Source organism: Pleurodeles waltl, chromosome 7, assembly GCF_031143425.1.
Source record: "Pleurodeles waltl isolate 20211129_DDA chromosome 7, aPleWal1.hap1.20221129, whole genome shotgun sequence".
In the NCBI taxonomy this organism is placed as follows: Eukaryota; Metazoa; Chordata; class Amphibia; order Caudata; family Salamandridae; genus Pleurodeles; species Pleurodeles waltl.
The window spans coordinates 1,198,463,793-1,198,952,190 of NC_090446.1; the positions used below are offsets into that span (position 1 = coordinate 1,198,463,793).

General features: G+C 44.7%; 2 protein-coding genes across 3 annotated transcripts in view; both read left to right on the forward strand.

Annotated features, from left to right (window-relative positions):
* The window catches only part of LOC138246096 (cytochrome P450 2B2-like), a 262,823-nt gene extending 129,762 nt beyond the window's left edge, over positions 1–133,061 (forward strand). The window contains exons 3-9 of the mRNA XM_069200332.1: positions 29,695–29,844; positions 40,598–40,758; positions 51,739–51,915; positions 80,294–80,435; positions 118,207–118,394; positions 120,246–120,387; positions 129,742–133,061. Of these exons, the coding sequence (XP_069056433.1) occupies positions 29,695–29,844; positions 40,598–40,758; positions 51,739–51,915; positions 80,294–80,435; positions 118,207–118,394; positions 120,246–120,387; positions 129,742–129,923 (1,142 nt within the window). The 3' untranslated portion in view covers positions 129,924–133,061. The remainder of the gene's footprint in view (positions 1–29,694; positions 29,845–40,597; positions 40,759–51,738; positions 51,916–80,293; positions 80,436–118,206; positions 118,395–120,245; positions 120,388–129,741) is intronic.
* Positions 133,062–209,010: 75,949 nt separating this feature from the next.
* Positions 209,011–444,976, forward strand: LOC138246097 (cytochrome P450 2F3-like). Of its 2 annotated transcripts, none has more exons than XM_069200333.1 (9): positions 209,011–209,289; positions 337,687–337,849; positions 348,363–348,512; positions 362,220–362,380; positions 363,622–363,798; positions 401,178–401,319; positions 403,532–403,719; positions 419,114–419,255; positions 442,141–444,976. In XM_069200333.1, exons 1-9 carry the CDS (start codon positions 209,035–209,037, stop codon positions 442,320–442,322), a joined length of 1,560 nt encoding a protein of 519 aa, XP_069056434.1. In that variant the 5' UTR covers positions 209,011–209,034; the 3' UTR covers positions 442,323–444,976. The 2 variants fall into 2 exon arrangements, with proteins under 2 accessions (XP_069056434.1, XP_069056435.1); XM_069200334.1 differs by lacking the exon at positions 442,141–444,976 and adding an exon at positions 420,762–420,853.
* Positions 444,977–488,398: the final 43,422 nt, after the last annotated feature.

Here is a 488,398-nt window from a genome sequence, read left to right on the forward strand (position 1 = left end):
CACCTCATGCATTTCCCTCCTCCTAGCCCAACAGCTGCAGCCGGCTCACGCGTGGGGCAGACATCCTCGTCGCCAATGTAGTGTTGGGGGCCCTAGGCCCTCATGCTACTAAAAGAAGTCACGTAGACACAGTATCATAGTCGGTAGAACTGGCCCTGGGCATGTGCGCCCGGCCCTTTTTATTGGCAGGGTCACCAGACCGGTGACGCCTGTGTTGGGTGGGTGTGAGGTGTAGATAGAAGGCCAGCCCTCAGCCAAGTGGCTGGCAAAACACTAGAACATGTCCAGCAGGACACTACAGTGGCTGTTTTTTTTATGGCTGAGGAAGGGGGAAATGCAGACAATGGCAGGGTGGAGGTAGGGGTTGGAAATAGTACCTGAATCACAACTGGAGCAGTGGATGAACACAAATTAGAATTAATCAATCTGTGCCTGGTGCGTGGGCCATACAGATGAAAGGAAGTGACACTTGGCCTACGCTGGCTAATTAGGAAGCAGCAACGAAGAGTCGCAATCAAGTCAATAGAATGGGACGCAATGAGCGGGCTCCAAGCCCTTTACTGTAAATAATACTCCTCCCCTCCTCAGCACGTGCGCACTGTCATGCAAGACCTAAAAGTGCCCATCTGATGTTTAACACAGAAGTTAAGACAGCGTCCTTAGTGGTTGACTTCCATCAGTGATGAAGACATCCGTGATCACAAAAAAGAGAGGTAAGCCAAGGAAATGTATTTCCAAGGGTACAATTGTCTGCTAATACACCAACAGAAAAGATGGAAGTTAGGCAATCCATCAGCATGACATCCACCCAAGGTGTTGCCAATAGTAGTAACATAATGATGGCCTCCTAAGTGAGGCATGCTATCACTTGAAATGCGTCTTGCTTTGGTGAAAATATTGGTGCATCCTGGGAACACTTTGATATCGATTTAAGGCCACAACTTGAGGTGCAAAAAAAGCCAAACTCCTGAGAGGCCTGGGAAGTCAAGATCCTTGAGTCCCCAGATTGACTTTTAGAAAAATGGGAACCACATGCCTTGCAAAGGGTAGGCAGTCCAAAATATGCTAGCTGAGGGTGAGGACTACAGGAAAAGAGCTTCTCCAGAAATGTGCAGTGAGAGACTGGAAGGATTAATATTAGTGCACTCCAAGAGTCTCTGCTTCACATTTACTCTTATGGTATGCCTAAAAAATAAAGCTGGAGAGAAGACACAGCACACTTTCAGTGACTGGAATGTGGGTCAAGAATCTTGTTTCAAATACTTTCTAAAGGAGTAACTTGCTGGAATTGGTATGAGGTAGTTATCTGGTAGTGTAAAGCAATATTGCACACTATTTTATTACTTTATGTTACTTTACAAGCCGTCATTAAAATGGTCATTGGCGGCTTAACAAAAAAAAATCCAGAATGATATGAAATAGTTTTCCTGCTTTTAAAGCAGTAAAGAAGGATAACAGGAAAAATAAAGTGAACCAAAACCTTGAACTGGTAGGGTAGTATGCTCTGTTGAATGGGAAGACACCAATGTGTAAGCATTCAAAGGCTATTGTTAGAAATGCGGTCTTTGGTTGGCAGTCAAGTTACTCCCTGGCCAAGCAAGACCCTCACTCTAGTCAGGATAAAGGAGAATCACACTCCGTTAACCTCCGCTCACCCCCTCGGTAACTTGGCACGAGCAAGCAGGTTTAACTTCAGAGATAATGTGTTAAGTATTTGTACAAATATACCCAGTAATACAGTGAACCACTACAAAATGACACAACACAGGTTTAGAAAAATAGTTATTTATCTAAATAAGACCAAATACGATAAAAATACTGTACAAAGTTAAAAATATGAATTTAGCACTTAAGAGCACAAAAATAGTGCCTAGAGGCACTAATACTGCAAGTTGGTATTAAGGGGCATCGTGATGGAGTAGTTTCCTACAATGCGATGCCACTGGTGCAAATTACGGAGTTGTTCGACCCCTAGGTGTACAGTACCTTAACAAACAAGTAGAAAACAGGCTGGTACACGGAGTCGGGGAGCGAGGCATCGCTTAATCTGAGGCAGCATTGGTTTCGGTGCTACAGGGCAGAAGGGCAGAGGTATCGCGCAGCGGCGTAGAGTCCTTACTGTAGAGCAGTTCCTTGGTTCTGGCAGGCATGAAGTCCGGTGAAGTCACAATGCTGCGAGGAGACCTCAAGGGGTCAGGATGACTTCACAGGGCAGCCGGCGCTGCATTGGCATCGGATGTTGAGAACGTCAGACTTATGACACTCCGAAGTCTGGCGGGATCAGCAGCTGCAGCGACGCAAAGCCTACAGGGTCATTTGAGTTGTTAAATTTTTGCGAGGTCTACGATCTTGGGGAAGGCGGTGCCGCAGTTCTGGCCAGCGGCGTCCTTTACGAAGTCGCAGGGCGTCATCCGGCATCGCTGGACAGGTTTTTCTTCAGAAATTCATTTCCAGGGGCCCAGGAATGGAACTGGAATGGCACCCTCTAGCAAGTTAGAGGCCACAGTAAGCAGACTCAGAACTGGGTAGAAAAGCCTTTGCTGTCCCTGAGGCTTCAAAACAGGAGGAAAGCTCTAATCCAAGCCCTTGGAGATACCTCTCAAGCAGGGATGCAAAGCAAAGTCCAGTCTCTGTCCCCTTGCAGAGGCAGAAGCAGCAACTGCAGGATAGCCCAATACAGCACAGTCCCAGGCCAGGGCACCTCTTCTCTTCAGCTCTTCTCCAGGCAGAGGCTCCTCATGAATCCTTGAAGTAATCAGATTTGCAAGGGTTACTTATACCCCTTTCTGCCTTTGAAGTTGGCAAACTTCAAAGCAAAGTTATTTGCAAGAGTCTGCCTTGCCCAGGCCAGGCCAGGCCCAGCCCCAGACATACACCAGGGGGTTGGAGAGTGCATTGTGTGAGGGCAGGTACAACCCTTTCAGGTATGAGTGACCACTTCTCCCTCCCCTCCTAGCACAGATTGCAGGAGGGGCTACATCCCAGCTCCCTTTCTGTCACTGTCTAGAGGAGAGGTGCAAACTGACCCAAACAGGGAATCCACAAACAGGCAGAGTCACAGAATGGTTTGAGCAAGAAAATGCCTACTTTCTAAAAGTGGCATTTTCAAACTTGTAATCCAAAAACCAAAAGATGTATTTTTAAATTGTGACCTCAGAGACCCCAAATTTCAAATGTTTATCTGTTCTCGAAGGGAATGTGCACTTTAATAATATTTAAAGGCAGCCCCCTTGTAAACCTATGAGAGAGATAGGCCATGCAACAGTGAAAAACTAATTTGGCAGTATTTCACTGTCAGGACATGTAAAACACATCAGTACATGTCCTATCTTTAACATACACTGCACCCTGCCCATGGAGCTACCTAGGGCCCACCTTAGGGATGCCTTACATGTATATAAAAGGGAAGGATTAGGCCTGGCAAGTGGGTACACTTGCCAAGTCGAATTGGCAGTTTAAAACTGCACACAAACACTGCAGTAGCAGGTCTGAGACATGTTTACAGGGCTACTAATGTGGGTGGCACAACCAGTGCTGCAGGCCCACTAGTAGCATTTGAATTACAGGCCCGGTACCTCTTTTGCACTCTACTAGGGACTTACTAGTAAATTAAATATGTCAATCATGGATAGCCAATTATACAGGCATACATTTTACACAGGAGTTCCTGCAATTTAGCACTGGTTAGCAGTAATAAAGTGCCCAGAGTAACATAAACAGTAAAAACAGAGTCCAGCACACATCAACAACCTGGGAAACAGAGGGAAGAAGTTAGGGGAGACCACGCAAATGGTGCAAAGTCTAACAGCTAATGAAATCGTTTACTCAGTTAGGGGCTCTCTCTTGAGATCTGTCTGTAACCTGCAAGTCATATGTTGTAACCACAGCAGGCCAACTTAGTGATTTATCCTACAAAACCCGATAATGCTTTCCAATATGTGGGTTAATATTTGTGTTATTGAACTTTATATAGAGCAAACTATCTCTCAGAAGTGTATGCTGGGATAAAGGAGACAGTTAAGACAGTGATCAACGTGAGAACCTGGCTTTAGCTGATTACAATTTTTGCATATAGGAGGGGCCAATCTTGTGTAATGCATAGCTGACCAGGCACAGAATCTTGAAGGATATCCTCCGCTCCACAGGAATCCACCAGAGATTGTATATTTAAGGGGTAATATGTGTTCACTCAACAAGACCAAAGATATCACGACAGCCATGTTTTTAAGCAGTTGTACTTTGGCAGTCTGCTGTTTAGGTGCCCTGAGATAACTGAAAACTACAGCCAGAAAAAACACCAAAAACTAAAGCCAGAAACCAGCTTTCAGCACGTTAGTGGCAAGTGAGAGATTTAGTTCGGTATTCTAAGCTGGAGGAAACATGTAGAAACAGTCTTATAGAGCTTAGTTGACAAAGAAAGCTTGTCAGTGAGTTACAGGCCCAGATTTGTAAGCACATTTGTATGTGGTATAGGTGGCCCACGATCAGAGGGGCAGCAGCTGTCAGACCTGGTCATGCTGGCTTCACCAAAGACAAGTACATAGCTCACAAGGTTTTTGTGTGTTCCTTTAAGGAACTGCAGTACATCCAGTTGGCAGTGGCTGACTCACATTGTTCAAAAGAGGTCTGATTAAGTTCCCTTGGTCCGACCAGTGATGGAATGATGAGTGGAGTATCATCAGCATTCATCATGAAGAAGTGGACAAAACTCTAATAACTTATGCCAAGGAAGCGATGCAAATATGCAAACAGTGTAGGGCTCGATGTTGAGCTGTGATAGACCGGGGGAAAAAATCTGAAAAAGCTACGAGCACCTCATGGGTTATGGTGCCAAAAGTGCAGGTGGGTCCAAAAGTATCACAGCTGCACAGTCATCTTGGTCATTGAGCCAGTGAAGCTCATCAATCACCACCAAAAGCGTTGATTGAGTGCTGAGGTCTGAAACTAGATTGAGCTGGAACAAAGATGGATGTAGTTTGGGGAAGGATGATAGAACATTATTAACATGCTTCTCCACAATCGTTATGGTAACTGGCAGGAATACAATTTGGTGGTAATTGCTGGGGACTTGATGATTTGACTCAATGTTTTTTTTTTTTTTTTTTAAATCAGTGACACTATTGCGTGTTTTCAACTTTGAGGACCTTCCTCCAGTGTCATGGATGAAGAGCATAGTCAAAGTAGGAACAAGAGACTCAATGGCCAAGTGCAAGATCTGTGCCGAGAATGGATCTCAATGTGAACCATATTTATTCAGGATCAAGAGTTATTTCAGAAGGACTGGACCGAGTGGACCAAAGTACCATAGTGATTGATGGGAAAGGTGTGTTGTGCTTTCACTAAACATATCACTGCGGATAACGACATTGAAGCTCATATTCAAATTAGAGCAGATCTTGTGGATGTTTTCATAGAGATATGTTGCTGAGTTATTGCAAACCCATGGGGGTTGGAGATATCACTGTTTAAGTAACATGGATGAGTGAAAGGAATAAAAATAAAAACACATATTTTGTGGAGTTACCAGCTGTTTGTATCAGGTGTGTAAAAGTAAGCAAATGTGGCCAGCTTAATCATTAATTTTTAACGTTTTAACGATGAGGGTCCTTTAGATAAAGTGCTTTAATCTGTATACTGCAGTTTCTACACCAAATCTCTAATTGTGTTTTTTTTGGAGGAGTAGTCTAAGAACAAACATTCCAATAGTTTGGCATGACATATTTTGTTGGTAAGTGGGGCCCCGACATCCGAAGCTAATTTTCCAAGTACAGACTGTCTTATTAAAGGCAGCAACCACATGGAGTAGATGTGTTCAGTGCAGTTGAAAACGAATCTCAGGTGACCTTATGACTGTACCAACTTTTTCGGTGCAGGATTAATCCGTAGAGCTCCAAGATCCTAAGTAAACAAAATTGGGTGATGATCCGTCCAAGGGAGCGGCATTCATTGGTTGAGCTCAATACTATCACTGGATGAAAATAAAATATATATGGTATAGCTTCTAACATGCAAAACTGTTTGAGGCCAAGAGACATGAGGGTTCCCAAACAATCCCCAGAACCCAGCAGTCTATCCATATACTGAAATCACCTAACAGCTGATTAGAGTTTGACAGGGCAAGAGGGGATAAGAAATGACAAAATAAGATGTTAAGGGATCATTTCAGCAGCAGGTGGTCGAAGAAGCAAAATCTTTTGAAGGACCGAGAGGGGGGTCGTTCCAACTTGAAATCAAGTAATTCATCACCAATGAAATTATCTAAATGCAGCAAACGTACTGAATCGGAACCTTTGAACACCTCCACAGTCCCACTGCTTTGCAAGAGTTTCCCTTCATACTAATCATCTTAAAACTAGGGTAAATGATACTGATAAGAACGAATCGGTTGACTTGTGTGCTAATGTCTCAGTGAGGACGAAAAACTCCAGGTCAAAGTTAAGAATAAGGTCATGCATCGCCTCATGCTGTTTGGAAAGTGAACTGATATTTAGTTGGGCACAATAAAGCAAATACTGGGTGTGTTTCTTAATAAACTTGGCAGTCGGTGAATTGGGAGTGAAATCAGTACACCTGTTTGAATCCTTATCAGAGATTGCAATGCAAGAGGGTTAAGCAGTTTCAGCTGGGCACTGGAATGAATTAGGTGTACCGATTCTGGAGTGTAACAGGCAGCATGGCTGAGTTTAGTTACTGAATGTTTTGATTCTTCAGAATAACCACCGCTTGTTAGCAACATGAAGCGTGCAGTCTAATGCAAATAAAACAAGTTAAACTCACTTACAATAGAGATACTTTCCCCAATATAGCACACCCTTAACAATTAACATTCAGTGTTATGAGCAAGTCTAAATTAGCATTGCAGATGATTCCCTGCCTGCTTGAGATAGAAGTTGCAAGAGAGAAGCGCGGATGACACAGAGGCTGACTTGTATAAGCTTCTCGGAGGTCTAACTTTGAATAATATAACCTTGAGTAAACGTAGAGTGTTGTTTTTTGTATGTCATATGTACCTTTGTTTTGTATGTTTTTTATTGTTTCACTTTTCCCCACTGGATATTTTGAGTGTCTGTATATTGGAATATGAATCGAATATAATAAGAACATACATCAATCGATGATGTGTCCAGCACTAACTATTATGAATTTGATGTATGTGTACACCAAATGAATTGTCTTTGAATATTTAGCAAGTGAATTACAGAAGCTCGCAGACCTGATTGGTTGCCAGCTCTGGCCGAGTGAGTCCCATGTGACAATTGTAGACAGTATTTTCTTGAAATAGGCAGCAATGACGCCCTTGCACTTCATCTGTAAATCCTAAAATAAGCCCTTAGTGGTGACTTAATACCGTCAAAATGTCCGTCAGATGTCGGTAACATCGTGTGTGACTTAAAACAAGTAAAATGGGTAAAACACTAAAACAGAGATTGTGGAACTCTCCCCCAAATATAGAATCTTCCCAACAATCAGCAGTCAGCGTTTTGATCTAGTCTATTTGATGACAGTAACACCTGTCCTGCAGCACTAAGTTGCATGAAATTCAAGTTATTTATCATATTGTCTATATAAATAGTCTGTCGCCCCCTGGCGTTCACTTATTCTTTCTGTAGTTGTCCAGAACAGCAGCCACGTTTCTGTAGTACCAGAAACTCAAGCATAAAGTTGTTAAAATTCAAGCACGTAATAATACATAAAGGTAATTCCATTGTCTTGTGCTAGACAGTTGTTTGTGCGTTAAAAATTATTTGTTCCATGCAATCCTCATTTCCTGGAATGAGGTTATATCTTTTTATAGGGCATTTTGCCTGTGTTCTGCTTTTTTCAAACTGTGTCAGGTTGATGCGGAAACAGAAGAAATGGTGGAATTGCCTGTCATTTTACAGCTGTTTAGTTCATTTTTCAATCAATTAATCATAGTTATTGAGTACAACTACTCACCAGTAAGGGTCTCAAGGTGCTGAGGGGGCCGGTCCTCTGTGCTTCAGTCATAGAACCAGGTCTTAAGGTCCTTCCTGAATTGAGGCAACAATGGTGACTGCTGAGTTGAAGAGGCAAGTGTTCCAGCTCTTTGCCGCGAGGTAGGTGAAGGATCTTCCTCTGGCCGAGGTCTTCCGTATGCGGAGTACAGTGGCTAGTGCCTGTTGAGCAGAGAGGTCTGGTGGGGGAGTAGAAGGTGATGCAGTGGTTGAGGTAGATGTGTCCTAGATCGTAGAGCGCCTTGTATGCGTGGACGAAGAGTTTGAAGTTGATCCTCTTCTCGACGAGAAGCCAGTGGAGTTCCCTTAGGTGTCTGGTGATTTGTTCGCAGCGTGGGAAGTCCAGGATGAGTCTGGAGGAGGCGTTTTGGATGTGCTGTAGCTTCTTCAGATTCCTCTGGGTGGTGCCAGCATAGAGGGCATTGCCATAGTCGAGTCTACTGGTGACCAAATCATGGGTTACAGTTTTGCTGCAGTCCTTTGGGATCCATTTGAAGATCTTTCAGAGAAGTCGGAGCGTGTGAAAACAGGAGGATGTGACCCAGTTGACTTGGCGGGTCATCGTGAGCAATGAATCCAGGATGAAGTCGAGGTTGCATGCTTGGTTTGTTGGGGTGGGGCGTGGGGGTTTTGAGGGAAGCAGGCCACCAGGATTCCTCCCAGGCTGATGTGGAGGGTCCCAGGATGAGGATCTCGGTCTTGTCAGAGTTGAGCTTGAGGCAGTTGTCCTTCATCCAGAGGCTTCCATCCCGTTGTGGAAATTCTTCTTGGCAGTTATGGGGTTTTCAGTCAGAGTGATGATCAGCTGGATGTCGTCAGCATAGGAGACGATGTTCAGTCCGTGGTTCCTGATAATGGGTGCAAGCGGGTCATGTAAATGTTGGAGTGTGGGGCTCAAGGAGGAGCCCTGTGGAACTCTGCAGCTGATCTCCGTAGGTTTTGACAGGTAAGGCGGGAGTCTGACTCTGAGTTCTGCTGGTCAGGAAGGAGCGTATCCATTGTAGGGCCTTTCCGCGGATGCCAGCTGCGTGGAGTCTGGAGCAGAGGGTGTGATGCAAGACTGAGACAAAGGCAGCCAATGGGTCCAGTAGGATGAGGGCTGCTGTTTGGCCGCAGATGAGGAGCTAGCAGATGTCATTTGTGGCGGCGAGGAGGGTGGTCTCCGTGCTGTGGTTGCTCATGAAATCTGATTGGGAGATGTCCAGGATGTTGTTGTCCTCGATGTGTTTGCGGAGCTGTGTGTTGATGGTCTTTTCGATGACCTTGGCTGGGAAAGGCAGCAGAGAGATGGGGGTGGGTAGTTCTTGAGGTCCAGGGGGTCAGCCGTAGGCTTCTTCAGAAGCTGGCAGATCTCAGCGTGCTTCCAGTCCTCTGGGAAGGTAGCCATCTCTATGGAACAGTTGAGAGTGTGGAGGAGCTCGGGTGCAATGTAAGTGTTGGCTTTGTTGAAAATGTGGTGATTACAGGGGTCAGTAGGGGCTCGGAGTGGATGTTGCTCATGATGGAGCAGCTCTCGTCCGTGGTGAGGGTGGTCCAGCAGTGCAAGATCTGTGAAGGTTCAGAGTGTCCGAGCTGGAGTGTTGTTGGTGGTCTCAGGGGATCTTGTGGACTGAAGCTATCATACATGTCATTTCGTTTTTTGGTGGAAGAAGGTGGTAGTCTGTTGCAGAGGTCCTGAGATGGAGGGATGTTTGTTGCTTCCAATTAGGGTTTGGCAAACTCCTTGACCACTGCAAAGAGTTCTTTGGTTTTGTGTGCAGTGGCACTGATATGGTCCTGCAGGGAGGCTTTCCTGGTGGATCTGATTAGGTGGTGGTGGATTTTTATGGTGGATTTGAAGGCCACAAGGTCCTCCGGCGATTTGCTGTTCCTCCATCTTTATTCTACCCATCTGCAGGTGCACCTGGAGTTCTGGAGCGCAGGGGGCAGAACCAACTAGCCTTCTTGTGCTTGTGTTGTGCTGAGGTCTTTTGGAGTGGTGCTATGGTGTTGGCATATTGGGAGATGCATTGGTGGAAGTTCCGTGCTGAGATGTTTGCGTTTGTGGCAAGGGGAGGAAGTGACTTGCTGAGGGTGTTAGTGAGCTGTTCCTCAATGATCTGGCTCCATCTCCTGCTTGGGGAGCAGAGTGTGCAGGGGTTGGATGGTCATTGTGGTGATGTAGAAATAGATGCAATGGTGTTCGGTCCAGTGTATGGTGGTGGTGTTATCAACGGTGATGTTCTTGCTGGTGGAAAAGATGGAGTTGAGTGTGTGTCCAGCGGTGTGTGTTGGTGAGGTGACAAGATGCTTGAGGCCTATTGTGGCGAGGTTCTCGAGCAGGGAAGTGGTGTTGATGTCATTGCAGTTGTCGATGTGGTAGTTGAAGTCACCGAGGAGGAGGTAGTTTGTGGAGGGGAGTGCGTGTGGACATATGATGTCGACGATGGAGTCACTGAATGCTGGGCTGGGGCCAGGTGGTCTGTAGATGAGGGTGCTTCTGAAGGTGGACTTGAGGGTGAAGTGGATCTGGAAATAGAGATGCTACATGAGGGTGGGAGTGTTCTTCTGCACTGGTTGTCAGGCGGAGGATGGATTTGTGTACGATTGCCAGGCTGCTGCCTTGTCGAGAGCGCCGGTCTTTGCGGAGCAGTTTGTAGTCGCTGGGGTTGGTGATCGCGATGTCCGGTGATGGTGATGATGCGTTTCTTGTGGAGGATGCAGCAGAGATGCTCCGGGTGGGAGTTCGATGACCCAATGGCAGGAGGGTCCGGCGTTTGGTGTAGGGTGAGGGTGCACTGGCAGTAGAGGCAGGAGAATGGTCCAAGGGTGTCTTAGTGATGCGAGATGATAGGCGGTGGAGCATCCTGTGTTTGTTCAGCGTGTGCAGGGCCTCCGTGTTGTATCGATATATGGTCGGAGGACGAGGGTTCGTGGTTCTGGGCACGGTACTGGCACAGATGCGCTTGCCTTCGGCGCGGCCACCGTTAAGAAGGGGAGGGAGGCGGGAGGGTCCAAACAACTGGGATGAGGGAGGGAGGGAAAGCACTTTGCAGGGATTTGGAGTACGGGCCGCAGGGGCAGTAGCGGTAGGGAAACAGAGTGCAGGAAGTGGGAAATACGTTAGAAGCAAAGTGACAGGAAAGAAAAAGAAGAAATAGAATAAAGGAAAATAAAGATTACAAAACACAGAAAAATAAGCAAAAGTAAACCTGACAAGCACATATAAACACAGATGGCCACTGGGCCACCAGGGATGAGGTTCAGGCGGCAGCCTGCGGGTGGAGGTGTGCCTCGAACTGAGAGTCAGGCAGGCTCTCAGTTCGATAGCAACAGCAGCAGCAGAAAGAGGTGGAGCTCCGCAGAGGAAAGCAAGCAGACGCTAACCAGGAGGCCAGAGGGGTCGACCTCTCAGTGCGCAGAAGGGGAGGGATGCAGGAGAGCCCAGTCAGCGGAGAGGCGGGAGAGCAAAGCAGCAGGGACAGCAGCAACAGCAGGGAAATGGAGCACGGGGAGAGGGAAAGGAGCCCGAAGGAAAGAGACAGGAAAAAAGAAATAGAATAAAGAAAAATAAAGGAAAATAAAGAAAACAAAGCACAGAAAAATTAGCAAATGTAAAGAAGACAAGTACAGATACTCAAACACAGATGGCTACTAGGCCACCAGGGATGAGGTGCAGGCGGCAGCCTGCGGGTGCAAGTGTGCCTGTAACTGAGAGTGAGGTAGGCTGTCAGTTCGATCGCAGCAGAGGCAGCAGCAGCAACAGGTGGAGTTCCGCAGAGGAGAGCGAGCAGACGCTGACCAGGAGGTCAGAGGAGTTGTTTTAAAAAAGAAAATAATTTTACCCATCCCTATTGTTCATAGTGTGAAGGATTGCTCAGGGGAATTCGAGCCTATGATGCTCTAAGCTCCTATTTCATCTTTGAAGGATGTCATCAAGGAGAGAAGGGATAGCACATCACTGATGATTAACTTATCATACTGCCCGCCGTCGTCGACTTTGCAATGCGTTTCCCTTTCCCTGATACTGGGGGGCACGACGGTGGAGAGAGTTATTCTTGCAAAGAGTAGTGTAGCAAGAGTTTTGCAAGCAAAAGCTACCTCTGTTGGTTGACTGTGATGGTACCATGAAAAATACAGGCCGCACAGTGGTCCTTCCAAGCTGGTTCATCTGGCTGTGCCAGGCTACCCGAAAAGCTAGTCCACCACTGGCTATAGTTTGAGTTGAGTGGGCCTCCAGGGGGCTCGGGCATTTCCTTCCCTATTATTAGGTACTGCTATGCTTGTAGGAGGCAAGTATGATCCTTTGACTACCTGACACAGCTCCGTTACTAGGAATGCTTCCAGGTTGCCATTTGAGCCTTGGATGGGTCTCTGTAAGCATGGCGCCTGAAAACGCACACTTTCACCCCTACCTGCAGCCATAGGTGCTGCAAGTAGGGGTGCTAGGGCTGTTGCAGCACCCTCCCAGAAATAACCATTTTGGAGTCAGGTGAATGAGTTACAATTGTGCCTTTAGATTTTGTGTTTATCTTGTCACATTTGCTGTGCATTCAAAGACAAAGGTCAAATGCAATGCTATACCTCCAAACAAGTTGCTGGTTATTCAGAAACTGGCACTTACCTTTTTTTCTCTGACTGCTAAGTGAGAGAATTTTGTATAAGTGACTTAAGTGACCATATTGCTTGGGTAAAGGAAGTGAAATGAAAGACTGCATGATGTCAGGTTTTTTTCCCAACACAACAACATTGAAAAACCGGTAAATGAACTATACACGTTTCAAAATATACCAACAATTCGGAGAGAACAAATGAAGCAGGTTTTTTTGAATTTCTGAAATATGATGAAAACTGAGATTTTAAAAGGATCAAAATAAATCAAGATGCTTGGTGATGCACAAATGATAAAAATGCGCTGAAACATTATTTTTCCACATTATCGTTTGTGTGCACGTTTGTGCTAATAAAGTGGTCATTTCACAAAAAAATGCACAACCTTAACAGTGCTGCAAAATGCATTACCGGCTACATAACACACCCATACCACTCTCCTGCTGAATCGGCTTGGTATATTAGTTACACTAGTTTTTAGTGTGATGCTTAGATTTTTCACAATCGCTGACTCAGAGATAGTCTTGAAACAGAATCCAGTATGAGCTAAGGGCATTACAAAGGCGAAGTGTTGCACAAAGCACATGTTCTTACGGCAATAAGAGACAAGGGGAATTCCAGAATTGAGCAAGTTTTAACATTTCTTCTGATGTTGCAAGAATGTTGTAGCTCCAGGAGCCTATTATGTAAAGGTCAGGGGCAGGCAAACGATGGCATGAAATGATTGCAGCGAGTTTTTAAAAGCAGTGTACAGACAGAAAAAAACTCTGCAGTTAGCAGAGTCTGCACACCAGCCACATTTTCTGAGTTGCTAAATGATGTTCTTTGTGCCTGGGCAACATTCTCTGGAATTCTGCACACCATTCTCCAGACAGCAGAGATACAATATTCTTTATGGTTTCTTTAGGAATGGGTTGGTTTTTCGCGTGCTTCCAGTCGGATGGGAAGGTAGCAGCCTCAATGGAATTGTTGATAGTCCGGCAGAGCTCTGGTGCGATGGTGGTTCTGGCCAGGTTGAAAATGTGATGTGGCCACGGGTCTGAGGGTGCCCCCGAGTGGATGGCGTTTAGGAGTTTCTGGGTGTCTTCTGTGGAGATAGGGCCCCATTGGTTCAGGGTGTGGTGCGGCTTGGTGGTGGTGGGCGGTGGTAGCAGGCTTTGGTTCTGGAATCATTTGTATATGTCCTGGATTTCCCAGTGAAAAAAGATAGCGAGGTCATTGCAGAGGTGTTGAGATGGGGGTTGTCTGAGGTGTCTGTTCCGGGGTTTTTAAATTCCTTGACTATGGTGAAGGGCTCCTTTGCTGTTGTGTGCATTGGTGCTGATGCGTTCTTGAATGGCAGCTTTCTTGGAGTCTCTGATGAGCTGGTGGTGCATGGTGACTGTGTTTTTGTAGGCTGTGTGTTCTTCACTAATTTTGTTGTTTCTCTATTTTCATTCCAGTCATCTGCAGGTGCGTTTTGATTCTTGGAGTTCTATCGTTAACCAGCTTGGTTTCTTATGGTGATGGTTTCTAACTGGTTTTCTGCAGGGGGCGATGCTGTTAGCGCATTCTGTGATCCAGTGGTGCAGGTAGCGTGCTGAGTCGTTCATGGAGTCTAGTGGGGGGGAGTGGCTGAGTGCGAAGGTGAGCTGCGCTACACTGACTTTGCCCCAGCTTCTGCTTGGGGTGCGGTGTGCAGTGGTCTTTGTGAAAGCGAAAGGAATGCATCGGTGGTCTGTCCAATGGTGTTCAGAGGTGTAAGAGATGGTGATGTTGTTCACTGCCGAGAAGATGGGGTTGAGGGTGTAACCTGCGTGCGGAGATTGACTAGTTGCTTGAGACTGAGAGTTGCAAGGTTGTCAAAGAGGGTTGTAGTGTTTGGGTCATCATGGTTATCGCGGTGGAAGTTGAGATTGCTGAGTAGGATGTAGTCGGTGGAGGTGTGCGCGTGGGGGGGTGATGAGGTCGGCGATGGCTTCGCTGAACTAGGGCCCTAGCAGTCTGTAGACAAATGTGCCCTGGAGGGAGGTGTTCTGGTCCGTCTGAATCTGGAATTGTAGGTGACCAAGGGGGGTTAGCTGATTCTGTGTCTCGATGGTGGTTGACAAGCAGAGTGTGTTCCTGTATGCCTCCTCCTGGTTGATTGACTTAGTCTTTGTGGACAATTTTGTAGCCGTTGAGAATGGTGGTGGCGATTTCTGGGGCTGAGGTGGTGGTGATCCAGGCTTCTGTGAGGAAGGCAATGTCGGGGCGATCGAGACCAGGAGGTCCCAAACGTCTACTGCGTGTTTGACAAGGGAGCAGGTGTTGATGCACTTGAGGTGTCCGTCTGGGCTTCGTGCGGAGTTGTGTGGCGGGTGGATGCGGATGAGGGAGCGGAAGCGGCAGAAGAATGGTCCATGAGAAGTGTTCTGGTCAGCTAGGTGGCAGGGTGAGGATCTTTCAGGGATAAGGGCGTGCAGAGTGTTGCTGTTGTACCGACGGGTGGTGCGGGAACCAGGGTCCGGGGTGCTTGGCACAGTCCAGGCACAAACAGGCGCAGATGGACTTGCCTTTGGCACGCCATCGGTGCGCCCGCTGCACGCAGCTGTGCTGTGGCCACCATTAAGAAGGGAAGGGAGGTGGGAGGGGCTGGTCAGCTGGGAGGCAGGAGGGTTGGAATGCGCTTTGCAGGGAGGGGGTTGGGCTGCAGGGGAAGCCGCGGCAGGAAGGGACGCGGGGAACAGCACACAGTGAAAGTGCTGAAGCAGCAGCACAAGAGTGTAAAAGAAGGGAGAAAAACAGACAAAAAGAGTGAAAAAGAGGAAAAAGAAGGAAAGACAGAGACAGACAGAAGCAGTTGGCCACTAAGCCACAAGGGATGAGGTGTAGGCGGGTACCTGCGGGTGGAGATGGGCCTCAATCTCATAGCCTGCAGGCTCTTGAAAAGATCAGAAGCCGCAGCAGGTGGGGCTGTGCAGCAGGGAGTCAACAGACGCTAACCAGAAGGTCAGTGGAGTAGTCTCTCACTGTGCAGCGGCCACCATTAAGAAGGGAAGTGGGAGGGGCTGGGAGGTGGGAGGGCGAGAATGCACTTCGCAGAGAGGGGCAGGGCCACAGGGGAGCAGCAGCAGGGAGGGAGCATGGGGAACGGCACACAGTGAAAGTGCTGAATCAACAGCACAAGAGTGTAAAACAGAGGAGAAAAACAGGAAAAAGCAGGAAAGACAGAGACGGACAGAGGCAGATGGCCTCTAGGGATGAGGCGCAGGCGGGTGCCTGAGGGTGAAGGCAGGCCTCGATCTCAGAGTCAGCATGCTCTTGAAGAGATCAGAAGCAGCGGCAGCAGCAGGTGGAGCTGAGCCGGGGGGAGCAAACAGACCCTGACCAGACAATGCCTTTTGCAGTTTGGTGCAGGGCTTTGTCAACATGACCGAGCCCTTCACCAAACTCTTTTCTTTTTATTTCCAAAAAGAAAACACCGAAACACACTTTTCTTTTTAAAAGAAAATGCTCCCCTTGATTGGGAGATCTCTCTCATGGTGAAGGAAACTTTTAGCAGTTTTCAATGCTCCTTATCCCTCAGGGTTTCGCGGTGGTGATGGACAGTGACTACTGCCCTTTTAATGCCGCCCATCCATATCAGGTGGCCATAATTAGAGGTCTGCCTCCAGCGGCCCTCACTCCACAGGGCTATCAGAGAGGTTTAATCATGGCTGAGATGGAGTAGTCTCTGCTATTGTTAAACCTATGGTCCACCCACATTTAAATCGGGCAGGCAGACCACTATGTTTTTGTAGGAAGGGAACACCATTACAAAGGAGTTCCCTCTACAACATTATGGAAATTAGTCTCCTGATCTTATTAAAAGCTACTGCTTATTTTTGATACTTTTAAACTATTGAGTATCCTGAAATAAGTGATGTATTGATAACAGTGTGTGTGAAGTAAACGTTGCACTAAAGTCCTGTCTTTGATTTAAACATGAATGGGTAGAATAGTAAAACAATTTTCAAGAAAAAAAAATATTATTTGCACTCTGTGAATGATGGAGCAGATGATGGATTATGTGGCAAAAGCAGTAAATCTATATTTATGTGGAAAAAGCCAGTTCCGTACTTCCAGTGGCCCTTGTTGTGGACAATACATTGTCATGCTCTTCCTTTTCTAGCCTCTGTAGGGATTTTAACTTATTTATCCTCAATTTGTTTATCATCTGCTTCTGCATTTGTGCACAGTGCTTTCTCCAGAGCTGATGAGTCCATAAGCTCCACAGGTTTTAAAACCACTAATTTCCATTGAACGTCTGGTAGTCCAAAGTTTCCCCTTTCACTGGTGCACACTGTTGTTACACACCGGTATACATGACTTAACATGTGTGTTGGACAAAAACAACTTTTCTTAAAGTTCTGCATATAGGGAGATGTTACATCCTCCTCATTTACTGTGCCACGCTTTATACCACAGTAAAATTGCCTCAAAGCACTGAGGGGACAGAGGGGGAAAGAAGAGACACTTTGTTTCGTGGTTTTACTGCTCCGTTGCATTTGTACAGCGAACAATCTTCCTTGATTATGGCATTGCAACACTTTTTGGTAGTCATGAGATATGCCTGGCTTAGACCTAGTCATTAGATATCGTAGAGACATACTGCTAAAGTGAACATCTTAAACCAGTATAAATTCTGCTCATGTAAATATCCATACATTGTTCAGACTCCACTTGCATCAGTTTTTCACTATCTGTTTCCTCTACTCTGGTGCATTCTTAAATGCAAAGTACACCTCAGTGGAAGTGACAATGCCCCTGAGTTTACTCCACTCAACTTTCTATCTTGGAACATGCAAACTGGATTTGTGGCTGGTTGTCAAAAATTGGTAACTGTTAGTTGAAGTTGCTTGTGGTGCGTAACAGCTGATTTTCTTAGCGTTCATGATAAATGCAAATTCTGGTTCACTGGTTTCTCGCTAATTGCCTATGACCACAGGTTCCAGCTCCTGTGTGTAAAGACATGTAAATAAATCACTTGCCAGAAAGATTTGGAAAAATAAGTTCGTCTTCTGTACACTGTTGCCAAATATCCATTTCATCGATATTCAACTTTTCACAAATAATGGTGGACCAAGTCACGCGGAGACATCTTTTGCTCCTCCTATGGTATTTTGGTCACAGTAAAGACAAGCGATGCTTAAAAAGCATTCTGTAGCCCAGGTGAGATATGGGTAACTTAGCACCCAGACAAAGGATATACTTAAAATATTAATAGTTTATTAACATATTAGTTAAATTATCAAGGAGCAGAAAAGAGAATTTAGATCAAAAGTGAGCTCACTGTTTGGTGAGCAGTTAGTGAATGGAAACATGTTAGGAGATGGCCTGTGTTATGCAAACGAAAACACGAACACACAGGTTAGTGCATAGATGTCGAACGTGTTTAATGCAAAATTAGCCAGTAAGCATTCAAAATAAGTTAAGCAATTGCTATTTCAACCAACCAGAGCTTTGCGCTCAATCATACAGTCTGTTGCTACATATATAAATGCAAGAACATATGATACAAACAAAGTCTACAGGCACTAAAGAGGAGGTGCTAGGCTCTTATCGGAAGAATGTGAGAAGACTTTGGTGAAAATGAGACACGTATTGTTAGCAAGAGTTGGCACAACTGCTTTCTAAACTTGGTAAAATCCTGGCTTCAGTGTACCAACATCAGAACGAGACTACGCTTTGCTAGTGTGCTTCTTTAAAAATTGTACTGCACAGAATAACATGATGGAGACTCATTTAAAATGTGTGTACATGTACAATAATACTAAGGCTTTAGTGGTCTTCAAGCGGTACTGTAAGAAATTGGGTTACTGGTTGGTGGGGTGAAGCCCTGCTCAATCAGTAACCACTGTCCATTGTCGGGATGATGCCACAAGAAAACCCTAAATAAATGTGCTCAACCCTCAAGTAGCTTGGCACAGTTCAGTCAGGCTTAGCTTGGAGGCAATGAGTAAAGTATTTGTGCAATACTTTAAACAGTAATAAAGTGAAAACACCAGACAAGAAGGATCCCACACCAAATTATAATAGTTGGGCAAATTGTAATAAATAGCACAAGACCAAAATGACAAAAATCCAATCAGTAGAACTGGAGATATGCAAGTTTAAAGATTCCAGTGACAACAGCGCAAAAAAAAGTAGAAAGCGCTAACTGTGGATACCTGGTCCCGCTAGACCGGGACCAAGTCACAAGTTCAGGCTGGCCGCAATGGAGTACGGACTAGCTACAGAAACCCAATTAGGCAGCTGAACAAGAGTACCTTAAATCCTGGTTGCGAATTCCTGTGTCGAGCAGCCAAGATGATGCAAGATTTGGGTCGGAGATGCATTGAGCAGCATTGGTTCCGGGGAGCTGCGATGTGAGGTCCTGCGTCATCGCCAAGGAGGCTGTCGATGAGGGAAGCTTGCAATGCGAAGTCCTGCATCAAGGATGCGCCACACACCAGCTGTTTCTAAAGAGACTGTGGGACTTGCGATGCGTAGTCCTGTGTCATATTCGAGGCTGATATAGACGAGAGGCTTGTGATGCAGGGGCCTTTGTTGTGGATGCATCACGCAGTGGCAGTTCCAATGAGGCTGTGGGCTGGGAAATCGATGCGGAGTCCTTGTGGTGGAAGAATACTTGCAGTGGTTGCATTGGTTCTGTTCAGGGCATGCGCCCCACAGCAGAGGAGATGTGTTGGTTCTGCTGGATCCATAGATGGGCTGGCAGAGCACCTTAATACCCACTTCAAAGGATCCAGACTTGGGTGTCACCTCTTGGCAGGATAGAACTTAGTTTCAGAGTCCAGGTTCTAGTTACAAACAACTAGCCCTTGGAGTCAGTCGGTGGTCTTGGATACGGGTTACAGGGTCCTGTCCTTCTCACCTGGTCAAAAGGGCAGCAAGCAGCAGGTCAGCACAGCAGGCAGCAGTCCTTCAGGTCAGCCTTACAGTAGAGTGGCAGTCCTTGCAGCAGTACAGCAGTGCTTCCTGGAGGAGTCTTCCACAGGTCCAGAAGTATACTGAAGAGTTGGTGTCTGAGGTCCATATTTATACATGGTGCTTTACTTTAAAGTGAGCAAAGCTTTTAGAGGTTTCCCTTTGAAGTGCACAGGTTTCCCGATTCTCCTGCCCTGGCTCCTAACTGACTACTGGGGGTATGCAGTCCTTTGTGTGAAGGCAAGGTACAGCTTATTAAGCTGTAAGTTGGGCTGTGCCTAACTCCACCATCCCATCCTGGCAGTGGTGGCCCATCCGGGCACACCTAAGCTCTCTATTGTGTGTGGTTAGGAGACGAAGTTTCCAAAAGTGGCATTTACAAAATTGTAGTTCAAAATCTGACTTTACCATAAAAGAGGATTTTTTCATTACAATTCCAAAGAAACAAAACATGAACTGTTTACCTGTTCCTATTGGCTCCTATTACAGCTTATTAAATGTAATTAGTTGACCACACTGTTATTCTATGGAAGAGGTAGGCTTGTAATAGTGAAATATTTATTTGGGTTTTCCACCATCAGGCCATGTAAAACCTAAAATTACATGGCCTATGTTTTAAATACATTGCACCCTGCCCTGTGGGCTGTTTGGGACCTACCCCAGCGGTGACTTATACTAGTAAAGAAGGGGTGGACCTGGCAGAAAGGTTAATTTTGCCAGGTTGAAACTGCACACACAGGCTTCAATAGCAGGCCTGAAATGTTTAAAGAGCTAATTAAGTGGGCGGCACAATCAGAGCTGCGGTTCCACTAGTAGCATTTCTCTACAGGCCCCTGGGCACATGTAGTATCACTTTACTAGGGGCTTACAAGCAAATTAAATATGCCAAATGGGAAGAAAGCAATGTTACAGTGTTTTAAAGAGTGAGCACGCGTGTTTTAGAACTGGTTAGCAAGATTAGAAAAATATGGAGGAGTAAGGCAAAAGTTTGGAGGACGACCACCCTAGAGCTGACAAGTCTACCTGGTACAAAAACGAATTAGTAATTGATTCGCAAAATATAAGAGCATGTGTTAAAGCACACAGAGGCATTTGCATGTTCAGAGCATACATGTAAGCACTAAGGCACACGTGTGAATTCACATTTTGAAGCCCCCCTCTTTCACCAGTAGGCAAAATCCCTACAACAACTCAATAGCATATAAACTAATTATTTGAGTTTTACATTTTTCATCATCATATCCTTAAACGTCCTCAAATGTAGTAAGCAGATAAACGGGGGCAAAGACTTTCCATGTAATGTTACTATGTACAAGAATATCTGCACTCATGATTTCCAAGATCGTCATTCCCCATTTCGTGAATATCCCTGAGAGATAAGAACAGGTGCCACTCTAGTGGAATTTAAAGCCATTATGAAATTTGTGTAATTTCTTCAGCCTGTCCTCAATTTAGTCTGCTTGTGTTTGCTAAGATAAGAACTGGGAAATGTGTACGCCATTCGGAGCCTTCTATTGCACAGGTCCCCCACCCCCTTAGCTACTAGAAGGTAACATAAGGCCATTCTGTCCTGAAATATTATAGTCTACTGGCCATCTGTCTGATTGGTTATCAAACTGTTGACGTTATCTTTGATAATTGGGTAATATGTATGATAAAATGCCTTCATAGGACCAGGAGCAGTATTAGCCTCAAGAATGGACGAGGTAATGCGCCCCAAACAAAGTCAGGTTTGTCAATAAAACAAGCAGCAGAATCAATTAAATAAACCTTGAAACAGTAAAAGATAAAAATCGTGAAGGTGTGTTACTTTTTTTTAAAGGTAAATATATAAAAAGGCATAGATAATGATTAGTGAATATGCCTAATACATAATATACAGGGAATTAATTAGCATAGACGTAATGAAATGCAATACAGTACAATTTAGCAATATTAAACTAAATAAATAATTATTCCCTACGTTGACCAAACGGATCTGACTGTATGAATCTAGTTGCACACAAAACAATGACAAACTCCTGTGCTGCTGCTGGAGACCTAGTTTGGACTGCCGAACTAATTTTCAGCTTTACCAGCCCCTGTGACTTCTGCTTTGACTCCTTCAGCTCTGACATCAGTTCTTACTAAGGCTCTGCTCTAAATGTGGAATATATAGGAATCTGTCCTCGCTGTGCTTGAGACTATGAAATGAAAGGCCTAGGGGCAAGTTGATCAAATTTGTCGTTTAGGCCCAATATTAATCCTTCTGATGATGGTAATGGCAAGTCGCCTGGGTGATCGTGCACTCTACAAATATGCATAACATAATATTCTGAGACTAGAGGGAACGCAGTGGCTATTTCTGCTAGTGCTTGGTGGTGATTGCTCTTCAGAGGCGTAAGCAGAATATATGTTTTTTTTCCATGTATTCTGGCTCATCTGAAACTAATGCAGAGCTGCAGAGGATTTCTATGTATGCATTTATTTAGGTTCAAACTGGTCTACATTTCATTGGTATTTGATTAGATAGAGCAGATACTGCTTAAAGATTAAGTTTCTCCCATTTTCAAAAATACCTTGCAAGATAATTTAAATGTAATAGTATCGGGAGTTTGGGACACTGCAAGTATCCAACAAGCTTCAAGTTTAGGGGGAGACTCCCAACCAACCCTAAATGTGCAATAAATGTATATACCAAAAATCTCTCAACTCCGAGAGAAACAATCCCTGCTGTTGCAGATTTTGGGACAGGCAACAAACTCCTGAGTCTGAAGCCTTGTGTCCTGTTCGAGAGTTGAGGTCTGCTTCATCATAAGCATTGGATCGTTTAACTTGTATTTCTTCTTTCTTTTCTTTTGGACACTGACACTGCGACTTCCTCTCAGCTATCTGTAGATCCTCTAATTAGCAGTGGGAAACAGATCCATTGCCAACATAGAATAATAGTTAGGATGTTTTTTTAAATAGCCAGTGACACTGGGCTGAAACCTACAAATCATGCTGAAACTCATAGCAGTGGTTCAATACCAAACATTAATGAGCTGTTACAGGCATGAGGTAGACACAGAAAAAGCAAGGTTTGTCTGAGCTTTCAGCAATTACAAGCAAAAGAATTACCCCAAATAAACTCCAGCAATCAAACACAGCAATGGTCAGTATCAATTACATTTTTTGTTCCTTGTCACAAACGTAGGGGAAAAAGCAGAGCTGGAAATAGCAAAGAAGGTATCAGAAATACTCTTCTTACTAATATGCCATCCCCAGCTACATTTTAAACTTTGGCTCTGACAAAAGACGCCTTACCATTAGCCTTAAACATCTAGGCAGCGACTCCGTATTAAATACAGCCAATCCTAGATATTAATATGGTAGTTGGACTGATCAACCTTAGGAACTGTGGAACAAGACAAAACTCTGAGAAAGTATTTTCAGTTAGTTAGGCATTTCAAACAAGTGAACTCTTGAGTGACAACGCTTGAAGAAAGTCTTACCAAGCAAAAACCATTAACTCCAAAACAACAAGAAATGTACAAACCTTAATCGAAGATTTTATAGCTATTAATTCAAAACTGATGAATATGGTGAACTGGCAATGATGGAACAACCTGAAGGTTTTTGGTATTAATGGGCTAAAAGATGAAGCTCAGTCAAATTATCGCTAAACTAAAGCCTAAGTCATTTCTACAGTTCACACCATGGGGCTTCTGGAGAGAAATACAGAGAGGACAAGGGTCTTTTTTTGTCCACTCAAGGCCAACACTCACCCTTCAGCTGTCTATATTAAACTAATGGATCTTTTTGTCAGAGGTAAGCTATTTCTTTTGGCTGGTCTGTGGAATCCTATTAGCTCTAAAGTGAATTTTTCCTGTATTTTGTTAGGCTTCCTAAGAGCAATATTGGAAAACAATAATTTTAGAAAAAATTTGAAAACAATAGTTTCAGAGCCTCTGGAGCTTAGGTTTCTCGCCAAAACCTCCTAGATTTAAGATAATTTTTGTGACAAGACTACTTTTTGTCTTACGGAAAAAGGTGCTGTGACAGAATTAACACAAATAGAGAAAATCAGAAAATGTTCTTAAAATTAATTACAGTGGCTATTGCATCTTATTTAGTAAATACAATTTGATCACACTGACCAGACTGAGATCTCAATAAAGCCAAAGACTTTACAATTTCAATTTAACACCTTATAGAATATGGAGCAGCAAGTAAGGAAATATTCCAGGTGTAAATTAGGAACTGCAGACAGGATTTTTTTGTCTGATAATTATCTCATATTATGGGATATTTAGATGGACAGGTTTCAGAAACTAAGCGATATACTACATGAAGAATTCACCCAGAAAAAAATAAATGTTTTTGGTCAACCAAAAGAGAAGCTAATGCTTGCTTCAGTGAGTTGCAGTGCTCATTACGGAGACGTTAATTACTTGGAACTGGAAGAGCAAGCGGTCACCTTCTGTTTTGACGGGTGCAGAGATGTGCATGAGTCGTGCATTCATAAGCCAAATTACATTAGCCAACGTCAGTTGTATCAAATGTAAGTAATATTGGTTTGTAAATAGTATGCACAAAAAATGATTATAATGATTTTTTTTCTTTGTTTATGATCCATATATTTACATTATGTGGCGCTGTGTTCTGAATCATAAATTTTAAAAAAGTCACTACAATTATTGACATCCAGGTGAAATTAGCACTGATAGAACATTTGTGTCTTAAAGTGCCTCTGACCGAACCAACCATGAATAGCCTGGATATAATCCAAACCAGTAATGGAGACTAAAGACATAGATGAATTACTGCAAGTTCTGCTTTGCAATATTCAGATGGTGATGTTAAATTTACATTGTTCCCTTTTTCTGATGCTATGCTTTTCTGTCTTCATTTAGATCCTGAGCAAGTTACCAAGGTGAATTAAAGTGTATGGGCCTCATTAGGAGTTTGGTGGTCGGATGAGCCGACAGCTAAACTCACAAGGAGAATGCCCGTCATACCGGTGGAATTCCCCTCAGCCCCTCCTTACCCCCCAGCATATTACAAAGTTCCAGTCGGGCTGACCAGCGGGAACAGTGCTACGCTATTGGCCTTGACTCCTTAATAGGAGCTGAGGCCAATCCTGCAGCACACCAGCACCATCGGAATGCGCACTGTCTACAGTACATTGCGCATTCCACTAGTACTGGGCAGGGAGGTCCTAGCACTGCTCATACCATAGGCATGGGCAGTGCAGGGCGCCCCTGGGCCCCTGGCACTGGCTTTCAGCCAGCCTTTCTATGGTGGGGTCCCCACCATGGAAAGGCTGGCAAAAAGCTGAGTTGTAATCAGCCAGGCGGCGCTGATTTCTTTGTTGCCCTGGCTGAGTACAACTCTGACAACGATCACCCCATTGGGAGCCATGTTCCTGGTGGGGACGGTGGTCCCCTGGTGGGTCTGCCTACCAGGGTTATAATGTGGCAGTTTGACCGTCACCGCCCTAATGATGCCCTAATTATGAGTTTGGCAGTTGGATGAGCTAACCGCCAAACTCACAGGGATGAGGCAGCCGTCAACCCTGCTGGTGGGGACAGTGGTCCCCTGGTGGTCCGACTGCCAGGGTAGTAATTTGGTGGTCAGAATGCCTGGAGTGCAGCAGTCTGACCACCACCCAAAGTCTGGCGGTCCTTGGATGCCAGACTCGTAATGAGCCTCTAAGTCTTTGTTACACATGCTGTTCTCGGAGGGTATCAGTCAATCTAGAACCAGTGCATTGCATGCAAATTGCAGATGAGGATAAATAAAATTCTCTTCATTTAGGTCCATGCCCAAAAATCAACCTAAATTGGCTCCTCTCCTCCAAAAGAGAAATGTATGTAATAAACATCTATTTTGACATTATATAGAGACATTTGCAGAGTTAGATAAATAGCTAGCTTACAAGGGGTTAATCCTGTAAAACTGTATACAAACGTCATACTACTTTGGGCTTTGAGATGCCCAGTGTTAAACATTATGGGGGTCATTCCGACCCCGGCGGTCAAGGACCGCCGGGCCGGGGTCGGCGGGAGCACCGCCAACAGGCTGGCGGTGCTCCGCAGGGCATTCTGACCGCGGCGGTTTGGCCGCGGTCAGAACAGGAAAACCGGCGGTTTCCCGCCGGTTTTCTGCTGCCCTCAGGAATCCTCCATGGCGGCGCAGCTTGCTGCGCCGCCATGGGGATTCCGACACCCCATACCGCCATCCTGTTCCTGGCGGTGCGCCCGCCAGGAACAGGATGGCGGTATGGGGTGTCGTGGGGCCCCTGGGGGCCCCTGCAGTGCCCATGCCAATGGCATGGGCACTGCAGGGGCCCCCGTAAGAGGGCCCCACAAAGAATTTCAGTGTCAGCTTAGCAGACACTGAAATTCGCGACGGGTGCAACTGCACCCGTCGCACCTTCCCACTCCGCCGGCTCCATTCGGAGCCGGCTTCCTCGTGGGAAGGGGTTTCCCGCTGGGCTGGCGGGCGGCCTTCTGGCGGTCGCCCGCCAGTCCAGCGCAAAACACAGAATCACTGCGGCGGTCTTCAGACCGCGGAGCGGTGTTCTGTCGGGGGAACTCTGGCGGGCGGCCTCCGCCGCCCGCCAGAGTTAGAATGACCCCCTATATGTCTTAACTCTGCATGAAGTCCCAGTGCCCCAACATGTTTTCTTCTTGTTATTTAAATTTGTTTTTAATAGCATTCATTAAAATGATACAATCAAGTTTGAAAATTATACTCTGGAATCTTCGTCTATCCATGGGTCTACTTTTCAAGAGCCTTGTACATCAAAGCCACACACTGTCAAACAGATGAGAAGTAGCAGCATGTGATGTAACACTCCTCCTAACTCCCCTCCCTCCATCCTCCCAGAAGAGTGGATGTACTGATGATCACTGCTATTGTTGTAACCAGATTTAATTTTCGACTATTTAACTTTGTAGTTGGTTGATATGTGATAGGGGATCTATGCCGATGTGTGACCCATAAAATGTTGTCCCGTCTCTATCGGGCTTGGACTTGTCGCCTTGGCTAGAGATTGCCCCCTCTACTAGGGTATGTAACGTAGCCGTCCATGCTAACATGATCTCCTGAGCCTTTGCATTTTGTTCTTGATTTTTGCAAATGGGATTCTTCCGCCCCCGCCCATTCCACTAAGTCTCTCACCCAGACTAGTTCTGTAGGAGGACGTGGGTTCATCTAGTGTATGGCTATCCGGCTTTTGACTACTGTGAGGCCTAAGATCGTATAACGTCTACAAAGTTATTTTTTTGGCATTCTCCATGAGTATCCCCAGTAAAGAACTCTTAATTGATTGCGGTATATCCCCCCGTTACTGTTTTGAGAGCTCAAGACTGCACCTCACTCCTGAACAGTGCCACACCATGTGTAAAAAATCTGCCTCTATTGCCCGACATTTAGGACAGGATTTCTCCTTTGAGGAGTATAAGGGGTAGTATATCCTCTTTTGTTTGATGCTCTTGAATATGGGGGTGCTACAGGATGGTTAGGTTGGACATGTATGCTGGTGAATTGTAAGTATGGATTGTTGGAGGTGTGTAGTTGCATGGGAATTTGCCAAATAGCTATACTTTTTGTTGCATTGACCAGCAATTCTAATTTGTAGAAGTGGTTGATTTTGTAGGCGTTTTCTTGTGGGTTTTTTTTTTTTTTTTTTTGGGAGGTGATCAAATGTTTTGAGGAGTAATTGTGGTGGAAGGAACTAGTTGATTTTATGGGAGTGTACACTAGGTAAATGATTAAGAGAGTATCTTAAGTTTAGAAAAATAGTTTGAACTTTCCAATAAACCTATTCGGAGCGGAGGGGTGGCAGGCACTTTTTTTATTTTTAAAGAAATGGTTGTCTTGAAGAGTCTCACAGGGAACAGCAAATAGACCTCTGAAATCTCCAAATTTTACAAATCGTTTAATTTAATCATTAATAGACTGAACAGTGAGCTGGGTGAAAAATATATCTATTTTTCAGTGTTCGTTATTTTATCAGTTATACTCATATGAACATTAGGTTGCCAAAGAAAAAGAATGCAGAAAAAGTGTCGAAAAGATCGACTCCTATAAACATTCTTCTTCCATGCCCTCAAATACAACACTAGTAAAAGGGATCATAAAAAGATGTATTTTGGCCACTAAGATGGCTCTTCAGTGTTAGCCTCTGGGGAGAATTCATAAAACTGTACGGTTGGTTGAATATGAATTACCTTTCTTAGCAGGATGTAGCTTTTATTTTTTTTAATCTTTTAACCATATTTACACATAATTCTGTTTGCCTAACTACCTGTATGTTCCTTATAATATTGATTACAGTTTTACTGTGATGTTAGAGGATTTACAAAGGGGCATACAATTTTTTTTTTTTTTATTTATATGTGGATGTTCGAAAAGAGTAAATAGACAATCTCTGTAGGTACGTGCTTATCTTTGTATGCACACTATGTTCATTAGCATTTTTAAACGAAATGTATTGTGTATTTATATTGTGTATTTCTATTTCTCTCCCCCTTTACATCAAATGCAGCTTACACATACTTGAAAAACAAATGGTTTCTAGTCCTTCCGGTGGACTGGGAGTTGATTTATGGGAGAAATGTATGTGTTGACCTTTTATCACCTCATTTAGGTCACACAAGGTACCTTCTTCCTTCTCAGGCTGAACATTAGTTAGCCATACCAGTCGATTACTCTTTAGTGGGGGGGGGGAGGGGGGGGGGAGAGTTTACTGTTGTGCTGTAGCAAGGTATTTTTTCACAAACCTTTGCCTCAATAAAGGTAATGTTTAGACTTATTCTCATTGCTAGACTTACTTAATATCATGTTCCCTCGGAAATTGTCAAGATTGTCATCTAGAGGGGAGACGTTTTACCTTATGATGCACCAAGCCTCCAGCTCGCCATGTGAACTTAACTGTTTGGATTAATAGTTGTAATTAACCGTCAAGCATCTCCTGATTTCACACAAACACTAAATTTAGTTCCATAGTAAATGATGGTTCCTTAGAACTCGGACCCTTTCTTTTTGAAGTTTGAATTTTGTAGGTTAAATTCTAATTGCACAGATATCCAGCATGAAAGTTTAATGAAGTTACACATGTTTCTTGTTTTTTTATTCTGTGCCATCTGACTTGTGTTTTGACCACCTGTTCATAGCCTTCGTGAATTGCTCATTTATATTGTGTTTGAGATATTAGAGGGTTATAAAACTCCCGGAACAGTTTGGAAACACCAGATAGTCAAGGTTGAAGCTCATTTCAATAAAGCACTGTGCCATTTTTCCAGCTACAGGAAGGCAGATTGATAAGCCCTATTAAGTGGAAATGTACGGTCCTGGTCTCTCTGTACTGCTTTCTGTATGTCTGTCTTGATGCACTGGGCGCCACATTCTACGCAAAGCCTGATGGACTTGCCCTGCACAAGCCATCTAAAGCAGATCTGCTCTCAGGCCTGACTCCTGCAGTGCTACTACCAGGCTGGCCAAGCTGACAACATCTCTACTACACACAATCCTCATACTGCTCAGTCCTATAAACTGTCCTTGCCCACTCACTGCCCTTGCCCCATCCTCTACGCTGCGCCTAACACCTGCACCTCCCTTTTCACAAACTTTGCACCTGCGCTCCACACTGCTTCTCCTACCATCAGTTCGTGCACTTGCCCATTCTTTCATTCAACTTATGGTGATTCTTGTATTTAATTGCAACCCCTCGCATTGAAAATCTGCACTTTAGTTTGGCGAAACTGATGTCAAAACGTGCCTTTAAAAATAGTTTGTCTGTACATAGCGTTGTATTTGTGTCCACAGTACATTATGTTTCTTGTCCAGCAAACATGGTGACTAACGATATTAGGGTTTCTGTCGAGGATGATTGGGATGGATTTGTTAAGGCTATTTTTAAATTATTTACATTACATGTGGCAGCTAACATTTTTAAAATCTGTTTTTTTCTGCATAATTCTTTAATAGAGGGGTCAAGCTTTAGATTACAGCTGAACCATGGAGGGGCCAGAACATAGCGAATAACCTCATAGTGCACTGTTCAGTTTTTGACTGTAAGTAGTGTGGGAGTCGGGGAAACTTGGGGATGTGTGGGAGATCACGCGTATGATTACTAAATAAGTGGCACCTTCCTCTTAAATAGTCCATCCCTTGAGACCAAACTTGATGGAATAGGAAGTTTACATTAATCCATTTTGTGATTTTGCAGGAGTAGTGTTTGCGAATGGCGAGCACTGGATGCATCACCGTAAACTGACTCTCACACTTTTACGTCAATTTGGGATGGGGAAGCGGAACCTGGAAGAACATGTCATGACAGAAGCAAGGCACCTGGCAGAGTTCTTTGAAAACAAAAAAGGTACCTTTTGAGTTTGTTCCTCCAATTTGCAGATTCTACGCCTTCTCGTTCTTCTTGATAAGATCTCTTCTGTTCGTGCCCTTTAATGCTCATTGTAGAGCAATTAGATTGCAGTCCTTCTGTTACTTTCTCAGTTTATAAGAACACTGAACTAAGAATATTTCATCTCCTTCGTACAATAAACCTTACTCTCTCCATCTGCAAGTACACGCAAGACAGGCTGTGCCCTAGAAGTGTAAGAGAACTATATTATTAATAAATCCACATATTGATCTTTTTTTTTTTTTTTAAATGTATCCCCATTTATGGGTTGTATGAACTTCTGCAGAAGATTTTATATCTTCTAACGTTAACTGCATTGAAGAGGGGGAAAGGAGAGGATGGATTGAAAGTGGGGGTAAATAGGTCCATATATATATGAGCTTCTCCCATTGATTTTATGAACAGCTCTCCTCCCATCATTGACCATACCACTGTAGGCTTGTTTTCCCAATAGTAACCACAGTATGTCTGTTACAACAACTCCAAAACCATTTCATGAAGAGATTACAATCATCATTCATACTGTGTCACTGCAAGCCATGGTGAGTACGACGACAATGCAGATGTCTATCTGAAGAGATGGCCTAAGTAAGAAACACCTATTCTAAATATTTTTCCTATTTTGAGCTACATATGGAAGGAGTCTGTAGCCCTCCAGCAACGTAGACTCCAACAACATTCCTGAAGAGTTTTTGGAGGCAAGGTGCCACAAAGTATTGCGCCACATTGTACCGAAATTCAAGACTGTGCCAGGGAAAATAATTTAAGGACCCTAGGAAAGGTGATATTTTGCTCTGCAGATGACCCAATTACCCACAGTGTCACCATTACAACAACCACAACACCATTTCACAAAACTATAAAAATCAGTATTTATATTATGTCATGACAGCCTTGGCCAGTCCTGCAGCAATGCTAGGTCCGTGAGATGACATGACCTAGGAAGGCCATGTCAAATCCTAATTTTCAGTAAGTGGGTTATTCATTTGAAAAGGGAAGGCCTTACTAGCTTAAAGAATATAGCATCATTAGAACTTAAAGGAGCACTTTTCAACCCCTGGTGGCCTGGGCACAAGCAAATGGTCATTTTCCTGAGAAATGTATGTTAAGTTCAAGCAGTGCCAGCAACTGTAAAGTTTTAAGAAACAAAACAATAACTTTCTGAAAAGCAAAAAACATAAAAATTGGATGAGGGTGAGCTGGACATATAAATGTTTAAACTTTTAGGGCAAAAAGTAGCTATAAAAATTATAGTGCCACTGAAAAGTAAGTGTGCGGTTGACTGGGATCTAATTGAGATTTCAGGGCAACTGTGATGGAGAAGAGGTCAGATACACCAAACAGGTTGTCCTGGTAAAAGTTTTTAACTTAAGGCTCTGAAGTGGAAGCCAAAATTCTTCAGTGCTGCTAGGTCCAAGACTGAAGCTGGTGAGGGTTACTTGAATTCAGATACATTATTGTCGAGCTCCCACAGAAGCTGCTGGTTTTGGCACCAAATTTTACTAGCAGGCCAAAGCTGGATTTCGTAACCACGAGGATCGTTTTGTTGCTGTGATGGATTTCCTGCCTCGCCCTAGTTCATATTTTTGCCATTGGATATACTCACTTTTTCATTTCTTGAAGATCCTCCAGCGGGGCGAAGCATGAAGCTGTACCCTGGCTGTATAGTATTTCTGCAAGGTCTCCAAGGTTTGTACAGGAAAAAGCACCAACCATGATGAACTTGAGTTTCTTGCCTGGCCTGGGTGCGACCTCCCTGGTTAAAACTCAGCACCTTGTCCTGGTCTTCTAGAGGTCGAAACATTTCTAAGTCTCTTCTGTCTAGTTACTGAAAATGTGCCTTCAGATTACTTCTGGATCCCCCGATGTTCAGCAAAGACTTTCAGGCACCAGTTCTCTCATCAGCTGCCATCAGCTAAGGATCCAACAGGGTAAAGACCTCTACTGTAAGCTTGTCCTTCTGGGGAGTCTTTCTGCTGTTTCTGACACTGGAGCTAGGAGACAGGAGACCAGCAACTTGGCCCTTTGAGAGCAGTTCCAGTTCCTAGGTGCCACTCAGAAGTCAGAACTCTCAATTCATCCAGCATGGCTCCTTCTTCAGGTGTAGTCGTTCCAGGTCCAGGAATGTTCTCAGGAGGTGCTGGGAAGATGTCAGTCTTATTCTGTGCACTAGTCAGTGATTGGAGGCTGTTCTATGTCCAGTTCTGGCTACTTTCTCACCTATGCCAACCAAACTGGAGTTTCTTCGGCTCGCACCCCATCCTCATCAGATGCCTGCTTGAGATTGGCATCCAAGGCCTTACTCTTCATTGCATCTGCTCCTTCTTAACGGATAGAACACAAGAGATTACCCTGGAACCTTACTGCTCAGTATCTTGCAAATACATCTGCAGAGTGCCTCAAAGTTTATTGCTCATCCCCACTCTCTTCAAACGTACATAATCCCCCCGGCCAACCTCTTCCACCCCCATGACCACAACATCATCCCCTACACAGATGACACACAACTCATAATCCCCTACTCGGACAAGACCGCAAGCAAAAAAAACAAGTTCACTGCCAGCAAGACCAAAGTCACTAACTAGATGAATTCAACACAGAAGTAGTGATCTTCTGCAGGAGCACCTGATCTGCACGCAGCACCCATGTCACAAACCTTTATATCATCAGCAGCGGCAAACTTGACATGACTGCACAAGTTAACTCCATCACTGCATCCCGCTTTCACACTCTGAAGATGCTGAGGAAGATCTTCAAATCTCTCCCAAGCAATTCCATAAAAAAACGTCACTCATGCCCTAGTCACTAGCAGGTTGGACTACGGTAACACACTCTACACTGAGATCACCGTGCAACTCACCAGAAGACTACAAACCATCCAGAACTCAGCAGCCAGACTCCTCCCTAACCTCCCACAAAGAACAGACATCAGGAAGATCTACTGGCTCCCGATACACAAACACGCTCATTTCAAACACCTCACATACATCCTGGGCCCCACGTATCTGTACAGTTGCATTTCCTTCCACCAATGACCCAGACACCTGCACTACGCAGGACTCCTACTTGCACACATCACAAGCATGCACAGAACCAGATCAGGAGGACATAAAATCTCATCCTCTCGTCTTCAATTGCACAATAAGCTGAAGCCCTGGCTTTTCAATTAACGAACCTACCCTAGGCAGGGCTAGGCACACACACACACACATGCTCAGCACCAGAATACCCTTGCACGTAACAGTGTGCTTTACAAATGCACATAACATATGATATATTTGATATTTGTATGATTCTGTGGGAAATTATACAGCCCTCTTTTAGTGGTCACTAGGCTTCTGCCTAATATTGCCTTGGTGTAGCAACAGCTATACCCATAGAGCCCACATTTTGACATGAAATTAGTGGGTGTGTCCTTCCCAATGCAAAGTCAAGGCTCCCTTTAATACAGTAAGCCTGTCTCTTCATATCCTCCAATACTTTCAGGATCTTGCTGATTGATACCCCAGGGCTTTCTTCTTGATCCTGGAGAGGCACCTGTTGTCTGCTCTTCAAGTTAAATTGTTAAATTATACACTGCTGGCCAGCACCTATCATGAATTCCTCCATCTTATATACAGTCAACTGGCTAGTTAAGATACAATAGTTATGGAGGTATATGCAGCAGCTCTGCAATTGATATGGTCTTACAACACTGTGTAATGTCACTTTAAATGTGAGAATACTCCTCCTGTTTCCAACAGAATCTATTTTCTAGACACAAAACGTTAACAGTCTACCTCTTATATATAAATGCTTGCCATCCCCTCCTGACAACACCAAAGAAGACATACTGCATCGAAATGTAATTTTCTAGCTGTTTGGCTTATGACAGATGGTCTAGCTCCAGAACTATCTCCTTTCTTTGCGATGTCTGCAATGGTAGAAATGCATTTCTGTCATCTGTTGCTCTGTTCAGTAGTTACATCTTCTTAAGATGAGTAATGTATTTATAGGCCATGTATGTTCTTTTCTTTCTGGATCATATCCCAAATAGTGGTGTTACAGCAGCCGAGAGTGAGCCCCAACAGGAAGGAATGATAGTGGTTTAAGTAGCAGACTCCTAAAGTGCTTTACCCTTGTAAATCGCATGGTAGTGTTTACTTTCAGTAGCAAATTTTATAATCTAGAACGCAAAACAGATGCTTACTCTGTCACTCCATGTCTGTAGTTTGCACCTTAGAGAGCCCCTTGGGACTTTATCTCAAAATAAACGAGGACACCAATTGCTCGTCTATTCAGTCAAGAGCAATGTAGTCCAGTTAATTTGTGCTGTAACCAATTCTCTTTAGAGTTTCTCCTTAAATTAAGTTGGACTTGAATAATGGGCCATTGTACTTTCAAGTTGCCAAAATGTATTTCATCCAAACAGCCATAGAAGTAATTCTGTATTGATGTGGTGTAATCCCTAAATCATATAAAACATTAGAGGATAAGCAAGAAAGATTCCTAGAGAATATAATTGTGAAAACAGAAAGCATAGGAACATACCAAAATGGCAATTCCAATACTATAAGCAAGCCCAAGTGAGTACCTCTTTACCCTGGACTACGGACCCCATTTAGGGTTTGGCGGAGGGGTTACTCCGTCACAAACGTGAAGGATATCCCATCTGCTGTATTACAGTTCCATTATAGCCTATGGAACGTGTAATACGGTGGGCGGGATATCCATTTGTGATGGTGTAACCCCTCTGCCAAACTCTAACTCAGGCCCCAAGTCAGATGTAGAAACTGCTATACAATAAATGTATATAAAAGATGCTGTACCCTCACCCGCCCTAGGGTGGCATGCTTAATTCAAGGGCCGACTCCTCACTTGTGTCTGCTGATGATGACATACTTGTGCTCACACTTATAAGTAAGGGATTATTTGCAGTAGAGATGACAAATTTCCAAAAAATGACCACTCTATCACTTCAAGGTTCCTAAAAGCGGAGAACCACGGAACAAGCGACATAAACCCACTATGTGGATGACCACCTTTTTCTTTCAAGGCACCAACAACTGGTAGGGTTAAAAGGACGTAGACTGAATAATTCAACCTATGGACAAAGTTAACGTGTTTCACCCCCTGTAGTAAGCCCAGATGTGATCTGGGGCTTTTATATAATCCACGGTCCCTAGTATTAGTATTATACTGCCAAGCAGGCAATGGATGGGGGCATACAAATGAGTGTACACAAGCAATGCGAAATAACAGATTGAAAATAAACCAAATTACTTGATCTGGCACCGAACGAAGGCAAATTCTTTCTTAATCAAGAAGCCTGCATTGCAGAGGGAACATCATTAGCAAAGTTCAGGGATGGAAATTTCAATGGTTGAAAACGAACATACTTTCCATGCAATAAATGTGTGTGAAACCTTAAGTGTAATGTAAATCATACAACCTGTAAAACAGCAAACTGTGACTGCTGAACAATGCAATAATTGTATTGCACTGCAACACCAACACACATCCTCCACACAAAATAACAATGTTAAAATGCACACTTGCCCCCTATTTTCAATTGGCTTTATGCGAGACAGACAGGACAGAGGCAGTGTGAGCACTATTAGGTTTTCAGTTTATAAACGGTGAAGTAACAAATCAGGTTTGCATACGAATGAGAGAAAAATCCTTATGGAACAATACAGTAGCACCTTGCTCACCTCCAGTTAGGCTTCTGGACCTGGATTCACTTAGCAACCTCCACAAACTGATGTGTTATAGAACCATGTGGGGTGGCTATGAGTAGAAAGTCTGATGCACCTATGCATACCTGATACATGGCATGACCTGTGATTATGTAACCTCTCTAATTTGAGAAAATGGATATGCCTCCTGATCATGTGTTAAGCAATCGATCACTGAGAATAGTGTAGAATTATTAGTAAACATAGTAAGGTGGATGTAATAAGCAATCAACTTAAGTTAGGGTGAATAAAAGATTATTCGATATTATAAGCACAACCTTGATATCTGTGAAGTACAATGGCACCAGTTGTACCAGAGAGCACAAGAAGGAGTCTGACACCAAAAAGGTTATTTCATGTTTAGTGATCCAACCATCAGATTCAGCTTCTGTAAATATGCTCTGGATGTCATCTCTCAGTGGGTTCTTCAGGAAGTCTCTTATAGCTCCACTCATTGGAAAGAGGTTGCATGAAAACATCACTGTTGCCCCACTCTTGCTATTAGCCAAAAGATTTACTGATTGCCTTTATTTGCTGAACATCGTGTTATATCGCGGGCCCGAATTAATCATGTAAATCATCAAATCTCTCAATATTAATTTATCAAACATTTTTGCTAGAGAAGGAATAGACTACTGGAAGGGGACTGAAGCTAGATTTCTTTCTCAACCCAGAGTGGAGGGACTGTATTTATAGTGTCCATGTTGTCATAGTATCTGACCATCTTTCTTTTCTTTTCTTTTTTTTCTTTTTGCCTGCCTCTGAATAGGTTTAAAAAACTTGTCACTCAGGTTGCCAACTTAGTTTGTATCTGACTAGTGGATACTTGTTCTTCTTTGGTCCAGCTTTAAGTTGCTGCCAGAAGTCGGCCCCAGTGTACCTGAGGTTGTTCTTTGTTTTTTGTTCTGCCTCAGCCTCTGGAAGGGACAGTTGTACTGAAAACATTGAACTTGTCCAGGCTAAAAAGTGGAAGAGTATGGTGCTGGTTTAACAGAATAGGGAAAAGATGTGGATGTATGTTCTGGTTCTTTGTATCAACTGTTCCAGTCATCTGCATTAAAGTGCGCCACTGTCTTAGAGCCACAGAATTATCCAGCTACTGTGTACATGGAAACAGTTTCATGGGAAAGCTTTTATTTTTCATTTTGTGATCTTAGATTGTGCAAGAAACTCCATTTCTGAGAACAAATCTTTGATAGTCTCCCTCAACCTCTTTTTATAACTAGCTAGTTGCACCGTGGTCCTTAAATTTGTCTCTAAGGTGAGGAGTTTGATGAGCATGGCATCTGACATAATTTTGGTTGAAGTGATTAATAGCATTGGGCAATTTTGGTCGAACTCGAAGATATTAATGGCTGTCTTTCTGAATGCATTGTCTCAAACGAAAATGCATAGTTCGTGAGATACAATCAGGCCCCTAGCACCTGTTTTTCCCTTCAAGTATTCGGTCATCTTCACATTGTGTAATGCAATTTTAATTTGATTCTGTTTAAGATTTGACAGGCTTTCTCAGCTGTGAGCTTGTCGGTGTTTGTTAAATGTTAGTGTTTTCAAAGTAAGGGAATCTTTACACTAGTAGCCCCCAAATGACCGGTAATTCCCAACACCTCAAAAAGGAGGCTGATCCATCACTTTAAATAACCCTTTGAGGTCTAGTCAAAATCAGATTATGCGACTTGCCTACTCTGAACATTGTCTGTCCTCAAAAAAATGTGCTGGCCAATGCTGCATAAGCCCAATGAGCTATCACTATCTATTGCATGTCAGAACAGCAGTGTGCATATCACCTGATTTTGTCAATTCCTCACTGAATCATTGAAGGGTTAGGAGCAACCAGTCTCTTCCCGAGCGATCAGAGAATGGGCAAAAGATCTCTGCTGAATTACAACAAATTTGGCTTGAAAATAACAGTTTATTAGGAGTACAGCCTTTTCTACCTTTGCATAAATCTGTTAACCGTTTTTTTTTTTTTAGATATTTGAATTGCAAAAATATTTGGGCAGATGTCAGAGGGTTAGTTGTATGTACATCATGTCATTTGAAATTGCATTTTTCAATTTGTCTTTCACTTTACATCTATTTGGTGAATGTATATTTGTGATGACTAAGTCCATGACTCTCCAGTGAGCAGCTCACAAGCTACTTCTAGCTCACCAGCTCCATGGAAGTCGCTCATGAAAGTCAAACCCAGGCCAGGATCTGCACATATTGAGAGGTAGTACTGCTCATCTTCAGACCATTGGAGGCAGCCAGCTAAATTAATGACCAGGCCTCACACTAAAACCTAAGCATGCACAATGTGGAAGAACTGGAGTAAGGCCACCTGTCTCCAGTCTTAACCCAGCACAGTTGCATCAAGATTTGTCATGTTCCATACCTCGCTCTATCAGTGATGCTTTATACATGAGCACTGACCAGGAAAGAATAATGACAGCAGGGGTCACAGTGGAATCTCCTGTGCAAGACTGCAGATCACTATCCAAGATTCTACATTCAGTAGTCACAACTGTAATCCTAACAGACGTGATCACTATTGTAACATTCATAACATCTATGATTAATTCAGGCTGATTTTCACTGATCAAAAGTAGCTCTTAAAGGTTGGAAACCCCCAATAGCCTCCTGTTAGCCACAAGCTTGCTGCATCACATTTCATGCAGCCCCAACTTGTTGCCTTCAGTCCTTCTTGTTTTACTGGCATTAAGGCTGCCAACTAGTGAAAAAGTGCTTGTGCTCTCTTTCCAAAACATGGTAACATTTGCTTACACCCAAGTAACCTATTTAATTTACTAGTACATTTGTACTACTTGTACCTATGACCTGTAAAGTAAATGCTACTACTAGTGAGCCTGCAGCACTCATTGTGCCAGTAGCCTTTTAAACCTGCCCCAGACTTGCCACTGCAGCCCGTGTGTGCAGTTTTAAACTGGCATTTCAACATGGCAGGATAAACCTCTTGCCAGGCCCAAACCTCTCTTTCTAATACATACAAGTCACTACTAGTATAGGTTGTACACTGCCCAGAGGGCAGGGTGCAGTATATTTAAAAAACTAAACATGTACTTTTATGTTTGACATGTCCTGGTAGTGAGAAACTCCTAGATTAGTTTTTCTCTTTGCGAAGCCTACCTCTCCCATAGGATAACATTGTTTTCCCTTATTACATTTAATAAGTGCCAGCCTTCAATTGGGAACAGGCAGGAATATTGAGTTTGGTGTCCAAAGAATTGTAATTTAAAACTCTTTATTGGTAAAGGCAAATTTTAAGTCACCATTCTAAAAATGTTACTTTTAAGAAGTTGGCATTTTCTTGTCCTAACCATTTGGTGCCTGTGGCCTTTATCCTGGGTCACATGTTTATGTATAGATGGCAGTTAGTCTTGTGTATTGCTTCCAGAAAGTGAGACAAAGACGGAATAGGTTTTGGCAGAATGAGCCATCTCTGACTTGACGTGGGAGGAGGGGTGGAGCTTTCACCTACCACACCTACCGCCCTGCACATCACAAAGCCTCTGCATAAGAACACTCACAAGGGGTTTGACACTAGTCTTTTGTACCAGTAGTCAAGCTGGAGTCGGTGCTGAAAAGTAGGCAAATGTAATCTGAGGGTGGACGTCTCTAGAAACTTCTCCTACTTCAAAGAAAGCACCAGGTCTAAATATTGGACCCTCAGACCCAACTCTACAATATACGTCTGGACCTGTGAAAGACTGAATGACAGCTGTGCCGCTCTGCAAAAAGGACTGCTACTCTGGTGCCTTGATTCTGTGCTGTCTGAGTGAGAAGGACTTTAAGGGATAGTTAACTGGCCTCCTGGTCAGAGCCTTAGAAATAGAAAAGGCTCCAACCACCTGGTTCCAGTACTTGTCCTCTGCCTGCTGTGAGTCTTGCTTCCCACTGGGGGCCACCCCAGTCCTGGACCCTTGTAAGCAGGCCTAAATGTGCTCCGCCAGCCCAGCTGTGGTGGCTGCAAACCAATGGAGTATGATTCAGCTCGATTCAGGACCTTGCATCGCAGCCCTGCAGCACCACGGAATCACCACATGTGACACACCTCGACACAGGACACTGCATTGCAGCCTCGCAGCACATTGTAAATGCTGGTGTGCAAAGTATTTGATTAGTAGACCCTGCATAGCATCCCTACATCTCATCAGAACTGCTGCTGTGCAACACATCTTAACACAGGCTCTCACATCACAGATAATCCGAACTGCAGCTGTGCAACACATCCTCTGCACAAGACCTCGCAATGCGCCACAACCCAGACCTAAGCTACTTTGTTCAGCTGACCTAACCTGGTCCCTTGTGTTTGGCCCATTCTTTATAATGGTCTCCCTGAACTTGTGACTTTGTCCCAGTCTGGCGTTACCAGATAACCACAGTTGGCGCTTTGTGCTTTAAGCACTGTTTTCACTGAAAAATTTACAAATTGCATATCTCTTATTCTACTGCTTGGATTTTTGTTGTTTTGTCCTCAAATAATTGATTAAAATCTACTCTTTCAAAATTGTTGTGTGATTTTTCTTGTGCTATGTTTTCACTTTATTACTGTTTGAAGTGCTGCATAAATATACTAAACGTTTCCTTTAATATCTGGTACAAAGGGGTGCTGAGATGTTTGCATTACTCATAACAATGATGGTTGCTTTGTAAATTAGTTGATAATTTAAGGAAAATTACAAATGAACATTGGGCACTCCCTGAGAGCAATTTGAATTCAATTTGCCTAACAGGCTGTGTTCCACTTTATTCACCTGCACTGCATTTTCTACTGTTAGTGGACATTTAGAATCATAATTTGGCCAATCAGAATAATAATTGACCAGTCAAGTTCTTAAAGTGTGTAAACATTACTGAGCCTGAATGTATCCAATAGCCACCTTTTCAGTGCTTTGAGATGATTAAATTCAGAACTCATCCCCTTGTAGATATTAAATTTCGAGTGGTGTCTCGATGGTCATGCTTGGTTATCTCATTTCCCTATTTAACAGGAGTGCCCTTCGACCCAATGATCAGGATAGCTGCTGCAGTTTCTAATGTTACATGCACAATGTTATTTGGAGACCGGTTCGATACAGAAGATGAATCTTTCCAGAGACAGGTCGGCATAGCAATAGAAACCTTTGCCTACTGGGGAACACAGGAATTTCAGGTACATATTTATTACCCTCAACAAACAGTGTTTCCTTCCTCTTTCTTTTGGGTGTTTGCGTTCTCATACATTTTTGTTTTATTTCAAGAGTGTTTTATTGGGATTTTATACAATAGGAAAGCTAAATAACATAAATGAACACAAACAAAACATTGTATTGTACCATCAAATCAAGTGGGAACAGTAGTTTGGGGTATAGCATGAGGAGTCGGTCCACATTTATAAAGGTGGAGAGTAGAGAGTATTAGTTTGCAATGGTAAGGTTAATCAGTGTATGTATTGTGACGGAGTGGTTTTTGATGCTGTGGTGAATGATTAATGTAACTTAGTTGTAGGTGAATGAGACAAAGTGAAAGAGCAGAGACAAAAGAAGAGAAGAGGAAGGTGATGGGGTGAAAAGTAGGGAGTACATGGGCAAGTATGGAAAGGAGGGTGTGGGAGAGTGAGTAGAGGGGAGGGTGGGAGAATGAGTGAGTGAATGCATGAATGATCAGATGATCGTGGCTGCATAGATGAGTGAGACATAAAGTTGTCTAGTTTGCACCAGAGTTTACCATTCTTCATTGGTGTTGTCTTCATGTATAGGTTTAGTGAGTTACAGGCAGTTCTGGTGAATTGGATCCATTCCCACCAGGTGTGGGGGGGATAGTTTGGATGAGTCTTTTCCATTCTTTGAGGATAACTTTTAAGGCCATGTGTGACTACAATGTCCCACAGGAGACTGTTCTCTTTGTTTAATGCCCATTCAGTGTCAGTGGGGAGGAAGCCCAGTATAATAGAGGCTATAATGGGAGTCAATTTTGTATGAAATATTTGAGATATTGTATTACTGATGTCTTGTCAGAACTTTTTGGTGGCGGTGCACTCTATTATCATGTGTTTTAAGCCTCCGGTTTCCTTCTCAAAGCTCCAGCATGTGTCAGAGGATTGGAGGCCTAGTTTATAAAGTTTGGCCGGTCTGGTAAGACATTTGGAGTGTTTTTGGAGTCTCCCAATTGTCTTGTGTTAGTTTATTTAGTGAGGTTTTTGTGGGGGATAGGAGGGAGTACAGTTTGGAAAGTAGGTGACTGCCTTTGGTACATTTTTCTATTGTGTTGGGTAGGTCAGGACGGGTTGGAGGTTTGTTTGGCTACATGTGATTTTTCTTTTAAGGAAATGGCAAAAGTCTAGGTTGTTTAGGTCAAATTTGTCTTTAATTTGACAGAACGGTGTAGGTTCATAGGGGGTGCCAATATCTCTCACCAGGAGAATATCTTTTTCTGCCAATTTCTCTATATTCATCATTCTCCCTTCTAGTTTTAAGTTTTTATTGTGCCATAGCGAGGGTAGATATGAGTGTTTAATTTTGTTGGGTAGACTGTTGTCAATTTTCCAGAGTGCCTGTGCTGGATATAATGTTTATAGAGTAGTGTGTTTTAAAAAATATTTGCAGTTAAAGGTGAAGTGAGGGATAAGTGTTTAGCGAGGGCTGTTTCAATAGCGAGCCATGGTGGTGAAGGGTTGGTGGTGGTTAGGAGACAGTAGCTCCCATGTTTCATTAGGAAGGCATGTTGGTATCTACGGTAGTCGGGTACGTTTAGACCACCTATGTTTTTGGGAAGTCTGTTTCTTTAGGGCGATTCTGGGTTTTTAGACTTCCAGAGGAATTCAGCAAGTAACATATCTATTTTAGTAAAAAAAGGTGTCTGGGAGGTATATGGGGACATGCTGATTAAAAAGTTAATGAGGAAGGATAACCATCATCTTGATAGATTCTATTCTACCCCACCAAGTAATCAACCTGGTTCACCATTTGTCTAAGCTATCTTTGATTTTATCTAGTATCTTTTTTGTTTAGATAAATGGAGTCTTTAAGGTTTTGGGTGAACCATATACCCAGGTAGTTTATCTTATTTGGGGGCTTATTGAATCCATAGGGGCTGATGTGTGAGCTGTTGCAATCACATTAAGAGGAAGAATCTCTGTCTTTTCCTTGGTTACACAGCAGCCTGACATCTAAGAGTAGTCATTGATGGTGGATATAAGTGCGGCAAGGCCGAGTCTGCCTGGGTGGTAAAAAAGAGAATGTCATCCATGTAGGCGGCTAGTTTTTGTGCCCCTGATGAGAAAGAGATACCCGGAATGAATGGATTTTCTCTGATCAAGTGAGTATGGGTTCTAGCATTAGTAGAAATAGTAGGGGGGAGAGAGGGCATACTTGTCTGGTTCTTTGTTAGAGGTAAAATGGATTAGACAAATTTACATTGATGTTTATTCTAGCTTTCGGTTTTCTGTGTAGACCGAGGATAATTTTTGAGAGAACAGGGCAAAGTTAAAAGAGGTGAGTGAGACTTGGAGGAAGGTCCACGATTCCTCACCAAAGGCCTTCTCTGCATCTAATGCTATCGCACAGGTTGTTTGGTACAGGAATTTGTCTATTTCAATCGTATGGCTAAAAAGTCTGATATTATCTGCACTGAATCTTCCTTTGATGAATCTTGATTGAGAGGGATGCATTATGTTTTTGAGAATGAGCTCTATTCTGAGGTCTAGGGTCTTTGCATATATTTTGCAGTCTGTGTTTATGAAGGATATGGGTCAATAGTTCTTGGGATTGGATGGATCTTTCCCTTCTTTGGGTATAACAATTATGGTTGCCTCAGTGGCGGAGCCCTCAACGGAGGCAGAGGAGGAGAAGTGGATGAATAAGTCTTCTAAGGGAGTGATTAGAGAGGTACCCCAAGTTTGATTGAATGACGCCGGGAAGCCATCTGGGTCTGGCGCCTTTCTGGCTTTCATTGTTTTGATCTCATTTATGATTTCTTCATGATCTACTGTTCTAGTGATTCTTTTGTTGATTTATCTTAGTTACACTAATTTTGTTGAGGTAGCATAAGCATATGCAAAAAGATAGTTATTACTTTTGGAGTAGAGGGGATACTAATATTTTTTTAAAGGTATTTTGGATGTCCTTCTCGTTTGTCAATGTAACACAATGTTCGTTGGCTATAGAAGTTATTCTTGACTTCTGACGGGTCAGTTTTAAATTAGACAAAAGTATTTTGCCAGCTTTATTGCGTCCACAGAAGTTAATGCCTTTGTATTTTTGGACTATTAGGTAGGCTTTGTTACCCAGAATCTTGTTGTATTCATACTTGAGATTAATTAGATGGTTTAATTGAGTTGTGTCTTTGGTGCATTTGAGATCTTTCTCTTATACTTTTAGTTTTTAGTCCTAGTTGGTCTAAGGTTTTGTTGTCTAGTTTGTTTTTCTTTGACATAAGTTTAATCATGTGCCTGCGGATAGTGCAATTCAGGACATTTCAGATGATTTGTGTATTTGGACCAGAAGACCTGTTGAGTTCTATGCATTCATCAATCTCTTTTTTGATTATTTCCTTGAAGGAGGGTTCCTCTGTGAGGGGGTTGTTTATTCTCTATGTTTTTGTTCCTCATTTATTGCAAGCAATATTATAGAGGAATGAAATACAGACATTGTCTAAGACTAGGATTGGTTCAATTGTTGGAAGAGGTGGCTGGGACCTGAGTTTCATCAATTAAGATATAATCAATGCAAGAGAATGTATTGTGCGGATGGGAGAAAAATAGGTACTCTTTCCCTGTGGGATTGAATAGTCTTCATATGTCTTTAAGTTTAAGAAAATTGCACATGTTTAGCATTTGTATATGGGATTTGTTAGGTTTAAATTGACATTCAGAATTCCTGTCAAGAGTGGCCTCCCAGGGTAAATTGAAATCTCCTCCTAGAATCATCGTGCAGTTGGGAGGTAAAGTTGAGTTTTTTTATTGCGATTAATCCAAAAGGTAGGGTTCTTGTTATTGGGGGCATAGATGTTCATGACTATAATGTCAGTGTTGTTCCTCTGTAATGTAGTAAGCAGCCATCTGCCTTCGATGTCTGCTTCTGAAGACAGGATAGTGAGGCTAGAGGCTGTTAAGATACACGTGATTAGTCAATTTGTTTTTGTTCGTGGCTGAGGCGCATGAAAAATCACTAACCCATGCTTTTTTAATAGGAGGATTGTCTCTTTCATAGCCACCTTGGTTTTGTGAAGGAGAATGAGGTCCCCCTTAGGTTTGTGTGTATAGTCTAGGATTTTCTGTTTGGTTGGGTGATTCAGACCCTTGACATTAAGGGAAGAGTATTTTTATGTACTGCATTTTTGTGGGAGGTGAGTCTTCTCGTCGATGTAACCAGCTAAGTGCCAGTTATTATTTGCAGATGAGGTTGGGGTAGGAGGGGTTTTGAAGGGACGGCATGGGTGAGTGGAAACGGAATGGATGAGAGAGGAAGGATGGGTGGTAGGGAGGAGGGAAAGGCAGTAGTAGAGTAGCGCAGTACAGGACAGGAGGAAAGATATGAAAGGTAAAAAGAAACTATAGTATAGTGATTGATTAAATATCTATGATCAGAATCTAAATACTGTGGAAAGGTATCTGACAAAATCTAACTGAGGAGAGGCGATGGAGGCCACGAGTGGTCAAGTCTGGGTCCGGAGTGCAGTCTTTCCGCTCCTTGTATAGAATAGTGTGTATTAAGAGTCACGGCAGTATCTAAGTATGGTATTGTATTGTATTGTAATAGTATTTATATAGCGCTTACCACCCCTGACGAGGCGTCAAAGCACTTTTCGATGAGTAGCACACTACTCTGGAACCCAACAAGAATTAGTGATGGATTAGTATCTGGAAATAATGAGTAGAGTTTTAGTATTATTATGAGTTATTTTGAGCCGCGGATATGAGAGTTTGTTAGTTAGATTGACTGGAGTAATGGAGGGGTGGAGGAGGAAAGAAATCCAGAAGTGTTAATTGGGAGTATATCCTTCATTTACTCAACCCAAAGTCTTGGGATGAGTAATGGGGGATGGAGGAGGGAAGAGTATGTGGAAGGGTTAGGGAGTTAGGGAGAGCATAGTAGCAGGGTGAAATAAATGAGGGAGAATTTAGTAGGGTTGTGTGGGAGGTCACGGTAGTAGAGTGAGGTTTGGTGAGTTAGATGTGGAAGCGGAGGGAAGAGCTTAGGCAGAGTTATTTAGGAGATGAAAGTAGTAGAAATGATTTGGGATGAGTCAGAGTGGGAATGGAGGATATTTTGATAGAGACATGACATATGATGATGGGTAGATAAGTGTGATAAGATGAGAGCAGGAATTCATAGATATCTAGTATAACAACCCACCCAGGAGCCATGCAATGACCCACGAACATACCAAGCACAGAAACAACATATACACATACATATATATATATACATATATATATATAGACACATACACACACACATGCAAACACACATGAATATACACACATATGCACATACAACACATAATTAGAACCATGGGTAAATATACTTAGTCAAACAGGTTTAAAGAGTGTGTGTATTTTATTGTTTATCTATATTGTATGGTGGCTGGAGTGCCTGTCACTTTTTCCATAGTGGTGCCTCGTGAGTTAGTTGCCATTTAGTGGGAGTGGATAATAATGTGTATTTTGTTGTTTATATTATTGTTTTTGCAGGTATAGTAGTTGTATTATATATATAGAACATGTGATATTTGTAATGAGTGAGGTGGCAATTTGTGGGATGGGTGTTAGCTGGTGACGTCATTTCTGCTAAGTTAAGTTTTTATGTTGGCAGGGTTGTGAAAAATGGTACCCAATGCATTTCATAATTATGGAGTACAATGTAGAGTTTGCAGTAAATTCTCTACTTACTGTCATTATAGTACTAACATAATAACAAGTTAGTGTCAACGTGGAGCCAACAGTGTTTCAGCGAGTTATCAGTTAGGTGTCAACCTCGAATCAACTTATCAACTGAGTACCGGCATACTGTTCACATAGTGCCAGCATATTATCAACATAGATTCAACAGATATTGAAATGAGTCAGTCAAGTGACTCCAGGTTACTGTATTGCAGGTAGTGGGGGACAAACTTTAGTGATTTTTGTATTGTCCAACTTGTGGGTCAAAACACAGTTTCAATAACACTTGGACAACAGCTAAGTACCCTTTGGATGGCACTAAAGTGGTATTATTACCAATGTGAGGCTGGTATCGATATTAATTAATGATAATATGATAACTGATAAACCTACATTATTTTGAAAGTGAGAATATGCAACATTGCAATAAATCCATCATCAGGTTGAAGGCAATTATAAAACATCTGATTTAACCAAAGCAGGTTGAAGGTTGCCATAGCGATACAGTACCAGTCCTTGAAGAATATAAATCTTACCATTGGTTAGGGTTAACAGTAGGATGTTAGGTTTATTGTTAGGTTATTAGTAGGTTAGTAGGTGCTAGTTAGTGTAGTTACGGTTTTGTAGGTTGCTGACCACTTTATTTATTCTGTCTCCGGTTTGAAGAACTGGAAGCAACTCAAATATTTTGGTATTGTATAGTTATTATGAAGACTGAGCTTGTACACCCATATGTTGATCCCATGGGTCTGTCAGAGTTCTGCAGCTTTATGGGAAAAACGTGAATTGGGTTATGTTTAGGCCGTTTGTGGGCAGCCTTGATTATCGTATGTTACTGAGTAGGAAGTTAGTGAAAGTTAGTTGGAAGGATTCGTGTTAAGTGTTCTTTCCAAGTTTTTAAGAAGTCATTTTCAGATCTTAGGGTCTTCAAAAATGATGGTTTTACCGTTGTAAATTGTTTTATTCATGCAGGACCAATAAACGGAAATTGTATTGACAGATCTTTCAGAGTTGACCAATGGGAAAGAATCACCTTTTGTTTCTTGATAGTGTATTTGGAGTAATCTTAAGAGATCCCAATGATGGCGCTTTGCCACTTAATTCTCTGTAATTTTTTCATGTGTGAGGATGGCTTCAGTATGTGATTATAGGAGGGGTCTGGAAATGAGGGCTCTTGGAGCTTTGTTGTTTACGGGCTTGTCTGTGCGCTCTGGTTAGTTCAAAGTCCCTGTTGAAGTTTACATTGAGTAACTGAGGGATCCATTTTTCAATGAAGGTTGCACAGGTAGGAGCTTGGTTTTTGCTACCTTCAGGAAGTCCAAAAGTGCTCAAGATGCCCCTTCTATTTCTATCTTCGAGTTTGGTGATGTTCTTTTCCAGTGGAGCTAGTCATACAGTGGTGGTTGGTAAAGTTTTTGAAGAGTTGTGTTTGTGGTCTTCCAGGAGGATTATCCTTGATTCTGTTTCAGAGACTCTGCCACCCATTTGTATCATTCCTCATTTTAGAGATGCAAGGTCACCCTGTATAGTTTCTGTGATGGATTTTGTCGATTGAGTAAGCACTTGTAGCATGTAGCGTTTCTGCATAATTAGGTCTAGAGTTACGGAGTTCTCAGATTTAGTTTTTAAGGGAAAGTCTGGGGCTGGAAGGTCCTGCTTGTGTCTCTTGTGCTGGTTTGGTGCCTTTCAGACCTCCTCTTGCTTCTTTGGGGTCATGCAGTTTGGAGCCTGCCATTGTGAGAGAGGACCTTACTGTATACTTCACGTTGGGTGCACCTAGTGGGATGTGTGGGATTTTGGTAATCCTTGAGATGTTTGACGGAGGCACTAGATGTTGGGAGGTAAGGTGAGTTGCAGAATTCAGTATCCTTCCTGGCTTAGTAAAATGTAAATAATTTTATATGGTGTTGCAGTGCAGATTGTTGAATAGCAAGGGTACAGCACTTTGAAGTGTAAGGGATTATTTGTAGCCCCCTTCTGTCTGCAATTTGAGATGCTGTTGAGGTGGAGACATTAAGGATCCCAGTGTATTTAGTTTAGAAGTAAGAAAGTTCTTGAGTATTATTTAGAGAGAGCTGTATTAAATAGAGGCGGCCATCTTAGGGTCGGGCATAGGATGGGAGGGCCCATGCCATATTTGTTCTGGTCAATAGGTTTTGTTTTGTATATTATAAGTTCCTACCCTTATAGAGCACTGTAGAGTAGTGCCACTAAGCGCTCACCTCTAGGGGTACGATGTTCGTAGTGACGCTGGGGTAGTTGAGTAGAGATTCATCCACGTGGAGTCCTGTTGTCGGCCATTTTAGGGGCTGGCGTTGAAGCAGCTTCTGGAACACTTGGTTATAAGAGATGTTTCTCTTGAAGTTTTTTCACCAAAAGTGGGTTGCTGAAAGCCCCACATCTTCATATATGCTGGGCACTGTCCGTGGAGGTGGTGTATCAGCAGAGTGGGCCGTTTTTGTCGCTCGGCACAGCGGAGCTCTCCAATTAGGCAGCCATTTTTCATCTGCGGTAGCCACCCCCTCCGGTGTGTTCTGTCATATTCAAAAGAACTGCTCCTATAGGACTCTGCGATATAAATTTCATAGTGGCCTTCCTGAGTCAGATATGTTTGATCACATAATAATCAAATAGAAAGAATTAATTGAATTCTTCCATTGTGCAATTTAGGAATTGTGCTAAGGCACTGGGAGTTCACTGGCCTGGAAGAGGTAGGGAAGAAGTCTTCACATGAGTGCCCATCGAACCTGGATTATTTTAATTACTTGGCTAATTCTTACTACCATTTGAAAAGAAGCATGAGCTCAAGGCATGACACTGGAGTGAAGAAGGGAGGAAGTAATCTGGGGATTGAGGAGGTGGGAGAGGTGTGTGTGTTGTGTGTGTGTGTACATACGCTGTAGGCAGGCAGTTGGTCTGCTAGTTGGCCTGAAAGGTGATGCCGATTTAATAGACAAATTTACTTGAAGAGTTCTCAAATGCAATATGTAGGTAAAGGACATTTTAATTAAAATAAATACTCCAACCTCGCACTAGTAGCATAACTGTGTCTGTCATTGGTGTAGCAGGAGGAGTGGCAATGGGACTCAACAGAGTGAAGCGTATATTTATCAGCCTTGATGTAGTGACATGCAACTTGCCCTCCCCATATGCAATGACAAAATACAGTAAGTGTACACTTACTCACCTACATACGTCCATAACAATGTTACATCCTGTGTGATATGATTTATTAATTGAGACTTCAATTGAAATTAAATGTATAACTTAACTTGTGAAATAAAGCTTAATTTGTTAATTTGGTGCCACATTTTTTTCATACAGTGAATTCCACCTGTGAAATTTCTAAATGTAAAAAGCAAGATCCGCCTTTCACTTGAGCATCGCTATTACTTAAAAGGCCTGTGCCTGCAACAGAGGTTGTATTTTGTGGTTTCCAAAAACAAAACATCTGACAGTAGTGTAAATCTTTTGGACTCCTAACAGTTATGGAACTTTTCAGTCAAAATGAGCACCTGAATGATTTCGATTTTAAAAATCCAGTATTCCTACCTGCTGTGCGAGAGTGTTTAGTTCCTGTATCCCTCTTTTAAGACTCCACGAGACAAGCAGATCCTCTGCCGCAGACCACCTAGACATTTACTTTAGGAGCAGGAGATAAGGTGCAGAAAAAACATTTCATCATCTGAAAGCTATTAATCCTCGCTTGTTTCATTATTTATTTCTTAAAGAACATTTAAAGGTGAAAGACTGCAGTTGAGGTGCACGTATGTCTCCTCTCCATAGCATACCTCACTCAACCCATAAAACCATTATATTGGGGAACAATGCTACAGAGAATAATATGGGTAGTTGAATCTCTGCATCGACAGATGGAAAGTTTACCGTACTGTAGACTCTGATGTGGAAAATCTCTCGACCATTGAAATGCCATCAAATAGCTATGATGGCAATGACTACTTATATAGATACATTAGTGAGTAATATCTTTAGGTTGTTTAGGCAGTTATAAATTATATGACTCACTTACCTGATTTTGCACTTCCAGGTTTTTTTAATAAGGAATACAATGTTTTGTGCAATATTATCAGGTGGACGTATGTTCTTTCTTGACTGACAAGGTCTGGCTTAGGATTATTGTATCTATTTACATTTCATTCCCCTGACCCAAAAAATAAGTTACTGGGCGCCTCCTAATATTTGAATGGACCTCCCATTGTGTATCCATATCATCTCCATTCCTGCACATTGACCCCTGTCGCCCTTAGTGTTTACTGACTATGAATTATACAATAAACTTCTACATTCGTGTTCCTGCAAGGTATGGATGATCATGACGCGAGGTGACCTGAACTTTATTTTAAAATATTTTCACAATGAGTGAGTTCTAAGTCTAATTATTGTTTTAGGCATGAAAACAGTACATTTGACTTAGATTAGTTGAAAATACATATAAATATCATGTACACATTAATAACTGAGATATTGTTGTATTTGTTCTTTGATAAAGCAATGAAGCAGTTATGAGACTGCTTCAGGCTACTGCTAATAAAAACACATGACCACAAACCTCATACATAGTCATATATTTTTTGTGAGATTGACATTAAATGAATAACTAGGAATTATAATCCATAGCAACATTGATGCCCTAATTTGTTTGAGAGCCTAATAGGTTGACAAGAATGAATCATAAAACATAGCAACATTAATTCTTTAATTACAGGGTCCTCATAACTCCTGGTGTGTATCACTGATCACTGCACCCGGAATCCCCATACCGCAGAATGTAGTAATTAGTTGGAACAGGATTACTACACAATTGTTAGTGTCATCCTAATGATTGGAAAATAACTGCAGGAATAGACTTTCGAGCACACATTCCCACATTTTTCCAGCATTCCAGGCCCCTTTGTTGAGATATTGGAGGTTCCTGGAAAGAGACGGGAAAGGGAACTGGTCAGTAAGCCAGGGTGGGTAACTTACAGCAGGAGGCAATGTAATTCAGGGCACCCAACATAGGTGGATGAAACTGAGTAGAAAACTATATTTTCTGTATAAGAATAGGAGATAGAAAAGAGATGTGACTGAGGAAGTAGAAGAAACTGAGATGAGATCTTCCTGTTTCCAGAAGACCAGCAAGAAACTTTAAATGCAAATGCAATTTTCTTCATATGTTCCAAATCATAGTTCTCTGATTGAAATTGTTAAAATGGCTGTATAGCAATTTGTAAACCTTTTATTAATGTCTTCAACACCCATCGTCCACAGCTTTACAATGCATTCCCCAATATTGTGAAGAGGCTACCAGGAGCACACGTGAAGATGTTCGAGAATGCTGAGAAGCTACATGCCTTCCTGAGAGAACAAGTTGAGAACCACGCAGCCACCCGTCAGACAGACTGCCCAAGGGATTTTGTGGACTCATTTCTCAACAAGCTAGATGAGGTATGTGCAGTATGGCAGCATCGAACTCTCTGCTTATGCTCATGTTTACATACAGGCTTATGTGCTAGCAGGCACATTCTCATCCATTTCTATACCGTAGTCTGTAAAGCTGCGAGAGCTGTCCCTGAAGTATGGAGAATCAATCTGGTTTAATGTGGTGTGCTAGGCATGCAAATACACTGATAGCATTCATTCAAGAATACAGCTGATAGACTAATGGAGGAAGGGCAAAATGGGAGCACGTTATCCAGAAGCAGGCTGGTCCATAGGGAATTTGAACAGTTTCTGACCAGTTATTATCCTTGATATTCTGGTAGGTCCGTGACAATTCAGATGTCTGTGATAACGGGTCACCTACTTGTCCTACTTTGTTTGATGAGGTTGAAAAATTATTCTTAGTTGAGTTAATACTGATGTGTTGAGTTCATAGTTTTCTTGGTGTCATAGGATCGGCAATTTTGCTCTTTCTTTTGTGCATATAGGCCTGCATGTCCCAAAATGAAATCTGATTTTTGATATGATGCAAGTAATTATGGGAGATATTACAGATGCCATAATGCCTCTTTAGAGCTATGTTAATGCAAATGACTGGTGAAAAAAATCAGTTATGAGCCAAGGTACTGTACATGTTTCTGTCTCCGTTACATGTTACACTAATCTAGAATCTTCATCTTTCTTTTAGTAGATTTCACTGTGAATGTCCCCTTTACATCCAGTATCCAAGTAAATGCATGAAAACGTGGGTGTTTTTAATGTAAAATTGGTTAGAGTGGCTCCCTACTAGGGGATTCTAGAGGCACATAATGATAATGCCTTGCATGGTCTTTAAACTGCATCTGTCCTCAGGGAATGAAATATCCTTACAACCCTTGCTTTGAGAACAGAGGTAGGGCTGCTGCTCTCACAATGGACTATGGATTACTTTTCACTGGGTAAGGGTTTAGGGGGATGAAGAGTCTTCTCGTTGTACTGGAGAAGACTCTGGCTGTCTAAGTTTGTGGAGATTACCAGTCTATATATGCTCTCGATTAATCTGAAGATCTAAGAATTGGTTTGCACATATAGCTGTGCATGGACAGAACAGTGGGATGGACTGCTTGCTCTTGATTCACATTTTGAGTCAGGTGGTTAAAAGACTATTTAAGATTCTTCCCGAAGAGAAGAGGGTCGTCCTAACATGGAGTCAGTTGGTCTACTCACTTCTAGAAATGAGCAGGGAGTTCAAATATTGCATTAAATCCCCATTAGATATTAAAGACAACAATTGGATTTTAAAGCCTACAATTCCCTGATGAAATCTTATCATGATGGTAGCCATCCCTGGGGTGAGAAAGGTATATCTTGCTGATTGTCCTAGACAGAAGACCCAAGGAGAGCTGCTTCTACTGTGTTGACAAGGCATGGCTATGTCCCATTACATGCAACAGCCAAAATCACCTGGTGGTTGCCCCTTCTGCACTCAGTTCTCCTGCAGCATTATTGTTGCTATTGTTATTAGGCATTTTCATAGGTCACAGCTACCATTCGTGTTCCACATAGCAAAAACCACTACCATTTTTTGCCTGCAGGGCCAGCATGCATTGGTTAAATTTGTGGCTAGAGCGTGGATTGTTAGTTTGGTATCATGCGTGATTTTCTGAATGATATTGTGCAAATGAAAAAGGCTGTTGAGTGTGTCTGGGTCTGGAACTAGGGTAAAGGCACTTGTGTATGTAATTTAAATTTTACATAGATTTATTCAGCGTGAACTAGGCCTCATGGTGTGTTGGCTCTCTATACACTTTTGCTTTGGGGGGTATACAAATTATAATTTTGGCACTCTGCTTTGAAAACGTAAACAGTGATCAGTGACACTGAGGGTGGGAATATTGACAAGCAACCACACAATGAGGGATTTTGTGGGAAATGAGGGCTTTTAAAGCTGTACTGTCTGGCTTAGTTGATGTGGTACAGGACCTTCAAGGTTGACCTACCTATTTATTTTATAGCAGAATACCTTTTGGGGTTTGTTCTTTCTTGAATAGTTTTGAAAGTAGGACCTAATCCAGGGAAGGATGGGGGCATTTGGGGAAAAGATTGTTTAAGGGTCCTTTCATTACAGAATTGTTTGAGTTTCCAGGAGTAGTTCTCTTTCGTTTCTGGAAGTATGTGTGCCTTAAGGGATCTTGATGTTCCATACCATGAATAACTGTGTAAGGTATACAAACAGAACAATTTTACATTTGTACCTTACTTCCAAAGGGAAACCATTGGAAGTCATTCAACACTACAATGATGATATCTCGTCTGCCTATTTCAGCAACCAAATGCACTGTGGTCAGTAAGACTGCTTTCAGTAGCATTAGACTGGAATTGGGAGCCCCAGTTAGGAGTGTTTTTCTCTGCTCAATCCTGTTTAGAGCCAATAATTTGAACCATTAATTTTAGGGTTACTTGTAATTAACAGTTTCATTTTTTATATCTTCATCAGTTGACATTGGAATTATTTTATAGGGTTCACAGTGTTCATGATACTATTATGCAAGGGAAATCTATTGTCAAAGGTAAAACGTAAACATTTCCATTTTTTTGACCATATTAGAGAATCCGGGATGAGTAAGAACGTAACCCATCTTTGCATCAATGAGCTCTCATTCTCATGCCAGAGCAGTAAGAAGTCAGTACTGTCATGGTTAAGGAGGAGTTTGTATCAAGACACGGAGCCTTTGATTTGGTCCTGTTTAGTCTGAGTTATAGCTTGAAGTCATCAGCATAGTGGTGTAATTGTTTGAGAGGTCTTGCAGTAGCTCTACGTACAATGTTTAACATATCAGGAGTGGTGATAGACTGCCCTGATGGTTTATGGAGGAGAGTGATGGTTGCCCATATGGATGTTCATTTTTCTGTTAGATAATATGCAAACCATTTCAAAACGGCCCACTATCACTCAGGCTGATTTTCACATGTCTTCCTTCATCACCAGGAGTTACACAATACTGGTGGAATTGGTAACTCTGAGGGGTATGAGTGCTTCCAATTACATGCTTTTAGAAAATAACATGGGGTTCAACCTGCACAGCCAGCATGCATGGGTTAAAGTCTGTGCAAATTCCTGCATGGCTTTCCCTATCTGGAGATTTCTGGTGCGTTCAGCATCCAAGAAACTTGTAATCTTAATGATTTTGGCATCGTCTATATTACCAGGCCACTCTGAAGATCCTCAACTTTCAGGTTTTTGTTCTGTATGGTGTTTAGGAGGATGCTATGGTCCTTAGTTTTGAAGGTCACAAAGGGATACAAAAAGATAAGGAGACTGGATTGTCCTTGGATAATAATGGCGGAGAACTGTCAGTTACTTTAAGTTCACTGATTTCTGTACTGTAGGTTGATTTGAGACCCGATTGGAAGTCACCTACAAAGTTATTTTTCACTACGGCATCTGCCACTATTGGAAGTCACCTACCCGGTTATTTTCCACTTAGTCATTTCTCAGTTGGTTTGCTACTCATTTTTCCAGGAGCTAGGCTACAAATGGAAGCCTGCTGATGGACATATAGTTATTCTTGTCTGTGGAATTACTACTGGGTTTTAAAGAAATGGCTTAACATGTCCAGTGTTTAGGGAATCTGCTACTGTCAACCACCTCAAGTGCATCCTGGTCAACGCTCGTTCCGTCCACAAGCACGCCGTTGAACTCTGGGACCTCCTGGACTCCACAGCACCGGACGTCGCCTTCATCACGGAGACCTGGATGAACGCCTCCTCTGCTCCAGACATCGCCACCGCCATCCCCGAAGGCTACAAGATCTCCAGAAAAGACCGCACCAACCAAGTAGGAGGAGGTATCGCCATCGTCTTCAAAGACTCCATCAGTGTCACCACCTCCACCGAAGACACCCCTCTCGCCGCTGAACACCTGCATTTTCAGATTCGCACCGACCCGAGGACCACCCTCAGAGGATCCCTCGTCTACCGTCCTCCCGGACCGCGCGCCCCCTTCAGCGACGCCATAGCCGACTTCATCTCCCCGCACGCCCTCGCCTCACCAGACTACATCCTCCTAGGCGACCTCAACTTCCATCTGGAACAAAACAACGACCCCAACACCACCACCCTGCTCGACAACCTCGCCAACCTCGGCCTCAAACTGGTGAACACCGCCACCCACATCGCCGGACACACGCTTGACCCTATCTTCTCCGCCAGCAAACACGTCTTCTTCAGCCACACCTCCGCTCTACACTGGACCGACCACAGTTGTGTCCACTTCACATTCCGACGCGAGACCCGCCACCTCCGCACTCAACCCATCCCTCGTCGACAGTGGAACAAGATCCCCGAAGAGCAACTCTTCTCATCACTCGCCGCCAACCAACCCACCCTCACCACCAACCCCAACGACGCAGCCCTCAGCCTCACAAACTGGATCTCCAACTGCGCAGACAACCTTGCTCCCCTCAAACGCACGCATCGACAGACCAACAGCAAAAAACCTCTCTGGTTCTCTGACACCCTCAAAGAATCAAAGAAAACTTGTCGTGCCCTCGAGAAGGCCTGGCGCAAGGACCACACCGCTGACAACATGACCGCCCTCAAGAACGCTACCCGCGAACACCACCGCCTGATCCGCGCTGCTAAAAAGAACTTTTTCACTGACAGACTGGACAAAAACAGCCACAACACCAGAGAACTCTTCAGCATCGTCAAGGAGTTCTCCAACCCCAACGCCAACGCCGTCACGCCCTCACAGGATTTGTGCGAATCCCTCGCCACTTTCTTCCATCGCAAGATCAGCGACCTCCACGACGGCTTCGGACACAAGACCCAACATAACACCACCAAACCCACCCCCTCGGCCATTACCCTCAACAACTGGACCCACATCAACACTGAAGAAACCAAATCCATCATGAACTCTATCCACTCCGGCGCCCCTTCGGACCCCTGCCCTCACTTCATCTTTAAAAAAGCCGACGACATCATCGCCCCGCACCTCCAGACCGTCATCAACTCTTCTTTTTCTTCTGCTACCTTCCCCAAATGCTGGAAACACGCCTAAGTCAACGCCCTACTAAAGAAACCTACGGCTGACCCGAGCGACCTGAAAAACTTCCGCCCCATCTCTCTTCTGCCTTTCCCAGCCAAGGTAATAGAGAAGACCGTCAACAAACAGCTGACCACCTTCCTGGAAAACAACAACCTGCTCGACCCTTCACAAACCGGATTCCGAACCAACCACAGCACGGAAACCGCCCTCATCTCAGTCACTGACGACATCAGAACCCTGATGGACAACGGTGAAACAGTCGCCCTCATTCTCCTCGACCTCTCGGCTGCCTTCGACACCGTCTGTCACCGCACCCTAATCACCCGCCTCCGCTCCACCGGGATCCAAGGCCAGGCCCTGGACTGGATCGCCTCCTTCCTCTCAAACCGTTCCCAAAGAGTTTACCTCCCTCCGTTTCACTCAGAACCCACCGAGATCATCTGCGGCGTACCTCAAGGCTCATCGCTCAGCCCGACACTCTTCAATGTCTACATGAGCCCCCTCGCCAACATCGTTCGCAAGCACAACATCATCATCACCTCCTACGCCGACGACACCCAACTTATACTCTCCCTCACCAAGGACCCCGCCAGCGCCAAGACCAACCTACAAGAGGGTATGAAGGACGTCGCAGATTGGATGAGGCTCAGCCGCCTAAAGCTGAACTCTGAAAAAACGGAAGTCCTCATCCTCGGCAACACCCCGTCCGCCTGGGACGACTCCTGGTGGCCCATGGCCCTCGGCACCGCACTGACCCCCACAGACCACGCCCGCAACCTCGGCTTCATCTTGGACCCTCTTCTCACCATGACCAAGCAAGTCAATGCCGTGTCCGCCGCCTGCTTCCTCACCCTCCGCATGCTCTGCAAGATCTTCCGCTGGATCCCCGCCGACACTAGAAAAACCGTGACCCACGCCCTCGTCACGAGCCGCCTGGACTACGACAACACCCTCTACGCCGGGACCACAGCCAAACTCCAAAATCGCCTGCAACGCATTCAAAACGCATCAGCACGCCTCATCCTCGACGTACCCCGCAGCAGCCACATCTCCGCACACCTGAGACACCTGCATTGGCTCCCAGTCAGCAAAAGGATCACCTTTCGACTTCTCACCCACGCACACAAAGCCCTCCACAACAAGGGACCGGAATACCTCAACCGACGCCTCAGCTTCTACGTCCCCACCCGCCTCCTCCGTTCCTCTGGTCTCGCACTCGCTGCCGTCCCTCGCATCCACCGCTCCACGGCGGGTGGGAGATCTTTTTCCTTCCTGGCGGCCAAGACCTGGAACTCCCTCCCCACCAGCCTCAGGACCACCCCGCTTTCCGGAGACTCCTAAAAACCTGGCTATTCGAGCAGCAGTAACCCCCCCTTTCCCCAGGCGCCTTGAGACCCGCACGGGTCAGCAGCGCGCTTTATAAATGTTAATGATTTGATTTGATTTGATCTGTGCCATGCATAATGAAAGCTTTTACAATATTAAGCCAAGTTATATTTAGGATTGGGTTAACATTTAATACTAGTGAGGTGGGGATTGGGTTGGCAATGTAAGGTGAATGGTTGGAGAAATATTGTTAATGAGTTTGAGACTGGATGGTCTGTTTTTTTTTAGCTTTTACTGGACTTCTGTGGTTTGAGTTTGTAGTTGTTGAGCCTTTTTAACTTATCTAATGATGGAGATTTGCAAGTGAGGAATGTGGCCATTTTAGAGCAGTTGTCTTTCCATGAGTTTGATTTTTCTGCAGTTTTTTACCCTAACTTTTCAGAAACAAATGACATGTTCGATGACGTGTGCCTGTAGATACACATGCACTGCATACTGCTGCCAACTAGTGTTGGGTCCAGCGTGGCGAAAGTTGTTTTTCTTCAAAGAAGCTTTTTGAGTCACAGGATTGAATGACTCCTCCTCTATATGATAGTGCACAGGGACATAGACTCCTTTGTTAGATTGTTTTCCCGCAGGCGGGTGTGAAATGGAGAGTAGATGTATAAAGAAAAAGATGACAATGCAACTGTAACTACATATGTACAAATATGTACAAATATAATATAACTGGAATGGACAAGGGCATCGGGGACGGAGGGCGCATGTGAATCTACAGCACTACATGTCACGAACAGATGCTTACTGGGTAAGTAACATTTTCCTTTCAATGGCAGTGTGGCTGTAGATATACATGCTCTGCTTAGACTGTAAAACAGTCCCTCCATAAAAGCTGTGGCTAGCCTGTGGGAGTTGCATTTTACTGGAAAAGTGTTCGTAGCACAGCTTTACTTAAGTTGGCTTGCTGACGTGCAAGTACCTCCACACAGTAATGTTTTGTGAATGTATGTGGTGTAGCTGCCTTACAAATGTCAGCTACAGGGATGTTTCCAAGGAAAGTCATAGTGACACCTTTCTCCTAGTAGAATGTGCTCTAGGAGTAACAGGTAGTTGTCTCTTTGCTTTAGCACAGCAAGTCTGTATACACTTAACTATCCATCTAGCAATGCTGGATATTGGACTGCCCTTGTGAAGTAGTGAAAAGGCTACAAAGAGCTGTTTAGTTTTCCTAAACTCTTTGGTTCTGTCAATGTAAAACATGAGAGCTCTTTTAACATCTAGAGTGTGAAGAGCTCTTTCCGCAACAGAGTAGGGCTGCGGAAAGACAACTGGTAGCTCAATGGATTGGTTTATATGGAATTGTGAAACCACTTTAGGAAGGAACTTTGGATTTGTGCAAAGGACCACCTTGTCTCTATGCATTTGGAAGAATTGTTCTTCCAAGATTAGGGCCTGGAACTCGCTGACACACCTGAGTGATGTGATGGCAACTAAGAAAGACACCTTGCAAGAAAGGAATTGAAGAGGACATGAATGAAGTGGACTAACACTAGGCAGGAGTATGCAGAGCATGTGAATCTACAGCACTACATGCCACAAACAGATGCTTAGAGTGTAAGTAATTTTTTTGGCCAGGTTGTGACTGAACTGAATGGGAGATAACTAACATAGTCATTGCCTTGTAACTATACATTTTTGTACTACCTTATTCCTTGTCTGAGGATGTAGAGACTACTGGTGCATGTTTTTGTTCAATTTTCTTTCAATAGGACAGACTATTTATCTGAGATCAGCATTTTACTGTTAACAGTGCTTATGGGATAAGTATTTAACATACAAGGTTGAAATCTTGTTCATTTTACATGATGGAGTACTGCTTAGGAGGATCACTGACTCCACCTACTCCACTGGTAAATTTGGTTAACATCACTGGTCCAAGTTTCTTCTTTTTTGGGCACACTATCTCTTTTACAGAATTTAAAGTGTAGTGAGAAAGGGATTGGTAATTATATAGTTCACAGTGCTGTGAATTGAGTAGACGTGTTGCTCAGCAAATGTATAATTTTCACCTGACCGTATGCAGCGCTGCGCTACCTTTTGGCTAGGTTTTCTCTATAGAAATTTCATAAACGTAGACACGTGGATTATGATACAAAGGGCACTGAAAAGAAGTGAGAGGGTTGGTTCTCAGTGGTTATGAATTGCAACAGAGTAAATGTATTTGCTTGTAAAGATATAGGCCCTAATTACGAACCAGTCAGTCTTCAGACCGCCAGCGCCACAGTGGCTTCCAGAGCGGTGGTCCGACCGCTTTGGCAGCGGTCAGACCGGCGCCACATTATGACTGTGGCGGTTGGGCCACATTCTTACTGCCAGCACCGCCAGTTTCCCTCCACTGGAGGGACTGGCAGTGCTGGTGGTCCTGATCCACCAGGGCAGCACTGCATGCAGCACCACTTTGGGTATTATGACCCCCCCCCTCTGCCAGCATTTCAATGGCGGTTGCACTACCATGTAAAAGCTGGAGGAGGCTGGGTGCAGGGGGGCCCAGTGGGGGCCCCTGCGCTGCCCATGCACGTGGCATGGGCAGTGCAGGGCCCCCATAGACAGCTCCGTTGCACTTTTCACTGTCTGCATGGCAGATGGGTGCTGTTGCACCATATGCACTGCAACATTGCCGCCAGCTTGATTATGTTGTGGGCTTTTTCCCGCTGACCCAGCGGGGAACTCCTAATGGAGCCTGCGGGAAGGCGGACGCACTAGCGGCAACCAGACCGCGGGAGGTTGACTCTTAATGACTCCCATAGTGTTATAAAATAATTTAAGATTTGGATCAGCACATAAACCCGTTATGGAGAATTACAACACTCAGTTGAAAAAAACAGCAATAGCACATACTACCTCTGTTGAAGTTAACCGGACGGTCAGATGGACGGACACACACACACACACACACACACACACACACTTTCTAAATAAATATAAGGCTTAGTATACATTAACATAACAGTAGACGCAAAGTGCAGTCTTGCAAATGGTAATTAACATCAAGTTTAAAATTTAAATTACACTTACAAATTTCTTCATAGATGTTTCTTGTTGACATCAAACCATTTGTTTGCCAGGTTGGAATAACCCCTACTATTTGGCAAAGATTCTGAAATTATACTCCTCAATCTGGTAAACTCTTTCGTAATACCACAGTAAATCTGCTAAAGTAAGATTGGAGATACAGAACTTTTTACAGAAAGGTGACTAAATCATATTCCTTACTATAATCAAAAACATCAAAAAACTTTACTCTGCCTAAAGAATGGCTAGAGAAGGTTTTTCCTTTGCTGAAAATCGACTTGTTCAGGACAACATTTTTTTTTTTTACTTGCTTAGTCAAATCGAAAGCAAATGGATTAGATCCATGTACCAGTTTATTCCAATATAAAACATAGGTAAGATTGTTTATCTTGAAAAGGTCAAGACCTCAAAGTAGAACTAGGAGAATGTCATAGCATATTCCATGCCATGACATTAAACTGCTGTCTCACAGCTTGGATCATAGCATTGGCAGGTAGCTGAAGTAAATGGTGCAAACATCATACTTCTAATTGTAACTCTAGGGTCATAAGTTAAAAGTTTTTTGTCTCTGTCAAAAAAAACCTGCAGAATGAATTTGCTAAGAAAGGATCTTACAAAGGGATCAGTCGAAGGTCCTGCACACATATTATCAGAATGGTGGAGAACATTCAGCACAGCCAATGTTTAGTACAGACAGTGGCAAGACGAACATCTCAATTTAAGGTTGTTGAAATTATTAACTCCAAGTACTGAGCAGAGGGCACTTGCTCTAGTTTTACATTTGATAGCCACCAAGAAAAAAATGTGGTCTATTTTAAAGATCAACATCTTAGTCTTGTCCATTTTAGTTATGTGCTTGTTGGATCTACAGTGTCTACAATCCAGAATAAAAAGCTGCCAGTTTCCTTTGGAACCCTGCCAGTTATTATCCATCATGAGCATAAAGTAGACCAAGGCTATGTCAGTTCCATATCTTTAGGAAACAAGGCAGAGTTTCTGCTAAGATTTTAGGAAGATAAGGTAAAATTAGGTTGAGAAGCATAGAGACCAGAACACAACCTTGTTCTGGTCCATTCTGCATGGGGATGGAAATTGTGAGGCGATGATTAACATCACGTTCCACTTGGGCCCAGTCGTCCTAGTGTAGACTCTCTCAGGATTAGCCAATAAGGCAATAGGAATGTTCTTGCCCTTGAAGGAATCGTAAGAAGAATTATATCAGCTAATACCTCTGTCTTTTTTAAATTAGTACTTTCGTGGTCATATATATATATATATATATATATATATATATATATATATATATATATATATATGTGTGTAGAGAGAGAGAGAGAGCGCTCAGTCCTTACAGAAATTATCAAAGCCATTGCCTTTAAATGTTTAATATAAGTAGCACAAGACTTCTTGAAGAATGTGTTAAAAGAACAATACTGAAGAAGCCTTAACACTTCAATTAACTAAAAAACTAAATTCTTTAGAATCACATTTCCAAATTATATTGGCAATTGCTCCCTTGTAACAAATGTATTTTTTTCCTTTTACATATATGTTTAGTGAGGCAAGCATCTTTACTTTTTTATGTCGGTGATGAGCATTTGCCACCCATTTTTTCAGGAGAAAATATTCCCGGTTGAAAGAACTTTTAAGCCCCATAACTGGACTCTTGCAGTTCTGCTTATCCCACCTGCTTCCAGTAACATCACACCAGGAAAAAATTTTTTTTTAGGATTGTGAGGTCATCTTCATGTGTGAGAAAATTGCTTTATCACATTAAGCACCTTGTTTAATTGTCAACAAGTAAACCAAGTTTATTGTTTAAACATAAATTAAGCAAAGATAGCAGTATGCAATCACATTTTGTATTTAATGTATGTGCAGCTCTCGCCTGCAAGATTCTAATTAAAGTAAGTATCCCCCCGAAGTGTGGCTCACCTTGGTGTCAATTGCTAATTTTTCAAAGCTCCTAAAGTGAACAGGTATTGGGCTATCCCTCAGCGAGGTGTCCTGAAACATTAACACAGCATTCTTGCCAATTAAACTAGCTGGGATTCCGGACACCATCTAATATGGAAACTGTACATTTTTCACACCAAGAGACCTGGAATGCTGGATTATCCATCTCTTTATGAAAAATTAAAACCATATTCTCTGAGAACAGTTTAGAAGGCTGGGTATATAGGATAGTACCAAGAAGAGAGTCTATCTCTTGAATAAAAGATTCATCTACCTGAGGTGAAAGTACGAAATACCACCCAAGTAGATTTATTGGCGTTAGTGCCTGCCAAATTTCCATTATGATTTGAATTTTCATAATCAGAACAATATTGGTTATATGCTTTCTAGTCATCAAAGTCCAGTTGTGTAGGAATAGCAATTCAGAATGGCAAGACACAGCAGATCACCTTTTTCTCTTGGGTAACTCATTCACGTCTGGAGAGAAAATTGTAAAACCTTCAAGACTGATAGTACAGTAATGGGATGTTAGGAGCACATCTTCGTGGAGATCTAGGTGAAAAGCACAATCCCGCAATTGATAGCATGATTATGTAGTAGCCAGGGAGCCTGTATGCATGTCATTGTTTCAAAGGTGGCTAGAGCTGGCAAGAAAAGAAAATGTGCTTCCTCATGCTGGTTGGTTAGTCAAATATTGTAATAATCAGTGTTCAGTGGGCCCCAAAGGCTTCTGGGCCAGGGTGCCACTGCACCTGCTGCATAATTGATGGCTATGCCCTTAGCATGCCTGAGATTGAACCAAAATCACAGTGATAGAGCTGAAAACTACACAAATTGTAAGAGAAATATTAAAATGTATTAGATTAAAAGCAAGAAATATGAGTGAAATTATGCAGCTGTGGAAATCTTAGGGAAAAGAAACAACCTTGCCATATCTGAAGGAGTAACATAAAAGTAAGAAGACAGATTGAAGCAATGAAATATGACGTCTGTACAGTGATAGATAATAAATGTAGATAATTAAGCATTTATACATTTTTTTGAAACACTGGAAGTGCATTCATGATGAAAACCATGTTGTGTCTCACCTCTGCTCTAGAGAGAGAGTTCAGAGTAAGGATGAAAATCGCAATGGTGTGTGGTTACCATCCAGTCTGAAGTGAATGAAGAGGCCAACAGTGATGCACTTTGTGCATGCCTCTTCACATCACTCTGGAACGCTGCAGATTTTTACATTGGCCTCTCCTAGTGACGGTAGAGTAGGCTCTTTGCCTGACTATGCAGTGAAGGATGCCAGACCTGCAAGAAGTGAGCGGATTGATTGAAGCCACATCCTTGACCTGTTTTGTGCAGTATACCTTTGTGTGCCTTAATGCAGCCTCCGAATGGTCCTTGACAGTTACTGGCCATAAGGCAGATTGTTGAATTGATATCCCACTCAACAGACAACCATGGTGATCATGGATAGAACAAGCTCAGCAATGTCCCATCTGAGTTGAGTCAAAACCTTCATCACAAGCATGAGATTCGTTTTTTTCTGAACTTAAGCTCTATTTTTAAGGTCTGTCACATATTTGAGGGCAGAAATATTTGTGATGCCTCCACAGCATGTAACCCTGCTGCCACTGTCTTTTTATTCTCTTCTGACATCTGAGGTCTGGTGGAAAAATGGCTGCCAGACGGCCAGCAGAGTTTAAATTCTGTAGCCTGGCTGTGGTTCATAAGGAACAGCCTCTGCATCTGAGCTCAGGTAATATTCTAAATCTCCTCATTTCCATTTCCAAATGCTCCACAGACTCAGAGAGCAGAATATATGGATTGTACTGCACGCGGGGTGAAGGCATAGATGTTTGTGATAATTGTGCCCTAATCCTGTGTCAAACTTCCACCAGAGGTTTGACCACCATTGTGAAATGCAAGTCTTTTTAGGTCTCTTCCATTTAGCCAACCAAATCAAATTCTAAATTGTTCTACTGGCTAGCTCCTGGTACATTTGGATCTAATGTTAGAACGTCTTCTTAAACAACCACTCGAAGACCAGGTAGAGTTTTGCCACCTTGTAGTAGTGCATGAAGTATAGTAATCGCACTCCTCCTCTCCCCACCTTGGACATAAGTGTTTGACTTTAGATTTTGAATTGAGTTGCAATATACAGATAAAATTAAGATTGATGGATGGAATAGGATTAGATTAATAGAAAGGTATGAGTGTGAGAGATACAATCAGAAATTCAGAGAGGAGAGATGGGGAACAATATGCACAGGAAAATAGTGAGGAGAGAATCCCTATGATGTGATATAGAAAGGTACAGAACGAAGAGAGAGAGAAAGCAAGAGATAGGATTAAGCGCGAAATAGAGGGAGTGGTAATATTCTAGAAAGGAAGATATGTGTAGGACAGAAAACGGGGGGAAAGGTGAGAGGGAAATAAAGCTGCAAGTGAAAGAAGTAGTGAGGAAGGAAATTGCAGCCGAAAAGTAATACAAGATGACTTAATTTCACAGGGGTGCCTGCTTGCAGTGATTTAACAACACCTACGCAGGGGTGGGGGCACTAGTCATGCACAGTACTTAACCTGAGCCAGTGGGGCCCAACAGGTCTCATTTTTGGGGACCAGTACTTACTTTTCCTCAACAGACTGATCAACAGCAAGAGAGTGTTAAAATAAAACTCAACACTTCAAGAAGTCGAATGTCTAAATTATGTTCAAACCAAAATAGCAGGAAACAATCAATAAAAAGCGAACTGCCGTTTCAGCTGACAAAGGCTCCCACTGGAAGAGGATCGGTTGGAGCATAATGCAAAAATACATAATACGAAGGACAGTTTATATAGGGTTCTCTCAATACAAGTGTATGGAACCTTATCACGTGACAGCAAAAGCTTACCTAATTGGCAGGTGGCAGGACCGTCAACCAGAATGAAGTAGATGTCCTTGAAGATATAATTCATGAATACATACCAAACTCATTATTATATCCCAGGAGAGCAGTGGGGATGGCCTTAAATCTGGGCTATGGAAGGGATGAAATGGCACACCAGTAGTAACCTATACCATGAGGAACCCATTGGTATGCCCTTTCTTAACTTTCCTAGCCCAGATTTAAGACAACCCCAGACGGCTCACCTGGGCACAATAATAATGGTATGACACAAATACCGTCCCAACCAACATAAGCTGCTCTGTGATACAACATGGTGAGTTTGGCGAGTAGAAATTTCAGTTCATCCGCACTCCCACTGCCACCTCTATACCCCCGCGAGGTCTTTTTTACATGCTGCTTGATACAAAACCATTTCGTTTTCAGAGACTCACCTGCAATTAAGACCAGACTTTTAATGGTGGGAAAGAAAATAACTTGGTTCTCATAACGTGTATGGCAACAACAGCAGTCTTAAATAATGCAGCATTCTTAGAAGCTGAATCAGCTAGGGCTTTTTCCCTTAAACATTATTATGAAGATGCTGGTATGCAGAACACCTGACCATCCATCTACAAAATGTTAATTCACAGTAAAAAAAAAATGGCATATCAGTCAGATCAATGCAGGGTTTGGTAACGTGGGCAATAATAAAGATACGATCACAGGGCAGCCCATTCCCACTGGTCAGCATTAAAGAATCCAAGTTCAAAGTGGGACAATGGACCAGAGCAGTATGGGAAGCAGACAATAGTTCCACAGACAAGCGGGCTGTGTAGAGGTGCTGGGATTTTGTAGTGAGGAGGAGCTCCTCAATCACAGAATGGGACACCTACCTTCCAAGGGGACCACTTTACAATATTTTCAGATGCTTTTTCTGATCTCCAAGACTCTGTACCAACACTCTAATTCGATATCCATTACGTTCAAGACAAAGCAAAGGAAAATATTAGGCATAATCAGGGAATCTTACAACAGGGGCAGAATCTAATACTTCTCTAATTTTCACAAATGCATTTTCAGCTTCACAAGACAATTGAAAGTAGTCAAGAGTATCTTTTTGGGTGTACTCTTGCAAAGGCTTCACCATCTCTGTATAGCTCAGAATCCTCTATACACAGCACCCAGCCATTCTCAGAAAGGTATGTACGAGGGAGACCATTACAGGGTGAAGTGACTCACAGATAGCTTCAACTCATTCAGAGGACATGTGACACTTGTCAGGAGAGATTTCATGACCAAGGTATCTTAATCAGGCAAAGCAGAACTATAATTTGTTTTGAAACATTGGCCCTCATTCTGACCCTGGCGGTCTTTGACCGCCAGGGCGGAGGACCGCGGGAGCACCGCCGACAAGCCGGCGGTGCTTCAATGGGGATTCCGACCGCGGCGGTAAAGCCGCGGTCGGACCGGCACCACTGGCGGGGTCCCGCCAGTGTACCGCGGCCCCATTGAATCCTCCGCGGCGGCGCAGCTTGCTGCACCGCCGCGGGGATTCTGACCCCCCCTACCGCCATCCAGATCCCGGCGGTCGGACCGCCGAGATCCGGATGGCGGTAGGGGGGGTCGCGGGGCCCCTGGGGGCCCCTGCAGTGCCCATGCCACTGGCATGGGCATTGCAGGGGCCCCCGTAAGAGGGCCCCTACATGTATTTCACTGTCTGCTGCGCAGACAGTGAAATACGCGACGGGTGCAACTGCACCCGTCGCACAGCTTCCACTCCGCCGGCTCGATTCCGAGCCGGCTTCATCGTGGAGGCCTCTTTCCCGCTGGGCTGGCTGGCGGTCTGAACGAGACCGCCCGCCAGCCCAGCGGGAAAGTCAGAATTACCGCCGCGGTCTTTCGACCGCGGAACGGTAACCTGACGGCGGGACTTTGGCGGGCGGCCTCCGCCGCCCGCCAAGGTCAGAATGAGGGCCATTGTGTCCTTTGGTAGCCAATTTGGAGAGGAAATAGAATGAGTCCTCTTTGCCATTATCAAGGGTAACAGATGCCAAAAGTAAGACATCTACATATTAGATTAAAGTAGAATCTCAGGGGAAAACCAGTGTATTTAGATTCTTCTTTAAGGTCTGTGAAAGAATTGTGGTATACTCCATAATTGCTTGAAGTTGGCTTCTAAAAAAAGCTAAGACCTTCAGAATGTGAATGAGAAGAGAATCATTTTCCTCATATATGGGAATGGAGAAGAAAACATGGCATGCGTAGGGACCACAGAGAAGCTGCGGATAACCACATTATTGTGAGGCCTAAGATCCTGTGCGTATCTTTCCATGCTGACTTTCCCCACCTTGTATATAGGGAGAATCGGAATATTATAGCTACCTATAATGGGTACTAAAACCTCTTGCTTAATCGAATCTGCCATTATAGAGTAGGTTCCTTCCTGTGCTTCGAGTTACAGTGTGTACTGGTGCAGCCGGGATAGTTTTTTCTGAGGGTTGACTTTTACTTTTATGGGTTCCATCTAGGAAATTAATCCCACTACAATGTGAACAGTACCTGTAAACGCAATTCAGGCAAATCAGGGACTCATCAACCTTACCCACTATACCCAGGCAACTTAAGCTTTCACATAGTAGAGCAAGTACCTGTTTTTGTTTTTGAGGTCTTTTTAAAAATTGTTTTTACAGGGTACAAATCGAAGTGTAATTAAGCTTTCTCACAATCTCCTGTCTAACAGATTAGTTGGGAAGGTTGAGTTAAGCAAAAACAAATACTTATCATAAATCAGTTTCACAGAAATGGATACAGAGTCAGTAATATAATGAGAAACTCATTGGGTAGATATACCAACTGTCTCTGTGGACAAGCCCGAGAGAAGTAAAGAGGGAAATTTGGGAGGATTTTTAGAGCCGAGTGACCAGCAACTTTACCATCAATGATACAATTTACATAACAGCCCTCCTGATCTACTTGGATTAGGATATATACAGCACAGCCAGAACCTCTCAGTCTGACCTAAAATTCAAAGAGCTTTGGCCAACCTGATGGAAGCCAGACAGATCAGGAAGACATAGCGGATTAGGCACATATTGGGACAGGCTCTCTTAAAATGCCACAGCTGACCACAAGAGAAACAAGAACTTTGGCTTCCCTAAGCCTGTGTCCTGGCCCCTTTTGTTCCCTTTCTCAGAACTTCCACCTCCCTGTTCTAACCTCCCTCTTTCCCCCTTTAAGGGGCTCCAGGTCCAATTGAGTTCAACATTTTTCTTTTTTCTTTTTAGACCACACAGTGATTATGCAACTGTCACTAGCTCAAGCAGCTTCTTAGTCTGCAACCAATGCAGGTTTTTAACTGACTTCTAACGTGTTAATAATCTCTGCACAAAAGCAGGACCTAAAGCTTTCTGAACTATTTCTGTCAGACAGGCTATTCCTAAATACCTTTCAAACAACCTGACGCATGTCTAAATAATCAGCTTCTTCCTCACTCTAATTTTGTTTACAGTTGAGGATCTTAATCCAATGGGTTTTCACTGGTTGAACATCCACAATCATATTCAGCAAGCCATCCTTCTCTGTGCTCAATTTGCCATCATTTACAGGGGTCACTCTCTGCATTGGGGCTTTCTCTACTATGCATGCTTTTTCTCCCCTCTTTTGGCACCACCAATCGCAGTAAATAAGTCACATCTGCCCAGTAAGGTCTGTACACCTTAAACACGATTTGCAGTTCTTAACGGATTTTCCAGTATATAGGGGGAATATATTTCTGGATGCTCATAAAATTGCAGGGGGGTTCTTAGGACAGGAAGGTCATAATTTCATCCGTGGCCACAGGGAAGAAGGGTAGAAGATGAAGGGCCCTCATTGCAGGGGCGGCTCCTCCAAAATGGTAGAAGAGCGTTGCCCCACTGCTCAGAGCCAGCAGATGACAAATAAAATGATAATAAAACAATGTTATCATCATTTAATTTATCTCTATCTGAGCCGAAGCTGATGGAGTCTACAACAGGCCCAGGCCATGGCACGGAGGAGGAGTGGTGGGCACTGTAAATGTGCATGTCTGTTTAGCCACCGTCGTGAGACAGATCAATCTGACATGCGCACTTATGTTTCTCCACCCCAGCTCTGTTGCACAGCAGGGTGGAGAGACCACCCCGCTCAAGTCAATCCCAGCACTTCTCTCATGCTAAGTATAGCATGAGAGCAGCACCTGGATTGGGTGTGGGGGAGTCTGGGCTTGGTCTCCCATGGACTGCTGGGACAAGAGGAGCATCGAGTTGGCTGGCGGCATCAGTGGGAGAGGCAGGTAAGTCCTTTTTATTTAATTTATATTCCCCAACAACCTCTCTGCCCCGCGCCACCCTACCACTTTAAAATGGTGGCAGCAGCCACTGCTTCATTGTCTGCATTACATGGATGGGGACAAAGGAGACACCTTCTACACAGCCTTTCTGCAGTCTGTCTCAGTGTTTCTAGGATAATAGTGGGACTTCATACTCATTGGTCTCTATGTCGTGGAATTGAACATGCATGCATTCTAGACCAATCCCCAGTAGTGGAATCACCCTCCAACCTGGTTTCTTTATTGCCAGCCAGTCGCAGTGCACTTCTACATTACCTCCTTGTGCTCCTGCCTCTGACAGTTCGGCAGACGCTGCTCTGTTTCTAGGCGCATCAGCCGCTGCACCCAAGCCCCATCGGTCGACATGGGAAACATGTCCAACAAATCGTGTTGCTTTGTGTTTTTGATCATTTTCTCCTCTTGTGGTTTAGTATTCTGGGGGAAAGATATGGCAGGGCAGTTGGAGCACAAGCTCTCACTCTTTCCTGACGGTGACTAATTTGGTATTTCAGTTTTTCCTGGATATCTCTTGGGCTTTGCATTCATGCTGATGTTTGTGTGCCTCTTCATCTCATGGTATGAAGGGAAGCCATCGTTCTGCATCTTTCTTGTTTTAAAGATTTTGCAGTTTCTTTGTATATCAGCTAATCTTTCTGCATCAAATTCAGGAAGGGTTTTCTTCCTGCGCTTATTAGTCAATCCCACACACTCTAGTAAATATTTGCACATACGTGTACCATATTTTTGGTACAAAGTATGGGCAGGAGACAGTTTTGGTAGGGGCTTACTACATTTTTATTGCAATGCTATCATCACACTTCCTTACATTTCAGTCACCACCCAAGTAACAGGGGAAAAGGGTCAGCTGTCCGTGTGCACACTGACCCTCCTGTGGATGGGGGCAGGCAAAGGGAATGGTAAACGAGATAAAGTTCCTTTTTGTTATGTTTCTTCTAAGTGTTCTTGTGGAGGGAGTGGGGACATATCATGCACTTACATCCAAAGAACACCTTCTGACCTTCTGTTCAATGGACCTTCCTTCACCGCCGGAGGGGCTCATGAAGGGTCAGGTGGCTATTTCAGAGGTTTTATTTTTGCACTCGCTCATCCTTTAAGAGTCTGTCCTTTGAGTCCTGGCAGACCTACCTATCTTCCGTTACCACACTGTTTCTAGCACGCTCACTCTATCCCATGAGTTCACACTCACGCACATTTCCTGTTCTCTCCACTCCTCTTAGGTCCAACCAATTTTATATTCATTCTTGTCTCATACGGAGACAATGTCTGCCAAGACCCTTTTTAGAGTCGAGCATGCGTCGCATGCGCTTGCGCATGTGTTTCGCTTGCGAGACGCTTTAGGAGTTAGAAAAGGGCTCGGAGCCCCGTCCACCTCACATCAGTGTTTTTCATTGGTTTGTGGGCTTGCCTGTTAAAATCTGATTGCTTTCATTAGTGGAAGGCACGCATACGTCCTGCCTTTTCCGGTGGTTAGCCCTTCTCGAGCGCAGCAACCAAGTACTGAAAACATGCGAGGCTCGCTGGTTCCCATCAGATTTGTGGACTACTTTTTATCTTTTGTTCGCAGCGCAATCTCGCTTGGCAGAAGTCAAGCGCTTTGCATAACATCGACCCTGTTACATAGTTAATTGCACTTTTGCCAGTTACGTAGATAATTGCACTTTTGCCAATAGGTTTCACTATGAGTGAACTGTAGCAGCGCGATCGTGCTATTTTTTTCCTTTCAATGTGGCAAGAAAAATCCGGTTGGGAGTTTACAACTGCTAATAGCTGTAACTCGGAGAAATGCGAGACCCTAGTGCATTGCAAATGCTTGTTTACAGTAAATTTACTACAAAACAATTAAAGCCATACAAGCAAACAAAAGATAAGTGCAGAAAGTTTTGGATCAATTTGCCCTCATACTTTTAGCCAGTTCACGAGGACCAGCACATAGGCTGTTTTCCACCCTAGTTCCCCCGGTGAAACTTCTTTACCTCTTGTGTCTGAGGTTGTCATGTGGAGCTCAGTCTAGAGCTTCCATGTCTCTTTTCTGTTGAGGTGTTATCCAATGTCACATACAACACCTGTTAAAAATAAAGCACAATACATTGGGTGCCCAAAGACTAGCTTGCATGTAATGCAAAATAGCAAGCAGCACAGCAAATAATAAAAAAAAATGTTTGTTATTTCAACTGACCTTACCTCTCTCTGAACAGGCTCAGTTGGACAATTAGACTAAAAATACTAAAATTTAGGACAGTCTATAGAGGTTTTCTATCAACATAAGTCTGAAGAAACAAATCATATGACATAAAAATGTTACTCTCAGCAAAATCATATCTAATGAGTAGATGGCAGGGTCTTCTCCTGAAGGAAACACAAAGCTTCCTTGAGGAGAATAGATCAATCATGACTACCGAGCTCATTATTCTCCCAAAATCCCACTTCCGGTTACCAGTGCTGGAAATTAGATTATGCTATACTTTGCTGAAATATAGAAATAAAATGGCTGCTGGGCCTACGAGAGCCATGAAACATTGTATGAGTATTTGAGGCTAATGGATAGTCCAGTCAATAAGAAATGACATCTATATTTGATTGTAAAATATACATTGCTCTACATTTCATCGGACATGTATATGTGTGTGTGTGTATATATATATATATATATATATATATAATGTATAGCAATGACACTGCAGTACATAGGAATGTATGATTGTTTTCACATGGGAAAAAGAGAAAGGGGAAAGAAGAACGAGAAAGGAAGCGAGGAAGGGAGAAAGCAGGGCTGAAAAAGAACCTGCAAGAGTGAGACAGAGGCAGTGTGTGGTGGCAGATAAAGAGTAATGCGGTGGAATCAAATCTATGGCGCATCGGTATGGTTCTGCACCCTGACCTTGGAACAAAACTTAGGGCCGTGGCACTTATTCTTTTACACATTAACCAACAGACTTGGAAAGGGAAAGAGGAAAAAAGTGATTGGAAGTTACCTCGTTGTGGAATGTGGCGCACTGAAAGAACTCGTAATTGACAGGCTCTGAAGTAACCCACTGGTGACATGAGGTCTGCTCTAAAAATAATTACATTATATTTCTTTCAGTTGGTGTAAAGGAGCGACTTGTCTCACTGCTCTTGCAATCATCAAAATAAATGTTATATTACATGGCGTGCCGTCTGCGTTACCAACCCACCTGCAGTTAGAGGGGCTTCAATAAATCATGCAGTAATCCGTGAAAACAGACTGCCAAGTTTTACATTTCAAAGTTGCTTTAATCTCTAATGTATTAACCGCAGAGGCACTCAAACCTCGCTCTTGGATATGATCTGAGATCCGAAATGCTAATCCAGAAGTTCTAAAATTAACCTCATGTCAAGAATCAGGCGCTGAGAGGCGTGTTTTCGCACACTTTACAAGCAGAACACGCCCTTGTCAGAGAGAGGCTGAGAAGAGCCCCGTGCTCTGAGGCCCCGGTGCCTCCCTGGTGAAAGGGAGGCCGCTGAAGCAATAAGCAAGGTGCCCTTGCTGACTGGTCGAATTAATCAACACAGCTAGGCCCTGAGCAGGATACCCGATAAAAAAATATGTTAAAATAGTAAAAAGGCGAAGCCTGAATGAAAGAGAAAAAGAGACGATGTGAGGAAATCGGTTGCTGTGTTTCAAATCGAAAGGCCCTGGCATCACCGCGCTGTTTCTAAGAGGAGATAAATTGCTTCGGGAATGATATATTCCGCCTCCAGTCAGTAGTTATAAATGTTTCGAGTGAGTAATGTTTGCACAAAAGAGAGACAACATGTTCCTACATCCAGCGCTCTCGGCGTCTGCATTGGTGTAGGCTCTCCCTGGGCAGAGGCTGCAGCCGCGAGGCCCAGCGCATGCAGCAGCCCCACGCGTGAAGTTGCATGCTTTGGGAGCAGAGGAGAGCAAGCATTGAAAAAGTCAATAGGTCTCGCCTTTGGGACCTGTGGGCATTGTCAGTGCATTTTTGACAAGCTGTACAGCATTGGCAAGATGGTGCTCAGAATGGTCGAAAAACTGACACGACTACAGTATTTTGTAGTGCAAAAACGGGATACAAATAGTGCAAATGCGTTTTCAGGGTGTAATCGGCCGAAAGTAATTTGCTGCTGGTCCGCAACAAAAAAAAAAAACGACTGTTAATGGAAGGCGACAACCATAGGCAGCAAAGGGTAATGAGAGGGTAGGAGGGTAGCGGGGGAGAGGAAAAGAAGGATTTGAGGGAGAAGCACATGAGTGCGCAACAGTGGAGGTGAAGTTCACAAGGAGAGGGCTGGTTAGAAGCACACAGGTGAAAGAGGGCAACAAGGAGCACAACTGGGTTGGGGGTGAAGAGGTGTATACGAGGGAGACAGTTGGAAAACACAGGCTTGCTCTCTGAGTACTTAACCAAAAAGAAATAAGTAGTTCAGAAAAGTAAGCGGCGGAAGGACACAAGTAAAGAGGTGTTTCTCCAGGGAAGGAACAAACGCTGGAGAGGAAGGACAGGCCCACACAAGGCTATAAATAAAAAACAAGCTAATAAGAGTGATAATAAAGCTAATCAATGGTAAGCTATGGGCGAGCTCTGATCCCACTATAAGTTCAAAATAGGTCTTTAGAAACCAAATAGCGTGTTCTATCCTGGAGCCTCGACCTAAAAAGTGCACAGTTGTGAAGTCGAGTAACAGAACAAAGGCTGATGTAGTCTAGATTGAGCAACTCATAGCACAGGATGGTCAAGCACAGGGCAAAGAGTGCAAAACAGAGCACGGGAAGCCACTCATAGGAGAGATTTGGAAAACACATTCATTCTCGTGGAATGCTGAAAGAAAAAGAAAGAAGCTCCCTAAATGTTCGCAGTAGAAGGATACAGCCAAGTACATTGATGGCAAAGAGGCTATTCTCCTGCTGAGGGAGAAGATGGATAGTTAATATATCCCATAAGCAAGCAAGCAATGGACAGACTCTAAGCACCTCTAAGTTCTTGGTAAGCACACAATAGACTTTTTGCAACAAGACATTTTGCGCTTTCTGGGTGGCTGGATCTAAAAAAAAAAAAAAAACATGATCTCTTTTTTGCAGTTATATTCCTCCTTCCGTGGTTGACAATGTTAAGGGAAAACCCATGGTGTGCTCTCTACAATCCTTAGTTGTTTCCAGGACGACCTCCCAAGTACTAAACATTTATAACAATGTCAGATGTACTCTTTTTGCACTTTAGACTCATTGGAGTCACCACATCTTCTCATTATACTGCTATTTTCTGTCATGCATTATTTGTTTTTTTAGGTCACATCCATAGGCTCTAAGTGCAGATGTTTTGCAGCATTGACTGATGATGGATATAAGGGTACCTTCCTTCATTATTGCCACAGAATTCCTGTAATCTGAAGACCACTCATCATCATTATCACTGCCTTCAAGGGCATTTATGCATACAGACTGTTAAACCCACACATAGCAACCACTCAGCCTTTTCTCCCGACCTCAAAGGTAATACTTGCAACACCCTTTTCGATTTCATTCCCTCGCACCCCCTCAATAACAATCCCTAACATGGACTCACTGTCACATATTGTATCTCTTGTAACAGCTCCTAGATTATCCCTCCCTGAGTTGGACCGGGACTGAAAAATACTTACCATATCTTTCCTTGTTAGCCAGACTTCTCAAACTAACAGCATTGATTTTAGAGACTGCCGTTCCTCACTGTGGCAAATCATAATTCCCGCTCTAAGCATGCAGTACCCTCTTAACTATGCACAATAAACCACTATTACGGTCTGAATCCTGAGTTAATGCTTCCCCAGACCAAGCACTCTTAAAAATGCCGATCAGCATTGATGACGTGTGAATCCTACACTTATTAGTCCTCTTTGTTGTATGTAACATTTTCTATACACTGATTTACACATGTATGATCCATTGTCTCTATGTATGTGTGAAGAAAGGTGCTTCCACACCCTATGCTGGTAAAAGGGGCGCCATAAAACAAATTAAATATATGTGACGGAGGGGCTTTGGAGAGATGTGAGGCACTGTTTGAGGGTGATGTCATTATTGAAGAGCCCTACTAAAGATTGCTGTATCCTGTGCACTGTAAGGTCTTCATTTACTATGCTTTAAAATCTAATTTAATTCAGCATATAATGAACAATGTGTTGTAGTATGTAATGTTTTTTGCCTTTTTTCTTTGGGGGGAGGCAAAAGCCCTATTGTAGTGATCAGTCTTGCTCGCTATGCACCCTATGGGGGCTGGCCTGACAGAATTTGCCAGGGGTGCTTTGGGTTTCCGACCCTGCCTTGCATCATCTGAATTGTCACACGTTTATAACTGCAGTGGTTAGTAGTTGTGCTGGTACTCTCATTGGCAGCACTGGCAGGGGCAGCGCAGGCTGTCCTTCCCCCTCGAGAAGGGCTCTGGCGCTTATTTATTTTTTTCTCTAACAAATTAAGCACTAGCTGAGGGGCCCCTATAAGTTTGTAGACTGGGTGTGGGTGTTATGTCCTTTGTCCCACAAGAATCGTTAGGGATATTGGTCCCTCATAATATTAAGACTTAGGGTTTGCGTGCGCCTGAGCTCATGCTCAGTTTTAACCTCAGTGTATTGTTAACGCATTAAAAACAGTGTGGGCAACACCAAATGTGAGTATGCCTCACAAGTTGCACATCCATCAGTGCAAGTGCAACGGCACTAAAGAGAGCCACGATTTGGGTCCACTCAGTGGAATGAGGGCGTAACAGCAGGGCAGGGGCAATATAACAACGCTGATGACATATAGCATAACAGCACGGAGATCACCTACTGGATCTCTCCTATTTGCTAAGAAATGCAAGATAATCATCTCAGTGTAAGACTCTTCTGCTTGTTGCTGCAACTTACTGGGCAAGAAAAACTGTTCTACCTGCTGTCATGGAGGGCCTGAGTGATTCTCCTGCCACATACTGTGGCTCACGTTGGTTAGTCATGCACTTATGTGACGTCCCCCAACTACAACCAGGCTGTACCTCATATACGTAATGAGTTTTTGCCTGTCCTCATCGTTATTGTTTGGGAGCAGGCTTGCAGCTCTTAACAGATGCTTAAAAGGCTTAGTTAGTATTCATTATGACGATCGGTGCACAACAGAAAGACATCAGTGTTGCAAATATTTTCTACAAAGGTAGCATTGCCCAGGAAGCGGAAATGTCCAGAATTATCTGTGTGCTAAGGCCACGTGTTCTTGCAACTCCCCTGCAATGCCAAGATCTTGAAGTTGTATAAAGCAGCTGACACTCCTATCATCCCTACATATTCCCTGTGAGGTAGAGGAGTGCTGCAGCCATCCAAAGCACTGCTTTCATGATTGAGGGGTTTTAATAGATGTGTAGTGCTGACCAAGACAGGCCAGATTCCTTCTCTAGCGAGGGTCGCAGAAAAGGTGTAAACCGACAACTCTGTGTGCAACTGTGAAAGAACAGGCTCACCTGTGTCTTCAGGTCTGGGCTGGTAGCTCAATGTTTGAAAGAAACATCCTTAATGAACAGCAGAAATTACACTGATAGTTCACAAACTGTGAGTGGCATTTTCCTTTCTTACCTTCAGAGCACCCCTGGACAATCTGTCAACTTAAATTGTCTTTAGATGAATAGCACATTGTTGGTTCAGTTCCTTCATGTTCAACAGGTATTACCTGGTAAAATTGGACTCGAGCTGCTCTCCCCTCTAGAGGCTTAGCATTGTCAACATCCCTCTTTAATGTTTAAATGGTACCTCTCTCAAACATCTGCAATAATGAGTCCTGTATGAATGTTGATGACGTCCAGTTGCACATCATGGGCTGCCCAAAGAGCACCTGTAACTTGCTGATCTATAATTGTCTCTGCCTTAATGCTGAGATTACCTTACCATACTTAAATGTGGCTGGTCTCCCTCCATTGGCTTACCACCATGCCTCTTAAAATAACAGTACCATGTGAGCTGCTCTTGATTTATTACAGGTGAACAATGAAATTCAAATACCCTTTTCCAGCTACACGTTGTAAGTAGAATCCAGCGTCTGCTATACCTGCCTGAAAAGTTTACTCTTGTGCTAGATGTCATGGTCATTGCAGTTGACTACTGAAATGGTATCAAGGGTCCTGACAGCAAACTCCCCAAAGTGTCCAAATTAATGTAACCCGTCTCATCATAAATTTGCAGAGGATAGACCATACCCCCTCCATTCTGAGGTTACTCCATTGACTTCCATTCAAACAAAAGGTTGAAATCAAGATGTTCTGCTTCATACCCAGGGTTATTCAAAGATATGCACCCCTCTAAGTTGCCAATCTGATGGTGCCATATTGACTAATAAGACCTCTGCCCAAAACAGAACCATGCTTTCTGGTGAGGAAGAAACGTTTGATGTATCCCCCGTTTCTTGTCACACCCTATTACATTTCCCTTGTCTCGAACGTTTTTGATATACTTATCCCTCTGCAGAAAGAGAGAGAAAATGGACAGATATCTCACCTCCTTACCCCCATTCATTACACAAATTTGTAGTAGAGATGGTTAAAGGACAAATTGCAGTTCGTGGGAGGGTCTTATCCCGGATCCTTCCCTAATCAGTGCACACTCATAGATTATAATAGATTGTATTATTGGGGTTTTATTATACCAATTGTACAATATAAGGATCATATTTGCCATTATTTTAATACAAATAACAGCAAAGGCAAACATAGTTATACAGAATAATATATACATTATGGTTGGTTAGAAAATGTCTATCTAAAATGAATTCTCAGCTATGCTATATAAAACTTTCCCCACTTACAGCTCATGTGATTGAGCCTGTGGTTTATCAGGTGGAAACTTTCTTAGCATGGGCATGGCAGCATGCAGAGATGATTCTCCTCTCCTCAAATAAGATACAAGTTTATCTAACAGTGAGCCGGTTTATCAAGGTTGCCCTTCATTCCAGGCATGGAAGCCCTTTGCTCTGTGTTGGTGTATGGCAACCCTTTGCCGGGAGAGCATATTGAGTAACCCTTTACTGGGATCGGTCTTAAAGCATGGTGACTTGATCTTGAGGAGTTTGTGCAGGAGCACAGCTTGTAAGCTGTTTGTGATTTGTGTAGCATCAATGACCATTGTTATTTTGGTTATGTGCAATTTAACTGTTTCAAACACCATGCAAACTTCAAAAACTGGTCAAAACACTGTACAAACTGGGCTAATTATATCAAAGCCTGGGTTGACGTTCTGCAGTTGGTTAATAGCCATTCTTAAGCATTCCATAGTACCTCTCAATTGTACATTATGGTATTAAGCCCCAGCTTAAAGAGGGACTGGTTAAATGCTTCTCTAGTCACCTTATTCAGACAAGAGGCTGAGATCTAGCCAAATTCTAGGGTTTGCCATGCTAAAATGGGATCTACAGAAGGTGAAGCTCAGTGGTCACATGGAAGACGAAGAGGTGTAGGCATAGGTGACCTTTGGTGGTGGTTTGTTCACCATGGGGGGAACAAAACCCCATTTGCTTATTCAGGTCCTGTTGATCTGGTGATTCTCTGATATCCACCTGTAACGCCATGCGTGCTGTACTGCAGTGGGACGAGACTGCTATGGAATCCTAGCAATTGTTTTCAGTCATAAAAGAGGAGGGGGGACTAACTGGCTATAACTCGGCCAGCAGGCCACTACCAATTGAATTGAATAGTAGCTTAGCAGTAGTTTTATAATAATTGGTTGTTTGTCTAGCATGTATCCATGACCCGAGACCCCGTTACATCACTTAATTTGTTTGTTGTTTCAATAGGAAGCCAAATATCCAACTACTCATTTCACTCTGGACAGCCTTGTCAACACACTCTTTAACTTGTTTGTTGCCGGGACGGTGTCTGCTGCTGTTACGATTCACTGGGCGCTTAGGCTCATGTTGAAGTACCCGGAAATTCAAGGTAAGAGATGGAAGAGAATGTGACAGATCTGTATGTTAAAGCTATATTTTTCCAAAAAGGGGCCAAAATATTGACTGACGGTGTGACAAATATAATAAGCAAACTATGAATAAATCTGTGCTCTCTTTTTTTAGGTCTGTAGTTAACCAGGCCCTTTATTTTCACAAAAATATATAAATTATATACTGACATAAAAGGTCTTTCAACAGCCCTCTTCATCATTTAGTCTGCTTTATTGGCATTTACATTTTGCTTCCACCCATCACGGTAGGAGCAGTGGGTCAGTTCACTTCAGCGGTTTGTACCTTTCTCCATGAGAGACCGCATTGTGCCAAAGCACAATGTCATCACCAGCCGAGAAAAATAGCCTCCTTCAGGGCCTGATCCATTTTCTTTTTTTTTTTTTTTTCTATATTTTTTTCATTTGTTTAAACTTAAAAAAAAAAAAAAAAAAAAAAAAAAAATTGTGAAGGTTCTGCAGCTTTTCATACACTGCCACTTGTGTACTGCATTCTACTCATGGGTATTTTTACGAACGTGCTTTCAAAACTTTATGAAATTTGGCAGATGTTTGGCATGTTTAATTTATTCCTATTTGACATTTCGTGCATATCAGTCAGTGGGCGGCACAGTTGGTGGGTGTGTTCATTAGGTAATAATTTGCTTAACTACCAAAGGCTGACAACCCCTCCCCCAGGTATGGCCTTCAAAAATGCTAAGTATGGGTTGCCAATATGCATTGGCCTGTAGTCTGGCGGGTATTTTAATAATATTTTTTAAGGACCGGATTTTAAAGGGGTTGCAGACAAACCTGTGGTACCATAGATGAGAAATGCACAATAGAGGCTAAAAGCTTTCATGTCCAGTGGGAACTTCTATTTTAAATATAGATTCACAGAGTATCTACAAACCTGGGTTTAAGGACTGTCCACAGACTAATAGTCCAGATATTTTTAACCTTTAGCCTGCTAGCTAGCATCTTTAGTCTTCTGTGGGCATAGCAAGTTTCGAAGTGTCTGGCAAATTTCATGTATATTAATCAAATTATGCCATCAATATTCACGAATGAACCCTTTTTTTTACTGACTTTGCCAAAATTAAAACAAATTCCAAGAGAAAGCTAAACATCTGCCAATTTTGTTTTCCAATTAGTCCAGCAGCTCTAAAGTTATACCCAGTTCAAAACTACACATTTGTAACTGACAAGCGATCATTAAAATATTATGCCCATATTGAACACTTTTGAATTGCAAATTTCTCAAACATTTTTGATTTATAACAATCCTAACAAAGGCCCCTCTTTGTACACGTCTGCTTACACAGCAAGTTTAGTGTAATTTTGTTAATCCCTTTTTTTTCTCTGGTGAGGAACAAAGAATACTGTGGGAAGTTAAATGGGAAATGTCGGCTTTGGCATCCCCTTCCTGTATTTTTGGCTCCCACTTGAGGTATTTCACAAAACTTGCACTGAGGAACCCAACTTGCATGTCATTTTTTAATGGAAAGTTTTGTGAACACTGGTTGAAAAGGGCCAAACTTTGAATTATTCATAACTGCACAGATGCAGTCGTCACCAGTGTTAAATATATGACATATATATTTATGGCAATGACACTGAGCCCCTCATTATGACCATGGGGTTCTTTAAACCATCAGGGCCGCGGTGACGGTTGGACCATCGATATGGCGGCGGTCCGACTGCAACATTATGACCCTGGCGGTTGGGCCACTATCGGACCGGCATTTTTCCTCCACTGGAGGGACTGGCAGTCCTAATCCACCAGGACAGTGCTGCATGCTATGCCTGTCTGGTGATTACTACCCCCCTGTCCGCCAGCTTCTACATGGGGGTTGCAAAAGCTGGCAGAGATGGGGTGCAGGGGGCCCCATTGGGGACCCTGCACTGCCCAAGCACTTCGTATGGGTAGTGCAGGATCCCTCATGGACAGCCTCGTCGCACTTCTCACTGTCTGCCCTGCAGACAGTGGAAAGCGCAACAGATGCTGTTGTACCCTACGCACCACCACATTGCCGCCGGCTCAATTGTGAGCTGGCGTCAATGTTCTGGGCTGTTCCCCGCTGGGCCAGTGGCCGGAAACACCGTTTCCGCCTGCTGACCCAGCAGGGAACTTGTAATGGGGCCCACAGGAAGGCAACCTTACCACAGGAGTTTGGCAGGCAGCCTTTTCCACCCGCCAAACTCTTAATGACCCCCTGAGTGTGGTTTTGGAGCTAGGTTGTTGACCATTGAACAATGTCTTAATCTTTAGTTAATGATTAATAATTGTACTGTTGCTTCCCAGGGTTCCTTGCATTTAGCCTATATGAATCTCAGGTGGGCCTTTGACTGCTCTTGTCTACTCTTAAACTAAAGGGAATTGAAGACGATCTTTTGTAAATTTTACACCATGTCCACCAGGACCACTCTGCTAAGATCCGGTTTTGCACCATTAGGTAATGTACTGAGTCCTTTAAATGTGCTAGAGGTGTTCATCTGGGCTGTGTTTTATTTCCTTCTCTTTTATTCTACATATCAACATCTTAACACCCTGACTAACTCTTGATTCATCATGCCCCAGTTAAGACAGTGCTCCATCCCCATACTACTCTGTGGTGACGACCAGTGGGTTTTTTTGTGAAGGAAAGAAAGCGGTGCCCGAAGCTCTGCTCAGAAGCTGATGGCCAGTGCAATGAAGCTTTGGCCCTCCGAATACCAAGACTGGTAGTTTTTTATCCAAGTGCCCCTGTATCTCTCTCTTTCAGTTTCTGTGTTCTTTTGTAGCAGTTTTGATGCCTTTCTCTTCCTCCGTCTTTCCAATCTGTGTGTTTTTTCCCTGTCTTGCACTCAGCAATTATCTGGTTGGGGAAAATAAGTGCTGGAATGAGGTTGGGGGGGTACCATCTCAAATGAACCACCGGTGATGACTCCATTTAGACGACCCTTACTGTGAACAATCTGTAAATGTTTATTGGCTCTTTTCCAAGTAAGCAATTGTATCATTGTAAGGAGGGCGCTACCATACATCTGTTGGAACTTACCTCATGGGTTGAAACGTTTCTGGATCCTGTTGAGGCTGGATATGCTTCCACCTAACCCCTTTCTAGCCAAGTGGTATGTAACCTCTCCTGAAAGTAATTTATGTATTAATGGGTTTCAGGAACTAAAACATGTTCTTTTCGACTGTCCAGCACTTTAATTATTTGGATGAAAATGGTTGAGACCTGTATGTTGGCAGCTGTCTATACACTCAGATACAGGAGCACTACAGTCACTTTATATGCCCCTCAATGAAAAGTTTTGTTACTATTTTAAGGGTGTTTTAAATGTACACTGATAGCATGGCTGCAATAGTCTGATAGTTTCACAAATGTATTATGTGGTCCTCCTGGAAGTTCTGTAAACATAAACTAAACTTATTGACTCCTTTGTTCTAAGACCTTTGGCTTGCCCTTTGCGTCTATGAATACCATAACTTTTACTTATACTATCAGCAATCAATTGAGTGAATTCTAAAGAAACAAATCGTTGATCTATCTTTATATCTTTAGAGAAAGTTTTTTTTCTTCAAGCCTTAGCTGAGGTCTTTGATTTTTTTTTTTCTCCAAACTTGGGGTTAAATATTTAAAATGAATGTCTACAGACTAGAGCTTTACCTTTCTTAGCTGACTGACACACATGAACGTTCTAATGGACTCTTTCTCAGATCGGCATCATTCACTGCCTCCTAAGCTTTGCGAGGGGGTGGCCCCGTGCTGAATCTGTCACGTTGCTTTTGTTATTAACAATCAGCTTAATCTCCTATGCATTTTAAATTATTTTGTAAATATGATAAGTCTAAGATCTGGGTTTCTTACCCCTTTACAAATTCCCTCTGTTTTTCCAGCTGTAGACATGCATTTCTATTCCTTCTTTTGTGCCCAAATTAACTAATTTACTATGCTGTGGGTCACTTATGAGGGTTACTTTTGTGGTGCTGCTGTTAAACATAAAGACTGCTTTATGAGTTAGATGTGTTTTATTTGATTTTATGCTGTTTCGTTTTTATGTGTTGTATAGATGTATTTAACCTGTTTGGTATCACAACTCCCCATGCTGGGCTGAAACTGTTGTTGGAGCGTGGATAGTGGGTAATAACTGTTACAAATGGGTACCTTAAAGGTAGTATGTTGTATACCCCGGATTTGTAGTGATCGGTGTTTGTCAGGCTAAGTGTTCCCAATACCCCTTACTAGTGGGGGATTAAAAAACCAAGGGGTAACACTCCTAATACCCCTGTCCGCTTGGCTTTTTGCACTAATCAAATTAAACAGGGATTGAACACAGCTAGGGGTCTTGAAGTTCGCAATTATACAGTCACCATGTGAAGCTTTTAGCGTGGGAGCCACACAAGCCACCCTTCGGGTAGTAATCATTTCCTCACAAAGGACTTGCAACTTTATATAGTAATGAGTTATGTGACTTATTTGTTCCTCTTGGTAGCAGTGGGGCATTCTCTAAAAGGACAATGTAAGGGGTACACTCTGGAGGAATGCTAGGACGTATATCAGGGGTGTCAAAATGCGAGAACACAGTTCCAGATTCCTCTGAACCACTAACTGGGTCTTCAACCCCTTCCACTTAACCCACATGATGTCCACTACATGGACAATGGGGAAGTCCCTTAGTGGGTTCATGAATTACAAGTGGTATTTTTTCCTTACTTGTTTCTGGGTGGGTCAACAATTGCTCTCTATTCCCTCTCGGGCAAGCTCTCTGAATGTCAGGGATTCCACCAGGCTCTTGACTCCTGTCACTACATCCCTCCCTAAAGTTGGTAAATGGATCTCTTTTATCGTAGATAAGCTCAACCCGTTTAATCATAGCCTCTATCGAGTTGAGACTCTCAGTTAGAGGCTGCAATTTTAAGTCAAGGATGCTTTATACATTTTCTTCTATCTATTCAAGAATATCACCCCCAGAGCCTGCTCGAGGGCCTGCCCCATCCCATTACCTGCCCCCTTTTTTTTGTAATGAATGGAGCGTTGGGCCACCAGCTGGTTGCTACCACATCTTAAATGTTTATGATTCTTTCAGGATCTGGTCGTACCAACTCATCACCTTTACTATGTGTGGAAACTAAATCTGAGGCTCCAAACTCTGAAGAATCATACTCCTGCCTCAAAACCTGTTCTGGCTGGTCCACACTCCTCTGGGTCCCAACTGCCACAAGATCATCAGAGGGTATCACCTCACTACTTCCTCCCCTCTCAACCTAGCTCTTCATCATTTGAAGCGCCTAGCAATGAGGTCCCCAGCACCCACCTAGGAGGAGAACATAAGGAGGATACAGAAAGCCGTTGCTCTGCCAACTTAATTTCCTTATCAATTATCCCCACAGCCCTTACTATAAATTTATCCATACTCGACTTGCAGGGACCTACTAGGCCTGTAGAATTCATAGGCCCTGCGGCGGCCTTGCTAGCTGCCTTACGACAAGTTGTCTTCGCTCTAGGCATGCTGCAAGAATAAAGTAAGAGTCCCCAGCAAGTGCTAACCAGATGCTCACGCTCTTAACTCCTAACAAACTTCCCACAGCTCATGAGATTGCAAATAAGGGTCAAGTAAGTGGCCACAGCTCAGCCTCTTCTGGGCGAAGACTGGCCCAGTCTTGGCCTGGTCTTTGCCCGGGCGTGTGGCAGGCAATACCGTGCTGCAGATTCGTAGTTCGTTCTGTGCGCCTCCGGGTGCAGAAAATGGTGGTATGCAGCTTCCCCTGCTGCCTCAATTGCTGGGGGATGTGGTGCTGCCCTCCAGGTCACTTTGCCAAGTTCCCCGCGCTGTGGGATGCGGAGTTCATTATGTGCGCCTCTCGGTGCCGAAATGGCGGGTATGCTGCTTTCCCTGCCACCTGAACTACTGAGGGATGTAGTGCAGCCCTCCCGGTCACTTTGCCAAGTTCCCTGCGCTGTGGGATGCGGAGTTCGTTATATGCACCTCTCGGTGCCGAAATGGCGATATGCAGCTTTCCCTGCCACCTGGACTACTGAGGGATGTGGTGCAGCCCTCCCGGTCACTTTGCCAAGTTCCCTGCGAGTGCGGGATGCGGAGTTCGTTATGTGCGCCTCTGAGTGCCCGAAAATGGCAGTATACAGCTTCCCCTGCTGGGGGACGTAGTGCGGCCCTACCCGGTCACTTTGCCAAGTGTCCTTGTTAAATGTAACATGTGCTCATGGGAAGCAAGTTGCTGCTAAATGAAAATTGAAAAACTCCCAGAGGGGAAACTGCACAACAGAGAAAGGAATCTCTCTTAAAACTGCTTTTGTTACCACGATAGTCCTCAAACCGTTTTGGCGCATTGTGTTGGCAAGCATCTGATAAGTTGTAGATGAAGGAGACACCTGTGCCCTCTTCTTAATAACTTCAGAAGGGACCCTTATGAGACATGCAACCACTTCTCCAAGAGAGGCAGCTGCCAGCTGGTTACTGGAGACAAGTATGATGATGAACCGGAACTGAGCAAGACCTTTCCTTACTCTTAGATAACAAAAAAAGGCTGCAGCATTTGGGAATGATCAATGGCAGTAGACGGAACACCAGCATAAATCCCACGGAAGTCTCCAGCATGGTAAAATCCTTGCAGGCTCTGTAGTTACGTTTTGAAAGTGTCAAGCGAGAAGAATACCAAGTCAACACAAACACCTGCTATATCCCGGCAAGAGAGACCAGGAAGTCACACCGCTCTATCCCTCGAAATCTCACTATGCCAAGAACTCCATGCCAGAAGTAAACTCTCTACACTATGCACCCTTCAGCACCACCAGGTTGTGCCAGTCGCCACTAGATAGTTATAGTAAGAACCTAGTTTCAATAGAAAAAGCTGTTTTCTGCTTGCCTAAATATTTGGCGCTGCTTGACAACTATTCACAAAATTTTCAAAAACAATTTGACAGTCAAGTGAGCTGCTGTCTGGAAAGTTTCAGGGTGATCTATCAAGCGGAGGCTGAGATAAAGGTTGGGGTGAAATTTACAGCGTTTCCAAAGTTAATTCATATAAAAACATTTATACAGCAATAGTGCAAAAACCACTCGACGGAATTACACCAAATTTGACAGAAAGGTAGCTCCTGGTCCAGAAAGAGCCCTTTTTGTTATTTGGTGTAAATCCTTTCAGTAGTTTTTGAGAAATTTCAGGAAATCCAAATTTGTATATCTAGGGACGTGAAGGATTCGTGACCCCTCCCGAACTCGTGCTGAGATCTGATACATCTGCCAACACTACAAACCAGGAAGTGTTGACAGCCATCTTGGGAATCCGCTTGAGCCAGGTCCCAGAAAAAAAAAATATATATATATATATATATACAAAAGGGGCCAGGGTATGAACACCCTGATCCCTTAGCTCTGGTGCTGGGGTCCCAAAAAGCATTTTTTTATTTTTTTTTAAACCTATCATGGAATTGCGACATGGTCACAAATCCACAGTAAAATGCTAAAAAAAAAAAAAAAAAAAAGACTGCCCCCGGGTTGGCCAGGTCCCAGGAGCACTCTTCTTTTATATAAGGGGGGGCCTCCTGGCACCCCCCACGGTTCCGGGGACAACCACCTCCCTGGGGCAAATAATACAATTTGAGCAGGGGCAGCCCAGCCACCTCGCACCCCGGGACCACCACCCCTGGGTAAAAAATGCTTTTGATATGTGGAAGAGACCACCGGATGACCTCCCCCACAGCCCTAGGGACACCACCTCCCTGGGGCTATTATGAACTATTAGTGGGGGGACGCCCAGCCCCCTCGCACCCCAGGACCACCACCCCTGGGACCCAGTACAGGGCTAAAAAAAATGACAAAAATAGAGAAAGCAATAGCTCAGTGTGAAGGTCACAGAACTTAACACTGAGCATTCAGGTTTTGAGTCCAGCTGGACACCCTACCCTCTCTTTTTTAAGAACAAAACATATATACTGTATATATTTTTTTATTTTAAATTGTGCAGAAATATCTCATTCTAAGTATATCATACATCAAAGCCTAAAAACTCGCTGTCTCTCTCCCTTTCTCTCTCTCTCTTTCAATTAATTTCTCCTACTCACTCACATGCACCCACTCGCAGACCCACTCAGACACTCGCGCACACACTCAGACCCTCTTGCACCCACTTACTGACTGTAGGAAGCTGGCACGGTATATAGTGTGGTGTTAGCAAAGAAATTTTCTGTAAAAGATATAGTAATACCAAGACATTAGTTTTCTAGTTTCTCTGTTATTTATCCTCTAATTATTAATATTTAATCTTCGTTTTAAAAAAAAAAAATTTCTACTTTTTTCTTTTACAATAATTAGGTTGTATTCATACCCCTAGCCTTCAGTTCAATTAATTATTTTTCGTTTTTACTCTGCTGCCTGTAGTTAAAATAGGACGCCTATTCTCTTACAAAATGGTGCCGTCACGTTATTGTTTTTAACGGCGACGCCATCACCCGATTCAGCTCAACCGTCCTTTAGTCCTTCTTCAGTGTTCGTGCCCTTAACACTGAAGAAGGACTACCGCTAACACAATAAAGATCGAGTGTTTTCCCGGCGCGTCCCCAGAGAAGAGGCGATGGACGCGTCGGAATCGTAAATATTGCTCGCTCCTAATTAAATAGGTAAGGACTTAGTCACTTACTATTGACCTGCAATATAAACGCTTAAAGGGGGCCTGTTAGATTATTTGCTCTGTTCATGAATAATTTGTGCAGGTTACCGGTCAATAATATTGTTCCCTAAAGGGCATACCCACCCTCCCAGATTCTCCCAAAACTAGGGGTAGTTTGCCCTACTAACTGAAATACTGAATCTTTTTCCTTGATTATGAACTGAACATAGTGATGTGCAACTTTGGAACGTGATAATCATCTTGGGACATTTTCTCTTGATTTTACGGTTAACATAATGGGCATATATTTGCCATCAATTGGATAGCATCGCTTACTTTGAATTGTTTGTAGAGTTAATGTCACACATTACATATGTCTTTCATATATTTCATGTACAGATTCTTTATTATAATTGTGGCATTCAGCCTGAAGAACTATGCTTTCAAATAATGTGGTATGTAACTTTTACCTGCCAAGCTCTAAATTCTAATTTACATACACTGTCATTCTCCTCTTTTTAATTCCTTACTTGCATGACAATTATTTAGTAATATCACGTAGTTTAGTGCCAGTATAAACTTACACTACTGGAAATATCTAATTAAAATATAGAATATCAATATATATTTCTTCCTAATTTTCTTTGTAAGCTACACTCTTGTAATACTTTCTAGGACTTACAGTGCACTCTCTACACCACTATGAAAGGACCTATATCTCACAAATAGATGGTGCTACCTTTCCTTTACAGTGACCCCTATATATAGGGGGTACTCACCTCCTTTAAAGAGAGCACAATAAATGCGATGCATGACCCTCTTTTCACGCACTTAGGGTATTCACCCTTTCGGTGTCGCTTTCACTTATACTGAGCTCTATTCCGAGCCTGATACTGTTTCTTCTTTACAGCCTTGAGAAAGCCCTGGCGCATACGCCATGTGGGGAGAAACACGTGTTGGCTGAAACTTCGTTGGACTTTGAGACTCAATTTTGGAATCCACCACTTCTTTTCAATAAAAACGTGTTGAATTGGGCACAAGAGATCCCTTTTCTGCATTTTCTACTATTGAACTTTGCAACTAACGGCTGAAAAACTATGCTTTTATAGTGGGACCTTACCAACTTTTTAGTAGCGTTTCTTATTAAAGGAGGACTAGGGTCCATGTCCTCCGGTCTAAGCTCCCACATCCCAGGTGAACAGGCATTCCATACAGGAAGTTAATTTGTCTGCACTCTTTTCCTTTGGATGCAATACTTTGTCGACGAACATACTTCCTGTCTAAGCCTTACCTCAAGATGTCCTTTCCAATGAACAGAAGAGAACAAGGTAACTCTAAATTAGAACAAGTTTTTAACACATCTGATGCTGGCACTTTCAATCCCATTACCACCAATTTTTCATCAGCTAAAAGCACCTTTTTAGCCTTGGAAAAATCGCTCAAAAAGGAAACCGCCAAATGGTGGGAGGTGGCCTCTCTCAAGAAATATTTGGAAAATGAGTGTATCCCCCGGGGGCTCCGCATACTGATCTCCCCACCCACGGATACCACCTCCCAGGAACGCTTACAGAACTGTGAAGCCAATCTTAAATTGTCATCTACTAATATGATCCAACAACTCATTGAAATTTCTCAATAAGAATATGAGAAACACAAACAAGAGGTTGACCAACTTACCCAACGTATAGAAGAGGCTAATTGGGGTGATATCACCACCAAGAACTATGCTATCCTTAATAACATAATAGATAATTATGAGTCAGATATTTTTCAAAGCAAGAATCGTAAATTTAGAAGATACCTTAATGATTATCAACAAGGGAGAGTCTACACATTCAGTAAAAAATATGATAATATCAAGGAATCTCATGCCTCACTTGATACACAAAGCTGCCCTGATACTATTCCGTCCTCAGAAATAGAATCCTCTGAAGACTCTGACAGGAACCCATCAACCAGACCTCAGGTAAATTTTTCCGAGGAAGCAAGGCGATATCGCCTGGGAACTTTAAAAGATATTCGGGTCAAACCACCAGATACCTCAATAGCAACAGCAGGCGTATCAGGTATACAAACGAGAGCTCGCAGCAAGATCTCACGACCGTAAAACTTGATGACCACTTAGTAGTCAATCTCTCTGACTATGAGCTCTCCTCAATTGGTAAACATATCTTGAACAAAGGCTTGTCCTTTTGTCCCACTAAGTCATGGAATATTACACAAACCAAAATTTACTTTTTCAAATTTATTCGTCAACTTAAACTTAAATCTTTCTTTTCTACATTTGCCCCTCTTCCCCCCTCACCATCTCTCTCACTTAACCCAAGTGACATCTCTGTTCAGGACTTGGAAGACATTAGACTTCTATGTAATCTGTCCAATACTGACAAATCGGACCTCTCACCCTCTACAGTGGCGAATGACTTAGACTTGGAAATCAACCAATATCACCCTTCTGACCTCTGACTGAAATCCACCTTTACCCCCATTCTCCCAGCAGGGAACTCCATAGATCTTTTCTCAACAGCAGTATTGAGAGATCTTGATAGAGAATATACACGTTACTGTAGTAGACATAAATATTTATCTTCAAATATCAACCGAAAACAAGTAACAGCTCTCGCGAAACTTAGGAACAATCCCAACATTACCATCAAGGAAGCTGACAAAGGCGGGAATATAGTCATTCTTAACACCACTGACTATCTCAAGGAGGCATATCGACAACTTCAAGACTCAAATTGCTATAAATGACTTATTTATAATCCAACAGCAGAAATTCAACAGAAATTATCAGATCTACTTGATTATTGGCACTCTCGCCAAATTATTTCTAACAAAGAAAAAACTGCCCTTTTTCTGCCTCATCCTACGATTCCCACCTTGTACCTCTTACCAAAAATTCACAAAAAAGACCTCCCACCTAAAGGTAGACCAATCATATGTGGCATAAATTCTATATGCTCCAAATTGGGCACCTTAATTGATCGTGTATTACAACCTTTCATGACCAACCTACCCTCCTTCGTCAGAGACACAAAAGACATAATCCCAAAATTACAAAATATCGATTGGCAACCGGACCACTTTCTAGTTACCATAGATATAGTCAGTCTTTATACCTCTATCAAACAACATGATGGCTTAGAAGCAGTTAGAAAAAGTATTTCGACCAAACCAGAGACATTTACAACACACAACCTAATTATACTGGAAATGTTGAAATTTTGTTTAGAAAACAACTACTTTTTATTTGATGGTCACTATTACTTGCAACTACAAGGGACAGCAATGGGGCCAAATTTGCACCACCGTATGCCTGTATCCTAATGGGCGCGGTCGAAAGAGATTGGCTTTGGAATGACAGAAATGAAAATTTTTCTCAACATATCATTTATTGGAGATGGTATATAGATGACATTTTGCTGATCTGGCAAGGCCAGAAGGACTTACTAATACAATTTTTGAAGTCATTAGTACCCAATAAATGGGGAATTGACATTACATATAACATCTCCAACTCGGAGTACCATTAAGAACATTCCGCAAGGCGAGTACAGACGAGCCAGATTGAACTGTACTAATCCTTTGGATTATGAAAACATCTCTACCCAAATAACGGAGAGACTCACGGTTAGGGGGTATAACAAGACAACCTTGAACTCAACAAAAGACAAGTTAGGTAACATGGACCGGAACAAGATGATTAACACAATATATCGGCCCAAACAGGATACAGCCATCCGGTTGATCACAGAATTTCATAATGGTCATCATCTTATTCTAAATATTTGCAAAAACATTGGTACTTATTACATAACAATTCTTCCATCAATAAATACATTACCAATCACCCACAAAAAGGTTTCCGTCGAGCCCCTAACCTTAGGGACAAACTGTGCTCTTCATTTTTCCAACCAACCCCATCCAGAACTTTTTCTCCAAAACCCAAAGGTTTTTTACCTGTACCAAATGTTCCATATGCAAATTAGGTCTTAACAAATCCACAACAATAACAATCAAAGGTAAGGACTTCCCGATCAAAGACTTCATTAACTGTGAAAGTACCAACATAGTTTATATAATATGGTGTCCCTGTCAACAAGTTTACATTGGAAGTACCATCCGTCCTCTTAAAACCAGGATTCAAGAACATTTTCGCAACATTCAAAAATCAGAAGTCAAGGCACCCCTAGTGGAACATTTCAACAAATGTCATCCCTACGAACGTATTTTCACTTTTTGTGGTCTTCGACGCATCACAATGTCTATAAGAGGTGGTAACCTACCCCTGCGCCTACGTCAAGAGGAAAGCCGTATGATTATTCATTATGACACTGTTAATTATGGCCTTAATAAAGACCATGAGTGGCACTATTGGCTGATGTGAAGAGACGGATGAGCTCTCCATCCTTTTATTTTCTTTTGTTTCGCTTTATATCCTGCTTAGCCCTTGTTTAATTTGTTCTTCCATAAGGAGGAACTATCTCCTGGGAATAGCCTAGTGGTGTTAGCAAAGAAATTTTCTGTAAAAGATATAGTAATACCAAGACATTAGTTTTCTAGTTTCTCTGTTATTTATCCTCTAATTATTAATATTTAATCTTTGTTTTTTAAAAATTGTTTTTCTACTTTTTTTTCTTTTACAATAATTAGGTTGTAGTCAGACCCCTAGCCTTCAGTTCAATTAATTATTTTTCATTTTTACTCTGCTGCCTGTAGTTAAAATAGGACGCCTATTCTCTTACAAAATGGCGCCGTCACGTTATTGTTTTTAACGGCGCCGCCATCACCCGATTCAGCTCAACCGTCCTTTAGTCCTTCTTCAGTGTTCGTGCCCTTAACACTGAAGAAGGACTACCGCTAACACAATAAAGATCGAGTGTTTTCCCGGCGCGTCCCCAGAGAAGAGGCGATGGACGCGTCGGAATCGTAAATATTGCTCGCTCCTAATTAAATAGGTAAGGACTTAGTCACTTACTATTGACCTGCAATATAAACGCTTAAAGGGGGCCTGTTAGATTATTTGCTCTGTTCATGAATAATTTGTACAGGTTACCGGTCAATAATATTGTTCCCTAAAGGGCATACCCACCCTCCCAGATTCTCCCAAAACTAGGGGTAGTTTGCCCTACTAACTGAAATACTGAATCTTTTTCCTTGATTATGAACTGAACATAGTGATGTGCAACTTTGGAACGTGATAATAATCTTGGGACATTTTTCTCTTGATTTTACGGTTAACATAATGGGCATATATTTGCCATCAATTGGATAGCATCGCTTACTTTGAATTGTTTGTAGAGTTAATGTCACACATTACATATGTCTTTCATATATTTCATGTACAGATTCTTTATTATAATTGTGGCATTCAGCCTGAAGAACTATGCTTTCAAATAATGTGGTATGTAACTTTTACCTGCCAAGCTCTAAATTCTAATTTACATACACTGTCATTCTCCTCTTTTTAATTCCTTACTTGCATGACAATTATTTAGTAATATCACGTAGTTTAGTGCCAGTATAAACTTACACTACTGGAAATATCTAATTAAAATATAGAATATCAATATATATTTCTTCCTAATTTTCTTTGTAAGCTACACTCTTGTAATACTTTCTAGGACTTACAGTGCACTCTCTACACCACTATGAAAGGACCTATATCTCACGAATAGATGGTGCTACCTTTCCTTTACAGTGACCCCTATATATAGGGGGTACTCACCTCCTTTAAAGAGAGCACAATAAATGTGATGCATGACCCTCTTTTCACGCACTTAGGGTATTCACCCTTTCGGTGTCGCTTTCACTTATACTGAGCTCTATTCCGAGCCTGATACTGTTTCTTCTTTACAGCCTTGAGAAAGCCCTGGCGCATACGCCATGTGGGGAGAAACATGTGTTGGCTGAAACTTCGTTGGACTTTGAGACTCAATTTTGGAATCCACCACTTCTTTTCAATAAAAACGTGTTGAATTGGGCACAAGAGATCCCTTTCCTGCATTTTCTACTATTGAACTTTGCAACTAACGGCTGAAAAATTATGCTTTTATTGTGGGACCTTACCAACTTTTTAGTAGCGTTTCTTATTAAAGGAGGACTAGGGTCCATGTCCTCCGGTCTAAGCTCCCACATCCCAGGTGAACAGGCATTCCATACAGGAAGTTAATTTGTCTGGACCCTTTTCCTTTGGATGCAATACGGTATATACTATATCAGTGTGAGATATAGTGTGCATAGAGTCCAGGGGTTCCCCAAAGGCTTAACAGAGACTAAAGTAGATAATACTTATGCTCTCTTTTGTGGTAGTGTGATCAAGCAAGTTAGGCTTATCACAGCAAAGGGTAGTGCAAAGCATTTTTTGTACACACACAGACAATAGAAGAAGCACACACTCAATGACTTTAACTCCAGACCAATGGTTTTTATATAGCAAAAATATATTTTCTTAATATATTTTTAGAACCACAAGATTCAAGTTGCAGGTAAGTACTTCAATAAATTCGTATTTCACACATGTATCAACAGTAATTTGTTTGAAATCGATAAGTTATACAGTTTTTGAAATATTGGCAATAATCTGTTTTAAAAGTCGACACTACAATTTTCAAGCAGTTCTGGGGGAATAAAAGTGAGATTGTTTTACAGGTAAGTACAACACTTACAGTTCCAGTCTCCAGGGGTTAGGAAGTCCACAAGTTGAGGTTTAAGTTAACCACAAAACACACAACCAGCTGGCTGGGTGCAGAGGTCAAAGTGTAGGCAAAATTAACATTGGCTCCTATAGCGCCTGGGGGTACTCTGTTTCAGATCTACAGGCCGGTAAGTACCCGCGTCTTCAGAGGGCAGACCTTTGGGGTTTAGGGGAGCACTGGGGAGGGGCCCTCAAGTAGGCATCAAACATACACCCTCAGCAGTGCTCGGGCAGCTGGGTGCAGCTTGCAAACAAGATGTCAGGTCTCCAATAATTCTCTATGCGGGGACCCTGGGGGTCATTCGGAGGCTGCAGGCGAGGTCCAGGGGGTCGTCTCAGGCAAACCACAGGATGGACAGGGAGGAGGGCTGCCTGCTGAACGTTGCTGCACCAGAGGTTGGGTTGGGTTCTACAAGACCTGGGGGCTGCGGATGCAGTGTGTCTTTAGGCACCGGATATCTTCGTCTGAAGCTTTGCGGTCAGAGGGGTCCTCGGGATTCCCTCTGCAGGTGTTGTCTTAGAGGTGGGGGGAGAGGTCAATCTAAGGTGGGTACTTGCTCAGAATCGCCTGGGGATCCTCTCTAGCTGGTTGGGCCTCCTGGACACAGGCTGTGGGTGCCAGCTGCAGAGTGGTTAGGACTTGCACATTCAGAGTGAGGTTGGAGTCCTTAGTTGTTGTTTCTTCTTGGACAGGGCTGCTGTCCACGGGAGTTCTTGCTCCTTTCGAGTGCAGAGTAGTCCTCTGGAGCTTGGCAGAGGTCACTGGTCCCACTGGATGCGTCGTGTTCTTTTGCAGGTTCTTTGAAGCAGGAGACAGGCCGGTAGGGCTGGGGCCAAATCAGTTGTCGTCTTCCTTCTTCTCTGATGGGGGTTTCAGCTATGCAGTCCTTCTTCTTGTCAGGTTGACAATAATCTGGTGAGCTGGGTTCAGGGAAGCCCTTAAATACAAGATTTAGGGGCGCTACAGGGGCTAGGGGGCAGTGGCGGTCGGCAGCTTTAGGAGGGAGGGGGTGGGCGGTAAGCACACACACACACACACACACACACACACACACATCCATTATCAACACTCATAACATTCAAACATGCACGCATGTACCAAACATTCATTTTAAAAGATCACACACACTTACCTTCCGCCCTAAAGGACAGGCCGCGCATGTCATGGGGGCAGTAGCCAATGGCTACTGTCCCTTAGGGTGGCTACACCCTTCCTGTGCCAACTCCCTTTGGGAAGAGGGGGCACAAACCTAACCCTATTGGTCCTGTTCTCCAAACCAAGCTGGAGGATTCTGCAGGGAGCAGGTCACCTCGGCTCTGGACACCTTAGAGGTGGTCCTGGCTGGGTGGGGGTGTCACTCCTCCCTGTTTTCCCTAATTTGCCCGCCAGACTTGCTGTCAAAAGTGCGGCTTTGTCCGGGAGGCAGGCAACTCCACTAGTTGGAGTGCCCTGGGGCACTGTAACCCGAGGGTTGAGCCTTTGAGGCTCACCACCAGGTGTTACAGTTCCGGCAGGGGGGATGTGTGAAGCACCTCCACCCAGGACTTTGTTTCTGACCTCCGAGAGCACAAAGGCTCTCACCCCATGTGATCAGAAACTTGTCTGAAAGTGGCAGGCTGGCACAGACCGGTCAGTCCTACAAAAGCAGTTTGGCTAATATACAAGAGGCATCTAAAAGATGCCCTCTGTGTGTATTGTTCAATAAATACCACACTGGCAGCAATGGGGGTTTATTGTGCTGAGAAGTTTGATATCAAACTTCCCAGTATTCATTGAAGCCATTATGGAGCTGTGGAGTTCGTAATGACACTCCCAGACCATTTACTCAATATGGCTCCACTGCCCTTACAATGTCTAAGAATGGACATATTGCTCATGCACCTATGCCCTCATCTGTGGTATAGTGCACCCTGCCTTAGGGCTGTAAGGCCTGCTAGAGGGGTATCTTACCTATGCCACAGACAGTAGTTTGGTCAGGGTGCCATGTTGACTTTGCCTTTTTTCCCCCACTAGCACACACAAGCTGCAAAGGCAGTGTACATGTACTTGGTGATTGGTCCCCTAGGGTGGCATAATACTTGCAGCAGCCCTTGGGGACCTTCCCTAGCCACAGTAATATACCATAATGTGGACAGTGAAGGGGGCAATTATTCAGATTCTCTAGAAACTTCTATACACCCAAGGTTTGATTTCTTAATGTGATTATTACATAACCAACCTTGCCCATGAGGCACAAAAGGAGAGCTGGACCAGTGGTGCTAGGACAATTTTTAGAGTGGAGTGCTGCTACTAATGTTATACCACACTGAAGCCACAGGGACTGTGAAAAATATAAGTCTCACCCAAAAAATAAATATAGCAAATGTGCCATGACTATTAAGGAGGGGAGTGGTAAGGGTGTCATATGTAGCTTGTCGTGCATTTTTTGTAATTCATTCTGGTGTGATAGTGAACAGTCATTTTCAGACAGCATATTTTCTGTTGAAATGGACACTTAATTTGCACAGACCCACAGTTTTACTGATAAAACTATGTAGACCACAAGTGATGTTTGGAAATTGGGTTCAGTTGTTATTTATAATTTGTGCCATCAAAGTGTCCTAATTTGTTTTTGGCCTATTATAATCTTTTTTTCCATCATACTTCAGAATTACAAAAAAAAAAAATGTTTAATTTGTGCTTTGCCCAATTGCTAACATATTTTGAAATATGTGTAGAGTTCATTGGAACATCTGCAAATGTTATTGTGTGTTAGAAAAAAACTGACATCCCACAGCCCATCCTTTCAATCTCTGTACCACAGAAAGATTGTCACCTAGGTCACTTTTACAAAATTGTCTCACTTTGCAGTCAGAGAAAGTAAACACTAGTTTCCTTTTTAAAAGACTAAGCAGCAATATGTTAGAAGAAAACAGCAAATGTGACAACATTAACACAAAATTCAAAGGCATCTTTATTGCTAATTTACCTTCTTAATTACGGCATTGTTATTTGCAGCACCCCTACACCTCTACTTCCAGTGGCTTCGAGCTGCACTATTTCAACCCTACTACACTAATGGGGAAATGTAGAATTCATGCTTTTTTTTAATGCTCAGCGTTGTTAGAAGATGATCTAATAATTCAACTCTATGTGAGCACTGAAAAATATATCTTTCATCAGGATACAGGTAAATAACTGTCTGCACACCCCACCAAGAGGTTTGAGGCCCCTCAACTCCCTTACCCCTCAATTATGTCTTCTGCTGAGGAGCAGCAGCACCTACAGTAATGAAACACTCAAGCCTACACAGGACAAGGACTAAGATAGGGTGCTGCAGAAGACTAATTTGAAAGGAATAGAGGTTTATGTTGGTAAAAAACACACAAAACACCATATTAAAATGTAATTCCACTGAATTAAGTAGTGGGTTTTATTTGGTGTACATTGTTTTTGTAGTCCAATATAAAGCAAGCAGGATCAGAAATGTTTTTTCAGAAAATATAATTTCTCATGAAAACAGAGACTTACTTCGGTAGTAAGTAGCAACCTCTACATTCCCAGATATACAATCCCTTATGTAGCTTTAATATATTAAAATAACATAACAGCAGTTAACAACAAACCGAGTTGAGGGAAAATGTCATGTACTAGAGGTTTGGCTTGAATGTAATTATTCTACAAAGCCGTAAAGCTTTTGTAGAAGTTAATTGGAACAGTTAACAAACAAAATCTGTCTCCCATAAAAATACTGAAATAACACCACATGTACCATGTACAGCTGTTTATGCAAAATTATGATACAGCATGTACTATAAAGAGTGTGCAGGTGGTAACAAGCAAAATATTAGTGTTCGTACTGTCCACGACAAATTCTTATTCATTTGTCTCAATGGTTGTGCTAAAATAAATTGTACAGGCTTACGTTGTTGATGCAGACGCATTTAGACGTTGTAGGTTACATGCGCTGCTCAGTGTGTGCAGAGCTAACTTAATTCACCATGCAGTGAGTGGTGTACCAAGCTCGTCCGACTGTGGTACAGCAGTTGGTCTCATTGGAATGGGTATACTACACACCAGGGATGGACAGCCTGCAATCCATTCCAAAAACAGTCAAGTGTGAAAAAGGCAAAGGACAAAGGTAAATGGACATGAACTAGTGCCTCTTATCTGCTATATACACATAATTTTGAAAACAAAAAATAGCACACCTCATGGTCATACCACAAGCTTAAAGCTGAGGAAGTAGCATTTCTGGCTACTGGCTTTGGTTTAACTGCAAGGGACCTCTAGAGCTAGCCTGTAAGGTAACTCTAGGAAACGATTCTCTTGCACATGATTGGCAGCTAGCTGTCTGTTAAGATTGCATATAGCTTTCACTATCTAAAAGTCCTGCTGTGGGGGGCATGGCTAGGGTGGAGACCAGGCAACACATGTCTCCCCTGAGCTCCATTTGCTGCACCCCTTTTCCCCCGTAAGCTCAGTGAATTCGTGATGTTGTGCCCCCTCCCCTTCTGGAGGGGGTGGTTGGGGCCCTGAATCCATGAATGGTGGCAGCAGCCCTGATGGACATTTAAGTGAGCACCGGAGCCCTGCTGCATGAGTGTGGCCTGCTCGCTTGGAGGTCGTGGCAGCCACTTTGCAGCCCCATTGCGTCTCTCGACTGCACTGCAGGAGGACCTGGTGCCATCCCCTCCCCGTACTTGCAGTGCAAAGAAACCCTCTCCCGCTGTGGTGATGACCAGGGAAGCGGGTCTAGGAGCCCGATGAGAAGTGTGTAAAATTGCTGCAGTGCGCCTATCTATGACCCCACAAGTGACACATACATCAAGGCTGGTCTGTCGATGAGAGCAGCCTCGTGAGCCTTCAGCCACCCCAAAGGATTCGTGCCCACATTGGAAGTGTTCATGCGGAGGGCACAGGCCTCCCATCTATGCTTAGGGAGTGAGACTGGTGGGCCTTGCTTTGCTCCCTGCTGCCGGCCCGTCTTGGCACCAGTATCCTGTGAGTAGTACTGAACTGACATTTCAGCGCTCCCAGAGCTTCCCCCCGGGCCCTCATCTGCTGGAGACTGGGGAGAGCTACCCTCTTGGAGTGGTCCTTGAGGCCCCTGGCGCCACAGGTGATCTAGCTGGGGACTTTGACCGCAGCAGGCAGTGAGTAACTGATTGAGGGGTGAGGAGGGCCTCTTTGTGCCCCTGATGGGCCGAACATATGCTAACGGTCACTAGACGGTTTTCAAGCGAGGTGGTTAGACTAGCCCACAACACAGCCACACCAGGAGTTAAAGTGAGAGGTGGCTGGAGTCTCTCCTCCTCTTACGACCTAACCTTGACTGTGGGAGACTGTGGGAGGACTTAAGGTGGCGTATTAAACCCCATCTTTAAGGGGGTGGTGGCCGAACGGTCTGAGGGGGTCCGACAGGCTTTTGTGTTGCCTCTACACACCCACCTGCAGTGAGCCAATGTTGTTGTCCCTGGTACACTGCTTTCCTTTGTTGCCCACAGTAGCGTCAATTAGGGCAAAGTCCCCTCAGCAATTAACCCCTTAGCTGCTGGGCCCCATGTTGAAGTGGTCCTTAAGGTCCCTGGTAACACACGTGATCTAGCGGGGGGACTTTCATCCGCAGCAGGCAGTGAGTAACTGATTGAGTGGTGAGGAGGGCCTCTTTGTGCCCCTGATAGGACAAACATACGTTAACGGTCAATAAAGGGTTTTCAAGCAAGGTTTACCTCACTTGTGTGGGCAAGCCTAGTGCCCACAACAGGAAATGTCCCAAAACACAACGTGGACAATATAAAACAGATGTGATTTTTGCAAAGTGCCGAACTGTGGATTTTGGCCTCTAGCTCGGCCGGCACCTAAGGAAACCTAGCAAACCTATACATTTTAAAAAACTAGACATCTAGGGTAATTCAGAATGAGGTGCCTCGTGGGGCTTTCACCAAGTTCTGTTACCCAAAATCCTTTTCAAACCTCAAAATTTGGCAAAAAAAAAAAATTCCTCACATTTTGGTGATAGACATTTCTGGCAGCTGAGAAGAGCCACACATTTCCTTCCACCCAGCATTCCCCCTAAGACTCCTGATAAAAAATGGTACCTCACTTGTTTGGGTAGGCCTAGTACCCGTGTCAGGAATAGATCGCACAATGGTCAATGTTGGTCCTTACATGAGGGCAACTGTTGACCCTGGGGTGATCCGTTCCTGACGCAGGCACTAGGTACAGGAACTCAGTTGGGGTGGCGTTTTTATCAGAGCAGGTGGGGGAAACACTGGGTGGTAGGAATTTTGTGGATCCCAGCATATTTCTGTAGTTTGTGTGACACAAATGCAAGAAAAAATTGTTTTTATTCAACATTTCAGCTTTGCAGGGTATTTGGTGAATCCACATAAGTCACACCTCTGTGGACTACCCCAGATGTCTAGCTTCCAGAAATGTCTGGGTTTGGTAGGTTTCCCTTTATGGCTGCCTAGCCCAGGACCAAAAACACCAGTGCTTACCTTACAAAACCAGGTTGTTTTGTGATAGATAATTTTGATGTCTCCACAGTACGATTTGGGCGGTGGAATTTGGGGCTGAACTACATTGGGGGAGCTCCCAAGAGAGCACTCTCTGTGTGCTTGCCGCTGCATCCACCTGCTGGGTTGGGCTAACCCACTATTGTCCCTCTGCACAGACTGTGCTTGCAAAGGAACAACAGGACTGTCCTCATCACCTCCCTCATAATTACTGGAAGAGAAGTTATCGAATGTGACTCCAACGAATGAAAACTCACTCCCAAAATCTGAACCATTGTCCTATCCCTCAGATGCTGTCTCAGTATCTTCTATCTCAGTCTCTGATCCTACGTCAGAGCTGTCCTCTATAACCCAAGTTAGGGCTTGAGCAGCAGTCATCCAACGAGATGCCGTCTCTGCTACTGGCTAAACTGTCGGTCTAAAACACTAGCCTATGTAGACAGTCACAAAATTGCTAGTGGGTGGGTGTGTATGTGTCTGTGTGTGTGATACCTGCAACAGTAGAGGTCACCTTACCTTCGCTTCTTCCCTTAGTCAGCATGTTCTCTCAAGACACTCAAAAAAACAAAAAAGACACACTATTACTTCACCTGGTCACATACCAATCGTCAGTCTTTAGCGCCTCTAGCGCCTAGTCCAACAATCATTATTTGTTCTCCCACTCCCATTAACTGCTCCTCCCATTCACTCACTACCCCCAGCAAAAGTGCATTTCATCTCTCCATAGCCGCCCTCGCACATACATTTCATTTGTATTATAGCGCATGTAATGGCTGGCTTTACTAATCCACTCAGCTATTCACATATAATACAGTTTTGATCCTTGCAGTAGGCATATAAACCTGCACTACTATATAGCATCAAAACTGCCACTAGACAAAACTCAGATACTTTTCTAGCAGAAACATAATCACAAGTTACTTGACTTTTTTTTATTGCTGCCTATAAGCTACAATTGAAACTCGTCAGTTGAACTATGTGCATTGCTTTGAAGACGCAAGCTGCAACTGCAAGAGAATTGGTGGCGAAGAGATAACTTTTATATGTGGGTATGGTTTTCCTGGGGGCCGATCGCAGCCCCCAGGGAAACCACACACGCATTGACAAAAGTGATCGCTATATATATATATATGTTCAATGGCATGTGTAGCTGCACATACACATGCTTTGCACATCCCGCCATCTAGTGTTGGGCTAGGAGTGTTACAAGTTGTTTTTCTTCGAAGAAGTCTTTTCGAGTCACAAGATCGAGGGACTCCTCCCCTTTCGGCTCCATTGCACATGGGCGTCGACTCCATCTTAGATTGTTTTCTTTCCCCCATCGGGTTCGGACGTGTTCCTTTTCGCTCCGCGTTTCGGTTCGGAAAGTTAGTGAAAATCTCGGAAAATTCTACGGTATTGTTTGCGTTCGGTATCGGGTTAGTTACAACAGATCGACACTGAATTTTGAAGAGCTCCGGCGGCCCTTCGGGGTTTTCGAGTCCCCAGCGGGGCCTGGTCGGCCCGACCATGTGCGTCTTCAAGGCTAATGGAACGGACCCCATTCCGCTTCTGCCCCGAATGTCACAACAAGTATCCTTATACAGATCAGCATTTGGTCTGTAATTTGTGTTTGTCTCCAGAACACAAAGAGGATACCTGTGAGGACTGTCGAGCGTTTCGGTCCAGAAAGACCTTAAGGGACCGAAGAGCAAGAAGACTGCAGATGGCGTCGGTGCTGACAGGACAAAAACACATGGAGGAAGAAGAGGAAGCCTTCTCCATCGAGGATTCGGACTCGGAAGAGGTCGATCCTGAACAGACGCCGAAAACCGTGAGTAAGACGTCGAGACACAAAACTCACGCAAAGACCAGTGAAGCCCAGGGGACGCCACCGCCGGCAGGCCATGGCTTAACCCGAAAAATAGGTGACCGAGCATCGGCACCGAAAAAGGGCATGCATGTGTCGGAGTCATCCGACTCTGGTCGAGATACCGGCACAGAGCAGACTCTACCCCGAGACACCGGGTCAGAGCAATCTCGGCACTGAGAGAGCGGCACCTAAACAAGTCGGCACCGAGAAATCAGTACGCCGAAGAGCAAAAAAGTGTCGTCGGAACCGAAAAAAGCTGCTGAAAAGGTTTCGATACTGAAACATCCGGCCTCGGAACTGAAAACAAGTTCAGGCACAGAGGAACAAGGCCTGTCCTCACAAAAGCAAACACATAGATTTGGGCAGGAACTAGAGACAATGGAGCCAAATTACACCCAAAGAAGGCTCCACATCCAAAAGGAAACAGGGAAGATCAGTACTCTCCCTCCGATTCGGATGAAACGAAAACTTGCCTTCCAAGAGAAAGACAAGCAGCCACAGGCAAAGGTGGCTAAACAAGTAACCCCGCCACCATCTCCACAACGCTCTCCACAACCATCACCGGTAGCCACTCCACCAATGATGCAATCCCCAACTCATACAGGGATGAGTCAGGATGACCCAGGCGCATGGGATCTTTATGATGCGCCAGTGTCGGATAACAGTCCCGACTGTTATCCAGCTAGACCGTCACCACCAGAGGACAGTACCGCTTACGCACAGGTGGTGTCAAGAGCAGCGGCATTTCATAATGTCAGCCTGCATGCAGAACCAATTGAAGACAACTTTCTATTTAATACACTGTCGTCCACACACAGCCAGTACCAGAGCCTCCCCATACTAACTGGAATGCTAAAACACTCCAAACAAGTGTTTGAGGAGCCTGTGAAAGGAAGAGCCATTACTCCAAGGGTGGAGAAAAAATATAAACCGCCACCAACAGACCCTGTGTACATCACACAACAGTTAACACCAGACTCCGAGGTAGTAGGGGCAGCTCGCAATAGGGCGAATTCACACACCTCAGGAGATGCACCACCTCCAGACAAAGAGAGTCGTAAGTTCGACGCGGCGGGGAAAAGAGTGGCAGCACAAGCAGCCAACCAGTGGCGCATTGCCAACTCACAGGCTTTGTTGGCCAGATATGATTGGGCCCATTGGGACGAAATGCAACATTTTATAAAACATTTGCCCAAGGAGTTCCAAAAAAGAGCACAACAAGTGGTGGAAGAAGGACAGAGTATCTCAAACAATCAGATACGGTCAGCAATGGATGCAGCAGACACAGCTGATAGGACTGTAAACACAGCAGTGACAATACGGAGACATGCATGGCTGCGTACATCAGGATTCAAGCCGGAAATACGACAAGCCGTGCTGAATATGCCATTTAACGGACAGCAGTTGTTTGGGCCAGAGGTGGACACTGCTATCGAAAAACTTAAAAAGGACACTGATGCAGCCAAAGCCATGGGCGCACTCTACTCCCCACAGAGCAGAGGCACATTTCGGAAAACACAGTTTTGAGGGGGGTTTCGAGGACAAAGCACAGAACCCACAACCTCACAAACAAGGCCCACTTATCAGAGCCAATACCAGGGGGAAGTGTTCGAGGACAATATAGAGGGGGACAGTTCCCAAAGAGTAGAGGGAAGTTCCAAAGCCCCAAAACTCCACAAAACAAACAGTGACTTCGGCGTCACAAATCCCCAACACATAACACTAGTGGGGGGGAGACTAACCAACTGCTACAAACAATGGGAGGAAATAACAACAGACATGTGGGTTCTAGCCATTATCCAACATGGTTATTGCATAGAATTCCTACAATTCCCTCCAAATGTCCCACCGAAAACACACAATATGTCAAAACAACACATAGATCTTCTACAACTGGAGGTCCAAGCGTTGTTACAAAAAGATGCAATAGAACTGGTACCAAGTCATCAGAGAGGAACAGGAGTTTACACGCTGTACTTTCTCATACCCAAAAAAGACAAAACTCTAAGACCTATATTAGATCTCAGGACATTAAATATCTACATAAAATCAGATCACTTTCACATGGTGACACTGCAGGACGTAATCCCATTGTTCAAAAAACAAGACTACATGACAACACTAGACCTAAAGGATGCATACTTCCATATACCGATACATCCTTCACACAGAAAGTACTTAAGGTTTGTATTCCAAGGAGTACATTACCAATTCAAAGTGTTGCCATTCGGGATAACAACTGCGCCAAGAGTTTTTACAAAATGCCTGGCAGTAGTAGCTGCTCATATCAGAAGGCAGCAAATACATGTGTTACCGTACCTAGACGATTGGTTAATCGAAACCAACACGCAAGAACGGTGTTCACAACACACAAAGTATGTCATAGAAACCCTCCACAAACTAGGTTTCTTACTCAACTACAAGTCACACCTTCAGCCGTGTCAAACACATCAATACTTAGGGGCGACAATCAACACAACAAAAGGGATTGCCACTCCAAGCCCACAAAGGGTGCAGGCATTTCACAATGTAATACAAGCCATGTAACCAAAACAAAAGATACAAGTGAAGATGGTGATGAAACTACTAGGCATGATGTCCTCATGCATAGCCATTGTCCCAAATGCAAGATTGCACATGCGGCCCTTACAACAGTGCCTAGTATCACAATGGTCACAGGCACAGGGTCAACTTCAAGATCTAGTGTTGATAGACCGCCAAACATATACCTCGCTTCAATGGTGGAATACTATAAATTTAAACCAAGGGCGGCCTTTTCAAGACCCAGTGCCTCAATACGTAATAACGACAGATGCCTCCATGATAGGGTGGGGAGCACACCTCAACCAACACAGCATCCAAGGACAATGGAACACTCAACAGAGACAGTTTCACATAAATCACTTAGAACTACTGGCAGTATTTCTAGCGTTGAAAGCATTTCAACCTATAATAAGCCACAAACACATTCTTGTCAAAACAGACAACATGACAACGATGTATTATCTGAACAAACAGGGAGGAACACACTCAACACAGTTGTGTCTCCTGGCACAGAGAATATGGCATTGGGCGATTCACAACCACATTCGCCTAATAGCGCAGTTTATTCCCGGAATTCAGAATCAGTTAGCAGACAATCTCTCTCGGGATCACCAACAGATCCACGAATGGGAGATTCACCCCCAAATACTAAACAATTACTTCCAAAGATGGGGAACACCACAAATAGACCTATTTGCAACAAAAGAAAATGCAAAATGCCAAAACTTCGCATCCAGATACCCACAGGATCAATCTCAGGGCAATGCATTATGGATGAGTTGGCCAGGGATATTTGCATACGCTTTTCCCCCTCTCCCACTCCTTCCATATCTGCTAAACAAATTGAGTCAAAACAAACTCAAACTTATACTAATAGCACCAACTTGGGCAAGACAACCTAGGTACACAACACTACTAGACCTCTCAGTAGTGCCTCATGTCACACTGCCAAACAGACCAGATCTGTTAACTCAACACAAACAACAGATCAGACACCCAAACCAGCATCGCTGAATCTAGCAATTTGGCTCCTGAAGTCTTAGAATTCGGACATCTAGACCTTACACATGAATGTATGGAGGTCATAAAACAAGCTAGAAAACCAACCACAAGACATTGCTATGCAAATAAATTGAAACGATTTGTTTATTACTGCCATAGTAATCAAATTCAAACCTTACACGCATCTGCTAAAGACATCGTAAGCTACTTACTGCACTTACAAAAGTCAAAGCTAGCTTTTTCATCCATTAAAATACATCTCACCGCAATTTCAGCTTATCTGCAAATTACACACTCAACTTCACTCTTTAGGATCCCAGTCATAAAGGCTTTTATGGAGGGCCTAAAAAGAATTATACCACCAAGAACACCACCAGTTCCTTCGTGGAACCTCAACATTGTCTTAACACGGCTCATGGGTCCACCGTTTGAACCCATGCACTCATGTGAGATACAATATTTAACATGGAAAGTAGCATTTCTAATTGCCATCACATCTCTAAGAAGAGTAAGTGAAATACAGGCATTTACCATACAAGAACCCTTTATTCAGATACACAAGCATAAAGTAGTTTTACGAACAAATCCTAAGTTCTTACCAAAAGTCATATCACCGTTCCACTTAAATCAAACAGTAGAACTACCAGTGTTCTTTCTAGAACCAGATTCCGTAGCTGAAAGAGCACTACATACATTAGACATCAAAAGAGCTTTAATGTACTACATTGATAGAACAAAACAAATTCGGAAAACAAAACAACTGTTCGTTGCTTTTCAAAAACCTCATACAGGGAATCCAATATCCAAACAAGGCATTGCCAGATGGATAGTTAAATGCATTCAAACCTGTTATCTCAAAGCAAAAAGAGAACTGCCTATAACGCCAAAGGCACACTTGACTAGAAAGAAAGGTGCTACTACGGCCTTTCTAGGAAACATTCCAGTGACTGAAATATGTAAGGCAGCCACATGGTCTACGCCTCATCCGTTTACCAAACATTACTGCGTGGATGTGTTAACAACACAGCAAGCCACAGTAGGACAAGCAGTACTACGAACTTTATTTCAAACAACTTCAACTCCTACAGGCTGAGCCACCGCTTTTGGGGAGATAACTGCTTACTAGTCTATGCAAAGCATGTGTATCTGCAGCTACACATGCCATTGAACGGAAAATGTCACTTACCCAGTGTACATCTGTTCGTGGCATGAGACGCTGCAGATTCACATGTGCCCTCCCGCCTCCCCGGGAGCCTGTAGCCGTTTCGAAGTTGATCTTGAACATTTGTAAATTTGTAAATATATTGCTTTAAACCACATTATGTACATACATATTTACTCCATTGCATGGGCACTATTACTATAATACACAACTCCTGCCTCACCCTCTGCGGGGAAAACAATCTAAGATGGAGTCGACGCCCATGTGCAATGGAGCCGAAAGGGAAGGAGTCCCTCGATCTTGTGACTCGAAAAGACTTCTTCGAAGAAAAACAACTTGTAACACTCCGAGCACAACACTAGATGGCGGGATGTGCAAAGCATTTAATTCTGCAGCGTCTCATGCCACAAACAGATGTACACTGGGTAAGTGACATTTTCCATATATATATATATATATATATATATATATATATATATATATATATAGAGAGAGAGAGAGAGAGAGAGAGATCTATATATAAATATATCTGTATATAAATATCTATAGATATATCTCCCTATCTATGTGGTCCCCAGGGAAACCACACAGCTGTTAAACAAAAAAAACAAAAAAAAGCATTTCCCCCACAGGGGGTGGCCCTGCTCACGGGCGACCCTACCCCCTGTCAATTTATTTTATTTTTATTTTTTTTCATTTTTTTACACCCCTCGGGGGCGCGGTCATCCCCCCCAGGGGTAAACCTACCTTTCAAAAAAAAATTGCCCCCGTTTTCTGAGGGGGCCGACCCCCCCACCCCACCCCAAGTGAAATCCATGGTGTCTAGTGGGGGATTCCTGGCCCTTGATCAGAGCGCAGCTAGGATAGAGAGCCAGGAAACCCATTCAGGAAGGCCTCGTTTGAAAGGGAAGAATCTCCTCTTTTAAACGAGGCCTTCCCGAAAATCGGAAAGGTATGTTTGTCCGCTTCCTGCTCCGGTGGGGAAAACAGATAGTGACGTCAGTGCTCCTCGCGGTGTGCTGATGTCACAAAGGGGTGGGTGGAGACACAGAAGAGCTTCCGTGTCTCCTGGGTTTTTAAAAATTAAAAACAAACCCTCCGATGCGACGCATCAGAGGATTTTTTAACCCCCTCCCTGGTGTCAGCCACTGGTCGTGACCCGCACAAGGGAGGTAGTGCGGGTGTCGGCCAGTGGCTAACGCCCGCACTGAAGAGGTTAAGGACCCGTTGCAGAAAGCTGACACCCCTCGTCCATCGGGTGAGGCCCCATTGACCATGATCCATGACCAGGTGGAGTGCTCTGATGCTCGGGCCCCAGCAACCAAGGAGTACATTCAACTGTTAGTCGAGTTTTATAAGGATATCTCCTCTTTTCGTCAGGACTTCACTAGAGCCATTCCTGACGTGGACCAGTCCCTGTGCCAAACTGACTACCGTCTGATTGCAGTAGCAGAACATATACAGGACAATGTGGACTGAACAGCACATAATGAGAAACTGGTAGAGATATGAATTACTCCAAGATAAAAATTGACGATCTGGAAAACTGCTCGAGAAGAAACAGCATGCACATCTGAAGCATGAATGTGTCAGTCCTACAGATGGATCTCGAGGTGCATGTTCAGGCCATCTTTGCCCATCTCTTCCATCTGCCAGGTGACCAACCACTGCCTCTTGACTGCACACACAGTGTTCTCCACGTTCCAACAGGAAAATAATCTACCACAGATACCCTCACATAGGTTCACTACTTTCACCTGGAGGCACAGATAATGCAGGTGGCCAGGCAACAGGAACAGATCATCTTCTGAAAGGACACCAGCTTCCTAAACCAAGATGAGTCAGCTTATACATTAAGTTGCCGCAAGGAGTTTAAAGATGCCGCCCAGCTTCTACTGATCCACAAGATCTCCCTCCAGTGGGGGTTTCCACTCTGCCTCCATTTCAGCTTCCAGGAAAAGAAAATCGTCACCTGGACACCACTTGAGGCATGCCACCTTTTAGGACTACTTCCTCCCCCAGACACACAGGTCTCTCGGGACCAGCATGATATGGCAATGGTGGATCGTAGGGGTAGTTGGTGTTTTCAAACAACAAAATCGACCAAAAAGAAATGCCAATCCAGAAAAGAACAGAGAGAAGCCTCCTCGGACGATGAGACCCTACATGATCCCCCTAAGAGCTATGTTGGTATCGCCTACATATCTGCCTTACATGGCAGTGAGGAAGGACAATAATTTTCACACCGACCTTGGCTCAACACCACTAATATGGGACAGTGCATGAGTGATGGGGGTGGCACTTCAACTAGAGCTAGCATCCCTGCCTCTTGTATTCATGCGATGCCAATATTTGTTCTCCATGTTTCCTATCTGTTATAGGTGGCTGGTCTGGCCCCCTGCTGTGTGGGGTCCAAAAGAGGCGCCTCGATTGTTCTTTATTCAATCCATGTTTGGGTTATTTTGTCTTTCACTTTTTGACACACGTGTTGAGGGAATCAAGTCATACACCTGGTTGTGACGTCCCTTCACTTCATTACTCTGAACGTACAGGGCCTTAACTCACTAGTTTAAACGTAAGGCTTTAACATATTGGATATGACAATACTTTACTATTGGTACCCTAGTCAGTACCATTCCTCATATCCGGAGGGGTAGCAAAACTCCTCCAGTGGGGCCTCCTTCCTATTCTCAGTAGCGTTCAGAAGAACAGGTAGCATCATATGGTGGCCATACAAGGAACTTGGGGAACACCCTCATTACCATTTTCTCGATCTATGGGCTCAGTGGAGAGAGGGAAACTTTCTACCATTAACTTTTTCAGAAAATCTCCTTCTTTGCCTTCTGGGACATACTGCTAGGAGGGGATCTCAATGTCTCCCTTCATCCTATGCACAATCACCCACACCGCTGGCAGAGAGAATCCCTTCCACCCCTTGCCCAAGGCTTCCTTGACCTTTTGCTTGTAGATGTTTGGCAGCACCATCATCCTCATTAACAAGATCACACATTCTATTCCAAAGTCCACAGGACTTACTCCTGACTTGATTACTTCTTGGCCTCCAGATCTCTGCTCCCTCGCCTCTTTGACATCTCAATTGTGGTTAAGGTACTAGCCAACCATGTGCCCTTACGGCTGGACATAAGCCAGGTCACTCTACAACCTCTGTTTCTCGAGCCATGGATCATGAAGAAGATCACCATTAGCGATCCGACTCTTCGTGATCACATAAAAGATACAATTGAACACTATTTCAAAGGAAATTACCAAGAGGATATCTCCCCTGCAACCTTATGGGATGCAGCAAAGGTGTTTTTTAGGGGAGAACTTCTGTCACATACACCAGCCTTTGAAAGAACAGCCACACTTCGTAAACTGGAACTCTGCTGCACTAGGCTGTTGCTAGGCATAAGGAAGGGGTCTCACATAAAATCCTACAGGACCTTCAACATATCGGGAGAGCTAGAGTATTTGTTAATGAAGGATGCAGCTAAAAAGCTCCTCTACATTTGTCAAAAATAGGAGTGAGGGAACAAGGCGTATCGCCTCTTACCCCATAAAATATGTATACAATCCACATGTAGCTACATCTTTGAAATTCGGGACTAGGAGGGGGGCACATACACCGAGGCACCCAACATTGTGGCACTTTTTCATATTTATTACTCAGCATTATACCAAGCCCAACATCTTGACGAACACTAGCACCTTAACGACTATGAGCCTCCTGATCAGAGAGAGGCATTGCAATTGCTGGAGGTCAACATCAGCCTGGAACCTAGTGATTACTAACCCCTCCACCCCCCACATGCAAGGCTCCTGGCCCAGACATGTTTCCAGCCATTTTTTTACAAAGCCTTTGCACCCCTGTTGGCCATCCCCATGGCACAGGTGTTTAATTACTTCTTTACATCAGTCACTGACTTGGTGTTGGAATCTCACCTAACGCTACTCTTGAAGCCTCACAAGTCTCCAAAGAGCTGCTCTTCTTACTGTCCAATCACACTCGTAAAATGCAATGTTACATTTTTTACACCCATTCTTGTGACACAGCTCCAACATATATGGCTGGTCCTTATTGTACCCCAGCAGCCCAGTTTAATCCCAACAGATAGGCCAATGAAAACATGTGCCTGGCCCTATCACTTAAGCAAGTGGCTGAAGGACACCATCAGTCTATGGGCTGTTCTCGCTCGACACTAGGAAGGTGTTTGACAGGGTCAATTGGACATACCTGTCAAAGGTCTTGGCTAAAACCCATATGGGCCCTAAGATGACACCCTATATAGAATCTAACTTAAAGAGGCTGGTGGCCAAGCTAAAAATGAATGCTTCCCTGCCGCCTCACAAGAGGGACTCTGCATGGATGCCCCTGTGATTTTGCCGTAACTATGGAGCCCCTGATGGAAAAGATCCAGCATAACCCTGATGTCTATGGCTCCCTGTCTAGTGGGTGACAGGGAGCACCAATTAGGCCTCTTTCCAGACAACATCCTATGTTTTATCACAGAACTGAATTCTTCTATATCTCCGCTTATGAGAGAGTTAGATATGTTTGGTTGGGCATCTGGCTTTAAAATTCACCTTTCCAAATCTTGGGGCATGGGAGTGTCGGCCCCAGAGGATGGCCTCCAGGAGTCCATCCTGTGAGAGGATTTCAATGGTCCACTTGAATGATTACGTACCTTGGGATCCAGCTTTCCACCCGCACAGAAACCCTTTACGATAGCAACCTGCCCCCTCTGCTCGCAGTTGTTTTCAAATACCTATACTGCTGGGGCAAACTGGAGATCTCTTGGCTGGGATGGCTAAATTCCCTTAAGATTAACTTCCTACTCTGCCTATGATACTACCTCCCCCAGACTCTTCCCTTTACCATATCCAAACCAACACAAATCCAGATATGCAATAAAATGTTTCACTTTGTTCAGGGAGGGAAATCACCTTGTGTGGCCCTGGCAATACTATTTTGACTAGTAGCGGAGGGGGGCTTGGGGTTTCCTGACATCTCGACATACATCCTGACAACTCAACTTTGCCCCTCATTGGGCTGGAACTATGACCCAGACCTAAAGCTGTGGGTACCGGTCGAGTACGCCGTTTCTAAGTTCCCACTGGATGGATTCCTCTGGCTTCCCAAGACAACGCTGGCCCAGTACCCCCCTCCGTTCCCATTGACATCCACCTTACTGGTTTATTGGCGGTAGGTACGAGGGAGGCAGCACTTTGTTATATTCATTTCATTTTACCCCATTGACACCCAGTGAGGATTTTCCACCAGGTATCATCCCAGCTTTTTTGGCTGAGCTCAAGGGCAGTCCTCCAAACTGAGAGGCTTTTACAGTGATAGGGAAATACTGACAACCAACAATTTGAGGTAGAAATCCTCCTTGCCCGGGGGAGAGGAAACATACAAGTTTGGACAGGCGCTGCATTGGGCTGCTCACCAGGCCATGCAGTGGGAGGACACACCCATAGAAATGCTGTACCATTCAAACGTTAGACATAAATGCGTATCCCTGCTGTATCATGATATGCTTAATCTGACATCACCTTTATGTCACCCTACATGAAGCAATGGGCCAGTGAACTAAATAGAGACATTACAGATGCCACCTGGGGAGCGTTTTGGCAAAGGGCTTCCACATCATGTATATTTCTCCATTATAAGGAAAATAAACTACTTACTCGATGGTATTTAATGCCTGTGCATCCGCACAAAATGTTCGGAAGCCCAGATCTTTGCTGGAAGGGGTACGGGAAAGGGGAACACTTTTTACCCAATCTGGTGGGTGTGTCTGCTAATTCAGAAATTTTGTATTGAGATCCTGCTCACTATCACACTATCACCAATGTTACTCTGCTCCGAAGCCCTCTGGCAATCCTCCTAGCATATAACCCTCCCTTTGCCCACTTCCCATGGGTGATTCTTTTCCCACCTATTACTGGCAGCACAAGTTTGTATAGCGCAGATGTGAAAGACGGCTCGGGCCCCAATGCTATATCTGTGGTGGGGAAAGGAATGGAACCTACAAGCCGTGGAGATCACTGCCACGTTGCGAGACGAGGCGGCTAAATTCACATGGCGTCCTTTCATAACACATACGCAGTCAAGATAGAGGGGGCATGCACATTACTATGTCTAAAACACTGAGGGTTTCAGATATGAGTACTATCCCCCCAGACTCAGATGGGGACCCAAATTGCCTTGTACTTCTGAGACTTACCTTGTTGCACTGTTGGGACGCCATGCTGAGGGGCTGTCCCCTTTGTATCTCACACAGACACTATAGAGGGTGTGTCTTACTATTTATCTACCTTCTGCTGCTTGTATGATTCACAGTTGGGGGGTAACATGGAAAGTGTCGTTGTTCTATGAACGCAGTGGGTCTTCCTTGTTTTATTATATTGTAAACTTCTGGGGAGGAACGTGTGCGGGTCCTCCTGCTTTTCTCCAATATTGCTGAAAATGATGTTAACTGTGTCTTGTTTTTCTCTTTCAAACAAATGCTAAATAAAGATGTTAAAAAAAGTCCTGTTGCCATTATCAGATGAAATATGCACTGTATCAATATTAATTCAAATCCTCAATGATCCAGAAAGTTACACAACTGTCAGTCTTTCTCATTCAATAGGTATTCCATCTTCTCTTTCATTTATGTCATACGCACACTAATGTACCAAATTTGAAAACAACATGAATGCATTTGAAATGCGGTAATAAGTAGCACATGGAAAAAAATACATGATTTACTATGGAGAGGAACGTTGAGAAGCTGTGCAGAAACGGGTATTGACAACATACAGTGATATGTAGTTAGTAATGAAACTCTGCACATTGGCTCTGCACATTGAGCAGCTAATGCTGTATGTACTTTAGATATTGCTCACTGAAGGTTTCCTGTAATTTTACAAGGGGAAGAGAGAAACCAAATAAGGGGTGTGGAATGGCAGTAGTGTTTGATTCAATCATAGTAAGTGTGATATAGACTTGGCAAAGTTACTGTCTGGCATTGTCTGCCAGCTTTTTGGCTTTGTCAATACATGTATTGTTTGGCTACTTTTCTTATAAAACATTTTTATTGGAGTTGCCGTACTCTCACCAATAATAAAAAAAAAGACAATGGAAAAAGCAGATATATTTTCTAGTCTCAAAAACACACATTGCCATAGTAGTTCTTGGCACTGAAGGGAACTCCTTTGTGTGTGGATGTGCTCCTTGTGAAAGGGCAGAAGTCTTCACTCATAGTGAAGTTATATAATGACTTAAGTTGGTTTACCTATTGCCACAGGTTGTGCGCTCTAGTGAGCGTAATTAAAATGTGAATAATCCAACAACAGACCAAAAGTCATAGCCACCGCAAGACCTAATAAGAGTGTAAGAATGGTGTAGGGATTGTGTGAGCCTTTGGCATGTTGCTTAATGTGCAGAGATTTTCAAGTAATTAGCTCATTTCATCTTCTGCAACATGTCATCTCAGTTGTTCATTTTAGGCAGGTGGAAGTAGAGAATACAGACAGAACCAAGGAGTCTGGAGTGAGAGGAGAGAGGACAAAGCTATTAGGCACATCAGTGATTTATATCTTCCAAAGGAGACATGGAAAGATGATTGACTGATATGTACTTGACAGAGCACATATGACAATTTAAAGGAGTGGTAGAGTCTGTATTGATGGTGTATGTAGAATTCAGTTAAGGCATGATGTTGGGACGATAAGTCTTCTGCGTGTCTCTGGAGAGAGTGCTTCTCCTGCCTTATGGTGATCTACAGGCAAGCTACTTAAAAGGTACTACATGGTTTCTAGATCATGCATGTCCACTGAGGGATGTCCGTGTTTACATGAAAGGAGACCCTAGAGCTTAGATATAAGGTCAAGGGGAACATGTATGGTGGACCCCTATTTCACAGAGTGACTACTGCCCTCTCTATCAAGGCGGGGGAGACTGGCAGTGGTGGCAGGAATAAATCCACTTTCAGGGATACCTGTATATTTGTACCCTTGGTGAGGGGGGCTTGCTACCCACTTTCTTGATCAGTTTTCTTTGTCTGTAGTCCTCTTGCCTTTGTCTACCTGGGATGTGTGTTTGGGAGTCAATAGGTTCCCTAGGGGAGGATGGTGAGGTGAGCCCTTGCGTTTAACGTGAGCTGAGCTGTTCTGCTTGGCATCCCAGCTTCCCCCGTACCCCTCTCTATTCCTTGGAGAAGCCTGGTGGGCTGGGGATAGACATTTGCTTTTATATACATTTAGCTGACCTAAGTCTGCTACGAGGGACCCTTCCCCTTTTCAGTTTGGTGATGGTCAGTGCCTCCTGGTCTGAAGTTAATTAAAATTCCTCTCGGGGAATAGCCCAGGCTGTTTTTAAGAGCATGTCCTGAAGGACAGTAACGCGTCCTTGCATGCCTTGCACACACAGTGAGCATGACACGTTTGTGCCTCACGATTGGAGAGGCACCCAGGATTCAAAAGTAGATGATCCTCTGATTGGATCAGCCTATCAATCAGAGGTAATAAAAGTCTGGCCTGATTGGTCAGTAGTTGTTCAAGACTGGTCTTCGGTTCTAACAAACATTTAGAGAAGCTAGCTGTGGGCCCGTGACGTAAAGGCAAGGAAGCTTGCTCACCCCATCTGAACTTGAGAGTTTGCTCTGTGATGGATCAATTCTGCTGTGGAGGAGAAAAGGCATCAGTCAGCAGTCTGAATGCAGAGGACCAGCTGTGGTGTGTGGCTTGTCGAACATCCGCTTGGAAGAAAAGGAAATTGCAAACAGCTGCTCAAGATAAGGAAGCTTTCAGCACATCAGCAGAGACAGAAGGAGATGGGAAAGCTTGATTTCAGTCCTTGAAGGGGAGATCACTTTGCCCAGACCACTCCCATGTGCTATGGGAGCCTGTATGATAGTTCCAGTTACCATCTGTAGCTGAGGAAGAATGTTCTGTGCTACAGGACCCCTCCCTTTCTCTTTCTGACACCTAGGGGTGCCAGGGTGTGCTGGCACTCTGGCCAGGCATTACCCTCAGACAGCTAGCCAGTGGCTACTGGATTAGTGGGAGTCCAGTAAACTGTGCCAAGAAATCAGGCACCTGTGATCGGATCCCTGATGCCACTAGAGTGGTGTCCTCACTAAGGACGGGGGGCACTTCTTCTCTTTGGGTGAGGGGTTCTGGGGCTGATCTGGAACATTTGGCTTCACATCATATGCTAAAACCACACTATTGCAATACAAGGATTGGTATCGTGGCTTTACATTTGGAACTGCAAATTGTTGATGATGCTTTAATTATAGTACAAACAGTTTTTGTTTTTTTACCTTGTTGTCAAATAGTGTGGTATCTGCCTCAGCTATTTCTGCGAAAAAAATGCAAGCTATTAAATACTTCTTTTTTTATTCTAGAAAAAGTTCAGAAGGAAATTGATGATGTGCTGGGGGCACACCGGTGCCCCTCAATGGAGGACCGTCTACACTTGCCCTATACTGATGCAGTGCTCCATGAAATTCAGAGATATGCCAACCTCCTCCCCACCAGCCTTCCCCATTCTGCTGTCAACGAGATCAAGTTCAAAGGCTACACAATTCCCAAGGTACTTGTGCAAATAGATGCACTTTTTTGCATGATAGTCAGCCAAGTGTGTTGATTTGTTGCAATAGGTTACCTAGACACTGAGTGGGGTTGTGTGAGCCACTTTCTGTTTTCTTTTCTATTTTTTAATTTTGCCAAAGCACTGTTTATTAGCAGTTTTATATAGCACAGACCATACCTCAAGAGTGTTATGCCGCAGTGCAGAGCATATGCTGTTAACGTTTTGTATTTTCTAATTCTGCAAAGAGTAGCAGACGAATAAGCAGCATTGCGAAGGGTGATTGGAATAAACCAGGTATTATAAAATAAACCCATTTATGCACTGTCAAAGTGCAGTTATAAAAATTAGCAAATAAGGCAGTAAATGAGTGTCTGAAAATTTAATTTCTGGAAGCTGCACTGGTTTAAGAGGCATTCTAGATCTTTATTGAGTAGACAACATCAGGGGTGTGTTCAGATTGTAAGTATGATAGAGTTCAGATACTGGAGTCCATGCCTGAGAAGGATTGTGAGAGTGTTTTGTGAAAATATCTATAGGGAGTAAAAGAGGAAAACAACAAAGTGATGACTGAACTTATTGAATTAATCCCACCCAGGGTAATTATTCTGTGCAGTGATCAATTCCATTGTTTTTTAACCACTACGCCTGTTCAGTCAGGAAGCAGCCATGAACAAATCAGTCTTGGTCCTGCTCAGTCCCTTATGAAATGTGACACAATGAGCTTTAGGCCGTTTCCGCCTCTTTGAGCCTCATGGCTATGGTTCAGCTTGGGGCCTTTGGTGCTCTGAGCATACATGGCACACTTAGGGTGCTGCACTGATGAAAACAAAACATTGATGGCTCTGCAGAACTCAGAAGTTGTCAACGTTTGTGATAAGTAATTCAGGATTTCAGCAAGAACTTGGTGTATGTTACATCCGAGCATTAAAATATCCTGAACTTTCATGGTTAACTGCTGACGTGTAGTGAGAGCAGGTGTGATGTATCTTGAGGATTTTTTAAGAGGGAGGTTGTGGAGGGAGGGAGTTGAAAACTATCTGGTTCAACCCATGTGTATGTGGTGTATGTGGTGTGTTAATAGTTTTAGTCCAGTAGGGGAGATGAGGGTGCTTTTATCTTAACTGGCGGCCTTATACCTACATACTTGGCAGTCCGAGGGAAATTCTAATCTTTTTGATTTAAAGAATTTTGAAAAATACTCACATTTTTCTTAAAGATTATCGACTGCTAGAAAAGCAGAGGTACATGTTCTTCTTTATTGTGTGTGGGTGTTGAGCAGTTTGGAGGTAGTTGTTGAGAAAGGAGACTGGTGCAAGACAGCTGTGCACTCTGTCTAATTATAAGCTGAACTCATACAGGAAACTATTGCCACAAGATGAGAACGACTGTAGCGTGACTACGTTCAGCAGTTCTACAATTACTGAATGATCCAAATCAGAATCGCTTTCTGCTGTGTAAGAACCACACTGCGGTGCTAAGCTACGGTAAACATAATTGGATTAATATACCAGTTGTTGATTCCCAGTGGTCCTGAGGTACAGTGGTTATAAGGACAGCAAGAAGGGAGGTTAGCTGTTCAGAGGGAGATGAAATGGATATATATTACATTAAGTAACAAAAACAGAAAATGTGTCATTTCTTTAAAAAATTAGTTTTTGATCTTTTTGAAATCTGCCCAAACAAAACATTCACCCCTCCACAGTTCACTCAAACGTTATCATAGAGCTTAGGCCTGGTTATAATTATATGGGTTCATAAGTAAGCAATTTCGAGTGTTCAGCATGGACAGACATGCAACGTTAAATTCTAAGTGATGATACATGTAGTCTGATTGTGTTTGTATCTTCTAAGGGCGCTCCGGTGATTGAGTTCCTGCAGACTGCACTTCAAGACAAGAACTATTGGGATGAGCCAGAGAAATTCAACCCCAACAGGTTCCTGGATAAAGAAGGAAAGTTTAAGAAGAATGAAGCTAATATCCCTTTCAGTGCAGGTACCGAGAAATATTGAGAAATATGTCTTTCTGTCTCTTTAACAATAATTTCCTGTATTTTTTTTCTGTATCTCTATAGAAGTGACTATGACAGACTATAACGTGAAGCAGTACTGCAATATTCATTTCAGTTCATTACAACAATTTCCTTTGATCTGATTTCACAAATAGCATCCGATAATTAAACTGCGTCTTAGGTTGTCTTTAAGGAAAGATTAAAAACCTGTTCTGATGTCACAATGATTCCTGCTCATGCACCTACAGAGCAAGAACCTGCGTGCCTTTACTTCCAATCTGATTATTAGACGATTAGCACGACTTGCACTCTGTTGCAAAAGAGTGAATGTTTTGTATTTTTTCCCATGTGGTGAATCATTAGGAGAAAGTAGGAAGGACTACTGACCTACATTTCAGCCACTGGAGCAGTAATGTACAGGTGGTGTAACTGGCCGTGTGAAAGAGGCACTCAAGGGGTTTTGACACGAGTGCATTGTAAAATTAAGAATCTGGCTGGAGGGATTGTGAATTATCTTTACCAGTTTCTTTAAGTCCACTGATGGGCACTTTACATTTTTCGTAATGCCCAAGTATGCCTATAATATTATTTTCCTGAATGCTACTGCGCTGCACAGATTTCCAGCTTCTATATTGCTTCAGTATGCACACCATGTTTTCATAAATAACCATTATGCATAAATCTCCTGTGCCCATAAAAGTCCAAGTGCCACCCGTTGCTAGTTTCTTTTATGTCCCAGATTGCAAACGTTGCTAATATTGGTATAATATGCTTAACTGTTCCCAAAATAGTTCCATCTCCTCCAGCCTCATGACTGTCTTGGCATCCTGCATAAACAGAGACTCTGCCGATGTTCCATTCAAACGTGGACCGCAGGAGACTTGGCACAAGCCAAGCATCAGGGCGGCACACTTAAAAACTGGCTCCAAGCCAAGTTAGCATAGGTGTGGCAGCTCACTTAGGCATAATGCTCGAGCAGAGGTTATGTCCTGCATTACTTTACATACGGGTATTGACCTCCACATTCTCCTATTTAGGGGTACTTGGGAGAAAATGGATAATTTTGGGGAGATTTAGGGACATTTTCGTCTTTTTCAAAAGGATTTGATATTTGATATTTTAATTTGCTGACTATGGGGATAACATCCGAGAATTTTACAAGTCACTCAGAGTGTTTTAATCTGTGTGCTGTGGCATGACTTGTCAAATATTATAAATACAAAAAGGATACATTTTTGAGTGTACCATTCATACCATCGATACAGGTCTAATCCTAAATGTCTGCATAATATTAGAATGCTTTGCTTCCATAGAAACGCTATGTGGATCCCTCTTGGTTAGGGAAGGTCCATGCATTAACTTTTCCCTGCGCAGCTGTTGATGGTTAATGTCAAAAGTAAGAGGTGCTTAGCTTCCCCGATAGTTCCTGTGCAGTTTTAAAACCCATGGCTCCATTTTGTGCTAGATCTAATCTAATGTCACTTTAAGGATGGCTTGCATGGTGTGGTAAACCATCGTGACATTTTTCTTTAATGGATCAACCTCCTACGTGACTGGAAACAGCTGCCAGTGTCATGGAGCAGTAACCGGCAGCTTATACCAGACATGGTGAGCATACGTATTGACCCTTTGCTGCTCTACATCTCGCTCCACCTTGTATTCATGAACAGCTGCCCTCTGCCAGGAGATAACCTGGCTATCCTGAGACAACATTGTGGGAGCAATTAAAGATGAATTTGATGGTGGTGAACAATTTTCTGGAGCGGTCTTAAAAAATGAAACCTTTAGTAAAGGAAATCAACCTAGGTCACTGGGCTATTTGGAGCATAACAAATCCATTCTTATCAAGTTATGAAGTCGAATATACTGATTGGTCCAGTTTTCACCTTAGCTTAGGCATTACCAGGTCAGAAAGTAAAGTGGTATGAACTGGTAGAACTATGTGGTTTTAATATCGATTAATGAGATAATGGCATTCAACAACATTAATTGGTATCTAAAGAAAAATGTTAATCAGTGGAAAAACTGTAAGAACTAAAACCGGGCACAGAGACATGCAACACATTATTATTGATTCATTATCAGCAAGAGTCTCATCAGATTGACCTACTGTAAAGGATGTTGTATCTACATGAACAGTGAAAGGCTCAACTCAATGCAAATATATACTTCCAGAGTTCTTTGTGATTCAGAGGGGTATCCTGTACTTTTCAATGTCATTTATTTTAGAGGCTTTAGCTTTTTGAAAGCATGCAAAATGTGAGAGTTTATTGAATGTCAGTGAAGAGATTAAGGCTTCATTTGACATATATATATGTTTGATGGCATGTGTAGCGGCAGATACACATGTTATGCACAGGTCCTGCCATCTAGTGTTGGGCTCGGAGTGTTACAAGTTGTTATCTTCTAAGAAGTATTTTCGAGTCATGGGACCGAGTAACTCCTCCTTTTCGGCTCCATTGTGCATCGGCATCGACTCCATCTTAGATTGTTTTCTTTCCGCCATCGGGTTCAGATGTGTTTCTTTTCACTCCGGTTGTTCGAGTCGGAAAAATATTACAAACTCTCTCAATTCGTCGGTATTGTTTTCGATTGAGTACCATCTATCATCGACACCTCGGTACCGGCGGATACAGATCTCTACTTGCCCTTCAGGGCACCCGCGCCCAACTTGGGCCTGGTCGGCCCGACCAAAAGTCTTGTTGAAGCCTCATGGACCGGACCCCGTTTAGATTCTGCCCTCGGTGCCATGCCAAGTATCCTTACACGGACCAACATCTAGTTTGTAACCTGTGTCTATCTCCAGATCACCGAGAGGATACTTGCGAAGCCTGCAGATCCTTCAGCTCGAAAAAGACTCTGAGCGACCGAAGAGCGCAAAGGTTAAAGATGGCGTCCAGAAGCACCGAACACCTCGATGCAGAAGAGGAGGAAATGATCCACACCGCCATCTCCGTTCAGGGGGGCGATTCCGAGCACGAGTCCGACATCGACCGACCGATAACAGCGGGCCAGCATGTGAGTACACTTCCCCGACCCAATCCAAGCCCAAATACAAGGCCTCGGGGACGCAACTGCCAGAAGGTCATGGCTCTACCTGTAAGAAAACTACCGGTGACCAAGCAGCATCTTCGGCACCGAGAAAGGCCCCACCAACAACAAAGCCTTCAGACTCGAGCCGAGGCACAGGTTCTGAAATTATAAAGCACCGACCCATCGAGTTGAAGCCCCGAAAGTCACTCTCGGAGCTGAGGCCAACAAGGCCTTTCGATCCCGAAGAAGCCGGCTTCGGAGCAGAAAAAGCACACATACACCGAGGAGCGTGGACTTTCAAAGCAATTAAAAGAAAGCCATAAATTTGCAGAAGAACTGACACAAATGGAGGATTTTGACGAGAAACAGGCCAGAATACAAATTCATAAAGACACTGGAAAAATCCTCACTGCACCTCCTCTAAGAACAAAGAGGAAACTGGCCTTTCGTGGACATTTGGACACTGATCAGCCACCTGCTAAAGTGCCAAAACTAAGACAAAAATCTCCGCCTCCTCAGTTTTCAACTCACCAGTCTCCTCCTCATTCTCCTCACCTAACTATCTCCCCGCCTGCTACCTCCACGGCACAGTCTCCATCACACTCTGTACAGTCAGACACAGCCGCAAGAACTATTAATACGGCTGTCACCCTTAGGCGACACGCATGGCTTAGGTCGTCAGGCTTTAAACCTGAAATTCAGCAGGCTGTTCGCAACATGCCTTTTAACGAGCAACAACTATTCAGCACACAGGTTGATACAGCCATTGACAAAATGATAAAAGACGCCAACACTGCCAAAGCTATAGGGGCGCTTTATTCAACACAATACAGAGGCTCATTTCGAAAGCGTCAATATAGGGGAGGCTTTAGACCCCAACCATCTGAGCCATCTACTTCCCAAGCCAAACCCTCTTACCAGATGCAATACCAGAGAGGGGGGTTTCGGGGAACCTACAGAGGACAATTTACTAGATCTAGAGGAAAATACCAGCCCTCAAAGCAACCCACTCATACCAAACAGTGACTTCATCCACATCTTCCCTCACCACACTTCCCCTGTGGGAGGAAGACTACAAACGTTCCACACCCACCGGTTACTCATCACAACAGACAATTGGGTGTTAGCCATTATCCAACATGGTTACTGCATAGAGTTCACACAAACTCCTCCAGATATTCCTCCAAAAACACACAAACTCCCATCTCAACACATTTCAATGTTGCAAACTGAGGTACAGGCACTATTACTCAAACAAGCCATAGAACTTGTGCCACATCATCAGAAAGGAACAGGGGTTTACTCCCTGTATTTCCTCATTCCCAAAAAGTACAAAACATTGAGACCAATACTAGATTTCAGAACTCTCAATCTCTACATCCGATCAGAGCACTTTCACATAGTAACACTACAGGATGTAGACCCACTGTTACAACAGCAAGATTTTATGGCAACACTGGATCTAAAAGATGCGTATTTTCACATACCCATCCATCCAGCTCACAGAAAATATCTCAGATTTGTAATACAAGGAAAACATTACCAGTTCAAAGTATTACCTTTCAGGATAACAACAGCTCCCAGAGTATTTACAAAATGCCTTTCCGTAGTCATAGCATACATGAGACAACATATACATGTCTTTCCATATCTCGACGACTGGCTAATAAAAGCCAACACTCAAACACAGTGCCAACATCATACGCGTTATGTAATAAACACCCTACACACACTGGGGTTCTCCATAAACTACCAAAAATCGCACCTACAACCAGCGCAAATTCAGAAGTATTTAGGAGCCACATTAAACACCCAAAGAGCACTTGCAAGCCCAAGTCCACAAAGGGTACAATCATTCCACAGCAAATTGCCAAAAATCCAGCCAAACCAACAATACACAGTCAAATTTGTCATGAAACTGGTGGGCATGATGGCATCATGCATCGCCATTGTCCCAAACGCAAGATTAAACATGCAGCCCTTACAACAGTGTCTTGCAAAACAATGGTCGCAGGCACATGGTCATCTTCAAGATCTAGTGTTGATAGACCGCCAAACACACATATAGCTTCAGTGGTGGAATTCCACAAATTTAAACAAAGGGCGGCCATTTCAAGACCCTGTGCTTCACGCCATTCTTACAACAGATGCATCAATGATTGGATGGGGAGCACATCTCAACAATCACAACATTCAGGGACAATGGGACACCAAACAAAAACAACTTCACATAAATCACTTAGAACTGATAGCAGTATTCCTAGGACTGAAAGCTTTTCAACCTCTTTTTGTTCACAAACACATTCTCATCAAAACAGACAATATGACAACCATGTACTACTTAAACAAACAAGGAGGAACCCACTCATCACAACTTTGCCTTCTAGCACACAAAATTTGCCATTGGGCAATTTACAACAACATTCACCCTGTAGCTCAGTATATTCCAGGGATTCACAATCAATTAGCATACGGCCTCAGCTGAGATAATCATCAAACACACGAGTGGGAGATTCACCCCCAAGTGCTTCACAAGTACTTTCGCCAGTGGGGAACACAGACATAGACCTATTCGCCACCAACCACAACACAAAATGCCAAAACTCCGCGTCCAGGTATCCACACCCTCGATCCATGGGTACTGCTCTATGGATCAACTGGTCAGGGATATTTGCTTATGCTTTTCCCGCACTCTCGCTCATTCCATTTCTGGTCAACAAACTGCATCAAAACAAACTCAAACTCATACTTATAGCACCAACGTGTGCACATCAACCATGGTACACAACATTGCTAGACCGGTCACTAGTCCCACACATCAAACTACCAAACAGGCTGGACCTGTTGACACAGAACAAACAACAAATCAGGCACCCCAATCCAGCAATACTCCATCTAGCAATCTGGCTCCTGAAATCTTAGAGTCTGGATATCTACATCTTCTACCAGAATGTATGAAAGTGATTAAACAAGCAAGAAAACCCACCACCAGGCAGTGTTATGCAAACAAATGGAAAAGATCCGTTTTTTTTACTGCCAATCCAAACACATAGCACCCCTTGCCGCAACCATACAGGACATTGTGGGTTATTTACTCTATCTACAAAAGGCAAATTTAGCTTTTTCATCCATTTAAATACATCTCACAGCTATTTCAGCTTATTTGCATAATATACAAAACAAATCTCTATTTAGAGTGCCTGTCATCAAAGCCTTCATGGAGGGTCTAAAACGTATCATACCTCCAAGAACACCACCAGTACCTTCATGGAATCTTAATATTGTACTCACACGACTCATGGGTCCACCGTTTGAACCTATGCATTCCTGTCAAATTCAATTTCCAACATGGAAAGTAACATTCCTAGAGGCAATCACTTCATTACAAAGAGTTAGTGAAATACAAGCATTCACTATTGAACAACCCTTTATACAAGTACACAAACATAAAGTTGTACTTCGCACAAACCCAAAATTCCTACCTAAAGTCATCTCGCTGTCTCATTTATATCAAACAGTGGAACTTCCAATCTTCTTCCCACAGCCGGACTCAGTAGCGGAGAGAGCACTCCATATATTAGATATTAAAAGAGCTTTAGTGCATTACATTGACAGTACAAAATCATTCAGAAAGACTAAACAGCTGTTTGTCGCATTCCAAAAAAAACACACTCGTAATCCTATATCAAAACAAGGCATAGCCAGATGGATAGTAAAGTGCATCCAAACCTGTTACCTAAAGGCTAAAAGACAGCTATTGATAACACCAAAAGTACATTCCACTAGGAAAAAAGGAGCAACAATGGCATTTCTAAGAAATATACCAATGACAGAAATCTGTAAAGCAGCCACTTGGTCAACACCCCATACATTTACCAAGCATTACTGTGTAGATGTGTTAGCAACGCAACAAGCCGCAGTAACACAGGCTGTACTAAGAACACTATTTCAAACAACTTCAACTCATACAGGCTGACCACCGCGTATTGGAGGAGAACTGCTTTGTAGTCTATGAATAGCATGTGTATCTTCAGCTACACATGCCATTGAACGAAAAATGTCACTTACCCAGTGTACATCTGTTCGTGGCATGTTCCGCTGCAGATTCACATGCGCCCTCCCTCCTCCCCGGGAGCCTGTAGCCGTTTGTTGCATTCAAGTTTGTACATATGTATATATATATCTATTCTATGGACATCTCTTTCTTTACACTCTATCACTCCTACCTTAACACTCTGCGGGAAAACAATCTAAGATGGAGTCGATGCCCTTGCGCAATGGAGCCGAAAAGGAGGAGTCACTCGGTCCTGTGACTCAAAAAGACTTCTTAGAAGAAAAACAACTTGTAACACTCCAAGCCCAACACTAGATGGCAGGACCTGTGCATAGCATGTGAATCTGCAGCGGAACATGCCACGAACAGATGTACCCTGGGTAAGTGACATTTTCCATATATATATATATATATTATACACAAATTATATGGTCTTCCTTGTGGTTATATTATTAGATAGATTAATGCTAGCAAATTCTAGAAGTAGACAGTTAGCAAGGGACTATTTCAGTGCAATCTGTGAATTAAAGTAGGTCTGCAGCACTAATCTTTCCTAAAATGTAAAGCAAAATGGTTATAAATATGTTGCTCTTTCAGTGTACTGACAATAATATAACTTAATTTGGTATGAAATCTGTACAGACAAGGACATTTTTTTACATTTTATTTTGGATTTTTTTTTTTAATTAATCAGTTTCACTGGCACTTATCTTGGGATTGTAGGCAAAAATAAACTGATAAAAATGTAAATATTACACTTGTTAAACTAGTGGTCTACTGCATCTTTTTTAAATACTTTTTCCAAGTGTGCAGTAATTAAGATATTTTCCTAGAACAGTAAAAAAAAAGCTTAGATGTCTATTAAACGATAAAACATAAACATGAACATAAAGTAGTGGACACTGGTAATTGAGCAGAAAGCAATCTTTAGGATCTCCTGATGCAAGTTTCCTTATTATGAAAAGGAAGCTACAGGAAATACAGCATAAACAGACAGTAACCAAATTGTATAGTGACTTTAATAGATATAACAGTGCTGTGATGAGATGGAAGTTATCTCCAATTTTAGGAATTATATATATACAGAAATTAGAATAGCTAATACACAGGTAGTTTTTAGGTTTTGAATAGATAATTCATGTACAAAATGTAAATAAAATGGTCTGCTAATTACCTACAAGAATTGGAATAGAATATAAGGCCTGGAATTTTTGACAATTGAGACTATATGACATTAAAACTGGTACAAAAAGAGCTTTTAAGGCACTTATAAATAAATTGAGAGATGGGTATGCGGAGAGTAGAGGACCAAATATGTAAGATGGTGAAAAGTATGTGTGATTATACACTTATTATGTAAAGGTTTAACACTCTACCTATGGATGTTTTCTCAAAGTGTTGAATTAAAAGATGATTTATTTTGAGTGACATTTTATCTGCTGACCTGAATGTACTTGTAGATAGGCCTGAGAGGCTGACTCAATAAAAGAATTTCAGAATGTTTTTAACCCCTTGAAAATAAAACAGAATAGTAGATTCAGGTTTATGCGAGAAATGCCAAAAAGAGATGATTTTCATTGCAAATTAAAATTATTGTAAATTTAAGATATCCTGCAAAACCATTATTTTATCACATCCAGACAAATTAATAATTTTGTACTAATGGAATTCTAGATGATATATCAAAATTGAAGATTGGGTTAATGAACTCATAAAGATATCCGCTATGGAAAAAAATACCTTTTCAATGTGAAATATGTATGCCATTTCATGATGTCTGACATGTTTTTATAGACTATTAAGACGCAAAGAAGTCTACTTTTATTGAGACACTTTGCAATAACAAGTTACACATTATTTACTTTAGGCTGTTTTACTTAAATTCTAATGCTTTTATATTATTTGTTTATTGAAATTGAAATTATTAAGGTTTTTCAAAACTAATATCCTAGTGTATGCCCTGGAAGTCTCATTAGGTCTGATTTGTATTCTCAGTTCTCATTCTGCTCTGTGATGAGGCAAACTTTGTCTCATCAAAACAACCCATATTATGATTACATCAGTGCTCTGAATTCTCCTCGGTCCTATTATCAGTTTTGAAACTAGAATACAAATTAAATTTTCCAATATCATCATAACATCAGTCCTGTGTCTGTTGTTCAGTCATATGAATGAATAGATTCAATCTATTATAGTGGTTGTTTTTACCAGTTAATTTTCTGAAATTTTCTTCCCATTTTTTCTTCTTTAGGAAAACGTGTTTGCCTTGGAGAATCTGTGGCCAAGATGGAAATATTTCTGATCTTCATTACTTTGTTTCAGAAGTTCTCATTCAACGTTCCAGCAGGTGAAAGCAATCGTGTCGAACTGATTGGTGGAGGCATCCGGATTCTTAAGCCCTACAACATATGTGTTGAGGCACGAAATCTGTAAAAGAAGTACCGGAGTATTTCGTTTATGAACCCAGTAGGCAGTTGGGGGAACTCAAAACCCTCAACGTTAAATTTTTTCAGTTATTGCTTTATTTTCAAGGCAAAAACCTGAGGCGGACTCTTAACATTTCTTGACCTACTGAGCATTGTGAATTAGTCAGTCATAATACATTTTAACGGTTCAGCAATGGAAATCTAGAGCTTCCTCTGCTTCAATCAACTATGACTGGCCATTTTAGCCAGCTGAGATCGTGTAGGTCTTGTGCTGGGGTGGGGTCATTTTATGTGGTTGTTGCTAGTCTTCGTAATGTCACACAGGTAACTATCTTGTCCAGAATTTCTGCCCTTTTGTTAGATGTATTTCTTACCTGTAGTCTGTAGGTGCTTAGTCTCTCTGAATATGATCTACTTCCTCATAGATCCAGGGTGCCCTGCCATATTGGTACTTATATACTCCAGTATAAGTCTAGGGTTTTCAGTTGAACTAGTAGCAGCCTTTTCGATTATACCCAGATATTTTATACAGAACTTGTCTCATTATACCTCCTAGATGCTATGTGCCTAGGAAAATGCACTGTTTAGCTCCACGTTCGCACATCTTGCCTTTAACTACGTTATTCTTGCATCCTATTTTTAGGAATCTGTTTTATTATACCCCGCAAGTGTTCTGTTCTTCTGGTTTTATGTCCAGGATTTGTCAGCCTGCTGTCAGCAGTCTGTACCATTATATATCCAGGATGCCCGGCCCTATTGTGAAGCCTGTTCCACCATTATTATAGGGTTTTGTGCCCCCAGTAGAAGTATTTTTTCACTATATGCTCAGGTTGTTCTGTCCTTCTGCTTAGCTATGATCCTGAAGTATTGCCCTGAAATGCTTATGGTTTCATCAGCACCTAAACTCTTACTTTCCCCTGAATATCCGTTTTTTCAGAGTTCTCTTTGTAAATGTATAGGTAACAGTGATGGAAAGAAATTAATCATACCGTTGCTATTGTATTTTGTTAAAATGTTGTCTTTTCTGGTATCAGTGTATGAGAGCATGGGGTTCCTTCTCTTCACTATATCTGGGCATTGTTCTCTGTTCCAAACAGTCAAGAGCCTTAATTGGCTCTCCCAGCTCCCGTGTGCAGTGACATATTTGAGACATTTCTAAAAAGTAACCATTTGTAGGCAAATGTGACCGTGAGAAAGAATTAATCTTGCTGCAAGAGGGGAAGGTTCAGCGAAAAATATTCTTGTAAGTCTCACTGGTTTCTCGATAAATCACTGTCATCTAGTGGATAGAGCTGTCTATTGGTGTTTAGTGACAGATGCTCTATGTGACCACTCCCTGAAACACTGCTGTAAAGTGAGAATTTTACCATAGACTCTGAACTAATTTTGCAAATCCTTAACAGTGAGATGAAGCGCGATGTTAAAGGCTGCACAGCAAAAAAAATAAAGTTTCTTACTTTCTGTATCAAATTATCACAGGCTAGACTCTGGGTAATTAGGGAGTAACTACACATGTTATTTAACTTAGTGTGAATACATAAAAAGGAGCACGAAACTAGAAGGACAAATTCTTTTCTCGTGTGAATTTTCATGGAACAAACTGCCCAAAAATCCACTTTCAATATTTAAGATGCTCACTAAAAAAGAATTTGGAGCAAAATAAATGTCCTTTCCTAATTTCATCTATTAGAGATGAAAAAATCGGATTCGCAATTTGATCTGGTTACGTGCAGTCTCTATTTGACAAGCAGTACACATTGTAAAAAAGTGTAAAAATAAATAAATAAAAAACAAGGCAACAGGCCTTTTCCGTCTATGCACCTACTATATAGAACAATATCCCTGTTTCCATCAGGACCCTCCCAACCCTGCTCAAATTTAGAAAAGTGTTGAAGACTCACCTCTTTGAAGAAGACTACATCGCAATGCATTAACTGTCCACAACTCAGCTTCCTCATTGACTTTAATCTTGTCTTTGACCATGTACAGAGCTCGAATTTACTATTGGCTAGGCTCACCCTATTGAAATACCCAGATGCAGTCCGTCCTTTAGGGCGGAGGGGCCACGCCCCCCCCACCTTTTGCCCCTCATGAAGAGTGTCAGTCAGGTTGAGCAAAGGTCAGACTGACAGACACTCTTCATGTTCAGGTCAGGCAGCCAGGAGCAGACATGCACGATTTGCGCAGACTCCTGGCTGCCTCAGCTGAACTTTGCTTGACTGAAGAGGTCACAGCCCCTATGGGCATGACCTCCTCGGCTCAGCAAAGGTGCCTCAAGGCCCTCCCCCGGGTGACAAGGAAAGCGTCACGCATTGACCTCGACCTGGGCGCTTCAGGTTTAAGCCCTGAAGCGCCCAGGGCAAGTGTCAATCAGTGACACCTCATGACAGAGTGAGGTGGGGGTCATCAGTGTCACTGACCCCATCCCACTCTGTGACGAGGCTGGGACTGCTGTCTTCCCTCACTGAGGGAAGACAGCAGTCCCAACCCTCCTGGGACCTCTGAGGCTGAAAGAGAGAGAGAGAGAGAGAGAGAGGGAGAGAAAGCGAGAGAGAGATATATTTGATGAGTGTTGTTAATGGTTGTGTGTGTGTGTGTGTGTGTGCGTGTGTGTGTGTTGCCCGCCCCCCTCCCTCCTAAAACTGCCGGCTGCCACTGGAAATAACATATACATACATTCAAAGTAAACACTGTCTACTCCCAGTGGATACTTTGTTCTTCTGTTGTACACTCATCTGTGCTTCATTGATAAGTGGATTGTGCATTATATGTGCCAAAAATAAAACATTCAACAGGAGCTTCCATTGATTTTCAAAAATAATGAATATCCAGTGTTGCTCCATGAGGGATATTCACATACAGACATTTTATCTGAATAGTACTTATTTACCTGTTTGGTGGTTATTCTGAAAATCTGGCACTGTTCCACCCTCATTGACAGATGTTCATAAATGTTTTCCACTCCATTTGGACAAGTTATTTTTCCATTGTATTAGGAGTTCTGTCAATACTTGTTTACCAATACAAAGTCCTTTTAAAAAGTATAATGATGTTAAAATGTAAATGATATAAAAAATACATGCTCCATTGCAAATTACAAAGTTTTACTTTAGAATACTTAAATAAAAAAGACCAAGAAAAAATATACAGGTATGTTGTTTCAGTAGAATTGTTTTTTCTTTGTGTTTACATGGTCCACAGAGGGGTCATACAATTTGAAATTAACAAAACCACTGAAATTCACCAGTTATAATTATCGTACTAACGCGCGCCCCACCACTCACAGTATTATCAACAATGATGGCATTTCATATGTGATTAGGTATGTTATAAATGTAGTCAATGAGTATGGCAGGAGTTATTTTATATGCAATGGTAAAAGCAAAGCATGGTGAGGGTGCAAATTATAGTCATTTTAGGGTACGAGTTATAATTACTTGAGATAAATAAATTTCAGTGGTTTCGTTGGTTTCAAACAGTATGCTTTACGTGACATTTTCACCTAATTATAACATCCCTTTAACCTTTGTTTTTTTCCAGTGAATTTCTAAGTTTTTTTTATTTTATGTAAATGTAGATATTCTTAAAATTTCTAACTATGGATTTTTTTCAGTGGATTTCTACGCTTTGTTTAATATAAAGTAAGCTGTTAGCTGTAATGTATGTGGTGGTGGGGGTATTCTGGACACAAGGTTGTACCTGGCATAGTCCATTGTGCAGACCCTGTCAAAGGGTCAAAACTTGCTGACCCTGCGCCTCTTCTCCTTGCAATCCATTGTCTAAGTCCATACCCTTGCCCCCTCATTCCAGCCCTTTCTGGCCATTGTTCTGTCACTGCCCTTCCTGCCTGCTCTGCACATCAGCTTGCAGCCCCTACCTACCTACTCCCTGCTCTCCGTTGTCCGAGTTTGTGAATCTGCCCTTCTACCCTGCATGTTGCAATGTGGTGCCACTGTCAAGTTGGCTAATATCTTTGCCCACTCCATCTACCCTCTGTTGCCCAAGTCTGTGCCCCTATCACTGCTCTCCTGCTCAGCCTCCGTGCTCACCTTGCTCTTTCCCTCTGCTGTCCGATGTCCGTGTGCACAGCCCTGCTCCCTCCCTTTTACCCACCATGTTCGATGGAACTGCCACTGCCCCTCCTGTCTACCCTGAGTGTTCTGTTGAGCTGCCACTGCCCCTCCCACCTTCCCAGCATGGTTAGATGGCTGCTACTTGTCCCTGCCCTCTCCTCCCTGCATTGTCCAAGTTCCATCCCCTCTCTCCCATCCTCCATGGTCCATTTTGCTACCACTCCGTCTTCCCTCTATGTTCTGTTGTGCTGCAGCCGATCCTCCCGCCTGCAATCTGTGGTCTCTTGTGAAGCCCCCTTCCCTAGCTTGTCTATACCCAGCCCCTGGCCCTCCTTTTTGCCCTCCATGGTCCTTTATACATGCTGCTGCCCATCCCCTCTGCCCACCATGGCGGTTGTGCTGCCACTAACCCTTCTGCTTGCATGCATGGTCTTTTGTGCCGTCATTGCCCCGCCCACCTGCCCTGCATGGCCAGCTTGCTGCCCCTAACCCCCTCCCATTTTCCCTCCATTGTATGTCATTATAGTCTCCCTGGATGTCTCCAGTGTGTTGTGCTTCCAGTGCCCATCCTGCCTGCCCTGCGTGGTCTGCTTGCTGCTCCTGCCCTACCCCATTTTCCCCCTGCCTTTCTTTTCCATGTGTGGGCATCTATCCCCTCTCTTCTGCCTTCCATGGTCTGATGGCATACCCCTGCCACCTCCCTCCTGCCCTTCGTGATCTTTTGTACTGCCGCTGCCCCTCCTTTCTGTCCAGTATGGCCAGCTTGCTGCCCTTGCCTCTTTCCCCTCTACACTCTGTTGTCCATGTGCATGGCCCTGTCCCCTCCCTATTGCTTTCCATGCTCTGTTGTGCTGCACTGCCCTCCCACTTGCCATGTGTGGTATATTGTGCTGCTGCAATCCCTGGCACCAGCTCTATAAGGTCAGTTTGGTTCCGCTGCCCAGCAACCTCCTGCCCTCTGTTGTCCAACTCCATGTCTCTACCCCATTCCTCCTGCCCTATATTTGAACTTGGTAAGAGGGAGATTTTGAAGGAATAAATCCTAGAGAATTGATTTTCTCCATTTTCTTACATTGAAAAAGGGGAGATTTTAAGCGGTAGATGCTAAAATAAAACCCCTTTGAACTTAAAAACATCGGGACTCTCCTGCCTGAATCGGGTCTGTCGGCATGTATGGTTGTACTGACACTGCCTCTCCCTTCTGCCCTCAATGGTCTGTTGTATTGCCACAGCCTCTCTTGCCTGTCCTGCATGGTTGGTTTGTTGCCCCTTCCTCCTTTCCCCTGCCCTCCATGGTCTTGTTGTGCTGCCACTGTCCCTCCTGCCTGCTCAACGTGATCAACTTGCTGCCGCCTCTTCTCCCTTTCCCTGCCCTTAATTATCCGTATACATGTCTCTTACTTCTACCTCCCCACAGTATTCTAATGAACAACTAGATCACTCACATTTTATTTTTACTACAAAAGTGTGGCATGCCTGGAGACATCCTGATGTAATCAGAACTGTAAACCTAAAGCATTTCCTTTAGAAATTGAAACAATGAGGGGTCTTTTTCACAGAGACACATTTTCTGAGTTCTGAAATGACAACAAAGCACTTTAAAATTGTTTGGTCTCTTTATGTTTTTTTCATTGAGTTGATCACTTAATTATTTGTTGCACTTGGGGGACAGGAGATGGCATTTCGGCCAGAACTGCTAACTTTGCAACTGGGGAACAAGGTCTGAGTTTTGGTGTTGGCTCAACATCCTGTGATTCTGGACCAATCACTTAATCTCCCTATGCCTGAAACCAAAAAGGAAGGTGTCCTTGTGTATTGTAAATTTTTGCTCATGTAAAGCACTCCAATACCTTTGGGTCACGTCAGCGCTATATAAAACTGCAATTAAAAAACTAAATTAAGTGCTTGCACATTTCTGTCATTGGGCTGTCCTTGGGCAACGTTGGGTGATATTTGGGCTCTTTTTTTCTCTGGTGGCCATCGTGGGAGATTCCTTTGCTATGAAACTCCCTAATTTCTGCATTTACTGCAGTATGCTCAGTAGAAAATGCTTTCAGTTTTCCACTTGAATTCCATCAAGATGACTTTCAGATGTTCCTCACTTTTGGTATAAATAGAAATTCAGCAGTTGTAAGTAACTATAACTCACGGCCTACGGTAACTATAACTCTGTCCCCTGCCATGCACAGTTTTTTCTTCAATAATTTGACTGCTAATGTTTTATTTATATTTTTAATGACATTACAGAAGTTGTCATGAGTGCTGTAGCATCTGTGGCAATTAGCAGTGCATGGCGAGGGCGCAAGTTATAGTTAACTTATGCCACAAGATTTAGTCACTTGAAATAACTCTAACTTTAACTGCTGAATTTCTATGGTTTTGTGCAAGTAAATTCAGAACCTTACTGTACCGTCCCTGTAACATTTGATTTTTTTTTTTTAAGTGAATTTCTATATTTGTTATTCTATTTCCTAACTATAATGTCCCTGTAACCTTTGTTTTTTTCTGTGAATTTCTATGAGTTTCTTAACGTAAAGTAATTTTAATTACTATACGTTAATCCAACCACCGATGCATATGTCCTTTGGCAGTGTGCAGCAGGTGTTGTGGCCAACCCTCTATAACCACCATACCCACCCAAAGAAATATTGTAGACTTTGATGAATGATATACTTAGAATGAGATATTTTAGGACAAATTTAAAAGAAAAATGCATTTGTCAATTAAAAAGGGTGAGGTCACCTTTTGGTATGTATTTTAAACATTTCAAGTTGAAAAACAATTCAAGCAGGCAAATGACCATAGACACACCTCTATAAGAACCCTCAACCTTTAGTGTGAGTGTCTAAGATCTTAACCACTACACCATAGGTTATTCCTGATTATGCAGTGTCCAGACATTACTATGACATTCAACCCAAATATTTTGCATTATTACTAGCAAATAAACAGGCACACTGCCATAAGATTCCAGGATTTCAACCTTCAACCTACTTAGTGACAGTCCATGAGCTTTACCAGTATGCTGCATGGATAAGATAACCTTGATGCATAATTTGGTTCTCAAGGCACAGATTCCTAATAGTTTTGAGACCAGTAAAGTTCTGCAGAGTGGTTTGAGGGATGTTATTATGATGATAATATTTTCCATATTCCTATGCAATATGGGGTTTATAACACTGCAGTTTCTGTAAATGCACCCAAACGTGTGTGTGCATGTGCCTATTGTGACTAGCATGGGCGACTGAGGGTCTACAAGTCTCCCATGCTGGGTTAGGGAACATCACCTAGGAGAAGCACAGAAACTTGCCTGGAGCACCAGCGTCTGCCTGACTGAAGAACAGATGACATTATAAAGATGAAGGCAATCGTCTTGGAGGGAAGCTAGTTCCAGTGGGTATCCTGCTGAGTGGATCCCTGGAGGTGAGTGTGAGATTTGGATCTCTCAGGACTGCCACAGTGATTGGGCTACCTGCCTGTTTGTACTATTACACTGATCATGCTATCTTCCTGTATCAAGTGATGGCTGCCTAGAAGAATCAGTACTTCACTCTTGGTGCCACACTACTTCAAAGTAAATACCATAAGCCTGTGCAGCACCACAACCCGGAGAAGGCCATCATCTTATTTGTGCTACTCATGGCCCGCTTATACCAGGTGGGGGCCAATGTGAAAAGTGAGAGCCGTTGCCCTGTTACAGCACTATAATATGTCAGTAGGGACAAGAAATGCTGGAAGTATTTTGAGTTGTGCGCCTATTTTTGCCCCTCACCCTCCTCCACCCTGAGAAGCATTGGACTACTCCACCTGCGCTACTACTAGTTGTCAGGTGCTGAATGGGTACTGGGCAGAGTTGCACAGAACTCGTAGTAAACCATACCTCAGTACATCAGGGTGAAAGGCATCAACCATCATGGTTTGGTCAGTCCAGTAATGCCTGCTTGCCTTGTGACACCCTGAAATGGATTCTGGTAGGTGCATTGTCTTGCTTAAATGCAAAGATATAGAACACCACTGTGTGACTACAACTATAATGTAGCACAATGTACTGCATTGCTTTTTTAAATTATAATGCACAGAAAGGGAAGTTTGCAATTACATCAGTTCACACCACTTGAGTGAACCCTGTTGGACTACAACTATAGATAAATGCTTAAATAAATATTGAAAATCAAGAAATAATATATTGATGAGAATAGATACAGATTGATAAGCAATGGTCATGGGTGGAATAATTCTTTAGGTTTTAAAACAGCCAGCTGTGCATAGAAACTAATCCCACACTATTTAGTGTATGGGATAATTTAGTCCCTATCCGGCAAGTACATTCTTATATTCATAAAGGGTGTTGAAAGCACAAAACAGATTCAATACTTTCATCAGAGGCATTAGTCAGTATCTGTAAGTAGAGGATTTATAACATCCACATATAGAGTAAGGAAGAATATTAGTAGGGGAGTTAACTTTTGTCTATTGTTATCTTTCTAGTAACATAATAGACATGCAGTCCAGGACTTATGAATAAGAAAAGAGCAGAGGAATTATTCAAGTCTAAGTATTGAGGTTAATGCACACAAGAAAAGTTTGTCATTGTATCACTAAATATTCTTCAGATTTACGAACTCCTGCATTTACCAATTATTGACAGATCGAGATGCCCAAAAAATATACCCATTGTCTTAGTACCATGGATTATAAGACTTTGTCTATGTCCGATTGAGGAAAGATCCTATTAGACATGCAAAGATAATTTTTTGAATCTCAGAGAGAAAATCAGGCATTACAACAACATGTAGAATCATTATGTATCAGGTTGTATCTGTCAGGAGCCCCTCAGAACTCTAACAGGTCCTAGCACAACAGCATCCACACCAGTGGCCCCTTTTGACCCTGACCCCACTCCTTCACCTATAACCACAAATGACGTTGTGGTGTCCACTCCATTCCCTTTAACTCTGCTGGAAATGTATGACGGGGGATCCACAAAAGGTAAATATATTCTTAACACAATGCAGTTTACATTTTTTATATAAGCCGTCAGTGTTTCCAACACACAAGTCAAAAGTAGCCTTTGTACTGTTACATTTGACCAGGAATGAAGTTGCATCCTCACTGATTTTAGTGGCTCTGAATAACTCGTTGCTTAAGAAGGAAATGTGTAAAATCTTTGACAGAAGAAGACTTAGTGGATACAATGTTACTGAATCTTAAAGAAATACAATTTATTAGAGTATTTAACATAATTTAATACATTTTTGTTAGAAGCTAGTGGCTTGATGACAAAAAAACTATCTTATAGAGGAGATTTAGTGACACATGAAATTATTTATGAGCTCAGGCTCCAAATAGGCCAACTTATTTTGAGAAATTGTTAGTCTATTGCTGCAATTAAATCCCAGGCAAAAAGAACATAGGAGGAAAAATAAGGAGTAAAGGCTGTAAGTATCATAATAGTCGTCTAGAACCAATGCAAATTGGAGCTATTCTCCATTGTTAAAAGAGGAAAAAGAGCATTGACTGAAGAATAATCAATGTTGTACTGTGGTTCCTCTAATCATTTTGTAAAGAATTGCCCAAAGAGACCACATAAGAGTTGGCCAGGAAACAAATTAACACAACATTGAAAAAGATCCTTTGATTGAGGAAAATGCCAGAAATTCCACAAACACAGGAGTAGATCACCATAAATGGAAAATATGATCTAGCTTTAACAGTATACTTAATTGACCAAGTTGGGAATCAGTATATGTTAAATGCTCTAGTTGATTCTGAAGCAACTGGGATAGCCGCAGATAGGGGTATTTTTAAAAGAATTGGAAGGTTAGTAGACAATAGGGAGGTTCTATATCAAATCAGAGCAGTAGATTGGTCAGAATTAACCTCTGAACGCACTACACATCATAAAAACAGTTTTTATTGAAATGTTCTGGAAAAACATCGGGAAATTATGTGCTTTCACATCATTGATGCACCTCAATATATCAGGTAATGTTGAGGTTACCAAGGCTAAGACAACATAATTGCTTGATAAATAGGAAAGATAAACACATTGAATTCAGTTTGAACTATTGTCAAAAAGGTATCCGGTTACCCCGTGCCTTATTCCTGTTTTATTTTATTAGATCAAATCACACATGCAAAAATCTTTACAAAATTGGGGTTTAACATTCTGTTTGCATAGGAAGAGTGGGTGAGTTGAAAATAGGTTTTTGTTCAATTCAAAATTTGGGTTACCTGAGTATACTACAATGCCATTTTGGTTATGTAATGCCATCAAGAGCCGTTTCAGCAAACCAACTAAGAGGGACTTCATTCTTCCAGAATATAACTTTAATCTCAGTTTTAGACCATACATAAAGATGAAATATTAGATTAAATCAAGACACAGATGTCCAAAGTCAGGTTGAAAGAGTGCGCCATAAAGCATCTTCAGAGGTTAAGGATGGACTTTTTTATTTTCAAGTAAAGTTACACAATAACCCAACTCACTTACCTATTGAACGTCTTAAAGCAATGCATGATTGTTTGGAAGGACATTATGGTTTAGAAAAAGCACTAGAATGAATGCAGAGAGATTAGTGGTGGGAGAAAAGGAAAGATAAAATTCAGCACCATGGTGATGCCTGTGAGCAATGTGTTCGGGCAAAATCAGATAACCAGTTACCCCAAGTGCTATTGGAATTTATGCCCATTCTTAATATGCGTTGGGAAAATACTTCTATGGATTTTTTCACTGATATGCCAAATGATAAGGGTATGATACCATCATGGTTGTAGAAGATTTCTTTTCAAAGATGGCTCATTTTATCCCAGAAAATGTTGTCAAGTTATATTGATTGCCCCAAAGATAATCATTGAAAGAGAAACGAGGTGCTTTTGTTTTCTTTTAAATTTTAGAAGTCCTTCTGTAATTCCCTAAAAATAGAAACTGCTTTAACCACTACTCGCCATCCTTACGCTCATGGCCAAACAGAAAGGGTGACTAAAGAACTCAAAATAAATGTACATTGTTACATGGAAGGTCGAGGTAGCTGGCTGCAATATTTATAGTTTGCTTAATTTTTTTATAATAATACCAAACATACTAACTACTATGGGATTTTCCCTCTTCGATATTAGTTCATTTAATCTTCCAGGACTGTTTATCCACTCAGGTATTGAAAATATCCCTAATCAAACAGAAATACAATGTATCAAAGATTTGGAAAAGTTGAGAAATTCGCATTTATATACAAGTCATAATACAATAAAAAGACAAGCAGATAAGAAAAATGTCAATATTCACCAGGAATCAAAGTCTGGCTGTCAACAAAGTACATCAAGTGATCAGGGAAAAGAAAAGGAATGAATTGTTTTACTGAGCTTGTTGAAATATTAAGACAAAGCCTGTAGCTGCCAATTAAAACGATCATATTCTCTACAATTCTATGGTGTTTTTCATACATCTTTAATAAAGCCAGCAGTGCAGGGAACCAGATTACAAAAAAAAATAGATTGTTATCACAGATTCCGAACCAGAATACGAAGGTAAGGCTACTCAAGACTCGCAGGAATTAAAGGAATCCGTCAATATGTAACTGATTGGGTAGGGAATGACCCAGAAGAGAGATCCGGTGAACTGGTTTCTGGCGTTCATGTCCCTCAGTCAGTGCATGCCTTTCATAAACGTTATCCAAGAAAACTGCACCCCAAAAGGAGACGCACTACCGATTGTCAGAAGAAGGCTGGAAAAATGATTATTGTGCGATGATGAGTTATTTAAAAAAAAAAACTAGATTTAACAAATCTCCTTGACCAAAGTATTTAACATTCGAAGTAAAAATTGTGACTAGAAGAAAGATAAAACAAAGGGCAAATTTGCACAGGAGAGGCCACCTAGTGAAGAGTTGTCATGTATATAGGGAAGCTGGAATGTTGCTTTCGAATTTTGTCGAAATTAGATGTAGGAAGAGCCCTAACCTGGAAATGACGCTCTTAAAACGAATGCGTTGATCCGCTGTCAGTCATTAATATTTTTTAAGCATATTGATTTTCCTGCTTTTAGACGCAGTGACAATGGGTGTTTTCATACAGGTGTCGTGTCTCACGCTGAGTTAAATAATGCTGAAAGAGAAGGCACCAGATTAGATTTAAAAGGATGGATTAGAGGCGCTGGGTTTGCTCGGTGAATTGTTGGCATGAAAGAAGTTAATATATGCTTGCAGACCAAAATGTGATAACACTGGGCTTCATTTTCCTGCTGAACTGCAAAGCTATTGGGCGCCACCTTGTGACTGCAACTGGAATGGAATCCAGTATGCTGTAAATTTTTGGGATTATTAGATGAGGAAACGGAAGCCTACTATCACCTCGTCATGCCACTTAAGTGAACACTGTTGGACTACAACTATAAATAAATGCTTAAAAGAAACTTAAAATCAAGGAATAATATTTTGAGAAAGATGTGTACAGTTTGATAAACAATGGCCGTGGAAGGAAAAATCCCGTTTTTGTACAGACAGATATCAAACTAAAACTGGGCAATAATTAGGGCATGGAATAATTTAGTACTAATGCAGCATGTACATGTTTACATCCAGAAACGGGTTTGTCAAATTTTATCAAGACACAAATCAGATTCAGTATTTTCATCAGAGGCATTGCCTGGAATTCGGTGATTCGTAGCATTGGTGCAGCTGAAATGTGGCCATTACCTTTTGTATCACAACGATGATCCATACGTGACCATATTTTCATAATATTGTGTAAATTGCTAACACATGACCAGTAAAGTGGTGCACTGAGAGCTTGTATTAAGGTGCATTCATTGTAGGCTAGTGATCTAATGTGATGGGGTATAGCCATTTTAATCTAAGTATAATCATTTATGTCGATTTCACATGTTTTCTTATGATGTGAAGAAATGGCTTTCATTGAAACGATAATGAATTTCCTTATAAAAATGTTTTAAATATCATATGTTAATGTTGCAAAAAAATGAGTTTCCCATCATAACTTTCCTGTATTAGCAAGTTATTTTACTTTTGAAACTTAGTGTGACATGAATTGTTGACAAGATAAATTAATTGCAAATATATAATTATAACATTACATGTGTTTTACTTAACAATAATAAAATGTGCCATTTTAATTATATAGTGTTTTAGTTAGCCATATTGATTTACTAGGCCTCAGACTTTCAGGACACAAGAAATCTGTTTTCTTTTGCTGACGTGTCATTTATTTTCCAATGTCCTTTCCATATAAACCATAGAGAGCCTGATAAAGGAACGGTGAAATTGGTACATCGAGGAACAAGGAATGTAAAGATGGACTCTATTTGTTGGAAACTTGTATAGGAGAGGAAAGATGGATGCCTTCCCATGATGGACTTGGGAATTTTTCCTGATGTAGCCGTTGCATGTCGTATGATGTGCTATGATTGGACAATGAAACGTTTTTGATTCACGTGGCGTCATTAAAGGACAAATCACTGTTCACTTTGGACTTTAATTTACTGTTCCCATTTGGATTTTTTTTTTTTTTTGTAATATTTTTTATTGGAAGGTAACATATAACACATATATTCTTGGATCATTTTACACTGAGAACTTAAAAAATTTCAGAACATAGAGTGGGACAGACAAGATAAAGACATCGCCTAGTTAAATAATACAAAATACAAAACGTAGCCACCCCTCAGATCCAGTCTAGAGATGATACCCCATTAAATTAGAAGAGGGTGGCCCCGATCATTATGGGCCTGTATCCAAGCCTGAAATGGACCCCATATTGCCTTCCCTTTCCTCCTTGCCATTTGGATTTGACTGCCTCATTCCTTGGACTTTGAGAGGTACAGAACTCATCGCCTCTGCCCCTCACCTTCCTAATGCATGCTGAGAGAAGCCTTAGATTCTTCCTCTGACCCAATGAGAAGAGTTGTGAATCAAACTTCTGAAATGCTGACACCGTCCCTTTTTATTTATTTTTGCCAACTTTAGCTAGCTTAATTTTGCCCCAGATATCATTTTTTCAAATTCGTTTTGAAATGTATTTCCTTTTTACTTTTTGTCCCCATGTTTTGTAGACAAGCACGTCAGTTAGCAACTTGACACTTTTCTGTATTTCCTTTGCTAACTTGGGTGATTTTCAGATTGCCTTCATGCTTAGAAGAGTTGGACAGCGTTTGTTTACTGATCACTGGATTCTACTATTATTGTTATGCATAGCCTTAATTGAGTGCTTAGCATGTATTCTGCTAATCAAGCTTTGATTGCTTGGGCCCCTCAATGGTAATTTTGTATCTTTATATTATTGTATTGAGAGTTGTCTACATTAACTTAAGTTTGAGCTTGTAATGAAACCCTTTAACTTTATTTCCAACTTGGGTGTTCCTTGTGTGGCCAAATTGGTCATAATGTAAATGCTGATTCAGTTGTGATGTATGATTCTCTCCTACCCTTTTGCTGGAGTGGAAAGACCTATCGACCTCACTCAAAGCATGCGCAAAATGCTTTATAAGCACCTAGATATACTGTAGAGTGGGAGCAGTAGGGAAGTTAATTGTTCTCTATTTGTTCTGTCTCCAGTATTATAGAAGACATGCATTCTATCACTCATAAATAAGAAAAGATGTGAGGGATCAATTAATGTAAGTCTATGTATTATGGTTAATACACACTAGAAATATTGCTTATTGTTCTCTTTTGTTATAGGAGAAGATCAGAGGAAACTCCTTATCATCGGGCTGTTGTTTTCATCCCTAGCCCTTTTCCCCTCCTCTGTGTTTAGGCTGTTAGATCGGATAGACTGATGTATGGAATCACTAGGCACAAGGTGTAAATATCCTTTGGAGTCAGGAATTCCTGCAGTTACTATTGACAGCAACTGCGAATCCCAAGCCTGAAGAGTATCCTTTCAGCACCACCTTTATGCACTGGAGGAGCTGCCCCTGCAGGCGAAATACGATTAAGATCAAGTAAGAGTTGCAATCAAAAATAAGCCCAAACTGACTCTGGACCTGGCTCCTATAAAAGTGAGAATTGAACAGAATGGAATAAATGGCCAGCTGTGTGAATGCCCAGTAGCCACGCCGTGCTGTACCTGGCAACAACTGAAAAATGTGACACAAGTATGCAGGAAGGAAGGTGTAGATACTACAAGCCTTCACTAGCTGAAGTGCCCGGCCGAATGGCAGATCTGATGGGGGAGGAAGCGAAAGAGTGCTGAAGTGAAAATGCCCCCTTCCTCCATGCCCATCCGGTTTGTTCCCATAAGTGAGGCACTCAGCCCTCAAATAAAGGAAAGCCCTAATACATCAATATCGGGGAAATGTCTAAGCCCATCCCCCCCTCAATTGTTCTCCAGCAAAACACCTACAACATGTGCCTAACAGAACCACAACCCCTGCAGCTTGACTGCTGCTATAGAAAACAGCATCTACTCTCACCACTTCAGCTTCCAAGAAGTGAGAACAGAAGCAAGAAGCCTGAATAAACAAGTTGGCTACCAAACAAACGTAGGAAGGATCAATGCCTTTCACCAGGTTGGTCTTCTCTGACCTCAAAGCCAGGCTACCCAGTTGGCCAATTTTGAAGAGAACCACAATATTAGACCTCCTGCAGTACAAACACTGATTATTCTTACTTCAATTCCCTTTTACCTCTTGTGAGACTCAAATAGCTCCAATCTGCATAAACTCTTGATCACAATTCCAAACCTAAAATATTTTACGTCCATGGGTTTGTAAAAACCGTTATAGTTGCACCTTCTTTTTTCTCAACATCCATTTTGTCTGTGTTTGAACTGCAGCACTAGAACAGCTAATTCCTCACAATGAGTCAGTTTATTTGGAACTTTAACTAATACATCTTTTAATTCTTCATTAAGTCTGCCATAAAAAGTAGCTTTTTTTCGTCAGGCCACTGAGCTTCTCTACTTCCTTTTGTAAAGTGTGCCAAGTACTCTAATAAAACTTTCTTATATTGTTTAAGATTAAACAACTCTAGATCCACTGACTGAATAAGTGTTCTTCTATCAACGATTTTACACATTTCCCTCTTCTTCAAAATCCTGTAGCAAAGGGCTATTCTGAGCCATTCAAGGCATAGACTGCGCAGCCGCATGCCCAGTCAAATACGATATTAGAAAGGATACCTTTGACTCTGGTATTGAAAACACTGATAATTTATGTAAAAAATGTAAACTATATTTACCTTATGCGGACCCCCCCTCATACCTTTCCATGGGTTCCAAAGGCATTGCATGGATAGCACTACAGTATTTGCGGATACAGGAATAGAACTTAAAGGCAATATAAGTATGAATGCTTTTATGCTATTACGTGGCAGAGTTCCTGGAAGGGGTCAAACATATCAAACCAGCTAGATAATGATACTACATATTGTTGTAATGCCTGATTTTTCTCTTCAAGATTCACTAATTCCCTGGAAAGAAGACGAAAGAAGAGAGATTTGCCACTCCACACTGAAGAACTTGAAGGCCACTCCTGTGCATAAGGAAACAGTTGATGGAAGGGACCTTGTCTCTCCATGCGCTCACACTTTAGCTTACTAACCTCAAAGCCCATCATGCCTCACATAGATGATTGTCCACACAACAAGTTTTCGAATTATAATTTCCGAGTGATCTGCTCCATCATGAAGCAAGATTCATAGATCATCTAACACCTTGAAGAGGCCATTCAATTGTATATCTACACCCCAACCGGTGAAATATTTTTTGGCTCAAGATACCTCCACTTCAGAAATGCTCTCTGAATTCGTATTTGGAGAAGATAATTAGCTCATAATACTCGGGATGCAATGGCCAGAGTGTGAGAAAGTGCCTTTTTTACATAGTTAGCCCCCCACGTTTGCCTGGTAATTATTTTTTTTTTTTAAACTTTTTATTAACTTTTTTCTTTCAGTTACATCTGGGTTCCCAGGCCTTCCACAATCAAAACAAACATCAATAGACATTGCAGCATTAAGAATCAGTATCTTTACAAGGCGTGCCTCTGGAATAAATATTGAGAAAGGCAATACAAACCATACGTATGTTTCCCCTTTTTCCCCATTTGGGCAGTAGTGCCTCCTCATTTCCAATGAACAGGAGTGCCCCGCATTAATTAAGTGTTCATGGACTATCTGGAATTGGATTCAGGTGTATCACCCGTGCCTCCTCCCAGACAATCCAAATTTTAAAATACTTTTTGGGGCCTTCCCTTACTGCATATATGGGCCTCTCCAGTCCCATGCAGAAATCCATGCCTCTGGTCCACCCCCACCTGAGATGGCGTGTTCCTCCTTCCACGCCCTGGCAATATCCCACGTGGCCAGCACCAGCCCTAGCCACAAGAGTTTTTTGATACTGTGTACCTCCCAGCCCATCGGTGACGTGCAGAAGGATCAGTTTGAGATCCCTTGGAATTTTCCAGCCCAGAACCGCCTCCTACTGTCCCATAATCCACTCCCAGAAGCTGGATAGAGCAGAGCAGTACCAAAATGTATGAATTAAATTTCCTGGTGTGTCCCCATAGCGTAAACAAGCGTTGTTGGCCAGAAACCCCATGCGGTGAAGGCGGGCCCTATTATAATAAGTGCGATGAAGCAATTTAAGTTGAATATGCCTAAACTGGGAAGCTATAGCTGCTGCTTTGGGTGCCTCCAGTGCCTACCTCCAACTGTCATCATATAGACCCCCCAGGTCCTCTTCTGAGGCCCTACGCAATGTCTCCATGGGGTCCAGTACATACCAGAGAAGTATTTTATATGTCTGCGATAGCTTATGGTTTTTCATATGTGTCAATAGGAGCCTAGACTCTAGAGATGAAAATTCCGGCACCTCTGGAAGCACCGGAAGTGCAGGCATCGAGGCATGCCGGAGTTGTAGGTATTTAAAAAAATTGCGTGTGCTGTAATGCAAAGTCCCTTCGCAAGTCTTGAAAGGATCTCAATATACCATTATCCAGTATGTCCCCTAGGGTCGAGATCCTCACCAGGTCCCAGGCCACAAAACCTTGCATGGCCGCGACCTGCAGGAGGTAAATGCCCTGCCATAATGGTGTTTCTAAAGACAATCTATTTTTCCAGCCTGTGGCCTTTTTTACTTCTTCCCACACCTCCAGTACCACCTGAGTCGCCGGAGGCAGCTCCCCTCCTGTGGCCCCCTGTAGAACACATGTGGGAGACTCTGCATCCCTATGACCGTTTCCTCAAGAGCGTAGGCCGGGTGTGTGTAATTATAAGGAGGTGTGCTGCCCAGTAGTACAGCCTAATATCCGGTGTAGCAATGCCCCCCTCAAACACCAGTCAACAGCATTTTTCTAGGGAGATATAGGGAACCCTGCTTGCCCATAGTAATGTGCGCAGATGGTGTTCACTTTCTGAAAAAAGGACCTAGCAATGGGAAACGGGTGACTCTCTAGCTGGTATAAAAGGCGCGGCAGTGCCACCATCTTGAATATGGCCGAGCGCCCCATTAGCGATAACAGGAGCACCTTCCAGAACATGACGTCTTTAGACAGTCTCTCTGGCAGCAGCGACAAGTTCCTCTCGTAGGAACTGTTTGCATTCCCTGTAACAAACACCCCCAGATATTTGAACCCTTCTGTTTTAATTGTGAGACCATTCGCCAACTTCATTTCAGTTGGGCATGGGTGTATGGGTTAAATCAAACTTTCGTGGGTTGAGACGAAGCTCAGAGTACGCCCCAAATATTCCCAGGATTTCCAGTGCCCTCAGTCCAGATGTCTCCAAGTCTCCCAAATACAGGAGCACATCGTCTGCATATAACGATATTCGGTCAATTGAAAGCCCCTGTATAATGGGTCCACTCTCACCCAGGCTGCCAATGGCTCTATTACTATTGCAAATAACAAGGGAGACAGGGGGCAGCCCTGGCGTGTACCCCTCTCCACCGGAAACCACTCTGAAACCTGTCCCCCCTATGCACATCCTAGCCCTGAGGTCAGTGTACAGGAGTCTTACATAGCTGCAAAACCAGGGTCCGCAGCCAATTCACTTGAGGAGGGCGAACATGTTCACACAGTCCACCAAATCAAAGGCTTCCTGTAAATCGATAGAAAGCAGGACTCTGTGTTCCTTTGCCAATTCGCTGAAAGCAAGAGCATTATGCACTCACCTCAAATTATGCCTTGTAGCTCATGTCGGCGTGAACCCGGACTGGTCTAAGTGTACCAAATGAGCAATGATCTTTCCCAATCGGTTGGCCAGCATCTTCGCCCACACCGTAACTTCTGTATTTAAGAGCGAAATGGGGCAAAAGTCTTCGCAAACATGGCCGGCAGTACCTGGCTTGGGCAGCACCACAATGTGTCGTCTGAAGATCCGGGGCTAGTTTGCCCATTTCCAAGGCCACTTGGAACATTTCCAGCATGGGCTGGCCGGCCTGCCGCCACACCAGACGCCAGTATCCAGGTGGGAAGCCATTCAGTCCAAACACTCTCCCTGGATTTAGCTGGGCTAGGGCTGCCCTTAACTCCTCGACTGAAATATCCTCCTTTAGTGAGGCCCTATCATCCACTGAGAGACTTGAAACTGGCAGATCTTGCACAAACCTAGGGAGGTCTGAATGTGGGCCCTCCCGATCTGCCCGATAGAGGTACTGATAATAATCGGCAAAAGCCTGAGCCATCAGCCCATGACCCATCACCCTCAGGCCATCCCTCATCTGCAAATATGGTATGGCAGCCAGTGCCACCCTGGGCGTGCACAGCCAATGTAGGGTTTTACTGGCTTTATCACCCCATTTGTAAATTTGGCTGCGGGTGGTCTTCCAAGCTTCTCTTGCTACTTGTGTAAGTTCCTGTCTCAACAATGTCTGCATATGTGCTAGCTCACATAAGAGGTGATCCTGAGGTGGAGAGGCAAGATGGTCCTCCAGGTCCAGGATGCTCCCCTCTAGATCCTGGATCTTTTGTCTGTTCTTCTCCCTGTGACCTTTTACATAGCTGATGATCTGGTCCCTCAGACAGGCCTTCTGTGCTTCCCATACCACCTTCCATGAGGTTCCAGAACCACAATTTTCTATATAATATTGCTTACTACCTTGCCTGCACAGGTCCCTAAATTTATCCAGCTGAAGGTACCACCTGTCCAACCTCCAACCAGCCCGTATCAACCCCACACCCCAGGTCAGGCTCATCTCTATCGGAGAGTGGTCTGATAATCCTCTCGCTAAGTGTTTCACCTCTGCCACCCTATGGCACTCCATCGCAGGCATGAGTAAATAGTTCAATGTAGAAAAGGTTTGATGGGCCCCTGAATAGAAGGTATAACATCTCTAATATGGATGTTGCACCCTCCATACATCTACATTATTCAAATTACGTATAAAGGTCGCCACCCTTGTGGACCCACTCACCCCTCCCAGTGGAGGATCGGCCCATATGGAGGTTGCACACCCTATTCAAGTCACCTCTCAGCACCCATAGAGCCTCTGGTAGGCCCTTAAGAAGCCCTCCCAGTTGAGCGTGAAATCCCATAGTAAGCGAAGGTGGGACATATACGCTTATAATTGATATGGGTTGGCCCTGAAGAGTCCCAGTAACTGCCACATACTGACCCATGTCATCTATCCAGGTGCATGTGACCATCAGTGGAGTACATCTTTTTAATCGGTATCGCTATTCCTCTGAAGCCCCTGTGAAATCCTGCATGGTAAGCCTATGAGTAACCCTTGCGGATCAAAAAGGGACAATGATTGCCCATTAAGTGCGTTTCTTGAAGAAGTACAATGTCCGCCTCGGTTCTCAATGCTTAGCGGAGGACTGCTTCCCTTTTGATTTTGTCTAGAATTCCGTTCACATTCCAAGGCAATATTTTGAGTTTGTCTGCCCTGAAGGGGGTTGTGTCAGTGCTCCTCATCGCGTTGAGGTCTGCCATCAGGAAACATACCCGAACACTGTGCACACCATTCTTTGATGTACACTGTACTGTCATGCTGCCTTCTCCTCAAGAGCTTACAAAAACAAGCCCAAAAACTCCCTCCTCTATCCCATGTCCCTCCCCATACTTCCCAAACCAGAAGTACCTGTTGTGTTCTATCAAGGGACCTAGCTAACCAGGCTAAACTGTGACCTGTAGCACTCCCTGCGCCAAATCCCCCCAGCCCAACGTAATTGAACCCCACCCAACAAGAAAAACAGTCATCTACATTTTGTTCCCCACATTTCCCCCTGTGGTCCTCAGAACATGCACACAGGACCTCTAGTCACCAATCACCAAATGATCAGTCTTTCTGTCGTGCAGTCGGCGGCGACCTCTGCATCTGATTCATTTAATCGGCTGAGGTCCCCATACTTGCCAGAGAGGTAGCCATGTCCTTCCTTTCTCTGGCTACCCTGTCGTCTAGTGAGCAGATGGGCGACCCCTTCTCCACATCTGCTGTCTCAGTGCTGTGTACCACTCCTGTCCTGATGTCATAGGACCTTCACCCTAGATAGCGGACTGAGAGGATAACGTCTTATGTGGTCGTTCCTCAATCCAGTAACAGACTGCCTCCGGTGTGTCGAAGAAAAGGGCTTAGTCCTGGTAGATAATTTTGAGTCTTGTCAGAAACAAAAGCATGTATTTAAGCCCCATCGCTCTCAGCTTAGCTTTTGCCTCTAGGAATGAGCGGCGTTGCTGCTGTACTTTTAAAGTATAGTCTGGAAAAATCATGACTGTCCTGGACTGGCAGGTCAGGGGCTCCAGATGTTGCGCCACCCTAAGGACCACAGCCCTGTTGGTGTAGTTGAGCAGCCGCACTATGAACGGCCTTGGCAGGACACCCACCGGGGGTCTAGCCATCAGTGCACTGTGTGCGCACTCTACTATAAAACATGTCAATACTTCGTCCTTGGGGACCCAGCTCACCAGCCATTCCCACATGAATTTAGTAGGTGTTGCTCCTTCCACACCTTTGGGGATTCCCACCACTCATAGGTTGTTCTTTTGGACCTGCCTGCTGCATCTTCTACCTTTGCGCCTCTAGTTGATTTACCAGCCGCTGCAGGTGCGCCAAACTTTCCCCCTGCGATTTAACAGTGTCCTCCATCTCCGATAGGTGCCCCTCCATCTCTATGACCATATGCGTGGTATTACAGAGGGAACTGTCTGAGAGCCAACTCCACTTTTAGTTTCCCCATTTTTCCCTCCATAGTGACCTTCAAATCTCCAATGGCCTGCAGGATAGTCGCTGTTTGGGTGGCGCTCTCTAGCTGAGGGGCCCACCTGCTGCTCCCGCATCGCTCCCAGGGATAGTCTGCTTGGTGTATTTGTAAATTTTTTGCTGCTGTTGCTGTGCCGGCATGCCCGCTGTTTTGTCACGCTCCATTGTGGCTGCAGATAGGATGCTGTGCACAGCTCCTGCGAGTCCATCTGCCGCCCTGTGCCCCAAGGGGCTTTTTATCTACCCCCGGCTGCATCTCTTTGCAGCCTCACCCACCCAACAGGTTTCCCAGCTGTGAGCAGCACGCCAGCACTCCAGTGAGCCAAGTGTTCTCCAACGTGATCTTTCTTTCCCCGCTCTTTGACCTGTTCTCCACCCTCTTCTCTGGGCAGCCAGGAAGGTCCTGCAGAGAAGCTTAATGGACCCGGGCCCCAAGCATGCACTTGCTTGCGCCAAGGGTCCTGCCGGCCCTGTCTAGGCAGCCTCAGTCCTCCACACTCCTTGGATCCCAGTCTCAGGTCCCGGTAGGGCACTCAGAGCCTAGGGGCCCCAGTGAATGTCCTGAAGCCCCTACGCAGTGGCTCACCTGGGCTCAGGGCTCCTCTGCTCCAAACTCCACACTACCGGCTTATCAGATCCCCGCTGGCCCTCACCCAGCAGCCACTCTTTATGTACTTCAGGCCTCCCCCTTCTCTTCTTCACCAGGGGTGCCCACAAACCACCTCACCTTCTCCTGGTCTCTGTGCCCACGGCAAGGCCACACTCTCCACCACCTCCAGGGACCTCAGGGGTGATGCACGCTATAGTCGAATTCCCCAAATCACTGCCTCAATCCTGTGCACAGGCCCACCTCAGAGCCCGCGCACCCAAGTCCATCTTATTGCCCCTTCAGTCGCAACAGGCCTCAGTCTTGAAGCTCCTCGCGGCCCAGGGTGCCGTTGCACCCTGACTCAGCCCACCTTGCCTCCCTGCCTCCAGGCAGCGTGCTGTCTGTCCAGGCTCCGCAGCGGTGCAGCAAACGTCACCGAGGCCAGGATTTTGCTCCTCTGTCTGGCCACCATGTCACAGTCAGCCCGCTAGTGCTGTGAGCCACCACGCCTCAACCCCTGGGCTGCCGTGAGCCCAGGGAGCGCGATCACCGCATCACAGCTGAAGCAGTCAGACAGCAGCAGGTTTTTTTCAGTGCATTTTGGACGGATACTTGAACGGATGATGGGGGATGAGGGGATGGAAGGTGCAGAGCTATATTAGGCTGCAGCCATCTTGTTCGGAGTCAAACAGTTTGCCTGGTATTTGATTGGGTTTCAAAGTTGTTAGTTCCCAGGGCCCCTGCTAACGGTTCCCTAGGCTAGATCTCACTCTCCCAAAACTGTTGTGATGCATTGGCACAATTGGCAACGCCTTCAGCTGCCACTGCAAGACCCCAGTAAATGGTACTTAGGTACCCAGGGCATGGGATACTAAGGGAAGGCCCTTGAGGGCAGTAACACAGATTGTGCACCCCTCAAGGACATGCATCCAAGTGCACCAAGCACTGCCATTGCAGGCTGAGTGTCCTGTTGCAATCCTAAAATGCAAAACTGACATGGCACACAGCCTGTGTGACCTGTCCACTACACACTGCATGCAATATAGGTAAGCCACCCCTCTGGCAGCCTTCCAGCCCTAAGGCAGGGTGCACTATAATGCAAGTGTGGGCATAGATCCATGAGCAATATGCCCCTACTGGGTCCTTGCCAAACCTGGGACATAGTAAGTGAACAGAGCAGCCATTTTAAATGCATGTGCTGGACACTGGTCAGTGCGAGTTTCACAGCTACATGATGGACACTCTGAACCATAGGTTTTGTGGTATCAAACAACTCAGAACAATAAACCCAACCTGGTACCAGTGTTGTATAGGTTCTCATTACCCTAATGAGACTACTGGAGCTGGGGGCAGAATCACTTGTACTGCAGGACACTGAGTCTGAACCCACACCAGGTGACACCTGTCGGCCTAATCCAGGCTTTGTTCTAGCTATCTAGCAGTGCCTCATCTCCACCCAAGAGCGGGAATGATTGAGCAACTGAGCGCATGACACAAATGACTCCTCAGGGAAATCGTGGTCACTCAGATTTCATCCGTTTCTCTGTTACATTAGTCTCACACATGCAAGGACAATAAGAGGCAGAGTATGGTTCAACAAGGTTTTATTGAAGTAACTGCATCTTAGATAATAAAGCATGTATTGCAATAACTAGGATGATGAAGCACAGCAAGATTAAAATTGTGACAAGGAGAGTGAAACATAAAAATAACGCTGCCATATTGTCACTAAGATCATTAAGAATAGTTCCTACCTAGGCTATGTTAGACCATAGCATGTTAAGCTCTAACTCTGCCCTTCAAGTTCCCCTGGGAAGACATCATCCCTCATACCTGAGCAAGAGGCCTGTAGTCTACATAAGCAGCTGCAGCGAAGCAATCAGCATACAGTCGTGGTCATCTGGCTGGAATCTCCCTCTAACGTACATGGGTCAAAGTAGTGTTTTTATTAAAAAAACAGCTGATGTTCCAAGAAAGGATCTTGAAGAAATGTCTTGTTTAAGAGCGCAGTGCTGACCTAGGCAAAGAACAGCTAGATAGAGAAAAATAAAAACAAGACCGCAAATGTGGCTATTGTTAAAATAATATAACGAAGCTGAATAAAATATATCTGGTTAAAGTGCACAGCGGCAGGCCTACTTTGCTAAAATAACGTGTATAAAACTGTAGCTAAAATGGCTACACAACACCCTCCCCTTGCCGGTTCAAAGCCTAATCATGTATAAAAGCGACTAAAATTCAAACTAAGGCATATATATGGGAAAGTCAATAATGACAAGTTAAAGACACTTGAGCATGTATTAAAAGACAATTTAAAATGTTAATTGTGACGTCAGGAAAAAGCCGAATTTCAAAAGTCAGAGTCATTTTTTAAATTGCCAATTGAATCCGGGATAATTGAAGATAGGAAAACTTCCACTTCAGCAGGTGGTAAATTCGGAAGTTCATCGCCAAGGAAAACCAAGGAGCATTTGTGTTCCAAAGCCTGAGCTCCAGACAATGTTGCAGCATTCCATGTTGTGCCCAACTATGAGTCTAGAGCTACTTGATCCACAAAGGGCAACTCATAAACAGCTTCCCGTAGCAAACGCATCCTCAACGTGCAGGTCTGATCATGAGCCCTCAGCGAGAACATCAACAGATCAGCGTCCAATGAAAGTAAGCGCTGCGTAGAAAGACAAACTTTCAGTGCACATTCAAAAGTGCACCAGAGGCACCAAAACATGGGCTGCACACAATGCAAAACCGGTCTGAATAACAGAGATCAGTCACTCCAATTGCTCCAGGAGTGATGCTCCAAAGTACTGCATCATGCGTTCACGACACAGCTGCACTGGTGGAAGCGCTTTCAGTACTCCTTGTTGCAGCGAGACAGCCATTGTGCAGAAAAAGTAGCAATAGCAAGATGCCACCTATTATAGCAAACGTTATTGGAAATCCCCCTAAAATACTGGAGAATATTGAGTGGATGGCTGAAGGTATTAAGCCAAATATAGAGGAGGAGGTGTGAACGAAACCAGAACCAACAGCCTCAAAGAAATTTGCGATTCCAGTAGTGCTGGACCCATTAAATATCTGTCCCACGAGTTCACCAAAGTGTCTCGGAAAGTTAGTGCTTATCAGGGACTGTATCTCTGCCGATGACCTCGCAACCTGAACTGCATAGGTCTCGCGTGCAGATGTAAGCGCCACATGTGTTTGAAACAATAAAGCCTTGAGTCTGCTCAGCTTGTCAAAATTCACATTTGAAGTAGTGATATGGGGACAAATCTCAGCTACTTCCCTCTGTCGTGTAGTAGGGGAAAGTACATTCCCGCAGCATGTAACAGTTTTGGAGACCGAAACGACATAAGCTATTCTGGCTCGCATCCCACAACAGCTCTCAATATTGAGGAGAACATAGCTGCCATTCGAGAGCACATGGAACGCAGGTCTAATCAAGGGGACTGGGACTCAGTTCAGATAACAAGCCAAGTTCACTGCCGAAGTATTACACGCCTCGCGCAAGGACAGCTATTTACAAACCATTGGATGGCTGACAGAAGACTCGCATTCACTACCGCTAAGAAAGAACTCTTTCATGCCACTGAGACATTTGCACAAGAAGGGTAGCTCCAACACCTCATGGATGTAACTATCTCCTAGCATTTCATATCTGCCCACTGGAATGTGTTTTAAGCAGGACGTGATTTGAAGTATTGAAATAGGCAGATTAATGACCCCGTGAATTAACCACTCAGCCAATGGTATTTCAGCCACAGTAAAAAGGCAACTTTTCTAATTTTTCAATATTTAACATAACATAAGTTGCTTCTTTTTTAGCCATTAGTTGTTGTTGTCGCGTTAAATTAAATGTGGAAAATATGTCCCTTGCGCTATCGTGTTGCCAGGGAACGTGACCTGCCTTCAGTGTTTGTACTGTCCAACCTATCTGCATAATGGACCTTAGTTGACTCTGTCCGTGGTGTAAAGAGGACATGTTGCTTTGTACTATGTCTATTGCAGAAGAAATGATGTTGTTTAAGGTGTATATTCGGTCAGACAGGGTATTAATCCCATTATCTACAACAGCTAATGCCTTCTGTAAGTTTTCCTCATCTATTTGCCTTAACTGGTCGGCGGCTTCTTGTTGAGAAAGCTTCCATATTTTATTATAGACTGCATATAAGAAGCTCTTTCTGCGTTGTTTTCTGGGGCCTAACAGGAAATCCTGTAAGTCAGTGTTGTTAGATAGGAGACTGAGGTGTTCTCTAACAGCATCTAGTGCGGAACTCTTCCACCATTGCTGGCATAGTTTCCCTAAACTATATGTTGTTACTACACCCGTATATTCAGATGACACATAGTGAGGGTCAGGTCTACTTGTTCAAAACCCCCGTGGAATTTATAAAATGTTTGACACCCATTGGTAACTATTGGCCACAATAACCACCTACCAGGATGGGAAAGTGAAGCATTAAATGTGCCTTTCTGGACCCATTCATCGAGCTGATCTTCAGTTGTATTTATAAACTTTTGCCATTTGTAAAATTTTCCAGGGGCAGGAATACTGGGCGCATTCAAATCCTTAATTTTTGCTAAGCCTAAACAACTTGTCTGTTGTACAGTTGCGTTCAAAAATATAATTTGAACATGTATCGGGCATGCTCTAAATGAAGCTTCCTTTCTCCTTATTTGCCAATTTTTTGTTCCCCACACACATTTTAAGTCAATCGACTTCAACCATTATTCATAGCCTTCTATAGCCAACCGGGAAACAAAGGAGTCTGAATAAATGAATTTTGTATCTGTCAATAATATATGTACATTTTCCATAAATGGCAATTTAAAATAATATGACTCAACATTTTTAACATTGTGCCCAGAAAAATATTCACATTTTGCAGAATATGTTTTAGAACTCCCTTGTGGTGGAGTTGGACAATGTTCCCATTGTGTGTAATTAAAAATAGTATTTGGGGTACTTGCTCTGTGAATGAAATGGTGTCCATAATCATTATAGCAAAACATGTCACCATCATTTTCTTTGGATTGATAAACATCCTCACTTTCAAATACAGTAAAATACTGCAACTCAGTCATCATAGAATCAACTGTTTTCACATCCCAGTCATCAGAAACAACTGCAGGTATTATTACATTGTTCATAGAAAGTTTAAACACATATGGTATTTGAATGACCTCCGTCAGGCAGTATATATCAAATGTGACTTTATCCCAAACAATCCCATCAGGAATTGGTATAGCAGAAATGTTCACGAAAGACAAGTCTCTGCGGACCTTGTGAGAAGAACAATGGGGTTTTAGGACCTCATCCACCAGTTCAAATGTTGATCTCTCTCAGGAAGGTAGTGACCATGTATCAGTAGAAAGAAAGTAATAACAAAGCCAGTCCAAAGGAGGAAAGCTAATATAATCAAGGAAAGCCACAGATAGTTCAATGGAAATATAAAGTTGTATTTTTAAGCCACTTTATCGCTTACATGTTTTTGGAAGTTCAGATGTAGAAGAGGCATATGAGTCCGAAAAGGGAAAGTATCGTGCAAAAACTGGAGGCGTTTTTGAAAGAGGAGAACTGGTAGGGGTCTCCCGCGGAGGTTCACTGTAAATGACGCCATCTATTTGTATAGATCATTTTCCACCCTCCCCAAGCTCAGAGAGGTGTCAGCATCGATGCTCAAACTTGTAGAGGGACATCTTGACCAGAGGTGAGAGGGATTCAGGTACTACTGGTTGTTGCTCTTGGTCTGCTGTGCAGGATCGGCCACATGGTGTAACTTGACATTGTCGATAAGACTGTTGTGTAGCCATTTTAGTTATAGCTCCATGCACGTTATTTTAACACACTAGGCCGCTGTGCACCTTAACCTAGATATATTTTATTCGGCTTCACATTGTTATTTTTACAATAACCATTTTTACGGTCCTGTTTTATTTTCATCTATCTAAATGTTTTTGCTTAGCCTAGCACTGTGTTCTCAAACAAGACATTCTTGATCACTCTGTGCTTCATTCAAGGCTACAGTTTGGTACATTGTCGGTGAACGTGGTAGAAGTTTAGTTTCCAACATTCATAGAAAATACACATCCTTATGTAGGGACATTTTCTCAAAACATCAACTGTGTTATTATAAAAACACTTCCTAGTCCCATTACACGTTAAGAGGGAGATTCCAGCCAGGGAACCACTACTGTATGCTGATTGCCGAATGCTTCGCTACAGATGCTAACGCAGACTACAGGCCTTTGCTCAGGCATGAGGGTTCATGTCTTCCCGGGGGAACCTGAAAGGCAGAATTAGAGCTTAACATGCTGTGCTCAGATTATGAATTAGATAGGAAATAATTCATTGATCATAGTGACAATATGATAGCGTTATTTTTATGCTTCGCTCTTCTCGTCACCATTTTAATACTGTCATGTTGTGTTGTCCTGTTATTGCAGCTCACGCTTTGCTATCTAAGATGCAGTTTTATAAAACTAATCATTGAAACATATACTGCTTCTGTTTGTCGTTTATATATGAGACTGAATCGTAAATGAGAGAACCGGATGCAACTTGAGTGACCACGACTTCCCTGAAAAGCCTAATATGTCATGCACTCGGCTGCCCAATCATCACTATCCTTCGGTAGAGATGAGGCACTGCTAGTTGGCTAGAGCAAAACCCGGATTTAGAGCGACAGGTGTCACCCGCAGTGGGTTAGACTCAGTTTCCCACACCGTGGACGATCCTGCTGCTCATAATCTAGTAGTCTCATTAGAATAATGAGAGACTACGCAACAGGACAAAGTGGTTTTCTTTAGCACCGGGCAGCAGTGGTAGAATGACAGTTCTGGTACCGTGTATTCCCAGGACTGGGACCGGTGCACAATAGGAAGGACGAAACTCCTTTTTCACAGCAACTTTTTCACATACTAGATCCCCAACCTTTGGAATCCAGGTGGTAGATGTTATGGTACATCCTTAATTCCTACGGAGACAGCTTTGGCAGAGGCGTTGTCGTCATGGAACTGTTGTAATTCCTGCAAGACAGTGACATGTTTGCTTATGTCAAAGGGTGTTTCTGCCGCCTGCACGCCAGGACCATCAAGATCTGGAACATACATTTGAGTTCCAAACAGGCACTCGTGTGAAGTGCGACCCCCCAGGGACCTTCTAGGCAGATTATTAAGTGCTCTCTGTACTCCATACAGGTGATTAAGCCAACTACGACCCGTACCTAATACTCTGGCTGTTAAGGATTGCTTTAAATCTCAGTTTCGTCGCTCCATGACAATATTTCCCTCAGGATGAAATGGAGACGAGTAATGGAGTTGGACCCATAATGAAGCCATGGCATCCCTGAATGCCCTTCAGATGAAAGCAGGACCCTGCATATGTGCTGATAAAGACTTGCAAATCTTTAATAACAGTCCAAGCGTCAGCCAAGCATTGTGGCCAAACCCATAGAAATCTGGAGCAGGAGTCAACTGCGACTAAGATGTATTTGTATGCACAGACCGGTGTTAGGGGACCACAATGGTCCGAGTACACATATTGTAATGGTTTGTTAGAAATTAGAAGGGGTGTCTGCCGTTTGACGTTGGTCCCCTTAATTTGTTGGCAGATATCACAACAAAGGACATATTGCTTGGTCTGTTTGTATAATCCTGCCCACCAATAACGAGCCTGCAATAATGATATGGTAGCCGCCACACCAGCATGGGCAGAGGCAACCCCCTCATGCGCTGCTTTAATCAACTCTGGGCTTAGGTCTTTGTTGGGAATTATTCAATCTCCCATGCCTGGTATTTTTACTTAAGCATCTAAAAAGCTTCCCATTCGGTAGAAATATTTAGCAGGAAATGCTTTTGGTAAGGGCGTGCCTTCAGCCATGGCTTTCACAGCAGCCCATACGTCATCGTCCGGTTTCGTTCTAGAACGAATTGCTGCAGCAACAGAAGCCATAGTGTAATAATCCACGCAATAATAATGGTAAATCGTCCTTTATTCGAATAGTAGGTTCCTGTACAGAAGTACTAGTAGTGGTGGTAATACAGCAACTCCCAGCACTCCCGCTTCAGCCTCTTCCTTCTCCTGCCACCTCCAGACACCCTCTCTCAACACTCCACCTAGAATCCCCCTTCCTCTACATTCCATTTCCCACTTATAAGCCTATCACTACACATCTCCCCCCTTACACATCCTACAAAAGAAAATACACACAAAACTATATACAGATAATACCTATTACAGTTAAAACAATATTAACCGTTCTTAATTTTGCATAAGTTTCCCATACTCCACTCCTTTCCATCATCCAGCTTAACCACACTGTTATACACTTTTATCACTTTTTGTGGTTTGGAAAACTTGCTTTAACCCTTCTTCACTACACCAAACCTTTTCACTGCCACCCAATCACCAACTTCCACATCCATCTTCTTCACTCTTCTCCTAATGTCATACCTTAGTTTATTACGCTCCTGCTGATCTATTACCCTCATTCTCATCCTTCCCCGATCAACCCATACTTGTTTCTTTTCACATAACCACCAAGGAAATTCCTTCGTTGCTGGTTCCCTACCTTTAAGAGCAACAAATGGCGACTCCCCAGTTACCGAATGGGGCGTTACTCTATGTGCCCACAACATTCTGTTCAATTCCATTCTCCAATCTAGTCCATTCGCCAAAGAGAGTTGAATATTCTCCATAGCCATCCGATTCACCCTCTCCACTAATCCGTTAGCTTGCGGATGGAACAACGCAACTTTCTCATGTTTAATTCCCAATCCAGTCAGGAATTCCTTCATGCTTGCTGACACCAACTGCACGCCATTGTCAGTGATCAGAACTCTCGGCACACCTTCCTCCAAAAATACTTTCTTAAGAAATTCTATAGTATTACTAGTCGTAATTCGTTCTAAACTCTTAACCACAAACCATTTACTATGGTAATCTACCAAAACAACAAGGAATCGATTCCTTCTACCCAATTTATCCACCGGGCCTATAAAGTCCAAAGCTAACTTCTCCCACGGTTGTGTTGGGAACTGTACATATCCTAAAGGTGGCTGCCTGAGAACTCTGGTTTTGTCACTGTTACCACACGCTACACATTCACTCACCATCCGTTCAACCTCCCTATCCATTCCAGGCCACCAATAAAATTGTCTTAACCTCCTCTTGGTTAAACTCCTTCCTAGATGACCCTCATGCACTAATTTTATCAACCTCACTCTCAGTTTCCTTGGAGGAACAACTTTTCCGCGTCTTAATATTTTCTCTCCTTGAATACTCAATTCATTCCTTACTTCCAAATATTGTTTCAAACTTTCATGTGGGAGGCTGCTACTACTATCAGGATCACATATAAGCCTTCTTAACTCACGGTATTCTTCATCCTCCACTACAGCTTCCTCCCACTCCTCTTGTCCTAATGCCAACTCAACATCTATTGGAGACGCCTCTACTTCCATTTCACTCATTAACGACACCTCTTCAGAACCCTCATCAACCGGCAAACGTGACAGACAGTCGGCCACAACATTTTTCTTACCCTTTACAAATTCCACAACAAAATTGAAATCTATAATGTTAAGCAACCATCTAGATATTCGGGGTGTTATACTTCCCTCCAAACCTCGACCACACTTAAAAACTTGCAATAAGGGTTTATGGTCCGTCCGAAGTACAAAAGGCAGTCCCCATAGATAGTACCTGTAATGATTTACACCCCAGCAACAGGCCAACGCCTCTTTCTCAATGGCAGAGTATGAGCGTTCTGCCCCCTGAAGTCTACGAGATGTAAATCCAATGATTTTCTCTTCATTCTCCACCACCTGTATGAGAACCGCTCCTAATCCCACACTACTAGCATCCGTCATTAAGATCGTTTTCTTGTACACATCAAAATGTCCCAGAGTGGGAGCATTGATAATGGAACTCTTAATCTTCATAAATGCTGTTTCACACTCCTCTCCCCACCCAAACACTGTCCCTTTTTTTAACAACAGTCTCATAGGCTCCACAACCACAGTAAAATCATGTACAAACTTTGAACAGTATTCTGCTAATCCCAGAAATGATTTTAGTTAATCCTTGTTCTGTGGTCTAGGTGCCTCACTAATCGCTTTTACAATACTTCTTTTTGGTTTTATCCCTTCAGCAGACACCTCAGGACCTAAATAACTCACTCGATCTTTCCTCAACTGACATTTCTCTCTCTTCACAGTCAAACCATGAGCCTCAATTCTCTCTAAGACTTTTCCCATCAACTCATCATGTTCACTCAAAGATTTTCCCACTACTATGATGTCATCCTGGAAACACAATACGTTCTGTAGCCCATTAAAAACATTTTGCATGATTCGTTGAAATACAGTTGATGCTGAGGCCAGCCCAAAACGCATTCTACAGTAACGGTATGCACCCAGAGGAGTAACAAAAGATGTTAATGGCCGTGAATCCGGATGCAAGTTAACTTGATGGTAAGCCGCAGACATGTCCAATACGCTAAACACCTTACCACCCCCCATCATGCTCAACATTTCTGTGATGTTCGGCAGAGGCTGCCTATCCACCCAAATGTTCTTGTTCAAATCCCTCAAGTCAATGCATAGACGAATCTTGTTTCCCTCCTTAGGCGCCACGACAATAGGCGCCAACCATTCCGAGGACTCTATAGGTTCAATAATCTTTTCCTCTAACAATTTGTTAAGTTCCTGCTGGAGTGGTTCCCTCATCAAGAATGGTATGGACCTTACCTTGTGAACTACTGGTATCGCATTTTCTTTAAAATTATGCGATGTGTAAATTTCTTCAATTTACCTAGTCTGTCAGTAAACACATTGGGAAATTTTTCCATTAATTTTTTGGGCCACTCTGTTTCCATTTCTTGAGTCTCCATATGTTCGATATTCGCCTTTTCCACAGTCATGACAGGTTCAACTGCATTAGGGTCCAGTACTATCTCTAAGTCCTTCTGATGTCGCCATCCTAAAAGATTGGACCCCTCAGAAGTTATATACACCTTCCCGTGTACTCCATTGCCTTTGAACAAAATGTCCATCCACTTCATTCCTAGAATATTGATTCTCTTCCCCCCATATCCAACTGCTTTGACATCTGCACTTTGCAAATCCTCAATCTTCCCTTCCAAACACTCCATATACACATTCTTGGATATCAAAGTAAATAGACTACCAGAATCTACTAGTACTTTTACAGATTTGGATTCCAACATTATGTCACAATGGGGTTTTTCCCACTTGACAGTGCTCTCCCTCTTTAAATTTCTTCCAGTTTTGGATTCTGTTTTCCATTGGTTAACTTCCAAAGCACTATTAACAGTTAGAACAATCTCCTCCTGCTCTTCTTGTGCATTATCCACAGATTTGATACTATTATTTAATACTTTTCCCTTCGACCTACACACTTTGGCCAAATGACCTCTTATTCCACACACCCTGCACGTTAAGGTACGTGCAATACACATAGGACTAGAGGCAATATGTCCCAAACCTCCACACCTATAGCACAAAATGTTAGGATTCTTCTTTTCCATGACCTTAATTCCTTTGTTTCCAGTATTCTTGTCTTGTTTCTTTACCTTGAACTCTTTCACCTCAACTGTATTTTCCTTGTCTGAGTCCCTTATGTGACTCTTAACTTCAATTTATTTCATCCATGTTTCAGTATGCTCCATACTACGCACTATATTGTATACACTCTTCCAATGAGGGATCAATGGATAACAATCTCTCCTTCACTTTCTTGCTGTTAGTACAGCGTACAATCTGATCACGTATTAAGGAGTCACTCAGATTTTGGAAATCACACGTTACTGCCAATCCCCTTAACGCTGCGACATAAGTCAACACATCCTCATCATAACCCTGAATTCTAGAGAAGAATTTATGTTGTTCAAATACTATACTTATTTTAGGAGTGAAATGTGTCTCCAGCATTTGCAGAGACATTTCATATGGGTTTGCAGGTTGTCCATCCCCCATGCCCAAGGACACCTCAGGCAAATCATCATATATTCTACGACCTTCTGTCCCTAAATGATGCAATAAGATTGCTTGTCTCCTAAGCGGACTGTACCTGTCCCCCCCTATTGCTAATAAATAAGTAGAAAAAATGTTCTTCCACCTTTTCTCCTGGCAAAGGTAAAAAACATGGAGGTGCCGAGATGCTTTGTTCAGCCATAGCTGCAACTGAATTTAAATAAATGACAATCTAAAATTACAGTCTTCTTCCAGTTTCCAATGTGTTATTTTATATCACAGTCTTTTTTCTAGCTCATTTGTAAGAGTCCTTCTTTTGTTTTACTGTTTGTGAGATTGATGGTGAAAATACAGACAGGAGTCGGAGTCGATAACAAAATGTGAGTAGTTCCTGATTTATGCGGCTTGTATTACATTTAGGATTGTATTTCCTTGCGTTGTTGTTCCTTTGTTATTCCACGCGCCAGTGTTCTATTTTTAGCGCGTATATTTCCTCGTGCCATGCGCGTCTGAGTTCTGTTTGTAGCACGCGCTAGAAGTGTTCTTTTCTCAGTGCGTGTATAGAATTGTTTATTTTCGGGAAAGCGTCGCGTGCTCTTTCAGTTAGAATTACACAACAAAATTGTTAACCTTCGGAAAACCGTTGTGTGCTCTTTTCCGATTATAGTTACACAGCAATGCTAATCGCTACGGCACGAAATGTGAGTCTTTATAATCGATTCACCATCAATCTTAATACAATTGATGTCGTACTATCATTGGTATTCTTTGGCACACGCGCTGAAGGTTAAGTCTTATAAAAACAGTATCGCTCCTTCAAAATATATGTAACTTGGCACTTACAGTTGTTCAGTTCATGTTCAAAGATCTTCCATATATTTTCCTGTTTTTTCTATTGCTCACGTTTGTTAGGAGTAGGGAGTCGCTTGGTTTTCCTTGGGTTCTGCACAGAGTCCACTCGTCGCCATTTATGTAATAATCCATGCAGTAATAATGGTAAATCGTCCTTTATTCTAATAGTAGGTTCCTGTACAGAAGTACTAGTAGTGGTGGTAATACAGCAACTCCCAGCACTCCCGCTTCAGCCTCTTCCTTCTCCTGCCACCTCCAGACACCCTGTCTCAACACTCCACCTAGAATCCCCCTTCCTCTACATTCCATTTCCCACTTATAAGCCTACATAGTTACTGCTGATTTGGCTGCTACATCAGCCAGTGTATTTCCAGCAACATGTATTCCAATGTGCTGGTGTCCAAGTGTATGTACAACGTGTACATTTGGTAGCGTTTTCTTCAGATCTGCTACTTTCCTCCACAGAAGTCTCTGTTTGATGGTGTTACCTTTGGAATCTCTGAACCCATTCTGGCGCCACTAATGTAGATATTCATTAAAGGACTGGACACAATAGTATGAATCACAGACAATCAGCGGTAGCTGGTTAGGTTCCGTATGTTCCAATGCCATCACTAGAGCCTTTAGCTCTGCTAGTTGTGCAGTGCAATCCCCTAGGATTTGCTTAAAGGTATGTTGTGGATAGAATTTACTACCCTCCATGTAGCCACTTATGACTGCGCAAGCAGCAGAGTATTGATGCTTTGTGCCTATTGCAGATTGTGCTGAGCCATCGGTGTATGTGACTCTTTGATATTGATTAATAGGCAATGTATTTGCTGGAACTGGGTATTCTAGTTAATATTTCAAAAAAATTTGAGTTTGTAACTTTGGGTCAAAAATATAGTCTACATCAGTGGCTGTCAGAGATGTTGCCCATTGGATCCAACGTGGATGTAATGCTTTAGCGTTTGGAACGCTGGCTTTGGTAACAGCCTCGAGGGCTGGGATTGGAGATACGACAATAATGCGTTTGCCCTGGGCCAGTGGTCTTTCTTTAATGACAGCCATCTGAACAGCAGTGAGAATTTTCTCAGTGGGAGCAAAATGTTGTTCTGCTGTTGAATACAGATGTGATTTGTATGGAATTGGCACTCTTACCCTCATTGAATGTTACATAGGTGAAACCAATGGCATCAGCAATTACTCTGACTAGATGTTTTTTATTGTCCCTTGTGTGTAAGTGTTGTGCTGCAAGCATGTCTGTTTGCAAAGCTCTGAGAATCGCGTGTGTGTTCGACTGTCCAAAATTTACTGGAAAAGTCAGGACATATTAAGTCATACAAGGGCTTATGCTTGATGCATAATCTGGAATGTAAATTCTGCCAAAATGTAGGAAACCCAATAAGGATTGGAGTTTTTTTAATGGTATTTGGAATAGGGATTGGAGTTTTTTTGTGGTATTTGGAGGTTGTAACTGCGCATTTTTCCAAGAACTGTGGCACTCGGAGCTTTCCTTCACTTGATAGTTCGTATCCCAGAAACATGACACTAAGGAAGGCTATTTTAGTTTTTTTTTTTCTTATTGAATTTGTAACCGAATTCGGAAAATCCCACAACAATGCGGGCTATCCGTCTTAGATGTTGCAGTAATTCATCGTCTGTGAGGTAGATGTCATCTACATAGGACAATGCTTCAGGGTCAATGTTGTGCAATAAACTCAAACAGGCGGTGCACCACTAGAAAAGCAACTATTTAGATACAGTAAAAAGAGAGTCCAGTGCTCCAGTAGTGGTGATGAAGCAAATCTTCCTTTTAATTCTTTTCAATTCCAATATTTGGTATTCGCACAGTTGACTTATTATGGCATAAGGTACATGGAATTAACAGCCAACGCGTTTCGCCCATCAACAAAGGGCTTCGCAGGGCAAAGTAGTATCCAGTCGGTCGTAATAATCAATGATACAGCAAAAAGTAAGATGTCGAGAGAATATTAATATTGTAAATCAGGCGGGGTCCATAGCCAGTATCTGTTTCCCACCCCTTCTGGTCTTATTTCTCTTCGTTTTGTTTTTGTACCCAAACGTAATCTCACCATTTCCACAAAAAAATTTGAAGCACTGTGGGGGGTTTGTTTGGAAGGGCAACTTTCTCTTGAAGTGCCACTATCTAATGAACATACAGAGCTCCCACTAGACAAGTCAGTATCACCAGGGTCTTCACCCCTTCTTTTTACGGGTTCATGAACTTTCACATTGTCATATTTGCGGGCAAAGGTATAGATTCTACCCAATTTGTAGTCTAAATCATCACGTTTGACTTTACGTTGTTTTTTTATCTCTTAAATAGATTTGATCATCATCAACTATCCTGCCCAAAACTTCATAGTTCTTTTTCGCCAGATCCTTTTGGGGGATTTCATCAATCTCTCTCTATAATGTTTCTATATCACCCTGGAGTTTAGCAACCTTTTTATCAGTATGCATAATCAATTTACGCATCATAGTAAACGATGCATTTTGTAAATTGTCCTCCCAGTCTTTAAGTGATTCCTCATCCAGATCCTCATAGGTCGGAAAGATTAAAATTCTGAGACCTCTAGGTATCTTGTTGTTATCTAAGTATTTTTGTAAAGTAATTCCATCCCACCATCTGGCCAGTTCTTGTTTTTTTAATTTCTCCAACTTTTGAAATTTCACTTTTAGGCTATCAGTCTTCTGTGTTGGTACATCAGTTGGGTTGGCACTAAGTTGATGTGTAAATAGATCCTTTGCCAGTTCTTCACGATTATCCCTAAAACGTGACATAGTGTGTTCTAAGGTAGGGAGTGCGTGAGAGCCTTAAAGAGGAAACAAACAAAAAACATGCAGCAAGCTCATAGGTAACGCACAAATCCCTATAGGTGCCTTGTTGTCCACAGTAATACGTGAAGAAATAATTATTTCTATTATCAAAAAGTGTGCAACTCCACCAAGGCACCTGCTGCATAGAGAGCCTTAGAGGCAAGAGTCAATGTTGTGCAATATTGAAGTTACACAAGCCGCGAACAGTCCTGGACTGTTCTTATACCCCTGAGGTAAACAACAGAATTTTCTCTGGGAGCCTAGTGCGCTGAAACTTGTTAAGTCTCTACTCTCAGGTGCTATTTTTTGGCAGAAGAAACCATTTGAAATATCCAGTGTTTTGTATTTTTGGCGTACTATGTCGTTCATAAGTACTGTGCTTAGTGAGTTTTGTATAGCATATGTATGTGTATGACTGTTTAAATGTCTATAGTCTAAGACTGTTCTGGATGAATGGTCTGGTTTAGCTACAGGGGATAAAGGATTATTAATTGGTGAGATACAGGGTTCGACTATGCCCTGGTACTCTAGTTGTGTGAGGATTTCCCTCACAAGTGCTTTAATATGTTATTGCGGTTGAGGTGGGGTTGATTTTTAATTGGAATTACATGATGGGGGAATCTTTATCCCACCCTACATGGTTGCGATCTAACGTGGGTGTCTGTGCCAATGCTGAATCAGTAGCATAGGATTCTGCGAGCTCATCGGGAAGGAGAGGCGAGAAAGAAGGTTTGATAACCTCTTCCCCATATGGGCAAGTACGGACAAATTCAGGTGGCCAATCCTTTTCGCCCAGTAGAATATCATAAATGTTTACGACGTGGTCCCAAAAAGATTGCGTCAATCATGCGTTCAATGTCTCCTTCTAACTGCAATGTTATTTTGTACACCCTGTCAGGCGACACGCATGTCAGCAGTTTCAACTTGTATGAAGTCATCAGTTGCTTTCACCTCCAGATGCTCTTGAAGATTCCAGTGAACTATTGTGACCTCTGCTGCGCTGTCTAGCAGACCTAGCGCCCACGTCTTGTTCTTCAATACAGCCCTCTTCTTGAGTGGCATGACGAATCACAACTGCTGCCACTTTTTTCTTTTTAAATTGTGTTTTGTGTTGGGGAAGTTTCTCTTCTTTTTTAATGGAAACTTCTGTAGAGCGTTGTGATTCCTGTCTCGGTTTCACGTACTCAGTTCTTCGCTCTGACTGCCCACCTCTCTCACTGCGTTTTTCCGGTGAGTCCTGAAAGGAACGAGATTGACGTGTATCAGTATATTGATATCTGTCAGGATTTTAATAATATCTCTATTTCTGAGATTATATCTATTCTGTGGCGTCTCCGTATGCAGTGATTCTCCCCTTTCTTTTTTAGGCGTTTGTTGTTTTTTATACCAGCGATTTTAACAATCCTCAGGTGCTTGCTTGGTAGAGTATTTATTAGATTTACCCTGAAACTGTGGTTTTGTGGGTCTGGCCCCTAGGCTATCTGTACCAATATTAGAGTAGGTCTCTGTGATAATCTTTGGCAGCTCTCGTTCTTGATCCTGTAGAGGAACGTCCCGGAGCTGCATGCATACTGCTAGTGCAACTGTTTCCACCTTTAAGGTTACTTAATATAATTGAAGATACAGTGGCAAAATTGCCCATGATTTGCATCCCCAAGTCCAGGGCTGGGGCAGCCCCGTATTCATCTTGAATTTGCCTTAACACTTCCGGTAGATTGGCAAGTGTTGTTGTACTGTGTGCGGTAGTACAGAGCGTGGCAAATACCGTGCCCAAATGTTGCAGTTATCTACTGTGGGAACCATCCCAAATGGCAAGCACATAGTTAATATCTTATGCTTATCCTGAGGTCCCATATGGGGAAATACTGCCTCCTGTGCATTTATTTTTTGAGTTAACCAAAACAGAATCTCTTCTCGTTTGGCGGGTACTTTGCCCATGATCAAATGTACAGTTGCAGGATTAATGCCTGGCGTTACTGCATGTGGTTGCGCAGGGGCAGCACGTGCTGGGTTTGTATTTATGTCTGCATTACAAACTGTACCAATCGTCTATATATTTCTGTAAGCTCATCACATAAGTGGCGGACTTCAGCTACCATCAAGGTTGCTGCATCGGGGTGCGGTGTCTATGTGGCCAATAAAGGCAAGGTAGGACCATCATTACTTAAAGGGCCTAACCTAACATGTAGAATTGTATGTGGTGGGGTGCCATCAAGCTTATTATTATGTTCTTGATAAAATAGATGTATTTCTTGATATGCATATGCTCTATATTGTGCAGGTATGTTTGCAGGTGTTTAGTGATGAAATGTATTTGTGTTCCCATCAGCTGCTGGAAATGTGACCCAAGAATAGGAAATTTCTGTTCTATAGGCTGGATGAGCCTCAATAACAAATGTAACAGGACCCCCCTGGGCTGTTAGGCCGTGTGCCAATAAATGTGCAGTAAGGGGTGGTCGCATATTGACTGCAATTGCTACCCGTTGTTGGTTCGCTATGATGAATGGTAAATTTCACTCAGAACTGTCTGATGGAAAAACAGGATTGATTGTCTGCATCCTCCAGAGGAGAAAGCTGTCTTTTGGATTCATATGCCTAGCTGCCTAATGAATAAAGAACTGTGGAAGCAACCTGGGTCCTGATCCGTTGGCAGAAACATCATCTTCCTCAATGGAAGAGTATGAACTCACTATGGTAAAGGGTTATGAAAATGTGCCCTGCAGCAGGCCACCATATAGAAAATGAGTCCACAGCTGTGCAGGAAGGACAAGAACCTAAGATCAACCAAGCTTGAGGGATCAGAGGTCCCTGAAAAGTGTTGCAAGTGGCTATAGTCTATCAGCAGGAAATTAATGCAGATGCCAAGGAACAGAAGATTCAGGGCACATACAGCTGCAGCACTGTCTGTAGAGCTAGTGTCGAAGACCTTGAGCATATGTGCATGCCAGTCCATTTACAGTGATGGACACCCTAGAATCACCAACCATGACACCACACATAAAAATACATTTAAAATGGATGCAGGGCCTACTATCCCATATAGGGAAGGTTGAGTGTTGGCTACTCAATGCAGACTGTTTTCTTATGGTCAATAAAGTTGATGTACCCCATGTGGGGATGAGCTATTCGATGAGACATGTTCTCTGGTGTTCATCTTGCAGGTGTGCCAAACTACTTTCATTACTATCTTCTCAGTCGATGACCCTCTATCCTGCTGTGCACAGGTGCATTCAACTTGCATAGGTTCTGAAGTGGTTTTCAGTCGTGGCTGGGCAGACACTGACATCAGGGCATGCAATACCACAGCTATAACAGACCTTATTGATCTTCGATGTTGTCTGTGGTTTCACATCTCTAGCTTTCACTTCTGTCAATGTCACTAAACTTGAAAAAAACATTGTTAAAAAATAGTATGCACTTCAGCTCTTCTGTTATTCTTTGCCATCTGCAAAACTTGACAATGTCATCAGTTCTTTCCATAGCTTTGTGCACAAAGGTGGTTTGGTACCCATCAATAAAATGCAAATGGCTACTCAACCATTGTTAAAAGTTGTGGAATTCACAGTGAACTAGTACTTTTGTAGTAGTACTACAAAGTCATCTATGGACAAATCAGGGCCTTGACAAGCAGCGTTGAAGGTGTACCTCTCAAAGCCACTGTAGTTAAAACCTCACACTGAGGCACTTCATGAGTCCTTTGCATATCCAGAACTGCTCAGAAGGCAGAAAAGAGATCAATATGTCTTCAACTTAATCACCTACTAAGTTACAACCAACCAAAACATGCTTTTCATATGGAAACACAATCCTAACTATAGGTACCCAGTGGTGTATGTGTGTGTGTGTGAATATATACACAGGAACCAGGAAGCGCTGGCAGCCAACTTGGGACTCAGCTTCAGCCGAGTCTCACAAAAAAGATGAAAAAAAGAAAAGGGGCCAGGATAGCTCTGGTTCTGGAGTCCCACAGGGACCCCCAAGGGCAAAATGCACATTTCTTTTTAAAATGTTTGTGGCGGATCTGGCATGTGCTCCAGCACTTGTTTTAATGAAGCCCCTGAGTGGTCCAGGTCCCAAAGGCATTTGAAAATGAAGGAGGGGGTCCAGGCGACCCCCCTCTTAGGGCGCTTTTCTGCCCTGAGAACCACACCCACCCCAGGGCTCATTTTTATGATGTCAGCAGGCCCACTGGGCTTGCCCGTGCTCCGGGGACCACCACCTCCCTGTGGCTTTATTCACATTGAGTGCAGGGGGCTGCATGGCCCCCCTGCAGCCCTGGGTACTGCCACCTCCCTCAGGCTTTAATCTTAATGACAGCGGAGGGCTGAGTGGCCACCGCAGCCCCGAGGAACTGCTACTTCCCCAGGGCAAAGTTACAATTGTGTGCAGGGGCAGCATAGCCCTGAGAACCACCACCTCCCCTGGGCCACAATAAAAGAATGAAAAGGTTCTGTTGTGGACCCCCGGCCCCGGGGACCACCACCTCCCCGGAGCTACTTCACACTGGAAGGGGGCCGTGCAGCCTCCCTCAAGGAGCCAATGATGGCACTGGGGACTGCCACCTCCCAGGGCCAGCTCCTGCTAAGCCCCAGGGTGCACACACCCGGGACATAGGTGTTTGCTCTGACTTGGCAAGAACTTTGACAGCTCCTGCCAAGTCAGAGCAAACACTCTGCTTTCTGCAAGTGGGAGCTGTCAAACAGCCTTTTTCTCCTCAAAATCTGGGGGTTGAAAATCATAACTAAGTCTGGGCACTGCACAGTAAGGAGTCGCCTCTGTTCTAGTGGTTAAGGTCTCAGACATGCACACTGAAGGTTACGAGTTCCAGTCTAGATGTGCCGGTGGTCATTTCCTGCTTTAGTTTCTTTTCAACTATAAATATTTAAGTTACATACTGAAAGGTGACCTCACTCTTTTGAATTGACAAAAAAAAAATATTTTCAAGTTGTCCGGAAATATCTCATTCTAAATATGTAATTCATCAAAGCCTAAAAAAACTCAATCTCTGTGTCTCTCAATTTGTCTGCAAATCTTATTCTCTCTCTATCTCTCTCAATCTCTTACTTTCTCTCTCTCTCTCTCTCTCTCTCTCTCTCTCTCTCTCTCACTCTCTATCTATCTCTCTCTCTCTCTTTCTTAGGGTTGGGTGGTTATAGGGGATTGGCAGCAGGGCCTGGCCACAGGCCAGGCCCTGTGGCCAGCCCCCACTGAGCACTGCTATGGCTGTGCGCAGGGTTGGGCGATTATAGGTGTTAGCCACAGGGCAGGCCCTGCAGTCAACCCCCACTAAGCACAGCCGAAGGTGGTTGTTGGAGTAACTTATAGAAGTATGATCATTATAACTCGCACCCTCGCCGCCATGCACTGCTAATTACCCAGATATTACAGCAACCATGACATCTTTTACAACATTAGTGATACTATCACTATAACATTTGTTGTAAAATTATTCATTAAGAAAGTGTGGATGGCGGGGGCGCGAGTCATAATTATCTTAGGGCATGACTTATAGTTACTAAAAATAACTATAACTGGTGAATGTCTAAGGTTTTGTACGAGTAAATGCAGAACCTAACTGACATCCCGGTAACCTTTCTTTTTTTTAATGTAAATTTCTATGTTTTTTAAATTCTATTTCCTAACTATAACGTCCCAGTACCCTTCCTTTTTTGAGTGAAAATATATACATATATACTTATATATAGATATATATGTATGTAAACTGGTGGTCACCATTAGGTAGTTATAGTTAGGTCTGCTTTTCCATAGGCAGAACATTTTTTGATTTTCTAATAACTTTGGCCCTGTTTGTTTTTTGGTTTTCTAATAACTTTGGCCTGTTAGATAACTCTTAACAAACCTTTCCAAGAAAACAAAGTTAATCTACCTCAGTTCCTTCCTGGAAAGTTTTGGAGTGGTCCGTCAAGTGGGAGTCGAGTAAAAAAGGGGGATCCCAGAATGTAAAATCCCTGTGCTTTTTACATTCACTTTTATATACAAGGCTATTACACCAGATCTTGGTGAGCAGATTGTGCTTTTTGTGATTTGGTGTAAATATGTTCAATAGTTTTTGAGAAATTAAGGGTCAAAACTAATTGTATATTTGGAGGGTTGCGCTTGCAAGAGTCCCATGAGAATGCAAATTTCAAAATGGAGGCATGTGATTGGTCGAGAGACCCATTCTTTCCTGTGAGCCTTCATGCTTTTGCAGGAAGGAGAGCCTCCTGCGAATCTCGCGAGAACGAGCACTCTAATTGGCTAGCTGTTGGAATGTTAGAAAAGAAATGGCTGCAATTACTGTTTACTGTGAAAAATTTGAGGTGTTGTGGAAATGAGGGGGCAGCAGAAGGGAATGCTGTCCCTCTAGATTTAGAGAGGAGAAGTCTAAGGGATAACTACTGTGAAGATTATAAACATATATTGATTTTCACTATTTTTACGATCTTGCAGGATCGTGAATAATAAAAATGAGTAGATGAGTTCACAATACATTATTTTAGTGGGAATGGATATTGTGGTGCTTAAATGTTTTATAGAAAGTGTGTGAGAGATAGGTATCTTGATGAGTAGATGGTTAATTCTTATTCAAAAAAATGTTTTGATCTCGCAAGACTTGTGAGAGCTGGTAAAATATATGAGCGAGACTCAGCGCTTAGGTGCTCCCGTTCTCACAAGAGTTTATAAGAAGGAAAAAAAGTTAAACCGCACAAACACCATAGACTATGAAACTATACTGTAGCTCTCAAAAGAGAGTTCAACAACTATACATTTTTCGTGTGTTTTCAAGCATTTTTAATATTTTTTCAGTATTTCATTCTTTTTTGTATAAGATAGAACAAAAATATACAACCTGAGGTGTGAAACAAACACCAACAGCATCTCCTTAAAAACAAAAAGGAGAAAATTTTATTTTAAAACTGTTTAAAAACAAATACTGCCTAGGCAGCACTTGTGCTCTTGACTAAGCTTGCCCTGGGCAGACTTACTTGGCACTGAAGACAGAATTATCTGCTTGCACAAGCAGCAAAATAGCGGTTTATTCAAATAAGCAGGGTTATTGACTGCCTGTACACTTAGAACCTGTGACGGCACAGTATCTCCTGGAGCACATTATGTTGAGGCTCCTGTACAGTTGTCTAGCTCCACAGCAAAAGTCAAATCTGCCTGTGCAGGCCTTTGTGGATGCTATATTGTTTATTTCTGCCCCTCGGCTAAACTCTTTGCTGTAAAGTTTAGAGGTGATGTACTTTGCACAATTCTTCTTGCCACCTGGCCTCATTTCAAGAAATTGCCACAACAAGGATTCATTGGGTGGCTGAGGTAACTGAGCTGGTGTGGAAGCCCCTGGCTGTTCATCTGAATCAGATGAAGACATATTTCTCTTCAAAGCCAAGCAGGAAAGTAGAGCAAGCCAGATATGTCTACTCCCATCAGTCTTACCACGAAATAAACCAAAAAGGATGACATCTACCTCTTCTAAATAAAGACATCCATATGAACCAATTAGAATCCTTCCTTAGGGTATGCTTCCTCTCCCAGACCTCTTGTGAGATTCTCTCACAGGCGTCTCATGAGACCTCAAAGAAATACTTCCTTTATATCTTCTATAGAACAATACAAAAATAATATTTCTACCTTAAGCAACATGTCTTATGTTCTATTTTGTTCAAAAGTACAATAAAGCTCCCAGACCTCTTGTGAGATTCTCTCACAGGCGTCTCATGAGACCTCAAAGAAATACTTCCTTTAGATCTTCTAAAGAACAATACAAAAATCATTTTTCTACCTTAAGAAACATGTCTAATGTTCTATTTTGTTCAAAAGTACAATAAAACACTGTAACTAACTTACTTGTAAATGCACTATCTCATGGGTGATTTGCAGGAGCCAAACAAGAAGTACAGCCCCCTTGGGGTCTATGCAGTGGATTGTGTGTCCAGCTCCTGTGAGCTTCTCACAAGAGTCATCACTTGAAAAAAAAATCCAACCATGTTTTCTTTACTATTCTTTTATAGATTAGCATTAAATAATACCTGAAGACATAATAAAGAACAATATACAATAGATGACAATGAAATTCAGAACTTTACGATCTTGTGAGCGTCCCGTGAGTGTCTCACAATCCTTTCGCAAAAGTTTTGACACTAGGAAAAAAGATTGCTCATGACATGTCCCGATTAGCAGAGTTCAATAACTCAAAAAATAAATACTTTCTATTGAATATTTATCTGTTTCATACTCAAACACATTTTACAAAGAATTTGAAAACTGTCAACAATATCCTGTTTTGTTGCAATAAAAAAAAAATGTTTATTAAACTAATGCCTGAACACAACATATATTATAAAATCATTCTACCATACATACACTCACAAAAATAATTTACTTTATTAACAAAACTAGGAATTCACTGAAAAAAACAAAGCTTAAAGTAACATTATAGTTAGGTGTAATGCAAATATCTGGTTTTCTTTAAATAAAACTTAGAAATTCACTAGAAAAAAGAAAGGGTTAAGTAACGTTATAGTTAGGTGAGTTTCTTAGTGACAACCTTAATGTTTTGAACTAAACAAATCACCGAAATTCAGCAGTTATAGTTAGCAGCACTAACTATAACTTGGGCCCCTGCCATGCACTGCTTATGATCTCACATATGACATCACTCATGACACGTTTTATGACATCACTGATGACATCACAAATGACATCACTCATGACATCATCCAATGAGTGTGCATATTTGCTTTACATCATCCAACCTTTGATTTTGAACATATTGCTGTATAAATTGCTATGGCTTTACATGTAGCATAGTTCACATTAACAATCAACTACCATTATATGGGAAACCCTAATTGAGTATGGTGTTCAATCTGGATACAACTGTTCAGAGAAAGCCAAAATACTGGATGCCAATTCCAAAACAAATGCCCTACTAAGGACAGCTTTTATCTGTATCAAACCACTGGCATACACCAGACCTATATTAAGAAATTAAGTTGATATCAGTAGAGAACTGTGTGCTGTAAACAGTGTTCTGTTGATGGAGAGAGTTCATTCTAAACGACACTGTTTGCAAACAGTGAAAATCTCATGAAAAATACAACACAGATTGTACACTGCTCATAGTAGATTCTTTTGAATAATCTATGCAACAGTTGTAAATAAATACACCATTTGCTAAAAAATAACCAAGATCTGAAAGTGCTAAAGATCGTGCTACCAGCACTCTTCATACTGTAGTGAAAACTTTACAGTTCACTCATCTTCTGAAGCACAATAAGCACACGTATATAGGTTAGTATCCAGTGCATACACTCTTCCATGTTAAGTATAAATTATCATGCTAACACAGTTCTCTCTAATAACTCAAGGCTGCTTACAAAAGTTAGTATCTACTAAATCGAATCTTTCCCCTGTTGGAAACTTTTTTAGTAGAACTAAAGATTTGTGTGTAACATAATGAATACAAGTCAACTGCCACTTGCACACAGAGTTACTCTTGAATGCAAACATTTGTAACATGTTCAATATTTCTACAAAGCTATGGTGCATTAGGAGTACATGCATTTTTTGAACACTTACACCCATTAGCTGCACCCAAGCTGCACAAAATTATGTTGAAAAGTAATATTATAGTTACTCGCTAGAATGTAAACTGTAAAGCAAATATGCACACTCATTGGATGATGTCATGAGTGATGTCATTTGTGATGTCATCAGTGATGTCATAGAACATGTCATGAGTGATGTCATATGTGAGGTCATAAGTTGTGCATGGTGGTGGCACAAGTTATAGCTGGTGTTGCTATCTAATTATAAGTGCTGAATTTCTGTGTTTCTGTGTTTAGTTCAAAACGTTAACATCACAGAAAAATTCATCTAACTATAATGCTACTTCAACCTTTGCTTTTTTCAGTAAGATATATATTTATATAATATACACACATTACCTAGTGGCGGCCACCACTAGGTAGTTATAGTTAGGACCATGTTTCCATAGGAAAAGCGTTTTTTGACTTGGCTATATCTTTGGCACCGTTTGATGAATCTTTACAAAATTTTCCCCAAAAAAGTGTTGTGGTGATTCTTGTTGCGAATGGAAAGTTTTGGGGTGATCCATTAAGCGGGCCCAGAAAAAGGGAACTCAAAAAAGGTTGCGTTTCCCATGTTAATTTGCATAAGATTCTTTAGACACGACTACAGGCCGAACCACTGGATGGAATTACACCAAATTTAGTAGAAAGATAGCTGTTGGTACGCAGATTACGCTTTCGCTTATTTTGTTTGAATCAGTTCAGTAGTTTTTGAGATATTGAAGGGAAAATAAATTTGTATATCTCTGGCCGCCAATAATTTGTGAAATTTGTGAATTTTTCGTGAACACACGTGTGAAAAGAACCGTTGCAATTATCTGACTGTAACCTTACTACAAAGTTGCACCCACCATTTTATTTCACGGGACACGGTCCCCGGGGGTGAAAATCCAAATTGAAAGTTGCATAAGGGGTCAGGGTGAAGGTACCCTGGTGCCAGGGGGGTGATATAGGTGTGTTTTAGGGGGGCAAATTATGGGTTTAAAATAACTTTGCATCACCATGCGTGATATTCGCACATTTTCAGGAATTATTCGCAAAAATGGAAAAATTGAAAGAAAAACAACAGACTCATTCATACACTAAGACTCAACACTCACTCAGACACTCATGCACCTCCTCACACCCACTCACTCACGCACCCACTTGCAGACCCACTCAAACACTCATGCACCCCCTCAGAGATCCACTGACAGAGACAGGCCCTGTGGCCAACCTGCGCTGGCCACAGCCAAAGAACGTGTGTGGCGTGGGGTTAGGTGGTCATGAGGGCTTTGCTGCCTTGTGACTATCCCCCACCGTGCACAGCAAAAGGCCGTGTGCGGCAGGGGTTGGAATAACTTATAATAATTAAACGTGTAGCAATTAAAATTGGGGGTTGGAATAACGTATAGTAATTAAAGTTGCTTTACTTTAAAAAACAAACATAGAAATTCACTGACAAAAACAAAGGTTACAGGGACGTTATAGTTAGGTTCTGAATTTACTCATACAAAACCATAGAAATTCAGCAGTTATAGTTATAGTTCTTTTAAGTAACTATAACTCGCACCCAAAGGTAACTATAACTCATGACTTTGCCATGCACAGCTTATTACTCCACATATTATATCATTGATGAGATCTTGTATGGCATCTTTGAAATTATCACTGCAACATTTGCAATGAAATTATTGATAAGAAAGCTGGGCATGGCAACGACGCAAGTTATAGTTACCTTAGGATGCGAGGAATAGTTACTTAAAAGAACTCTAACTATGACTGCTGAATGTCTATGGTTTTATACGAGTAAATTCAGAACCTAACTATAACGTCCCATTAACCTTTGGTTTTTCAGTGAAAATGTATCTATATGTATTCACTGGGAAAAAATGAAGGTTAAAGTAACGTTATATGTTGGTAAATGTTAAGTAACAATGTAACATTTAAAACTCTAAAAACCACAAAAAATTCACCAGACCAGTTATTATTTATCGTTATCTCAAGTAACTATGAGGGTCATTCTGACCCTGGCGGGAACCGCCAAATGGCCGCTCCGCGGTCAGAATACCGCGGATGCCATTCTGGCTTTCCCGCTGGGCCGGCGGGCGACCGCCAAAAGAGCGCCGGCCGGCCCAGCGGAAAAGGCCCTGCAACAAGGAAGCCAGTTCCGAATGGAGCCGGCGGAGTTGCAGGGGTGCGACGGGTGCAGTTGCACCCGTCGCGATTTTCACTGTCTGCTAAGCAGACAGTGAAAATCTTTATGGGGCCCTGTTAGGGGGCCCCTGCACTGCCCATGCCAGTGGCATGGGCAGTGCAGGGGCCCCCAGGGGCCCCACGACACCCGTTCCCGCCATCCTGTTCCTGGCGGTAAAAACCGCCAGAAACAGGATGGCGGGAAGGGGGTCGGAATCTCCATGCATGGTGAGGGTTGGCAACACCCCACATATAGCTATCCCCACTCGGAACACTGCCTTTGGCCATGTGTGGAAGGTGGCTGGCCACAGGGCCTGGCATGTGGCCAGGCCTTATAGCTAACCCCTTTGCAGCAAGTCAACCCCACAGCACACATGGCCTTCAGCTGTACGTGATGGGGGGGTTGATTCTTTCCCAGGTGGAATAGGATTGGCCTTTGGCCCCAGGGACTACATCCCCTGGGGCAAAATAGTGTTAAATGGGGGGCATGTGGCCCCCTCCCTGAGCCTTATTGGGCCCCGGTGGCCCCATCCCCCAGTATCCTATGCCTTTTAAAGGGGGAGGGGGACCACATGCCCGATTCCCTGAGCCCCATTAGGCCCTGGGGACCCCATCCCCAAGGGCTCCATCTATTTTGAAGGGGATGGTGGCCACCTGGCCCCCCTATTGAGCCTTTTAAGCCCTTGGGACCCCATTTCCCAGGGCCATTTTTGTTGATGGGGAGGAGGCCCCATGCCCCCTCGCCACCCTCCGAGTCTTTTTAGGCCCTCGAGACCCCATCCTCCATAGCCTTTTTTTTTTAATTTAAAGGCATGAGGGCATGTGGCCACCCTCCTGAAGCCTATTATGGCCCTGGGATTCCAATCCTCCAGGGCTATATATATTTTAGAGGGGGGGTAAGCTGCATGGCCCTCCTCTTCAAGCCTTATTAGGCTTTGGGGACTCTGCTCCCCCAGGGCCTCTTTTTTTATTTTATTTTATTAAAAGGGAGGGGCTGCATGGCTCCCCCTTCCAAAGCCTTGTTAGATCTTTGGGGCACCATCCCTCAGGGTTACTACTAAATGTAAAGGGAAGAGGACATATGGCCCCCTTCTCCCAGCCTCTTTAGGCCCCTGAGGACCCCATCCTCCAGGGCCATTTTTTGTATTTTAAATTACAGTGGGGCCATGTTGGCCCCTTCCATGAGCACATTATGGCTAGGCCTGGGCAGAGTTGACAGAGTCCAACTCTGCATAATTCTGCAGAGTTGAAAAAAACTGTGTAATTAGTTCTGTGACTCACGGAGTCATGAATTCGCCCAATCTCGGAAGCTCTAAGCAGGGTCGGGCCTGGTCAGCCAGGTCCGACCCTGCTTAGTGCTTCCGAGATCAGGTGTATTCAGGAGGGAAATAGGCAGTGAAAGCTGCTGTTTCAGGCCTCTTGTGCATTGGCCTGTCCCGTGTGCACAAGCCGGTGACAAGAGGCCTGAAACTGCAGGGCAGTAGGCAGCAAAAGCTGCTGTTTCAGTCCTTAAACAATGACATCAAAAGAAAAAGACGAAGACTTACCTGGGTCTTCCCGGAGTTTCTCCTCTCCTCCTCGTCGGACGGTGACAAGTCTTCTTCAGCAGCTGTGTCCCTCTGGTTCTGCTGTGATGCACCCTTGCGCTGTGCAGCCCATACTGGGCTGCAGCATGCAGTGGGTGAGATCCGCTCCGCTGGAGGGGCTAGCAGGGTTTTTTGGATAACTCCACGCTCCAAGCAGAGCACGGAGTTCCAAAAACTCCGTTAGCTCTTCCAGCAGAGCGGAGCTCCCCGCACACCCCTAATTATGGCCCTGAGGACCCGATATCCCAGGGCCATATATATTTTAAAGGGGAAGGGGCTGCATGGCCCTCCTCCCAGAGCCATGTTAGTCCCTGGGAACTCCATTCCCCAGGACCACTAGTAAAAATAAAGGGCAGGGGGATGTGCACACCCTTGCCCGAGCCTTTCTTGGCCCCACATGTGTTGAATGGAAAGGGGGGGTCACGCTGCCCCTTCCACAAGCCCTTTTTGGCCCTGGGACCATATCCCCCAGGGCCCCACATATATGTTAAAAGGGGAAGGGCCACCCTCCCTGAGCCGTTGTCATCCCCGGAGACCCCATTCCCCAGGGCCCGCATTTCTTAAAGGTGGGTGACGCAGTGTCCACCCAGGACAACTACCATATACTCATGGGGGGCTGTAGGGGGATCGCCAAGGCCCCTGCAGCCCCATCCAGCTCCATTCATGCAGCTGCAGCAGTCCTTCCTCCCGCTCGCAGAGAGTACCTATTTCTGCTGCTCCCTCCTAGCAGGGAACAATATTTTGATCTTGACTGTCTCAGGTCTGGTGAGAGTTTGAAAATGCTCCAGCCAAGCGGGAGCAAACACAGATTTCCCTGCCCATGCCGGTACAAGCAGGGAAAACGATATGTGTGGGCTCTCCGGGACCGAGCATGTGAGTAGACCCCAGGGGTGGGGTCCCCGGGCCTTTAAAGGCCCTGGGACTCTTTTCCCTGTGTTTCAGATATTAAGGATTATGAGGTCAACTTACACATTAAAGCTGGTGCACTTAAATTTCTGAATGTAGCAAGTATGCATTGGGTCATAATGTCATAGAATTCAGCAGGATGAGCGCACTTCAAGAGTAATGTATTTTTGCAATTACCACATAGGAAGCTGGGCTTTTTGTCACTGTATATGTGCTATGTCCAGAACAGTTATTTAACCTGTGCATGTTTGCTAAATTACTTTACAAACTGACGCATTGGCCATACTCTCATATGCAACACAAAAGGATGATGTAAGGAGTGTTGAACAATGCAAAAACTCACCCGAATCACAGATCTGGGTTTAATCCATTGTTCTTTTGCTCACCATGCCACCTCAGTTTGGACCCAGCCATAGGCAAGTCAGTCTTGACCCTGTTCCTCATGGGAACAGTCCAGCCCGAAATGCCAAGCCAGGTCCTCCCTGGACCGGAAACAAGCATCCTGGGACCGGTTTCAGGGTATCACCCTTCATCAGCCAGGCCAGCTTGCATCCAGTGAGCAAGGGACCCACGTCTGGGCATACCCTTCCCACTAAGGGCAACTTTAGCAACACAAAAGGATGATGGACGGAGTGTTGAACAATGCAAACACTCACCCCCAGGGTTTAATCCATCGTTCTTTTGCTCACCATGCCACCCCAGTTTGGACCCAGCCATATGCAAATCAGTCTTGTTTTTAGCAACACAAAAGAATGATGGACGGAGTGTTGAACAATGCAAACACTCACCCCCAGTAACAGATCTGGGTTTAAACCATTGTTCTTTTGCTCACCATGCCACCTCATTCTAGACCCAGCCATATGCAAATCAGTCTTGACCCTGTTCCTCATGGGAACAGTCCAGCCCGAACTGCCAAGCCAGCTCCTCCCTGAACTGGAAACAGGCATCCTGGGACGGGTTTCAGGGTATCACCCTTCATCAGCTAGGCTTTCATATGCAACATTTATTTTTATACTTGTCTTACTTGATTGAGAAGTTACTCCGTATGTCTCTTAAGTGTTTGGTGCACACAGATATATTAAAATAAGTGTTATTGCACTGATGATGCTGCTATTGTGCCAGTGAGGTTGGTAAGTTAATAGAATTTCACTTGTGGAAAGGAAATACCCCCCAAATTCTAGGGCTACATGTATTAAGTGTCTGTAGCAAAAATCAATTGCAATTTGCAACCAGTCTTTTTTTATGACCAGAAAATTATTTTGTGAACCGACCTATCAACTCATAGGTCGATTTGTAAAATAAGAAATCCAAGTGAGTTGCAGTCTGACTATTTAATATACATTAGTTAAGTCACAATTTGTGACTCACTCCAATTGCTCAAAATCACAGGATTGTGGCCTGCAAGGGTCAGCAGACCACTGTGTTTGAAAAAATGTTTAAATAAAATTGACTTTTTTGTAAAGTAACCCCATTTCTAAAAAAACTATTTAAACCTGTAAGAGTTGGTAGTTGTCTGTTGGACCAATCCCTACTCTCCCTGATATTGTACAGCAATATACAAAAGGTTAAAAGGAAGGTGTGCATTGAGAGCCCCAGACTTTTACAAAACAGTTAACACCTCACCTTGTGATATATTAACTTTTCAATGGTTTGGGGCCAAATTCTAGTTGTAAAACATTGATACATATGATACCACTTTGCAGTTAGGAAAACATAACCCTTCCAAATTGCAAATCAGTAACCATTCAGAAATGCACTTTGGAAGTTGGTAAAAGTTTATTGATTCCTTAAATTGGTTTGTTACATAAAATAAAATCATATTTCACGGTTGCAAACACTCTAATCTTGCAAAGGGAGCGATGCCAAATGTGTTAGTATATCAGGTCCATGAAGCACAGACAGTAATAGAAAGTGCACCATTTACCCTTCTGACACCATTACTACAGAAGTGCAAAAATAGTTTTTGACCTGAGTTTGTTTAACAACACCAAAACCAAACTGCCATAATAACTTATCTTTAATTTTAAGGCATGTGTTTCAACATAATACACAATCACACGCTAGAAGCTCACCAGTGCGAATCAGTGTTAAAATGTGCTTCGAATCATTGGTGGTTTTGCTTAGATCATCAATAAGAAACAGGAGCAGTCATCTACACTACCAATACTTTCATCTCGAAGGGAAACTGTTTTCCATGTGTGCTAGCACTACACACAATCGATTACCGATTTGAATCACCTTTTTTTAGGTCTAGCCTAAGCAGCACTTGCGCTGTCTCTGCAAGACATTCTGTAATCTATTTCTGTGGGCTTTCCCCACTGTCATCACTTTCATTGGTTTGTTAGCATGCCTTTCTAAATTTCCTTGGTTTGTTAGGTAAATGCTTGCATTTGTCCCGCCTTAAGGCTGGTTTGTTACGCCATGAGACTGACCCTGTTACAAGGATTATTGCACGATTGGTGTATACCTTATTGTCATGCACTACATTTTTCTTTTGCTTCGTGCTCCCTGGCGGTATGTTGTTTGGGTATGTGTCCATTGATCAAACGCTTTACCGGTTACATTAGGGAAGGAGGCATTCATTTAGGGTAGGCACAGAGAGATTAAGTGATTTACCCAGAATCACAGGTTTTTGTCGACTCCAAGACTCAAACCTGGTTACCCAACACCAAGGTCGTCAGTTCAAGCTGTTAGGCCACATCCTCTCGAGAGTTTGCGTGCAGCAGGCCTGCAATTTATGTGGTTACACAATGCATTGGAGTCGGCTGCTTTGACTCCGTCTTTGATCTCTTTCTGCAGCGTGTGTTATTACATCCATTGCCTCTTGTTTTGCACTTTGAGCGCGCTGATGTCACTTTGTTCTTGTTGCATTTGAGAAGGTTTCTGTCGGCCGTAACTCTCTTCATAGGAAATACAATTAAATGTGGATGAGAGCAAAACACAATGTAAAGAATGAAAATGCACAGTAAAGACTACTGTTTTTCCAGTTGAAATAATAGCGCACGTTGTGTTAGCGATTATTCGTTTAAAGAAATGTAAATATGTCCGCGCTCTCAGGCGATCACTAATGTCAACAGGGCGCTGCCATCTTGTTGACGTTAGTGATTCCCTGATCTGAGGTTTGGGGAGCACCTCCTCGTTTCCCTCTTCCCCCTAGTGATGGCCGCATCATCGGTGTCCTTGTCCCGTGGCTGGGCACAGCCCGGTGATTTCCTCTGAGTCCCCACACCCTGGTCACCAGTCTCTGGGGACCGTCAGCCCCTTCACACCTCCTGGATGAAGAGAGAAAGCGGCAGCTCCCCAAGCTGTGGGGTGAGCTCCAAAGAGGAAGAGCGCGACACGGAGAGCCAGGACAGCAAGCAGGAACTCATGGAGACGGTACAGGTGAGTTAAAACTTGTAGGGTTGGTAACATTGCTCAATACTGGAAACACTGGCTCTAAATACTCAGTTGGTGTCTCAGGCTCTCATTACAAGTTTGGCGGTCCCATGACTGCCACGGTGACAATGGCGGTTGCTCTGCCGGTGGCCCAGCAGAGAAGACCGCCATATTATGAGCATGAACGTTTTCCCAACAGAACACAGCCAATACACTGCCAGTGTGGTTGGACCGCCACAGCCAGCAGCAGGCATCTTCAGGGCGGCGGAGACCATGTTCCTACCGACCATATTATGAGGTTACATTATGCCAGGGATCTCCGGGGTGGTTACACCGCCACAAAAAGCCTGGCGGGAACAAACAACATAAAAGGAGACACTCACCTCCAGGAACACCGACAAGTCTACACCCACCATGGAACCCGAACTTTAAGTCTTCCCACTGCTCCTGCTGGCCATACTACTCAAGAACCAACAACGGCGACGAAGGCAACAACAGTAAGTACACCCACCTAGCACACACTGGAGGGAAGGCCATTAGTACACACCCAAACACAACACACAACCCCGGCACGGCCAAACACGGCCACATACACGCAAACATACACCCATACCAGCACACAAATACATCTACATACACAAACCCACACACAAACAACACACAACACGCCCAACATATATGTGACATACACATACCACATGCACACACACCACCGCCACTGTCAAACACATCTACACACAACACCACCAAGTCACACAACGACAACACCATCGTAACCACACAAACGCATTGTCAGAGAGACACACCGCACACCTCTACGGGAAAACACCTACTGGCAGCAACACGTAACAGCACACAACCAATACAAACAATAACACTGCCAAACAACGTATCAGAGCACACACCATGCCCACCCAACACACAAAGTACATCACAGATGTTCACAACACACACCACTACCACACAAGGCCACACAACACCAACACAACACATCACAACAAGTCTATAGCACAACTCACCCAGACAACTCATGCTGCTACACAAACACATCACATACACAGAAGACACACACCAAATTGCACATGTACAACGCATACATGTGGAAGGAAAGCCAGGACAACTTTATAACCATTGATACCAACGGTGAAGTGGTGCAGGTATATTAAAATAGATGCATATATAACTATATACAAAATGGGCCTACTGGTCAGTCCAATAGTCCTCAGTGCTCCTGGCACATTAGGCAATGTCCCTCAGCCCAACTTGACTCCTGACTGCAAAGTGCCCCCCACATGGCAGGGGCATCACTGGGGCAAGCAGGCACCTCAGGGGTGGTGGGGGGTGAGGTGGAGGCTTGTGTTTGGGAGGGGGATCCTTTGGTTTAGGCTTGGGGGTGGCCTTAGAAATTGACTTAGGGGGAGGGCCCTTTTTTTGGATTTGGGAGGGCCCTCCCTAGCTTTTGTGGGGGTCAAAGTCTTAGGTGTGGCAGAGACATGGGCAGTACCAGGGGGGCCATGGGAGGATTGGGAGGTGGAAGGACTGGGTCTGGGTCTGGGGAGGGTAGCAGGGACTGGGGCAGTGGGAGGAAATAGGCAAACTCATACAAAAAACTTTTATTGGGAACACAAGGATGGTCATGTGCAAAACGTTTGGGAGTGGAGGAAGAGGGAGTGCTTGAGAGGTGTGTACAGGTATGTGCCTTGGGTGCTGGTGCATGGGTGGATGCCATGTGTGTGCTGGGTGTCTGGTGGATGGGTGTGTGTGCAGGCGCTTAGGTGTACTGGGAGGAGGAGGGGAGGAGATGCAGTGAGATGCCAGGGTGGATGTGTGAGTGTCTGTTGCGGTGGTGTGTGATGTACTTCACGTGGGGGTGTTGATAGTTATGGTGCGCATGTGGTGTATGGGGTGGATGTATGGGTGTCTGCTATTGTTGAGATGGTGGGCATGAGGGGACTGGTGCCTGGATCTTGGAGTGTTGATGTGGTGATAGCAGGTTTGAGTCATGTAGTGTCTGTGAGGGAGGAGGTGGTGGGGGAGTCTGTGTAGGGAGTGGATGTTGTGTCTACATGCGTCTGTTGCCTGTGGGCATGGTGGTGGTGTGCCTTGTGGTGCCTATGTTTGTCTTTGCAAACCATGTCCGTTGAGGTGGATGAATGGTGGTCTGACTGTGTGCTTTGGATGGGTGTGGGGAGAGGGCTGTGGGATTGGGCAGAGGTAGCTGGAGGGGGAATGGAAGGTGAAGGGACACTGGCTGCCGTCAACGAGGAGGCCACAGAGTGAAAGGATCTCTGCAGGCCAGTCAGGGCACCGTGCATGCCTTCCAGGTAGGCATTCATCTGCTGCCTCTGTGATGCCAGTCCCTGGATGGAATTCACAATGGCTGACTGTCTCACATAGATGGACCTCAGCAGGTCAATAGCCTCCTCATTGAGGGCAGCAAGGCTGACTGGGGCAGGGGCAGAAGTGCCTGCGGCGAAGGAGACGCCCACCCTCCTGGGTGAGTGGGCACGAGCAACTGGGTGGGGAGCTACAGGGAGGGTGGTGCTGGTAAGGGGGGTGGTGGACAAGGATGGTGCTGGGCTGGTCCCAGATGGGTCCACCACTGCCAGGGAGCGTCCATCGGAGGAGGAATCCGTAGATGATGATGTCAATCGATCTCCACCATGGCACTCCCCTCGCCCTCTGTCCTACTGGTCCCCTCTACTCTGCAGGTCTCAGCCTCCTGGGTCCCGTGGGCTGCAGCTTCCCCACTCACTGGTGCCCCTTCTCCTTAGCCTGATGATGCTGATGCACACAAAGACAGAGGAAGAGTGGGGGTTGGATAGAAAGAAAGGGTGTAATGGGTCAATACCTACCCATCATTCACACAGAGTAACAACCTCAAAATCTGCTGACATGCCATGCCATTGCATGCCTTTGAACTGCCATGCACATCTGGCAGAAATCATAGGACAAACTGAAGCTATGCAGTGAAAACATACTGATGTGGAAACATATGACACACTTTGACTTGATGAAGGGTCAAACAATGCAGAGGAGCACAGTACTTGCTACACTACCATGCATGTTTACATGAACATATCCTGTACTCATTATCCATACGTTCCTGCATGGCATGGTAACATGCCAAGAAATCCTTTCACAATGTGTACTGTAATATCTTGGCCCCCTGCAGCCATCTACACCCACAGTATGAGGCAGCTGAATGAGAACTCACCAATTTCCTCTGTCATAGTGGCAGTCTATTACTGATGGCAATGCCCTGACACCTCGGGTATAGTGTTGCTGATGGGACAATCTGTTCACTCAAAAGATGTGTAATGTGTCCTGACAAACTCAAACATGGGAGTATGTACCCTCATGAGTCACTGTCTGCATGGCATTGGCAGACAACATAGAGAAAAAACCTGCCATGGTGGCTCACACTCATAGCCAATGTGCAAGTACCAATTATCTACACCACATCTTACCACTAGTAGGCTACCCAAACCCATACATGCCTACCATTAGCCAGTTGTGAGTGTGTACTTACTCCCTTGTCCCTACTGTGCTGCCCTCAAGCGCCCATCCACCTCAGGGTAGGCCACCGCCAAAATGCGGGCAATTAGGGGGTCATGGTCCAACGGGCACCCCTCCCTTGTTGGGAGGACATCCCCAGCTGGGTCTTAGCGGTCCTCCAGACCCATAATTTAAGGTCCCCCCACCACTTTCTGCAGTGGGTGCCCTGCCAGGCATGGACCCCAGGGTCCGCACTTGATTGGCAATGGCACACCAAATCCCCTTCATCTGATGGGCTCTGACCTGCATGGGTGACACAGACAGAAGGAGAAAGTCATGTAGAGTGGCATCACAGCAACAGCAGTGGATTCCACACATCAGACACATCTCATGACCACACAAACGTGCACGTACGCCACTAACGCACCAAATCCTCTGCCATCTGCATGCATGCACTCTGTGTGTGTCGTCACAACGTCTTTTACACCCATACACATCACAAGCAAAAAGAACAGGAACATTTGATTCACCTGCTGCTCTGGTGGCCCATACAACTGTCCATTCAGGGGTTGGACTCCATCTAATAGTGTCTCCAGCTCCTTCTGGGTGAAGGCAGGGCCCCCATCTCCTGCAGGACTTGGCATATTGGCTTCCAGAGTCAGACCATAGCAGCACACGCAGTGGAGGAATTGCTTGTATGGGAGTCAGGAGTCAAGTGAGCTATACAACAAAAAATGGCGGTCACGTCCGCTGCGTACATGACCTTTACCACCAGCGGTGATCATCATTGGCCCCAGTCTCCCATAGGCAACAATGTTAGCCAATGAGGAGTTGCACGGCGGTGAGACCGCCTACCGCCATGACAACTAACGCTGGCGGAATTAGGTCACTTCCATCTGTCCTCTGCTTACAAGACAGGCGGCTGTCATTTTACGTATATTTTGTGTATTGTAGGTAAATGATAAGTGCGTCATGGATGATTTTAGTGAGATTTACCCAGATGACCTATGTTCACACATGACAACATGGTGCACACATTTGATATCCATGCATAGTGCTGTTGGATGTTCAGATAACTATGACATGACATGTGCAGTCACTTGCTGCCTCATAGACAGGGTAACCATTTCTATATGTTCAAATTTGACATAAGCCTCATTCCCTGTAGTAATAGGGTGTTATTACATGGAAGTGTCAAATGTATCATGTCTGACAAATTGTCTATCTGGGCCTGGAACTGTCATCAACAATGGCATACAGGGTCATTCAACGTGGCCATATGGATTCAGTGTACTTCAGCATTATGCCCAAACACTACTCTTGTGTGCTATTGTGTTTGATGGCTTGTGAGCTGACAATATCAACTTGTGGCTATTCCTCTCTCCTATTCTTATATTCCATGCAATGGTAAGAATGAGACATGCACCTGTGTACAGGACCCTTGTCGATCTTGCTACTCTGGAAGAAAGACACATCATACAGAGCTATCGTCTGAACCATCAGACCATCATGGAACTGTGTAACCAGTTGGAGACAGATCTCTTGTCTGCCATACGTCATCCCTATGCTATACCTCCAACAGTGCAGATGTTGTCTGTGCTACACTTCCTTCCCTCATGCTCATTCCAAATCACAGTGGGCTTGGCAGCAGGGATGTCACAGCCCATGTTCAGTCATGTGTTGAACGATGTACTGTGTGCTTTACTCAAACATCTGGACAGCTACATCAGGTTCCCCCAACCTGCGGATTTGCCCACTGTTAAATCTGACTTCTATGACATGGCACATATCCCTCATGTAATAGGGGCCATAGATGGCACCCACATTGCTTTGGCACCTCCCAGGGCCAATGAACAAGTGTACAGTATATCTCCCAAGTGACAGCCAAGTTTCCTGGTTCTGTGCATGACTCCTATATTCTGAGGAACAGCAATGTCCCACACATGATGGCACAACTACAGAGAGAGAGGACCTGGCTCATTGGTATGTCTTCAATTGTATGTGCATCTGTTATCTCATCTGACTTCATATACTGCCCTCTGTCACTACCAGTATTGTGATTTGTCAAATTGTTGTACACACAGGTGACTTTGGCTATCCTAACCTGCTGTGGCTGCTGACACCAGTGAGATACCTGGCCACAGATGGAGAAGATCATTTCAATGAGGCCCATGGCAGGACGAGGCGTGTCATCGAGAGGACCTTTGGGCTACTGAAGGCCAGATTCCAATGTCTACATGTCTCAGGAGGTGCCCTGCTCCACAGACTACTGAATGTCTGCCAGATAGTTGTAGCCTGCTGCATGCTACAAAATCTAGCCCTGATACGTCACATCCCATTACTGGATGTTGAGGAGGTTGCAGCTGGACCAGTGGCTGATGATAGTGACATAGAAAGTGATGAGGAGGCAGATGATGAGGATGCAGCTGACACTAGAACAGAGTTGATCCAACAATACTTCCTGTGACATGCAGGTATGTATTTATTTTATTGTATGTATATTGTACAGCTGTCTGCCTTGTGACATTGCTCCTCCTGATGTTTGCCATCAGTGGAGGTGGCAAGTGCAGCTATCCCACTGTGTGTGTTTGGGGACAACATGTTGGTCATCAGGAGAGGAGTTACTGTTCTGATGTCAGAGCTATTGTTGCTATGCTGTAGTCTAGCATCACATCTGCAATGACTTGGGCATGTTGTATGTTCCCAGTACTGCTATGTCAACTGCAATTGGACTGCCACACATATTGTGGTTAACAGTATTGCTACATTACCGCACTGTACACAATGGACGTTTATGGAACATGACTTTTACTGACAGTGGGACTTGCCTTTAGTGGTGTAACGTCAGCTTTGAGGGATGTACTATTGGGAATGCATGTCTGGAACATGTGGGTCTGCCATGGTAATATGTGTTAACTTTCCACTTGCCTATTCACACTAGGGAGCTCGACAATGTACTGCATTTGTGTTGGTTGTGCAACATTGACTCCTATCATGATGGTTGTCCCTGTCTTGGTCTCTTTGCATGTCTGTTGGGTGATGCTACTCTGGTTCCTGGCTTGACCCGTGGCTCCCTTGACACAAGATTTCAGTATATGTCTGTTCTGCTGTCATACTCCCTGCACATTGCACCCCCTTCTGTCCATCTTCCAGAGTTTTAATGGTCAATGTGTTAACTATAATGACATTTTGTACAACAGCGAATCTTACGTGTTACAATAAAGACAGGTAAGAAGTAGCTGTGCTCAATGCTATTTATTATGATACACAAGTGCAATGGGTGAAGAGTCGGGTAATGGTGGCTGAAATCATCAGAGCAGTTCGCCCAGCTGCAGGTAGTAACGGTCCAGTATCCAAGGCCCATGGGAAAATGGAGACATGGCAGTGGACAGTCAACAGGGTGTGTCAGTGGCACACAAGGGAGAATGTTCAGGAGAGGCTCACTTCCTGGCAGTAATTTAGGTCTTGGCATCCTGCAGGATGTCTGGATGGATGATATCATTTGCTTGGGGGTTCCTCAGCGACAGAGGGAGGGGTGCTAGTGGCCTGTGGGTCCTCTGGCAGGGCCTCCATTCCACTAGCTGTGACAGAAGTGCATGGCTCACTTGGGATGTGGTAGTGGAAGGGGCCTGCTGGTGGGTGGAGGATGCATGCAGGGTGGTAGTAAGATCTTTGAACACCCCTGCAATGGAGGCCATGGTGGCATTGTGAGCCTGCCACTGCTGCATGGCCTCCTGGTGGTATTCCCTCTGCAGCCTCTGGTTCTCCTGCAAGGTTGAGAGGATCTGGCCCATCTTGTCCTGGGATTGCTGGTATGCTTCCAGGACTTTGGTGATTGCCTCCTTGCCACTAGTTTCACTTGGGGGCCCATCCCTTGTCCCATAGGTGCCCTCCAACTGCCCCGGCACAGTGTGCCCACTCCCATTTACACCAGGACCTTCATCGTCTTGGGTGTAAGGGGTTGACTCTGGTCCCTGTACTGTGGGGAACACTGCTGATTGACCAGTCCTTGGTACACAGGTTTCGGGATGAGGGGTTGGCTGAGCTGTTGTTGCCACTGGGGTGAGGAACACAGATGTGGTCAGGGTGGGGCTGGTGGAGGTGGTGGAATGACCAGTTGTCCCAGATGGGCCAGGTAAGTAGTCATAGTCCAGACATCCACTGGGGCCTTCATACTGGTGAGGGCTGGCTGTCTCTGGCAACCTCTGCAGGGTAGCAGTGGCAGGGGTACCTGTGGATGAAAAGGGAGAGTTACATTGTGGAGGTGTACTTATTTATTTCATAGTCTGGTGCATGCAGTGCCTTGACTTGCTTCCCAGTGATGGCAATGACAGATGCAGCACTGCAGACATTGGTGTAGCTGGTGTGATGGTTTTACGTGCAGGTGTTCCACTGTGAAGTGGGAATTGCAGCTTTTCATGTGTAGGGGTAATGCATTGTGGGAGTTGTGGTGCTTGCCATTGTGAGGTTTTTTTCCGTGCACAAGGGAGGGACTGTGTGGGGATACTGGAGTGGCATGCAGGGGGGGGGGTATTCGGTGATTGGGGTGGTGGGGCAGAATGTGTGATGGGGTGAATTGGAGAGTGATAGAGTGGTGGAGACGCATGCTGTACAGGAGTCATTGGTGTTAGGGGAGTGTTGTTGACTTACCACAGTCCAATTCCCTCTGGATGCATGATTTCCAAGACCTTCTCCTCCCACGATGTGAACTCTGGGGGAGGAGGTGGGGGGTCCACCTCCAGTCTTGTTGATAGCAATCTGGTGTCACAAGGCCATGGAACACACCTTCCCCCTAAGGTTGTTCCACCTCTGCCTGATGTCCTCCCTTATGCGTGGATGAGTGCCCACTGAGGTGACCCTGTCAACTATCCTCCACCATACCGCCATTTTCCTGGCTATGGATGTTTGCTAGACGTGTGCTCCTAACAGCTGTGGCTCTACCCTGATGATTTCATCTACCATGACCCTGAACTCTTCATCTGTGAATCGTGGGTGCTTTTGAGGGGACATGGTGGTTGTGATGTGGTTTGGGGGGTGTCATGTGCAAGGGTGGGGTGTTTCGGGCTTGGTATGGTGTGGGGGGTGCTTAGTTTTCTGTGCTGATGTGTTGTGGTGTGTTTGTGCAGTTGTGATGTGTGTATGTTGTTGATGGTGCAGTTGTGTGATGTGTGTGTAGTGTTTATGTGCCTACGGAGTATGAGTGGTAGGTGATAGGTTTGTGGCTCCTCGCTGTCCGTGGTTGTAGTTGCAAAGGATTGTGGTTTGTGTGTGGGTGTGTTTCATAGTGGTGGGTGTGGGTGTGTGTCATGTGGCAATGTGTGTCAGGTGTGGGGTGTTCATACTGTCCAATGTGGTGTTGGGGTCTAGTGGTGGTGGTAATTGGAGTGTGGCGGTTCGCACCACCAATAGTTTCCCGCCGTGCAATGACCGTTGTGCTGATTTATGGGTCATAATATGGAGGGCGGCATGTTGTCGACATGGCGGTGCTGGTGGTGAGACCGCCTCTCTCCCACCCTCAGTCGGCTTGGCGGTCTCGGATTTGTGACTGTTTTTGAGCGGTCTTCAGTATGTGACTTGTAATACAGCGGTCGGGAGACTGCCATCTGGCGGTCTTTTGGTGGCCGTCACCACGTTGGTCTACCGAAAAGACCGCCAAACTTGTAATGAGGGCCTCAGTGTCTTATACAAGACAGCGAGATACCCATTCCCAATTAACTTTGATCGCGATTAGCACACAAATCAGAAACTTACTGACAAGCTAAGGAGGATGAATAACTCGGAATAAGCCCTAAAATGACAAAAAAGAGAATGTCGGCTTTAAAATTCTTCCTCTTGAGGATTCACTTCAGAGGGGTTTGCAGAATAAAACCTGTAATTTTCGATGGAAAATAGGTCTACTTTTTTATTATACCATTAGTGAATAATAACCTTGCAAGTGGTATAGTTTAAAAAATGCACACAGTCACTCCAGCCTGCGGCAGCAAATCTGCTTAATGGCTGGTGCAGATGCACAGAGGCACATGCACCATTCATCAGAGAGACTGGCTGAAGAGCTCTGATCCATTGCCTCATGATGTATGCTTTAGTGGGCAGAAGAAAAATGGGAATGACACTGCAACAGCCCAATGGATGAAGGGGCTGGCTGAAAGCCCTTAAAGTGATGATTTTAGATTAACAATTTTAGTAAAAACAAAACGTCTTTACTAATCCCAAATCTAATGAAATTTCAAATATTTTTACCTACCCAAGTATCTAATGTGCTGCCTCAAGAGCGGCACATTTTTCTGTGAGATCTGTAACTAGATAACAGTGTCTCTTTGATTAAAAGTGGCAGATATTGCTAGTGTATTCATAGTGGTTTCTACCCTCATGTTCTCAGTAATCAAGAATACACAAGTCAATTAAGTAGAAGACGGATCAAGATTTCTTTCAGACATGCCATAATCATTTAACCAAATTCCAAATGAAGTTGAACTCCTGGGTAGAACAATAGTTCATTAAAAAACTAAATTCAGTTGCTAAATTAAGCCAAGTTGCCAATTTATCCCTAAAAGATAGCAAACCCTAAGTCAGAAAAGGTGGAAACCTAGATTTAAATATTGTCAAAAAACTGGACTATGAAGTTTCAGAAGAGTTTTCTCATTGTGAATTGTGACAAAGCAGCTTCATTTTTAAGGGCATTTTAATGAGACTATTCTATCTATTTTGTCAAATGCCCAGATAACGTGTTCCATTTAAATTTCACTAAACATTACAGAATCTTCCAGCTATACCAAATTACCTGTGTTGTATTTGTGTTTGAAATCAAATAATTAATAAGGACAAAAGGAGTTGTATTGAAATGTACACTGTCATCTGTGTACAGAAGACGTCTAACATGCTGGCCCCTAACTTAGGTGACTTCATGACCCATTTATAGTTTACCCCATATCAGAGGAGCAAATGTTAAAAATTAAGGAGACAGTTTATAGACCTGCTTCAGACTGCGGTTAGTCATAATCCTTTTGGTTAATCTAGATCTATTTCCGATTTTGACTCTTACCCAAGTGTCCAAATGAAAATTTTCTCCCCAAAAATTACTATCAAAGGTAGAGTAGTCCAGGAAGCAGACAAGCAACCTTTGTCCTGAACCCTTGCCAGCTCTCTGACTAATAATGATAATAACTATAATGTTGTGAAGTGTCTAACTGCCCTCACTGAACATGCCTTACAAATTGCATTTTCGCATTGCTATCCAAGAGGGCTACGAGGCATTAGTCTTGTGTTTATGTAAGTGTCTCCTTTTAAATAGTAGGTGCAGGATTGAGCCATGCCAGCACCCAGGAATAAATCGTAATTCCAAGGAAGATTAAATCAAAAGTGTAAATTTGGGTATTCAAAAACTAGGATTATTTATCCGACTCCTATTAGGACCTGGTGGTCTTGAGCTCCAAGTTTCCAATCGTATTATTCAAATGCATTGCTCAGTGATGATATCAATTGGAGCATCATTTGGTGCCTCCTCAAAATAGAAGTGTATAATAGTTAAACCACCTTCCTTGGATTGAGTTTTTAAACGTTTTTTTTTGTTTCCAAAGAAAGTAATGTATTTGTCCTCTAAATCATAATGACCCTCTGTTTTTTCTATGATTAAATATCATACCATCTCTTACAGTAAAAGTTTGCCTTAGCTTCCCAAATTTATTTTCTAGAACTTCTTAGTTTAGGATACTTTTAAGTTTTGTCATCTGGTCTGCCTTTAATCTCTTTTTCTCAGCAAATTAATATAAACTAATTGAGACAGGTACAACATCCTAGTTTCCTTGTAGTAGCTACATTTTTTAGTAAGGTACTTGCTCATTCTTAAAAATGTTACTAATCAAGTTAGTAGTATACTGCATTAGTTAAAAATAGTTTATAGGAAGTTCGAATCATAGACGGAACATTTATTGGACCAGTGCCCCAATTCAGTTTCACTTGTAACATTCAACATTATTCTGAGAAAAGATTGTTTGGAAGCAACGGTACTAATTAGTGTGCCAGCAGCCTGAAATCTTTTCAGTTCAATTATATCGCAGTTCAAGCAAATCTTTTAAACTAAATGGTCACTTTCAGCTCTACCAATTATTTCAAATGAACTGACATAATGAAACATTCTTGCACTCCCAAATAGTACAATTTCCATTCTGAGTGAAAAGTGAGCAGTTTTTGCGAGAATGTGCGGCTTTGTTGTACCATCTAAGCATTAATGCATTTAGAACTCTCTGTAGAGCGCCATTATTATTGCTTCTCATTTTGAATATTGCTGTCATTTTTTGTATGGATTACAGCATCAAAAATATAATAAAAATATCCAGTCTGAATAACATTTATATCTGATTTGGACATACACATTATTTTTGTGGTTTTTAGGTTCTTTTATCAAAATTGTCTTTGTGAGATCTTTCTGACATTTGTCTAAGTTAATACATATGGTGACCAGTACTGTTTTCTCTACTCTAAATTGGCGTAAACAGCTTCTGTAAAATTTAGCTCAAAGATTTGCATATTATCTTACAGAACTTCAATCACATTTACCCAGTCCAAGTAGGTACCACAATCCTAGTCAGGGGAATGCTCAACACAGATTAAATTATCGTTTGCTCAACCTCTGGTGGCTTGGCACTGAGAAGACAGGCTTAACTTAAAAGGCAATGTGTAAATTGTTTGTGCAATAACTCATACAGCAAATCAGTGAAACGCCACGCAAACACTCCACACCAGGCTAGAAAAATAAATAATATTATTTGGATAAGATAAGGCAAAAATACTAAAAATCCCACCAATATGTTTCCAGATATATACTTTTAAAGTATGCCGGTAAAATGCAGTGCTAGAACAATCACAGGGGAAAAGTGTTCCTAATCCCACAGTGGATTGTTAAATGTTCGCAAATGCTCCTCGGGAATATCATGCCCAATTGCCACTCATTTCGGAATCTGCACAGGTCCTTTGGGACTGGAGCATGCAGCACAAGTCAATCGCCAACAGGCGCGTCTGGCGTGCTTCTGGACCTCAAAGGCTAAGGTCTAACTCTCACAGTACCTTTGCTCTTGAGGGTCTTCAGTATGGGGAGGTGATGTAGTAGTAAGTCACACTGGTCTATCCTTGAGGAGTCTGGGTTGCTTTGTGGTCAGCACTGAACAGCGGCGCAACGATCCTTCTTGCACTGGAAGGGGTTTCCTTTGGCGCAGCAACGCTTGACCACATGGCAAAGATCTTGGTATCAGGGACATGGAAACAGCGCTTGCGGGTTGTTTTCACCCAGTTGACGATCAGGCACATGCTCCCTAAGTAAAGCGTGAGGTGCTCGATCCTCTTATCAAGCAGCGTGCTTGTCAGTTGCAGGTGCCAGTCTCACGATGTGCAGAGTCGCATGGCAATGGGAAAATCTTAGATGGCCCTGAGACTTTGGAAACAGGGGGCAAGCCCTTGGAGATCACTGTGGGAGGGAAGGCAGATTCCTTCCAGCAGGGTCAGAGAGCAGCAGAAAAGCAGTCCTAGAAAAGCAGTCCAGTTTGGGCCTTTGAGCAGCACAGTAGTCCTTCTGACACAGGTTCTCTTCCAGACCCAGAAGATTTGAGGGAGTCAGAGTCCCAGTATTAATACCCAAAAGTGCCTTTGAAGTGGGGGAGACTTCAAAGAGGGGATTTGGAGTGCACCAATTTCCTTTCAGCCCAGTCATGTCTACTAGGCTATCTGTAGGGACTATCAGTCCTTTGTGTGGGGATGAGGCCACTACCCTATGAAGTGTAAGTGTGAAGACCTTCCTGTGTGCCCAGGAAGACCCATCAGTATGCACATGAATGCAGAGGCTGTTGAGTGTCCTGTGTTTGGGGCTGTCTGGATGGAATGCACAAATGTAGCTGTCACCCAGTCCAATCCAGATGTGTATTGGAGACAGGCTTTAAGGCACGCAGAGCAGTAAGAGCAGAGAAATGTCCACTTTCACCCTGCCCTGTGGGTAACATAGGCCCTACCTTAGGGCATACCTTAGGAGTGACTTATATGTAATAAAAGGGGAGTTTCAGGCTTGACAATTAGTTTTAAATACCAAGTCCAAGTGGCAGTAAAGTTGCACACACAGGTCTGGCAATGGCAGGATTGAGACATGGTTAAGGGGCGACTTATGTGGGTGTCACAATCAGTGCTGCAGACCCACCAGTAGCATTTAATTTACAGGCGTTAGGCACATGTACTGCACTTTACAAGGGACCTCTATGTAAATTAAATATGCCAATTGGGTAGGAGCCAATATTACCATGTTTAGGGGAGAGAGCACAAGCACTTTAGACCTGTTAAGCAGCGGTACAGTGTGCAGAGTCTTGAAACCAGCAAAAACGAGATCAGAAAATGGAGGGAGGCAGGCAAAAAGTTGGTGGAAGACCACCCTATGGCTGTTAGGTCTGACATCGAGTCTCCCATTTGAAAAAGATATATACCACCAGATCCCCACATAAATGTTCCTTTATATGGAATCTTCTACCTAGTTGAATTCATGAAAGATATCCATTCAAAGCAATGTCTTTACACATTCAGCTTTGCTGGATACATAATGCTGTTGGTATGTAAAAAGAAATCTGAAACATCCTTTTGGATCAGAAAAGGTAGCAAATTTGCTATGTTTTCATGAAATTAAAGACTCTTTTTTTTATTAAGTATTTGTGTGGACCATTGACAATGTAATATTCTGTGTGAATTTGCAACCACTATCCCCATTTGGTTAGGAATGTGTTGGAGTTAAGACATTTACAACCCAGCGCCTGCTGTCTCAGACAATGAGCATGGTGTTATTTCTAACAGAGCTATCTGCTATACATTACATGCTATGGTCTGGAGCCACCCCCATTCTCCTGATATCTTTAGTGAGATTACTCTTGTGTTATGTATGTTATTCTGATGTACTTGCACATTTTACGTGTCGGGGCTCAGTATTGCTGGATATGCAAGGTCTAAATACCTTAAGGCACCCATGCACAATCCAAGAAAAAACATTTTTATTTGCTCAAACTAAATCAAATATAGCTTTATATTTCTTTGTTACTTTATTAACCTTCTTACTGTAGTACTTATTTACACTCAAATAATTTTCTCCCGTGAGGAATTGAACAGAGTTGATATCCATAGTTTCAATCTCAATATATGTTAGGTATAGCTGCTGGGAATCATAAAATGATACTTCTATTAATGGTACCATGTTTGCCTTCAGATATAAAATTAGGACTGAAGACCAAGTTGTTATCAGAGGATGAGATAATACATGATTGATCTTCCTTTGGGAAGCAATAAAGTCTGATTAGTACAGACAACCATAATTACTGTATTAGATTTTATATACTGACTTTGTGTTTCTCCCAGCCATTCACTCCCTGTCTACAAGTATGGATGATATGTGATTCTTACACCTTATAATCAAGACCACAGTTATTATGCGGCAGAGAAGGACCAAATTATGCAGCAGGGTTGGCTAAATTATGTAGTTAAAAAAGGCAAATTGTGTGACCTAATGTGGCACATTTTCTCATAGTAACTGTCATTTTTCACATGTTAACACTGTTTCAGCAAAGTATTCACCTCATTAATACCAGTTTAACATCCAAATGTAATAATTAGCAATTGAAAGGTGACCGGTCAGCCTTCCGTAGGGCCCTTCACAGCAACACACCTGTCACCACAATTGTTGCTTCATTTGAGAAGCAAACAATTGTTTTTATTCAAATCTGCAGATTGTACAGCAGATGGAGAATTATGTGGCAAATGCAGCAAATACATAATTATGCAGAAAACACTGCAGAATCACATAATTCTAGGGGCCCTGCTTATAACCCTTATTTTCTTGTGTAACATTTTCTGTACATTGGCTTACACACTTGCATGATTTACTATGCTTCTCTGTGTGATGTATAGTGCTCTGATACCCATACCGTAGGTTAAGCAGTGTTAAAAATAACTAAATTAAAGAAATTGTAGCTGCCAATTAGATCAATGTTTGTGTAGTTATTCACATAGACAGACAAATCTTGCATTCTTACAGCCAAACCACATCTTTTTCACAAGGAGTTGAACAAAGTTAAAAACCTGCCTTCAAATCACAGCTTCTCTTAAGTACTTGTGAAGTTATAAAAGGCTCTGTGCCTTTGTTTCCTACCATTGCTTTGGCGTCAAGGTGTTAAGCTCAAGATAGATTCCACAACCAGTGCTATGCTCAAACAAAAGGAGGGCTTGTGGCCCTTTAAATCGGGCCTTTGTGTTGGGCACAGCTGGAAGTGTTAATAAGAAAATCCTCTCGCTGCTCACACGCTGTTGCTTTGAGCAGAATGCAGATGGCTTGCAGGCCCGGCAAAAATGTTTCATACTGTCAGAAACTGACACCATGACAAATTTAGCATGTTTTCTTGCATCAGCTGAATCCCAGATCCGGTCAGAAATAGCTGCCGGAACATGGAGCCAACGCGATGCCCCTTCTTTCCAGCACTGATCACATCACAAAATAACAGCTTGATTGGGAGGAGAAGCGAAAAAAAGAAACGTGGGTGGCATTCTGAGGAATTAGTATGAACTAACCTTTTGAAAAAAATGGCCAGAATATCAATAAGAAAAATACCTCCTGACATAAATATCAAGGCGCAAATGTCGTCTACAATAATATTGCCTCATTCCATTTAGTATTTTAGTATTAAGTCCAAAGTGGTGATATTTTTAGACGATATTTATGGTATGATAACGTGGTACTATACCAATAAAAAAGGATAACTATCAAACATTGAAAGGCAAATGTATTGTAGGCCTGCCTCTACTTCTGTTGCCCCAAAAGTAGTAACATGCATCTCTCTACTACCTCTCATGCTGGCTGACCACGCCCCTACATGCAGTGACCTCCTCTGACTTGTCCTTCAGTGCTTACAAGATGTGCAGGCTATGGCATGATCCTGCTGGCACCTTATGTTGTGACTTCCGGTAAGACCTGACAGGTGCATTTAATGTGTTGGGAGTTGGTAGGAATTGGGCTTGGGCAGGGATTAGTCAATGAGCCCCCTGGCGGGCAAGTCGCTTGACCAGAACTTGCCGGACACTAGGAGTAAGTTTGAAGTTTGTCATAATGAGGGTCAGGAAAACTATTCTTTCCAATTTCATCTACTTGATTTTTTAAGTTATTGTTCAAATATTTCCAATGAAATTCATTATTGGTTTAAATATTTTCCCTCAGTTTATTTTTTTTTTCCCAGACATACTTGTGTTATGATTACGAATTAACTTCTGTATGTACTGTGATTCCAAAATTGAAATTCACACTTTTCTATTATCCAACTACAAAAGATGCGTGCAGGGAAGACAAATTAAAACTCTGCTTTCTGACACAGGGACCTGTTTGACAGATCCCGCTGTCAGAATTCAGAGTTATGTTTGCTTTTGCTTGGTGGGAGCGGTCAGCTCCCACCAAGCAAAAGCAAACAGCAGGAGTCGGCCCTGGGTGGCGGTCCCCAGGGGCCATCAGTGGCTCCTTGACGGAGGCTGCATGGCCCCCAGGGCTATAGGGGTCCAAATAAGACCCCTTAACATTTTTTACTATTTGCCCCAGGGAGGTGGTGGTCCCCAGGGCTGCGGATATAACAAAAAGGTCTCTTTCTGGAACAAGAGCTACCTTTCTGCCAAATTTGGTGTAATTCTCTCCAGTGGTTTGGGTGCTATCGCTGTACAAAATCCTTATGGAAAAATGAATGGGGCAAACACGCTTTGGGATCTTTGGGACCTTTTTCTCGGCCCCTGCTTGATGATCACCCCGAAACTCTCAAGACAACAGGTGTCCTAATTATAACTATGGTGACCGCCACTATAATATATAAATATATATATATTTCTATATACATATATATTCACAAACACAAGCTGGCTTCTCAGGGGGCCACCGACCTTGCAGGGCAGCCTCAGCTCTTAGGAGAAGCATCCAGTTTAACATCAAACAGCACAAAATGATGAGGCACCAGCTCAGAGAACATCCAAGCATTTATTCAGTGTAAAAAGCAGCTCCCACTGAATCCTCCTGACGCGTTTTGGCTGGAATGCCTTAATCATAGGTAAGTAGTTGCAGGTGTCCATAAAGCCAGTGCTTTTAACTTGTGACCTACGTGACTTGAGAAATCACCAACTACATTTCCCATATTGCACCATGTTGTTATATCCTTTACACTGCAGTACTTAATCTTGATTTATGCTAGCATAGCTTTGAAGATACCACAGGTACATCTCAGCTCCCACCAAGCAAAACTAAACAGCTGTGTTCCGGGGTAAGCACCCCGGGGCATAGCAGGAGCCAACCCTGGGGGGTGGCAGTCCCCAGGGCCATTTTTGGCTCCAGGACCGTGCGCCCCCCCTCCTTTACTTTTCAGGGCCAGCCCCGGAGAGGTGGTGGACCCCGGGCCGTATGTGTGACCCGGGAGGAGGGCCGTGTGGCTCTTTTCCCATTGTTTAGAACATTTGGCCTCAGAAAAATAGTGGTCCCCAGGGCCTAGGGTGTCCACAGGCCCCCCATCACTTATTTAGCCCCAAGGAGGTGGTGGTCCTGGGGTTTATAGAACCTTAAGGAGTCGGGCCCTGTATTGCACCCTCCTTTTTTTCTAAATAAAGCCCAGGGGAGGTGGTGGTCCTCTGGGCTCCAAAAGCCTCAGGAATGGGCCACATGCACCCCCTCCTTTTCTTCATAACCCCACGACCTGGCCCACCGAGGGCTCTTTTCAAAACAAACGCAGGAGCCTGTGCCTGTTTTTTTAAAAATGTATTTATTTTCTTCAGAGTTGCGGATCTGCTGCGACTTAATGCAAATGTTTTTGTTTTTTTTAATGCTTCTTTGCCCTGGTGGGGTCCCTCTAGGACTCCAGCACGAGAGCTAAGGGGTCACTGTTTCCCTACCCTGACCCCTTGTCTTTAAAAAAAAAAAAAAAATTCAGGTACTCTGTGGCTGCCATCACTTCCTGGTTGAAGTGTTGACAGCCAATCAGATTTCAGCAGGGGGACTGTCAGATCCTCGGAGGATCTGTGTCCCTAGATATGCAAATTTGTATTTGTGAGAAAGTAGCCTCTTTCTAGCATGGTTACCCCCATTTTTGGTCCGTTTGTCAGTGTGTTTTTACTGTCTCACTGGGATCCTGCTAGTAATGACCCCACTGCTCATAGTTTGTGGCCTACATGTCAGTATGTTTTACTGTTTTGTCAGTATGCTTGACTGTGTCACTGGAGTCCTGCTAACCAGAACTCCAGTGCTTATGCTCTCTCTGATTCCAAATTTGTACTTACATACTGGTAACCCAGTATTCCACTCCAAATTGGCACACTGGCCCCCCTTATAAGTCCCTAGTATATGGTACCTAGGTACCCAGGGCATTGGGGTTCCAGGAGATCCTTATGGGCATCAGCATTTCTTTTGTCACCCATAATGCCATTGCAGCCTGAGTGAAATAGTGTAAGCACTATTTCACAGCCATTTTCACTGCACCAGGTCACTTATAAGTCACCTATATGTCTAACCTTCAGATCCTGAAGGCTAGGTGCATAGTGCCTGTGTGTGAGGACACCCCTGCACTAGCAGAGGTGCCCCCACATCATCCAGGCCCATTTTCCCAGACTTCATGAGTGCGGGGACACCATTATAAGTGTGCACTACATATAAGTCAACACATATATGTAGCTTCATAATGGTAACTCCGAATATGGCCATGTGAGGTGGCTAGGATTGAGAAATTGTACCCCCAATCTTATTCTGGTATTGGGGGGCCAATTCCGTGCACCCTGCGTGCTCCACCATGGACCCCCAGTATTGCCATACCAGCCTTTTGAGGTTTTCACTGCAGCCTCAGCTGCTGCCACCTCAGAGACAGGCTTCTTCCCTCCTGGGGCTTGAGCAGCTTAATCCCAGGAAGACAGAACAATACATTTCATTTAGGAGAGGGGTGTTACACCCTCTCTCTTTGGAAATGGGTGTTACAGGCATGGGAGGGGTATCCTCCCAGAGCCTCGAGAAATGCGTTGAAGGGATCAGATGGTGCCCTCCTTGCATAATCCAGTCTACACCAATTCAGGGACCCCCAGTCCCTGCTCTGGCGCGAAGCTGGACAAAGGAAAAGGGAGTGACCACTCCCCTGTCCATCACCACCCCAGGGGTGGTGCTCAGAGCTCCTCCAGAGTGTCCCTGAGTTCTGCCATCTTGCTTGTTATCAGAGTTGTCAGGGAGTTATCTGGGAGCATCTGAGTGGCCAGTGCCAGCAGATGACATCAGAGACCCCTCCTGATAGGTGCTTACCTGGTTAGGTGACCAATCCCACTCTCAGGGCTATTTAGGGTCTCTCCTCTGGGTGTTTCCTCAGATTCGATTTTGCAAGATTCCAGCGGGACTCCTCTGCAACCTCTGCTTCACCTTCTACCGTCGGATCAACCGCAGAACTGCTCCAGGAAATTTAAAACTGCAACAAAGTATCCAAGAAGGCTACTGCAACTCTGTAACTTGAGCAACTGCAACAAGTTTCCAGGGCGTGCACGCCCGAGGGCTGCCGGTCTTCATCCTGCACCAGAAGGCACCTCTCTGCTGCGACGACCAGTACTCTGGGTCCCCTCACCTGCCGACGAGCGTGGATCCTGGAACACAAGTGGTAGACTAAAGTGACTCAGACTGTCCAAAGGACCAACTGTCCAAATTTGGTGGAGGTAAGAGCTTGCCTCCCTGAGCCAGACAGTACCCCTGTGCACTGTGTGTTTTGCAGCTCCTAGGGCTTCTGTGCACGTCTCCAAGGAATCTTTTGTGAACAGCATAGCCCCGGCCCCCAGCACTCTATCCTACGACGCTCAGCTCCCTGAGTTGTTCTCCGGCGGCATATGACCCCTTTGTGTAGTGCTGCAACAACTGCAATTTGCAACTCCTTTGTCCCCGTGTCCTGGGACTCTTGTGGGTGCTGCCTGGTTTTCTGAGGGCTCTCTGAAGTGCTGAGAGCCTCCTATGTCTCCTCAGTCTGAGTTGAGACCCGCCAATCCTCCTGGGTCCAGGTAGCACCTTTTTCCGCCAACTGTGACTTTTGCGTGAGCCAAGGCTTGTTGGCAGAATCCAACAACGAAAACCAGCCTGCTTTCTTCTTCTCGATGTGGGACATCTCTTGCACCAAGCAGTAATCCACAGTTGTCTTCTTTGGTGCATTTCTGACTTTTTCTTCCAACCGGAGAATCCACTATTGCACCTTCATCCGGGTTAGCAGGGGTTCCTGTTCTTCCTAGATTCTTCATCTGTTCTTGGGCTTGGTCTCCTCGCTCCACAGGTCTTCAGGTCCAGGTATCCATCGTTGGTGTCTTGCAGTCTTGCTTGGTTTCTCTCCCTTGTGTCTTTGCCCTTCAGACATCCCAGTGCTTTGTGTTACTCGCTTCTTTGAGTGCTTTCCTCCTGCAACCCAGCCCCGCCCCGTCCCATGTTGACCTCTCCCTTACGTGCTTATCCCGCTAGCAACACCCACCCATCCCCAGGCATTCCCTGTTGCTCTCTCCCTCGTACGCTTGTCCCACAATCTCTCCCCGCCCCCACGATCCTCGATCCATGTTGCTCGCTCTCTCTCTCATCTGCTTCTCCCTTATGCAATACCCCTACCTACTCCTCTGCATTTGTTGCTCTCTTTCTTGTCTGCTTCTCCCCTATTGCATTAATGTAGCTGATACCACACAGCAGTGGCAAAGCCAATAGTTTCAAACGGAGCAACTTATTACCAATGCCTGTTCTATTCCACTCTGCTTCTGCCGTAACCACATCTCACCCCCCTCCCCCAAATCTCACTTTGTAATTGTGACGTAACAAACACAGTAAACCAAGTTTTCGATTTACCTGGTGGGTACCTAATGTACTTATTCAGAATTATTCTATTGTACGCTGTGCAAGGACTGGATGAATGCTTTGTTAGACTTCGCATGTTTTCTGAGTCCATGCATAAGCAGCTCATCCAGTCTAGCGTTTTTGCTTTCCATTGTGGAACTTGTAGTTCTGCTTACTCCATTATACACTCAGAACTGTGAGTACCTGCATGCAGAGACAAGCCTTGCAATGGAAACATGACAGCTCTCTCTTAATGTAGCCTAAGTCAGCAATGGAAACAGTGGTTTAATGGTACACGTTACACAGCATGTGATATGTAGCTGTTGAATTGTACACACATATCAAAACATCTCGAATGTAAACTACCAAAGCCTGTCGTCCTGAGTGAGGTTTGCAGATATACAAATACTGTCAGATGATAACTGCACATCCAAATACCATTACACTTTCATAGATGACTGTGTAACAAATACAATTTCTAGTGTGCCTTTATAACTCACAAATATGTATTTTCCTCTTGATTTTTTCAGTTTAATTTTTCAATTGTAGTAATTGTTTTAGCAAACTCCGCATATCAACTAAATTTAAAAAAACATGTTTCATCCTGGGACAGGCTTGCTCAAGTCACATATACTGGCTAAAGTTAACTTCTAAATTTAAAGCTTACTCACACAGAAAAATCTAAAATACTTTGCACATCTTTTAAAGCATGTTGTTGCGAATATTAATCTTAAAACGAGTCCCAGTGAAATGCGTACAAATATAAATAGTGTACAATTTGTTTTGAGTGCTGTTTCTTGTTGAAATGCCTGTTTTCAGACGCCAAATTTGTTGAACGTAGAATAAACTTGAATGAAGCATAGCTTGGATGCACACAATAAAATAAGTGGACGTTTTGTTACAAGACAGGTATATGTATGCTTGTGTCTCCTGAGTGCATCAATGAATATGTTTTTGCAAACTCATTTACTCTGGGGAGCTGAAAGGGCAATGGTAATAAAATGATACTACCGCAAGGCAAATCCAAAACGCGTTGGTGAACAACATTTTTAATAAGATCTGCTTTATGTGTATGGTTTGTTGCAAAAAATCTATGCCTTTTCCGTTGTTGTGCATCCCTTTTTATTGTGGGTTCAGCTAGATAAAAAATACCACATAATGTTCCGCATAATGTGTATTTAATTACATGCTGTGTATCATCGTTTGCCTAACAATAATTTGTTTGACCATGCCACAAAATTGCTCATCCAGTGCCAGATGGTTAGAATGATCTTGACTATCATACTATGCCACTAAAGTTTTGCTCCTTTGTTGATAACAACTTACTTGGTCTATATAAAGTTGCATCAGACCTGTGAGATGTCAGTGAGTTAAACTCTGGTTACAAAGATCAGCGTGAAGAAAGCTGTTTGAATTCTGGCAGGTTAACTTGTCACGTCATTAGATGATAACAAAGTGAGCACTACGAAAATGTGCAAACAGTAGCGTCGCCTGTTTTATTGTATTGGCTTTATATTGTGCTTACGAGCAAAACGTCGGGGGCATGCGCTTTACGACAACTTGAAATGTCATTCTGACCGTCACCACATTACACTTTGACGCAAAAACCGTACTTGGCGGTCTCATAGTTCTTGCTGCATGCTGGGCCAGCGTGGGCGTGGCCACACGTACGGGCAGGCGCACACCGCAGTACACAGGCAGATCGACTGTCCACAGAGAACCACCACAATGTTCTCCTTGCTCCTGGCCGGAGTGCTCGCCCTGCTTTTGGCCCTGGTGATCCTGTCCTCCTGGAAAAAGAAGCAGCACCTGCCGCCCGGTCCCACGCCATGGCCCCTGCTGGGCAACATGCACCAGATCGACAAGTCGGCGCCATACGAGACGCTCATGGAGGTGAGATCGGAAGTTTTATGCAGCGCCCAGTCTGTATCCAGACTCCCTCACATTTGATGGGTAAGGGGACTTGGACGTAGAGATAGGGAAACATTGAGTGATTTGACAAGGATCACAGTTGCAGTGAACTGCGAAGTTTAAATCTCGTAGTGCTGTGGCAAGCAAGTTGCTGCTGTACCAGATCGCTTCAGTGAGTATAGGTGACTGCCCTACGTGTTGTCCCGTTTACACTGGGACAGAACCAAGACCCCTTAGTGAATTAAATAGCTAAACAAGCATTTACAATGCGTTAGGTCTCGCTTTTGTGAACGTTAGAGGTATTGACGTTGAAAACGGCTTTTTTTTTTTTTTTTTTTTTACTTTTGCATTTTTTATATGCAGTGGAGTGATGATATTTGCATAGCGCTATTTCCATTCGTATGACCTTCTGGTGCTGGAGAACCAGAGAATGGAATATAGGTTATGAGGGAGGGGAGACCAGAGTAATAGGCTGGCTGTGAAAAAAAAATAACATCCTGGAAAAAAGCAAACACTCATAGAGAATGCAAGATTAAGCAAAACATGTGAAATGTAAGCAGCAACAACATGGTTACCTTAACGTTTTTATTGTTGTAATATGCTGGCTGCAAAAAGTGTTCAATTTTGGGTTACATACATGTAAACGTGTGTTAATCCCAAGGAGCAAATAATGTCGAGTAGTTTTCTACATTCTGTGGTATTTTAGTATGTCTGCCTAAAGGTCGGGTAACGTTATTCAAAGGCAAGACTTATTGGCTTTACCAATATTTGTTGTTAAATTGGTCTGAGGAGGTGTATTGCACCTAAATTACCAATGGCCTGACAAAATGTAAAGCTTTGAGATCAGTCCACCGTTTGGGTTTCTGCATTTTGATTTTCTTTTTGATAAATTGCTGTGATTCGGCAAACATGGCTTTATCAAAAACAAAGACCTGTAAAGTTCTGGAACACGTGTAGCTATAAAAGCAAAGCCGTGCTCGAGCCCTAGCAATGTCACCTGAGTATGAACACTGGAAATGACACTCACTCCTGCAAACCAGCTGCTGCGGCTTAGAAAGCAACTACAACTCTGAACATACCTAAAAATACCAACACATATAAAAACAATCAATTCACTCTTACAGGGTCATATCTGAGGCTTCCAAGGTTTGAAATACCTTAGCTCAATCAAGAATCTTTCAGGTTCCCTTATGCTGCAAAAAGCACCCGCTAGAAAGAACAGAAAGTATTGCTCCAGGCCCCGCCTACCGTGACTGAATGATGGGGTTTGTTAAAAAACACTAGGGCTGGGGCTCGGCAGCTGCTTTGAATTCTGCTGATATGACAGAAAGCGATGCTATTTCGAAGTGTTGAGGCGGCAGGGAAGCAAGGCTCCTCCTGACAAAGGCAGGGAGTGAAAGCCATCATTTAGCAAAAATCTTGTGTAAATAGTTTCTTGGAATCCAACTGCAAGGCGCCTTGGGGACAAAAGCATGGAGGAAGTGGGCGCTATCCCGCAAAACGGAAGGGAAGCCAGTGAGCTGAGGTTCGACAGACACATCTGAAAGAACAATGAACAAGGATGAGGAAGAAATAAAATGGCCACGCAGCACGATTCGGCGATAGAAAAGAAAATGCGCCCCAATAAGCTATACGGCTGATCGTGCAATCATCCATGTAAGAAGGTCAGTCTGCAAGGCGGTAACAGACCAGCCTCAAGGTGGGACAAACGTGAAGCATTTACCTATAAAATCAAGGGAATTTTGAAAGGCAGGCCAAGGAATAAATGAAAGTGATGGGCGTGGTTAAAGTCCACATATGTAGATAATATGTTGAGAGACAACGCTTGCATGCTGCCTAGGCCGGACCTAAAAAATAGTGGCCCATGTTTGCAAACTGGGGAAGTTTTCAACGTTTAAAGAAGATGACTGTTTAAGTGTTTTAAAATGTTTGATAGGCAGTATGGATTTGAGATTCTTGCAGGCAATGTTTGTTTTAATATCTGGGAAAGCAACAGTAAAACCGTCCGAGCAGACCATAAAACGGGTGCATAAACAGCTAAGAAAAAAAACAGCCTTCACCCTTACCTGTCAGATTAGCCCCTCGGGCTCTGCCTGATTGCCCTATAAGCCAGTCTTACCCTGCATGTGGAGCAATGGTCAAAGTGCTTTAAAAAAAACCTATGATAACTGTAACCGCTGTGCGCAAGGAGGGTGGGGTCAAAGGCGTGGCCAAAAATACAAAATATTCTGTAACTTTTTTTTGGCCTTTCACCTTTAGGTAACCACATATAAAATAAGGCACAGCTTAAATGAAAAAATAAATGCAAGGTTATGTTAATCAGTGGGAAGTGCCCTGAAACCTCTATTAGTTAATGCACTTCAGAGGTTTGTGTATGTAACCAGACAGCCACAGAACTGAACCCTGGTTGATGCACTGGAGAACAGTATCTTGTGTATGGTTAGTGCTATGAGGTCCCAGTCTGTGACCAAAACCACTGTGAATATGTAAGTCATTATTGTAATGCATTACGCACAGGCCCTCATTACAGCCCTGGCGGTCGGTGATAAAGTGGCGGTAATACCACCAACAGGCTGGCGGTAAATACCACCAAATTATGACCATGGCAGAAAGAGCGCAGATAGACAGCCGGTTTACCACACCGACTGCCAGGGCGGAAACAACAGCAACCACGGCGGTAGCCGCCTACAGCCAGGCGGAAGTCAATGTTCCGCCCACCGTATTATGACAATCCACTCTGCAACTTTTTCCAGGGCGGTACCAATGACATCAAAAGCCTGGCGGAAACACTCCACAGAAGGGAAACAATTTACCTTTATAGACTCAGGGAAAAACCACGCCACCATGGAGCCCGAGCTGCAGATTTTCCAGATGCTTTTCTACGTCCTGCTCCACCACAAACACCAATGACGGCGAAGACAACCACGCTGAGTACAGCTGCCTAGCCCACAGGAGAGGGAGGAAAAAGAGAGTGACACACACATGCAACACACCCCCACCCCCACCCCCAGCACCATACACACAATCAGATGCAGTAAGAAAACATATATACCCCGTACCCCACAGGAATAATGCAAGGACAACGCGAATAGATGAAAGTGAGTGTAATAATATAAATACATCAAAAATATGTACATACAATCTAAAAGTATATACATATGTACAAATCAAGGGACACTGCCCAGTCCTCAGTGTGCGTGGTCCACATGACAAATTCCAAGGCCCCAATTGTCTCCTGCAACAACACGGAGAGAACACTGCAGGGGCATCAGTTCGAAAATAGGCAGGCACCTCAGGAGGAGGGGGAACGGGGGGGCACCTCAGCCAGCAGATGGAACAACAACACTGGTCCTGGAGGGGGCAGCATGCCCTGTGCTTGGTCCTGGGGAGTGCAAGGCCACAGTCTGTCAAGCGGTTACTTGCCCACATGCTCTGGAGGGGGCAACATGCCCATTTCTCTGTCCTGGGGAGTGCAGGGCCACAGTCTCTCAAGTGGATGACTTGCACACATGCTCTGGAGGGGGTGAGTGGGTGTTTTCTCCACTGGTTCTGAAGGGGGCATTGTGCCCTGTGATCTTCATCCTGGGGACGATGGGGTGAGAGGGTGTCATACCCACTGGTTCTGCAGGGGGCATCGAGACCCGTGATGCAGATATTGGGGAGTGGAAGGTCACAGTCTCTCAGGTGGGTGTCATAACGACAGGATTTGCAGGGGGCAGGCTGCACAACAGCCCATGGAGGCAGGACTACAGACCGTCCGCCGGCGGTGACGGCTGCTCAGTGGTGGTGGTGCTGCTGCTGATGCTGATGTTGGTGATGGGCTGGTGCTTCCAGCCCATCCCCTCAAGCCTCGGACCGCTGGCCACTGCTGGTGGTTGTGCTGCTGCTGGTGGTGGGAGGAGGCTCCAGTCCATCCCCTGCAGACTCAGACGTCTGTTCAGTGGTGCTGCTGCTGCTGGTGGTGGTGGGAGGGGGAGGCTCCAGCCCATCCCCTGCAGCCTCAGAGGGCTGTTCAGTGGTGGCAGTGGGGGTGCTGCTGCCGCTGGAGCTGGTGGTGGTGGTGGTGGGGGGAGACTCCAGCCCATCCCCTGCAGCCTCGGCGGCTGTTCAGTGGTGGTGGTGGTGTTGCTGCTGCCGCTGCTGGTGGTGGTGGTGGTGGGGGGAGGCTCCAGCCCATCCCCTGCAGCCTCAGATGGCTGCCCACTGGTGGTGGTGGTGGTGGTGCTGCTGCTGCTGGTGGTGGGGGAAAGCTCCAGCCCATCCACTGCAGCCTCGGATGGCTGCACCACTATAGTTGGTGCTAGGGGCTCCGACTGAGTCCCAGCACCAGGCCTCTTGTCCTTCCTGTCTGCTGGTGCAGGCCCCTTGCCCTTCCTGGCAGCAGCTGGGGATGGCTCCTTGCCCTTCCTGGCAGCAGCTGGGGATGGCTCCTTGCCCTTCAGGGCAGCAGCTGGTGCAGGCCCGTTGCCCTTCCTGGCAGCAGCTGGTGAGGGCCCTTTTTCCCTTCCGGTCAGCACTTGGGACAGGCACCCTTTCCGTGAGGCTGCCTGGTGCCCTGGATTCTTTCCCACCACAAGTTGCTGTGGACAGCACTGCCTCCGTGGACTGGGTGGCTGAGGTGCTTGCCTGGGTTTTACCCACCCTGGCCAGACGTGAAGGATGGGGGCGGGGGAAGGAGAAGGGTAGGGAAGAGGTCAATGGTGGAGAGGAAAAACTTGTTAGGGACATTGGGACGGGAAGAGGGAGACGGTTTGGGAGTGGAGGAAGAGAGAGTGGTTGTGGGAGGTGTCTGTCTGCTGTGTTTGGGTGCAGGTGCATGGGCTGGATGCTGTTGTGAGGTAGATGGCTGTTGGGTGGTGGATGGCTGTTGGGTGTCTGAGTACTTGGGTTTGTGTACCTTGGGAGGGGGCGGAACAGACACAGTGGGAGAGGACACAGGGGACGTGTGCATGGATGTTGGGGTGGTGTCTGCCAGTGAGGTGTGTGTTCTGATAGGTGTGCTGGTCATGGCGGTAGTGGATGAGGATGAAGTGCATGCAGGTGTGAGTGTAGATGCAACTGGGAGGGAGGTGGAGGAGGAGGAGGAAGGGGACATAATGGAGGCAGTGGATGTTGGTATGTCTGCATCTGGATGGTGTTTGTGTGAGTGCCTGTGGGATGAAGTGTGGTGCTTGTGTTTGCCTGTGCCACTCTTGGGTGTTGTCTTGTGTGCATACTGATCTGCCTGTGTGCTTGGGATAGGTTGGTGTTGAGGGGAATGGGATTGGGTAGAGGAAGTTGGAGGGAGCAGGGTGGAAATAGGGACAATGGCTGCCATCAGAGAGCAAGTCAGAGCCTGGATTGATCTCTGTTGTGCCGCCAAGCCAGTGTGAATGCCCTCCAGAAATGCATTGGTCTGTTGCATTTGGGCTGCCAGCCCCTGGATGGCATTCACAATGGTTGACTGCCCAACAGAGATGGATCTCAGGAGGTCAATAGCCTCCTCACTCAGGGCAGCAGGACTAACTGGGGCAGGGCCTAAGGTGCCTCGGGCGAAGGAGATGCCCACCCTCCTGGGTGAGTGGGCACGGGCAACTCAGTGAGGGGCTGCTGGGAGGGCGGTGCTGGTACAGGGGGTGGCGGCTGTACCTGTGTCTGGGGTGGGCACAGAAGTGTCTGCCACCACCAGGGAGCTTCCATCGGAGGAGTTATCTGTGTCCCAACTGTCCCCTCCAGTCTCCGCTGTGGTGCTCCCCTCGCCCTCCATCCCACTGGTGCCCTCACCTTTCGGTGGTCTCTGCCTCCTGGGTCCTGTGGGATGCAGCTCCCTCCGTTGTCGGTGCCTCTGCTCCTCCACCAGATAATGCTAATACACATAAGGACAGGGTGACAAAACAAAAAGGGGGGAGAGACAAAGGATACACTTGTCAATGACTGCACCAACACCACAGTTGGCGTACACAGCACCCTCACACACAGGGAACAGGCCTACGCACTATGCAATGCACTATCAGTACCAATGCTAGTCACCAGGGCATGGAGAGGGACACATACCACCAAATGCAGCATACCTGGGACCCACACAGCCCGGCCCAGGAGTGGATGCCTACAAGTTAGGTAGGAGGAATATCAAATCAGAACCCTGCCCAACATGGTACCTACTCTGCAATGTCAGGCCTGGCCTAGGGGCACCCGCAGACACGCATCCACCACCCGGATACCACCCCACCAGGCATAAGTTGTAATGATCGGCACTGTACTCACCCCCTTGTGGCTGCTGTGATCCCCTCAACCGCCCATCCAGCTCCGGATAGGCCACCGCCAGTATGCAGGTCATCAGGGAGGTCAGGGTTCGACAGGCAGTTCTTCCTCGTTGGGAGGCCATCCCCAGCTGGTCCTCCGCCGTCTTCCGTGCCCAGCGTCTCAGGTCCTCCCATCGTTTCCGACAGTGGGTGCTCCGCCTGCCGTAGACTGCCCAGGGTCCACACGTCCTTGGTGATGGCACGCCATAAACCCTTCTTTTGATGGGCGCTGACCTACAGAGGAAATACACACGGGGAAAGGTATTATTCAGACCGTCCTGCCTGTTACACTCATGGCCCACCATACCCCTTCCCATCCCCATTTGCACAAGCTGCTTGCCGCCCAGGGGACATCCACCAACCCCCCCCCACACGAGGCCTTCACGCGCACCACTCCATGCATCCATGCCACATGTATTGTGCACACAGTGTACTCACCTGTTGGTCTAGAGACCCATACAGCAGTTCGTACTGGGGTAGGACCCCATCCACTAGTCACTCCAACTCTGCCGAAGTGAAGGCAGGGGCCCTTTCTCCAGTCACAGGGGCCATGGTAGGTTCCAGACACGGGTCACAGCAGACCATGCAGTGTAGGTCCTCTCCTGTGGAAGCTCAGATAGCAAGTGAGTGAACAAATAGAAAATGGCGGTCACGTCTGCGGCGGTGCATACCGTCACTGCCGGCGTACATCACCATTGGCCACTGTACCCCATAGGGCCCAATATTATCCAATGAGGCGTTGCACGGCGGTTCCTGACCGCCTCCCGCAATGGAGCACAACGTCGGTGGAATTACCACACTTCCACCTGTCCCTCCACACAGGACAGGCAGACACCATTTCGGTGGTGGTGGGGGACAGGCCCTGGATTATAACTGCGTCACAGTTCACAATTGTACATACAGGACAAATGCCACTTATACATTTCAAATTAACATCACGCATTGTACTGTTGTGGCTACAATGTACAGTTTATGACCAGCTCCTCACTCTTTTGCCCCATAGATTGCTACCGCTGAGGATGAATAGGAGATGGAGACATACCCCGTGTACAGACCGCTGGTAGACTTGGCAACAATGGAGGACAGGCACATTATCCTCACCTACAGACTTGACAGGGCCACAGTCACTGAGCTGTGTGCCCAACTGGAGCCTGACCTGATATCTGCAATCCGTCATCCGACTGGGATCCCCCCTCTTGTGCAAGTTCTCTCAGTGCTCCATTTGTTGGCAACTGGTTCTTTCCAAGTGTCAGTGGGCTTGGCAGCAGGAATGTTGCATCCAGTGTTCTCAAACGTGCTGACCAGAGTGTTGTCTGCCCTGATTAAACATGTGCAGCTACATTGTTTTCCCCCAGGCGGAGGATTTGGCCACAATGAAGGCTGACTTCTATGCAATGGGACATATCCCCAACATCATTGGGGCGATTGATGGAACACATATTGCATTTGTCCCCACCCCTCCCGGCAAAATGAACAGGTCTTCAGAAATCAAAAGAGTTTTCGCTCAATGAATGTCCAGATGGAGTGCCTGGCGGACCAGTATATCTCCCACGTCAATGCTAAGTATCCTGGGTCTGTGCATGATACCTTTATCCTGAGGAATAGCAGCATCCCAAATGTGATGGCCCAACTTCAGAGGCACCGGGTGTGGTTAATAGGTGAGCCCTGGTTCCCACCCAGTGGATGTTGGTGTATGGGTATGGTGTGGGCCATAAGGGATAGTGTGTGGCTAAATGTTGTCCCTCAGTATTTGCAGGTGGCTCTGGTTACCCCAACCTATCATGGCTACTGACCCCTGTGAGGAATCCTAAGACAAGGGCAGAGGAATGTTACAATGAGGCACATGGGTGTACAAGAAGGATAATAGACGTACCTTTCGCCTCCTGAAGGCCAGGTTTCGGTGCCTCCATCTAACAGGTGGATCCCTGTGCTACTCACCCCAGAAGGTCTGCCAGATAATCGTGGCATGTTGCATAACCTTGCCTTGAGACGCCATGTGCCTTTTCTGCAGGAGGAGGAGGCTGGAGATGGCCGTGTGGCAGCAGTGGACCCTGTGGACAGTGAAGATGAGGAGACCGAGAATGAGGATGACAGAACTGCAGTGATTAGACAATACTTCCAATGACACACAGGTAAGACAGTGTAAGCTGTGATTTCCCACTTCTATGGCCACTCACTGTACCCTTTGGCAACTCTTTTTGCAGATGTTGGTGCCCCACTATTGCCCCTGGTGTGTTCACTGCAGCCAACTACAGGTCTATCCTATGTGCACATTACTCTACAGTTGATTTTGCAATGTTTGAACCTTGTTAAACGAATACATACTTAAGTCATTTGACATACTCCATACTTGTATTTTTTCAAAGTGTGTTTATTGCTGTGCTAAGAAGAAAAGGAGGAAGTACAATGGGCTGGGGTGATGATGGAGGAAAGTCCAGGGTGTTTTTCCAGTCTGTTTGTTGCACAGGTGCATTGTCCAAGGGGGCATAGGAAGTGGAGCAATGGCAGTTCAAGGTGGACAGGGTGACTGAGTGGGACGCAAGGTTGACAATCAGGAGAGTCTTATTTCCTCGCGGGGTCTTGGCAGTAGTCTCTGGCTTCTGCCTGGATCACAGGGAATGTGTGCGGGGTGGTTCTCCTTCTGCAGGAGGAGGGGTGCTGGTGGCCTGTTGGTCCTGTGGCAGGGGCTTCCTGTCCACTAGTGGCAGCGGAGGTAGAGGGCAGTTCAGTAGTCTGGCTAGTGGCAGGGGCCGCTGTTATAAGACTGCCTTGCTCATAATGTTGGCCATGTCTGCCAGCACCCCTGCAATGGAGACCAGGGTGGTGTTAATGGCCTTCAAGTCCTCCCTGATCCCTTGGTACTGTCCCTCCTGCAGCCGCCTGTTCTCCTGCACATAGTCCAGGATCTTGCCCAGCGTATCCTGGGAATGTTGGTATGGTCCCAGGATCTCAGTGAGTGCCTCCTGGAGAGTCGTTTCCCTGGGCCTGTTCTCCCCCTGACGCACAGCACTCTTCCCAGCTTCCCGGTTGTCCTGTGCCTCTGTCCCCTGAACCGTGTGCCCACTGCCACTGACCCAGGTCCCTGGATGTCTTGGGGGCAAGGTGTGCCCTGGGGTCCATGTAGAGGTGGACACATTGCTGATTGACGTATCCTGGGGATGGAGGTATGGGTACGTTGGGTGGGTGCTGTGGTGGTATTTCCTGAGGGGGGAGGCTCTGTGGTGGTGTGTGACTGTGCCTGGGTAACAGACTATTCGGAGGTCCCTGATGGGCCAGGTTGGTCATTCAGATCCAGGTGACCAGAATCGTTGTCATCACTGTGGGCCTCTTCTGTGGGGGGACTGGATAGTGTTGGCACCTCATCTCTGCTGACAATGGCTGGGATACCTGTGGGGGTGTGAATGCAGTATTATTGTTTCAGTGTGTGACATATTGTGCATGGGTGGGTTACCCTCTTTGGTTGTATTCATCCTGGAAGCTTTAACGTGTTTGAGTTGGTATGTGTTGGGCTAGCTGATTCTCTCTAGTGTGCATGCTTTAGTGATAAGTGTCCATGCAGGTCTGTGAGTGGTTTCCATGCATTGGTATGGCATGCAGGGCTTGTCATTGGGAAGAGTGAGTTGTGATGGTGGGGTGTGTGGGAAGTGGTGGAGTGATGGGAGTGAGGGTGAGGGTGAGGGTGGGGGTATGTGATGGCATGCAGGTAGGGGGTTGCTAGTAATAGAGAGTTGACTTACCAGAGTCCAGTCCTCCTGCTAGGCCCTCAGGATGCATGATTGCCAAGACTTGCTCCTCCCATGTTGTGAGTTGTGGGGGCGGAGGTGGGAGTCCACCGCCAGTCCTCTGTACTACAAGCTGGTGTCTTGCTGCAATGGAACGTACCTTCCCCCCGTAGGTCATTCTACCTCTCCCTGAGGCCATCCCGTGTTCTTGGGTGCTGTCCAACGGCGTTGACCATGTCCCTGAGCCTCTGCAATAGCTCCATCTTCCTGGCAATGGATATCTGCTGCACCTGTGCTCCAAATATCTGTGGCTCTACCCGGATGATTTCCTCCACCATTACCCTTAGCTCCTCCTCAGAGAATCTGGGATGTTGTTGTGGTGCCATGGGTGTTGTGTGAGTAGTGTGGGTGAAGGTGTGTAGGGTGATGTGTTGGGGTGTGTGTTGTGAGGTGCGCGGGTGGTGTATAGGTGATGGTGGTGTGTGGCTCTGGTCTTGTCTGTGGTCGTGGTGTCTATCTCGTGGCAATTGTTTGTAATGTTAAAGGGTTGTGGGCACTGTGGGTGTGTGTTTTATAGTGGTGTGGGTGTGTGTCAGGTGTGTGTAGTTTGAATTGTCCAATGTGGTGCTGTTTTGTTTGTCTGTATTTTGAGTGCGGCGGTATGTACTGCCAATGATTTACTGCCATTGAATGTCCGCCGTGGTGATTCGTGGGTCATAATGTGGTGGGCGTTGTTCTGTTGGCGTAACGGAGTGGGTTTGGATACTGCCAGTTTATCACTGACCTTTGGTTTGGCGGACTTGTGTCTGTGACTGAATAGTGACGGATTGGTGTGTGTGTGTGTCATAATATGGTGAACGGATATCCGCCATGGTGGCAGTATGTTGGTGGCAGTCAGCATGGCTGTAAGTGGGATTTACCGCCATTGTCATAATGAGGGCCACAGTATTTTGTGCATGTATAGCTACAAAATGTGCAAAAAGGTTTAAGATAAAGTGCTTCCGAAATTTATATTTTAGTAATACACAGACTGTACCCATAGTGTACATAGTGCAATTTGTTAGCACTCTCCATTAAAGCACTCACTTCACCAATCAGCTGGTAACTCCTTGCAGTATCACTCAACCATCCTTTACATTTGCAGATTAATGAGTTGTACACATTTACATTTCTTTCTGCAAAGCAGGCACCCTGTGAGAAAGGCTTGTTTAGCTGCTTGCCCTTGTTTCTGTTTCACAGCACAGGAGACTCCCTGCCTTAGATTTCAGCTGAAACATTTAAACTATCGGAATTAATAGTCCCAGGTCTTTCTTTTTCTTTCTTTTTAATCAGACAAGTGCAGGCACATGTGCCTCCCTGACTAAGCTCACTTGGACCACTGATGTGGCGAGGCAACTTTGCTGGCAGTAAATTGGGTAACAAAGTACGAAGCGGCATTCTACGTGTTCCCACTAGTAATCTAGAAAACAGAGGCCAAGGGGCGCAAAATAAACACCTTGTTTCTTAACCGGTTCTGTGCCGAGGACGTAGTGGTTACGTCCTATGGCACAGTGCTGCTGTGCCGAGGACGTAACCATTACGTCCTCGGCACACAGCCCAGAGGGAGCGCTCTCGCTCACTCTGTGTGCTACCCCCCCCCCCCCCCCCTGTGACAACAGCGCGCGAGCTCGCGCTGTTTGTCACAGAGCCTCCCCCATCCGATCGAAAGAAAAATGCTTCGCATTTCTCTTTCGATCACGTGGGGGAGGCCCGGAGAGGCTTCAAAGGGAAGGAAATGTATTTCCTTCCCTTTGAAGTCTCTCCGAGCGTTTCAAAAGCCAGATTGCTTGCAATCCAGCTTTTGAAACGCCCACTAGACACCAGGGATTTTTTAAATTTATTTTTTAATTGTCATAAGGGAGCGACCCCTTGGGCAAGGGTCGCTCCCGGGGGGGCATTTTTTGGGAAGGCCTTTTCTGCTCCCAGGTGAGGCAGAAAGGGGGGCCCCCAGAGGGGCACCAGGGATATTTTTTTTTTCTTCTTTTGTTTTTGTTTATTTTTTTGTTTTAGGTGTGGGGAGCGACCCCTTAGGCAGGGGTCACTCCCCAAGGGGGCAAATTATATTTAGGCCATTTCTGCCCCCCCTTGGGGGCAGATTGGCCTATTTTGATGAGGCCAATCCGCCCCCAAAGGGGACAGAAACCACTAGACACCAGGGAGTTTTTTATTTTTACGTGAATTTCACGCAAGGGGAGCGACCCCTTAGGCAAGGGTCGCTCCCCTCGGGGGGAAATTATTTTAGGCCATTTCTGCCCCCCTGGGGGGTAGATCAGCCTACTTTGATTAGGCCGATCTGCCCCCAAGAGGGGCAGAAACCACTAGGCACCAGGGATTTTTTGTTTTTTTTGTTTTACAGATGGGGAGCGACCCCTTGGACAAGGGTCGCTCCCCTGGAGGAGAAAATTGTATTTAGGCCATTTCTGCCCCCTTTGGGGGCAGATCGGCCGATTTTTTGCTACGCCAATCTGCCCCCAAGGGGGGCAGAAACCACTAGGCGCCAGGGCAAATTTTTTGGGGTGTTTTTTTTTTGTTTGTTTGTTTTTTTAGAGATGGGGAGCGACCCATTAGGCAAGGGTCGATCCCATGGGGGCAAATTGTATTTAGACCATTTCTGCCCCCATTGGGGGCAGATTGGCCGATTTTAGGTCAATCTGCCCCAAAGGGGGCAGAAACTACTAGGCACCGGGGATTTTTTTTTGGGCGCCAATGTCACGCAGGGGGAGCGACCCCGTAGGCAAGGGTCGCTCCCGGTGGGGGGGTGGGAGACAATTTTATTTTAGGCCATTTCTGCCCCCCCGGGGCCGGCTGAGCTAGAGGCCAAAATCCACAGGTAGGCACTTTGCAAAAAACACCTCTGTTTCCTGTGAAAAAATGTGATGTGTCCACGTTGTGTTTTGGGCCATTTCCTTTCGCGGGCGCTAGGCCTACCCACACAAGTGAGGTATACTTTTTATCGGGAGACTTGGGGGAACGCTGGGTGGAAGGAAATTTGTGGCTCCTCTCAGATTCCAGAACTTTCTGTCACCGATATGTGAGGAAAACGTGTTTTTTTAGCCAAATTATGAGGTTTACAAAGGATTCTGGGTAACAGAACCTGGTCAGAGCCCCACAAGTCACCCCAGCTTGGATTCCCCTAGGTCCCTGGTTTTAAAAAATGCACAGGTTTGGTAGGTTTCCGTAGGTGAGCTAGAGGCCAAAATCTACAGGTAGGCACTTTGCAAAAAACAACTCTTTCTTTAAAAAAAAAATGTGATGTGTCCACGTTGCGTTTTGGGGCGTTTCCTGTCGCGGGCGCTAGGCCTACCCACACAAGTGAGGTATCATTTTTATCGGGAGACTTGGGGGAACATAGATTAGCAAAACAAGTGTTATTGCCCCTTGTCTTTCTCTACATTTTTTCCTTCCAAATATAAGAGAGTGTGTAAAAAAGACATCTATTTGAGAAATGCCCTGTAATTCACATGCTAGTATGGTCACCCAGGAATTCAGAGATGTGCAAATAACCACTGCTCCTCAACACCTTATCTTGTGCCCATTTTGGAAATACAAAGGTTTTCTTGATAGCTATTTTTCACTCTTTATATTTCAGCAAATGAATTGGTGTATACCCGATATAGAATGAAAACGCACTGCAGGGTGCAGCTCATTTATTGGCTCTGGGTACCTAGGGTTCTTGATGAACCAACAAGCCCTATATATCCCTGCAACCAGAGGAGTCCAGCAGACGTAACGGTATATTGTTTTCCAAAATCTGACATTGCAGGAAAAAGTTACAGAGTAAAACGTAGAGAAAAATTTATGTTTTTTTCACCTCAATTTCAATATTTTTCTTTTTCAGTTGTTATTTTCTGTAGGAAACCCTTGTAGGATCTACACAAATGACCCCTTGCTGAATTCAGAATTTTGTCTACTTTTCAGAAATGTTTAGGTTTCTGGGATCCAGCACTGGTTTTATGCCCATTTCTGTCACTGACTGGAAGAAGGCTGAAAGCACAAAAAATTGTAAAAATGGGGTATGTCCCAGTAAAATGGCAAATTTGTGTTGAAAAATTGGTTTTTCTGATTCAAGTCTGCCTGTTCCTGAAAGCTAGGGAGCTGGTGATGTTTAGCACCGCAAACCCTTTGTTGATGCTATTTTTAGGGAAAAAACCACAAGCCTTCTTCTGCAGCCACTTTTTCCCATTTTTTAAAAAAAACCGAAATGTTCACTGTATTTTGGCTAATTTCTTGGCCTCCTTCAGGGGAACCCACAAAGTCTGGGTACCGCTAGAATCCCTAGGATGTTGGAAAAAAAGGACACAAATTTGGCTTGGCTAGCTTATGTGGACAAAAAGCTATGAGGGCCTAAGTGCGAACTGCCCCAAATAGCCAAAAAAAGGCACAGGAGGGGGAAAAGGCCTGGAAGCGAAGGGGTTAAATTAGTTTTCTATGTTTACAACTAGGGTACCCTGCAGATTGATGCCGTGCATTTGCTGCACAAATCAGTCTGCGGGTCCAATGAGTTTGAAGACTCATTCCCAAAATACACAGTTGGCACATTACGTATGCACGCATTTGAAACCTATGAATGCTCTGTTTTGAGAGTGCAACCTAACCACTTTCAAAAACACGCTCCGTGACAGAACACAGGAGCAGGCGCAATAACCCACTGAGCAATCACACGTGTACCTGTGTTCTCGTGGGGTGACCCTGCAGCCATGCCAGGCTGCATGTGACAAGCCAGTGATGGAGAAGGCATGCCCTACTCACAGGAACAAAACCAAGTTAATAAGTAACAGAGCTTGCGTTTGAATGATCTCATCCACGCCATATTGGCTGTGGGCGGCATCGTGCACGAAGATGCCAAGAAAGCTGCACGTCTACTACAAAGGTGCGACCACGACCTTTGTGTCAAGTAATACGGAGAGTGAGTGGGCAGAACAGGTCTTACCGAGGCGAGGGGAAGGGGGACTGGAAATTCTGCTCGTTTCTGGAAGGGGGCAGCGTCACACTTTACTTAAGCCAGCCATACGGGGGGAGGGAAGGGGGGCTTAGTGAAAGAGACTCGTCTTCCAGCCATGTGTCTTTGTAATGACTATTTTAAGGTTAAATATTCGCAGATCTGTTCTAACCTTGCCCCCTTTCTCTAAACAAACTTCTGCATTACTAGCTGTTGTTTACTTCTATTTAGCTAAAACCTTTTGATTTCATTTTATTAGTAAACAAAAACACAGTAAAAAATTACAAAGAGCAACATGTGCAAGTGGTACAGAAATAATACGAATGCTAAAGGAAAGAAGGAGAAGAGACGGTAAAAGGGATAGGAAAGATAAAACAAGAAAGCTTCAAAGGTGACCCGAGTGGCAGGAGAATGATTGAGTAGAGTGTACAGCAACCCTTGAAAATTCTCCTACTGGGCTTTCACATCAAGATTTAAAAGTATTCCGAGGATACATGACCTTATTTGAATTTCCTATGTGGCAATGACATATGCCAGCTAAAGAAATGTCTCCTCACCATTCAAGCAGGTATGTCGATTTCAGTAACATTATGGATGTTGCCCACATCATTCGACAGCTTCATGCAGCCCTCGTTATATGTACATAGTCAAACAAAATACCCCATATTAATTCATTAATTAAGGCCCTGCCTTCTGGTCTTTACTTCTGATTTTGAGCCCGATGACTATGTGGGTTTGTGTTGTGATGGCCTCATGAAAGGTAAGTTTTACGTCTGGATATCCACACCTCATATATGAGCCTCTGTGGCATCCTCCAGTGGTTCTCTTCCCACCTGATAAAAGATGATAATTGATGAAATGAACATCTCAATATCTGAATGCAGTACTGGGTGATTATCTACAGCTCCCCAACCTCTCACTTTATCGCCTGCATGATTCCCCTGGCAATTCTCCTGTTGGGTTTTAACATCAAGATTGTAAAGCATTACAATGATATATGATCGTATTTGAAAGTCTTATGTGGCAGTAAGATATGCCAGTTTAAGAAATGCCTCCTCTCCATAAAAGTATGAGTGTCATAGAACTATTTGTAGATGAACCGTGTGAAAACAGAGTTTCTCCTGAGTGCCAACAGCAACAAAACAGGCCAAGTACAAGATTAGCGCACCCCAGTTATGACTAGTGATTTAATTCCTAACTTGCCAACCACACGAAATTCCAAATCAACACCGATGTCTTCTTCCAGACCAATATTGCAAAAAGACTCCAGCATCTGGCACTCGCTCTCACCTCCCTGCAAAGTCAAGCCCTCCTTTAAGAGAATCACTGTTTATGCCCACTGATCACATATATCTTGCCTTTATCAGCTGTGCCACAGAGACCCTCTTCACACCACTTGAGCATCTTCCATGCTCCTCCTCGATAGATTGAAAAACTAAGTGTCATGTCTATCCTCTGTTGTGTCGAGTCATTGTTGGGGAAGATTCTGTTGCAGAATTAGTTACTTCTAGAACCTGAAATGCAGGTTGAACCTTTGTGTGGTTGATTGGTGGCAGACTGTGTCGTGGGACACTGCATAGTCACATACAGCGCTATTCTCACTTTCCACTTTGGAGTACTCATGTATGGGAACATAGGATCAGATTTACACAAAAAGCCCATATGCAGCAAGCTGTCATTGGATTCTCCTTTGCAGGCACCCTGTTTCTGTGACTGGGGGAAATTCTGTTTTTGCCCTCTCATGATTTGCTGAGTGGCACTGGGAGATCAAGCCAGATTAGCAAGTTTTTGGTCGACGTGTGTCGTGGAAAGTACAGGTCAGGCTCTTGCCGGCCATTTTATGTTTACGTACCTGAATATTTAGTTACTACAACTTTATTTCTTGAGTGACCCTGGGGAGACTGTGCCTGCTTGACGATGTACTTATCAGGCTGTGGTCAGTAATGTATATTCATTTGATAAACATTGCTTTGCTTGTTTATTCAATCAGTGACTATCTGCTACTGCTAACTTGAGGCACTGTACAGCTAGGCAGTGGATGGAGTCCGCTTGCTTCTACAACCCAGTGCTCAGCTCTGAATTTCTGTTTTTCATATTCCATTGTACATTTCTTAACTGCTTGTTCTTGTGTTCTCTTCACAGGGCAATGCTTTACTCCAGCCATGTATTTTTTAAATTCAAGGTCTAATGTGTTGAACACTAATTTTGAAACTTTCTAGTTATTGATTCTAGGTTTCAAGTAGATTTTGAAATTCTTAATTTCTTTCATTTAAACCTTAAGATAAAAAGCCAGGGGTTCTGCTTCAAATGCATCGAAACTACATTTTCCAAAGCCTGAGGCACGTTGTCTCGTTTGTTCGTTAAGCATTTTCAATGAAATTAGGCATAACATGGAAGACTTTTGAAGAAAGATTGTGAAGAAGTCTGACAGGAGACAAAGTAACTCTAAGTTTACTTTTATTGAGAGCACACACCAGCAGCTGGGCAAGTGGAAACTGTAACCAATGAAAGTTTAGCCGAGGGCTGAAATTACTCACTGCGCCGGGCGATCAAGCACACATCGTCAACTTCACATAGTTCAACAATGCAGTTTTGAAGGGATACATTAAGAATCTCAGCTCAGAAAACATCTTCTTTGCAGTGTACTGAAAGGTCGTCTGTGGGCTCCAGAACTTTATTGCCCATGACAAGAAGTCTGATGGGAGACAGAAGTGTTTTTATTAAGAGCCCACACACCCATGCGTGAGCCAGGTGTGTACAAATCAGATCAACTGAGTTGGAATAGTCAGCAGTGAAGTACAAAGAAACAGACCTATAACTCAGAAAATAGAAAAGGAATAGAAGCATACATGAATGGAAGTAGTTTTAGTACAGCAGTTTATTGTATTAATCACAAGGATTACAAAATCACTTAAGCATTTTGCACTCGCCGTAGGGAAATCCTAAAAGCAGAATTAAAAAGAAATAAGTAAAACATATATTAATCACAGTTTCTCAGCTTTTTATAAGTTGCATCTAAAAATATCATGATTTTAGTAGTAAAACAGTATCTAACCGCCTCTGAAATTGAACTTATGTTTGCTTCATTAAAAAGCCTCTACAAATAAAATCTGATTTGGGGCAACAATTTTGGGCAAATGCATAATATGAGACGGAGGGTTTCCTCTTTATAACCAGAGAGGCAGGATGTAGGAGTGGATTCCAAGGCCCCTCAATTAGATGTTTTCTTTTTTATCGTTTCTTACAAACTAGAGCTAATATATTCCCGATGCAACTATAAATACGATTCATTTAACAAATCCATATATATATATATATTTATTTTAGTAAGTCTAGGTCTTTCTCCCTTTGACTGCTAAATAGTGTGTTCCTTAGAATACTTTCCTTTGCTGCTCTACTTAATTTAGTCAGAGCCTCAAAGTCTGATAAGTTGTGTGCTTTAATTATCTTATTTAATGATGAGATGCTTAGTTCCATGTCATTATTTCAAGTTTTTTTGTGTTCCAGGTAAAGTTAAGATTTCAGGGTTGTGGAGCATGCACAATCAGACACACACATTCACAGTGGCTCCGGAGTGGAGGAGTAATAAAGATTTTAAATTCAACTCCAGCCTGATGACACAGTGAAAGGTAGCCAGTCGGAGATGTAGGAGTTGCCTGATGTTCTGTATGTAGATTGTATTGAGGTCAATGATAGTCTTAGACTTTAGGACAGGCAAAGCCTAAAATAGTAGCAGAGTGAGTTTCGTTGTTAAAGCTGAGCCTCTTGCTCTACCTCCAAATAGTTAATCAAATCTCATTGTTGATTTGGTGGTAATAGTAGTTTTGAGCTTTGTAAGTGAAAGGTGATTAGACCAGGATAACCTAGTATCAATCGAGACTCAAAGATAGTCATATTGATTGACAGTTTCAGTTATAGCATCTCCTAGTTTCCAAGATTTTTTTTGTTTTCTTTCCGAACACCATGATTGTAGTTTTTGAATTGTTAGCTGTTAGTCCATTAGCAAGGTTGAAATTATTTAATTGGCTCAATAAGGTATTGTAAACCTTTCAGCATTTGTGAAAGTACCACCCAGTCATCGTGGTATCCCAGATGTCTGATCCCATGCATTCTCAGTTTTGGTGGCACTGCTTGTTCTAAGTTTAAGAACTCAGGCAGATCATCTATATACAAAGAGAATAGATGCAGAGCCTGAATGCAACCTTGATTAAGACCATACTTGGTCTGCATTTTCGTAGACAAAACATTATCAGTAGTAGGTCTTATTTGTAGCCATGTATTGGAGTGTAGCTCAGTTAGAAAGTGCAAGACTGTTGAGACCGTTTTCCACATTTTGTAAGGTTATTCCACAGTTGCTGGTAATCAACCTTGTCAAAGGCTGTGGAATAGTCCAGTACCATGCCTAAAGATCCGTATTATTCTTTAGCACTTTTTTCACCAGAAGATACAATGCAATGATATTATCAATTGTACAGCATCTCGGATGAAAACCGTTTGAGTTAATGGTATTAAGCCTTGATCTTTCGCCCACTTTGCCATGATATATACTAAATATTTAACAAAGAGTTTCCCTTCAAAAGCCAGAAGGGTGATTAGTCCATAATCTGTCAGGCCTTGTTTTGAGCACCTTCTGTGAATACAATGAATAACTGATCCTTTCTATGATGAGGGGGCCACTCTGTTAGAGATACATTTTGAAAATAGGTGACACAAAATTGAACTCCAAAATGAAACAGTAAGTTTGACTAGGTTGATCAGAATACCATTTGGACCTTCAGCTTTGCACATGCGAGTACTATTAATTACAGTTGGTATCGCTGTCTGAGTTATTTTTAAATGCATAGGTAGATCCGCATCCTTGTAGGGAAAAGATGTTTGATGTATACACAGCTCTAATATGTGACTCTTATTTATGGTTTGATATAAACAAATTATTTTGATATTAATATGTTGCTGTTCCCTGCCCAGTCAAGCTCCAAAATGCCTTTTCAGTGGGAGTATTAATTGCATGCATCAACTTGGTCTAAGCTTTTTCTCGATTGGCTCGCTATATTTCAATTATACTGTTCCTTAGGAATATCTTTGAGTTTCTAATTTTGCTGTCATGACCCTCAGAGCAAGGTTGCTTCAGAATGAATTGTAAACTCTTGCAATATAACCTTTTAGTATTTTCTATTTCCTGAGCAGAGGAATTGATGCCATGTTCTTTTAAACTCCGCCCACCTAATAATTTCCTCATTAAGTAATTCAGAAACATCTCAGGCATTTGTTGCAAGATTTGAGTTTGGTCGCTGTTGATTGTGTCACTAAACCGGTCGAAACGTTTCTTACATACACACTACATGGTGTTCATTGAAAAAGGCAATCAGTTTTTCTCTGGTTACGTTTAGGGTCTACCTGCAATATCCCAAGTGGTAATAAGTAATTCACTGAGAAAGTCATAGGTATTCCTGATACTAGTAGGTGTACTGATAGGTAACTGAGGTTAGTGGTTGCGTTTGTGCACAAGATCTGCATGGTAGGAATATTGATCGTTCACACAATGGCTGTGCAGTAGTTGTAAACCTTAAATTTTCAAATGGTATAAGAGAGCCTGGGCCTTTTTCATTTGGAGCAATTTGTAGTGGATTAATTGAACTTGCTGGATGATGTGCTCTGTACCTGAGTAAGTTGGGTATTTGAGCTTTTCAACTTGTGTAACTGTAATCCCCTAACCCTCAAGTTTGTTTTGTGGTGGCCATATTTTTTGGACCGTGGTTTGCCTTGCCCAGGTCGTCCTAGTGATTTCACCACTGCTGTTAATTTTTAGATTTTGAAGAAGGCTCACATTTAATAAGGTTGAGGAGTTCACATCTTTTAGTTCTTCAAAAGAGTTCAATAGCTTGATTATGTTTTGATGGTTTAGTCTATCAAAATAGCCTTCTGATTTATATAGTGGTATGAAGTCTAATTTGCATGACTACAAATTGGTATAGTGTGAATCACATCTGTGCGCACTACTGACTGTGATTAGTTTGGTTGTGCTAGTAGAGTGCCCTTGCACTGCCTTTACGTGATCCACGGTTTGTTTTGGTAGGGAAATTGTGCGTCCTGCGACTCTGGTTCATTGTGGGCCGGGGTTGGGTTGAAAAGAGCCTTATTATCCAACAGTTTAGCATCATGCTGAGCCAAGTTTGTATTGATGACAGCATGAGTATCAGACTTTGGAATTGCTAACGTTTTTACTAATAATGCATCACTGTCCATTGTGTGCCTTAGTACCACTAAGTCGCTTGATTGTTGAGGTGTCAGAGTCATTTACTTTTTTGTCTAGCTCCCTAACTATTGGAGCTCCTGATTTCACTATCTCCCTATAAGCAGGATGATTTATTATGGAAGTAACATTAGCACATGGGGAAAATGTAGAAGGCATGGACATATCCGTCATGACAGGGCCTTCCATATTTACATCAAGTGCTATTGAGCTAGATCCGGTAGGCAAATGTGATACAAGTTTTGAAATTGGTTTGCTAAATATGGGGTAATTTTCCAGACTTGATTGAGAGGTTTGTTTTACCATTGCCTTGTTTCTGTGTGCATTTTTCCTAAACCTTTTTAATTTATTAAATTGACATTTGCTTATGTATGGTACAGTCCTCTGATCTTTCTTTGTTGACTGATAGTGTCTCGGCTGACTCACCTATGTTTAGTGATTGCTGATGTGTTAAAAGCCTAATATCTTGTTTGACATGTTTGATCGTTGATCGCTTATACCATTCATTTCACTGCCTAATGTATTCTTCAAGCCTTGATGGTCCATTTTGCCAGGATTCTCTACTTCAGGATTCCAATAAGTGGGTCATCTTTGTGCGTGTTAAAAGATCCTGAATCTTCATGGGGAGTAGCTGTAACAGATCAACTATGCCATTTAAGAGTTGTAAATTGTTTGAAGTAGATACCAGTTCGTTAGGATCTTGTCACATAGTGGATATTAATTTGGTGTTATCTTTCAGCAATATTAACTCCTCTTTAATTTGTTTAGTAGAGTGACCTGCTGTGAGAGTGGGTGATTGATTTAATAATATGTCTGACACTTGCTTAAAGTATTACTGATAGCCCCCATTGCACCTAGCATTGGATAAGTGGGGGCGTACACTCCTCTACCAGATTTTTAAATTCAATGCTTATTCTGTTTACGGACCTACGTTTGTTATTTACTTCCACACTGGCTGACAGCAGGGTGGACTGTTCCATATCTCCCAGATGTTCTGAAGCCTGTAGTTGTTCCAAGGGTAATAAATAAAACATGCTTTCAAAATGGTCATAGTTTAGTCTTGATTCCAGCATATTTTCAGCCCTTGAGCCTTCACGCCAATAGATAGAGTCCAGTTCCAGATTTTGTGAGGATGCAGAGGAATTGAGAATGACATGGTCTTCTTCTAAATGATTCTTAGTGGAAGGGAGCATAGATATTTTTGCTAGTGTTGTTTTTACTTGGTTGTTCTTATTGACAGCTCAGGCTCAGATTTATGTTCCGTTGGAGCCGCCCTCCGGATTCCTTTAATAGTCCTCTGTTTTAATTAGAGTTCACAGAATTGCCTGTTGTTCTGTTTATTTTCTTTAAGCATTCGCAAATCAGTTGCTTTCTTGTACCAAGTTTTGTAGGCCTTGTGATTTTCACTTTATTCCCTGCATCATTTGCATTACCTGGCCAATGCATATCAATTTGAGCTCCATCTGCAACTCCCCGATGCAGTATGGTCTAATCCGGAAAACCCATGCTCCCACTTGGTACCTCCGTTTTCTGGCTGCGGGTAAGCATAGTGCTATTTTTTGATGAGCGGAGTTTTCATCGTACTCATTTAGTCACACAGTTGTTTGGAGAAGCAGAAGTGGAGTAACAGTTATTCATGGAGTGAGGTTGTTACACTACCTTTCTTTACCTCTGTCCTGATAAAAAAAAAAAAAAAAAAAAAACCTGTTGCAAGTCGCTCTTGCATTCTCCAGATGAACCTCAGGTCCAGATGTCACTGCCGCTTTTTGGGCACAGAAAGAAGGGATATGGCGGATACACAAACTTTAGACCATGGCTGGTCTATTCCTTTGGTCATATAGTAGTTTGAGACCTTAGAGGTTGGGGATGCTAGGTACTTCCATTGTCTCATTATGTATTTCCCTTGATCCCTTGTTCCTTGCTCCCGAGAACAATCCAAAGGCAAAAGCGAGAGGAAGCACTTATCTCTCACTAGCGGTTTGCCATGACTCCCACCGTAAGGGTTAGGTAGTTCAGAGAAGGAAACAATGGGGGAGCTGAAGTGGAAAATCAGAGGGGTCCCGCTGGCCAGGGTCACTAGGAAGCTGCTGGGAGGAGATGGGTGAGTCACGCAGTGAGGAAGCCACATCTAGGCCCACCGCCTCCACACATCGTGGCTCACAATACAGTGCCACTGCACCTAATTTGCTATAGCTCCTCTTCTCCTCCAGATCTTCACTGGACTGTTCAGCCCGCTCCTGGTCACTCGAATCACTTCTGCATGCTCCGACCTCCACCAGGCATGACCAGCCGCAGCCACAACCACTGCCGCACCCGCACCTTTCGCAGCACGCCGTTACCACCCAGCAGCACCACCGTGTTGAGGCTCAGACCCTGGGTGCAGATGGAGAATCAGATGGGGGAGTGGGTGGCCTGGGTCTGGGCTCTGATGCGAGGGAGACAGCCGGGGTAGGCTGCAGATGACCGCACAGCAGTTGCAGTGGCTCCACCCCTGGTAAACGACGAGGCAGTGAGATGCACATGTATCACATTTTGAATACTGAGTTGCTTGTGTGCCTCGTGCCATGCAGGAATATAGAGGCATGGAGAGAACTCAGTACATAGTAGCCTTTACCAGAGAGATTTCATGCCATATGGATTGGCTAGGGATAGCAGTTCTCAAAAGTATAACTCTAGCACAGCGTGCATTACATTTCTTTAAGACAGTCGGTTATTAATTTCTTACTTGATTATTTTGTCATGTGATTACATGTTCGTCCTCTTTCTGCTTTCGCATACCATCAGGATAATTTTTCTACATGCAATCTGTGGTACCTCTATCGCCTTTTCTACAGTTGGCCAGGGAATCTCTAGTTAAAAGTATTTAAAGTACTTAAAGGCAATAGATTGAGTCTGTGTAAAACCACATGGAAAAGGGTGCTTTTGGAACATTCTCTGGATATGAAAGGCCAGAATATTTTTGAACATTTGGCAGTTTGCAATACGTCACTTGTTGCAGAGTGAATTGAGTACCAGGAATCTGTAGCCAGTTTAGAAAAATAGCTTCTTTGTCCAGTCCAATTTAGTACTAAAACTACACGTTTTTCACTTGGGAAGAATCACCAAGAGTCTAAATTGGTTTGCATTGAGCTGTTCATTAAGTTGAGACAACTTTTATGCTATTATTGTATGGAAAAGTGAACTTTGGAGAAATCGCTGGGAATATGGTTCTGCATACTTCAGAGTGAGAAAAAATATTTCCCAAAGACTAATATTTCCTAATTGTGTGTTTTTCTTCTCTTTACAGATATAAGAGTGTGCATGCAACATGATAAATAGAAACTCATTATGTGCAACACCTCAAGATAGTTCATTCTGTGCCCTCATTTATCCAAAGTCCCATTACAACGTCTTCATGTTTCTTGTTTTTGCAGTCTGCTACTCAGACCAGTCTTTGGTTGTTAAGTAAATTCAAACTTAAACACATTCTTCCCCACATGTTTTGCTCTAGCTACACACTATGTTCCATGAGAACTTCTAGCACATCTTCCAAATCATAGAAGCTAACATCACCAACCAAATACTCTTCCTTATGTTTACTGCCATATACTCTAAGGAATTATACTGTCCTCTTATTCCAAACCCTAACCTTACCACATTTCTTAATACGTTAGACTTCTTAGTAGGATCCGCTCACTTAAGTCAACCTTTCTTACCATTAGAGGACTTCCTTACGAGAGCCAATAGAACAACTTGCATATCTAGTATAGTTCCTTTCCCCTTCCCCCACACCTTCAGTTCATATAGTCTCCCATTTTTGTTCTCCATTGTCTTTATTTACATGATTTGTTTCCTTACAATATCTTGCAGGTAACCTCCAGAAACGCATTTCTGTTATGGCCATCCTCCCTCTCAACAGTACAAAAAGTGTCTCATGTTTACCAAATGACTGCTTTGAAGTACTTTTCACCAGCACACGTTAGACTTACAACTAATTAGTTGGCTTCTTTGACCACCCAATTCATATGTTCTACTTGCCCATTGCCTTCTGTGTGGAATAAGACAACATTCTATGCATAATCCAAGATTTGTTAAAACTGTCATGCATTTTCTCAGAAATGAAATGGGCACCTTTATCGGAAATTATTTTCTGAAGGATTTTCCCCCCAGAAAAATATTCCTCAAAAAACTCAATTATCAAATCAGTATCCTCCTAAGATACAATCTTGAGTTCAAGCTACTTTAAATATCAATCTATTAAAACTAATGTCTAAGACTCATTTTGGAAGAGGATCCATAATATCAATTGCCAGTTATTTCCAAGGCCAAATGGACCATCATCTGCTACTGCAGGAACTTTGCAAGCCTTGGTAGACCTATCACTCATGGCACACATTCCACAATTCTGCACTGCCCTGTCACCTTCAGCACCCAAACCAGGCCACAAAAATATTGTCAAATTCTGCATTTTGTACACAACATGCCTATATGTCCAAGATGAACCGAACTATCACTTTGCACAATCACAACATTTTTTTAAAGCCAATTCTACTTTAAATCTTTGAAAAGTTGTGAAGCTGTTCTCTCAGTACTTTTTCTTCAGACCAGCCATTTTGAATGAATTCCTTAACTTTGACATTACATTGATTCTTGCTTGATTGTAACTCGCAATTCTAATTCCCAACTGCTTTTGAAAAACGCAGGTTCTTTGCTTGTATCACATTCCCCTCCTAAATCCTTAAGAGACAGTTCATGCTCCGAGCTACCCATACAATTGATTGTAACTCGCAATTCTAATTCCCAACTGCTTTTGAAAAACACAGGTTCTTTGCTTGTATCACATTCCCCTCCTAAATCCTTAAGAGACAGTTCATGCTCCGAGCCACCCATACAATTATCATCTATTGAAGCTTCTGAAGGCAGAAAAAGGCATACAATCAGCCTGAGCGTTTTTTTCACAGAACTATATCGAATGCCATAAGAAAACCTTGTATTTTAGCTCAAAGTCCTTTTTGAAAGAGTCCTTCCCAAACCTGTAGAAAGGGCATTTGCCATAAGCCTATGACCAGTGCAAATTTTGAATCATGCTCCTATAAAAAAGTGCAAAAATGCTTAGCTAACCACTACCATGCCAATAACTCTTGGCTCAAATACCACATTCACTCCAACCACACTACTAGAACAATATTACTACCAACCCACATTTGTTTGCATCTAATTTTATAATATTGCTCTCTCATCACAAGAGATTTCAAGGATTGAGAATGCACAATGTTCTTTTTAAGACATTCAAAAGCATCATGTTCATGACACCATAGAAACTTGTCTTTCTTCATAAGCAAATTTCAAAATGGCTTTGTCTTGTAAGCAACCTTTACACACATGGAACATCATTACAAGGTTGGCGTGAAGACTGTCGGCCCGCCAGCCATGTGTAGAGGAGACTGCCTCAGAGCTGGCGGTCCCCCCCCCAGGCCAATTATAGGGTTTCCACTGGGCCGACCGGAGGAAACTTCAGAAAACTGAGGTTTCTGCTGGTCAGTCCAGTGAAAATCGTGTGGCAGCATTGGCCTCGGCTCCTCATGGATCTGAGGTCAATGCTGTCGCATCCTCGGAATACACACAGTCTGCCATAGCAGACACTGTGCATTCCGAGGATGCTGGGTGGGGGGGCCTGCACTGGCCATGACATGCCCCCCCCCTGCACTGGGAAGGGGGCCCCCTAGCACTTGTTTTCCACCAGCCTTTTCATGACATGGTCTCTGCCATGAAAAGGCTGGCGGAAATTGGACTTGTGACCAGTACGGCGAGCTGAACTCTGCGCCGCTGGGCCTGACCACAACTTCGCCCTGCTGGGAACCATGTTCCTGACAGAGGCTTCAGTCCCCTGGCTGTCTGACCACCAGGGTTGTAATGTAGCCTTATAATAAGGCCCTTAGACTAGAATTCTACAAGTCCTACTGTTCTTTAGAATTGAATTCTGCCATTTCTAAAATGGTATTCACTCTACTCTTCTTTGGGTCACATTACTAGTACCAAACCGCCCCAAATATTCCACTGAACTGTCCCTCCTGCAGCCGCCTGTTCTCCTGCACATAGTCCAGGATCTGGCCCAGCGTATCCTGGGAATGTTGGTATGCTCCCAGGATCTCAGTGAGTGCCTCCTGGAGAGTCGGTTCCCTGGGCCTGTTCTCCCCCTGGCGCACAGCACTCCTCCCAATTTCCTGGTTGTCCTGTGCCTCTGTCTCCTGAACCGTGTGCCCACTGCTACTGACACAGGTCCCTGATTGTCTTGGGGGCGAGGTGTGCCCTGGGGTCCCTGTAGAGGTGGACACGTTGCTGATTGTCGTATCCTGGGGATGGAGGTATCGGTACACTGGGTGGGTGCTGTGGTGGTGTTTCCTGAGTGGGGAGGCTCTGTGGTGATGTGTGACTGTGCCTGGGTAACAGACTATCCGGAGTCACTGTCATCACTGTGGGCCTCTTCTGTGGGGGGACTGGATAGTGCTGACACCTCTTCTCTGCTGACATTGGCTGGGATACCTGTGGGGGTGTGAATGCAGTATTATTGTTTCAGTGTGTGACATATTGTGCATGGGTGGGTTGCCCTCTTTGGTTGTATTCAGCCTTGCAGCTTTAACTTGTGTGAGTTGGTATGTGTTGGGCTAGCTGATTCTCTCTAGTGTGCATGCTTTAGTGATAAGTGTCCATGCAGGTCTGTGAGTGGTTTCCATGCATTGGTATGGCATGCAGGGCTTGGCATTGGGATGAGTGAGTTGTGATGGTGGGGTGTGTGGGAAGTGGTGGAGTAATGGGAGTGAGGGTGGGGGTATGTGATGGCTCACAGGTAGGGGGGTGATAGTAATAGAGAGTTGACTTACCAGAGTCCAGTCCTCCTGCTACTCCTGCCAGGCCCTCAGGATGCATGATTGCCAAGACTTGCTCCTCCCATGTTCTTAGTTGTGGGGGCGGAGGAGGGGGTCCACTGCCAGTCCTCTGTACTGCGAGCTTGTGTCTTGCTGCAATGGAACGTACCTTCCCCCCTGTAGGTCACTCTAGCTCTTCCTGATGTCATCCCTTGTTCTTGGGTGCTGTCCAACGGCGTTGACCCTGTCCCCGATCCTCCGCAATAGCTCCATCTTCCTAGCAATGGATTTCCTCCACCATGACCCTTAGGGCCAGATGTAGGTAGAAAACATTTTGCGAGGTGCAAATTGCGAGTCCCAGCGACTCGCAATTTGCACCTCGCAAAATGTTATGCAGAAAGGTGTCTCAGACACCTTCTGCGACTCGCTATGGGGTCGCAAAGACCCACCTCATAAATATTTATGAGGTGGGTCGCAGTTTGCGACCCCATAGCGAGTCTAGGCACTCACGGGGATGGTGGCCTGCTGGAGACAGCAGACCTCCATGTCCGTGACTGCTTTTCATTAAAGCAGTTTTTTTTTTCTCTTTGCAGCCCGTTTTCCTTAAAGTTAAACAAGCTGCAAATAGAAAAAATACCGAAACCTTTTTGTTTCGGTTTTTTTCAGAGTAGGCAGTGGTCCATAGGACCACTGCCTGCTCTGAAAAAATATTATTGTGAGCATTCACAAAGGGGAAGGGGTCCCATGGGGACCCCTTCCCGTTTGCGAATGAGTTACCATCCACTTCAAGTGGATGGTAACTGCGAGTTGATTTGCGACCGCTTTCGCGGTCACAAATCAACTCTACATCGCGGTGCGACTTGCAAATAGGTAGGGAATACCCCTTCCTACTTGCGAGTCTGAAACACATTTTGCAAGTTGGTACCGACTCGCAAAATGTGTTTCAGCATCGCGTAAGGGCATTTGCGCCTCGCAAACGGCGTTTGTCGCCGTTTGCGAGGCGCAAAAGCCTTCTTACATCTGGCCCTTAACTCCTCCTCAGAGAATCTGGGATGTTTTTGTGGTGCCGTGGGTGAGGGTGTGTAGGGTGATGTGTTGGGGTGTGTGTTGTGAGGTGCGTGGGTGGTGTATAGGTGATGGTGGTGTGTGGCTCTGGTCTTGTCTGTGGTCGTGGTGTCTATCTCGTGGCAATTGTTTGTAATGGTAAAGGGTTGTGGGTTCTGTGGGTGTGTGTTTTATAGTGGTGTTTGTGTGTGTATGTGTGTCAGGTGTGTGTAGTTTGAATTGTCCAATGTGGTGCTGTTTTGTTTGTGTGTGTGTGTGTGTATTTTGAGCGCAGCGGTATGTACTGCCAATGGTTTACTGTCATTGAATGTCCGCCGTGGTGATTCGTGGGTCATAATGTGGTGGGTGTTGTTCTGTTGGCATAACGGAGTGGGTTTCGATACTGCCAGTTTATCACTGACCTTTGGTGTGGCGGACTTGTGTCTGTGACTGAATAGTGACGGATTGGTGTGTATGTCATAATATGGTGAACGGATATCCACCATGGTGGCAGTATGTTGGTGGCAGTCAACATGGCTGTAAGTGGGATTTACCGCCATTGTCATAATGAGGGCCACAGTATTTTGTGCATGTATAGCTACAAAATGCGCAAAAAGGTTTAAGATAATGTGCTTCCAAAATGTATATTTTAGTAATACACAGACTGTACCCATAGTGTACATAGTGCAATTTGTTAGCACTCTCCATTAAAGCACTCACTTCACCACTCATCTGGTAGCTCCTTGCAGTAACACTCAACCATCCTATACATTTGCAGATTAACAGTTGTACACATTTATATTTCTTTCTGCAAAGCAGGCACCCTGTGAGAAAGGCTTGTTTAGCTGCTTGCCCTCCTTTCTGTTTCACATCACAGGAGACTCCCTGCCTTATATCTCAGCTGAAACATTTAAACTATCGGAATTAATAGTCCCAGGTCTTTCTTTTTCTTTCTTTTTAATCAGACAAGTGCAGGCACATGTGCTTCCCAGACTAAGCTCACTTGGATCACTGCTGTGGCGAGGCAACTTTGCTGGCAGTAAATTGGGTAACAAAGTACGAAGCGGCATTCTACGTGTTCCAACTAGTAATATAGAAAACAGAGGCCAAGGGGCCCAAAATAAACACTTTGTTTCTTAAATTAGTTTTCTCTGTTTACAACTAGGGTACCCTACAGATTGATGCCGTGCATTTGCTGCACAAATCAGTCTGCTGCTCCAATGAGTTTGAAGACTCATTCCCAAAATACACAGTTGGCACATACGTATGCACGCATTTGAAACCTATGAATGTTTTGTTTTGAGAGTGCAACCTAACCACTTTCAAAAACACGCTCCGTGGCAGAACTCCGGAGCAAGCGCAAAAACCCATGAGCGGAATCACACGTGTACCTGTGTTCTCGTGGGTTGACACTGCAGCCATGCCAGGCTGCATGTGATAAGCCAGTGATAGAGAAGGCATGCCCTGCCCACAGAAACAAAACCAAGTTAATAAGTAACAGAGCTTGCGTTTGAATGATCACATCCACGCCATATTGGCTGTGGGCGGCATCGTGCACGAAGATGCCAAGAAAACTGCACGTCTACTACAAAGGTGCGGCCGCGACCTTTGTGTCAAGTAATACGGAGAGTGAGTGGGCAGAACAGGTCTTACCGAGGCGAGGGGAAGGGGACCCGGAAATTCTGCTCGTTTCTGGAAGGGGCCAGCGTCACACTTTACTTAAGCTAGCCATACGGAGGGAGGGAAGGGGGCCTTTATGAAAGAGACTCGTCTTCCTTTATTCTGAGTGGTTCCTCCACCAAGAAGGCAGATGAGCTGGCAGCCACCTGTCTTTGTAATGACTATTTTAAGGTTAAATATTCGCAGACCTGTTCTAGCCTTGCCCCCTTTCTCTAAACGGACTCCTGCATTACTAGCTGCTGTTTACTTCTATTTAGCTAAAACCTTTTGATTTCATTTTATTAGTAAACAAAATCACAGTAAGAAGTTATAAAAAGCAACATGTGCAAGTTGTACAGAAATAATACGAATGCTAAAAGAAAGAAGGAGAAGAGAAGGTAAAAAGGATGGGAAAGATAAAACAAGAAAGCTTCAAAGGTGACCTGAGTGGCAGGAGAATGATTGAGTAGATTGTACAGCAACCCTTTAAAATTCTCCTGGTTGGTTTTCACATCAAGAGTTAAAAGTATTCTGAGGATACATGACCTTAATTGAATTTCCTATGTGGCAATGACATATGCCAGCTAAAGAAATGTCTCCTCACCTTTCAAGCAGGCATGTCGATTTCAGTAACGTCATGGATGTTGCCCACATCATTCGACAGCTTCATGCAGCCCTCGTTATATGTACATAGTCAAACAAAATACCCCATGTTAATTCATTAATTAAGGCCCTGCCTTCTGGTCTTTACTTCTGATTTTGAGCCCGATGACTATGTGGGTTTGTGTGTTGTGATGGCCTCATGAAAGCTCAGTTTTACGTCTGGATATCCACACCTCATATATGAGCCTCTGTGGCATCCTCCAATGGTTCTCTTCCCACCTGATAAACAGATGATAATTGATGAAATGAACATCTCAATATCTAAATGCAGTACTAGGTGATTAGCTCCAGCTCCCCAACCTCTCACTTTATCGCCTGCATGATTCCCCTGGCAATTCTCCTGTTGGGTTTTAACATCAAGATTGTAAAGCATTACAATGATATATGATCGTATTTGAAAGTCTTATGTGGCAGTAAGATATGCCAGTTTAAGAAATGCCTCCTCTCCATAAAAGTATGAGTGTCATAGAACTATTTGTAGATGAACCGTGTGAAAACAGAGTTTCTCCTGAGTGCCAACAGCAACAAAACAGGCCAAGTACAAGATTAGCGCACCCCAGTTATGACTAGTGATTTAATTCCTAACTTGCCAACCACACGAAATTCCAAATCGACACCGATGTCTTCTTCCAGACCAATATTGCAAAAAGACTCCAGCATCTGGCACTCGCTCTCACCTCCCTGCAAAGTCAAGCCCTCCTTTAAGAGAATCACTGTTTATGTCCACTGATCACATATACCTTGCCTTTATCAGCTGTGCCACAGAGACCCTCTTCACACCACTTGAGCATCTTCCATGCTCCTCCTCGATAGATTGAAAAACTAAGTGTCATGTCTATCCTCTGTTGTGTCGAGTCATTGTTGGGGAAGATTCTGTTGCAGAATTAGTTACTTCTAGAACCTGAAATGCAGGTTGAACCTTTGTGTGGTCGATTGGTGGCAGACTGTGTCGTGGGACACTGCATAGTTACATACAGCGCTATTCTCACTTTCCACTTTGGAGTACTCATGTATGGGAACATAGGATCAGATCTACACAAAAAGCCCATATGCAGCAAGCTGTCATTGGATTCTCCTTTGCAGGCACCCTGTTTCTGTGACTGGGGGAAATTCTGTTTTTGCCCTCTCATGATTTGCTGAGTGGCACTGGGAGGTCAAGCCAGATTACCAAGTTTTTGGCCGACGTGTGTCATGGATAGTACAGGTCAGGCTCTTGCCTGCCATTTTATGTTTACGTACCTGAATATTTAGTTACTACAACTTTATTTCTTCAGTGACCCTGGGGAGACTGTGCCTGATTGACGATGTACTTATCAGGCTGTGGCCAGTGATGTATATCCATTCGATAAACATTGCTTTGCTTGTTTATTCAATCAGTGACTATCTGCTACTGCTAACTTGAGGCACTGTACAGCTAGGCAGTGGATGGAGTCCACTTGCTTCTGCAACCCAGTGCTCGGCTCTGAATTTCAGTTTTTCATATTCCAAGGTACATTTCTTAACTGCTTGTTCTTGTGTTCTCTTCACAGGGCAATGCTTTACTCCAGCCATGTATTTTTTTAATTCAGGGTCTAATGTGTTGAACACTAATTTTGAAACTTTCTAGTTATTGATTCTAGGTTTCAAGTAGATTTTGAAATTATTAATTTCTTTCATTTAAACCTTACGATAAAAAGCGAGGGGTTCTGCTTCAAATGCATCGAAACTACATTTTCCCAAGCCTGAGGCACGTTGTCTCGTTTGTTCGTTAAGCATTTTCAATGAAATTAGGCATAACATGGAAGACTTTTGAAGAAAGATTGTGAAGAAGTCTGACAGGAGACAAAGTAACTCTAAGTTTACTTTTATTGAGAGCACACACCAGCAGCTGGGCAAGTGGAAACTGTAACCAATGAAAATTTAGCCGAGGGCTGAAATTACTCACTGCGCCGGGCGATCAAGCACACATCGTCAACTTCACATAGTTCAACAATGCAGTTTTGAAGGGATACATTAAGAATCTCAGCTGTGAAAACAGCTTCTTTGCAGTGTATTGAAAGGTCGGCTGTGGGCTCCAGAACTTTATTGCCCCTGAGAAGAAGTCTGATGGGAGACAGAAGTGTTTTTATTAAGAGCCCACACACACGTGCGTGAGCCAGGTGTGTACAAATCAGATCAACTGAGTAGGAACAGTCAGCAGTGAAGTACAAAGAAACAGACCTATAACTCGGAAAATAGAAAAGGAATAGAAGCATACATGAATGGAAGTAGTTTTAGTACAGAAGTTTATTGTATTAATCACAAGGATTACAAATTCACTTAAGCATTTTGCAATCGCCGTAGGGAAAGCCTAAAAGCAGAATAAAAAAGAAATAAGTAAAACATACATTAATCACAGTTTCTCCGCATTTTATAAGTTAGATCTAAAAATCTCATGAATTTAGTAACACAATCATGATTTTAGTAGTAAAACAGTATCTAACCGCCTCTGAAATTGAACTTATGTTTGCTTCATCAAAAAGCCTCTACAAATAATATCTCCTTTGGGGCAACAAGTTTGAGCAAATGCATAATATGAGACGGAGGGTTTCCTCTTTATAACCACAGAGTCAGGATGTAGGAGTGGATTCCAAGGCCCCTCAAATTCATGGAAAGGTAGATACAACAATCAGAATCTTAGATTTTTTCCTTTTTATCGTTTCTTACAAACTAGAGCTAATATATTCCTGATGCAACTATAAATAAGATTCATATAACAAATCCATATGTATATATATATATATATTTATTTTAGTAAGGCTAGGTCTTTCTCCCTTTGACTGCTAAATAGTGTGTTCCTTAGAATGCTTTCCTTTGCTGCTCTACTTAATTTAGTCAGAGCCTCAAAGTCTGATAAGTTGTGTGCTTTAATTATCTTATTTAATGATGAGATGTTTAGTTCCATGTCATTATGTGAAGTTTTTTTGTGTTCCAGTTAAATTTAAGATTTCAGGGTTGTGGAGCATGGACAATCAGACACACACCTTCACAGTGGCTCCGGAGTGGAGTAATGATAAAAATGTGAAATTCAACTCCAGCCTGATGACACAGTGAAAGGTAGCCAGTCGGAGATGTAGGAGTTGCCTGATGTTCTGTATGTAGATTTTATTGAGGTCAATGATAACCTTAGACTTTAGGACAGGCAAAGCCTAAAATAGTTGCAGAGTGAGTTTCGTTGTTAAAGCAGAGCCTCTTGCTCTACCTCCAAATAGTTAATCAAATCTCATTGTTGATTTGGTGGTAATAGTAGTTTTGAGCTTTGTAAGTGAAAGGTGATTAGACCAGGATAACCTAGTATCAATCGAGACTCAAAGATAGTCATATTGATTGACAGTTGCAATTATAGAATCTCCTAGTCCCAAGATTGTTTTTGTTTTCTTTCCGAACACCATGATTGTAGTTTTTGAATTGTTGGCTGTTAGTCAATTAGCAAGGTTGAAATTATTTAATTGGCTCAATAAGGTATTGTAAACCTTTCAGCATTTGTGAAAGTACCACCCAGTCATCGTCATACGCCAGATGTGTGAACCCGTGCATTCTCAGTTTTGGTGGCACTGCTTGTTCTAAGTTTAAGAACTCAGGCAGATCCGCTATATACAAAGAGAGTAGATGCGGAGCCAGAATGCAACCTAGATTAAGACCATACTTGGTCTGTATTTTCGTAGACAAAGCATTATCAGTTGTAGGTCTTATTTGTAGCCATGTATTGGAGTGTAGCTCAGTTAGAAAGTGCGAGACTGTTGAGACAGTTTTCCACATTTTGTAAGCGTATTCCACAGTTGCTGGTAATCAACCTTGTCAAAGGCTGTGGAATAGTCCAGTACCATGCCTAAAGATCCGTATTATTCTTTAGCACTTTTTTCACCAGAAGAGACAAAGCAATGATATTATCAACTGTACAGCATCTCGGGTGAACACCGTTTGAGTTAATGGTATTAAGCTTTGATCTTTCGCCCACTTTGCCATGGTATTTAGTAAATATTTTGCAAAGAGTTTCCACTCAAAAGCCAGAAGGGTGATTAGACCATAATTTTTCGGGCCTTGTTTTGAGCACCTTTTGTGAATACAATGAATGACTGATCCGTTCTATGAGGAGGTGACCACTCTGTTAGAGATACATTTTGAAAATAGGTGACACAAAATTGAACTCCAAAATGAAACAGTAAGTTTGACTAGGTTGATCAGAATACCATTTGGACCTGCAGCTTTGCACAGGCGAGTACTATTAAAGTTGTTATCTGTAGGAAGTTGGCTCTGTATGTACTATTTCAAAGTAAGAAATACTGTGCACAGAGTCAAAGAGTTCCCCTTAGAGGTAAGATAGTGGCAAAAAGAGATAATTCTAATGCTCTATTTTGTGGTAGTGTGGTGGAGCAGTAGGCTTATCAGAGGGTAGTGTTATGCATTTTTGTACACACACAGGCAATAAATGAGGAACACACACTCAAAGACAAATTCCAGGCCAATAGGTTTTTTTTATAGAAAAATATATTTTCTTAGTTTATTTTAAGAACCACAGGTTCAAGATTTATAAGTAACACTTCAAATGAAAAATATTTGCTCAGGTATTCTAGGAACTTTGAATAATCACAAAAGAATGTACAGTTTTGACAAAAATGGCAATAAGCTATTTTAAAAGTGGACACTGTGCAAAAATGAACAGTTCCTGGGGGAGGTAAGTATTTGTTAAGTTCACAGGTAAGTAAAACACTGTTGGGGGTTCAAGGCAACCCCAAAGTTACCACACCAGCAGCTCAGGGCCGGTCAGGTGCAGAGGTCAAAGTGGTGCCCAAAACACATAGGCTTCACTGGAAATAGGGGTGCACCGGTTCCAGTCTGCCAGCAGGCAAGTACCCGCGTCTTCGGAGAGCAGACCAGGGGAGTTTTGTAGGGCACTGGGGGGTGACATAAGCAGGCACAGTAAATACACCCTCAGCGGCACAGGGGCGGCCGGGTGCAGAGTGCAAACAGGTGTCAGGTTTCCTATAGGAATCAATGGGGAGACCCGGGGGTCTCTTCAACGATGCAGGCAGGCACGGGGGGGGGCTCCTTGGGGTAGCCACCACCTGGGCTAGGCAGAGGGTTGCCTGGGGGTCGCTCCTGCGCTGGAGTTCGGTTCCTTCAGGTCCTGGGGGCTGCGGGTGCAATGCTGGCACCCTTGAAGCCTTGAAGCAGGCAGTCGTGGTCAGGGGGAGCATCTGGATTTCCTCTGCAGGCGTCGCTGTAGGGGTTCAGGGGGGTCAACTCTGGCTACTTACGGGCTGGCAGTCACCGGGGAGTCCTCCCTGTATTGTTAGTTTTCCGCAGGTCGAGCCGGGGGCGTCGGGTGCAGAGTGGAAGGTCTCACGCTTCCGGCGGGAAATGTGTGGTCTTTAAAAGTTGCTTCTTTGTTGCACAAAGTTGCAGTTTCTTGAACAGGGCCGCTGTTCTCAGGAGCTTCTTGGTCCTTTAGATGCAGGGTAGTCCTCTGAGGCTTCAGAGGTCGATGGACCCTGTTGGATGCATTGCTATTGCAGTTTTCTTTGAAGTAGGGAGACAGGCCGGTGGGGCTGGGGCCAAATCAGTTGTCGTCTCCGTTTTCACTGCAGGGCTTCAGGTCAGCAGTCCTTCTTCTTCTTCTTTAGGTTAGAGGAATCTATCTTCCTCGTTTCTGGGAGCCCATAAATACTGAATTTAGGGGTGTGTTTAGGTCTGGGAGGGCAGTAGCCAGTGGCTACACCCTCTTTGTGCCTCCTCCCTGTGGGGAGAGGGCACATCCCTAATCCTATTGGGGGAATCCTCCATCTGCAAGATGGAGGATTTCTAAAAGTAAGAGTCACCTCAGCTCAGGACACCTTAGGGGCTGTCTTGACTGGGGAGTGACTCCTCCTTGTTTTCCTCATTATCTCCTCCAGCTTTGCCGCCAAAAGTGGGGGCAGTGGCCGAAGGGGCGGGCATCTCCACTAGCTGGGATGCCCTGTGGTGCTGTAACAAAGGGGGTGATCCTTTGAGGCTCACCGCCAGGTGTTACAGTTCCTAGCGGGGGAGGTGAGAAGCACCTCCACCCAGTACAGGCTTTGTTCCTGGCCACAGAGTGACAAAGGCACTCTCCCCATGCGGCCAGCAACATGTCTGGTGTGTGGCAGGCTGGCAAAAACTAGTCAGCCCACACTGGAAGTCGGGTATGTTTTCAGGGGGCATCTCTAAGATGCCCTCTGGGTGTATTTTACAATAAAGTGCACACTGGCATCAGTGTGCATTTATTGTGCTGAGAAGTTTGATACCAAACTTCCCAGTTTTCAGTGTAGCCATTATGGTGCTGTGGAGTTCGTGTTTGACAGACTCCCAGACCATATACTCTTATGGCTACCCTGCACTTACAGTATCTAAGGTTTTGCTTAGATACTGTAGGGGCATAGTGCTCATGCACTTATGCCCTCACCTGTGGTATAGTGCACCCTGCCTTAGGGCTGTAAGGCCTGCTAGAGGGGTGACTTACCTATGCCACAGGCAGTGTGAGGTTGGCATGGCACTCTGAGGGGAGTGCCATGTCGACGTAGTCATTTTCTCCCCCCCAGCACACACAAGCTGGCAAACCGTGTGTATGTGCTGAGTGAGGGGTCCCTAGGGTGGCTTAAGACATGCTGCAGCCCTTAGAGACCTTTCCTGGCATCAGGGCCCTTGGTACCAGGGGTACCAGTTACAAGGGACTTACCTGGGTGCCAGGGTTGTGCCAATTGTGGAGACAAAGGTACAGTTTAGGGAAAGAACGCTGGGGCCTGGTAAGCAGGGTCCCAGCACACTTTCAAATCATAACTTGGCATCAGCAAAGGCAAAAAGTCAGGGGGTAACCATGCCAAGGAGGCATTTCCTTACAGTATCTCTGCCTGAGTTATTTTTAAATGCATAGGTAGATCCTCATCCTTGTAGGGAAAAGACTTTTGATGTATACACAGCTCTAATATGTGACTCTTATTTATGGTTTGAGATAAACAAATTATTTTGATATGAATATGTCGCTGTTCCCTGCCCAGTCATGCTCCAAAATGCCTTCTTATTGGGAGTATTAATTGCATGCATCAACTAGGTCCAAGCTTTTTCTTGATTGGCTCGCTATATTTCAATTATACTGTTCCTTAGGAATATCTTTGAGTTTCTAATTTTGCTGTCATGACCCTCAGAGCATGGTTGCTTCAGAATGAATTGTAAACTCTTGCAATATAACCTTTTAGTATTTGCTATTTCCTGAGCGGAGGAATTGATGCCATGTTCTTTTGAACTCCGCCCACCTGATAGTTTCCTCATTAAGTAATTCAGGATACTCTCGGGCATTTGTTGCAAGATTTGAGTTTGTCGCTGTTGATTGTGTCACTAAACTGGTCGAAACGTTTCTTACATACACACTACATGGTGTTCATTGAAAAAGGCAATCAGTTTTTCTCTGGTTAAGTTTAGGGTCTACCTGCAATATCCCAAGTGGTAATAAGTAATTCACTGAGAAAGTCATAGGTATTCCTGATACTAGTAGGTGTACTGATAGGTAACTGAGGTTAGTGGTGGCTTTTGTGCACAAGATCTGCATGGTAGGAATATTGATTGTTCACACAATGGCTGTGCAGTAGTTGTAAACCTTCAATTTTCAAATGGTATAAGAGAGCCTGGGCCTTTATCATTTGGAGCAATTTGTAGTGGAGTAATTGAACTTGCTGGATGATGTGCTCTGTACCTGAGTAAGTTTGGGTATTTGAGCTTTTCAACTGGTGTAACTGTAATCCCCCCAACCCGCAAGTTTTTTTTTGTGGTGGCCATATTTTTTGGACCGTGGTTTGCCTTGCCCAGGTCGTCCTAGTGATTTCACCACTGCTGTTAATTTTTAGATTTTGAAGAAGGCTCACATTTAATAAGGTCAAGGAGTTCACATCTTTTAGTTCTTCAAAAGAGTTCAATTGCTTGATTATGTTTTGATGGTTTAGTCTATCAAAATAGCCTTCTGATTTATATAGTGGTATGAAGTCTAATTTGCATGACTCCAAATTGGTATAGTGCGAATCACATCTGTTCACACTACTGACTGTGATTAGTTTGGTTGTGATAGTAGAGTGCCCTTGCACTGCCTTTACGTGATCCATCGTTTGTTTTAGTAGGGAAATGGTGCGTCCTGCGACTCTGGTTCATTGTGGGCCAGGGTTGTGTTGAAAAGAGGCTTATTATCCAACAGTTCAGCATCATACTGAGCCACGTTTGTGTTGATGACAGCATGAGTATCAGACTTTAGAATTGCTAACGTTTTTACTATTAACGCATCACTGTCCATTGTGTGCCTTAGTACCACTAAGTCACTTGATTGTTGAGATGTCAAAGAGTCATTCACTTTTTTGTCTAGCTCCCTAACTATTGGAGCTCCTGAGATCACTATCTCCCTATAAGCAGGATGATTTATTATTGAAGTAACATTAGCACATGGGGAAAATGTAGAAGGCATTGACATATGCGTCATGACAGGGCCTTCCATATTTACATCAGGTGCTATTGAGCTAGATCCAGTAGGCAAATGTGATACTATTTTTTAAATTGGTTTGCTAAATATGGGGTAATTTTCCAGACGTGATTGAGAGGTTTGTTTTACCATTGCCTTGTTTGTGTGTGCATTTTTCCTAAATCTTTTTAATTCAATCAATTGACATTTGCTTATGTATGGTACAGTCCTCTGATCTTTCTTTGTTGACTGATAGTGTCTCGGCTGACTCACCTATGTTTAGTGATTGCTGATGTGTTAAAAGTCTAATATCTTGTTTGACATGTTTGATCGTTGATCGCTTATACCATTCATTTCACTGCCTAATGTATTCTTCCAGCCTTGATGGTCCATTTTGCCAGGATTGTCTACTTCAGGATTCCTGACAACCAATAAGTGGGTCATCTTTGTGCGTGTTACTAGATCTTGAATCTTCATGGGGAGTAGCTATAACAGATCAACTATGCCATTTAAGAGTTGTACATTGTTTGAAGTAGATACCAGTTCGTTAGGATCATGTCAGATAGTGGATATCAATTTGGTGTTATCTTTCAGCAATATTAACTCCTCATTAATGTATTTTAGTAGAGTGACCTGCTCCGAGAGTGGGTGATTGATTTGATAATATGTCTGACATTTTCTTAAAGTATTACTGATAGCCCCCATTGCACCTAGCATTGGATAAGTGGGGGCGTACGCTCCTCTACCAGATTTTTAAATTCAGTGCTTATTCTGTTTATGGACCTAGGTTTTGTTCTTTACTTCCACACTGGCTGACAGTAGGGTGGACTGTTCCATATCTCCCAGATGTTCTGAAGCCTGTAGTTGTTCCAAGGGTAATGAATAAAACATGCTTACAAAATGGTCATAGTTGCATCTTGTTTCCAGCATATTTTCAGCCCTTGAGTCTTCACCCCAATAGATAGAGTCCAGATTTTGTGAGGTTGCAGAGGAATTGAGAATGACATGGTCTTCTTCTAAATGATTCTTAGTGGAAGGGAGTATAGATATTTTCGCTACTGTTGTTTTTACTTGTGAGTTCATATTGACAGCTCAGGCTCAGATTTACGTTCAGTGGGAGCCGCCCTCTGGATTCCTTTAATAGTCCTGTGTTTGAATTAGAGTTCACAGAATTGCCTGTTGTTCTGTTTATGTTCTTGAAGCATTCCCAAATCAGTTGCTTTCTTGTACCAGGTTTTGTAGAGCTTGTGATTTCCACTTTATTCCCTGCATCATTTGCATTACCTGGCCAATGCATATCAATTTGGGGTCCATCTGCAACTCCCCAATGCAGTATGATCTCATCCGGAAAACCCATGCTCCCACTTGGTACCTCTGTTTTCTGGCTGCGGGTAAGCATAGTGCTATTTTTTGATGAGCCGAGTTTTCATTGTACTCATTTAGTCACACAGTTGTTTGGAGAAGTGGAGTAACAGTTATTCATGGAGTGAGGTCATTGCATTACCTTTCTTTACCTCTGTCCTGACTTTAAAAAAAAATAAAAAAAACTATTGCAGGTCGCTCTTGCCTTCTCCAGATGAACCTCGGGTCCAGATGTCACTGCCACTTTTTGGGCACAGAAAGAAGGGAGATGGCGGATACACAAACTTTAGACCATGGCTGGTCTATTCCTTTGGTCATATAGTAGTTTGAGACTTTAGAGGTTGGGGATGCTAGGTACTTCCGTTGTCTCATTATGTATTTCCCTTGTTCCTTGTACCTTGCTCCCGAGAACAATCCAAAGGCAAATGCAAAAGCGAGAGGGAGCACTTATCTCTCAATAGGGGTTTGCCATGACTCCCACCAACAATGGGAGAGCTGAAGTGGAAAATCAGAGGGGTCCCGCTGGCCAGGGTCACTAGGCAGCTGCTGGGAGTAGATGGGTGAGTCATGCAGTGAGGAAGCCAAACCTAGGCCGACCGCCTCTGGACATTCTGGCTCACAATAAAGTGCCACTGCACCTAATTTGCTATAGCTCATCTTCTCCTCCAGATCTTCACTGGACTGTTCAGCCCGCTCCTGGCCACTCGAATCACTTCTGCATGCTCCGACCTCCATCAGGCATGACCAGCCGCAGCCACAACCACTGCTGCACCTGCCACCTTTCGCAGCACGCCTTACCGCCCAGCGGCACTACTGTGTTGAGGCTCAGACCCTGGGTGCAGATGGAGAATCAGATGGGGGAGTGGGTGGCCTGGGTCTGGGCTCTGATGTGAGGGAGACAGCCAGGGGAGGCTGCAGATGATCGCTCAGCAGTTGCAGTGGCTCCACCCCTGGTAAACGACGAGGCAGTTAGATGCACGTGCATCACATTTTGAATACTGAGTTGCTTGTGTGCCTCGTGCCATGCAGGAATATAGAGGCATGGAGACAACTCAGTACATAGTAGCCTTTACCAGAGCGATTTCATGCCATATAGATTGGCTAGGGATAGCAGTTCTCAAAAGTATAACTCTAGCACAGCGTGCATTACATTTCTTTAAAAGACAATTGGTTATTAATTTCTTACTTGATTATTTTGTCATGTGATTACATGTTCATCCTCTTTCTGCTTTCGCATACCATCAGGATAGTTTTTCCTACATGCAATCTGTGGTACCTCTATCGCCTTTTCTGCAGTTGGCCAGGGAACTTCTAGTTAAAAGTATTTAAAGTACTTAAAGGCAATAGATTGAGCCAGTGTAAGACCACATCGAAAAGGGTGCTTTTGGAACATTCTCTGGATATGAAAGGCCAGAATATTTTTGAACATTTGGCAGTTTGCAATACTTCACTTGTTGCAGAGTGAATTGAGTACCAGGCATCTGTAGCTAGTTTAGAGAAATAGCTTCTTTGTCCAGTCCAATTTAGTACTAAAACGACTTGTTTTTCACTTGCGAAGAATCACCAAGAGTCTGATTTTGGTTTGCACTGAACTGTTGATTAAGTTGAGACAACGTTTATACTATTATTGTATGGAAAAGTGAACTTTGGAGAAATCGCTGGGAATATAGTTCTGCATACTTCAGAGTGAGAAAAAATATTTCCCAAAGACTAATATTTCGTAATTGTGTGTTTTTCTTCTCTTTACAGACATAAGAGTGTGCATGCAACAAGATAAATAGAAACTCATTATGTGCAACACCTCAAGGTAGTTCATTCTGTGCCCTCATTTATCCAAAGTCCCATTACAACGTCTTCATGTTTCTTGTTTTTGCAGTCTCCTACTCAGACCAGTTTTTGCTTAAGTAAATTCAAACTTAAACACATTCTTCCCCACATGTTTTGCCCTAGCTACACACTATGTTCCATGAGAACTTCTAGCACATCTTCTAAATCATACAAGCTAACATCACCAACCAAATACTCTTCCTTATGTTTACTGCCCTATACTCTATAGAATTATACTGTCCTCTTATTACAATTTTTAAGTCAACCTTTCTTACCATTATGGGACTTCTTTACAAGAACCAATAGAACAACTTGAATATCTAGTATAGTTCCTTTTCTCCTTCCCGCACACCTTCAGTTCATATAGTCTCCCATTTTGTTCTTCATTGTTAACAAAAAACGTCTTTATTTACATGATTTGTTTCCATACAATATCTTGCAGGTAACCACCAGAAACACATTTCTGTTATGGCCATCCTGCCTCTCAACAATACAAAAATTGTCTTTCATGTATACCAAATGACAGCTATGAAGTACTTTACACCTGCACAAGTTAGACTTACAACTAATTAGTTAGCTTCTTTGACCATCCAATTCATATGTTCTACTTGCCCATTACCTTCTGTGTGGAATAAGCCAACATTCTATGCATAATCCAAGATTTTTTTAAACTATCATGCATTTTCTCAGAAATGAAATGGACACCTTTATCGGAAATTATTTTTTGAAGGATTTTCCCCCTAGAAAAATATTCCTAAAAAAAAAACTCAATTACCAAATCAATATCCTCCTTAGATACCATCTTGAGTTCGGGCTACTTTAAATTTTAATCTTATTAAAACAGATGCCTAAGACTCATTTTGGAAGAGGATCCATAATATCAATTGGCAGCTAATTCCAAGGCCAAATGGACCATCATCTGCTACTGCAGGAACTTTGCAAGCCTTGGCAGACCTATCATTCATGGCACACATTCCACAGTTCTGCACTGCCCTGTCAACTTCAGCACCCAAACCAGGCCACAAAAATATTGGTAAATTCTGCATTTCGTACACAACATGCCTATTTGTCCAAGATGAACCAACCTATCACTCTGCACAATCAAATAATTTTTCTAAGCCAATTCTACTTTAAATCTTTGAAAAGTTGTGAAGCTCTTCTCTCAGTACTTTTTCTTCAGACCAGATATTCTGAATGAATTCCTTACCTTTGACATTACATTGATTCTTGCTTGATTGTAACTCGCAATTCTAATTCCCAACTGCTTTTCTAAAACGCAGGTTCTTTGCTTATATCACATTCCCCTCCTAAATCCTTAAGAGACAGTTCATGCTCCGAGCCACCCATACAATTGTCATCTAATGAAGCTTCTGAAGGCAGAAAAGGGCATACAATCAGCCTGAGCATTTTTTTCACTGAGGTATATTGAATGCCATAAGAAAACCTTGTATTTTAGCTCGAAGTCCTTGTTGAAAGAGTCCTTACCAAACCTGGAGAAAGGACATTTGCCATAAGCTTATGACCAGTGCAACTTTCGAATCATGCCCCTATAAAAGAGTGCAAAAAAGCTCAGCTAACCACTAACATGCCAATACCTCTTGGCCCTAATACCACATTCATTCTAACCACACCACTAGAACAATATCACTACCAACCCACATTTGCTTGCATCAAATTTTATAATATTACGCTCTCATCACAAAAGATTTCAAGGATTGAGAATGCACAATGTTCTTTTTAAGACAATCAAAAGCATCATGTTTATGACACCATAGAAACTTGTCTTTCTTCATAAGCAAATGTCAAAATGGCTTTGTCTTGTAAGCAACCTTTACACACATGGAGCCTCATTACAAGGTTGGCGGGAAGACCGTCGGCCCGCCAGCAATGTGGAGAGGAGACCACCGCAGAAAACTGAGGTTTCTGCTGGTCAGTCCTGTGGAAACCGTGTGGCAGCATTGGCTCCTCATGGATCCGAGATCAATGCTGTTGCACCCTCGGAATACACACAGTCTGCCGTTGCAGACAGTGTGCATTCCGAGGGTGCAGGGCAAGGGGTGCTGCACTGCCCATGACATGGGGCCCCCTGCACTGGGCAGGGGGCCCCCTAGCACTTGTTTTCCACCAGCCTTTTCATGACAGGGTCTCTGCCATGAAAAGGCTTGCGGAAATTGGACTTGTGATCAGTATAGCGGTGCTGAAATCTGCGCCGAGGGCCGCCACCCTGCTGGGAACCATGTTCCTGACGCAGTCCCCTGGCAGTCTGACCACCAGGGTTGTAATGTAGCCTCGTAATGTGGCCCTTACACTAGAATTCTACAAGTCCTATTGTTCTTTGGAATTGAATTGTGCCATTTCTAAAATGGTATTCACTCGTCTTCCAAGACGACCAACATGACCGTACTAATGAGTCCCATCCCAGCATCATAGAAGAAACAGAGGCGGGGCTCCCTGATGCTCCTATCGGCTGAGACACTTGCACAAGGTATACACTACGCAGCAACCTTGCGCCATCTTCCTGCCTGCAGGATCCTGTGGTTTGACTGTGGCACTGTAAAGCAGAGTGGTAGTCATCACTCCAGTTAAGAATGTTTTTAAATTGTTTGGATGTCTGAGTTTGTTTTTTTGTTGAATATAAAGGAGGAATGTAATGTCACCGAAGTGACATAACTGAGGCGTGTTAGAGCATGCTATGTTAATGTTAGCCCAAGGGGCGTTTTACGCATACCCCTCAATGTCCATTGTATTTGGTGCCATCCTGTTTCCACGTCAGACACACTTAATAAAAGGTGGGCGACGGTGAGCGGGAGGAGATCATGATCCTGTGCCCAAGCCAAGAACACATATAAGGCTCTGTATGTTTACCTGCGGCCTTCAGACGTAGCGCCATTGTGGGTCCTAAATATAGTGCATGCTACTGTGCCTGCAGCTGCTGGTGCACAACACTACAGGGAGCCCAGGCAGAAGCCTTCTGTGAACTTGTCCAAATTAGGTGCCTTGTGGTTTTAGATGACTTCTACGTTTGGCACTAAACAAGCTCACTTTCTTGCTTTTAAACGTCAAATGTTATATTCAGACAACCAGAACATTACTTTGTGAGAGGCAGTTTTCTGAGGCAAAGGAACACATAACTGGCAAGTCAGCATGTAGCTTGTTCTTCGGGGAACGAACATCTGGATCACAGGTCATGAGTATGTAAAGCCAATCCGTGTGGGATATTAAACACTCCAGCCATAGTGCTGTTTTGCAACTGGAGCCCTCCCATACGGAGAAAAGGACACTTTTCCATTCTCTGCTATTTGATGCCACCACTTTGTAGCACCATAAGATTTATGTGTTGCTTTACACTATGAAAGAGCTAGCCCTGCCTGTGCATTGTGAAGGGAGTATTCCCTTGTTTGAATGGGGTCATTCTGAAGTAAATAGGAAAATTAATTTTCCTCTAAGCATAGCACTCATTACTGAAGCGTGGGAAAGGAAATATGTGCCTGTTTCCTGTTGACCCATGAACAGAAAGCGTGGTCCCGGGGTAATTAGTCTATTTACGAAAGAAAAATGCATAAAATGTGTCTCTGCAAATCAGGCCACACTGACGGGATTTGTGCTTATACTACTGTACTAAATCTTTGAAGGGTAGCACCAGAGCCTCCCAAATGGGGGAGGTGGAGACTAATAGCTGTTTGCCCCAGGTCTTGTTCTGACAGAAGCAGGTAACAGCAGCACCAGTAGGTGCCACTATACGCTAGCAGACTAGCTGCCAAATGTTTGCTCAGATATAATTTCCATTTTTCCGGAGTTGCCGTGGTTTTTAAAAACCAGACCCCACTTTTTGAGAGACCCAGGCCCTTCAAAATCTTGCAACGGACTGGCCTGAGAGGCCCTGGGGGAAAGATAGGCAAGTTTGCAGTTTAAGGCTACACTCCAACGGGAACCTACAAGATCCCCCACCAAAGAAATTCGAGATGGGTGCAACACAGTCACAGAACTGCAAGTGAAAAACAAGCATTTCCAATGCAGCGGGTCTCACCTTTGCTCGCGTTAGAGCTATTTGCGTTGTAAACTCCTAACCGGACATTTCTTGCCACATAAACTAATAATGAAAAGTAAAACAGTTTCACATATGCGAGTGTGAACGAGGCACAGAAAAGGACACAGGTTCGCTCGCAGTGAAATTTATTGACAAAATTGCAATTATCTATGGTACCGACAAAAGTACAATTATCCCTTTAACCAGCAAAAGTGAAATTAGCCACGTAACAGGGTCGCTGTCATGCAAAGCGCTCGATTTCTGCCCAGCGAGACCGTGCTGCGCAGGAAATGAAGATAAATTTGTCCACAAACCAGCTGAAAACACGGAGCCTCGTATGTTTCCAGTAGTTTACCGGAGCGCTCAAGGAGGGCTAAACAGCGGAAAAGGCATGATGTTTCTATGCTTTTCGCAAATGGAATCAATCTATTTTTAAAAGGTAAGCCCACAAACTAATGAAAGTGACGGGCGTGACATGGGAGTGGTTAGAAGCCCACATAGAGATTGGGGGCACTGAGCAGACAAGTAGTGCCTGTCCAAAACCAGTAGAAGCTCTGGGGCATATTTTCACACAGTTCCCTACTGCACCGCGAGTACCCGACCCGTATCATTATATAGGCCACAGAAGGTGGGCCCCTTTCCTCCTTTACCTACCATGAGTGAAACTGCAGATGCCCTTCGCCAAATTTTGGATTAAGCTTTATAGTTTAGTGGTACACCAGTGCCATTTCCATGTGAGTTTGCAGGGACTGAACCGCAAGGAAATGTTTTGTACAGCACATGGCTGTACATATTTTTTCCTATATACTGGCTAAGGTGTTAGTTTTTACAAGAAATTATGAAGAGAAATGTATTTAATGTTCGAACACTGCAGGGACTCGAGTACCCATGAGCTACATGTCTCTGCACAGCAAACCACAAACACTGTGCATACTGTGTGTTTCTCCCTCAAGACTACTTTTGAGGCTAACAGCTCATTCAGCCCTGAACGCAGCCATTACTCTGCAGACTACGAGGTAGTACCTTCCCATTGCCGAGACAGCAGGACAGCCCCAACAGTGACAACCTCATCCCCCTAACCTGGGCATGGGTGTGAACAAGGCAGCCCAGCTCGCAGAAAGCACATTAGTATTGTATAATTTTCCAATTACTTATTAGTAATCCCATTTGTTTCTAATCCTGCTGTGCCTCTCCAGAGTCCTTACTCTCATTTTCAATCCCAGACCAATGGATGGAACACGAAGTTAATGCTGTATTCCAATCATGCCCCTGTAAGACAGAAAGTCCCTGACCATCTGTACAGCAGTTCTATACCTCCCATCTTGCTTGGCCTTTACGTTCTGCTGCATTTGTTGGCTTTTTGGCATATTAAGTAGGGTATCTGATCCGAAGAGGACACCTCAAAATTCACTTGTGGGGGACGTGGACTTGCAGAGCATGGAGTAGGACATAGTCTTGGTTCCGGACCCCCACCAGTCTTCCAGTGCCATCCACGGCACCAGGACCGCACTCAAGCGGTACAAACATGAGAGAGTCTCCTGATTTCCCCCTCCCAAAGTACCCGGGGATGTAGGAAGTTGGGGGGGGGAATTCTAAACCACATGATAGTGATCCCGTAAACTGCGACATGGGCCCGAAAGTGCGGCCCGGTCTGTCCCAAGCACACCCCCATCTAACCACAAAATGGTTGGGCCAGTGACGACAGTCTGAAGGGCCCCTATCTATGGAGAGCGGTGTCCTGAGCAATGGCGACGGGCCCACTCTGGCCTGCCTGCAACAAGAACTAGCGGGCCAAGTACAGACCATGTTAAAGGTGAGCAGTGACCGGGTGAAAAACATCCACACCTCCACCCACTGGCTCTCTGACTACCTGTTAGTGGCGTGCAGCATGACTGGACCCGAAAGCCGGGGAGAAGAGCGAGCCACGGATCATTGGCGGACCCCTGCTTCCCCTCCAGCATCATCTCTTGGGGGGTGGGAAGCCCACCCAGAAGGCTACACGCTCCTGCTGTGAGCTGGGCAACACCACAAACTTTGGTCTGGAATTACTGAAATGCGCAGCCCAACCTAGTATAAAACAGCTGAACAAGAGCATACGCACCTCCTCCTTCCTGGCCTACTGCAGATGTCTGGTGGTGGTGCGTTGTGACTGGGCCCAGTGCAGGAGAACGGGCGGGACATGGAATGGCGGCAGGCCTTGACCTCCCCTTGTGTTTACTCCCTGATGTGGCAGAAGAGCTGTCTCTACCTGCCATTGCCTGCATCACACCGGAGGTCCAGGGTGTGGCCTGATCACTAGACCTACACTGAATGTTGCACCTGCTGTACCAGACTGATGAAGGACAGCACTGCTGAGCGACAGGCACTTGCGCCCCATGTGAACCTTGAGACCGGGGACCCAGGTTGGCCTACCTGTCCACGTGTCCACCTTGACTTAATTACACTCCATGACTCTATGGCTCACTGGAGCAGTGATCAGAGATCTCTGGGCACCAAGGTCAGGTCCGAGGCTTACATCGGGCGCCTTTAGCCCCACCGCTGCCCATGGGCCTGGTGTTTAGTCATCGGCTGGGGGACCAATTACTGTTGACGCCTGAGGGGTGACAGCGATCCAGTGGCTGTGTCCGTGTGCTACTAATGGCTTCTGCACCCCGTGCCCCTGCTTTACTGGGAGGATTTTGCCCATCACTTGGGAGAAAGGCACGGAGCTCTTGACCACATACCCACTGTCTCTCAGCTGGAGCTGATGGCGGATGCTCCAATGGGATCCCCGCCCTGTTTGCTATTGGGCCCCCTGCCTAGACTTGGGGCTGAAGTGGGTAGTATACTGCAGGGCGCTATCCTGAGCAGACTCCAACACTGCCCTCCCACAACCTCCATAGATAACTGACAAGTCTCGCTACAAGTACGCCAAATACATGCCAATTGGATCTACTAAAGTCACCTTACTTTGGAATAAAGCATTCCCTGTCGACAGGGTCTCACCGGATCTCCTAACCACGAGCACCGCTGGCAGAACAATGCCTTTGCCCATATCTCAATCCTTCATGGACCATTTCCTGCAGGAAATCTGCTCTAAAATAAGCTCCCTCAAAACTGAATTCTTGCATCCCAGACATCCTGCATGACGTCAACGAAATTGGGGACTGAGCTGATGACTTGGAATGCACAGCAGGCTCGATCAGAGGATCAAGAAATGCTCTGATGCAAGGTGGCAGCACTGGAAGCACAGCAAATCGATGTACAAATGAAGCAGGAAGATTTATAGAACAGAAGTGTAATGATGGACGACACGCAGGTGAGAACAATCCTTTATTTAGAGATTTCACAGTTCATTACAGGAACCAATGTCGGCGAACCAAAGCCCAAAGCCATCGACCACCTCCATTTGCCACCCCGAACTGTGCGCTCCCCGCGTTCCCTTATGATATAGATCGAATATAGATCTACATTTGATCTACGTGTCTCAAGAAGCCTTTGGAACAATATCCGCATCAGGAGAGTACCTAGGGGGCAGATGGAAAGGACGACATGGCCTTCATCACTGAGCTCCTACAGACGATGTACAGCGACGGCGAGCTCCCTCTCCTGTAGTTGGCAGAGCTCATCGAGTGGCATCTGCACCTGTTGTGCTGACTGTGTCCCAGACATCCTGACATGAGTCCACTTCTTTATGGACAAAGAAGCCATTCTAAGGGCATTGTGAGGCAAAGCTGACCTGATATTCCATGACCACACAATCCAGCCTTTTCAAGATCTTTCCCCCACCACTCTGTGCCGCCTCAGAGATTTCAGTCCCCTCATTGACAAACTACAAGAACTTAGCATTTGCCACCAGTGGGGACATCCATTCGGCATCATGTTCACATGGGAAGGCAAGCGCCGTTCCCTCCGATACCTGACAGAAGCAAGATGACTCCTGGGGTTCACACAAGAGGGTGACCCAACTCCACCCAACTCGCCATCCTGCGACATGCTGTGCCCCATTTGGACGACGGTCGCCCTCGCAGCTCGGACAAATATCACAAAGACCATGTTCCTCAGGACACTAAAAGATTTTATAGAACATCTTCGTAACTCGGAGATGGCACCCTCCCCAACTTCCTCTGCTACTGGCTCCCCGTAACTTTGCCCCTCTTCTACACTTCAGCCTAACCCCACGGGGTAGACAGCAAAGCCCCTGCCAATGTTGTTACCTATGCCCCCTTTGCTTATCACTGAGCCCGTTGAGAAGGCCCGCAAAGAAGGGAAATCAAGACCATGCCTCATGCCCAGGAACTAAAACGTAGACTCTGTCCCTGTGAACCACACTGTCATCCACCCATCAAGCACACCTTTCAACGGCTTTCCGGATACGAGAAAAGCTGTGCTCCTGCTTGTTATAGCTCTACTCTCACATACGTTCCGGCTCCAGCTGGCTGCAGGAGTCCAGGACTCTCGGACGACTTTAACACCATGTAGGCCCGCTTGTCATGTTGGAAGAAGCGCCCTCATCTGGTGACGGGGCGCACACTCCAGATGGATGACCTCCCTTGATTCATTCCTCAGGAGAGTGACTCTTCCGATGAGAATGAGATGCCGGCCATCTCAGGACTTGAATAGAGCCATTAGGCCCGCTGGTCTTTTAAAGTTTGATTTTCCTTTTTGTTTCTCCTTGGAGTCGTATGCTTCTTTGGGGTGGGGGGGACTCCTTGCCGTCTTCCAGCGGATCCACCACACTACCAGTTGCTTACCACGTAGGAGCTAATTCCTAGGCCTCTCAACCTGTCCATCCTTCTGGGTAGGCCCCACCTACGGCCTTCCCAGTCAACGGCCCTAAAGCGAGCAGAGAGAGCTTTCCAACTGTGTTGCCTGTGGTCTGCTACAATACATAACTCCACATGCGCAACCAGCATCACAACTGCCATACCTACTCCCTGGGCTATAATTAATACATGACACACCAAACTACTCTCTCTTAGTGCCTGGGGCCTGAACTTGCCCAATAAATGATGGCAACTATGGCACATCCTTCTCTTGCAGGACCCCAATATCATCTTTCTGCAGGAGGCTTCTCACTGCATGTCACATCCAAAATACCCTATCTGCCTCTGGACACAAGCCTCTACTAATGCAGCAGGGGTGGCCGTCATGTGCAAGGCAGGCATTTGCACCAAGATACTAAAGACGGTCAGAGAAATGAAAGATTGTTATATGAGGCGAAGCTTGACTACTTGACTGCTCACCCACCTTAATGTCTATGCACCCAACCAGGTACAATATACTTGTTTTAGAGAACTCCTGGACCTGGGAACAGTAAACGCATAGCGCAATAGGTACCCTTACCCTCGTGACTACACCTTCTACTCACTTGTCCACACCTCATATTCCTTTATAGATTATTTCTTTCTCAACCACTCTCTGCTTTGAGACCTGGAGACCATCCCCATCTCGGATATCTCTATTTTGAACCTTGCACACATAGAATTAGTGTGGACCTAGAGTGAGGGCCCAGGGTAGGCCCCACTGCGATGGCGCATGGCCCCACACCAGCTAAGAGAGCCAGTTAATGTTGTGAAGATACAAACAGGGATCACAGATTACTTTGACCTCCATGATCTCCCAGGTACCTTGATGCACACGCTGTGGGATGCTTCAAGGCCACCATCAGATGGTCGTGTCCTCTATCATTATTGCACGTGTGAGAGAGTCCCAATTAATGGAGACAGATTTGACTGCCGAGATCAAGACGCTTGAGCGCCTCGATCAGTCCTCCACCTCCCGAAGCTACAAGAGACAGCTGTTCCTGTTGCGGGGAAAGCTGAGGACCCAAAGGACAAACAAGGCAGAGAGATCCCTCCCTACACTGATACAAGGGTTCTACGATGGGCGGATAAGGTTGGTGCACTCCTCGCTCGCAAACTAGCAAGCTCAAGCTCATATAGCCAAGATAAGGGTAGGGGGCTACTACAGAACAGGCGAAACAGGCACTCCACAGCTTCTACCAAGTTCTCTTTTCCAGGGAGAACATTCCCCAGGAACTAATAGACTTGCTTCAATTCCTGGGACTGGGACTCCCTCAACCCACAACATACTGAACTCTTGGATGCCCCTTTTGGAAAGATGCCCAGCCCAGAAGGGATTCTGAGCGCTTTCGACAGATTATTCCTTCCCCTCCTCCAAGACCGCATGCTGACATTTTTTAATGTGCTCACATCAGGCACAGGCCACAACCATATGATGGTGGCAGCAGAAATTGCCTGATTCCATAAACCTGGTAAAGACCCTACTCTCTTGCCTCTTACCCGAAAATTGCTCTCTTAACACTGATGGTAAGATTTTCACCAAGATTCTGGAGAACCGGTTGGAGCAAAATCTACTTGGCCTAAGTGATCCAGATCAGGTGGGCTTTATCCGCAACCATCAGGGGCGGACACTATCCGTCGTATTGCGCATCTAGTGGAAAAGTCCCACCGCCATAACATTCCCTTTTGTCTTCTGTCGCATGATGCGGAGAAGGTTTTTGTCAGCATTAGCTGACCATTCCTAAGGGCGGTCCTCAAGAAGATTGGTCTAGCCATGGCCATAGTTACTAGAATTATGGCCTCCAATGACACCCCAACAGCCACCATTTTGGTCAATGGTCAATATAGAAGGCCGATTAATCTAGAGAGAGGCACTCAGCAGGGATGTCCGCTTTCACCCCTGCTGTTTGCCTTGGCGATGGAGCCATTGGCCATCATCATCCAACAGACAGTGCCCATAATGAACATCCCCTTCAGTGGACACTCCCTTAAACTTAGCCTCTTTGCAGATGATCTCTTGTTGACTCAAGCTTTTCAAGGCAACATCATTTTTAGTAAACATCAGAAAGAGCATGATGATAATTTGGAGTCACTGCTAAGTATCTTATACACTAATCATTATGCTCTAATATTTAGTAAATATAAGTTTACTCAAAGTTTACCTCGTGGGGTTAGGCTGAAGTGTAGAAGAGGGGCAAAGTTACGGGGAGCTAGTAGCAGAGGAGGTTGGGGAGGACGCTCTCTCCGAGTTACGTAGATGTTGGATAATATCTTTTAGTGTCCTGAGGAACATGGTCTTTGTGATATTTGTCCGAGCTGCGAGTGCGACCGTCGTCCAAATGGGGCACAGCATGTCACAAGATGGCGAGTTGGGTGGAGTTGGGTCACCCTCTTGTGTGAACCCCAGGAGTCATCTTGCTTCTGTCATGTATCGGAGGGAACGGCGCTTGCCTTCCCATGTGAACATGATGCCGAATGGATGTCCCCACTGGTGGCAAATGCCAAGTTCTTGTAGTTTGTCAATGACGGGCCTGAAATCTCTGAGGCGGCGCAGAGTGGTGGGTAAAGATCAAGAAAAAGCTGGATCATGTGGTCATGGAATATCAGGTCAGCTTTGCCTCACAATGCCCTTAGAATGGCTTCTTTGTCCATAAAGAAGTGGACTCATGTTAGGATGTATGGGACACAGTCAGCACAACAGGTGCAGATGCCACACAATGATTTCTGCCAAGTACAGGAGAGGGAGCTCGCCATCGCCGCACATCGTCTGCAGGAGCTCAGTGACGAAGGCCATGATGTCCTTTCCATCTGCTCCCCTAGGTACTCTCCTGTTGCGGATATTGTTCCAAAGGTATCTTGAGACGTGTAGATCAAATGCAGATCTATATTCGATCTATATCATAAGGGAATGCGGGGAGTGCAGGGTTCGGGCGGCAAATGGAGGTGGTCGACGGCTTTGGGCTTTGGTTCGCCAACATTGGTTCCTGTAATGAACTGTGAATCTTCTAAATAAAAGATTGTTTTCACCTGCGTGTCGTCCATCATTACACTTCTGTTCTATAAATCTTCCTGCTTCATTTGTAGATCGATTTGCTGTGCTTCCAGTGCAACCACCTTGCATCAGAGCATTTCTTGATCCTCTGATCGAGCCTGCTGTGCATTCCAAGTCATCAGCTCAGTCCCCAATTTTGTTGACGTCATGCAGGGTGTCTGGGGTGCAAGGCTTGAAGTCCGTTTTGAGTGAGCTTATTTTAGAGCAGATTTCCTGCAGGAAATGGTCCATGTAGGCTTGAAATATGGGCAAAGGCATAGTTCTGCCAGCGGTGCTCATGGTTAGGAGATCCGGTGACACCCTGTCGACAGGCAGTGCTTTGTTCCAAAGTAAGATGACTTTAGGAGATTCAATTGGCATGTATTTTGCGTACTTGTTGCGAGACATGTCCGTTATCTATGGAGGTTGTGGGAGGGCAGTGTTGGAGTCTGCTCAGGATAGCGCCCCGCAGTGTAATACCCACTTCAGCCCCAACTCTAGGCAGGGGGCCCAATAGCAAACAGGGCAGGGATCCCATTGGAGCATCCGCCATCATCTCTGGCTGAGGGACAGTGGGTATGTGGTCAAGAGCTTGCAGCCCTTCTCTCAGGTGATAGGCAAAATTCTCCCAGTAAAGCAGGGGCACAGGGCGCAGAAGCCATCAGTAATACCCGTACACAGCCACTGGATCGCTGTCACCCCTCAGGCGTCAAAAGTAATTGGTCCCCCAGCTGATGACTAAACACCAGGCCCATGGGCAGCGGGGGGGCTAAAGGCGTCCGTTGTAAGCCTCGGACCTGACCTGGGTGTCCAGAGATCTCTGCTCACTGCTCCAGTGAGCCGTAGAGTCAGGGAGTGTAATTAAGTCAAGGTGGACAGGTAGGCCAACATGGGTCCCCGGTCTCAAGGTTCACGTGGGGCACAAGTGCCTGTCGCTCAGCAGTGCCGCCCTTCATCAGTTTGGTAGAGCAGGTGCAACAGTCAGTGTAGGTCTGGTGATCAGGCCACACTCTGGACCTCCGGTGTGATGCAGGCCATGGCAGGTACAGACATCTCTTCTGCCACATCAGGGAGTAAACACCAGGGGAGGCAAAGGCCTTCCGCCATTCCATGTCCCATCCGTTCTCCAGCACTGGGCCCAGTCACAACGCACCACCACCGGACATCTGCAGAAGGCCAGGAAGGAGCAGGTGTGTGCGCTCTTATTCAGCTGTTTTACACTAGGTTGGGCCACGCATTTCAGTCATTCCAGACCCAGGTTTGTGGTGTTGCCCAGCTCACAGCAGGAGCGTGTAGCCTTTTGGGTGGGCTTCCCACCCCCCAAGAGATGATGCTGGAGGGGAAGCAGGGGTCCGCCCACGATCCATGGCTCGCTCTTCTCCCCGGCTTTCGGCTCCAGTCATGCTGCGCGCCACTAGCAGGTAGTCAGGGAGCCAGTGGGTGGGGGTGTGGATGTTTTTCACCCAGTCGCCAATCACCTCTAACACTGTCTGTTCTTGGCATGGGCATTCGTCTCACTTACCCACAAGATAGTGGCTCCTTGATGATCAGCTGTGTCTCGGAGGTTGCTGTTTGCCAGCTAGTTCTTGTTGCAGGCAGGGCCAGGGTGCCAGAGTGGGCCCGTCGTCATTGCTCAGGACACTGATCTCCATAGATAGGGGCCCTTCAGGCTGTTGTCACTGGCCCAACCATTTTGTGGTTGGATGGGGGTGCGCTTGGGACAGACCAGGATGCACTTTCGGGCCCATGTCGCAGTTTAGGGGATCACTTTCATGTGGTTTAGAATCCCCCCCAACTTCCTCCATCCCCCGAGTACTTTGGAAGGGGGAAATCCGGAGACTCCTCATGTTTATACCGCTTGAGTGCAGTCCCGGTGCTGTGGATGCCGCTGGAAGACTGTTGGGGGTCCGGAACCAAGACAATGTCCTACTCCATGCTCTGCTAGTCTACGTCCCCCACAAGTGAATTTTGAGGTGTCCTCTTCGGATCAGATACCCTACTTAATATGCCAAAAAGCCAACAAATGCAGCAGAACATCAAGGCCAAGCAAGATGAGAGGTATAGAACTGCTGTACAGATGGTCAGGGACTTTCTGTCTTACAGGGGCATAATTGGAATACAGCATTTTAACTTTGTGTTCCATCCATAGGTCTGGGATTGAAAACAAGAGTAAGGACTTTGGAGAGGCACAGCAGGATTACAAACAAATGAGATTACTAATAAGTAATTGGAAAATTATACTATACTAATGTGCTTTCTGCGAGCTGGGCAGCCTCTTTCACACCCATGCCCAGGTTAGGGGATGAGGTTGTCACTGTTAGGGCTGTCCTGCTGTCTCGGCAATGGGAAGGTCCTACCCCGTAGTCTGCAGAGTAATGGCTGCGTTCAGGGCTGAATGAGCTGTTAACCTCAAAAGTAGTCTTGAGGGAGAAACACACAGTATGCACAGCGTTTGTGGTTTGCTGAGCACAGAGACATGTAGCTCATGAGTACTCGAGTCCCTGCAGTGTTCGAACATTAAATACATTTCTCTTCATAATTTCTTGTAAAAACTAACACCTTAGCCAGTATATATGAAGAAATATGGACAGCCATGTGCCCAAAACATTTCCTGGTGGTTCATTCCCCGCAAACTCACATGGAAATGGCACTGGTGTACCACTAAACTATAAAGCTTAATCCAAAATTTGGCGAAGGGCATCTGCAGTTTCACTCATGGAGGGTCAAGGTGGAAATGGGCCCACCTTCTGGGGCCTAGATAATGGTATGGGTCGGGCACTCGCGGTGCAGTGGGGAACTGTGTGAAAATATGCCCCAGAGCTCCTATTGGTTTTGGACAGGCACTACTTGTCTGCTCAGTGCACCCAATCTCTATGTGGGCTTCTAACCACTCCCATGTCTTGCCCGTCTCTTTCAATAGTTCGTGGGCTTACCTTCCAAAAATAGATTGATTCCATTTGTGAAAGGCATGCATACGTCATGCCTTTTCCGCTGTTTAGCCCTCCTTGAGCGCACCGGTAAACTACTGGAAACATACGAGGCTCTGTGTTTTCAGCTGGTTTCTGGACAAATGTATCTTCTCATTTCCTGCGCAGCACGGTCTCGTTGGGCAGAAATCGAGCGATTTGCATGACAGCGACCCTGTTATGTGGCTAATTGCACTTTTGCTGGTTACAGCGATAATTGTACTTTTGTCAGTAACATGGATAATTGCACTTTTGTCAATAAATTTCACTGCGAGTGAACCTCTGTTTCCTTTTCTGTGTCTCCTTCACACTCGTGGCGACCTTCTACTCGCATATGTAAAACTGTTTTACTTTTCATTAATAGTTTATGTGGCAAGAAATGTCCGGTTAGGAGTTTACAATGCAAATAGCTCTAACGCGAGCAAAGGTGAGACCCGCTGCATTGGAAATGCTTGGTTTTCACTTGCAGTTCTGTGACTGTGTTGCACCCATCTCGAATTTCTTTGGGGGGGGATCTTGTAGGTTCCCATTGTAGTGTAGCCTTAAACTGCAAACTTGCCTATCTTTCCCCCAGGTCCTCTCAGGCCAGTCCGTCGTGAGATTTTGAAGCTCCTGGGTATCACCAAAAGTGGGGTCTGGTTTTTAAAAACCACGAGCAACTCCGCAAAAATTGAAATGATATCTGAGCAAACATTTGGCAGCTAGTCTGCTAGCGTATAGTGGCACATACTGGTGCTGCCTGCTGTTACCTGCTTCTGTCACACATAACGCAGAACCCTGAAAAAGAACAAGACCAGGGGCAAACAGCTATTAGCCTCCATCTCCCCCATTTGGGGGGCTCTGGTGCTACCCTTCAAAGATTTGGTACAGTAGTATAAGCACAAATCCCGTCAGAGTGCCCTGATTTGCAGAGACACATTTTATGCATTTCTCTTTCCTAAAGAGATTAATTACCCCGGGAGCACGCTTTCTGTTCATGGCTCAAAAGGAAACAGGCACATATTTCCTTTCCCATGCTTCAGTAATGAGGGCTATGTTTAGAGGTAAATGAATTTTCCTATTTGCTTCAGAATAACCCCTTGCAAACAAGGGAATACTCCCTTCGCAATGCACAGGCAGGGCTAGCTCTTTCATAGTGTAAAGCAACACATAAATCTTATGGTGCTACAAAGTGGTGGCATTAAATAGCAGAGAATGGAAAAGTGTCCTTTTCTACGTATGGGAGGGCTCCAGTTGCAAAACAGCACTATGGCTGGAGTGTTGAATATCCCACAGGGACTAGCTTTACATACTCATGACCTGTGATCCAGATGTTCGTTCACCGAAGAACAAACTACATGCTGACTTGCCAGTTATGTGTTCCTTTGCCTCAGAAAACTGCATCTCACAAAGTAATGCTCTAGTTGTCTGAATATAACATTTGACGTTTAAAAGCAAGAAAGTGAGCTTGTTTAGTGCCAAACGTAGAACTCATCTAAAACCACAAGCCACCTAATTTGGGCAAGTTCACAGAAGGCTTCTGCCTGGGCTCCCTGTAGTGTTGTGCACCAGCGGATGCAGGCACAGTACCATGCACTATATGTAGGACCCACAATGGCGCTACGTCTGAAGGCCAAGGGTAAACATACGGAGCCTTATATGTGTTCTTGGCTTAGGCACAGGATCGTGATTTCCTCCCGCTCACCGTCGCCCACCTTTTATTAATTGTGTCTGACGTGGAAACAGGATGGCACCAAATACAATGGACATTGAGGGGTATGCGTAAAACGCCCCTTGGGCTAACATTAACATAGCATGCTCTAACACGCCTCAGTTACGTCACTTCGGCGACATTACATTCCTCCTTTATATTCAACAAAAAAACAAACTCGGACATCTAAACAATTTTAAAACATTCTTAACTGGAGTGATGATTACCACTCTGCTTTACAGTGCCACAGGCAAACCACAGGATCCTGCAGGCGGAAAGATGGCGCAAGGTTGCTGCGTAGTGTATACCTTGTGCAAGGGTCTCGGCCGAAAGGAGCACCAGGGAGCCCCGCCCCTGTTTCTTCTATGGTGCTGGGATGGGACTCATTAGTACGGTCATGTTGGTCGTCTTGGGTAGCTTAGATGGGACCTTGTGCAACTCCCCCAGAGTTATTACCAAACTCTGAGATGTCCTCATCTCTGTCTCATGAGCGTCACAAGGTGGGGAGGCTGGTCCATGGAAACGCTTAAAATGGGAAATGGTCGGAGTTATTTCTTTGCTCCCCAGTTGTGCCGTCACTCTGGTACCTTTGAGGTGAGTGATTGCCCAGGGGTGAGACTCAAACGGCGTTCACATTTACTGCCTGGAAACTGGTGTGGTATTTACACCCGGCCTCCACCCTAGAGATGAGCGTGTTTTGCATTCCGATGCTTGCTGGTATGGTTGTTAGCTGAGAGCCTACGGGTGAGTATCCGGTGGTCATTAATAGGGTCTGGAGTCCACTGGGAGTGATGCAGAATGGAATCTTGCCTCACCCGGCCCATCATGAGGTGCCCTGGTGATATTTTTACAGAAAGGAGTAGATGGCTCATTTACACGGTTGCTGATTGGCATGTCTAATGCTTATTACCTCATTTAGAGTCCTCATGAAATGTTCCACCTCCCCTTTGGCTTGGGGCCAGCGGGGAGTGACTTTCATGTGTCTGATGTTTAGCGACCAGAGATATTCAGATTCTCCCTGGCCTTGAAATGGGGTCTGATATCAGTTCTTAGCTCCTTGAGAAGCCTATGAGTGGCAAGAGTCTTTTCCAGTTTTGGTAGCATGTCATGTGCCCCTTGGGATGGTATGATCTCAACTTCAGGGTATTTTGAATAGTTGTCAATGATTACCATGGCGTACCACCCATCAGGAAAGCTTCTGAAATCTAGACTCACACATACTTAGGGTTGGAAGGGCCCTTGTTTGTTGATGATTGTTGATTGGGGGGATCAGGCCCCCCAATTGCCTGACACCACGGGCAGGATTGGACCATGGTCTCGACTTGCTTATCAGTTAATGGGAACAACACTTTTGCTGAGAGCCGGCTCTTGGCTTTCACCATTCCTTGATGTCCAGCGTGGACAAGCTGTATCACTTGGTCTTGCAGTGAGGTTGGAATCACCAGGCAATGGTCACACAGCAAGCAAGCATCCTTCAGGATTGGCCACTTGCTCATGGACGTGGTGAGCTTCTGACGTCAGTTGCGCTCTACTGCCCTTGGGTTTGTGCCACTGTCCACGTCGGACCGCTTCTAGCGCGCTCTGCAAGCACATTTCCTCAGTGCTGGCTTAACAGTATCTACGGAGATGGGAAGTGACCATGACCGGTCAGCTATGAATCTCATATACTCTACGGCTTAGTCATCTATGAAGCAGAGGTGAGACGCAAGACCGTCTTGCTTGCGGTGGCGTGCTGACAGAGCTGGCCAGTACGGAGTGGCACTGCCAGCAGTTGCGAAATGGGAAGCTTTCTATGTTGTGCTTCCGGGCCGACAGCAGCACGAGAACCGCACCTCCGTGATAGGAGGCTGTGGACACCACATCGATGAGCTGTGCACAAGTATGGGGGAGATTGGTCGCCCCCTCGCTGCCAATGTAGTATTGTGCAACAGCAGCTGCAGGAACGGTAGCATGCACTATATGTAATGGCGCCACATGTGAAGGCTGCAAATAAACACACAGAGCCTCATAAGTGTTCTTGACTTGGGCGCAGTGTCATGATCTGCTCACACCCGCTGTCACCCACCTTTTATTATCTGTGTCCCACGTGGGGACAGGATGGTACCAAATACAGTGGTGATCGAGGGGTATGCATAAAAACGCCCTTCGGGCTAATATTAACATAACGTGCACTAATGTGCCTCATTTATGTCACTTCGGCGACATTACAGTCCCAAGTGTGTACATTTTCTGGTTATTTTGGTATGGTGAGGTCACATCATCTGAGTTAAAAACATAAGTGCCTCCCTCCCAATCCACACAACCGGATACTTACTTCACTCGTATTGCAGGAGATTCCACAATAAGTATGGTTTTCCAGTGTGTGTGGGTGCTGCTAAGCTTGTCCCATAAATAGTTATTTGGGTGATCACATGAATCCCTTAACCTCTGCGGCAATTACACCCCGATGCTGAGCCTTTTTTTCATATTTAGGGGACTTTGTGCTTATGACTTCATACATTTGTTCCACATAAGGTGTCCTTCCCACCATTCTGATGATTCTAAAGGAACCCAGTGTTTGAGGATTTTCATGGAAGGCACCGAGAAAATAGCCAAAATATAACTACATTTTGTTTTTCGGTAGGGAAAGATGGGAAAAAGTGCTGTACTAGGAAGCATATTGTTTTTCTAAAAAAGGCATCAACAAAAGATTTCCTGAATCACCATCTCCCAAGCCTTCAGTAACAAGCACAGATGTATCAAAACGTGTTTTAAACTGCAGTTTTTACATTTTTCTAAGAGGTACCTAATTGTTCCTGATTTCTGTGGCTTTAAACTATTTGCAGTTTGTGGTGGAAACAGGTGTGAAACCCAGGGTAATCCAGGAAATCCATATGTTTCTGAAAACTAGACACAATTCTAGCTTGGGTTCCTTTGTGTAGATCACTGGATGCTTTCCCAAATAAACTAATTATTGAAATAAAAAAATAATGAAAAGTAGAAAAAATAGCTATATTTTCATCTGGCCTATTTTCAAAAGCAAATACCGTTATATCTGTCTGTCCTTCTAGTTACAAGGATATATAGATTTGTTAGGTTTTTCCAAAAGCACATAATACCCAGAGCCAACAACTGAGATGCAGTTTAGAATGATTTTTCGTTGTGTACTGACCATGCGGCAATTCATACGGTACAATATAATGAATCACAAATGGGTATGAAGGAAAAACATGTATTTCAGAAATGTGTGCAAGATACTGGGACTAGGAACTGCCGTTACGGAATTAGGGGTTACTTGTGGGCATTTTGCAAAGAGTGTTCTTTCTTGCAGACTGCCTTGCATTTGGAAGTAAAAAAATGCTGAGAAGTCTAATTGATAATAACAAATGTTCTACTAGTCTCAGATAAAAATGCTACCCCACTTGCGTGGCTAGTCCTAGCTTCTGGGACACAAAACACCCCAAAACGCAACTGGAAACATCACATTTCTTCCACAAAATCATTGCTTTCTACAGTGTGAGTAGTTACAGAATTTGGGCCATAGCTCAGCCAGCACCCAGGGAAACCTAACAAACACAGACATTTTTTAAAACTAAACATCCAGTAGAGTCTAGTGTAGTGTCACTTGTGTGGATCCCATAAGGTTTTCTTACCAATAAGGCCACGCGCACCTCTAAGTGTTGCTAAAAAATGTTCATTTCCATGAGAGAAAATTTCAAAGATGAGTGGATCCACCAATTTCTTGCCACCCAGTGGCATCTGCATACATCAGCATAACAATGATACTCCACTTGTATGTTGGGCATAGTGCTGCAACAGGAACTCCACCCCCCAAAAAAATACAACCCAAACCAATCAAATATTTCCACACAAAACCAACCCTTTTTTGGAATGTGGGTATCTGTGACTTTTGGGCCTGGGCTTGGCTGCCACTCAAACCCAGACATTTCTGAAACCTAGACAGTTGGGGGGAGTCCACGGTAGTGTGACTTGCATGGAACTCAAATGTTTTTTTTTATCCAGAAGTTCTTGCAATCCTCAAACTTTACCTAAAAAAAAATGCATTTCCTCCAATTTCTGTAAAAAAAAATGTTCTGAAATCTACAGGGATCTACAAATTTCCAACCACTCAGCAAGTTGTACAAATCTAAATAAAAGGGCTACCCAGCTTGTGTGGCAAGCCTGCCGCCCACAAGAGGAACGGCCCCAAAATACAACATGGACAGATAAAAATTTTCCAATGAAAATCGACCCTTTTTTTTGCAATGTGGATAGCAGTACATTTTGGGCCCCAATTCGGCTACTAACCAGGAAAGCCTACCAAATTCAGGCATTTATGAAAACTATCCACCCGGGGGAGTCCATGGTGGTGCGAGTTGCGTAGATCTCACAAGGTTTAATTTTTACCTGAAAGCCCTGGCAAACCTCAAACTTAGGCTAAAACATATGAGTTTTCCTCACATTTCTGTGAGGGAAAGTTCCCAAATCTGCAGAAATGCACACATTTCCTACCCCCTAGTGTTACTACACATCTTACAATGCTACCCCGTTTGTGCGAGTGGCCCAGTGCCTCTGCCATAATAGGCCATAAAATGCTATGTGGCCACATCATCCTTTCAAAAAATTACACGATTTGGCAATGGGAAAAGTGCAGAATTTGGGTCTGGGCTTGTCTGCCACCCAGGTAATTCTACCAGACTCCGACATTTGTGAAAAACTAGACTCCCGGGGGAGCCTGGGATTGCGAGCATTGAATAGATTCAACAATGTTTTCTTATACACAGTTCACTGCAAACCTTGGGTGTTGCCTAACCACTCAATTCCCTAACATTTCTGTGACTGATTTCCTAGAACTTCACTTTTGGATGGGACAATCTGAAGCAAGTTGGAAAACATACTGTAGAAAAGTGCCCTTTTTGACATGGCCTCCCCCACTTTTTGCTGTAAAGCTGATGCTTTTCGACTAAAAGTGCACTGGGTCCCTGCTAACCAGGCCCCCAGTGCCAGTGCACTTTCTCTTAAAGCAAGACAAATGTCTAATTGTAACCTAAAAGGCAAGGACTTACGCACCACTGTAAGTCCATATATGGTACCCCTAGTACCTATGGCATGAGTACTAAAGAGGGTCTCCAAGGGCTGCAGCATGTATTATACCACCCTAAGGGGGACACACTCAAAAACACACAGACTGCCATTCCAGTGTGTGAAATGGTGCAAACCATTTTGAAAAAACAACATTGCACACAACATGTGTGCAATGCCCACTACCACTGCATGTGCTTTATGTAAGTCACCCCTATAGCATGCCTTAGAGCGCAAAGGCACAGTGCATTATACTACATGTGAGGGCACATCTCCATGAGCAGATATACCCCTGTGATGCCTAGTTCTACTGCTAGACATCACAAGTGTTCAGGAATCCATTTTCAGGGCATGTACTGGGCACTGGTCATTACGAGTTACCCAGCTACATATTGGTTTCACTGAAAATACTGATGTTTGGTATCAAACCCTTCATCTTAATAAATCTGTACTGATGCCAATATCAGATTTATTATGACATGCACCCAGAGGGCACCTTAGAGGTGCCCCCTAAAAAACATAATAGCCCCTTAGTGTGCTGCCTCGCTGTCATTGACGAGCCTGCCACCACAGGCGAGTTTCTGACTCCCTGCAGGTGAGAGCTTACACTCTGAGGCCAGAAATAATGCCTGCTCCGATGGAAGTTGATCACACCTCCTCCAGCAGGATTGCTAATTATTTAATATATCAAGACCAGAGGCTTCAGAGTTTGTGCTTATGCGACCATTGTTCGCCACTCTCTGCCATGAGGCCTTTTTGGCACCAGAGCAGGTGGGAAATTAGTTATTCAGGAGGCATGTTGCACTACTAGGCTGCCAGGGATGTGGAATTCCTATTGCCCGACGCCCGGGACATCTTGTTTGGGGTCAAGGGCAACAAGTTTTTATGTTTACTTTGTCCTTGGGACAAGTAGGCCCAACTCTCTGCAACACAAACCCTTTGGCTGCCTGTTTACACTCTCTGCAGTTGAGGTAATGTGTTTCCAAAAGATAATGCTGTTCAAACTTGTATTTATGGTTCATTATTTGAAAGCCTTCATTATTAGGGTGAGTGCTGTAAATAAATGTTTTAAGGTCACACTTAACTACTGACGTTGGTTCCAGTACAAAAAAAGAAAACGTGTATACACATGTTTGAAAACTTTAGGCTATGAGGCTAAGTATAATGCTCCCAGAATACTCTCTGATTAGATGCAAATGAAGTGTCATTTAGTAAAATGTGCTGATGCATGCTAGTATTTCCCAAAAATATTTCTAATGGAAAATCAGTGTAACCATTTTCAACACGAATATGGGAAGCATGAAAATAAACAAACACTGACAAAGCCAACTGATCTGACATATTTTTATAAGTCTTTTAGTTTCATCAATGCATGTCTTGTTTTGACATGGCTTTTGTAACACTTTATTGCTACCAGGCCCTCAACATTGTAACAATCACTGGCAAAAAAAAAACCAAAATTTTTTGAACTCTAAAAGCACACGTTGCCACCAGTGGCATAACAAAGGCCCCGCAGCCGCCCTCCAGGGGGCCCCTTCAGCACAGCACCTGCCCTGAGTGAGTCTGGAGAGGGGGCTCCTCCATGTTCTTTGCAAAGGGGCACCCTCCAGTTTCGTTACGTCACTGATTGCCACTGTAGTTCCTGACACTGAACAAAACTACTTTGTGTGCCAATATGCTCCTTGTGGAAGAGCAGAATGCAATCACTCACAGTAAAGGCAGCCAAAAGAGAGAGAAATAGAAGTTTCTATTAAACAAAATGTCTTTATTAACACCAGACCTAATTAGGGACCAAGACCCACATGTAGGTAGCTTTTTGCATGTCACAAACAGCGACTTTCGCTGTTTGCGACGTGCAAAAAGCACATTGCGATGCACAAACCCAGTTTTGCGATTCAGTAACCTGGTTACCGAATCGCAAAACGGGTTTGCGACTTGCAATTAGGAAGGGGTGTTCCCTTCCTAATTGCGACTCTCAGTGCAATGTAGGATTGTTTTGTGACCGGGAACATGGGCTCAAACCATTCGCAGTTTGCACCCATTTCAAATGGGTGCTAACACTTTCGCAAAAGGGAAGGGGTCCCCATGGGACCCCTTCCCCATTGTGAATGTCACTGTAAACATTTTTTCAGAGCAGGCAGTGGTCCTGTGGACCACTGCCTGCTCTGAAAAAATGAAACGAAAACGTTTCATTTTTCATTTTTGTAATGCATCTAGTTTTCCTTTAAGGAAGCAGTCACAGACATGGTGGTCTGCTGTCTCCAGCAGGCCACCATCCCTGTGAGGGCCGCTATTCGCAAGGGGGTCGCAAATTGTGACCCACCTCATGATTATTCACTAGGTGGGCATTTGCGAAGCCCTTGCGAATCACAGATGGTGTCAGGGACACCATCCTACATTCGGATTTGCGACTCGCAAATTCCGAGTCGCTCTGACTCGCAATTTGCGGGTCACCAATCTGAACCTACCTACATGTGGCCCCAAATTCTTAAAGAAAGTCACAAAAGTGCACCCATGGTATATGTCGTACCCCTATAAAATATTTGTGAACTGTATTTTAGCATGGGTAAATACGCATGTGTAGATTTGCTCATGTGAAAATCTATTGAGCATCTGCAAGTTCATTTTCCCTCCGGCCACTTTCTTCCCAACCCTGGAAGAAGTTCTAATTCTGCCATTGTCAGGAGTAAATGTCCAACCTTTCTTATTATGGGAAAATATTAGAGAAAAGCTGGTGAAAATCTTTAAAACATGCAGGTTAGTAGGTTTGCAGACTCAAAGGCATTCCAGCCCTGGAACTATTGCTTACTGCTTCCTCCAGCCCCAGTATGCAGATCTGCAGAATGGTGGCAAAATAAGGAAATTGCTACAGTAGGCATTGAATCTGCAAGTATTCAAGCCCTATTATGGTAGTAGCCCTGGCATAATCAGAGAGGCTATTATCAGAGCTCTTACATAATGACATTGCTGCCATAATTTGTCGCCACACTACATGGCACCAAAGGGACAAGTAGATGTTTTTACAGGACAAGTAGATTTGAGAAGCAACCTGTCCCCTGGACAAGTAGATATTTTAATAAATTCCACTCCCCTGTAGGCTTGTCACACTCTTAAGGTGGGCTACCTGAAGTGCACAGCCAAGGAAGGGTTTCACCATCTTGTTTTTGGTGAAAATAGAGAACTCTTGATTAGGGTTATGCCCACTCCCCACAGGAAGTGGTGATATAGGGGTGTAGTCACCTCAGGGGTAAGTAGCCCATTGCCTACTACCCTACACTCCCCTTAATGCCCCTAACTTGAGTATTTAGGGGACCGCTTGACACCAGATCTTCAGATTTGTCTACTATGACCCAAAGGATGGAGAAAGAACAACCGAAGTTATGAGAACAGAGGTCCTGCAAAGAGATTGGTGCCAAGCCCCGCCTGGCTGCTTGCACTGCGACAATCACAAAGAATCTGTTACTTTCATAAATTAGTCTCTGGTTTCCTTTTGAGTGCATGTGCCATTTATTGTCTCTGTGTGTGCTTAACACTCCCCTCTGGTAAGCTTTAGGTGCCCGACCACACTACCCCTAGTATAGCACTTGGGATAATTAAAGTAAGCCCTGTAAACCAAATATGGGTTGTCTGAATTTTTTGCATGGTGTACCCCTACATAGGTACAGTACAAAAAAAACAGCTTTCTACTTTTGGTGGCTCAGCGGTCAAATACAAGATTTGCATTTGCTGATACCACTTGGTCAATAGGTGATTCTGCTAAGAAATCCACAATCAATATTAGTTCAAAATTACTGCATTTTTTTATTTTTTTTTCCCTGAATTGTTTAATTGGAACTATTGGGGCTTTGTGTTAAGTTCCCCTGTCAATTGAATTAGAATTGTAAAAAGTGTACTAGTCAGTTAGGCCTTAAAGGTATTTTTGAATTTTTTTCTCTCTTTTTCTAGAAAGGTCCCAACTGTGCTTATCATGTCTGGCCCAGAGGAATTTGTGCAGGAACTCAACCTAACCCCTTATCTGCAGCTTAGTATGCAGCAGTTCAGGAACCACTGTAAAGCCAGTAAAAGTGTAACTGCTCAAACCCTACAAAGGGAAGCCTCCAAGAGGTCCTTGTAGAGTTTAATGCAGCCCAGTTGGCAAAAGTCCTGACACCCCTGAGGAGGTGGGCAACAGAGACAATGTGACTGTTGTCAGTACTCACGGTGATAGCCCCCTATCCTAACCAGAGAGGATAAGGAACAAAACAGAAACCTCTATCGTAAACATGTACCTGGAGTAAATTCCCCTTCAGGGAGTAGGTCTGACTACTCCAGGCTTATAGAAGGACTAGGTGATCTTGATATATATCTTGAGAGACTAGCTAAAAGAGCAGCCCTGGAAGCTAAAATCCTGGCTGTGGAAAAAGAAAAGGGCGGGATGGGGCTAGAACCCATGAGTGGTGGCAGCAACATAATAAATAGGGAAAGAGAGGAAACCTTTGACCCCAAAATCCTCAAAGGGATTGTCCCAAAAAATATTGAGGGTGATGATATCACAAAGTGGTTTACAGCTTTTAAGAAGGCTTGTAAAATGAGAATGTTACACCAGAGACCCTGGGGCTCTCTACTGTGGGAGTTATTCTTAGGAAAGGGCCAGGATAGACACCTGACACTGGATGAAAAAGATGCTGAGTCCAGTGACATCATGAAAGATACCCTGATTAAGGGCTTTGGACTCACCACTGAGGAATACAGGATTACATTCAGGGAGACCTACAAAACTTCGAGTCAGTCATGGGTAGATTTTGTGGACTTATCAGTCAAACACTAGGAGGCTGGATTTAAGGCAGTAAGGTGCAAGACTGTGAAGGACTCTAGAATTTGATAATGAATGTGCATCTGTTGAGTAATTGAACATCTAAAAAAATTTAATCAATACTTTGTGGACTTGGGGTTAATCCCTCCTCAGGAGCTGGGGAAGAAGACTGATCACTGTCTCAAAACCAGGATGTCAGAAAGACCCAAGGTTGGGGGTGACCAAAAGAAAGGAGTTACTGCTCCCCTCAAAGGAGAGATGTGGGACACATAGGGAAAAACCCAAAGAGTGTTCCAAAGGCCCCCAAAAACCTGTTCAGAAGGGTGGCCCGAGACTCTTCTCAATCAAAGGGTTTGTACCAGGGTAAATACTGGGAGCCCAAGAAGGCTTGGTGCCATCTCTCCAAGCAGAATAGTCACCAAACTGGGTAGTCTTCTAGCCCTAAAATGTCTTCCACTAGTCAAGGACCTTCAGGGTTTTTAGTCTCCAGATGGGATCCTTATTGTGCCCTGACCATGTCCGAGAGCACACTGAAGCTACTGTAATCTCGAAGGGAGAGATGGATATGGCTGCCCTGGCTGTCTGGCCCAGTAACCTGGAGAAATACAGTCAAAAGCCACATATCAATGGGGTTGAAGTAGAAGCACTGAGGGATTCAGGTGCAAGTGCCCCCATGGTGTCTGAAAACTGATTTCCCCAGAACAGTACTTAACTTGACAGACATATCCAGTTATCAATGCTGACAACACTGTCAAGGTTCACCCCATGGTGATTTTGGAATGGTGTGGGGCTACTGGCCAGAAGAAGGTGGTTGTGTCCTCTGAAATCCAGTCGAATGTCTGCTAGGTAATGATCTGGAGTCCTCGGCATAGGCCGAGGTAGAAATGAGAATCCATGCAGCCATGCTGGAAATACTTGAATGGGTGTATGGTAATAACAAGAGCACAAAGCAAAGCCCAGGGTAAAAAAGAGGCAATGAGTCTGGTATGATTGCCCGAACCTCTAAGAGAAAAGGCAAGAGGGCTGGAAAACAACTTCTGATGAGACACAAGCTCAGGTCCCTTCTTCTCTGGGAGAGGACATGTTGGCCCTTGAGGGAACCGAGCTGCAGGAACTTGGGTCTTACACGGCTGAGCTCCTAGGCCCAGGGGGACCCTCTAGAGAAGATCTTTGCCAGGTACAGAGACAGCAAGCTGCTGACCAGGAAAAGGGAGATGTCAGTGGCTCCCATGTGACCTATTGGGAGGAGGGACTCCTGTATACTGAGGCCAGAGACCCCAAACCTAGTGCCACTAGGAGTGTGGTAGTGCCTCAGCAGTAGAGAGAGTTCTTACTCACCTTAGCATGACATCCCCCTAGCTGGGCATCTTGGCCAAACTAAATTTGGACTAGGTTAGTCACCCACTTCTACTGGCCTGGTATGCCCCACAAGGTGAAGGACTTTTGCAGCTCCTGGGTTAGCTGTCAAGCCAGTGGCAAGACAGGTAGTAACCAAAGCCCCCCTTACTTTCACTACCAGTAGCTGGGGTTCCCTTTGAAAGAGTAGGGTTTGACACTGTTGGTCCACTTGACCCTCAAACAGAATCAGAAAACATATTTATACTAGTGGATCTTGCCACCAGATAGTCTGAAACCATTTCCCCTAGGACTGACCGTGCTCCTGCAATTGCCATAGCCCTCTTATGTATTTTAACTGGAGTGGGTTTCCCTAAGGAGGTGGTTTCAGACAGAGGTAGTAACTTCATGTTTGGTTACCTAAAAGCAATGTGGAATGAATGTGGTGTTGCTTACAAGTTCACTACCCCATATCACCCATATACCAATTGTCTGGTTGAAAGATTCAACAAGACCATGAAAAGCATGATCACGGGACTCCCTGAAAAACTCAAAAGGAGATAGGATGTTCTTTTGCCATGCCTGCTTTTCATCTCTGGAGAAATGCCACAGAAAGGAGTGGGCTTTAGTCCTGTTGAGCTTCTTTTTGGCTGTTCTGTTAGGGGATCACTGAATCTAGTGAGGAAAGGCTGGGAGAAGCATCTGAAAGAGCCCAAACTTGATGTTGTGGATTATGTTCTTGGCCTTCGTTGCAGGAGGCTGAATACATAAAAAAGCAAATATGACCCTTGAGGCCAGCCAAGAGCTCCACAAGCAAGGGTTTTACCAAAAGTCTGCACTGTTTGATTTTCAGCGAGGGCAGAAGGTATGGGTTTTGGAGCCGGTGGCACCTAAGGCACCTAAGGCCCCCAGGACAAATGGATTGTTTCCTACCCTATACTAGAAAGAAAAGGGGAGGTCACCCACCTGGTAGACCTAGGCACTTGCAGAAGTCCCCACATGGTCATCCTTGTCAACCGCCTAAAACCATTTCATGACAGGGCTTTGTGACCCTGCTGATGGTCACTGATGAGAATCAAGAAGACCGTGAACCTCTCCCTGACCTCATCTCTAGTAACCCTAAGGATGAGTCTGTTGAGGAAGTTGTCTTTTCAGACACCCTCAATGCCCAACAGCAAACGTAATGCAGGCAAGTCCTGGGGCAATGTGCTGAGCTCTTTTCTATGGTCAGATAACCTGGTGTACACATAATGTGGACACTGGGGACAGCCTAGCTGGCTGGTAAAACAAAATTTACAGGCAGTCTGATCAAGACAAGGAGAAAATCAGAGCTGAAGTGAGCAAGATGCTGAGGTTAGCAGTGATTAAACCCTCTGAGAGTCCCTGGGCCAGGCCAGTGGTCTTAGTCCCAAAACCTAATTCCAAGGTAGGTAAACCTGAGCTGAGGTTTTGTGTGGAGTATAGAGGTCACAATGCAGTCACAAGGACTGGTGCATATCCTATCCCACAAGCTGGCAAACTGTTTGACAGGCTGGGAACAGCAACATTTCTCAGTACTTTTGACCTACAATCAGGGTACTGGCAGATTGGTCTCACCCCAAGAGCCAAAACAAAATCAGCATTCTCAACCCCATATGGGCATTGCCAATTAACTGTAATGCTATTTGGACTAAAGAATGCCCATGCAACTTCCCAGTGGCTGGTGAACAAAGTCCTGGCTGGGTTGGAGTCTTTTAGTGCAGCATAGCTTGATAATATTCCTGTCTATAGCTTCAATTGACAGGGTCACTTGATCCACCTTGGAAAGGTTTTTGAGGCCCCGCAGTAAGCAGGACTCACTATCAAAGCCAGCAAGTGCCAGATATGGCAGGTGTCAGTTGTATACTTGGGCCACCTTGTAGGTGGAGGTCAACATCAACCCTCAGAGCCCCCCAGTCCAGAATAGTCTGGATCTTGAACTATAACAACCCAGTCCAAAGTCAGGGCATTCCTTGGCTTGACTGGGTAGCAGGGGCGGCTCCTCTGTTAGGACGGAGGAGCGTCACCCACTCCCCCCGCAGAGGCAGCTTCTAAACCTTTACCAGAATACGATAATAAACTCCGTTTATTATCTTTTTCTGGTAAGGGGGCGGGGCAACGTGTGTGACGAGCAGTGAGGGGGAAGTGCTCAGCACTCCCGCTCACTTGCATGTATGTTTGGCTGGCCGTCTTGAGCCAGCCAAACAAAACCAAACATACGCAGTAGGGTCTCTCCAGCCCAGCAACACAGTTCCTGGGCTGGAGAGAGCCTGCACAGGCTCCCAGTCTGACTGGGAGTGCCCTGGCTGGGCACTCCCAGCCAATCCTGATGCTGCTCAGAGTTGGGAGCCTGTGCATGCCTCCAGCGACAGAGGAGAGGAGTGGCGAGGGACGGTAAGTGTTTTTTTTAAATGTAATTAAATAAATGTTTACTCCCCCCCCCCCCCCCCAACTCCCGTGCCACCCCACCCCTCCTGCACCCACGAGCCACTACTGCTGGGTAGGACAAATAGTTTGTGTAGGGGTGTAGTACCATTGTGGTACCCATCACAGAAATGACCTCCAAGAAACAACCCAAGAAAGTAAACTGGACAGTGTGCTATCAAAAGGCTTTTGGCAGTCTGAAAGAAGCCATGTGTTTAGCACCCGTTCTAAAAGCTCCTAATTATACAAAGAAGTTTATTGGGCTGACAGATGCCTCTGAGCATGGGATGGGGCAGTCCTATCACAGACTAACAATGATGTCCAGGACCAGCCTGTTGCTGGATGTCACTCCCCAGTGTTGGAGTGCCATTGAGTGGGCAGCCTTTGCTGTGGTATGTTCCCTGGGGAAGCGTAGGCCATACCTGTTTTGTACTCACTTCCTTGTATTAACTGACCACAGGCCTCTCAGATGGCTGATGCAAATGAAAGGGGAAAATTCTAAACTATTGAGATGGTCCATCTCCCTACAGAGATTGGACTTTACAGTTGAATGCAGACCTTGGACTGACCATACCAATGCAGATGACCTATCCAGGTTCTTCCACTTAGACACTGACGACTCTTTGGGGAAAGGTTAGTCTCATTCCTTTTCATTTGGGGGCGGTTGTGTAGGAAAGTGCCCTTTTTGACATGTAGACACACACGTTTTGCCCTAATGCTGATGCTTTTGGACTGAAAGTGCACTGAGTCCCTGCTAGCCAGGCCCACGGTGCGAGTGCTCTTTCCCTTAAAGGAAGGTAAATGTCTAATTATAACCCAACTTGCAAAGACTTTAGCAACCCGTAAGTACCTAGTAAATGGTACCCCCAGTACCTATTGCCTGGGTACTAAACAGGGTCCCTAAGGCTGCAGCATGTATCATGCCACCCTAAGGGACCCATGCTCAAACACACGCAGACTGCCATTGCAGAGTGCGTAAAATGGTGCAAACCATTTTGAAAACACGACATTGCACACACCATGTGTGCAATGCCCACTACCACTGCATGTGATATATCTAAGCCACCCCTATAGCAGGCCGTTGAGCCCTAAGGCAGGGTGCTTTATACTACATGGTACATCTGCATGAGCAGATGTTTCCTTGTAATGCCTAGTTCCATTGCTAGACATTGCAAGTGTTCAGGAAGCCATTTTGAGGGCATGTACTGGGCAGTAGTCATTACGAGTTACCCCAGAGGTAAGTAGCTTATTGGCTACTACCCTACACTCACTTTAGCACCCCTAAATTGGGTATTTAGGGGACCCCTCAACACCAGATCTTTAGATTCGTCTACTGGGAACCGGAGGAAGGACAAAGAAAAGCTGAAATTGTGAGAACAGAGGTCGTGCACCCAGATTGGTGCCAAACCCTGTCTAGCTGCTTGCACCATGACAATCATAGAAACCTGCTACAGCCTCCCAAGCCCTTGGAGTTCTGTTCTACCCTTCAACCATGGAGCAGCATCTCTCTTGGGGTGGAGCAGCCATCCCCCTGAGTATGCATGCACCGACTCGGGTACTTCGTCTTGCTAGCCATTGGGCCCACCGACGGAGCAGCTCACCAGGAGGAGGTTGTCATGAGTCAAGAAGGTCAGCCCTGTCGCTTTCGCCAAGATGCTGACCTCTTCAGGAGACTCTCAGCCCCCAATACCCTCAGTACCAGAACCCTTGCATCTACCAAACCTTGTTGCATGTCCAATCTGGACACCACTGATGTCGACATTGACCTGCGATCGAGGGTCTTAAGGATTTTCAAGGCCTTCATCGAGAGTGGCCCTGCTGCCTTGTTTTCTCTCCATCTCTAGGTCAGCAAAGCCAAGTGACACAACGTGTGTGCACCAGATCCTCCAGCCTGGTTTCACGTAAAGCGACAGTGTCCCTGTGCTCCAGAGACCCTTAGGAGCCGAGACCCCCTTTATGTTCTGCTAGAGCTGTCACCAAGTTCCCACTTGCAGCCTTTCTTTTGCAGGTACTTCTTTCATCGACTTTAACGCATAGTGCTCAAGTCTACCAATGCAACCAGCACCTCTGCACCCAGACACACCTGGGCAGATGAAGAAGAACTGTTTGTAGTTCTTGGACCTTGGCCCCTAGCACCTTAAGTCCTAAAACCTTTCTTAGTATATCTAAGCAGTTTATGTTTTACCCATAGTATAATTTACTGCACTTGAGGCTCATACCTCAAAACCGTTATTCAACTGTATTTTTTCATTACTATAAAAATCTATAACTTCAAAAGTACTTACCTGATATCACTGATCTTGGTGTAACATGTAAAAATCTGTCATTTTTTAAAATTGCTCTTGGTTTACTTTTTGAGTTTGTGTGCCATTTATTGAATCAGTGTGTGCAACAAATGCTTAACACTCCCCTCTAATAAGCCTAAACTGCTTGACCACACTACCACTAATAGAGCATTTGGGATTATTGAAGTAAGCCCTGTAAACCAAATAAGGTCATCCGGACTTTTTGCATGTTGTAGCCATACATTGGTACACTACACAAGAGGCTAGCTTGCTACACACAGACCATGCCTAGATAGGCCATGGGGACAGTAATATCTACTTTCCTGCCTCTTTCATTGCTGAGCACAAACTCTGCATTTGCAATACTGGTGATTCTTCAATAACAGCCAACTGAAAGTCATTTAAGGGAATTAATCTTCCTGTGGTGATCTGACGATTGACAACATACACATTGTATGTTTGCCAACTGAATCGGGTGAGTAGCCAACTTCTTATAACATGCACGTTTTAGAACTTGCATTATATGGTTGAAGAATCTGGTCATTTTTATCCACTCCTCTCTAGGAGGACGACCTGTTGACATCCTCCGCACTGCACAGAGCACTGAGGTCATCAATGGGTCCTTGACCACACAAGTTGTGTTGGGAAAAGATTTCAATGGTCCATCACATCCGCACTGAGCTTGATTTAGAGAATGTCATTTAAAGATGAGATTAGGAAATCCATGATAAAATCATGATAATGTTCACAAGTTTAGTGGTCACTGGTCTCTGTTTCTACTTTCCAGAGACTGTGTTCCATTAATTTCACTAGCCTGAGGTTCAAAGACGGTGGGTATATGATAGGAATTTATTCTTTTATGTTAACTTCTAGTAGCTTTCAAGGCAAATGTTGCCATTAAGAGCAAAGGAATAATGTTAACTACTTCTGCTTTGTACATTTTATGGAAGAATAGCTTTGAAAATAGAAGTACAGCACTCAATGATGATCATTGCAATTGATAACAACCATTAGCAAAGCCAGTAGTTCTGACATTGAGACATTGGTAGGGTTTAATTTTTGTTTCCATTAGAAGCATTTATTCAAAACAAAAAAAAAAGCATTGGGAGCATCAATAGGTCTCCCCTTTCGGATCTGTTGGCTTTGCCAATACCTTTTGGTGCTGCTGCTCAGTAAAAAAAAAAAAAAAAAGTGCATGTGTGTGTTGTTATGCATAGACACCTCCAAAATGCTGAAAATGTATTTCTTTTATTTAGTGATCTGAGATGGATCAGTGAAATCTGTAATAAAAAAATTAAAAGAAGTAGCACAAAAGCCCTTTTTAAGGTGGGGGGAGGAGGCACCAATTTGCTATCTGCCCCCTCCCCCAAAAAGTACTTTTTTATTTTAAAAAGATGGTGGGCTATGGGGACAATGGAAGGGCTGATGGAGGGAAGCAACGGGGGAGTGAGCTGGGAAAGGGAAAATCAGCTCTTAAAGGAGAGCAACATGGGGAAGAAGTACAAGAGCAAAAAGGCAATTCAAGGCAAAGGGGTGGGAGGATGCTTAGTGGAAAGAATCACAAGAAAGATCTTGAAACACAAAGATGGCAACAAAGAGCAGAAATGGCAGGTAATTGGTGGGGGAGAAGTACACAAGAGAGAGAGAGAGATGGAAAAACCATGCACTCTTGTGGAGTTCTTAAGCAAAAAGAAAAAAAAAATGAGTTCCCTAAAAGTGAGCAGTGGAAGAATAGAAGCCAGCCACCCAGTGGCATGCTAAAGAGATTGGAGGAGAGGGACAAACACAAAATGCACAAGCACGATCAAGGAAAACAAAACAGTGGTAAGCAGTGGGTGGGGAATAACCCTCGTGTGAGACAATAGGTCTTTTGTATTCAGATAGTGTGTGCTGCCTGGTAGGCTTGAACTAACAAGCATTGGCAAAGTGAATAGGTCTGGTGTTGGGTGCCAGCCTTTTGTCTTTTCCAGTTCCCATTTTCTTTTGCTGTGTGTTTTGGTAAAACATCCTTGTTTGAGGCACTGACAGTCCCTCGCGTTTTTAAGAACAAAACATTGTCTAAAAGCAAAAATATTTATGGGCGTGTCAGAAAGCACCTATTGCTATAGTACTCCCTGGTACTGAAAGGAACTACTTTGTGTAAGGATGTGATTCTTATGAAAGAGCAGAATGCTGTCACTCACAGTGAAGTTAGCCAAAAGCTGAAGTGGGTGTCCTGCTGACCCATGCTGTCTGCTGTAGTGGGTGAAAGAAAAATGTGAACAACCCAACAGTGGATCAGTGAATGAAGAGGGCTGACTGGATGTCTCTATAAGGAAATGTAAATGAATTTAGAAAGATCAGAAGTTCTTGGTTAACACCAAACTCAATAAGTTAGTCTATGTTTAATTCTAGTAAATCAAAAGGTATTTGCTACTGCTAAGAATAAAAAAGAAAATGTGCTGCTGCATATAGGTAATAGCCATATGCAATAAAAAACTGTTGGATCTAAAAATAAATTAGCCATCACATAACATTTTAATGGAGCAGAAATGATGATTCATGAACAGAATAGGCATAGTATCCCTTTTTACTTTTAATGCATAGCACAAGAAAATATGATTCTTATTGGTACAGAGGATGTAGTATTACCTTTGATCACTGTAATCTGAAGGCGGTTTAAACACAAGATTGACAAACAAGCAATTTGCAATGCAGTCGGTTTAGCATTTGCCTGAGTTAGAGCTGTTGGCATTGTAAATGCATAACTGGACTTTTCGTGCCACATAAATTTGTCAACCTTGCAGCATAATTTGGTCCTCTCTGCCACATAATTCCAGTGGCCCAGTGTAGGAAGTTGGCTCTGTATACACACTCTCAAAGTGAGAAGTAGTGTACACAAAGTCCAAGGTTTCTTCTTAGAGGTTGATAGTGGCAAAATTAGATAATACTAATGCTCTATTTTGTGGTAGTATGGTCGGGCAGTAGGCTTATCAGAGGGTAGTGTTAAGCATTTGTTGTACACACACAGACAATAAATGAGGAATACACACTCAAAGACAACTCCAGGCCAATAGGTTTTATATAGAAAAATATATTTTCTTAATTTATTTTAGAACCACAAGATTCAAGATTTGAGGTAAGTACATAAAATGCAAGGTACTTCACACAGGTAAGTATAGAACTTTGATTTAAAACAGTAGTACACACAGTTTTGGTTAAAATGGCAATAAGTTATTTTAAAAGTGGCAAAAATCAACAGTTCCTGGGGGAGGTAAGTTTGTTTAGGTTTCTCAGATAAGTAAAGCACTTACACAGTCAGTCTCATGGCCACAGGCAGCCCACCGTTGGGGGTTCAAGGCAACCCCAAACCACAGCACCAGCAACACAGGGCCGGTCAGGTGCAGAGGTCAAAGGATGGCCCAAACACATGAAGAACAGGGGTGCTCCGGTCCTAGTCTGCTTACAGGTAAGTACCTGCGTCCTCGGGGAGCAGACCAGGGGGGTTTTGTAGAGCACTGGGAGGGGACACAAGCCCACAAAACACACCCTCAGCGGCACAGGGGCAGCCTGGTGTAGGAGGCAAAGTAGGCTTCAGGTTTTGCTATTGAAAGCAATGGAGGGACCCGGGGAACACTTAGGCGATGCAGGCTATAACAAAAAGTGCTGTAAACTGGATGGTTTAACAAGAATAAGCAGAGTGCACCAGAAAGCAAAATGTTATTTTGCCTGGCGCGATGCAAATTCTCACATTCTTGCAGTGAGCTTCCATTAACAGGTGGAATGCCACCCACACTTAAGATCTTGAGACCGTGGGTACCCCTCCCAAAACACGGAGAAACTGCTGTTTCCCGAAGCACTGCTTTTCCACTCCATGTACCACTTAATCATATTTAGAAACATGCTTCCCCAGCTGTCAAAGATGGTTTTGTATGGTAAAAATGTTAACGTCCCCGACCTTCCACCTCCAGCCCTGCATCTAGAATTCCTACTTCCAGGCCCTTACTTTTTCCTGGAAACCGAGTTGTCGGTGCCTGGTATAATTATTTCACTGCAGTGTAGCCGGTACCAATATTAGAGGCCATTCCCACTGCCAAGAAAAGAATAGCTGCAGAAGGAAAAACAATAATTCAGTTATGGACACAAGCTTAAATAAACCCAATGCCCCTGGAGATGATGTGCATGGCGCTCAATTTGATTTCCCCGGAAGCAAAGCTCAGCACGTGCAAAAGCACACCCCCTGAAAGTGAACGAGCGGATATCTGCATGATGAATGCTCATCCTATATGTAGTCTTCCTTCCTAACACAGCGCCCAAAAGGTGGGCAAACTAATAAATTCATATAGTGAGCCAATCTTGGCTCTACAAAACAAGGCACGAGCCGAGCTACTTAAACCTCTGGCATTTAGATAACACAATAAACACCATGTAAAAATATGACAAAGACCACCTAATATTTAAAAAGTGTGTATAAATGTGTTTCGTTATACTTTGTTTCACTAGCATATGTTGCTGCATTGACTGACTTTTATTAAGATAAAAGTTCAAACAGAAGACCAGCTTATATATATATTTTAATGGTGTCGTGGAGGGAAAGGGCAGTCCTTGCCTTGCTTGGCCCGGCACTTGGTGATCTCGCCAGTCAGCCGTGTAACTGGGCCAGTCAGCTAGGCGTAACTCAAGAGCCCCAAAGGCGGGACAAACAGAAAGCATTTGCCAATGACATCCAGGGATTTTTGAGGCGTGGTTAAAGCCCAGAATAGAGCACAACATGTCGGAAAAGCAGCGTTTGCACGCTGCGACGCTCGACCTAAAAAAGAAAAAAAAATGGCAAAGGAAGAGCATTGGCCCACCAGCCGTGGCACTAAAGTCTACTTCTTTTTATACAGATGTGCACAGGTGATCAAAGTCCAAGAAAGCCCAAGGATGGAGTGGGCTGGCCCGTGTGTGTTTTTTTGTTTTGTTTTTTTGTGGGGGGGGGGGGGGGGGGTGGGAAGCCTGCAATGGAGTGTTTTATTATATGAGGTTAGGTCAGCCGTAAAACAATCCGGTCCAGAGACAGTTTCTGACACCAGTGTATCGGCCTCGGAGTAGTAAAAATAACTCTAGACATCTACCATTCACTCTGGAATGTGAACATTTAGTGCAAACCCACATCAGAACACTGGGTTAATGGTAAACTCTTCCGTTCACACAGTGAGCACGCTGGCATTGTGATTGTAAATGGAACCTGAGGGAACAAAGTCATTAACATAAATAGGACTGTATTATAAAAAAAAAATGCACTCTTTAATATAGGACAATAATCGCTTGGGGCAGGATTTGTTTTAAAAAAAAATTAGATAAGAGACGCATTAGGAAAACATATATGATTGTTTTATAATGTTTACACCCATTGCAGATTGAGAAACCTCCATTAGGCGTCTTAAGAAATCTGTGATTCTTGGAGACCATCAAGGAACACAAAGAGTTATTGAAATCAAACTGTGCAATCATAACTAATGCTTACATTGTTTTTAATGGGGCCTATTCCAAAACATAGATTAAATTAACAAATGCAACTAAACTGACATATGGAGGCCAATTTTTGAGACATATTCACTTTTGGTAAGTGGTGCATGCAGTTCCTAGTGTGAGCTGGTGGGGTCCACCAACACTAATTTTTGGGTCTTGGCACAAACGGGCCAGAAGAACGAAAGTATAGTGAGATAAAGGGGCAACAGCATCTGGTAATGGATTGAAAAGGCCAAAGGTGAATTTAACACTTTTCTATTTGGCAAATTGATTTTAATGGCACTGCCGAAGCAAAAGGTTTTGGCACCAGCACCCATTATTTTACAAATTAAGCACTGGTGACATGAAACCCTTCCTGGATCCCATTCCTCCAATCACCTTGGTGCCTGAGCCACAAAAGAAGTTATTAAATTTGGTCTCAGAGATGTATGACGTAACAAGTGCAAATGTACGACTTCCTGCAGTTCACAAACTTTAACTAAACTGCACTTGGACACTTGTGCGAGTCACAATTTATTTCGAGGAATTCTCAGATTTGCTTGTGATTTGGCATTTCTGTCTGCAAATTTGTGCATGGGAAATGCCAGCATCTAATGCCATCAATCAGGGGTGTGGAATTCCTATAGCCTGACGCCCGGGACATATTGTTTGGGGTTGTTGTGTAGCCATTTTAGTTATAGCTCCATGCACGTTAGTTTAACACACTAGGCCGCTGTGCACTTTGACCTAGATATATTTTATTCGGCTTCGCATTGGTATTTTTACAATAACCAGTTTTACGGTCTTGTTTTATTTTCATCTATCTAACTGTTTTGCTTAGTCCAGCACTGTATTCTCAAACAAGACATTCTTGATCACTTTGTGCTTCAGTCAAGGCTACAGTTTGGTACATTGCCGGTGGACGTGGTAGAAGTTTAGTCTCCAACATTCCTAAAAAATACACATCCTTACGTAGGAACATTTTCTTAGAACATCAGCTGTGTTATTATAAAAACACTTCCTAGTCCCATTACACGTTAAGAGGGAGATTCCAGCCAGGGAACCACGACTGCGACTGTACATTCCATTATGGGTAAAGTACCTGCCAAACTAGAGGAATCTCCGTTTTGGTTAGCACAGAAAATTAATACGCTGGAGGCAGTATTTCCCCATATGGGACCTCAGGATAAACATAGAATATTAACAATGTGCTTGCCCTTCGGGATGGTCCCTACAATAAAAAACTGTAATACATGGGGCACAGTATTTGCCACACTCTACACAACCGCACAAGGTACACCGACACTAGCCAATTTACCAGAAGTGCTGAAACAAATTCAAGATGAATATGGGGCTGCCCCGGCCCTAGATTTGGGGATGCAATTGATGGGCAATTTTGCCACAGTGTCCTCATTCATTTTAAGTAACCTTAAAGGAGAAGCAGTTGCACTTGCAGTGCGCATGCGGCTTCGTGATGTTCCACAACAAGATCAAGAACGAGAGATGCCTAAAATAATAGCAGAGAGATACCCCGAAGCAAGCACCTGAGGGTAATAAGAAATCGAATTCCTAGAAAATATTTGTAAACTATATATTAGCACAAGCAAATATGCATGTGTAGATTTGCTTATGTGAAAATCTTTTGAGCATTCACTTTCCTGCCAACCACTTTTTTCCAAACCCTGGAAGAAGTTTTACTTCTGAACCTTGTCAGGAGTAAATTTCCAACATTTCTTGGAAAAGATTAAAGACGAGCTGGTGAAAACCTTTAAATCACTCAAGTTAATCAGTTTGTACAGACTCAAAAGGGCATTCCAACCCTGAATTATTGCTTACCGCTACCTTCAGCCCCTGTATGTAGACCTGCAGATAGATGGCAAAATAAGAAAATTGCTAGTATTCAAACCTTACCATAGTGTGAGCCCTGACATAATCAGAAAGGCTGTTATCAGAGATCTTATATACTAAGATTGCTACCATAATTTATCACCACACTAAATGGCACCAAAGGGACAAGTAGATTTTATTACAGGACAAATTCCACACCCCTGCATCATCTCTGTGCAGTAGCATAATGTTTTTTTTCCCTCACCTAGAAGGCTGGTTAACTCTTTGTAGCCTACCCAACATCTTTTTGTAATGCAGTTATCTTCGAAATCCCTAAACGGTTAAAGAGTAAATAGAACTATTCTGAGTACAGTTCTAGTTTCACGCAAGAGTTGGTATATTTCTGTTCAGTAGTTATTGCTGCAAGCAAACCTTCCAATTGAATATCAAATGGAAAATAGTGTTGTAGCAAAGGCCCCCATGGTGCGGGTGGGGCCTGAGCTCCATGGGGCCCCCTCAGCCCAGTACACTGTGCACAGACGGCAGGATGCTGACTGGGCTTAGAGTGGAGAGGGCCCCCTCCAGGTCCATTGTAGGGGGCTCCCTCAAGTTTCATTACACCACTGATGGAAAACACAACTTTTGTACTACACCCTGAAGCTCAAGTCTGAAATTCCAAACCTCGGACAGATCAAGTGCCATCTTTTAGATTTTTGGGGCCCCAGCAAGAAATCTTTGGTGGGGCCCCTGTTTGGAACAACTTTGAATGTTATGACTTTTTTTTTTTTGTGCTAACTTAAGCCCCATGTTGCCTAATTGTATATTAAAGGTTAAGATACAAAAATATACAGAAGTGATTTAGAGAGTAGGAAGCATTCCCAGGGGGTTCTTTGGAAGGTGGGGGCCCTAGTTAATAGCCCATTCCTTAAAATGTCTGTAGACAGATCTGCATAAAACATGACATCCCCAACTTTGAGGAATGGATACAGTGAGTGCCAAGTCTCATGAAACTGCACCAAATGAAACAAGTAAAAGAGCTACTCAGTAGAGGTTAGTGTACTGTGAGGTGAACTTTCAAAAAGTTACTAGAAAATTCAAAAAAAATTGTTAATGCAACATCCATAAAAACTAAATAATAAAATTAAATAAAAGGAACCCAAAATTAATTATTCTGATATCAATTTATTTTAATTGATGTTAAGTGTAATTAATAGGTCCAAAATATTTACATAGAACCATTCCCAGAACAGTTCCCCAGCATTAATATCAGCACTGTTCTGTCAAAATTCCTAGGCTGAATGGGTATAGCTAACAAGATTGCAGTCTTCAGTGCCGCTCTCCATGTTTTGATGAAATCCCATAATGCACTATTTAGTCTCAAGTTCTGCCTTTATACTTTCCTCATGATTACAGAAGTCTGCCAACATGTTCCAGAGCATTATAAAATGGATTCCATAGATCACTGAAGTCACAGATTTGTACTTGTTACTGTTCAGGGATGATCAAGGCACATTCCCCTGCGACCCCATAGCCCAGACACACACCCTCACATCCCAGGGCCCAGACACACAGCCTGTTCTCCCAGGGCCCAGGCACATAGCTTGCTGACCCAGGGTCCAGGCACACATACTTCTGATTTAGGGGCCAGACAAACAGCCTGATGTCTGAGAGCCAGACACATGCACTGTTGTCTCAGTCTCAAGTTGCATACCTTACTTTCTCCGCTTCAGACACTCTCAGTGCTCCCCCAGTTTCTAGACACATAGCCTGCTCTCCCAGTTTCCAAAAAAATCTGCTCTTCCAGTTTCCCGACAGCACCCTGCTCTCCCAGTCCCAGACACATACCATCCGCTCCTAGTTTCCAAGCACAAAACTATCTGCTCTTTCAAGGCCCAGGCACACATCCTCTTCCTAGGTCCCAGGCACACATCCTCTTCCTAGGTCTCAGGCACAGATAGTATATTGAAAAAGCGAGGTCACACACCCAAAGCTCAAGAGATTCACCCGTGCACAGAGTGCCCAGTCATCCACAGCAGATTGTGGTGGAAGCCAGCAGAAGTCCAGTAGATATTCAAGAAACAAGGAGGCATAAATGATAACTCCCAAGCCTGTAAACTTTTATGGACAGGGCCACTGGAATTAGGTGGCAGAAGAGGACCAAATTATGTTGCGTGCTGGACTAAATTATGCAACAAGAAAAGACAGATTATGCAACATAATGCATCACATTTTGTGATCGTGTTACTTCATTATTCAATCATTTTTACACTTGGTAACAGTGTCTAAAAAAAAGTTCAACTTAATTTGTACCAATTTGACACCTAAATACCACAATAAGCAACTGAAATATGACCAGACCTTCTTTGTGAAAATCTTTCCAGTGTGCAGGAGCCAGAGTCATCATATTTTTTGTGACTTTTGATCCTTTTGAGGTAGAAACAATTTTTTGTTGTTAAAATTTACACATTATGTGGCAGTTGATGGATTGTGTGGCAAACGCATCAAAGCCGTAATTATGTGGAAATCACCACAGACGCAGAATCACATAATTCCAGTGGCCCTGATTATAGTCCCTTGGCTGCCCCATCGTCACCCCTCACCGACACGCCACACACTAATGCCACATTTCAGGCTTCCCCACTCCAGCCAAAGGGATTCGTATAGTTGTGCAAAATCAAGGAAAGCTGGAAGGTGGCCAAACTAGCACTGTGCTGTCAAACCCTGCGCCTCTTAGTGCACTGGGTCTGGATTTTTAAGAAAAAGTAAGTTGACAAAGGTTTCTAAGCGTACTCCTGGAAAACCGAAGCAATCACATCTACGAGAAAACGGTCGTAATTTACCAAATACGTTCTTCCTAAAACGTTCCCTGTGCATTTTTATATTTAGAGAACATATTTGTATGCAGAACGTGAGTGAAATTTTACTTTTCTGCCATAGGATAGTATGTATTCACGTTCTCATAGAACCCTAACAATTTTGGGGATGTTTCTGTCCCATTCCGAGCCCCAGAACAGTGCTTAATTTGAGTTTGTTGTTTCTGGTGCGGAGCACAGGCACTTATTTTTGAGGGCTGGCACTTATTTTTCTGCCTCAAGCATTTACTGCGAGCAAAAGCCACATATGGGAAAGACAGAGGAAGAGAAAAACGAAAAGGCGTCACAAAGGGAGAAAGCAGAAGCTGCAAGAGTGAGCTGAAGGGGGCAGTGAGTGGCTGTAAATGGATTAAAGAGGCTGGAGATGGCTTCAGGATTATACTGCTCAGTATTCTGTGCTCGCACATTTAATTGCAGCAGCCGCGAGTTTAAGAGGAGGGCTTTGGGCACCGGAACCTTTTTATTTACAAATTAAGCACTGCCCCAGAAATGTTTTAATGATGCCTTTGACAAGAGTAAATGCATCATCAGTTCAGTGGTTGAATATGTTGGGGAGTAGTATGATAGGTACTTCACAAGGCATCTCACTCTAGAATACCCACTCATTTGCCTTGAGTAAGGTTTTACTCCTGCAGAATTTTGCCCCACACTACACACATTTTAATCCCTTGCAAAATGTGAATTTAATTTTTGTGCATTTCATAGATCAAGCAAGTTGGGCTGGGAAGATGAATTTAATGATGGTGGCAAATGTCCTGTCCACACACTAATCTGAATCCAACCTCCATCTACGTCCAATCACACGAACATCAATTGCCCCTATTCACAAAGCTATTGATGTGTGTAAATAACCTTTTCTACTACTTTAAGACCACCTGTGCAAGCACAAACTGAGGTTTTACACTTGTAAATAGTTGCACTGATAGAAAGATTTATATGTGAGTAAATCTACTCCCACAGGAGTGGGTATTCAAGGGTAGGTGGAATGCAAAGGGAACATCTCCCAAACATGTATAGTGTAGTGAAAGGGAAGTCTTCTGCTGGAAAACACGTTTTCACTTCCTTCCATTCACAGAAGCAAATGTGAAGATGTATATTTGCTCATGTGAAAATTGCACTGTTAAAAGGATATCTGAATTGCTCTTGAATACCTGAAGGTGTCCCAGGTCTGAAGCATTACACTTGGAAACCTCTGTGAATGTAGGAAACCTATTTGTGCACAGTGCTAATTTATTTATTTATTTATCTTTAATAGATGGGGTCCCAATGTGATTTTCTTACAATCGGGTTTTGATACTTTCATGTCTAGGGAAGTTATGTCCACTTGTAGATGACCTAGGTCTATTGTGATAAATGTGTTTTTTTCAGACTTTGGGTGCCAAAAATACATTTTCATGAGTGAAGATCAACGTTCCACTTGATTTTCAGAATCTGATTCCTTGTGTAAATATTGCTTGTTTATATTCAAACTGTCTCCAAATTGTAGCCAGTCATTATCACTTGGAAAAATGGTTAGGTAAGATTGTAGATTCAAGACCCTAAATCATTATAGAAAAAGTCAAAAACAGAAAGCTTGTTGGTTGAACCAAGAGTAATGGACAAAATGGAGATCCTGATCTTTTGAAACAAGAACTTTTCTATTTGGACTCCTTCTGGTGGCCACCTGAATTAGGTCCCACCCCTTCAGACCACAGCCGAAACCTCTGCATCATCCTAGACAAAAAACTTGCAATGAATAAACAGGCCAAGGTTGTGATCGAATCCTGCTCCCTCATCCTCAGAATGTTTCACAAGATTTTCAAATGGCTCCCCAAGCACACAAGATGCACGGTCACCCAGGCTATCATAAACAGAAGACTTGACTGTGGCAAAGGAATGTACATCAGCATCTACAACCCAAAGACTCCAGACCGTCTACAACACAAAGACTCCAGACTGTTCCATACATTGCTGCCAGACTCATTCTATATGTCACCAGAAGTGCTGACATCACTCTCTACCTCACCATACGACAGTGGCTACCCATCCCTAAATATTGTCAATTCAAGCTGCTTATCCATGCCTATAAAGCCCTCCACAACATGGGACCAGCTTACCTGAATGACAAGCTCTACCACCCTTCCAGATAGCTACACTCTACCCCTTTCCCCCTGGCATGGGTCCCCCACAGCTGCCGAAGCAAGTCAGGATGGTCCGCCTTCTCATTCATAACCGCCAAGAACCGGAATGAACTTCCTCAGCACATCAGGTAAGTTCACTTCTCTGCATTTTCCTCAAGAAACTGAAGACCTGGCTGTTCATCTAAGAGTGCTGCTTGGCCTGCGTTCTTGCTCCGGCACCTAGACACCCTCACAGATGATAAACTGCACCATACAAATCAACATAACATAGCAATGTTTCTGGCAGAAACCCATATGCTTCTTCTGTAAGCTCTTTGGTTATACATTTATAAGGTAAAGTGACTTGGTGTTACTGACTTACTATGGTTGGTAGAGCATTGTGAGAAGAATCACTTTGTACATATTTTATACTTAGGTCAACAACAGAATTGGTATTTGACACACCATTACTTGTACAGTAACTATTGAGGTTGATTTGATCTGAACTCATACTGGGTACACTTATATACATAGAGATAGTGTCAAGTAAATGTGTACACAAGAACTGAGAATGAAGCAGTGTTGGAGACTTATGACTATTTAATACTTGATTACAGAGCAACAGTATACACATACTAACTCTAACGATAAATAATTATAGAACGGACCTGTCAAAATAGTCAAAAATGCCTGATTCAACCATGAAGTCAGAGGTAAGTGTTCTACTGTGTTGTTACTTTAGAGCATTACACACTAATGTTAATGCTCATGAATCTCTAGCAAAATGGCAAGGGTACCATGGCATTACAAAATCGTAGAAGAAAACAATACAAATTCTAAGTTCATTAGGTCTCAATTTGTCTGAATGGAATGCATGCTGGTGACTTTAAGAATTAACAGTATAAAAAAAGTTGGAGACTTGTTTCAAAATGAATGAAGTGCCTTAATACTGAGAATGATCACTTGTGCAGTACACAGAACAAATGTGTATCACACCCCCTGCAACTATATGACCAATTAACTGATCAACCACCATTAAAGATGAAAATTGTACTCAGTTTTGTCACAGCTTTTTACGTGCCATCCAGGAATTGGGCTTCAAAATTAGTGCCTGTATTCTTTTGCTGCTACCACAGCTTGGGAGGGCTCACCCCTCTTCACCATCTTAAAAAAATAAATTGTAGTGATCCCTTGGAAATACAGTTTACTTGCAGTGCTGACTCTGGGGACACCCATTTGATAAATCATTGCATACTTATATGTAGCAGTGGGTCGAAATTGTAGATAACGTCCAATCACACAAACTGGTATTGCGGCAAATTCTCAAATCGTCAGTGCCTATTACTGTGGTATACTAAATTTATGGTTTAAATCTGTTTTATTGTTTTCAAAAAGAAACTGTACATAACAACCCACCTACATCCAAAGGCCTGTGAGAAATAATCAGGGTAGTGAATAGGCAAAAGAGAGAGCGAGACAGAGACATGGAGTCCATAAAGGCGTAGGGGAGAAAGAGGAAGAAGCAATAAGAAGTTAAACACATGGGGGATGCACAGCAAGTTACAATATCATACAAAGTAGCGTATGCAGAGTATAAAGACATATTATCATCTAGGTGGTAGGCGCTTCTCTTGAGTCAATGTCCAAGTGCGCCTCTGTTAGGCGGAGGACTCAGAGGTAGTCTGGTCATGGCAGTTTCCTGAATTTCTGAGAGAGGAATCTAATACATGGTCACCACATTTTATCATACTGTGGCAGGTTGTGATCAACTACCGCCATTAACCTCTCTATACCCAGGAGTCCCCAGAGTTTGTGCAGCCATTTCAGTCGTGATGGGATGCCATCAGTTCCCCATTTAGACAATATAACCTGCTTCCCTGCGCAAAGGGTACGGGTACTAGTGCAGCCCCTCGCAGTGCGCAAGTCCCAGTTGGAGGCACCTAGGGAACCTGGGAATGTCTGTGTTCTACATTTCACAAAAGTTAGCCAAAACGTGTCCGGTATTGTTGAACTATGGGACAGTGCCAGAGAATGTGCGTTAGTGTGCCTAGATGTCTGCACTGCCGCCAACAACCATCCCCGCATCTGGCTTCCAGTTAATTGTTATGGCCGGTGTATAGTGCCAGTAATGCACAAGTTTGAGTAAAGTTTCTTCGCCAGAAACTCTATAAGCAGATGTGCTTGCTCGATGTCTATTCCTTAGGGGTGAAGGTGCGTTCACACTCTAGTTCCCATCTGCGCTGTCGGGGATTTGGTGGGAGCCATTGGAGCGTTAAGGAAGGCATATATGTCAGACAGCAGTTTGTGATCTGTGTCAAAAGTGAGAAGCCACTGTTCAAAAGCAGTGAGTGTGTGGCTTGCATGAGATCTTATGGATGGCTGCGTAAACCAGTGTTTAATTGCGATGTATTTCAAGTATGCGGTAGGGGGATGCCATAAGTGGCCTGAACTTGAGCAAAGTCTATAATGCCATCTTGGTCAAATAGACCTATTAGTTTACAGTTGGCATCTTGCCAGATCGAGAATGCTGCCCCATGTAAAGCAGGTGAAAAGTCAGAATTCCCATGGATTCGTGTTTGCGGTGAGATGCGAATATAAAATCTCTGGGTCTTTTGTACCTTATCCCAAATGCCCACTGTCACCCTGACTATGGGTGAAATATATACCTGTAGTATTTGTTTCTAAAGAAGTTATGTGTTTCTATTTATTTATTCATTGTATTTGCAATGGTATGTTCCATCTTCCCCTGTCCTGGCACAATGTGATCTCTTGGAATGCTTGAGGATTCTAGTGAGATCAGTTGGAGGAGAGAAATTGCTGTGCCAGGGGTGGGTGGAGTTTCTTGATATATAACTTATGAATAAACCTGCTGAAGTATTTCAACTGGATTTCCAGATCTTCTTCATTTCATAGTACAGCGTTTACTACAATACCCCTGGTAGACAGTGCGGTTTGGGCAGCCAGGGGATCTTCCTTATGTGAATCATCGCTATTCCCTGGTCTATAAAGCACCACTGCTTCTCAGATCGTGGCCGAAACCATGCCACCAAGTATTTGAAATGGGCTGCTTGGTAATAGCATATCAGGTGAAGGACACCGAAAACCCTCTATTCCATAGCTAAATATGCCTGTTTTTTTGTTCATGCATGCTTTTTTCCCTGCTCAGATGTAGCCCTCAATTAAGTGCTGTAGTTTATCAAGAACCTAGGGTGGGGTCTGCTGTGTCAGTATCTGCATTATGTGTAATATCCTAGGCAACAACCAACCCTTTTTTGGAATGTGGGTATCTGTGACTTTTGGGCCTGGGCTTGGCTGCCACTCAAACCCAGACATTTCTGAAACCTAGACAGTTGGGGGGAGTCCACGGTAGTGTGACTTGCATGGAACTCAAATGTTTTTTTTTTATCCAGAAGTTCTTGCAATCCTCAAACTTTACCTAAAAAAAAATGCATTTCCTCCAATTTCTGTAAAAAAAAATGTTCTGAAATCTACAGGGATCTACAAATTTCCAACCACTCAGCAAGTTGTACAAATCTAAATAAAAGGGCTACCCCGCTTGTGTGGCAAGCCTGCCGCCCACAAGAGGAACGGCCCCAAAATACAACATGGACAGATAAAATTTTTCCAATGAAAATCGACCCTTTTTTTTGCAATGTGGATAGCAGTACATTTTGGGCCCCAATTCGGCTACTAACCAGGAAAGCCTACCAAATTCAGGCATTTATGAAAACTATCCACCCGGGGGAGTCCATGGTGGTGCGAGTTGCGTAGATCTCACAAGGTTTAATTTTTACCTGAAAGCCCTGGCAAACCTCAAACTTAGGCTAAAACATATGAGTTTTCCTCACATTTCTGTGAGGGAAAGTTCCCAAATCTGCAGAAATGCACACATTTCCTACCCCCTAGTGTTACTACACATCTTACAATGCTACCCCGTTTGTGCGAGTGGCCCAGTGCCTCTGCCATAATAGGCCATAAAATGCTATGTGGCCACATCATCCTTTCAAAAAATTACACGATTTGGCAATGGGAAAAGTGCAGAATTTGGGTCTGGGCTTGTCTGCCACCCAGGTAATTCTACCAGACTCCGACATTTGTGAAAAACTAGACTCCCGGGGGAGCCTGGGATTGCGAGCATTGAATAGATTCAACAATGTTTTCTTATACACAGTTCACTGCAAACCTTGGGTGTTGCCTAACCACTCAATTCCCTAACATTTCTGTGACTGATTTCCTAGAACTTCACTTTTGGATGGGACAATCTGAAGCAAGTTGGAAAACATACTGTAGAAAAGTGCCCTTTTTGACATGGCCTCCCCCACTTTTTGCTGTAAAGCTGATGCTTTTCGACTAAAAGTGCACTGGGTCCCTGCTAACCAGGCCCCCAGTGCCAGTGCACTTTCTCTTAAAGCAAGACAAATGTCTAATTGTAACCTAAAAGGCAAGGACTTACGCACCACTGTAAGTCCATATATGGTACCCCTAGTACCTATGGCATGAGTACTAAAGAGGGTCTCCAAGGGCTGCAGCATGTATTATACCACCCTAAGGGGGACACACTCAAAAACACACAGACTGCCATTCCAGTGTGTGAAATGGTGCAAACCATTTTGAAAAAACAACATTGCACACAACATGTGTGCAATGCCCACTACCACTGCATGTGCTTTATGTAAGTCACCCCTATAGCATGCCTTAGAGCGCAAAGGCACAGTGCATTATACTACATGTGAGGGCACATCTCCATGAGCAGATATACCCCTGTGATGCCTAGTTCTACTGCTAGACATCACAAGTGTTCAGGAATCCATTTTCAGGGCATGTACTGGGCACTGGTCATTACGAATTACCCAGCTACGTATTGGTTTCACTGAAAATACTGATGTTTGGTATCAAACCCTTCATCTTAATAAATCTGTACTGATGCCAATATCAGATTTATTATGACATGCACCCAGAGGGCACCTTAGAGGTGCCCCCTAAAAAACATAATAGCCCCTTAGTGTGCTGCCTCGCTGTCATTGACGAGCCTGCCACCACAGGCGAGTTTCTGACTCCCTGCAGGTGAGAGCTTACACTCTGAGGCCAGAAATAATGCCTGCTCCGATGGAAGTTGATCACACCTCCTCCAGCAGGATTGCTAATTATTTAATATATCAAGACCAGAGGCTTCAGAGTCTGTGCTTATGCGACCATTGTTCGCCACTCTCTGCCATGAGGCCTTTTTGGCACCAGAGCAGGTGGGAAATTAGTTATTCAGGAGGCATGTTGCACTACTAGGCTGCCAGGGATGTGGAATTCCTATTGCCCGACGCCCGGGACATCTTGTTTGGGGTCAAGGGCAACAAGTTTTTATGTTTACTTTGTCCTTGGGACAAGTAGGCCCAACTCTCTGCAACACAAACCCTTTGGCTGCCTGTTTACACTCTCTGCAGTTGAGGTAATGTGTTTCCAAAAGATAATGCTGTTCAAACTTGTATTTATGGTTCATTATTTGAAAGCCTTCATTATTAGGGTGAGTGCTGTAAATAAATGTTTTAAGGTCACACTTAACTACTGACGTTGGTTCCAGTACAAAAAAAGAAAACGTGTATACACATGTTTGAAAACTTTAGGCTATGAGGCTATGTATAATGCTCCCAGAATACTCTCTGATTAGATGCAAATGAAGTGTCATTTAGTAAAATGTGCTGATGCATGCTAGTATTTCCCAAAAATATTTCTAATGGAAAATCAGTGTAACCATTTTCAACACGAATATGGGAAGCATGAAAATAAACAAACACTGACAAAGCCAACTGATCTGACATATTTTTATAAGTCTTTTAGTTTCATCAATGCATGTCTTGTTTTGACATGGCTTTTGTAACACTTTATTGCTACCAGGCCCTCAACATTGTAACAATCACTGGCAAAAAAAAAACCAACATTTTTTGAACTCTAAAAGCACACGTTGCCACCAGTGGCATAACAAAGGCCCCGCAGCCGCCCTCCAGGGGGCCCCTTCAGCACAGCACCTGCCCTGAGTGAGTCTGGAGAGGGGGCTCCTCCATGTTCTTTGCAAAGGGGCACCCTCCAGTTTCGTTACGTCACTGATTGCCACTGTAGTTCCTGACACTGAACAAAACTACTTTGTGTGCCAATATGCTCCTTGTGGAAGAGCAGAATGCAATCACTCACAGTAAAGGCAGCCAAAAGAGAGAGAAATAGAAGTTTCTATTAAACAAAATGTCTTTGTTAACACCAGACCTAATTAGGGACCAAGACCCACATGTAGGTAGCTTTTTGCATGTCACAAACAGCGACTTTCGCTGTTTGCGACGTGCAAAAAGCACATTGCGATGCACAAACCCAGTTTTGCGATTCAGTAACCTGGTTACCGAATCGCAAAACGGGTTTGCGACTTGCAATTAGGAAGGGGTGTTCCCTTCCTAATTGCGACTCTCAGTGCAATGTAGGATTGTTTTGTGACCGGGAACATGGGCTCAAACCATTCGCAGTTTGCACCCATTTCAAATGGGTGCTAACACTTTCGCAAAAGGGAAGGGGTCCCCATGGGACCCCTTCCCCATTGTGAATGTCACTGTAAACATTTTTTCAGAGCAGGCAGTGGTCCTGTGGACCACTGCCTGCTCTGAAAAAATGAAACGAAAACGTTTCATTTTTCATTTTTGTAATGCATCTAGTTTTCCTTTAAGGAAGCAGTCACAGACATGGTGGTCTGCTGTCTCCAGCAGGCCACCATCCCTGTGAGGGCCGCTATTCGCAAGGGGGTCGCAAATTGTGACCCACCTCATGATTATTCACTAGGTGGGCATTTGCGAAGCCCTTGCGAATCACAGATGGTGTCAGGGACACCATCCTACATTCGGATTTGCGAGTCGCAAATTCCGAGTCGCTCTGACTCGCAATTTGCAGGTCGCCAATCTGAACCTACCTACATGTGGCCCCAAATTCTTAAAGAAAGTCACAAAAGTGCACCCATGGTATATGTCGTACCCCTATAAAATATTTGTGAACTGTATTTTAGCATGGGTAAATACGCATGTGTAGATTTGCTCATGTGAAAATCTATTGAGCATCTGCAAGTTCATTTTCCCTCCGGCCACTTTCTTCCCAACCCTGGAAGAAGTTCTAATTCTGCCATTGTCAGGAGTAAATGTCCAACCTTTCTTATTATGGGAAAATATTAGAGAAAAGCTGGTGAAAATCTTTAAAACATGCAGGTTAGTAGGTTTGCAGACTCAAAGGCATTCCAGCCCTGGAACTATTGCTTACTGCTTCCTCCAGCCCCAGTATGCAGATCTGCAGAATGGTGGCAAAATAAGGAAATTGCTACAGTAGGGATTGAATCTGCAAGTATTCAAGCCCTATTATGGTAGTAGCCCTGGCATAATCAGAGAGGCTATTATCAGAGCTCTTACATAATGACATTGCTGCCATAATTTGTCGCCACACTACATGGCACCAAAGGGACAAGTAGATGTTTTTACAGGACAAGTAGATTTGAGAAGCAACCTGTCCCCTGGACAAGTAGATATTTTAATAAATTCCACTCCCCTGTAGGCTTGTCACACTCTTAAGGTGGGCTACCTGAAGTGCACAGCCAAGGAAGGGTTTCACCATCTTGTTTTTGGTGAAAATAGAGAACTCTTGATTAGGGTTATGCCCACTCCCCACAGGAAGTGGTGATATAGGGGTGTAGTCACCTCAGGGGTAAGTAGCCCATTGCCTACTACCCTACACTCCCCTTAATGCCCCTAACTTGAGTATTTAGGGGACCGCTTGACACCAGATCTTCAGATTTGTCTACTATGACCCAAAGGATGGAGAAAGAACAACCGAAGTTATGAGAACAGAGGTCCTGCAAAGAGATTGGTGCCAAGCCCCGCCTGGCTGCTTGCACTGCGACAATCACAAAGAATCTGTTACTTTCATAAATTAGTCTCTGGTTTCCTTTTGAGTGCATGTGCCATTTATTGTCTCTGTGTGTGCTTAACACTCCCCTCTGGTAAGCTTTAGGTGCCCGACCACACTACCCCTAGTATAGCACTTGGGATAATTAAAGTAAGCCCTGTAAACCAAATATGGGTTGTCTGAATTTTTTGCATGGTGTACCCCTACATAGGTACACTACAAAAAAAACAGCTTTCTACTTTTGGTGGCTCAGCGGTCGGATACAAGATTTGCATTTGCTGATACCACTTGGTCAATAGGTGATTCTGCTAAGAAATCCACAATCAATATTAGTTCAAAATTACTGCATTTTTTTTTCTTTTTTTCCCTGAATTGTTTAATTGGAACTATTGGGGCTTTGTGTTAAGTTCCCCTGTCAATTGAATTAGAATTGTAAAAAGTGTACTAGTCAGTTAGGCCTTAAAGGTATTTTTGAATTTTTTTCTCTCTTTTTCTAGAAAGGTCCCAACTGTGCTTATCATGTCTGGCCCAGAGGAATTTGTGCAGGAACTCAACCTAACCCCTTATCTGCAGCTTAGTATGCAGCAGTTCAGGAACCACTGTAAAGCCAGTAAAAGTGTAACTGCTCAAACCCTACAAAGGGAAGCCTCCAAGAGGTCCTTGTAGAGTTTAATGCAGCCCAGTTGGCAAAAGTCCTGACACCCCTGAGGAGGTGGGCAACAGAGACAATGTGACTGTTGTCAGTACTCACGGTGATAGCCCCCTATCCTAACCAGAGAGGATAAGGAACAAAACAGAAACCTCTATCGTAAACATGTACCTGGAGTAAATTCCCCTTCAGGGAGTAGGTCTGACTACTCCAGGCTTATAGAAGGACTAGGTGATCTTGATATATATCTTGAGAGACTAGCTAAAAGAGCAGCCCTGGAAGCTAAAATCCTGGCTGTGGAAAAAGAAAAGGGCGGGATGGGGCTAGAACCCATGAGTGGTGGCAGCAACATAATAAATAGGGAAAGAGAGGAAACCTTTGACCCCAAAATCCTCAAAGGGATTGTCCCAAAAAATATTGAGGGTGATGATATCACAAAGTGGTTTACAGCTTTTAAGAAGGCTTGTAAAATGAGAATGTTACAACAGAGACCCTGGGGCTCTCTACTGTGGGAGTTATTCTTAGGAAAGGGCCAGGATAGACACCTGACACTGGATGAAAAAGATGCTGAGTCCAGTGACATCATGAAAGATACCCTGATTAAGGGCTTTGGACTCACCACTGAGGAATACAGGATTACATTCAGGGAGACCTACAAAACTTCGAGTCAGTCATGGGTAGATTTTGTGTACTTATCAGTCAAACACTAGGAGGCTGGATTTAAGGCAGTAAGGTGCAAGACTGTGAAGGACTCTAGAATTTGATAATGAATGTGCATCTGTTGAGTAATTGAACATCTAAAAAAATTTAATCAATACTTTGTGGACTTGGGGTTAATCCCTCCTCAGGAGTTGGGGAAGAAGACTGATCACTGTCTCAAAACCAGGATGTCAGAAAGACCCAAGGTTGGGGGTGACCAAAAGAAAGGAGTTACTGCTCCCCTCAAAGGAGAGATGTGGGACACATAGGGAAAAACCCAAAGAGTGTTCCAAAGGCCCCCAAAAACCTGTTCAGAAGGGTGGCCCGAGACTCTTCTCAATCAAAGGGTTTGTACCAGGGTAAATACTGGGAGCCCAAGAAGGCTTGGTGCCATCTCTCCAAGCAGAATAGTCACCAAACTGGGTAGTCTTCTAGCCCTAAAATGTCTTCCACTAGTCAAGGACCTTCAGGGTTTTTAGTCTCCAGATGGGATCCTTATTGTGCCCTGACCATGTCCGAGAGCACACTGAAGCTACTGTAATCTCGAAGGGAGAGATGGATATGGCTGCCCTGGCTGTCTGGCCCAGTAACCTGGAGAAATACAGTCAAAAGCCACATATCAATGGGGTTGAAGTAGAAGCACTGAGGGATTCAGGTGCAAGTGCCCCCATGGTGTCTGAAAACTGATTTCCCCAGAACAGTACTTAACTTGACAGACATATCCAGTTATCAATGCTGACAACACTGTCAAGGTTCACCCCATGGTGATTTTGGAATGGTGTGGGGCTACTGGCCAGAAGAAGGTGGTTGTGTCCTCTGAAATCCAGTCGAATGTCTGCTAGGTAATGATCTGGAGTCCTCGGCATAGGCCGAGGTAGAAATGAGAATCCATGCAGCCATGCTGGAAATACTTGAATGGGTGTATGGTAATAACAAGAGCACAAAGCAAAGCCCAGGGTAAAAAAGAGGCAATGAGTCTGGTATGATTGCCCGAACCTCTAAGAGAAAAGGCAAGAGGGCTGGAAAACAACTTCTGATGAGACACAAGCTCAGGTCCCTTCTTCTCTGGGAGAGGACATGTTGGCCCTTGAGGGAACCGAGCTGCAGGAACTTGGGTCTTACACGGCTGAGCTCCTAGGCCCAGGGGGACCCTCTAGAGAAGATCTTTGCCAGGTACAGAGACAGCAAGCTGCTGACCAGGAAAAGGGAGATGTCAGTGGCTCCCATGTGACCTATTGGGAGGAGGGACTCCTGTATACTGAGGCCAGAGACCCCAAACCTAGTGCCACTAGGAGTGTGGTAGTGCCTCAGCAGTAGAGAGAGTTCTTACTCACCTTAGCATGACATCCCCCTAGCTGGGCATCTTGGCCAAACTAAATTTGGACTAGGTTAGTCACCCACTTCTACTGGCCTGGTATGCCCCAGAAGGTGAAGGACTTTTGCAGCTCCTGGGTTAGCTGTCAAGCCAGTGGCAAGACAGGTAGTAACCAAAGCCCCCCTTACTTTCACTACCAGTAGCTGGGGTTCCCTTTGAAAGAGTAGGGTTTGACACTGTTGGTCCACTTGACCCTCAAACAGAATCAGAAAACATATTTATACTAGTGGATCTTGCCACCAGATAGTCTGAAACCATTTCCCCTAGGACTGACCGTGCTCCTGCAATTGCCATAGCCCTCTTATGTATTTTAACTGGAGTGGGTTTCCCTAAGGAGGTGGTTTCAGACAGAGGTAGTAACTTCATGTTTGGTTACCTAAAAGCAATGTGGAATGAATGTGGTGTTGCTTACAAGTTCACTACCCCATATCACCCATATACCAATTGTCTGGTTGAAAGATTCAACAAGACCATGAAAAGCATGATCACGGGACTCCCTGAAAAACTCAAAAGGAGATAGGATGTTCTTTTGCCATGCCTGCTTTTCATCTCTGGAGAAATGCCACAGAAAGGAGTGGGCTTTAGTCCTGTTGAGCTTCTTTTTGGCTGTTCTGTTAGGGGATCACTGAATCTAGTGAGGAAAGGCTGGGAGAAGCATCTGAAAGAGCCCAAACTTGATGTTGTGGATTATGTTCTTGGCCTTCGTTGCAGGAGGCTGAATACATAAAAAAGCAAATATGACCCTTGAGGCCAGCCAAGAGCTCCACAAGCAAGGGTTTTACCAAAAGTCTGCACTGTTTGATTTTCAGCGAGGGCAGAAGGTATGGGTTTTGGAGCCGGTGGCACCTAAGGCACCCAGGACAAATGGATTGTTTCCTACCCTATACTAGAAAGAAAAGGGGAGGTCACCCACCTGGTAGACCTAGGCACTTGCAGAAGTCCCCACATGGTCATCCTTGTCAACCGCCTAAAACCATTTCATGACAGGGCTTTGTGACCCTGCTGATGGTCACTGATGAGAATCAAGAAGACCGTGAACCTCTCCCTGACCTCATCTCTAGTAACCCTAAGGATGAGTCTGTTGAGGAAGTTGTCTTTTCAGACACCCTCAATGCCCAACAGCAAACGTAATGCAGGCAAGTCCTGGGGCAATGTGCTGAGCTCTTTTCTATGGTCAGATAACCTGGTGTACACATAATGTGGACACTGGGGACAGCCTAGCTGGCTGGTAAAACAAAATTTACAGGCAGTCTGATCAAGACAAGGAGAAAATCAGAGCTGAAGTGAGCAAGATGCTGAGGTTAGCAGTGATTAAACCCTCTGAGAGTCCCTGGGCCAGGCCAGTGGTCTTAGTCCCAAAACCTAATTCCAAGGTAGGTAAACCTGAGCTGAGGTTTTGTGTGGAGTATAGAGGTCACAATGCAGTCACAAGGACTGGTGCATATCCTATCCCACAAGCTGGCAAACTGTTTGACAGGCTGGGAACAGCAACATTTCTCAGTACTTTTGACCTACAATCAGGGTACTGGCAGATTGGTCTCACCCCAAGAGCCAAAACAAAATCAGCATTCTCAACCCCATATGGGCATTGCCAATTAACTGTAATGCTATTTGGACTAAAGAATGCCCATGCAACTTCCCAGTGGCTGGTGAACAAAGTCCTGGCTGGGTTGGAGTCTTTTAGTGCAGCATAGCTTGATAATATTCCTGTCTATAGCTTCAATTGACAGGGTCACTTGATCCACCTTGGAAAGGTTTTTGAGGCCCCGCAGTAAGCAGGACTCACTATCAAAGCCAGCAAGTGCCAGATATGGCAGGTGTCAGTTGTATACTTGGGCCACCTTGTAGGTGGAGGTCAACATCAACCCTCAGAGCCCCCCAGTCCAGAATAGTCTGGATCTTGAACTATAACAACCCAGTCCAAAGTCAGGGCATTCCTTGGCTTGACTGGGTAGCAGGGGCGGCTCCTCTGTTAGGACGGAGGAGCGTCACCCACTCCCCCCGCAGAGGCAGCTTCTAAACCTTTACCAGAATACGATAATAAACTCCGTTTATTATCTTTTTCTGGTAAGGGGGCGGGGCAACGTGTGTGACGAGCAGTGAGGGGGAAGTGCTCAGCACTCCCGCTCACTTGCATGTATGTTTGGCTGGCCGTCTTGAGCCAGCCAAACAAAACCAAACATACGCAGTAGGGTCTCTCCAGCCCAGCAACACAGTTCCTGGGCTGGAGAGAGCCTGCACAGGCTCCCAGTCTGACTGGGAGTGCCCTGGCTGGGCACTCCCAGCCAATCCTGATGCTGCTCAGAGTTGGGAGCCTGTGCATGCCTCCAGCGACAGAGGAGAGGAGTGGCGAGGGACGGTAAGTGTTTTTTTTAAATGTAATTAAATAAATGTTTACTCCCCCCCCCCCCCCCCCCAACTCCCGTGCCACCCCACCCCTCCTGCACCCACGAGCCACTACTGCTGGGTAGGACAAATAGTTTGTGTAGGGGTGTAGTACCATTGTGGTACCCATCACAGAAATGACCTCCAAGAAACAACCCAAGAAAGTAAACTGGACAGTGTGCTATCAAAAGGCTTTTGGCAGTCTGAAAGAAGCCATGTGTTTAGCACCCGTTCTAAAAGCTCCTAATTATACAAAGAAGTTTATTGGGCTGACAGATGCCTCTGAGCATGGGATGGGGCAGTCCTATCACAGACTAACAATGATGTCCAGGACCAGCCTGTTGCTGGATGTCACTCCCCAGTGTTGGAGTGCCATTGAGTGGGCAGCCTTTGCTGTGGTATGTTCCCTGGGGAAGCGTAGGCCATACCTGTTTTGTACTCACTTCCTTGTATTAACTGACCACAGGCCTCTCAGATGGCTGATGCAAATGAAAGGGGAAAATTCTAAACTATTGAGATGGTCCATCTCCCTACAGAGATTGGACTTTACAGTTGAATGCAGACCTTGGACTGACCATACCAATGCAGATGACCTATCCAGGTTCTTCCACTTAGACACTGACGACTCTTTGGGGAAAGGTTAGTCTCATTCCTTTTCATTTGGGGGCGGTTGTGTAGGAAAGTGCCCTTTTTGACATGTAGACACACACGTTTTGCCCTAATGCTGATGCTTTTGGACTGAAAGTGCACTGAGTCCCTGCTAGCCAGGCCCACGGTGCGAGTGCTCTTTCCCTTAAAGGAAGGTAAATGTCTAATTATAACCCAACTTGCAAAGACTTTAGCAACCCGTAAGTACCTAGTAAATGGTACCCCCAGTACCTATTGCCTGGGTACTAAACAGGGTCCCTAAGGCTGCAGCATGTATCATGCCACCCTAAGGGACCCATGCTCAAACACACGCAGACTGCCATTGCAGAGTGCGTAAAATGGTGCAAACCATTTTGAAAACACGACATTGCACACACCATGTGTGCAATGCCCACTACCACTGCATGTGATATATCTAAGCCACCCCTATAGCAGGCCGTTGAGCCCTAAGGCAGGGTGCTTTATACTACATGGTACATCTGCATGAGCAGATGTTTCCTTGTAATGCCTAGTTCCATTGCTAGACATTGCAAGTGTTCAGGAAGCCATTTTGAGGGCATGTACTGGGCAGTAGTCATTACGAGTTACCCCAGAGGTAAGTAGCTTATTGGCTACTACCCTACACTCACTTTAGCACCCCTAAATTGGGTATTTAGGGGACCCCTCAACACCAGATCTTTAGATTTGTCTACTGGGAACCGGAGGAAGGACAAAGAAAAGCTGAAATTGTGAGAACAGAGGTCGTGCACCCAGATTGGTGCCAAACCCTGTCTAGCTGCTTGCACCATGACAATCATAGAAACCTGCTACAGCCTCCCAAGCCCTTGGAGTTCTGTTCTACCCTTCAACCATGGAGCAGCATCTCTCTTGGGGTGGAGCAGCCATCCCCCTGAGTATGCATGCACCGACTCGGGTACTTCGTCTTGCTAGCCATTGGGCCCACCGACGGAGCAGCTCACCAGGAGGAGGTTGTCATGAGTCAAGAAGGTCAGCCCTGTCGCTTTCGCCAAATTTCAAGATGCTGACCTCTTCAGGAGACTCTCAGCCCCCAATACCCTCAGTACCAGAACCCTTGCATCTACCAAACCTTGTTGCATGTCCAATCTGGACACCACTGATGTCGACATTGACCTGCGATCGAGGGTCTTAAGGATTTTCAAGGCCTTCATCGAGAGTGGCCCTGCTGCCTTGTTTTCTCTCCATCTCTAGGTCAGCAAAGCCAAGTGACACAACGTGTGTGCACCAGATCCTCCAGCCTGGTTTCACGTAAAGCGACAGTGTCCCTGTGCTCCAGAGACCCTTAGGAGCCGAGACCCCCTTTATGTTCTGCTAGAGCTGTCACCAAGTTCCCACTTGCAGCCTTTCTTTTGCAGGTACTTCTTTCATCGACTTTAACGCATAGTGCTCAAGTCTACCAATGCAACCAGCACCTCTGCACCCAGACACACCTGGGCAGATGAAGAAGAACTGTTTGTAGTTCTTGGACCTTGGCCCCTAGCACCTTAAGTCCTAAAACCTTTCTTAGTATATCTAAGCAGTTTATGTTTTACCCATAGTATAATTTACTGCACTTGAGGCTCATACCTCAAAACCGTTATTCAACTGTATTTTTTCATTACTATAAAAATCTATAACTTCAAAAGTACTTACCTGATATCACTGATCTTGGTGTAACATGTAAAAATCTGTCATTTTTTAAAATTGCTCTTGGTTTACTTTTTGAGTTTGTGTGCCATTTATTGAATCAGTGTGTGCAACAAATGCTTAACACTCCCCTCTAATAAGCCTAAACTGCTCGACCACACTACCACTAATAGAGCATTTGGGATTATTGAAGTAAGCCCTGTAAACCAAATAAGGTCATCCGGACTTTTTGCATGTTGTAGCCATACATTGGTACACTACACAAGAGGCTAGCTTGCTACACACAGACCATGCCTAGATAGGCCATGGGGACAGTAATATCTACTTTCCTGCCTCTTTCATTGCTGAGCACAAACTCTGCATTTGCAATACTGGTGATTCTTCAATAACAGCCAACTGAAAGTCATTTAAGGGAATTAATCTTCCTGTGGTGATCTGACGATTGACAACATACACATTGTATGTTTGCCAACTGAATCGGGTGAGTAGCCAACTTCTTATAACATGCACGTTTTAGAACTTGCATTATATGGTTGAAGAATCTGGTCATTTTTATCCACTCCTCTCTAGGAGGACGACCTGTTGACATCCTCCGCACTGCACAGAGCACTGAGGTCATCAATGGGTCCTTGACCACACAAGTTGTGTTGGGAAAAGATTTCAATGGTCCATCACATCCGCACTGAGCTTGATTTAGAGAATGTCATTTAAAGATGAGATTAGGAAATCCATGATAAAATCATGATAATGTTCACAAGTTTAGTGGTCACTGGTCTCTGTTTCTACTTTCCAGAGACTGTGTTCCATTAATTTCACTAGCCTGAGGTTCAAAGACGGTGGGTATATGATAGGAATTTATTCTTTTATGTTAACTTCTAGTAGCTTTCAAGGCAAATGTTGCCATTAAGAGCAAAGGAATAATGTTAACTACTTCTGCTTTGTACATTTTATGGAAGAATAGCTTTGAAAATAGAAGTACAGCACTCAATGATGATCATTGCAATTGATAACAACCATTAGCAAAGCCAGTAGTTCTGACATTGAGACATTGGTAGGGTTTAATTTTTGTTTCCATTAGAAGCATTTATTCAAAAAAAAAAAAAAAGCATTGGGAGCATCAATAGGTCTCCCCTTTCGGATCTGTTGGCTTTGCCAATACCTTTTGGTGCTGCTGCTCAGTAAAAAAAAAAAAAAAAAAAAAGTGCATGTGTGTGTTGTTATGCATAGACACCTCCAAAATGCTGAAAATGTATTTCTTTTATTTAGTGATCTGAGATGGATCAGTGAAATCTGTAATAAAAAAATTAAAAGAAGTAGCACAAAAGCCCTTTTTAAGGTGGGGGGAGGAGGCACCAATTTGCTATCTGCCCCCTCCCCCAAAAAGTACTTTTTTATTTTAAAAAGATGGTGGGCTATGGGGACAATGGAAGGGCTGATGGAGGGAAGCAACGGGGGAGTGAGCTGGGAAAGGGAAAATCAGCACTTAAAGGAGAGCAACATGGGGAAGAAGTACAAGAGCAAAAAGGCAATTCAAGGCAAAGGGGTGGGAGGATGCTTAGTGGAAAGAATCACAAGAAAGATCTTGAAACACAAAGATGGCAACAAAGAGCAGAAATGGCAGGTAATTGGTGGGGGAGAAGTACACAAGAGAGAGAGAGAGATGGAAAAACCATGCACTCTTGTGGAGTTCTTAAGCAAAAAGAAAAAAAAAATGAGTTCCCTAAAAGTGAGCAGTGGAAGAATAGAAGCCAGCCACCCAGTGGCATGCTAAAGAGATTGGAGGAGAGGGACAAACACAAAATGCACAAGCACGATCAAGGAAAACAAAACAGTGGTAAGCAGTGGGTGGGGAATAACCCTCGTGTGAGACAATAGGTCTTTTGTATTCAGATAGTGTGTGCTGCCTGGTAGGCTTGAACTAACAAGCATTGGCAAAGTGAATAGGTCTGGTGTTGGGTGCCAGCCTTTTGTCTTTTCCAGTTCCCATTTTCTTTTGCTGTGTGTTTTGGTAAAACATCCTTGTTTGAGGCACTGACAGTCCCTCGCGTTTTTAAGAACAAAACATTGTCTAAAAGCAAAAATATTTATGGGTGTGTCAGAAAGCACCTATTGCTATAGTACTCCCTGGTACTGAAAGGAACTACTTTGTGTAAGGATGTGATTCTTATGAAAGAGCAGAATGCTGTCACTCACAGTGAAGTTAGCCAAAAGCTGAAGTGGGTGTCCTGCTGACCCATGCTGTCTGCTGTAGTGGGTGAAAGAAAAATGTGAACAACCCAACAGTGGATCAGTGAATGAAGAGGGCTGACTGGATGTCTCTATAAGGAAATGTAAATGAATTTAGAAAGATCAGAAGTTCTTGGTTAACACCAAACTCAATAAGTTAGTCTATGTTTAATTCTAGTAAATCAAAAGGTATTTGCTACTGCTAAGAATAAAAAAGAAAATGTGCTGCTGCATATAGGTAATAGCCATATGCAATAAAAAACTGTTGGATCTAAAAATAAATTAGCCATCACATAACATTTTAATGGAGCAGAAATGATGATTCATGAACAGAATAGGCATAGTATCCCTTTTTACTTTTAATGCATAGCACAAGAAAATATGATTCTTATTGGTACAGAGGATGTAGTATTACCTTTGATCACTGTAATCTGAAGGCGGTTTAAACACAAGATTGACAAACAAGCAATTTGCAATGCAGTCGGTTTAGCATTTGCCTGAGTTAGAGCTGTTGGCATTGTAAATGCATAACTGGACTTTTCGTGCCACATAAATTTGTCAACCTTGCAGCATAATTTGGTCCTCTCTGCCACATAATTCCAGTGGCCCAGTGTAGGAAGTTGGCTCTGTATACACACTCTCAAAGTGAGAAGTAGTGTACACAAAGTCCAAGGTTTCTTCTTAGAGGTTGATAGTGGCAAAATTAGATAATACTAATGCTCTATTTTGTGGTAGTATGGTCGGGCAGTAGGCTTATCAGAGGGTAGTGTTAAGCATTTGTTGTACACACACAGACAATAAATGAGGAATACACACTCAAAGACTTAACTCCAGGCCAATAGGTTTTATATAGAAAAATATATTTTCTTAATTTATTTTAGAACCACAAGATTCAAGATTTGAGGTAAGTACATAAAATGCAAGGTACTTCACACAGGTAAGTATAGAACTTTGATTTAAAACAGTAGTACACACAGTTTTGGTTAAAATGGCAATAAGTTATTTTAAAAGTGGCAAAAATCAACAGTTCCTGGGGGAGGTAAGTTTGTTTAGGTTTCTCAGATAAGTAAAGCACTTACACAGTCAGTCTCCTGGCCACAGGCAGCCCACCGTTGGGGGTTCAAGGCAACCCCAAACCACAGCACCAGCAACACAGGGCCGGTCAGGTACAGAGGTCAAAGGATGGCCCAAACACATGAAGAACAGGGGTGCTCCGGTCCTAGTCTGCTTACAGGTAAGTACCTGCGTCCTCGGGGAGCAGACCAGGGGGGTTTTGTAGAGCACTGGGAGGGGACACAAGCCCACAAAACACACCCTCGGCGGCACAGGGGCAGCCTGGTGTAGGAGGCAAAGTAGGCTTCAGGTTTTGCTATTGAAAGCAATGGAGGGACCCGGGGAACACTTAGGCGATGCAGGCTATAACAAAAAGTGCTGTAAACTGGATGGTTTAACAAGAATAAGCAGAGTGCACCAGAAAGCAAAATGTTATTTTGCCTGGCGCGATGCAAATTCTCACATTCTTGCAGTGAGCTTCCATTAACAGGTGGAATGCCACCCACACTTAAGATCTTGAGACCGTGGGTACCCCTCCCAAAACACGGAGAAACTGCTGTTTCCCGAAGCACTGCTTTTCCACTCCATGTACCACTTAATCATATTTAGAAACATGCTTCCCCAGCTGTCAAAGATGGTTTTGTATGGTAAAAATGTTAACGTCCCCGACCTTCCACCTCCAGCCCTGCATCTAGAATTCCTACTTCCAGGCCCTTACTTTTTCCTGGAAACCGAGTTGTCGGTGCCTGGTATAATTATTTCACTGCAGTGTAGCCGGTACCAATATTAGAGGCCATTCCCACTGCCAAGAAAAGAATAGCTGCAGAAGGAAAAACAATAATTCAGTTATGGACACAAGCTTAAATAAACCCAATGCCCCTGGAGATGATGTGCATGGCGCTCAATTTGATTTCCCCGGAAGCAAAGCTCAGCACGTGCAAAAGCACACCCCCTGAAAGTGAACGAGCGGATATCTGCATGATGAATGCTCATCCTATATGTAGTCTTCCTTCCTAACACAGCGCCCAAAAGGTGGGCAAACTAATAAATTCATATAGTGAGCCAATCTTGGCTCTACAAAACAAGGCACGAGCCGAGCTACTTAAACCTCTGGCATTTAGATAACACAATAAACACCATGTAAAAATATGACAAAGACCACCTAATATTTAAAAAGTGTGTATAAATGTGTTTCGTTATACTTTGTTTCACTAGCATATGTTGCTGCATTGACTGACTTTTATTAAGATAAAAGTTCAAACAGAAGACCAGCTTATATATATATTTTAATGGTGTCGTGGAGGGAAAGGGCAGTCCTTGCCTTGCTTCGCCCGGCACTTGGTGATCTCGCCAGTCAGCCGTGTAACTGGACCAGTCAGCTAGGCGTAACTCAAGAGCCCCAAAGGCGGGACAAACAGAAAGCATTTGCCAATGACATCCAGGGATTTTTGAGGCGTGGTTAAAGCCCAGAATAGAGCACAACATGTCGGAAAAGCAGCGTTTGCACGCTGCGACGCTCGACCTAAAAAAGAAAAAAAAATGGCAAAGGAAGAGCATTGGCCCACCAGCCGTGGCACTAAAGTCTACTTCTTTTTATACAGATGTGCACAGGTGATCAAAGTCCAAGAAAGCCCAAGGATGGAGTGGGCTGGCCCGTGTGTGTTTTTTGTTTTGTTTTTTTGTGGGGGGGGGTGGGAAGCCTGCAATGGAGTGTTTTATTATATGAGGTTAGGTCAGCCGTAAAACAATCCGGTCCAGAGACAGTTTCTGACACCAGTGTATCGGCCTCGGAGTAGTAAAAATAACTCTAGACATCTACCATTCACTCTGGAATGTGAACATTTAGTGCAAACCCACATCAGAACACTGGGTTAATGGTAAACTCTTCCGTTCACACAGTGAGCACACTGGCATTGTGATTGTAAATGGAACCTGAGGGAACAAAGTCATTAACATAAATAGGACTGTATTATAAAAAAAAAATGCACTCTTTAATATAGGACAATAATCGCTTGGGGCAGGATTTGTTTTAAAAAAAAATTAGATAAGAGACGCATTAGGAAAACATATATGATTGTTTTATAATGTTTACACCCATTGCAGATTGAGAAACCTCCATTAGGCGTCTTAAGAAATCTGTGATTCTTGGAGACCATCAAGGAACACAAAGAGTTATTGAAATCAAACTGTGCAATCATAACTAATGCTTACATTGTTTTTAATGGGGCCTATTCCAAAACATAGATTAAATTAACAAATGCAACTAAACTGACATATGGAGGCCAATTTTTGAGACATATTCACTTTTGGTAAGTGGTGCATGCAGTTCCTAGTGTGAGCTGGTGGGGTCCACCAACACTAATTTTTGGGTCTTGGCACAAACGGGCCAGAAGAACGAAAGTATAGTGAGATAAAGGGGCAACAGCATCTGGTAATGGATTGAAAAGGCCAAAGGTGAATTTAACACTTTTCTATTTGGCAAATTGATTTTAATGGCACTGCCGAAGCAAAAGGTTTTGGCACCAGCACCCATTATTTTACAAATTAAGCACTGGTGACATGAAACCCTTCCTGGATCCCATTCCTCCAATCACCTTGGTGCCTGAGCCACAAAAGAAGTTATTAAATTTGGTCTCAGAGATGTATGACGTAACAAGTGCAAATGTACGACTTCCTGCAGTTCACAAACTTTAACTAAACTGCACTTGGACACTTGTGCGAGTCACAATTTATTTCGAGGAATTCTCAGATTTGCTTGTGATTTGGCATTTCTGTCGGCAAATTTGTGCATGGGAAATGCCAGCATCTAATGCCATCAATCAGGGGTGTGGAATTCCTATAGCCTGACGCCCGGGACATATTGTTTGGGGTTGTTGTGTAGCCATTTTAGTTATAGCTCCATGCACGTTAGTTTAACACACTAGGCCGCTGTGCACTTTGACCTAGATATATTTTATTCGGCTTCGCATTGGTATTTTTACAATAACCAGTTTTACGGTCTTGTTTTATTTTCATCTATCTAACTGTTTTGCTTAGTCCAGCACTGTATTCTCAAACAAGACATTCTTGATCACTTTGTGCTTCAGTCAAGGCTACAGTTTGGTACATTGCCGGTGGACGTGGTAGAAGTTTAGTCTCCAACATTCCTAGAAAATACACATCCTTACGTAGGAACATTTTCTTAGAACATCAGCTGTGTTATTATAAAAACACTTCCTAGTCCCATTACACGTTAAGAGGGAGATTCCAGCCAGGGAACCACGACTGCAACTGTACATTCCATTATGGGTAAAGTACCTGCCAAACTAGAGGAATCTCCGTTTTGGTTAGCACAGAAAATTAATACGCTGGAGGCAGTATTTCCCCATATGGGACCTCAGGATAAACATAGAATATTAACAATGTGCTTGCCCTTCGGGATGGTCCCTACAATAAAAAACTGTAATACATGGGGCACAGTATTTGCCACACTCTACACAACCGCACAAGGTACACCGACACTAGCCAATTTACCAGAAGTGCTGAAACAAATTCAAGATGAATATGGGGCTGCCCCGGCCCTAGATTTGGGGATGCAATTGATGGGCAATTTTGCCACAGTGTCCTCATTCATTTTAAGTAACCTTAAAGGAGAAGCAGTTGCACTTGCAGTGCGCATGCGGCTTCGTGATGTTCCACAACAAGATCAAGAACGAGAGATGCCTAAAATAATAGCAGAGAGATACCCCGAAGCAAGCACCTGAGGGTAATAAGAAATCGAATTCCTAGAAAATATTTGTAAACTATATATTAGCACAAGCAAATATGCATGTGTAGATTTGCTTATGTGAAAATCTTTTGAGCATTCACTTTCCTGCCAACCACTTTTTTCCAAACCCTGGAAGAAGTTTTACTTCTGAACCTTGTCAGGAGTAAATTTCCAACATTTCTTGGAAAAGATTAAAGACGAGCTGGTGAAAACCTTTAAATCACTCAAGTTAATCAGTTTGTACAGACTCAAAAGGGCATTCCAACCCTGAATTATTGCTTACCGCTACCTTCAGCCCCTGTATGTAGACCTGCAGATAGATGGCAAAATAAGAAAATTGCTAGTATTCAAACCTTACCATAGTGTGAGCCCTGACATAATCAGAAAGGCTGTTATCAGAGATCTTATATACTAAGATTGCTACCATAATTTATCACCACACTAAATGGCACCAAAGGGACAAGTAGATTTTATTACAGGACAAATTCCACACCCCTGCATCATCTCTGTGCAGTAGCATAATGTTTTTTTTCCCTCACCTAGAAGGCTGGTTAACTCTTTGTAGCCTACCCAACATCTTTTTGTAATGCAGTTATCTTCGAAATCCCTAAACGGTTAAAGAGTAAATAGAACTATTCTGAGTACAGTTCTAGTTTCACGCAAGAGTTGGTATATTTCTGTTCAGTAGTTATTGCTGCAAGCAAACCTTCCAATTGAATATCAAATGGAAAATAGTGTTGTAGCAAAGGCCCCCATGGTGCGGGTGGGGCCTGAGCTCCATGGGGCCCCCTCAGCCCAGTACACTGTGCACAGACGGCAGGATGCTGACTGGGCTTAGAGTGGAGAGGGCCCCCTCCAGGTCCATTGTAGGGGGCTCCCTCAAGTTTCATTACACCACTGATGGAAAACACAACTTTTGTACTACACCCTGAAGCTCAAGTCTGAAATTCCAAACCTCGGACAGATCAAGTGCCATCTTTTAGATTTTTGGGGCCCCAGCAAGAAATCTTTGGCGGGGCCCCTGTTTGGAACAACTTTGAATGTTATGACTTTTTTTTTTTTGTGCTAACTTAAGCCCCATGTTGCCTAATTGTATATTAAAGGTTAAGATACAAAAATATACAGAAGTGATTTAGAGAGTAGGAAGCATTCCCAGGGGGTTCTTTGGAAGGTGGGGGCCCTAGTTAATAGCCCATTCCTTAAAATGTCTGTAGACAGATCTGCATAAAACATGACATCCCCAACTTTGAGGAATGGATACAGTGAGTGCCAAGTCTCATGAAACTGCACCAAATGAAACAAGTAAAAGAGCTACTCAGTAGAGGTTAGTGTACTGTGAGGTGAACTTTCAAAAAGTTACTAGAAAATTCAACAAAAATTGTTAATGCAACATCCATAAAAACTAAATAATAAAATTAAATAAAAGGAACCCAAAATTAATTATTCTGATATCAATTTATTTTAATTGATGTTAAGTGTAATTAATAGGTCCAAAATATTTACATAGAACCATTCCCAGAACAGTTCCCCAGCATTAATATCAGCACTGTTCTGTCAAAATTCCTAGGCTGAATGGGTATAGCTAACAAGATTGCAGTCTTCAGTGCCGCTCTCCATGTTTTGATGAAATCCCATAATGCACTATTTAGTCTCAAGTTCTGCCTTTATACTTTCCTCATGATTACAGAAGTCTGCCAACATGTTCCAGAGCATTATAAAATGGATTCCATAGATCACTGAAGTCACAGATTTGTACTTGTTACTGTTCAGGGATGATCAAGGCACATTCCCCTGCGACCCCATAGCCCAGACACACACCCTCACATCCCAGGGCCCAGACACACAGCCTGTTCTCCCAGGGCCCAGGCACATAGCTTGCTGACCCAGGGTCCAGGCACACATACTTCTGATTTAGGGGCCAGACAAACAGCCTGATGTCTGAGAGCCAGACACATGCACTGTTGTCTCAGTCTCAAGTTGCATACCTTACATTCTCCGCTTCAGACACTCTCAGTGCTCCCCCAGTTTCTAGACACATAGCCTGCTCTCCCAGTTTCCCAAAAAATCTGCTCTTCCAGTTTCCCGACAGCACCCTGCTCTCCCAGTCCCAGACACATACCATCCGCTCCTAGTTTCCAAGCACAAAACTATCTGCTCTTTCAAGGCCCAGGCACACATCCTCTTCCTAGGTCCCAGGCACACATCCTCTTCCTAGGTCTCAGGCACAGATAGTATATTGAAAAAGCGAGGTCACACACCCAAAGCTCAAGAGATTCACCCGTGCACAGAGTGCCCAGTCATCCACAGCAGATTGTGGTGGAAGCCAGCAGAAGTCCAGTAGATATTCAAGAAACAAGGAGGCATAAATGATAACTCCCAAGCCTGTAAACTTTTATGGACAGGGCCACTGGAATTAGGTGGCAGAAGAGGACCAAATTATGTTGCGTGCTGGACTAAATTAGGCAACAAGAAAAGACAGATTATGCAACATAATGCATCACATTTTGTGATCGTGTTACTTCATTATTCAATCATTTTTACACTTGGTAACAGTGTCTAAAAAAAAGTTCAACTTAATTTGTACCAATTTGACACCTAAATACCACAATAAGCAACTGAAATATGACCAGACCTTCTTTGTGAAAATCTTTCCAGTGTGCAGGAGCCAGAGTCATCATATTTTTTGTGACTTTTGATCCTTTTGAGGTAGAAACAATTTTTTGTTGTTAAAATTTACACATTATGTGGCAGTTGATGGATTGTGTGGCAAACGCATCAAAGCCGTAATTATGTGGAAATCACCAGAGACGCAGAATCACATAATTCCAGTGGCCCTGATTATAGTCCCTTGGCTGCCCCATCGTCACCCCTCACCGACACACCACACACTTACGCCACATTTCAGGCTTCCCCACTCCAGCCAAAGGGATTCGTATAGTTGTGCAAAATCAAGGAAAGCTGGAAGGTGGCCAAACTAGCACTGTGCTGTCAAACCCTGCGCCTCTTAGTGCACTGGGTCTGGATTTTTAAGAAAAAGTAAGTTGACAAAGGTTTCTAAGCGTACTCCTGGAAAACCGAAGCAATCACATCTACGAGAAAACGGTCGTAATTTACCAAATACGTTCTTCCTAAAACGTTCCCTGTGCATTTTTATATTTAGAGAACATATTTGTATGCAGAACGTGAGTGAAATTTTACTTTTCTGCCATAGGATAGTATGTATTCACGTTCTCATAGAACCCTAACAATTTTGGGGATGTTTCTGTCCCATTCCGAGCCCCAGAACAGTGCTTAATTTGAGTTTGTTGTTTCTGGTGCGGAGCACAGGCACTTATTTTTGAGGGCTGGCACTTATTTTTCTGCCTCAAGCATTTACTGCGAGCAAAAGCCACATATGGGAAAGACAGAGGAAGAGAAAAACGAAAAGGCGTCACAAAGGGAGAAAGCAGAAGCTGCAAGAGTGAGCTGAAGGGGGCAGTGAGTGGCTGTAAATGGATTAAAGAGGCTGGAGATGGCTTCAGGATTATACTGCTCAGTATTCTGTGCTCGCACATTTAATTGCAGCAGCCGCGAGTTTAAGAGGAGGGCTTTGGGCACCGGAACCTTTTTATTTACAAATTAAGCACTGCCCCAGAAATGTTTTAATGATGCCTTTGACAAGAGTAAATGCATCATCAGTTCAGTGGTTGAATATGTTGGGGAGTAGTATGATAGGTACTTCACAAGGCATCTCACTCTAGAATACCCACTCATTTGCCTTGAGTAAGGTTTTACTCCTGCAGAATTTTGCCCCACACTACACACATTTTAATCCCTTGCAAAATGTGAATTTAATTTTTGTGCATTTCATAGATCAAGCAAGTTGGGCTGGGAAGATGAATTTAATGATGGTGGCAAATGTCCTGTCCACACACTAATCTGAATCCAACCTCCATCTACGTCCAATCACACGAACATCAATTGCCCCTATTCACAAAGCTATTGATGTGTGTAAATAACCTTTTCTACTACTTTAAGACCACCAGTGCAAGCACAAACTGAGGTTTTACACTTGTAAATAGTTGCACTGATAGAAAGATTTATATGTGAGTAAATCTACTCCCACAGGAGTGGGTATTCAAGGGTAGGTGGAATGCAAAGGGAACATCTCCCAAACATGTATAGTGTAGTGAAAGGGAAGTCTTCTGCTGGAAAACACGTTTTCACTTCCTTCCATTCACAGAAGCAAATGTGAAGATGTATATTTGCTCATGTGAAAATTGCACTGTTAAAAGGATATCTGAATTGCTCTTGAATACCTGAAGGTGTCCCAGGTCTGAAGCATTACACTTGGAAACCTCTGTGAATGTAGGAAACCTATTTGTGCACAGTGCTAATTTATTTATTTATTTATCTTTAATAGATGGGGTCCCAATGTGATTTTCTTACAATCGGGTTTTGATACTTTCATGTCTAGGGAAGTTATGTCCACTTGTAGATGACCTAGGTCTATTGTGATAAATGTGTTTTTTTCAGACTTTGGGTGCCAAAAATACATTTTCATGAGTGAAGATCAACGTTCCACTTGATTTTCAGAATCTGATTCCTTGTGTAAATATTGCTTGTTTATATTCAAACTGTCTCCAAATTGTAGCCAGTCATTATCACTTGGAAAAATGGTTAGGTAAGATTGTAGATTCAAGACCCTAAATCATTATAGAAAAAGTCAAAAACAGAAAGCTTGTTGGTTGAACCAAGAGTAATGGACAAAATGGAGATCCTGATCTTTTGAAACAAGAACTTTTCTATTTGGACTCCTTCTGGTGGCCACCTGAATTAGGTCCCACCCCTTCAGACCACAGCCGAAACCTCTGCATCATCCTAGACAAAAAACTTGCAATGAATAAACAGGCCAAGGTTGTGATCGAATCCTGCTCCCTCATCCTCAGAATGTTTCACAAGATTTTCAAATGGCTCCCCAAGCACACAAGATGCACGGTCACCCAGGCTATCATAAACAGAAGACTTGACTGTGGCAAAGGAATGTACATCAGCATCTACAACCCAAAGACTCCAGACCGTCTACAACACAAAGACTCCAGACCGTTCCATACATTGCTGCCAGACTCATTCTATATGTCACCAGAAGTGCTGACATCACTCTCTACCTCACCATACGACAGTGGCTACCCATCCCTAAATATTGTCAATTCAAGCTGCTTATCCATGCCTATAAAGCCCTCCACAACATGGGACCAGCTTACCTGAATGACAAGCTCTACCACCCTTCCAGATAGCTACACTCTACCCCTTTCCCCCTGGCATGGGTCCCCCACAGCTGCCGAAGCAAGTCAGGATGGTCCGCCTTCTCATTCATAACCGCCAAGAACCGGAATGAACTTCCTCAGCACATCAGGTAAGTTCACTTCTCTGCATTTTCCTCAAGAAACTGAAGACCTGGCTGTTCATCTAAGAGTGCTGCTTGGCCTGCGTTCTTGCTCCGGCACCTAGACACCCTCACAGATGATAAACTGCACCATACAAATCAACATAACATAGCAATGTTTCTGGCAGAAACCCATATGCTTCTTCTGTAAGCTCTTTGGTTATACATTTATAAGGTAAAGTGACTTGGTGTTACTGACTTACTATGGTTGGTAGAGCATTGTGAGAAGAATCACTTTGTACATATTTTATACTTAGGTCAACAACAGAATTGGTATTTGACACACCATTACTTGTACAGTAACTATTGAGGTTGATTTGATCTGAACTCATACTGGGTACACTTATATACATAGAGATAGTGTCAAGTAAATGTGTACACAAGAACTGAGAATGAAGCAGTGTTGGAGACTTATGACTATTTAATACTTGATTACAGAGCAACAGTATACACATACTAACTCTAACGATAAATAATTATAGAACGGACCTGTCAAAATAGTCAAAAATGCCTGATTCAACCATGAAGTCGGAGGTAAGTGTTCTACTGTGTTGTTACTTTAGAGCATTACACACTAATGTTAATGCTCATGAATCTCTAGCAAAATGGCAAGGGTACCATGGCATTACAAAATCGTAGAAGAAAACAATACAAATTCTAAGTTCATTAGGTCTCAATTTGTCTGAATGGAATGCATGCTGGTGACTTTAAGAATTAACAGTATAAAAAAAGTTGGAGACTTGTTTCAAAATGAATGAAGTGCCTTAATACTGAGAATGATCACTTGTGCAGTACACAGAACAAATGTGTATCACACCCCCTGCAACTATATGACCAATTAACTGATCAACCACCATTAAAGATGAAAATTGTACTCAGTTTTGTCACAGCTTTTTACGTGCCATCCAGGAATTGGGCTTCAAAATTAGTGCCTGTATTCTTTTGCTGCTACCACAGCTTGGGAGGGCTCACCCCTCTTCACCATCTTAAAAAAATAAATTGTAGTGATCCCTTGGAAATACAGTTTACTTGCAGTGCTGACTCTGGGGACACCCATTTGATAAATCATTGCATACTTATATGTAGCAGTGGGTCGAAATTGTAGATAACGTCCAATCACACAAACTGGTATTGCGGCAAATTCTCAAATCGTCAGTGCCTATTACTGTGGTATACTAAATTTATGGTTTAAATCTGTTTTATTGTTTTCAAAAAGAAACTGTACATAACAACCCACCTACATCCAAAGGCCTGTGAGAAATAATCAGGGTAGTGAATAGGCAAAAGAGAGAGCGAGACAGAGACATGGAGTCCATAAAGGCGTAGGGGAGAAAGAGGAAGAAGCAATAAGAAGTTAAACACATGGGGGATGCACAGCAAGTTACAATATCATACAAAGTAGCGTATGCAGAGTATAAAGACATATTATCATCTAGGTGGTAGGCGCTTCTCTTGAGTCAATGTCCAAGTGCGCCTCTGTTAGGTGGAGGACTCAGAGGTAGTCTGGTCATGGCAGTTTCCTGAATTTCTGAGAGAGGAATCTAATACATGGTCACCACATTTTATCATACTGTGGCAGGTTGTGATCAACTACCGCCATTAACCTCTCTATACCCAGGAGTCCCCAGAGTTTGTGCAGCCATTTCAGTCGTGATGGGATGCCATCAGTTCCCCATTTAGACAATATAACCTGCTTCCCTGCGCAAAGGGTACGGGTACTAGTGCAGCCCCTCGCAGTGCGCAAGTCCCAGTTGGAGGCACCTAGGGAACCTGGGAATGTCTGTGTTCTACATTTCACAAAAGTTAGCCAAAACGTGTCCGGTATTGTTGAACTATGGGACAGTGCCAGAGAATGTGCGTTAGTGTGCCTAGATGTCTGCACTGCCGCCAACAACCATCCCCGCATCTGGCTTCCAGTTAATTGTTATGGCCGGTGTATAGTGCCAGTAATGCACAAGTTTGAGTAAAGTTTCTTCGCCAGAAACTCTATAAGCAGATGTGCTTGCTCGATGTCTATTCCTTAGGGGTGAAGGTGCGTTCACACTCTAGTTCCCATCTGCGCTGTCGGGGATTTGGTGGGAGCCATTGGAGCGTTAAGGAAGGCATATATGTCAGACAGCAGTTTGTGATCTGTGTCAAAAGTGAGAAGCCACTGTTCAAAAGCAGTGAGTGTGTGGCTTGCATGAGATCTTATGGATGGCTGCGTAAACCAGTGTTTAATTGCGATGTATTTCAAGTATGCGGTAGGGGGATGCCATAAGTGGCCTGAACTTGAGCAAAGTCTATAATGCCATCTTGGTCAAATAGACCTATTAGTTTACAGTTGGCATCTTGCCAGATCGAGAATGCTGCCCCATGTAAAGCAGGTGAAAAGTCAGAATTCCCATGGATTCGTGTTTGCGGTGAGATGCGAATATAAAATCTCTGGGTCTTTTGTACCTTATCCCAAATGCCCACTGTCACCCTGACTATGGGTGAAATATATACCTGTAGTATTTGTTTCTAAAGAAGTTATGTGTTTCTATTTATTTATTCATTGTATTTGCAGTGGTATGTTCCATCTTCCCCTGTCCTGGCACAATGTGATCTCTTGGAATGCTTGAGGATTCTAGTGAGATCAGTTGGAGGAGAGAGATTGCTGTGCCAGGTGTGGGTGGAGTTTCTTGATATATAACTTATGAATAAACCTGCTGAAGTATTTCAACTGGATTTCCAGATCTTCTTCATTTCATAGTACAGCGTTTACTACAATTTGGCAACGAGCTGTGGAACTTTGGACCTTTCACATCTTGAAACTTCAACACATTGTCTTTGTTTTATTGCTTCATTGTTTTTATAAGGAGGTACTGTAACTTTTATTCTTTTAATCCCTTTCAACTTAAACATGAAACTAAACACTTTGAATTCCATTATATTCGGCCTAGAAACATTATTTCCAACACGGACTTCGCTCAGCTGTTTCGTTGCCAAGCAACTCAACTTGTGTTTAAACCTCGCGCTTTGATTTCCTCACGCTTCCTGCTTGGAAACTATAGTGCATTTCAAGAACCTCGCACCAGGGATTCCAAAGCACAAATGCTTAGCAACCATTAAGACTTGTTGTTTAAAGCATCGCGTTTTTTATTTCCTTGCGCTTGTTGTTTGGAAATTCTAGCACATTTCAAGAGCTTCGCACCAAGGATTCCAAAGCGTCATTGAATATTTTCTCGCTCGTGTTGTGCATTTCAGTCGCACGAAGCATTTCAAAAGTTGTTGCTTTGCATCTATTTAAACTGTTTTTACATTTCGTGTTCAGTTTCTTGGCATAGTGTTTGATGTTTGGCAATTAGAAAGATCTTCTTGAATGTGAGCGAAGAATTTTAATATTAATTGCTTGGCAACCTGTAATGAGAACATTTTTACTGGAACATATAGAATGGGCAAAATGGAAAGTTAAAACTGAAATTAAATTAAAAAGAAATATATATATATTTTTTTTTAACATGATTAAACAAAATTATTTCTAAAGAAATATTTGAGGACAGATTTCTGTCGTTATGCAAAATATTTCACCACCTCCATTTTTTCTATCAGTTCCTGGACAACCGCCAATTCCATGGAACAAGTGGAAAAAAGTGTTTTTAACTTTCCTCCGCGTATGTGGCAGCAATTTATCGGCAGATAGGAAAGCATCTCTTCTTCAACACTGTCTTGGAGCTGAAGGGCAAGAGATTTTAGCAACTTTACCTTCAATCACCTCATCAGATGGTGCAGAAGGAGATTCATCTGTTAATGAATTGGAGATTTGTTTGCTCAAATTGGATAAACACTATTTACCAAAGATTTCTATTGTTCTACAGAGATATTATTTTGGAAAATGTAAGCAGAATGACGATGAAACCGTGGAAGAATTTGTGACGAATTTACGAAAGTTAGCAGCGCAGTGCAATTTTGGTGGAACTCTTGAGGAACGTATTCGAGACCAATTTAAGCTTGAATGTAAGAGTGACAAGATTAGGGAAGCATTATGGTCAAAAAATGATCCCACTTTGGAGGAAGTATTGGCAATTGCTAAACAGGTTGAGCACTCGGAAATGTGCATGGATGATCTAAAGAAATCTAAGGAGAAGTTAACTACTGTTCAATCTCTGAGTTTTAAGACTAAGGACAAGACCTTTCCTGACAAAAAATCCAAGTTAAATTGTTTTAGATGTGGGTCTGTTTCCCATTTGGCTAACAGTAAAAAATGTCCAGCTGTGGGTGTCACATGCAACAAATGCAAAAAGAAGGGTCATTTTGCTAAATATTGAAGGTCTGGGACTAAACTAAAAATGAAAGTTAATGAAGTTGAGTGTGATTATGATAACCATGACTTCATTCTACAGGTGATCAATGATGTCAATTGTGTTTCTAAGGTGTGTTGTGATTATCCATCTGATTTTGTGGAAGTGAATGGTGTGAGAGTAGGAATGATGATGGATTTGTGAGCAAAGCTAACCTTGGTATCTGTTACAGATTTTGAAAAATTATTTCAAGGAAATGTGTCTCTGGAAAAACCTGATGTGACGCCTTACGGTTATGGCGGTAAACCTATTGATCTAAAGGGATATTTTAACGCTTCAATAACGTTTAAAGGAAACAACATTTATGGGAAGGTTTATGTTCCAGTTGTAGAAGACACCATCTTAAGTTGGCCTCATCAGAAATTATTAGGTATCATTCTTAATCCAAATTCTGCACCTCAAGTTCAAGTACAAAATGTTTGTGATTTTGGTGAAGAGTTGATGAGCGAATTTCCCAATGTTTTTAGTTCTAAAGTGGGATGTATTAAAGGTTACAAGCATCGCATAGTGTTAAAAAATTGTGCTTTACCTGTTGCATGTAAGGCTAGAAACATTCTTTTTAGTTTGAGGGAAAAAGTTAAGCTTGAGATTCAGAATCTGAAATCTCAGGGAATATTTGAGGATATGGAAGCTGGCCAATGGATTGCACCCATAGTTGTAGCTTTAAAAAAAAAATGGGGATATCAGGTTGTGTGTAGACTTGCGCAACCTGAACAAAGAGGTTATTGAGGACAGATTTCCGTTACTCAATATCACAGAAATGGTGGGGTCATTAGGCAAAGAAAAGTATTTCACTACTTTGGATTTAAGTTCTGCCTACCAACAGGTGCAATTATGTGAGCAATCCAAATTGTTAACATCTTTCATAACACCTTTTGGGGTGTATAAGTTTAACCGGATGCCTTTTGGTCTTTGTTCAGCAGCATCTGTATTTCAAAGACTCATATCTGATATATTGGGAAATACAGCAAATGTGACGTTTTTTCAGGATGATGTGCTCATATATACAGATACATTGGAGCAACACAAGGAGAGAGTGAAGCAGTTTTGAAGATTTTTGAAACTAAAGGAATAACACTTACGAGTGATAAATGCAAGTTTTTAGATCCGATATTACGTATCTGGGTCATGTAATTTCTGGTAGTGGTGTCAAACCTAAGGATGATTTGGTCAAGACCATAATCAATTTGTCTACATCTGAGAAGAGAGAAAACATTCAAGTTTTTCTTGGTATGGCTGAGTATTATGCAAGATTTATTCCCAACTTTGCTAGGAGGTCTGACTCCATTAGAAGGTTACTTAGAAAAGGTGTGATGTTTGATTGGACTGAGGATTGTCAAAATTAATTTATGGATCTCAAACAAGCTTTATCATCTGCTCAATCTTTAAGTAGCTTTCTTCCGAGTTTGCCCTGCTGTGTTATAACTGACGCATCAGATAAAGGTTTAGGTTGTGTTCTTAAACAAGTAAATGATGGAAAAGAAAGTATAATTGCTTTTGCTTCACGTGGATTGCGGTATGCTGAACGTAGGTACTCTACTATAGAGAAGGAAGCATTGGCCATAGATTGGGCCATTAAGAAATTTAAACAGTTTCTTTGGGGAAGAAAGTTCACATGTCAGACTGATCATAAACCTTTGCGTGAGATTTTTGGAAAAAAAAGGATTAGACAATGTTTCATCTAGAATTTGTAAGTGGGTTGTGGGACTACAAAACTTCCATTTCTCTATTAATTATGTTCCAGGGTGTGAAAACAAAACTGCGGATTGTTTATCCAGGTTGGGAGTTGAGAATTTGGAAGTGAGAGAGAAAGATGATTCTTGGTGGGTTGATGAAGTCAGAGTATGCAGTGTGACGGATGGGTGCATATCTGAAGATGAATGGTTGCATGAGTTGAGTGAGGATAAAGAATTGTTAGAGATCAGAGATTTGTTGTTGTCCCGGAAAAGTTGGAATGATTCTGAAGGTAAAGATTTGTCATTTAAAAAAGTATGGGACGAGCTTTCTGTTCAGAATGGAGTAGTTTTAAGAGGTTGCAAGTTGATACCTCCACATAAACTTCGTGAACGTCTAGTTGATCTGGCTCATTCCGGCCATCATGGAATATGTAAGACTAAAGAAAGAATGCGGGTGTATATTGGTGACCTGGTATGGATTTAGTGTTGGAGAGAAAAGTCAGAGACTGTGTTGAGTGCAAACTTACAGACAAGTCCTTGAAGGTCAGGACACAACCCATGGAGTTAAAAGAGATTCCTAAGGAAGCTTGGGAAGAAGTTTGCATTGATATAATGGGGCCTATCTGCTGCGGAGGTGTTGCTAAATATGTTGTGGTACTGATGGATGGTTTATCACGTTGGCCAGAAGTGTTAATAACGTCAGAAATAACGTCTATGGTTATTATTAAATTTCTTTCTACTGTGTTTGCAAAGGAAGGAAATCCAAAATATATTTTGTCAGACAATGGGGTCCAGTTCACCTCTAAAATGATTAAAGAATTTTTAAGATCTAGACGGATTGTTCATAAAAAAACAGCGTTGTGTCATCCTGAGTCTAATGGAATGGTTGAACGCTTCAACAGAACTCTAAAGGAAACTATTCAGTTAGCAAAACACTTGGGTGTAAATTGAGAGAAGTCAGTGTTGTCTAAAGTGGAAGACTATAGATTTACACCTCATTCTAGCATGGGTTTATCACCGTTTGTATTGTTCAAAAAACGTATACCTCACACCATGATTTACCCCTCTTGGGTGAAGGAGTATGTTTCAGAACAGTTCAATTATGAAGAGCAGAAGGATTTTGCTCTGAAGAAAAATGTGTATCTTCAAAAGAGAAGTAAAAGTGTGTATGATGCCTGCAAGTCTGTCAAACATATTGATGTAAAGGTGGGAGACTCTGTCAAAGTAAAATTGCCTGGTAAGTTTCATAGTGGAAAATCTCATTACAGTAATGTATTCAAGGAGATTAAGGTTTTCAAAAAAGCTGTAAAGCTCGATGATGGTCGTATTTGGAATGTAAACAGAATTGTAAAAGTATCATAAATGTATTTTTTTTTTCAACATTAATATTATTATTTATTCCTTTATTTGTATTGGTTGGAGGGGAAATAGTGTAGTATTTACTTTTGTTTGTTAGAAGGGAGATAGTGTAGTATTTGTTTCTAAAGAAGTTATGTGTTTCTATTTATTTATTCATTGTATTTGCAATGGTATGTTCCATCTTCCCCTGTTCTGGCACAATGTGATCTCTTGGAATGCTTGAGGATTCTAGAGAGATCAGTTGGAGGAGAGAAATTGCTGTGCCAGGGGTGGGTGGAGTTTCTTGATATATAACTTATGAATAAACCTGCTGAAGTATTTCAACTGGATTTCCAGATCTTCTTCATTTCATAGTACAGCGTTTACTACAATACCCCTGGTAGACAGTGCGGTTTGGGCAGCCAGGGGATCTTCCTTATGTGAATCATCGCTATTCCCTGGTCTATAAAGCACCACTGCTTCTCAGATCGTGGCCGAAACCATGCCACCAAGTATTTGAAATGGGCTGCTTGGTAATAGCATATCAGGTGAAGGACACCGAAAACCCTCTATTCCATAGCTAAATATGCCTGTTTTTTTGTTCATGCATGCTTTTTTCCCTGCTCAGATGTAGCCCTCAATTAAGTGCTGTAGTTTATCAAGAACCTAGGGTGGGGTCTGCTGTGTCAGTATCTGCATTATGTGTAATATCCTAGGCAACAAAGTCATTTTGACTACAGCCAGTCTTCCGAGCCACGAGAGAGACTGCTCCTGCCAAGTGTACAAGTTTGATTTGGCCTCAGCAAGCAGCCCAGCATAGTTGCATTCTACTGTACGTTCTAAGGTATGGAACATTTGTAAATCAGAGTAAGTGACCCTTTGGTGGGGGGGGGGGCATGCAAAGGGGATTAGTTAGCTAGGGAGAGTGTGAGATTGATAGCCTGCAATTTTTGAAAAATAACTTTAAAGCTTGAAGCGTTCCCAAAGTCGTCCAATTCTTGCATCAGTGGGGGAAGAGGCGTTAAAGGTTTCAACACTAATATCATCATCATCAGCATAAAGAGTCAGCTTATGATCCCTACACCTCCCATAGGAATTCTAACCATTTGGAGATGTCTTTGCACTCTGACTGCATCTGGCTCCATGTTTAGAGCAAAGAGATGAGGCAATAAGGGGCAACCTTGACGAGTGCCACGCCATATAGGAAAGGATTGTGACAGCTGTCCATTAACCCTGACTTTAGCTGTGGTGTTTGTGTATGTGCACCATATCCAGATCTGAAACCGGACACCAAGACCAACCTTATTCAACACCATCTGGAGATATGACCATTGTACTCAGCCAAACGCCTTAACGGCATCACCCGATAGGAGGAGAACAGTTGTGTGGGATCAATGGATTTTGTTTATCAGATCACAGAGGCGCTTGGTGCTGTCACAGCAGCCTCTTTCTGGAATAAACCCTGCCTGATCGGGGTCTATTAGGCCCTACATGTAAGGGGTGAAACGTGTTGCCAGTATGCCAGTGCTAATTTTGGCGTCTACTTCCAACAATGAACTGGGGCGATAGGATGCACAGAATGCTGGATCCTTTCCTGGTTTGGGAAGTACTGTAATGACCGCTTCTCGCATGGTGTCCGTCAAAGAGCCTGACGCGCTTAAGGAGATATAAAGGCTAATTAACATGGGAGCCAAGGTGGCCGCAAATAATTTATAAAAATCTGTCATGTAGCTATCCTGGCTGGGTAAGTTACCTGGTTGCAGGCGGGCTATAGCGTTGATCTCCTCGTCAGGGTGGATGTCCTATCTAAGTGTGACTCATCATCAGCCGGTATTCACTCCATGGGAGCCTAGGCCAAATATGTTACAGTGCCTTCCAGTGTTAGTGTCTCTCTTGTTTAAAGTGCTGAGTAGAAGCACCCTAATGTTTGCACAATGTGTGCTTTCTGGTATACCCTATTCCACTGTTTGCCTTCGGTTTCTGCTATTCTCTGTTGAAGGACCTGGGCGTGGAGCCAGAGCGCCAGGATACGTCCAGCCTTATTTCCCCCAGCATAGAATTTTTGTTTGGTATGCAAGAGGGCGTATTCCACTTTGTCAATATCTAGGGCCTTAAGCCTTTTGTGGACTAGCATCAGCTGACACCGTACTTTGTGGAAGGCAGACCTTTCATGTGCCTCCTCTAATTATTTTACCTGCCCTTCCAAGTGGTGTCACTTATCATTCCTATCTTTGTTCAGTTTGGCTGTGAGGGCAATGAACTCGCCTCGTACCACGGCTTTCAACATATGCCACAGTGGTGCAGTGGGGGTATCCAGTGTGTCATTGGTATCAAGGATGGAGCAGATAGTGTCAGTGACGTTTGAATCACAGGTTAGTAGTTTATGGTGAAGGTGCTAGTTGCAAGCCTAATGAATGCTGTTGGGGATGCGCAATGTGATGGAGATGAGTGAGTGGTCAGAAAGTGCACCTGCACCTATGTATACTGATGTGGCAGTTGCTGTGAATCAGGGTGATGCAAGGAAAAGGTCTATTCTGGCATAGGTTTGGTGGGCTGCGGAGAACAATGTGTAGTCCCTCACTGTTGGGTGATTCCGAGGCCACACATTCACCAGTCCCATGTCCCTTAACCACTGAAGAGTGCAGTGGAAAAGGCCCCAGTCTGCCCAGTCCGCAGCGATGACCTATCCATAAGAACGTTCGGGATTAAGTTAAGGTCTCCCCCCAGTAATGTGTCTATATCTGGGATTGTCATCGCTCAGCTCATAGCGTCCAGGAAGAGAGCCTCTTGGTGATTATTTGGGGAATAGATGTTAGCTACCATGAATGTGTGAGTGTTGAATGCAATGTGAAGCACTAGCGCCCTCCCCAGTATCGCTGCTGTGTTTGGATGACCTGGCCCAGAAAGCGGGTGGCTAATAAGACCACCACACCTGCCCGTTTACCCAAATCTGAAGAAAAGTATTGGCGATCAAGGCATTGGGACCTGAGGCGCTTCCAATCGGCTTTAAGGAGATGGGTTTCCTGAATAAAGCAGACATCGTATTTAGCATCTTTAAGCATGGGGAGAAACGCAAGGCATTTGACTGGACAGTTAAGGCCTCCAAAATTCAAGCTAATTATTTAATCATAAATGGAGGGGATTATTAAGCCAGCAAGATAGGGACCAGATGCCCTACTGTATCATCTCCTATGTGCAGTTGTGTAAATTATAGTACTCGCTATGTGCGCAGATATGTGTAAGGTGCTGAGCATGAAGGAGCAAGAGAAGGTGCGAGGAACACAACTGGGACATAGCTAGACATGTAACTAGGATGCAACATTGCAACCGGAATACTAAAACTGTAACTGGGGAGCCAACATTGGTTCAAAAGTCCCCAGTGAATGCTAAGTAGTCAATGCATTTGTTACTGTTCATTGCCAGAGTCTGAGGTGGTGCTTTGAAACTGTAGTTGGCGATGCAAGCTGGTTGGCTTGGGGAGACATCTTTTCCCCGCTCATGATGGTCCCTGCGGTTTAGCAGAGGAGTGCAGTGGACTGCGTGATTGAAGCTGCCAATACTCGTCACCTGGAGACTCTTCAAAGCCCAGAACAGTGTGCCTCTTTCAAGGTGCGGACGACATGGCTTTCTTTGATCCAAAGATGAGTCGGAAGGGATGTTCCCACTTATACCGAATCCCTTTCTTCAATAGGAATGTCGTAGCAGGACTGAGTGCCCTACGACGCTGCAGCATAATGGGAGACAAGTCATGGAACAGCCACACTTTTGAGCCCTCAAAGGCGATGGCATTTTGGTCTCATACAGCTGCCGTGATGATGCCTTTTTGTATATAAGAATGTAGACAGGCAAGGATATCCTGCAGCATGCCTGGCGATTTAGCGGGTTGCCCCACCCTGTGGGTGTGATCCAGCACAATGCCTTTGTCCGCCAGTTCTGGTGCCACATATCTAAACAAACGGAGAACATATACCTCTAGGTTCCCAGAGTCTGCTTGCAATGGAACTCCCTTAATTTGGATGTTGGATCAACACAATCGATTTTTCAAGATCCTCCAGCCAGTACTGCAGCCCGCATTGTCATCCCGCAGTTCCAAGAGTTCCCATTGATGCTTGTTGAGTACCTACCTGTATGAGTTGTTGGTTTGTTCCTGAGTGGCTATCCTTTGGACCAGAACCCCAACTCTCTCTTGATGTCTTTGACGTCTGTTGCTATGTCCTGTTAAAAGCTGCAGTGTCATCCCTTAGGGTGCCAAATAATGTCCCCAGGAAAGCACAGGTTACTGGTGCTCCTTCGTCCGATAGGTCAGCGGTATTTACTGCTGGATGCACACTGGCTGCAGGCGAGCCCTCCCGGGACTGTTCATGTGTTTTTGAGGTGGGTTTACTGAGCATATCTTTGATGGTAGTGTCTTTTTAGTTGCGGCTGGTGACCGTTACTGCATTTGATGAACTTTCAAGAACAGGGGGCTGGGGACTAGTTGTGACACCACTGGCAGCGTCTGAGCAGGGTCTTTTGATGACCCTGTCTCCCTAGTACATCAGATGGCCCTATGCGACAGGTCTCTCCCAGAACGGCCCTGGTCCAAGAGTGCCAAGATGCCAGCTGTTCAAACAAAGCTTTGTACAAGCAGCTTATGTAATGGGTTTTGTTAACTATTATGTTCTGGATTGCTTCTTTCCTCTTTTAGCATACAGTTTGTATGACTTTTTGAACCAAGTTAAGCTTTATGATAAATAATTAAGCAATCAATTGAAAATGTCATAATGCTGCTCCATGGGAAAACACTTCCTCTGTGGCCCACGTACCTTTTGAAACATAAGATACGCCTGAAAAGAGTTGGCCATTTGGGTAACTTTTCCTTAATTGCTCTTTTTCTGCAGCCTAAAGTGAATAAGATGTCTTGTCTCGGGTCACATAAGGACTCTTGTACCCTCCTATTTTAATCAGTAAAAAACAGAGAACTTCATTCGTAAGTGTTCTTGAAAGCGGATTCTAGGTCACAATGCCTGCTTAAGAGATTAGCATAGAGACACCATTCTGCCACACAGTATGATCACATACAAGTTGTGATCAATGGCAGAAAATATGTTAGCCCTTTTACATAGTGGTTGATCCAGCCAAGTGTCTTTTGAATGCCTTCTCTCCATCTGTTTTGTTACAGTGTGAAGGTCAAAATCATGTTTATTACCACAGTAGAGTGAAATTAACTTGAGTAATTCACGCCTCAAAATTGCATATTACAAACACCTCACTAATGAGAACAGTTCTGCTAATGATCACAAGGCCTTTTGAGTGTGATTTAACCTTAATGCTGAATTGTAACCCCATTGTATCTTTGTATAAGTTCATTTTAATTACATTTTTAAAGCAAAAAAAATGACAAATCGTGGCATAAACCATATATGCAGATGCACGGAATGTAATTCTTCTATTACCATTGTGACTGTGTGAAGAAGGATCAGCTCCTCTATGTTTCCTTTCAGCTTGGGCAGAAATATGGCGATGTCTTCACGATTTACCTAGGTCCCCACCCGGCTGTGGTCTTGTTTGGGTACAACGCACTGAAGGATGCACTGCTTGGCCAGGCTGATGACTTTAGTGGAAGGGCCATACTTCCTGTCTTCGAGAGGATCGCCAACCGAAAAGGTGAGGGCTGCTCATTGGCACGCGTTCTTTTGAACATGTGCGAAGGAGACACCAAGCATACATTTGAAATCCTCCTTCATGCATGGAAACTCCCTGCTGAGATAAGTGAGACTGTGGTAGATCTGTGAACTTGTTCAGACATGAGAGGAAGGGGGAAAGATGGAAGAAAGATACTAGGGCTGCGCAAAATTAAAATGAGACCTGCTTGGCTGGTGTGCTGGTTCCCGGAGTTGTATACGGGCTGGATCGTCCTTGAGAATGAAGTGCCACTGGTGACATTTTAGCCAACACATAATTTCAAATCAGACAATCTAACAGGTGAACATTTTGAAACCTTGCAAACCCTGGTGGGTGGGGAGTCACCCTGCCCTGGTCAGTCTAGGACAGGGGTCTCCAGCCTTTTGTTTAATAAGAGCTACATATGTTTATCGTAAATAATCACAAGCTTCCAATAGTATTAGTGTTGTGCATGAAACAAGATTACATTAGTAACCACCCCAAGTCCAAGATTACCAGCAGTGATCACCTCTGTGCATCAGGAGGGTTGCCAGCAGTAAGGTAAAAAAAGGCTTTGTCAATTTGAATAAGTCCATACATAGCTAATACATGCCAGCTACAGCTGCAGTGCCCTTGGCACAAAAGTAATCATATTATTAATAATAATAAGTCTCCACACATGATTTATTACTCACAAATCACTTATAAATGTATTTTGGAAATTCAGTCATTTTTCTCCAAACATCAGCTTAAGACTTCTGAGAATACACACCTATTTGTCTTAGAATACAAATGTTTGTCATACATTTGTTAATTTAACTAAGAAAAAAGTTTAAAAGGCTGGGATGCACACAGGAGAGCTACTGACAGGTGGCTGAAGAGTTGCCAGTAGCTTACGAGCTTCTCATTGGAGAAGCCTTGTCTAGGCGGCTCTGCCTGCTGGCTGGCACCCTGGCCTTCGGGACTGGGTCTTCCAGATGAAAGCCAATGCATTGATCGCCTCTCATTGGAGATTACTGGAGCTGTTTAGCCAGAAGGAGCCCCAGACTCCTGCCCAGTCCAACACCACCCAGCCCTGTGTAGGCTGACATGCTGGCCTGTGGAGACAGAGCCTGTCATGCAAAAGACATGGTTTTGCCTGCTTCTCTCTGGAGATTACTTGAACTGTTCAGCCCTCAGCAGTTCAGGGATCCTTCCTGTACTGATGCCACCCAGCCTCAGGTAGGGAAGGTGACCCTGCCCCTTGCATGGAGCGATGGCTTGTGGGGTCCTGGCCTCCAAGGCAAAATGCCATGGCTTTGACTGCTTCTCACTGTGGCGAACAGGAACTTTTCAGCCCACAGAAGCCTTATACCCCTCCCACGTCGGACACCACCCTTCCCTATTCAGGCTTGTGGCTCTGCCTGATAGCTGGGCCTTCATGAAGAGCCCGTCCCTGCTCCATTACCCTGGACACACAACTAACATGGCCTGTGTTGGGGTTGTCACCCCAGGCCATTGACAAAGGGTACTCTGGGTTGGGGTCTTCTGCCTTTCTGCAGCCCTGGCCTGATGATTAGGGTTAAGATCCACTCTTAAAAGTACAGAACATGCCTCACACATACTTAACAACAGAGAGCATTAGACTGCCCAGCACAGCCGCATCTTTATGCGCACACCAGGACTCCAAAGCAAACCATATAGTTGGCAGAGCAATGCAGACAAAAATAAGAGTTATTACATAGAAAATTATTCAATCCTGTGTTAAGTCATTTTAAACTGCTTGATCCACTCCTGTGATGTTCTTCTGTAAATTATTTTAAGTTCCAGCTCAGCAACCATACTCCTCTCCATGGAACTCAAAGACTTTGGTTTCCCAGAAACTGCTCAGCTGGTTATGGGAATAGCACCACTGCATCACTAATTGACATTGTCTATGGTCAGAACTATAACAGTATCTGAAAGCCTTCAAACCCCCAGCTTAAATTCTTGATTAATAAAGACATTCTTGGGAAATGCTTTTGCTTATGGTTCATCTTGCGCCGGTCCAAGAATTTCTCCTTTAGCGGCACAATACCAATGCCCCCAGCCATCCTTCTTAATCATGGCCCCAGTTCTGAAAACCAACAGAATAGAACCATAGTCCTAGTTCATTATTTCCTGCTGAAATATTCCAGCCTGCTTTAAACACTCTAATTATTTCTAAGTAAACAGTTCCGACATCAGAACACTGAGTCAAGAGCATCAAGAGGGTGCTGAGAGGCAGGAGCTGGGACACAATGTAGCTTGCCTTGTGGCAGACTTGCCAGCTCGATCCCAAGATCCAGCTAAGAGCTTTTCTAACTGCAGTAACTTGAACATATGTTATTGGAGCTGGAATTACTGTGGCTGCTGGCACCAGATGTGCCCTCCAGCGGGTCCCGGCTAAAGGATTCACAGTTTATTCCTTCAAATTATAGGGCCCTGAAACAGACCGGTAGTGTTATTTTCTTTCACTGCCTCCCCAAATTGGGAGTGGGTGATTTTCACACCCCCTGCCTTCTTTGGATGCAGTAGCAGTTTCTCAAGTTTCATCTCCGGAATCGAACCTTGATTCCCTGTTACCCGTGGTCACCATAGTAGGCATAGAAAATATCATCACTGGGAGATGTGCGATCAGCTCAACTTTATCTACAGTCACTGAAGCGGCCAGGTGAGCCAGGATTTGTCTTGGTCTAATAAAAGCATACATCTTGAGAGGTCAGTGCTCGTTGGCATGTATTAGCTCTAGAATGAACCATAACTAATTTATTGAGCCATTTGCAGTTTGACTGTACTGGTCATGTATACTTAAACACGCATGGCTTAATCTTTGAGACAATTATATGCTACTGGGAGGATTAACCTGGTCCACACCTATGAGACGGGTGGAGGCAGTGTGTGTGCCTGTCTCTGACTAACCATCACACCTCTCAGGAGCCTGCTGTAGAAGCCCCTGCTTGCCTGCAGGGGCTGGGTGGAAATTACAGTCCTACAGGAACTTGTGGGCCTTGCCTGCTCCATAACAACGGATGGGAGAGATGGGTCAAGGCGTAATCTGAGCAAGACACAGGGGGTTCTGTCCTAGGCAATGGCGACTCCACATTGTGCTAGATGGGGGAGGGCAACGTTGTGGTATAGGGCATGGACCACCAGGCGGCATCCAAGATTAGCATTATCTGACCCCATCTATTCTGGTCACACCACTGGGGGAGGGCACAAGCTACTAGGCTGCTTCGTCTTCACTCTGCTGGGTGGCCTCCACGAAAGATACACTCTCAAGTTGGACGATCTAGGTGGGGTGGAAGCTCTTTAATTGGAAAAAACACCTGAGGCTGGCCAAGCAGTCCATCCCTAAATGGAACAAATATGTCCAATCAATCAGATTACAGTGCTGTCTACCCTGTCCCCAAGCAGTCTGGCTTGCACTGGGATGTCAGTTCCAAGTCCCTGCCTGCTGCCTTGGAAAGAGGCTTTGATGAAAGGCCCATCTCATAGATCTGAAAGGCAGCCATGGACGTGGGCTTGCAGGATAAACTAGTTCAGACCCTCCCAGGCACCCGGGGTCTACAACCAAACAACAAACAGGTCCCTACTACCTAGTCCCTACTATTCCAGTGGAAAGCCTGTCTTTCTTGTAATCAATACACACTGAGGGACCAATGGATACATTTGATCAAATGTATATGACCTCCTGAAGCCCTGGCTGTGCTCAGAGAGTCAAATGAGCCCTCACTGGGACATCCAGGACAGCCAGCCATCTGGGCGTGCCATTCATCCCTATGGCATGCACAACCAGATGGCTGAGCGAATGAGTGATCAGATGACTAAAGGATGACTATCTAAGTCACACCCTCTCTTATGAGAGAGCCTAACCTGTGCCTCAGAAATGGGGCTGTTGGAGGGGGGCTTTACTGAGTTTTGACCTGGAGCATTGATGCACCTTTTCACCATAGCACTCCTGGGGCCTGCACAACCCCGTCCCGGGAACTTTGCCACACAGACCAGCAGAAGAAAGGAGCCCTGGGCCAGAGGCTTCCACCCCAGGGCCAGCCGAATGTGTGACCCAAGGCCTGTTCTGAGCTTTTTCACTTGGCTAAGCAGGGGAGTATTTTTCACCTGGCCAAGTAGGAAGTCCTCCCTTTGTCCTGGGTTCTACGTGACACAGCAACACAAGAGAGCCCAGCGCCGGGGACTTTCACCAGAGGGCCAACTAGAGCTCTGATCCAGTACCCGGTCAGAGAGGTTTCCCCCAACTAATCAGGGAAAGTCTTCCCCAGGCCTGCAGGATCCCATTGTGTGCTATAAGTTGCACATGGGGCGTAAGAATGGAGCCCAGGGACAGGAGGGTTCCACCACCCCCAGCCATTTGAAGCACTGACCTGAGCCCAATCAGAGCTTTTTAACCCATCCAAACAGGGGAGACCTCCTCGTTCCTGTGGGACCTTTTCCTGGAAACTTTGTGACATGTTGGGCCGAAATGGAAGTCCATCCGCAGGCAAGCCGGAGCTCTGACTCTAAGCCCAATGAGAGCTTCTTAACCCAGCCAAGCAGGTGAGCCCTCCCAGTGCCTGTGAGACTCCATCCTGGGCAGATTACAACATGGTGGGTTCAGGTAGGGAGTTGAGGACAGGGAGCTTCCACCCCCTGGTCAACCAGAGATCCGACTCAAGGACCAATCACAGCTTTTCCACATGGTCATGTAGGGAAAGCTTTTCACCTGGCCAAGTAAGGGAGCCCTCCAGGGACCTGTGGGACCCCGTCCTGGGATCTAAGCAATGCAGCAGGTGAGTAAAGGGAGAGCCAAGGCTGGGGGCTTTTACCCCAGGGCCAGTCAAAGCTTTGACCAGGGTCCAGACAGGAGTTTTTCACCCAACTAAGCAGGGAAGCCCCCCAGGTCTGCAGGACCCTGTCCCCAGCACCTTGAGACTCAGCAGGCTGGGGAATGGAGCCCAGAACAGTGGGCTTCCACCCCCCAGGCCTACTAGAGCTCTGATTCTGGGCCCAGTGAAAGTTTTTAAACCTAGCCATCCAGGGGACCCCTCCCTGGGAATGAAGGACCCTATTTTGGGCTGTAAGGGACACAGCGGGTTGGAGAATAGAGCCCAAAGACAGAATCTTCAACTCCCAGAGCAACCGGAGCTGTGGTCCAGGGCCCAGTCAGAGCTTTTTCACCTGGCCAAGCTGTGGAGCCATCTCTGGGCTGGCAGGGCCCTGTCCTGGGTTCTAACCGACTCATAGGGTGAGGGAAGGGAGCCCAGAGCTAGGGTGGGGCTTCCACCCTAGCGCCAACCAGAGCTCTGAGCCAGGGCCCGGTCACAGCTTTCTTACACAGCTAAGCTGAGGGGCACTCCCCAGGCCTGCAGAGCCCCATCCTATGGCGGGCTGGGGAGTGGAGCCCAGGGACAGAAGCTTTAAACCCCGGGACAGCCGGAACCCTAACCAGGGGCCAGGTCAGATGTTCTTAATCCAGCTTAGCAGGGAGCCCTCCCGTTGCCTGGAGGACCCCATCGTGGGCACTTTGCATCATGGTGAGCCGGCTATGGGAGCCAAGAGCAGGGGACTTCCACCCCCAGGCCAACCAGAGCTCTGACTCAGGGCCCTGTCGAGTTTCTAAATCTGACCAGGCAGGCATATCCTCCTTCGCCTGCAGGACCCTATCCTGGGTTCTAAGTGACACAGTGAGCCAGAGAATGGAGCCCTGGAATGGCAGAGCTTAATAACCCAGCCAAGCAGTGGAGCCTTCTGAATGCTGGGCACTTTGAGGCATGGCGGGCTGGAGAATGGGGCAGCTGGTGCATACAGCCCCATGCCTGCTGGAGCCCTGACCTGTGACCTAGTTAGAGCTTCTAAGCCCAGCCAAGCAGAGGAACCCTCCCTGGGCCTGTAGGACACACTTTTGGGTTCTAAAGGAAACAGAGGACTGGAGAATTGGAGAATTGGAGCCCATGGATGAAGGCTTCAACCATCCAGAGCATGATCCAGCATAGGACCCAGTCAGAGCTTTTTCACCAAGCTACGCAGGGAAGCTCATCCTCAATGTACAGGACTCTGTCCTGGGCTCTAAGTGAAACATCAGTCCAGAAATTGGAGTCCAGGGATGGAGGTTTCCAATCCATGGCCAGCCAGAACTCTGACCCAGATCCTGGTCAGAACATTTTCACCTGCCCAGGCAGGGGAGCCCTGCTGGGCTGGCAGGACACTGTGCTTAGTTCTAACCAACACAGTGGGCAAGAGAAGAGAACCCAGAGCTGGGGGCTTCCATCCTAGGAAAAGCCAGAGCTCTGATCCAAGGCCGGTAAGAACTGTTTCCTCCGCTTACGCAAGGGAGCACTCCCTGTGCCTGCTGAACCCTGTCCTCTACAAGTAGCACTGCAGGCTGGAGAATGAAGCCCAGGGATAGAGGCTCCAACCCAAGGACTGCTGGAGCTCTGACCAGGGGCCTGGTCACAGCTTCTTCACTCAGCCATGAATGGTAGACCTCTGGGTTCCTGCGGAACCACATATCCGGTATTTTGTGACATGGTAGGCCAGAAATTGAGCCTAAGGCAAGGGGCGTCCACCCCAGGGCCAGCTGGAGCTCTGACCCAGGACCGGTCGGAGTTTCTTAATCTGGCTTGGCAGGGGAGCTCTCTTGGTGGTTATGGGTCCTCGTCTGGGGCACCTTGCAACACAGTGAGCTTGAGAAGGTAGCACAGAGGGGATCTTCTAACCTCCAGGCCAACTGAAGCTCTGATCCGAGCCCGGGTCAGAGCTTCTAAACCCGGCCATGCAGGGGAGTTCTCTTCTGGCCTGCGGAACCCCATCCTGGGCTCTAAGTGACACAGCGAGCTGGAGAATATAGCCTAGGGTTAGAGACTTCCACCCCTGGGCCAGCCTAAGCACTGACCCAGAGCCCAGTCAGAACTTCTTAACCCAGCCAAGCAGGGGAGCCCTCTCTGGGCTTACAGGGCCCATACTTGGGCACTAAGGGACACAGCAGATCAGAGAATGGAGTCCAGGAATTAAGAATTCTATCCTTGGCCCAGTTGGAGCTCTGACCTGGGGCAAGGTCCGAGTTTCTTAACTCAGTCAAGCAGGGGAGGCCTCCTGGAGCTGGCTGGACCGCATCCCATGCAACCCCATCCTGTGCACTTTGATACACAGCAGACTAGAGAATGGAGCCCAGTGATGGACGCTTACACCTGCCCGTGGCCAGCTGGAGCTCTGACCTGGTGCCCAGTGAGAGCTTCTTAACCTAGACAAGTAGGAGAGTCCTCCAGGTACATACGGTATCCCATCCCGGGCACTTAATGACACAGCCGGCTAGAGAAGGGGGCCCAAGGCAGGGAGCTTCCACCCCCTAAGCCAACCAGAGCTCTGACCTGGGGCCTGGTCAGAGTCTCATACATTGGCCAAGAAGGGGAGTCCTCCTGGTTTCTGCAAGACCCAGTACCGGGCACTAAGCAACATGGCGTGCTAGGGAAGACCGCCTTGGACAGGGGACTTCCACCCCCATCCCAATCAAACCTCTGATCCGGGGCTTCTAAACCCAGACAAGCACGGGACCCTCTCTGGTGTTCTGTCAGGGATACAGTGGGCAGGAGAATGGAGCCCAGCATTGGAGGCTTCCACCTCATGCCGGTTGAAGCTTTGACCTGGGGCCCAGTCAGTGCTTCCTAACCCACCCAGGCAGAGTCCTGTGCTCTAAGTGACATGGCAGACTGGAAAAGGAACTCCAGGGCGGGGGCTTTCTGCCCAGGGCCAGGTGCACATCGGACCTGAGGCCTGATGAGAGGTTCTCAATCAGGGGAGCCCTCCCAGTGACCATGCGACCCCGTCCTAACCACTTTGCGACACTGTGCACCTGAGAATGGAGCCCAGGGCTGGGGGCATCTACTCCAGGGGCAGCTGGTGCTCTGACCCTGGGTGGTCAGAGCTTTTTCACCTGGCCAAGTTTGGGAACCTTCCCCAGGCCAATAGGACACTGTCCTTGTTTCTAGGTGATGCAGCGAGCCATACAAGGAAATCAAAGGCTGAGGCCTTCAACCCCAGGGCTAACCAGAGCTCTGACCAAGGCCATCCCAGGCAAGGGAGCCATCCTGTGCTCTAAGTGATAAAATGGGCAGCAGAATGGAGCCCAGGGATGGAGCCATTCACCATCAGGACAGCTGGAGCTCTGACCCAAGCCCAGTCAGAGCTTCTAAACCCAGCCAAGCACAGGAGTCCTTCCCTCTCCTGTTGGACCCCTTCCTGAGTTTTAAGTGAATGCAAGCTGGAGAAGTAAGCCCACAGCTGGGGATATCACACCAAGGCCAACCACAGCTCTGACCCAGAGCACAGTCATAGCTTCCAGTACCAACCAAGTAGGGGAGCCCTCCCTGAGCCTCCTGGACCCCGTACTGGGCTTTAAGGGACACAGAAGGGCAGAGGATGGGGCCGAGGAATGGAGGCTTCCGTGCCAACTGGAGCTCTGACTCAGGGCATAGACAAATAGTCTAGCCAAGCAGGGTTGCCTCCCCGGGACTGTGGGACCCATCCTAAGCTCTAATTGACATGCTATGCCAGAGAACTATTCCAGGGCTGGGGACTTTCACCTCAGAACTGACCGGGGCTTTGACCTGGGGTATGGTGAGTGCTTTTTACGCCAGCCAAGCAGGAGAGTACATCTGATGCCTGCAGGACCGTGTCCCGAGCACTTTGCAACATAGTGACCCAGAGAAGGCAGCTCAATACAGGAGATTCCATGCCTGTGGATACTGTACCTCTCATCTGGGGCCCAGTCAGAGCTTCTTAACCCGGAAAAGCAGGAGAGCCCTTCTGGCGCCTGCAGGATCCCAGGCACTTTGCAACACAGCTGGCTGGGGAAGGGAGCCCAGAATTAGGGGCTTCCACCCCAAGGCCAACCTGTTCTCTTACTCAGACCCTGATCAGAGATGTTTTAACCCAGCCAAGCAGGGGAGCCTTCCTGGTGTCTGTAGGACTACGTCCCGGGCACCTTGTGACACATCCGACCAGGAAGGGAACGCATGACAGGGGACTTCAACACTCATACCAACCAGAGCTCTGACAAAAGGCCCGGTCAGAGCTTTCAAACCCAGCTAAGTAGGGGAGCCCTCCTTGGGCCTTCTGGACCCCATATTGAGCTCTAAGAGACACAGTGAGCCAGACAGCGGCGCTTAAGGATGGAGGCTTTCATGCAAACAGTATCTCTTGCCCAGGCCATTGTTAGAGCCTCTTAACCCATCCAAGCAGAGGAGTCCTCCCTGGGCCTGTGGGAACCCCATCCTAGGCCCCAGGTCACATGGTAGACCAGAAAAAGCAGATAAGGACAATGGGTTTTCACCCAATGACCATCAGGAGCTATGCCCCGGAGCCTTGTCAGTTCTTCTGATCACAGCCAAGCAGGGAAACCCTCCCTGTGTCTGTGGGACCCCATGCCAGGCACATTGCTATATGACAGCCTAGGCAAGCCAGGCCAGGATGGGGGCGTCCATCCCAGGGTCTTCTGGAGCTCTGATCTGGGACCCAGTTAGAGCTTCAAAACCTGCAAAGCAGGGAACCCTCTTTGTGTCTGCAGGACTCCATCCTAAGCGTCACAGCGGGCCGGACAACGGAGCCCAGAACGGGGTCCTCAACCACAGCCAACCGGAGCTCTGTGCCAGGGCCTGGTCAGAACATCTGTACTCACCCATGCAAGGGAACCTTCACTGGACCTGCAGAACTCCAGTCCAGGCACTTTGAGACATGATGGGCCAGTGCACAGATGCCAGGTCCCAGAGTCCTCATGCGGGGTCCACCAGCCTGTAATCTATGCATACAGAGTGACAGAGGAGGGCATTTAAGAGAATGTATCCGTCCTCCTGGAGCCCTGACTGGGCTTGAAGCTTCAAACGAGTCCTCTTTGGGATTTCTAGGGCAGTCTGAATTCTGAACACTGAGTCACATCAAGAAAATGGTGTGTTTTGTTTATTTATTTTAAGTACAAAATTTCTCCAGTGACGTTGGCATGACACATATTTGCACCTTCCATGTATGCATGGTAAAAGTCTCACATGCATAATTTTACGCAATTCTAATTTAAATTTTGCACAGCACTAGAAGAAACATGACACATATTTCGTGCGTTTTGAAGAGGCACATGCCTAATCCAAAGTAACAGTGACCCCACTCTAACAGGGGATTTTAATTGGTGCTGCTCCTTCTGCTGTGATATTCATGCAACATTTATGTCACATATTGAAATTCATAAAGGTTCTATAAATCTCTCTGGTTAACTTTTCAGCAGTTTATGAATGTAATTTTGCACACGGGGAAGATTTTGTCTTCCTTCATCATCAGCTTCTCATTCTTCAAATTTTTCCTTATTTCCCTTCTTTCTTCTCTATCTCCCCTATTCATTGTCTTTTCTGTTTCTTCTATTTTATCTCCCACGTCCTACTTTTTCTTTTGTTATGGTCCTATTTCTTCTTTTACTTTCGCCTCTCTCTTCTTAAATGTCTCTTGTGCCTCAGCTATTTCATTGTTCCAATGGTTCCAGGTTTGGTGTTTTCCAATGGTGACCACTGGCAGCAGCAACGCAGGTTTTCGCTCGCCACGCTACGTAACTTTGGAATGGGAAAGCGTAGCATTGAAGAGAGGGTGACAGAGGAGGCAAGGTTTCTTGTGGAGTTCTTTGAAAGCAAAAAAGGTATTTACAAAACTAGATTTATCTGTCAGTCATTCCATGCTCCTTTTAATTTCCAGATCTACTCTGCATTCCTGTTTTATCAGATTTTCTAACGTTTTTCCTTGTCTTTGTCTTTTAATGTCCTCTTCCTTAGCTATCTATATATGTCCCCTTCATCCACCTTCATCCAAGTTGCATGCCCGCCACTTCACTTTTTCATAATTAATGTTTGAGAATTGTTATAGTGCACACTCCTGGTCACCTTATTTAAACCAGGAAAATAAGACCATGAAACAGAGCCCTTCTGCTTGAAAGTGGAAATCAAGTAATATTTCCATTTTAATATTCATCACACAAACTATCACCTATTGTCTTCAGCCCTTTTCCTTTCTTACATCCGTAAATATAACACACTGTATATCTCGAGCAGAAACTTTCTGAATGGTTCCTGGCTCCTATAATGCAGTGTGGGGGTGTTCTGTAAGTCAACAACCATTGGCAAAGCCTTGGGAACCTACTGACTGTCAGTAGTTTTTAGTGATGCTATACAGCATCCACAATGCTATGCAGCATAGCTGAAGAAGAATAAAAAAAACAATAAGGCACCGGCAGCATCACCCATAAAATGACACAGTTACTTTTATCTCCTTTTCATTTATTGATTTGTGTTGAATCAGTAAAGAAAAGGAAAAAGTGTGTGAAAGAGGGAGCAACGTGGGGTGAAAGCAGATGGGTGTGGGGAGGGTGGAAGCAACATGGAGTGCACAGGTAGGGGCAGAAACACAGAGACCATAGTTAGGGGAAAGCGACATGTAGGGGCAAGCAAACAACAAGGGGACAGAGCGTGTGGAAGGTCGATGAGAAAAGCAAATGGGTGAGAGAGAAAGCAAAGTGGAATTGAGGAGAAGAAGCACAAAGGTGAGAAAGCAGTGGGGGTGAAGCACAAGGGTGAGAGAGAGCAACAACGTGTGCAGTGGAGGGAGAAAGAAAAGTACAAAAGGGAAACAGCTGGGAAAACTCATGCACTCTTGTGGAGGGCTTTATAAAAAAAAGAGTGCCTGAAAAGCAAGCAGTGAAGGCGACAAGTAATGTGGCCATGCTCCAGGGCGGTACAAACACAAAAAGAAGAAGTATAGCCACAACAAGCTAACAAATGGGAAGCAAAAAATAAAGTCAGCCAATGGTAAGTGGTGGGCTGGTTCTCAGCCTGCTGTAAGCTGACAATAGATCTTTACGCAAATGCTGTCTGGTAGGTGGGACCTAACAAAGAAAAAAGGTGGTCTCTAGGAACCCCACAGTGTTTTCCTGGGGTAGGTCTGTGGAGTGCAGTTTTGAGTGTTGTCAGTGAGCTATGTGTAATTTAATTGTTGAAGTGTAAGTGCTGTCCCATTGTCTTGCAGGACCAACTAATGTCTTACTAAATTGAAGTATGTATGTTAAGGCCATTGAAGTGCTTTTCCTTCTGTATCATTTGTATTGAATGTGCTGGTGCTGAGAACTGGTCAGACTCCATATGTAAGGGTTGGACATGGTATGCTTTTACTGACAGCCAGATTGCATTTTCCTCCAAGTCTTGTGCAAGGGAAACAGTGTAAATAATACACAGTTTAGCAAATAAAAAAAGGTGTTTCAACAACCTGCACTTCAGAACAGAGAGGCAAGAATACCTGGTGGAGCAATGTGCCTGTAATCTGCTCCATTTCATGTTCTATCATTACCAGCTCAACAAAACTACACATTTACAACACAAGTCTATATTTCGGGATCACAGCCCACCATTTATTTCTGGTGTTAGCCTAGCATGTAAACTCTCAAGGCTGAGTAAATGTGGTCACTCACTTTTCTGAATCACTCCAAACATTATGTTGCAAAAAGCGGGATATAGGTGGGAATTTCTTTTCTTTACCATGGTATTGAGGGTCACATGTTCAACCTTCAGTTCCTACAATTTAAGTACCATCTACAGAAAAAAAACTATAATGTTCTGGAATCCGTGTCTCTTATGTATGGTTGGGTACTTGGCCTACCTGGAAGGAATTTTCTCTAGTTGATACAGTGCTAGGATCTTGAATGTGCCCGAAATGTTTTAAGCTGGTGATCACTCTACGCTGAGCACTAAATGAGGGATATATTTAAATGCCAACTTGAATGAAGATGGTTGGGGTGTGATTATGTCACAGTTGATCAGGTCCCTAACTGACTAGCACCTTAATATATTCAGCAGAAAATAAATCTACACGAATAACTAGTTGCCTAATTTTATCATTGAAGGAGATTCAGCTTCTTCTCCTAGAAAATGCATCAGTTCTTCTTTCTTGTGCATTGCTTTGGTCCTTTGAAATTAGTGGTGTTGTGCAGTGACATTTTGAAAGAATTAATTTTAGAAACATCAGATAAAAAGAATGCAGACCGGTTATTTCTTGAGGATTCATAGTTCACAGAAATTGTCAAAGGTGGTCAGATGTATCTGCTGCGAAGACCTATGCTAGAGGCAACAAAGAAGGAAGGATATTTAGTAAACATCTTGATGCCAACCTCATCCTGACACCTGACTGAGTAGAGTACATTACATCATTGGAATGGAACATGTATAAATAATTGCTTTTAAATACATAATGAAGTGTGGAGTTTTTTTCTGGAATTATATTCATGAATTTGGCTTAGATATGACCATATCACATTTAGTCTAGCAGATTTCTTAATGTTAACAGCTTCAAAGCATACGTTTTTTGGTCTGGCCTTTAAGACTGCTTTCTATATAGAGGGGCTTTTGGGCAGCCAGCGGGTTTTATCTGTTGACCTGTTAAGCTGTCGTTCACTTTTTGCTTCCTCCCACCACACCATAATGGTCTTGGTAATTGGATACTTTTTGCATTGACTCCCTTTACTTTGAGTGACTTCATAAAGCCTGTGCACATGTCTCATATTTGTGTAAAACAGTTCCTTTTACTTTATTGATAAAGCTGGTTCAAAGTGTTTTTTTTTTTTGTTTTTTTTTTTAACTTTGAAATACTTATCTTTTAATACCTGTGCCTCAGGTGGCCGCTTATATGGTTTTCTGCATCCTTTTTTAAGTTGCTGCTAGAAAGTGTTAAATAACACTGGCTGCAATACGAGTGCTTGGTTAGTGCTTGGTTAGGTGACAATGGTGGTCATTACAACTCTGGCGGACTGTGTTAAAGCGGCGGTAAGACCGCCAACAGGCCGGCGGTAAAAAATTTGGAATTACGACCAACAAAGACAGCCACTTTAAAACTCCGACCGCCACGGAGGTACAAACAAACAGCTTGGCAGTCACTGCCAACAGACAGGCGGAGGACAAAGTACTGCCCACAGTATCACAACCTACCAATCCGCCACCTTTTCCGGGGCGGATTCACCACGGACAAAAACACGCCGGAAACAGGACCTCGAAGGGAAAACGCTCATCTCTACACACCCCACGAGGAACCAGGACGCCATGGAACCAGAGCTGCAGATCCTGCCAGCCCTTATCTTCTTGCTCCTCTACCAGGAGCACGAACGCCGGCGGCGAAGACCACGGTGAGTACTGCACCTACGACCCAGGGGAGGGGGGGAGGGACAGGGACCTGCAACACGCAACACCCTCACCCACGACAGCACACACACTAATACATCATGATACATTATAGTTACACCCCCCCCCCCCCGGAAGAATGCAAAGACCAAAGAAAATGAGTGTAACCATTGTAATATATTAAAATGCAGTACGCAAAAATATACATATATACACTATTAACAAAATATACACCAAGAATAGTAGTCCAGGTAGTGCTCCATTGAAGTCCGTGGAACACTGGGCCGACACGGTATGGGCGAGGCCCACACAAGATCCTCGACCATGACAGAGAGAACACTGCAGGGGCATCAGATAGCAATAAAACAGGCACCTCAGGGGGAGAGAAATGGGGGGCACCTCAGCCGAATGAGTGCACGACGCCAAATCCACGAGGGGGCCACATGCCCACTGTTCAATCCTGGGGAGTGCAAAGCCACAGTCTCTCAAATCTCTACAGTGGGTGGTTTCCCCACTGTTCAATCCTGGGGAGTGCAAAGCCACAGTCTCTCAAGTCTCCACAGTGGGGGGTTTGCCCACTGTTCAATCCTGGGGAGTGCAAAGCCACAGTCTCTGAAGTATCTACAGTGGGTGGTTTGCCCACTGTTCAATCCTGGGGAGTGCAGAGCCACAGTCTCTCAAGTCTCTACAGTGGGTGGTTTGCCCACTGCTTCATCCTGGGGAGTGCAAAGCCACAGTCTCTCAAGTCTCTACAGTGGGTAGTTTGCCCACTGTTCAATCCTGGGGAGTGCAAAGCCACAGTCTCTCAAGTGGATGACAGTCTCCACTGGTTCTGGAGGGGGCTTGGTGCCCAGAGTGCTTCATCCTGCCAAGGACTGAGGTAGTGGATGTATCTCTCCACTGGTTCTGGAGGGGGCCTTGTGCCCAGAGTGCTTCATCCTGCCAAGGACTGATGTAGTGGATGTATCTCTCCACTGGTTCTGGAGTGGGCCTTGTGCCCAGAGTGCTTCATCCTGCTAAGGACTGAGGAAGTGGATGTGATACTCCACTGGTTTTGGAGGGGGCCTTGTACCCAGAGTGCTTCATCCTGCTAAGGACTGAGGAAGTGGATGTGATACTCCACTGGTTCTGGAGGGGGCTTGGTGCCCAGAGTGTTTCATCCTGCCAAGGACTGAGGTAGTGGGTGTATCTCTCGACTGGTTCTGGAAGGGGCCTTGTGCCCAGAGGGCTTCATCCTGCCAAGGACTGAGGTATTGGATGTATCTCTCCACTGGTTCTGGAGGGGGCCTTGTGCCCAGAGTGCTTCATCCTGCTATGGACTGAGGAAGTGGTTGGATACTCCACTGGTTCTGGAGGGGGCTTGGTGCCCAGAGTGCTTCATCCTGCTCGTGACGGACTCAGTAGCATCAGTGCCCTTGGCGCTCATGGGCCAGCGGTGCATGTGGCGGCGGTGCCCTGCTCAGCGGTGCTTGTGGCAGCGGTGCCCTGCTCAGCGGTGCTTGTGGCGGCAGTGCCCTGCTCAGCAGTGGTTGTTGCGGCGGTGCCGTGTTCAGCGGTGCTTGTGGCGGCGGTGCCCTGTTCAGCGGTGGTTGTTGCGGTGGGGTCCTTTGCAGTGACTCAGCTGCTGGCGGTCCTTCATGGCCCAGCGGGGCTGGTGCTGGCGGTCCTTCATGGCCCAGCGGGGCTGGTGCTGGCGGTCCTTCATGGCCCAGCGGGGCTGGTGCTGGCGGTCCTTCATGGCCCAGCGGGGCTGGTGCTGGCGGTCCTGTCTGGGCCAGCGGGGCTTGTGCTGGCGGTCCTGTCTGGCCCAGCGGGGCTGGTGCTGGCGGTCCTCTCTGGCCCAGCGTGGCTGGTGCTGGCGGTCCTCTCTGGCCCAGCGTGGCTGGTGCTGGCTGTCCTCTCTGGCCCAGCGGGGCTGGTGCTGGCGGTCCTGTCTGGGTCAGCGGGGCTGGTGCTGGCGATCCTACCTGGCCCAGTGGGACTGGTGCTGGTGGTCCTGTCTGGCCCAGCGGGCTGGTGCTGGCGGTCCAGTCCTGGGCAGCAGGGCTGGTGGCAGTGGCCTCATGGGCAGCAGGGCAGGTGCTAGCGGTGGCCTCCTGGGCAGCGGTGATGATGGCGGTGGCCTCATGGGAAGAGGGGATGATGGCGGTGGCCTCGTGGGAAGAGGGGATGATGGCGGTGGCCTCCTGAGCAGCGGAGCTGGTGGCCTCTTGGGCAGTAGGGCAGGTGCTGGCGGTGGCCTCCTGGGCAGCGGGGATGATGGCAATGGCCTCCTGGGCAGCGGATGATGGCGGTGGCCTCCTGGGCAGCGGGGATAATGGCGGTGGCCTCCTGGGCAGATTGGATGATAGTGGTGGCCTCCTGGGCAGCAGGGATGTTGGCGGTCTTCTCCGCCGTGCTGCTCTTCCCAGACCTGCTGACTTTCTTGTGGCCCTTCCCCACCTTGGAAGGTGTCGCAGCTGACTCCACACTCCCACCTGTACCCCTAGGAGTGGATTTGGTGGCTGGAGTCTTCCCCCTCACCCGCCGGGCACTGGCCAACTTTTGATGCTTCACAGGTGGGGGACTGTCCGTGCTGTGGCTCTGTGCCACACTGGCTGCCCTGGTGGCCGGTGCACTCCAGATTCCGGTGACTACAGGCACCACTGGTCCCGGAGATGTTGTGGCTGAGGTGCTAGGTTGGGACCTGGAGAGTCGGGCCCTAGGAGACGGACGGGGTGGGGGAGGTGTGGGAAAGAGGTCCAGGTTGGATAGGAAAAGTTTTTGGGAAACACTGGGATGGGTAGCTGGAGGGGGTTTGGGAGTGGAGGAAGAGGTTGTGGTTGTAGGAGGTGTTCATTTGGTGACTTTGGGTGAAGGTGCATGCGTTGGAGGCTGTTGTGAGGCTGTTGGGTGGGTTTGTGCCTGTGTTTGTGTATCTTGGGAGGTGGCGTCACAGACACACTGGGAGAGGACACAGGGGAACGTGTGAATGGCAGTGGGGGAGGTGACTGCACCTGAGCGGGGTGTGGTGGTGTGTGGGCTGGTGATGGAAGTAGTGGCTGTAGATGTAGTGCATTCAGGTGTGAGTGTAGACGAGACTGGGAGGGAGGAGGGAGACGAGGAGGAGGGGGACACAGTGGAGGCAGTGTATGTTGGTGTCTGCATGTGTGTGATGCTTGCGTGAGTGCCTGTGGGATGTGTGGTGCTTATGTTTGCCTGAGGTTCCCTTATGTGTTGACGTGTGTGCATGCTGGTCTGACGATGTGCTTGGGATAGGCTGAGGTAGAGGGGATTGGGTCTGGGTGGAGGAAGTTGGAGGGGGAGGCTAGACACAGGGACAATGGCTGCCATCCGTGCTGAGGCCAGAGTATGAAAAGCTCGCTGAAGGGTCGCCTGACCAGAATGAATGCCCTCCAGGAATGCATTTGTTTGTTGCAACTGCCTTTCTACACCCTGGATGGCATTCAAAATGGTAGACTGCCCAACAGTGAGGGGCCTGAGGAAGTCAATGGCCTCCTCACTGAGGGCAGCAGGGGTGACTGGGGCAGGGACTGAGGTGCCTGGGGCGAAGGTGATGCCCACCCTCCTGGGTGAGCGGGCACGGGGCAAAGTCTGAGGGGCTGCTGGGAGGGCGGTGCTGGTAGGGGGGGTGGCGGCTGTACCTGTAGATGTGGGGGCACAGATGTTGCCGCCGCCGCCACCACAAGGGAGCTCCCATCAGAGGACGAGTCTGTGTCACTGGTTTCAGCTCCTGTCCCCGCCGTGGAGCTCCCCTCGCCCTCCGTCCCACTGGTGAACTCTGAGTCCGTAGTCTCGACCTCCAGGGCCATGTGGGATGCAGCTCCCTCCTGCTCCGGTGCCACTGCTCCTCCGCCTGATGATGCTAATGCACACAAGAACAGGGAGACCACAAAAAGGGGGGCGACGACAGAAGAAAGACATGTTGAGTGCATGCATTACCGCTACAGTTGGCAGACATGACAGACACAGAAGCCCCCTGCACTACGCCGCGCACTTGGGCTCCACTGTTCAATCCCTGGGACATGGCCTACAAGGCTATGGATGACATCTGCACACATGGATGACACAGGAGCCTGACTAGGTGTACTTGGCACTGTACACAGGTGGGGTGGGGTGCCACAGGGACTGCCAGAACAAGGGGACCTTGCCTACTAAACTCGCCCTGGCCTAGGGAAACCCACAGCCCACCACCCCCACCCAGACACCTCAACTGCGCGCAAAATCAGCAGAATGAGAGTGTACTCACCCCCTTGTGGCTGCTGTGATGCCCCCAAGCGCCAATCCAACTCCAGGTACGCCACCGCCAGGATCCTGAACATCAGGGGGGTCATGGTGCAACGGGCACCCCTCCCACGTTGGGAGGCCATCCCCAGCTGGGCTTCCGCCGTCTTCTTGCTCCAGCGGTGAATGTCCTCCCATCTCTTACGGCAGTGGGTGCTCCATCTGTGGTAGACCCCAAGGGTCCGGACATCATTGACGATGGCACGCCAAATATCTTTTTTCTGGTGGGCACTGACCTACATGAATAGTACAGGGGAAAAAGAAAAGTTATTACCAAATGCACCGTCACAGTCATTGGCCTCCATCCCTACCCTTGCCATGTGGCATATGCACTCACCGTTGTTTCATGTATGCCACATTCTCCCCCCTTCCTTCTTACATCCACCCCTCCCCACACAGGCATAGCCCATACAGCATGCTCCTAGTGTATTTACCTGTTTGTCTGGAGGACCGTAGAGTAGTGTGTACTGGAGAAGGACCCCATCCACGAGTTTCTCCAACTCCTCCGATGTGAAGGCAGGGGCCCTTTCCCCAGACGCACGAGCCATTGTCTCTTCCAGACCGAGGTCACAGCAGCACTTGCAGTGTAGGTCCTCTCCTGTCGAAGGTATCAAGTGATTGAACAGATAGAAAATGGCAGTCACGTCCACAGCAGTGCGTACCGTCACCGCCGGCGTACATCAGCATTGGCTGCTGGGACCCATATGGTCCAATGTTAACCAATGCAGCATTGCGCCGCGGTCTTCGACCGCCTACCGCGACAGTGTACAACGCCAGTGCACTTACCTCACATCCCATTGTCCCACTTTACAGGTCAGGCAGCCACCATTTCAGGGGCCCACATGGCTTAATTTTTAACTGCGTCACACATACCTAGGCCTAGCCTCAACACACATACAGGCCAATTTTCAGATTATGATTCGTGTTCTGTGTAAGCTGTGGGTACGTACCTCTGAGTTGTTTGACTCTGTGCTCGCTGTTGTCCTTTATAGGCACCGTCCGCTGGGACATGCGAGGAGATGGCGGCATCCTCCGGTGTACAGACCGCTGGTGAACCTGTCGACAAAGGAGGGAAGACATGTGATCATCACCTACAGGCTTGACCGTGCCACAATCCAGGAACTGTGTGCCCAGCTGGAGCCAGACCTGATGTCTGCTATCTGCCATCCCACAGGTATCCCCCCCCTCAAGTGCAGGTGCTGTCAGTACTCCATTTCCTTGCAAGTGGGTCATTTCAAACAACAGTGGCCATAGCATCAGGGATGCCCCAGCCTATATTTTCCAACGTGTTGTCCAGAGTGTTGTCTGCCCTGCTGAAACACATGCGGAGCTACCTCATTTGACCTCAGGTGGAGGATTTGCCTACAGTGAAAGGAGACTTCTATGCCTTGGGACATATCCCCAACATCATAGGTGCCATTGATGGGACCCATGTGGCTTTGGTACCCCCCCCCGCAGGAGTGAACAGGTGTACAGAAACCGGAAGAGTTATCTTTCCATGAATGTGCAGATGGTGTGCTTGGCAGACCAGTACATCTCCCATGTGAATGCCAAGTTCCCTGGCTCAGTGCATGACGCCTACATCCTGCGGAATAGCAGCATCCCTTATGTGATGGGTCAACTCCAGAGGCACCGTGTGTGGCTATTAGGTGAGCACCTGGAAGCAAGTCAGTGGGAATGGTTGTCTGGGGACATCCCTACAGGTTAGTGTGTGTCTAGCAGTTGTCGCTCACCATTTGCACGTGACTCTGGTTACCCCAACCTGTCATGGCTACTGACCCCAGTGAGGAATCCCAGGACAAGGGCAGAGGAACGCTACAATGAGGCCCATGGGCGAACTCGGCAGATAATAGAGCGGACCTTCGGCCTCCTGAAGGCCAGGTTCAGGTGCCTCCATAGGACAGGTGGATCCCTATTCTACTCACCAAAGAAGGTGTGCCAGATCATCGTGGCCTGCTGTATGCTTCACAACTGAGCTTTGCGACAACAGGTGCCTTTTCTGCAGGAGGATGGTCCAGATGGTGGTGTTGTTGCAGCTGTGGAGCCTGTGGACAGTGAAGACGAGGAAGCAGAAGAAGAGGACATGGACAACAGGAACTCAGTGATCCTGCAATATTTCCAGTGAGACACAGGTAAGAATACAAACCTGCCTACTACATGTACTTTAACACTACTACCTCTCTACTGTCTGTCGTTTTCACCCAGTGTATGGTCACTGAGTTGTCACTTTCCCTTACAATCTCACAGATGTGTGTCCCACAGTGTGACATCTGCTTTGTTTCCTCATGGACTAGAGCTGTGTGACATAGGTATGTTGACATTACAATTGAAAGACCATTTTGCCACTGTAATTGCTAATACACTATTTCGAAATCACAGACTGACTCCAGATTGTTTTGTGCTTCAAGGGTGTTTATTTAAGTGCTCAATATTGGAGGGGGTTGTAAAATGGTGAGGGGTGATGGTGGAGGAATGTCCATGGCAGAGTCCAGTCTATTAGTCTCACAGGTGCATTGTCCAAATGGGCATAGGAAGTGGAGCTGGGGCAGTTTGAAGATGGACAGGGCGACAAGGTGGGACAGAAGGATGACAATCAGGGTGGTCTCATTTTTTGGCGGGGTCTTGGCATCATTCTCTGTCTTTGTCCTAGATCTCAGGGACCGTTTGCGGGGTGGTTCTCCCTCTGCAGGGGGTGGGGTGCTGGGGTGGTGGTCCTGTGGCGGTGCCTCCTGTCCACTAGCGCCAGAGGAGGTGGTGGGCAGTTCATTGTCCATGCTAGTGTCAGGGGCCCCTTGTTGTGCCACAGTGTCCCTCCTGGTGTTGAGAACTTCCTTCAGCACCCCTACGATGGTGCCCAGGGTGGAATTGATGGCTCTGAGTTCCTCCCTGAAGCCCAAATACTGTTCCTCCTGCAGGCGCTGGGTCTCCTGAAACTTGGCCAGTACCGTTGCCATCATCTCCTGGGAGTGGTGGTAGGCTCCCATGATGGAGTAGAGGGACTCGTGGAGACTGGGTTCCCTTGGCCTGTCCTCCCCCCTGTCACACAGCAGCCCTCCCAGTTCCCCTGTGTTCCTGGGCCTCCGTCCCCTGGACCGTGTGCCCACTACCACTGCCCCCAGGTCCCTGTTGTTGTTGGGGTGGTGGGTTAGCCTGGGTTCCCTGTAGTGGTGGACACTACTTGCTGCTTGACGTGCTGCTTGAGGTGTCCTGAGGACAGAGGTATGGGCCCGCTGGGTGGGTGCTGTGCTGGTGTTTCCAGAGGGGGAAAGGTCTGTCATGGCCTGTGACTGTGTGAGGGGAACCGACTGTCCAGAGGTCCCCGATGGGCCGGGCTGGTCAACTAGATCCAGTTGGACAGAGCTGATGTCATCATTGTGGGCCTCTTCTGTTGGTGGTGTGGACATGTGTGGACCCTTCTGTCTGGTGACGTTGGGTAGGGGTCCTGCAGGGGTATAAAAGGATGTTTATTACATCTGTGTGTGGCACGGTGTGCAATAGGTGGGTGTCCGTGTACCCCAGTGCTTGCATTCCTGTGTGGGACCTTGTGTGATGGTGGTTTAGGGGTGTGTATGGATATGTGCAGTGGCCATGCTTTGGTGATGGGTGTCCATGCTTGCATGCAGGCTTTGGTGTTGGGATGGGTGGGTTGTGATAGTGGGACATTTGTGAGGAGTAGGAGAGATGGGGGTGAGGGTGGGGGTATGTGTGTTGGCATGCAGGTAGGGTGGGGGATGTAATATTAAAGCTTTGACTTACCAGAGTCCATTCCTCCATCTACTCCTGCGAGGCCCTCAGGATGCAGAATCGCCAAGACCTGCTCCTCCCATGTTGTTAGTTGTGGGGGAGGAGGTGGGGGGTCCGCCACAAGTCCGCTGAACCGCAAGGTGGTGTCTTGAGACCACGGAACGCACCTTCCCCCGTAGGTCGTTCCACCTCTTCCTGATGTCATCCCTATTTCTTGGGTGCTGTCCCACTGCGTTGACTCTGTCCACTATTCTTCGCCATAGCTCCATCTTCCTAGCAATGGAGGTGTGCTGCACCTGTGATCCGAATAGCTGTGGCTCTACCCGGACGATTTCCTCCACCATGACCCTGAGCTCCTCCTCGGAGAACCTGGGGTGTCTTTGCCGTGCCATGGGGTGGTGTGGGTGGAGTGGTGTGTGTAGTGATAAGTGGGGTGCTATTTAGTGGTGTGTTGTGTGAGGTGCGTGGAAGTAATGTGGGTGATGGTATTGTGTGCCTGTGGATGCTTGGTAGTTGTTTGTAGTGTCTCTCTCTGGCCTTCTCTTGATACTTGTGGTCGTAGGGGTTTGTGGGTGATGTGGGTGTGTGTTTTATATTGTATTGGGTGTGTGGGAGTGGTGTGTGTATATGTATCAGGTGTGTGTATTTTGAATTGTCCAATGTGCTTGTGTTTTGTAAATGTGTGTGTATTTTGAGTGCGGCGGTGTGTACCGCCAATGGAACACCTCGGTTGAAAGACCGCTGCGTGGATTCGTGTGTCGTGATAGTGTGGGCGTATTTCTGTTGGCGTGACGGTGGAGGTTTTGTTTTCGCCAGCTTATCACTGACCTTTGGTGTGGCGGACTTGTGTGGGTGTCTGAATTTTGGTGGTTTCCATGCTGTGGGTCATAATAGCTGTGGCGGAATTACGCACAGTGTGTTGGCGGTCTTCTGCACGGCGGTAAGCGGCATTTACTGCCAATGTTGTAATGAGGGCCCATATCTTTTTGCCTCCTTCCAAATTTATAATGCTTGATTAGGGAGTGATTTATTTTGCTCTTCTTAACTATTATAATCAAATGCATGTCACAATTGAACAGTGTGTCATCTAAAAAATATCAATAGTAAGAAGGCCACACTAATGCATTTTTTAATTTTTAAAATTGTTATTGCAAGTATGTGATGGCCACATTTAGGTGACTGCATGTTGTCATTTTATTGTCACAGCAAAAAAAAAAAAAATCATTGCACCAGTTTGGCAAGACCAGACACAATGGCTTCAGCAGTATTTGTTTTAAATTGTGCCTTGCAGTGATCTGTTTCTGTCTTTATGCTTTTTTTTTCTTCATTTTGGTGTCTGTACCTTTTTTGGATTATTTTTTTTATTTCGTATTTCTTTAAAAGATAATATTCATTTTTGTTAGCGGTTGGCCCTGAAGATTACTAAGATGCTGTATTAATGCTGTCGGTTGTTCTCAGTGACACCCATCTCTTTACATAAACCTTCTTAGGTGTAATGGTAGAACCTTTACCAGCTTGCGTCTAAATCCAAAACAGTTGGATATTTCATATTGGTAGAGCATTGGACTTAACAACATTTCTATTACTGACAGCATAATAGTAGCATTCTTGGAAAGGACCGAGAAAAGCATAGCGTTAAGTTGCACCATCAGGAAAAGTGGTGGAATTGATATCAAACCATCTCCTATTACCATGGAATGGATACAATAAAATGGCAGTGTGCCTATGGCACCAAAGTTCATGGCACCATCTCTGCTGTTTGGTTGCTGTTTTGATCCCAGGGACTATATCCTGTATGGAAGTCTCATGAGATCATGGGCCACAAAATGATGTTTTGCTTTGATGGGGAAGACTACAATTGTTATAAACATTCTTTTTTACACAGCCCTTAAGTCTCACTCATTGAGTTGGAGTCCCACAATTTGCTGAACAGTCTCACTCTTGGCCGCGTTTCTTGCTAGCTCCAATGACCTGAATAAAATCTCACTTGAGGTAACTACCATCTGTATGTGAATCTTTACGTTAAATTCGAAAACCTAAAAGCTCACTTCTTTGTACTCTTAGACTTTCACATCTCTGTATTTTGCTGTCTGATTTGAGCTCTGCTCTTCACCAATTAAATTCTTAAAGTCTGTAATACGCTTATCCTTTATTTTGTAAAGGAAAGTCCTTCAACCCAGGAGAGAGGATCTCTGCTGCTGTTTCCAATATCATTTGTTCAATTTTGTTTGGAGACCGCTTTGATACGGAGGATGAAACCTTCTTGACTCTGCTAAGAATGGTGAACGAGAACATCTCCTTTTTGGGAAAACGTGGCTTTCAGGTTGGTGGATTTTGCAGAAGGAAGTGGCCAATTGACTATGAAGTGTGAGCGAATGGATGGGTCAGTGGTGATCTTCAAGGTTGTTGGCACCAATGTAGCCTAGGTTGTTTCTGTTCAAAATCAATTTCCACCTGCTTTATGATATGAACTGTGGTCTGGCCTAAGAGTGGAATCTGGAGATTATTCAACAGATTGTTGCCTCTGCTGCTGGTATAACTAACATTTAATTGATCTAGTAACAACTTTGCTGTCCTTTGATAAAACATCTTTTCCTGAAACCATCCTGAGTTCATTACAATCTCTAAGGGTGGTTTTAATGCAGTCCTTGTTTGGCTCTTCTCTTATAACAAACATGACACCTACAAGAAACATGATTGCCCAGCCTACACACTGATTATTTTTGTGTAGACCTGACCCAGAATGCCTGGTTGTGTGTGAACAATTGGACAGCTTCTGGCTACCAATTACAGAGAATCGTGGAGGGTTTCCATTTCTGTAGCTGTTAAAACAGAAATATTCACTGGGGATGTGCAAAGCCTTTATTACTATGATGTAGTAACACATCGAGGTTCAGTTGCATGTTTTCTCTTCCCATATGCTCAACCATTTTTCTTTGGGCTCATGCATTTCTTCTGTTCTCTCATTAAGTAATACTTTGCAATAAAACATGCACAAATTAACAAAATATCTTTTTAATTTCATTCTTTCATGCATGATGATGCATCTCCATCTTGTTATCATTAAGCTATCCTGTGAGTGATCGTGAACATTTTGTACAGTAGTAACATACCTTGCCTAAAAGTTTCCTCCACAGTGGCTAGACACTCACGAGGGAAAGACACATCAAATTATACTTGTCTACAAATCAATGAAAGGAATGTGATATTAAAACCGTAGCAAAGTCAGATTCCCTCGACAGTCTGATCGCATAGGATCATCGTACATTTTTTGAGGGTCTTAGAAAACAAACTTGGCAAGCCATACTTTTTAGAAGCAACTAAGGGCCTGATTTAGATATTGGCACACAATTTACTCAGTCACAACGGTTTTGTATATCCCGTCTGCTGAAATCTAAATCCCATAGAATATAATGGGATTTAGTTTTCTTTGGACGGAATAGCCATCACCATTGTGACAGAGTAACTTGTCCACCAATATCTAAATCAGGCCCTAAGTTTCGATACTAAAATTAAAACATCATCTGTCTTAGCACATTTAAACTGATTGACTTTCTTCCACAGATGTACAACACGTTCCCTGGAATTCTCAAGTGGCTTCCTGGTGAACACAATAAAATCTTTGAAAATGCCAGAAGGCTGCAGAGCCACTTGAGAGGCCTGATTGAGAATCATATTGCCAGCCGGGATCCTAACTGCCCTCGGGATTTTGTTGATACATTTCTGAATAAAATGGATGAGGTGAGTGTTATTTCTGTGGCCTTCTAGTTACTAATCTGAATGGTTGGACCACTCCGTGAATTGTTGGCAAATAAACACATTAAGAAAACATTTACATATGGATTGGTTATGAACTGTATCTGGGCTTTTGCCTAAAAGGAAGGTACATTGGCAGTAAACCATGGTAAAGGAAATATAGTTATCAACATCCAATGTTGTGGAATGTTAGTGACTTCAGGCCATCGATATCTTCTGCCTGTTTCATAGGTATTCACTTCACTGTGTTCATCTCATGCATTTGCCACTGTGTCCATCAAAATAAAGATGTAATGAACGTGGTTATCTTTGGTTTCTAGCTATTTTCCATGTCACCTGAAAGCACAATACATCACTTGTAAGCACAATACATCATTGTAAAAGCTCACCCCGTGCCACATTGAGCTTTCTCTTTTGTTTTGTGTCCATTTTACAGTGACTGTTTTGTAAAAGCACTTCTTTGATCAAATTAAAACATATGAATTTGGAGCTACTTTGTTTTGTGAAGAGTATTTGTGCCTAAGACACAAGCACACCTTTCCCACCATTAGTGAATCTAATCAAGTTATGATAGGTCAGCCGTTCTCAATCTTCTCAATTCTTTCTTACTGAAGTTACAGCACACCTTTCTCTTCTTTCGACTACTTACTTTATATAGGTAGCAATATAGCTGAGGAAGTTAAATTGCTCATTGCTGAGGTGTGTTGAACACCCACAACTAATCTGATTGGCCCGATTATAGGGAGCATCTACTTGGTCACTGGGTGATTAGTCAGACTGCCTGACATTCCAGCCAGTCTGAATTGCTGTCCTGTGAGCTGCCCAGTGAGCAATCAGAGTAGGATCTCTATGTAGCCTGATCCGATGTCTCAGAGGGGGCTGAAGTAACATCACTTTCCTTAAATCATTTTATCGTTTCCCTTTCCTTTCCATATAGGTAGTTTGTATGGGACTAATAGCCAGACTAGAAGAAACAAATGTGGTACTCCTCATTTGTAGGGCTCTGACAAACAATTCATTTGCTTAGACTAAACGTGGTGGAAAGATACCCCTTGTAGTCTGACAATAACATCAGGTGTATGCCCTCTTCTAATACTTCAACTCTTTTGTTGAGAAGTTATAGACAGAGAGAGACCCCAAGACATCAGCCTAAACAACTCAAACTGTCAAATATATCCATTCTGATTTTGTTCCAAGATGCATTTCAAATGAGAAAATATCTACAGTAGACTACATATGGAGAACAAAATTCTACTCAAGTGTTAGGTTGCAATTCTTTAATAGTCCACCACTTTTAGTGACTAGAACTGCATTACATTAAGGCATTATCCAAGTTGCAATGGATTCTCTTATCTTTCAAGTCAATTCACAGAATTCTTTGAACCAAACACAGTCACTGGATTGCCCATCCAAATAAACTGTTATGTTGCTGGCTTTTATACAGAGAACACCCACCGCCTGTGATTTTGTTTCATAGTAGTGTTGGTAGCAGGCATATAGTGGAGAAAAAGTTTCTGTGTACTCATAATTGTGGTGCTTCATCGAAGGCCAGATGTCTGTATATTGTATTGTAATAGTGCCAAGATGTCTGGGTATAGTATTTTGGAGTTTAATTATTTGTACTGAAAAGGAAGAATCTCCTAAAAGTTTTTATTGTAGTGTGGGAGAGTAAGAACATGAGCTGTCCTGTTCTTTCTACTTCACTGTGTATGAAATAGGGTACAATGAAGTGGCGGAAGCATATGAATGATGAGCAGTGAATGGTGTGATGTAATCTTTTAATCTGAGATGGCATAGAAGCCAAACTGCAGTAAGTTTGAAACTGTTGGCATCTGCATAGTAGTTTGGTTGAAAGGCCAAGTAGAGCGAGTTGATCTTGTCAGTGCAGTTCTCAAACAGCCATTACCAGGATTCTTGGGAGATTGCAAGGAATGGTAAAATTTGCCTAATTGTATGGATCTGTAAAAAGAGAGTGTGACTATACAGGGAGTGCAGAATTATTAGGCAAATGAGTATTTTGACCACATCATCCTCTTTATGCATGTTGTCTTACTCCAAGCTGTATAGGCTCGAAAGCCTACTACCAATTAAGCATATTAGGTGATGTGCATCTCTGTAATGAGAAGGGGTGTGGTCTAATGACATCAACACCCTATATCAGGTGTGCATAATTATTAGGCAACTTCCTTTCCTTTGGCAAAATGGGTCAAAAGAAGGACTTGACAGGCTCAGAAAAGTCCAAAATAGTGAGATATCTTGCAGAGGGATGCAGCACTCTTAAAATTGCAAAGCTTCTGAAGCGTGATCATCGAACAATCAAGCGTTTCATTCAAAATAGTCAACAGGGTCGCAAGAAGCGTGTGGAAAAACCAAGGCGCAAAATAACTGCCCATGAACTGAGAAAAGTCAAGCGTGCAGCTGCCACGATGCCACTTGCCACCAGTTTGGCCATATTTCAGAGCTGCAACATCACTGGAGTGCCCAAAAGCACAAGGTGTGCAATACTCAGAGACATGGCCAAGGTAAGAAAGGCTGAAAGACGACCACCACTGAACAAGACACACAAACTGAAACGTCAAGACTGGGCCAAGAAATATCTCAAGACTGATTTTTCTAAGGTTTTATGGACTGATGAAATGAGAGTGAGTCTTGATGGGCCAGATGGATGGGCCCGTGGCTGGATTGGTAAAGGGCAGAGAGCTCCAGTCCGACTCAGACACCAGCAAGGTGGAGGTGGAGTACTGGTTTGGGCTGGTATCATCAAAGATGAGCTTGTGGGGCCTTTTCGGGTTGAGGATGGAGTCAAGCTCAACTCCCAGTCCTACTGCCAGTTCCTGGAAGACACCTTCTTCAAGCAGTGGTACAGGAAGAAGTCTGCATCCTTCAAGAAAAACATGATTTTCATGCAGGACAATGCTCCATCACAATCGTCCAAGTACTCCACAGCGTGGCTGGCAAGAAAGGGTATAAAAGAAGGAAATCTAATGACATGGCCTCCTTGTTCACCTGATCTGAACCCCATTGAGAACCTGTGGTCCATCATCAAATGTGAGATTTACAAGGAGGGAAAACAGTACACCTCTCTGAACAGTGTCTGGGAGGCTGTGGTTGCTGCTGCACGCAATGTTGATGGTGAACAGATCAAAACACTGACAGAATCCATGGATGGCAGGCTTTTGAGTGTCCTTGCAAAGAAAGGTGGCTATATTGGTCACTGATTTTTTTTTGTTTTGTTTTTGAATGTCAGAAATGTATATTTATGAATGTTGAGATGTTATATTGGTTTCACTGGTAATAATAAATAATTGAAATGGGTATATATTTTTTGTTGTTGAGTTGCCTAATAATTATGCACAGTAATAGTCACCTGCACACACAGATATCCCCCTAACATAGCTAAAACTAAAAACAAACTAAAAACTACTTCCAAAAATATTCAGCTTTGATATTAATGAGTTTTTTGGGTTCATTGAGAACATGGTTGTTGTTCAATAATAAAATTAATCCTCAAAAATACAACTTGCCTAATAATTCTGCACTCCCTGTAGACTTTGCTCAAGAAATGAATGATAGTCCAGGGTTTATGTCAATGTCTATGACTAAAACACGTCTTTTGTGGGAATTGAGTTGTAGCCTAGGGAACAGTACTATAATAGCTGCATTGAGTTGAGTGATATGCTGCCTCATAAGTGTCACAGTTCTTTCTGGTCTGAGATTTAGATTGTTGTGACTAAGCCAACACTAGGTTTTAAGCAGGGATTGGTTGTTGCAGGAGGCGACAGTGATAGCACTTTATTGCGTTGAAAAAATATTTGCCATTTGCTTGCTTTTAGTAGCTAAATTCAAACGATCAGGAAAGCATTGGATCTGTACAGAGTAGAGTATTAAAGGGGATGGGTGCAAATATACGGCGTTGTAGAAGTTATCCGATTGCTTGCATGCTTTGAAATGAAATGGGGTGAGGCAGTTTTCTTAGAATGCGTCTGAAAGAAAGAAGGCTACTTTGTTTAGGTGGTTATTCCTGATACCCAAGTAAGTAGCTGTTTAGGATGCAGTGGTTTACAGTGTGTAAAACATCAAAACACTTTCTTATGTAGCCCTTGCTGCATACCTGTGCATTATTATTATTTTTCTTGTGTTCTATGTGAACTATATAAACAGATTTCAATATCGGCACCTTAACCTGCTTCCGTCGTATATTCTCCCCTGGCTCAAAACCCCTTCCAAGGCTCAGAGAGCTACCAAACTAACACCCCATCAACCACCCCCATTCTTCAGCAAGTTCTCTAAAAGAACTGGGGTACTACTAACATAGATGGCTACATTCCATCGGATAGGCCTGCTAATCAGGCTCCTTTTCCCACACCAGGTCTGGAAGAGCAATACTGCAGAGCATTAATGAGATCTTGCTATTCATGAACAAATGTAACAACTGCATTTTACACTTAGGCCTTCATTACAACCGTGGCGGTAAATGCCGCCTACCGCCGTGCTGATGGGCGCCAACATACCGTGACGGTAATCCGCCACGGGTATTATGACCCACACATAGAATACCGCCACAATACAGACACCCACAAAAGTCCGCCAGACCAAAGGTCAGTGATAAACTGGCGATAGCAAAACCCACACCGTTACGCCAACAGGAATACGCCCACAGTTTTACAACCCACAAATCAACGCAGCGGTCTTTCAACCGCGGTAAACCATTGGCGGTACACACCGCCGCACTCAAAATACACACGCACTAACAAAACTAGACCACATTGGACAATTCAAAATACACACACCTGATACACATACACACACCACACCCACACCACTATGAAACACCCACCCACATTACCCACAACCCCGTACAATGAAAAAAATATAGCTGAGAGAGACAAGCCATGAGCACCCACTCAAACAGAGGCACAGAACACCATCACCCATACACCATTCACTCACGCACATCACAGCATACACAACACATCACCCCACACATCCTCACACATATAACTCACACCACATCCATGACACCCCAAAGACACCCCAGGTTTTCAGAGGAGGAGCTAAGGGTCATGGTGGAGGAAGTCATCCGAGTAGAGCCACAGCTTTTCGGATCACAGGTGCAGCAGACGTCCATTGAAAGGAAGATGGAGCTATGACGGAGGATCGTGGACAGGGTCAATGCCGTGGGACAGCACCCAAGAACTAGGGATGACATCAGGAAGAGGTGGAACGACCTACTGGGGAAGGTGCGTTCCGTAGTATCAAGACACCAGATTGCTGTACAGAGGACTGGCGGTGGACCCCCACCATCTCCCCACAACTAACAACATGGGAGGAGCAAGTCTTGGCGATCATGCGTCCTGAGGGCCTCGCAGGAGTAGCAGGAGGACTGGACTCTGGTAAGTCAGATCTTAACTACTTCATCCCCCCCACCCTACCTGCATGCCATCACAAACTCCTACCCCTACCCTCACCCCCATCACTCCACCAACTCACATATACCCCACTAGCACAACCCACCCATCCTAATACCAAGCCCTGCGTGCACCCCCAATGCATGGACACCTATCACAGACCTGCATGGACACCCATCACCCCAGCATGCCCAATAGAGAGACTCACCCAGGGAAATCACAATCATAGAGGGAAACACACCCATGCACAAGATGGCACACGTGGATACATTAACAATGCATTTGCATCCCAACAGGACCCCTACCCAACGTCACCAGAGAGGAGGTGCCAGCTACATCCAGCCCCCCAACACCCCCAAAGAGACCCACAGTGATGACAGTAGTTCTGCACGCCTGGATCAGGATGACCAACATGGCCCATCAGGGACTTCTTGACAGTCGGTTCCCCTGCCACAGTCCCAACCCACCACAGAGCCTCCCCCCTCAGGAAACACAAACACAGCAGCCACCCAGCGGGCCCATGCCACAGTCCCCAAGACACGTCAGTCAGCATGGTGTCCACCACTACAGGGACCCCAGGCAACCCCACAAACACAGGACGATCAGGGACCTGGGGTCAGTGGGCACATGGTTCAGGGGACAGAGGCACAGGACAACAGGGAAGCTGGGAGGACTGCCGTGCAACAGGGGGAGGATAGGCCAAGGGGACCGACCCTCCACGAGGCACTCTCAAACATCCTGGGAGCATACCACCACTCCCAGGAGACCATGGGCCAGGTACTGGCCAAGTTGCAAGAGACCCAGCTGCTGCAGGAGGGACAGTACCTGAGTATCAGGGAGGACCTCAAACATATCTACACCATCCTGGTCACCATTGCAGGGGTGCTGGCTGACATGGGCAAGACTATGAGGGCGGCAGTGGCACAACAAAGGGCGCCTGACACTAGCCAAACCGAGGAACAGCGTTCCACCTCTGCCGGCGCTAGTGGACAGGTGGCCCCGCCACAGGACCAACAGGCCACCAGCACCCGACCCCATGCAGAAGGAAACCACCCTGCAAATGGTCCCTGCGATCCAGGCAGAAGACAGAGAACATTGCCAAGACCCCCGCCAGGAAATAGGGCTTTCCTGATTGTCACCCTTTGTCCCACTCTGTTACCCTGTCCACCTTGAACTGCCATTGCTCCCCTTCCTATGCCACATTGGACAATGCACCTGTAATACCAAGAGACTGGACTCTATAACTGAATATTCCTCCACCATCACCCCATCCCCTTGCCCCTATACTTATTGGCAGAAAAATAAACACCCTTGAAACAAATACCATACCATAGTCAGTGTAATGAATCTCAAATGTATTATTACAGCATTATCAAAGAATTGCAACGTATATGTTCAGTGAAATATACTACAGGATGACCTTTGGGGGGCAGCAGTACATATAGCAGGAGCCAGAATGGGGCACACAGATCTGAAAATAGAGAATCCAAAGGGAACAGTCAGTGTCCATAGACAGAGGGTAAGAGGCTGCCATGTACAATGTCCAAAAGATTACTGAAATGTTAAGTGGAGTTACAGTCTCTTACCTGTGTGTCATTGGAAGTACTGCTGTATTATGTTTGTTCTGTTGTCCACATCTTCTTCCTCTGCCTCCTCTTCGTCACTGTCCACAGGGTCCACCGCTGCCACAAGACCATCCCCAGGCTCATCCTCCTGCAGAAAAGGCACCTGACGTCTCAAAGCCAGGTTGTGCAACATACAGCATGCCACGATGATCTGGCACACCTTCTTGGGCGAGTATTACAGGGATCCACCAGTCAGAGGGAGGCACCTGAACCTGGCCTTCAGGAGGCCAAAGGTTCTAAATAATCCTCCTTGTATGCCCATGTGCCTCATTGTAACGTTCCTCTGCCCTTGTCCTGGCATTCCTCACTGGGGCCAGTAGCCATGAGAGTTTGGGGTAACCAGAGTCACCTGCAAATATCGAGGGACAACTGTTAGACACACACTAACCCTTAGGGACAACCCCATACCCAGACACCTACTTATTCTGTGTGGGGACCTTGGGCTCACCTATTAGCCACACCCGGTGCCTCTGGAGTTGGCCCATCACATATGGGATGCTGCTATTCCTCAAGATATAGGCGTCATGCACAGAGCCAGGATATTTGGCATTCACATGGGAGATGTACTGGTCCGCCAAACACACCATCTGCACATTCATCGAGTGATAGCTTTTTCTATTCCTGTAACTGTTCATTTCTCCTGGGGGGGGGGGGGGAGTACAAATGCCACATGTGTACCATCAATGGCACCAATGATGTTGGGGATATGTCCCAGGGGATAAAAGTCAGCTTTCACTGTGGCCAATTCATCCACCTGGGGGAACACGATGTAGCTGCGCATGTGTTTCAGCAGGGCAGACAACACTCTGGATAACACGTTGGAGAACATTGGCTGAGACATCCTGATGCCATGGCCACTGTAGGTTGAAAGGAACCACTTGCCAGGAAATGTAGCACTGACAGGACCTGCACTAGAGGTGGGATTCCTGTGGGCTGGCAGATGGCTGGCAGATAGCTGACATCAGGTCTGGCTCCAATTGGGCAGACAGTTCTTGGATTGTGGCACGATCAAGTCTGTATGTGATGATAATGTGTCTGTCCTACATTGTCGACTGGCCCACCAGGGATCTGTACACCGGAGGATGGCGCTATCTCATAATCTGCCTCAGCGGCTGTAGCCTATGGAGGAGAACGGTGAGCAGAGGGTCATATTTACACATAGATTGCACTACTGTTGCTGAATTTACATCACAGAAGCAGTATGTGAAGTCAAGAGTCAGTTGATGTGCCAATGTCTGCTGTGACGCAGTTAGGTGCCATGTCATGTGCCCCCCTGAAATGGTGGCTGCCTGACCTATGAGGAGGGACAAGTGGAAATGAGGTAAGTGCGCTGGGGTTGTGTGCCGTCGCGGTAAGCGGTCGATGACCGCCACGCAACTTCGCATTGGTTATCATTGGGCCCTATGGGTTCCAGGAGCCAATGGCGAAGTACGCCGGCGGTGACAGCAAGCACCGCCGCGGACGTCACCGCCATTTTCTAACTATTCACTCACTTGCTACCTGACCGTCAACAGGAGAGGACCTACACTGCAAGTGCTGCTGTGACCTGAGTCTGGAAGCGACAATGGCTTATGTGTCTGGGGAAAGGGCCCCTGCCTTCACTGTGGAGGAGTTGGAGAAACTCGTGGATGGGGTCCTACCCCAGTACACATTACTCTACGGTCCTCCAGACAAATAGGTGAGTACACTGTGAGCATGATGTGTGGGCAATGCATGTTTGGAGTGATGTGGATGTAAGCCACATGTTGGGGGGTACTGAGGCATCCTGGCCTGAGTGCTGCTTGAGAGGTGGTCAGTATGTGCATCAGGGCATGGGTGGGAACTGGTGGGCAATGAGTATGACGGTCCGGACGGGTGAGTAATTTCCTTTTCTGCTGTCTTTTTCCTCCAGGTCAGCACCCACCAGAAAAAGGGTATTTGGCGTGTCATCGCCAAGGAGGTGCGGACCCTGGGGGTCTATCACAGGTGGAGCACCCACTGTCGCAAGAGATGGGAGGACCTGCGCCACTAGACCAAGAAAACGGCGGAGGCTCAGCTGGGGCTGGCCTCCCAACGTGGAAGGGGTGCCCGTCGCACCATGACCCCCATGATGTTCCGCATCTTGGCGGTGGCCTATCAAGAGTTGGATGGGCACTTGAGGGCATCACAGCAGCCACAAGGGGGTGAGTACAGATTCAGACAGCTGACTTTGCGTGCTTTAGGAGCTAGCTGGGTGGGGGATGTGGGCTGTGGGTGCCCCTAGGCAGGGGCGATCATGGCAGGGTAGGTCCCTTTTGTGCAGGCTCTGAAGCACTCCTAACCCAATGGTACAAGTGGCCATCTACTACTGGGCAGGGTCCTGTGGGTGTCAGGTGTGCAGATGCTGGCGTTAGTCATTGTACCCCATGGGCTGGTGACTACCTTAGTGACTGGTTGGGCATGGCCTAGTGCATAGGGTGGCTGACTATGTGTTGTGTACGCCAACAGTAGTGTTTTTCTGGCATTGACCAAGTGTATCCTCTGTCTCTCCCCCCCCCTTTTTGTTTTATCATTCTGTCCTTGTGTGCATTAGCATCATCTGGCGGAGGAGCAGAGGCACCGGCGATGGAGGGAGCTGCATCCCACATGGGCCTGGAGGCTGAATCCACCGAGGGACTGAGGGCGAGGGGAGCTCCACGACAGGGACAGAAGGGGAGGCCATTGACAGCAACTCGTCCTCTGAACGAAGCTCCCTGGCGGTGGCTGACACCTCTGTGACCACCCCAACAACAGGTACAGCCCCACCCCCCCTACCAGCAACACCCTCCCAGCAGCCCCATAGCATGTTTCCCGTGCCTGCTCACCCAGGAGGGTGGGCATCTCCGTTGCCCCAGGCACCTCAGGCCCTTCCCCAGTCAGCCCTGCTGCCCTCAGTGAGGAGGCTATTGACCTCCTGAGATCCCTCTCTGTTGGGCAGTCAACCATACTGAATGCCATCCAGGGTCTAGCAGGGCATTTGCAGCAAACAAATGCATACCTGGAGGGCATTCACTCTGGTGTGGCGGCCCAACAGACAGCATTTCCGGCTCTGGCCTCAGCACTGATGGCAGCCATTGTCCCTCTGTCCAGCCTCCCCCCTCCAACTTCCACAACCCAGACCCATTCCCCTCTGCCTCACCCTATCCCACGCACACCTTCAGACCAGCATGCACCCAAATCAACACACAAAAGTGGCTCAGGCAATCATAAGCACCACACTTCATCTCACAGGCACTCACACAAGCTCTATGCCCATGCAAACACACCAACATCCACTGCCTCCACTTTGTCCCCCTCCTTCTCCTCGTCCACCTCCCTCCAAGTAGCGTCTCCACTCACACCTGCATGCACTACATTTTCATCCACTACCTCCATCACCAGGACGCTCCTCACTACACGCCCCTCACTGGCAGTCACCACCCGCACAACCATGCACACATCCCCTGTGTCCTCTCCCAGTGTGTCTGTTGCCCCTCCTCCCAAAGTACACAAACACAAGCACCCACCCAACAGCCATCCACCTCACAACAGCATCCAGCCCATGCACCTTCACCCAAACTCAGCAGATGTACACTTCCTACAACCACTCCCTCTTCCTCCACTCCCAAACCCTCTCCATCTTCCCGTCCCAGTGTGTCTAAAAAACATTTCCTGGCAAACATTGACCTCTTCCCTACGCCTCCTCCCCAAATCCCACTCGGGCCAGGGTGTCAAGATCCCAGGCCAGCACCTCAGCCACCAAGTCGGCGTCCGCTGTGGTACCTGAAAGTCCCAGAGGATCAAAGGGGGCACCCATCAGGGCAGCCAGTGTGCCACAGACCCCTGCAAAGGACCAACCTATTCCGCCACCTGCCAAGGTGAAGAAGGGGCCAGCATGCAGCACGGCCAAGAAGCACGACCCACCCAAGGTTGCAAGGTCCCAGCAGCATCTGCCAAGGTGGGGAAAGGGAAGAAAACCCAAGGCAAGGCACTTCAGGCCTCAGAGGCTCCAGGTGAGGGACTGGTGCCCACCATCAGTACCTACAACCCCGCAACCTGTACCGCAGAAAGGACCACCGCCACCTGCACCGCCATCTGCCCCGCCACCTGCACCGCCAACTGCACTGCCACCGCCACAACAACTGTCAGCAGCATCATCCCCAGTGGGTAGCCATCCAAGTCTGCAGGAGACAGCCTGGTGTCTTCCTCCACCACTACCAGCACCTGCACCGCGGCCAGCACCAGCAGCATCCCCGCCGCAGACACCACCGCAAGCACTGCCACCTGCACCGCCATCTGCACCGCCACATGCCCAGCCGGTACCACTACAACTGTCAGCAGCATCCCCAGTGGGCATCCGTCCGGGGCTGCAAGAGACGGCCTGGACCCTCCCCCCACCACTTGAAGCACCCTCACCAGCACCGGCACTACCAGCAGTTTGCAGCCTTAGTCACCACAGGATGGAGTCTGGCTCTGCCTCCATGGAGTATCATACTACCTGTTCCCTGCACATCTCGTGCCTCAGACACCCAGGTGAGGGAACGGGAACTACCACACCACAGGTGTAGCATCACTGGGCACAGGGCCCCCTCTAGAGCCAGTGGAGAAATGCATCCACTATCACTTTCCTTGGCAGGATGAAGCAGACTGGGCACAAGGCCCCCTCCAGAACCAGTGGAAGAAGCCATCCACTCACCCCATCCTTCCCAGGATGAAGCAGACTGGGCACAACGCCCCCTCCAGAACCAGTGGAAGAAGCCACCCACATGAGAGTCTGTGGCTTTGCACTCCCCAGGACCAAGCAGTGGGCAACCCACTCACTTGAGAGACCGTGGCTTTGCACTCCCCAGGACCAAACAGTGGGCAAACCACCCACTTGAGAGACTGTGGCTTTGCACTCCCCGGGACCAAGCAGTGGGCAACCCACCCACTTGAGAGACTGTGGCTTTGCACTCCCCAGGTCATCGCTGTGGGCATGTTGCCCCCACCAGGACCAGTGGCGTAGTACCATCTTCTGGCTGAGGTGCCCCCGCGAGGTGCCTGTGTGTTTTCGACCTGATGCCCCTGCAGTGTTCTCTCCGTTTTGAGGCAGGAGTCAAGTGTGGGCTTCGCCCATGATTTTTTTTCCCACTGGGCCATGGACATTTGCAAAGGACAGTGTACGGCCTTCTGTACATGTTGTAAATATTTATATATACTGTTTTTTCCAATCGTTATAACTTTATTTGCATATTTCAAAATATCACTATTTGGACTCAATTCCTTTTGTCCTTGCGTTCTTCCAGGGGGTTATGGGGTGTAAATGTACTGTTGCTGCATGTGTTTGTGTGTATGGTGTTGTGGATGAGGGTGGGGGCGGGGGGGTTGCGTGTGTGTGTCACTCTCTTTTTCTTCCCCCCTATCCCCTGTGTGCTAGGTGCAGGACTCACCGTGGTCATTGCCGCCGCCGTCTTTTGTGTTCCTGGTGCATTAGCAGATACACCAGCATCGGCAAGACCTGCAGCTCGGGCTCTATGGCGTCCTGGTTCTTCATTGAGTGGTTTCCCTTCCAAGTCCTGTTTCCACCGAGCTTTTGATGGCGTTGGTACTACCCCGGAAAAGCTGGCGGATTGGCGGCTTGTGATAGGGTGGGCAGTACATTGTCTTCCGCCTGTCTGTTGGCAGTTACCGCCTCGGTGTTGGTTGCTACCGCTGTGGCGGTCGGAGTTTTAAAGTGGCTGTCTGTGTTGGCGGTTTCCGCAGTGGTCGTGATCCCATTTTTTTTACCACCGGCCTGTTAGTGGTATTACCGCTGCTTTAACACCGTCTGCCAGGGTTGTAATAAGGGCCTTAATCTTCTTTGATATCTTGGTTTCATTCAACACCATCAATCAACTTCTCAGCATCTTGTTATATCCCCTCTCTCCAACACTTGCTGTCTGTGTTTTTTCATCATGGTTATTTCAGTACCGTGATTCTCTTCGGAAATTAGTTGCAATTACCTTGGGCAATTTGTTGCAATGTCAGTACACACAGACACATAGATAACCTCTGTGCATCCTAGCCTTCTCAGGTGATTAACCTATTTTTTAGCCAACATACAATAATCGTGCTCAGGTAACTTCATCCAAATGCCACCTCCTATTGTCACGTCGCAAGTCCCCCAGAGCTTCACCTTTTCCCAATGATATTCAATCCCCATGATATTCAGGCCCCATGGGACCTAGTGTCCTAATAAGACATCAACTTCTATCAGTTTCTAGATGCACGTAACTGTACCCCAAGGTGTCATCCATAGCAAATGTCCTACCATGGCCATTAAGCTGATCCGATAGACTATATATTGGCAATTCTCTCTCTAGTAGCAGTAAACCTCTGCAGCACAGATTTAAAGGGCCAAATAATGTCAACACACTAAAGTAAGAAAGTCTTCCCCAACACTGTATAATCCTGTTATGGTCTGCATTCTCCCTCTATACTACTCTGAAGGCATTCATCAACAACGTCTTATTCTTACAACATTAACTTTCTTGATGGATCTAAATACATAATTTCCTATTACTGAAATGTTACAACGGGTTGAGTGAAATGATGCTGTCCTCCATTTCTCTAATAAAATGTAGATTATTCTAACATTTAGATCAAAAGACTAAAGACTAGGTAGCTAACCGCTGAGCACAATGACAGTGGCGTAGTGAGGCTCCCAAGAGCCCCGTAAGAATCCCCCGATAAAGCCGTCCCTCCATAAGGCATTGGAGCCTGCGCCATTCCTCAACAGAGGTCCTGGACCCTTGCTAGGGGAGTGACGAGGTGGGGCCTGCCGGGGCTGCACAGCCACAACCTTTCTTGGTGCGGGAGACTGCGTTACAGCTCAGCTGCGCGGCGGGCTACAGACCCATTAGACTTACGGCAGCGTGCGGCACCTGGAGTGAGGTGTCCGTGTCCCCACCCCCACTGGAGACGGAGAGCGTGGTGGGCACCTTGTGCAGCAATGGTGTCCTATGTGGAAACAGGGCAATGAGTCAGAGAGGTGAGGAGATGAACTCTGGGATCTGGGCTGCCCTTCCCTTGTGGTGCCCCCAGCCTGCGGCAGAGTGGTGCAGGGGGCCCCCCTGAAGGAGATGGTGCACCAAAGAGGGGGACCCGCTGAGGATGCAGCGGGTGTGGCCTTGCGGCCAGGGAGGGCAACATAGCGTCTGGGGGCAGGCGACGGAACCCGGCCTGGTCCCTGGAGGGACTGGTGGCCCTGTGATTGCGCTGAAAGCACAGCAGCCTCCACGTGGGAGCCTGGATCTGGCAGCAGTACATTGAGGCCAGGGGCCTCACTGAAGACTGCTACTTGAGGGGCTCTTGGGGGCCGCATGGAGTCATGCTGTGAGGTTGGGCCCGCCTCCCCCCTTTGGCAGTGACCTTAACCACAGAAGGGGACAACTGCAGCCCTCGCTGCAGGAGCAGAGTGGGATTGATGAAGCCCGGGCTGCCCTAGGGGGAGTGGAGGGCCTGGAGAGACAACTCCCCAACCGACGAAGTGCGTGAGCCCTGGACCTTTGGTGGTAAATAGAGGCCGAGTGCATGCTCGCTCAAATTTAGAAGAGAGACTGGGCTCCCCCGCCTGTGGTTGGAGTTCACCTGTCTCGCAAACAGTTTGAGAAATAAGGTGGGCCCCCCGGGCCACCTGTGGACACAGCAATACCCTGCGGACGCAACAACAGGTTTGCGGACGTTGGTCTGGCTACGGATAAGAGGTACCAAGCAATGCCTGCAGTGCACGGGCCATTTAGGGGTTTGAGGACGGTCCGGTGCGCCACACTGACAACACGGGGACCCTGAGGCAGGGGTCTCCCTTGGTTGAGGGTGATGTACCTCAACTAAGCCAGCCATCATTCACTGCAGCAAGCACCTAGGCATGGTAGCCACCTACTCCAAGGGTGGCGATATGCCATGTGGCAGGGGCACAAAGACAGGACTCCAACTCAATCTTTACAGGTTCACCCAGCCCAGGGATACAGCCGAGGCTCTCCGGTCAGAGGAACAGAGTCACATGTCGATGGAGACCCCAGAAGATTACGCCATTTACTGAAGGATATAGTGGCAGCAATACAGGGAGTGCGTGGCGTCCTCAAATCCAGGATAGACTCCATTGTGACAGAAGAAGCGTTGATGAGGGTGGACTTCCAAAACCTGGGTCCCAGAGTAGAGGAGGCAGGAGGCTCCCTCAAGGAGATTAAAGATGACTCGGCTACACTCAAGAAACAAGTGCTGGAACTCAAACTCATCACAACATCACTGGAGGCTAAGGTTGAGGACCTGGAAGGACACTCCCGCCGAAACAACATTAGGATAATTGGGGTGCCCGAGAAATCTGAAGGACCTGCAGTGGATTTGTTCAATGAAGACCTTATCCTTAAGCATTAGCAACCATGTGGTTTTTCCAGGTACTTTTCTGTGGAGAGAGTGCATCGAACCCCGGGTGCGCCCCTTAGGCATGGGCCCGCCACACACACCATTATTGCAAGGGTTTTCAACTATAGAGACCGCAGTGCTATCCTCCAAATGGCAAGAAGCGTCCTCCCCCATCTGCATAGACAATGCACACATTGCCCTGTTTCCTCACTTCATGCTATGGGTGCAGAAACTGCGCTGCAACTTGCTGGAGGTCAAGCGTGCCCTGAGGGAGCGGGATCTCAAATATTCAATGATCTGTCCTGCACAACTACGAGTGATCACCCATGGCAAAACTCACCAATTCTCCTCCATGGAGGACACCTGGGACTGGCTCGAGGGCTGGCAGGAAGTCAGCAAACAGGAGCGCTGGAAGCGCCCGACGGAGCAGCAATAAGAAGGCAGTGAACTGGGTCTACGGGCACAGTCGGACAAGGAGCGTAGTGGAAATCCTGCTCCACCAGGTGGAGGAATCATACAGCCGCGACAGTCTACATCCTAGGACCAGAAATTGATTCGGTGTACCCTCTGGGAGGGAGGCGTAGATACATCCCAGTGGTGGCTCACTGAGAACTGCAGCTTGCAGCAGCTGAGGCCTTGTTAACACAATTTAGGTCTGGGGGCAGGGCAAAGCCCAGGACTAGCCGGTCACTCTCCTCACCCCCCCTTTTGGTATTTTGTTATGTTACGTATGGGCGATAGGCACTCTGCATGGTTGGGGTGGCAAGTAGTTCAAGTCCTATTTTACAGGGAGGCAGGAAGGGGGGGTTAATTCTGTTGGGGATTATTATTGGTTTACTGCAGTTGCTATGTTTCAGACAAGTCAAACTTTTGCACAGAACGTAGAATTGATGCACTTATACATGACATTCCCCGGGGTCTGGGCACAATGACACATGCGGGGCAGGCACTTCTCACTCACCGAATCTCATGGTGACACAATCACTGCGCATTCTCTCATGGAACGTTAACGGGCTCGGAGACAAAATTGAGATGTGGGTGGTCCTTCAGTATCTCAGAAGCCATTCCCTAGATATGACGCTCCTGCAGGAGACCCATTTGCTGGGGAATACCTATCGGGCACTAGATAGGTGGGGCTACAAAATGGTTGCACACGCAGGGTGTACAGCCACTTCAGGGGGGCAGATATCGTAGTGAAAAAGTTGCTTCCCTCGACATTGGACGTACCTGATTGGACGACCACGGTAGGTACTTAGCTCATTCCGGGACCATGGAAGGTACAGTAATTAATATGCAATCGGTATACATTCCACTATGACTTTATGAGGGCACATTCACAGCGCTGAACACCGACTCATATTGGGAGGTGACCGTAATACTACCCTCAGTGATACCACTGACCGGCAACTGCCTAGCCAGGCAACTCCCACTAGGCAATCCTTAGGGGACTTCCTGGCTGCGCAGGGCCTGATGGATGTGTGGCGTGTCTCTCATCCAGATGAGCAACAATTTGCATTCTACTCTGCAGCCCACAGCAGTCTCTCCCGCATAGATGATCTACTTATGCTAGCCCATCAAATGCTGCGAGTGTGGGACATTTGCCACCTGGCACGTGACATATCGGACCACTCCCCCCTGTGGATGGTTTATGGTCTCAGCACAGTAAATTGTAGTCTCATCACAAACGGTGTGGGAAGAATATAAAGCTCTGATCAAGGGAGGGGGTCTTTCTGAGATGGTGGGACAAACAAGAGAAAAGTGGTCGCGAATGGAAGCCCTGGAGAGGGAGATCCTGGAACTAGAAATTACCCCCCCCCCCCATGACCAACGAGAGGCCGACACGACCCACAAGCTGGTGCTCAAACAGCGGAAATATCACTAGGTAGCACATGAAAAAGCTAGAGCCCAATATGTGGTGACCCAGCGTAGACTATGCGATGTGGGTGACAAGGCTGGAAAGCTACTGACCTGGCTCAACAGATGCAACATGGCTTGACGCTGGGTGGGTACTATCTGTACTAAATCCTGCCTCCCTGCTAATGACAGCGAGGTTATTGCGTGTGCCTTTGGGAGCTACTATGAGGAGCTCTATTTCTCGGAAGCAACCGCCACCAAGGCCGACTCACGTGGGTTGCTAGCAGATATTCCTTTTCCTACCATGGCAGCAGACAACAGAGAGCCCCTAAACAGCAAGCTAACACCGGAGGACATAGTAGCTGCCATTCGTAGCTTGTGGTCGGGGAAAGCTATGGGCCCCAACGGATCCCTGTTGAGCTATATAAAGCAACAGCCACTACACTTGCACCCCAGCTGAGGAGAGGTTGGCAAAAGGGGTACTTCCCCCCAATGACTGGGTTCAATTGTGGTCATTTAGAAGGAAGGGAAGCCGGCCGAGGATTGTAGCTCATACCATCCTGTCCCCCTGCTCAATGCTGAGGTCAAGATCTTAGCCAAGATCTTGGCCTCCCGCCTTGTCCCGATCATATCCTCACTGATTCACCCCAACCAGTCCGGCTTTAAGCCACAATGAAATATGGCCTTAAACCTTAGGCAGAGTGCATGGGGTCGTGGCTCAGGCCGACTCGCTTCGGGAGGACGCCATGTTTTGCTTCACTAATGACCAAGCTGATACACTCATGTACTGACAAAAAATCTCTGGAATGCCCTCCTTAGTCCAAAGAAGACATTTATTATTTCACTACGCAAGGTTCCTAAAAGGAGATTAGCTTGGTGAAAGCACATGTTTAAAAATGGTCACAGCAATGAAATGAGATAATGTACAAATGATTCTCCACTGCTATATACACAGCAAATATATGTATCCATATTATAATGCAAAGCAAATAATGAATTAAAAAATATGCATCACCATGAGAATAGGGCATCACTGCTTCATCTCCCTCCTACTCAGCATCAGATCACCAGATCCCACAATCAATCGAGGAGAGAGGGATTAATTATCCTCACAGGAAGGATGGCACACTCCAGCATCCTGGATGTACCTGAGATCTGCAAACACTCTCTGTCCCGGTCCATCTGGTCTTGGCCTCTTATACTTTGAACAAACAAGAAAGAAAAAGTCTAGAACTTTCACTCTCCCTGTGAAGTTTATTTATTCAAAAACTGCTGATTGCTTTAGGCTTGCTTTGAAAATAACACGTCGGGACGTGGCCACAATCCCAAGGTGATAATTCAAAACAAGTCCATTCCCTGCCATCTCAGTACATTCTTATCAGCCTATGCCCTTGGTGGGGAAAAACACGAAGAATAAAAACATGTGCACATTGCACAATGCGGAAAACTACTTGCAGCTTTTAATGTAGCAGTGTCTAATGCTAAGATAAAGTCAATAGGCAGAATGAAGCTGGTGGTCACTAAAGTGACAGTGTAGTGCTAGGCTAAGTGCAACGTGGAGTCAGTGGTCAAAACTCCCATATCATTACATTCCACCCTTGTTTGACCAGTGACTCATACCTTATAGCCCTAAAATCAACTGCTCCTTTTTGTTTAAAAAAAAAATATATATATTACAAGCAAATTAGGTATTCATTGTACACAGCAACATAATGAAATGACAAGAGCAATCAATATAAAGCATTGGAAGTGGGATTAATATTATAAACAGTTAAACCAGGCACACCTACAGTAAAAAGACTGGTGCTTATATATTCTGACTGGGATAACAACTGATTGAATAGTGTCTCTAGGATAACGAGTTGGTATAGAATTAGATGGAAACATCATGAGTCCTAATCATGTAAAGGTACACGGTCCACCTGTAAGGTTTGCTGGAATGTAAGGAAAAGTGAGGTTCCTATACGAGAATAGTCAGCCAACTGGCAACTTAAACATGCTTAATGTGACTGGCAGCAGTCAGCAGGTGATAACAAGCCATGTTATTTGTTTCATTAGAATTGCAATCAAACAGGTTGATAGAATATCCATGGTACTTTGCATTATTCCCATGCAGAACTTTGATCTGTGAAGCACAATTAGCGCCAAATGGATCCATAGGTTTTGCCCTTCAAAAAGCAGCAGGTGTATTAGGCAACGTGCTCGATCAATCAGGTTCAGGTTGGGGGTGCTGTCTCACCCAACCGCACACGCCCCAAGGGAGACCACACGGCACACTCAGGGTCAGAGGCAAGTCATAGTATGATCTGTAAGAAAAACAAGTATGATCTTTCTTGCAAATAACATTTGTCAGCTGAAATGCGCTCTCCTTTTCCTCTCCTTGTTTTATGATCAGCAGAACATTATTAGGGCCCGTGGCTATTATTTCTGCAGGTCCTGGAGGGCCGTTTTGGGATTTCATCCACACCTTAGCATCAGGGATTTTGTCAGTTGAACCAAACCCTCCCTTTCCTTGCCCTGTCAAAAGGGGTGGGCAGTCGCCTTCCTTATCTATCCTCCATACACTGGACGTATGACAAGTTAGGCAATTATGTAAGCATTTATGTTAAGACCTGCAGATTCTGGTGTGGCTCTGTGAGGAGCTGAAGCTCTAGGTTTTGTTTCCCAGTACACAATGGTGTCGGTGGCCACATGTGGTTGTATCAGGGTTAACATTTGCATCAGGGCAATTTCAGCATTTTGTAATGGTCTGTTATTCAGAATCTGGAGGGCTTCAGTTAAATGCTCACTCCAGTTTTTCAAAGTCCCATCAGATATTTGTTTTGTGCAAAACCCAAGGGACACTCCTGTTCTTCTCTGCTTTTGCCACCTGCTCCAATCCACATGTTGTCCCTGGATAGTTACATGCAGCACAATGTCTCCATCCTGCACTGTCCACAAGTCTAAAGTCTGTTGAATTATTTATTTTGCCAAATCAAAAGCACACTGCTTCACTTCACCCCATTCAAACTCATGTTTTTTTCTGGTCACTTTGTACCAAAGGGTTAAGGTTTTACTCAGATGAGGGTCAGGCTCTCTCCAAAAATCAAACAATCTCATGAATCGCGGTGTCTCTTGCTTAGTGCTAGAAGTAGCAAACTTCAAAATATTTTGTTTTACCTGTAGCAACATCTCTCTATGTCCTAGCCACATTTTACTCTGCAAAAGCTCTGTGAATTTATCATTAACATCCTTAACTTCTTGCTCTGTGTAATCTTTTAAGGAATGTATTTCAACTCCTGCTAAAAATTGTGGGCTACTCCGTATTATTTGTCCAAATATTGGCTGTGCACAAACTACATTCTGCTCATGTAGCTCACACTGGCCCCCACCTTTTTTAACCTCCTCATTACTGGAATGTGAAAAATCAGATTTCCCTGTGACAGCTTGGTAGATATCAGCCTTATCTTGTAATAACTCACTCTGGTAAGACACTATAGCAACAAGCTGTTGCTGTAATTTATTTTTCTCAGTGTCTGACTGTTTACACTTCTCATGCATGTTTTTGTAAGCAGACAAAAGTATCCAAACCCCACTGTCAAGAACAAATGGGACATCATTCCATTCAAAAAGCACCTTTTATTAAACATGTAAGTACAGTTAATAATTCTGTTTTATCGAAGCACCCATCCCAAAACTTAGAAAGTCCTGATAATAAGAAAACACATTTGCCAAGATATCATAAGGCATTTTAATTTCACATGCATTTTCAGAAATGGTTTGCGGTGCTTCCTTTAACCCTCTAAATAAAAACATATTTTCACTTTTAAATCATACACTTTCAACTTCCAACCTCTTTTAAGACTGATCGACTTCGCCAAAATGTTTTGCTTCACTAATGACCGAGCTGAAACACTCATGCACTGACAAAAAAAATCTCTGGAATGCGCTTCTTAGTCCAAAGAAGACATTTATTATTTCACTACGCAAGGTTCCTAAAAGGAGATTAGCTTGCTCAAAGGACATTTAAAAATTGTCACAGCAATGAAATGAAATAATGTACAAATGATTCTCCACTGCAATATACACAGCAAATATATGTATCTATATTATAATGCACAGCAAATAATGAATTAAAAAATATGCATCACCATGGGAAAAGGGCATCGCTGCTTCATCTCCCTCCTATTCAACATCAGATCACCAGATCACAGAATCAATCGAGGAGAGAGAGATCAATTATCCTCACAGGAAGGATGGCACACTCCAGCGTCCTGGATGTACCCGAGATCTGCAAACACTCTCTGTCCCGGTCCATCTGGTCTCGGCCTCTTATACTTTGAACAAACAAGAAAGGAAAAGTCTAGAACTTTCCCTCTCCCTGCATAAGTTTATTTATTCAAAAAATGCTGATTGCTTTAAGCCTGCTTTGAAAATAACACGTCGGGACGTGGCCACAATCCCAAGGTGATAATTCAAAACAAGTCCATTCCCTGCCATCTCAGTACATTCTTATCAGCCTATGCCCTTGGTGGGGAAAAACACGAAGAATAAAAACATGTGCACATTGCATAATGCGGAAAACTACTTGCAGCTTTTAATGTAGCAGTGTCTAATGCTAAGATAAAGTCAATAGGCAGAATGAAGCTGGTGATCACTAAAGTGACAGTGCAGTGCTAGTCTAAGTGCAACACGGAGTCAGTGGTCAAAACTCACATATCTTTACACACCGCGATCCTTGGCCTTACCTATTTGCAGTACTAAAGCGAATGGGCTTTGGTCCCCGCTTCAGGACATGGGTATGACTCCTCTATTCCTCCCCACTGGCTCAAGTAGTGGTGAACGGAGCATGATCAAAGACGTTCGCCCTAAGCCACAGCACCTGGCAGGGATGCTTGCTATTGCCCCTGCTGTTCGTGCTGGCCCTCGAGCCACTTGCCGCCTGGGTGCAGATGGACCCCTTAGTCACAGGGATCAGCTGGGATGACCAGTAGGAGGATCAAATATCACTTTACTCTGACAATATGCTACTGTATATCTTGAAGCCCATCGCTTCCCTGGACTGCATATTACACATCACAAATCTGTTCGGCAGTACTTTGGATACGCAATCAACTGGGTGACGTCTGTTCTCTATATCCTGAGGGGGAATGACCCCCACCACAAGGGTGCCCCCTTGAAACAAAACCTTATGGTTTTAAATACTTGAGAATTTATGTCACGAGAGTCCCTGCTGACCACTACTCCCTCAATGTGGCTCCCTTCTGTGGGTGACTTAAACTAGATATACAACACTGGAGAACATTGCTGTTGGGAAGGGCTGGCCTCTTCAAAATGATGGTGCTGCCAAGCTTCTTGTATGTCCTCCTTAATACCCTCTACTTGGTTCCCCTGCACTACTACAGGGTAGTAGATAGTGAGTTACGAATGCTTTTATGGAATGGGAACAAGGCCAGAATTCCTTGCCTAGGGTGACAAGGGGGTGGTAGGATGGGGGTATCACTCTCCCCAACATAAAGCAATACCATTGGGCTGCTCAAATGGCATCGATCAGCCACTAGATGCATGCACTTCAAGACAAACCTGCCTTCCAGATGCATAGGCGGCTCCTACATCCCTGGTGATACCTGAGGGCCCAATACTCCCCCCGACTCTCACGCAAACTTGGCCCCACATCATTGACCATAAGCTATTGGTGTGTCACGTACAAAGCCTTGGGATTGGGAAGAAGATTAACTCTGGTCACCCTGATCTGGGACTCGTGAAGTGGGATCTTATTGGTATATCAAAAAATTGGTGACCTCTGGCCGCGCACTGCCGTTAGGCCCTAAAGTGAACTGCAGGAGGAATATGAACTGGCTCCTTCTGAGTACTTCTGCTATCTACAGGCGCGACATGCCCTATATTAAGCCCTTCCTAAGGGGACAGAAATCCATGAGGCCTTTCCCCTAGAGCACAGGCTGTTAGAAGAGCTATTACACAAAAAAGCTATCTCCCTCACCTACAAAACCATACTCAACAACTCACAAGATATGCTACAGCACCTCCAGCAACAGTGGGAGTGGGACCTGGGAGAGCTGGAGCTGGAGGAGGAGGAGTGGGAGAAGGTGCTGGTGTCCCCGAGGAAGGTGGGAATTCGCTCAAGATTTTGACTGATTAAGTTGAAAATACTCCATCGAACATATTTACCATGCACGCTCTGACTCAGAATGGGCAGGGCACTGAACGACCTTTGTCTCAGTGGCTGCAGGATGGAGGGCTCCTTCCTGCATATACTTTGGGAATGCCCAGAAATTAAACAGTACTGGTTCTTGGTACTGGTGCGTGTTAGTGGTCTCCTAGCGGAGGAACTGTCTTTATTAATGAAGAGCTCAGCATATGGGGTCCCACAGACCTGGGAAGGTCAGAGAGAGTGCTGGCAACGCTAGGCATGGTTGCTGCTAAGAGAAACATTGTGAGACTATGGGGCTCAGCGGAAACACCAGTTTTGCAAGACTGGAAGAGAAACATGGACTGGTGTATTATCGCAGAGAAGGCTACCTATATGAGTCGGGGAGAGCTGTGTGCCCTGCCTTTCTCACAACCGTGTCTCATGCTAGATTGGGGGGACTGAGCGCCACAGATGACAGTCTCTGACGCCTGGGATCAGGGTGGGGTCCTATGGGTATGGTAAGTTTCTGAGATTGTGTCCTGTTTATACCGTCCTATGCAGAGAACACCTGTAATGTGCAATATTTGCTTGTCACCCTTTAATAAAAAGAATTTAAAAAAAAGACTAAAGACTAGCATTATACACATTTTAGATCCTCTCAAAAACAGCAAGGACACATACTAAATTAGTTTCCGATAAAAAGTTTAAAGTGGTGTTGCTTAGAAACGATCTGCAACCTCCAAAATATTATTCAACATTCTACATGATAACAACATGTTTTGCCATAGCCCTAACGACAAAACGTGCTGTGAATACCTTCATGTCTACACTAGCTTCTTTCTTAATAAACCTTTACTGCCTAGAAGGGCAAATAAATGATGGCAGGAATGCTTGCAAAAGCCTCTGCCACTGGTAGTTGCCTTTTAAAAGACAGCTAGAACCCCCAGAGTACCCAGTTTCATGGGGAGTTGCCCCAAAGTCAGAAAAGGACTCAACAGACAGTCTTTACAAATCTGCATAGCTTTATTAACATCTGCTAAGAATTATCACTTGTCCTAGGAGAACTTTCATTCTGAATTCCTTTCAAAATTTTGCAACTATTGACATGCCTTTTTTGAGCCAATATTTTGCTGAAACTGCCGGCCTACAAGAATCAAAAGTCTTATAAATCAAATCCTTAAAGAACAACTCTGCCAAGAAAATAGCTGCCATCACTGAAAATCCATACAAGTAACTCGGGTACCAATGAACCCGGGTACTCTTGAGCTGATAGATAACTTTTTCCCATCCTGCTGCCATAGGTTTCTCAAGGATGTCCCAGGTCCCCTCCTAATCTTGTTGGTAGAAGGCAGATCTGATATCCAGGAAACAAGAATGGCCAGGTTTCCCTGACTCACTGTGGGGTAATCTTCTCTTTCATGTTTGAGTAAAAGATCTAGGGCCATATGTACGAAAGCTTTTTCCTATAGACACAGAATGGGTAAAATCCTTTGGTACATCTGGCCCCTAGTTTCTCCAAAGAAAAATATTTCAACATAGCCATTTGTAATACACTTGAAAACAATGCATGTGACTGACAGAAGGAGGTCGCCAACAAAAGAGAAAGCCTGGAAAATTTGAACAAGCAGTAAGGAACATTGATGCTGCCATATCTGCCTAGATCTTCAATAATTTCCAATCTGCTTTTTGTTGGTCATCTTTTCCCAATGTATAACTGGTAGGGACATTATTCCTTTGCTTGTTTGAATCTTTGCCTCTTTAAGATCCAATTTATGAACAAACCCTGATGTTGTAGAAGTTAAGAACTCTTTCCTTGTCCTTGAGAAGTTGGCCATGCAGGGCGAATGGGAAAACTGTGAACTAAAAATGCAGATCTTGAATTGCAAATGTTAACTATATTTGATGTTTTTGAAATATTGGAATGTGAAAAGAAGTATTGCAATCAAAATGGATCCTGGCATTACAATTGGAACTACTCTGTGAAGGCTGTCTACTTCGAAATGATATGTTTATATCCACTGATTTACCTATTTCAAATGCAAAATGAACCTGAAACCTTGTAAACCTTTCCTACCTGGAAGATTTTTTAAAGACATTTTTATTGGTCGCAACAGAACAATAAGAATAAAACCAGAAACAATAGCCAGCTGTTACCATTTGACACAGAGGTGCAAAAATACAGTTTGTGCCATACATGAACACAGGAGCAAATTGAACCAACCCATCATTCGGAAGGGTCGGCATCCATCAGTATCAGTGGAGCTGACATCCTTGGTTGAGGAGAACACCTGAGAGCCCCCTAGGTCTACAAATTACACTAGTAGGTCCACCCAGACCTCCAAGTCTTCCTCTGCCCTCTCATAATTTCTACATATTTTCAAGTGCACCTCCTTGGCTGCTGCCCATTCAGCCACATCCGTCTCCCATCGCTCCACACCAGGAGCAATCAGACCTATGCAGGTAATCGCTACCCGTCGCTTTGCCAGGAGCAATAACAGGTGTAAAAACTTTAACTAAATTTTACAGTCCTTTGGTGGTTGGATATCACCCAGTAGGCAAACAATTGGGTCCTGCGGTAATTAGTGTTCTCACCACAGTAGGCACTCGCACCACAACCCTCATCCAGGATGCATGCACCACTGGGCAGTTCCATGCCAAATGTAAAAAGGACACCACAGGAGCCTGGCATCTGTGCAGCTCTGCGACTTACTGGGATCCATTTTGTGTAGAAGTACCGGTGTCACATATGTGCGATGCAAATAATTAAAGTGGGTAAGTTTAAACCTGCCATTACAGGAGATAGATTGCAGTAATGCACAACTTCTGTCCCATAGTGCATCCTCCAGTGGGGTCCCCAAGTTACCTTCTAAAGCCGCCTGGGCAGGCTAAGTAAGGTGTGTACCTCCAGCAGTCATGGCTCTGTAAAACATGGGGACCAGGTGGCAGCTCCCACCCAGCTCCAAGAGAGCCTATTAAGTGAGAGATGTGGCAGGAGCAGCAGGAAAGGTGGGTCATATATCTCGGACTATGACTGCTACACTAGCATGTAGGAGGAATTTCCCAGGCCACACTCCATAACAATCCTGTGCTGCCTCAAAAGGAAGAAACTCTTTGTTGTGGTACAAGTCTCCCAGAGTCTTGCATCCACCATGCCCCCATTCAAGCAGTCTCATCCACTGAGTCGGCAAGAACTCAGAATGTTGGTAGGTGCCAGAAAGTAAATTCCCTTCCAAAAGAAGCCCTCCCCAGTACCACCTTGACAGGTCTCTACCACATCAACAGCTGCGGGACTGGCAAAACGTGCACCCGCCCTCTATAAGCGATTTCTCCCAGTCACCCTTTGCAGTGAGCCAACGCACAGCATGCTGAATCTGAGAGGCCAAATAATATAACTCCACACTGGGGACCGCCAGACACCCTCCTCCAAGGGCAGATATAGAGCATCCCGTGCTACCGCCAGCCCATGTCAATGTAGTAAGGAGGGGGTGTAGTCTCCTGAAGACCACACGGGAACGGTGTCGAGCGAGTGCTGCATAGCATACAGGCAATGTTTTAAAAACACCATCTTAGCAATCACCACACGGCCCATAAGGGATAGTCGGAGGGTGTTCCAAAAGTGAACGGATAATCTTAGGTCTTTAGTAATCCTTCCAATGTTATGCTGCATGTGTTTGTGTTGTGAGTGTTTTACCATGACCCATAGGTAGCAGAACTGATCAGTCTCCCAGTGCATGGGCAGTCTACCTGGAAGTGGATTGAATAAAACCTCTGCCCTTTTTTCTTCCATGGTAGTAGTATTATGGTATTCTTTGGCGAGAGTAAAAATACTCCTTTCATTAGGGTATTTGCTTTTGATTTCTTCTTGAGGATGGGAGTAGGACACCTCCCAACTGAGGCTTGGGTTCAGGTTCTATTACATATCGTTTCTGAAGAACATTCAGCACCCATTCGTCCTTTACATTTAAATTCCAAATTTGTTGATAATGCGGAGTACGGCCTTAGATATGGAGAGCTTCCAAATTCCTTGCCTGATAGTCAGGACCTTTGTGATCTGATCGGAAGGATGGGTGTTTTTAATCTATCCATTTTCTCTTTGGGTGAAACCACTTCCGTGTGAATTCTTATTGTAAGAGTACTCTTTTCTGTTGCCGTGAGTATGGGAAGATGATTTTCCTTTGTAAGGTAGACAATGTTTTCCATCACTGAAGGCATTGCTGGCCATTTGATCCAATTAGTCACCACGTAACTTTCTACTTTGGAAAGAATCATTAATATGCTGCCTTTTTAGAGGATTCTGCTTTCCAGTCGTTTAGCCACATATGCCTCTATGCTAAGGTAGAAGCTCCTGTAGCTGAAGTTGAAAGAAAGATGTAAGGTAAAAGGCAAAGTAATTTTCTCCTGATGAGGGTAGGGCATATCACCTGATGAATGTTTTGGTTTGGAAGCTTAAAAGGTTGTCTGCGGGCGGCATTAACACCTCTTGATGTAACAAATGGAGAAAGGAAGGGGACAATGACTTAATACCATTTCAGTCAAATATTGATGGTAGTGGCACAATCTTGACCCATCCTGAAAGCCGAGCTTGGAACTAATTTTCCTCATCATTAGACATCGCCGCACAACAACTTAAATATTCCCAATTCGACAAAAATTTACAACGCTAAGCTGGAGCTGTGTAGAAAATGTACACCTCGGAGCACTAAGGACTTTAGCATAATTGGTCTTTTGCACAAAATAAGCCACCGTGTATAAATATTAAGATGGGGCAGGTAAAATTAAGATCACAATGCATTTTGTGCCTATCAAATAACACACATTACTTTTTTTTTTAAAGAGAGTTGCACAACTATCTAAAGTCACAGCAGAAACAAGACCTGTAAAACATTTTCTTTGAGCACGTAGGTTATTTATATATTAAGAAATGTACGACAATTGACCACATGACATCAGGCTAAAATGTTTCTCCTGCCTAATGACCGACTATTTAAAGTGAATTGTTTCTTAGCTTCAAAACAAATATTCTTTTATTTGTAATATTATAGTTAAGGGATGGTTCGCCAACTTTTCCATCTCATGTTTCATTTCCACAATTTTGATTTTGAAATGTGTCAATTATGACTTAAAACCTGACAACCACATGCCCATATGTCGAGTAGTCAGTTCAGTTATTTTAGCCAACAAAATGTTCCATCCTTAGACTTGTGGTTTTGTTTTAAATTTGGAAGTTTGGACAAAGAAACATTTGCAGTTTGCAAAATGCTTGCCCTAAAAAGCCATAATGGCTTCACTTATAGAATGGAGCCATCTGGCAATTGGTGAATATTATTTTTTGTTGCAAAAGTCTGTTTTAGAAAACTCACAAAAATGTGCATTTTCTCCATCTAATTTTCATCCGTGCTTGTAAAGACATCAATGAAAGCGCCCACGTGACATTTTCTCCAGGGAAAAAATTACACTTTTCCCCCTACACTCACATTTGGGCCACAGCATCGACTTGTCACAGCCCAAACAAAAATACAGACCGGGTGTGCTCCAGCATCAGCAACATGTTGGCATTGCACATTTGCTGAGCGCAAGCAGAGGGATAAAAAGGGAAGGAGGTACCCCTTCCTTCGATGATCTCCCTACCTGCAGAGCGCCTCCTCTCTCCACAGTCCGTTCCTTTTTGACGTCAAATTAGTGCAGCTCCAGCATTTACCGTGCACCCTGGAAAACTATAACAGAAAGTTTGGGAAGACATTCTCTTGGAGAGGCTGTGCTGCATTGGTGTCAGCCCAGGGTGTATGTGCCAGATGAGGGTTCAGTTGTGCAGCGCCCCCATGCCTTTCTCCTTCTTCTCAGGCGTCTGCACCATTTTCGACTGAGAGAGGTCAAAAACGAAGGGGAAAATTACGACTCCATTTCTCCTTTCCAGACCCAGAGAAATGCAATTTCAATAACACAGGGGTATTGCGAAGTCCTCAGGTGGCGTACTCGTAGCAACCTGGTAATTGACTGATGCGTTTGCGGGCCAATGCCCTCATTATAAGGGGCATGCGTGAGTGTGGGGCCTGCAAGCACTGTAATGGTGCGTATGTGTACGTGTACTGAGGCCGAAGAGCATCCGTGCATGTACAAATATGTTCATGGTGTAACCTGATGGAAGAACCGCTCCTTCACATTGATGGCTGTGAAAACAGCCGCCAGCCGCTCACAGCTGCTTCCGAGACATCTAAGAGTGCTGGTGGGCAGAGACAAGTGCCGGTGGACCCTGCCAGCACGAATTCGCCACTGCTGATGTCTCAGCAGGAGAACAAGTTGTACACAGCTAATTCTCTGACTTTAGCTGCCGTTAAAGACATCCACACACACAATCCCCCGTGCATCACAACATTCCACGGTGACTAATGCTATACAGACACAGGGAAACATATACCAATCACAGGATATCGCACAGTTCCCGCCCCCTCCACAAAAAATTCTCAAACAACATACACAAGACCCACAGCAGATCAAACAAATTAAAATACAAATCATAGTTGCTCAGGTTAAACGCGAATCTAACTTCTATGACACACGGTACACAAATCATACGCATAATACATGATAACATTCCAGTACAGCACCAGTTTCACTTACTAGCATATTTATCAATAGTAGCCTAGCTCCCTACACTCATCCAATAACACTAAACAGCAATCACAACCTTTTCAATCGTCACACACATTCAGAGTAATAACTCCAACTTCACAAACTCCACCTCCGTTGGGCAACACCTTCTCTTAACACCTTGACTTGGGAATACCCCTCAAAGCCTCCTAGCATCACTATCATGCCTCACCATTGTAGGGCTATGCAGAAACAATATCCCAGGGGGACCACCACGCATTAGGAAACACGCCAATGTAAAGTAAACCAAGCAATTAAGAAATGGGCATCTTGCCCAATGGATATAACAAAGTGGAAACAATGGGCATACCTCCAAATAGCCTGCACTCTCCATGCAACACAGCACAGATGTGCATCTCACCCAGAGGGGTCAGTACTCTGCACAGTACAGCACAACAGGAATAACCATCAGTGGAATTCGCATTATCCATGCTTTGAGACATTACAGGGAGTGCAGAATTATTAGGCAAATGAGTATTTTGACCACATCATCCTCTTTATGCATGTTGTCTTACTCCAAGCTGTATAGGCTCGAAAGCCTACTACCAATTAAGCATATTAGGTGATGTGCATCTCTGTAATGAGAAGGGGTGTGGTCTAATGACATCAACACCCTATATCAGGTGTGCATAATTATTAGGCCACTTCCTTTCCTTTGGCAAAATGGGTCAAAAGAAGGACTTGACAGGCTCAGAAAAGTCAAAAATAGTGAGATATCTTGCAGAGGGATGCAGCACTCTTAAAATTGCAAAGCTTCTGAAGCGTGATCATCGAACAATCAAGCGTTTCATTCAAAATAGTCAACAGGGTCGCAAGAAGCGTGTGGAAAAACCAAGGCGCAAAATAACTGCCCATGAACTGAGAAAAGTCAAGCGTGCAGCTGCCACGATGCCACTTGCCACCAGTTTGGCCATATTTCAGAGCTGCAACATCACTGGAGTGCCCAAAAGCACAAGGTGTGCAATACTCAGAGACATGGCCAAGGTAAGAAAGGCTGAAAGACGACCACCACTGAACAAGACACACAAGCTGAAACGTCAAGACTGGGCCAAGAAATATCTCAAGACTGATTTTTCTAAGGTTTTATGGACTGATGAAATGAGAGTGAGTCTTGATGGGCCAGATGGATGGGCCCGTGGCTGGATTGGTAAAGGGCAGAGAGCTCCAGTCCGACTCAGACGCCAGCAAGGTGGAGGTGGAGTACTGGTTTGGGCTGGTATCATCAAAGATGAGCTTGTGGGGCCTTTTCGGGTTGAGGATGGAGTCAAGCTCAACTCCCAGTCCTACTGCCAGTTCCTGGAAGACACCTTCTTCAAGCAGTGGTACAGGAAGAAGTCTGCATCCTTCAAGAAAAACATGATTTTCATGCAGGACAATGCTCCATCACACGCGTCCAAGTACTCCACAGCGTGGCTGGCAAGAAAGGGTATGAAAGAAGGAAATCTAATGACATGGCCTCCTTGTTCACCTGATCTGAACCCCATTGAGAACCTTTGGTCCATCATCAAATGTGAGATTTACAAGGAGGGAAAACAGTACACCTCTCTGAACAGTGTCTGGGAAGCTGTGGTTGCTGCTGCACGCAATGTTGATGGTGAACAGATCAAAACACTGACAGAATCCATGGATGGCAGGCTTTTGAGTGTCCTTGCAAAGAAAGGTGGCTATATTGGTCACTGATTTGTTTTTGTTTTGTTTTTGAATGTCAGAAATGTATATTTGTGAATGTTGAGATGTTATATTGGTTTCACTGGTAATAATAAATAATTGAAATGGGTATATATATTTTTTTGTTAAGTTGCCTAATAATTATGCACAGTGATAGTCACCTGCACACACAGATATCCCCCTAACATAGCTAAAACTAAAAACAAACTAAAAACTACTTCCAAAAATATTCAGCTTTGATATTAATGAGTTTTTTGGGTTCATTGAGAACATGGTTGTTGTTCAATAATAAAATTAATCCTCAAAAATACAACTTGCCTAATAATTCTGCACTCCCTGTATATTGGTAAAAACCAAGGTATTGACGCCCCATTAAAAGTAGTAGACTAGCATAGATCAGCTTCGGCATTCATCTACCTCCCCTGTACTCCACTCATGCCGAACAATTCTTAAACACACCCATCCACTGACAGCAGAGATACACAGAAAAAACAAAAGAGGGAAACACTAATAGCCTTTTTACAACCTTGACGGAAGGGTTTCCTCCAATTGTGATGGATATCCTATGAGCCATATTAGGATCCAACTATATTCTATGGAGATCTTAATACGGCAGAGGGGATATCTGTCACATTTGTGTTGGACGAAACCCCTCCGTCAAGGTCACAATAAGGTCCTAAGTACAAGATAACATATCCTCCTTATATACATCCACCTCCTCTATTCTTGAACCTCAACTGCATCTAGATTTGACCCCGTGCCCCCACTTTAATTTTCCCCTGTCTTGTGCATGCAGTGGTCAGCAGTGGTACTTTTTCAGTTCTGTGTGGTTGCATGTGATTTTATTAAAACCCAGCTAGGTGAAATCAGGTTATTCAAAAATGTAGGATAGATGACATTTACCGAGTTTCTTTTCAGATTCAAGTTGATCATTGTCTTTCATTTCAAAATTGTATTCTCCCACCGGATTCTGCACAAGGATGTAATTGCTCCTATTTTCCGTACATTAACCTTTTTGTCCTTCACTCCTTTTTCTCCTTTTTTGCAAATCGAGAACTCTCCTCGTCGTCTTCTCGTTTTTCTCTTTTACCCCGAGTTTATCGCTTAACTTTCCTTCCTCAGCCACCATGTCCTTTTTGTTCTTATGGCGACTTTATTTCCTCCTCGCCAGTCTCAACCAGTGCCGTCTTCCCCAGCCCCTATCCTCCTCAGTTTTCATCATTCCATCATTATGCATTTTTTTTTATTGTAGTTTTTCAGTTTCTTTCGGGAGACCCCTTCCTCCTTACATCTGCTCAGATCATCTAAACCCTGGCAGTGTTTTCATGTTTATTAGCATCTGTTCCTGCTCAACCACCTCCGTGCATCATCTCTTCTATTGACAATCCCTTTTCATCTCTTTTGATGCTATTTTTCTGTCATCTTATTTTATTTTATTTTTTTGTTTTTTTCTCACTTTTCCCTTCCTTCTTGCCCCGATTTCAGTTTTGCTGACCTTCCGCTCCGGACTTTCTCTGCTACATACTTTCTCATCAGGTTAGTGGTAGAAATAAAAACAGACTATTGTGACCCTGCACTATTTACTTACCTTTCTTTTTCCTATTTCTTTTCTGTGCAGATGCCCAAATCATTGTCTTTTCAGAACTGCAGAGATGCAAAAAATACTTCGTCTGAAATGTATTTCATCGCTATCACTGTTATAAATTAATTTAATGAACACTGTTTTCAAGGATTTGGTTTTACCGTTTATTTCTTTAAAAAAGCTTTTAACATAATCGTCATAGTGCTGTATCGTGTTTCCTGATCATTAATTTGTTTAACGTCTAGCCATACTCCTGTAACATAAATGTCTCAGTTCATGAATGTGTTCATCTATCCTCTGGGGCTAGGTTAAAATAAAAATACATAACTAAATCTTGTTTGAGATCGATAAGGATGGGTGCTGCTGGACCAATTGTGTTTGGCCACATTCTGGAGTCATCTGAAAGTAGATAAAGGAAAGGTCAGTCCTCTGGACGGTCTAAAATTGATCTCCATAGTCGCTGGTGGATCATTCCTCAGAAAGATTTACCTAGAAGAGGGATAGTGAGGATTAGCCTGTAAATATTCATCTTTGCAGGGTTTAATGTGTGCATTCTAAGCAAGAGTATCATATATTGAAAGAGATGATTAATGAATGAATGGCATACACATAGGTCTCTTAATGCAAAATGTATAGCTTGTTATCTTCAAAGAGATTTGTTTTGAGTCATTTTCTGAAGCTTGAAACGTTACATCAATACTTAAGATATTGTGGTGGTGAGTTCCAGAAGAATTGACATAGATAGAGACAGCTTTACTCTCTTTTATTGCAATGTTTCTCAGTGGCATTTTTAACATATTTTTATCTTGGCTTCATACATTTCTTAAAGTTTAATATATGGAGATCTAGTTAGCCAAATATTGTTGCGCAAAGTCATAGGGACATTTGTTTGTACATGCATCTTACCAATTTGAAAATGATTTGGTCCTTATGCAAAATCTAGTTGAGGCTTGAGTTATGTTGTCTCTCCTACCCAACTCTGACATTAGCTTTATTGTGGCATTCTGAGCTCTTTGTAAATGACTACTTTGTGAGTCTGTTATTCCTACATAGAGGCGGTTAAAATAATCTAATTCTAAGTTATATTCTGCTGATAACACTAGGGTTTTCTGTGTTGTGTGTGGATAGTAGGGTTTTCTGTGTTGTGTGTGGATAGTAGTGGTAATAGGGACGTTCATTTTATGATTCGCTGGAAACAGCAAATATTCTTACATGGGTACTAAAGAGCATATCAGCAACCTGTAGTTGTTTTTTAGTTTGGGTGAAAACGCCATGTGCTCCCCAAAAATCACTCATGTTGGAATAGAGCCCTCAGCTGTGCCCATGCCAGACCTGCACACACGCCGTCTGCCATAGCAACTCAGTTCTTGCAGTCAGTGCACTGATGAAGCTGCGCCCGAGGTCCTAGTACTGGAACAGCAGAGTGTACTGACTGCAAGAACTGAGTTGCTATGGCAGACGGCATGTGTGCAGTTCTGGCATGGGCACAGCTGAGGGCTTGGAGTGTGTGAACTGAGGTGCACTGAAGGAGCTGCGCCTGATGTCCCAGTATTGGAACAGCAGTGTGAACTGACTGTAAGAACTGAGGTGATCTGGCAGACAGCGTGTGTGGGGTTGTGGCATTGGCATGGCTGAGGGGCTTGGAGTGTGTGAACCGAAGTGACTGATGGAGCTGCACCTGAGGTCCCAGTACTGGAGTAGCAGAGTGTATTGACTGCAAGAACAGAGATGTTCTGGAAGACAACATGTGTGTGGGGTTACTGGCACGGCTGAGGGCTTGGAGTGTGTAAACTGTGGTGCATTGATGGAGCTGTGCCCGAAGTCTGCCCTGCTGTTCCAGTACTAGGACCTCGGGCGCAGCTCCATCAGTGCACCTCAGTTCTACCGCGGCGAGGTAACTTCCTTTCCCATACTGGGACCCTGCTCACATACAGTTCCATCACAGCAGCTCAATTCTGATATTCAGTCCCAAGCCAATACTAGACCCAGAAGAGCAAAACACAGCTCAGCCAGTGCACCTTTAGTCTAACATCCGACACCACTGTTGATGGGAACTACCACAGCTCCCCCAGAATCCATCAATTCTCACACCCTTCAGGACTCCTCGCTTCTGTGGTTCAGAGGCTCACTTCTGACCTTATGTGCCCGTTACTATTCCAGTACTGCAACCCACATGCAACTCTATCAGTGCACCTCAACCCTAACCTGCAGCACCCCATTATTCCAATACCAGGGAGTACACAGAACTCCATTTCTCATTCCTCATCCACTGCCTTTCTGTTATTTCAGCACTGGGCCGGGATACAGCTCTGTCTATTCCCCCAATCCTGATCTGAAGAGTCCCAGTATTGCTGTTTGGGGTTCACATACAACTCTGCTAATTCACCTCCTGTTGTTCTGCAGTGCCCCATGCTGTTCCACACTCTGACTTCTGTTTGAGTACGTGGGGGAGCCAATTAAATCTATTCTTAGATTCCATCTTTATTTGGGAGGGTCTGTTTCACCTATCTCACTCCGTTCTTTCCTTTACGCTGTTTACTCTCAATGTTTTCTTTCTCCAACCACTTTTGTCTTTCCAGCTCTTAAAATCCACACTGTAACAGTTTTGCTCTTTCTTACAACTGGTTATTTCTACTCCTCTCCCTTTTATTTGTTTCCCTCTTCCTCTTGCTACCTCCTCTTTCAAACTCGCAACAATTTGGTTATCTCTTTACTTGTTTCGTTCCTCTCTTTTTTTTTTGTTCATCAGGTGTACATTCTTTCACAATTTTTGTTCTCTTCTATTCTTTCCTTGTCTTTTTTATTTGCTCTTTCCTTTGACTGGGTATGCATCCTTTCACTTTTTTTAGACCTTTCTTCCTTGCTTTCTTTGATGTTTTTCTTATCTTTATCTGTCAATTTAAATTTTATATATAAATCCCTCTTTTTCCCTTCTGTATGTGAAAGCCACAAGTTACTTGTCGGTACCCGAAGTGTCAAAGTGGTTTTCCTATTCTCTGTCTGTGGGAAATGTGTCAGTACATTCATGTCCTGGTTCTTTTGCTGTTGGTTTCTCTCACCATCTCTCTTTTTTTCTCTAATGTCCATATTTCACTTTCTTTTCCCACTTCTTTCATTATTTTTTCCTCTTTATCTTTCGTCCACTAGCTTCCTTCCTTTTTTGACTTTGCCTTTCACGGTTGCTCTATTTCTTCCCTTAGTTGTGTTTTCATTTTCTCAGTTCTTCCTTTCCCTTCTTTCTTTTTTTTTCTTTGCGACCCCCCCTTCTCTTTCTTCCTTTTGTCTGATGTCTTCTTTTTGCTTCTCTTTTTCTGCCCCAACAGCTTTCTCTCCTGAGGCCTAGCTATCAATGGCGCAACAGGTACAGTGGCACCGGGTCCCAGAGACCTATGGATCTCACTCAACTCTAATCTCTGCTGCATTTTCCTACTTAAATTGCAGTCAACCATTTTCCTCTCTTACTCCAGGCTCATGACACCGTTACTACACCACTTGTCTTCTTCATCTTTACTCCTGATTCCCTCTTTCCTTTCACTCTCCAGTCCGTCCCAAAATATATTTTTGTTATGGTGTTTTGAGCATTACACTCTAATGCCAAAAGTTTAGTTCTGATAAACGTTTATATGATAATTGTATATGTTTTAGGATAGAGGAAGAAGGTAAATGGAAGTGCTTCAGTTAAATGCTGGGCCACTGGAATTATATGGCAGGAAAAGACAACATTTTGAGGCAGGGTTGACCAATTTATGTGGCAAGAAAAGGCCAGTTATGAATTTACAATGCCAATAGCTCTAACTCAAAAACATGTGAGCCCCATTGCATTGCAAATGCTTGTTTTGTTTTGTTTTTGTCTGTACTAGCAAATTTGTAATTGGTCTAAAATTGTATAACACTTAGGATCTAAGTTGGACTATTTTAGTGTTTAGTGGTGGCTTTGGTGCTGGTGTTTTCACTGTTGGAGAGACATTTGAGTTAAGCGTTGCCTTGATTAAAATATATATATATGGATATGCAGTACACAAGATGCTCCAACTTACATACAGAGCACGTAGCTATGTCCTTCACAACTGAATGCATTCCTTCTTCTTCAGGAGGCAAATAATCCGAATAGCCATTTTACCCTGGAGAGTTTGACCTACACAGCATTTAACTTGTTCATTGCGGGGACAGAAACCACATCATCCACAATTCGCTGGGCAGTAAAGTTGGCACTGAAATATCCAGAGATGCAAGGTAAGAAGTGGGACAAAAAATCTTAAAACTATTTTAGCATTTTGTAAAATGGAAAACCTGCATCTGTAACTCACAGGTGTTCCCATAAAAACTTGAAACAACATAATGGGGACTTGCGGATACTTAGGGGACTTTATCAGATGGAAAACATTATAAAACCTGCAAGGACCTCCAAAAGTTTTAGTTTCTTAGGCGGTCTTTCTCTGAGAGAGGACTCACTTCAGAAAGTGAAATCCGGTATGAATTTGAGGGTCTCCCATAGTCCAGTCTCTGACCTTTGCTTCCTAGCAGAGGGCCTTGTAAAGACTGTGGCCTCCTGGCTCAGTATTAATTAATTATTTATTTATAAAACACTCCTCCATCCATAATCATGGCACTGAAAGCCTATAGGAGTAAAGGAAACCGAATGCCACAAAAAATTCAACATCAAACAGTAGACTAAGTGAAAAGATAGGTCCTGAGCATTTTCTGAAGAAGATATTCCTTGATGCCCAGCAGTAACCATTGAAGCTTGGAGCAGTGACAGTCTTTTTTTTTTGGGCATCAAGTTACATGCTGGCTAATGCTAGATTTTTCAAGCTCTGTCACGGCCACTGCTCATAAGGAACTATGGTAGCCCAGTAGTCTTTTTCCCCATGGTAGATGACATTGAGTGTGCAAGTGTCCATTTCTTAAATTAACAACAATTAGGTTTAAATTGACAACTGAGCAATTAACTTTAAGTTAAAATTAAATGTATTTTAAATTTTAACTTAAATTTTTAATTAAAACAAATAAAATTTAAATTCAATTTAAATTGACAAAATTTATACTAGGTATTTTTCCACTATAAAAATTTCATAAAATGAGATTACGGATGTTGGCAAGTAAGAAAGATAGCACTGCATTGGGCAGCTCCAAGACCTTCTGAGTATGGTAAATAGAAAAGGGATTTACAAGGATGGGATCTGGTGGATGAGCAGCCTATGAAAATGACAAGTAAGGATGACAGGCTCACCAAGGACTTGTCTGAACGAGCTAAGATTTTAAATATACTGGTAGACCCGCTGCATAATAGGTCAAACTGATTGATTTATACAGGTGGTACTTTCTTTGGAGTGGTCAGCCTCTCTCTGGTATATCAGTGGATCTGTGTGCATGTGTAGGTGCCTGCATTAGACGATTTACAAAACTGTATTCCCAACAAAGATATGTGAGTATTGTAAGATTTGAAGTGGGGTTTGTCTGTCTCTCAGGCCAAATGAGACTCGTTGTTAATCAATTCAGTAAAATAATTTTAATAGGTTTAAAATAAGAAGTAAATATTTAAGCTTAAAATAAGCAACAATTTGAACAAATGTAGTTTAATTGGGCATGCCCATGGTGGCACTAGAAGTGTTTATCATACTGGCCATTCAAGAATATTGATGAGAGGAAGGCACATTTACAGCTTTCTTAAAAAGACAAGGCACACATTCTCAGAATTGTCCCTATTATTAGGCTAAAACATCTCCCTTTCCAAAGGCACCACCAGTTGATTCACTATGATTATTAAATATGAAATTCCTCCCAGTACATAATTTTTCAGTATTGTATGGCTCACAATTGAAAAACAAACTTCCAGAATGTATTTTTAAATAGCAAACAAGGCCTCGCGGTTGTCCAAGTGCAGTATAACATGTTTGATGTAGGAGTTATACATTGAAGAGACAAAACAATAATTTGGAAAATCTTTAACATATATTGAGAAATACGATAAACAGTATGCAATGGCAGTGGGACATCAGGGAGTGAGAAGAAAACAGTGGGATGTCAGGGAGTGAAAAGAAAATAATGAAAAAGCTAAGCCATTATGAGGAATGGCATGTGAGTCGGCAGTTGAAATATAATCCAACTTTACCATTCCAGTCATTTAATGATTTTTTTTCAGTGCAGCCTTTGTCACATTTGCTAATTTTACCATCTAAAGTTAACGCTTTGCAGCCACCAACCTGACATTCTCAGACACATTTCAAGGGGAAGAGAAGCATTTGTTACTTTCTGTTAACCAGCTTCTTCTAAAGTCGGAAGAAATTGATAAGGTAAATTGGAAAAAAAATAGACTAGTGAATGCCTCTGGGACTTAGCATTCAGGACCACTTAGTGACAAAAAGATGCCCAAAAATGTAAGAATAAATTTCCTTTGAAAGCCCTTTCCTCACAGAGAATAAACCAAAATATTTTCACATTCCAGAAAATATCCAGAAAGAAATAGATGACGTGCTGGGTTCCCAGCGGTGCCCCACCATGGAAGACCGTCTCCAGATGCCCTTTACTGATGCATTCATCAATGAAGTCCAGAGGTTTGCCAGCATCATTCCCAATGGGCTTCCACATGCAGCCCTCCATGACATCAAATTCAAAGGCTATATCATACCAAAGGTAAGGGAAAGAAAGTGGTTGGGGTGCATTGAACTAGAAAAGAAAGAGATAGGCTTTACCATGTTTTTGCTAAACATGTGGTACTTCTCAAAGCAAGTTATTTACCAACATTCTTTTTTAGTCTTATTGTAGTTTCTTAGTTCATTTAGTCAGGAAGGGGTGCAACTTGCCATGGATATGCTACTGCCATTTGCAGGCTCATTCAGATGAGCAAGATAATACATTTTGCCTAATATAGGTTACTGAACATCCCTATCATGAAATGTTTAATTGAAACTTTCAAGGTAAATGCCTTTTACAATGTAGTGGAAATCAATCTATAGAAATGTTTCTTTTAATTGCCCTTTACATGGTTTTTTAAGGTGTCAAAGCCAAAATGTGTTCTATTATTCGTTTTTTAAAAAGGTTTGCATGGATTGTTTTTCTTTTCACCTCTTTCCGTCCTATGTTCTGTTTCTGCTGTGTGTTTTGCATATCTTAAAATGGGTTTTCATGGGGATATGTGTCAAACCCCCATTCCCTTCCCTCTACTTATTTCTGCCTCTGCCCTTTCTTATCACCCAGTGCTACTTTCTCCTACTCTCTTTACTATAGAAGGACAAGTCCCACACGCCTTAATGCATTTTAAAATTAGTTTGCTTTCCCTATTAACATGCTCCTCCTTTTTTAGGTCTCGGCTAGACAGCTCTTGTCTCTTAGACATGTTGTATATACTTTGTGGGCTTACAGCCCATCCATTGGCTTTTTATTTGTTCCTTGCATTGTCCTCTAAAAATATTGCTTGCTAGTGGTGAATCCTTCTTCTTTGTTCCTCCTTTTTGTGTTTTGTTTGGTCCCACGGAGCACCACCCAGTTACTGTATCTTTATGCTTTTGTTGTTCATGTGTTTGTTTTGTGGGACTATTTTTATCTTTGTTTCCTGCTCGTTTTACTGTTTGCCTGTTTTTGGTGGGTGTGTGTTTAGCTAGTGTTCACATTACAGTCTGAGGAATACAGCATCTGGAGCACTCACAATTCAGGAGCTCATTATGTGCTCAAGTCTTGCCCCATAAACATGCCTTTAAATATTGTTCTTTTCTCACCACAATTGCATGCTATTTTCCGAGAGTGTCAGGCACACAGTATCAGCCCAGACTTGCTTCTGCAGCGCTGTGGGCTGCTCCTGGGCACAACTTGTTGCTGTCTTTGTACACCGTGCAGAATGGCACCAGCAAAGCCATAAATTAGAGCTTTAAGCAGAACTCTGCTGTGCCCTCACTCCTTCCTCTGCTCTTTACCAGTCTTGTGTTTTTCTTGTTCCTCAGTATTGTCTCCTTCCTCTGCTTATTTTCTCCTTTCTCTACATGTTCCCTTTGTTCTCTATCTCACACCTTCCTCTACTGTGCTCCCAACTCATCTCTTTCTGTTAATCTTTTGTCTGCTCTCTCCATCCCATTGTTTCTCCTAAGCTCACGCAATGTCAGTGTATTGGAACAAATAACTTGCTCCTGTTTTTAACATTTTCTGATCCTTGAGTTTTTCCTCTACTTCTCTATCCACAGAGATGTTTCTTATTTCAGAAGAAAGGAGTGGTCCACTTCTCCAAGCAATTATTTTGTCATGGTTCCCTCATTAAAAAAGGCAAAGTGTATTTTACGCAGATGCCTCACCTGCCTGGAAGTTGTGATTGCTCCTTTCAGCCATATTCCAAATAGAAATTGATGATTGCTTGAATTCTTCACAGTAAAACATGGGGCGTGAGTCCTGTGCTAAGCACCAGTGCACAATTAAAGTTAGACTAATGCATGGGTGCTGATAAATAAATAATATCAGGTTTCACTCTCACCTTTTATTTTTTAAACTGCTGCTGTCTGTTTCATGGTCGCAGGCCCAACTGAGTTGGCTTGTGCTGGGCTTCTCTCTTAAAGACTTCTCCTCCCTCACACAAACTTCACTGACAGTCATTTCTTATCTCCGAGCTGCTTCTCCCACATCCCACTCACCCTGACTAGAGCACAAAAAAGGGGAAAATCTTCAAAATAATCATATAGTCACACACACCCCTGGGTGATTTCTTTATGGATTTGTATACTCTGGATTAGATTTATCCTGCTACATTCCTCCCTATTATAACAGCAAGTGGACTTGTGTTTTTTGTTTTCTGCAGAAAGTTTGGTGCTATCTGCTGCCTTTTCCTCAGGTCTCATAAAGGTTCAAATTATTTAGTGTGCTGCAAGGGTGAGTTGTCAGACAGCTGAGTAGTCCGGAAATTGAATGCCCACCTCCTTTTGCTTTCTCTTGGTCTGTTTCTTTCAAACCAGCATTGGTTTGCCTCTCCAGTTACTTTCTTTCATTTCATAAAAACATTACTTCCCCAGTTTAATAGAGCAAGGTCCCCATCCACCCATATTAGCAGCAATATAGCATGTATAGAGGCCAGAGGCAGGGGCTCGGCCACTTGCGCAGCTTCCGAGTCTGGCCTGCCTGGGGGCGCCATAAATATTTTGTTCCAGAGGGACATGGGTTTTATCAACAGCCAGCCTTCTCTCGCTGAGTGCCTGACACCCTTCCCTGTATTCCTCCTGCTTTTGTTACATTAACGTTTGCTTTCCATTCACTTTGTCACCTTTCTTTGCTCTCTCCTTTAACTTGTCTTTACTTCTCTGTTTCTTTTACCTTTCTTTCACCTCTCATTATCTTTTATCTATCTATCATCTATCTATCTTTTACCTATCCATCTATCTTTTATCTATCGATCAGCTGAACTGAGACTAGATGTTGGTAAGGGCCTGCTTTTGAGATGCATGTTGATCCATTCTTTAATTGGCTCTTGATATTGTAAATTTAAAAACAGGTATGTAGGAATCAGTTTTGAGAATTGGAGGCTGAAGGTGGAGCTGCAGTTGTCGTTTTATTTAACATTTTTGTGCATTTGACAATGTAATAACCTAATAGCAGTATTTAAAACATTGGTCATGGCAGCCAAGAAACTACCCTCAAATGGCCAATTGTTAGTAACTTACCCAGTTGAGGGAGGAGGTACAGGAGCTCAATTGTAATACATAAAACCAAGTTCCCCCTGTGAGAAAGTAGCCTCTTTCTAGCCTTGTTACCCCCACTTTTGGCCTGTTTGTGAGTATATGTCAGGGTGTTTTCACTGTCTCACTGGGATCCTGCTAGCCAGGGCCCAGTGCTCATAGTGAAAACCCTATGTTTTCAGTATGTTTGTTATGTGTCACTGGGACCTTGCTAGCCAGGACCCCAGTGCTCATAAGTTTGTGGCCTATATGTATGTGTTCCCTGTGTTATGCCTAACTGTCTCACTGAGGCTCTGCTAACCAGAACCTCAGTGGTTATGCTCTCTCTGCTTTACAAATTGTCACTAACAGGCTAGTGACCAATTTCACCAATTCACATTGGCATACTGGAACACCCTTAAAATTCCCTAGTATATGGTACTGAGGTACCCAGGGTATTGGGGTTCCAGGAGATCCCTATGGGCTGCAGCATTTCTTTTGCCACCCACAGGGAGATCTGACTATTCTTCCACAGGCCTGCCACTGCAGCCTGAGTGAAATAATGCCCATGTTATTTCACAGCCATTTACCACTGCACTTAAGTAACTTATAAGTCACCTATATGTCTAACTTTCACCTGGTGAAGGTTGGGTGCTAAGTTACTTAGTGTGTGGGCACCCTGGCACTAGCCAAGGTGCCCCCACATCGTTCAGGGCAAATTCTCCGGACTTTGTGAGTGCGGGGACACCATTTCACGCGTGCACTATACATAGGTCACTACCTATGTATAGCGTCACAATGGTAACTCCGAACATGGCCATGTAACATGTCTAAGATCATGGAATTGTCACCCCAATGCCATTCTGTCATTGGGGAGACAATTCCATGATCCCCTGAGTCTCTAGCACAGACCCAGGTACTGCCAAACTACCTTTCCCGGGGTTTCACAGCTGCTGCTGCTGCCAACCCCTCAGACAGGTTTCTGCCCTCCTGGGGTCCAGCCAGGCTTGGCCCAGGAAGGCAGAACAAAGGACTTCCTCAGAGAGAGGGTGTTACAACCTCTCCCTTTGGAAAAAGGTGTCAGGGCTGGGGAGGAGTAGCCTCCCCCAGCCTCTGGAAATGCTTTGATGGGCACAGATGGTGCCCATCTCTGCATAAGCCAGCCTACACCACTCCCCTGACCTGCACCTCCCAGGGGAGGTGCCCAGAGCTGCTCCAGCGTGCCCCAGACCTCTGCCATCTTGGATTCAGAGGTGTGCTGGCACACTGGACTGCTCTGAGTGGCCAGGGCCAGCAGGTGACGTCAGAGACTCCTTCTGATAGGCTCTTACCTGTGTTACTAGCCTATCCTCCTTCCTAAGTAGCAAAACCTCCTTTTCTGGCTATTTAGGGCCTCTGCTTTGGGGAATTCTTCAGATACCGAATGCAAGAGCTCATCAGAGTTCCTCTGCATCTCCCTCTTCACCTTCTGCCAAAGGATCGACCGCTGACTGCTCAGGACGCCTGCAAAACCGCAACAAAGTAGCAAAGACGACTACTGTAACCTTGTATCGCTTCATCCTGCTGGCTTTCTCGACTCTTTCCTGGTGGTGCATGCTCTGGGGGTAGCCTGCCTCCTTTCTGCACCAGGAGCTCTGAAGAAATCTCCCGTGGGTCGACGGAATCTTCCCCCTGCAACCGCAGGCAACAAAAGACTGCATCACTGGTCCTCTGGGTCCCCTCTCAGCACGACAAGCGTGGTCCCTGGAACTCAGCAACTCTGTCCAAGTGACTCCCACAGTTCAGTGACACTTCAGTCCAAGTTTGGTGGAGGTAAGTCCTTGCCTCCCCACGCTAGACTGCATTGCTGGGTACCGTGTGATTTGCAGCTGCTCCGGCTCCTGTGCACTCTTCCAGGATTTCCTTCATGCACAGCCAAGCCTGGGTCCCCGACACTCTAACCTGCAGTGCACAACCTTCTGAGTTGTCCTCCGGCGTCGTGGGACTCCCTTTTCTGACTTCGGGTGGACTCCGGTTCACTCCTCTTCTAAGTGCCTGTTCCGGTACTTCTGCGGGTGCTGCCTGCTTCTGTGAGGGCTCCCTGACTTGCTGGGCGCCCCCTCTGTCTCTTCATCCAAGTGGCGACATCCTGGTTCCTCCTGGGCCACATCAGCATCCAAAAACCCTAACCGCGACCCTTGCAGCTAGCAAGGCTTGTTTGCGGTCTTTCTGCATGGGAACACCTCTGCAAGCTTCTTCACGACGTGGGACATCCATCCTCCAGAGGGGAAGTTTCTAGTCCTCTTCGTTCTTGCAGAAACAAAGCTTCTTCCATCCAGTGGCAGCTCCTTTGCACTCTCAGCTGGAATTTCCTGGGCGTCTGCCCACTCTCAACATTGTCGCGACTCTTGGACTTGGTCCCCTTGTTTCACAGGTACTCAGGTCCGGAAATCCACTGTTGTTGCTTTGCTGGTGTTGTCTTCCTTGCAGAAACCCCCTATCCCGACTTCTGTGCTCTCTGGGGGTTATAGGTGCACTTTACACCTACTTTTCAGGGTCTTGGGGTGGGCTATTTTTCTAACCCTCACTGTTTTCTTACAGTCCCAGCGACCCTCTACAAGCTCACATAGGTTTGGGGTCCATTCGTGGTTCACATTCCACTTTTGGAGTATATGGTTTGTGTTGCCCCTATACCTATGTGCTCCTATTGCAATCTACTGTAACTTTACATTGCTTGCATTACTTCCTTTTGCTATTACTGCATATTTTTGGTATTGTGTACATATATCTTGTGTATATTTGGCATCCTCATACTGAGGGTACTCACTGAGATACTTTTGGCATATTGTCATAAAAATAAAGTACCTTTATTTTTAGTATATCTGTGTATTGTGTTTTCTTATGATATTGTGCATATGACACCAGTGGTATAGTAGGAGCTTTGCATGTCTCCTAGTTCAGCCTAAGCTGCTCTGCTATAGCTACCTTCTATCAGCCTAAGCTGCTAGAAACACCTCTTCTACACTAATAAGGGATAACTGGACCTGGTGCAGAGTGTAAGTACCCCTTGGTACCCACTACAAGCCAGGCCAGCCTCCTACACCCCCAGCACACAGTGGTGAGATAACTGTCAACGTTAGCTATAGGAACCCGTAAGTCAATAAAACCAGCCCCAGCGCTGTACACAAATGATTAACATTGCCAGCTCCTGTAGCTCTAGGATTGCAGAGACTGATTGGCTTTGCTAATGCTTGTTCTACTTTTGTTTGTGGGGTCCCTTATAACACCCTTTGTCCTGGTCTTAACCCTGCACTTACACTGCTACACTCTACTATTATTTCCCTATCTCTTTTTCTCCACTTTAATATTAGGGTTATGGGCCAAATGATGTATTCCCATTCCCAAACCCAAGAATGTTCAGTTACAGTTGCCCACCAACTGGTTTGTGAACTGCAATGCAATTTGTGATTCAATCTATGTACTAAAAGGTCACATCGCAAATTGTCCATTAGCTGAATGTTGCAAGAAGGGCAAATAAATATTATTTAGGCAAGTCACAATTTGCACCTCTCGTACAGTTCCAAGGGAGCATGCTTCCAACATGATTTTAACAGGGCAAGAGGTCCAATCGCAGAGACAGCTGCCCTTGCAGACACCCCAACTTGGGGTTTGGTAACTGATCAATGGTTTACAATTGTAGTTGCAGTCACAACCCATTGATAAATATAAATCCTACTCAGACTTACAAATAGAATTGGAACATGTCTTTCACACCACTTGCTAGTTGTGAATTTGTAAAGGTTTGCAATCACCCTTTTACAAGTCAGAAACACTTTTGGGACTCATAAAAGGCTTTGATGTATTGTAAAAAAAATGGTTTGCCTTTGCATACAATGTGTTTTGCAAATTGCATGCTTTGCAATCAGAAATACATCCGTACAAGAGGCTATGTTTCCTAACAAGGGTTTACAGTGGGCTGCACGTTTATTTTTACGTGTATGTATATAGGGCCTCATTATGAACTTGGTGGTGCCAATACTGTCATGTCGGAGATGACGGATGTACCACCAACAGGCTGGCAGAGAAGATCGTCAAATGATGAACATGGCGGGAGTGTACACAAAAGACAGACAATGTACCGCCGGCACCGCCACTGCAGACATGCCGCCACAGACTACTTTAGCCACCTGCAGACGGGAGGGGGCCATGTTACCGTCAGACACATTACGAAGTTGCACACCACCAATGTTTCTGTTGCGGTCGCACCACCACCTAAACACAGGCGGAAACCAACATATTGAAAGAGGATACACACCTTCGGTAAGCCACACTCGTCCGGAGTCAATATGGAACTGGAACGACACCTCTTCCCTATGCACCTGCTCGTTCAGAGACACCAGAATCAGCGGCGGCGATGCATACTATGACACCAACCGTAAGTACACACAGCCACCTGTAATGTTTCAAAATGCATAAGTACGTGCACACACAACAGATACCCGTCAGAAACGGGGAGCAAGGCCGAGACTTAAGTAGCCACACAGCGACCTGCATTTTTACACACAGCCACAAAAACACAGGCCCAAGCACATCACACACACAACAGCCATCACACACACACACACACACAAACACAGCAACCAGAAAGGACCCACACACAACACATGACACCAATAAACTACATACCAATGCCACTAACGGCATACACAGCAACCCTTAGACATGCACCCACATGACACACCACCCATCGACAGATCACACAGGCAACATAACGTATCACCAACAGCAGGTAACTCACACACACATACAAATAAACACACAACGCAGACTACAAAACACCCCAATAACACACACCACAGCATCTATGGCATGACACCTACCACACAGACACACTTTATCCAGGCAGACAATAACACTCAACTCTGCAACAAACACATGGCAACACAACTACCACACATTGCAATCACAACCACCTTTCCCCAGCACACATATGGACATGGCGCCATACATGCCAATTACCAAGGAAAATCATGCACCACACACAAACACATATAACATCAAACCAAAACATGTAGCTCAAATAGCACACATACACGCATATCAATTTGTCAGACTGGAACACATACCCCAGCATTTAGGGGACCAAGGCTGACAGGGGCAGGGAAAGAGCAGGCTGAAGCGGAGGAGACACCCAACCTCCCTGGGCACGTCTGCCAGACATTGGACTGTAGCCGCCGGCGGAGTGAGGACACCACCACATGCACACAACAGTGGGACTGGTGGCTTCCACATTTATGGAAGTGTCCCACTGCAGATGACACAACTCAACACTTATGGTGCCTGGCTTATGTGGAAGGGCATAGTGCAAACTGTGAGTTCAATGTGATCCTCCAGACATCACAGTGTTGCATGCCACACAGATATCTCAGTGTAGCACAAATCTGAGTTGTGCGATGGAGAGTCGCACGGCTTGAAATATATGGCACTTATGAAACAGCTGTCTACATCCTGTGTGATATACATTCAAGTAGGCAGCTATGTAAGGCCATGTGATACTGACATTCACAAGGTGTGGGAACAACCGTCTGTCATTGAATTGTTGCAATGGCATGGAAGAGGCCTGCCTGTGCGGCAGTCAAAGGGAAACAACTGTGAGCCATACGATGTTATGGACGCAGCTATACTTGAATGGGCCTGCAACTTCTCTGCAGTGAACTAATCCTACCTTCTGAAGGGAGTCACAGTCCCTTTGACCACATCTGCTACCAGGTGACCTTGAATGGGAGCGAAGTGCACTTCAACAGTGTGAGTTGTTGAGTAATGTTGGTTTGAATAGTCACCAAAGGCTCCCAGATGTCCACCTGCTGGCTGAATATCAATATACCTCTTACACAGCAGACTACAATTGCTGACGGTTGGCCTCAAAATGGTACTGCAAAAAGTGCTGCTTCAAAAGTGTAATAGAATCAAGGCCCAACTGTTGCTAAAAATGTGGCGCGTACATCTGCGCCTGTGAGCAAAGAGCCCATGCCTCCGAAGTCAGCAGGCAAAATCACGTCCCTTTTAAGTGCAAACGGTTATGCACAAGTCCCTGATTCCGGTGTGGAATTATTAAACTCGCACAGTGTTACTGTGTGAACGCATTTACGTTAGGCTGTTGGAGCCCATTACATACACGACCACACCTCAGTCCCTTGCCTAACATCGAGAGCTATAGACACCATTTTTAAAAACTCCAACTGGGGATACCACATCACCTTCTATTTTGTGGCTGGGATATAGCTCTGGAAGACGAGCACAACGCAGTGGCTGCACCTACAAGACAAGCGAGACAGAAAGTACTTCCATCAGTACAACTCTGTAGGCAAAGGATGATGCTGTTCTTTGGAGCACAACGGCTGGAAGGACCTGCATTACAACTGGTCATTGAAATTCAGACCGGTACTATAATGTGTCCAGACAGTTATCATCTGCAAGTGGTGTCAGTTGGAGTGTGCTGCCTCTCACCACGTGGCATGCGCTCACACAAGACGCTGACCTCTTGCTGTTCTTGGTGAGAGCCCATTCGCAATCATGCTTGGTGAGGCTGCCTCTGTACGTGAAACAAAGTATGAGCTCTCATACATTGATCTGGCAGCCACTGGACACCAAATGGACACTTCACAGACTGCTGGCACCTCAGCTGGTGCACATGTGGTGGAACATGAGTGCTCCTTGGCGATCCTTGTAGACTATTTTGGTAATGATACCAGCATTGGTCATTGGACAGGTGTTGGTGTCCACTGTGCCTGGCATTATGGGCGGTTTTACAAATGACCCTGATTTCTAAGCCAAGTAGTACCTTTGACGATTGTAGTACCTTTGACGATTGTGCGTGATGGACCACACCCTCCCCCAACAAACCCATCTGTAGTTTGGACTTGTGAATACTGGCATTCAGTCAACTCATGGCTCAGGTTCAGGGATGTGTTTTGTAAAATAAATGTATGTAGTCATATCTTCAGCCTCTGTCATACTTTGTAACTGTGAGAGATGTGTGACTGTGAGACACGGATGAGTCATGAGACACAAGACATCACCTAGGCACACAACAATGCCACAACTGCAATCACACCACGTCAATAACACCAGAACCACTGACCACCAACATACACAATCCCTTCCTACAACCCTCATGAAACCACTGGAGTAGAATGTACCTGCACACACCCACTTAAACGGCCTACCCAACTCAAATATTTCATGTCAGGCAGGAATAACTCAATACTATGGAAATAAAAAGGATTACAATGATAGCTGTCTCTAACACACAACATGTTGCATGTGCTTCATCAGAATGTATTAAACGACTACAACATCCAACCCATGGCCTGTCAGTTTTGACTGTCATACATGAACATAGTGCACAAATGTGTGTCCCACACTTGGCTACTGACTGCCTAATGACCACCACAGGTTGGGGCTTCAAGGAGGCGGGCAGGCACTAGATGATCAAGGGGTTGGCGCATTGGTGTGGGAGGGGGATCTATGGTATAGAGCCTGGGAGGGGGGAATCAATTCTCAGCCTTGTTGTGGGTTGGAGACACCTGGGAGGGGTGGGATGCTATGCAGGGTACGGGGTATGGGTACTTTCAGGGAGGCAGGGGTGATTTGGGAGGTGGAAGATCCAGATAAGTGGAGGTATCTCCGGGTGGGAGTGGATGAAGGAACTGGTCTGTAGAAGCATACAAGATTGTTTTGTACCACTCTTTCCACACAGTTATGGTGCAGTGAGGAGGGCAAGACAGCTACCTGTTTATCGACCACTAGTTGACCTGGAGACAATGGAAGAATGCCAGTGTATCCAGACTTACCTTCTGAATTGTCGTACAATCAAGGATCTTTGTCAACAGTTGGAACCTAATTTGTTGCCTGGTAATCAGAATCACTACCTCATACCTCCCATCGTGAAAGCGCTGTCAGTACCACATTTCCTGGCTCTGACTCCTTTCAGAACACAGTGGCTCTAGCTGCAGGGATGTCTCAGCCCATGTTCAGTCGGGTTTTGAAGGATGTACTGTGTGCATTGGTAAAACCCCTGGACAGCAACATCAGGTTTCCACTACGAGCGGATTTGGCCTATGTGAAGGCAGAATTTTATGCTATGGGACACATCCCACACCTGATAGGAGCCATAGATGGCACCCATGTAGCTTTGATTCCCCCAAGACCAATGAAGAGGTCTTTCAGAACAGGAAAAACTACCACTCAATTCCTGTCAGGCCCTCAGGATGCAGGATGTTCAAGACCTTCTCCTCCCAAGCTGTGAAAGTAGGGGGAGGAGGTGGGGGGTCCACTGCCAGTCTTGTGGACCGCCAACTGGTGCCTCGCAGCCATGGAATGGACTTCCCCTTGAGGTCATTCCACCTCTTCCTGATGTCCTTCCTTGTGCATGGGTAACTGCCAACAGAATTCACCCTGTCGACTATTCTTTGCCACAACTCCATTTTCCTGGCTATTGTGGTCTGCTTGACCTGAACTCCAAACCGGTGTGGATCAACCTATACGATTTCATCCACCACGACCCTTAACTCCTCGTCAGTGAAGTGGGGGTGTTTGTGATGTGGTATGGTAGGTGTGTGAGGGGGGTGGTGTGGTGGGTGTGGGGGGGGTGTAAGGTTGCAGTGCTTCATGTGTGTGGTGAGGTGTAGGTGCTGGACTGTGAATGGGTTGCGGAAGGCTGGGGTCGTGTGTGCAGGTGGTGTGTGATGTGTGGGTTGTGCAGTTGTGGGGTGTGTGATGAGAGTGTGAATAGCAATATGTACAATTGATGGTTGTTGTTGGTGTGCTCGCTGAAGCAGCGTGGCGTTTGGTTAGCAAGGGACTGTGGGTTGTGTTATATAGTGGAGTGAGTAGGTGTGTGGATGCGTGTCAAGTGCGGGCTGTTCAAACTCTCCAATGCGGTGTGGTGTTCTGAGTGAAGTGAATGTCGATCACAGTAGTTCACACGCCAATGATTTTCAGCCATGGAAGACCCACTGTCATGATTTGTGGTTCGTAATCTGGTGGGAGGAGTTTTATTGGGCTGGCGGTGCTGGTGGTGGGACCTCCTCTTTTCAGTCGTCCATTGTTGTGTCCGTTTTGGAAATATGGCTGTTTTGTGTCGATATGCCATTTTTTCGGTGAAGTTCGTAATGACGCCCATAGTTTGACTTTTTTACCAAATTCATATTTTTACTGTTGGGGCTGTCTTTTCTGTGATTGTCCTCTACACTCTATTTCTGTTCATTTGTTTTTCCATTAAACATATTTTGTTCATCCAAGGCCTCAGAAAAGGCTTTCCTGTATTTTGTTTTTCTGTGAAGTTACATATTGTACTACATTCTATCTCTAAATTATGAATGGTTTCTGCTAGAAAAAGTGTGGTGGACAGGAAATGCAAATAGGTACCCTAAGACGCCCAACAATGTTGTTTTTCCAAATTTATATGACAAAATGCAAAAGTATTTCTTGGGGTAACTTTAGAGCAGCACTTGTGTATTACCACTGAATGCAACATACACCTCTAAATAAGTGCATAAGTATTTAAAATAAGACTGTACGTAGAGTGGGGCCAGCCAACCTTCTCAGCAGCTCCCTTCCTGAAGAGGGCTAACTGTGCAAGCACAGTATCCCACAGAGAAGAAAGAAGAGACCTTCCGATACCCAATTGCCTACTTACGGAGTGAGGTATTGGTATAATTTGAAACAGAAAGAGGGAATGACAGTGAGCAGCCTAACTCCTTAACAAGATTGATAGACATGCCTCATTCGAGAAAGAGGGAGTTTTATACAGACATCGGACCACCCTCACAAGGAAGGCATTAAAGAGCTCTAGGCCATTACCGTGCTAAATGTACAGATGAGACACTTGGCATTTGCTTCCCTTTTTCCTACCCCTACCTACTTGGAACAGCGTCCCTCTAGAGGAGTGGCTCATAAATTACCACTGTTTGGTGTTTTGGTGTTTCTTACCTTTTCAGTGAGTAACTTTTATTAGCATTATTGGCTATAAATGAGGTATAGTCTTTAGGTTCAAAAAGAGGGGTGTATGTAAGGGGTGGCCACTTATGAAATTTACACAGTGAGATATATTGTAGGGTTTATTCATAAAATAATAAAATGGTTAAAAAATAAAATGCAGCCAGTGTACCTAGCATTACATATGTGTTAGGTTGCCATATATCAACTAAATCTGTTACAATCAGGCAGCCATGTTCTATCCCAGCTAAATTAATTACATTACTGCCAACAAACAACAATATAATCCTGATACATTTATACAATAACACATATTAAAGACTTTGTGTTAATACAATGTATGCTATAAACAGATCACTCTTTGTTGATAGAACCCCGTTGCTAATCACAGCACTGGTCTGTGCCACTCTGTCTCTGGGACTTCTCCTGAATTTTAAATATGACTGTTGTAAACAGAGATCCTTCCTTAGTATGTACAAGTTAGGTAGCGAGTTCATGTGGGATAAAGGTTATAGATTTATTTAAAAAGTTACAGGATAAGATACAAGTTACTTAATAAGGAGACCCCACCAGGAGCAGCATCCTCTTTTCTTAGCCTACTCTCTCTGTCACACTCCTCCAGTCACTCACCACCATTCCATGACAGCAGTTCTCAACCTGTGGTCCGCGAACCCCCAGGGGTCCCAGGGGGTCTGCAGTAATCTCAAGTAGGAAGGCGCTTCTCTCGCTGTGGCCTCTTGACAGAAGCACATGCATGTTTTTATATTTGTTACTTAATTTATGCATCAGTTGTGAGCACTACAAAGTTACTTGTATATCCAGTAGCTTTCCGGCAAAAATAAAAGGGTCAAGGTAACTGGTGATTAAATATACCTGCTGGAGAGACATGAGAGTTTTGTCTAGTGACAGTTTTGACTTATCTAAGGTAGCGCGGATGGTCAATATGCCTGCTGCAAACATCATGTATGATGCAAAGAAGATTATTTTGTGTGCATGGCCCAGTAGGTTACTGCTTATGTCACAGAGATTCTTTTGTTATTGTGCAGTTCATAAGTTACAATTGTAATGTAGCACAGTGAACTATGAACTGCCATCAAAGAGCTGCAGGCAAACTGCATGGTACAAGTAAGAAAGTTCTGTTTTTTTCCAGTCTTTTATTATCCTGATGCTGCTAAAAAAAAGGTTTGTTTGTGTAGAAATAAATTCTTATTATTAAAGTCAATGCTAATCACTGTGTTATTTTCTGAATCCTGAGTTTGTGCTTCTCCAGATCAAGCACTCTTAGAAAATGCCTGCCAGTATAGATGACAAGTGAATCCTATGCCTTGTAGTCCTCTTTGCCTTCAGTAACATATTCTATATACTGGTTTACACACATATGATGCATTGTATCTGTATGTGTGTGATGTAGAGTGCTCCAACACCCTACACTGGTATGAGAGGTGCTGTAAAATAAATAAAATACATGTGACTGAGGGTCTGTGGCGAAATGAGACACTCAAGCTTTTACTTCCTTTCCTCACCACATATTTATGTAAAAAACTTTCTCAGATCTTATATACCTAAAAAATAAATACAGAAATTGCTAGGGAAATGTAGAAATCCTACTGAAGATTCAACTTTCTGAAATAGAACCAAACATTGAAAAGTTATTTTCCGAAATGGACCACCAACCTTCTCATTTATTTATTTTTTATTTTTGCATATTCTTTCAGTATAAAGTAGTTAAATCTTGTGTGTACTTGTTTGTGTATTTTTTGTGAATTACTGTTTTGTTTGAAATTTAAATTGTACAAATTTATTATGGGTCCTGGGCTTCCAGTAGTGATTTATTCGGGGTCCCCAGGAGTGAAAAGGTTGGGAACCACTGTTCATTGACATCACACGCTAGCTGAGCAGAGAATAATGGAGTTGTGCACAGAATGCATCACAAGCGTAGAAAATTATAACGAGAACCTCCCAGATCTATAATAATTAGAGACCTCAAATATGGTCTTGCTTAGTTTATGACTTCCTTGTAGATGAAGGGAAACGTTGGTATCATTTTCCCCTTTTTTGGCACCAGAAGACAGCTTAATTGCTAGTAACCATTCTTGGATATCATTGACACAGGACTTTCAAGAAACATGGGGATGTCTGATTCAAATCCATTGTGCTTTCTAAAGCTATTGGAAACTTTTACTGCCTCTTTCTGACTTTAGAAATACACTTGCAGAAGCGATGGGTTGGTTGCTGGAGTACTGGTTGTGTTTCACTATGAGTAACATTAAGTATTATGGGCTTCAGATTTGCGTTTAGGTGCACAGTGTTACTTTCGACTGGTGTTTTAGGGGTGTGGGAAGTGGGGTGGACTAGGTACTGTCTATGAGTGAGCTATTCTTAGGGGACCTTTCAAACATAGTCTATTTTTCTGTCTGCAGGGAACACAGGTGATTACTTTCTTGCACTCGTCTCTGACAGACAAGAGGTATTGGGATGACCCTAAGCTGTTCAATCCATACCGATTCCTGGATGAAAATGGCAAGATTAAAAAGAATGACGCGCACATCCCCTTTGGAGCAGGTACAACTAGTAACAGTTGTTCTTCTATAAAAGTCAGATAAAGAATGTGGTTGAAGTATTTTACAGGTGTCCGATTTCTTTCAATGGAAATCTAAATGGTGCCAGAAAGGTATTATCTAATTGTGGCGTGCTGCTGGGGCCGGCAGGGTGTTGTGTGTATGTTTGTGTGTGTAAGGGGGTAGTATGCTTTGTGTGCTGGGTCTGTGGAGAAAGAGGCTTTGCCTTGCAGCCTTTACCACGCAAGACCTTCAGCAGACAGTCTTTACCAAGCAGATCAGTATTTGTACTTTTACCACACAGTACTTTACTATGCAGGGAAGCCTTTTTTTTATTTAATGAAAATGACATACTTTTTATACTATTTAAAAAATGATTTGGGTGCAGGTAGCGGTAAAGGGAGGCAAGGGTGATTTTGGGGTTTACTATGCAGTACCTTATCATGTGGATAACTTTTTTTTTTTCACTGAAAAAAACAAAGTTTACAAGGACTTTGTAGTTAGGATTAGATTTTATTCACACAAAGCCATAGTATTTCGAAGTTATAGTTATCTGAGCTAACTATAACCTACGGCCTGCAATGCACTGCTTATGACCTCACATGTTACTTCACTCGTGATTTGGTCAGTGACATCACGGATGACATTATCCAGCAAAGTAAACTTCAATATACTTCATAAAATACCATTTATTTATTTTTTTAATGAAAAAAGACACAGGTAAAAGACGTGCAGGAAATGATTCTTCATCCTGGACAAAGGATTGAGGTGAGAATATTGTAAATCTCTACTACACTGAGCCATCACCCTAGAGAAAGGTCTGAGTCAACAGATAATACTACAGTCATTAATCACAAAGGAAGATGTCTAAGGAAACAGGTCAATATGTTATGAAACAGAACTAGACTGAGCCATCGCTATGGATTGAAGCCTCAATGAACAGTTTAGACTGTTGCAAAGCACTATCATACACATACTTCAGCAGGAGACATGTGTCAGTGTAGAGGCTAGTTCACTGATAAATGGTACACCCACTTTAAAAAAGGGATTATAGATAAGTTGACATATGTTAGAAATAGTATCACTCATTACTAGTACAGAAAGAATAGTCATTTAACTTATGCAGTAGGGTTTTTTTAAATTTTATTTCCTAACTATAACATCCTTGTAACCTTTGTTTTTTTTTATGAAATTCTACCTTCTTTAATGGTATTTCCAAACTATAATGTGCGTGTAACCTTTGTTTTTTTACTCAAATGCGTACCTTTTTAAAAACATTATTATATATATTAATGAAACACACCTAACTATGACATTAGTTTATCCTTAGATTTTTAGGTGTTTTTAATCTGGAAATACATCAGGTAAAAATACTATATATAAATAATAGAAATATTAGAGTACATAAGTTTAATTCTTTTAAAAACAAAAATTGTTTTTTTTAAAAAAAAAATTTGGGAGGGTTTGCAGATCCGCCGTGTGCCTAACCCATGTGTACTTCCTGTTCCAGGTTCAGCGGATCCAGATTGATTTCTAACTATACTTAAAAACATAAATGGACACTATAAAATTGATGTTTGAAGTTAATAAAATAACATAGAACTTATATTCCACTAATTAATTCTACGTTACAAGGTTGTTTTAATACATATTTCCCATGGCTCAGCAACAAATATGCGAACCCCATGTGGCAAATTAACAAATTAATTTGATTGGTTGAAACACCTACCAACCTCTTCTACAAGAAGTTCCTTCCCATTTCTTCTTCTGTGTCTCTTTACTACCTCTCCAGCAGAGTTGGAAGTTGTTCTTCTTTGGGGTTTTTTTACGAACCTTTTTTTTGATAATGGCATCTGGAGGAGAGAGAAGGACTATGCAAAAAGAAGGAGTCAATTGCTTGGCGTTTTGAGTTTATTCCTTCTGGAGAGAAAAAGGTAGTTGCAAAAATGATGAAATGCAAACTGTGCAGCAAAGAATTGTCCAGAGGTACAAATAGAAAATATTCTCAGAGCACCAACAGCATGCTTAAGCATTTTTGAACTATACATCCTTGTCCACATGGCAAGAGCAGAAATCAAGTGGGATGCAGCTCAGACATCTACTCCATCTACTGCGGCATGCGTTTTTCCTGGGGACCCAGTTGCTGCTGTGACAACCAATATCCCTGCAGTTCTGCCACAGATGCTCAATGTTGCTTCACATTGCATACTGTGCAATAAAGTTATTTATGTTGGTGAACAGTCTGTCAGCATTTGTTCAGGCTGTGATGAGCCACTAATGTTAACTTTTTTTATTTTAGAAGATGGTTACAAACGTTCTGTGCATTTATGGACTTTATTTTTTATAGTTATCATTGGAAGAAAAGAAAACACACCAAAAAAAGTTCCAAAAACACAAAAAAGGGTTCTTTTTTTAATCACCTATTTTTGTTTAAAGAAAGAAAATATTTGTTATATGTTTGTCATGTCATGTATGAATATATGTCACTGTGAGGGGGTGTGTTAGTGTTTGGAAGGGTGTCAGAGTGGTTGTCTGAGAGGCTGTGCGTGTCAGGAGGAGTGGTAGTAGTTTTCTAGGTGTATGAGTGGATGTATCAGTATGTGAATGAGTGTGAGACTGTGTGTGTGAGTGGGTGTGTCAGTGTGTGAATAGGTGTGTTAGTGGCTGTGTGAGTGTATCAATCAATGGGTAAGTAGTTGTGTAAGTGGCTGTAGGGGTGTGTGTGGAGGTGCAGTGATGTTTTCTGGGTGTGCCACTGGATATGTGAGTATTAATGGGTGTATGAGTGGGTGTCTGAGTGTGTGATTGGGTGTTTAAATAGTTGTGTTAGTATGTGACTGGGTCTGTGAGTAGGTGTCTGACTGTATAAATAGGTGTGTGTGTGGCTGTGTGAGTCTGTTTGTGGGTGTTGTAGTGGTTATGTGGGTGTTTGAGTGGGCGTGTGTGTGTGTGTGTCAATGGGTGTGTGACTGTGTGTGAGTGGCCGTGTAGGTGTGTCACTGGGTGTGTTAGTGGTTTTGTGAGTGGATGTGCAAGTATGTAGATGGGAGTCAGTGCAAATTGCAGTAGTGATTTTGTTGGTTTGTGAATGGATGTCAGTCTGTGAATGGGTGTGTGTGTGAATGGATGTGTGAGTTGGTGGCTGTGTGGGTGTATGAGGAGGTGTGGTAGTGGTTTTGTGGGTGTGCAGTTTGTCAGTGGGTGTGTGAGTATGTGCATGGATCTGTGTAGAGGTGCAGTAGTGATTTTGTGGGTGTGTGAGTGGATGTGTACGTTTGTGAATGGGAGTGTGAGTGGGTGTGTCAGTGTAAATGGGAGTGTGAGCGGGTGTGTCAGTCTGAGAATAAGTGTGTTAGTGGGCGTGTAGGTGTGTGAGTGGCTGTGTGAGTCTGTGGGTGGCTGTGGTGGTTTTGTGGGTTTGTCTGAGTCTGTGTGAGTGTGTGAATGGGTGTGTGCTTGGGTGTGTGAGTGGATGTGTGATTCGGTGTGTGGGTCTGAGAGTGGGTGTGGAAGTTGTTTTGTGGGTCTGTGAGTGGGTGTATGGGAGTGTGAATTGGTGTGTAAGTGTCTGTGTGGCTGTGTTATTACCCGTGTGAGTAACAGTATGGATGTGCTAGTGGGGTGTAAATGTCTGTGTAGGTGACTAAGTGGGTGTTTCACGGTGTGTGACTGGTTGTGTGGGTCTGTGTGTGGGTGTGAGAGTGGCTGTATGGGTGAGTGAGTCGGTGTCTGAGTGGCTGTGTGGGTGTGTGAGCAGCTGTGTGAGTAATGCAAGTTAGTGAAAATGTAAATGTCTGTGTGGGTGTGTAATTAGGTGTGTGACTGAATAGGTGTGTGAGTGGCTGTGTAGGTGTGTAAGTGGCTGTAAGAGTGGCTGTATTGGTGTGTCAGTCAGTGTATGAGTGCCTTTGTGGGTGTGTGAGTTTGTGCAGGAGTATCTGAATGGGTGTATGAGTCTATGTGAGTAAGTTTTGCATATGTAAAGGGGTCTATGACTGACTGTATGGTAATGTAACTGGGCGAGTGGCTGCATGGCTGTCAGTACCTGTGTGAGTGACTCTGTGTATGTGTTAGTGGGGATGTAAACTTCTGTGTGGGTTTGTGAGTGAGTAAGTGAGTGTAAGAATGTCCGTGTCGGTCTGTGGATGGGTATGACAGTGGCTCTATGTGTGAGTGAGTTGGTATGTCAATGGGTGTGTGTCTGTGTGAAGTTGTGTGTGAGTTCCTGTATGGGTGTGTTTGTAATTTAGTATGTGGGTGTGTGAGTAGCTGGGTGTCTGTATAAGTGTGTGAGTGGTTTTATGAGTGGCTGTTTGAGAGTGTGACTGTTTAGATGGGTGTATGTTTTTTTTATTATACTCTGGGAAACCTGCCCAATCTAAGCTAATACAACAACACTGGAAAAACTAATTTGTAAGCCACATTACTCCAATAGATGTTGCCATTCATCTGCATGAATAGGAAAAACCAACAAATATAAATTAGTACTACAATTTATAAAATTACAAAATAAACTTTTTAACAATACATAACTTCTTAATAGCAACACATCATTACATATTTCCAATCCTGTAATGCTATGTTGTAATAAAATTAAGCATATAATTGTCCCTTTTTTTACTGTTTTCAGCTCTTATACAACATAAATGATGTACTGTATAAAGAATCATCCTTGAACTGTGGGGAAAAAGAAATTGTATTGACTGTTTAAAAAACAAAACAAAAGAGCAGTGTATGTCACTGCAAATAAGCAAAACTGTGCATTGCACTCACTACAACCTTTCAAATGATCATTTCACCTATACTTGCTCTACTTATCCAAAGAAACATATGCTGAAAATGCAAACTTCAGCATTGGAGGTGCTACTAGGCATATAAGTCTAGTATAAGGCTATATAAGGCTCACCAGCATAGACAAAACCTTATAAAGACATCACCCTTGGTAGACTGAATGATGTCATATATTGTGTTAATGCATAACTAGACTATTCCAACTGTGACCCTCCTTAGAATTTTGGTTGCAAACGATCAATCAATCATAGCATTTGTAAAGCGTAGCACTATCACCCCTAAGGGTATCTGGGCACTGAGTGTGCTGTGTCTCCATTGAAAAGCCATGCCTTGAGTCTACCTCTGAAGTCCGCAGGAAAGGGAGCTGTTCGGAGGTGGAGGGGCAGGCTGTTCCAGGACTTGGCTGCTGTGTAGGAGAAGGAGCGGCATTCACTGCAGCTGCGATGGATGTGGGGTGTGTGTGTGTGAGGGTTAGCGAGGTGGAGCGTAGTTGTCTTTCTGGGATGTAGAAGTTCAGTCGATGATTGATGTAGGACAGCCCTAGGTTGTGGAGAGACTTGTATGCAAGTGTGAGGATTTTGAATTGGCATCTCTTCTGGACAGGGAGCCAGTGGAGGTTCCTGAGGTGTGGGTGATGCTTGGGCGAGGTTGCGGATGAGTCTCGTTGCAGTGTTCTGTAGAGTCTGGAGTCTTTTAAGTAGCTTGGAGCACAATCTGGCGTAGAGACTGGTAGAGACCGTTGCTATAGTCGAGGCAACTGGTGACTAGGGCATGTGTGACTGTCTTTCTGGTGTCAGTGGGGATCCATTTGAAGATTTGGTGGAGCATACGAAGGATGTAGAAGCAGGAGGAGGCGACTGAGTTTACTTGTTGATTTATGGATAGTTGGTAGTCGAGGATGATGCTGAGGTTTTGTGAGTGGTCTGATGGAGAGGGCGTTGGTCCGAGTTCTGCTGGGCACCAGCTGTGATCCCATATGGAGGTGTTCTTGCCGAAGATCAGGATTTCCGTTTTGTTGGTGTTTAGTTTGAGTCAGCTGTTTTTCATCCATCTTGCTACATTGGTCATGGTGTTGTGGAATTTAGCTTGGGCATTGTTGGGACTTCGGTGAGTGAGAGGATTAGTTAAGGGTCGTCAGTGTAGGAGACTATATTGAGTCTGTACGGTCTGATGATGTTTGTGAGGCGGGGTCATGTAGATGTTGAACAGGGTTGGGCTGAGGGAGGATCTTTGGGATATACCGCAGGTGATGTTCTTCTGTGTAGAATTGAAGGGAGGATGGGGGATGCTCTGTGTGTGGCCTGGGAGGAAAGAGACGATCCACTTAAGGGAATTTTGTTGAATGCTTATGTTGTGGCGTCTGTTGAGTGGAGTGTGGTGGGAGACTGTATCAAATGCTGGGAAGAGGTCCAGAAAGACCAGAGCTGCTGACTCTCCTCGATCGAGGAGTGTCGTGATGTCATCCGTGGCGGCAATCAGTGCAGTCTCCATGCTGGAATCCTGATTGTGAGGTGCCGAGAAGGTGGTTTCGTTCGAGGTAGTCCGTGAATGTTGGTTGATGGCTTTCTCTAGCACCTTGGTCGGGAAGGGGAGCAGAGAGATTGGTCTGTGGGTTTGAGGTCGCTGGGGTTGGCGGAGCTTTTCTTTAGGCAGCCGTGCTTCCATTCATCCGGGAAGGTTGCCGGGGAGATGGAGGTGTTGAGGATTCAGGTTCGTTCCGTGCTAATAGTGTTGCCTCCGAGGTTGAAAAGCCAGCAGGGGCTGGGGTCAATGGGTGCCCGGGAGTGGATGGATGACATGATGGCTGTATTGCTCTGTGTGGTAATCGGGGACCAGAAGGTTATCGTGTGGCAGGTGTTTGCTGCTTCAGAGATGTTGTCTAGGCTGGAGGTGGAGGGTTTGGGGGCAAAATTGTTGTATATGGTGGGGACCTTGTGGTGAAAGTAATCTGAGAGGGTGTCACGGAGTTCCTGGGATGGGTGGATGGTAGGCTCTGTGGCTATCAGGTTAGAAAATTCCTTGATGATTTTAAAGAGCTCTTTCATGTGGTTGGCTGCGGTGTCGATGCGGGCAATGATTGCTGCTCTTTTTGCTGCATTGATGTGGTGGTAGTTGTAAAGGACTGCCTGGTAGGCGGCTCTGTCTGAGGGGTCCTTCGTCACAAGCCATTGTTTCTCAAGTTGGTAACAGTCGCATTTGAAGTTTCTGGGCTCCGTAGTGTACCATCTCGCTGGCTTGGAGGTGGTGGCTGTTTTAGCTGGTTTCAGTGGGGCAACTCTGTCGGCAGATTTGGTGATCTAGGTGGTGAGGTTTTGGATGACCTGGTTGAGGTCGAGGTCTGCCGTGGGCTCTGGTTGTTCGGTGCCTAAGGCCTGTGCCCATAAGGTCTCGTTTACCATTCCCCAGCTTCAGCAGGGTGTGCTGAGGTGCTTGGAAGTGGTGTGCTAGGAATTGGAGATGGTTACATGAGTGATGACATGATCGGTCCAGCTGAGGTCAGTCACATGGGTGAAATTGATTCTGTTGCTAGAAGTGAAGATGGCGTCCAGTGTTTGTCCGGCTTTCTGCGTGGGTTTGGTGACAAGTTGGGTGAAACCGATGTTACTGAGGTTTTATGAGGGAAGTGGAGTTGGTGTCATTAAAGTGGAAATTAAGATCACTGAGTAGGATGTAGTGGAGGGAGTCAATGTCAAGAGGGGCGGTGACGTTGGAGATGGTGTCGCAGAAGGCTGGGCGTGGTCCCGGGGGTATGTATGTCAGGGGTCCTTGCATCGCGGTGTTGGCATTGGTCTGGAGTTGGAAGTTGAGGTGCTTCATGAGGGGCGTTGGGTCGTCGGCAGTGATAGTGCATTGAATGGTTTCCTTGAAGATGATGGCGATGCTCCTGCCATGTTTGTTGGAGCGGTCTCAGTGTATCATTTTGTAGCCATCAGAGGTGGGCGTGGTGATGTTGGGGTTTGAGGAGGGTGTTTGCCATGTTTCGGTGATGAAGGCAACGTCCGGTTCGTGGGTGATGATGGTGTCCCAAATTTCATGGCATGTTAGCATACGGAGCGGGCATTTAGCAAGATGCACTGGAGTGGTGCTTGATTGCTTGTAGTCTTCTGTGTGGGCGTTAGTGTGTGCAGGTGGGGCCACGTTGCAGGAGAAACAGCAGTGTAGGCAGGTGAAAGGTTGTTTGGTTGAGCGTGGGGAGGCCGTGAAGCAGCTGTTGATGGGGTGTCCGATGTTCAGGGCTTGGAGCTCCTTGGTTGTGTAGCAGTGGGGGGCAATAGGTCCAGGGATCCTGGCGCTGGGCGCGGTCTAGGCACGGACAGGTGCGAACATGCTTGCCTTTGGCTCGCTTGCTGTGTGCCCGCTGCGTGCACCGTGCTGCGGCCTCCGTTATATGTCCTGGGAAGTGTGAGGTGGGATGGGTCGGGCGAGGCAGTGGCGCACATTAGGCATCAGCAGGGGTGTCAGCAGACGCAATCAGGCTCAGGAATGCAGGCACCGCTGTCGCAATCAGGCTCAGGAATTGCGGCAGAGCTGTCAGAGTCAGGCTCAGGAATGTAGACGAAGCTGTCTCAATCAGGCTTAGGAATCCAGGTGGAGCTGCTTCAATCAGGCTCAGGAATGCGGGTGGAGCTGTCGCAATCAGAATCATGAATGTGGGCGGAGCTGTCAGCAGTAGGCTGGAGGGCCATGGAGTGGCTGGGGAAGTGTGACCTAAAGAAAGGAATTTGGTAAGTTTCCAGGCAAACTTTGTCTGAATTAAAGATTCCTATCATTACATTCTGTCCATCCACTCCTACTTTTTAGATGGACAGTGTAATGACGAGCTCTAATACTAACTTCTTCATGAAATATGATAGCGACAGTAGTGTATGTTTTACCAGAAATAGATATTTGCCCTGCTTTAAAGTTAGTACTCTCCGTATGTAATTTAATACCATCTGCTGTGCGTAATTGTAGCATTCAAATAACATACTTCCCACTTCTTGCTACATATAAATTCAACAGAACAGCTGTTCAACAATTTGGACATACATTATTTTGTGTGGCCTTTTTTTACTATTCTGTCAAAATTCACAGTTTTGGAATTTGGTAATGTTAAACAGGTAAAACACTCCAGTTTTATTTGCTTAGTTGATGTGTATGAGCAATATTCACATTCATGGTGTCAGGAGTAACTAAGTCCAAATAAGTCATTTACAGGTATCTCCTGCGCAGCCTCTTGAATGCTTTTAGTACTCTGTGCAAATCCACTACATAGATCTACATTGCCTCGAATTATTGTTGCAAAATGTATTTTCACTCTCTCAGTACACAAACGTTCAACAAACTACACAGTACAGAGCACAATACCAGCTTCTCTTGAATTGCATCTACACAAGTAATGCAAAAAAAAACATGTACCACAACGTTAGCATAGGAGTTCACACTAGAGGGGTTTCACAATTGATAGCCAACAATATCTCCATCATTTTCAATTTTTTGTTTCTTGACAACTTCCTTCTTCTCTTTTATTTCCTTCTTTGCAATACCATCACTACACTGCTTTGAAACTTTCCACTTTGGACAGATGGAGCGTTTCTTATAAAGTGGATACTACCGTAAATAAGAAGCATAAAGTCTTCCTAATTAGTTGTATTCTGTAACACAACTTGTCTGCATTTACTCTGCTCTCCTCAAATACAACTAGTTACTAACCAGACAATGTCCTAACTCAAGACAAAGCTACATATGACATGCCTTCCTTAAACACGGTACTACTAATATTAATAATTGCTGCATCTGAACTTATACCTTGTGATTTATGAATCGTAAGAGCATATGTTAGAGAAACTGGAAACTCTTTCCATTTAACATATACATCTTTCACATCAAAACGCATGCAATAGACTTACCAATCTGCTTTGTGTAATCCATCTGATCAAATTTAATCATAAGGTATTCCACCTCATTCCTATTAGGAGAAATAATTAAATCAACAACTTTACCCATAGCACCATTAACAAAACTTTTCTCAACATGTAAATTTTGAAACAAAATGGCCTTAGATTGTTTGCAAGGACCAAACATTTCTCCAATCCTGCAGTTTGTGAAACAGATTTTTCTGTTCATTTAGCAGTACTGACACACCCTGGTATTCCATGTTATCTATTGCTTTCAGTTGTATTGCACAATTTCACCTTTCTCCAGTTCCAGCAATCCTTTGGTGAAAGATGCACATTCTTCCAGTATAGGCATTAGGCACACAATATGTTTACCTTCTTGTATAAAAGTGAATATTAATTCTGATGCTGTCTTTGTTGCTGGATACAGTTTTTTAAGAAAACATCTTTCTAGAACACACCTTACCTCTTTTGATAAAATACCTACTCTAATCTCTTTATTTCCATATTTAATGTCTGAGGCTTATAGCATATTCTTAATTCATTATTTGCATTTGATATTTAGACAAATATATACATCTTCAAAGCTTCCCAAAGATTTAATAGTTTCATCATGGAGCAGTGTTTTGAACACAGGCTGACCCTTCACAGGTGTAAGTTGCAGTAGAGCTCCAAAAACGTGATGTTTTCCTCAAAATGGGACACCATAGTCCATTTTCAGAATCTCTTGCATTCTCAAATGTACAAAGGCAAGCATTAAGTCTGAGACCATGCTCACCTCATCGACAATTTTTTTAATTTTAACACTTGACATATCATGACAAGCTTCACCGGATTACTTTTGGTATTCAAGTTGGTCGTCATGTTCCACAGGCAGAATCAAAAGTCGATATGAAGTAATACCTTTGGCATTATATGCAGCTAATCCAGTAGGTGCTGTAACCACACATGATCAATTACAGTCTGTTGACTTCTGTAGGAAATCAGTAAGAACTTGTATTAAGAAACTTTTACCAGTACCAGCTTGACCGCTGACATATAACAGTATAGGCTTACATGTTGAGCATGCACACTCTTTCTTGTCCTGAAGCAATCCATGCTCAACTGTGAATCTCACTTCCATATATATTTCCATTTGTTCAAGATTTAGGTATCCACCCATATCGGCCAAATCAATTGTTTTCTGTCTTCCTTGCTCCATTGTAGTTTCCACCTCATTCATTGCAATTGCAGCCTTATTTTCATTTATTGGCTTTGAGGACCTGAACCTTGGCTGCTTTGTGAACTCTTCCTAGCAGCAATTGTATGTCCCTGTTCAATTTCATCATTCAACATTTTCAAGTAGTTTGGAAATACTGAGCAGTCAGTGCCATCCTTCGCAATATTGAAAGAGTCTTCATAGCAGTCAAACTATCCTAGTTATTCTGATTCAGAGCACCAAGGTTTAAGCAGCGCCAAATAGAAAAATTCTATTTTTTCAGCAGTCTTACCAACTCAGTGTTCTATGGTTAATAAGACTGCCTTTGCTATGTCCACCAAACACCCATTGCAACAAACTACTGCAAATTTACCTTCATCTACATTTACTGTCACATTATTTATGTATGTGTAGTACTGGAGTGCTTTATAGTAACAAACATTTTCAAGATGTGCACTCCCTTTTGGATAGTAAGTGCCCAACATGTTCATTTTTATCAGTGTCTGTGCTATCTGGCTCAAAGTCAGCAAGATATTGAATTTCTGGAAAAGATTTCAAAGCACTGTTTTTGAGCTGACGCTTGTGCCAGACTCACCCAAACAATTCCTCTCGACATAGAATATAAACAGGCTGAACCAAACCAATCACAGTGTTCTTAGGTTCCAATTTCCCTTTGCAAAAGCATATGTGGGTGTCTCAGTATGTGTGAGTGGCTCTGATTGTGCATGAGTGTTTGTGTGGGTCTGTAAGTGGCTCTTTGAGTGCCTGTGTGGGTCTGTGAGTGGCTGTGTGAATGGTTGTATGCGTCTGTGAGTGGGGGTGTAAGTGTATGAGTGGGTGTGAGTGGCTGTATGAGTATGTGAGTGGCTGAATGGGTTACTGGGTGTGTGAGTGGTTGAATAGGTGTGTTAGTGGGTGTGGGATTGGCTGTGTGGGTCTGTGAGGGGCTGTGTGGGTCTGTGAGTGGCTATGTAAGTGGTTTTGGGGGTCTGTGAGTTGGTCTGAGTGTGTGAGTGGGTCTCTGAGTGTTTGAGTGGGTCTTTGAGTGGGTGTTTGAGAAACTGCATGGGTTTGAGAGTCGGTGTGTAAGTGGCAGTATGGGTTTAGGTGTGTGAGTGTGGTGGGAGTGGGTGTGTAAGTGTTTGTGTGGGTCTGTGAATTGGTGTGTGAGTAGTTTTTTGGGTGTGGGAGTGGGTGTGTAGTGGTTTTGTGGGTGTGCGAGTGGGTGTGTGAGTGGCTGTATGTGTATGGGTGGGTGGGGTGTGTAAGTGGCTTTGTGGATTTGTGAGTGGCTGTGTGGCTCTGTGAATGAGTGCGTGCATGAGTGTATGAGTGTGTGAGTGGTTGTATTGTGGTGTTAGAGTTTATGTGTGGGTCTATGTGTTTTTTTTTTCCAGTGGTCTGGATCCGCGGATCTATTGCAGATTTACTTGGGGCGGGGCGTACTGAGTGCTGCTGTGGATCCGCAGATCCTTGTCCGCGCAGAAAAATCTTTTTTTGTAAATTCATCCCCATGAGGGGTCCCTAACCGACCCCTTTATTTGACCCATGGAGTAAGGGTACCTCTACCTTGACCCCTTCATTCAGTTTCACATGTCAATTTTTGGCCTCTGGGACTGAGCGTTAATATAGAAAAATGGTGGCCTCAACTTTCCTGTCAAGTTGCGGGCAGTCAATCACGGCATTGCTGTTGGCGTGTGAATCCGCGGATCTACTGCAGTGGATCCGTAGTGGATCTGCGTTCCTAGATATACATAAATATTTTTTCTTAAATAACTCCAAAACTACTGACTATATTTACACCAAAATACAAAAAGAGCTAGCTTTCTGTCAAATTTGGTATAATTCCGTCCAGCGGTTCGGGCTGCTGTCTAAAATCCCTATAGGTAATTGAATCGGGAAACTCGTTTTGGACCCACCCTCCCTTTTTCCCAGCTGCTGCTTACCGAATCACCCCAACATTTTCAAGACAGCAGCAAAAGTGAATGGCGTACTAGTTTTGAAAATTTCATCAACATTTGTCAAACGGCGCAGAAGTTATTGGCAAAACAATAAATGCTTTTCCTACGAAAACTATATATACATTACCTACTGGCGGTTGCCAGTAGAGAGTAATAGTTAGGACTTAGTTTCCATAGGACTAACTAAAGCCCTATTTTCTTGTTTTTGATTTATATATTGGTGTTCATGTTTTTTTCTTGTGTACTATTGCAAGTTTCGCCACTCCCATCCATGCCAGATAAGGGAACTGAGGCAAAGAAAATAAACGTTCCTTCCTCACAGTCATACCATTTGTCAGGTCTAGAAGTTGCAAACAGACCTCAATCTACTTGGTTCCACAGGCGGCTGTGCTGTTCTGCCCCAATTCAAGGTGCAGCTGCCCCAATGTGGGCAGAGACAAATATAAAGAAGGCTACATTGAAGGAGAGGCTGTGTTTTAGGAGTGTAGACCAGTAGTTTCCAACCTGTGGTCCGGGGACCCCTGGGGGTCCACAAAGCCTCCTCAGGGGGTCCATGGCTGCTTAGAAAGTTTAATAATATTGACAGATTAGGTCCACAGCTTTCAGGAATTACTAAATGGGGAGGTCCCCGGGTTCCAATAATGATTCAATGGGGGTCCCCGGGTTCCAGTACTGATAAAGTGGGGGTCCACAGAAGTCAAAAGGTTGGTTACCACTTTTGTAGACCTTATGGTTGAAATAGAGATCATACAATGCTTCAAGTGCAGACCTCGAAAAATCTACTCGCCCACTCGCTATGGCGAGTGAGATTTTAGCAGGTCGAGCTATTTTTAAGACCTACTGGTCCGTTCTGTTGAGTGAACTTGAGCTGGAAGGGAACTGGTGTACTGTTCCTTCAGAAAATGAATGAGCAATAAAGATGCCTTTAAACCTTGTTTTATCTTGACACATATGCTGTCTGTTCAAAGACAGAGGTGAAATGTCAGTCTGTCTTTTTACTAAGTGCTTCTTAATGTATCCTGAAAAATGGTGTTTACTTTTTTTCCTCTTACTGCAGTTGAAGGATTTGGTAAAGTGAGCTGTCTGACAATCATTGTGAAACAAAAGCCTGTAGAATGAAAGTTTTATTCTAACACACAACATTGAAATAGTTTGTAAGTAAATAGTTGTGATTGTTTTGGACCATGAGTAGAGAAACATTCTTGCCTCGCCCCAGTGAGTGTTGTTAATGAACTAAGAGCAGGGCTACTGAAATTATGCATAAGGAGAGGTCCAAATTATGCAGCAGAGTTATGACATGATTATGACATGAGTTATGATCATACAGCAAAAAAAGGCAAATTATGCGGCATAATAAGGCACATTTTGCAATAATATTACTTCATTTTTTTGTGATTTTTAAAGTTGGTAACACTCTCTAGGCATTGGGTGCACCTCATTAGTTCCAATTTAACACCCAAATATGGCAATAGGCAACAGAAATGTGACCAGTCCCGCTTTGCAAAGGGTCTTTCACTGCACTGCAACACGTGTTGTAACATATTTAGTAACTTTTCAACCGTTTGAACTAGAAAGACAATTTTTTGTTAAAAATCTGCAGATTATGCAGCAGATGATGGATTATGTGGCAAATATGACAAACTAATAATTATGCGAAAATCGCTTGAGAATCGCATAATTCCAGCAAGTCGGGGTCATCTGTATTGTATATGGCGTTAAAATTGTATTATATATGGAGCAAACATTTAGCCTATAAACATGAGGTTTTTGTACAGCAGAAATGCTGCACTAACTTACTTAAAAACATATCATATGTGATAATGAAGGAAAGGGCGGCTCAGTGAATTCAAATATTTGCCTAGGATTACATATTTTGAAACCAGTTTGTGTGTCAAGAGCATTACAGTTAGGTCGAGTAGATCATTTAAGTGACTAGACCTGCAGGTCTGGTAACATTTTTATGATTTTTCAAGGCCTGAAGTGCTAAGTCACAGTACGCCTGGAAAAACCCACAGCCGTTATCACAGAACCAATCAATATGGAGCCTTGAACCAAAAATCAACAAAATAAGACAATACAGATCCAAACAACATTTATTAGGCCAGGACCAAAGGGGTTTGCTCCTCGACAAAGAGGGAGAAGGAGAGGGTGGCACAGAAACCGATATACTACAGGTCAGAGACAAAAGTGGAATCAGTACTATGAATGATAGAGACAAATTTAACATTACCAGTATTCAGTCTCTCCACTCATCATCTTACTACAATGGACCATCAGTCTTAAGTGCAGGTCTATCTTTTGTACCTAACCACAGGAACAACCCTTTTGTAACAAGAGTAGAGATGTACCAGTTCTTCAGATGAATTAATCTAAAACAGTATTTTTCTGTAAATGTATCCATACCTGTTTTTGATGCTACATGGTTGGATGAAGCTTCCACATTTTACATCAACAACAGGTACATTATTTAAAAAAAACAGTTTTTCAGAAACAATGTTACTGAAGAGCAACAGCTTGCTCCACAGCAGTTACAATCCGCTCAGGACACAGGCCCTCATTATGACTATGTCTCAAAGCGAGACCGCCAAAGCCACCAGGAGACTGCCAGTGCTGGAGGTCTTCCGACTGCCATATTATGGATACTGCCGGATTTCCGCCACACTTTGGGTGGAAATCCGGCAGTAGCCAAGCTGGCGGTCGGAGGTGCCTGGGCGGTGCTATCACCTGCACCACCCTGCCAGTAGGACACTGCCAGCCGTATTCTGACCATACAGACGGCCAGGCAGTGTCCTGCTAGTGGGGCGCTGCCAGCAGAAGCAGCGCCCCTTCCTGTTCCCTGACGGACAACCTCCTAGCCAGACAAGGTAAGTTGGGCGTCCAGCAGGGGCGGGGGTGGGAGGGTGGGGGGTGTTGTGTTTGAGTGTGTGGTGTCTGCGTGTATGTATGAATGTGTGTGTGCATGTGTAAATGCATCTGAGTGTTGTGGTGTATGTGTGGTTGTATGCATGTGAGTGAATGCATGTTTGAATGTTACAGTGAGTGCGTGTCTGCATGTCAGTGTGTATGCGTCCCTGAATACATGTGAGTATGTGTGAATGAATGCGTGTATGGATGAGTGTGAGTGAATGCTTGTATGGAAGTGGAGGTGAATGAGTGTATGCATGGTGCGTATGGGTATGTATGTGCATGTATGCAGAGTGAGGGGCACTGTGACTGGCGGGGTGTGGAGTGGGGAGCGCTGTGACTCTAGGGGGGTGGGGGAGTCAGTTGATTCCCTGTCACCGTTAGCCCTACCGCAATGGTTTTCGTGGCGGTGCTACCGCCGCGGAAACCATGGCGGTAGGGCAGCTCATTATACCACCGGCAGTCATGTGTGGACCGCTGGGTCTGAGATGCACATCTCCGGCCCGGTGGTGCATATCGCCATGGCGGTATGAGTGGAGATGTGGCAGGTTGGCAGCGGCCAACCCCCCACACTCATGATGTGGTGGTATACACCGCCAGCCTCAAAGACCGCCAGGGTCAAAATGAGGGCCATAGTCATCAAACCCACCGATAATGGTGGTGTTGTAGGTATTATGGAAAGGACAAGATATAATGAAGACATTCACATACAATTGCGTGTAGCCAATCACTACAAAAGAATATCAGAAGATCCTATCAGAACATCCATTGGTTTATGAATGTTTTAAGGCCTTGATTGTGGCTGGCTGAGCCCGAAAAAGTTAGCATTTTTTAACAAGTAACTCCACTATACCTGCCATTTATGTCCTAGCTAAGATGCATACAAATCCACTTCATCCACCTGGGCGCCCCATAGTATCAGGCTGCAATTCCATTCAAAAGCCACTGGCCCAATACGTTGATTTCTTCATAAATCCTTTTGTCATAAAAAGTGCTTCACTTATACGTGTCACTACTTCAGTAATTGCCACCATAGAAGGTTTCACTTTTGATACAACTAACAATATCCTAGTGACAATGGACATTGAAACTCTTTACACTAATATCCCTCAAACTGAGACTGTCTCAGTAATACCAGACTTACTTGATACTCTCAGTCATCCACACCAGGCTCTTTCATTGTGGCCGGTGTATGGCCTGTAACACATGTAGTGTACTCAAGCAATTTACTCTGAATGAGGGTCAAATATATTGGAAAGACAACACAGCAAATTTGTAAATGCATTTTGTAGCACCAGTCAAGAATCAGATCTAAAACTGCACATGCACCACTAGTAGACCAGTATACTCAACATATTCATTCTCCAGGAGACTGGAAATGGTGGGTTATAGAGATGATTAAACTCACAAGTAGAAACAATGAGAGAGACTGCTAACGCTCTGTGAAAACAAATGCATACGGAAAGCTAACTTTGTCGCTAAAGGCCTAAATATAGCTGTTGAGTGGTCTCCATTAGCATGTGACTTTAATGAGACCGGCCTGCATTGTCTATCATGTCTGTTCAATTGTGTCAGGATTGTGACCATTTGTTCAAGTTCATTCTTTCTGTTTTGCTTTTCATTGACTAACTCAAGCTCATGTTCACCAGCATTCAGATCAAGGGATGCCATTTATTCAATGGCTCTCATATCATTATTATTAGGGTGCTACTAAAATCTTGTGAATACTGTAACCACTGGACAACCTATATGATGATTGTTCTATTTTGTAGTTTAAAACATTTTTACTCTGGTTAAACCTATATGTTTGTTACTTGGTTGTGTATTCCTCATGAGACCCAGATGGTAATATTTTGTTTACATTGTTTGACTCTCAAAATATTCAAGGTATTCCTTTGGCGTTTCCTTGGAACTATAAATGGAATTTATAGTGTAGTGCAATATTTTTGATAAGGTCAAAATGATGCAATTTTATTTTTGGCCACTGATGGCATGATGGAGAAAACAACCAGTGTGTAAATCAGTTATTGTAATCACCTAAGAAGCAATGTGTCATTATTAAGTTGACATAACTATTTCGTGCCTTGGAGTGGATAATTCACCCAAGATAGCTTCCACGCTATGTGCTCCAGTGTGCTGAGTGACACGCACTAATCAGCACGGTAATTTACTTTTTCTAATTTGGAGGACCCATGGCATTGCACCTGCATAATGGAGGACGCATTTGCCTCCTGTTAGTTTGCTGGTTTGACTGCTGACTGCAACTTAGCTTTTGCTTGATTACTCAGTGAAAGTATGATTTCCTTCTGCAATGCTTCTCTGTAAATGCTACATGTTTCCTTTGTGTAATATAATGACTGGCGTTCCTCTGTTCCTTAGCTTTACATATGCCTAAACTGTGACTAAACTTAAGCCATGAAAGATTTATTCAGTTTGGGTACGTTATTTATGGTTTATTTATCCGAAATAGCTTTTGGTCACACAAATCAACAATAACAGTGGCTCCTGTTTTTTTTCTAGTTTACTTTTTTATTTATTGGCACAAGCTGACTCATTGGAGCTACATGTAAGTACCGTTTAAATCTCCTAACACTACTAAATAGTAATCCTCTTAGTGAAATCACTGGCTAACTGTAGCCGGTTATCGGATAACGCGGCTCCAGATTCCCCAGAGTTGCGCCCGCAACTCTTCGTCCGTGACGTTGATGAGGGCTTGCCCAGTTCCCAGGGCAACGAAGATGCCGGAACGCTACTCAGGAACCCGGATATCCGGGTTCCCAGAAACACTAAAAGAGAGGACGGACTCGGCGCGCGAGAGCCGGACGAGGAGAAGGAGGACGAACGGAACGCTGACCGAGAGCAGCAGGAGACGAGAGACGAAAGGAGGTTCGGGACCAACGAGGGTTCCCCAAAACCAACTGATCATCCGAGGGAGAAGAACAAAGTGGAACCGCCTGCACTCCGCCACGTCCCAGGAGGGACGTGGCTAACGGAGGTACGGTCCTTCATAAAGGACAATCTCTTTTCAAAAGGGGAGAGTAACGGCAGGAGGGGAGAGGGGAGAGGGGAGGTACAGTACGGGGAGAAGGGAGGGAAGTATTGGGAAGGGACAGAAAGAAGAGGAATAAGATTAAGAAACAGAGACCTCAATTACAGACTTCCTTGATTTAAATAAACTTAAAGAGCACTTGACCTAAAATCCCTATTCCAAATAGATCACAAAGAGGTGATTGGTTCAACACACTTATTTCCCAATTCTGCACAGATCCTGGGACACATGCTCTCTCTCTCTCTCTCTCTCTCTCTCTCTCTCTCTCTCTCTCTCTCTCTCTCCCTCTCTCTCTCTCTCTCTTTCTCTCTCACTCACTCACTCACTCACTCTCTCTCTCTCCCCCTCCCTCCCTCCTCTCTACTCTTAATACGAACGGGTACCTCAGTAAAACCCCGACTTACCTTCGTTTTCAATTTTCTTGCTCTTTCCGGTGCACCTGGGAGTACGAAGCGAACATCTCCGCCGGTCAAGAGGGGGCCTGGGAAAAGAGAGAGAAGAAACACTATGAGAAGGAGACCACTACCCCTATATTGTTGAACACAGCAAAGGACTGTAAAGAACTGTTAATAAATTAACTGTTTCACACTCACCCAAGCATCCGAGTCCTTAATATCACCTGACCCACTGCTACAATGGTGTCAGAAGTGGGATTGTGAAGGTGATAGAAGGACAACCTTAAATAGGAGACCATGGGTGATAAACCCACTTTGGAGGACATGATACAGCAACTAGCTGAAGGACAACGACACCTTCAGCTAGTATGGGAGGCACATCAGAGGGAGGCAAGTGAGGACCATGAGGCACTACAGAGTGCACTAAAGAGCCAAGCCACCATCATGGCCAATAATCAACTAGTGCATGAGACGGCCCTCCAAAAGCTCACAGATACCATAGCAGCTAGCAAAGTCCACCCGGATATCCGGGTTCCCAGAAACACTAAAAGAGAGGACGGACTCAGCGCGCGAGAGCCGGACGAGGAGAAGGAGGACGAACGGAACGACGACCGAGAGCAGCAGGAGAAGAGAGCCGAAAGGAGGTTCGGGACCAACAAGGGTTCCCCAAAACCAACCGATCATCCGAGGGAGAAGAAGAAAGTGGAACCGCCTGCACGCCGCCACGTCCCAGGAGGGACGTGGCTAACGAAGGTACGGTCCTTCATAAAGGACAATCTCTTTTCAAAAGGGGAGAGTAACGGCAGGAGGGGATAGGGGAGGGACAGTACGGGGAGAGGGGAGGAAAGTATTGGGAAGGGACAGAAATAAGAGGAATAAGATTAAGAAACGGAGACCTCAATTACAGACTTCCTTGATTTAAATAAACTTAAAGAGCACTTGACCTAAAATCCCTATTCCAAATAGATCACAAAGAGGTGATTGGTTCAACACACTTATTTCCCAATTCTGCACAGACCCTAGGACACATACACTCTCTCTCTCTCTCTCTCTCCCCCTCCTCTCTACTCTTAATACGAACGGGTACCTCAGTAAAACCCCGACTTACCTTTGTTTTCAATTTTCTTGCTGTTTCCGGTGCACCTGGGAGTACGAAGCGAACATCTCCGCCGGTCAAGAGGGGACCTGGGAAAAGAGAGAGAAGAAACACTCTATGAGAAGGAGATCACTACCCCTATATTGTTGAACACAGCAAAGGACTGTAAAGAACTGTTAATAAATTAACTGTTTCACACCCACCCAAGCATCCGAGTCCTTAATATCACCTGACCCACTGCTACACTAACAAATATCACTTGAAAATCTTTTGAACTGAATTCTCAGCAATTAGCACAATTTTATTCTCCACCTAGTACTTGTTTTGCAGTGCTGCACGTGTGAATCTCACTGGCACTTATTTCTTAGACAAGTGTACCTTTACAAAAGTGTTTTCTCCCCCTTTTTTCATTATAAATATTTCATTAGCTCTGTACTTAAGCGTTCCTCATGAAACCCTAGCTGTATAATTGGTCCTAAAGATGGCCTTGTATACTGATGACCTAGGAAACCGAAACGTTGACGCTATTCCACTTCTCACATGTGATTTGTTATATCTCTGGACTGAGGGCTATAAAGTGAAACTCAGTGAATGAGAGAGTAGATTTCCATGTATTAATCTATGGGACTCTCATATGAACTTTTACTCAGTGCACAGGATTAATGTTTGTTGGGTTTATCATTGTTGTACCCCATAAGTACTGTACATATAGTAACAATACAATAGATTGACAATAGTTAATTTGGTATATGTCTTCTTCTCTTTTTTCTGCAGATTGACATCTGGTTTATGAATTTATTTCATTTGATTGAATATTCTGCTTTAAACTTTGATGCATTCTTTTTGACAAATTACTTACATGACCAAATCATTTTAGAATCAATCCTCTTGTCGGCGCCTTTTCTTGCTGTTATTGATACCTTGGTTTCAGAGGGGTTAGTGGGTTGCCCATCCTGCGTAAATTGAACCAAATCAGAGCGGATCTTTGTCTATCCATTAACACAAGAAATATCTTTATAGTCATACTGGCCAGAGACCAATAGTGAAGCTGGGAGTTTTCTAAAAGTACTGGAAAAAAACATCATGACCTCGACCTGGTTTTATACCATTTCCTCAGGTAGTAGTGAGCCACAGCCCATAGGGACACATGGGTGGCACCTATCAAAGCCTTGATGAGTGGATTCATCATTGGAACATAACTGCTACATTATCCTTTGTGCAGCAAAGCACACCACCATGAGCCACAAACATTAGAAGGCAGGAGGCGATTAATTTCGCAAGCAAAAGGTAAGATCTTTAGAACAACGCTGATCAATCCATCCTGATAGGAATTTGAAGATGCCACTTGAGTCTCTCCGTCACATGGTGTTCAAATATTAGGACCCCATATATTAGGGCCCCAGGGCTACTGAACACTGGATTGACCAGGACTCAAGCGTGCAAGCCAGATCCCATGAATACAGTGAGGGCACTGTTGTGTGGGACAATGCCACACTCTGATTAGATTACCACTGGCAGATGAAGGGCATTACAAGGGTACACTGGCAGTCTTCGTCATAGATAATGCTATGGCAGAACCCAGGGAAGTTTCAAGCCAAAAACCTGGCCATCAACCAGCACAAGAGAGGCTGTGAGGCATAATGGCCGGACGCAAATATTTTACCAATCCAACTTCACCGCACTCAGTTGCAACGTTGCTCAATGTGGTGTTATCTCAGGGAGGAATGCTGCCTTCTCGACCTTCAAAGACCAAAGATCAGCGTTTCATTGACCTGTGATGTCCGCCATGGCAGCGCAGGGGAAAATATATTCCTGCCTACGTTGAAATCTTCTGCAATGTTTTCCATAGATCTGGTGTGAGGCCACAACACATCAGGCCAGAGATGTTGCAAACTTGAAGATTTTTGGAGCGGCATACTTATAGTTTGGAAAATTGTGGTATAATTGTTAGAAATCTCAAAGATCCCTGAGAATATTTCACAGCGAGCCTTATCATTTTGTATCATACCACTGTATGAAAAAAGGAGCATATGATTATAAAGTTAGTAGAATATATGAGCAGAGATGGCATTTTAATGTTCTGATCATTCCAGACAGTGCTACTGTAGGCAACTGACACGTTCTGGGCACGCTCCATGGGGTGTCGTAGGTACGCTGTTGCAAGGGTTTGTGCACGTTCACAAGCACCCCATCACTGAAGGGCCTTTTGCAAGCTATTCTTTGAATTGCACCAGGTTCTATAGAGTATAAAAACAACACAGCATCAGTGGAGTAGCAAAGGAGGCATGGCCCTTACGCAAACCAGTAAAACGGGCATCCTGCTAAGGTAGCAAAATGCACTACTAATCGTGGCCCAGTAACCCAAGCTCCCCCAATCAATTGGAAATAAAATAATAGTTTGTATTTAATTTTTTAGTTTCTGAAAAAGAGGAAAATGAATTTGGCCTCTACCAACAGGTCTAGAAAGACCTGAAGGGCTGTGTGTGTATTTGTGCTCGTTTGTTTTTTGGAGCTATTCAATGTTGGAAAGCCACCAGATAGGATTTAGGTGAAGATAATTCAGATAGGCGGTTGGTGTGTCCACTTGGGAATTAACAAACTGTCTCTTTTATCTTCAGGAAAGCGATCCTGTATTGGGGAGTCCTTAGCCAGAATGAATATCTTCATTTTATTCGTCTCCGTGCTCCAGAAGTTCTCCTTGAAAGTGCCGGATGGAGAGAGCAGTCAAATTGAACTGGCTGGAGGAGGCACCCGGGCACCCAAGCCATTCTGCATCTGTGCGGTGGAGAGGATCCACTAAGCGGGGAGTTTTGAGTCTGACCAAACATTTACTCTCCCGAGAGCTATGTTTTTCCAGTGGTGAACCTGTACTGTGTATGTCCATGCACATCAATAGTGATCAATAGCAGTTTCAAAAGAATATGAACACAGACTAGGTGCCTCAAGCAGTAACACAATGGCCTATTGGGAAACGAGGAGGAATTCCCTCAAGTCATTACCTCTGTAGGGCTGTGGCAGAGTCATGCATGTGTCACGAATATCATCTGACTCCATCACAACCCGAAAGTCCTTATCCATGGTCTGGGCTTGTTCTTATTTCCTGCTATGCCACGCTGCCTCCATAGTATCTATTTTAATGTTATTCTGTGCTTGCATAGTGCTTAGGTAGGCCATTTCAAAACCCTTGATGCACATTTCTATTTCAGCATTCCATACATACTCCAGCAATGCATTCCTGAAAGTTGTGTCAAGCAAAATGTCCAACTCCAACCTGTCATAATAATGTACACAAGAATGAAATAGAGGACATCATGAAAGAATACATGTGCTTGCTTTGCACTTGGGGTTCATTTAAAAACGACGGCAGCTAATATCCAAACAGATATAATGCCCCGCCCGTATATTTTATGGGGTTAATTCTGCTGGGTCACTAAAATTATATGGTGTGGAGGGCCAAATTATATGGCAGGGTTGACTAAAGTATGTGTCAAGGAAAGCCAAATTATGCGACATAGCGTGGCACCGTTTGTGACTCTTACTTCATTATTTTGTCATTTTTACACATATCTTGCTGCGTTTTTAGCAACTTTTGGACCATTTGAGCTAGAAACATTGTTTTGTTATATTCCGCCGATTACACAACAGATGCTGGATTATGTGGCAAATGCCGGTAATCTATAATTAGGCAAAAAGCGCCAAAGCCGCCCAATCGCCTAATTCTAGTGGGCCTGGTTATTTTATTCAGCACAGCAATGTTTAGGTCTGAGTTTTGACACTGCAGCTGTCAGTCAGTCATATTGCTTATGTAGATAAAGCGTGCGCTTTGAGTGCGCCCCTTTCTGTCATTGGCTTTTTTCGACTTTGTCAGTCACTTCTTTCTCTCAGCCTAGTGAAGTAGTCTTCTCCCACCTAGTGGCTGATACGTTTTCACCTCCATTGAAATGCTTTTAGTGAACTAGATGGACTACTTTAGTAATGGCCACCTGCCCACACTTACTGGCTTTAAAGTTCTTAACCGGTATGTGCTGTTGGTTTTGCTAATCCTGGTTATCACTTCTGCCCTAGAGGTGAAAAGGGATTTTAACATCCCTGAACTGCATTCTTGGTTGCTCGGCATACACCAAATGTCTAAATGAACTGGGGAGCTGATGGTGAAATATAGTCAATTCTGGCTCCCAGAAAATGATTCAACCCCAGAAGCGGGACTGGTGCCTTACATCTGCTGTTGCATTTCAATTGGCATCCTCGAGCCATGTGCTTCTGTAAAAACGATCCTTCCAATCTCCACCACATGTGCCGACATACAGAGGTGGTATGACTTCTACTTTGCTCAAAATCCTGAGGAAATTGTCATACTAAGTTCTTTATTTCTGTTTGCTTTAGTTTATGCAGAATTGCGACAGACTTCCATGTGTGTCTGGATACACTTGGCAATTTGTAATTGTCCCATAATTCACAGAACGTATCTCTTATCTGAATGGTCTGAAAAATATTCGTAGGTTAATCAATAATCTATCCTACCTTTTCTTTCATGACTATAGTTTTGTATTGGCTTTATGGGCATGACAACCATTTGAATAAACATAACAATAAGTTTTAATCAGTATCTTTGTTCGATCGGCACTCTACCGCTAAAACGTAGCTATAGTGCAAACATTCCATCCACTCACATCTGAACATTCCAAAAGGCAGCTGTCCTCTCAACAAGCATGACTAGAATCTGCAATTGAAAAAGGAAAACAGTAAAGAAAATCTTATTTAAAACCTAATCTGATGAATCACTAAATCAGATCATCTATTTTGTCTTTACTTTTCACTAGAAACAACTAAATTATAAATAAGGACTTCTACTTATTACTGTCAATAAATGTGCTGAAGTATTAAAAGACATATATACTATAGAAGGTTGAAATAACATAAATGTAAAACATGTGGAAGTCGCAAGCTGGGAATACAATCGATTAGGCGGGGGTTCTATTTGAGCTAAGCTATTGTCAATGTTGAGTCAGTGAAGCTTTGAGAGTTTGATAAATGTTATCCCCTCACTGAAGGGTAGTGATTTCACATGCCACTGCTCTATAGTGCATATGTGTCAATGTATGTATCTTTTAGAGGCGTGCATCCTTGATTCTAAACACACCCCACGCTTTCGTTTACCTTGTTTTATGAGCCTAGTGTAATTCATGTTTTTGTTCTTTATTTCTGTAAAATAATCATCGTGTAAAGGATTTATATGTCTTTACTAAATTAATAATTTTTGATGGACTTTTTACCTTAAACTCTCATTTATATCATCACTGTATAATCCTTGAAGTTTTCGATATAACTATATAGTTAGTAAGAATAAGATGTTTTGAATTGAGTTATACGCTTTTTCAATATTAAAAGTTTTTTTTACTGTTGCAGTGGGCATTTCTACAAGAATTAACAATTAAAATCTTCCCATTTATATTATGTTCAGCGTTGTAGCAATTTGTTTTATCTTTGGTTGTACTCCATTGTGCTATGATGTCTAAAACCGTTAAAACAAGAAATGACATCTGAGAGAATGCCAGAAGTGCAATGTTCGGATCTACTAGTACCACATAAAAACAGCAACGATGCATGACAATCAGATGTGTTCCTATTGCTGTCCAGAAACAAGTACATGGGTTCTACTGTCTCCTTTATGGGACCATCTGGCTACACAACGTGTTTTCCTCTGGTGAAAGGTCAACAAAGCAGTTCATTTGCAATATTGGCTTTAGGAGGGTTAAAACGTAAACGAACAGAAATGTACGTTAATTTAATGGGTGCATTTCACAGAGGCAACAGAATAGATATGGCAGTGTGTCTAATAGTTTTGGCTCAGTGACTGTTCCTCAAATTGAGGGGCTTATTTACAAGCTACTGGAGCATCACTTTTTGGACGCTCCTGTGGCGTGCACAGCAGCGCCATATCTACAAGGCCCACAATACATGGCCTTGTAGATGTTAAATGAGGCAACGAGGCGCAGGTGGCGGCATTGCTTCATATTGCGATAGGGAGGTGTGACATGGGCGTTAGGATCGGTCTTCCCACATAACAACCCTGGCATTTGACACATTCCCAGATTTACAACATGCCGTAAACCTGGGAATGCGTTCTGCAGTACACATAGGACAAAACCGCCTCCATTGATTGTTATTGTACAGGAAGGTGTCCCTTCCTGCACAAAAACAATCATCCCTACTATGCAAACACCCTGGCACCATGGTGCAAGGTTCCTGCGTTGGCGCATAGCAGCCCATTGTACTCCAGCACAGGGGGAAAGGACAGGAATGCACCGTATCAAATAGATACAGCACATTTCCGCCCTTTTCTTTTGATGCAGGGCAGCACAGCAGGAATCCTTGCAGCCCTGCCCTGCGCCAAAACCTCGTAAACGAGGCCCAGGGTTCTTAATTTGAGCCAGTGTTTGCAGGTGAGGCCCACCAGCACTCTTTTTTTGTGAATTGGTATTTATGTTTCATCGTCAGCTTGTGACCCAGGAAGAGTGTAGAAAAAGGCACAAAGGAGGAGAACCGAGGAGGAAGAGAAAGATGTAAAAACAATGACAAAGGGAGAAAGTAATGGTGCAAAATAAGCTGCAAGAGTGAGATAAAACGGCAGGGAAAGTGTGACGGTGTGTTAGGAGGCATGAGCAGCAGGCTTCAAAGAAAACACTTTTGACTCCTGCAGTTATTATTCTACAAATAAAGCTCTATTGAAAATCAGCATGAGGGTGTCAGTTTGAAAGCTAATAAGGGACAGTTGCATCAAAGTTGTTTGACTGGGGAAAAAAAGACACACACAATGAAATTATTGATTTTCAAATGCTGAAGCTTGTATTACTTAAAACACACGGGAGCTGATGCAGTTTTGAGATGCACAAATGGCAGTGGTTTTGGCGCAAATTTGTGTCAACATGACCACTGACATATGGGCAACCAACTGCTGTAAAATCTAAAAAGTATTCCATACAAACAAATTACTTAGCTGATAGTTATTTCGAATTTGGGACTATTCTACATTAACTTGTTGTGCAAATTTCTGCTGTGGATAGACTGGATCCAACAAACACGTTGAAACAGGGTTTCATTTTGGGTAGCGATTATAGGTGGAACAATATGATCAGGGCTGAATTGGTACACTGGAGGAAATAAGGGAGGTGGTGGACTCAGTTAAGTCACTGAAAGAAACAAATAGAAATGAAGTTGCGTTATTCATTGGAAAGGATTGGTAGGACTTCGGCAGACTTTTTGCAAGACCGCCAATGCCACTTCCACCAACAGACAACCACATTTGGAGTTGCTGAAGATCCGACCCTGTTGGCCTGGCCGACAGAGGAAGACAGGCGGTTCCAACGCCAGCACCGCCATGCCAACAGGACTCTGCCCACCATATTATGATGCATAATACATCACAGCGATGTCCTGTACGGCGGTGCGGTGCTGGCGGTGGCAGACGCCAGGACCCATCCCCTCCCAGACGACCACCTTGCCGAAACAGAAAGGGGAGGGAGGTGTTGGGTGCATGTGTGTGGTGTGTGTGTGTGTATGTGTAGCGGAATGGGTGTGCGTGAGTGCATGTATGTGTCCATGGAGGATGTGTGTGTCTGCATGTATGCGGAGGTGAAGGGAAGTATTTGGGTGCGATTGTGTGGGGTTGTATGTAAGCGAATGTGTGGGTGAGTGAGAGTGCGTGAATGTAGGTGTGTGGTCGTGTGGGGGGGGTGTCTGCCAGCAACAGGAATGGAGGTGCATGACCCCCAGCATTTTTGTGGCAGTGCGACTGACACGAAAAGGCTGGTGGTCTGCCGAGTCGGAGTACCGATGGTGGTATTACAGCTACCGCCAGGCCAGAGGTGTTCACCTCCGGGCGGGGGTCCGACCGCCCTGGAGGTACTGGTGGTGTTTCGGAAGTTTGGCTTTGTCCAAACTGCCAAAGTTGTAATATGGCGGTCTTTACTGCTGGCCCGGCGGCACTAAGACCGCCACCATGAGTCTGGCGGTCCAACGGCCGCCAGACTCGTAATGAGGGCCTAAGTGTTACAACGTAAGACTGGGGGAAGAAGGCTCGGATGTACTGTGAAAATGGTAATGGATACAGAATATCTGACTCACTACTTCGAAAAGTAGTCGATCTGACCCTTTTGGATGGTAACAGCAGACGCAAGTTGTTAAATAAGGAATAGTCACTTGTTTCACATTTCCAATATTTCACTTTCCATACCCTCACAAAATCATTTTCACGTTTGCAGTTTGAACACATTTTCACACATTTTTACATCATCTCAGATACGTGCCCATATATCAAAACAATGAACGTGCAACTGGGAATCTACCAACAATAAAAGACTGAACGTGTCCTGCAGCCTTGAATATCATGCTCATGAACATTATTCAAGGCTTAGTAGCCTAAAATCTGATGTTACCAATGTGAGAAGACGGAACCTGCAGACATAAATGATCTTTCCCAAAAAAAGAAGTAATCTGCAGTCTACAATATAATCTTACCAATGAATAAACCTTCTATATCCTCACAATATAAGTCATTTTAACGTTTGCAGTATAAACACTTTCAAAAATGTTAGATCTTCTAAGGTACGTGCTCGGATATCAAAACAATGAACATGAACTTGCAATCTACCAACATTAAAACACTGAACATGCCCTGCAGCCTTGAATATTCTGTGAATGAACATTAATTCAAGGCCAGGCAACCTCAAATCTGCTGTTAACCATATAAGAAGAGAGAACCTGCAGAGGTAAATTCTCTTTCCAAAACTAAGTAATCTGCAGTCTATAATATAGTGTTCCCTATGAATAAACAATTGAACTGGGCAAGTAATAGGGATAATCTGTCTAGTGTAAAGGTGCACCCCAAGATGGTAGCTCCCCACTATCATCAGCAGTGTAAACACATTTTTTTAATGGAGAAAGCACCCTAAAATAATTATTCAAATGCATGTTCTTTGAATACCAAATGCCATATTTATTATTCATATACAGAAATAGTATCAATCAATCAATCAATCACGATATTTATAAAGCGCGCTATGTACCCGTCAGGGTTTTGAGGCGCTGGGGGGAAGGGGGGGGGGGGGTGGAGGTATGCTGCAGTTAGCGGTCGAAGAGCCAGGTTTTGAGGAGTCTCCTGAAGGTGAGGAGGTCCTGGGTCTGGCGTAGAGATGTGGGGAGAGAGTTCCAGGACTTGGCGGCGAGGAAGGAGAAGGATCTGCCGCCGCAGGTCTTGCGCTGGATTCGGGGGACGACGGCGAGGGCGAGGTTGGCGGATCGAAGTTGACGTGTGGGAGCGTAGAAATTGATTCTGGAGTTGAGGTAGGAGGGTCCGGCGTTGTGAAGTGCCTTGTGAGCGTGGGTGAGGAGTTTAAAGGTGATCCTCTTCTCCACCGGGAGCCAGTGGAGTTCCCTCAGGTGAGGGGAGATGTGACATCGGCGGGGTATGTCTAGGATCAGTCGGGCGGAGGCATTTTGGATACGCTGGAGTCGTTTGATGTCTTTGGTTGGGATGCCTGTGTAGAGTGCGTTGCCGTAGTCAAGTCTGCTGCTGACGAGGGCTTGGGTCACCATCTTTCTGGTCTCTGTTGGAATCCACTTGAAGATTCTGCGGAGCATGCGGAGGGTGTTGAAACAGGAGGAGGAGACGGTGCTGACCTGTTTGGACATGGTGAGTGCAGAGTCCAGGATGAAGCCGAGGTTTCTTGCGTGGCTGGCAGGGGTGGGTGGGGGTCCGAGGTCGGCGGGCCACCATGAGTCGTTCCAGGCCGAAGGAGAGCGCCCGAGGATGAGGATTTCTGTCTTGTCGGAGTTGAGTTTCAGGCGACTGTTGTTCATCCATTCGGCGATGGATTTTAGTCCTTCGTGGAGGTTTGTTTTGGCGGTGAGTGGGTCTTTGGTCAGGGAGAGGACGAGCTGGGTGTCGTCGGCGTAGGAGATGATGCTGAGGTGATGCTGGCGGGCCAGTTTTGCGAGGGGGGCCATGTAGACGTTGAACAAAGTAGGGCTGAGGGAGGATCCTTGGGGGACGCCGCAGATGAGGTTGGTGGCTTTGGAGCGAAAGGGGGAGAGTCGGACTCTCTGAGTTCTGTCGGAGAGAAAGGATGAGATCCAGTGGAGGGCTTTGTCTTGGATGCCGGCTTCCTGGAGGCGGGTCAGTAGGGTGCGGTGGCAGACTGTGTCAAAAGCGGCTGATAGGTCGAGAAGGATGAGGGCCGAGGTTTCGCCGTTGTCCATTTGATGTCTGATGTCATCTGTGGCGGCGAGGAGGGCAGTCTCCGTGCTGTGGTTTCGTCTGAATCCGGATTGTGAGGGGTCCAGGATGGAGTTGTCTTCGAGGAAGTGGGTGAGTTGTGTGTTGACGATCTTCTCGATGACTTTTGCTGGAAAAGGGAGGAGAGAGATCGGGCGGAAGTTTTTGAGGTCGTTGGGGTCGGCCTTGGGTTTCTTGAGGAGGGGTTGGATTTCAGCGTGTTTCCAGCTGTCCGGGAAGGTGGCGGAAGTGAAGGAGAGGTTGATGATCTTGCGGAGTTTGGGGGCGATGGTGGCGTTGGCTGTGTTGAAAACATGATGAGGGCATGGGTCCGTGGGGAGCCTGAGTGGATGGTGTTCATGGTTGCCATGGTTTCTGCGTCGTCCACGTGGGTCCAGGCGGTGAGGCGGCAGTCGCGGTTGGAGACGTCGGGGGGGATCTGGCGGTGGGCCGGTGTTGAAGCTGTTGTGGATGGTAGCGATTGTCTGGTGGAAGAAGGTGGAGAGGTCGTCGCAGAGTTTCTGGGAGGGCGGGATGTCGTTGGCGTTGGCTTTTGGATTTGAGAGTTCTTTCACGATGCCGAAGAGTTCTTTGCAGTCGTGGGCGTTGTTGTTGATGCGTTTGGTGAAGTGGGCGCGCTTGGCGACGCGGATCCGTTGGTGGTGTTCACGGTTTGCGTCTTTGAGGGAGGCGAGGTTGTCGGGCGTGCGTTCTAGGATCCATTTCTTTTTGAGCTTCTGACAACGGCTTTTGGAGGTGGTTAGTTCGTCTGCGAACCAGGCTGGTTTTTTCTTTCCTTGGTTGGCGGTGGGCTTCTTGAGTGGGGCTAAGGTGTTGGCACAGTCGAGGATCCATTGATGGAGGTTGATGGCGGCTGTGCTGTGCTCGGGTCGGTCGCGTCGGGTGGAGGGTTTTTAACGAGGGTGCTGGTCAGTTGGTCTTGGGTGACTTTGCCCCAGCGGCGGTAGGGGGGTAGATGGATGCGGTGCTGCTCGGTAATTTTCTTATAGGAGAAATGGACGCAGTGATGGTCGGTCCAGTAGAGTTCGGAGGTGTGGCTGAAAGAGATGTGGTTGCTTGAGGTGAAGAGGGGGTCGAGGGTGTGTCCAGCGATGTGGGTGGGAGTGTTGACCAGCTGGCGGAGTCCGAGGTTGAGGAGGTTGGAAGTCAGTGCTGCGGTGTTGACGTCGTTGATGTTTTCCATATGGTAGTTTAGGTCTCCCAGGAGGATGTAATCCGGGGAAGCGAGGGCGTGGGTGCTTGCGAGGTCGGCGATGGTGTCGCTGAAGGGGGCTCTTGGTCCTGGAGGGCGGTATATGAGGGTTCCTCTGAGGGTCGTGTTGGGGTCTGTGTGGATCTGGAAGTGGAGGTGTTCGGCTGTCTTGAGGGTGTCGTCAGTGTGGGTGTGGATTTTGAGGGAAGCTTTGTGAGCGATGGCTATTCCGCCGCCGATTCCGTTGGTTCGATCTCTTCTGGTGATTTTGTAACCGTCCGGTATGGCGATGGCGATGTCCGGAGCCGAGGAGTCGTTCCACCAGGTTTCGGTCAGGAAGGCCACGTCGGGTGCAGTGGAGTCGAGCAAATCCCAGAGCTCGATGGCGTGTTTTCGTGCGGAGCGGGTGTTGATGAGGATGCAGTTCAGGTGGTTGGGGTTGAGTGATTCTATTGTTGGTTTTGTCGTTCTGATGCAGGAGAAGTTGCAGGAGCGGCAGGAAAAAGGTCCTTTAGTGTGCTTCGGGGACGCCAGGAAGCACTCCGTGGAGGAGCCGGTGTTGAAAGCGCGGAGTTCGTTGGCTGAGTAGCGGACGCGGGGGGCGCGAGGACCAGGGGGGGTGGCGCTGGGCGCGGTCCAGGCGCGGACGGGCGCAGACGGGCTTGCCTCTGGCGCGCCCGCTGCGCGGACGCGCAGCGCCAGCCATTAAGAAGGGAGGGAGGAGCAGCTGGGAGGCGGGAGGGAGCGGCAAATGGGGGCGCGAGGGGGGCGGGGCCGCAGGGAGGCAGCGGCAGGGATCGGGGAGCGCACAAGGGGCAAAAACACAGAAAACGAGCAAAACTAAAGGCAGTCACAATAAGAAAAACCACACAATAAGAAATACAATACTGGCACAATACACGATCGGGGAGACAGCAATCAGGGGGGCACAATGGGGGCAGAAGCGCCGGCGGCGAGGAGCAGAAAAAACGAAAAAACAACTTACGGGATGGCGGAAGCGGCACACGGGTCAAGTGAGCCCACTAGCCACCAGGGATGAGGCGCAGGAGGATGCCTGCGGGTGGAGGAGGGCCTCGAACACGCAAATGGCAGCGTGGTCGTGGGACAGAGGCAGGAGGCAGCAGGTTGGTGCTGCGGTCGTGGGGGGCGAGCTCAGGACCTAAAACAGGTCAGAGTTCGCTCACTCGCGACGCGCAGCGCCAGCCATTAAGAAGGGAGGGGGGAGGGAGGAGCAGCTGGGAGGCGGGAGGCGGGAGGGAGCGGCAAATGGGGGCACGAGGGGGGCGGGGCCGCAGGGAGGCAGCGGCAGGGATCGGGGAGCGCACAAGGGGCAAAAACACAGAAAACGAGCAAAACTAAAGGCAGTCACAATAAGAAAAAACACACAATAAGAAATACAATACTGGCACAATACACGATCGGGGAGACAGCAATCAGGGGGGCACAATGGGGGCAGAAGCGCCGGCGGCGAGGCGCAGAAAAAACGAAAAAACAACTTACGGGACGGCGGAAGCGGCACACGGGTCAAGTGAGCCCACTAGCCACCAGGGATGAGGCGCAGGAGGATGCCTGCGGGTGGAGGAGGGCCTCGAACACGCAAACGGCAGCGTGGTCGTGGGACAGAGGCAGGAGGAAGCAGGTTGGTGCTGCGGTCGTGGGGGGCGAGCTCAGGACCTAAAACAGGTCAGAGTTCGCTCACTCGCGACGCGCAGCGCCAGCCATTAAGAAGGGAGGGGGGAGGGAGGAGCAGCTGGGAGGCGGGAGGCGGGAGGGAGCGGCAAATGGGGGCGCGAGGGGGGCGGGGCCGCAGGGAGGCAGCGGCAGGGATCGGGTAGCGCACAAGGGGCAAAAACACAGAAAACGAGCAAAACTAAAGGCAGTCACAATAAGAAAAAACACACAATAAGAAATACAATACTGGCACAATACACGATCGGGGAGACAGCAATCAGGGGGGCACAATGGGGGCAGAAGCGCCGGCGGCGAGGCGCAGAAAAAACGAAAAAACAACTTACGGGACGGCGGAAGCGGCACACGGGTCAAGTGAGCCCACTAGCCACCAGGGATGAGGCGCAGGAGGATGCCTGCAGGTGGAGGAGGGCCTCGAACACGCAAACGGCAGCGTGGTCGTGGGACAGAGGCAGGAGGCAGCAGGTTGGTGCTGCGGTCGTGGGGGGCGAGCTCAGGACCTAAAACAGGTCAGAGTTCGCTCACTCGCGACGCGCAGCGCCAGCCATTAAGAAGGGAGGGAGGAGCAGCTGGGAGGCGGGAGGCGGGAGGGAGCGGCAAATGGGGGCGCGAGGGGGGCGGGGCCGCAGGGAGGCAGCGGCAGGGATCGGGGAGCGCACAAGGGGCAAAAACACAGAAAACGAGCAAAACTAAAGGCAGTCACAATAAGAAAAACCACACAATAAGAAATACAATACTGGCACAATACACGATCGGGGAGACAGCAATCAGGGGGGCACAATGGGGGCAGAAGCGCCGGCGGCGAGGCGTAGAAAAAACGAAAAAACAACTTACGGGACGGCGGAAGCGGCACACGGGTCAAGTGAGCCCACTAGCCACCAGGGATGAGGCGCAGGAGGATGCCTGCGGGTGGAGGAGGGCCTCGAACACGCAAACGGCAGCGTGGTCGTGGGACAGAGGCAGGAGGCAGCAGGTTGGTGCTGCGGTCGTGGGGGGCGAGCTCAGGACCTAAAACAGGTCAGAGTTCGCTCACTCGCGACACGCAGCGCCAGCCATTAAGAAGGGAGGGGGGAGGGAGGAGCAGCTGGGAGGCGGGAGGGAGCGGCAAATGGGGGCGCGAGGGGGGCGGGGCCGCAGGGAGGCAGCGGCAGGGATCGGGGAGCGCACAAGGGGCAAAAACACAGAAAACGAGCAAAACTAAAGGCAGTCACAATAAGAAAAACCACACAATAAGAAATACAATACTGGCACAATACACGATCGGGGAGACAGCAATCAGGGGGGCACAATGGGGGCAGAAGTGCCGGCGGCGAGGCGCAGAAAAAACGAAAAAACAACTTACGGGACGGCGGAAGCGGCACACGGGTCAAGTGAGCCCACTAGCCACCAGGGATGAGGCGCAGGAGGATGCCTGCGGGTGGAGGAGGGCCTCGAACACGCAAACGGCAGCGTGGTCGTGGGACAGAGGCAGGAGGCAGCAGGTTGGTGCTGCCGTCGTGGGGGGCGAGCTCAGGACCTAAAACAGGTCAGAGAAGATATGTCTATCATCATGTTTTCGTCAGACCATAATACATTCAGTTTATGAATGAATTATGTTCTGGACAAATTGCATATATTATGCTCCACCATCAAGAAATGTGAGTCTTACCAATATTTAAAAGAGGCTCCTGCAGTCTTGAACCAACAGTGCTGTCTGTTCTGCAAATAAGTATTTGACCCGTGAAAAACGGGAGGCAGGAGCAGTGTTTTCTTTTACATTGTTGCCTGTGGGTGCTTAACCTAAAGAAAACAGTGAGAACTAGCCATACCCCAGAAAAAATTAAATATAAAAATGTTCTCTTGAGATATTAAGTGAACATCAAATTACCATGAAGAGTCTCTGAGCGAATCTAGCGGGCTGGGCAGCAAGAGGATGTAAGGTGGTAAATGAACACTGTAACATAAGATCCATCAAAAACGAATCCAACTAGTCTTGACCTTTCTGTGACAAACTATCTCTGGTTTAAGGAGGAAATCCAGAATATTTGAATTGATATTGTCAAAGAATAAACCACAGCCCTTTCTTGTGTATTGTATCTCATACCAGTAGAACCTTTTGGTCATATTTCAAACCTCTGGACTTACGAGTCGTCCTTCTTTTGAAGGAAAAAGTATATATATATATCCATTAGCTCTGATTTCGGTTATGTTCTTTTCTTTAGTCCAGGAATCACTTGTATCTTTAGACATTTTAACACTTCTCTTCCCAGGCCTCATCCTGAGTTCTTTCCAAATTGGCACGGTCACTCGACTTTTGTAAAAGCCAGAAGTTGGCCCCTGGCAGGCCGCCAATTACTGCCCAGTTACCCACCTACAAGCTGCAGATTTTGAAAGCTATTGTAGCCGAACAGCATTGTCCATTTTTCAAAGAAAACGATGCATTGGACGGTTCCCAGACTGCTTTCCGTGCTCACTGCAGCATAGAATTAACAATGCTTGTGGTGAGAGATGACCTTAGGCTACTGGAAGACAATGGCCAATTAAGTGCCCTCGTTTTATTAGATTTGTGAGCGGCCTTCCATGCAATTGACCATGAGATTTTTATTAGTCAGATGCACACATACAGCATTAAGCACAAAGTCCTACAGTGTTTCACTTCTTCCTCAAGTGACATAACTCAACAACTGAGATTAGGACATCAGATCTCCCATCCCCACATCTGCTTTTATGGAGTCCCAAAGGGTATGGCTTTACCCCCTATACCTTTTTAATATCTAATTGAAGCCGCAGGCTGCCATTGTTCACTCTTTTGGGTAATCGTCTATTCATACATAGATGAAATGCACATTTTTGTCAATATTTAGCTATTCTACCAGTGATGTATAGAGCGGTATAGGACTTGGACACACAAAACCATGGAAATTCATCAGTTATACTCATACTTATAGAAATTTTAACTTGTGGCCTAAAGTTACTTAACGGCATTAGTTATAGTTTCTTCACCTAAGTATAAGTATAACTACAACTGCTGAATTTCTATGATTTTGTGTAGGTAAAATGTCAACATAACTAGAAAGTCCCTGTAGTCTTGATTTCTCAACAAATGTCTATTTTTTTTAAAGTAAAGTAATAAATAATTACTGTACGTTAATACAACCACTGCCGCGCACAGCTTTTGGCCGTGCACAGCATGGGTTGGCTGCAGGGACCCTCCGCATACCCCCAACCCAAGGGAAAGGCACAAGTTATAGTTATCTTAGAGCACGAGTTATAGTTACTTGAGTTACCCATAACTATAACTGCTGAATTTCTATGGTTTTGTGTGAGGAAATTCAGAACCTAACTGTAACTTCCCTGTAACCTTTGTTTTTTTCAGTGAATGTCTATGTATTTTTTTTAGCATGCACAAATGCGAATATAACCAGGGACGCTCACGGCATTTGGCCATGCATGGCGCAGGTGGACCGCAGGACCTGACCTGTTTCCAGGTCCGGCTGCCAACCCTCCTGCATGCACCCAAATCCAAGCTGTGCACGGTCTTCGGCCGTGCATAGCATGAGGTTATATGCAGTGGGTGTTTTATTTTTATTTATTTTTTTCCTCTAGAACGAATCCATGGATCCTCCCATGGATCCGCGAATCGGACGGAAAAAAAATAATTGGGAATTTCTTTGCCCATGAGGGCCCTCTATGTGTCTTATGGGGAAAGGATACCTGTATTGGATTTACACCAAACCACAAAAAGAGTAATCTACAGAACAGAATCTAGCTTCCTGACAAATTTGGTGTAATTCCATTAGGCTGTAGGCGTGTCTAAAGACCTTATGGGAAAATGAATGGGAAAAATGCATTTTGGCCGCCCCCCCCCACCTTTTGCCAGACCCCTGCTTGAGGGATCACCTCGAAACTTTCAAAACAGCAACTGAACTGACCAAATTATATATTTTGTAAATTTCGTGAAGTTTTGTCAAGCAGCGCCAAAGTTATAGGCAAAACAAAAAACACTCTGTCTATGGAAACTAGGTCCTAACTATAACTACCTACTGGCAAGCGCTAGTAGGATATATATATATATATATATATATACATATATATTTATATATATAATATACATACCATCGGATTGTGGTCCAACGCGGACCTGCTGTCCAAGGAGGGTGGAGCCTTTGTCGGCGGAGCACACCGGCAATAATTTCAAGTCCAGAACGCAAAATACGCTCACTCAGGGCAAATCTTGCAAGGATTTAATTTTAAAAACGATGCGTTTCAGCCGTCACCATGGCCATGGTCACATGACCCAGGTAAACTTTGCACCCCATCAAATACTAGTAATAAACAGTAAAAACAGTCAAACAATGCATATGAACATTGTCGCCATCTTTGAGTGGCTACTACTGACAAAATGTATATACCCAACATGGTATAGCATATTTGATATTCTGTTTCAGATCGTGCGTCAATGTTAATGATTTTGCATAATATGACACATAAGAAATGATTAAATGGAAACACCCAGTGTTGTTGTCACTATCTTGACATACTTGTTACATACGTAATGAATAACTCATTTAACATCCGACTATCGTAACTCAGGTTTCAAACAAAGTTCATTTTAAATAACCCAAACAGAGTCACATTAAGTTACCATTATAATTAGATCATTAACCGATCTGAAACAAAAATCCATCTCTCAATGAAGCTGAAGTCTTTCATTTGGAGAGACAAATACAATGCTTTCCCTGAATCAGGTCTTGGTAGCAATCAATGCAGGGGATTGCCTGGTGTCTCTGGGGTGCCTGCTTTCATCAGGCAATCATACAGCACCCACTACCCCAACAGGTGTTACCAGGGGTTCATTGTGGGATCACAGTATGACCAGTTTGGGTTTTTCGGTTTGAACTGATTACTGCTCCACAAGTATTCACTAAGGTGATGGGTATGGTATAGCATCACTCTGGAGCTCAGGAGTCCATGTATTTCCATACTTGGATGACTGTCTGATAAAAGCAGTGTCTCCTACACTGGTCTCTGAACATATTCAGTGCACCATGACCCTACTCTTATTTTCAACTTGGGGTTTGAAATCAACTCTGCAGTTCTATCTAGCACCCACACAGAGGAAGATGTTCATACAAGGATGGCAGACATTTGGAATATGATTCTTTTTCTTGCTTAGAAACCATTTCCAGTTATGCAGGTTTTATGCTACAAGGGTCCACCACGTGTCCTTACCTGCATCCCCACCCACCAGGATGTGATGACATCAGAGGATATAAGGCACTGACTGGCATGCTGGTGACTGCTCCTGTTCTGTGCCTCATCGACGTGGCCCTTGACTCTTCTCAGTGCTTCACTGACAAAATTACTTAGCCTTTAATAGTGAATAAGTTGTCTCCTTCACCTGCAACAACCCAGTTTCTGCTGACTCTCTGCCTCGAAACCACTTTGACCCCCCACCCTCACACACCCAAACCTCATTAGGGTTTTGGGGTGACGTCTCCTCTTTCTTCATCAATAGGGAGATGACAACAATTGATAGGTCATCCAGCTTATCTACCCTCTCCTCCCTCCAGAGGATTCTTCTTCCACCATGAAATGCCGCCCATAGCACACCGTGACACTGCGAGCCCTACTGAACAAGGAGGCTATAGATTAGGTACCCATGGAGGAAAGGGATATAGAATTTAACTCCCCTTGCTTGCTGGTCCCCAAGTAGGACTGAGGCCCAGGACCAATCCTGGACCTCTGCCTCTTGAAACCCTTCATTTGGAGAGACAAATACAATGCTTTGCCCGAATTACGTCTTGATAGCTCTCAATGCAGGGGATTGACTGGTGTCTCTGGGGTGCTTACTTTCATCTGGCAGTCATACAGCATCCACTACCCCAACAGGTGTTACCTGAGGTTCATTGTGGGATCTCAGCATGACAAGTTTGGGGTTCTCGGTTTGGACTGATGTCTGCTCCTCAAGTATTCACTAAAATGATGAGTATGATAGCAGCATCTCTCTGGAGCTCAGGAGTCCATGTATTTCCATACTTGGATGACTGTCTAATAACAGCAGCATCTCCTACGCTGATCACTGAACATATTCAGTGCACCATGACCCTATTCTTATTTACAGCTTGGGATTCACAATAAACACAGCAGTTCTATTTTGCACCCACACAGAGGATGATGTTTATACAAGGATGGCAGACATTTGAAATATAATTATGTTTCTGGCTTAGACACCAATTCCAGTTCTGCAAGTTTTATATCTGTTTGGCCTCATGGATTCATGGATCGTGTTGGGGAACTATGCTAGATGTTGACTGAGAGCCCTTCATAGTTTATTTAGAAAGCAAATAGCTCCATTATCAGGGGAGCTCTTGGCTTAAGTGCAGACTTTTGACTCTCTCATCCTATATCTGCACTGGTGGACATGCTCATCTAATCAATCTTTGGCTCCTCCCTTCAGTTTTTTGCAGTTGCAGGCAATATTGGTTATAATGCCTCCTCTCTGGACTGGGGTGCTGATCCAGGCATCATCACAGGCCGCATCTCAACATCACCTAAAATATATTAGAGATGTGTTGCCATGAGGAACTTTCACCATCCATCTCAGAGAGTGCCATTCAAGTCCTGTCTGATAACACAGTTGCTGTCCATTACTTCAGCAGACATATTTGTGGGAGTCATGGCCCGTTTTGGGAGGCATTTGAAATGCAGCGGTGGGCCCAGCATGGCACACAAGGTAATGGTAATGGCACACCTTGTGGGCACTATCAACCTAACACTACATGTGCTAAATCACCTCTACTAAGAGGACCGCAAGTGAGTATTTCATCACAAAGTTATGGAAGTAATCTTTTCCACATTGGGGTGATCTATTTGCCATGGCCTACCTTAGGGAATGTGCTTTGTTTTGTGCCATACACTTCCCCCTAAATGATTCCCTGGGGATGCCTTCAGGTTCAATTGGCCGTGGGTCTTCCTTTACAAATTCCCAGTGAATCTACTTCTGTCAAGAGTCTTGCCGAGGTGCAGGAGGGTTAAACATTCCTGATCATCCCATACTAGGCAATGATTTGATATGGTGGTCTGTTGGAACATAACACTAAGGCCCATATTTATACTTTTTTAGCGCCACATTTGTGCTGCTTTTTGACGCAAAAACGGCACAAACGAACAAAGTACAATTGTATTTTGCAAGTTTGCACGGCTTTTGCGTCAAAAAATTATGCAAATGCGGCGCTAAAAAAGTATAAATATGGGCCTACGTCTCTCCTGCACAGGGTGGATCTTCTTTAGCAGCATGGTGGCCAAGTATTTCATTGTAATCTCCAAATGTTGTGGCTGCGCTTGTTGAGTCTGAGTGGTGCTAACTGAGTCCTTCTCCTGAGGTTGCAGATGCCACTTGGCTCCTAGGAACCTATCACAACATGTATTTATGGAGGCTCCTGGGACAAGTTTGTGCAGTGGTGTGAGTTAGAAGGTCTGAACCCCTTTCAGTGATGCCTTTCCAATGAGCTATGGTTCATGTTGCCCATTCCCCAGTAGAGCCTAGCAATGGCTGCTATAAATGGAAATTGTGGCTGTCCTATCCCCCTTCATGTTTCTTCCTAAATAGCCTTCACTTTTGATGTTCCTTTACGTTTTTTCTCCCATTCTGTTCATTGTTCCTCTCTGGAATTATAATGCTGTGTTAGCGTTCATTATGGTATGTCCATTCGAGCCAGTACACAGTTGCCAAGTTCATCTTTTAACTCTGAAAATTGTCCTTTTTCTGGCAAAGAGTTCAGTGGGTAAGTGAACTACAAGCGACCTTGGTCCAGGGGTCTACAGCCTTTTTTTGTAGTAAAAGCTACTTATGTTGATGAAAATCATCCAGAGCTACGAATATTATTAGAATTCTAATAGTGACCACCTCTGACAAGTTTACATGTTTGTTTTATTGATTATTCAGTCTTCTAGTTGGACTTACTGGTTCTTTATACTTGCCCATCTTTCTTAAAAGTGGTTTCTGCCTTTCACATGGACCATTCCATCACTCTTCCATCTATCTTGCCTAATTCCCATGTCACCATGGGTGAGCATCTGCTGCACAGACTGGATCCCAGATGTGCAGTGTCTTATTACATAGTCTGTATGTCTCAGGACAGGGTGTATGATCAGCTTTTTGGGAGCTTGCCAGTGCCACGAACAGCAAAGTGGTGACCAACCACACCATTACCCACTGGCTCATCCTGCAAATTAAGTTTTGTTATGCCTTGTCATACAAATTCATTGTAAATTATGGCTCTTCTGATCTGCAAATACAGTTCTTCAAACCAAGGTCCGACTTAGATCACCACCTAATTGTGACCCAGTGTAAATTATTATTTGGTAAATCCACTTTGCCTTGTTTTAAATATTTTGAAATAAAGACCAACTTTTGACTCAAATTTATCCTTGTACTTAAGGAGTTGTTGACTCAATTGCTTGCTGCCCAATTTCCTCTTTTGAATTTCTCAGTAAATATATTGGTTATTGTTAATAATAACCTTTATCTGAGATAATGGTCTTAAACTGCCAAATTTGGCGGATGAGTAAATGTTTTTTTAATGTTGTTGGATGTCAACATGTACCATGCAAGAGACTATTTCCATCCATGGGTGTAGGCACAAATTCGTTTTTTTGTTTTTCCATTCCTATCAAGTAATCACATGTTAAAGTAATATCCCCTGTTTAAGCAATAAACCTTACATGGAATCCTAAAATGGTAACAATGGACTTTAAGCTCAAAATAATGAGATGTGTTAATATACAGTTACTAATCTCGACAACTCAATGAGAATTATTGGCCTTAAAAACATCACTTGCGTTCACACCACATTGATGCCCTACAGGGAACCAGTGAGATTAGCTAAATTATTTCCAAAAAGCGACCCTTCCTCAGGTGTCTCCTTAAAATGGGTACAATGTATCTACGTCATTTCTCCCCCTTCTTCAAGTAACAAAGGCTTACTTCAGCATCAGTTCTCGTCATAGGCATGAATTTGCTATTCTGGGTGGGTAACTGTAATCAACACATTAGCGCTGATTAATCTGGTCATATTTACTGCGTCAATCAGTTTTAGTCTAGAGACATCTAGTTTTCAACACATGAAAAAGGTTAAGTACAGAAGGTGCCACACTAGTAGAATGTGTTCTTTCTCACAACCTCAACAGGTGGAAAGGGCAGCACCTTAGCCTTCAGCATTCTAAATTGGTCTCTTTTCAAGGACTCCCGAAGCACAAGCATTGGAAGCTGCATAAAATGTGCTGCCAACCCTGTGTATTATGGTCCATCTCAAATGGCTTTGAATCAGTTGGCAACTCCACGTAACTCCAGGGACAATTAGCGTCCCTGAGAGAGGACAGGTAGTGGATTAACCTTAGGAATCAGACTCTCAACTTGTTAGGTGAAGCAGTTCTCCGGGGATGCCCGAAGCAGTTCTCCGGGGATGCCCGAAGCAGTTCTCCGGGGATGCCCAAAGCAGTTCTCAAGGGCAGTCTTGTCACCTGAGGCTCTGGAGGTGTACAGGAAAAGTAATGTTTAATTAGCCAGCAAGGGGACTTAGGAACTGGTGTGTTGAAGCTTTTCAGTGTCGTTACCTAGCAACAGCTTAATAAACAGAACATTTCCTCCAGAGTGCTGGGTGTATGAGTGCACACAGGACTGTGATGCTTAGTTGTTACACGAGAGCTTGAACTGTATCCTACTCACCTTGCAGCGCATTCTCAACACTTTCAGAGTTGCATGTCAAGGCGTGGAAATTGCTTGCAGGGCAGACAAACTAGTAAGCAATGGAAAAATAATTCGATATTTAAATAAATAGGTACGATGATACATACATAGAAAGACACCTCAGTGAGTTTAGCACTTAATGCTGAAATCTGTGTGTAACCTGAAGGTTATGTGATGGTTTTAAAGGAAGTTTATTGTGACAAGGAAAGTCACACAGAGCTGAACCCCACAGTGCGACAGCTTCAACTGACTTTCCTCTAGCTCCACATTCCGCTTGGAGCTCTCATGTACTTTCTACCCATTAAAGCGACCTTAACATGAGAATACAACAGTTACCTTTGAAATCTCTGCAGCTAACCATTTCATCCTCTTCTTTCAACAGAATCAGCTTCATTGAGTAGGGATTGGTAACATATTATTTGCACTATGAAAAGAAGTGCAAAAAAACTCTGGTAGCAAGAACTACATAACAAAAAAAAGAATTATTATTAGTATTCATGGCTAGAGTGCACGGGGATAAGCCAAACATTCAATTGGCCAGTGCCAATGATCTACCACCATCAGCAGGAGCGCAAGAATGCCTTGAGCCACAGTGCCTTGAGACCCTTATGGGTGAGTAGTGCGCTCTACAAATTCTGATTGATTGATTGAATGTGGGTGCCATTTTCTCTTCCTTCTTTAGTCAAGAATTTACAACACAGATGTGATCCGATGAAAGAGGAAACTAATAGTGCCTAATAGTACCCAGTTATCCATTTCAGTTTCAATAGCGAAAGCACTAAATAAGAGGAAGTCTTCAATTACATATTCAGAGGAAAACTCAGTGTTTCATACGAATAAGAGTGGTTCAATGATATGACGGACCCTCGGGTAGGTGAGAGACTGTGATAGTGTGTAGGAGCCATGAAGGCTAACCGCATCGAGTGAATCAGAAGAGTTAATAGAGAAAACCTGTTGGAGGCATTCCCTCTGTAAGTCGCATGCCTACATGCTCCTCTGACTTAAAGGCCCACTTCTGCTGCCTAGCTGGGCCCATCTTCTCAAAGCATGGACATATGGTGAGCCAGGACCAATATATAGACAGATCAAGAGGTAACCAAAATCTGTTAGATTTAAATTAGTGAGTGTTGGGGCCTTATATAATTTGTCATATTACCGCATATAAACCTTCTCTTGAATGTTTGATTGATGAACACCGTAAGAGCCAGCTTGGTTTTGGAGAGGGAAGCTGATTACTTGTCACGGACTGTGTTACTGTGGTAATATGGGTCATTGTGTCTTCAATTCCCTTAAGGAACTGCTTCAGCGTTGAGGAAATGTTCAGAGTTTGTCCCTTCTGAAAAACAGGGCTGAGTTTTCTAATCCATTGTCTTTGACACCTGACACCTCCTTGTGCTCCTTGCTGGGATTTTTGTCCTTATTAGCCTACCATATGTCCAAATATAAACACGCATGTCAACTCAATTCCAGAAGCCATAGCGATGAGTGGGCTGCCTAAGGCGTCATCTGATGGGTCTGTTACCCTTGACATTGTGGAGTTGGCTCTCACGACACTCTTGAGAGAATTGGCAGACATCAAAGGCTCCACTGCACGAATCAATTCATGGGTCACCACAACTAATCTGAAAGTGAAATCCCTGCCAGGAGACATCAACAAATTTCAGGCGGGACTCACTACCACTGAAGAACAGCTTACGGATGTGGAATTGTTAACACGTCCCTTTATGATATTTTATTACACATCAGGACTCGTTTTAGGCCAATTAATCTTTTGACCCAGTTGAGAGACACCGTAGGACGAGATAGCTAATCAATATATCAATCAATACATCAATAATGTCATCAATATTTATCACGACAATGCATTTCACTTTAGTCAAAGCCATTAATCCATTCAAAACTCTACCATGACCTTGCAGCCATGAATAACCACACCAGTTTAGTCGAATTTTATGAAATGTATTCCCTATTAATTACAATCTAGCAGCAAATGCGTTAATCTCAACACCAAGAAACATAATAGCATAGTCACGATATGGCAACATTGATAAGATTTCATTAAAGCAAGAATCACAAACATTAGAACATAACACGGCGTGAACATAGATCAAGATTGGCAGAGTGTCAATATTGCGTCAGTTCAATATAGCATAATGTCAGTCAATTGTCTTATTTGCGTCAGTTTTGGTGAACACTTGTCCTAACCACTGATTAGCATTCGCATGTTGGGCTTCATGCAAAACAATTTAGAACATCAATTTGGAAAACATCTAACTAAGGTCTCTGTCAAAAGCAAGCAGTTGGTACCTAGAAAGGAAAAGCAAACAGACAAATCACAAATCCATTGTCATAATTACCCTCCAAGGATTAGGTCAGAGCACAGGTTCAGTCTTCGTCTTCAGGACATCAGTCAAATCGCCATCAGTCAGGACTCAGTTCTGGGACAGAAAGGGCACTTCCCTCATAAGGAGGTAAAGTGTAAATGGACAAACTAAGGGCAAGGATGGTTTTAATAAAAATCTCAAGTCATCAAACAGAGTGACAGCGTTTCTGGATAAAATCATTAGCATTCCCTAACCCGCCTAAATGACCTCCCTGTGACATGGGTTTTTATCCCTTTTTCGTAGTACATTCCCCCAAACTTCTATTGGACATTTGCTATACCCCACTCTCTTTAACCTATCGTATAACACATTAGGTAATCCTAATATTCACCCCATATTGTTTTACAAGTCTTTGATTGGTCTTCATAATTGAAGTCTTCAGAGAGGGCACGTCCGGTGTGACTTCATCCCTTTGTAATTCTTTGCACATCTTTTGGTCAGCAGTTCCATTGTCTTCACCATTTTGAGTGACCTTGTACATTACATTAATCTACAATGTTTCAATTCATTTATAACATTTATTCCATGGGCATAGAAAATATGCTTGAGAACAGATCTAACATGGTTACATTCATCTTCCAAGTTTGAAGAAAAAGAGCAAGCAGGGTCGTGGCCTCTTGTGAGTCAGCACACTGAAAAATAGAAAAATGCATTTAATATGAGAGCCAAGCAGCTAAACTGCAGCTCATGCTAACTTAAGGCCTATGAGGTTTTCAATACGGATTTAATAACGCAAATGTTAGTATAAGCTCATTTGAACGTAACATAAACATTTTGATCATCATTATTAGTTCGCGTATACATTGGTGGCCACTCTTCGTGGTCACAATTCAAACGCACGTCTAAGCAAATTGCTACTATTATAGTTTCTATGCGACATCATCACATCTTAATTCATAAACATTTTATGTTAATATAGATTATATAAGGTACGCTCTCTCAGAATCCTGCTTAGAGACCTTGCCAGAATGCGGACAGGAGGTTTGGCATCATCAGTAGAAAGTCATTGAATTGGGGTAACATATGGATCACAGGTTTTCATTTTCTAGTTTCCTTGATTCTCACTCTTATGAATCTCATCTTTACTCCACGGTTTGAATTCCATAGAGCCCAGACAGCGCTCCCTATGACCACTCCATGACTCACCTCCGAGGCATATTCTGGTTTGCTGGGTGAGATGCCAGCAGGCCCATCAAATCCTCAAAGAGCCTAAGAAACATGGGCATATCAGTATGAGAACACGCAAACAGCTTTCGTGGCAGACTTTTTGGCTCCCACCAAAGTTAAGAAGAAATAGTTCCTGGCTCTTCGCCCTCGACTAAAGAAAAAGACATTAAATACGGCCTATTGTAACCAGACTCTATGATCATCACCTTCCAGGACTGTACAGTGGAATACCATGATCTGCATGAACTGAATACGTTTCTGGACACACTAGATGACAACTCTATGAACACTGTACCTGTCACAGAATGCTCTAAACACCTGTTAGTGAATCTACGGGACTCTAACCGAGCAGATCAGGCTGTACATGAAGAACTGCAATGTTTAGACTCCGTTACGAAAAAAATTTCCTTGCTAGCCAAACCACAGTCTGAAAAAGCTTCTCAGCCTAGGGATAAATCTCAATCACCCCACAAACCTTGAATATTTGTTTTTTATGTTATCTACCTCATATTATCCATATTATATACATGCCTCTTCTTCCTCTTTCCCCTCTTTCCCCCCTCCCGGCCTTGGTTTTATTCTTCATTATTCAGGAGATGGTATTTTGGGAAGTGGGACAGCAGGATATGATAGTAGAATACAAAATACTATTGTATGTATATCCACATACTCTACTGTTTTTTATTCCGACTGTCCTTTACAGTGTGTAATTTATATGTACCTATTCATATGGCCCAGTTTCCCCTTCATGTTTGTAATCCCTTGAAACCATGTCTGTTACGCCAGATGTTTCCTTTTTTCCCCAAGATACATGCTGGAAGGTGGCCCCCTCACTGTTCTAGGTGACAGGCCCTTGAATATGGTATTTCTCAATGTTAATGGCCTGACGCGTTATGTTAAATTAAAGAAAATCCTGACTTTTCTATGCAAGAGTAAATCCAATATAGTGTTCTTGCAGGAGACTCATCAGTCTTCACCAGAAAGCGATAAGTTACAGAGAGATTGGGTAGGCCGAGTCATACATGCCAGGATCCCGGCCTCGATCACAGAGCCAATTGGAAGCTGAACATTTCTCTAGGAAGCGGGTGTCGCTAACCTCATCCATATATACATATTTAGAGTCAATATATAATTCTTGAAGTTTTTGATACAAGGACACATTTGATCGTGGGCTCTGTACATTCTCCGTTGGAGGCCAAGAATGCTTTTCTTTCTCAACTTCGTACCTGTTTTATTTCTACTCAGGTGATTATTGGCGGGGATTGGAATGTGACAATGGATCCCATCCTGGATCATTCTTGCAGCCCTGACACCTGCTACAACAAAGACAGGCAGACTCTGCTTGATCTGGTCAGTAATAATGCCACGCACGAGCCCTGGAGACTGCTACACCCTTGGATGAAGACTATGTATTCACCTCCTGTTCACATGGCATCTGCACCCAAATTGTTTGCTTTCTCTGTACCCACCCTTGCTTCAACAAGTGACTAGTGCATCCATAACTCTCTGTGGAGTTTCAGACCATGGCCTCATACAGTTACATCTTGAACTAGTGCTGCGACTATCCTCATGTGGCCTGTGGCGCTTAAACATTTATCAATAAAAAGGCCCTGATGCAAAAAGATGTCTAGCTGCTCACATGTTAAAAAATTAAGATACTGGTCGACTGCCGTGGAAGCCCTAGTCAAACAGTAACCACATTCCTTGTCAGCATAAGGCACAAGCAACTCCCAAATTAAACTGTGCTCAACCCATGGTAGTTTGGCACAGAGCAGTCAGGCTTAACTAAAAGGCAATGTGTAAAGTATTTGTGCAAAACTTCTAACAGTAAAATGGTGAAAACGCCACACAAAAAAGTATCCCTCACCTGGTTAGAAATATAGAGTACAATTTAATAAATAAAAGAAGGCCAAAACAACAAAAACCCAATCAGTAGAATCTGAGTTATTCATTTTTAAAGAACAAATGTAAAATAAAGCCTAAAAGCAGAAAGTGCCAACTGCGGCTATCTGGTCAAGCTGCACCGGGTCAAGTCAAAAGTTCAGGCCAACTGCGATGGAGCACATGTCAGATATACTCCTTGATTAGTCCCGCTGAATATTTACCTTCTCAGGTTTTGTGCCAAGAGTCCCATGCCCGTTGGAGACGGCTGTGGTGCGAAGAGCAGGCAGAGCATCACGGACGGGCGGGCCCATGCTTCACATTAGTGGTTGATGCTGCTGTGTGAAGAGATAGGCTGCCAGCAGCTCGTTCTAGCTTTCGGTGCATACGGCGGGGTCTCGTGTGAACAGGCCCATTCGTAGTCATAAAGAGCACAAAAGCTTGATTTTTTTAAGCACCTGTGAGTCTCTCCAAGAGTCCAGGTCCTGAGGGGCACCACATAGGGGTCAGGAGCTCACTTGGTGCAGGGGCTGGTACAGGATGCCTGGGGAGCCTGAAGATCAGACCAGGAGGCCAGCAGACTAGCCCTTGGAGTTACTTTGGGGCCATTGGTTCAAAATGAAGTTGCATGTCCAGTTCTGCTTCCTAGGCAAGAGGGCAGTAGGCAGCGGGTCAGCACAGCACAGCAGTAGGTCTGTCAGAGTAGCGGTCCAGCAGAGTGGCATTCCTTTCAGCAGCACAGCAGTCCTTCCTGGCAGAGTATCCAAAAGGCAAGAGTGGTTTCTGAGGTCCTTCTTCTATACACTGGTGCCCTGGTTCTGGAATATGGGAGAAGCTTCTAGACAGTGGCTTTGAAGTGCATGGAATTTCCTACCTCCCCTGGCTCCAATCTGACTGAAGTGTCAATGCAGGGTTGTTAGGCCCTTTGTGTGACTGCAGAGCACAGACTATTCAGGTGTAAGTGGGGCTGTGCTCAGCTCTGCCCCATCCCGCTGGCAGATGGCCCACTCAGGCACATGACTGTCTGGGAGGAATGCACAAAGTCTGTCAGTTACACCCAGTCATCCGACCGAGGCCAACCATAGTTTTTTCTTGCCGGTAAAATAAACCCCATACTCATCAACATCGACCTTTCCTACCCCTTTGGCAACTTTCACCTCCCCAACAATATCTATCCATGGAACACTTTCAAGCCCTTCTAAATCAAGGACTTTATTTAGAGTTTGGAGGATGAAATACTCCATCAAAATGTGGTGGATATCCCATCTGCCACACTGAAGTTGCCACATCCACTATGTTTGTGACAAGACTATTCCATCCTCAGCACTCTAAATAAGGCCCCTACTCACCATAGTTAAGTCTAAAAGAGCAACTTCTCATGACATTTACTACTCCTCCCTCTTTAATCCTTACTCCCTGCAGCTTTGAAATAATACCTCTGCATCATCACCGCGTCATTCAATGCTAACACTTCCTTATCCTCCAAAGAACATCCACTACCCAAAAACAAACAGCATGGCCCAGGTGAGCCCATGTGACTTAATCAGTTACTAGCCATCACTGCCTCCTTTCATCAGCAAAAATACAGAGAACAGAAACATTGCAACTCCAAGACAACAACGTGAGGCTTCTGCCCCTGCTTCAGGAAATGATGAAGTCCTGCGAGTTACTGATAAGTTTGGCCTCTACATTCTAGTCCTTCATGGTTTATCAGCATTTCTTGACAATGTGGATCTTTAAGACCTTTGCAATCAGTTCTCCACCAGGAAGAAAAAAACTCAGGCCATCAGTTGGTTCACTTCCTTTCTTAGTAAAAACCAACACATCCATTTGGATTTCTGCAACTCACTCCACTGCCAGTCAGAAATGGGATTGTAAAAGGTTACATTCTTGACCCAAAAGATCTGAGAATCCTACCAGCTAAACAAGACATCAGGCTTCACCACAAGTGCTGAACATACACATTTATATCTTGAAGTGTCATCACCCACTAAAATACACCACCTGTTATACTGCCTAGACATCATGAAGTCATGGCTATATCAACACTTCCTATCCAAAGTGCATGCACATCACACATTGGGGGCAAAACCCTGCTTACTGGGTTCTCGCAGTCAACCTTGCCCACTTGAAGGTTATCTTTTGTGCTGTCACTTGCCTAATCATGGGTCTGTGCAACTGCAAACACATTAAGCCACCCTAAAGAGCTTTCACTGGAACTCTTACAGCATGTCTTAACTTAAAAGGCGTCATATTTAACGCAATCCACATCAGCAGGTTATACTAACTTGCTACAAAACTCTTTCTCTGTTGCCCCATTTGCGGCTCTGTAAGCGAAATCATGAGTCTTGATGTTCCCAAGACAAAGAAAGAAAATACAAGACTGCTTTTCTCTTTTTGTGCCGTCAGTGTATTGAACAACTCCTCCCCTTTCATCTGAGACTGGTTCTCCCTTTCCTGACATTAAGGCCCTCATTACATCATTGGCAGTAGGTGCTGCTTACCGCCATGCTGACTGCCGCCAACATACAGCGACCACGGCGGTATACAGCTACCCGTATTATGACCCACACATAGAAATCCGGCACTATACAGACACACACAAAAGTCTGCCAGCCTAAAGGTCAGTGATAAACTGGCGGTACCAAAACCCACACCGTTACGCTAACAGAAATACGCCCACAGCATCATGACCCATGAATCACCGCGGCGGTCATTCAACCACGCTCGAAAATACACACACACATACAAAACTACACCACATTGGACAATTCAAACTACACACACCTGATACACACTCCACACCCACACACCCACATCAATATAAAACACACATACACTACCCACAACCCTTTACAACCCAAAGATTTTGGCAAGTGAGAGAAAGACAAGCCAGGAGCACCCACTGAATCTGAGCCACAAAACACGATCACCCATACACCATCCATGCACCTCACTGCACACACCGCAACACATCACCCCACACACCCTCATACATACCACTCACACTACACCCATGGCACCACAAGGACACCCCAGGTTCTCAGAGGAGGTGCTAAGGGTCATGGTGGAGGAAATCATCTGGGTAGAGCCACAGCTATTCGGATCACAGGTGCAGCAGACATCTATTGCAAGGAAGATGGAGCTATGGCGGAGAGTAGAGGACAGGGTCAACGCCGTGGGACAGCACCCAAAAACAAGGGATGATATCAGGAAGAGGTGGAGCAACCTATGGGGGAAGGTACGTTCCGTGGTTCCAAGACACCTGATAGCTGTACAGAGGACTGGCGATGGACCCCCACTTCCTCCCCCACAACTAACAACATGGGAGGAGCAAGTCTTGGCGATTATGCGTCCTGAGGGCCTGGCAGGAGTAGCAGGAGGACTGGACTCTGGTAAGTCAAATCCTTACTACTTTATCCCCCACCCTACCTGCATGCCATCACAAACAACAACCCCTACCCTCACCCCCATCACCCCACCACCTCACATGTACCCCACCGTCACAACCTACCCATCTCAATACCAAGCCCTGTATGCAACACCAATTCATGGACCCCCATCACAGACCTGCATGGACACCCATCACCACAGCATGCACACTAGTGACAATCACTTATCCAAACCAATCACAACTGACACAAGCCAAAGCTGCCTTACTAATAACAACCATAGGGGGAAAAATACCCATGCACAAGATGGCACATGGAGAAACAATAACACTGCATTTACATCCCCAGAGGACCCCCACTCAACGTCAACGGAGAGGAGATGCCAGTCACATCCAGTCCCCCCAAGAAGAGGCCCACAGTGATGACAGCAGCTCTGCACGCCTGGATCACGATGACCAACCTGGCCCATCAGGGTTCTCTGGCCATCGGTTACCCAGGCACAGTCCCAACCCACCAGAGAGACTCCCCCTCTCAGGAAACACCAACACAGCACCCACCCAGCGGGCCCATACCTCTGTCCCCAGGACACGTCAATCAGCAGTGTGTCCACCACTACAGGGACCCCAGGTAACCCCACAAACACAGGACGATCAGGGACCTGGGGTCAGTGGCAGTGGGCACACGGTTCAGGGGACAGAGGCACAGAACAACAGGGAAGCTGGGAGGACTGCTGTGCGACAGGGGGAGGACAGGGCCAGGGAACCCACTCTCCATGAGGCACTCTACAACATCATGGGAGCTTACCACCATTCCCAGGAGACCATGGGCATGGTACTGGCCAAGTTTCAGGAGACCCAGCGGCTGCAGGAGGAACACTACCTGGGGATCAGGGAGGACTTGAAGTCCATTAACACCACCCTGGTCACCATTGCAGGGATGCTGGCAGACCTTGTCAACACCAGGAGGGACACAGTGGCACACCAGCGGGCCCCTGACACTAGCCTAGACGATGAACAGCCCCCACCTCCGCTGGCGCTACACCACACCCAATCTAATATAAAGCACGCATCCACATCACCCACAAACCCTTACTACCAACATTTTGAAAGAAGGCCAGAGAGAGAGCGAGACTACCTAAAACAACACCAGCATCCACAGACACACAACACCATAACTTACACAACATCCACGCACCTCAAACAACACACACCAACACATCCCCTCACACATCACAACAGACACCACCTCACACATCACCCACACCACATCATGGCACCTCAAAGACACCCCAGGTTCTCTGACGAGGAGCTCAGGGTCATGGTGGAGGAAATCGTCTGGGTAAAGCCACAGCTATTCGGATCACAGGTGCAGCAGACATCCATTGCAAGGAAGATGGAGCTATGGTGCAGAATTGTCGACAGGGTTAATGCAGTGGGACAGCATCCAAGAGCACGGGATGACATCAGGAAGAGGTGGAACGACCTACGGGGGAAGGTGCGTTCAGTGGTATCCAGACACCAGATTGATGTACAGAGGACTGGCAGTGGACCCCCACCTCCTCCCCCACAACTAACAACATGGGAGGAGCAAGTCTTGGCAATACTGCATCCTGAGGGCCTCGCAGGAGTAGCAGGAGGACTGGACTCCGGTAAGACATATCTTTACTACTTTATCCCCCACACCCCACCTGCATGTCAACACATACCGCCACCCTTACCCTCACGCCCATCACCCCAACAGCCAACAGATACCCCACTGACACATCCCACACATCCCAAAACCAAGCCCTGCATGTAACACCAATGCATGGCCACCCATCACCAAAGCATGTCTAGTACAGAGACTCACTCATGCCCCAAAATCACCAATCACACAAGGGCCAAGCCAATAATGCAAGCACAGGAGTAGAGGGTGACTCACCCATTGCACAAGATGGCATACACACATACAATAACTATGCATTTACACCCCAACAGGACCCATACCCAACGTCACCAGACAGGAGGTGCCAAACATATCCAGTCCCCCCACAGAAGAGACCCACAGTGATGACAGCAGCTCTGCACGCCTGGATCAAGATGACCAGCCCAGCCCATCAGGGACCTCAGGACAGTCGGTTCCCCTGACACAGTCACAAACCACCACAGAGCCTCCCCCCTCAGGAAACATCAGCACAGCACCCACCCAGCGGGCCCATCCCTCTGGTCCCAGGACACGTCAATCAGCAGTGTGTCCACCACAACAGGGAACCCAGGCAACCCCACAAACACAGGACGATCAGGGACCTGGGGGGCAGTGGCAGTGGGCACATGGTTCAAGGGACAGAGGCACAGGATAACAGGGAAGCTGGGAGGACTGCTGTGCGACAGGGGGAGGACAGGCCCAGGGAACCCACTCTCCATGAGGCACTCACCAACATCCTGGGAGCATACCACCATTCCCAGGAGACCATGGGCCAGATACTGGCCAAGTTGCAGGAGACCCAGCAGCTGCAGGAGGGACAGTACCTGGGAATCAGGGAGGATCTGAGGGACATCCACACCACCCTGGTCACCATTGCAGGGGTGCTGGCTCACATGGCCAACACCATGAGGGAGGCAGTGGCACACCAATGGGCCCCTGACACTAGCCACACCGAAGAATAGCCCTCCACCTCCACTGATGCTAGTGGACAGGAGGCCCCACCACAGGCCACCAGCACCCCACCCCCTGCAGAAGGAGAACAACCCCGCAAACGGTCCCTGCGATCCAGGCAGAAGCCAGAGAACATTGCCAAGACCCCCGCCAGGAAATAACACTCTCCTGATTGTCACCCTTGTGTCCCACTCTGTCACCCTGTCCACCTTGAACTGCCATTGCTCCACTTCCTATGCCCCCTTGGACAAAGCACCTGTGATACAAATAGACTGGACTCTACCCTAGACTTTCCTCCATCAGCAACCCAGCCCATTGCAATACCCCCTCCACTTATTAGCACTTAAATAAACACCCTTGGAACAAATTCAAATATGGAGTCTGTCAATTGCTTGACATATATATTAGTTTCACAAAGTGTAAACATTGCAATTCAAATATACTGTACTATTTACATAGGTATGACCTGTAGTGGGCAGCAGTAAACACACCAGGAGCCAGAGTGGGGCACAGAGATCTGAAAATAGAGATGCCAAAGGGTATAGTAAGTGGCCATAGAAATAGGGAAATCAGGCTGCCATGTTCAATGTCAAACACAAAACTGCAATGGAAGGTGAAGTTACAGTGTCTTACCTGTGTGTCACTGGAAGTACTTTTGAATTAGTGTAGTTCTGTTGTCCACATCTTCTTCCTCTGCCTCCTCTTCATCACTGCCCACAGGCTCCACCGCTGCCACACGACCATCCCCAGGCTCATCCTTCTGCAGAAAAAGTACCTGACGTCTCAAGGCCAGGTTGTGCAACATGCAACATGCAACGATGATCTGGCACACCTTCTTGGGTGAGTAGTACAGGGATCCACCTGTCAGATGGAGGCACCAGAATCTGGCCTTCAGGAGGCCAAAGGTTCACTCAATGATCCTCCTTGTTTGTTCATGTGCCTCATTGTAACGTTCCTCTGCCCTTGTCCTGGCATTTCTCACTGGGGTCAGTAGCCATGAGAGGTTGGCGTAACCAGAGTCACCTGCAAATATCGAGGGAAACCTGTTAGCTACACACTCACCCTTAGGGCCAAACCCATATACCTACATCAACTGGGTGGGGACCATAGGCTCACCTATTAGCCACACCCAGTGCCTCTGGAGTTGAGACATCACATATGGGATGCTGCTATTCCTCAAGATAAAGGCATCATGCACAGAGCCAGGATATTTTGCATTGACATGGGAGATGTACTGGTCCGCCAAACACACCATCTGCACATTCAGAGAGTAAAATATTTTTCTATTTCTGAACACTTGTTCATTTCTCCGGAGGGGGGGACACAAATGCAATATGTGTACCATCAGTGGCACCAGTGATGTTGGGGATAAGTCCCAGTGCATAGAAGTCAGCCTTCACTGTGGCCAAATCCTCCACCTCGGGGAATACAATGTAGCTGCGCATGTGTTTCAGCAGGGCAGACAACACTTTGGTCAGCACGTTTGAGAACATAGGCTGTGACATCCCTGATGCCATGGCCACTGTCGCTTGGAAGGAACCTCTTGCCAGGAAATGGAGCACTGACAGGACCTGCACTAGAGGGGGGATACCTGTGGGGTGGCGGATGGCAAAAATCAGGTCTGACTCCAATTGGGCACACAGTTCTTGGATTGTGGCCCCATCAAGTCTGTTGGTCAGGATAATGTGCCTGTCCTCTATTGTCGCCAGACCCACCAGGGGTCAGTACACGGGGGGGATGTCTCCATCTCCTATTCATCCTCAGTGGTTGAGCTCTAGAGTGAAAAACGGTGAGCAGAAGGTCATATTCATACATATTTCAACATTAACATGCAATTTTTGCTTTACAGAAACAGTATGTGAACTCGTAAGTCAGTTGATGTGCCAATGTCTGCTGTGACGCAGTTAGGTGCAATGGCCTGTGCCCACCTGAAATGGCTGCTGCCTGACCTGTGAGGAGGGACAAGTGGAAATGAGGTAATTCCGCTGGCGTTGTGCGCCGTTGCGGTCGGCGGTTGACGACCGCCGTGCAACACCGCATTGGTTATGATTGGGGCCTATGGGTTCCTGGAGCCAATGGCGATGTACGCCGATGGTGACGGTACACAGCGCCGTGGACGTGACCGCCATTTTCTATCTGTTCACTCACTTGCTATCTGACCTTCAACAGGAGAGGACCTACACTGCAAGTGTTGCTGTGACCTGTCTGGAAGCGACAATGGCTCAAGTGTCTGGGGAAAGGGCCCCTGCCTTCACTTCGGAGGAGTTGGAGAGACTGTTGGATGGGGTCCTACCCCAGTACCCTTTACTCTATGGTCCTTCAGACAAACAGGTGAGTACACTGTGAGCATGATGCGTGGGGCATGAATGTATGGATTGCTATGTGTGTAAGCCTCGTGTAGGGGGGGTCTGAGGGGTCCTGGGCAGAGTGCTGCATGTATGGTCATCAATGTATGTGTGTAAGGGGATGGGGGGATATGGTGGGCCATGAGTATAACAGTCCGGACGGTATGACTAATATCTTTTCTGCTGTATTTTTTCTGCAGGTCAGCGCCTATCAGAAAAGGGGTATTTGGTGTGCCATCGCCTAGGAGGTGTGGGCCCAGGGGGTCTTTGACTGGCAGAGCACCCACTGCCCACACGGTGGGAGGACCTGCGCCGCTGGGCAAGGAAGATGGCGGAGACCCAGCTGGGGCTGGCCTCCCAACGAGGAAGTGGTGCTGGTCGTACCCTGACCCCCCTGATGTTCCGCATCCTGGCGGTGGCCTATCTGGAGTTGGATGGGCGCTTGAAGGCATCACAGCAGCCACCAGGGGGTGAGTACAGAATCATGACTTTGCGCGTGTTAAGGTATTACCTGGGTGGAGGATGTGGGCTGTGGGTGCCCATAGGCCAGGGCGAACATGGCAGGGTATGTTCCATGATGGGCAAGCTCAGATGCACTCCAACCCCAGTAATGTTAATGGGCATCTACAACTGGGCATGGTCCTTTGGGTTTCAGGTGTGCAGCTAATGTCGTTAGGCATTGTACCCCATGGGCTGGTGACTAGCATTGTAACTGGTAGTGTATGGCCTAGTGCATAGAGCTGTTCCCTGTGAGTTGTGTACGTCAACGGTAGTGTTGTTGCTGGCCTTGACCAAGTATTTCCTCTGTCTCTCCCTCCCCTTTTTGTTTTGTCATGCTGTCCTTGTGTGCATTAGCATCATCTGGCGGAGGAGCAGAGGCACCGGCGATGGAGGGAGCTGCATCCCACATGGGCCTGGAGGCCGAATCCACTGACGGTGAGGGCACAAGTGGGAAGCAGGGCGATGGGAGCACCACGACGAAGACAGGAGGGGACAGTACCGACAGCGACACCTCCTCCGATGGCAGCTCCCTGGCGGTGGCGGACACCTCTGTGGCCACCCCAACTACAGCCGCCACCTCTTCCCCCCCCCCCTTACCAGCACCGCCCTCCCAGCAGCCCCTCAGCGTTTTTCCCGTGCCTGCTCATCCAGGAGGGTGGAAATCTTCTTCGCCCCAGGCACCTCAGGCCCTGCCCCAGTCAGCCCTGCTGCCCTCAGTGAGGATGCTGTTGACCTCCTGAGATCCCTTTCTGTTGGGCAGTCATCTATACTGAATGCCATCCAGGGTGTAGCAGGGCATACTTGGAGGGCATTCACTCTGGCTTGGCAGCCCAACAGAGAGCATTCCAGGCTCTGGTCAACTCACTGATGGCAGCCATTGTCCCTGTCTCCAGCCTCCCCCTCCAACTTCCTCTACCCAGTCCCAATCCCCTCAACCCCAGCCTATCCCAAGCACACCTTCAGACCAGCAATCACCCAAATCAACACACAGAAGTGGCTCAGGCAAACACAAGCACCACACTTCACCTCACAGGCACTCACACAAGCACCATCCACATGCAGACACACCAACATCCACTACCTCTTCCTCCTCGTCCATCTCCCTCCCAGTAGCATCTCCACTCACACCTGCATGCACTACATCCTCATCCACTGCCTCCATCACCAGCATGCCTATCACTACACGCCCCTCACTGGCAGTCACCACCCCCACATCCATGCATACATCTCCTGTGTCCTCTGCCACTGTGTCTGTGACCCCTCCTCCCAAAGTACCCAAACGCAAGCACTCAGACACCCAACAGCCATCCACCTCACAACAGCATCCAGCCTATGCACCTGCACCCAAACACAGCAGGCTGACACCTCCTACAACCACTCCCTCTTCCTCCACACCCAAACCTTCACCCTCTTCCCGCCCCAGTGTCCCTAAGAAGCTTTTCCTTGCCAACATTGACTTATTCCCTACTCCTCTCCTCCCCCCCCGTCCTTCACCTTGGGCCAGCGTGGCCAGAACCCAGCCCAGCACCTCAGCCACCCAGTCCACAGCCACTGTGGTTTCTGCAGCAACTGCAGGTGTAAGAGGCTCCAAGGAGGCACCCGTCAGCCCAGCCAGCGTGCCAGCATCACCTGCCAAGGTCAAGAAGGGTCCGACACCTAGCAAGGGCAAGAAGGGGACACCAGCCTGCAGGGGGAAGGAGGCACCACCAGCCAGCAAGGGCAGGAAGGGGCACACAACACCAGCCATTGTACTTCAGCCGTCAGAGGCTGCAGGTAAAGGCCTGGAGGCTACCACCACCACTGGCAGCACCACCACCTGCACCGCGGCCAGCACCCCCACATGCACCGTGGCCAGCACCCCCACATGCACCGCCGCCAGCAGCACCACTGCCAGCAGCAGCCCCAGTGGGCAGCCGTCCGAGGCTGCAGATGAAGGCCTGGAGGCTACCACCACCACTGGCAGCACTGCCACCTGCACCGCGGCCAGCACTGCCACATGCACCGACACCAGCAGCATCACTGCCAGCAGCAGCCCCAGTGGGCAGCCGTCCGAGGCTGCAGGTGAAGGCCTGGAGGCTACCACCACTGCCAGCACCGCCACCTAGACCGCGGCCAGCATCCACTGAGCAGCCGTCACCGCTGGCGAGCAGTGTGTAGTGGTGACTATATGGGCTGCAGTGCATCCTGGCCCCTGCAACACCTGTCAGTGTGACACACAGGTGAGAGTCTGTGACCGTGCCCCATCCAGGATGAAGCACACTGGGCACAAAGCCCCCTCCAGAACCAGTGGAAGAAGGCATCCACTCAGCCCCTCCTTGCCAGGATGAAGCACTCTGGGCACAAGGCCCCTTCCAGAACCAGTGGAAGAAGGCATCCACTCAGCTCCTCCTTGCCAGGATGAAGCACACAGGGCACAAACCCCCTCCAGAAGCAGTGGAAGAAGACATCTACTCAGCCCCTCCTTGTCAGGATGAAGCACACTGGGCACAAGGCCCCCTCCAGAACCAGTGGAATAAGGCATCCACTAGAGAGACTGTGGCTTTGTACTCCCCAGGACCAAGCAGTGGGTAGCCCACCCACTAGAGAGGCAGGACCAAGCAGTGGGCAACCCACCCACTAGAGAGACTGTGGATTTGCACTCCCCAGGACCAAGCAGTGGGCAAACCACCCACTAGAGAGACTGTGGCTTGGCACTCCCCAGGACCAAGCAGTGGGCAAACCACCCACTAGAGAGACTGTGGCTTTGCACTCACCAGGACCAAGCAGTGGGCATGGAGCCCCCTCCAGGCCAGTGTCGTTGTGACATCTTCCGGCTTAGGTGCCCCCCATTCTCCATCCCCCTGAGGTGCCTGTGTGTTTTCGACCTGATGCCCCTGCAGTGTTCCCTCCATATTGAGGCAGGCGTCAAGTGTTGCCTTGGCCTATGTGTTATGGCCCAGTGGGCCACGGACATTTTGGAGTGGGCACTGTCCCTCCTTTTGTATATATTGTACATACTGTTTATTGTTGAAGGACGTATATATCTATAACTGTACTATTACACTCATTTTACTCCATTCCTTTTGTCTTTGCGTTATTCCTGAGGGTTACAGGGTTTATATGTAATGTTGTTGCATCGGTTTGTATGTATGGTGTTGGGGGTGTGGGTGGGGGTGTTGTGTGTGTGCGTATCACTCTCTTTTTCCTCCCCCCTCCCTTGTGTGCTAGGTGCAGTACTCACCGTGGTCGTCTTCGTCGGCGTTCGTGTTCTTGGTGTATGAGAAGGTACACCAGCATTGGAAAAAAGCGCAGCTTGGGCTCCATGGCGTCGTGGTTCTTCCTTGAGTGTTGAGAGGTGAGTCGTTTCCCTTCAGTGTTCTGTTTCTGCTGTGCTTTTGGTGGTGTTGGTACCGCCCCGGAAAAGCTGGCAGATAGGCGTGTTGTAATGCTATGGGTGATACATTGTCTTTCGCCTGGCTGTTGGCGGTTACCGCTGCAGTGTTTGTTGCTACCGCCATGGCAGTCGGTGTGTTAAAGTGGCTGTTTGTGTTGCCGGTTTCCGCCGTGGTCATGATTCCATTTTGTTTATCGCCGGCCTGTTGGCGGTGTTACCACCACTTTATCACCAACCGCCAGGGTTGTAATGAGGGCCTACGATTTAAATCTGTCTCTTTCATCCGGTACATCCCTATGAAACTTTAAAACTGCTCTTTTCCTCTACTTGTGACTGTTTACGTTGTCATCATGTGTGTTTAAATTTCTCTCCTGGTTTTTCCCTACACTGTGCTAAGGCTTCTAGAAGGCAACAGTGACCTCCCTTTACAAGCTTAAAAGACAAAATACACGCCTAGGCCCAGCCAGAGTGTTTATAAGAGACTCTGAGCATCATTAGGACCCTGATGGCCTAATGACCGACAGGGTCGTGGTGGCAGTCAGACCGCCGCCAATGCAGCTGTCCGACCGCTACATGCCGCGGTCGGACCGTCAGCACCACCAGTTTTAGTCTACACGACGGACTGGCGGTCCTAATCCGCCAGGGCAGTGCTGCAATCAGCGCCGCCCTGGGGATTACGACCCCCTCCTCCACCAGCGGATTCATGGTGGTAACCCTGCCATAAAAGGGCTGGCAGAGACAGGGTGCAGGGCGCCCCAGGGGGGCCCCTGCACTTGGCATTGGCAGTGCAGGGCCCCCCCCTGGCCAGCCCCGTCGCAATGAACATTGTGACGGGTGCTGCTGCACCCTACGCACTACAGTATTTCCACTGCCTCTATTATGAGCCGTAGACAATGCTATAGGCCATTACCCGCTGGGCCAGCGGGCAGAAACTTTGTTTCCACCCTCTGACCCAGCGGGAAACTCATAATAGGTCTGCCGGGGAGGCTGCCCCACTGGTTGTAACCTACCCATCAGGACTTTGGCAGATGTGCTTTTCCGTTCGCCAAAGTCATATAAGGCCCTCTGTTTTGTGGTTTAAATTGTGTTTAGAGAGTGTTCTTAGCACTCATTTTTGGCTAGAAAAAGGGTTTTCAAGTGCACAAAAAACAGTATTTTAGTTGCCCCCTACACACCAATTTGTGTTTTAGTGATTGACCCACAGGCATCTGAGCCGGCCTGACCCCTCTCCACACACCTGCGAAGGCTCTGAAGTTTTAAGGGCACATGCTATTTAAATAGATTTGTTATCGGTTGTCGCATCTATATTCTGATTGGTCACTAAGGCTAGGGTGTGAATAGGTCCTAGGGCTTGAATTGGTTCTTTCCTACATGACCCCCATACTCCAAACACAAATGTACAGCATATACTTGTGTATGTAAACATATCATTTTATTATATGAATGTATTTAGATAAGTGCATTTCTTTGTACAAATATATATACAACTAATGGTTACAAATATAGAGATATTCTTGTAGTTCTGCTTAACAAATATATATGTTACTTATTGTTAAAGTGTATTTTTTTTATTTATTATTTATATTATGCGTAACATGGATATAGGTCAGTTTACATATAAGTATTTGATCATATGCTTATGGGTTTGTATTATTTTATCTATCACAATGTGTAAATATGATCATATTAATTGTATCTATAAGTGCTTCCATATTGAAATACTGGCAAAATATAAAATAAGCAAATATAAAAAATAAAATTACCCAAACTTTTAATAAATATAAATAGCTCAGCTTTATGTAGAGCAAAACTTGAAACTCTGAGTTTCTAAATGTTTTGCCATACATATGGGTCTTTATATAATACCATTGTATATATTTTTATTATTTTCCATATACATCTATACCTTTTATGTAGCTATGTGTCTGTAAATTCATTACTTTACCCACACTATAGATGAAAAGCATTCACTACTCTGTCTCATCCTATACCTTTATCTCTACTCTGTGACTAATCCCAACCTCATTTTACTACTATGATCTCCCAAATAACCCCTCTATCCCTCCTTTATCCTTTTCAATCCATCTAACAGACTACCATGTCCACCACATCGATTAACAACTTATATTTCCCTATACTAATCCACCACGGGTTCCAGAGTAGCGTGCTATTCACTGAAAAATGCTACAATGCCTTGGCAGGGGTAGTAAGCTCTATATAAAACCAATTACAGTGTACCTGTACCCATCACCCTGTTAAATAAATGGCTGTAGTTCTCAGTTGACCGCACTTCAGTAATCTTCAAATAAGCTTTCATACCTTTGCTTCAGTAAGGACTTGATATCCTCCGTTAAATGGTCACCTGCATTTTACTGCAGAGTTTTTAAGACCAAACACAGAGTATGGCTGATGTTTTCAAGCTATACAAGCAAAGATCAGTTGTTTATATGAGAAGTTTATTTGTTATTGGTAGTTTGCTGTTGTGTTGCTGAAGTTCTCCACTGCATGTTTTTTCCAGAGCACACTATAAAACCATTAAATACAATCTTATTACATCCTGACTTAACAACCTGGTCTCAACAAGACCACATAAGGTGTACTATAATGTCGTGTTTAAGAAATTCCAGCTACAATATAAATGTTTCCAACTCTAGTGCCCCAAGTACTCCATGGGGCTATGTCTATGCTTTATTAGATGCCTGAACAAAATCTGGGGTGGAACATTCCTGGATCTATGGCTGTACTTAATGGGTTGAGTCTACACCTCAGCCCAGATCTACCTCAGCTCTGCCAACTGTCCTGACCAGCACTGCAATAGCTATAAAACACTGCAGATCACACCATTCTCAAATAGGCATGAATGCAGGGACTAGTTTCAATCTGCAGATCCCAGCACCAACACCGAATGTATATATGATACCACAATTCTCTTCCCTTACATTTAGCAACAGCCCCCTTTTTAGGTCGTAGTCTACCAGACAGTCCAGTTGTCTGGTTTAATAAAGATATCTTGGGGACATTCAGAAAGCTAACCTAGGAATGCATTCTGCCTGTTGCTTGCCATTGGCTTTGTGGTTTATAACTCACATTTTCCTGCTTTCCTTTTGCTGGCTTTATTTGTTTTAGGCTCTCCAGATTGAATGTGTACCTTCCCCTGCCCAAACCTTATTTACAGTATCCTTCTGAGTGCCCCCTTTCTGCAAACAGACCTGTAAATCTTGTTTTTTTCTCATCAGATTTGCTGTGGATTCACACTCTGAGGTCAAACTTCAGACCCTGTCTTTCGAAGGTGCTTGTTTACTTTTCTTTCTCTGACTTCAAAGTGAGAAGTTTTATGTGACAATCTTGCTGGATACTGGGGGTAGGAAAGAGTTTTTTTTCTAGCACACAATAACATTTAAATGAACTGTGTCAGTATTTCAAAATATATCAGAATTAGGAACACAAATGAAGCACATTTTTGTTATATCTTAAGTGTGTTGGAAACAAATACTTTAATATGATCAAAACAAATAATTACAATAGGTGATGCAATTTCCACACATTTCGCCTATGCGCTGTATAATTTTATTAGTAAAACTGTATGTCTGTGCACTTGTAATTGTCATTTCAATTAAAAATGTGTTGTCTCTAATGGCAGTGTGCTACTGCACCACAAATACTCCACTCTCTCCACTTTGCACCACTGCACTCTACTCTGCACCACTCCACTTTACACCACTCCACGCCATTGCACTCTGCACCACTCCACTCTCTTCCACTGCACTTTATACCACTCCAGCCTAGGCCACACCAATCTACTCTGCAGAACTCCATTCTACGTTACTGTACTCTACACCACTCTGCAACACTGCACTCTACGCCACTGCATTCTATGCCAATATACTCTATGCCAATGCACTTTACTCTGTCACACTTAATTCTGTCACTTCACAATGAGCCAATCCACTGTACGCCACTCTAATCTACTGTGCACCACTGCACCCGACACAACTTTACTTTATGCCATTACACTCTATGATACTCTACGCAATTGCACTCTACTCTGCACCTCTCCATTCTACACCACTTCACTGTACTCTGAAACAATCTATTCTATGCCACTGCACTCTACACCATTCTACTCCACTCTGCGCTGCTCCACTCTATGCCAGTGCACTCTGTACCACTCTACTCTTAACCAATACACTCTACACCAATGCACTCTACACAGCTGCACTCTGTCACTGCAAGCTACATCACTGCACTCTACTCTGCATCACTATACTCTACACCACTGCTCTCTACATCACTCTACACCACAGCACTCTGACACCTTACTCTCCACCACTGAATTCTACGGCACTCTATTCTGCACTACTCCACTCTATGCTACTCCACTCTACACCAATGACTCTATGGCACTATACTCTACTCTGCACCACTCTACACCACTGCACCCTATGCCACTTGACTCTGCTCTGCACTCTACACTACAGTAATCTATGCCACTCAACTCTACTCCGCACCACTGCCCTCTGCATCACTCAACTCTATGCCACTCCAATCTGCAGTACTCTACGCCACTCTACTCCATGCCAATCTACTCAAGGCCACTGCAATATATGCCACTCTTTGCCACTCCACTCTGCGCCACTCCACTCTAAGCTATGCCACTGCATTCTCCAACTTTGCATTGTAGGCTGCTGAATTCAATGCCACTGCACTCAGGGGCGGCTCTTAAATAAGGGCGGAGAAGCGTTGCCCGACCGCCAGCAGTGGCAGCTGCAAAACATTTCAAAGAAAACGATAATAAACTATTGTTTAACTATGTTTATTATTGTTTTCTTTGAAATGGGTGGGGCCATGGGGGTGACGTGCACTGAGGGGGAGTGCTCAGCACTCCCTCTCAGAGCACATGTGTGTATGGCCAGCTGTCTCCGGACGCCCAAACACACATGCGCACAGGGCTCTCTCCAGCCCAGCAACCCCGGCTGTGCACTCCCAGGCAATCCTAATGCTGCTCTGAGCATCTTCAGGAGCGGTGCAGGGCAAGCTGGGAGCCTGTGCCTGCAACAAGAAGACGGAGGAGCAGAGTGACGCGACGGCAAGGAGGTAAGAGTTTTTTTTTTTTCACCGCTCCACCCCTTCTGCGCCCAGCGAACTGCCACTGACTACACTCAATACCAGTGAACTCTATGCCACTATACTTTGCAGCACTCAATGCCATTGCACTCTACACGAGGCCACGCTACTCTATGCCACCCCAGTTTATGCTACTTTATGCAACTCCACACTATGCCCCTCCAGTACACAACACTCTCTGCCACTCCACTCTCCAACACTCCACTCTTTGACATTCCACTCTAATGCACTCCACGTGACTCTCCTCTATGTCCCTACTTTCAGCCATGCTGTACAGCAGCTACTCTAGTGTACAACGTGGCTAAAACACCTTGGCAAAACCAAGAGCCTTTGCATAGGCAAGACCTATTGGTTTTTGCCAATGCTTGTTATTATACGGTGTGTTCTCACTACATGCTGACTTTGTTCCTATATGTTTTCAAGCACAGTTGACCGGTACCATTGTTTGGTCAGTGTAAAAGGGGAAAGATTAGTTTTGATTACCTCATGCCGATTTCTAAGCATGCCTCCTGCCCTGCACTGTGATGGCAAGAGGAATGCCGGTAGAGGGCCAACAGAGAAACAGAAAGGGAAAACACTACCTGAAATGGGTAAGTGACCTGGCATTAACCCGGGCGGTGAAGATTTACAGCAGGTAACCCAACGCCGCGAGCATTTATCTCCGTAGACATAACGAGGATCCGATTCCCTGCGGTTTAAACGTTATCTGCTTGGTTCCACATCAAAGTGGGCAGCAGTTTGCTTTTGTTTTTCATGGCCTGCGTGTCACTGTGTCAGTTGTTTAGTAAACCCAAGTAAAACCCTTCCTCGTGTCATATTAGATAGTAAATTACATTTATCAGAAAAGGTAAGGAAATAAACTGAATTTAACAGTTTACAGTAAAACCCTGCAAAAAAATAAAATGGACGGCTACTATAGTTCACCATTCACACGTGCCTGGTACCTTTGTTATAGTGAAAAGTATCAGAACACCGATGGTTGAATTTTTACTATTTGCATACTCCACTATTTTTCCGCAACTAGATATGAGGAAGTTGTGCGTTTTTTTTGCTTTAGTCTGGACTTTGAAAGGAATCTCCTCGGTCTCAGCAATCACATACTCACATCCACATGGAGTCCTACTACCAAGACACGTCACACATGTTCATGTGCTGTCACTGCAAGGGTACGGGGGTCATGCAAGCTGAATTTTACACCAGTGGAACCAGTAGGTACCACATTATTTCTGAACCAGGCCCATTATAAAAAACAGTACGCTTTCACCCCCGCTGGTTATGAACAGCAATCCCATGTCGGCTGAAGGGCACGCTCGGTGTGCCCCTCCAGGTCGCAATACTTGGCTCTGGACCTCATTTTCAAACATTAGGCCTAGGCCTCAGCGCAGAGGGAGTGACATAATTGGTAAAAGAAAGACTATCCCACTTCGATGCTATTTCCATCAAAGGGATTCTTTCTTGGGTACTGCAGTAATGATTTTTCCCAGATAGGCATCTTTTCTCCAATGCCCCCTGAAACGGATTCCCACTTAGGCATCTCTTGTTCTGCTGCAATTTAGAGCAGGATTCCATCTGGGAACGGCACTGTGTGAATAGGGCAGCGGGTGTGGCCTAGTATGCACTCTTGATCACACGCCCGCATGGGCGAAACCTTTCCTAGACACCAGGGGCCTTTCAACACATAGGGAACACTTTCTCTGTTTGCGCCATGGTGCACCTTAAATCAAGTGCGCCAGTTGCAAACAGAGAAAGCGCGCCATATTACATTGAATGCCCTGCCCCCAGGGCAGCACCGAACTTGTGCTGCCCTGGGGGCAGGGCATTCAAGTAAAAAACAGAGTGGCTTTAAAGCAGCCGCTCTGCGTTTCTCTGTGCTGCTGTTTTAAGAGGGATTAGAGATCCCCTTACAGGCGGATGCAGTGAGTCACTGCACATGCCTCCAAGGGGATGTCTGGGGGGTCAATAGGACCCCCGTTCCCTAATCCAGATGGCTGCCCTCAGGAGGCGCATTTGCGCGCTATCAGTGCGCCCCATGACAGCTTTGTTATGTCTGCGTCTATAATACGGCGTGGGCGCAGAGGCAAAGGGCCACACTTGCATGCAAATTAGAAAACACCCTCTGGTGATAGGGCTAGCACTATATATACACCAGTGCTATCCATATTATAGAAAGGGCCGCACAAGCATCTGCAGCCCTTTCTGTGATACCAAAGTGCCTCAGGGGCTCGCAAAGCGGGTGCACATGCTCGTTGTGCCTCTGGGGCACCTTGTATAATACGATCCCTGGGATCTTTTCTGGTCAAAGGAAAAATTCAAAACGAGTGGGGATCTGGGCAGAAGGTGTCACTGTCTCTTGCATCACCCACTATCTGCTTTGCACTTCCCCTGGAGAGAAGATCATGGTGGTTGGTCTTGATCTATCCCTTCAAAATGTCTGCCATAGTGTCATGAAGATAAGCATTTACAGATAAATAAAGATTCATTATTCTTAGCTCCTTATATATGCACCTTACTTATCTATCTATGTATACAAATATATATATATATATATATATATATATATATATATATATATATATATATATATATATATGTATATTCACTGAAAATAACAAATGTTACAAGGACGTTATAGTTAGGTTCTAAATTTTACATGCAAAACCATAGAAATTCAGCAGTTAAACTTATCTCAAGAAACTTTAACTCGTGCCCTAAGGTAACTATAACTCATGCCCTCGCCATGCACAGTTTTCTAATCAATAATTTTATTGCAGACGTTGCAGTGATATTATTAATTATGTCATAGAAGATGTCATGACTTAGGTAATATGTGGGGGGTAATTAGCAGTGCATGACAAGGACAACTGGTGAATATATATATATATATATATATATATATATATATATATATATATATTCAAAGGTTACAGGGAGGCTCACATTTTAAAAGTACTAAACCATAGAAATTCACCTGTTAGAGATATGTCAAGTTAACTATAACTTGTGCCCTAAGGTAACTATAACTGTGCGCCCCCGCCATGTAAAAATTTCACTGCAAATATTGCATTGATATTAACAATGGTGCTACCAAATGTCATGAGTGCTGTAATTTGTGGAGTAATTAGCAGTGCATGGCGAGGGCTCAAGGTATAGTTACCTTACGGGCATGAGTC

Excerpts from the sequence above, each read along its gene's own strand:
- LOC138246097 (XM_069200333.1), top strand. The coding sequence starts at position 209,035 with ATGCTGGGCCAGCGTGGGCGTGGCCACACGTACGGGCAGGCGCACACC. Across the intron at positions 209,290-337,686 it reads CATACGAGACGCTCATGGAG|CTTGGGCAGAAATATGGCGA; the intron begins GTGAGATCGGAA and ends GTTTCCTTTCAG. Across the intron at positions 363,799-401,177 it reads TTCTGAATAAAATGGATGAG|GAGGCAAATAATCCGAATAG; the intron begins GTGAGTGTTATT and ends CTTCTTCTTCAG.